Below are 553986 nucleotides of genomic sequence, written 5' to 3' on the forward strand. Positions count from 1 at the left end.
TATATTATTATACTTACAGAACTCAAAAAAAACCACAAACAAACAAACAAAAAAAAAAAGCAAAAAAGCAAAACAAAAAGAAACCCCTTAAAACACCTTCAGGCTATGTCAGTCAAGCAGTACAGTTCACAGCCTTCTGGAATAAAATTTCCTATTGCTGAAGAAACAGTATTTAAATCTAGATGGCTGACAGAGGTACATATGGAACTTCTCACATTTAGGTCACAAGTTCAAACATGGTCCTCATTACCTGAAAATTAAAACTCTCAATAACTGACATCTGTTACATAGCCAATATAAAATTAGCTCATTTCTAAACTGGATAGCACAGAAGACATTATTAGCAAACTTGTTTCTAAGTGTACTCTAAACATGCACATTCAAATATGTTTCTTCTCAAAAATGAAGTCTGGCTCTCAAAAAGAAGTCAACAGTACCAACTTCTACAATTTTGCAAAACACTGTTTTATTACTCTTGTCCTAACAATTAAAAAAATATAGACATTAAAATCACTGCTGTACCAGAAAACTGCTTTCTCTTTGAAGTTGAAGCTTTCAATTATAGTTCCTTGCATATTTGCTGATCTCTTAGGAAAGGTGAAACTGACCAGCAAGGCAGGGTGGAAAAGCCCTTGTTGACCACACTATGTGTTTTCAATAAACCTCGGTTGCACATCAGATAACTGTAAGATCCTGAAATGGCATTGAATTCATTAGGAAATAGCCTACCGTGCCTCTGCATATCATTTTCAAAAACATCCTGAGAACATTTGTCAAGACGTCTACGCAGGTGTAGAACCACACTAAAATATAGTTTACATTTGAATATGAGGAGGTTTTACCATCAGTTCATTAAATTTGGGTTGGTCAAATTCATCACAAAACTTAACTTGAATATTTAAAAAAATTTAAAAAGAGAAGATGATATTTCACATCTTCAAAAGCAAAAAAGGTGAAAAATCTTCAGCTTATGTTTGGCTTTGTAAAAGGCCTTTGGGGTGCTGGCCTTGAGGAAGTGCCTGTGCCCAGGAGGCCCGGGGGATGTCCCTGCTCATGGCGGCCACACCCTGGGCACCGCTGCTGAGTGTCCCTGCAAATTAATTAATCCCTGTGTTCGGACTGTATCAATAAAGGCATTTATACCACATCCAGTCTGTTCAATCTTCTTATCAATGATCTGGATACAGGAGTTGAATGCATCAGTGGAGAGTTTGCTGATGATGTTAAGCTGAGGGCTGCTGTTGACTCTCTTGACGGACAAGAGGTCTTGCAGAGGGATCTAGACAGACTGGAGTATTGGGCAATCGTCAATGGCATGACACCGAACAAGAGCAGATGCTGAATTCTGCATGTGGGATGGAGGAATGCCAGCCACAGGTGTAAATTGGGAGAGAGGTGGCTGGAGAGAGGTGGCCCTGCAGAAAGGGATGTGGACATGCTGCTTGGCAGCGGGCTCAGTGTGAGCCAGCTATGTGCCCTGGCAGCCAAGAGGGCAAACCCTATCCTGAGGTGCATCACACACAGCATGACCTGCCGCTTAGAAGAGGTGATTTTCCTACTGGACTCAGCACTGGTGCAGGCTCACCTTGAGTACTGGATGCAGTTCTTGGCCCCGTCACGTAACAGATATCCAAAAGAGGAAGCATTCAGAGAACAAAATCACAGTTAGAAATACAATACACTAAGGCTGTAACTGCTTTATAGACTGAAGGTGATTCACTGGAAGAGAAGGAGTCACCGCCGTTTCAGAAGAACAGGAAGGTCCTCGAATGCACCCAGAGGAGGGCAACAGAGCTGGTGACAGGGCTGGAAAGCCTGTGCTGTGAGGAGCGGCTGAGGATGCTGGGTTTGTCTCACTTGGAGAAAAGGATGTTGAGAGGTGACCTCATTGCTCTCTACAACTCTTCCCAAGGAGGGGAAATGGAGAGGGAGGTGCTGATTTCTTCTCGCTGGCATCCATGGATAGGACGTAAGGCAACGGTTAAGAGCTGCGCCCAGGCAGTTTTAGAGTGGACATTAGGAAGCATTTCCTTACCTAGAGGGTGGCCAAAACCTGGAAGAGGCTTCCTAGAGAGATGACCAATGCCCTATGCCTGTCAGTGTTTCAGAGGCAGGGACAACAGCCTTAATAACACGCTTTAACTTTTGGCCAGCCCCAAAGTGATCGAGCAGCCGGACTTGATGATCATTGTAGGTCTCTTCCAACTTCCAAGTTTTTTCTCCCTACGCCCTTCTTTCCAAAACAGTACATGCTGAGGAAATTCTGGATGCCATTTTTTCCCAGGCTTGCACTAGCGGAAGGGATTGAGTGGGTAGTTGTGTCCCATCACAGGCACTGGCTCTGTCACTCTGTGGGAAGGAGGCCTGTGCCTTCTGATGGGGGTGAGAGATGGCGATTGTCTCTGGATGATTTGAGCATCTGAACAGATTTGCAAAAACCATGGGTGAACTGGTTTTTGAAACGTTTCTGTGTTCATCCAGTTTTGTTGAGTTCCACAGGATAGCAAAAGACCACGTCTGTGACACCAGTGAGGCTCAAAGATCAAGCCCTCAGCCTGAAGCAGGATGTGCTCCTGAACTACATGGTTGCAAACCTTCTTTATGTGGGCAATACCTGCTCATGTCCTTGTGATTCCCCCCACTCCCAGCCCCACCCCTCCCCCAAATACTAGTGTTTAAACAAGCCTGCGTTCTTTCTTTTGGGGAAACAGAACAAAACACAAGAGCCTGGCAACACCACCACTCCGTCAGGAGTCCGTCTGGCCCAATGCTCTCTCTCCAGTGGCACCCCATCCGTTTCTAAGGGAGAGTAGATGAGGAGTGCAGGTCTACTTGTGTCAGGGTCCAGAGGGAGTTCATAGGCCTCGATGCCTGGGACCGGCCTCCCTTGGGACCCGCACTGCAGATAGCCCCTCAGGCCTAAGTCAGAGCTTGTCATGCAGAGCTAGATGCATGACATAGCATAGCTGTTCTGTTCTATTCTGTTCCGTTCCATTCCTTTCCATTCCATTCCATTCTATTCTATTCTATTCTATTCTATTCTATTCTATTCTATTCTATTCTATTCTATTCTATTCTATTTCACTCCACTCCACTCCACTCCACTCCACTCCACTCCACTCCATTCCCTGCACTCATGACGATTTGCATAAAGATGTGACCGTTATTTGCCTAAAATGCCAAGGGGTTTTAACATCAGAAACACTTTCAAAGATACAAAGCAGATACAAATCAGGTTAGAGATGGAAAGAGTATTTTATTTATTTATAAATCAAGTGTTTATATTTAGCTTAGTTTAGTTAATTTTAGTCTAGTTTAGTTTCGATTAGATTTTCTTTTCCTAAATCTGTCAGAGCTGATGCCCAGAAGCCTTAACCCAACGGACCTGCGTAGCCAGCAGCTGGCTGATGCACCCTTTCAGATTTGCTGGAAAAAACCCTTCCTTTGCAGCCTGAGAAAGGAAAGCTGGGGCAGGAGCGGTGCCGTGGTGGGGAGAGAGCAGTGGAAGAGCCCAGCCAGAAAGGGCCAGGGAAGACCTGACTCGGGGTGGTGCTCAATGCTACAGAGGACAGCAGCAAGTCCCGGGGCCACACTGGGGCCACCCTGGGAGTGCCGGGGCCACGCAGGGGCCACCCTGGGAGTGCTGAAGGCTGCCTCCCCCGGGATGCGGGGCACGAGGGCCAGCTGCGTGGAGCACAAGCCGCTGCCTTTGGGCCACAATAAGCCAAAGGAGCCCCATGAAGGGGCTGTGCTCGGCTGCGGAGGAGGCAAAAAACCCCGCGGACACTTGCTAGTCCAGCCTGGGGGCAAAAAAGCCTTCCTCCCCCAGCTGCAGGACACGAGGGCCACCTTCCTTGTGCATGAGCACCAGGCCATAACCCAGAGCACCAGGACCAGAGGAGCCCTGACAAGTGGTCATGCTCAGTGCTCAGAGGAAGGCAAAAAACCCCCGGGGCCAGTGCCAATCTGCCTCGGGGGAAAATTCCTTCCTGACCCCAGTGCTGGCGATCGGCTACTCCCTGAGCACGTCAGCCAGACCTGCTCCTGGTCCACAGGCTGGTTATGCCTCTAAGGGGACACTGGACCTGCCTTCTCTGCCTCCACCTGGAGCCATCTCAGGGGCTTCCCACAACAGCAAAATGCCGCTGGCCTGATCTACCCTGGGAGCAAGCACCCTTCCAGTGCCTGGCACTGGAGCTCCAAAGCACTGCCGGAGGGCACTGGCCTTATACTGCCCCAGGGCATTGTGATGCTGTGTTGGTGCGTGCTGGCACCTATGACACGGGGGTGACAGGGGCCCCGCAGCCCTGCCGGCCGCAGCCCTGCTGCTGTTGCTGCCCCTTTGCCCAGCGTGCCTTGGAGAAAGGCCTTTGGGGTGCTGGCCTTGAGGAAGTGCCTGTGCCCAGGAGGCCCAGGGGGATGTCCCTACCCATGGTGGCCACACGCTGGGCACCGCTGCTCCGTGTCTCTGTAAATTAATCCTTATGTCCAGACTGTATCAATAAAGGCTATTATACCACATACAGTTTTCAGTACGCAAAACAGCTAGGAAATATTCTGTCAGCTTCTCTGTTTGCTACTCAATGACCAAAGGGAAAGTTGTAGTAGTAAGTGAGTGATCTTTTTATGAGCCTTCTTTTTCCACAAAAGCTTTGCAGATCCCTTAAGCATTTCTGCTTTTTATTTACGAAGCAGTACATTTTGTCACTGTGATTATAGCATAGCAAAAGTCTTTAATCATTCTACTCTGCTTTGGATAGAAGTGACTGAAGGCATCTTTTGGAAGAAAAATAAAAGACTCAGTGACTACAACTTGAACATGCTGAAGACCATATCACAGTTCTCATTCATTTCATCCAGGAACTTTATCAAAGAAAAAAGCAGTGCTGAATATGTAACATGTTGTTCCAAAGCTGGAAATTATTAATGATGTAAAATAAAATTGCAGCATTTTCTTCCCAGTGCAAATGCAATGGACTTGAATGTGCTTCTCAATACACCACTAAAATCTACATTTTGTAAAGACAACACTGGGAATGCTATCATCTTAAACCCCAGGACTGAGGGCTTTCAGCTGAAACTGATAAATAAGGCTGTTCCTTTTAGAAAAAGGAGGTGGATATATCTGCAAAATGCGCTCACACAGTGAATACACAACCACAATCTCTTTTGTGGATAAAAATCAGTGTTTAGCTGGATAAAAAAATTTGCTTCACAAATGAAAATGCTTCTTTTGAGGGAAGCAGTGTCATTTTACTAAGTAGCATGCATTCAGGGCAGGTTTTCAAAGCCATGAAGAGCACTTGGATACATCAGTTAGGTGCCTTTGGACCTTCATGCCTTTGAAAAAATATCCTCCCTTGCTCTGTTAGGATTTTCTTAACACAGAATTTCGTTTCCTTTATGACTCATCTCTATCATGTCTTTGCTGTAAATAAAAAAATTCTCTTGGTTTTATAAATATGCTGATAGGCAGCATGGAAAACATTAATTACTGTAAAGCTGAAGGAGACTTTAGTAAAAGTTAGTAAAAGCATGAATTCAGGAATGTTGATTTAAATAGTATTCAACAGCTACAAAAAATGCCGTGCAACCTCACTATGATCCCACCAGAAAAGCTATTTTATCATACACAAAAAAGAATAAGATCTCTGTTTGTCTAATCTGAAAGAAAATAGAGTGAAACTTTGTTAAAAACATATTATGTAACACTAATATTACATAGTTATACAACACATCAACAAATGTAGAATACTTTTTTCATAATGATAGCCATGTTTGATAAAAAGAAAAAAATACTTTAATATAAAAAATAAAAAAATACTTTAAAAGCTTGTAATATGTAAGTATATAGCTAGTGGGAGCAACTTTTATCTGTGTATAACTGAAGGTAGATACTTAAGTATCAATCAGCATTTCATTTTTGAAGTTTGAAACGGTCTTTACTCCCTTTAATTCCCTCACAAAATTGCTGTTCACTCCAGTAGGACTGTGGTTTCCTCACTCTTGCTTAAATACTAACTCGAATGGTGGTATTATATATACTACTGAATAGTAAATTCTTCCTGTCTAGAGACAAAATTAATGAGACTTCATTTTTAAAATATTCCTGCTTCAGATTTAGAGAAAGTCAAACTACTTCTTATTAAAGCCATAAGATTTAACTAAATAGAACCATCAAATGCAAATTAATGTAAACCGAAGTGGCTATTTTTTGTTGTGTTTGAAGAGGCAATATAAGCTCCATTTAGCTAATGCTATTTTATTTTATTTTATTTTATTTTTTTTTTAGAAATTTCTTACTATTTTTGATCATTACATCAAGTTATTGTTGTCAGTTGTTCATTCTCAGTTGAACTGGTGTCAACTCGATTGTTGTACAGTTCAACTCCTTTGTCCAGAGCATTTGGGTTCAGCACTGTAAGTGAAAAACTGTCCTTAAATATATAATTTCAATGAGACTTAATCTACTCATTATCATAACATCTTCCTTTACATGTATTAAATCTTAATCACTGACTTATGTCACAGTGAGATAAGTGCCAGCCTATTACATTAATACTATTTCACCTGGCAAACAAACTTTACTCTCACAAAAAGTTTGGTTAGCTTGACAAGGCCCATCTCTCAGAAACTTATGATGTTTGGCAATTAATTTTCTCTTTTTAAAGTCTTCATTATCACAAACCAAACTAGACTTTTTTTCCAGTCTTACTGAACACCAAGAGAAACTTTGAAGTTGAATATACTAAACAGGGGTGGGGAGGGGAGGAGGCGCTTTTTGGACCTTAGTGATGAAGGCAGCATTTTAAGATTATCTTTCTAAGTAAAACCAAACATTTTTTTATATTTATCAAAGACACTACTGTAATTGTGCTTGTACGGCCTCTGTGACTGAGTCTGCAGCTTCTCTTAGCCAGGGCATGTCAGGCTGGGAGGAGGGCACCCTTCAGGAGGTGTGGTAAATTAAAATTCCTGCCCAATCTGCACTCTGTGTATTTCAAACCAACCCCCATAAGCAGGACTGTGATTTTGAAACCAATTACAATGCTGTGTTTGATTTGATGCATCATATTACATTTAAACTGGTCTAATCTGCAAAGATCTCTTCATTCCTTACTCCCAACAACGTACCCCTGATGCTTCCCTTGAACTGAACTTGGAGCTTGTGCTGCTGCAGGGGACAATTGATTCAAGCAGGATCTGCCAGGTTAATTTTCTGACAGATCAACAAGCTGATCCAACTCACAGTGATGTGTGATTGCTAGATCTAGTCAAGCTGATCCAACTCACAGTGATGTGTGATTGCTAGATCTAGTACAAGTTCTGGCAGGAAAGGGGAAAAGCAGGATCACGCTTTCATCAGCAGCCCACAGTCACACCAGATGAGCTGTGAGCTGAAACCTCATCCTTAGGCTGAGGTTTCTTGGTCAGCAACTGTGCTACTTGCCCTGCTGAGCAGTCTTCTCCTGGGGCTGCTTCCTTCCAGCCCTGCACAACCTTGTGGCTTTTCTAGGCATTAGTTTATGCAGCTGCACAGGGAGCAGGTTTAGAAAATAATGTAGGTGACAAAACAAAAATAAAATTAAGAAATATTTTATTTTTTGCAGAAGTCCTGTTCCCAGCAGATCACTTTGTCAGCCTAGTCCCCAGTGCAGCAGTACTGCTTGCATCGTAGGAGGCGACATGGGGTGAACATGACAGAAAAGGTAGCTGCTCCTTAAAACAGTCTTTTATCTATTATAGGTACTCACACCTCTATAACAGAAAGAACTGGGGTTTTAGGACTTCCCAGCTGGCTAGCCACTTTCTCTTCACACCTTCACTCTCACTTTGCAGCAGTCGACAGACCAATTTCTAATTACTTTGCCTTCCAGTAACTACAGGGGGCCTACAAGAAAGCTGGAAAGAGAGTATTTGCAAAGGTATGTAGGAATAGGACAAGGGGTGATGGCTTTAAACTGAAAGTGGGTAGATTTAGGTTAGTTATCAGGAAGAAGTTCTTTACTGTGAGGGTGGTGAGGCACAGGTTGCCCAGAGTAGCTGTGGCTGCCCCATCCCTGGCAGTGTTCAAGGACAGGTTGGATGCGGCTTGGAGCAACCTGGTCTAGTGGATTTTTTTTTTTTTTAATAATTCTTTATTTTTAAACATTTGTTACAAAGGAATAAATAAATGTTGGCACTTTTCAATCATTTTGTAAATCACTTAATACATCAATTAGGAATCACTTTATACAGTGGGAAAAAACCTGCACTTGTTCCACAAGTCTATGAAATGGGATTGACTCTGCAGGAAGCATGCTCACAAACATAAATGGGAAAATATATTTTTAATGAAGCACACTGGTACTTCTGTATTTTCCACAAAGCAGAGTGCTGTTCTTACTGCTCCGGAAATTCTTCTAGAAATTTTTTGAGAATAACATTGTTATGGTATGGGCAGAATAAATGTGATACATACATTTTGCACCTGTGTGTGGTGACTCAAACTAGTGACTACATCAGTTCTGAGCACTTCTATTCTCGTACTTATGCTCTTTCGTTCCTGACATGGAGTTCACTCCCAGACACTGACATTAAGATCTCACTCTCTTGGGCCTTGAGTGCATGAAATCCCTGATTTACAGATATGACAATGTGAAAAGGTAAGAAAACCAAAGGATAAGCGGAAAGTATTGTGCTTTGACCAAGGATAAACAGCACTTCAGCAGCAGCAGACAGATTTTCAGAGTATTTTTTCAGCTCAGTACTGCTGTTTCTGATTCCTGAACTTATCTTCCCTATCAGGGAAGAACTCTAAAGCATTTATAGGAAAAATCCTGTAACGGATTCTAGAAAGAACCTCATTCATAAACATCAAAATAACTTTAACTACTCACTTTATGCCATGGGAGGACTCTTCTGTGAAAGCTCAGTGATTTCAGATTTTCCAGTCTGCCTGTGGAAGTATGCTAAGTGGCTGATCTTTGATGAATAGCAATTAATTCCAGCAAAAGTACACTAATTGATACTAGCGGACAGTCTGTTTCTAGCCAGTCATTTACTAATTGGTCACTGGTGCAACAGAAAGTGAATGTGAGCCTTGCCACGAAAACTTTCAGGTTACTGACACATAAGATGATCACTATACTGACTTTATTTCTCTGTAATAATTTATGCTGTTTTAACTATCACTGCCCTGTAAGTTGCTAGATTCTTCCATACCATATTGTGACTATTTATATGCAGGTAGTTCTCAGCAGGTCTCTAAGGACCCTTTTCATATCAAAGTTTAATTTGTATATGATAATTTACTGTTAATGCTTCTTAGCAAGATCGCCCTAAGCAAATAGGCAATGCATCTGAAAAGGGTCATTTTTCTTTAAGAATGAAATTTAACAGAGCATTACTTACATTTTATCATTCATCTAATAATCAAAACATATTTTGTTATTGTTAATTTTAGATATCATTAATTCACAGGGGACACTTAGATGTTTTTCCAGTCTATGACTCTCTTACACAGATGCAAAAGACAAGAGTTTTATTGTCTGCTTCTAAGGAAAAACTGCTGGAGGCATTTATTTTGTTTTTCTAATGAACACCATATGAAAACAGGCACAGAGCAACTATTTAATTACATTCAGTGGTCTGCTGCGGTCTCATACATGGGCTGCTTCCTTCGCCATGACACTGAACATATTACACTGATCAGTTTATTTACAAGACTTTTGTTCTTTTTTTTTTTTCCCAACACAATAATTTCTATATTACTTTGACCTGATTTTTAGTAGAATCATAGAATAGTTAGGGTTGGAAAGGACCTTAAGAACATCTAGCTCCAACTCCTCTGCCATGGGCAGGGACACCTCACACTAAACCATGTTGCTCAAGGCTCTGTCCAACTCGGCTTTGAACACTGCCAGGGATGGAGCATTCACGACTTCCTTGGGTAACCCATTCCAGTGCCTCACCACCCTCACAGTAAAGAACTTCTTCCTTATATCTAATCCAAACTTCCTCTGTTTAAGTTTGAACCCTTTAGTCCTCGTCCTTTTGCTACAGCCCCTGATGAGGAGTCCCTCCCCAGCATCCTTATAGGTCCCCTTCAGATACTGGAAGGCTGCTATGAGGTCTCCACGCAGCCTTCTCTTCTCCAGGCTGAACAGCCCCAACTTTCTCAGCCTGTCTTCATACGGGAGGTGCTCCACTCCCCTGATCATCCTTGTGCCCCTCCTCTGGACTTGTTCCAACAGTTCCATGTCCTTTTCATGTTGAGGACATGCGAGCAGAGGGGCAGGATCATCTCTTTCGACCTGCTGGTCACTCTCCTCTTGATGCAGCCCAGGATACGGTTGGCTTTCTGGGCTGCAAGCGCATGCTGCTGGCTCATGTTCATTTTCTCATCAACCAACACCCCCTAAGTCCTTCTGCACAGGGCTGCTCTCAAGCTAGTCTCTGCCTAGCCTGTATTTGTGCTTGGGATTGCTCTAACCCTGGTTCAGGACCTTGCACTTGGAGTTGTTGAACTTCATGAGGCTGGCATCAGCACACCTCACAAGCGTGTCAAGGTCCCTCTGGATGGCATTCCTTCCCTCCAGCGTATCGACCGCACCACACAACTTGGTGTTGTCAGCAAACTTGCTGAGGGTCCACTCAATCCCACTGTCCATACTGCTGACAATTTTAAATGATTGTGCTCTGTGTAAGGGTGAATGATACTGCTACGTATAATTTACCAGACTTAAACACATCAAAGAGCAATAGTATTTTATAGTTTTACATGTTACAAAGTCAGTCTTGCTTATTTCCTTATTTCAAAGTTCAGATTTACTGTTCAATAATACCACAGTTTTTATTGTTCCTGTGCTAGAAGCTTCTCATTTGCCTGGTTAAAGATGATTTTGAGAGCATGTTGGAAGAGGAATTGATGTTTTTATAGACTTCCCTGTATTAAACATCTGTGGTTGGATGTGGGTTTGGTGATCAGATACAATGATTTACAGTCTTTCTTTCCAGTCTAGCATTTTTCGCTCCATCAGATCCATAGCAGGCAGTATATATATTTGCCGGAGTTCACTGGCATAACTTGTCATGAATGGGTCAGACCTTGGCCTCTACCATTCTGCTGCAAAATGGGGGGAAATAGTAGCTTTATAGTAGGATACTGCTAAATGGGGTTTTTATCCCTTTACGTATCTATGCAGGTGCAATCAGTTGAAGAATTATTATATTAATATATATTAATTATTCAACTTTTATGAAAACACACTAACAATTGACATATTTATATGCTTAATATATTAATTGCTCTGTACAAGTTATTTCCTTTTTCTTGCATCACTGATTTTCCTATAGAAGAAAATTTGATCTAGCTGTTTTAGTCAGTGTAGCTTTGTTTTATAATTAAGAGTAAGTTCTAGAAAATTTTCAGCAGGTAAAACAGTTCCCTGTGTTAAACCTTATTTTAGAAATAAGAATACACAGACCAGGAGAGACAGGCTGAACAAATGCAAAACTATTGAAAATTACTTGGACTTCTCCAGTTTCTCTCTGGAAGTTTCAGAACAACTAACCACCATCAGCTTGACATTACCAAGCTTGCTACTAAAGATATATAACTTTCATTCAGTGAAAAATGACCTGTAGAAAACTTGCATCAAAAGCCAATGAAGTGAAGCAATGATTTATTTATGTGCATCCCAGTGTAAGAAAGAGACTTTCAAAGGTAAGAGAGGTGTTCCAAAAAAATATTGCCCCTGCTTGAAAAAATCCTACGTTTTCTGTTGAATGCAATATATTAAAGTGAAATGGATAACAAATATATCTGAAAGTGATTGCGCATATGTTTAGTTCAAAGAAATCACAGGTCACTAGTAGTATCTGATGTGGTCAAGGGCTTCTTTCCTATGAAAAGCTTGATAATTAAAACCACAGTTTGTACAGGATTAATAGCTACAGGTTTTTTTGCACTTAACTGTAAATTAAATACTTAATTTCTATTAAATAAAAATACTGAGATCCACCTAACACTATGGAATAAGAAACAGTGCTTATGTTGTTAGAAAAGCATTGGCAGGAAAAGCATTACATGAAGAGTTATTTTAAGTCTTGCTTCTCCCTACTTACACCTATTCTGTCTAAGATTGTAACTAATGGCGTGACATCTGGCAACCATATACCTCAGGCTGTGACCTTGTCAGTTCTTGTAAAAGTGTGGGAAAAGTTTAACAGTGTAAGCATCAGGTTTAGATTTTTTTTAACTGTCTAAAAGCACAGAACCAAATATAGATATAAGCTACTCAGCTCTTTCATTTCTAAACAGCAAAATCTGCTTTCCTTACAACAGATTCTTTCTGAAGAGTTGCAGATAGGTTTTATGCAAAGAAAATAAGTGGTCGGGGGCTTTTTGTGGGGAGCCGTTATTAAAGTTTACAGGAAATCCACTTTGTGTTCCAAATTAATTGGTATCATCCATCTTGAAGAAGTCTATAGCAAGATTCTGCAAAATTGTGAAGTATATTATTGCAAAATTTTGTAGCCAGCAAACTTGCAAAATTGTGCATTTTTGCTATCCATCTGAAAAGGATGCTTATTTAATCACCAAACGGTCAATATTAAGAATTGTGTTGTTATCTGACCAGGTTCAAGATCATATTTGTAGTTCTAATGATAAATATCCTCTCTTTCACCTGCTGTCAAGGTAGTAATGGAAAGAAGAGAAACCAACATCCTCAGCCTGCTTTTCTGGCAGAGGTTACTTTCTATTACATGACACTGTGGTACTTTGTTCAGCCTTTAGGGAGTTTGTCACAGTGTTTTCTCATTGCATGGCAATGATCTGCAGAGCAGAGTTTTTCACTTCAGAAATGATCATTTTGCATTAAGCACCGTGAAGAGTGGTACCTGGAGAAAGCACATCAGTGTAAAGAGGAAAGTGAGGGTAACATTAGCAATAGCATTAGGTATGAGTATGAATATGAAATCATCAGTATCACAGAATGGGAAAGAAGTCTTGGCGGAGTTAGTAATCTCCAGTTGCCCAGAGATCATCTGTGTTCTCTTCTCATCAGCAGGCTACTTCATGGCTTTATTTTTCTTTATATTCAAACTCCATTTTTTATAACCAGTAGAATACCAGTAGGTACTCCTACCTTGCCATCAGAATAATAGCCTATATAATGTTTAGGAGTCTGTAATTGTATTAATTAATTTAAAAATATTTTTTAAAAATTCATTAAAGATACATTAAAGACAATGTAACAAACAAAGCAAGTTTTTACATACATCACAAAATCTATAACTTCAGCATACCTTGATAACAAGTTCATAAATATTTGGAACTCTAAATCTTTATTAGATTTGTCCTGAATTTTAAATTACTCTCAGTCAAACTTGGTGTTAACCAGCTTAAAGTTAGCATTGCAAAACTTCTTCAATTTGTTTTTTCCTTAGTATTGGTACAGTTTGGTAATCACAGTTATTTCACTGACCATGATGTCCTCTGATGTCCAAATCCACAATTCTATAAACTGTAAGTAGTTGGCTATGATTTGAGTTTCAGGGTTTCAGTTAATAACAGTTCAAAGTAAAAAATACTTTCACAAGCCTGTAGAAACTGGACAATCCTATGAAGCTGTACTGTAAATGCATTCGTTATTTCTTTCAAAGGACAATCTTAAATTTACTCCAATAATGAAATCATACCAATAAAGGTATACTCATCTAGTGAAACGGTACTTAATAATATTCCTTGAAGAAAACAAAACATTAACACCTTATTGATATCTTTTATCTCGGATAAATTACATCTTGCAGTCTTGACTACTTTTAGCTTCTGACAAAGTAATTGGAATTTCCTACAACAATTTGTTGTTTTTTTTTTTTTTTTTTTTTATCTCAGCTGAGACAGAGCTTTCAAGCCAGAGCAGATCTTGGTTGCAGTTTGCACCAATGTAAGCAAGTTTTGAGAAAATGGCTTATAGAATAAACAAAGAAATAAAGAATCAAGTGTTCTCTATGTAACAGTGGTTTAACAATAGTTTCACTTTATGTGTAGAGCTTCTGTTTCTGGATCTGGGAACAGCATATGGGCAATTCCTTTCACCCTCAAAGGTCAGATTCCATTATATCTGACCTCCACATTACAAATTGGCAAACAAAGCCATTTGTGAGCCTTCACTGCTTGTCATTGTTATTCATGCAAATCTGCTGCAATGTACCATTGAGGACAATCATTACTGTAAACCAACTACATGACAATGTATGCAAATAACCAAGACTGAGATAACAAAGAAAGAAACAAGAAATTAGCATTGATTTTCCCCAGTTGTCCGCATCTGCTGGCATTTGTAACAGGAATATCTAAAAATAAATGAACCAGTTCTCAGTGGAAGAATGAGGGTCTTGAACCTAAGAAAGAAGCCTGAGGAGAAAAAGGAAGAAAAATTGTGAATCCAGATCATCAGAGAGTTCAGATCTGTTAAAAACCTGTGGGGGTGGGGGGAAGGAAGTTTGCATTGAGAAGAGGGTTTATTTCAATCTGTAAGTGTTCTTAGATGTTTATTCATGTTTTGTTTTCTCAGAAAGAATATTTAAAGGGCATTAAATATGACTAAATTAACTATATTGACTGATTTCAGCGTAGCATATCCTATATAGACAAACAGTTGCTGTCAAATGTCAGGATCCTCAAACAGGGTATGCGTTATCCCCTGAAGATGCCCCTTTAAGCTACATTAAATTGGGGGAAGCAGGCAGAAGGACACTAATTACTTTGGAGTTGACCAAAAATAGCAAAATATTTAGGCATGACAGTTAGATCCACTTAAATGCAAAATCTGTAGTAGGAAGAATTCAAGCTACATTAATTGCTCTTTTTGATGATAACAAAGTGGACTGTACTGGAGAGTGAGAAGAGCAATTCTGGAACAGCCAAGAGATGGGTTCTTTGATCTTATAAATTTGTTCTGTACATAACTTTTTGTGAGTCAGCAGTTGTTTATAAAATAGGTTTGCATTATATAAAACTCAATGAACTCTGAGCCAAATGTTTTTGTAGCATTTGTCCCCTAGAGTTTAACTTTCAATTATGGATATTTCCATGTAAAAGAAAAATTAATCTATTTTATATTGTAAATCATAATGGAAAACTTCCAAAATGGATGTGGGACATGCAGTATTTTGGCAAAAAAAAAGTTACACAATCTGTAAGGTAACAAATGAAGATAACTTTCTCTGTATTCCTGTCTCTTTTTGTTCTCATGTTTTACTGTCTTTTCACTACATGTGTATGGGAATTATTACGTGTAATACATAGTTGAGGACAGGTGTAATAAGTCTCCACTGAAAGGCATATAACCAGTTTTCTTACTATCAGTGTTTCTATGTCCCGTTTTCTTTGGCTTGAAGAGTTTAATTTGAAAATCACCAGAAACATTTTCCTGCGTCAGTTACATAAATGTAGTTAAATACAGTCACTAGGATTTTCTATTTAGGACCTTCCCATATGTTTAGGATTTCCAACAGAGATTTTACAAGCCATGAAATCACATGCAAATATTAACATCTATCAAAAAATAATGTGAGAAAGTGTATAATTCTAATTAACCATATATTTATCTCATTTTCCTTTTTTTAGGTTTAATGACCTGTCCAGGTCAGCCTTTCCAGTGTTTCAAGTCAGAGTCCCATTGATTTCAGTGGTGCATAGGGATAAACCTCTCCAAATAATTATAAACCTACCTCAGTGCTTTGGTAAAATATAAACATATAAAATGAATTTTTTTTGCCTTAATTGAATATATCTACTCCAGCCAAGAGTCTAAAATTCGAGCTGCTCCTCTATATGCAAAAAAAAGCAATTTAAGTGTAGACATCTTCTATCTATTTTAATGATGATTAGATAGCTCATAATTCCTTAAGAGGGTATTTTATTTTTGCTTTCATTGTCATAATGTTCTAGCCAAACTAAAAAGTTATAGTCCATAAAGATCATACACCTGGCAATCCAGAGTACCTTATTGTATTTTTCCACATTTTGCAAGAATTGTTTCCATGATATTTGCTAGGAATGAGCACTAAAGTGCACTTCAGCATCCTGAAATGGTGCTCTGTTCATTGCAGCCATTCTGATACACTGCTGAGCTGATATCTTTAATATCAATACCTTTTATTTCCAAAACTAGTCATATCCGGGCACTTAAGAGTGTTTACTTCAATTGAGCCAGTGTCTCTTTTTGAAGTTATGAACAATTTTCTCAAATAAGGAAGTTCTATTAATATAAATTTACAGGCAAGGAGCCCATGTCTACATTCTTCTCTGACTCATTTGTTATCAAAAGAATGAGTGTCGTCTTTAGAAAACTCTATTTTACAACTGGAGCCTGAAACTTCAAAACTGTTTAGAATCTTTCAAAGTCAAAAATTTGCAATGTTAACATCTCAGGTTAAACAAAGAGTAACAGAGAGAAAAAAACACTAGCTTTATTTGTGTCATGCAAAGATGCAAAGATACAAAGACAGGATTTAATATACCTGATCAACATCTGAGCTAACATCCTATCTAAACCTGGTAATCTATTTAAAGTTTTGCCCAGTGTGGGATGCTTCATCTGAAGAGGAAGTCGCACTACTCCCTCAAATACCAGGATAATTGTGTAATGCTGTTGAGAGCTTAGGAGAAGCACTACTTCCTAAATTGTCCACATACTAAACTGAGCCCCTAGGCTTCCTTAATGCACAGGACTGAGACCATAGCCAGCATGTGGTGACTGGTTCTCTGGCATCCCCTCCTGTACTTTCTCTCCATCAAACACACGTCTCAGCCAATAACTGTATTTGACTCTTCTCAACTAACTTAAAGCAATGGGAACTATGAAAAAAATTCCTTAAAAGAGTGAAAACTGGAGACAGGAGTTTTAATGAAAAGTCAGACTGAAGACTGAAGGACTAGCATAGGGCTGCTACTAAAAAAGAGCCTGCGACTGGATGTGCGAGTGCACCCTCATGCCTGCATGTTCTACTGAAGTATCCTTCACACTTCAAGGCAGGGTTTCTTTTAGAAAAGGACATTTTCTGGATGAGGTAGCTCACTGTGCTAACTCTGAAAACTGTCACATCAATAACAAATAACTTGTGATGAAATATTTAAGTAACAGGATCTTCTTGGATTTCTTTTTGGCATTCTTTCACAAAGCACTCATGCCTTCACAGCTTATGAAGTCACTGGAATTTCTTCGGTGAATTACTGCTCATTTGCTCAGGATGTAAATGTAACTGTATATTTTATAGGAATGTATCATTTTATCTTAGAAGCACCAGAATAGCTGGGGTTATCTTTGTGTCGCCCTATTAAGCTCTTCTTTCTGAAGCTGGTAAGTGTCATACAATTTCAACATGAACATTTGTCATATAAGGCCTCAGATCTGGAATACATTCTAAAAATTAGTTGTAAAATATTGCTTAAATAATCTCTGACTTGATTGGAATGAAATATAAACCAGAAACATTTTGGCACTGAGTAGTGTTGAGGGTTGTTAAGGGACATTTTTCTCCCTCTGAGTCCTAGTGTTTTGATATTAGGATTTGATAGTATTTTTTTTTTTTTTTTCTGAATGGCCAGCAAAATGTTTTAACAGGAAACCTAAGTTCTTTAAAGTAAATAACTAGGTTCTTTTTGCAAAATAAACAATTGTCTGTATACCTTAGACTGGTAATTTGTGAATAATTTAAAATAAGACTTCGACTTGACTACATTTTAAGTCAGTAAAAATTACCTATGACTTTTTAACTGGACTAAAATTTCAATTTTTGTGCGCGATTTGTAATGGTGTCAGTGGGCTTGCATTTTTATGTACTACAGCTTGTAAATCACATTTATTTATCCTGAATTTCTTTAGAGAAGGAAAAGCCTGTAGAAACTGATAAAAACAAATAAAAATGAATATGTATAGAAATTGCATGGGGGAAGAAGGCTGGAGAAAAACAGCATGCTAACCATTGATAAATATATAAAGGGTGTTAGAATCAGAGGGGTATAATTAGTCCATTGTCTGTCAGGAATGAAAACATAAGCGTGCAAAATGGAATGCAGAAAAACAAGATCAGTCTTTAGTCAAAAATACATAAAGTTCAAAAAAGGAGTTCAGAATAATTATACAAGTCAAAAGTAGGAAATCTTTAGAAACAGTCAGAATAGGCTAAGTAAAGCCCTCATAAATAGTAGACAGGTCACTCTTCCCTTCAATACAAAAATGAACTGGAAGACCTAGACTTTCTTTCATTTGTAATTTCTAGATGTGGATGTTGCAAAACTGCCTAACAACACTGACTACCTACATTCCTTACTGATAACAAGAGTGGGATATCTAGTTTTCTTAGCTGCTTGTGAAAACTAAGCCCTAACCCATCATTTCATGGTTAAAAATGTACTTTGTCAAAAATCTACATTCTTTGAGTAACTAAAGGATGGTTCTATCCTCTCTTTTGATAGTGTTACAGGTCATCCATTACTTTCTTTAGTACTTTGTCTTAAGATAGTTACTGTACCAGTGAAATCATTTACTTCATTAAATTTTCCCATAGTATTCCTCAAGGGGGCATGCAGGAAATCAGTTGTCCTTATGACTGCCTGCAGAGAGTGAGTAAATTCTACTCTGCTCCTTACCAGGAATTGCAGGCTTTGCTACTTGCACCAGTGGTGGCTGGGTATAGAAAGAAAAGCAAGAATCCAGCAAGCTCCAGAGTATTCATCAGGCTTAATAGATGAGATCTGGAAAATGTCTTTAAGGGATAATGACAAACTTCTTTTTTTGGGGGGGTTTTTTGTTTTTTTTCCTTCCGTCTGAAGATACTCAGCTGTGATAATATACCTAATATACCTAGTGGCCAAATAGAAGCTGATGAAGATTCCTCTGCTTCTGAATATCTTCTGGTGTCAGCTGCTAAATCGTGCTTCTATCTATACCATATCTCATACAGTTTCTCATTTTCCCAGGTTGTGCTTCTGCTGCACTTCAGTCCTCAGGGCAAAGAAAAGCAGTCTTGTTTTTCTCACCAGTCCTGTGTATGGTGGCTCAGGTTGCCATCTCTCCATTTTTAGAACATTTCCTCTAAAAAGAGAGCCAACAACAACAACAAAAAATATTTAATTAAACCCTTTTTCGTTAGTTTTCATGCACTGTAAACAGCACGTCAAGTAGTGGCTGTCTATAAACACAGTGGTGAGGCTGCAGCTGGTGTTTAGACAGAAATATGCTGCAGCTGAAGCAGAGCAGGATGATATAATTTTAGAATACACAACCTATCGAGCAGTAATTTGGGGCTAGATTGCAGTTTTGACCTCATGCTAGCAGTGAGGAAGATGAGCTGTACACTAATAACAGTTCCCAGTGATGCTCCCTGTCATACTGGGAGTGCACAAACAGCAGCTGCTGGTGCCCTTCCTGAGAACTGCGCACACCCTCTCCTACACTAGTCCAGCTCTGCTGACATCTGCGTACAAACAGCATCATTGCTTGAACAGTGTCAAGGCTACCGCCTGCCACTTACCAGGTTTCTGTTATCACATTTGACAGGTCCTGATAAAATATATGAGGCTCTGAACAGAGTAAAATAAGGAAACAGAAGAATACGTTATTATCTTAATTCCTATGCATACACTTATGGAGAAATGCCAGCCAATGCCAGCCAACAGCTTGTCATTTCACTGAGAGATGTCTACATAGTGATACAGCTTTCAGACAGCTAAATGGGTGGCTTGGAGCTAAAAGAAAAACCTGGGGAGGCACAATCTGGGACCAAACCTCTCATTTTGAAGCATCATCAGCTAAATGCTGTTTAATCCATACATAGTGAGGTGATATGAACCCACAGTTATCTTTCTACTAAAGTGTGAGCCAATAATAGACCCTTGACTTGAGAGAATGGCAAGACAGATCTAACGAAGTGGCTCATACTGGAGAAACAATTATCTAACACTAGCAATAGAGAATCTACATGCTGCTTTCCAAAAGGGTCACACAGCTCAAATGGATCCTTAATGAAATTAGTTATTTTCTAATCGTAGAGCTAATTAAATTTCAAAGAGAGACCTGCTGGCACTGGAAACAGTATTCACATTCTTGAGCTACAGCCTTCTTATTGAAAGAGCTGTTGAACTACTTTAGGCTGGCTGGACCTCTGCTATAGCTGTCTAATCCACGTTTCTTTCAGTATCTGTTATTTGCTTAGTGCAAACAGAGATAATTTCAAGGAATACTTTTATAATAAATGTCTTTCTTAGAAATAAGTATACATCTTCTTCCTTCAGGCAGTGAACAAAGCAATAGGTAGATACTGGGTTACTGTTTCCTCTGCCCCTGACATTGGCAATTGGAAGGTATATATGGGTAGGGGGCCCTTTTGCTACGGCCTACATTCAATACATAGAATTTATATCACTAAAGGACAAACAAACAAACAAAGATAAAACTTCAAAAATAACATTATGTTAAGAAATGCAGATTTCTGTCCTGTAAACTGAAGAATAAAGACACTGTTCAACAAAACACTGGTAGCTCTCCTAATGGTCACCATTATATTATTCATTAAAAAGCTGTATATTTTTCTTCACTAAATATAGGGACTTGGAATGTTTACCTACTGCTTGTAAACAGACTGACTTTCCTATGAAGAAAATAAAATTATAATTTTATTACTGTTACATCCAAATATGCATATTTTGTATGAAATTTGCTACTAGTTAGATTAAGATGAATGTGCAAACCAAGATGGTAACGGATTCAGCACTGAATAAAAATATTTTTAGTGCAGCATATTTCATATATCTTGTATCTCTAGGATGCTATTAATAAAGTTTTCCTATATGAAACCAGAAAAAGGCATAGCCAGGGATTGCAAAAATATACATGAGTTTTGTCATTTACCCTTTGAAAACCAGTTAAAACTGACTCATTGATAACAGCAGAAAGCCTTCCATAGTTTCATGTTTATGAATACTTCAGATTATTAACATCCCTTAAAAGTGCCTGCATTTGAAAATAAATCCTCAGATATGCATGCCACCAGACAACTCACTCCTTTAGGCAGCCCTGGTGAAATGGGAGGTAAAAGAAGATGGAAACCAGAGATAGGTGAAGAGAGGCCCCCAACCTAAGGACATGGACCTGCTCAAGCGAGTCCAGAGGAGGGCCACGAAGATGATCACCTCATCACCGAAGATGGAACACTTCTCTTATGGAGACAGGCTGAGAATGTTGGGCTTGTTCAGTCTGGAGAGAAGACTCCAGGAAGACATTACAGCAGCTCCCAGTATCTACAGGAGGCCTACAGAATCTGGAGAGGAACTTTTTACAAGGGCATGTAATGATAGAACAAGGGGGAATGGCTTTAAACTGACAGAGGGTAGATTTAGATTAGCTATTAGGAAGATATTCTTTACTGTGAAGGTGGTGAGACACCGGAGCAGTTGTCCAGCGAAGTTGTGGCTGCCTCATCCCTGAAAGTGCTGGATGGGGCTTTGAGCAACCTGGTCTAGTGGGGAGTGTCCCTACTCACGGCAGTAGGGCTGGAACCATATGATCTTTAAGGTCCCTTCCAAGCCAAACTATTCTATGATTCTATGATATGTATATATATAAATGATATAAGTATATATATGATACTTATATATAAATATATATATAAACTTGCAGTGCTGATGAAACACAGGTGTTGGGTTTATTTTGCCTTTTTAAGTAGCGTTGACATCTAAGCGTCAGTGTTTTGACATATGACCTCTTCTTCCCTGCGTGCAACTGAAGCTTCTGTGGTTTATATTTAGCATATTAATCAACTGAAATTACAATCACAAAAAACTGAAAAAATGACGAGGTGGCAGCTCTGCTGGGTGTCTCTCTGTCAATGTCTCATTTATTCTCTCAGGCTACACATGCCAATATGTGAACAGAGTGCATTCAGCTACCTGCAAATGAACCATGTCCCCTCTCCTCTGTCTATCATTCACTGCCTACTGCCACTGAAAAGACTCAATCTTGCTGATAATCAGTGCTGTGGTTAATTCAGGTGGCAGAATATGGTCCATTCAGCTTACTGCTTGGCAGCTATTCTTACTTAGCAGGGTGGTATTAGCTAAAACTTACTCTTGTCAGCTCACTAAGAAAATATGACTAGGTGAAGGCATACATATGGTTCCATTTTCAAGCTGAGTTCTGAAAAATGTTCCCATGATATGTGGAAAAATGCCTGTTTTTAAAGATAGAACTGAAGATTTGTACAGAAAATAGGTTCCCTGCATACATTGTATCTCTTAGAAGCGCTACAGGTGAATTTGAGTATGATGCTTTCAAAAAGTGCTTATGAGATAAAAAAAAATATCTAACAGCTGCCATTCAAAACATGTCAGCTGACAGCCGTCAATTTTTAGGAAGTCATAAGGAGATATGAGTCTGAGTAGGAAAATACAATAAGGAATACAACTGAATGACAATTATATAAAATAGTTTAGAGCAACTTATAAATTATCAGAAGAAATACCTTATATTTAAGATCTGTAATCATAAAAATATACATGCTATACCAAGACTTTAAATGTCTTAACAAGCTCTGAAAACTTGCCAAAAGTTGAGAGTTTCACATTGTTCAGGTTACTGTTCAAGCACATTCAGGCAATTACAGCTCTTGCAGATGTCATAATGTCATATTTGTTGGCAGTGACAAGCTGCCTTCACAAAGAGCAACTGAGAAATATGCAGTATGAAAGCCTAAAAGTTACTGTTCCTATATAAAAGCATGCAGTAAAAATTGAAAAAAAAATCAATATTTAGAGGACAAGGAATGGTATTACAACATACCTGGAGTCCAAGATTCAGTTTCAAAGTCTAGGAAAATCACGTGAAAAATCACAAAATCAGATGTGGTTTAGGGACAGCCTATACAAGAAATGAAGTTTAAATATGAAATTCACACATATACCACTTCAAAATTGTGTTAAAGATAGAAATATAAATATTTTTGTGATTTTGAGGATCTTGACAACAGAAAATTTTCCCAATATATTTCTTCCACTTGAACATGAAATAAAGAACATCTAACTCCATTGTCAAATATTTCAGTGTATAACTATTGTATTCATAACATTTCTCCAAAAGCTAGGGAAGTTGAGAAACACAAAATATACAATTACAACTACATCTCAAGTCAAATAACAGCTGTACAAGTATCTTTTTCTTCTCAGACATTGTGCCCTACTCAAGCCAGGCCGTGATTTAAAGTACAACAGTTGCCTCAATAATTTTCTCCCTCTTGTCCTTTTTGCCCAGTGTGAATCTACAGTGTTTAGAGGATGCAAGCCCTGTGTGTGAACAGCAGGGCAACTCTTATTTGTGTGATGAGGACCATAATTTTGAGGAACTTCGTAGATTCTTGGTAAGACAGAATGGAAATAGAATCTCATTCCATATTTCTTTGGCACCTTTTTTTTTTTTTTCCTGCTATTTATCAATTATAAGGGAAGGGCAACACTGGAGAAAAGTAGTATTAAATGGGAGGCTTCACAATACTGGCTTCTCTTTTTTATGTAACGCAGAGACTCTGAAGTAAGTGCAATGGTTAATGGCCAGATTTGTGACTATGGCTATTTGGCTGAGATGACACATGATTGTCATGTGGTAATGACATGACTTTGGAAAACTCACTTTCTGAGAAAAATACAGAGTATCACATAGCTTGCAGATAATATTATTACTAATTAACAGTAATAGTATTCAAAATTATACTGAGCTCTATTAATGTCACCCAAAGGTTTTACATAGCCATAAATTAATATGATACAAAATAATTCCTCTGTCAGAATTTTAAGAATTATTTCCTGTTTTGACCTAGACTTGGTAATTTAATTACACTTACATCAGAATAAAAACAAAAATGTCATGATGTTGGCTAAAATGGGAGTATCTTCCAAATCCAAGAACCAATTACTTAAATGTTTTTGTCTGTTGCAATGATGTACAGCATTAGCAGAAAGGAGTGACCTCCACAATTTAACAGTTTGAAGAATATATAGTTTTCTAGAATTGTAGACTATCTTGAAATGCTTAATATTATCCAAGCAATAAGCTACAGAAAATCCCTTTAGAATAAGCTGTCCTTAGGAAGTAAGTGCACTAAACAATGTGTTAAATTATTTAAAAGCAGTAAAAAAGTGCCTTGATACAAACTAAAATGCTAGATGTTTTAATAACATCAACATTTTGTCAGAGTGGTTTATTAATTTTAAATTATATAGCTAGAATTTGTTTATAAAAGGGAAAATATATGTGGTAATTATGCACCATGAGCCAGAAATCATGTGTAATGCACTGTGCCCTCAAATAAAGCAAACTTGTTATGTCCACTAAGCATTGTCTTGTCAGCTTTCTGTGAAGTGGATGCAGAAGCAATTCATGGCAGTTACACGCCAACATCTGACACTGTCCCGCAAGTCATCCTTATCTCTAAACTGCAGAGGCATAGATCTGATAAAGGGACCACTCAGTGGTTAAGGAATTGGCTGGATGGTCACACTCAAAGGGTTGTGGTGAATGGCTGTGTCTGAGTGGAGACCAGTGGCAAATGGTGCTCCTCATGGGTCGGTGTTGATACCAATTCCATTCAACAACTTTGTTGGCGATACAGACAGTGGGATTGAGGGCACCCTCAGCAAGTTTGCTGACAACACCAAGCTGTGTGGTGCAGTCAACACGTTAGAGAGAAGGATGCCATCCTGAGGGACCTTGATAGGCTTGAGAGATGGGCCCATGCAAACCTCATGAAACTCAAGAAGGCCAAGGACTGTATTAGGGTTGGGGCAATCCCAAGCACTAATATAAGCTGGGCAGAGACTGGCTTGAGAGCAGACCTGAGGAGAAGGACTTGGGGGTGTTGGTTGATAAGAAGCTCAATATGAGCTGGCAATGTGTGAGAGGTGGGCTTCTTCATCCTGGAAAAGAGAAGGTTCTGGGGAGACCTTAAAGCAGCCTTCCAGTACTTAAAGGGGGCCTGCAAGAAAGCTGGAGAGGGACTTTTTACAAGGGCATGTAGTGATAGGACAGGCTTAATGGCTTTAAACTGACAGAGGGAAGATTTAGATTAGATATTAGGAAGAAGTTCTTTACTGTGAGGGTGGTGAGGCACTGGCACAGGTTGCCTTGAGAAGTTGTGGCTGCCCCATCCCTGGAAGTGTTCAAGGCCAGGTTGGACGGGGCTTTGAGCAACCTGGTCTACTGGAAGGTCTCCTTGCCTGTGGCAGGGGTTTGGAACTAGGGGTTGGATGATCTTTAAGTTCCCTTCCTACCCAAAACATTCTATGATTCTTTGATTCTAACATTCAGTTTAATTTGGCTTTATATGTCTGAGGAAGGAAGCAGCTTACTACCTGTGAAAACGTCATTAAAAACCTGCAGGCTATATCTCCTTTTGAGTGGTTTGGAATCTGATGAATGCTAAAAGCAGGAGGCTCTTTTCAGAGTTGTAAAGGCTAATAATCCTATCGATCTGCATTCCCAAAGCCGTATTCCCTTTTTGGTCCTGGTATGTTTCCTCTGATGGCATCCAAATTCAAGTATCAGATGAGAGTAAATGCCTTAGCAGAGGAGACTGATTTAACTGTCCCCAGGTGATGTCTGGAGACACTGCTGAAGGATAGCTGCTTTCCCTGGCACGTCTGCCCTTTCCTGCCTACAGACCACGACTGCTGCCTTGGAAGATCAGTGGGCACATCCCTGCCTATTCCTCTAGTGTCTATGGGCTGTTCTCTGTTAATCTGTCTCTTTTTCCTAGCTTACTGGTACTACCTGCATTTACAACTTCCTCTCCCAACAAATTCCCTAAGTTCATTACCCATGGTGTAAAAATGTGCTTTTATGTGTTTTAAATGAACATCATGGAAGAAAGATTTTCTCACTTAGTTTTTTTAAAGCCCTTTTGATTTGCAGTTCATGGTAAGCATTTATATTGATATTGACTGACTTACCAAATACAATAATCTGGGTGATATTAAATTGTCTAGCACTTATTTAGATGCAAGTATTTTTTCTGCACCACTCTGTAAGCCAACTGCATATCTGCATATGCAATTTTGCACAGAAGATATATCCAGTTAAATGGAAAATAAAAAAGGAAACCCGAGAAATTAGAAAACTCTCACTGCGGAAGAAAATATAAACAATAAATTAGCAATATCATAAATGAGCTTCCAAATTTGCATCTGCACTGCTGCAAACACAAACTTTTGTAGCATGTCGCCAGGCATTGTAACAGGCTTCCCAGAAAAGCGGTGGAATCACCATCCCTGGAAGTGTTCAAAAACTGTGCAGATGAGGCCCTTAGTGACATGGTTTAGTGGTGGTCTTTGCAATCCTGGGGTAATGGTTGGACTTAATGATCTTAAAGGTCTTTTCCAACCTAGCTGATTCTATTCTATGTACTTTGGTTGGGTATTAGGGTACCTGATCTGGAAGCAATAAAACACAGGAACTTACATTAAAGCACCCGTTGAGATCTTGTCACAAGCTTTACAATAATGCAGTAATAAAATGCTGTTCCTGGCTGCCGAAAGCACAACGGAAAGGGTTTTTATACACACAGCTCCACTGATGCTTTTTACAGAAAGCCTTTACAAGTCTGCTATCATCCTACTGATTTTGAATACTAATTTCAGGAACCTGGTAGTCAGTTAAAGCAATGAACACACAGCTGCTGCACATGCCCAGGTTGTCTTTACTGTGCATGTGCAGTAGGTCCAGTACGGACCGAATATACAGGTGACCAACAGAATTGTTTTTTTTCATTTTACATAGCGGTGTACTTTTCTACCAGTAGCAGCCAGTGAACAGAAAAGAATGAGTAACCTGGGTGTGACAGCAAGCAAGGAAGGCCTTCAGGGCAGGAAAGGTAACTTTCAAGTGGACTCTGAAATGAATCAAGAGGCAGATTGAGAAGATAGTTAGTATACAGAGAGAATTTTCTCAGCTGGGGACTTCCTCATCTAAACTCTCTTGTCCATTTCTGCCTCCTTCCATTTCCAATATTCTCATTTTCTTTGCTTTCTCTCCTTACATTTTGCAATTTTTTTCAGCTGGCAAGTTATAAAGTTCATTTTTACTATAGCAGCCAGTGAGGCTTCGCAAATAGGCATCACAGTCGCTATTTGGAGTTCCCTACAGAAAGGCACCTGAAATTGAAGTTTTTTGCATCTGACATGCCCTGATGTTTTTTCATAAGGTTGCTGCTCTTTGACTTATGTGAAGAGCTAGAAAGCAGGCTATTCACAGAGAAGCTGCAACAGTTAAGCTCAGAAGTACAGTAAGGATATTACCAAAAATGGTATGAAGGCCCTGTCAGATAGTCTTTGATCTGTGGATCTTCAGAGAACTTCTGGAATGTAAAAGCAGAGAACTCAAAAGCAGTAAGGAAAGAAATATTGTGAATAGACAACTTTGAAAAAAGAATGCAAAAATAGTAAGAGTTCATCCTGCAATTAATGAATCACAAAAATGATAAAAATAAAAGGAGACTGAAAACTCTTAAAAAAAATAGACTCAGAAAAAGTTTTTCAAGCACAGCTCTCTCTGTGACATTCAACTGAAGGGAAACGTAAAAGTTACAGAGCATCCCACATTAAAAGTGCTAAAAGACAGCTTTTGCCAAAAATTTTTCACTGTACCTGCAGTTACATGCAAAAACTTTATGATAATATACACACAACAATGCCCACTGCTTCTCCATCTATCATCAATTTATTGAGACAGAACTCAACTAACACAGAAGAGACTTAAAAAAGTTATTGGAATTACAGAAACCAAGCTTATGAGGAGACAAGAGTAGGCAGCTCTTTAAAGTTCATCTTACAGAGTTCAGTAAGGAAGCAACAAGGGACAATGTAAATGAGATTCAGTGACTAATTTCTCCACTGATGTAACTCCTACACATTTTGACTGCAGATCAGTAAGAATATACATGGTAGAGGAGATACCCATGTTAAATAATGCCAGTGGAAGTGAAAAAGTCAAACTGGCTTCAGAAGCAGTAACAGGAATCTGCAAGGTAATGGGGACAAGCAGGTAAGAGGGAAAGCCGAGGCACTTGCTAGCGGAAATCAAAACAGCAGATGCAAACACAGAGAGGATGAGCACTCCCAGCAATGAGACTGGTTGTCTCCTATTTAGGTTGTCTCACAATGGCAACAATAATTATTGAACCGATCCTCCATTTTTCTTTTTAATATATAGTAGAAGGTTTTGTTTGTTTTTCTTGAGAAACACACTTTGCCTTAACATATCACCCGCTATTTTTAACAACGAAAATCTGGGTTCTGGTGATCATCTTGAATACCAGTCTTGAGCCATGTTAGAAAAAAATACATTGCACCAGCTGGTACAGGGTGTTCCCTGTACCACCCTTTTCTGGTCTAACACAAGAGAAGCAAAACTGAAGCTGCTCCTCAAAGTTAGGAATATTTTTTTAAGTTGAACTTAATTAGGTCTCTGATTAAGAAAATCTGAATGAAATGCCCTTTTCTGAATGAAATGCCCTTTTCCCTTCCAGTGCAGGAGTATATTAGCAATGGAGAGTGCATGTGTCACCTCCACGTTAGTAACAACTTTATTTTAAGAATCCTTTGAGTAGGTACTAATTCAGACACTGAAGACAGCATAAGAAAACATTTGTTTTTCTTAGACAATGTAGGTTGACCATATTTAAACAGGTGAAAAGGACCTGGATTAAACATTCTTATAAATGAGAATAATCCATCTCTTCTTTCTGAAGCACTGTTTTAATACAGTCTTCTGTGGGAAATGACTGCTTCAGCAATTCCCTCTCCTTGCTGGCCAAATGAGATACAAATCCATTCTAGTACTACTGTGAGTCTCATATGGGGTCTCATAAAGTTCCCACCAGTCCTATTTAGGGAAATGTGAGCAGTCCTGTGTACATCTGATTAGAGATCTTCATATTTCATTGCATGATCATATCATGCATAGCTAAAATGAATTTTTAGACAGTAATACTTCTTCTGCAATTGCTCTTGAAGAGCACTGATAGATCTATATGAGTTCACCCTCTTGTGGAAAAAAAACCCCTCATTGTAGCAATCATTGTACACTTATAATTAGCTCAATGAAATCCTTTTTTTTTCATTGCTCCACTGATAGAAATACTGTCTTGCAAAATGACAGACAGTTCTGAGTTGCAAGTAAGAATTTAGTACAACCTTGATACAGCAGATGGAGGACATTCATGTAAGTTTACTGTGAAAGAGTACCCCAGTGATGGAAACCAAGTTAGAAAATGAGTTAGATATAAACTGAGAGGGCAGTGACATACATCCTATTTGAAATCATTGCATATACCATACTGCATATTATTAACAAGATATGGTTTTATGTGTTTATATAGCAGATACTCTGTTATTACTATGAACATAAATAATTCCTTGGCATCCCAATTAGGACCATGTGGGTACTAAAGGATGAGGAAACACTTCCTTTTTAGTTTCATATCTGGACTTAGCCAACAATAAAAAAAGCCCCCGATCTTTGCATTAGTTGCAAATACATGTTGAAGAACGGCGGCAGAATGTGAGATACGAGAAGCCATCATCCTCCAGGTTATGTGCAGCACACACATTCAAGCAGGAAGCAGAACACTGCAGTCACAGCTCCTGCCTGGGCAGAGGACAGCAGCCACTGCTCCGACTGCGGCTAGCCGGGCACCTACTTGCCTTCATAGAATAATAGGATCAACTAGGTTGGAAAAGACCTTTAAGATCATTAAATCCAACCATCACCCCAGGACTGCCAAGACCACCACTGAACCATGTCACTGAGGGCCTCATCTACAGGGTTTTTGAACACTTCCAGGGATGGTGATTCCACCACTTCCCGGGGCAGCCTATTCCAATGCCTGACAACCTTGTCTCTGAAGAAACTTTTCCTAATATCCAACCTAAATCTCTCCCTGCACAGCTTGAGGCTGCTACCTCTTGTCCTATCACTTGCCACGTGGGAGAAGAGACTGAACCCCACCTCACTACAACTTCCTTGCAGGTATTTGTAGAGTAACTAAGGTCCCCCCTGAGCCTTCTCTTCTCCAAACTAAACAACCTCAGTTCTCTCAGCCATTCCTCATAGGAATTGAGCTCCAGGCCCTTCACCAGCTTCACTGCCCTTCTATCGACCCGCTCCAGCACCTCAATGTCTTTCTTGTAGTGAGAGGCACGGAAGTGAACACACTGTTCGAGGCGCGGCTTCACCAGTGGTGAGTACAGTGGGATGATCACTGCCCTGGCCCTGCTGGCCACACTATTTCTGATACAGACTAGGATGCCTATGGGCTTCTTGGCTGCCTGGGCATAAACTGCTCATGCTCAGCTCCATCTATGAGCACTCCCAGGGCCCTTACCTGAAGCAGCTTTCCAGCCACTCTTCCCCAGGTGCAGCATTGCATGGGGTTGTTGTGACCCAAGTGCAGGACCCAGCACTGCACCTTGCTGAACCGCATACCACTGGCCACAGCCCCTCGATCCAGCCTTCAGCACACCAGTCCCCGGGATCATAACCACATTACCCGCGTACGGTGCTCCGAGCCATCATGCCGGGAATATGCCAGGTTTTAAGTTGCACAGTTGCCTTATCGCTGTCCCCCCGAGCCGGGACCCGCGTCAAGCGAACTCGATCTGCACCCCACTCAGCCCCGACGGCACCACGCCCCGCCAAACCCACACCACCCCTCGGGTTCCCGAAGGGAGCGGGTGGGCTCGGCCCGGGGCTGTTGTTGCTTATGGGAGTTGTAGTTGCTTATGCTGCCGCCGGCGTGCCCCGCGGTTCCGCAGAGGGGAGGGAAGCTCCCAGCGTGCTCCGCGCAAGGCAACATAGGGCCGCGGGGAGGCAAGGGATGGACTACATTTCCCAAAGTGCACCGTGGCCGCCGTTGGCCAGGAGGGGCGCGCTGGCGGCGGAACCGGCGCGGCGGTTGAATGTGGCGGGGAGACGAGCGCGATGGAGTTATCGTCGCTCGTCAGGAAGCTGGGTAACGGCTCCCCTCCCTCTCCCGGGGCCCCGGGACTAGCTGTCGAGGGGCGTCGCGGCTGTCCTGGCTCCTCCGCCGGGCTGTGTGCAGGGGTACGGCGGGGGCCCTGCCCCCCATCCTCGTACGGCGTGGCGGGGGCTTCACCTGCGAAACAGGGCCGTCGGTCCTGTGTGGAGCCCGGCTGCTGGCGGGGCGGTGAAGGGAGAGAGCTGAGGGCTCCTTTCTTGGCAGTCGAGGAGCGCGGCTGTCCTTGCCCGGCCTCCGCTTCCGCCCTACTTCCGAGCCTTATCTCTTTGAGCCCCTTGTCACTTTTCTGCCGCCTTCTTTTCCATTCTTCTCGCCGCTGCAGACGTGGAGGGGACTGTGGCACAGGGTGACGCTTCCCTAGGGAACGTTGCAGGCTTTCCTCTTCAGAGACAGTGCCTTTTCCTCCAATGGTCTTGGGTAGACTTTTGCCCGACTTGTTGGTGTGATGCACTTTTCGGGATCCGCAGTACAGTTTGTTAGAGGTGTTCAGATTTTAGTTGTGTGCTTTAAGAAAAAGGCTATTCTCTTATAATTTGGCACCAGATTATATCAGTATATTTCATAGTCTTTCACCTCTTTACACCACGCAAACATACTTGAATAGCTTACTGCTGCTGGGAGCAGTCGTATTTGTCTTCCTGGTAAGCATAATCTAGCAGTGTAAAAGCCAGCTTTTTTTCACTGATCTTTGACAGTGTTCTGTTTGTCCAAATAAGAAGTAACTTATGACATATAATTTTATAAGTTTTTTAATCCTGTTTTGTTTTTTTGACAGGTCACGAACTGGCAGAGATAAGAGAAAGATCTATGAAGACTATTCTGTTTAAATTAGATCATAACTTGATTTCATATGCAGATCTAGTCCACGAGAAAATGCTTTTCCTTAATCTTTTGGAGTGGTTCAATTTTCCAGTTGTACCAATAAAAGAGGAAGTACTAAATTTTGTGAACAGTTTGATCAAGGTATGACATACTAACATTTATTTATAATTAAACTAGATGCCTTTATCAGTGAGACCTTGATGGGCTGGAGAATTGGGCAGAGAGAAACCATATGAGGTTCAATAAAGGCAAGAGTAGGATACTGTACCTGGGGAAGAAGAACTCTAAGTACCAGTACAGGTTGAGTGCTGACCTATTAAATAGCAGTTCAGCTGAGAAGGACCTGGAAGTACTGGTAGACCATAAGTTCACTATGAGCCAGCACTGTGCACTTGCAGCCAGGAGGGTCAATAGTATCCTGTGATGCATCAGGAGGAGTGTGGCCAGCAGATCAATGGAGATGATCCTCCCCCCTCTACTTGACTGTGATGAGATCACATCTCGAGTACTGTGTCCAGCTCTGGGTTCCTCAGTATAAGAAAGACAAGGAAGTACTGGAGAGGGTCCAGCAGAGGGTCACAAGGATGATCAGAGGTCTGGAGCATCTCTCTCACAAAGAGAGATTGCAGGAGCTGGGCCTGTTAAGAGAAGACTAAGAAGAGGTCACATTAATGCATACAAATATCTCAAAGGCAGGTGCCAGGATGATGGTGCCAGACTGTTTTCAGTGGTGCCCAGGAACAGGATGAGGAGCAGTGGCCATAAACAGAAACACAAGAAGTTTCACCTCAATATGATGATAGGTGGGCCCTGCCTTGGCAAGGGGTTGGACTAGATGATCTCCAGAGGTGCCTTCCAACTGTAACAATTTTATGATTCTGTCTTTAGAATCCTGGAGTTAAATAAAATTGGTTTTTGGTTTTGTAGCTCCGTGTAATTAGATTTAGTGTTTTATAAAGACAGGAATAATAAAGCCACTGTATGTAGACAAAAAATTAAAACAATTTGAATGACTAGAAACGGGTCAGAGAGTTGTGGAAAAAAATAATTCATTCCTGGGGTTCTACTTTAATTTCTCTGCTCCTTCAGTTTCTCATTTAGTGTTTAATTTCTTCCTTGAGGCATGTCTTGCAGCTAAGCATTTGCACTGTTCCTGGAAACTGGAGATTTAAACAATGGTGCAACTTTTTTAAAAGAGTTGATAAAATGTTTCAGACATTTCAGAGATCTCAGATTCTTACGTTTTTGTGTTTTAATCACTGATGAGCAGCTATGCAGAGGGGAAAAAAATTCTCGCCTTGATGGATGGCCTAAATGAATAAAGGCAAAATATAACAAGTTTTGATTGCCTCTTTCCTCCCTATGCTGCCACCCACCCCCACACTTCCTAGAGACATTGAGACTTTTCAGGCTAACTTTGTTAGTTGTTTGTTCTAATGTAGCATCCACCTGCTGCTCAGAGAATGGTTGAAATTGGTGCAGTGGAATTCTTCTCTCAGCTTCGCCCCAATGTGGATCCAAACTTGCAGGCCATAGTTGATGGAATTGTGGATGGACTGTTCTTCCTTCCTTCTGGACTTCCTTCTAGTTCTTCATGTTATGAAACTCAGTCTCAGACTTCGGTAGATCAACCAGGTAAATTACATATTTTGAGGTATGATTTATTTAAAGTGAAAATAAAGCAGAGGAAAAGTTTCTAAGCTGATATTTTCAGGAAAAGCAGGCAGATTATTCCTGGGAGATCAGTGAAGTATATGGAAAGCAGATTCTGCTAGAGAAGGCGTGATCTTAGCTAAATCAGATAGTGCCATTCTTGTAATGATGTTCTCTGCATAAGAACAATCCTGTTATTTGTAATCAGATCTCTATTTTTTTTCAGTGTGTAATATCTGTTTGCTATAATGTAAAAAGGGCATGACATAGGAGTAACTTCTAAAGACAGCTTTATGGCAGCAATTTTAGCAACTCTGAACAAATCTACAATTAAGCGAGTATGCTTTGCTGCTTTTTTTTGTATAGTAGACTTTAACTTTGAAAGCAGTTCAAGTAAAAAAAAGGCAGTAAGTGGTTCTAAGAAAGCTACATTAATTGTATTCACTCTGCTTAGTTATGGATAAATATCTGCTATGTATAAATATGTCAGCTGTTTAAAATGACGTGTGAAGTGCTTCATGTATATGTGAGGTGCTTCTGTTATCTAGCTTGTTATTGATCTAACGATTTACAGTGCTTCTTAGATGTAGTCAAGAAATAAACCCATGTGGTTCTCTCATGCCTTACAAAATCTAGCAAGAAATATAGAAGAGAAAATTGCATACCTTGGCTGTCCTTACTTCATTCTCCTGGTTCTTGTGGGAAAGACACTGCTTGTGTACTGGATGGTGTAGTAATGGCCACACCTCTGTCACTCATACTGTGCAATCTCGGAGATAAAAGTAATTTCCCTGTGGTTTCTGCAGCCTGTCTAATGCTTGGAGTTTTAGTTTGCTAGAACTATGTAGTGGCTGGTGATTGATTTCCCCCACCCTCTTCCCTCTTTTCTTTCTTGCTCTTCCTTTTTTTTTTTTTTCATTGCCTTTTTATCTCTCCCCCCCTTCCCTTTTTTTCCACCCTGTGCTCACATAGGGGCATAATATAATAAACGTTAACATATGCATTCTTCAGCTATATCTTTTTGAAACTACTCATTTGAAGTATTGTGCATAATTTCTCTTTATGCTGTGAACTGTGTACATGTGTGTATGAAATATTCTTAATGGTTGCTAACAGGATTGTTGTATTCTTTCAATTTCAGTAACTGGGAAGAATTGTGAAATAACAATCTGGGCATTATCTGGTTTGATCCTTTGAACCAAATATTATAATCTTGAGAGATTGCTTTTAATATTACATACCTTGTGTATATTTTGTTATATATCACAGTATCACAGTATCACAGTATGTTAGAGATTGGAAGGGACCTCAAGAGATCATCTAGTCCAATCCCCCTGCCAGAGCAGGAACACCTAGATAAGGTTACACAGGAATGTGTCCAGGCGGGTTTTGAATGTCTCCAAAGAAGGAGACTCCACAACCTCCCTGGGCAGCCTGTTCCAGTGTTCTGTCACCCGCACTGAGAAGAAGTTTCTTCTCAAGTTTAAGTGGAACCTCTTGTGTTCCAGTTTATACCCATTACCCCTTGTCTTATCATAGTTTGCCATTGAGAAGAGCCTGGCTCCATCCTCATGACACTCCCCCTTTATATATTTATATACACTAATAAGGTCCCCCCGCAGTCTCCTCTTCTCCAAACTATAGAGACCCAGCTCCCTCAGCCTTTCCTCATAAGGGAGATGCTCCACTCCCTTAATCATCTTAGTCGCCCTGCGCTGGACTCTCTCCAGCAGGTCCCTGTCCTTCTTGAACTGAGGGGCCCAGAACTGGACACAATATTCCAGATGCGGTCTCACCAGGGCCGAGTAGAGGGGAAGGAGGACCTCTCTCGACCTACTGACCACCCCCCTTCTAATACACCCCAGGATGCCATTGGCCTTCCTGGCCACAAGGGCACAGTGTTGGCTCATGGTCATCCTGCTGTCCACTAGGACCCCCAGGTCCCTCTCCCCTACACTACTCTCTAACAGGTCGTTCCCCAACCTATACTGGAACCTGGGGTTGTTCCTGCCCAGATGCAGGACTCTACACTTTCCCTTGTTATATTTCATCAAGTTTCTCCCTGCCCAACTCTCCAGCCTGTCCAGGTCCCGCTGGATGGCAGCACAGCCTTCTGGTGTGTCAGCCACTCCTCCCAGCTTAGTGTCATCAGCAAACTTGCTGACAGTACACTCAATTCCCTCATCTAAATCATTGATGAATATATTAAATAATACTGGTCCCAATACTGACCCTTGAGGCACTCCACTAGATACAGGCCTCCAACTGGACTCCGCCCCATAGACTACAACTCTCTGGCTTCTGTCCTTCAGCCAGTTCGCAGTCCATCTCACTACCTGATCATCCAGGCCACACTTCCTCAATTTAGCTATGAGGATGCTGTGGGAGACTGTGTCAAATGCTTTGCTGAAGTCAAGGTAGACCACATCCACCGCTCTGCCATCATCCATCCACAATGTTATTTCCTCATAAAAGGCTAGGAGGTTGGTCAAGCATGACTTCCCCTTGGTAAAGCCATGTTGACTGCCCTTCATAACCCTCTTATCCTTGACATGCCTTAAGATGGCATCAAGGATAAGGTGTTCCATCACTTTCCCAGGGATGGAGGTGAGGCTGACCGGTCTATAGTTACCCGGGTCCTCCTTCTTGCCTTTTTTGAAGACTGGAGTGACATTTGCTTTCCTCCAGTCCTCAGGCACCTCTCCCGTTTCCCAAGACTTGGTAAAGATGATGGAGAGTGGTCTAGCAATGACTTCCGCCAGTTCCCTCAACACCCGCGGGTGCATCCCATCTGGACCCATGGATTTATGGATGTCCAGATTGCTCAACTGGTCCCTAACCCATTCCTCATGGACTAAGGCAAACCGCTCCAGTGACCTGACTTCATCTGAGGTCTCAGGAGTACAGGGTTCTTCAGGACTGCCTCCAACAGAGTAGACACGTATTTAATAATTTACATATTATATACCAGGCGGACAACTTTTTAGCTGACCTGAAAAGACAGCAGTTACAGTAGAAAAAGGTTTTAAGTAGTTGATTTAAAAAGTTAATTTTATTACTATGTAGGTAGATTAATTTTTTTTTTTTGGCTGCCAGTTCTCCATTGGGCAATACATTTTGTGTAATTATTTTTTACTATTGCTTGTATGGAATGGAAGCTAGTATAGGAAAATGGAAAAAAAAAGTTACGGTTGCAGAATATGATTAGGAAAAATAAACATTGACACATTCTTTTTACTCCACTTTTCTGATCATCTGAGACTATTTTAAGTCTGTTTCCTTAACAGGTTAAAACTCAAGGGCAAAAGGGAGGCAGCTCAGGAAAAGCATTGTGATAAATTGAGTTTTGCTTTTGGTTGGGTATTTTCTTTTAGTGTACTTTTTTAAACTTCCTCTTTATGTGTTTTAGTTCTGCCTCAAGAGGAATTATTCCCTGGATATTTTTGTCAAGGTAGAAGTCATCTGCCACAGTTAGTAGTACCTCCTAAAAGAACAGTTGGTATGTATAGCTATAGAATAAGAATATGTTAATTACAGAAAGCGGCTAGAATTGTAATTTAGATTGAATTCCATTATGAATATTATTATTGGCTATTTTCCTGTTGTTCTGTGAAATCTTTTATCATAGAAACTACACTTATAATGCTTATGAAAATGACATTCATCTTAATAGATTTCTCTTCTCTAGGAAATAGTGTAACTTTAAAATGTGGTAAAATATGCTGTAATTAAAAAAAATATTTAAATTGCTAATGCTTTTTAGAAGATTTGTGTTCTGTAATCAAAAGTAGCTGTTTGATTACTGTTTTATTTCAACAAAACTTAGTCTGAAGTACATTTCTGCTTTTCAGAAAATTAGATTAAGTGCTTTAGAAATCTTTACCTTGTATCTAAATGAAAACCAGTGTTATGCTTTTGGTTTTTTTGTCAGTAAAATGATATGAAATATTTCACAGACACAGACCAATATTTTGGCAAGTCTTTAGATGTACCAGTATACTAGTAGCAGTTCACAGGAGAGTGTCATATTTGACATAGAATACAGTGTTGAGAACTAGATTTTTAAAATATGACTTTGCAGTTATTGTATGTAAATCACCGGATTACTTTTTGAGTAGTGTGTCAGTTATCTTTAGAATTGCACAACAATTATTACAAACTTTAACTTAAAAATAGCTTTAAAGTTATGTTAGTTAAGAAGTTATTATGTGTCATAATTTAGTAACAACTATCATTTCTTCTGCTGTAAGAATAAAAGCATGAGGTCAAATTTTTTTTTTCTTTTGAGATTGTGTTACTAAATATTCTTTAGTAGCAGAACAAAATTATAATTTAAAAGCATGATGTGGGTGATTGTGTACTCTGCTACTAATGCTATCACTTCTTCTATTTGCTAAAGCTTTCTTCAATAAACATATTCCGTCTTGATTTGAGATGACCTTAGTATTTTTTTGGTATTGCTGAAAACTCATTAGAAGCACTTTAGTGTAAGTCTGTATTTACTAAAAAGGCTTTCTATTTCAGGTAGTATATAGTTCATAGGTTCTTGACATTGCCATGGAGATACACAGTATAATGTTTCTATAAAATATACTCCAAAATATCCACTCTCTTTCTTTGCAGTGAAATGCTTGAAATTTTCCACATTTCCTTGGCTAACTCTAACTTCAACAGATAGACATGTTCTTTCATCAAATGAAAGGTATGGCAATAAAAACATGATGGTTTGCTGGTAGTTTTTATTTTTCTTGGGTAAGAGTGGTTCTAAATTTGTGTCCTTTTGCATCATTACTCTGTTCCTGTAAATGACCTAATGGGTTAATTTCTTTTCCTTATTTTTATTCATGGCACTTCAGTCTGTCTTCTAAATATCTCAACTGGATCAAAGATTTCATTCAGTTAATTTTGGAATAGGCTGGAATAAAATCATTATTTAATGTACCCCCACTGCCTCTTGGTAGAGAAATCCATGCTTTCAGTAGTAGCTTAACTAGGTTTAGGCTGATAAGTTTAGGTACAATGCCTTATCCAGGCATTGCATTATTCATATAATCTTTCTGCAGTGCTTAATTTATTTTTTTTCTATTTTAACTTTAATTTAGAAAATCGGTGTTTGAGGTGGCCCAAGGAAAAGTACTGTAGTTGCAATTCCTTTTGAGTAGACACAGAGCTGTTATAGATTTCTAGCATAGCCTGCAATGCGGTTTCATGGGCAGGAGTATTTAAGAAGTCTACTCTAACCATAAGCTTTCTTGTATATTTCCTTTCAAAAGATCTCTGAAGTTGGAAAACATCTTCAATATTTAATTTCCTATATGCCTGGGTCTAGAAAAAGGACATAGATCTTTAAAACTGGACATGTTTGATTTTTTTTTTTTTTCCCCAGTGGTTTTGGAAACAATAAAAATATAAAAAACTGCAATAGAATACCCAAAAGGTTCTTGTTATTTACTAATATACATGCTAGAGAATAGCTAATAAATCTCTTCCTTTATGTAACTTCCCACATGTAATTCCAACACTTTTAAGTCATATATGAACCTTAATAATGAAAAAACTTCCTTATTGGTAAGAGTTAGATTACTTGCTGTATACCACTGAGATAATCACTAGCTTCACAGGGATTTTCCAGTTGTTTTTCTCTTAATTCCAAATTCAGAATCAATAAAGATTTTTCTGGAAACTTAATTTAACATGGTTTGATAACAGCTGGAATTGAGTTTGTTCTTTATTGTATACAAAATGAGCATAGATAAGGAATAATTCAAGTTTAAATATGTTATGACAATAGAACTATAGCATTTTTTTCTTCATATTCTTTAGTGTTATGATTATAACTTTATTGTAAAGACTTGTTCAAGCTAATTATTTCTTTTTATTTGTTTATTTTAATATTTAAATACAAACTTCATTTTTAGCTCTTTGAGAAGTAACAACCAAAGTTTAATTTGGAGTACGTGCGAGCTTCTTCAGGATGTAATTATGCAAGATTTTCCTGCTGAGATCTTCCTTCAAAGGCCAAAGATTGTACAGGCAAGAATTCACATAAAATTTAAGGGGTTTATTGTGCTATGAGTTGTGCCAAGTAAAAATTGATGTAAATAATACAGTTTGTTTCCAAAGAAAATAGCCAAGCAAAAGTTCCTTTATGTAAATTCTAGGTGCATGGAAGAGGATTCATTAGCTATGTATTGTGTTTAGAAAGTTACTTAGTTGTAATAATGTCTATTACTGTATATTACGTGGGAGGAATCCCAGGCACAGCTACAGACTGGACAGAGAAGAGACTCAGAGCAGCTCTGCGAAGAAGGGCTTAGGGGGTGTTGGTCAAAGAGAAAATGAACATGAGAGCTGGCAGTGCGCCCTCGCAGCCCGGAAAGCCAACCATATCCTGGCTTGCATCAAAAGGAGCGTGACCAGCAGGTCGAAGGAGGTGATCCTGCCCCTCTATTCTGCTCTCATGAGACCTCACTTGGAGTATTGTGTGCAGTTCTGGTGTCCTCAACATAAAAAGGCCATGGAACTGTTGGAACAAGTCCAGAGGAGGGCCACGAGGATGATCAGGGGAGTGGAGCACCTCCCATATGAAGATAGGCTGAGAAAGTTGGGGCTGTTGAGCCTGGAGAAGACTGTGTGGAGACCTCCTAGCAGCCTTCCAATATCTGAAGGGGGCCTACAAGGATGCTGAGGAGGGACTCTTCATTAGGGACTGTAGTGATGTGCCAAGGGGTAACGCTTTAAAACTTAAACAGGGGAAGTTTAGATTGGATATAAGGAAGAAGTTCTTTACTGAGAGGGTGGTGAGGCACTGGAATGGGTTTCCCAGGGAAGTTGTGAATGCTCCATCCCTGGTGGTGTTCAAGGCCAGGTTGGATGAGGCCTTGGGTGGCATGGTTTAGTGTGAGGTGTCCCTGCCCATGGCAGTGAGGTTGGAACTAGATGATCTTGAGGTCCTTTCCAATCCTAACTATTCTATGATTCTACTAATCAGTATTGAAGTATGTTCAATGTGCTGGAAGGACTACTCAGCAACCCAGCCACAGTCCAGGAGGTTCCTCCAGTGTATGGATGATAACTTCCTCATCCAAATGGTGGATCAGCCAACCAGGAGAGGAGCGCTGCTGGATATCATCCTCACTAACAAGGAGGGTCTGGTCGAAGCAGTAAAGGTTGAGGGCTGCCTTGGTTGCAGCGACCACGAGATGGTGGAATTCAGGATCTTGTGTGGTAGGACCAGTACAATAGCAAGTAGAATTGCAACCCTGGACTTTAGCAGGGCAAACTTTGGCCTTTTCAAACAATTGCTAGGGGAAATCCCATGGGCAAGGCTGCTTGAAGGTAAAGGGGCCCAAGATAGTTGGTTGGCATTCAAGGATTGCTTATTCCAAGCTCAAGAGCTGAGCATCCCGACACGTAGGAAGTCAAGGAAGAGGGCCAGGAGACCTGCGTGGCTGAATAAGGAACTGCTGGGTATGCTCAAGTGGAAGAGCAGAGTTTATAGGTCATGGAAGGAGGGGCTGGCCACTCGGGAGGAATATAAGGCTGCTGCTAGAGGATGTAGGAAGGCAGCTAGGATGGCTAAGGCCTCCTTAGAATTAAATCTGGCCAGAGGGGTCAAGGACAACAGAAAGAGCTTTTTCAAATACATAGCTGATAAAACTAACACCAGAGGCAAGGTTGGCCCACTGGTGAATGGGATGGGTGCCCTGGTGACAGAAGATACTGAGATGGCAGAGTTATTGAATGCCTTCTTTGTCTCAGTCTACTCTGCCGGAGGCAGTCCTGAAGAGCACTGTACTCCTGAGACCTCAGATGAAGTCAGGTCACTGGAGCAGTTTGCCTTAGTCCATGAGGAATGGGTTAGGGACCAGTTGAGCAATCTGGACATCCATAAATCCATGGGTCCAGATGGGATGCACCCGCGGGTGCTGAGGGAACTGGCGGAAGTCATTGCTAGACCACTCTCCATCATCTTTACCAAGTCTTGGGAAACGGGAGAGGTGCCTGAGGACTGGAGGAAAGCGAATGTCATTCCAGTCTTCAAAAAGGGCAAGAAGGAGGACCCGGGTAACTATAGACCGGTCAGCCTCACCTCCATCCCTGGAAAAGTGATGGAACACCTTATCCTCGATGCCATCTTAAGGCATGTCAAGGATAAGAGGGTTATGAGAGGCAGTCAACATGGCTTTACCAAGGGGAAGTCATGCTTGACCAACCTCCTAGCCTTTTATGAGGAAATAACATTGTGGATGGATGATGGCAGAGCGGTGGATGTGGTCTACCTTGACTTCAGCAAAGCATTTGACACAGTCTCCCACAGCATCCTCATAGCTAAATTGAGGAAGTGTGGCCTGGATGATCAGGTAGTGAGATGGACTGCGAACTGGCTGAAGGACAGAAGCCAGAGAGTTGTAGTCTATGGGGCGGAGTCCAGTTGGAGGCCTGTATCTAGTGGAGTGCCTCAAGGGTCAGTATTGGGACCAGTATTATTTAATATATTCATCAATGATTTAGATGAGGGAATTGAGTGTACTGTCAGCAAGTTTGCTGATGACACTAAGCTGAGAGGAGTGGCTGACACGCCAGAAGGCTGTGCTGCCATCCAGCGGGACCTGGACAGGCTGGAGAGTTGGGCAGGGAGAAACTTGATGAAATATAACAAGGGAAAGTGTAGAGTCCTGCATCTGGGCAGGAACAACCCCAGGTTCCAGTATAGGTTGGGGAATGACCTGTTAGAGAGCAGTGTAGGGGAGAGGGACCTGGGGGTCCTAGTGGATGGCAGGATGACCATGAGCCAACACTGTGCCCTTGTGGCCAAGAAGGCCAATGGCATCCTGGGGTGTATTAGAAGGGGGGTGGTCAGTAGGTCGAGAGAGGTCCTCCTTCCCCTCTAGTCTGCCCTGGTGAGACCGCATCTGGAATATTGTGTCCAGTTCTGGGCCCCTCAGTTCAAGAAGGACAGGGAACTGCTGGAGAGAGTCCAGCGCAGGGCGACAAAGATGATTAAGGGAGTGGAACATCTCCCTTATGAGGAGAGGCTGAGGGAGCTGGGTCTCTATAGTTTGGAGAAGAGGAGACTGCGGGGGGACCTTATTAGTGTATATAAATATATAAAGGGGGAGTGTCATGAGGATGGAGCCAGGCTCTTCTCAATGGCTAACAATGATAAGACAAGGGGTAATGGGTATAAACTGGAACACCAGAGGTTCCACTTAAACTTGAGAAGAAACTTCTTCTCAGTGAGGGTGACAGAACACTGGAACAGGCTGCCCAGGGAGGTTGTGGAGTCTCCTTCTCTGGAGACATTCAAAACCCGCCTGGACACATTCCTGTGTAACCTTATCTAGGTGTTCCTGCTCTGGCAGGGGGATTGGACTAGATGATCTTTTGAGGTCCCTTCCAATCTCTAACATACTGTGATACTGTGATACTGTGATGTTGAACTAATACTTAGTTTCATCTGAGTAAGATGAAATTGTGTCACTGTCAGATGCGCACCCTCTAATGGGCTCCCATATAATAAGTGTTTAGAGCTGTAGTGACTTCATTGGAAATACAGCATGGAACTCATACAATTTACAACTTACAAAGTCTTGCATTTAGTAAGAAAACACTAGGTAAGCCTATTCTTTGCTGTGAGTTTTAAACATTTAGAAATGTTTGTGACCTGTATTTAGTGAAAGACTTGCTGGCAAGAGTGTTCATGGAGGTTCGTTAATGTTCAGCTACCAATGTTGATGATTTTCATAGGATGATAGAGAAGGCTGGAAGCAACCTTAAAAATTATCTATTTCCGGTGCCCCTACCATGGGCAGGGACACCTTCCACTAGACCAGGTTGCTCAAAACCCCATCCAAACTGGCCTTGACCACTCCCAGGGATGGGGCATCCACAGCTTCTCAGGGCAACCTGTGCCAGTGTCTCACCACCCTCATAGTGAACAATTTTTCCCTAATATCTAATCTAACTCTCCCCTGTGTCAGCTTAAAGCAGTTCCTCCTTGTCTTGTTACTACCAGCCCTTGTAAAAGATCTGTCTCCAGCTTTCTTGTAGGCCCCCTTTCAGTATTGGAAAGCTGCCATAAGGTTTCCTGGAGCCTTCTCTTCTCCAGGCTGAACAGCTCCAACTCTCTCAGCCTGTTTTCGTAGGAGAGGTGCTCCAGCCCTCTAATCATCTTTGTGGTGCTTCTCTGGACTCACTCAAACAGGTCCACATCTTTCTTGGGTTGGGGGTCCCAGAGCTGAACGCTGCTCCAGATGGGGGTCTCGCAAAACAGGGGGAGAACCACCTCCCTCAACCTTCTGGTTACACTTCATTTGATGCAGCCCTGGATATAGTTGGCTTTCTGGGCTGCAAGTGCACACTGCCAGCTCATGTTGAACTTTTTGTTAACCAGCACCTGCAAGTCTTTCTCCTCAGGGCTACTCTCAAGCCAGTCTCTGCCCAGCCTGTATTTGTGCTTGGTATTGCACTGATTCAGGTGCAGGGCTTTGCACATGGCCTTGTTGAACTTCATAAGGTTTGCATGGACCCATTCCTCGAACCTGTCATGTTCCCTCTAGATGGCATCCCTTCCCTCCAGTGTGTTGAACGCAACCACACACCTTGGTGTCATCAACAAACTTGCTGAGGGTGCTCTCAATCCCACTGTTCCTGTCGCTGACTAGTCTGTTAAAGTGTGTTTTACATTTGCAGAGCCTTTTGTCTCTGCTAAACCTGGCTTTTGGAGGAGATGGAAGACGTCGGTTAGCTTTGCAGGCTGTGTCGTGCCTGCAACAGTTGTGTGTCTTCTTGAGAAGCAGACTTAACTTTCACAGAGATCCAAGTTTTTCTTCCACAGAGCAAGGTAGGTATTTTTAGATATTTGAAACGCTGTTGTGTTTTTTGTACAGGTAAGATTGAAATGATTTTTAAAAAATGACAGTCCACAACATTATAGCAAATGTATTCTTGTGAAACTGTTTTGCTAAATAATCATGTTCAGTACTCTTCATGTTAGTAATTATTTTTGGAGTACTTGTATTATTTTAAAATACTTACTAGTTTTTGCAATTTCCTGTGATTCTTCATTCATCAACTTTTACCAGTATCCAGCTGTTTCTATGTCACCAGAAGAGGGACTTTTTTAACTAAACCTAAATTAAACCTGTAAAATAAAAGTGGGCAGAGTTTCAGAGAAGTTTTCAAGCCTCTGTGGTTAACAATTAGTTACTAATTTCATGAGCTATATTAATGTTGTTTTTTTTCTTTATGCTGATTGCCTAAAAAAGTTTAATCATTATTTTGGATTTTACAGTCATTAGGGCTGTTTCACAATGTTCTTACTGTTTAAATTCTGTAGATTTAATAGTCTAGATTAATTATAATGGTCTTCCTATTTCCATTTTGTTAGCTGAATTTAACCAACCTTGTTTCTCTACATTGGTAGTCTGGTTGCCTTCATAAGATTGCCCTATATTTGGTGTCAATGACATTGACTGTTTCCTTGCTAGTTCAGTTACAACATCAACAAATCCATGGCCTTTGTCAGATGGTATGTTTGTAGTTTTAAAACTCAAGATTTATGATTCAGCTGTAATTTTCAGTGGTTTTGTCTTGGAATTGAGTTTCCAAACTCTGCTACTTGCCAGTGATAAGTTGTCCTAGTTAACCAATATTGGTGTTTTCCGCATCTTACCTTAGTTACTTTTACCATTACATTGCTATGTAGTATCTTTCATAATAATGGATTCCACTAATGGAAAACGTATGATTTGTGTTACATAAAGGCACAGCTTCCCAAAATTCATCTATATCTTACTGTCAAGAAGCAAGAGGTCCTCCTCGCTCTCAGAATCCATCACCTGGAAGTAGTAGCCCCCGGCCATCTGTGATTGGACGTACTGTTCAGCGTCCTAGAGGAGATGGACAAGATTGGGATGCAGCATCTTCCAGGTGAATAAAACAGGAAATATGCATTAATATAGGAATATATCATTAGCTCCTTGTCAGTGTGTGGGATTATGTGAAAGTTTTGTTAACCTGTGAAAATTCAAGCCATGTTTATGAATTGCACAGTTGTTTAAGTGGTGGTCAGAATACCCAAGATCAGTTTTACCTGCCACATTCTGTACCCAACCAACACTTTTAACAAAATCTCTTACTATCAATTGTTATTGCTTGTGCATGTGTTTGTAAGATGCAAAAAAGCATTTATTCATTCTATTACTGTAAAGTCAGGAATTTCTCTTTTTCTCCAGCAGATGACCCCATAACTTCTTTTAAGTTGCATGGCCATCTTATACGTAACAGTGTACAGTATGGTCAAACATGCTTTATATGTCTTCAAACTTTATTGTGAAATCCGACAACAAATTTAGGTTGTATAACATCTAAAAAATTGGCTTGAATATGAAATGATGAATTATCTGCATACCCTCAAAATGTTCATCTTTTTCTTTCTGGGTGGTTTTGTTACTCATCTTGACACAACAGATGTAAAGCTGCTGTTCAAGAACACTGTCATTTTGTATGTGGAAATTCAAAAGTTCTTGTGAATCCTTACTGTGTGCTTATTGGTAGTTCTGAGTCTCTGTAGTGTATTGACTTAGTGATTGAATAACTCCTAGGTATTCAAGTAGACTGTGATATTGCAGATGGGAATACCTTATGTAGTTAACTATAAACACATCTAGAGAGTCATTATATTAAAAGGTTATTTTTGCTCATCTTAAGTCTAATATATTAAATTTTTGTTATGCAGCTAATACAGCACTGTGAATGACCTCCATGCTTTATGCATTCTAGGACCTGACCGTTTTCCCAAGTTGAATAGTTAACAGTTTAATAATAGCTGGTGTATATTGTGCAAGAGAGAGGTTTGGCCTGGCTGTCAGTGTAGCAAGGAAATCTACGTAAGAGTAAACACTAGTTAAGGTGGTGATGAGACATCTACAGACCAGAATGTGGTAATTTCTTAAAAGTATAAGGTCATATTATGAACTGTTCATTTCTGTACACTGTCATCCTGCATTGTGTGTGCAGCAATAGAGCTGCTTGCTGCCCATGAATCCCCATTTCTTATGAAGGTATAATTTAACCCAGAGACGGCATAAAGAAAAACATGATGAATAGGAAATATATGACATTTAAATTCTTAATTGATATTCTTTAGGCCTCTTTTACATTTAGTTAGAGAATATAATGTAACACAGTCATGCCACTGTTCAGTTTCTTCAGCTTGTTTAACAATAATGCAACCAAACAAAAATAAAACAACCTATAAAAGTTCTGCAGTTTTTAAAGCAATTCCAGATTTCTAAATGTTCTTTAGGATAAGAAAAAAATTTAAAAACCATTTTATTCTGAGTTGTATTAATTATAATGCTGCAAATAGAATAAGATTCTTTTAAAAGCACTTAAAAAATAATAAAATTATGAACTATATATAAAGCTCATAATTTGAAATAATTACATACATATTAACTGTATGTATGTTTTGTAATATATGCGTGATTGCACTTAAAGCTTTCTTGGGCAAGGGAATATTTTCTGTTTCACAATTGACAAAGAAGTCCTACAAGTCTAAACATAGGGTGCATTTAATTTTTCTTCTAAGGATTCTTGTGGCTAGCTGCATAGACTGGTTTTAGCATAGTAAGCATAGTTCAGGCTGACATTTTATTTAGGAAGTGGCCTTGCTTCAATCAACTGATAGACATTATTCATCAAAAATAACATTTCAAATCAACTGATTTTTCTTTTGCAACATTGTATTCATTGTATGTGTATTTCTTCCATTACACATTGCTAAGCGCATTTGAAGATGACTGCCAAAACAATATGTGTTCACTTGTGATGCTAACAGTTCTGACATTTTAAAAAAAGAGCCAAACAAAATCCCCTTCTTACGCAACACTGTTGGATAGCAGAGAAAGACTGGGATGGAAGGAAGGACATGTGTTAAGGAAGGAGGACATTTAAACATTTGATGCTATTTTTAACATCTATACCTATATGGGTTTACTCTTTGTGAGTTAACTGTGTCTCTTTTTTCTTTGTTTTGCTTGTTTATTAAGTGGAAACAGTACTCAAGCAAATGCAAACTCCAGAATCTCTTTGCGTTCCCCACTTGATGTAGCACATGTTGACCTACCAGTTATTGAATATGAGGACACTTTGGAATTACAGATGAAGCAGCTTAGCCTTCCTCAGTTCTGTGTTTCCATCTTGGAAAATGCAATACCTCTTTTAAGAACAGGTAAGAAAGTTTTAAATATTTCACTTATGTATCCTTCCCCTCTTTAGAACAAACCTCTTAAGAAATTGCTATTATAAGGTGAGTACCTCAAATAAGGTACAGATAATTATTGGTATACTATAGCTAGTTACAACAGTCTTTTCTAGGAACTTTGTTCAGGGCATAAAGCTTGAATCTTCTGATTGATTTCCAGAATGGCTGCAGAAGTTTCAAGTGCTTTTTACTGATGGTGGGAAGTAGTGATAGGAAAAAGTGGGTGTCTGGTAGAAAAAATTGTGTGACTGGATAATATGTCATTCAAGAAGATTAAAAAATAACCACACTTAGCAAAACATGCTCTGATCTCTTTGAGCATAGATTTGCCCTCCTGTTCAAGAAATAATAAACAACAAATCTGGAAAGAGGTTTATTTTTATTCTTATGAATGCAGTAACAAACTATAGCTGTGTTTAAGAAACTTTGATGATAATTGCAACAAATGATTTTTTTAGGTTCTAAACTGCAAAGTCTTTTTGAAAGCCAGTCTTTTTGCTCTTAGTTTGTTGAAAATAGTATTAAATTGTAACCCAATGTAATTTAAAACAGGTATTGGTAAACATGGTAAGGTTTTCAAATGTAGGAGTGGGAAATGTATATCTATTTATGACTAGGTTACTAAAACTTGTTTTTTAATATACCTGTCAGCATTTACTGAGCTGGGTAGAGGCTTTAACTTATAACAGTGCTATGAAATATATATGGAACTTCCATTTACTCTTGTTTTCATGATTGTTTATAACTTTTTGTGACTTTCTTTCTATCACAAAGCACCAATTTACTTGTATATTTCATAGTAACATCAATGTTAATCTGTGTCCACAGGAGAATTATTCAATCTTTTTTTGTAATAAACAAAACTGAAGTGAATGAAAGTTAGATTTTTTTTTTTTTTTTTTTTTCTTTTCAGAATAGTGACCTGTAAATACTAATTCTTCACAAGCACATTCATGACTTCTGGCATGTTCTCTTTTACTTATGATGTGAAACTGTAGAAAATGTATTTTCAATTTTTTTCCATTTTTGGTGCATATCACTTCAATCTGCAGAGTTAAAATGTAGTGAGTTTTTCCATCATCTAAGATTATTTCTTTGCATCTTATTGTAGAACTAAAGTAGTTTAATTATCAGGTGACGTTGTTCTTTTTTTTCTCTTCCCTCATTTTTTTTACACTTTTCAAACTCTAGTATATGATACTTGTTTCTTCTACGGACCTGTATCATGACGCAGATTGCAAGCAAACTAATATTTTTATCCTTTTGCCATTCACCTGAACTATTGTAGTCTGAAGGCATGCTGTGATAGCGTGACACAATGATGCATGGTAACACACCATTTCTCATATGGTTATATTTACTGATTTTTTTTTTTTCCTTCAGTAAAATCAAAAAGTGCTTTTACTAACATTGTTATCACCTTATATGGTATAGTGTAGATTTTATCTTTCTGGGTGAAAGAAAAACAGTAAGGTTACTGTAAAATCTGCTTGCTTGTGTTTTGCAATATAATGTATATTTCAGTTAAGCTCAAATTCTGTTCCTTGTGGAGAAGTTGATTGAGATTTGATTTCCCTTGTGCTGACCTGTCTTGTGAATGAATTCATTTCAGAAATCAATAGTGGTGTGGGTTGTGGGTTTTTTGGGTTTGGGTGTGTGTGGGATTTTTAGTTGTGGGGGTTTTGTGATCAGTTTTAAGCTGCCATGCTTGTCTGAAGTTCAGTGTTAATACTGCAAGTCTTAAAGACAATTATTTAAATCTGAACAGTAAAAGATTTGTTTTACAATCACTGATTATGTCTTACTGTGCATTTAGTAATAATGAACTCTTAGCACATACTAATTGTATGTTGGGAAATACTATTATTTTGCTGATACATTCATGTAAGAGTACGGTGGAATGAACTTGCATGTCTGTAGATCATGACAGCTACAGCAAAGCGTTGCAGATGTTTAGTTATTACCTTAATGTTTCTGAAATTATAACTCAAAACCACTGTTACTTAAAATTTGCATTACAATGGAGAAATTTATGAAGTCATCTTTCAAATGTTTTAAGCGCATAAATTTGATCAAGAATTTGAAAACAACTGAAGAGAGAAAAAGTGCTTTTTGGAGGTTTTTGAACATATTCTCTTTAAATTGCCAACATTTTGTCTGAAGTAAATGGAAAATAGCACTTCTGTGAGATAGGAAAAAGCAAGCTTTCAAAAAGGCCTTGTGCCACACTTTGCCATATGCTCACTCCATTTAGGCTGCAGATTACATGAGCTGTGGTCTTCGTAACTACATATCTAGTCTCACGCCACATATGTATTTTTCCTCAGGTATATCAACAAGGCTTCTATGGTGAATAAACTCTACAAAATGTAGAAAATACAATAAATTAATGTTCAATAATAACAAGCAGTATTTTGGTTTTAATTTTTTTAAGAGTTTAAAGGATACAAAGTTTTTATGGTAGTTAAAAATATAAATTGGAAATTCAGTGGTCTTGTGTAATGATTTTAAATAGAAACATACCGTCAACAAGTATCTGAGCCAACAGTTGCACTAAATCGAGTATTTGAGGGAAACTGTCATGGTATGGTTCCCTAGGATGCTAGACAGTTTTGGCATCCTCTGTTGTACGATATTGAAAATATTTGGTCTGGCTCCAGGTGTTCTGCCTTGTCCTTCATGAAACCTTCTAGCCTTTGACTGCTTATCCTCTATTGTCTCATTATCTGTGGACATTAGGGTGAGGTTTATATTTGTAGTAAATGTAGGCTGTAAATTAAGCAGCGGTCCAGATTTCTCTGTTCAAGCATAAAACTGTAAAAAGTATAAAAGTCACAAATAGACCAGATTAGCCTTGTTACTAAGAGATAGTGAGTCAAAAGGAACAATGAAAATCAATGAATATTGGCCTAAAGAAAGGGGATGGGTGGGTGGGGGTGGGGAAAAAATTGTCATGAAGAAAAGTGCAAGTGTTTGAAGTGGGTATTCATTTTATTGCCTTTAAAAAGAAAATCTCAAACAAAATAATCTGGGATGAAAGCCACTACTGCTATATCAAAAATGCAGATTAAAAGTGATAGGTAATATCGTAGAATCACAGAATGGTTTGGGTTAAAAGGGACCTTATAGTTCCAACCCCCTGCCATGGGCAGAGACACCTTCCATTAGACTCGATTGCTCAAAGCCCCATCCAAACTAGCCTTGAACACTTCCAGAATGGGGCAGCTGCAACTTCTCCAGGCAACCTGTTCTGGTGTCTCACCATCCTCACAGTAAAAAATTTCTTCCTAATAGCTAACCTAAATCTCCCCTCTGTCAGTTTAAAGCCACTCCCTCCTTGTTCTATCACTACATGCCCTTGTAAAAAGTCCCTCTCCAGCTTTCTTGCAGGCCCCTTTTAGGTGCTGGAAGTCTGCTCTAAGGTCTCCCCAGAGCTTTTCCAGGCTGAAGAAGCCCAAATCTCTCCGGTTGTCTTTATAGATCAGTGCTCCAGCTCTCTGATCATCTTTGTGGCCCTCCTCTGGACTTTCTTGAGCAGCTCCATGTCCCTCTTGTGTTGGGAGCCCCAGAGCTGATTGCATTGCTACAGGTGGTGTCTCATGAGAGCAAAGTAGAGGAGGAGAATCACCTCCTTTGATCTGATGGTGATGCTCTTTTTGATGCTGCCCTGGGTACGATTGGCTTTCTGGGCTGCAAGCACACACTACCAGCTCATGTTGAGCTAGTGAGTATTGAAGATCCATAACCTAGCTCTCTGGGTGGGAGCTATAAGTGACTTTATTCTAAACTTTAAAGAAATCCGAGTAACTGGATTTACAGCTGTAATAAATTTTATTTACTGCTGTAGGATTTAGAGGAAATGCAGTCTTTTTTCAAATATGTGATTGCTTTAATCTCTTACATTGTGATTTTTGGCTGGTTGTTGTCATCTGATTCAGAACTATTGGTGGTTGAGAGCAGTTAGCAGTAGTTAAGAAGTGTGTAGGAAAAATTAAAATATTAGAATTCCAGATTTGGAATAATCCCTTGTTCAGAATGGTGTTTTCTGAATATTGTAATATGTTTTGCCTGTATTTGAATTTATCCTCTCGTGTATTCCTAGGCAGTAAGAGAGTGACAATGGAAGTTCTTGAATTGCTTGTTGAAGACATGTTCCTTATTGGTGATGCTATTTCTGAAAATGTTTGGGAAGATGATAGCCTTTTTGCATTGGAGTTGGTAAGATTCTTCAGTCTTTGATCAGCTGTATTTGCCAGTCTGCTTTTATAAGCCTCTGACATTTTCCACAGTGATTCATACACATATCTAATCTCCTGCTGAGCTACCCTTTTGAAAATTTTAAATAGTTTATTACTAGTTCTGTCACTGGCTCATTATTTTTTTAAAAATGTAAGTTCTTTTACCAGATGATACTTGATGTTTTCACCTCAAGAAAATAAGTTATTAATTTTGTCTTGTAGTGAAAGACTTAAGCAGCCATTGAGAGAGACAAGTGTAGGGAAGGGGATCTGAGGGAGAGCCACTGACTACAAATGAGGAGACCAATTTGATGTGAATGACAACTTTCACTTTTTTTACTCCTTATAAACTATCTAAAATTAGGGAGGAGACCAATTTGATGTGAATGACAACTTTCACTTTTTTTACTCCTTATAAACTATCTAAAATTAGGGAGGTAACTTTGTAGATCTAAGACTGGAATTGTAAGATACGTGGTATCCATTTTTGCAGAACATTTAATGTAAGAAAATATAATCTTTCATCTAGTTGTATGATTTGCATCAGTATATTCTATTGCAGATAAATCTAACAGCAGTAGAAACTGTGAGGATCATCACATATATATTATACTGGTTATTGTTAGTAGGATAATGTTTGTTTTCAGGCCATTGACAAGCAAAACTCTGCAAATAAGCTAATAGGCTGAATAATTGTATACAGTTGTATTAATTTTTAAAAAAAGCAGGGGTGGGGAGGGGGTATATGCTGATGCAATTTTGTTCCATTGGTGGAAGTTTGAGTTGGTTTTTTTTGTTGTTTTTTCTCTTTTTTTTTTTTTTTTTTTTTTTTTTTTTTTAGCAAAATACTTTTCAGACATAAAATTCACCTCCCATTGCAAGTTATGAATCTGCTTCAATTTGTGATGCAGAGCTAGACTGTGTGGTGTGATTCAATAAAGTTAATTTTGATAAAGCAATTGCAAGGCAGGAGATTAAAAAAGCCCTCTTCTTTCTTAGTGTTTGAGTAAGTAAAAATAACTGAATGAACAATTTTAAGAAACAACTGTTGAACATGCCTGTGCATTATTTAGTGCTATATCAAATGAAATGTCTTTTATCGGATGTAGACTGTCTTTTTAGAGTTGTTATGCTTCAGTGCTTAGAAAACATGCTTCCTCTTTGTGTTTTGTATTAGTTCCAAGGGAAGGAGGTCATGTGTCTCCTTTCTAGGAAACTTGAAAGCATTTCTTGCATAATGTTTTTGCTTTATGCTTCTTTGTTTATTGAATTTTAAATCTCTGCTCTGGAATATCTTTATGAAGAATAGGCATTTTGTGAATTACATTCAAAAATACTTAAGTTTGTAGCTGTTTGTATTTTAGCTATGCTTTTAATATTTCCTTCATTCCAAGTTAAGTTTTTATTGTTTTCCAGTTTTGTCATGTGTACTTAAGTGCAGTTCTATTCTGCAAAGTCTGAAAGTTGGACACTGCAAATTGTCATAGCCCCTCTGCGTTTTTTTGGTAGCTAGCTTTGTCATCCATGTCTCGGGGAAGAATAAACTTGTTGAATTTACTATTGAGTTGAAACTCCCATGATCTTGAAGCAGAGGCACTTCCTGCCTCTGCAAACTTAGGAAACTTACTTTTTTGAACTCTTGAAGATGAAAATTAATCCTTTTGATTTTACTGTATAATAATGTGTGTTGATAATTATGTTAAAAGACTGATTGGATTTAGTCAATTGTTTCTTGTCGTTTTATTCATTCAACTGTGTTGAGATAAATAATGCTTAATTACTTAACAGTGACTATTAGTTTCTGGAATTAATAAGATGAATGTTACGTGTATTATTACCTTCTTAATCAGTATTTGTCATTCCAAAACTGGCAACTGAAATTAATTCTACCTTTGTTCTAGTGTGCGTAACTACAAATCTGTTTTTTTCAGGCCACCAAAATTCTATAAACTAATTTCATTTTCTCCACTGTCAATGAACTGGATATTTTTGCAAATGGTAGTGATTCTAAGAAATGTCCTTTTTCCTTTGAGAATGAATAGTAATAAGAAATATTTGTTCTCAAAGTTTGGATTGTGGTTTGTGGTGGGTGGTTTTGTTTGGGGTTTTTTTTGGGTAATGCTTTATTAGCAGGTTCATATTAAAAATGAGCTTTGAAATAGTTCAAATTCTAGAAGTTCAAAAATGTAGGGAATTACCAGTGATACCAAGGTATTCAGCACTAGGAAGAGAGTAAACAGTGACACCAAAGTATTCAGCACTACACTGAAGATAGTGAGGTCTAGAACTAATGCACAGTTCCGTTCAGATGACAAACAAAATGCTGTGCATTTGTACCATTTCTTAATTTTAAAATTATTTGGTAAATTGTGTTAATGATGCTCTGAGTGCTGTATAAACACTGTAAAGATACAAGAATGTGTCAATTATTTCTAATAATTTTATTTCTGATTTTTGTTTTCAGAAAGACAAATTGCTTCTGGTCTTGGGTTTGCTTGGAGAAACTATATTATATCACAAAAGCAATATGAGTGCAGAGCAGCCCGAGGTGATGTTGGTGCATCACAGAATGGCATTTATTAGCATTTCACTCTTCACTGTTAGATTGCTGCAAATACTTCTCCCTGTGGAAAAGGTATGCCATCACTAATTTCAAGTGATTGTGATTCGCTTTTGGTTTCGCATTTAAGAGGTCAAAAAGTGATACCTTCCTCAGTGTTTAGTACTGGGAAAATAGCCATTGGATAGAGAAATTAATCCGATTTACATTGGCTGATATATGATCACAGAAGGCAACCTTGTCCTTCAGTTATCAGTGCGTTCTGCAGATTTAAAGTTTTAAAAACTCCACTTTTAATACAGTTTTTTGAATTTCTGAAATTCAGTGTTCTTTTTCCTTCTATAGTTTTTTTTCTAGTATGGTGCATGGTTTGCGAAACTGTGCTGCCCCCTGCTCGTTTATAGTATGCATGCAAGCAAAGCTAAGAAAGCCTAGAATTACATAATGTTTAAAAATCATCAGTCTTAATCCGATGTAACACAGTAAGCAATTATGTTTCATACATTATAGTGATTTTAATTGTTATTTGCTTCCAGTGCTCTTTAAAAAAATTCTGTTGTAACTCTTGAGTTTGTTTTGTGTTTGTTTCAGATGTTGGGGGTCTGATATTTGGAAGGTTTTGTGGGGTGGAAAGTGTTAGAAGGTGTTTAAAGCTGTATGGCTTTAGATTTTTTTTTTGGATCAGTCTTTATTGCAGTGTAGCTCTTTTTTAGACCTATCTGAGTAGCAGATTGATTTTCGGCTACAGCTTTTTTGTCACAAGTATAAAGTCTTTTAATATAATTAGTCTCTTGTACCTGCAAATAATGTAGACATATTAATATAATGATTTTTTATAATTTTTGTCTTTATGTTCTTATGTACATAATACAAAATTTCAATTATGTCTGCAACAGGAGTTGCAAAAAAATTACTGCTTTTGAGGTCAGAATTTTAGTCAAAGGAATATTGTAACACTTGCAGTGAAAAAAACCCAAACCAGCAACAGAAATGCCAGTTCTTAGTATGTGATATCACTATGGAATGACAACTTTTTGTTAAATACAGAAATAATTGTGGTCTGTGTATTCTCTGCCATCTAGTGCTTAGACAGTAAATTGACCTGGCAGCGGTGTGTGTGGTTAGTGCTGTGGCTGGATCATGTGCAACTTCTGTGACTGGTTGCAGGACTGACATAAACACTAACATTAATGAACTCTCACTTTTTAATTAAAAAAATAATAATTCTTTATATAGACCTTACTCTATGTTTTTTTTTTCTCTAATTTGTAAGTAGCAGCATAGTGATTGTGCTCATTGAATAACTGCAAATGTTGGGTTTACTGTATTTTCAGGCTGTTATTCTGACAGTTATTTTGCTTTTCAAAGGCGAGTAAAGTTTTACAGAAGAGTTTGCTGAATGCTTTATTTATTCTCTCTCTGGATGTGTCCTTTTCCTTGGAATACCCCAGCATTTACGAATCCATTGCAGCCTATCTGGAGCAGATGAGTACTGAGAACTACAGTATTTATAAACAAGTTTCAGAAGCTGCGTATTCAATTGAATGCACTTGTAGCTTTATGGTTGAAGTTCATAAGAAGGTGTGGAATTTTTATTATATGAAATGTTTCCTGTAGTCATATTTCTTTCCTCCGCTTCCGTTTCTCTGTAGTAAAAGCATAGCCAAAGAAAATCTATGAATATTCCATACTATGCAAGATGTAGTTAATTTCTATTTGTTTTCACTAGTACGACTCATAAAGATTGAAAAAATCTTATCCTAAGTAAAACCAAATAAATAAATACTTGGAGATTGGAAGTGATCAAAAGACTTGATATGGGCAAAGAAGTAAAAAAGAAACAAATACTCCTAAGTGTGCATGTGTGTGTATGTATGTTGTTTAGTATTTAAATAGTTCAGAAAATTTTAATTCCCAATTGGCAATTGTAGCCCTAATAAACAACTACTTCCAGACTCTCTGAGATTTGTGTGTTTTTACTTTATTATGAAGACAAATAATATATTTTGCTTTATTTGTTAAGAGATTCCTGCCTGGTACCAAAATATTCTTGTCCGTTATCCGAATGGAAAAGTGCTTGTGCAAAATACTGGTTCCACTGATACTAAAATAGATTAATAAAATGCAGCAATGTAAATGTAGTGCTATCTTAAAACTGGGTTAATCTATCCTTTATGTAGGTAGGTTCAGAAATTAATAGAAGCAATACTTTGCTTGTAAAATGCTATTTACAGTGACGTTGACTCCATCAAATTTAAATGGCTCAATTTAATGTATTTGGCACCCAAGAGTATGAAGGCATATGTACTTATGAAAAAAAAACCAAACCAAACAACAGACTTAAATGTAATAATTTATTATTTATGAGTAATAGTTAAATATGAGATATTTACATATTCATATTAACATATTCATTATACTCTTTCTTGCATAAAATGTATGTTGATTTTAAAAAATAATAATTTAATTAAAGGATAAAGTATGAAAGGATGAGTCTATTTGGTCATTTTAGAAAGCATTTTGAATAGAGTTATAGTATTCACGCTCTGAAATATTAGACATGTTATTCCTATTGAGTTTAATAAAAGTTTATTTTTATTCAGCAGCTGAAGGGTTTTCAGCTTCCATGAGTAGGTTCTAAAATTCGTTTGAAATCTATTAAATTGGTTAATCAGGTTAATTATAAACTCCTGTGAAAGGCTGAACCAAACCCTACTTAGTACATTATTAAATGATGATAAATTTGGAAAGATTATGATTAACATTGTGTACTTTAATATTACTAATTCTGATAGTTTCTTTCTCTTAATTTTACTTTTCAGGGGGACAAGAATCTTTCTGAATTAGTAGAGTTGGCAGATCAGGCCTTGAGTAGTCTACCGTACCATCAACACTTCCCCTTGCTTCAGGAATGCATTCATATATGCTCACATATGTGAGTACATTGCTATTTAAAACTCTTACGTGAGTAAATACAATCTTTCTTTTATGGATAAAGTTTCTCAAGTAGAAACTTAATTTGTTAATTCCTTATATTTGAGCAATTGTATTCTTTTAGCTATTGAAAGGTCTCCTCTGAATAATTTGTGTCATTCTGTAGTGGATTTCTTGAAAATTGAATTTCAGGTGCTAAAGAACTGTTTTATTTTTTTCTGTGTATAAGCTTTTATGTAGATAAAGTTAATATGTAATTTACGAAGAAACAATCTTAAAACTCTTCGATCTGTCTCTCAAACTTTTTAATTTCTTTTGTTCCAACTTTCATTTTACTTTCAAAACTCATAAGGAACTTATTTTGTTGTAGATACTTTATACTGCAGTATGGCATCTCATTTATTAAACAGCAGTTTTTTATTGCTTTTTAGATTTTCCATGTCTCTAGTTTGAGAATTTAAGTTACCCTGTGGTGCCTGGAAATGTTCTGTATTGAACACTTAATTAGAAATACAAAAATCTTAATTTTATACTGATTCAGAATTTGACTTTAGGGATTTTTTTCAATTTAAACCATATTTAAGAGCTCTCTAAGTATTTTTAAATTATGAAACATAAAAGCACTTTTCTGTATTCTAATCTTTTTAGAATTAATTATTGTTTGATTACTGCTTCAGGCAACAGGAAATTTACTTCAACTTTTTAAGTAACATAAATTCACTTTGTGATAGTGAGATGGACTTTTAGATCCAAAAGTAAAAAAATTCTGAAGGCATAGATTTTTTTTTTTTTTAATTGTAGACTGTATAATATCTAATGGGCATATTGAAGCTCAATAGAATTTTATGTTTTCAGATGTACATAAATGTTTGTCTGGCTCCTAATTCTGAAGAGAGAATTTTGAAAAACTATGGTCTCTGATTACCTGTATGTATATAAAAAAAATAAAATAAATATATTATTACTGATATTATGATTTTGGCAAATATATTGTGATCTCTGAACTTCTGTCAAGTCAATTTTCAGGCTGTAAACTTTTTCTGGATGTATTTTTCAGAGATTATGCTGAAATTTAACAGGAAAATTTTTGTAGGCATCTTTGGGTACTGTAAAATAAGTAATAGTTAAATTAATTATTTTTTCATTTTTAGTTGGAAGTCTGCTGAGGCTAACTCATTGCTCCAGGCTGAGGGTCAGAAGATGCTTCTCTGTCTGTTGTCTCATCCTGTGCTGAATATAAAAGCTGAAGCCTATCACTGCTGTTTGGAAGTGGTGAAGGTTAGAACTAATGCTTACTTAATACTGTTGGTGTTGTGCTGAAAAATGCCTATTTTTTGGTATTAAATCTACTTGGTTAGGTTATATACTTCAGGTACTGCACTTCAGAATGACAAGAACTCTATAGAGGGGAAAAACCAGTGACTGACAATTTTATTTTTGAAGAAGATCCTTAATAAACCTTTCTTTTTCTTTTTTTTTTTTTTTTTTTCTTTTCTGCTGTTACACATTTCTATTTAATTTTGCTTTTGAAAGAATTCAGGTGATTGGTTTTGCTTGTCTGCTGAAATGAGGTTCATAAAACCTCACAAACTTGTTTGCGTAGGACCTTTAAAGATCATCTAGTCCAACCCCCGCTTCCATTAGATCAGGTTGCTCAGAGCCCCGTCCAACCTGACCTTGATTGTTTCCAGGGACAGGGCATCTACCACTTCTCTGGGCAACCTGTTGCTGTGTTTCACCACCATTGCTATAAAAAAATTTCTTCCTTATACCTAGTCTGAATCTACCCTCTTTTAGTTTAAAACCTCTTGTCTTGCTGCAACAGAACCTGCTAAAAATTTTGTCTTTCTTGTAGGCCCACTGTAAGTATTGGAAGGCTGCAATAAGGTCTCCCTGGAGCCTTTTCTTTTCCAGGCTGAACTACCCCAGCTTTGTCAGCCTATCTTCATAGGAGAGGTGTTCCATCCCTCTGATCATTTCTGATCATTCAATAGGTCCATGTCTGAGGACACCCAACTGGGCTCTTAGAGCAGAGTAGAGGGGCAGAATCACCTCTCCCAACCTGCTGGTAGCATTCCTTTTGGTGCAGTCCTGGATACGGTTGGCTTTCTGGGCTGTGAGTGCACATTGCTGGTTCATGTCCAGTTTTTCATCCACTAGTATCTCCAAGTACTTCTTGTCAGGGCTGCTCTAAATCCATTCATCATCCAGTCTGTATTGATAACAGGGGATTGCCCCAGCCCAGGTGCCAGATCTTGCACCTGGCCTTGTTGAACCTCATGAGATTCACATGGGCCCACTTTTTAAGGACAAATTCTATTCCATTCATAGCAATTTTTCACTTGCTTTAGTGTGGGTGTTTTTTTGTTTGTTTTTTTGTTTTTCTTAATCTTTCTTTTTTGTACCTGGGCAAAAATAATTTTGTGTTGACTGCTTTTCTGCTTTTTACAAGGATGTTTATTGAAGGAAAAAAATCAATAATGTGGGGTTGTTTTGGTTTTGCTTTGGTTTTATATGGATATTTTGTCGCTGCCTTAATTTTTTGTAAAGAGTGTGAACTTCCAAAAAGTATGCCTATACTCTGTTTGAAAAATGGCAATGTCATATTCATCAAGTCAGTAATATTGGCTCAGAAAATAAAAGCTTTTATATAATGCTTTAATAATAATTTTCTGTAATGGACATCAGCTAAACTCACTGTGCTTATAGCACAATTCACGAATGTACAAAGATGCTGGGGCTAGTCTTTCACAAGAAAACTATCTCTACTGAGTGACATTTTATATTTTTGTGAGATTTTTACTTGCCTGTTTTAGGTTTTGTTTATTTTAATGTAATGCCAAAAAACATGTTAAGCTTGTCTAGTTTATTTTCACTATTCTCTAAAATCAAAATTATTCTGTATTTTTCTTAGTCCTGCGTAGCAAGGGAATTTGCAGGCAGTGATCTCTAAAGCTGTTTTTTCTTCTAGGGCTTTCAGAACTATAGTCTTGTAAACTGTAGGCAGAAAGTCTGGCTGACAACTTCAGGCAGTCTATAAAAACAAGATGTGGAGAGTGTTTGAATTTTTTGTTTTATGATTTTTGTTTTATGAATTTTAAAACTAACCAACTGTATTTTTACTGAAGGACTGTTTAGATATTCGTAATATTGCTAAGCCTGTGTCTTCAATCTGCCATGGAGTACATTTTCTTCTTCATCCTAAAGTTTTATATGAAATCTGTACATTTGGCCTTCAGGAAGATAAGAATGAGGTACTGTGTTTAATAGCTATATTTATAAGTTGATGTGCATAGAACTAGGTGTTAATATTCTCCATGGTGGTCTGAGGCTTACCTGATGTTTTGACTATGGTAGTTTCTTGTATATAGAAAAGCTGTGCAAACAGTGAAGTTACAGTAAATGGAAATATTTTTTTATGATGAATTCAGAGGCAAAAGAATGTTATAGTCATAGGATTCTATTAAATGAAATAAAGACCAATGAAAAATGAGGAAACTGTGTTTTTTAATGTTTCAACCCTAATAAAATGTGCATACGATGAAATAGTATGTATGATGCTTTCCATTTATGGAAAACATGAAGTCTCAAGTCTTTATTAAGGTGAGATGATGTCTGAAATGTGTGCATTGGTTAAGGAGCAAAAACACATTTTTAAATCTGCAATGTCTTTGATATAAGAATGTATTTTGTCACTATGGACACATCAGTGTTTAATTACCTAAGTATTATAGAAGTGTTTTATAATATTATAAAATAGGGTTAAATTTCCATTGGGTTCGTTTATATGCACGAACACTTAACATATATCTGCTATTTCCTAGTTTACATATGCAGCTAATTAGGGAGTTCTGAGAGAGCTAAAAATTATTTAAGTTAATTGTAGTTACTTTATAGCTGATCTACAGTTGACTAACTGTAAGGACCTAGAAAAAAAGAATTTTTTTTTTTTTTTTTTTCTAGCTTGCCTCCTAAAATGATTTTTCTTTTTTTTTTAACAGTATTGTGCACAGTTCAATTTAAAGTCATGTTTTAGATTTTAGCATTTTAAAAGGAGAAGTAATGTACCTTTGATAACATGCTGTGTGTTTGTACTTTGTATGTAATTTATCTTTTTCAAAGAAAGAAATTTATTTCTACTACTTACTTGGATGTCTTATTAAAAAGACTGGCAGTTTTCTTTTTTAGTGATTGGTTGAGTGTAACAAATAGACTTCCATTGATACTGAATTTAAAAAAGATTTTTGAGATGGAAAATGTGTGTTTACAAAATTATCTCATTTTGTTCTCTTTACCTTATAATGCAATTTTTTTATTAGTCTAACAAAATACATAATTAAAATCATATCCACACATATTTTTTCACTCAGATTTATACCTGCTACTTAAGTTTTCGTAAAGCATCAGTTTAATCTTTCAAGCATGTGACGATGAGAAGACACTGAGAAGAACCTTGTGTTCCAAGACTGGGCATAAGATTTGCTATGTGATTTTACAAATCCAGTCCCTTAAAGATAGGCTAGAGTGATATTATTAAAGGCTCTTCTTGTTGTCTGGAGTGAGGTTATTTTTAGCTCTGGCATAAAATACACTTTTTTAGCTGCTGAAGTTAGATGTTTTTATGTTATGCCAGGAAGAGTGAATTCAGAGAAGCTGTTTTTTTCCCCCTTTTGTTCCCATTGAAGTAATATTGGCTTTTAAATACTTTAATATTGCATATAGGATATATTACGTACTGTACACTAGATGCATCAATACAGTATAAGTGCTGTATCATATATGTTATATGCCTTTTTTATGATAGAGAGCTTCAGATGAATCCATGTGCAGTTTGAAATATTTGTTAACCTTTTTAGTTTGACTGTTTGCCTTAAACAAGTGAAATTGTCATGTAGCAGGCTTCAAGCCTCTTTTTCTTCCTGTATCTTCAGAAGCATATCAAAGCATACCATAAAGGCTGGGAATTAAATGTATGGTCAGGAAAGAAATGAAACATAATTTATTTTACCTGCAGGATAGAGGGTCCAGTAAATGTATATGTTGAAGTAGTGATTTGTTTTAATTCAGAACAGACAAACCAGAGTTCTAAGGGGGAATACCTGAGTGCTATTTAGGCAGAACTATTTATGTATGTTCTCTGAGAGGCTTTTCTAATAATGTTTAGCATGACTGACAATTTAAAAGTAGCATTCTGCAGTGATATTATTTTGCATTGAAACATCTCAAAGAGAAAAGATATTTTTATGTAAAGTTTCCAGTCACAGAATTGACAAACTGACCTTGACATGTCAGTGGTTTCGTTAGTTTGGTGTTGTTTTTTTTTTTTGTGTTATTGAGCAGGTGAACTCTACAGCCAAGGCCATTCTGATGCATTTATTGCAGGGACGATTAGTAATGGCAGGACTGACTTGGAACAAGTTCATTGAGGCCCTCTGTCCCATCATTCCTGTTTTACAGGTACTTCAAAACTCTTTATCTGAATTTGTTGTGTGAAATCATGTAAACAACGTTATTATGTTAAATAATAAACAGAATATTCACTAAGTAGCAGATGAAAAATAAGTTAACAGTAATATGCCAATGACTTGTTTTTTTGGATGTCAAATGGAGAAATGTTTTCTACTGGTCCTAATGCTAGTCAGGATTACTACTTTGAATTTGCAAACAAATTTGAGCCTTGTATTACTAGACTGTGAAACTCGGATACCTTGTAGTAGAAATCAGCAAGTACTGACAGGGACTGAAATGGCTTGAAGATATGGGTAGATATTCCAAGTGTAGAATAAAACGTTGCTTGCTTTTTAAAAATTAGCTAATAATTATTAGAATGTCCCTCATATTTTAAGTTATAACTCCTCTGCGATGATTACATAATTTTATGATCAAGTATGCACCCAACAAATAGCAATAGGTGCAAGCTATATTTTCTGTATATTTTGATATTTGTTTTTTGTTTCTTGCTTCCAATACTATAGAAGTATCAGCGGTCAGTATTAAATTTACACCTTAGTCTTCATATCTGTGACTATATGCAAATTTGCTTTTTGTTATCTTGAGTCTCTGCTTGATCTAATGGGAACTTGTGTTTTTCTCAGTCTGATTTTCAGCATAATTGCTCCATCCATGTTATTTACAATTTTTTCTCTAGTGCTAGAAATTTCCCTTCTATTGTAGGCCTATAATCTTCCAGATTAGATATTTTGATGCGCCTGTCAGATGTCTGTTATTCCTCATGTCTGTTTTTTTTGCTTTAATTCTGTCTTTTATTTGACTTGGCTAATGTATCCAAGTGTATTTTTTGTCTTCGTTTTCTCAAAAAATATCGCGCTTGATAGTTGTACCTGCTTATTCACATCACTGCTATATATTCATTTGTTGCCTCCACCACATTTACAATGAGTTGAAAAAACTGCTTGTATAACTTAAGCCCTTACATAAACTACACAAAAATTTAGGCAAAAATGGGGAAATACTGCAAACAAGATAGGTCATGAAACAGAAGGCTCAGACAGAAAATTAATGCAGAGGAAATATACTGAGAACCTTAAAGTGGTGGGACAAAAGTTACTTCAGAGCTTTCTTGCCCAGTAATGTCAGCTTTTTGTGTTACCCACCTACATATCTTCCATTAATATTCAACACTGAATGGGGGGTAATAAAAGTTGTGGACTTAACATGCGAATAAGAACTTATCCTTGCTCTCATTTTTGTGAGTAGAATTTTCTTCTATTTAATAAGCTGTAGTGGCTGTGTACAATAGATACTTGAGCACAACATACCAGAGGCCTGTATTTACCCAATGCATATAAAATGTGTTGTGTTTTACTCTACGTTTTAGATGTTTGTGGTATTGCTTGGTGTAACTGATTCTGGTTTGTCTTGTTTGTATGTGAAAACGCTTTGATGAAATATCTGGAAGTAGCTAATATTTGATGTTGTGAAGCAATATGCTTGTAGGGACTTCTTTATTTTATTTATTGAAATGGAAAAGGCTTTGTCATTGTGTTAATAGATTGAAGGGTAAGGCTTCAGGTTAAAGTACCTCTGAGCCATGTAAAAATCTTCATTTTGATTTGGATACAGGATCATTCATTAGTTTTTAAAATTGTTTTTATGAAGGAGTATTAATCTGCAGAAATTTTCTTAGGAGTTACTAATTTTCTTTTTCAGGTATTGCTGCTTCCCCAACCTCTCTTAGCTTCTAAAAGGGGAACTACCTTGTCTATTTTGCTAAGTTAGTAAGTGGATTTTAATTTTTGAAGTTTTTGTTTGTTTGTTTTAGGGTTATGCTGACTCAAAAGATACGCTAGGTAACTGTATCCTCAATTTGAGTGCAGAGAGTATCCTCCCTAGAACTACTAGACTACGGGCTGCTCTGCGTCTTCTGTTCTCAAAAAAGCAGTTGTAAGTAATGCCCTGTAGCATTTCGGCATGTCTTCTAATGTTGATGACAAATATGTCTTCTCTAAAAATCCAGTTGATTATTATGCAGTGGTTTGATTTGAAAGGTAAATTAATCAATATTGAATTAGTAAGTACTCCCTCTGCCACTGTACCAATTCTATAAACCAATCAATTTTTTACTATACAGCTAATGTTTTCCAATTTGAGGACTTTATGTATTTGTTTCAATTGTTTATTCCTTTAGGGTTCGTTCTGTAGCACTCAAACATTTGTCATTCCATCTTTTGAATGAAGAGGGGGCAAACCTGAAACGCCCGAATCTGCATGGTAGCGTGCTTTCCAGCATTTCAAACTTGTTTGTTATAGATAGAGCTATTGAACTAAAATTAGATGATAAAACAGAGTCGATATTTAAGGTAAGTAAACTCTGTCTAAATATTATCCTTGATCAGCTCCTCTACGTGCCCAGTCACTGAAGTTACCAGTTTCTGAAGGCTGCAATATTTCATACAAATTGGCTTGCTTCATAAAAGAAATCTGTTGATACATTCTTTATGTATGAACTTGAGCGGTAATTTTTAAGTTACCATGTGCAACAAGAAAAGAATTTCTTCTCTTCCTCCACCTCCACCACCTCCGATACGTTTAACAGCAAGACTTGAGTTCAGAGAGAACAGCCCTGCTCTATTTACAATAATTTTTTTCTTACAGAATTTTTTCCCATAAGATCAATTTTTACTTAAATAGTCACAAATTTAGAATATGAAATATTTTAAATTAGATTACAGATTATGTCTGTGTTTTCTTAATGTTGCTGCTTTTGCAAAGTGAAAAACAAATCACAGGTATTTGACCTGTTGGAAGACTTTTTTGTTTTTCTTTTTTTACCATCTCCCCTCCGTGCTCCCTTCTTCTTTACGCTCAACACTTTTTAGGTTAACAACAACATGTTAAACAAATGCTAAGATGCTGGCCATCTGAAAAGAACTTGACAGCTCATTGTACACTTCAATTACACTCTTCCCCTACATCCTTCGAGAATTTAGGACATAAATTTGTATGGATGTGTAGGATTATTTATATTTCTCTAACCCTATTGTCATTATAAAGGTCAGTCCCTTTCACAGACTCAGAAGCATATTCTAGTCTTTCCGTGTAGTATTGCACTTCCTGTAGTCCTACATAAATTAAGCATTATTTGTTAGAAATCTGCGTTTATTGTGTACTAGAAACTATTATCTTGTTATATTCCACAGATATTAGAGATTTGTTGCAAAAAGATTATAACCTAATCCTTTCTTATTACATGCATGTGGAATCTAATAAAATATATTCTAATGAGGAATTTAAGTCTTTTTATTTTTTACTTTCTATTGGGAAATTTGGCTGGTTACCTTGTTTTGTAATATAATACTAGATGTAAATCTAATATAGTTTTACTTGTAGGTAGAAACTGTTGAAAAGCTGTACGATGTCTTGACCTCTGACGCTGTTGACCTTGTTTTACGAAAGTCTGCAGCTGAGCAGCTAGCAATCATTTTAGAAGGTAAACAACTTCAGAAAATTTGTGTTCATGTGCTGATCATTGCATGAGCTTGCAGTTTTGCTATGTTTTCTGCATACTTGTGCTAAGGGTACTCTTTGTAATTTTTATGTATACTGTTGGACCGGAATTTTAACACTTTTGTGGATGATCTATTAATTAAAAAAAAAAAAGTTATTCATTATTGCATCCCTCAAGAATAAGAAATAGAAATAGTGTTAATTCTTAGATTATGCGGGTTAGCTAATAGGATTTTATACTTAGTGAAGAATTTTTTATGTCATTCTGAATTTCTTCCTGCGTTTTCAGTTTGCCTAAGTACAGTTAAAATGAATTGAAATGCTATTTGTGTGAATGAGTTCATTAAATGCAAGCTAAGCTTCCATGGTTATTCTGTATGTCAATATCAAAAGGCAGACTCACTGTGGCATTTCATCTAATATGTTCCCAAGGAAAGTGTACCTCCTTTTACTTTTTATGATTTAAGCAACTAAAATCATAAATTTGCATCACAGGTGGTTTTTTATAATTGTGTTGCTCACATGGGGAAAAATTATGAATTCTGGTAAAGAAGATCTGGTGGAATCAAGATGCAAGTAAGGAATCCTGCATAGAGCATTATTTGACTCTGTGCAGGATCATAACTATTGTTTCAAACCTGCATGTTTGTACTTTACCTACTCAAACTCTGATTCAAGTATGTTTTGTTCAAGGAACTCAAATCCTAGTGATGGAACGTAAGTTTTTCACCATAGGAAGGTGAAGTTTTAGATAATATCAAAATGAACACTTTTCTTGTCAGAAAAATAATCACAAAGATGAGGAAATGTCTACTGTCTACTACTATCCTCATTTGACTGATATCGAGCGGCCCAGGGGATCACTGTAATTGCGGAACATGAAGTTCTTCTGGAAAGTTCTACAACATGTTTAAGAGTCTAGTGTTCAAGACTTAGAGGAGGCTTGCATTGGTAGAGCTAGAGCTGTACTTGTTCTCTTGATTGGCAATTTTGGAAACTTTTTCTCAACTATCTTTTGTTTTTCTTACAGATACCAAAATGCATGGCATTGTGAAAAAGTTGGGTATGATAGAAAGGATTTTGGCTTACCTTAATGACTGTGTACATGTAGATGGAAAGGTAAAAATACCGTGACAAGTTCTGCAATCATTGTACAGCACAACAGTTATAGAATTTGCCTTTTTCTGCATTTATTACACCAATATTTATGCATTAATACAGCATAGAATACAGATGTTTAGTAACAAATTTACTGCAAAAATGCAAAGCTTGGTCGTCTACCTCAAATTTACGCTCAACTCCAACTGTGATCTTATGTCCTGATACACTCCCTGGTAAGGCAGTCTTATATGGGTCCCAAGATTACTTATACCTGAAACTCAGTCTGGCATGTAGATTTCCATTTACAATAACAACTGATTTTTACTTATAATTTGCTTCATGACTTAAGTTTAGAGACTGTGATATGCTATGTAACACTTTTTTTTTTTTTTTTTTTTTTTTTTTTTAAGGCCATGAAATTTTTGGTTTTAATCTCTACTGAGAAAGCTTCAGGGATACATTTCAGAACTACACCAAACATGTTTAGTTTTCTGGCTAACTATTCCCATAGGTTGGCAAATCAATCTTCTTTCATTAAGAGAATCTTATCATTATCAAAAGTATAATAAATACCCAGGAAGTGAACACGTAACAACTCTTAAGGGTCTGTGACACCTTTTGTTTGCATATATGGCTTGTGGAATGTAAGATCCTTACACTAAATAGGATGTTCAAACTTCACATGTTGGAAACTGCGGAGTATTTAGGAGAAGTCTAAAAGTGCACATGTTGAACAATGAATGGTTTAGATCAATTCAGCAGGAGAATAAAGCTGACAGCTGTATACAAAATTCCACTTCAAGTGCTAGCATTCAGAAATCTGTCAGTGCTGTGTTGATAGAAGTTTTGGATCCCAGATGCTTTGCTCTGTAAAATAACTGTAAAATATTTAATCTGCAGATTAAGCAGTCTTACTTCTGTCTCTTGAGCACAAGTAGTAGAACTCACATCCTTAGCTTCCTCAGGCTCTGAGGAGCACTACTTACCTCTTGTTTTGATGTAGCTTAGTTTAAACAAAAAGTAGTGAGAGTTCCATTAGGTCAAAGAAAGACCATGTATGTTTGATTAAGTCACTGGGACACTATCCTAAGGGAATCTAGCCCAGATTGTGGTTCTCCCCTTAAATGATACATTTTTTTATTTCATCCTAAAATCAATACAAAAGAAAAACAAACAAAAAATCAAATGAAAAAAAACCCTTGCCTGTTCTTAGAAAAATGGCTTCCAAGAAAAGGATAAAACAGAAAAAGCACAGTTAAAATAAGGCTTTATGTTTGGTTCTGTAAAAGACTCTTTCCATACTAAATAAGCAGGGGGTTTGTTTATTCAGTATGAAACTAAACTGCATTTGGTTTACAAAACAAATTTTAAAGGCAGAACCACGCACAGGCAAAATAATGGTACTGTGAAAGACATACTGTCTCCTCATTGTGAAGAACGGTGACTTTGGTCATGTTTTTGGTCACTGATAATTTAACTTTTATCGGGTTGCTTTTCCCTCTTAGATTTCCTTATCTAAAAGATTGGGACCCAGAAAATGAATGTGATACAATAAGCTATTTGCTTTTTAAAAAAAAAAAATAAAAAAAACCCCAAATATTTACAAAAATGTAAGTTTATTGATTTTTTTTTTTTTATCTTACAGCTCACATACCACTTAAAAATACATATTTTGAAAGCAAATGTTATAATAATGTTACAACGATAAAGCCCAATAAAATGACCATCAATTGCTAATAAAATAAAACTAGAAGTGAATAAATATTTTCTAATGAATATGTGTTTATCATCTGGATAAAATGTGCTTGTCTAAGAAAATTCTGTTTTACTATAAATGGTGAAATGTGTTGCTTCATAGTATGAGTTTGTATTAAGCATCTCAGGTTATCCTATTTGTTATCTGTATTTAATTATTTCCTCTGTTCCTGCAGCTTATGGAATCCGTAGTTTTACCATGTCTAACGCTCTTACGCAAACTTGTGTATGCTGATCCAGCTGTTCGTCTGTCCCTAGCACAGCAATCATCTTTACTGCTTTCACTATTCAGAGGTAAAGATTCTATTTTGACTGTAATGCATGCATGAAAAGGAGATCTGTGAAATACAGTAAGATATTTAACCAGTAGCCTTCTTACGAGCCTTGGATCACTTCAGAGTCTCTAAAATATAAATCAGTGTGTGCGAGTATTATAAAATATAAATTACTGTGTCGAGCGTGGCATCTGTTTAAGATCTTGGCAATTGTTTTTAACCAGTGTCATTGTATGTAGTTGTATGTATGTTTTCTAACTCATTTTTAAATATCTTTATTTCATACAGCTTCGCTGATATTCCAAAACGATCCTGCTGTTTTAACTGAAACTGCAGTATTGCTTTGTCTTCTGTTGTTTGATGAAGTAGCAAGAACAGAAATGTGGTATGAAAAAATAGTTATTGAATGGCATATTCTCTAGTAAAAATTTCATGTTTTAATGAAAATAAGTTTATATACGTATATACATATATAGATCTCAAATTATGACCCAAATTTGTATATATCAAAATTGCATATTTGTGGGCCAGACAAGTAGTTTCAGTACTTGGGTTGCATGCTGTATAGGTCTACATGGCATTTTTTTTCCGTATAAATACTTTGTACCTCATTATTAATTTGAAGTTTACTTTAATTTTCAGAAACCCCTGATTGGTCTATAATCCATGTTTTCCATAAATGGAAACTACAGAAATTAAATAGCTATCTGTAGGTGTGGGTTTTAAAACTTAATTAGAATTCACCTGTTTACATTGGCTTTTAAGTGTAGCAGTTGTCCTGAAACCAACAGACCTCAGCTTATGATACTATTTGAAATTTGCATATACATCAGAAAAAATATACTTTTGGAATTCACACATGTGAAGTTTACTGAAAAGAATTATAATGCATATTTTTTCTCTAATAGAAAAAAGGAAACAAGAATGTGCTTTGACATGTTACCTTTGGTTTAATTTTTACCTGCAGTACATCTGCACAAATATGCTGTATATGTGTGATCTAAGAACTATCTTAATGTTGCATAATCATGAAGAAATAATGTTTGTTCATACAAATACTAAGGAGCTAGCTGGAGGAAAATATACAGCCTTATCTGGATAATAAAGAAATAACAAGTGTAGCATCAGGAGAAAATTAAAGCTTAATGTAAAGAATAACTATAACTTAATCTCTTGTAGGCCTGATGGCAAAACCGATGATACTGGCCTCTCTGTCTTCAGTTTACCTGTTGCTGTTGTTAGAAGGTATGTAGGGGGTGGGGTTCTTTTGGTAGTTAGTTTTTTTTATTGTTGTTGTGATTTTATTTGGATTTTGGGGGTTTTCTTTTGGGAGGAGAATGGAGTTATTTTTATTTTTTGTTTTTCACAGTTCTTTTCAAAGTTAACTCTGCTGCTTTCCATCTGCAGTCCTTCCTGAAGTATGTTCATGGAAGAATGAAGGGAAATCTTTGATATTAAATCCAGAATTGTTTGCATTTGTAAACATTGAGGTTTTTTTCCAAGCTTGCTCTAATAGATCACTTAATTAAAAAACAAAAAAGCCAAAACCAAACCAACCAGTAACAACAACAAACAAAAAATCCAAACAAGAAATGTCAACCACTTAAAAAAAAATTATGATTTTTCTTTTACTTAGGTATCATCTCCCAGTCAGGATCACTGGTCATCATGTAGTTAGCCCTAATACTGTTGTGGTGCCATTGTCTTCTGAGTACCTGACTATGAAACCTGTGTCAGATATGCTTAAAATGTCTTGGAATCTGTCTTGGTACCATGGGATTGAAAACCTATTGCAACTGATAAATTATGAGAAAGAAGCAGAAAGGTGAACCATTTTATTTTGATTTTAAATACCAATATATTTAAATTAAATTGTTGTTCCACTGAGTTTAAATAGGTTTTCAACTTCAAACAGCAGTTCACGCTGTTACTTGTTTGAGAATGCTCTCCTTTTAAATGTAAAGGATCATATCCCAAGAGGCTGTAGGTATATTGTCACAGCTAATGTTTTACTTAAATTTCATTTCTACATGATGTCTAGAGCTTGATCCAACTTTTATTGATGGTCAGACTAATTTCAGATGATTTTAAATGGGTTCTGTGAATGGTTTTCTTTGTAGTCATTATGGTTTTTAGGGAGCTGCTTTTTTTTTCTTTTTTTTGTAGTTTCATAACTTTTTCCCTGTGATTTTAAATTTCAAACAATTATTATTTTAATGGAAATACTAAAAATTATGGTAGACTATGAAGAAAATTCCCTTTACATCCTTAGGTTGGCTCTTGATTATTCATCATTTCTGTCATTGAAAATACTTAGTGCACAGACCTCAATATCTTTGAATATTCTTGATTTAATAGAACTGAAATAGGTCAGTCTTGACCATTTTTTAGTTTTTCCTTGTTTCCTTTAAGGAGTCCTAAAAGTTTTATTAGTAAATAGTGTGGTTCTGAGACATGGGAAACAGAAGTTATTGATTTGATAAATCATTTTCATTTTAAGGTCCCTCAGGCAAAACCAAAGCCATCTCTTAAAAAAGAGAATAGGAAAATAATATAGTCCAGGTGACCAACATTTACAATAGCGTGGAGGAAAACTTCATTACAAACAATGTGTATAGCACCTTTCAAGTAACTTTTTGCGGTACCATTTTCCCAAAAAACTCAAACAGTTCAAGATTTTAAATGTGGTTGTGGTGTTTTTTGTTGTTAGTTTTTGTTGGGGTTGGGTTTTCTTTTTTTTGGCAGGGACAGAGGGATGAGAAAGAGTTGGTTAACAATTTATATTTTGTCTTCTCATTTGAACTGAGAAATGAAGGAGTCAACTCATTGAAATAGTTTGTAAAAATAGTGGCTGTTAATAATTTTTGTTTTGTACCTTTTCAGATTTTTAGACACGCTAAAACTATCCTCAGAAGACATTCTTATACTCAAAATAACTCATACAAACTATGGACTGCAGCATTGTCTTAATTCAATCATTCAGGCAATATCTCATAGGGATGTTAGAGCTGCTGTCACGAGACTTAGTTTTTATGTTGTGAATGACAGGCTTGCATTAAAATGCAATTCTGGGTCTTGTGGAGCCATTTTGAAGAGCTTTGTTTGGCAAAAAGCAATAAACAGGTAAGCATATTGACTGTGTGGAAATCCATTAAGGCTTATGATGCTTAAGTTTTAAATTTACTAGTTTTCATATTTTAAATTTATGGAATTGATTGTACATGCATGTCTGGTTCTGGTATATTGTTCCCTGTATCTGCTGGAGGGACAACAGGGCAGGGCATAAGCAATCCAGGAGGTTTCTCAGGCCCATCAGTAACAACTTCCTGATTCAGGTGACAGAGGAGCCAATAAGGAGAGGTGCTGTGCTGGACCTCATGCTCAGTAAAAAGCAAGAACTCATTAGGTATTTGAAGGTCTAAAGCAGCTTTGGCTCTAGTGATGAGGAGGTGGTAGAGTTCAGATTCCTGAGAGGAGGGAGCAGGGCAGAAAGTAAGATCACAGCACTGGCTTTTAGAAGAACAGACTTTGGCCTCTTTAAAGATCTCATTGTTGGTCTCTGATGGGATCAGGCTCTGGAGGGAAGATAGACCCAAGAAAGCTGGTTAATATTCAGTGATTGCCACCTGCAAACCCAGAGGTCCCTGGCAGTGAGCAGGAATTCAGGCAAAAATACCAGGGGGTTTATGTGGATGAACAAGATGCTCGTGACAAAAGTCCACAGAGGATGGAAGTAGGGGCAGGTAAGTTAGGAGAGATATTGCCTGACCCTGCAGAGGTGTGCAGTTAGCAAAACAGAAAACGCAGCTGGAATTGAATCTGGCAAGGGTTGTTGAAGACCACAAGAAGGGCTTCTGAAAGTACATAGGTGATGAAGGTTAGGGAAAAAGTGAGCTTGCTGCTGAAAGGGGCAGGAGTCCCAGTGACACAGGACATGGAAGAGGTCATGAGATAATGAATGTCTTCACCTCAGACTTTATCAGCAAGACTGGCTTTCAGGAATCTGAGGTCCCAGAGACCAGGGGGAAATTCTGCAGCAAGAAAGACATGTCGGTGGAAGAGTACATAATACAGTGTAGGGAATACATAAGCAAACTGGACATACATAAAGACATATGCCTGATGGGATGCATCCATGAGTGTATCCTGATTGAAGTAATTTGATGTCCACTTTGATCAATCTAAATGACTGTGAGAGGTGCCTGAGAAAGGCAAGAAAGCAGATATCACTGCTGTCTTCAAAAAGGGCAGGAGTGAGAACACAGGAGCTACAGGCTAGTCAGCCTGGCCTCGATCCCTGGAAAGGTGATGGCGCTGCCAATCCTGAAACCCATTTCATGCACAGGAATGGCAGAGTTAATGGGAATCAAGCCTGGGTCCAATCCCGTTCAGTATCTTCATTAACAATTAAGATTATGGGGCAGAATACACTCTCAGCAATTTTGCTTATGTTACAAAATGGGGAGGAGTGGCTGGTATGCCAGTGTTGTGCTGCTGTCCAGAGGGACCTTGATAGGCTGAAGAAGTGGGTTGGCACAAACTTTGTGAAGCTCAACAAGGATTGGTGCAGACTCCTGCACTTGGGTGGCAGCAACCCCATGCAGCAGCATAAGCTATGATCAACCAAGCTGGAAATCATGTTTTAAGGAAAGTACCTGGGGACCCTGGTGGACACCATGCTGAACAGGAGCAATGTGCCTTTGCAGAAAAGCAGGGTAGTGGTATCCTGGGCTGGAGGAGGACACTTGCCAGCAGGTTGAGGCAAGTGATCCTTACCTTCCACTCTGTACTGGTGAGGCCACACGTGGAGTGCTTGGTCCAGTTCCAGTACAAGAAGGGTGTGGACATATAGATGAGAGTCCATCGGAGCACCAGAAATACAATGAAAGACTGAGTCATCTTTTCTATGAGGAAAGACTGAGAGAGCTGGTACTGATAAGCCTGGAAAAGGTTCAGAACAGAGATCTTATCAATGTGTACAAGTACCTGAAGGCAGGGTATAAAGAAGACTGAGCCAGGCTCTTTGCAGTGGTGGCCAATGATAGGACCAAAGGTAATGCACGTACACTGAAACAGGAGGTTTCCTCTGAACATCAGGAAACATCCCTGCATGAGCAAGGTGGTTGGACCTCCAGAGGTCCTTTCCATCCTCAATGTTTATGTGGTTTTGTAATTTACATACACAAAACCAGCAAAAAATAAGAATGCTGTGTTTGAAATAAAGATTATTTAAAATGCATAGGTAGGCTTTGCTATTATTATTAATTGTAATTATTAATATGTAATTACCTTTTCTTTCCTGTGACTTTGTTCAGATTTTTCTACCTTTTACTATATACAATCCTATGTTTACTATATGTAAATAGACTTTTAAATATACATAACAATTTTATATCATAATACACAAGAAATGTATAAAAGTATATAATAATATAGCCGATATATATAATATTATTAGTATAACTCTGTATTTGCTGTATGTAAATATATGTAATACAGAATTGACCTTCTAATTCCACATTTGCTGGTGACTTCAGCCATATTAGGCTGAGATTTTAAAGTTTTTTAATGTATTATAAGTATGAAAGTAAGCATTCTTGTTTGTATTGCAGGTTTCTGCAAGTGCTTCCAGCTTCTGTGGAGGATGAGAAGCTTTTAGTAGATGTCTTAAGGTTTTTAAACAAGTTGCTTAGAGAACAGAGATCAAGTTTGGAGTCAAACCATCTAAAGTGGATCTTGAAATCATTGCTTAAAAATGTAAGAATATATCTAAGAAGTTAGTTGTAGACTGTGAGGAAATAATATAACTGTGAACTGGTTGGCTGGTTTGTTTCTGGTGAGTTCCTCAACAAAAATTACTTTAGTGACAAAAGAAATAGCCGATATTGTGGTAGTAAAGTCTGCTGCTTTGTGGTCGGTGCTACAGTTGTAGTGTTTGGGGAAGTTAACTTTGAACAAGATTTAACCTTCTTCTCTCCTTTACTTTATATATGAATTGTTTCTCTAAACTCAGATTTTGTATTTGCCAGAAGTAAGCAACATCTACCAGTGTCTCTTGCTCTGGTGTAACCATGCTAATACAGTTGTATAAAGCCATATCACTATAGTCAGCTATGCATAGCTGTATGCAGAACTCTGTATGTACGTGTAACTATATATATTTATATGGTATTGTTAACTATGTAACTAGGTACATATGTGTGCACATGGACGTACACATGTGCATACATACATGTGTGCTAAGCATAGGCAGCTGTATAAGGTATGCTTAGCTGCATAACTACATATGTGTTGTCTATGTAACTTAAAGGTTGATGTACAGGTGTGCTGGAACTTTCTGTTTGGCAAAAAGATAGAAAGAGTTATCTGTCTCACACTGAGAACAAGAAATGTAAGTTAGGATAGATTTGCTTTCAGTGTGTATGTCACTTAAGTTTGTTTTTTTAATGGTTATGTCTATTTTTCAGTTTCTCTAGACTCCTGTGCTTTCTATTTCAGATTTGTTCTTTCCAATACTGTGCAATTTAAGATGCGTAAAATTGGAAAATATAAAAACAAGTAGAAAATGAACATCATAAAGCAATATAAACCAACTTTTATTATATTTGTCAAATAAAATATTTCAATCTTGATTTATAAAAACAAAGGATAAAAGTGATGGCTTCAGTTTTAGAAGTTTGTAAAGTACTGTTCTTCACAAAGCAAGGGCAAACTGCCCACATGCAAGATCATTCATGGTCTTAAAAAGGATATCATAATAAGTAGTCTCCATGCAGTTGTATTTCCCCATTTTAAAATACAGCCTAAACATGTAGGAAAAAAAGTGCTAGTAGACAATTTTAATTACGTATAGAACTCAGGTGCTTTAATTCATGTGGATAACTGGAAATCCTATAAAATTTTGTAAGTATGGTCCATTCAATATATTAATGTAAAATCTTTATATCAAATTATTTTAAGCTTGTCAACTGAGACATAGAAGATACAACTTGATCTAATGTTTCTACTATGTGTTTTTTGTTTCTTGTGATAGACATTTCTATTGCAGGTTAACTGACTTTCACTCTTCAAAATACACTGTGTCATGGCTTAATGCCAGGAAATTTTAAAGGCTTTAACAGTAGATTCTTTTGTGCCATTTAGTAAAGTCAAGATTCAGGTAATTGGTAATTATAGGAATTTTTTAGCTGTGCTTTTTACAGAAATACTTCTTAGTAAAATGATCATCGAATTTGTAATTTATACTTTGTGTGATTTGCAAGCTCCTAACAGAAAAATGGCTTTTGTGTGGGTATTAAAATAGGATTTAAATAATGCATTTCCTGACTGTGTTTTTATTCTTTTCTTCTAGAAGCCAAAATCCCTTTTGGGCCTCCTGGTGAGACCAGAATCCCAAGTGAGGGATGAAATAGATGAAATACAAACTGCTGTCAGGCAGCAACTGGATAAAGAACTCATTCGTCTTTTTAACACATTGTTATTTTGTTCCATGTCAGTGACTGACAGGTACAGTATAAATGGACCTGACTGTGAAATTCTAACTGGGGATCATAATACTTAATGCTGCTGTATCTTAGGCAGAATTTAAATATAATTACGTGATGACCTAATCATCTTTAGTTGTAAAAATGGAGTATACTGCTTTTGAAGATCAACATTAGATAAGCCTTCTCACAGTAAAATTAGGAAATCAACTAGGAAACTTGGAAGATGATGTATTAGTCGTTTGTTCAGCAAATAGATGGTTAAACTGACTGCAGGGAGAAGATGGGTCATTTCTTTCTCACTGCTGGAAATTTTTGCAAGCAAATGATAACTTTATTGATTTTGTACCATTTATTTATGGCAAAGTAAAACATTGAAATATTCGAAATATCAACAAATTTTTATTGCAGTTGAACTCCTTTTTTAGCCTAATATAATATATCAGTGCGTGTTAGTAATTATTTAGTACAGCTACTTCCAGCATGAAGTTCAGACCTTTTTGTCAGTTAAGCACAGCATTTATTTAATTTTTCTCTGAGTATCTAACATATTCCCTCACTAAATCTCTCTGTCCATGTGTGTTCTAAGAGATACTAGAATTGCAGCTTAAGATAATATTTGTTTATTTAAGTGCCACAATGTAATTTTTTTTAAAGATACTGTCAACACGTTATCTTTGCTCTTCCCACTCAGTTATTAATTTTCGAAAAATCTTGGCAGCTGGAAAAGGGAGGATTATAGAAGTTCCTGCTAGTTATATCTCACATACTGGTATATCTACCTGAATTCTAGATTGATGATATTTTGCAGGAAATGTTTTTAAATTTGTCTCATCAGCAAGAACAAACATAAGTGTAACTACTAAGCTTTGCAACTCTTCTCATTGTTATTCATTATTCTCAGTCTCTTACTCTTTATTTAACATGCTCCTTAATAATTAGTTATATCTCACTTGTCAGATTTTAGTTAAGCAGCCCTGTTATAATCAGATGCAATATTATGTTTTCAGAACCTCGTTGAAGCTAGAAATGTCAAATTTAGTTCCATGCTACTCTGTGCATAAGGCAATAGTAACTAAGATGCTGAGACTTTCAGACTAACAGTAAAAAGAATGATGCATTGCCTTCTTGCAAAATTATTCCTTGTAATAGCTTCATGTTGACAGTTAATGATTTTTGTTTTTTACAATTAAACCAGAGAGGGCTTGGAACTTGCTGGCTCTTTCAGAACTGAGCTGGCTCTGAAGCTGCTACACTGTTTAAGGCTAACAGATGCACCACGTTTTTATGGTCTTCCTTCACTGGAGAGAACGTTAGGAGGAATGGTTCATGTTACTGCACTTCCAGGCTGGAGTACCTATTCTGCTGAAGTTGAACCTGTCACAATTTGTAAGAGATATTTAACGGGTCTTCTTGAGGTAAGTAGCTTACGTTATTAGCTTTTGGTTTGAATGCTTGTAAAGAAATGCTTTTAACTAATGACATTATAATTTTAATGGCATACTTTTAGTGAGTATTGTCACTAGGAACAGGTGCGGGAAAGGTGCTTTTTTCTACTAAGTAAATAGCAAAAATATAGAGACTAGATTGAGTGATCTGTATCTGTTCTTCCAAAGAGTGATTTGTTTGTTATTGTGTGTGCCTTCGTCCCCTGTTTAACAGGTAAAAGAAAGAGTGACTATAGTTTAATCAAGATGAAAAGTAGATGTGGGTGGGTTTTGGTTTTTGTTTGTTTGGTTGGTTGGTTTGGTTTTGATTTTTTTTTTTTTTTTAGGGGAGGGTGTTGGCTTTTTTTTTTATTTTTTATTTTGTTTTTTTTTGTTTTATTGAAACACTAAGATGAAAATCCAAGGTACTCTCCCACAGGCAAAATCCATGTGTGAAAGGTGGTCTGGGGGAACAGTTAACACATCAGGCAGGTTTTTAACACAGAGAAAGCAGAAATGAGGTAATTCAAGATGATGCAGCTGTTGGGAAGCCAAAATTTCGTTCTTGTTTTCAGTGTTCTTATTTGTTTGTTAAGTCCGTGGCCATGATAGACAACTAAAATTTTGCTGCTAAAATTCCATCATTTGAAAACTCCAGTTTTCTTAAAACTGTAGAAAAAGCATAGATCTGGCTTTTTTGATTGTTTTACAGGTATTCAGTAGGGTAGGTACCTTTTAGAAGTTTTCTTTTTAGTTTCAAATACTAAAATCTGAGGCTTGAAAAAGTTTTAAAGTAGGTTTAATTCATTTGCAATTCTGAATGATATGAATAGCAACCAGATAAGTGTCCGGAAAGTTTGTATACAGATGATAATCATGTTTGTGATGGAAGAAAAAATATTTTAGGGGGAAGTCTTCACTTGCCAAGGTTTTCTTGGGTAGAAATAAATGTTTTAGAACTGTTTGATTAGATGAGTTTTGAGATTTGAAGTCTAGACTGAAAACGACACCAAGGTTATAGATGTTAATGTAAAAGAAAGATTATTATTAGACAAAATACTAATGAATATTATGGAATGAAATCAACTAGTAATGCATAAGCTCTATGTGCGGAAGAATTATGCAGTTTTACTTGGCTTAAATATAAAAGTAATTGTAGGTCTTTTTAGGTAAGGGGAGAAAGTGGGACCGAAAGAATTTCTGTAGAGTAGGCCACTGAAAGAAAGAACAGCAGCAAAAATTGAGACGTTTAAATTGCCATGTTCTGGGGAAAAAGAATACATCTAGAAGTATAAGTCTTAAGATTATGATTTTAATAAAATATTTGGGGCATTTTTTGTTGAAAGCAGCATCACTTTATTTTAACATATATGGAGATACTTGGTCACAGAGTTTACTTTATGTTATGATCCTTTATGTCTGTTGATTAGGATTTTATATACAAAGCTGATACTTTTTTATTCCAGTTTAAATCAGTAAAACATATAAGTGGCCCTTCTTCCCGAGCATAGAATTTTGAAATGAAATTATATTTTTAATTCCAAACATAGCATAAAAACTTGCGTACAATAAATGGGCTGTTCACATTAAAAACAAACTCTCAGGTCTCTGTTAATATTGTGGTTATTATTATGCTTGGCTGCAGTCTTCATTTGAGAAGCAAATAAAAACCACTGATCTTCAGAAGTGTAACTAGATAGGAAACCATCACATTTCGAAATGACTAATAAAGAAATAAATTCAGATTCAGCCAAAAGTCTGACATCTTTTCATGAATTTAAATTATATTTTAGTAGACAGTTTATGTAAGACAGTTCGTACTCTACCTGTATACTGCTTAGAGTAAATCTACCAGGAACTTGTACCCCTACTCCTAGGTCATCTCATCATTTTATGTTGAATGGGGAGGAAATGCTATGTCCTTCATGGGAAAAGGTGTTACGAAAAGCACAGTTCTTTGCTTGCTTCACTTATCTCACGAAATGACGGCTCAAGCCAAGGATATGGTGAGTGCCTTACGCTTGCCCTTATCTTGTCATTTGTGAGGGCTGCACACAGATTTTCAAATGGGGGGGCAGAAATGCCTCATGGTATCTCATGGCAACAGATAGTAAAAGTAAAAAAAAAAAAAGCTCAATCTCATTAGGTGTGTAATGTTAGATAAATGAATAGGAAAGCTGAAGATTCAGTTCTAGCCCTACTGGAATTATTCTGCATGTAATTCTCTGGATTGAGAAAGGCCTATTTGAGAATAAAGTATAATTTTCTTTTTATAAAAAAATAAGTCATAATTTTATGTAAGATGAATAAATTTAAGGATTTATGACATCATTACTTCTTCAGCCTTGTACAGATAATGGGCTTTCTAACATGTTTATACATGTGTGTATTCTTTCATGTATGCATATATATGTGTATATATGCATACATGAAAGAATATATACATACATGAAACAATAATTGTCTCCTAAAAGGAGTTATCATTACTTATTAGCAAAATTCATATCTGGCCAGAATACAAATACATAAAATTTTAGGTGTCGTAATTCATTATGAACTTAATGCATCATTTTTTGCAGTGCCATGGTTAAAGAGAGCATTTGGCAGGTATGGAGGTTTTTTTAACCTGAGCTGAAAAGTTAATTTGTAAAGCCAAGTATGATTTCATGGAATCTGCAGCTAATTAGTATGTGGTAGTCTGAGAAACTTTATTTAATAATGGGGCAGATGCATTAAGAGAAAGAATAAATTGTGATCTAAGTAATAATTGCAGGTCCTTATTTAGTAGTTTTATGCACTTGAAGAAGAAAGTCAGATTTTAATAATAAGCAGAAATTAAAAATGTATGGAGTAAATTTTGAATGGAAATAATTATCCCAGTATATTTAATCTCCCTTTAGCACTGCTCTCCTAATTCTTTGAAGAAGGCACAAATGCAATTTTATTCAGCAGGTGAAGTCAACATGTTCATAGAGGCAGAATCAAAAACTTTCCTAGAATATCAGTGCTGTGTGCATTTAAAGTGTTTTAGTATGTAATTGGTAGCTCAGTCTGTGGGTAGACTGGCATGGCATTGAAAGATTTATAAAATAATTTCTTTATTTTTTTTTAATCAGGACTGGATATCTCTTTGGTCTTTGCCTTATGATAACAGTGAAGAACAAGTTCTTTCTCAGCTAGGTTTGGCATGGCTGGTTCCTTTATGGGTAGATAGAGACCCTGAGGTTAGTTAATGCAATATGAAGTTGATATCTTATTTTGACCCTTATGTATTTGCAAAAATTCAGTTTCATCAATTTATTTAATATTGAAACAACTGGTTTTCATTATTTAAAATGTTACTCACTATATACTAAATTACAGTATCAATAAAGTAGGGAGAATGTTTCCATATAAATATCTTCTGAGAAATCCTTCCCTACATTTTCTGTCTTGTATGCTTTCATTAGTCACTTGTGATCATGATTCATAGGCCGTTCTCATTGACATTGCTGTTACTTAGTCGCAAAGCAGAAACATTTATATCAACTACAGATTTAGAGCCAAGTATATTTGATGCAAATCTGTTAAATTGCAAGTTTGCTAAATGGAACTATTTTTTAAGTGGCAAATAGTTGTGATTATGAGTATAGGGACAGAGAAATATAGGGTATATAAGGTTGTTACTTTTTAAGTTATTCCCTTAAGCTCTGGGCTCAGTTGATACAACTTAATTTTTTTAAAAACTTGTTGCTAATTACTGTAAGAAATACCACTCTGTGTTTCGTTTGTATGTACTAGGTCAGATTTACAGCACTTGGAATAGGATCAGCTCTTACATCTCTTGAAGTAGGATGTATTGCATTAGCAGAAAGTTGCCAGAATATTTCAGGAGGTCTGTGGGGAACAGTGATAAACATCCTTCTGGACCAATCTGAATGTAGCATGGTACGCAGGGAGGTATGTTTCTTGTGTCTTTCTGTTATAGATTGTAAAGTTTTTTTTCATTAAGGAGAAAAGATTTTTTTAATATTTTTTCTATATATGTGCTCTACGATGCTGCACAATACCTACTGCTTTGTAAGTTAAATGCTACATAGTTAAGTGTTTAGCTTCTTATTTAGAATTGCTCAAGAAGCAACAAATACAGATGACTACTGTAAAAGCAGAAAAGATCTAAATAATATAAGGGAATGCATAAAAACTCCTAAGGCTTACTCAGGCAGGTAAATAGGTTGCTAAAGCATAACAAATTAGCCCAGATTCTAATGACCGTTTTGTTCGATTTATGTACACTTTGGTATGAACTCATCAATTGATCTGTGATAAATACCTCCCCATTGCAAGCATGAAGTAATCTGTCTAGGCACTGTACTCTAACAGAACATTATATTATATATATATATAAAATATTATATTATATATATATTATATATATTATATATATATTATATATATTATATATTATAATATATATTATATATTATAATATATATAATATATTATATATTACATATTATATAGTAGAACTATATAATACTATATGTAAGTTGCGTACACATTTTTTGCAACTTTATCAACTCTAATTGTAATGTTTTTCTTGTTTTCCAAGGACTAAGAAAGAGCAATGGTGAAACATAGTGGGTTATTTATTTTTTTCCCAGCTTTATTGCTCAACTAGTAACATTTTCCAAAGTAATATTTTGAATTTATTTGTGCAAAATGCTTTTGAGAATAAGCAATAAAACAACCTTGTTGTTTTATTTAACTTCCACATTTTTCAGTAGTATCTTAAGAGTCAAATTATTGACAAAAGATTGACAAAATATAAAATAAACAGTTTCAGTCCACCGACATATACGTGCAAAATGTGTGTGATATAAATTAGCAAAACACACATGCCATGTATTGAGAAAGGAAGATATTTGGAACCAATGTGTCTGTGTATCCCACTGTGTCCCAAAATTATCTCAATTAATACAAAACATAACAACAGTAAAGTGAAGGATCATAAGCAGTTAAGTTTTTCCCTTCAGGGATTTTTCCCCAGTACGTCTTGTCATGCTAATTGGATAGGTTTGACTGTACTGGAACAGTGATTAAACTGTTTGCCCTAATGACGTTTATTGTAGGTGAAGCTTGAGGGGGTTTGGGTTATATCCTTCTGATTTATTTTTATTTTCTTTTCCCCAACATGAACATGAAAATTCTTTGTGTTTCAGCATATGTCTAAAGCAGTGGCATAATATGTAGACTTGTAGACTGTGCTGTTCAATCTGATGTGGTTTTTTTGGTTTTGTTTTGTTGTTTCTTTTTTTTTTAGCTTTGATGGCTAGATATCAATAATGATGCTTTCATTTATTTCAGGCTGCTTTTATTCTACAAAATCTCCTTGTGATTCCACTTCCTACAGAAGACATGAAAGATTGCATTTGGCAAGTGAGTGACTATTACGTTGAATGAGAAAGGTCATAGTATCACAGAGAGACGTTATTAGATAAGAAAACTTATGTCAGTATGCCTATAAAATATAAAGAATTACGTGTCTAAGGTGACATTTGAGAAGACAAAATATATGAATAGACAAACTTCTTTCAAACTTCTAACAAGCTTAAGAACGGAAACAAAGTTTGTTTGTTTATGTATGTTTTATTTCATGAATGTAGTATCTTTCGGTTCCTAGGAAATTTGCTTGCTTACATAGTATCATTAACTTTTAGGATAGGTATTGGTTGTTTATTTAACCCACACTTAAAATGCAGCATGGTTTGATGGGTATGGGGAAGATAAAATTCTGATAATGTGGTGATTATAAAATGGTTTTTTTGGGGGGGGAAATGTAAGTGATGAGAAACAATGAATGAAGCAGCTGGTTGCTTAGGTAAATTTAAATGCTTCTTTAAAACATAACTCATTGCAAAGGAGGGTGACTTACAGCAAGTTGCTTGGGGCTGTGTCCAGCTCGGTTTTGAGTATCTCCAAGGGTATAGTCTCTCTGGGCAACTTGTTCTAATGTCTGACTACCCTCTTAGGGAAGAAGGTTTTTTTTGATTTTTTTTTGGGTTGTTTTACTAATTCTGTTTAATAAGTATTCATGCTGAAACATGTTATCAAATAGCACTTTATGGTAACTGGTAAATTAAAACTGTTGAAAATACAAACAACAGTTAAAATTGTAAGATACCAACAAGATAAAATTCTGTATTTCAGAATTGCCTTTTTTTTTTTTTTTTTTTAAAATTTGCAATGAGTAAGGTGTTTCATCTGTTGCCATCACTGCATGTGAGTTCAGAGAAGAGCTATTAAGTGGATCTAGGAGAATAATAGGAACCATGTACCATACCCAAAGTAGAATGTCATCATTTTTATCCCTTAGACAAATAGGAAAAGGAAAGACTGTAAATAGTTTGTAGTCCAGTATCTCCACAGGAATGTCTGTAGTGTTCCTGTTATCTAGTTGATAATTCATTTTGCTATGTTAGTTTCTCCACGGGTTGAGATAAAAACAGTCCAGTAACTAAGGTATAACACAAATCACTACTGCTGCCACCAATAATAATAATGATAAGAGAAATAACAAGGGAAGAGAATACGATACCGCTCGCCGGAAAAGAGAGTCCGACCGAAAAGAGGACGTGCCCTTCCGGGTAGCTCCCAGTTACATCCCCCGGCATGAAGTGCTGTGGTATGGAATACCTCTTTGGCTAGTTTGGGTCAGGTGTCCTGTCCCCGCTTCCTCCCGGCCCCTCCTCCTCCCTGGCAGAGCATGAGACTCACAAAGTCCTTGGTCAGTCTAAACATCGGTGTTATCAGCTCTGTTCCCAGGCCGAAAGTCAAAAACACAGTGCTGCAACAGCTACTAAGAAGGAGAAAAACTGACTGCTACTGCTGAACCCAGGACAAATGCAAATCGGGAAAGTAGTTTCTGTGTAACAGAAACCAAACAGAATAAGCAGCAGCTATCTAAAGCTTTGGTTATAATTTATGATGTACCATAAATTAGTTTTACTGCTTCTGCTTGATCTGTTTTTTTGTTTGCTTCCTAAGAAAGTAAGCTTGTGCTCATTGTAAATGGAGGGGATGGGAGAGATTGAGAGCCTCTTGGGGACAAATAGAGTTTTTCAAATTACTTATTTGCAGTTGATCTCTCTCTGTCTCCCAACTGCCAAAGAAAGTTTCTAATTACCAGTGGTGAATTTTCTTTCCACAGTTCTAACTAGGTTCTTCTTGAAGTACTGCAAGAAGCCACCTAAAACTACCTTGCAGAATGAAATTGGTTTGAATTTTTCTCAGTCTGGGTTCTTTCGGCAATTATTACTTCTAATTTTTATAGTCAATCAGAAAGAGGGTATCTTGTAGCTTAATTAAACTTCATATTGTCTTCTGTTACCATAGAAATACTGTAACAAAACCAAACTAAGCTGTTTATTTGAAATAAAACTATGAAGTTTTTCTTTTCATGTAAAAATCCACTTCTCTAGAAAGTTTTCCCTGAAGTCAGTATTTGAAAAGATGTGTCTGAAAACCATTCTTCAAAGAGAAGTTCTTTCTTTTCATGTCTTGTTTTCTAAATAAATCTTTTATCATAGTAGATTGACACAGCTAGTTGTAGTATAATGGTAGTATATTTTAGAACAGGATGACCTTTTCAGGATATTTACTCTTATCTTTTTCTAAGGAAAACTTTTGCATTAGTTGGTATCTGTAATTTGAATTAAATAAGAAATTAAAATTGTAAAGTCTCCTCATACATACAGTCTTAAAACCACCCATTTACTGCTTTCCATCACTTCCTATTTAGCTGTTAATAAATTTCCCAAATAGCTACTATTTCCTAAATAGCTACTTACATTTTGCTAAAATATTGCAGTTTTTGAAATATATTTAACTCAGCCTTAATAAGATCTACATTTGATTTTTGGAATCTATTACTTTACAGCTTGTAAAGCAGCTACATATATGCACTTATACACAGTATTAGGTTTGATTTGGGGTTTTTTGGACAGTTTTATGTAAAACATTCCTTTGAAGAAATGATGTCTGTGAATTTCATGTCTTCAGGGTCCATGTGTATGTGATGAAGAATCTGGCCTTTCTCAGACAGGAAAACGGGCACTTAAAGCCCTTTTGTATCACTGCCGGTTCTATGAGCATGTGAAGCAGATGGTGAAACACTGTTACCTAGGATGTTACATGTTTGATTTGAATTCTTCCAAGGAAGATAACCTCATCATAGAAAAAGGTGGTATAACTGGTAAGTGTTGTTAATGTGATCTTGTAGTATTTTAAACCTACATAAATAATTTCTAGTTTTGAGTAACTTACCTCAAAAAATTCATACTAAAAATGGAACTGAAAATTAATATTCAAGCCAGGCACTTAAATACGTTTAGAAAAATATTGCTCTAAGGATTTCAGTGGTGGATAAGCCAGTAGTTTTAACATAGTGCAGAAAAAGCTCTGAGCTGTTATCTGCATCTTCAGAAAGTTATAAATAGAAAAGATGCCTTTGGTTCTGCAGTATAATTTCTTGCAAAATATTGTTTGTAAAATACTTTTTACAGTTATGACTTTGACAGACCAATACAATGAAAGTTTAGGACAAAGAAATATATGGACTGTTTCTAAGACTCCTCTTTCTTGATGTGTTCAACTTTAAAGATGCATGAGTAGGAGTGGGCTCTTATATACTGAAGTTAGCTGCATTCTAAGACATCAGATATAATTTAATTTGTAGACTGAAAAAAAAAAATACTCAGAAATATTGTTCAGAAAACAATGAATCAATATGAAAATCAGATTTGAGATACTTCAGGCACACAGGTTAAAAAAAAATAAAAAATAAAATTGATCTAAGTCTTACTATGATGCATTGTGGGAACTGACATTCTTGTCCAAATATATGTTATAAACTTAATTTTAGAAAGCTAGGAAATTCATCAGAGAGCTCCATTAGTAAAAACTGTTCAAGGGAGGGAAAATTAGTAAGTTCGTTCTTCTTGGTTTCTTTCTTTTACGTGTGCCTACTTTTTTGTATTTCCATCTTCTAAGGTTACAGGTTTAAACAGTTCTTGTAGGCCTGCTTCTGTTAATCTTAGTTACAGAAACACGAACAGAAGAGGAATGTTATTTCCCCTAGCAAGTTGTGACTTTGACAGATCCAAGGAAAATAAGTATTATTGGTCAACTCTGATTTATCAGAGAATTACCTTAGCAGTAAAAAAATCCTCAATTTTCTCTGTGGCTATAAGTGTAATATGTTTTCTTATTTATCTATAAGTGTAATTTTTTTCAATGCAACACATTTCACTCCTTCCATGCTCGTCTTTTTTGTGCCTCTTGGTAGTTCTGTTAGTTGATGCAGTCATATATAAGAGCAACTCAAACTCCAGGATTGTAGAACTTTTCAGTGAGCAGTTGAGAGATGTTTTATGAGGTTATCGAAAAGCAAAACAAAACAAAAAAACCAAACAAACAAACAAAAAAAAAAAGTTGAAATGAGGGCGGAGAATAATCTATATTTTAGGAATGAGGTACAGAATTTCTGTTTATTTTTAAAAAAGGGAGGGCATGGCAATGTTTGCTCCATCCGTAAAACTGTAGTGCTTGAAAGGCCTCTATTCATATGTTCAGAATTGTGTTGTTTATCTATAATGACCTGGTTTTGCTTTTTAATAGGTCCCATATCTCTTAATAGAAGGTCTTGCTTTCTTTTATCTTCCTAAACCCATTTTTGTCATGTTATTCCCCAGTGTATTTTTCTCACACTTTTTCAGGAATATAAAAAAAAAAAAAAAAAAAAAATCCGCAAAGTTAGGTTAAACATAAAATTAGTTAGTTCAGTTTAGTAATCAGCTAAGATATGTATAGGACTTCTACTTTTGTGGATTTTGCATTCAGAATCTGTATAATCTAGTTCTTTATTCATTGCTTTTTTTCCTAAATGTATGAAAGCCTCAAAACCTGCTATCGACAGTTTTGTGCTATTTCTGGCACTTTTTATTCTGAAACAGATCTACAAAGTAATTCTGTCTTCATTGTATTTATGAATATGGGTTCTCTTGAAACTGCTTCTCTTAAAATGTGAATTTGAAGTCTTTTTGGACAAGGACATCTGTTAATTATGTTTGTACTCTGACACCTCAGTATCTTAGATACTTTTGTATTATTACATTTTAAATAAAACTAAATCTGAACTATTTCAGATTATTGAAGTCTATGCAACTGCTTAAGTGTAGATTTTTCCAGACTATTTTGTTGCACTGAAAATTGTATTATATTTAAGTCCTGTTTATTGAAGGGATTTCCTGAATAAGAATTCATAGGTACAATGTATGAAAATTTGTCATTCTGAAGATATCAGAATATAACTGTGGTTGGCTACTTTTCTGTTTCACTGAAACAGTTTTTGAAAATCTTGTAATGCTCTCTGCAGGTCTTTTAGGAACGAAAAAGAAAACTTTTTTGTTTGATTTTTTTAATTCTTTTTTTTTTGCTACAGATTTTGATGATTCTCTTAATCTTTGGAAGACTCCATCCAGTCAAAGCCATTCTTCACATTCCCAGTCAACATCTGAAACTATGGTAACTTGCAGAGCAGTCTATTAATTTTATATTTCAAGTTGTTCGTGAAATGCTTTGAATAAAATTAGCACTTTTACAAATGCTATAGAAACCTAACAAAACATAAAACACCAGCTGAAATGAAACTGGAAATTTAAAAGCTGAAACTAAATTTAAATTTACTCTGAAGTAGATTTAATGTGTTGAAAAAAACTTTTATGGTTATTTACCTGAGCACAAATAAATAAAATAGCTTACCTAGACTAGCGAAATGCATAAGGCAGTGCTGAATTTGTAGCTTCTCATGGCAATATGAGACATACTCTCTACAGATTACTTTGTAATTCACTTTATTGACAAAATGCAGTCATCTCCATCTATAGCTGATACTTCTGCTGCTTTTATCCTTACCGTCCTTTCAGAGTGAACCCATATTTACACTACACAGCTACAAAACTGGATCAATCAAAACCACATAAGTATTTGAGTTAAAATTATATTCTGTGTCACAATAAACTTTGGATTCTAAAACTGCTTTTACGGAATATAACAGTGGCACAAGTGTTTGCAAGACCCAAAATAGACGTGAAAAATACAAGAAAGCAGGTGGCTGCTTGAAAAATTTGTTTCTGGCTAGGATGATTATTGCAATGAAAAGCTATAAACATATGCTGTCTTTCAAGATGGCAGATGCAAAGGAAGAGAAATTGAAATACATTCTTCCACTTCCAGAGTAGATTTGCAATATCAGATCAGGCTGTGGAGGAAGCTTTTATAACATTCATTAGTTACATGATAAAAATCATATATTTTCACAGACTGCAGCATAACTCCGAGAAAACTCTGGCATGTTGCACTGAAATCCATTTTAATATTTTTTTCTTTAAAAAGTTTTGATTTATGAAAGACTCTCTAATGTAATATGAAAGCCATAATGTCATAGCTCGGAAGTTTTTCTGTTAAACAGATGTGCTATATGACAAAGAATGATAAAGCACAGGGTGCCATCTTATTTTATTCACTAAAATTGTTATGCCCAGTTTTCCTGATTGTGACAAAAATTAAAACATAGAAAAGCCAGTAGTAGAGTTTTGTCTCAAAATATTTTGCAATTTTAATTTTTCCTTACTGTTCTCTTTTACGAATTTGTTACTGTCTAGTACTGTGACTGTTTTCCGGCATGTTTTTAGTAATTGAGGAAAAGTTGTACCCTAGTGTTAAGCTAAAATTTCTCTTTTTCCAAAATTGTATTAATTATTTTGATTTTCATTTACGTACAGAACCCAAACCCCCAAAAGACCCTTGGGCTGATTTTAAACACAAATATTCAGATCTGAATATTTGAAACTAAAATAAAGTGCATGTAAATCAGAAAGTAGATGCTAACAGGAATAGTGCTCTAAAAACATGTACAAAAAATCTCAGGTTTTTTGAAAGCAGTTGTTTCCAAATTGCTTTTTAATGAATAAATTAAATGCCACTTTCTGATAAGAATAAAAATTGAACAAATCTAATCTTGTTTGGTTCATGTTACTTGAGTGAAAAGTAAATTTCAGCAATTCATCACAGTTCAGTGTCTAATCTCCTTAAACTTGTGCTTGAGTTCTCATGAAGAGTTCATTGCATGAAATCGCTTCAGCAGGAAAAGGGAAAAAATAATTTCAATATACTAGACCAAATTTGTATTTGTATGTGTAAAGTAGCATCATAGTTTAATGTAAAATTGTAGCACTACAATTCTATTTAACAAATGGGCAATTAATTATTCAAAGTGGAAAACTCAAATACTAAGATACACTTATTTGTGTCAGTTCTCCAGATGTTGAGACTTCATATTTGCTAAGATTATGCTCTTACAGGCAATGTAAGAGGATTTTATTCAGGTGTTGGTTTTGTTTTGATTTGCTTATTCCCCTGATACATATGAAAGTTTCACACAAAAACTTTGATTGTCATTTATAGAAGTTAATTTCCATTTGTCCTTCATGGACCTTTTTAGCAGCTCTAAATTCTTGTTTTTACTTACTAAGTTTCTTATCTGTAATAAAGGACCATTGCTGACATGACAGATGGTAGGATGCAGAGGTCTGATGTTCAAATGCCAATAGTAATTAGGAGAAAAAAGACAGAGGAAGGGAACTGAGGCTAAGTACAAACTGTATTTCAGAGAGCAGTTAGTGACTGTTAACTGTCTTTCTAGTAAAGTTTGGAAATACCTTTAAAATCTCAAAATTGTCCTGAAGTCAGGGATTCACAATTTATTCCTAGATAAATTTAAATTTTATATTCCTACAGTTTGGCCCATAGATTTCCATTTTGATGTATGAAAAAATAAGAAATACATGGTGAAGTCATGGCCAAAAGTTTGTAGAAGTTTTATATATTGATGGTAGCAAGATGTACTTATTCCAAGCCCGCTAGATGGCATGCTTTCACTATCGCAGATGAAAGGAAGTCTGCTGGTCTTACTGAAGGGAAAAATGTTAGGTTTTTCGTGGTCAACATACACAAATAATTGAGAGCTACCAGCTATCAAACCAAGTAGAATTGTTGCTATCAGAAAATCTTCTCTGATATTTGGGGTTTTTTTTAGTTTTCCTAAATTTGACCATATTTGTACATTTCATGAATGTCAGTCTAGGAAGCTGAAACTGCTTTTATCTTCAGTAAGCCATATCCTGAATATATTTGGAGAAGCAAAAGTTATATATTTTTACTGAATGATGTGAATTTTTTTCTGTGAAAAGGTCCAACCTTTTTTTTTTTTTTTTTTGTGTGTGTGTTTGAAAACAGTTTGGGCAAAAAGAAAAAGACACTGTTAGTTTTCCTCTGTTTTCAGTTTTCATGTAATCAATACTTTAATTGAGCTATCTGCTATCAAAGGCTGCTTTCATGCAGTGTTCATGTGACCTTAAGTGAAAATAAAAATCTAAATTACTTTTTGGTTCCATCATTTTTTCCACATCCCCAATTTTGCAGAAAATAAAATTGAGAACATTAAAAAGCAAGCACATTAATAACAGGAAACTTTATTTTTTGAATTTAGTGTATAAAATAGTCTGTCAGAGGTCTTGCAGGGTCTATAAGAACACTCTTACCCATATTATAAAGAATAGCAATGTGAGGATGAGATCAATGTTTCAAGGTCATGTGAAAGACAGCAGCAGCACTGTTCTGTTAGCTGGCATCTATGCACTGTTTTTAGTGTTTTTAAAATCTCAGTGGATTAAAGATTTTTATCAAATTTATGTTTATTTTTCTGTAAGCTGGAATGTGGATACTGCAGAATGCCCAATTCTGAGATTAAAAATCTATGGAATTCATAGTTTAAACGTTAACTCAGGTTATCATTACAGAGGACAAATCGTCATTCCTGTTGTAACCAACGTGTTTGGTTTGTGTTCAGTACGTATGACTGAGAACATCAATCAGCATAGATATTCTAACTTGCTTCACAATGCATAAATACACTAAGGTTGTTCTGTGCCCAGGACAGCTTAGCAAAATGAACAGTTATTTAAAAACTTAAGCTAAAAATGGTGCAGGTTAAAGATCTACAGACATTTCCCAGATAGTGTTAAGTCATGATCATTTTTCTGATGAAATCTTCTTGCTATTTTACAAAAATGTGTGCTTTATTTCATGGAACCATGGTTACCAGACTGCTATACAGTTAAGTGATTTAAACCTTTGAAAATAGAACTGAATAGAATTAATCACTGCAAGCCTATTAAAGCATTGCCAGTGGGATTTTTATACTAGAGGTTAAGAAAAGACCTTTTATTCATATCTGGTAGATAAATAGCAACCCCCTCACATTTCTCCTGTGTTTCCACTCAGACTATTTTTGTATTAGTTCTAATCTGCAGTCCTCATCTTCCCCACATGCACAACCCTTTCTATTACCCAATTAAACCCCCTTCCAAAGTCTGTTGTTTCACTGTTAAACCACAGAATGCTGCATTGCTCCCAGAAAGATTATAGTGGCAGCAGAAAATATCCTTTACTAGGTACAATGTCCCAGACTCCCAGTTCATCCTTATCAAAGGGATTTATAAAAGTTGTAATATCTTTTCTCTCCTGGAGGGCAGAACATTGTGAAAACAACTTCATTGTGCTACTGTGTTTCTTCTGTTAAGGTAGCAGAAAATTTCTGGTCTTAACCCATGTCCCACTGTGAAACAATTACCAATAAATGGTCCGTCAGTGCAGGAAGCTGGTATTATTCTAACTAGATAAAGCATTTATTAATTTTTTTTTAACTTGTCTAAGAACTTGTATTTTATTTCTTTGCCCAAAGTGTTCAGACAGTTGTAGAAGGTGAGAAAGAATTGTGCAATGTAGGTGATAGTGTTTACTAATATGTGAAAACTTATATAATACATAATATATTCAAAATTACTCTCAGCATAGTAATACTTCCTTTTGGAAGCTTATTGCAGAAGAACCATATGGACTGCTAGAAGTTGCATTTTGGGTTGTACTTTTTAAGAAAGTGTTTGGTTTTGTCACTTACTAGAATGCTTGGAATTGAAGTGTTTTGCTGGATAAATGCAGAATTTATGTGTCAAGGTTGATTGGTTTAATAAAAATAATAGATTTTAATAATTATTTTAATCAGTAAGCATGAAGCTTTAAATAATTTATTTCAATTGGTAAATATGATTTTTATTTGTATGATCTGACTAGAATTTGAATTTAAGTTCATTGGTACAATTTGGTACTGCATTTTACTAACAGGAAAACTGTTTAGCCAAGCATGTCCTAGTGTTTTTGTGATCCAAGCTATATGTAAATCCTGGGATTCAGACATGCACCCACATCTTACTGTAGCTTGTTTTCTATGTTACAGTAATCTTCTGCCTTTTTTAAGGAATGACAGAGCATGCATGAGGAAAAAGATTAAAGACTGTAGGATGGAAAATAATGGGAGACAAGAGGAAAAATAGGGGAGGGAAGGGAGTTACAGCATGGATATGGCAACCTTTAGCTCATGCAGGCAGTATGGTTTCAAGTAAAGATGTGCCAATAGAAGCCTAACAACATTTGAAAGTGATAGGGAGTGGGAAGTGGGGTTAAACCTTCTAGGAGATGAGAAAAGACTAAGGTGACTTTTCCTGTAGCTCAGAATGCTGCTGAGTAAACCTGGAAAGCAGTGACCTAACTGCAAGGATACAATAGCTAGGAAGGGAGTAATCTGTGATTTCCTTCCCTCCACAGTTTTTGTCAATTAAGTCACTTTTGACTTTCCTTTAGGTAAAAACAAATATTCCAACTGATTTTCTAATAGAACTTGGAAAAGAAAACCTTTGAAATATTTTGGTCTTCCTTAGGAAGTTTGCTGTGAGGGAAAGCCTAATGACATCCTCCTTCAAACTCACGGATTCCCCAGCATTCTGTATTCTTTATGCTGTATAGTGAAATTCTTGAAGACAACTTTTGTGATGTGAATGGTCCAGCTAGAAAACAAAAAGCGGAAATGAAAAAGTGTCCTGACATGGGAGATACTTATCCTATACTCTTGAAACAGGTCACAGGTCTTGTTGTGTCACAAAAACATCTTACTCAGCTGGAGACTCTAGGTCTCCTGACCTCAAGCTTGTGATTTTAAACACAGTAGCAAGAGTATTAAGAACTTTTGAAAGCATGTAAAATTAGTAGTATGATAGATAGTGTAAAACTCGTAGGACCATGGTAGTATGACAGTAGAATTTACTATTGTGTAAATATATCTTCACTGTGAAATGGATACACAGAGGCCTAAGATAAAGAGAAAAACCCAGAGTCAGAAAGTCTCTGGAATGTCAACTTTGGCTGATGACTAGTGCACTTGTGATATTTTTATCTGAGCCATGTCCTGTTACAAATGGACAAGTGCTGATGTTCTCAGTAGGGTAAATAGTCCATGAAAAAATTGAGTTTAAATGCTTCAGTAATGCCTTTCTATCTTTATCAGAATGTAGATTGAGTCAATTATATAGATGAAAGAGGGATGAAGAGGAGGAATTTTCAGTAACATGACCATTGATCAGTTTTTAACGGAAATGTGAAATGTGAACAGCCAGAAACATCTTTCAATAGTTTCAGTTATTGGATGTTTATAGAATGTGTATATACATACACACAGATATAGGGAACAAAATGTAGTCAAACTGGTTCTGAAGAGTAATCTTTACGTTGTGTTTTGGTTTTACTGGGTCCTGTCATGTCGTGGTTCCCCCTGCACCCCAAGCAAAATATAAATAGAAGTCTGCTCTATAAAAGCTGGGATTGACTAATTTCCTTTTTATGGCTTTCTAGATTCTGTCTATGTCACCAACACTGGGGACTGTTACTGAGCTTCAGGCAACAGTTCCAACAAATCCAATCAGTTTTATTCCTGAAACTGTAGTTGATCGGCTTACGGCACAAGGTAAGTCAAACTTTGCGTTTGGTACCTAATGATGAATACGATGTATTAGCCTGCCCATATTCCAGTATTTGTACATGCATATGGAGCTTGTGTATTGCTGGAACAATGACCATTGAATCATAGAATAGTTAGGGTTGGAAAGGACCTCAAGATCATCAAGTTCCAACCCCCCTGCCATGGGACACCTCACACTAAACCATGCCACCCAAGGCCTCATCCAGCCTGGCCTTGAACATCGCCAAGGATGGAACACTCACAGCCTCCCTGGGCAACCCATTCCAGAGCCTCACCACCCTCACAGTAAAGAATTTCTTCCTTAGATCCAATCTAAACTTCCCCTCTTTAAGTTTTAACCCTTTACCCCTTGTGCTATCACTACAGTCCCTGATGAATAGTCCATCCCCAGCATCCTTGTAGGTCCCCTTCAGATACTGGAAGGCTGCTATGAGGTCTCCACACAGCCTTCTCTTCTCCAGGCTGAACGGCCCCAACTTCTTAGCCTGTCTTCCTACGGGAGGTGCTCCAGTCCCCTGATCATCCTTGTGGCCCTCCTCTGGACTTGTTCCAACAGTTCCATGTCCTTTTTATGTTGAGGACACCAGAACTGCACACAATACTCCAAGTGAGGTCTCAATTGATGCTTCTAGTGGTTGTTTTAGAAGACAAACATGAAATTTTAAAATGAAGTAAGGGTGAAATATACTTGAGAAAAATAAGTAAAAATGGTTGATACTGTGTGAAATGTCACACAAGACTGAAATTCTATTCCTGGCATCCATTCACCCTTTCAAAACAATCAATTTTGGTAAAGCTGTCATGTACATATATATGCACACACAGAGAGATGTATATATAATTCTCTATGTATGTAGATAGATAAAAATGTATGTAATGTAAAAAAATGCATAATGTATGTAGAGACATCTGTGTACAAACATAGAATATTTTTCTGTGAAGGATAGAAGTAAAACTATATTTTTCCAAATTCACCATTTATTTTTAACAATTATTAGTGCCTTGTAGAACAAACATTTTATTTCAGGACTATTTTAAATAATGCTTTTCCAGTATCTGATTTCTTTCTTATTTTCTTTTGGTTTTATTTTGTTTATCTTCTTCCGAACATACCTTTTAAATGTAATGTTAAATTGGATGTTTTATGAAAAATAAAAAGCAATTTGTTTTCTGTAACTGCTCTAATTAATATTTTGTGCTTTTTCTTTCCCTTTTTTTTTTTTTTTTTTTTTTTTTGTTATTAAATGTACTGTAGGTCAAAGTGAAACAACCACAACAGAATCTCCAAGTCAACATGATTCTCCCATGTCTGCTGTCCTTTCTAAACAGTGGGCTGTAGTAACACCTGTTCTTTTGTCAGCTGTTTGCAGTCTTTTGCACAACCTGCTGGTTGTTACTCCAGAAGATACTGGAATTGCTCTTCAACAGGCACACTTGCTAACAGCTCTTAGCAGGTATGAGATCAATAAATAACTGCTGAATTGCAAACAAGGTGTAGCAGTAGAGGTTAAAAGTTTGAAATGAGATCTACCAGTGTTTCTTATCAAAATTATTATATTGATCACTTCTTGCTTCTGAAGTGTTCAAAAATGCCTTAAAAAATACAATCAACAAAAAAGAATCCGTATTACTTCTTTTTGGCACAGAAAAGATAGTCATATTGGAGATTCCATTTGTGGTGTCTGTCTTCTACAGCACTTCTGTGTTCCTCTGGTAATGTTCTAGGTTTTTGTCTAGATAGTTATTTAGTCATCCTTTTGGAATAATGATAACTTTTTTTCTTTAGTAGAACAGTACATTATATAGTCAGGTATTAAGAATTGCAATTCTTTTCAGTTCTTTTTATGATTTTCTTCTTTAAATTGTATGCAGTATTTTGAGGATGAGCCAGATCTGTCACTCTAAAAAAGAGTAAAGAATGATTGCCATATTTAGGAAAGTACTGGATAATAGACCTTAGTGTTTCATTTCTTTTTTTAAAGAAGGAACCACTTCAAAATAGCCTTCAGATTGTATTTTATGTTTCCACTTGCATAGTAACAAATTCTTTCGTCTGTACAAAGTGTTTGGAAGTCCTGAAGTGAAGCATGAAAATTGGTTCAGTTTTTCTTAAGGTTTTCAAGAACTTTTGTAGTTGCTGTTCATACTGCAGTTAATGATAAAAACTCTAACAATTAAACAAACATATACCTCCCCCCTCCAAGCAAATGGTACAGTAACAGCCACTGGATTTTGTTAGTCTATTGTGAAACAACTCACTGCTACTACATTGCATAGACTTACTGCTAAACCGCACTATTTTAAGTCAGTGTTTCATAATTTTTTTTACTGTTGATTTAAAATGTTCTCCTCTATGTAATGTTAAATTAGGTGACTGTTTAATTATATAAGTATATTTCTAACCAACTTTATTTTATTTTAGTCTTGTAAGTGCTAATCTTGTTAAGAGATGTATCTTGGAACTGAAAGCTCCATTGGGTCATCCTTGCCATATAGAACATGTAAAAGCTCAGGTTAGAGAAGTGTTTGTTACTTTCTTTTTTTTTTTTTTAATTATGAAGGTAATTATGTTTGCATAATCTATATTCATTATCGTAGTGCAGACACACTGACTGCCATAGGCTACATTCACGTGAATCTGTGCTTTTGACAAGGTTTAAGAGAAAATAAGAGAAACTATACATAGAACCATCAAACTGAAAACCAGTGTTTGAAAAATACAAATTGAATTTAGTGGTTACAGAAATAATGTAATAGAATTTCTTTTAACAGTATTGAAATATGAGACAGATAGTTACTGACACATTTCATATTTATTTTCCACAACGAAACAGTCAGCTTTGCTTTGTCTCCAATCCTCCAGGCATGCAGTTCTCAACTAGTTTTGATGTATGCAAAGCATATAGGGTACTGCCAATGGAACTACTTTTGTATCAAATTTAACTCTCTGTATATAACATGTCGAGCATAATATGTTCGTGGGTCAGCACTGTTTTAAAGCTTCTGCTGCTCTGGATTCAGATTTACTTTGAAGAAAGATACACAGGTTGTTAAAAAAATGTGTTTCTGGAGAAATCTGGGAGAATAAATATATCAGGAATATTCTTTTTCCTAAAGCTTCAAATTGAGTTTGTTTTCAGAAACTATATGTATTTGTCAATATTAATGACCATTTTTAAGTTTTTCTTTCTGAGCTTCCAGAGAATATGATGCTGTACATATAACAAGAGTTATGACTTTCTCGCAAGGAACTTTATTCTTTATGACTAGAAAATTGATTTCACACATGTGTTTCCAGACTAAGAATTTTGTTTCATCTTCTACAATAAAAATCAGGGGAACAATTTTAATTAATATCCTATTATTTCTTATAAGTCGTGTCTATTTATTCAAAACATTAAGAGTCAGTTGAGGTGATGTATTTAAATTAAAAAAAAGGTGGAAGGTGCAACTATATGGCTTTATTTCATATATTTTTAAAAATATTTAACAGGTGTTATTGCTACTTCAGTACTTGTCATCTGTGTCCAGGCTTCTGAAATCATGTTTATTGGTGGACTCTCAGCTTGTAATCCAGGATGAAGTGTTGAAGCCTCTCTTGGGAAATACGTTTATGATTCTCGCCATTCGCTCCAAAGATGGGCTAGGTAATGATGCACTTTGCTCCCAGCGTAGCCAGACAGAGTCAGGTCTTTATTTCCATACCACTATCATTTAAATTGGTAGTTGTTGTCAGGCTTAGCTGTCCTGGTTTGTGCACATGTGAATCGTTTGATTTCCTCACACACACCCCCCCCCCCCCCCCGTTGTCTTTGCAGATACTGAGTTAACATCTGTACTTCATGAAACATGGGTCGACTTTTTCAACCTTCTGGCTGCGTTACTGTGGAAGAGTGGCCAAATATCTTTTCCGTCTGTGACAGCAGCCCTTTCAAATCATTGCACAGCAATAATTGGTAATGACTATTCCTGGATGGATTTTAACCTAGCAACTAATAAAATAAATAAACAGAAAAGAGGGACATTCTTGTTTAGATGCTATTAAGTAATTAGCAATGGCATATGCAGAATGAAAACCAGATGTATCCAGACCTTGACTAACTTTTTCCCTTAACTGGATTTTTACAACTCTTTCTGATCTCATCAGACTAACCTTTGAACTGTCAGATAAATTCACAAGTTCTGTTTGCATATATGGGTTAGTGATTCTAGTTATAAATCTTAGCCAAATATGGCACCTGTGAGTGGCCTGAAATAATCCATTAGCACTTCATTTTTTTCCCTTATATGTGCGGTTTTTGTTGGTTTGTTTGGGTTTTTTTAAAGTTTATTATAAAGGGAGTTGTTGGGGGTTTTTGGATCGTTTTGGGGGTTTTTGTTTGGTTTTGGGTTTGTTTTGTTTTTTGTTTTTTTTAATTATTCCTTCGTTAGTTACTTGATTAGTTAGGGTTTAGGTCACCAAGATTCTCTGACATGTTTCGGTACTGAATTATGAGCATACGGTACTGAATTATGAGCATAATCCGTTCAAGCAGTTGCATGTTAAGTGATCTGGTGAATCCAAATCCAATTGCACACAAAGCAGCTGATGGGTACTGTTGGCATTATAATGTAAGCTGTTGAATAAAGAGAGAAGAGTTCAGAAAATTGTTGACCAAAAGAGTGATATAACAAATCAAAAATTTTTTTGTTGTTGTTCTTGTTTTATAGTCAAATCAATGCAGAGTAATTAGTTCATTCAGATGTTATAAACCCCAAATTTTTCTTTCTTAGATTTTTAAAGACTTGTCAAATGAATAGAATTTGTAAATTCCTTGTGCAGTGAACAGGTATAACTGCTTCTTGGCTTGCATGCTTTCTTTTGATAAGAATTTCTGAGTTATTTAGCTTTATTTAGAATTAAATATAAAATTCTTTATTTTTCTGTTTAACCTTTCAGATAACATTTGTGATTGTATTCATCTGTCAACTACGTATCCTGCATTATGTATGACTAGTTTACAGTTCCTCTCTGTCCTTTTGAATGAAGAAGGAAGAAGACGGATCCAAGATAAAGAGAATACATGTCAGAATCCATCTATTAGCTTTCTTCTGGATCATATTGAAGGATGCCAGGCATCAGTAACTCAACTTACTGCATTAATTATTCAGGTATTTAAAATTTCAAGATGTGATTGCAGGATATATTTTTGTATTTTGTTAAAAAAGAATGTAGTTACTTAATAAAAAATCATTTCCAGTTATGAACCAAGACGTCTTTAATTTGAGACATCTATTACACTCATTTTTGAAATTCAGGTAATAAGCTGGAACAAATGCAAAGCAGCAGCTTCTAGAAAGGGCCTTGCAAGGCAATTGTGCTGCAGCAGCATGGTAATATTATGTACAGGAGACATAATACATAGAATATATTTGGCCAAATACATACACTTTTATTTTCCTGCTTTTCCAAACATGTAATGAGATTTTTTCAGGTTTGACATGTAGTTATCCTCACTGTAAATTACAGCATTGTTTTTCATAACAGCTGCCTTCATAAAAATTGTGAACCAAAATGAATCATTAAGCCTTCTAGTTCATTCCCTGATAGTGTAAGATCAGTGTTGTTGCATTTAAGGAGCATATATTAATGTATTTTCCAGGCTAGTTTTAAATTAGCCAGATAGTGTATTTTCACTACGTTTTTTAGGAACTTTGTTGCCTGACAAAATATGTATTTTAGTGACAAAATGTTTTTTTCTAGATACTTATTCTGAATGTTATGTCTTGCTTAGTGTAATCTCATCATAAATTCTTATTTATACTTTTATATACTGTCCCAACTGATTCTTTTTACTTCCTTTATTTTTACGTCCTTCACTTACATACAGACTTTTAAAATATCTTCCATTACTTAGTAAGAAAAAAGTAATATATGAAATTTGTCTGATTTATTTTTCCCTCGCAAATTGGTTTCTTTATGTACTCACTGTCCTTCTTTAAATTATGTGCATTTTGTCACTGTAACAATCATAGTGATTCATGACTGTGTTTGTCTAAAAGATGCACATTTCATATAACATAGCTTATGATTTCTCATGATCTGGAGTCAGTGTCTCTTTTTTTTTTTAATACAAATCATATTTAATACTGTTTTGCTATGTAAAACATTAGTTTTTCAACATGTATTAGTGAGTATTGGGTCATGTGGCAAAAATAACGTTCATAGTATCACTTCATCTCCTCTCTTCCTATGGTTGCCAAATTCTTGTAGAGTAACCTTATTCCTACCAGAACTTCTCTTGATCTAGCTGATACCTGTCACACAATTTCTCTGCTGCAGTCTTACACCACTGTGCTTCTATAGCATTTATTGGGGCATAATTTCTGTCTACTGAGAACCTGGTGTCTTTTAGGGAGAAGAAACTTCATGAGAGGATATTTCTTACTGTCACTGTATAGGCCACTAAAACTAGAATTCCTTGGGCAACTAATTCCAGATAATTTGAGTGCATAGAGATTTCCTGTAAGGACATGATTTTTCAAAGATTCACAGCAAAGCAGTGACACTTTATTGAAATCTCATAATTTGCTAAATATCCTATTAGGTTTTTTGTATTTAATGTTCCGTATGTGCCTAAAACTGAATTCCTTGGCTCTGGCACAAGAAATGCGATTACATGGAAGTATGTCACATTCCCTTATTTTCACACAAGTATACATAGCTGATTACCAGTCTTTTCTATCAAAAAGTGATGATTCTTGTGGTGACAGCAGAAAAAGTCTACACAATGAAGAAGTAACTGCAGCCAGGCCAAATGTACATCAGACACTATGACATGGTATTGTAAAAGACAGCATCTTTTTAACCTGCTCGTTAACTGTTCAAAGCAGTAGATAGACATTGCATTTTGTTCATAAAATAGCTCAAAAGATAACTTAAGCTAGCTGGGGCTTTATAATGCATTAAAGGGATATAGCTGCTATGATTCCCTCAAAAGAATAGCAGAATTAGGAAAAAAGCAGCTTCAGTTTTTAGAGGAAAGTACATATATTTATTACTTCTTCCCTCCTTCCCCCACCAGTGGTCATTGAGAGGCAGTTGAAAGAGGAGCCCATAGGATGTAAATTTGGGAGTTAAAAAAAGCCAAACACGCACAAATCATCACACACACAAAAAAATCAAACCGCATAACGACTGAAAAATGTAAATATAACCTTCCTTCAAGAGAAGCACTTAAGCAAATAGCTAACTAACATAGAAAAGGCAGTGGGAGAGAGTTTTCAAAGTCATCTCCATTAATCATCCTAACTACGTAAAATCTGCAGAGTAGTTGATATGCAATGGCAAATGCTAACTTAGGACCTTGTCTGCAGGTATGAATATTAGCAAACCAGTTCCTAAATTACTATGCATTCTTGCATATAAACACTTTAGTAAATGCACGTGCTGACTTCAAAAGATTTTGGTGCTTTTGCGTATGTCAACTTTAACCCGTGTATACATAATTTTCAAGATCAGAAGTAAAAGTAATAGGGAAACCATAATCTGTACATGTCTCAAATTTAGGCCCTAGCTTTTATTTTCTAAATATAAAATATGTTTTAGAAAGTCTGTCATCTCACCTTCAACTAACTTACAGAAGGTGCAGACTAACATAGCTATGTCTGCTGTGGATTTATGGGACATCTTCAATTTATTATACATCATAGTTTCAAAAAAGTGTTAAAAGTGTCCATTCACATTTTAATACTTTAATGCTAGTAGTTTAAAACTATAAAATCTGCTTGCAGAAGAAATTATAGATTTACAGTAATTTTTTTCCATTCAACTAACTAGTAGTTAGTTGTCAATTATTAATTATTTAAATTTTCCCTATGATTGACTTTTTTCCTTAATTAAAAGCTACAATCCTTTATTGAAGAGTAAAGGAAAAGAAGCATAAAGAAGCATGCTTTAAGAAATAATGGAATTTTGATACTTTTAATCTACATTTTAGGTTATGTAGGATTGAAAGAACTCATAATTTTGTTTTTTTCATAGAATCATAGAATGGTTTCGGTTGGAAAGGACCTTAAGCATAATCTGATTCCATCTCGCTTGTCAGAGGTAGGGACACCTACCACTAGACCAGGTTGTTCAAAGCCCCATCCAGCCTGGCCTTGAACACTTTCAGGGATGGGGCAGCCACAGTTTCTCTGGGCAACCTGTTCCAGTGTCTCCCCACCCTCATAGTGAAGAATTTTTCCTTAACATCTAATCTAAATATACATTTTTTTTCTGCTTGAAGCTGTTCCCCTGTCCTTTCAATACATGCTGTTGTAAAAAGTCCCTTTCCAGATTTCTTGCAGGCCCCTTTAAGTACTAGAAGGCTGCTTTAAGGTCTTCTCAGAGTCTTCTCCAGACTGAACAACCACAGCTTTCTCAGCCTGTCTTTACAGGTGCTCCAGCCCTCTGATCATTCTTTTGGCCCTCCTCTGGACATGCTTGAGCAGGTCCATGTCCCTGTTGTGTTGGGGGCCTCAGAGCTGGATGGAGTACTCCAGGTGGGGACTCACAAGAGCAAAGCAGAGGAGAGAATCACCTCCCTTGACCTGCTGGTCAGCTCCTTTTGATGCAGCCCTGGATGTGATTGGCTTTCTGGGCTGCAGGCACACACTTCCAAGTCATGTTTTTCTGGCTTGTGTAAATTAACATCAAGCTTAAAATTTGATTTTTATATTTTTAACTACTCAAACATCTAAATTATTTAATTTGAAGAGAAAGCACCATTTATTAGTACAGAAAAATTGTTAATTTACTTAGAATATTCTTGTGTTGCTGGTAGCTCTGGGATCTAATTAGGATCTAATTTTGGTATCTAATTGGTAACCGGTTTTATTAGATCATATGTAATCTAAGAAAACCAATTGTAGTCTAAATGTGATTTTTTTATTTTTTTTTTTTATATCTATAAATGCAGAACCCAATCCATGCCTTCGTGCTTTATTTGGGTATCACTTGCCCTTATCTATGATTTTTGGCTGTTTTTTGTTTTCAAGTTGTTAACTTAGTCTTCATCCCTCGCCATTTTCAGTTCTGGTTTCACTGAACACATAGAATCTCAGAATCATAGAATAGTTTGGGTTGGAAGGGACCTTCAAGATCATCTAGTTCCAATCTTCCTGCCATGAGCAGGGACACCTCACAATAGATCAGGTTGCTCAAAGCCATATCCAACCTGGCTTTGGTAACCCTAGAGCTTAGGTTGAGATTTTATTGCATATTACAGTTTGAAAAATTTGTGGCAATTATTAGCTAAAGGGATAACGCCAATAAAAGATGATATATGTGATGTATGTAGAAGTGTAAAATCTATGATGTCCTATGGCTAAGGTACTCAATGAGATTTCTGTCTGAAGTATTAAGTTTTTCTTAAGATGCTGTATTTTTGGCTCTTTAAAATGTGTTTTGCTTTCTAGTATGAGCCAGCAGCAGTTCTTATTTTATTGTATTACACTGCTTACCACTTTCTGTTGTACTGGCTATCAGTATTGGAATGATAATTTAGGAAAAATTGCTAGATGGACAAAATTCTCAAGTGGATAATATATAAAGCACAGACAGATCCTCGTCTTTCAACTATCTTGTTATGTGACTCCAAATAAATATTCCTATGAAAGCACAGAGGCTATATTTATGTTATTAGAGATACTGTGATGTTCACAAAAATAAGACAAATGACAATTTTTCTCTGGTTGGAAGAGTATCTAAGAAAACCCCCAGCTATCAGTGTGTCAATGATATTTTTATTCTAAAGAATTTCACTGATATTTAATGTCTTTTCTTCATCACTGTGTTGAAGGAAAATGAGATTGCACTTAACAGCATGTCAGTGAGTTGTCTGCAACAGCAAGCCTGAATATTAGAAAAGGCCTGGAATGCTGGGGCTGGGAATCTAGGCTTTAGGAATGTGGAATATTAAGAAGAGTGAGCCCAAGAGGGGGGAAAAAAACATCTTAACATTGTAATTAGGAAAAATAATTAAAAACTTCAATGCGGACAAACTGTAAACATGAATATATATATATAGAGAGAACTCTGGACAGGAATATAGTGATGAATCATCCAAATGAAAATATAGATCATGATAACAGATTTATAGATATGAATACTACTTTGGTCACTTTCTCATTTTGGTAATAAAATTCCATTATCTGTAGATGTGTGAAAGAAAATCTTCAAAGGATGTGCTGAAAGAAGCTGCTACGAATGCACTGCTGTCTCTTTTAGCTGTCAGTAAAAATGCCCAGAAATCTGCTTTGGAAGGTAAGCATTTCAAAAATGTATGTTAAATGATTTATGAATCAAATGCTTACAGGTGTTTCACATATTTTTTTTTAAATCATAGTGGTTTCTGTCAAAACAAAGTCCTAGTTTTCAGTGTCATTTTTTTTGCAGATTTTCACAGAAAACATTATTAATAATTAAAATTTTCAGCTGCAGATAAAATATTACATTGTAGCCAGTGTAAAAACTTGTGGTGAAATCACAGCTCTGTGTTGGAGTGAGAAGAAACTTTTGAGCTTTTATTGCTAGTGGCATATTCATCCATTTAAAACCGGAGATTTTATGCTGGTAGTATCTTCCATTTCTTGTTTCATGCTATGCCAGTACAGGTTTGTAGGTGAAAATATGCCCTGTGTTCTCAGTTCTGACTAGAACCTGAATGACCTAGACATGAAGAGACTTTTTCTTAGCTTTGTGCTTCCCTGCTGCTTTGTTTCTTTCTTCCCGTTTTACAGTTTAAGTAGGACCTTCTTCCCCTTGCAATGCATCATCTTTCATGCTAAGGTTTTGATTTTACAGCCGTAAAACAAAAGTTAAAAACCTCTAATCAAAGGCTTTTTGTCTGTAGTAGAACACAGGGGAGACTGGTTAATTTGCATTTTTCTTGTATCATACATTAAATACCTGCTGATCAGCCCAAGTGCACTTTGTCTTGGGTGCTTTCTCATTACTTACATCTCTCTGTTGGTTTGTTCAGTATTCTACACTATGCTGAAATACATACCCTAGACATATCTGCTCAATGTCTCATCGCAATAGCGCAGAAAACTCTGTACTTCAAATCCTGTGCTATATACTTACTTTCTGCTCTTTCCCAGTGAGCTAGTAGTCTGCTCAGCCCTTGCTTTAATCAGGGCTCTTCTGCAGATGATGACCCTCTAGATCATCCAAGACCTAACTTCCTGTGAAGGCAGTACCAGTGCATGAAGTGCGTCACATTTTACAGTACAGAAGCCTTCACATCATCCTTGCTGTGATGCAACAGAAACCTTAGAGAAAAGGAAGAGAAGTTCTGAGGTTCAAATCAATGTCCTGAAGATATCTGTAGCTCTAACATCACCTGTTGAACTGTTAGGGATTACTTTTTAAGATATCCTGCACCTGGAAAGGAACAACCCCTTACAGCAGTACAAGCTGACTGGGGAGCTGAAAAGGACCTTGAGGTCTTAGTAGGCAAGAAGCTGAATGCGATAAAAATAACAGCATACTGGGCTGTATTAGCAGGGAACACAGCCAGTAGATTAAGGGGAAAGGATTATCTTTCTTCTACTTAGCACTTGTCAAACCAAACCCAGAGTAATACATCCAGTTTTGGCCCAGTACAAGAAAGACATCAACAAACGAGTAAGTTCAGCAGAGGGCCACCAAGGTGGTTGTTCCTACTTGTCCTTAAAGGAAACACTGAGGAAACTGGCAGTGTTCAATCTGGAAAAAATAACATTTTGGGAGGACCTAATAGCAGCCCTCTGGTACCTCTGGGATTTTGGAGAGGACAGAGCCAGGTTTTCCACAGCAGTGCATGATGTAAGAGGGCAAGAGAGAATGGGCATAAATTGAAATGTGTCAAACTGGCTATTAAGAAATATTTTCCATTCAAAGGCAGTAGAACAGTAGCTAGACATACTGTGCAGTCTCTGTCTTTGGTCAGTTTCAAGACACAACTGAATAAGGCCACAAGTAAACCTTTCCTGATCTTATAGCTGATCCTACTTTGAGCAGGAGGTTGGACTAGATGGCACCTGATGGCAATCTCATCCAACTTGAATTATCCCATAAGCCTATGATCACGGAATCATACGATAATTTGGGTTGGAAGGGACCTTTAAAAGTCATTTAGGCTAACCCCTCTGCAATTAACAAGGACATCTTCAACTAGATCTGGTTGCTCAGAGCCCTGTCCAACTTGACCTTGAATATTTCTACAGATGGGCCACCGACTACCTCTCTGGGCAAACTGTTCCAGTGTTTCACCATCCTCATTGTAAAAACTTTCTTCCTTATATCTAGTCTAAATCCCTGCTTTTTTACTCTAAATCCATTACCCCTTGTCCTATTGCAATAGATCCTGCTAAAGTTTGTCCCCATCTTTCTTACAACCCCCATTAACTATTGAAAGGCTGCAATAAGATCTTCCCAGAACCTTCTCTTCTCCAGGATCAACATTCCCAACTGTCAGCCTTTCTTCATGGTAGTGGTGTTCCATTCCTCTGCTCATTTTTGTGGCCCTCTGGGCAGAGGACCCCAGAGCTGAGCACAGTACTCTAGGTTGATTCTCACCAGAGTAGGATAGAGGGGGAGAATCGCCCCTGTCAACATGCTGGTCACACTTCTTTTCATGCAGCCCAGGGTACAGTTGGCCGCTTGGGCTGCAAGTGTACATTGTCAGCTGTTCATCCACCAGTAACCCCAAGTTCTTCTTGGCAGGGCTGGTCTCAATCCGTTCATCTCAGGCTGCATTAAAATACCAGTGGCTGCCCTGGCCCAGGCGCAGGATCTTGCACTTGGGCTTGTTGAACCTCATGGGGTTCACATAGCCCCAATTCTCAAGCTTGTCCAGGGCATTCTGGATGGCATCCCATCCCTCAGATATGTCAATACTGATCCCAGTATGGACCCCTGAGGGACACCACTTGTCACCGATCTCTATCTTGACAGTGAGCCGTTGACCCCTACTCTCTGGGTGTAACCATCCAACCAATTCCTTATCCACTGAACAGTCCATTCATCACATCCGTATCTCTCAAATTTTGAGAGAAGGATGTTGTGGGGGACTGTGTCAAAGGCCTTACAGAAGTCTCATATGAGATCCCTAGTTCTTCCCTTGGCCACTGATGTATTCACTCCATGATCTTGTGGTGAATTAAAGACTCTAGATCCCAAGGAAAAAGCCTAATTCAAAATTTTACACTTCATATCACCTCAACATTTGCTTGCCTTCTGCCTCAGATGCAGCAAATCTGCTGCTGTTATCAAAAAGTTGGGTAAGATAAGATAAATGCATGCCATAACCTCTTGCCTCTTCTAGGCAGCATTGTTGAAGATATCCTGAAGAGTTATGAGTTGCTATCCTCTTCTTCCCAAATCCATCTTAGTATTCCTTCCTTTTGACATTCTTCTCACAGGACTCTGTTGCAAAAGGATTCAAATGTATTCTTGCTTCTTAAGATCATTCAACTAGATGCATTCTATTTCAGAGACAGTTACTCCCTGGTAATCAAGATAACATATGGTATGAACTCACACAATTTGAACATCTGATCCTTAAATCTCGGTTCAGAAGGGTAACAGTGATCAAGATCATTGCAAGAAAGATATTTTATGTTTCATAAAATACTTCTGATTATGAATGAACTTCAAAATGCTAATATTTTTTGTCTTTCAGTTGACTTGATAAACACCTGTATAGAGAACATGAAACATATTCATGCGCAGCTGAATTTGGATTCCTTAAAGGCTGGGAAAGCACAGAAAAAAAAGGTAACTATAAAAATCAGAAGACTGGTATGTTAAGGCACTTCCAAGCTCTTGTTTGTTTGTTTGTTTTCTTGAGGCCGGTACTGTTATTACCTGTCACAGGTGAGACGGAGTAAATGACAGCTTGTATTGGATCTGGATACTAGGGTTTCATAAAGTTTCAGTGATTTTAGAGCTTTTTCCAACTTGATTATCTTACACACTCTACCACCCAGTCATTAGGTCTCAATTTCCCTTTCCAACATGTAAACGTCTGTTGGTTCAGGAAAGTCAGGCAGAAAATGACATCAGATGGTGCTTTGCAGCTGCTCAGTTACCAGTCTTAGGTGTTACTGGCCAGAGACCCTGGACATGCACTGATGTTTGTCTCTATGTGTCTCTCTAGTCTCCTGGATCTTCCCTCACTTGCAGAGTGACCCTTTCTTTCAGAGACTGTTTCTTTTCAGAAATCCTTGTTGCCACTAACTTTTCTTTCCAGAACTCTTAAGCTCCTGTTTACTTAATCTAAATATCCTGTATGCTAAATACAATACATGATAGGCCTCAGAATTAGTGGTTCTGTCTCATGTCTTTTCAGTAATTGGAGGATTCAGGACTTCCCATTTTTAGTCCAGGTTATCAGAATTAGCAACTAGCCCATTCTAGTTGAAGCCAGGAGCTAGCAGGCTTCTGGTTGAGAGTTCTAAAGTTCAGTTTCAGACATTCACACACCTACATGTTCATGCATTTGTCACCTGTCAGTGCTTGCAATTTATATGTATTTAGCTCACAGCAATATTTGAGAGTACTGTATTATTTTAAAACATACTTGGATTTTCAGCCTTGACTTCATGGTCCTATCCAATCCAGCCAATTTTTCCCATCTGGTTTCCACAATAGTATTTTTTCTTTTTCTCAGGTTTTCTCTCTGTGTCTTCCAACTAGTGCTAGCCATTTTGTTGTTGTCTGTCTCTGTACCAAGTCAGTCTTCTCCACACTCTGAAACCAATTCTGCTTGCACATGTAAGTCGCAGTTTTTTATTCTCTACATTGTCATATTATCTGGCTTCCAATTCTAATTCGTTTTCTGTCCTGCATATTTGGTCTGGATGTCACAGTCTCTTGTCATCAGACTCAATTGTCCCTCGCTATAACTTCTTGTCAGAGTTGGTTTTTTACCTCATACTTCTGGTCCTTCCACCACTTGTACTCGCAGTTTCTTCTCTGCATTCACAATCTCTTTAGCCTTTTTTTTTTTTTCGTAACTTGCCTTCCAATTGTTCCAGACTATCACATCAGCCAGCTCTTGCTTACCACACCTATACATAGATTATTTATCATCAGACAAGTGTTTCATAAGATTTTTGTGGCAACCTGTTGTTTTCTACCACTTTCATCTAAAAGAATTATTAAAATACAAACAATAACCTCTGCTGTCAACTTTGATATCTTGTCCACTTCCACATAAAGCAGAAACTGCAGAAAGCATCTTCCTACAGGATATTTCTGCATTGTTTGAGCTCAATAATATTTTTCTCCAAGGCAGATCCAGACATTAGCCTTGATTTGGGAGTGTGGAACTGTGCTTTATAACAGTGAGCTCTTAAAAGAATTTGAGTTTGACCCTGACATTTGAAAGCTACCATATTTTTTCTTGAGATCTCCTAAGCACATTTGTTATCCTTTGTTCAAGGGGTGGAGGCTGGAAGGTGTCCTGCCCTGGATATGTCCAGCAAGGTTGATATTTCTTGGGTTGAGAAGAGAAAATCTGGGGATGTTTGTTCCTTTCCTAAATGTAGGAGGAATTTAAAACCTGAAAGAAAAGAGCCTCTGAGAAAGGTCAGAAACACTGTTTAGTTTAGAATTATTTGAAAAAAATTTGCAAAAGCCTTTGTGGCAGATTTCTTTGCTGAGCTGGGACTATATATTGCTATATCATATGTAACTGTGCTGTTCATCATATGTGGTACATAGAATCATAGAATAGTTAGGGGTTGGAAAGGACCTCAAGATCATCTAGTTCCAACCCGCCTGCCATGGGCAGGGACACCTCACAATAAACCATGTCACCCAAGGCCTCATCCAACCTGGCCTTGAACACCGCCAAGGATGGAGCATTCACAACCTCCCTGGGCAACCCATTCCAGTGCCTCACCACCCTCACAGTAAAGAATTTCTTCCTTAGATCCAATCTAAACTTCCCCTCTTTAAGTTTTAACCCTTTACCCCTTGTGCTATCACTACAGTCCCTGATGAATAGTCCATCCCCAGCATCCTTGTAGGTCCCCTTCAGATACTGGAAGGCTGCTATGAGGTCTCCACACAGCCTTCTCTTCTCCAGGCTGAACAGCCCCAACTTTCTCAGCCTATCTTCATATGGGAGGTGCTCCAGTCCCCTGATCATCCTCGTGGCCCTCCTCTGGACTTGTTTCAACAGTTCCATGTCCTTTTTATGTTGAGGACACCAGAACTGCACACAGTGCTCCAAGTGAGGTCTCACGAGAGTAGAGTAGAGGGGCAGGATCACTTCCTTTGACCTGCTGGTCACGCTGCTCTTGATGCAGCCCAGGATACGGTTGGCTTTCTGGGCTGCGAGCGCACACTGAAGCCGGCTCATGTTCATTTTCTCTTTGACCAGCACCCCCAAGTCCTTCTCTGCAGGGCTGCTCTGAATCTCTTCTCTGCCCAACCTGTAGCCGTGCCTGGGATTGCTCTGACACAGGTGTAGGACCTTGCACTTGGCATGGTTAAACTTCATCAGGTTGGCATCAGCCTCACAAGCGTGTCGAGGTTCCTCTGGATGGCATTCCTTCCTTCCAGCATATCAGTCGAACCACACAGCTTGGTGTCATTGGCAAACTTGCTGAGGGTGCACTCAATCCCACTGTCCATGTCACAGACAAAGATGTTGAACAAGATCGGTCCCAACATCGATCCCTGAGGGACACCACTCATTACTGGTCTCCAGCCCGGACATTGAGCCATTGACCACAACTCTTTGCGTGCGGCCATCCTGCCAGTTCTTTATCCACCAAGTGGTCCACCCATCAAATTGATGTCTCTCCAATTTAGAGACAAGGATGTCGTGTGGGACAGTGTCAAAGGCTTTGCACAAGTCCAGGTAGATGATGTCAGGTGCTCTGCCCCTGTCCATCAGTTCCGTAGCCCCATCATAGAAGGCCACCAAATTGGTCAGGTCAGCAATGACAAGCAATCTAGTTTCACGTGAGGAAAAGTAAGATTCAGCTGATGATTCACAAAACTGCCCCCCAGCCCACTTTGAGGCACAGTTCTGAAAGTGAAGTTATCGGAGCTTCTTTTCTTTTTCTTTTAACTGTTTTACCTGATACTCCTTTTTGTTCACAATAACTACTGTGATCTTAACTAAGGGCATGAAAACTACTTACAAATAGCTAAGCTTTCAAAGAAAAAGGGAAAGAAAAGAGAAAGAGAACCAAAACACCTCAAAATAGCATTGTGGTAAAAATCAAGGTAACCTAAAACAAATATATACAGACAGTGCCATCGACAATCTATAGCTTTTTCAACCTTACAGAAGTTTAACATAAATATAAGTTGTAGCTTGTAGCATTTTATAGGATTTAGTGATATTAGTATTTGTTAAATAAATAGGGAGTTCCTTGAGAGAACATCTTAGAGTTACTACTCATGGGTTTTTTTCATCTTACACCTGACTTTCATTAAGTTTTTTGATGTAAGCTTTTATTTCTTCTCTAAATGTCATCAACTGTATGTTACAATTTATAAGCAAGTATTGTTGTGTCACCTTGTCTGTGTTTAAGCAAGAATCCTATTTTATATTTTTGTTCCTTTATGCTTGATAGAACAGAAATTGTCTGCTGTGGTGAACAAGCTATTGGAATTTGATTATCTTTCAGAAGTGGTTTAGTATGTCAACTTCATAGAAGTTAGATCAGCCATCATTAGCCTTTTAGTGTCACAGCACTGTCACAAAGATAGATTTCTTTTTTTTTTTTGTTTACTTGCATGTTTGAATCTCAGTATAGGACTTTACTATCCAAAGGTCTGTATTTATCTTTGTAATATTTTTATCAGGATGGAAACTATTCCTGTGATTTTGGATAGCAAACCAAGACACTGAGAATATAAGCATGGATTGGTCTGACCAAATGTAGAGATCTGTAAGACAGAGCTAGTTTATCCTTGTTGTTACCCAAGGAAGGAAAATAGGTGGGGAGTGATTCATTTGACTTGTTTTAGATGTCTGCTTTAAGGTGGAACAAATACTCAGAAAGTGTTCCCACCCATTCTTCATTAGTTGTAGGCTATATGGAGTTCTACATTACTGATCTCTGCATTTGTCCAGATCAGTGCCCCTAGAAATAGTATCTGTGGGTTATAAAGAGAGATGAGAATGACTCCAAGTAACTTAACATAAATATCTTTAGTAGTAACTTGTTATAAATGTTTTTAGTATACTAGTGTTTAAAGCTAGCTGAGATGAATCCTACCTGAGATGAGAAGGAAACTGCTGCAGAGATGTGACCCAAGTGTTGATGTCTTAAATTTGCATCTCTCCTTTGAAATTGCTTTTGTTCTTGTACAAAATTAATTCTGGTCTTTTGCTGATGATCTTCAAATATTTTTCTCTGGATAGGAGGATAACCTTAACAAACAGTTAAGGTGTTCTATGCTGCTCCTCAGAAACTGCCTCTTTCAAAATGAAGAATGTAAAGTAAGTATTCTTACTTTGAAATAATGTGAGCACATTCAGTTAGTGAATGAAGATCTTGATTTTTTTTTTTTTTTCTACTTTGAAATTATTTTCAAGCTGGCTAAATTAAAGCTTGATATTAATGGTAGAAATACTATGAATTCCTGCCTCCTAAGACTATTTCATACATGCACAGGAAGTCAATGTTTTTATTGAAACATCATCTACCAAAGTTTTAGATTTACTGAAATTAATAATTGCAATTTTAAAAGCATATAATATAAAAAATGGATGTGGGGAATGGTGTGGGGCCATAAGATAAGTTGCATAAGAGTGACAGTTCACATCTTGGAGAGTTATGTTTCGTTTTCTTCTTTACTCTCTCTTTTCCTTTCCCTTTCTGAAAGACAGAAAACCCAAACAAACAAGCAAAAAAAATAAACCATACCCCCCAAAAAAAACACAAAAAAATCCCCATAAAATCCCAAACCCTAAATAATAGTTTGCTATTTATTCTTCTTTGAGTTAAATTACACTCATCTGGCAAGGTACAATTTTATTTTCGTCTTGGGGTTTTTTTTTTCACAATTTTCCTTGCTCAAAAATCTTGTTTTGAATTTCTTCTTTTCATTTCACATTCTTTGTTGTTTTGTTGGGGTTTTTTTTCAGTTTGTGCTTTTCAATTTCTTTTTTACTGGTTCTTCTGCTTACCTGTTTTTAACATGGGGAAAATTCTACATTAGTTTCTTTCATTCTTTCCTGTATTCTTGCTTTCTGATCACTACTCTGTCTTATTGATGATACCTTTCACACATTCCCGTTTTCTCTTTCACAGTTAAATTTGTCTTGGCACTGTGGTACAACTTGTGCTACTTTTAGCAAATGCATTGGTGGAAACCCAAGATACCCAGACCTTCCAGAAGTATCCCTATTGTGGGCATGTGTTAGCACCACTTTTGTGCTAAACTTCTGTATATAGAACACCATGTAAACTATGGACCTGAATAAGCCATCTCATTGTCCTTAAGGTCCCCATAATTTTGTTGTGTCATATTATCAGATAAGAGATATTGTGGAATATTTTGTTTTGTTTTGTTTTGGTCAGGGGTCTGCAGAGACAGTTTCTTGGAGAAGAGGAGGAGGTTGCAGTTGATAACTGAAGTTTTCTATTGTTTGCTCTGTAGAACTGCAGTCTTCTATTTCCATGCATTTTGAGTTCTAATAATTAGTTTAGTTGGAGTAGAGCAAAACTTTAGAATAAGGAGCTCTTGAACAACCACAGTTGGAATGAATAAACTTTTGTTTGCCTGTCTCAGTAGTTAAAATGAGTGCTGGTTTTGACTGGGATAGAATCTGTTTCATTAGTGTTGAAGTTAGGGTGTCAGTTCTCTCCCTACAATCTTTTACAGCAAAATAATTGGATGCAATAAGATAAAAATATGTTTTTCTCATTCTGTTTATGCTTCGTTTTAAAAGTATTTAATAGTATAGCAGTTTAAGTTCTTCCTCATGTTCTTGTAGATGGCAGCACTCAAAGCTCATCTTGTTCCTGTTCTGCGTTCACTATGGCCATGGTTTTTAATGGATGACTCCTCAATGCAAATAGCTCTGCATTTGCTTTGTGTCTACACTGCAAACTATCCTGCAGGTAGGAGAGTCACTTTATGATGTAATACATCAAAATATTTAACCAGAATAATTAGGACAGAAAAACTTTTAGAATGTTTATTAATACCATAACAGGGAAGTGTGAAAGCCCTGGTCCATCGAAGTCTATCAAGAATTTTTATTTTATTGCATTCAAGACTTTTTTTTCAGATCCTGTTTCAGTCTATTGAATTTAGCAAAAGTACAATTGTATTAAAGGATTAAATAGCATTAAATTCAAACCATTATGTTTGAAGGTTACAGTGAAAATCTTGCCAAACTGAATAGTATTCTATAAAAATACTACTCTAGGAATTCTCTCTCGGAGAACAATGTATCAGTACTTCATATTCAACGTTTATAAATATATAAAGGGTGAGTGTCACGAGGATGGAGCCAGGCTCTTCTTGGTGACAACCAATGGTAAGACAAGGGGTAATGGGTACAAACTGGAACACAAGAGGTTCCACTTAAACTTGAGAAGAAACTTCTTCTCAGTGAGAGTAACGGAACACTGGAACAGGCTGCCCAGGGGGGTTGTGGAGTCTCCTTCTCTGGAGACATTCAAAACCCGCCTGGACGCTTTCCTGTGTAACCTCATCTAGGTGCTCCTGCTCCTTCAGGGGGATTGGACTAGATGATCTTTTGAGGTCCCTTCCAATTCCTAATATTCTGTGATTCATATAGTTTGTACTTCAGCCCTTACTGCGAACATTCTGGTTTTGATATACACAGTATTATAATTTAATTCTGTACTAAATTTCTTCCATTTATTTGTGCATTGGTCTCACTAGCTTATATTTGTGTATTTTTCATGAAGATTCTCTTTGTCATTTGAATCAACCTTTTATTTCTGTTTATAAGTAATAGGTTTTGGTGATTTTTTTTTTTCCGCTAATATGAATTTGTCTCATTCCATATCCTGGTTATTGACTCAGGTAATGATTTGCTAGTGGCTTGAAGAGACATATAAGAATCTGTTGATTTCTCCCTGTCAAAATACCATAAAAGAGTTAGTTAGTTAAAATATACTAACTGAACAGCCTCTGAGCTTTTTAACCATCTTTTTAGTTAATGTCCTCATACCTTAAATGAGCTCGTGATGCCTTTTTTTTCTTTTTACTAAAGACTTTTTTTTTAATGTGGACTGAAGAATGGTCAAATATGTATTAGTCAACCGCAGGATATAAAATTAAAATGTAATGTCCTGTGATGTACTGGAAGTCAAGCTGAAGTCCTGATGGTCTTTCTTGTTTCTTAAGTCCTTGCTAATAAGGACAAGTAGTTTCAGCTTCATCAGATTTTTTCTTTCTGTTCAAAATAGTTGATATATGAGGTGACCCAAACTTACCTACTCTGAACTGATTAACCCCTTCCCCTTAGTGTAGTCAAACAAAGAAATACATGTAGATATTTTCAGCAGGTAAAAACTGCACATTTCTATTCAAAGCATGTCCCACTAACTTCACGGTGATTCAAATCAAAAATTAAATACACTCCTTTCAAAAGTCCCATCTCAATCTTTGAGCTGTTAGACCGCCCTTTCTATAGATTTTTTTTTTTCAAAGTATATATGCATTTCTCATATGATAAACATTCAATTTTTTTAAGGTTGTACTTCACTTTGTTGGGCCAGTGGTGGACAATCATTATCACTTCCGTCTGCACGAAGTGCAGCTGGCAATTCATTAATGCATAACGTCTTGAAGCTGGCTTCCCATGTGTCAAATGATAACAGCCCGATTCAGCAAGTCATCTTTTGTCTTCTTTCTAACCTTGCTTTGTCTCATGACTGTAAAGGCATTATTCAGAAGGTAAGTACATAATATTCTTGATATAAGGAATGTGATGGATGCATTTTCCTTTTTAATAAACCCTCATATTTCTGTATGGAATATTCTGTGATCTTATGGAGATGCTTCTGCAGAAATCAAAGCCATTGTCTCCTCAGTTGTGTTACTGTTCCCAAAGAGAATCATGTAATACGATACTGTTCATAATCTGAGCAGAAACAGCATACGGAGCCAAATTTTGCTAGAGCTTTTTATAACCTCTCAGTTTCAGTGAAGTGTAAAAAATTTAATACCTATATATATTGATAACAATCACTAGTGGATCATGCAAATGAGCATACAGTAGAACAAAGTGCATGGAGGTAAACAAGAAATTACACATTGTATAAATTGTTAGGCATATTGTATGAAACAGTCTTTGTAAAAATTGTAGTTTAAGAGAAGATGTCCTGCATGTCTATAATTGGCTGTTAGTTAGGAATCTATTGTTATTTTATAAATAAGAATATATAGGTACTGTCTTTTCAGTTTTTAGTTTGCATATTGAATGATCCTCACTCTATGAAATTTTCTTTGAGAAATCTGTTCTGTTAAAATTTAACATTGATCATTTAAATAAATTCCACACCTTGAGTAGTCAAACCATGTAGAACATCAGCTACAGTGGTGATATGATAAAACTAGCTGACGCAGTAGAACTTATAAAATGTGTGTTTGTTTTTAGGATCTTTTATAGTAGTTTAATAATTTCAACAGTTTGTCTCAATTTACATTAACAATGTTCTGTGCTTGGACCTAATTGCCTGTTAGAGAAGGCAGGGAGAAGTATGATCTTTTAGTAGTGCTAATTCTGTAAAATCTAGTCATACAGTTATAAAATTGCTGAAACTCAAACTTGTGATAAAAACTAAGAGTTTGAGTTCTCTATGGTAGTTGGTCTGTGAATTGGTTTGGCTTTTGCTGTGTTCAGAGTTTCACTCTAGTGTGATAATACTTAGTCTTTGTTCTCTCTCCTGAGCTCTACTTTCATAAGTGTAAGCAATGCTGAATTATTAATTCCATCTGTGAAAATTAGATTGCCAATATTATATTCATGTGAAGAAAACCACAATGAGGTTTTGTGCTAGATTGTTAGCTTTTAACTAGATGCCTGTATGTGTTGTTGAAGGTCAGTGAGGTTGGGAATATTTAGTCAAGGATTTGTTTCATCATAGTCATAGGAGTGTTATCTTAGAACTTCTCTCCCATGTCACAGGGGAATAGGTTTTCATCTGCTCAGAGTCTCCTTAAAGTGGAGGCAAACAGTGAGATTAGGAAGGAGTAGTGTATGCCACATCAACACACTGATCTCTTTCTTCAAAGCTTACAAAACCAGGCAACATTCCTATGACTGTCAGTGAAGGGGGGTGTGGTACTATAGATCCTGATAAGTCTCTTCCAACTTGAGATATTCTGTGATCTCTTTAACATGTGCTAATAATGCAAGCAATAATAAGTAAGGAATCAAGTATGCATTAAGTAGTGCATTGATTCAATTACATTTTTTCTAGCTTATTTTTGAGCATAAATGCTAAATGCATAGCAAGAAGCTTAGGTAGCGATGGGAATTAGCCTTTAAAGAAATATGGTCAACTTTTCTGTAACTACATTGCATAAATTATTACAGAAGAAAATGTATTTTACCATATTAATATTTTAACCAAGATGTGGATACTTTTTCATATGCAATTCTTAAAAAAAATCCTGACTATAATAATGGGCTTCCTGAAATATGTAAATGAAACATTAATATTAGGTTTTGGTCAAGTGTGCAGACTGGAAGGTCAGACAGCAATGAACAAAACATGGACTATTATAATTTCTAACATCTTTTTTCTTCCTTCTGACAGAGTAACTTCCTGCAGAATTTTTTGTCTCTTTCATTACCAAAAGGAAGTAATAAAAATCCTAGTAATGTGTCTACTCTTTGGCTAAAGCTGCTACTGAACATATCTTTTGGAGAAGAGGGACAGCAGATGATTATGAAGATAAATGGGTTTTTAGACCAGATTGTGGAAATGTGTAAATACAAACACAAAAGCAGCCAACATCTAGCACTTCTTATTCTACATAACATATGTTTTAGTACAACTAATAAGCCCAAGATATTAGCTAATGGTAAGTATCTAAAAGGTATTCAAGCTATTTTACTCTGAGAATATTGGGCCTTCCATAATACCATGGTTTTGTTGCAATTTCAGTTACTGACCAAGAACGCAATATTGTTATTTAGAAAAGCATTTTCATAAAAATTATTTCTGTAGACATAATTACAGAACATATATTTTGGCAGAAAATCAAATCATATATAGCAAAAGGAAAAGCAAATAGCTAAAAAATAAGAAATGAGACTGATAATATATAGTAACACATGATGAATAAAAGGATTTTTTGCAGTTTTTCAAAGAGCTAATTTTCAGGGAGGTTTTGAGTGATCCTTTGCGTCAGTCAGTTTGAAATAAATGAAGTTCCTGTCTTTCAGTTGGACAGAATATATTAGCTCCTGCAAGTCACAAATGTTGAGCCAAACTATTTTGTGTTATGTCATGGCATGTATATTTAATGTAACAACATTCACAGAGCTTTTTTCTCATTTTTTTTAAAAGGCCTATTTCCCCTATTTAACTGCAGAGAATGTTCCTGTCTTTCTTAGCAGGTTTTCCATAGTGTCCATGTTTTTCTTTTTTTCCTAAGGGGCTGATTTGCTGCTTAATTAAGCATACATTACTCAGTTCCATAATCTGTGAACTTTTATCACAAAGTGAATAGAGCAAACTTTAGGAGTCTGGCGTCAGAGCAAAGCTAGGAAATTAAGGCACCTACCATGGGGTTGCAAGTATTTCTCATTGGTTAGAAATTATCTACATAATAAGTACTAAGGAAAATAAAAGCATCCTAATTTCCATCCTGATGTGGCTCTAATTGTGGATACTGGGAGTTGTAAAACATTTTCATGCCTTACTCAGTCTCTCTGCATAGCTGATGGCTGTGCATGTTTTATTACTGATGGCCTAATGTTTACCTTGCTTAGTTTTTTGCTGTATTCTTTTTAACACTTCTTTCAATGCAGTCTGCCAATTTCATAAGCACATTTAAATTTAATCTGATAATAAAGTTTGTGTAATTCCTCTGACATACAATACTTGTCATAAAAATAAGTGTGCTCCAAAATACTGAGACATGTATATGTATTTGAGTGGGTTTGATTATATTTTCTAGATGCAGTTTGGGGTTTTTGTGGTTTATTTTTTCTGGGGTGTTTTTTTTTTTTTTGCTATGTTTTATTTTCTTCATTAGATAAAGCGATTGCAGTCCTGTCTGGCTGTTTGGAAAGTGACAGTTGTGATGTTCAGAGAATAGGAGCAGCTTCGTTTTGGGCTTTGCTTCACAACTATCAGAAGGTTAGCATTTTGAAAAATACTTGAAAAATTTGTAATGTGACTTTTATGCAGTAAACAATACAGCAACCTTTAAGTAAATAAAAATGAAGTTTATAGTAACAGTTCCACTTTATTTTTGTATTCACATGAGTGCTCAGAGTAGGAGGTTAAACAACATGGTAAGGAAGCAGCTTGTCCTCTGTGATTTGTGACTGCTTATATAAATGCAATCTGTATGATGATGCAGTCATATGATAATTCTAAGATTCTGCTGAATTACATTAATTTTCAAAGCCTCGCTGTTGAAGTGTGAATGTGAGAAAGAAAGTCATGTCACTATTTTGTGTGGTTTTGTGTGCTACAGGCAAAAGTGACTTTGAAGAATCCATCAATAAGGAGAATAATAGATGAGGCTTATTCTTTAGCGAAGAAAAGTAAGTCTTATTTGCAAGTAGTACCAGTTCTGTGGTTTTTTTGTCAATCAGATTGTGAATTCATTTCAATTTATATAATTACAGTAAGTTTTTGTTGTGCTACAGTTTTTTGAAAGGATACTTTTGTCTCTAAAATCGTGAGTAATAATATGGTTTATGGTCAGGTGTCTTATAAATACAGGTATAAAAAAATGCCTCTTGGTTAACAAATTATAAATAATACCGCAGGTAATTGCTAAGGTTAGTTTGTAACAATAATTCTCATCGTGCTTGCAGCAAAGTTTGCAATAAGATAAGTTGCTCATCTAGCAATGACTTTGCTTAACAGTGCTCAACCTCACTGTGTTCAGCCACGGAGAGAAGGCATCAAAACAGATCGTTATGCCAGTCTTAAAATACTGTACCATGAGTTAGCTGGCTTTCTGAAGACTTGAGGTTTTTGCTTAACTAACTGAATATAACTATCATTTGAATAGCTTTTATATGATAGGTTGCCATCCTCAGTTCTAGAGCATTTATTCTGAAGGGTGTTCAAACACTGGTCTGTAGCTGGGGTTTATTGGAACACTCTGATCTTGCAGAAATATGCAAATGTCTCATTTTAATTGCTCGATAGATGTAGCCAAATAGGTTTATCAATCTGGGGGGATTACGATACCAGGTTCCCATGGTACTTTGCACAACCAAATTACCACAGAATTTCTGCGCACATTAAACATTGTTTGTTAGTATACTAATAAGGAGATGTATTCTTGCTAGACTATCTCATGCTAATCCTTCTGTACTGTCACCCAAATCGATTGATTTTGTCAGTGTAGTGTTTCAAACTCATCCTTTACAAAGTCAATTATTAAATATAACATATGCAACATTTCATATATTCATAGTGTGTTAATTTATAGGTAAGTTTTTGTTGTTCTTTATAGCATAACTACCACTAATCAGGGAGTTTTCAAAACAGTATGTTGAATCAGCAAGGTAGAAATATGTATCTTTTCAGACCAGCGCCTCATAACATTAATCCCCATTTATTTAGGTACTGCTTTAGAACACAAAGTTCTAGACTGAAATAGCAATTTTTAATTCAATAACCATTGAAATATCAGAATATTGAGTATGAAGGTATTGAGTATGAACTGTAATTGTTGCAGTTTACAGTCATGCGAAGTTGCAGTCTCTATTTTCCTGCATTAAGGTTCTCAACTAGCCTACCCTAATAAATATCCCTTGATCATGTTACAGTAATAATTGGGCTAAAAAGGTAGATTGTTCTCCTGAGTGTAAATGGGGGAATTTTTCAACATGGCTATTGTTATTTTACATTTCTCACTTTGCTGAGCCCAAGGAGAAGTTTGAGGAAGAACAAAGCATGACTTGATTGTAACATAGCATAACCAAAAGGCAGTTCTCACTTTTTTGTCACAACCAAGTGAGGGCTTGGAAAGCTGTGAAAATCTAGCATTTGAACAAAACAAAACAAAAAACCAGAATTTGCAACATAAAGTATGAGTACTTTATCATAAATGAAGATAAAAGATCATAAATGAATTCTAGCAAGGCATTTGATGCAATCTTTGGAAAAGTAATTTTTTTAGTAAGAATTAACTAGAAGTTCAAATCATGGGGTTTTTATTTCCTTTTAGCTATTCCACAGCCAGAAGAAAATGAGCTACATGCCTACTATTTAAAATGCTTAGAGAATATAGTGCAGCTTCTCGATTGTTAATCATCATCAGATGATGACTTGTGTTGAAAGTGGACGGCTTACTCAGTGAGAAATTTAAAGAAAACACTTCTAATTCATGGATCTATAGCAGCAGCATATGTGCAATGGAGGAAGTTTATGAAGCCTTTGAGGAAGAAGTTCATCACTTTGAACCAAAGAAATCGCACTAAATGCGGTTATGTAATCCCAATGGGAAATCATAATGATGCTATGTATAATACATACACAGAAGTAGGAATGTACAGATGAAAAGGATGTGAAAATCAGTAATTTTCCTAAATTATGCATTGAAATTGTTACTGTAAAGTATTAGAATTGCTGTTTTGGATTGGTCTTAATAAAGAGGTTTTTAACTGAAATCAGCATTTGTTGTGAGTGGATTGTAATTTGTAACGTTGTACGTGTGCACTGTGCATACTGTGATTCAAGAAATGAAAATGTTGGCAGTCATGGTATGTTATACCTATTAGGGATAGAACAGTAAGGTGTGTGGTTTAGTTTTGACAGTTTTCAGTTCAAACTGTTGCTTTTTTTTTTTTATTTAAGATGCTAACAATTGAAAAAGATCTCTCAATTGCTGGTATTACAGGTGACAGTTATGTTAATATAGCAGTTTATTCAGGATGGGAGGTACGTTTTATCAGTTTTAGTTATGTTACAACATTGTAGAAAATACTTGAGACATAATCTGTTGGTTTCCAATTTATAAACACTTCAAATATTTTCCCTAAGGAAAAAGCAGTCTGATATCCAGGCCTGTGTTATCTTTGAACTGCTACTATAAAACTATTGTCATAAGCTTTCTAGTAGTCTGTTCTGAATGAGTTTGAAAGAAAAACATGTTGATGCCTGAACACATGACAGTTTTGCTGAACGTGCTTCTGAAACATTCTAGCAGGGTGCTTCCATTTCCTTCAACACCTAAAGTTTTTTACTTATGTCAGGGACAACTTAAAGGGAGCAAATAGAAAGCACAACTTTGATAACATCTCTAATAGGGTTGTAGCAAGGTCATGTCTACCTGCAATTAGTCTTTCTAACCAGGTACTGAAAGTATTTTCCAGTGATAGAGCGGATTTTGTTTATTTGATTTGTGATGCTTATAAATAATGTGTGACTTGAAGTTATTCAGCTGACATAAGCATGACACTTAGAGTGGCTGGATTAAATCATTACTATAAATGTAATTATCAGCTAACCTCCCGCTCCTCCACCTAACAAAAAGCACCACCAGAGCCTGATTCTTTCCCACTTGATACATTGCATAATTATGGTAACTTGCAAAGAGTTTATTAAATGCTGTCATGCTCATCCCATAGTATTGCAGAGCTGTAAGCTGCAGGGAAGGGGAGCGCTCAGCAGATGGGTCTGCAAGTCATTGTTTGCTGTCTGGGGGGGGTGTGTGTGTGTCTCTTCCCCTGGGAATAGCAAGTGCCAAGTCTCTTCAGAGACTTATGTTTCAGTGTACTTGACTGACCCCAATGATTTCTCTAATATATCAGATTACAAGTCAAAACTCAGATTGTTTGCCAGTTTGCTTTCCTTTTTAGAGACACAAAGAATGAAACTACTTAGTGCCAAATTAAGTCTAATGGATCTAACCGCTCAACACTCTTTCAAAGTGTAGAACTACACATGGACCTAGTGAGGTGAAATAGGTCTGCATAGTTGAATGGCTTCATTAAATGTAAGTACAATAAAATAACATAAACAGATGCTCACTTTCTATAAAACATTTCAGTTTTACTGAGCTGTACAAGTTCTTGAAGGAATTATTCATATTGAAAAATACAGATAAATTGTGAATACTCTTGCTGTTACAGTAAGCATTAGCGCAAGTGCTCTTTTTATCCCAAAGTGAGCATAGATCTAACCACTATTTTCTCAGTATTTTACAACATTTTATAACTTTGGGAAGCACCTGCAGCAATGGCAAAGTAAATACTTCTGGTTTGATTTTCCTGAACAGCAACACCAAACAATTTTTAGCCTCTAAGGGCATGTACTGTATTCACATTGTACACATTCTTCACAGAATACTTAAAAATTTACTCCTTCAAGAGTAAGGAAAAAAATTCATTCATTTATTTATTTAAAAATCAGCATTCCTTGTGTTTTTTCCCTCAAAAATCATGTACAGTGGCTGCATCCTCTATTCGTGCATGTTAATAAAGTGGATTATAAAACATAAATGAGACTACAATTTCTGTTCACTGGCATTTATACTAGCTCAGTTAGCCTCACAATAACTTTTAGTCTTCATAGCTGTCATGAAAGAGAATTAAAATATTGAGACCTCATTCACACTTAAACTTAATTTCAGAATTTTGGAGATGCATCTATTTCCAAGGATGTGATATTTATCATGTTTGGGTTTTCAAAGAAAATTAAATCCTAAAATACCTTCAAATTTTAAGAGCTGTAAAATAATTTCTTACCCTACAGAGAAAATCGCAGTTGAAGTGGAGATGAATTCACTGAATAGACCACAGAATTTAAAAAGTAATATTCGGCATGTAGCTAATTTCTCTAAATAAAAGGCATGGCCATGTAAGCTAGAGTCTTGAGAATCCTTATCCAAGAGAACACAATTACCATTTGCACTAACTGCAGATACATCATGCTCTTACTGGTTTCTTTGTCTTTTATGAGAGGTTTATAATCAAGAAAGAAGTTATTTTAAATTCAGAAGAGGCTTGTACATAAAATCCCCTAGAAATGAGGCTTTCAGACTTTCAAGACTGATGTGTCGGCTATTGCATGTTCAAAACTTTCAAAGAAATGATTTTTACTTGAGTGGTAAAAAAATGTGGTTTAAACTTAAATCATTTAGTTTTGATTGTGTGTGTTTTCATCCAAATAGAGACATTAAGGCATGACTTGCTGATGGAGTTTTCAAAGCTTTGAATAATAGGTTTTCAAGCCTGCTTGAAAATTTTCAGGAGATTTTGAGTAAGGAACTATTTTTTGCTTTTCCAGCAATTTGGAACTATGGATTCTCCTCACTCAATCCTAGTAACTACACAGCCCCTGATGGAATTTCTCATTGGTTCCTCTCCACATCAAACTTGGAAATTACAGCAATTACAGGCTTCTAGCTTCAGTGGAATGATGCAGCAATATTGGCCAGACTGGGGAGGGGAATTTTCCATACTGAGCACTTCAGGTTTTTTCTGGTTGAAAAAAAAAAAAAAAAAAAAAAAGAGAAATACGGAAAGGAAGAAAAGTGATCCCTTCAAACCTCAGTCCTTTATAGCTCATCTTTTGGCTCCTGGGCCATGCTGTAGAAGATGCGAGTTCCTCATTCATCACCTTCTCTTCCTTTTTTAATGATTACCTAACCTCAGTCAGCAATTCTGTGTGGCCTCTGGGCATTCTCAAAAGCTGGTTAGTCTCCTCGTTGTGTAATCCAGACGGGTTTGGCCCCATGGATGAAGTGGTTCTGTGTCCTCTGGCCTCAGTGCCAGCTACTCTTGAGCACTTCTTATTTTTATAGTTGTGGACAGTGTTTAGGTTCTGTAGGGATTTTACAATTCAGTTTGCTATTCAGCTGCATATTCCTACTGCCAAGCCAATCTCAGGCACCACACATTTTAAAGAAAAAAAAAAAAAACAAACCCAAAGATGATGTGAAAGCTGTTCCCTTTTTCACTGGAAGAGATTCTCACAGCACTTGCTTTCCTACATCCAAAAGGGAGCATGTCAGTCTGTTTTTGATTTACAGCAAATGTACATGCTTAGATTCTCATGTACTCATGCTTCATAAACGCCTAGACCTGTGTTGACTGATCAATCCAGATGTTATGTCCTCATTCCAGCTTCCTGATCACTTGCCAATGGGATTATGAAGTTTTAAGCTTTTAGATCCTGATCCTTGGTATTTAGCATGTGTGGGCGAGTCTTTGCTGAACAGAAATGTAAGTTTAATAGAAATCAAAACCGTGTGTACTTTCTGTGTATGATTCTATAATTTTATTCAAAATGGAAATGTTGGGAGACAGAATTAAATGTGTTTGTAATAAATATGTGATAGAGCTCTTTGGAACAAAACATTAACTCGTTTCCACAAAATTTTTGCATTTCGTTTCCACTTCAGCTGAAAATACAAATAATCTATTTTATAAAGAAATCTCCGTAGGCTCATAACTAGATTTTAAATTCATATTAAATATTAATGGTTATTATTTTTATATATGTCTAAAATGTTTGTATTTTTTCAGAGAATTCTAATAAAGTTTTATTAACTTCAGTGCTATTGTTTTTCTGCTTTTATTGTCTCTCTTTTCCTTTTTTGTGGATTACTGACATGCCCTTATCTACCTTTTAGATGCAATACTGTAAAATCTTTTGGCCAGTGATTCTATCAAATACACAAATCTTGAATTTATTTGGCATTTCTAATTCTTAATATGAACAATTATGCCACCTATATGTTCAGCCATTGTTATCAAACTAGTCTGAAATAGAATGTTTATTTTATAAAATTAAACCAATACCCAAACACATTTCAATAATCCTTGCTGTTCTACTGAAAAGTACATGCATTATTTCAGGTTTTTATTGCTCTTTATATTTTCTAAGCAGCATCCGTTGTTTCTTCTCCTTTACCCAACTTAAGACCAACATTCATGTGATTTTACTGAAATCCCAGAGGGTAACAGTAATTCCTGCTACCAAATGCAACTGATGATTTTCAAAGCATGAGCGATGCGTACAAGCCTGTTGGTATTTCTAACCTGTCAGAAAGATGCCCTGCAACTTAAGAGAATGTGCTTTTCACTGTAAAAAGCTGAAAGCTTTGCTAACCTTGCTTCCTTTACTTGCAAATCCAGTAAGAAATTATCAAAATAAATAGTTGTGACAGTTAATCACAAGCAAAAAATAGTTTCTTAATGCTAAATTATTCGTATTAACAATGTGATGTTCTAAATACTTTACCCAAATGTATCACACATGCAGTGCTTTAAACTTGCAAGCAAGATCTATTTGTATTAGAATACTTGTTTAATAAGCATTTTGTAGCAAACAAAATATTTCCAAATGTGGAATCTGATGTAGCTGGTTAGAAATACTCTTCTATTATCTCATGTATGGTATTTTGTTTACTTGGATGTTGTGTGGCTTTACAGGATATGCTGGAAAAAAACCAAAAACAAACTGCATTCAGGACATTAAGCAATATTCTTAAAACTCCATAACTATTTCACAGCAAAGTTATGCTAGGAGAGAACCAGCCTAAGCCATGTATGGTTGAGATCACAAGCCATGAGGACATAGCATTGAACCTGACTTCTAAGATAGGCCAGACTGCATTCACCTGCATCTCTTGAAAAGACACACTGGTCAAAGGCTACTGATTCACTCTATTTAGAGCAGGAAGGTTCTGACTGAATGCAGGTTCTGACTTCAATGATGAGAAGGAAAAAACTGCAACCAAGTTCTGAATTGTTGCGTCTCTCTGAAAATCAGGGAAAAACTGGTTTAGGGGTGCCTTAAATATTCTTGGTGATTGCTGATAAGGCTAGGTAGAAGCTGATTGTTATTCTCTTTGATTTGTCAACCATTTTAGTGCAATACTAGTGCAGTTGGACAGAATTTTTGGAAAAGATGGAAAAGGGTCAAGAAATTCAGCTAACTTCTTTTCACAATTAATGCCGGCCAAGTCACATCTTGCTTTCAAAAGAACCACTCCATAAAGATTCTGACTGTTAATATCAAAGCTGATACTCTCTCTTGAGAAGCCTGAAGTTAACAACCCGGAATCATAGAGTCATAGAATCATAGAATACTTAGGGTTGCAAAGGACCTTAAGATCATCTAGTTCCAACCCGTCTGCCATGGGCATGCATATTACATGACTGCTTTCTGTTAAATAATGTCCTAGCTTACAGTTGCAGTTTAAAAATATAAATTAATCATTGTCCTTGACCTAAGTTTGCCAAGAAGAGCAAAAGAAATGACCAAAACCCCCAGAAAAACCCAAACCCAAAGAAACCCTGTAGGGATTGGTGCATGGATGGGAAGCTGCTAGGAGGGACAGGAACCCGCTGACCCTGGAGAGGTGCTTAGGCGGCAAATATAAGGAATTCTAGCTGCGCAATAAATCGTTGATGACCCGCATTCCGTGAATGCTCTATGTCTCAGCCCTAGTTCGGAGGGAACTAGTGCTTCCATCCCTCACCACACGAGTAGCGAGAAACTACAAGTGGTGACTCCGACGTGATAGCGGTGGATGTGAGCCACGTGGTACAGGTACTGGAGGCCCTCGCGCAGCAAGCTGGGTTGCCGAAGGCGATAAACTCAGGGCCAGCAGGCCACTGCATCCAATGGTTGCGAGGCCGGGGGGCGGTGGAGGCCCCCGTGGACGTATTAGATACCTCCCGATGGGGACGGATCTGCCAAGAGCTTTTGGAAGCGGTCTTGGCTGGGGAAAAGAAAGCAGGAGATCAAGGGGAGACGTGGGGTGCCATCGAGAAAGTTGTCTCCAGGAGAGGAGCTGCCGGAGCGGCTGCAGGACACGGAGACGCTGCGAGTGGAGGAGCCGCGGGTGCAGACCTTTGCGCGGGAGCTGTGGAGGAAGGTGCCCCGGGAGGCGCGGCCGGAGCCCCCGGGCCGATCGGGCAGCGCGGGAGCTGCAGCGCAACTGCCAGAAACCGCGGCCGCGGCAACAGCAGCAACGGCAACAGCAAAAAACCGGGAAGTGGAGTGTTGTGAGCCCTGGGAACACTCCCCCTTGTGCGACAGGGCGAGGGGACAGAGGGGTTCCCCACAACGAGCAACAGCAACCCTCAAATTCTACTCTGGGGGAATCCTCCCTACTAACGACATTGTCTTTATCCTTGGCTACCAGGCCGGAGTGTTCAGTTTGGTTTTGATTTTCTACAAAAAAAAAAAAAAACAAAACAAAACAAAACAAAACAAAAAAAAAAAAAAAAAAAAAAAAAAAAAAACACACCACAGCAATTTAATGTACCCTTATAGCCTTCTGAACACGTTGCGTGAGTGCCGTGGTGGGCTGTGGACTTGGGACCCCATATACAACTCTCTGTGATCCACATGTACTGAGACTTTATGGATATTGCTGACCACTTCTTCCCATGTAGGCTGGCCACCTGCATCGGAATGAGTGTGCATTTTGGTCAGTGTAAAAGCCCAAGGCTCATGCGATGTGGGGGAGGCAGAGCCTCTGTGGGGACGCCCGCTAAAGTTGAGCCTGCCACCTCACACTGCAATGATGATGCTGCTTGGAGCTGATTTTTGATTGTCTTCACAGGGTCCTTACGCCAGGTTCTGTATGAGGGACCGTATAGTGGGAATAATGATTGTCTGGTTTTTGTGTTTCAAATATTGTAATTGCATGGAGTGTGTTTGTGGGATCCCATGTGTGTGTGTGTGTGTGTGTGTTGAGGGCGGACAGTGTTCTGTATATTTCTTGTTGTTGGGTTTGTGTAAAAGTTTTAATGGGTAGCAGATTAACATTTTGGACAAGAAAGGGTTAATGCAAAGTGCTGTTGCTGGCAGGTATTTATGGCTGCTGATAAGCAGGCAGGCAGCTGTAGCTTCACATTTCTTTCCCATCAGAATGCCTTTGAATCACTTTAACCTGCCTCCTTCTCAAGAGCTGATAGAGTGGGAGAGGGGGTATGTTTGTGTCCTCCTACCTACAGGTCCATGGCAGCTGCCTGCAAGGTTTGCAAAGCCTTGCCATGAGCTGGACAGACAAGTGGAGGAACCCGATGTCAGCTATAGGAGCTGACAGTGAATACCCTGAGCAGAATGAGATAGAGGAAGGGAAAAATGAATGATTGCAGGACATCACTTGGGGGCAACTGAAAAGTAACAACTTGAATATGTGTGCTTGTAACATAGCTATTATTAGAGGCTGTGATTTTGTGTATAAAACCACTTGTATTTACTAGCCAGTTGCTAATGAGAAACTGTACCTTGTATTGTGTGGACTTGTTACTTGTAAAAGATGTTAGACCATACAAATTTGCAGCAGCTGCTAGAAAATGCCATGGCAAAAGCTAGAAAGATTCTAATATGATGGTAGTGTTATAAAGCAGGTAATGGAACAAATTAAGAGGGTGGGAGAACTCCACTGGTAAGAAAGTTCTTTGGCTGGTTTCTTGCTGCCATCAGCATTTTCAACATGCTGCTGTAACCTGTAATAGTTACTCTGGTAATGTAAATCTGTGTATGCTTTGCCACAATACCAACTTGTTACTGGATGAAGCAGGTGAAACTCTGCATTGACAATGAGGTACAAGAACTGGGGTTGACCAAATGCCTGCTACCACAGTCAAGGGCAAGACTGGGTTGGCCTCTGTGTTTGCCACCAAGAAGAACCTTTAGCTCTGCTGTTGGCTGCAACCCGGCAGGAGTGGAGCGATGGGGACACATGCCATGCCAGACCTTGATGTGAGGGGATGGCCTCCCCTGTTATCAGAGAGCCATCCAGGAGAAAAAGGGCAGACCCAGCAGCCTGTGATTGACCTATGTTGAAGAAATATGGAAACATGCTAAGATCTTACACATGGTGTATGAGGACGGGCAAGCCTTTTGGCTGGACAATTTGTTAGGTGAATGGGGACTGACAGATTGGCTGGTTGCTCTAGTAAAAGGTGGACTAATGATGTTTATTGTCATTTTAACGATTCTGATTTTGTTGCTGTGTATTTTTAATGTATCCAATGAATGATTATGAGTGCTACAAAGCGTGTTTGGCTTGTATAGAAAGAAAAAGGCGGAGATGTGGATGACTTTCTGGCAAAGAACGGCCATGTACCCAGATCAGCAAGTGCCTACGTGGAGTCGGACATGAACCAAGGGACAACAAAAGCTGAAGGAATCCCAGCAAGATAAGAAGGAACTGACAAATGCTACTATGCTTGCACTAAGTGGGCTCTTGACTGATGTTGATAGTGTTCGTCATGCCACCTTACAAATAGGGCAGCAATCGACTTTTTATTGTTGGCACAGGGGCATGGTTGTGCTGAATTTGAGGGGATGTGCTGCATGAATTTGTCAGATCATTTGGAATCAATTTATAAAAGTATACAACAATTGAAAGAGGGGGTTAAACGGCTAATGAAAGATGATAGCTATATTATGTGTGTTAGTTTTATTTGTATTAGTAGCAAGTTATATGTTGCGGTGTGTGATATCTATGGTTAAGAAAAATGTAACATCTGTCTGGTTTACTCAAAAACAAAAAGAGGGAATTGTGGAGTGGCTGAGGGACGGTGGACATTTCGTGACCAACCCAGATGTCTTAGCCTCAGGAGATGGTGGTTATGAAGAATACAGCTGAACAATGGACATGTGAGCAATCCCAGCTCTTTGGTCTTAGCCAAACTCTGAGTTAAGTTGCAAGGCCTGAACTCAAGTTACCCAGGCTGCAAGGCCTAACCTTAGGTTACTAAAGGACAGTTACGTGCAGTAGAATAAGGAACTTGGCGTTTGCTCAAGGCTAACAAGATGTGGGAGCGGGATGGTGAAACTGCAAGTTATGTGAGAAAGGTAGCGAATGGATAATTTTAGCTAGCTTGTTATCTGCTTCAAAATGTGTGGACTGCACTTCTGAGCCAATCACAATCTATATTGGTTATGTCTAGCCAATAGCAGTTCAATTTCTGGAAGCATATACTGTAGCTACTGTGCTACGACAGTGGTCTGCGGACCCCATTAGCCATTGAGGCTACGATGGAGTGTGCGCAAGTCCTTTTTCAGGCTTTGTCTGGGCGAGCTGCTGAAATTTGCCCAAATCACTGGTGATAGTCATTCGCACATCCCTGAACTCCTAACAGAAGGTAACAATAGTGCAGACCGTGTTGCACAAGGTCTGCCAGTCCCTGACTGTTGCACTCCAGTTTTCATGCGTTATTTACATGTCACGGTTGATGTAGCAGTGTCATCTTGGCTACGGCACAACGCAAGCAAGACACTAAGGCGGCCATTTTGCATTGGCGCGAGGTCATGGCGATTTTGGGAGTCCCTAGCCAGATCAAGACTGACAATGGTCCAGCATATTCAAGTCAACTGGTGGCTTCGTTTTTACGACAGTGGGGCATTGAACATAAGACCGGTTGTCCTTATAACAGCACTGACCAAGCTATCGTCGAACGCGCGCACCGGACTCTGAAAGCTCGCCTCATGTGTCTTGAGGCGGGGGAGTCCGTACCCAGAGAAACTCCCGCAGTCCGTGTGCACCGACTTTTACTTTGTGCTCTGACTAGTTTAAATCAATTCTCGCATGGATCAAGTGAACAATCCCCGATGATCTCGCACTTTGCTCCACCTCTAGACAAACCCCTGTATCCACAGGTATGGGTGAAAGATCCGGAAAAGAGTAAGATAGGTCCATTTGCCCTACGTGCTCATGGGCGAGGCTATGCCTGTGTAGAGGGTGAGACTGGGCTACGCTGGGTACCGGCAAAATGGTTATTACCGTATTTGTAGCTGTGTCTGTAAGTTTGTATTTGAGCTATGTTTTACAGGTGGTGATTGGTGCTCAGCTGTATCTGGGATGGATTGTGATGGAAAGAGGTGTGAAATGACATCCATGGCCCTTGTGTGTCCAGATGACTTCACTCACGGATCCAGTCACAACGTGCCTTACGAACTTTGTAGCTGGCCATTGAATACGACAACACTCAGGCCTTAAACACCCACGTCTAGGTCCCTTTAGGCTGATGCTCTGTGTTTATTAGTATTAGGGTGTTTGTTTCCTTCTTGTTTGATTATGTAATACGCACCATGTTTGAATACTTAGTGGCACAAACCTTTCTTACTTGGTTAATTAGAGTTATGTAATACGCACCGTGTGTGAATACTTAGTGGCACAAACCTTTCTTACTTGGTTAATTAGAGTTATAAGTTGCTTATCTGGAATAGCTGTTAAAACCTTGAGTTTTCTAGTCTTGAGGCGGGGGAGATGTAGGGATTGGTGCATGGACGGGAAGCTGCTAGGAGGGACAGGAACCAGCTGACTCTGGGGAGGTGCTTAGGCGGCAAATATAAGGAATTCTAACTGCGCAATAAATCTGTTGTTGACCCGCGTTGTGTGAATGCTCTATGTCTCAGCCCTAGTTCGGAGGGAACTAGTGCTTCCGTCCCTCACCACACGAGTAACGAGAAACTACAACCCAACCCTAAAAGTGAAAAGTCTCATAGGAAATGGGGGAAAAAATATTTATTATCTGTATGTGAACTTAATGAATCCTGCCTGGCTAATGAGAAATTTAAGTTGAAACAAGTTCTTACGGCCAATGGAGTAGATTTGAACCCACAGTCAATACCTATCCATGTGTGCTTTCTGTAAGAGCTTTAGCATCTTACTGGCAGGTAAAACTTGTGTTTTACTTCTTTTTCCATAGGGAAAGTGCTTCTAAAAACAATTTGAAGTGTAGGGTAGCATGACAAAAGAAACACTGCTAGTAGGTTGAATGTCTGAAGCATTTAAAGCCATCAGAAAGCAGGCTGTCAATTCTCAGTGCTTCATGTAGCTAATACAAGATTTTATTTACTAGAATAAGTAGCTTGCAGTTTTTCACTGGTATTGCCTGTCTTTCTTTAGAAAGCTTCCTATTTAAGAACATTTTCAGAAAACTGGTCTGGGGTTGAAACACATATGATCAATTGCCTTTTAATCCAAATATTTTCAATTCTTACTCCTTCAATAACCCTAAGTAGCAGCGCAGTGCCTCACAGGACAGAACAAAACAGGAGAAAGAGTTTGACCTCCCTACCTGTGACCCGGTACCTTACACATACCGGGAGTTAAAAGATCAGCTGTGTCCTTGGTTTAGATCTTCAAAAAACTGTTTTGAGAGAATATAGCTGTCAACATCTAGATGAGCTGAGAAAGATGCATTCTCAACTGAGGCAACAGCAACTGGTTGCTAATACTATTGCTAGTATACTGGTTTTAGAGCTAATAGAAGTACCACTGACACGGTATTTGTTCTCAGACAACTGCAAGAAAAGTGTAGAGAACAGAATAAGGGGCTCCATGTAACTTTCATTGACCTCACCAAAGCTTTTGACACTGTGAGCAGAAAAGGCCTGTGGCTGATCTTGGAACGATCAGGTTGTCCCCCCAAGTTCCTCCAAATGATTATTCTGTTAACATGAGGATCAGCAAGGCCAAGTCAGATATGGCGATGCACTCTCTGAGCCCTTCTCAATAACCAATGGCGTGAAACAAGGTTGCGTTCTCGCACCAACTTTATTCACAATCTTCTTCAGCATGATGCTCCAAAGGGCTACAGTAGACCTCGATGAACAAAATGGCATTTATATTCGATATTGTACCTATGGGAGCCTATTCAATCTAAGACGACTGAAGGCCCACACTAAGACCCTAAATCGTCTTGTCCGTGAACTGCTTTTTGCTGATGATGCCGCCCTTGTTGCCCACAGAGAAGCAGCTCTTCAGCGCCTAACATCTTGCTTTGCGGAGGTGGCTGAGCTTTTTGGGCTGGAAGTCAGCTTGAAGAAGACAGAAGTTCTCTACCAACCTGCACCACAAGAAGATTATCGTCATCCCCACATTACCATTGACGAGCCAGAGCTTAAGTCAGTTCAGCAGTTCAGCTATCTGGGAGGCATTATTTCCGCGGATGCCACGATCGACAAAGAGACAACAGAATAGCAAAGGCATATAGAACCTTCGGAAAACTCCATAGAAGAGTCTGGTGCAATAAACACCTGAAGAAAAATACAAAGATTAGTGTCTATAGAGCCATTGTACTGTCTACTCTTTTATATGGGTCTGAATCACGGGTTATCTACCGCCATCACCTGCGACTCCTCGAACGCTTCCATCAGCGCTGCCTCCATACAATTATTAACATCCATTGGGCTGACTATGTGTCAAATGTTACTGTCCTTGAACAGGCAGGGGTCACCAGTATCGAGGCCTTATTGCTGAAATTGCAGCTGTGCTGGGCAGGGCACACCTCTAGGATGAAGGATCACCGCCTCCCTCAGATTGTGTTTTACGGTGAACTCACCACCGGTTATCGCAAGAGAAGTGCCCCAAAGAAGAGATATAAGGACTCCCTGAAACAATACCTCAGCCTTGGCCATATTGACTACCGCCAGTGGTCCACCTTGGCCTCCAATCGGGAGACTTGGAGACACACTGTACGTAACGCCATTGTCTCCTTTGAGAACACACAAAGAATTAGTCTCGAGGAGAAAAGACAGTGTAGAAAGAATCGTGCCCCACCTATACCACCCAAGGAGACCTTTCACTGTGCCTTTTGCAACCAGATTTGCCTATCCCACATTGGCCTTTTTAGTCATCGGCATGCTTGTAGTAAGCGTGGGTAAAGCCCCTCCCCAGATCTTCGTTCGCGAAGTCAAGCCATGATGATGATGGCGATGACGATGATAAAATAGTATTAGCAACCAGTATACTAGCATCAGAACAGCAGTACTCATCACATAAATCCAAATTTAGTGGTGTAGAAAAGCTCAAAGTGCTTCTGCTTCAAAAGTGGATTTCACCAAATCAAGAAAGGGAAAATTGTCTTTCCTCTTCATTTTCATTCCAGGACTCCCTGTAATTGAGGATTTGCAGAGGATCATTTTCCCATCACTATGGCAGCTGAAGTATGACTCAGTCCTCAGCTAGAGTTCTTCATGCCCAGCTGGAGATTTTTCCAGAAAAGTGTCTTCCAGAGTTGAATAACAGCACCTGAATAAAAACTTTTAAGTTGTTTCTAATTAAAGCTACTTTATCTGAATTTCAGAGCCTTCCTGAACCTGGAATTTGGTGAATCCTGAGACTATGTGTCTTTGTGAATTGATACTCTGCACTTTGGAAGTTTTTTATAAATGGCAAATAACCCTGAAACGTCAAGGGTTTGCTGCAGGTAGAAGCAGTGTCATTGGAATTCACAGTTTTTCTGAAACTTTTGATATGATTTTTAATCTGTTTGTGTAAATTAAGACATCAGCTGCTCATTAATCCACAGTTCAGGAAACTGTTCCTTACACTGTTCCTTTGTTGTAGTTGCTTCATGCCTGCAAGAGGTACAGCTTCCAGCATTAAAAATAAGTTTAAAAAGAAATATTAAATTCACCTGCATGCTGGTTTCTGACCTAATAAAGATGATACACTTCAGTGAAAAATCTTGCATCGCCTGAAATTACTCTGCAATAATTTAAGGTTTGCCAAGCATCCCTTCATAAATGTGTATTAATGCACAAGGAGTGGAGCCATTCGACAGGAAGTTGCCAGAAGCCCTCAGTGTGCAGCACCCACGCAGCAGCCAAACCAAGAAGTACTTGAAAGTGAGTGGTGATGCTCAGTGTTAAACTAATGAGGGTCTCCAAAAGTCTTTCCTTAATATTTTCTGCACTTAACATATAGGAGAAAAACTATCTCTGCTCACATTGGGTGTTTGTTGACAGTAATATACCACTGCATTATTTATATTTATTGCACTTATCATGCACCAACAGGGCAACTTCCCTTCCAATTTGAATAAAGCAACTAATTTTTTTTACAGTTTTAAATGGTAATATAACTGAGGCTGGAGTCACAAAAATGAATATTGTTTATAAAGCTGACTTTCTTAGTGACGGGAAGTTTCTGTCCTGTAAGAATAAAATATTGTAGCACAGCTATAGATTGCAAAGATTTATATTCATCTATTCATATTATTCAGAGTCTGTAAAACATACAGTTTAATGTTGTGGGTTTTTTCCAGTATGCTTTTAAAAACATTTTATGACAGAAAAATTATCATGTGGAAAAGAAAAAATTGTTATAGAGCTAACAACAATTGATTTTAAGAAGCCAAAGACCATAAAAATCAATTGAAAAATCTAATTTTAGGTGATGTTGGATTAGTTTCCAGAAGGGGAAACATTATTGTACAGACAAATTCGCTAGAGAATATAGCAGGAATTGAGGTCAAAATGTAATCACCTAGAATGTAGCTCTTCAGAGTGGATTATTTTACTCTCCCTCTGAACTGGAACATCTCTTAATGTTAATAAATCTCCTTTATGCTCGGAGTGCATTTGCAATATTGTATCAGAATAAAGATCCTTAACAGCCTACACACTTTTTCACATGACTCTTTAAAATATTCCGTGCTTTCTCCCCAACATGCTGTCATAACTTTATTTTCAGTTAGAGATAAAATGGCCAACTGGAAACAGTGGTAGGCGGCAAATGCTAAACCCAAAGGTTCTTAAAAAAGGAAAGAGACAAAAAAAAAAAAAAATTGCTTAATACGTAAAATAGCCTGATCTTGTAGTAAACAAGTTTAAAAGACCACAGCTATAAATAAACACTTGTGAAAACAGCAGCTGTCTGTGCCATCATAGTTTGAATTTCATTTGTTTGATCTTTATTTTCCTCTTTTTTTTTTTTTTTTTTTTTTTCCTTTGTGCTTAGCAATGACCTATTTTAGATGCTGGAACTTGATGATCTTAAGGTTCTTTCCAACCCTAACTATCCTATGATTCTATGTTTTGAATTGCTGCAGTTCAAGAAACTTTCGTTGAACCTTTCAGTATGAATTGCAGTTAAAGCACTTAACAATAAGTCAACAGATTTTGTTCAACAGCTTTAATGTTGGATATTTTTATGCCAATATAGTTACAGTACTTTAATGTGTTTTTTTTTTTTTAATACCAGTGCAACAATATTATTAGTGACTCTGTTACAAATACGGTACATAAAGTTGACTTTCATGTGTACATTCACCTTCTTATGTGTGAATGAATCAGTAAGTGATGAATAAACAGAATTCTGTGTTGGTACAGATGCACTTATCCAAGGATGATGACATTACTCAAACCATTGGCAGTGTAAAGGTACAAGCTGCTTGAACAGCAAAGTCCTTGGTCTTTTCCATTGAAACTAGAGTACATCACAAACTACTTTGCCTGTTCTAGATTTCTTCCCCTTAAAATGTTCCCATTCTGCCATTTTCCTGTTCTGTGATTGTAATTGTTTTTGGTTTCATTTAGAACTTTTCTATCATTTCTTCTCATTTCACAGGCACTATCACAGCCTGTTTTAGAGTTACAGATAATCTGATGCTAACCAGCAGAGAGTGAAACAGTGCCCAAGCCCACCATCAGCTTCTGTCATGGGCAAGAAGTCCCCCCACAAAAGACATAAAATCTATGTTTTGATGAAGTCACTGGAAACGCTAACAATGCTAAACACAAGTTTTGTTTTGTTTCATTTTGTTTCATTTAATTTCCTGGGGTTTTCATTGTATATATGAGTACAGCAAACATGACAGCCTTTTTCAAATGCAGTAGAAGGTCATGTAAGTGTCAGAAATTTCTGTTAGCAGAAGTAATTAACACTGTCAAAATCTTTTCAGCAAAGAAAACTGAGAACTATTTAAGATGCTTTTGATGTTACTCATCCCACACGAAGAATGGCTAATGTCAGAATGACAGGAAATCTGTACCTTTGTTCTCAGAAGAATTTATTCACCATTTGATAAATTAAGTCAGCTGCTGCATTCTGTATATTATTATTTACAGAATATATATTATATAGTTCAATAAGCAATAGATTTTTAAATCATTCTTAAATGAAAGGAGGATGCATATGTGCTCATCTCAGGCTTGCTTAGTACAAAATACAATTGATTCAGTTGCTGAAAAACAAAGCCCATTGAGACTGGAACATAATATCCAGGAAATATTTACCGTCATCTACAACAGAAGCAACAGAAAACAGCACACAACTCTCTCAGTCCCAGGAATCCAGGGACAAAACACAGCTATAAAAATAAAGAGTATCTTATCTTTCATTTTATGCTTTTCAAAGGAATCAAACAAAAAGTACTAGTGCTATATAGTCATGTTTCCCATTGCAAAATACTTGTAGTTTGCAATGGATACAAATGCTACTGCAAGGAATCTGGTAGATGCAATTTTGACCTTGGAGCTCTTGGTCCGGGCTATTATCTTGAATAACCCAAACCCTGAAGTTGAATGTTTGACAGTCCAATCTGTGCATGATGATCACCCTCCCATTAGATCATTAAGAATGAACTGCCTGCAAAGCCAACATCTCTGATTATTTCTGATCAGCCTAAATAGATCAAACAGTTCTTTGAAATTATCCTAGCATGGTTTACCTGGGATTATCTATTTAAAGTCCTATCTAATGCACTAAATTATTCTGTAAACCTTTGAACACTTGCACATCATAAACTCGGATTGCTACAATTTTTTTAAAAAATCTCTTTCATATTAATAAAAAGAAACAAAGAAGTCCATTAAAAATAGAAAGACATAATTGTAAGACAAGAAATATCTGCAATTCTTAACTTTGTATATTTCAAAATGGGTTATACTTCAAACTGGCAGGGGCTTTACACATGATTTCAACTAAAAGAAATTGAACCCAACCATAAAAATAGAAGCATAATACTTTTAGTTGATAACAGCATCAATCTGTTAGGATAGTTGCAATAGGATAGTTGATAAGCCTTTTTTTGAGCAGATATGCTACTTTTAATTTCATGATTCCTATAGATCACAGACATAATTTAAAAAAAAAAAGAAATCTGTCAGAGATCAATGCCTCTTTTTATGAGCACGTTAACGAAACAAGAGATCTATGCCGGCACAATAACTCAATTTAGAAAAATAAATCCTTATGAAATAACTTGTGGTGATTCTGCAATGAAAGTTCAGAAGCCCTATAGATGTAATTAAACTTTCAGGTTCTTAGAAATCTGTGAACAAGGTTACAGGCTAAATTTTGGTAAAATAACAAAAAATCTCTGATATTCCTTCTTGAACTGAAGAGTCTAATTGAGAATATGACTCACCGCTGTTTTATGTCAGTATAAATATCATTGATTTCTTTGGAACTACATTACCATAAAACAGATGTAGAATGTTGCAGTGTATCTGGCAGGAGTTTATGGTACAATTATGCTATTTCTACTAAAAAAAATGGTTGTAGCAGATATTCCTTGGTTCCGTTACTTGACAGTTGACTATGATACCTTTCTTGAAAAAGCTCTACTGTTTTGTTGGTCTTTGCCTAAGCAAATGAACTGCAAAATAACGACATGCTCAAGAAACATCTGTTCTGGATTTTACTAGGAAAGGAATTTTTAATTGAGGAATTGCTATGTATCAGTATATGGGGGTGTAAATGTAAAAAATTGCCCAAACTAACTCCAAACCCAACAGATTATCTGAATTCATTAAAATATAAAAGAATTCTAAATTTTTCTTTAGATTTTGTTGATTCTTTAATTTCATTTGTAAGGATTTTGTACAAGATAGTTGTTCTTACATAGTTTCTCTGTACTCCTTAATCCCTTCTTGAAAGCCATTTCCCCTCTAGAGTGAAGAGAGTTTAGTTTATTATTCATTCAAAAGTATGCTAGAAAATGTTCGGGGGTTTATTTGTTCCTATTTTTAATATATTTAAGTACTTGTAGGGGAAGATGATGTTTGTTTCTTCTGAAGTATGCTTCTTTTGAGGGGCAGTTTGAGTTGGGTTGGTACCACCTGCAACATTTTAAACCAGTTAAAGGGGAAAAGGAGGAAAAGAAATAAATGTTGATGCATTTGTGCCATCTGCATGTGGAAGTCTGAATGCAACCCTTTCTATGTAAAGTCCCACTAAGTCAGCACGTAGGAATTACTGCTGCTTTCCTTGAAGCTACAATACCAACGTACAACCTTGGTGTACTTGGCTGAGTTTCTTCACAACACAATGACCTAGAGCAAGACAACTCTTTAAAAAGTCAGATCTCCAGACTAAATGAAAGAGTTTAAAAATGCATTTTCCTCGGAAGTCTGTGTCCTCATGGGAACAGGTGTGTCCCCCACTTTTGCTGTGAAGCTTCTGCACTGTGCCTGAGCGAGTAACCCACTCCAAGCCTATAAGGCAGCCTGACACTGAGCCCACAGATCTTGTCTGCTTTGGGATCCCATCTCACCTGCTCCTGACTCCTCTGATCAGTACCCACATGGCGAGCACATGGCATCCTCCCCTATCTTCATCTTGATGCCTGTTGGGATCTGTACCCAGCTCATCTCAGCACCAGGGCAGAGGAGAGGCTGGCCTTCACTGGGGCAGCCAGCCCAGCACCAGCAGCAGTTTCCATCTCTGTTGCACAATGGCACCCACCTCCTTTTTTAAAACAGAAAAAGCAATATTCAGAGCTCGTAAAGCTAGAAATAGCTATCAAAGCAAACAGTTACCTGGTTTTCTGCTTTATTTATCATCACTATTAACTCCAGGATATTTGGGTTTGATGTTTGAGGTGGTGTCCTTTGGTTTTGGCTTTCTCTCTTTTCTTTTGTGTTTAGGGAGAGATTTTAGATAGCATTGGCGCGTTGAGCTGATCTTATAGGAAAGAGAAGTGCATTATCAGAAGATAATTAACTGTCACTTTGCTGTTTACCAAGCTTTTTCCAAATAAACGGGTACAAAAAGGGCTTAAGAAAAATAAGATGCGCAAGATAACTTTCTTTGCTAGAAAGGTAGGTTGTGTCAGGTCCTGCATGTGTCAACAAAAAACGTTAAAAGATGCCATATGTGAAAAACGCATTGTTTTCTCTCCCTATCTTTCTCCCTGGATTTTGAAGGCCATTTTAAAAGTCATAAGCTTCTTTGCAATATGAAAGTTACAGATTTTTCTTGGAGACATATCTGAGCTGACAACATCCTATAATTAAGGATAGCCTCAAGCTTAAATGAACCATCTCTGCAGGAAGCTTTCACGTCCAGGCTGTATTTGAAGGTATTGTTTAAGAAACAGTTCTATATGTCTCTGCCACCAAAAGAAAAAATTCAGCAACATTCATTTCCTTAAACTGACTCTTGGTGGTTTTTTGGATTTTTTTTAGCAGCATGATGGACATAAAAGGTAGGGTTGAAGCAGGAAAAGGATAATTCAGGAAAAATAATAGGTGTATGAGAATGGCTGTGCTCTGAAACAGAAAGGTTAATTTCCTGTCCCAGTAATGCATTTGTGTGAGAACCTTGAAGCATTTCAGCTTTCATTTTTCTTCTATCAAAATGAAACTTTGAGGTTTCTGTAAATATAATCACTTTTTGGAAACTAATAAAATCAGAGACAGGAAGCCAGGAACTAAACTGAAACAAATCAACACATTATTAGTACATTAAATTCTTAGATACACAAATGTAATTTACTACTTTCATTTGCAAATTAATTTATTTCATGTTTTCTAATGCTGTCTTCCATGTTATTACTGGATGAAAAAGCATAGATTAATTATCAACAAAATGTGAATAGAAATCCAGCACTACCTTCTTACTATATAGGTAAAACAATTTATAAAATATTTTAAAGGACATTTTTGATACCTTTTTGACCTAATAAGTGGCAGACATTTACAGCCAAGATCACTGAACAAAAAAGGATTTAAATAGAAGAAAAACCTTTTTTGTTCCATTTTGTATAATATATATTTTTTTTGTTAACTTTTTTGTTCTATTTTCCACTTTTGTTTTATTCAAATGGACAGAGGAGTACTTTGAATGGCTACTTTAAGGATTTCCCCCTCACAGGCAGACATGCAAACTTCACTGAAGTTCAGCAAGTCTTCACAGGTGGACTTTCCTGCTGTGAACATGTCAAAAGAACATTACTACACAGTGAACTTAAAAAAACCCACAAACCTTATCTCCTGCCAAATGCATTTCACTTGACAGGTGGCAGCAGTATTGCTTGTGACATTCAAAATTTCTTCAGTAGTGTTTCTTCCACTGCCTAAATCAGACCTTTATACTGCTAGTACATCTCACCACTGGCTTACTCTGTCACTAAACATAGCTTTCTATGTTCCAATGGCATCCATTACTCACTAATAATCTCCCTGAAAAAAACTGTGAAAATACCCTTCCTGAATCTTGGCATTTAGTCTTATCTGGCCTTCATATTACAGCTGTGTTTTTTATCACTAGCAGTCTTTAACTTCCTGAGCCACTTAGGTGTTATGTTAGGATGAATATCCAGTTAGTGTTACAATGCCAAAAACGTAAATAATTTTCCAGTTCCAGAAATGTAGAAACATAGTCCTTTATCTAAAGATTTCTGAATACATATCTTCTTGCAATGATTGATTTTTTTGAGTTGAAGCATTTCATTATAGAACTATAATTTATATAACATAGACTCTTGGAGGCCAGTGTGTTTAACAATAAAAAATGATTGAGAAACTTGAGTATGTAGATTATATTTTCTTTACTTTTCTAGATTTGGGAAAGCCTCTTAGACTTACTTTTTTCCTCTCTGAATCATCTTTACCAATATATGCCCAAAATGCAATTGTATTGAATTCACAACTTTTTTCTTTCTCTTTGAAGTAGAGAAAGAATGTGTTAGAGAGAAAAGATGGTGTTAACATCTTGGAGGTTAATGAATGCATACTGAATAATGCTATCCATTATGTTACTGAATCAAGCATGAATCTAATTTTGGGGACTTTACTGCTTCTGTTAGATTAGGTGCAGAATACAAAAAAACAATATTACTTGTTACTGAACTGTTTTGGGTTGGTTAACCTGGCTTCTACATGGTTAGAGTTAATGTACAGGGATGCTCATACCAAGTGCAAAAGAGCTAAAACCTCCCTTTTCCCAGCCCATTTATCTTCACTGAAACTAAAAATGTTTTTTGCCTTAATCATTTTCCAGTTATTCATGTTTGTATATAAAGAAGTGATACCTGGAGTGGTTTACTTTTTAGCTGTTCCTGCTTCACTGCACTACCACAGTCAAGGCCTTTTTTTGTTCTTGTGGTAACAGCAATCTGGAAGTATATTTTCCACTCTTTCTGCAGTATTGCTACACGCCTATCTGTTACATCTTAAATACTAATGAATCATTAAAAAAGGTATTAACATATTGTGGTGGCCCTATATGTGTATCTTTTTCTTCATACCTTCATAGCAATTCCCATTAAAAAACCTCATTACAGAGATTGTTGTGACATGTTTTGAAACAGTGGCATCCATTACATATTATCTATGTATTGAAGTTTGGGAAATTAATGCACCAGGAAATGAAATGATTCACCCAGCATCACCGAAGATGTATGTTCAAGTCATGATTAAAATCCAAGCTGTAGACCTCCATTGTGTTTGCTGCACAATCTTTCTTTCTCTTTCTCTTTCTAGCTTTTTATTTATTTATTTATTTATTTATTTATTTATTTATTTATTTATTTTAGCACATCCTACAGTTGTACTTTCAGTTGGAAAAATCCCACCACGCTGCTTTTGGTGTCAAACTGTAATTGGCATTTAGCCAACAATTAATTAAATGAGGCTTGTTTTTGAGCCTTCCCTTCATTTGCCTTGGAATTCAAAGGATGGAGAGAAAGTGGAGTTACTGGGAAAAAAGAGCCAGGCTGTAGGGAAAGGTAGGCAGAGATCCAGACATGCAGAGCCCAAGGGGCTGCTCAGGTGATGGAGTGACTGTGAGATGTGCAGCTGCTGCTCCTGTTATGAGTTTCTTATCCACAGATGATCAGATATATGCAGATTTTCCAGCCTTTCAGTACCAGGGAGGAAGGAGAAACAGAGGTTAGAGCTAAGGGAGGTACGAGGAGTGTCTGGAAAGGAGGGGGCTGCATGATGGACCTTTCCTTACGCTACCTGCTCTGATAAGTCCACAGCCCAGCACTGTAGGGTGGAGATGGCTTGTATTTTTCTTTTTACAGGTTATGTCTTCTTTGAAAATGTAATGCCTTAAGTGTGCGCCTGTTTCCAAATGATACCAGCAGAGTCAACTTCTGCAGTGCCTACAGCTTTCTAATTTGTGACTTGCAGGTGTGTTGCTCGAGTGTCTAGAGGAAACCTGCATTGCAATCTTTAGAGGAAGACGCAGGAACACTCCAGTTACAGGTTGCTTTTTTTAGCAGGTATGACAAGGAACCTTGTTCTTGGGGTTAGGTGACCAAGAATCACTGACATTTGTAGTAACTGTTCCTGCTGTACAGCAAATAAAGCTCTTTAGACGTGAACATATTAACATTGATACTTAGTCATCATGGAGGGTTGGGCATTAATTTCTTAACTTCTGTTTTTCTTTTAATGCCATATGGAGAGGAACAAGCATGAAATTCAGAGTAGCGAAATTGTAATTTATATATATTAATGGGTGAAAAATAATTTTAAGAAAATTTGTCTTAATTTCTGAGACTTCTTGGGTAGTTCATCTTAGCTTTAATTAAAGAAAACAGATGTGTAAAAGGTTTCATTTTTAATATTAATAGTAAAAATACTCCATATATGTTTATCTTTTTCATTCCACTTCAGATTTTGTGGAACACCACTCATCTGGAAACTATTATACACATATGCAGTATGACAAAAAAGAATAATATTTCAAGCTAGAGAGATAGATTGTCTTTTTGATTCTTTTGCAAATGCAGTTTGAGAATAGCCAGACACTGAGGTTGAAGATTTAAACCATAAATCTGAAACCAATTTAAATAACTTCTGAAACCATACAGATCCTCTGTAGTGGGTTTAAAGTCTGTGATGCCACACAGCATCCAGGAACTGGACCCCTTTGGCTCACAAGATCCTTTATTTTCCAGTACAAAATCTGCACTTCAGTTTGTAAAGCTTCCCATTTCCTGCTTTTCTTATCAGTAATACTTCTGTTTCCTTAGACAAGCTAAATGTAGCGTAATCTTTTGATCTGCTTGAAAAGATAACTTTGTAATGCAAATAAAACAAGACTCATTCTCCAACTCAATTCTCTTCTGTTTGGATTTTTACACTCAGCATCAGATAGGTTACTGACTGTCTGGCTATATGTACTTTGTAAATCCAGATTTTAGTTTTGCCGGGATAATATCAATTGTTCAAGTGAAATCTAAGTAAGTCCCCATTTTAGAAAATGTGAAGTTGCTTGAAAGCGTCTTGTTATATTATAGGACTTCTTTATTAGTCCTCAAATCTTGTGCTGCTGTGAAGTTCTAGTACTTGCAGAAATTCTCATAATATTGAATTAATTGAAATAAAAATAATACACAAATGAAGAGACAGAGTCATTAAAAATTTTCATGAGGAGTCATTTTCATTAAATATTATCTAGAAGGCTAAGCTCAGCTTTCTAGGAAAACATTTTGCATATAATATTTTCTTTTTTTTTTTTTTTTTTTGAAGAAGTTCTGATCTATGATTAATGCAACTGGTGAATTCAAAGAATAAAACTTCTTCATAAAACAAAAAAAAAATCCAGTTGAGGGGGAATATATTACCTACAATGAATGCAATTACCTACAGTTGAGAACATGATTTCTCATAAAAGAAAAATTAGGGAGTCACTTGTAAAAATGGAAAATCATGAGGGATAAAAAAGCCTCCAAACTTTATTGCCTTTTCACATTGAACCTCAGATCTCCTCCCTTCCAAAGAGAGGCCATCCAGAAGAATAAGACTAATAAAATACTTGAATTGTTAGTGAAAATTGTTCTAGATAACAAGAATATAAAGATCATGTCAGCTTAAAAGATTGTAGAAAGTAACCTTTAATTTTTTTCCCTAATTTTAACAAAAGACACATTATTATTAATGTATTTATATATTTCTAAGAGTACATCAGGCTCTCATTCAGGTAGCACGTCCTCTTGAGTTAAAAACTAATATAGAGTCCAGTTTTTTTATTACTTCACTGTTTGGTGGATTCTGTGTATATTAATAAGGTAGACTAGAAATATGCAAAACAACAACAATGGAGAATTACAGATCTAACTAGGAAGCATCAATATGAAGTGATTGCAAACAGTAAAAGTATTATATTATCCTAAAACATGCATAGATTAATAGTGATAAATATACTCAGATATTGTTTTCCAGACAGGTTGTTGCATTGTGGAAGATGTTTTAAACAGATCTAATGCTAAGTCCTGCTCAAGTCTGTGCAGGCTATTACTCACCTCAAATATTCATTTCTGTTGTCAGCTTTAGTTCAAATTACATTTGTTTTTTTATTTGAAAATTTAGCTGGTTGATTCAAGCTTAGTTTTGCCTTCAAATCAATCATATTCCAATTTCAAGCAGCTCCATAAGACTGAGGTTAGGTTTCTTTCCTAAGAAAAATACACAAAAATTGTAACAGTGTGGCTTGTTTTGACAAATTTCAACATGAGTCATGAACACTCAGGATTCTTACACCTTTGAACAAGAATTTTCGAGCTGCATAATTTTGATCCCAAAATACTATCTCATGACAAGTTATCAAAAATAAATTCTCAGTCCTGAAGACACTACTTTTTAGAGCTAGTCACCGAATTATGACCTCTTATGTATAGGAACTGTCTTATCTTCTCTTTAGATTTTATACTCCCTGAATAATAGATAAATGTTTAACTGCAGTGTCAGAAAAATTGAGAAATTCTGTTGATTTTGGATACATGACACGAAAGAATTCTGTTTGCTTCTGTTGATGAAACCTAAAGATCCGGGCTTCATCAGTTGTCATAGTACTCATGCATAAAGCTAAAGAATCTTCAGTAACAAAAACTTTACGCTGAGGCAGATTTTGGTAGGAATCTAGACTCTTTCTGATGCAACTGCACCAAGACCTCAAACCTGGTGTTTCTCAGAATGTGAAAATAAAAGGCGTATGATGTTTTGTTTATTTCAAAAGAAAACCATCCTTTTTACAGGAAGGGCACATGGTGCACAGAGATTGCATAAAACAGTGTCTCACTGTAATCACTGATTCCAGTGTTGTTCGAGATGGACCATGCAGCTCTCATTACTGCTGGTCTCCAGCTTTGTGGAAGTAAGGTTGCTTTCTTATTTCTAGTTAACATCTTTCCTTTTTTTGTCACATCATGACAAATATAATTGCAACTCACAAGTGTGTTACTGTGTGGTTCAAGCAAATTTTAACTGTTCAATGTTATTCACAAGTTAGAAGTAATAATGATTTCTAGGGTTTGCTTTTTTTTGGTTTTTAGAGAAAATTTTCTGCAGAATTTGCCTTGTAGTGCTGCCAAAGTTCTTTCCGAGTTATTCTATAATTTCCATTTTCAATTATGTTAATTTTGAAACAGAATTTCTATGTGTGCTTTAACCAGTGTGGAAGGAAAGTTTGTGGATTCAACTGTAAAACTTACTGCAAAGGTGAAACTGGAATGCATATATCCAAAAAAACCCAAGAAAATCCAGGCATCCTGGATGAAAATTAATGTAACTCATAAAGAAAATATAGCTGTCTTTCATCCAATCTATGGTATTCATATTGAAGACAAATACAATGGAAGAATTTCCTTTGAAAATGCTTCCAATGAAGACAAGTCCTTATCATTCATCAAGAGCACTTTGCAGAATGTAGGTATTTACTTTTGCTCCATTGTAACTCACCCAGATGGTATTTGGGAAAAGGTAATATAAATTGTTCTGCCAAGTAAGTATATCTCATTGTTTTTTAATTTTCTGATATATGCAAACCAGAAAGCCATGCCAATTTAGGAAGTGTCTGGTATTTCAATTTTCTTTTCAATTATATAGCATGCAGAAATGGAATAATCTGTGGAAAAGAACAAGAACAACAGAAAAGAATTATATTACTTTAATAAAATATAGTTTTAAGAGAAGCAGGAAGTTAAGAAGGGGAATTGAGTTGACATAAGTCACAGCAGCAATGTATTACATGACAGATTTTAGATACTAAAGGTTAATGTAACGGTGATATTTCTGTTTGGCCAAGTTTCTCATAGCAGTTCAACAAGCTATAGGATCTCTTCAGAGGATGAAATTGCAATTACCCGTGAAATTACAGGGATGAACCTTGAAACCCATGAACCATATTTTTATATTTATGTTGCATGATGAGGGAATTCCTGATCTGAAACTAGAACTGTTTTTTTTCTGGAAGCTCTTCTGTACGTGCTTGTTCAGGAACAAAATTACCATTTAGGAATGGTGTGGCATCAAAAGGGAGAGAAGTAGGGAAGTTTAAATTAAGAAAAAAAAAGAGATTTTTTTTGGAAAAGGAAAAGGGAAACAAAAAGATTCAACTATGTGCATGTACATTCTGTGTAGCTGTCCATGTCCAAAGGCTCTGTAATTACCTATCACTCATTCAATTTGATCTCTTTTCCAGCTCTATGAGTAAGAGGAGAAAGAACCCTTTTTTAGTATTTTTCCATGTGTGTCTATCAGCATTGGTCAACTGGCAACTCTAATGCAAATAATGAAGTTTCTCTGACAGCAGACAAGTCCTTAGAAGATCATTATGTACATGTGATAGAATAGTTTTCAAAAGATAACTAGTTTTGTGTATTGGTTTATTGATTTGGTGTTGTGAACGTAGAAAGAATTTGTTCCTCTTTCCCATTCTCCAAAGTGAAAATAGACCTCATTCAATATTTTATTGTATTTACCAAAGAGGGAAGAATGGGTTGAAAGAGAGATTAACTTCCTAACATTTCAAAGTCCAGAAGATAAAAGTAACTGTCCTTTCCTAGCCTGATACGTCTGAGACTTCATCTCAAACTTGTTTTAACTGCAATTCTGTCATTTCAATGTTACAATGAAACAACAAACCTGACTCTTGTAGGACATACCTGAACTTCAAAAATTCAACATATATTGTTTCTGCCTGCACCACTAAGTTTTTGAAACTTGATTTTAGCCAGTACATTTGTTGACGGCACAGATGAAATAGGAATCCCACTCTATCTTCCTCTCCCTGCTAACATTTTATTAGTGAACTGCTGCTCATCAAATGAGAAATTGAGCCCTGATTTTGAAAAAAATTATTGTGTCTCCCTGGATTGTTTAGTTAGGTAAGACAGTTTGGAATTTAAAAGATTTCCCCCTGTGTGGCACATCAGCATAGCCATACAATTCACAGTCATTTACACGTAAAAGGGAATGTCCTCCTAGTGAAAGAGCTGATCAAGGTCCTTCAGAGTAGGACGCTGCAATCCAGGTCAGAGTACCTCAACTGTGACCCTTTCATGGCATCTCTGCATGATTGCTTCACTCTGGCGTCTTTTTTATTATATAAGGAATAACATTACTGAAGTAGTGTCTCCTTAATTTCTTTTCCTCTGTCAGTCCATTTATGCACAGTATTGTTGTGAGTGTAGGTGTCAGAAACATACATTTTAGTTGCATTCAGGTAAACTAATATCTGAAAATTTGGGTTGCTGATTACAAAAAGGAACAAGCAAAGCCAAAACAAATCTCTTATTTGATTCAGTCCATCCTGAGTTCTGGCAGTGCTGAGCCGTTAGTTACAGAGGGTTCACTTTCTGTAAAATCCTAAAAGTTAAGTGCAGTAGAGATCTGCAAGATTATTAAGTCCTTTTTCTGGCCAAGGCAGTACTGATCTCAGCTATTTGTTCTTGAATCTATGGGCTAGGGTTAATCTGAAATGATGCAAGAAACAAGGCAGTCACTTTCCTGTGGGATGTTGACCTTCAGTCCAATACCTTTATTAGACAATCCACTTACAGATTTCAGCACACTGTATACCATGCAAAGATAGATCGGTTACCAGAAGCAGTTTTTTAAAATGATACTGTGGTATTCAGTATTCTCAGTAGATGGGATTTCTGTCTTGGTTTGAGCACACTAAAACAGAAACTTAAACCAACATCAGGCACAACCTCCCCACCCCGCATTTTTTCAAATATATCAATTTAATCCTGCTACAGAGTGAGATAATAATGTTGAAGGAAATTTCATTCTTTTCCATTAAATGAATCACAGTTTTTGAGAAGAATCCTATTAAGATCTCGATAGATGCCAACAAACATGTTTTTTATAAACACTGGTCCAAAAAGAATGAAGTGTACCATCGGTGAAGATAAACCATCAGTGAAGATAAACTATTACAACTTCAATCTACATTGCAAATTAAATATGTGACAGTAGTACAGTAGTGTCACTAGAGCAAGCAACTCAAGTGTTAACAAGCCTGAAACTATATGATCAATCAGTTAAAAAATTTTGGGGTCACAGGAAGAGAAGAAAGAAGAAAGTTGAGTATTTGAAAGAAAGAAATCAAGTATTTGAAAAGCATTAAGCACTTTTTATTAATATTTTAACAACATTCCTATTTATTTCCCTTTACTATAAAGATGTCTTTATAAACAAAAAGTCCACTCTGGTTACACTCCTTCATATATGATTAAAGATGTTATCGAGTGATTTGCGGTGTATGAGGTGGCAAAAAAGAAAACTGGAGAAACTCTATTTAGGACTCTGCTCCTGGCTTATTTGTCTGGTTGGTGATCAGCAGCTCAGCCCCACTATGGTCTGGGTGGGGTGAAGACAATTCTTTCTCTAGCAGGGACAAAAGTAAAAAAAAAAAAAAATAAAAAATTAATCTTGGAAAGGCAATAGTTGAGCTGTCAAAAGGATCTGAGATCCCAAGAGAAAGAGAAGGTTATAGAGGTCTTTTCTTGGTGTACTATCATTGTACCATTGGAAGATGGAAGACCTTGGAATTGGTGATAAATCACCACTTATATAAAATTTTTGATGGAATTATTGTGGTGATTTTTTTGTTGTTGTTGTTTTAACTAGGTGTGGGCTCTGTATCAGAATACATAATAAAAATGGTTTTTGTTATTTTTGCTTTAAATTTTGGATAAAGGTTTCCTATGACGTCTATGAAATAGGTGAGAAAGAATTCTTTCAGACAGCACACCATTATCCATGCTTCCTTTATTGGCAGTTACTGAAACATACTGACAGAAAAGCAATAATACTTAGGTACTCAGGGTATCATATTGGAAACTTCACATATAACTTCAGGATAGTACTACAAGTGGATGCAGTGCTGAAATTGTGTGCCATAATTGCAAAGAACTCGAGAGTATGTTCTGGCACTGTTACACATGAGCATATTGGCAAGGAATAGTCTAGCTATCCCACAGGAAGGTACTTGCCAGCTGGGTGAATCTGTTGCTTCTTTTTTTCCTGTAATGGGAGCATACACCCAACAGTTTTCAGAACAGAATTCAGGCGGGATTTTTCCCTTAAGGTTCTCACATTTTGAGTCACAAATACTCCTGCACTAAGCAAACAAAACTCATACTTTCAGAGAGAACTCCTTGTACATTTTTTATAAGGTGTGAAGATGTAGAAATAGTTTTATTTCACCTTTTTTTCTCATTCATGAACAGCTTAAGTATGATCTGCAGTTTCTTATACAGAGTGCTTAGAGATTATGTCTGAAGACTGATTTTGCATGCAGTATGAAAGTGAGGAGCAGAGACAGAAGTCACTACTAATAGAGGAAGCATTAGCTTTGGAGACATCATGCAGAAATTGATCATCAAAAAGATGTTATTTTATACACTTGCTGCCTTGAAGAGAAGGCGTTTGAAGCTGCAGGTGTTGTAATTTTACTTTCAAATGAAAGAACATTGAGAAAGCAGTGTACTCCATCAGCCCATTGGGCAGGAGTGCATCGAGGTGCATGTTTAACTGTCACCACAGGTGGCCACTCAAAACGGAGTACTCAGCTGTGTCATTTTGCCATTTGCTATCCATGTACCTACCAAGAGCAAAGCAACAGCAGGAACTCTGCCTACTTTCTTTTGTTTCAAATTATAAACTTTTACAAAGAAATGTATACAGAGAAAGGACATGTTTCCAGTCTCTAGCACTTTGGAATGGCTTTGGAATTACTTTCATTTATAAAGGAATTGGAAGAGGTATTGGCAAAATTCCTTTTTCTTCACACTCTATCCTTTGTCTCTTTCTGGTTCGCCCAGATCTTTACTTACCTATAGCCAACTGAGTCATAAATCCATTTGTTTATTTTGATCATTTTCCAGACCTGTCTTCAGTTTTGTATTGTCGCTGCCTGTAATGATAAGCTTGCCCTTTTCTGTCTTGCCCTTATGAAAGTATGAGGCATTTCTTTGTTGGCTGCAGTCCAGTGAAATACTTTGCACATTACGAGACCACTGTCTTAATGCCTCCCACATAACTGCAAGTTATCCTGTGAGTCATTCTGATTTAAAAAGTCCTGATACGTACATCACACATCCTCCCAGACTACTTGGCCTTATTAATAGTTAGCTCTCTAGCTTGTATTGCATTAAAATGTAGCAATAAAATGTAGCAATCCCTGGATTAGGAGGTGTTGTTTCCATTGAAATGTATAATTAAAACATTATTTAAAATTTAACAGAATAAGTGACGATTGACTGTAGGCAAAAACCATCTTAGAAGCAAAGTAAATTAGCTTTGTGATGCAGAACTCAATCAGCTGAAGTTAGATCAGCAATCCTAAAATACATGATAGACAAATTTACAATGTCAATTTAACTTAAAATATAGAATGTAATAAACATCATTAGAGAGATCACAAAATTATATTGTTCTACTCCCATAGACTATGTCTTTGTTAAACATCTAGATGGAAAGTCAAAAGTCTTCAACAGTGAAAAATTATGTGATATATATAACCTGTTTATTTGAAAGCTAGCCTTTATGGCAGAGGAGTGTTTTATGTTTATTTACATAAAGAATGGATGTAGTTAAAATTACCTGAAATATTTTTGTCCTGCTTTTATTTATTCGTCTTTCAAAACTATTGAATTCTAACATGAATTTCTGTATATTTTGAAACTTATGTTTATTTTTTTAGGCATTTTATTTCAGTTAAGTGTTAAAATTAATACTAGTTTGATATAAAAATTCCCTTGCTATGCTTGGAATAGAATGAGAAATATTCCTTTGATCCTCAGAGTGACTTTTACACCCATTATGTGAATTATGGAGAGTTGCATAATTGTGTCGCTGTTATACTACTGGAAATTTTTTTCTTTCTTTTTCTTTTTTTAGTTCACGAGTAAATTCGTGTTTCTGTCAATCAGTGACAATGGGCCATTTGCTCAGGGGATATATTTTGTTAGCAACTCTGAACAAGAATGGAAGTTCATTAATAGAGTATTTAAATGCCAGATGTACTATGAAGTACTCCCGTATTTTAAATAGAGTGATCAACCTCTTCTGTGATAGCAGAGACAGAGCTTTTCTATACTTAGCTAGTGTGATGATATCCATGCCACTCAGCACTTACTTCTATATTAATATTCTTCTGCCTGCCAAAAGCAGCATGTTGCCTAGATTTTTTTCAAGTCCCTATTCACCTGAAATAGCTTGCTTTCTATTTATCTCTGTCTCAATTTAGAATGTGATTCATAGGTCTAACAGTGAAAAATTATCAACCGTTTAAAGCACATGGAAACAAGAACTAATCCTAATGGATCTTCATTCTTTGGCTTTTAGACACTGAGCTCCTCAGAGCAAGTATTCTTTCTGTATCTTATACAGTGTCAACCACATTGTCAGCACCTAATAAGAAAGCAAGAAGGTATAGGCAACTGAAACTGCCTTCTTCACACCTCTGCTGTGATTATTGACCTGTTAAATGCTGCTTTTCTTACTTTTTATCTTCTGTGATGAACTAAGAATTGCATGCCCCTTTGGTGTAATAGACCAGGGAAAAAAACCCCAAACTGAAACCAGCTGTGTTGGGAGCAGAGTAGGTATCTCCTTTTCCTTTCTGAAGGAAAAGCTTAGATCAAAAGGAATTATGGAATTGTGGAAAACTCAGGCTGGAAGAGACATTCCAAATTAATATCATCTATCGCTGTGCTCCAAGGCAGGATAAGCATATCTGTATCATCCCTGACTGATTCCCATGTTGGAAGTGCATGCATAAAACTCTTGTATAATCATTCTAGTGTTTAACCAGCCTTACAAGGAGATTTCTTTTCCTCATTGTGTCTAACCCAGATATCTCTTGTTTAAAAATGATTGTTTAATAATTCACTGTAGTCCTTCCTTTGAAAAAAAAGCGGAAGGCTCTCATGTTGCCAGTCTTCAGTCATCCCCTTTGAGACAAGGGGGACACAAAATTACAAAATGAAATACATAAACCTTTAGAATCAGTTTTAAGTAATGTTAAGTTTGATGGCTTTGTAACAGTAGCAATGGAAAATTAATGAGGTGCATGATTCACAGAAAAAAAAAAATAGAATACAGCTAGAGAACGTACTGAGAATTCTTGTATAAGATAAACTGTTTAGTTGATGTAGTTTTAGGTCCATATGACCTTAGTACAAAATGAGTGTAAGAAAAACAGGATAGAAAAAGAGGACATAGGGATAAGGAGTATCTGGGAATAGCAGGTGTCCAGGATGGGCTGCAGTTAAACTAACTGATAAGTAGAAGGACAGGATGATTGCTGTGTCTGTAAGGTTAATAAACCAATTAAGCTGGTATAAACATCTACTGCGCGTGCTTCAAAGGCAGCCAGAAGTGATGAAGATTGTTGGAAGAAGTAAACGACCCTCAGAGACCACCACCACATTTTTGTACGCATGCAGAAAACTTTCTGGAAGATGATGTAATCTATATGTAGCCTCATGAATATGTATGTATACCCAGTGGCTGTATAAGGACGGCTTGCGTAGCAATACTGGGACACACGTTAGGAGGAGCTATCCCCCATCTCTCCCAGTGCCGCAATAAAGAATACCTGTTTGTCAACTTGAAAACTTTGTTGGCGAGTTTGTTCCCGGAGTTTTCTCTGAATCCCTTTGTACTAAACAAACACAATTTTTTAAACTTTACTTCTTACTTCATGTTTCTGAATTTCATCGTTCTTATTCTCATAGGAGTTTTCTCCTGTTTGTATATAACCTTATTAAGATAAGATACATAGAACGAAACACCATGTTCCATCTAAGGTCTTACCATTGCTGAATGATGCAGATTAGTGCATCCTTTGTCTTGTATATGACTGTTGTCACCTGAGAAAATTTGTCTTTTAGAAACAGATAATGTGATAACATTTTTGATTCTATTTGGCTGACAATCAGAGCATCCAGATCCTTTTATTCAGCACTGGGTGTTTGGGGTTTTTTTTCCCCTCCTCTTTTCTTCTTTTTACTCTTTACCATTTTGAATGTTCAGTTAGTTACTAAGACTAATGATGCCTTTATGTACTCTTGGTTACTTTGCATCAGAATATGCCACGTTAAGGAAAAAATTGTAGCAATCAGTACCCCCGAGGACTGCTTTGTTTTTACCAAAATAAGATAAAAATTAGAAGGGTTGTTTTATATGCTCCCTAAGAGCATGGTTTTCATGAACATGCATTGTGTGTCAGCTGGCTACTGTAGCTATTAACTGACTTGCTGTTGAGTGATAATTTGGGGATGACTCTCATTGTTCAGCTGCTGACCCAACCTGCTGTCTAGGGAGATATGCTGGTTGCCAGGGTAGACTCTAGGATGCTGCAGTGAGACTGCCAAGCCTTGCCCAGTCCTCAGACTCCTAACCTCTGTTGCTTCTTCATGTGTACACGAAATACAAGTCCAGGAGGGACCTGGAGCACATCAGGCATGACTACATGGTGCTGGAGGTGGTGGTCAAGGAATGGGAGGCTCAGGTGGTTTCTCCTTGATCCTGCTGAAGAAGGGAAAATCTGTAGGAAGAGGGGGTGGATTCCATAGGTCAAGATCCAGCTGCATGGCTGGTGTCAACAACAAGGTGTTACCTTTTTATAGAACTTTCTGATGATCAAGAACTGCTAGGAAGAGACAGGATCCACCTAATCACATGAGGAAAAAATGTCCTTGCCAATAGGCTGGTGACAGGAGCTTTAACAGTAAAGTGAGATAACAACCCATTAGTGAGCAAGGAAGTAGACTGGGCTGCCGAGCAAACGGCATGGGATTACATAGACAGTAAGCATCCTGAAAGCAACAAATCAGGGCACAATGTGACCATTCCAAGTATGTCCACAAAAATGAGGAAATGCTAAGTGGACACACTGAGGTGGGAAATATTTCTGGGAAATAAACATGACTGGATGATTATATGAAGTATCTGTACACCAGTGAACACAGCATGTGAAACAAACAAGGAATTAGAGCTCTGTGTGTAATTGCAGGGCTATGAACTCATTTGAATCACAGGCGCACAGTAGGATGGCTCACATGACTGGAGTGCTGCAATAGCTGGATATGGGCACTTTAAGGAGGACAGTTTAGGACAATAGGGAAGGAGAGCTGCCCTTCATGTGAAAGAGCAGTGGAAATTTGTGAAATCCTGCATGGGGATGGATGATGAGCCAGCCAAGAACTCATAGGTAAGGATTAGCAGATAGATTACACAGGTGATGTTGTGGTGGGTGTCTGCTACTGACTGCCTGATCAGGGTAACCAGGCCTGATATAGATAAAACCTGAAAACTGGAAGAAGCTTCACATTCTGTGGTCCTCCTTGGAGAGTTCAACTACTTGCTAATTGTAAAGGAGCAACACAGCAGGTTACAATCTATCTGGTAGGTTTCTGGAGTGCATTGGTGATAACTTCCTCACTATGTGATTAAGTAGCTGAAGAGAGGAGGCACTCTGCTCAACCTGTGACTTATCGAAGGAGGAACTTGTAGGGGTTGTGAAGAGCAGGGGCAAGTTTCGCTGTGTAGTACAGTTCATGATCCCAAAAAGGATCATGAAAAAAAAGTGGGATCACAACCCTGGACCTCAGAAGAGCAGACTCTGACCCATTCAGCGATTTTTTGGAAGAATCCCAAGGGTAATGGAGAGAAGATTTTCAATGGAAATGTCCTCCAATTGTCCATCCAGACAAGCAGAAAATCAAGCAAAAATACTGGAACACAAACATAGATGGACAAGCAGCTCCTAACTAAACTCAAGCATAAAAAGGAAACATAGATGGGATGGAAGCAGGGGCAGTTGATCTGGGAGGAACCTTGAAATACTATCTAAGCACAAATGGGTGCAGTTAGGGAAGTCAAAACTTACCTGTACTTGAATCTAGTGGGTTAATTTTTTTTTTTTTTGGGGGTGGAGCAAGTGTCCCCCAACCTCTATAAGCCAAAAATACTTCATCTTCTCAGCTACTCTTTTATGCCACTGCGGCTATCAATGTGACATAGAGATTTACTGGAGTATGGTATTTCCTCTAGTATCAACCATAGCTACTGTAATACCCAGTAGTTAAACCAATACAAGAGTTTTATAACTTTGAGTTTTGCTTCTCAGTGTAAAAGTGATGCATGAAATTTTGAGATAATGGAATTTGGAAATCATTACAGGATGCAATTGCAGGGGGAAATGGAAAGCGTGCAGTGACAGCTTTAAAATATTTCAAATTTAGGAGATAGTATTAACTTTATAAGACAGACTGAATCCAGTATTTGGGGAAATACATGATAGGTTATGGAATGAACAGAGATAGGTGAAAAGCAGAAGGTAAAAGGAATTACAGATTCAGATAATTCAACTTCCAAATACTCTAAAGGAAATAACTAAGAGGTGATTAATATTTTAATTTCTGAAATGTTATTATCTGCAGAACTTATTTCTGCTGCTTGTATTTCTAATGATGAATACTTCTTTCAGCTGGCTTGTCAGACCAGGAATATAATTTATAACTTAATAAGGACAAAAAGAAATGGAAAAGAAACATTTCATTTCTTCCATTTTCTTACCTGTTACAAAGCTGCCATTAAATTTATGAAACAAAATGTATAATTTCTTCTTCTCCAATATATTTTAAATCCATAAAACAATACATTAAAGGTAATAACTAGGATCTGAGACGCAGGGCAGAAATTTCCCACAGTGCATCCTTCACTCCTGAGCTTTAGTCACAATGCCTCTGTGGCTGGGCAACTTGCTTGTGTGCCCTGTCCATTGCTTTGGCACCTATGGCTTTCCCTCCTGAGAAATGTTGGTTCAAATAGTTGTCCTTAGGATCCAGTTTAATTCTTCACACCTTTTCCCTCCCTACCTTTTTTCTTCTATATGGCTTAAAACATGATATCCTCTGCCCTGGCTGAAGTCCAGCCCTCAGGAGTGTCATGGAAGATATGAGCAGGTAGGCATACATGCATGCACATACACATGCTGTGACATGGAGTTTCTCAGTATAACATTTCTCTTCATCCACTATAAGACAACATGGGTTATTTACAAAAAGTGAAGGCTGAGACAGGCTGTGTCACTCCTGTCTGCACATTGAACTTCTATTGCTGGTAATCCTGAATTGATGAAATTCCTAGAGAGAATGAAAATCTGATATTCTGACCTCTCATATCTTCAAGACTGTCCTGCAGGTTAATCCTGGCATAATGCATTATATGCTTTCATCACATGACTTCTTCCCCAACAACCAAATTCTCTTTGCTGGAAGTTCATGAATGTTTATACTGAAGAAAGCATGTGTTTTCTCACTCTTATTAGCACTGTACTCTCTCTTTCCCTATCTTTGGTTTTTCCCTTTCCTTGCACTCTGGGTAACTAAAGTTCAGCTTAAAAGAGTAAAATAAAAATGAAGAGCAATGGAATATACCTAAACAAATTCAGTTGGCAGGTGAATTACAATTACATGTTAAGTGTTTACAACACCATGCAGAATTCATAATTAGTACGGAAAGATTCTCCAAATTGTTGCACTACAATTTAATATATATTTAAAGGGATGTTTGAAGGATATAGGAGCATAAATACTTTTATTTTCGCTTTTATGATCCAAACAGTTGCTATTAGAAAAATGCATTCTTTTCAAAAACACCACTGCTGCTGGTTTCTGAGCCCAACTATAGAACAAGTGTCAGTGGCTCATCAGAAATTGAGATCTTTACTGTTCTAACTTATTCAATAGCTATGCATCCTTGTTTCTGGGTCTCATCCAAAAAAGGGAAAACCAGTTTTTTTAGAAACTCAGCAAAACCATGTGGTATGTCCTAATACAGTTGGAAGACATTAGTTTAGGAGCTAGATATAATTCTGTCTGAAAGGGGCCTACAAGGATGCTGGGGATGGACTATTCATCAGGGACTGTAGTGGTAGCACAAGGGGTAACGGGTTAAAACTTAAAGAGGGGAAGTTTAGATTGGATCTAAGGAGCAAGTTCTTTACTGTGAGGGTGGTGAGGCACTGGAATGAGTTGCCCAGGGAGGTTGTGAATGCTCCATCCTTGGCGGTGTTCAAGGCCAGGTTGGATGAGGCCTTGGATGGCATAGTTTAGTGTGAGGTGTTCCTGCCCATGGCAGGGGGTTGGAACTAGATGATCTTAAGGTCCTTTCCAACCCTAACTATTCTGCAATTCTATATTCAGGAAGAGTAAAGGGGTCACTCTTGATGTATTTCCTTACAGGAGAGTTTATTTTCTTGGTGCAAAGAAGAGCTCCAGAGAAAGTTCATCTTCATAAAATTTTAAGTCTCTTTTTCATCTGCAATTTGATTTCTCACTTCTTATTATAGGCCGAAGAAAAATATTGTGTTGATGTAACACTCTTTTTATAAATCCAGCTCTGACAGTACTTAACCTCTGCTAAGCTTTAAGCCTCAACAGAGATGCAGAAACCTGTTAAGCCAGAGAGTGTTTCTGTACATTTTATTTTACTGTGTTGAATTTTGCCTTTCTGAAATTGCAGAACTAGATTTTGAAGTATGAATATTGGTTTCTTCATAAATATTTTTAAACCAGAAGGAATGTATGAGATATATATGTTGTCCAAAGTGAGATTCTTGAACCTTGCGTGAAATTATAAATCTGGAACTGGTTAAACTTGCAGTGTACAGCACTTTAAGTGTCATAGGTACCTGACTTTAAAAAACAATAAACAAGCTGAAGGCAAGCAAAAAAAAAAAAAAAAAAAAAAAATTGAAGTGGGTAGCACAAGAACCAAGAAATAGAAAGTCTGAAAATCTCTACCCAAAAAAATGGGGACCAATTTTTTACATAACGTTCATTTTCACTTTTAATTGTTTGTAGCAAGGGCAGGAAAAGGAAAAGAAACAAAAAAATAAAATGACTACACCATTATTTTATTTTTTCCTCAAAATGTATTTCTTAATTCCAGCAATTTTTATGCTGCAAAATTTGAGTTTAGTTGCTTGATCCTTTAAATCCTAGGAAGCTGGTTTACACTCTTTTATAGCTCTATATTTCTGAGATCTGTTTTCCAAGAAAAATATTGAAAGATTGTGTATTTAAAGAAAATGAAAACTCACTATTTTTCTCCTTTAAATGTCTAATGGTAGATGGAAATATGAATAGTTGTGGGAGGATATCAAACACAGCACTTCTTCACTAAGCAGAGGCAAATGCACCTAAAGTGAATTCTGTCACCTCCCCTATTTTCTGTCCAGGAGGGCAAGATGACGTGGCCATGGCAGGGGCAGAGCAGGCAGCAGTGGCAGCAGCTGGAACAAGCAGTGGGCAGGGGAACTCTATTTTTAACAGATGCAATGATACATAATTTTTTGCATTTCTGAGATATTCACACATCGTGTGCCACCTTGAACCGTGCGTGTGCAGGGGTGAAGGTGTGTGGGTCTGCTTTAATCCCATAGAATTATTTCTCAGAGTGGGAGGTTCTCATCCCACGTGTACCAGGCTGAAAGCAAAGAAACTGTGTTCAGGAGGGTGCTAAATAAAGAAAGTGGTTGAACAGAGAGGGAGGATGAAAGAACTATGCTGATGCTGGTGTCAAAATAAAATGGGACAATCACTTAAAACAAAAGCCTGGAGCACTTTAGTGTACTTGGAAGATTTAATTAGAACTACGTAGGTCTCCTGCCTGTGCCCTACATAATCATTAAAGCTGTGCAAGGTATCATGCTGTAAAAAGTGCAGGGATTTATATCTTTTATTGAGAGTGAAAATAGTTGAATGTTGCTGCATACTGACAAGTACAAATACAAGGCAAAAAAATTAAAAAAAAAACCAGGATACCCATGATTAAAAATGGTTGTAATAGAATGTATGGGAGCCAAGAATCTCAAACCTATATCTATTTTAATGTGGCTGTTTGCACATAGCTCTCATTATTAACATATTATTTAGTTTTTGTATAGTAGAAGATTGTACAAATATATCAAGATTTGCACCTGCAAATTCTTCACTGAAGTTGCAAGGCAACCTTAGCTGTGTAATGTGCCTAGGACAGTATACTACTCTATGTTGTATTTTATACTATTGGGAAGCCAGGATATATTGTTTAGCAAATATAGAATCATAGAATCATGGAATAGTTAGGGTTTGAAAGGACCTTAAGATCATCTAGTTCCAACACCCCTGCCATGGGCAGGAACACCTCACACTAAACCATGCCATCCAAGACTCTGTCCAACCTGGCCTTGAACACCGCCAAGGATGGAGCATTCACAACCTCCCTGGGCAACCCATCCCAGTGCCTCACCACCCTCACAGTAAAGAATTTCTTCCTTAGATCCAATCTAAACTTCCCCTCTTTAAGTTTTAACCCGTTACCCCTTGTGCTACCACTACAGTCCCTGATGAATAGTCCATCCCCAGCATCCGTGTAGGCTCCCTTCAGATACTGGAAGGCTGCTATGAGGTCTCCACGCAGCCTTCTCTTCTCCAGGCTGAACAGCCCCAACTCTCTCAGCCTATCTTCATACGAGAGGTGCTCCACTTCCCTGATCATCCTCGTGGCCCTCCTCTGCACTTGTTCCAACAGTTCCATGTCCTTTTTATGTTGAGGACACCAGAACTGCACACAATACTCCAAGGGAGGTCTCATGAGAGCAGAGGGGCAGGATCACTTCCTTTGACCTGCTGGTCACGCTCCTCTTGATGCAGCCCAGGATACGGTTGGCCTTCTGGGCTGCGAGCGCACACTGAAGCTGGCTCATGTTCATTTTCTCTTTGACCAGCACCCCCAAGTCCTTCTCTGCAGGGCTGCTCTGAATCTCTTCTCTGCCCAACCTGTAGCCGTGCCTGGGATTGCTCTGACCCAGGTGTAGGACCTTGCACTTGGCATGGTTAAACTTCATCAGGTTGGCATCAGCCCACCTCACAAGTGTGTCGAGGTCCCTCTGGATGGCATCCCTTCCCTCCGGCGTACCAATCGAACCACACAGCTTGGTGTCATCGGCAAACTTGCTGAGGGTGCACTCAATCCCACTGTCCATGTCCATATAACACACAAAGTTAATTAATAAATTGTAAGGCAGAAGGGATTTTCATTATTTTGGTAGGAAATATTTTATCTGTTTGTTTGCTGCTGACCATATGTGTAATGTACATTTTTCTAGCAAATGTATAGCAGAACGTCAGGGAAGTAGGCTGGTTGTTATACAGTCCTGGATAGCTGCACTTTGAGTCAGATGGGAATCATCTGGAAGGTGGGAGTTAGCATCATATACATAATTTCTACGAAAAACATGTTTACGTAAGAGAAATACCTGGAGTTCAAGGTGGCATTGGCATGAAATAATTAAGACAGCAAGGACAGACCCAGGAGAGGATGGAGAGACTTCAAGGTTCCTACAGCGAATGTGGGTAGCAGCAGGGCTTGCTCACAGGAGAGAACAGGAAAGACTGCACACTTAAGAGGGAGACACTTCTCAGAAAAGAAATGGATTTTACCATAATGCAGATAGTTGCTAGAATTTAGTGGTCTGAAAAGTGGAACAGGAAGAAAGGATCTGACGTCTAAGAATGTGATATGAAAGAGAGAGAATTGATTTCAATCACCTTTTCATTTACTTCTCTTCACTGGCAGATCTGAATCTTAATCTGCAGATCTGAATCTTCCAGATATAAAAAATATAACCTATTCTAATGTACTGACTTTTGAGTGACTGCACTTCAAGGAGCATATTTTGCAAGCGTACAGTCCCATCATAGTAGTCATTTAATATAATTTGAATAATCCTTAGGCTTCCATAAGTAAATTCTTGCTCGAACTAGCATGATATCTTGAATGATTATCCAGCCTTGGCAGTCATCTTCTGTAATAGAAATTTAGCTGTCTTTGGCAAGCTGTCCAAGGATTTAATTAGCTTCACTGTATTGTACCTTCTGCTTAGCTTAGTGAATTTATCTCTCTTCTGTTCTTGTATGTCATTAACTTTCTGTCTCCCCTATTGCAGTCTAAATGGATCTTCAAGCTCATTATTTTATTATTATTTTTTTTTTTAGGTAAACTCATTAGACACAGTTCCTTTTGTCTTTCAGCCTTTCAATGTTTTAACTATAATTTTGGTCTCCAAAGTAAGAGGAAATGTAAGTTTTCTCTGCTGTGTTCCATTAACCAAAAACTGCAGGCTAGACTTTTTCATTCATCATTTCACAAAGACTGCAGAAGTCTCAGAAGTCAGAGATTTCCACAATGAATTTTCTGTCCTGTCGACATGGAGGATTATTACTACATTTCCAGTGAGTATACTTCCCATATGAAATCCTAGTTCTCTTTACACCTAGATTAGGAGGTGAGTTACGCCACCCTGTAATGATGATTTCTTTAGTACCTATGATATAGACAACCCTGGCACTACCAGCATCCAAAGCAATGCAGTTTATCAGCATTTACTCCCTTGGTTTTCGATAAAAAAAGTATATCCAGGAGAATCTAAATGTAGCTCAGTCCTAAAGTGGATCCAGTTCCACCCAGAGTCCTACTGCAGCCATCCCCATGAATCTAGCTACATCTTCATTTTAAAACTTCTTTTATAAACACATTTTGATGCTTTTAATGACTGTCATTTTTCCTAAGCAATTTTAATTTTCTGTCTCAGTTCCAGTTGTTGCCATAGGTAGAGGCAAACACATTAAAAATGCACAGTAGTGACCTTTTTTTACTTAAAGGCATCTAATAAAAAAGAAACTAATTGAGGAGCTTGAGAGATCAGTCTTTTTACAGTGTAGGAAAAGCACTCTGATCATTAACCTTTCTCAACATTAGTCTTCAAAATGATGAAACTCCTCACTTAGGAGATATAGGCATTACATAGCTGACTTTAGAAACCAAGTGACTATTGAATGTTTTGAACATCAGAAACATTGACAGTGTTTCCACCAAAGAGCTTTTAAATGTATTTTTAATTTTATTTATTTATTAAATTTGTAAGCAATGAATTCTATTACTAAAAACAATAACTCAGGGATTTAAGTCAAAAATATGTTAAGATACACCTATGGTTTATATGTTGTAGAAGTCTTGAATTTGTTCGGAAGTCTCCTTTCATACCACAGCCTGACTATCATGCAAGTTTTTCCCAAATAGAGTATAGGAAAGGATAAAAAAATTTTTATTTAAGTGGTGAGGTTTGTGAATGGGAGAATTGTAGTTCATAGGCTGGAGTATCTTTTAACATAATTTACTAATGGATGTCCTGAGGGTCACATTAAACCATTTTCTTATTCTAATTAGTGTGGAAGCAGAACAAGACTATTGCAAATTTAATTAGATTGGTCCCATAATTTATGCAGTTGAATATTTGGCGAAACTGTTAATAAAACATTCATACTGAAAATTTATAGCAGTAGTCTTCTTGCAATGTCATCGCAGACTCATGGTTCCATAAAGATTGTTTTGCCTAAATGTGCACGAAAATATAGTCACAGATATTTTACAATATCAATATAGTTTTCAATATTTCAAATGATCTGAATATCTTTCTGCTGTAAGTCAATTTCATCAATATATGCCATACAGGAATTATTGATACTAAACTTCCCTTGAATGAATTACAAGAATCTTTTGTTGTTTTTTGTGTTTTTTCCAACAATTGTTTTTGGAGAATCTCAGAAAAAAACCAATCTTGTGTTTAACAAGCCAGGAGAAAATGTTGCTTTTACTTGCCCTTATAAAATTGGAGAGTCAGTGCTGCAAGTGATGTGGGAAAGGATTAAAGCAGATTGAGTAGATGTTGTTGTTCTGTGCAGCTCAACAGGAAAGCAAAGCTTTGGTTCAGATTTCAAAGAGCATACACTGGTGGATTGCTCTGATCAGGCAAACTCCAAAATTCATCCCAAACATTACAGCCTCTGACTTTGCAACTTACCGCTGTGTAGCTGCTGGGAGAAACAAAACCCATGTGATGATTTTTACTGTGGCTGGTAAGTAAAGGAGGAAGTGGTAAATGTTTTCACAATAGGACCTTCTGAGGCATTAACACTTTCACCCATATAAAATAACTCCTCGATAACAAGTGAGGGTTAATTTAAATAATACCATACTCCAATTAGCAGCGTGTAAAAGATAGCAAAGTTAACAATTAATCATGTTTCCACAGAAAGAAGCTTGTTTTAAGCTTGTCTGATCTCATTATTGAACTTGACCTGTTTGTGAAAAACTGTTTTGATGTTGGGAAGAAGATAGGCTGCATGAGTTTGCAGGGAGAGGAGGGCATTCTCTCAAAGAAGATGTGAGGGGAATTCCCTAGTAGCACAGAGCACCACAGTGGCCCAGGGGCAAGACTTACCCTCCAATGAAGAGAAAGAGCACACTCAGCTGAAAATGTAAATATGTAATGGCCTCAATCGTACTCTTGTAAGGAGTTTCTCTGGGGGGAACTGAGAAACTCAGTAGGTTTTACTATGATTACTGTCACAGTTTGATTGTAATGGGAGCTTAGGTCCACGCATGTAGTTTTAGTTCTTTGTAGAATGCATTTTGAAGATACTGTTTTTGTTCTGCCCCAGTCCTTCTTCTGTTGCAGTATTCAGTTCAGCTTTTGGTGTACTGCCTTACTCCTGGTAATACATGAGTGTTGGTAGACAGATCTAAGAGCTGTAGCATGGGGTATAGAACTTCAGAATATGCTTAATCTGCAATATGGTTAATTGAGAAGTGGAGAATCTGCTTGGAAAAAAATGCTGATCTGCTTTACTCTTGATGCATGACCACAAAAGTCCGTGAAATTGAGCAGAATGTCATAAAGAAAGAGGCATCAGGACAAAAATTCCTCTTACCTTTGGCAATTTTAAACATTAAAATTTCAAAATATTTACTATATTGGTATAATCAAGCATATCCAAATTGTAGAGTAATAGAAATATTTTCTGCTTGCTCCAAGTGCCTCTCATACCAAAATGAAAGCATATGAGTTGAAAGCAGCACAGTAATTTTAAGAATTACCAGAATTACCTACGCAATTTTTTTCAAGAAGAGTTTAGTTTCCATGCTTCTTTTGCTCTTGAAACAAATCCTATTTATAATTTTTTGTTCTAACAATGCCAGCATAGTTATGCCTGTTTATTGGAGGAAAAAAAAAGTATAAAGCCATTGCAGAAGCTGAAGTACAGTCTGATTCAGAAATCACTCCATTGTCTCCCTTTTAAGCTGTCACTTGATATTAGGTGGGTTTTGTTGAATTTTCACTAACTTCAAAAGAAGTGAAGTCTCAAGGGTTTCCAATTATTTCTCTTTAACGTTTGAAATGTTTCATAACACAATATTTGCAGTGAGATATGGAGAAACACTAAGGGAAGAGAAGCAACAGACCAGGTGCCAGCTCCCCCGCCATGTGTGGCATAGCCAGTGAAGTCTCTCACAAATTCATGAGTGCCTTTGCTTGATGCAACAGCCGTGGCTTGAATAAAGCAAGTGCTGATAGAAACCTGCTACGCTAGTTCTTTGTGTATGTTCTGTCAATTCAGTCACATCGTTTTCTTTGGCTTAGCATTACAGTTAAGCCACACAAGAGCTTGGATTTGCTACCAAACTCCTCCAATTTTTGTAGTCTGTCAGTGTGATTCTGCATGCATACTGCAAATCTTCTTGCCTTGCTCAGTTCCAGAGGTGTTTTGAAATACTGAGTCTAGGAGCTGGGACAATAGCTGCACTGTAAGCAGTAATACAGAAAACTCTGATTAGGTAGAGAGAAAGTAAAAGAAAAGAAAATTTTTTTTTTTTTTTTTTTTTTAAAGCCCCCAAGAATGTCTGAAGAGGAGGAATCTTGACTGAAACTCAGTAGAAATAAGAGCACAGGATTGTTTGCAGAGCTGATAATAGTTCTAAACATGCAGATTCTGAGTGGTGGTACTGTAGAAAGAAGTAGATTGCTTCTTGTCTATAGGTCAATGTATTTTTCCAAGGAAAACCAGGATGGAATTCCTATGAAGAAAAAAGGAAGAGAGGAGGGAAAAGGTATTCAAATGTCAGGAAAGCCTGAACTATTCTTGCAGTTGTATCAGTAGAAGTCAGCATGCTGCATTTAACGTTTTTCAACATCAGTAAAGGTAAAACAGCAAGATGCTTTCAATATCATTAAGTTTGTCCATTCTATCCCACTAAATATTGTGATTGCTGTTTTTAGTAACAGGAATTTCCATCTGAAAAGGGCCTTCTGCAAATCTTTTTGACCTCAAAACCTGGCACACATAAAGCAGCATGTGTATGCAAAGGAGTGTAGCTTTTGTTGGACAGCACCTACAGAAACAGAAGGCTGAATATTACGTAATAATATAATGTACTCAAAAAACGTTGGATAAATTTCTGGTGTGTTCTTCACCTTATTTCTCCTAAAAATTTTAATAATATGGAGATTGGTCACGTCACCAGATTCTACATCTGAACCTATTTCTGATTTTCACTTGCCTTGCCTTTTCCTTTGATTAATTTTTTTTTTTTTTTTTGAGCATGTTTTTGAATGAAGGAAACAGACTTACAATCCATGTATTGTTTTGATAGATGACTGGGAAAGAAGAGGAGATACCATATGAAAGAACTGAAAAGTTAGCAGGATTGAAAAAGAAATGCTTATTCCATTCTGAAGACCCAGCCATGTTTAGAAAGTCGTAATAAGGTTTTTCTTGCTTCAGTAGCAAGTGGGACAGCAAGCTGTCTTAGACAAAGTAAAACAGAAACATCTCTTGTGCTGCTGTGTGTTTCCAATAGGTCTGAAAAACTGGGTGGTGCTTGTATTTAAATGTATATTTAGGGTCAGAATTACATTATGGCTTGTACTATCCTTCTCAGCAGCTTTGTTGCCCTCCTCTGGACACCTTAGTCAAATACCTTAATATCCTTAAATAGTGGGGTCCAGAACTGTACATAGTGCTCAAGGTGAGGCTGCAACAATGCTGAATACAGAGAGATGATCACCTCTTCTGACCGGCTGCCTGTGCTGTTGTTTGCCTTTTTGGCTGCTGACTCCTGTTGAGCCTGCTGCTGACAAGTACTCCCAGATCGCTTTCTGCAGTGCTGCTCTCCAGCCACTCCTCTTCCAGTTTATGCTTATGCCTGATGTTACTGTCTTGGATGTAGAATCCTGCATTCGTTCCCTTTGTCTATTTGGCTGGTTACCTTACCATAATAGAAGGTTATCACATTAGTTGGACAGGGCTTTCTCTTTGTGAACCCATGTTGACTGTGCCTTTAAATGATTTTCAACAGCACCCAGTATGATCTTCACAGCAGCAGATGAAAAGCAGCCTACTACTTGTCCAGTCATTGAGGGTTATCTATGTCCTTCTTAGCTGGGAGGAGACAGCAGCACTTCTGTGCCACAGAAAACAGAAGATAAGGCCACAGCTGGTGGTGAGGACAATCAGGATAGGAGTGAAATTAACTTCCTTCTTTCCTCATGAATTTGGACAGTGTGAACACAAGATATCAGACCATGCTGTGGGTCTCTACTCAACAAATCACCTTTCTTTGGGCATGAATGCATTCATGCTGGATTTCTGCCTTTGAGATTTGGGCAAAACTATTTCAGATGTCTAGTTAGCATATCATATGTGCCACTCCAGCAAGGCATGTGACAAACTACATGCAGATCTTTACAGTAAGTTCAAATCTCCTGTTAAAACAAATTGCTGTCTGGCCTATCAGTGCTACCTCCTGAAAACCGGTCAGTGCACTGAAGGTCAAAGACCTTCCTGAAAAAAAAAAATTTCACTATATATATATATATATATATATATATATATATATATATATATAAAGTGCCAAGGCTAGAAAGATGGCAGAGAGAGAAACACATTGACTAATACTTAACAGAAATTGAACTGATGCTGAAAATACACTTAATAGCCTGCCATCAGCATGCCAACTTTGATGAGAACACAAGAACTAAAGAGACACATGACAAGCCTCTGACATGTTTCTGCAAACTTTTGAATGTTACGTTAAAGTCAGTAATTACAAAAGGTTTTATTTAGTTAAAAAACCCAAATGCTTCAGGAAGGCTTTGCTCACTTCAAATGAGAAGAGGCAAAAGGGCATTGAGTTGTTGTCAGTTCTAAAAAAAAATTAAAATCTAATGATTTTTCCTGTCCAAATTTAATTGACAGCTGATAATCTCAGCTCTCAAACTCATTAACTCCTAGGGGATTATCTTAACCTGATAAACCTGAAGGTGAAAATTCAGGAAAAGAAAAATTAGGTCTGGAGTGAAGGATGGTGATGCTACTGAAGTATGGAACTCTGTCCAGATTCACCCATCCTTGATGATAAAATATAAGATTTTAAATTTTTCTCTCCAGGAATGCAGGATGTTTTCTCCTTAAGTACTCATGGCAGAGATAATGATGTTCTGTGGCAGGTAGCTGAATACCTGGAAAAAGACATAATTTTTCCTGAATTTGATCATAACTATATGCACTATCCTGTCATTTTAAGTACACAGCAGATGAAAACATGCTGGTAGTAGAGTGATTTCATATGTGGTTATAATACAGAAGGCATCGCTTTTTGTTATCAGGCAGCCTTCTCTGTCGTGTCACATACCTTCATCAGTGTAAACTTCTAGGAGAATTTTCTTTCTTTTTTCTTTCTGGTAAAATAACATCGGAATGCAAGGATAAGATTCTTTTTATTTCCAATGAGCACATTAATACTAAAGATGTGTACCTGAGCATGTCTCAGCTGGTACTCAGGATAGCCAGATAAGAAGCTGTGAACCTTTTTGACCCCGAAAGGAAAAGACGTGTTGACTGCTCAGCAGCTGGTTAGCTGGGACTACAGTCCTTAGTGAAACTGACTGTTTTCTTTTGCCTAAGAACGGAGCATGTAACTTTCTTGTCTACCCAGAATGAAAGCTCTTCAGGGAAGCTGTGGTTTCATCTTTGAATGTTATCTTCCCCCACAGTGGGCAGAACATCAAAGAGCGACTAATCTAATGACAGTTTTTTAGGCTCTGTTCACCAATGAATTGCTAGTGTTTATCTGAAATACAAGAAACAACTTTGTGGCCATGAAATACAACCACCATCTCTTGTGCTAAGTAATACAAGAGGCATTACTCCTTTTCCATCCCAGGGCATCCTCACTTTTTTTTACCTTTTTTTGTTTTACTCCTCCATGTTGAGAAACTGAAGGGAGTGCAGAGGTGCAACACAGAAGCAGGAAGCAGGGACCTGTGGTGGGCTGCAAAAAGCTGGCTTGAAGTTCTGTGGTTTAACACTTTTTTTTTTTTAAATTCTACTACTACTGAAGTTTAGAATTGTGACAAGAGAAAAATTCTAAGTTTTAAATTCATGATAACTGTACTGAGGACTTGTGTCATGGCTTCCTGTGTGACTTTATTACCTCTGTTCTTTCCCCCAGCTTTTTTCACCTCAAAAATTAGAATAATATCACATTACCACTCCACAAACTTAGGCACTGCAAGAGTATATTGACTTATAGCTAGAGGCCATTGTCTTGTATGTTTCTACCCTTTAGTTATCACATCTTTTCCAGCCTAGTTGCTCCTTAGCTTCATTGGAAGATGTGACTCCATACTGAAGAAGTCAATGCATTTTGAGCAAAGTTAGTGTAAATGTAACTTTTCCTGCCTTGGTTGTAATTCTCAAAGAAATAATTTTTGCTTAGGCTAGAACAAATAGGGTGGGTTTCCTGACTTCTATCATCAAAGCACGTACAATAATATGTTATTAAAAAAAAGTGACCAAACAGAAGAAATTTCTGTGGAAATATTTTTGTTAAAAAGTGAAGAGATTTCTTTTTGAACTAGAACAGAAAATAATTGGCACTGCTGTGTGTAGTACCCAATAGAAATCCTCTTGAAGACTGAGGTGATCTTCCTGGTACTCTGAAAAGTATCTTGTTGCTTATGGACATATTGCAAGATTGTTGGTTATCTCTTACAGGACAACTTTTACTATGCCAATAGCATTCACTTAAGCAATCAGAGTGCTTCTATTATCCATGTATCAGGTCACTTACGGATGCAATGCTTTCTTACCAGAGGAGGGAAGGGAATAGGAAAGGATTATACAAGGCAGCAGGATTTTTTCATACGACTGTGCTCACTCACCTTTCACAACTTTCATAAGTAGCTTAGCAAAACAAAGGTGTTTCAGAAATGAGAAAATGGTTGTGAGGTCTGAATATTGAGCATGAGCTGTCATCAAATAATGTCTCTACATGATCATTGATTTTCAACTTATTTTTTCATAAAAAGTTCATGCTGGTTTATGCAAAATACTAATCATATTTATTACATGATCTTAAGGTCCTTTCCAATCCTAACTATTCTATGATTACTATTGTATTTTAGCAACTTGGGATCACAAATGGTTTATCGTCAGCATAGCTGGAGGAATTTCTGCTGCTGTCTTACTGTTAGTTTTTCTACTAATCTGCATCACCACTCACAAAAAAGTGAGTAACAAAACAATTTGTTTAATATACTGAAGCAGGTAAATGTGAAGGTGTTAACAGCTCATCCCACTATCCTCTTCAGTACCAGTTAAAAAAAAAAAGGTAGATGTGAAAATTGAATTTTCTTGCCAACATTTTAAACTTGAAAAAACCTAATCCATTCTACAGCCTATGAAAGACAGTTTATGTCCATGTTGTTGTTGTGTCTCCCGCCCTCCCCCCACTTATTTTTCACTTTAGAAAAACAAACGGCTTACTCAAGTTCCTTAGTCAGCTAAATGCTCACAGTGGTATTAGCTGAAATTTCACACCAAAGGCGATCTGTCAGGAATAACATAAACCTAGGCGTAGACTTCTCCTATTTTGTGCATAGACGGCAGGTGACATCTTGGGGTTTTCTACATCTTCTAGCATTTTTTTGTCATATGATTTAATGTTCTAGATTTTTTCACAGCTGGATCCAAACTAATCGTTTAAACCGTTATCTAAATTGGCTGTATTTCTTGCCAAGTATACACTACTGGTGTGATCCAGAATCTCTGCTTCAAATGAAAAGAAATAGTGAGCAGAAAAAAAAATTCTTTGCCTGCCACAATATCTGGAACTTGTTGGCAACAACTTCCTGCATTTCCTTCTGAATCAAAGGATCCCTTTTTCTCTGTCCAGGCTTTTATGAAACACTGCTAATCTATCTCATGCATGTTACAGTTTGCAAGTCAGAGGAAAGATTACTTGGATTTTTTATTGTAATTACTGTTTTCAGTGGCCAATACCAGCATTATATCTCGTATGCTGGAATTAGATATTTTGGAGTATACTGTCATGCACGATGCAGTTCCCTCCACTGTTTTTCTGACTGAATGTGTGTCATCAGAAAGAAGAGGAAGAGGATCACAGAGGCCTTCTCAAATGATTTGTATCCTACTCAGGTGCAGGTGGAATTAACTCATATCTTGTATATTTCTTGACATCTTTCTCTTCTGTATCTGATCTTTATATCCCTTAAATCTTATAGTCTAATCTTAAACTATATAGACAGGAAAAACGTAATATTTTAAAGTGTGATTATTGCTATTTACTCTTTTTTTGATGAATGTTTTTTAATGTTTTACAGATACATTTAGAGTTGTAACTGCGTTCCACGTTATTAAAAAATTAGCTCTTTTGGTTCACTAGCGTTTGTATTATTTACTTATTTTTTTCAAGTCATTACTTGTAAAACTGAAGCAAACAATTGCATCCTGTGATAACCTTTGTCTTGTTTTATTTTTTCTAGTTGAGCTTCACTGTAATTTGTTGGGACAGATGCTTCAGTGCTTCTTTCTTTTTGTACTGTCATAATCAATGTTTTGCAGCTTTAAGTCTCTCTCTCTCTCCCCCCCCCCCAGTAATCCTATTCAAGGCCTTCAGAAATGGAAAACTGAGACAATTTCACTGCTTCTGCCTTGTCTCTTCACATTTTAAGTTGGGGTATGAAGTTATGCTGCGCTTAAGGAAATGATCCCATTTTCACAGTGGATGTGAGACTGGCTTTGCACTTATATCCCCTCAGATGATCCTCTTTATAACCCAATGGTGAGCTCCACTGTCAATATACCCTTATAAAGCCATTTGACCTCATGCCATTTCCATTCGTCTTATTTTGACTGTTGGGTCACTGTACCAGAATGAAGCTTTTACTAGTGGCCACAGGCTATGGGCTAGTCATTTACTTCAGAAAACACCTTTCCTCTCATGCCAGTTAATCAGGGCATGGTCACATTAAGTTGTCTTAATTACATGACTAATTCTTAGCATGGTCAATAACTTCAGACTAATTCATGTTTTCAGATTGACGTAGGAGAGACTACTTCATTTTCTGTAGTGTGTATGTGAGGATAAGGGGGCATTCCACTGGTGCTTCACCAGCCACCTGATGCAGGACAGCTGGGAAACATTCAAAGTGAGACTTTTTTCATTTGTTTCAACCTGAAATGTATCTGTAGCATACACGAAGACAAAAAAAAAAAATTTCAATTGATGGTTGAATATTTCCCAATAATAAATCAGCATATGAGGAAAATGTGGCATTTTTCTCCTTTTTCAAAGTTGCAGCTGTTTTGAAGAAAATTCCTTAAACGCTTCTTTTTATTTTCTTAATTTTTTTAATGTTCTTCTAGCCTGGTAACAGTTATGGAAGTTCTAATTTTCATGTCACATGGAACACAGGAAGAAAAGAAGAATCATCCCTTGAGCAGTCAGAGGAGATTTATGTCAACTGCAACGATGTCTTGTTTAAACCTAAGAAAAGACCATTAGATTACTTTTTAGGAATGAAGTAACCAGAGTGCAGGCCTTGTATTTCCAGCTTAGACTTAATTTTCTTTGCACCATCGTGAAAGGACAAAGTGGCTGTGCTGAGCACTGCCTGGGCTGCTTTGGCTGAACACCTAGGCTGGGCTAGCTTACACCAGATATAACTGTGCTGTATGGCAGTCTGCAGCATTAACATATATTTTTTTATTCATATGTAAAGATTATTTGTACTTCTGCAATTTAAACAGTTTTACTCAGTAGGTGTACTCTTAAAAATTTTAGATCAGCTCTGACATACAGAATGGAGCGTTTACACAAAGTTAATTTGGTCTGAGGTATCTATGCTTCTGAAAAGCCTAAGTGATAGGGTTGAGAAAGAAAATGTGCTCGATGTTGTCTATATCCATGATTATTGCATCTCAAATTGAGTGCTCTATAGAATAATAAATATCCATTATTTTCCACAAAGGAGGTGCTAGTTTGCGGCTGGGCAAACAGTACTATTCAGCTCACAAAAGCAAATATATCAGGGATCCTTGAACGTAGATTTAAAAGTATGAACAGCAGCTTGCTGTCTGACAGCTGTGTGGTTTTACATGTTTCTTGCTGCTCATCACAGTTATTTCAGTGCTTTCTATTTGTGGATGGAATAGAAGTGTAGCCCCTGCTCTTCTCCCTCCCTCCTTCCACACCACCTCTCCCCTCATGTCCAGGAAAAAAAAACAAACCAGGAAGACTGTAGCTGTCAGGTTATATTTAATAATTTATTATAAGGTTTAGTTGCGCAAAAAATAAAAGAGAACATGGAAGATATATGAATAAATGATGCAAGGCAGAAAAAAGCTTGATTGAGAACATTTACAAAACAATACACATACGTAAGTAGTTGTATGTGTGCACATGTATATATTCAGCTGAAACCTACAAAAGAAACCACACAGAAATTGGACAAAAAACCCAACCAACCAACCAAACAAAAAAAGAAAATCCTTAAAGAAACAGAACTAGAAGGCAGACCTGAGAATTAGGTTCTACACATCTTTTGGCCTTTTACAAATCTGCTGTATTACTGAGGGCAAAATCCCAGTAGATGAAGGTGTTACCATGATGGCTGATAATGTGATAAATAAGCTGTGTGCCTGGCCCACCTGTGCTTGACTCCCCTTTTCATTTGAAGCATTATTAAAAGTTGCTTTTGTTTGTTTTTTTGGAGGGGGAGGCTTCGTGAGTCTGCCTATGGCTCAGTTACCTGTTCCACTGGGCTCTCTAGGAAGGGGCATCAACAGCCTGACAGTGAAATGCACATTTTCCATAGCCTCCTGTGATGGAAAGCTTTCTTCACATACACAGAAAAATAGGAGTCTAGGTTCTTCTGAGAATAAAGTGGTAAAGAGGTTTCTCTAAACTCTTTGAGCTATAATAGCGCAGTGTGGTTAACCTACACCTCAGCTAAAAATGTAAAATCCTAAACCAAAATGTCCTTCAACTTACCGCTGAATACTTAACTTGTGTACAATGTCATGTAAGATTAGAAAACATCTCATTTTTGTTTTGTGTACCCCTGAACAAGGTCACATACACATTGCAAGGGCTATTTCTATCTCTTTCACTTTGAGGGCTTTCAAGATACATAAGTGCTTGCATGTGAAGTTGATGAGGATACACAGAACTGTACTATTAATAAGTTGGTTTATTTCCTGAGTTATCAAATGTTATAGCAGATAATTCTAAGTTGTGCACAGCATTACAAATAAACCCCTGTAGTACTGGGTTTCTTTGATGATCCCATTTATTTTAAAATGCTAAAATGATAATGTAATGAATTTGATTATACTGAAGTTCTCAGATGGAACCCTGATACAGAAATATCCATAAGCTGAGAAGCTGGTAACGTTTCGCTGCTTGTGGAGACCGTCAAAATACATCCCTACTTTACTAAGGGTAAAAGCAGGAGAGGTTGAGGTTGAGTAGCTGGAATATCAGATAGCTTTGTTTATTTCTGGTGGTACCCTTATTTCTTGCCTCCACTGGTACTTTCAGCTTGTCTTTTCAAAATAATCACTTATTTTTGAGATCTGAGGAAGAAAAAAAAAATCTGTAGTGCACATCTTTGCAGGTATTTAATCTATTTTAATTCAAATTTCATAGACATATTACTTCTACCAGGATAGTCCACAGGGAAAATCACATCACACATAGCATAATAAGAACAATATATTATTTCTTTTTCTAAAAACAAATGCAAAACAACAGCTTCATTTTTCTACCATGGTAATATCAGTGAACAGCAGCTGAACATGAGACTGATATAAATGAAAACCCAAGAGAAAACAACCCCAAGTTTATCAATATTATAATTTTCTTAAAAACTACACACAATCTACACACAAGAGAAACTTCCAAAAGTGTAATTTGAAATGTAATATAAAAACTTTGGATATATTATGAGTCTGGCACGACAGGAGTCAGTAAAAGTCTGTTTGCTGTGACAGAGTTTGGATTACATACATAGACTTTCTGGTGTAAAATAGTACAAAATATTGCTGCTTATTGCTATTTATTTTTAATACTTTCCATAGATTTCCCTTTTTCTTTTGGAAAATTTTAGTCCCTTTTGAGTAAACTTCATGAATTGTAATTTGGAAATTTTATGTTGAACAATCAGTGTGCTATTACATGCTGTATTGCTTGCCCAACTAATTAAGAGCAAAGAAAAAAAAAATCAAGGAAATAACATGACACAACTATGGACAGAACCAGCTCAGCACACAATGGCTAAACTCCAAAATAATTCTCTCTCTCTTTTTTTTTTTTTTTTTTTGTTAAGGCCTTAGAAACTTTGCTGAAAGGAAATAAACATAATAAAACACGTTACCATTTAAAAACTGAGTCTTGAATTACTGGGTAACTACCTTCTGTGTAACTGGAAAATGAATCTATGAGCTTTCAAGAAAACCAAAACCAGTTTTCTTTTCCATAATAATAAAATTAATCTTTTATGCAGGATGAAAAAAGGTAGATGGTTAAGTCCCATGTTCAAAAGAAAATTCCATGATTAACAGTTCTACTAACTTTTTAAAGGGTGTAAACTCACTTTTTTTTTTTTTTTAATGAAATCAGAGAAAAAAAATTTGTAGTCAGTCTTTGCTGGGATTTTTGAATTCAGGAGAGGCAGTCACCAGACTATGGCTCAACAGGACAAATATGAAACTGTCTGTGAAAGAAGGTGAAAGAAAGGTAACATACATTATCTCTTATTATTTTCTTTATCTCAATTATGTTCCTTTACTTTGAAAAGCTTCTCTGGCTCTTTAATAGATATTATTCTGCCTGTCTTCTGCTCTCGCTTGGCTACACATCTGGGGGTAAAACAATGTTTCTGTGAGGGAACAGCCTGCTTTAAGGGCTGGATGCACCAAGGAACACGAGAAGCTGGATTCCTCCAAATCCCCTTCTTTCTGACCTCCATCTGCCCTAAATTCCCAGGTACCTTTTCTGTTTGGCAAATAATTGTTTTCATTTATCAACAGCTTGATCTGTGTTGTGCAACTTAACTAACTACTTCTTATTCAAATCTTATCCCAGGATTAGGGCACAGGACCAAGGCAACAAAGCAGGCAGAATAGTTAACGTATGGGTGGTACCTGTTTGATGACAGGTAGATGCTAGCCTGCTCCTGAGAGATCCAAATAAAAAAATATTACTTTGGAAAAAGAAAAGATTTCAGAGGACTAACGTCACTATCAAGTAAGGGTAGTGAGAATTTCTTTGTAATCATAAAGATATATGGGAACCAGGGCTCTGATTTTTTTTAAATTTATTCTTAAATGTTACCTGCATCACACCCCTCTAAATCTTCTATGTTACTGAGCTATGCAAAAGTTCAAATAAATGGTAATTATTTACAGAAGTTGAAACTGTGCCCGTGTGTGTTCTCCCAAGTGCAAGTGAAAGACTTATTTCCTCTAAAGCCTAGATGCCCAATAGGACTTGATGCCCTAAGTGGCTTTGCAAGTCTGACACTAAGGGCTAGTTCCAAAAACAGCCTTGTCTGTCTACAGGATATGTGCCAAAATGCTCTTTTAGGCTCTGGACCCCAGGAGCAGAAACTATTTGTCAGGTTCTTACCCTATTATTTAAGGTCTTAGTAAGGCATAATTAGATAAAATAACTAATATGAGTTATTAGCAGTGGTTGGCATATTTCTTCTAAACTTATGCTTATTTAAAAAGAGAATTTTGTGGTCTTAGGCAAAACAGTGCCTCGATTATTCTAAAGAATATTTAACAACTTCCTTAAAAGCAGGAATTAATTAGGTTGTTACACTAAATATTTCATTTCTAGTGTTAACCCATAAATTTTATAACATGATTTAAGTGATCAATAACTTATCATACTAAGATACAGCCAAACAAATACACAGTATCTTTCCTTTATTTTTTTTTCCTCTAATACTTCTGTTTGTGCTGATGTCTATATGTGTTCTTGAAGAGAGAAATGTATGTTAAGAATATTTATAACTCTCTGTTAATGCCATTTTTTCCTCTGAAATAAAACTGTCTGAAGCAGACACAAAATGTCATTCCCAGCTCCTGATAAAGCCAGAAGTTGAATGTTCTGGGAAACTGTGTTGCACTCAACTTGACCCACTGCTGTGTGCTTAAATATCTGCTAAATTCTCCTAATCTTTTTTTTCTGCATTTTCTGTTTTTCCTTGTAACTATCTTAAATCAGTGCAACTTACAAATAGCAGTTCTGGATATTTCCTGTCACAGCCTGTCATCTATAGAAATTCAGGAAATGCAATAATTAACATCACCTAGGATAGCTTTATTTTACATCATCTATTCTGTTTTAGCTATAGGAGCAGTGATGAGAATAAATGTTTAACTGAAACCTCTATTTTTGTTACTGGTATGGTATTGCCAAGACAGCTGATGAATTTTGTTCTATTTTTTTATGTCCATTTCAGTCTTGCTATCATACAATAAAAAATTTGAAACCAATATGTAGTCTATATTAAAAATGAAGGCTAACTTCATGTCAAATATTGTCATAGGAAAAAAATCTACTGTGCAATCTATCCATTCACTTCACAATTCCAGGATTGTAAGAGAACACAGTAAATCTACTCATCTTCATGAGGATTTCTGTACTGAAGGAAAAAGAAACCTATGAAATCCATACTTTGGGATTTTCAGTGTAAGATTTAAAAAGATCGACAACTTTATCTTAGAGAAAGTATTAGATTCTGAGCTTGCATTTAGTTAAAAAGAAAATATTTTCTCCATTACAACTTGCAATATTCATAACAATATGGGTGTTTTAAAATACTTTAATTATATGTAGCCATACTTAAACCTCAGTTACTTCCATATTTGTTTCCATCATATCCCCAAAAATCTGTCAAGCTGCATATGCATGCAAAGATGCAAAAAGCATCTTTGCTAACTGAAACTTCCGTTTCCTTCAACAGAACCAGTTCACTTATGGATTCTAATATTTAGGTTTCTAAGCATAATACTATTGACATAATTGCTGAATACACAACACATTCACCTATCACCTTTTACTGTCTTGTAAGGGCCTGGACAGAAGGACTAACTTCTTGTTACAACAGGTTAGTCAATATTCTTTGACGTATCTTTTATTCCACCATATGCCTGTACTTGCTTCCAATGTAGCACACCTTTCTATCTAAAATTAAAAGTGAAGAGCATTTATTTACAATATAAAGAACAAACACAGCACCCTTTATGGAGTGCAAGAGTTTATATCTGCAGAATTAATATATCCAAACTTATACCCTTTGATTTTAAAATTATGCCACTACAATGATGTTGTACAGTCATCATTTTCTAGTTACAAAACATGGGCAGGCACCCTGACCAGTTGTTTGTGGTGAAAAATATAAGATGCTGATATGTGCAATAATAAGTTGGTTTTGAAGAAGAGTTGCAAGTATTTGCACAGTGTATGGAAAAATGAAACACTGGTGCTGCTGGATCTGCTCTTGAAATGAAACAGCAGCTTTTCACAGTTTCTCCACAATCCGCTCTATTCTGTGTGTGGATAGAAGCCACATTTATTCCTTTGCAGCAGCTACAAAAAGAAGTTAAAATATGCTGATATTAAATACCAAGAAAGATATTAATTGGTACATTGTTCTCCTTTCTTTTTAGGAAGAAACAGTTGCAAATAATTCTGTTTTTTATGCTAGAAAGTACAGCCATTCAAGAGATGTATTTTCTCATGGAAAACTACGCTGCAGTTTCTAGGTTACTACATGAAAACTAGAAACGTGGCTGTGAGCTAAGTCTGAGTTGAGGTTCATACCCTTCAGGCTGATGGTCCTTGTTAATTCCTAGAGATCAAATATCTCAAAAGTCACTACTCCTCACAGTATTGCCTGTTAGGCTGGAGAGCTGAACAAGAATGAAGTTCACTCATTTTCTGATAAATGCAATACATACATTTGATTAATGCTCTTTTTTTCTCTTTGCCATGAACAGGTAAGTTTCTTCCCAGACTGCCTGCACTTAGCAACTCCTAAATTACTGGGTGCCTGAAGACTGTATGTTGTACTTATATTATTGCTATAGAGGGCATCCTAAAAGACTTTTGAACTCAGATATTCAATTTTAACCCTTCCTCCAGCAAACTCTTATTAGCTTAGAAGAAGACATGATTAGAAACTTGATTAGTAGACTTCGTCAAAACGAAAGAGCGGCTATTGTCGCTAACAAACTTCTTTGGTTTGTCAATATATTTCCAAGCTTTAATTACTAGATTTTGGGTGGTGGGAGGAACCAACAAAAAAAAACCAACCCAAGAACAGAACTTTGAACAGACCAGGTACATGTGAGGGGCTGAAATCAGAGCCTACCACAGAAAGTGAAGCCCAAACATTTCCTCAGTAAATCAGCAAAGTCCATGTTACAAGATACTCATCTCTCTTTTTCCTTTACATATGCAGACAAAAGAGTTTCAAAGGAGTATAATCAAAGATGATTTATAATATCAATAACAACATGTAGCTGTTTAAAAAATGGGGCTACTCAAATACCTTAGCACCATCTGATGATTTATTATGAGTCTCCTTCAATTTCTCCTTTTCTGCACCAAGGGACTTATTTAAAGATCAAAAGTACCAGCATGAACCAATCTATAATATTCACAGTTAAGATCTATCATCAGTAGCTATATTTAGTAATGGTGTGTGTTATTTGTTCATGGGGTGAATACACCAAAGGTCATAAAAAAAAAAGAAAAAAAATCATGGTTACAGGTATATATTTCTACTGTATCCTCAAAACCAAAAGAAAGCAACAGCCTTGTATTATTTCTTCTGTTTATAATGTACTAATGCTAAGTTCCATTTGTATCAGTTGCACTTAGTTACCACTGAAGACACTTTGCTGCCCTTCATCTCTTCACAGCTCATTAACTGAAAATGGAGAGCTCTTCTTGGGTCAGGAGTCAATGTGTGTGCCGAGACTTGAACAGGATCTCATGGGGTCCCTGAGCCTATTCAAAGGCTCTTTTAGTCTCTAGGCAGGCAGCTCTACCACATGCACGAAAAGAGAGTTTTCCTTCTGACAGAAGCACTAGGAGCTGTACAAAGTAGTCTCAGTGGGGAATCACTTAGATTATCGACAGGCATATGCCAGGAATATTAAAGCAATTCTGTGAAAACAGGATTTTCTGGCAAACTGTTGGTGCAGTGCACAGTTGGTGCAGTGCCTGTCTGGCTCTCCTGGAGCTTTTCTGAGGAACATTTCTGGAAACTATGTAGATACACAAATGTTACAGTGAAATCATCTGATGTTCTGGAGTGGCACTAATGGCAACATCTACTGGCTGCTGAGTACTTTTGTGTCAGGTGCGCAGTTTTCTTAGATCGTGTTATAGTACACTGTGAAGCTGCATCCTTATTTTCAACTTCCAGTGTGGTTGTGTTTACAAGAAATAGGCTCCCAATAGGTCAGGTCTGTCTGTTGTTGGTTGCATTCTCCACCTTTGTTCTGGAGTTTTTGCATATTGCTACAAGATGGGACTTTAAAGATACTTATAAATGCATGAGTTGAGAAGGTAGTTGTATTATGCACTGAAAGCAAATATTTAGTAAAGCTTCTATACATGACAAATATTTCCTCCTTCCTCCTTTTTTTTTTTTTTTTTTTTTGGTGTGTTTTCTTTGGAAATAGCATCTCCATTATCATTAACCACACAATATCCGTGCCCTGCAGGGGAAGACAAAGCCATCTGTGACAGACAGCAAACATCCCCCAGGAAATGGAAAGAGCACACTATATAGATCTTACGCTTTTTACCTAAACACAGCTACATCACTAGCTACAGATTTTAGACAGTTTGTTAAAGTATGCAGGCACTGGAACTACAAAGCAGTTCTTGATACTCTCGTTTTGCTTTTTTCTCACCCTTGAACTATGTAGAGTATGTAAGTATTAAATGACTTGTACTCAAGTCACAGAGGAAAATAGTTGCATGGACAGAGCATAGAAATCTACAGAACATATGGGGAACTTAATCTAAAGAATTTTAAAGAAAATATATAATTTTAGGGCACATGAAAGAACTGCAGTTGCATAGCAACACAAATAACCAACCAGTTTCTCAAAAGGTGTATATTTAGCAAAGCTGCACTGAATAATGGAATTACACCAACAAAGCGTCTATCCTTTTGTATCACATTTTGCATGTAACATTTGCAAACTGGAAATTTTCCCAAGGCAAAATGTCAATCACATTTTTTTCTTAAATAAAAGTGTGAATGAAGCTTCCTTCATGGGTAAAGCTCAGAAAGCACGAAAGGTACAGATCCCTGACAGTGTGGAAGAGCAGTTTTTCTTTTAGCTCATCAAAATACACTCTCTAGGGTGCCGTTCTATTCCTGAGTATGGCAGCACTGTAAAAAGGAGAAAAGGTAGTGAATGAGACAGGGAAAAAGAGGAAAAATAAATAAAGCTGATTGTGGTGGGGTAGAAGTGTTTCATTCAAGTGGATCACAAAGCTATTTTATTCAGCAGCTGTTCACTGAGGTGTAGAAAGCTGTAAGTCTGCAAGGTCTCTTAGCCTGCAAAATGGTTGGAGAAAAGCTGGACATACTGTTTAATCAAAAGCAGAAGTTTCTTCTGTACTTTTTAATACATATATATGTGCATATATAAAACAGCCCAACTGAACTTTTTCAGTTAACTTATGGTACAGAAAACTGATTATTTCATTGGAAAAGAGTCTATGTGTCTCCTCCTTGATATGCTGCCTGAACCTGTCCTGAGAAATAACTAACGAGACGAAGCCTTCTGGTAATCATGGCAATCATTTCACACTGGGAACAGAACACAAGGCTGCTCAGATCATAGCAAGAGGGCAGATTTTTCTCCTCACAATTTGAAACATTTCAGGGCATTGTGAGGAGCACATAAATATTCGATACCACTTACAAAAGTCTAAATGTTTAGAATAGATAAAACTTGTTCCCCAGCTACAGGTATGCCTTCCAACTTATTCCCTCATTTTACTGATTACAAACACACCTACCACAGTTCATATTTTAAAGATGTCTTCCAAAGACAGAAAATTTCCATTGAGAGGTACTCAACCTCCTTGTCAAAGTAAATCAAGGCTTGACACATGATCATACAAGACACAATGTGCATCTATAACAGAAATCTGAGAAGGAAACAGAGGAAATCAAAGTAACGCTGACAAGAAAGACAAGACCAGAGCTCAGCTCTACCATATCTGGCCCAGCCATGGCACAAGAAGTCATGAGCTGGGGATGTGTCCCACTTATAGTTGTCTGAAGAAGTTTTCCCACTTTTTAAAGTTAGGCTTGCAGGCATGGTTACCTAAATAATTTGAAAATAAGACGACTTTGCAGCAATTCTGAGGATGAGACTCTGCTGCTGATAGGGACATTCACAGCTGTCGGGGGGGGCTGTGAGAATTATGTGTGTATTAGTAAGGGATGAATTTGTGCCCTGGGAATTTAAGATTAGAGCTGTATCAGGCAATAACCTTACCTTAACAGATCAAACTCTATTCCCAACAAACCATATTAGCCTGCTACTCCAGTACCTGTTGGTGTTTGGCTCAAAAACCACCCAACCACCCTCTAGGGTATTGAGCGAACTCGCTTGGATCTGAAGGTGACCCCTGCAGCACAGATGTCGTCTCTCGAGTAGGTGACATTTCAATGACTGCAGCGGGAATCAGTGGGACCTAAAGATGTTACAGCTGAAGACGGGACAGTCTGATGGTGGAGGCAGGAAGGAAGGCCCTGGTGTCAAATGCGCCATCGCGATGGAGCCCCAGAACAACCCTTCTCCGGGCATGCAGAAACCTTCACATCAACACAGTTTCATTTGTTTCCACCACTTTCTCACAACACAAAAGCATTCCCTCCCGCCCCTCCCCCAAAACACCCCTCCTTTCTGAACGTATTGACAAAAGGAACGGCAAAATAAATAAATAAAGACTTAGCCTCTGCTTCGGGGAAGCCGCCTCTCCAGGTTTCCGCACTGGCGGTGACCCGGCTGGAGCTGGTAGGCATCAGTTTTCATGGCAAATAGTGGGTGCGGAGGGGGCCAGCGGCTCCCTGGCTCTGTCTGCAGGCTCCAGGCTCGACTGTTTCTCTTGGCCGGCTGCCCTCAGCTGTCATTGTACCAGGCCTGAGCCATAGCTGAAGGTGTAGCTGCTGGCCAGTGAGAGGGACTGCTGGTGCTCCTCACCCTGCTCCTCCTGGTAGCTGGGAAACGTTTGTGCCCGGGACACTTTTGCTGAGCTGAGGTTGTGACCTGTGGTGAAGGGGACATGGACACAAAAGATGTAACTCGTCTGTCATTTAATTTACTTTCACCATGGACACAGACTTCGACAGGCTGGCTTCATACTGCCCCATGGTGCCAGGGTGCCTGGAGAGCAGATGTGCCACATTGGGCATTTTTGTTTTTTTTTTTTTAATTGCATAACATCAATGATATCTCTTATATTTGCTACTCTAAATCCCAGTTGTGTTTGTCAGTTAGAGCTGATAAAGGACTAATGCACCCCTTTTTTATCTGAAGCACTGCTTAAGTAGTGGAAGTAATGCCAGCAGATTCAAAGGGATTTGTCACACAAACGCCATTAAATATACTTACTGCCTTTGAATAGGATGCCACCTTGTCGGGCAAACACAGCATCATTGTAATTTCAAAATGAACTGGAGGTGGGATATAGCCTATGTGGCAGAATAGTAGCTGGTAAGAGTATGTGTGAGGTGTTTTCTTAAATGGGCTTATGAATCTCATATAACCATGGCTTGCTCAGTCGCAGCCAGCAAGATGGGAAACCAGGCATGAAAAGCCAATGACCAAACTCAGAAGATGACTCCTATGACCCAGTTCTGTAACCTGATCATTTTCCTACCTCTAAATTCCCTTTTGAAATTGACATTTAATTAGTAGCAAAAAGTTCATTTCCAAAGTTCATATCTTCATGCAACATATATTCTCCAGTTTTTGGCAATGCATATTGAAGCCTTACTTAAAATGGCATTGGATTTATGCTTTTAAATATGTCTTTAATAGATGTATCATATGTAGGAATGCAAAATCATATTTCTCCTTCAACCACAGATATACTAAGGAATAGAATATAGACTCAAACACTGAAGAACTAGGCTCATGTTGAAATGTTTCAAAACAGCTGGCAGCTTTCTAGACTACCTGAGTAGTGCTGGAACTAAGAATGATGTTCACCAGATTTGGCAAAATTGTCCTATCATGTATTTGGAAAAGTCTGGCTACAAAATGTTACTGACGGCTTCATGAAAATAAAAAATTGTTATTCCCCTGAAGACGAGAGAGCAATACTGGCATCAAGACATAAAAAATCCCAACAAAATGAAAAATAGAATAAAAGGTCCCTGTGACACTGAGCAGGAATAAAGACATTCACTAGCCAAAGAAGTCCCCTAAACTCAGGCCTATTTGTATCATGTGTTGTATCTCATACAACTAATTTTGAATTCACTTCTGTGGTATAGTGTAGCTTCGGTACAGTGATGAAGAGTGCCCCTACTAAACTAATTTTTAGCTAAGGTATTAAGGCAGTCTCTTAGAATATAAAAGATGAATTTAATCCTATGGATGAGGGAACTGAATGTACCCTCAGCAAGTTCGCTGATGACACTAAACTGGGAGGAGTGGCTGACACACCAGAAGGCTGTGCTGCCATTCAGCGAGATCTGGACAGGCTGGAGAGTTGGGCGGGGAGAAACTTGATGAAATTCAACAAGGGCAAGTGTAGAGTCTTGCATCTGGGGAGGAACAACCCCATGTACCAGTACAGGTTGGGGGTTGATCTGCTGGAAAGTAGTGAAGGGGAAAGGGACCTGGGGGTCCTGGTGGATGGGAGGATGACCATGAGCCAGCAATGTGCCCTTGTGGCCAAGAAGGCCAATGGCATCCTAGGGTGCATTAGAAAGGGTCTGGTTAGTAGGTCAAGAGAGGTTCTCCTCCTCCTCTACTCTGCCTTGGTGAGGCCGCATCTGGAATATTGTGTCCAGTTCTGGGCCCCTCAGTTCAAGAAGGACAAGGAATTGCTTGAAAGAGTCCAGCGCAGAGCCACAAAGATGATTAAGGGAGTGGAACATCTCCCTTATGAGGAGAGGCAGAGGGAGCTGGGTCTCTTTAGCTTGGAGAAGAGGAGACTGAGGGGTGACCTCATCAATGTTTACAAATATGTAAAGGGTGAGTGTCAGGATGATGGAGCTAGGCTTTTCTCAGTGATGTCCGGTGACAGGACAAGGGGTAATGGGTGTAAACTGGAGCATAAGAGGTTCCATGTGAACATCAGGAAAAACTTCTTTACTGTGAGAGTGACAGAGCACTGGAACAGGTTGCCCAGGGGGGTTGTGGAGTCTCCTATGTTGGAGATATTCAAGGCCCGGTTGGACAAGTTCCTGTGTGATGTACTGTAGGTTACCCTGCTCCTGCAGAGGGGTTGGACTAGATGATCTTTTGAGGTCCCTTCCAACCCTTGGGATTCTGTGATAAAAAGGAAATTATATTCAAGTATTCTATTTCCTGTATGTATGCCTCAGCTGCTACCACATCCTTACTGTTCTTTAAATGAATATTTCTAGCTGCTAAATCTTACAACAGGGCTGATATTAGCTATTCTGTAACCAAAACGATTAATGAAAATAAGTGGCTTTTCCCCTGACTGCTACGTTATATAATAATTAGATCCAATAAGACATGATCAACAGACCCTAAAGTTCAAAGACACCTTGGCTCAAGCCAAACTGTGACATCTGTCTATGGAAATAATCAGAAAATGAATAGAGGACATCAGTTCAAATGATATGAGAAAGCTATGGGTAACAGAGAATTTGCAAGTTTAGGAAAGAATGGCTCTTTCAATATGTTTACTTTCAACTTACATTGTTTTCAAAAGAATGAACTATATTACTGTATTTAAATAAAATTAATAAAAAACAATGGTGGTAAAATAATTAAATAGTTCAATGGTTCTGAGTTGGCCTAAGACTTCTAAGTAGTAAATGTCCAAAATTTAGAGGTTCCTTCAGCTTTTTTTTTTTTTTTATTTGGTATATATATCTCATACTGGAAACTCTAAATTATAATAAATTCTTTTATTTGCGTTCCTACTAAATATTATTTTAATACTCATACTGATCCGCCTTATGGAGTCTTGGGTACTGCAGTGTTTCCATAGTTACACTTTATGCCAGCAGTAAGGATTTTGAAATTCAAGTTTCAACAGAAGATTTTACAGTAAAGAATTTGAGTTCCACTGTTTTCTAAGCTTCCTCTTTCAGTAGTATTTTCTGTGTCCCATTTGGGTCTTAAAAGGTTAAGAGAGAAGAAGAATGCTGTTTATGGATCTTCCAGCACTTTGGTACCACAGCTGTTTTCAAGAATACAAGACCAGCTCTTCTCTACAGTTCTTCTGACGCTGGCATAAGATGAATTTGATTAACACACACTCCATGACCTGAAGACACCAACAGAACCAGGGGAGGCTTTTTTCCTGTGGCTTGCATAGGAAATGCCTTTCCTTTATTTAAATTTACTCTCTGGATCATAGAATGTGATGAAGCTGTAGTCCAAAGCAATTAGGTATGAATGATCCAGCAAGATAATTTAATGCAAACTGGCAAATTACACCAAAATTAGATTTCTCCTGATCTTAATTATGTTGGAAGCAGAGGCATTATACACTAGGATCTTATTTCATGGCATGGTGCTTATTTATAACAATTCTTTAGAGGAGAAAACCCAATGGTTTCCTAGTAACAGCAGTGATTGATGAACATACAAGTAAATTGATCACAATTTCTATGAGAAAACTTGCAGTACTCAGATAAATGAAAGAAAAAAAAAAGAAAAAAAGAAGAGATCCAGGAATAAGCTTTAAAAGCTCCCTGTCTGCTGCTCACTGGGAAGTGTTTCTCTCTGGTTTTGATTCAGAATTCAAATTCTTAACCAGAAGACAGGTGTCAAACCTTTTTCTTTTGCAAATGAAAAAAAAGGTCATGCTTTTCATTTCCAACGCAAGAATTCAAGACACTCATCTGCTGTTCTTTGGTTAGAACACTCATCTCTGATGTACAGGGCCTGTGTTAAAATTCCTCTCTGCCTGTGGGTACAGTTCAACGTTACATTTTCTGTAACAGAAAAAAATCAGCTGAAAATGTTCCCTTTCTTCTCTCTACCAGCACTACTGTTCACTGTCTCTCAGTTGTGCCATTGCAACTGGAAGGCTGAAGCACTTTGGTCATTTGGTTTGCAAAAGCCCTACAAGCCACTGTAGTGGCACAGGCAAGGAGCAGCCAAGAGTAAGAGACGGCAGGGTTTTTGTCAGACTGGCTTTGGTACCAGATGGTGTGTTTGGGGAATGATGACCTGTGAGCAATATGCAACCAAATGCAGATGAATGCTATTGCTAGCAAACTACTCACTTCTCTGATACAGGATCCCTTTTGAAAACCTGTGACTAAGCTTCTTCTAATGCAAGATCTAATAGCAGTGCATAGGTTTTGCAGTAGAGTGATTAAAAATTAATAGAACCAGAGACTTCAGCTTCAGCTGCAGATCTTGAAAGTACCTCATATTAGATAGTCACTAGGTAAAATAAACAGACTTTTGTAGCTGCACAGCAAGCTTTCATCTGGGATTTCTTAACCTCTGAAGAGATGATTTCACAAAAAAACCAACAACATTATGTGCTTCCAATGCAGTTTTACCTTTTTAGGTAATAATAATAAATTTAGTTTTGAAAATATAATTTTGCATTTACATTCCTAAGATTATGAGTGAAATCAAAGCCATTAAATTAAAGCCAATTTGATATCTTTATTAGTATTATGTTTTGTACTTGGGAGTGCTCTCAGATTTCATGAGGACAAGAGCACTGTGATTGTTATAGATGTTTCTATAAATGTTATAGAGAACCACAGTTGTTCAAAAGAAATTCCTATGAATCAATCAGTACAAGTGAAAACCAAATAAAGTGAATCACTGGTTCCATTGTAAAGCAATCTCTTCTTTTTGGAAATATTCATTGGAAAGTTCCGTTATTCAAAATAAACAGAACAGTCTGAAAATCAGTGAAACAGAGACGATGGAATTTTATCTACAAAGGATGGTGCAAGGAGGTGGAAAAAACCCAATTAGCTAACAGATGTTTCAGGAATGAAAAGCTAGTAAGAAGGGGCTAGTTGTATGTTGTTTCCTCATGCAATTCTCACCTGACAATAAATGCAGCCCTTCAGCCAGAAAAGTTCACAAAAATAGTACTAGCCTTTAATCTAGATTTATGTTCTCTAAGGACTTTCCTAGCATCAGTGAAAGTGCCTGTTTACACGAAATGAGGCTCACAGATTACACTGAGGATATGGTTTTGATGGCAAAGAATGTCTCAAAGTGCTTCAACCTCTAACAGTCTTTGCAGCATTTTTGTTAAGACACAGAACAAAATGGGAAATACACTGCAGCTATGCACCTAAAGCCCACTACGGAAAATGAAAAACTTACTGCAATAAACTAAATTACTATGACTGCTTATTCCAGATGGAAGCTTTTATCTTCTAAGAGCTTTTGTTGCAAAGAGAGTCCACATTTTACTCTGGGTAAAGAAAATTTTCCTCAAAAAAACCCCCTTACTATAATCTCAAATCAGTTAAGTGGCTATTATTTCATCAAAAAAGATACTTTCATTTAAGGCAGAAAATAAATGATTGCTGTTATCTTATTTTTAAATTGATACTGGTTAAAATTCTGCCAACTCTCCGTATTGAATATACAGTGTCTTCTATTAAGCTGTTGATGACAAAGCAGCTTTTGCTTTTCTGCTGTTAGATGATTGGAATAACTAAAGCAAAGTTTCATAGCAGGACAAACTGCTATAAAGCAAAACATTTATTTTGCAGTAACGATGCAGTTGGATTGGAAGGGCATTAATTGCTACAGCAATTATTATGCTGTCACTCAAAAAAGATGCAATGGAAGGAAGCAGATGGAAACCGAAAAATAGCATAAACTACATTACAGCATATTGATTTCCATATACTTATTGCACATGGAACTGTGAGCCTCTTTCAGTTTTAAATAAAGAAATACAAGTTTTCCTTTGAATTTAACTACAGTTGGAATTAAAACTCCAGGGAGCATAGGTGGGCTCCAAATTTTATACTTTCTAAAATAATTTTGGATTCATTTCATCAAATATTTATCTTTCTGAAGGGAAAATTAATATAAGGAAACACTTTTTGATACAGATTTTTAAAAAATTGTTTAGTTTATTAATCAGAAATAATGTTGAATAAAAAATAAATTGATGATAAAATATATAGGAAATATATTGAGAGTGACTGTAAAAACAAAACAAAACAAAACACAAAACCCCAAGCTGCTAGCATTTTAAAATATTTAATTTTATTCTCAGTTAAAAAATATCTTAATTTTCTTCAAAATTTGAAATTAAATTAATAATTTTGAGGGGTTTTTTTGGCCAGCATCAAGATTAGTAAGTATCTAAGGGGAATATACTTGTTACTGAACTCTATCACTTTTCAGAATTGGAATGCTATTATTTAACTTGAAAGTTTTGGGCATTGTCATAAAGCTCTCCTCTAGAAAATAAGAAATTTTATATGTGCATGGAGAAAAGATTGCAGGATTGTCAATTTGAAACCAGTACATTTACAACATGTCAAATTTTGGAGTCTTACGGATAAAGTTCTCAACGTTACAATTTTGGCACAGGAATGCTGGAGTTTTATGAAGAGTCCATTTACATGTTAATATTCTGAAATAAAGAAAAAGCATGTTCTTACACCACTCCAATAGTGATAGTTGTTTGTGTACTTATGAACAATGTGAATTTCTTGTAAATATTATGTACAAAAAAAAAAAAAAAAAAAAAAAAAGGGCATTATTTCATCTGTACCTCTGCCTAAAATAAGAAGTGTTTAAGAGCAGTATCTTGAATCACATAACTAAAACTAATGTACTGACTAAAGGTCAGGTTGGTTTCATTGCAGTTTTGTGCTTCCAGATAGTGTTTTTAAATACTTTCTCTCCTATTGCATTTAAAGTCTATATTACCTACTTAGGCTATCAGAAGCCGATGTAGCTCCTGTGGTAGAAATATCAGAACATCAACCACATCTTTCTCAATGATGAGTATGCTTAACTTGCCCTCTACTTTTAATTGATTATCTTTATTTATTAGAGAGTTTTTCTAGTGATGCATCTTTTTATTCATAATACCATCTTTCTATGCCTCTGTGTGCTTATGAAGAAAGCAGACATACATAAACATTTGCTACCTAACATCTCCACCAAGGAAATGGAAAAGGAAGCTACTTACACAATCTGATACTACCCAATAGTCTTTCTCCTTTCTGCGTGCATTCCTGCATCCAAAATATGACACTTGTGGAAAAATAATCTATTTTACATATTAGATCTCTTTGACTTGTGCTCTTCCATTTGTAACATATAATTGTATGCCTGCATGGCTGAACCACAGAGAGATTAAATAAAAGAAAGCATCTGACTGGAGTAGTGATTTTTTTTTTTAGTTCTGTACTCTGAACCAACATGCAGATAAAGACAATAAGATTTTAGCTAGCTTTCCCATGTTGTCTTCCATATACAGGCTGCAGTGGTCCTTAGAGAGATTAACTGATTTCAACTTTACAGCTTTTTACACTTGCGCTAATGTTGCAATATGAAACCAGCATCCTCTCTGCCTCTGTTCTGAGTTCAGGTCCTCAACTATGCCAACACAATTGAAGGAGGTGTAATCATGTTCTCACTTAACATAAAATTAGGCAAAGGTCCAACTTTGCTTCAAAACAAAGAGATTTTTTCAGATGAAAACTCCAGAAAGAAGAGTTTCTGAATGTGGTTTTACAGATAGTATAGAAGTGATTTTCTTCTCTTTTTTCTTTTTTTTTTTTTTTTTAACGATACTTTCAATTTTTAGTTTATTGTTTTTTAAAGTATTTATCAGGGAACCTTGATGTATGCTAGCCCTGCATTGAGCAAGCAGGAGGGATGAATCAATTCCAAACCGATATTCTAAACCAAACTTTTCTGTGATACGGTGCAATGCCGTATTTTCAGCCAGCTTGCTTTGTGAGAGAAAAAAAATTACTTTGTTTTAAATCAGTTAAAGAAAACATTCAGCTGTTCTTCCTGGCTGGAACACAGTATTAGGAGAGTCACAGTTTTCTGTGAATCGTTAAACAAGTGATACAATTTGTCTATGTTAGAGAAATGATTGTGGTCAAGGATTTTGTTTTATAGTGAAAGATACAGGTATCATAGAATAGTTAGGTTTGGAAAGGACCTTAAGATCATCTAGTTCCACCCCCCCTGCTATGACCCTGAAGAAAAGCTTTTGAGAGAAAATGTGTGCAGTTTAATACAGAAATGTGTCAAAATATAACCAAGTGAATCAAGACTTTAAATAAAATCTTGAATGAGTGCCGTAACAAAGCTATCCGAAAAGGCTTAGTACCTTGTACAAAGTGGACAGCAGTTCTGGCCTAATTTATCCTTTCAACCACAGGCTCAGCCAACCAGAAACTAATATAAAACATGTCCACATAATTTGCAAAATTAAGACTTATTATGAAAATAATAACTCTGTTCTTGAACTTCATTTATCCAAAGTAAAGTAAAATTATTTCATTTACCAAAGATGCAAACAGAGACTAAGCATTTTTATACAAAATGTAATTAATTTCATTCTCCTATTGAAGCTTGAGGTAATGAACTTTTTAAACAGAAACTTCAGGAAATTGAGACGTTCTGTGCTGGTAATATTAAGAAAAGAAAAAGAAAATTGTGGAGGAGAAATTCCTGCAAGTGACAATTTCTTTCACATCAAGGAATATTTGAATTGGATGAGAATGCTGACAAATGATAAGATGATAGGAAAATGCAAGAAATAAGCAGAAATGAATGCTCTGATTCTAAGTGCATATGGGAAAGGCTAAAGTAAGGGGAAAAGATAATAGCTAAGGAAAACTCTAGTAACAAAACTATTTTAGTCTTTATAGTGCTTTGCATCATGGGGATATAATAAAACAACAAAAGGAAACAATAAAATTACCCTGCTCCTGGAACAACTGAAAAGTAGAAAAAATACAAAGCTAGTGAAAAAAAGAAACAAATGCGAAAGATAGACGAAATTGCTTGGATTCAGTTACTTTGTCTCAAATAATGATTTCTGCTGTTATTTAAGTAGGTAGAGCTACACACTTTGCTGTCCTTTGCTTTTGATTCCTGTGTAGAGTAGCAAGTCATTACGAGAGTCAACTGATTGTTGATCTCTGTGCACAGATTGAGAGCATAACTTACTTTTTGTTTTACATCCTTGAAGAATTATGTCTACCAGAGTACAAGTAGGCAGCTATGTAAGCAGTGTTATCATCTTGATTTACCAATTTGTTAGCTCATGGTTCACTTTTCCCTTCCTCAGAATGTTTTCGTTGCATTTTTATTACAGCCAAACTAAATGCCTGGTCAAAACACAGATTTTATCAGACAACTTGTTAAAAAAAATCAACCCCTAAATCTGTTACTGATTTAGCATAAAGCATCTTACTAAAAAAATGCAATGCAAAAATGTAAATTTATACATTGCATATCACTTTGATGATATGGAATATCTCACTGTTAAATATTTATACATTTCAAATCATGTTGACATTTCCCCTTGGATATGTATTCCACAAAACACTATACAGGCTTCAAGCAATTCTACTGATGATACAGAGATGAAATGAAACAGTGAATTTCTATTATCATATTAGAGTACCTAAAGTGAAATGAAGGAAAAAAGTACATTGACAAAGTGTATATAATGTGAAGATAGTACACTCCACTTTGAAATGGATTCTACTGGAGGCTGAGTGATTAGTACTTTTCAATCTTTTTGTTGTCTTAATTCTGCTGATCTTTAGTGTGGCCAATATTTCCTGGCCCACTAGTATTTTCATTGTAAATCACAAAGATTTATAACTAGCTCATAAAAAATTGCCATAAAATGTAACTCAGCACACGAGGTCTGAAGCTAGAGAGCAAATTTGGTCTGACAGGATGGAGGGAATATGTTTTTCAGCACATTTGTATATAAGTAAAATACAGCTTTGATTGGAAAACAAAATAAAAATAAAAATTTAGCAGGCCGTATAAACTTGACACAGGAAAAGATGGGGACAAAGGATCTATGCGACCCCAAAAGGATGCCTGTTCTACAAACACCAATTTTAAAAGACAATTATATCATGTGAATCTAACGTGAGAACTAAACACGTATAAAATATAAAGTCTAAGATAGGTAGGAGAAACAGCTGAGCCCTTCCTTTGGGTCTCCCAGGCAGTTTCTTTGCTTACCTGAAGAGCCAGAGAAATAGGGAGATACATGGCAACAAAACTAACCTTTATAAAAAACAACCAAAAAAGCAAAACCAAAGCCAAAACGTGTTTTATGCCTGTTTGGCTTTTGCTGTGGAGTCAGATGTGCGCCACTTCTGGCCTGTTCAAAGAAAAGAAATGCCTGGCTATGGAAAATTGTTATGAGGTGTAATTGCATCACTCGTTTTAGCATCAGCTGTGTCTTAGATTACCTCAGCAAACTGTTGCACTTCAATCTCAGTCCTGTTTGAATTCTGTTAGCACTCCTTACTGCATGGAAGCAGGAAAAAATAATCGTTTTTGACCATATTCTTGTACCTGTGCTACAGAACTCATATTCATTTAATCACTGCACTTCCCGGGTATTTAAGAACAAAATGCTGTCCAAACTGAAGGCAATGTCTTTCAAAGACAGGAAAAAGTCTTGGTAAAATGTCTTTCATTCAAGTAACTTTGAACGTGAACAATTGGTCTTGCTTATATGTATTTTGCTGGGAAGGCGAGGAGAAGAGTAGTTTATCAGAGGTAAAAACATAGTTCCCAGTTTAATAAAATAAGTTATATAAACTGACTAAAGATTTTCCATTATTTTCTTTTCTGCCACCAGTGAATGAATTTCAGAAAAGATAACAGATCTCACATTAATATATGCAGGGATGAAACACAACTTTTAGAACTTACATCTATCAAAATGTGTTCTATTTTTTAGCCATACAATGAAAGCGTTTATTAAACCATTTGTTACTTAAGCTTTCTATGAAATAGCTTTCTGTGAAATTGTCCTTAGAAATATTCTTTAGAAGGCCTTAATGTTATTTCAAGCCACAAATAGATGGTAATAATAGATGCTATATAAAAGTGGAAATATTGTCTTAGCTAGTAATTACTTCTCTGGCAATGATTAAGAAGCTTCCTCAAATGCTTGAAGACATGAAGGCACACCTCTGCAGCAGTTTTAAAGAAGAAAGGACAATAGATTTTTATTTTTTTTGTTACAATTTGAAATTGTAGGCTTGCCTTAAACACTTAATAAGACTTGAGACTGCAGGTATTTTATCTAAAATGTGAGTTTGCTTTACTTACTTTAAAATTGGACTTCACCTTTCACTGCACCTGCTTAGAACAACTTAAACGGATAGACTGAATTAGTGAATTACTGAAAAACTGTAACTACAGATTTAGGAATGCTTTGATACTTTCACACTAAAATAACAAAGATGATCTGCCAAATGGCATGCAGTCATGATATATATTTGTAACTTAAAGATGTTTCTTAGACTACATACATCAGTGGTACTAACCCAATGGAAGCATGGTGATAGTTAATTTTAATGTTAGAAAAGTATAATCTTTCCAGGGAAAGCTCATTTTACACACTTCTGGAAGTAGGAAACCAGCAGAGAGTTTTGAAAAGTAGCAGTAAACCAAATAAGCTTATACACACAAGAGGGAATCTTCTCATTGAAATGATAGTATCATTATGAGTTTAATATCTGTTTGCAAGATGAAGTTGTAAAGCTCTACCAGAAAAAGTAATTGTTTTTTAGTAAGGAATTTTGCAGGCTACCATTATGCCATTGCAATTTAGGATTTTGAGCATATTTTATATTTTAGAGAGAAAACTTAAGCTGAGATTGAAAAGACTGACTAGAAGAAACTAGGGTTTTTTTCGTTTGTTTTAGATATTTTTCAATTATTATTCCATCTGCCCCAAGCAGACCTCTTAAGTATTTTCTGAAGGATGACAACTTAATGCTTCCTTTATTTTTACAGGATTTAGTTCAGATTTCTCACATTTAGTGGTTTATTCAGGATAACCCAAGCATGATTCTTTAAAATAAATAAAACCCCTTGCTTATGTAAAATATTTCAGGCTCAAACACAAGGACAAGTTCACAGTATAACAATTTGTCATTAATAGGAGAATTTGAGATCCATGTGGTAAAACTTGAACAAGCTTGAAATAAGTATTAGTGGATCCCATTCTGAGCTAGCCCAACAGAATTGATGCTGATTGCTGACATGGTAACAGAGACCATTTCCAGTCAGTGGTATTTGATTAAGGATCTTTCCATCTTCATATTCTGTTCAGTATCCAAACTGATTTTTTTTCCCTATGAATAAAGATTGTATTGTACTTTCTAAAGTTAGTTTAGCTATGACCATTAAACACTCCACTTATCTTAGCTAAATATTGTCTTGAAATAAATTGACATGCATTGATCTGAATTGGAAATCAAATTCTACAATTTTCAGATGAGAAACTTTTATACTGTATACAAAAAACACAGAAATGGATTTTATGACATACTTGAGGTATAGTTTGAAAAATTCTCTAACTAATAGGAAACTGTATAAACCTACTTCTGGGGACAGACACATCAAATCTCCTGCATGCTTCCATGCTGTCTTCTGAGGCATTTGTTATTAGGCAATGCAAATGGTTGAACAGTTAATTAGCTTTAATCCAGCAGAGAAGCTTCTAAATTCCTTCCCAAAGCTTCTGTGCAGCCACTGAAGGCACTGGGAATACAGGAAATGTTACTGTCTGTATTGAATGTAATAGCACTTTGTGCTCTTTTGTTCCTTGCAGAGATTCTCTGTATAAAACGTATGGAAATAAGGCAGTTTACAGAGGCTAAACAAATTATTTTCCCTATAATTTATTCCATAAAATAAAGAAGTTCATTGATTTTAGGTTATATAAGCTTAATTGGAATAAAGTAGATGCCTAAAACATCAATGAAGCACTCAGGAAAGTTAATCCATTTTTCATGATACTATAAATAATTTTTTCTAGCTGTGAAAGCCTTCAATTACCCACCAGGAAATAAAAAACAATGGCTATAATTCACTGAGGGCTGCAAGTGATGTTCTTTCCCATTTTTAACCTGGAAGAGAAATTCACTGTGATTAAGTGTGAACAAGCTGTGTCATTTTCCTCATACTTGTGAAAAGCTAGAGGAAATGAGGGAAGGTAAATCTTATGAAGGTGTGTCAAACTGCTTGATCTGCTTGTGTCTGGAGACGGGAGCCTCCCCTTTTCTTTACTCTCTTGGACGACTGAAAAAACAGCTTAAGCCAAAGCACTTATTCCTCCCCCTGCTCCCAGCAAATAAATAAATAGAAGAGAAAACCCAATGGTAATAGTAAGACACACTGAAATTACCAACTACATATCTTCTCTCTGTAAAATTTGTTATTAAATCTGTAAATAATTCTGTCCTGTTTTGCCTTTTCTGTTCCACAGCTCTCTGAGGCTGTTTTTTTGTTGGTATTCCTTTTGTGGCCTCTCAAATCACAGAAGCTGTGAGAACAGCTCAGAAGCAGTCCCTTAAACAACTTTCCTTAATCCCAGCTGCTGAGAAGGGATCTTGACAACCCCAGTGCATTTTGGCAAATCAATTGACGGATCCACTGAAGCAGGAAGAGGTAGAGAACTATCATATCTTAAGAGACGTTCATTCTGCCCTCTCTCATTGCTTATTAGTTAAGTGCTACTAAAGCAAGCTAGGAAATAAAAAAAAATAAAAAAAAAGTGCCTTTAGCACAAGGCAATAACCAGCAATCCTATGGAGAACATGACACATACAAAGTAATTATACTTCACACAGAGATTTGGAGAAAAGAGTATTTTACATTAAAGCAAGGCATTTTCCTTATGGCGATTACTGGCTTAGACTGGAAAGAGCTCTAATGCAGACGTTAAATTCATTATGAGTGTCTGCAGTTGTACTATACAGATAACAGATGATGAGGTGAACAAAGGTGAATCTCACAGGGTGACTGAATGTTAAAGATACTGGTGCTGGGTAGCAGTTTAGCTAAGAGCATGAAGCACCATCAGCAGTAGAAGGGAAAGAGAGTTACAAAAAGGACCCACTTCATAATTTCTGAATGAAATCTGAGGAATTTCTTGTCTATGTCTAGACCATCCAGTGCTCCAGTCATTTTCAGCTATCGGCAGCCACACAGCAGCAGGTGAAATTCAGAGCAGCCTTTCATGGAATGCTGCTCAGAGTATATTAGGACACAAAAGAGACTAAAACCAGCTTTGCTTTCCTCCACCATGGCTTTCTGCTTTTTTGTGCTGTTTCTGCTCTCACTGCCCGTTCTGCCAGAGCAGCATCTAATGTAGAAGCATACCCTATGAAATGGTATTGAGTTATGGCGCTACTTCTTCATGACACTGCAAAAATTATTAACTCACATGTAAATCTTTAGGTTTATCAATAAAGCTCTAAAAGGAGAGAAATGAATAATGGAATATAAGTAGCTTTCCAGAAAGACAAAAATGGGAATTTTGAGAGCAGGAAATCAGCTGTGATTTAAAATGAAGTTAAAGTATAACTTCAGCAGAAACTGATGAAACATGATGACATACTTTTACATTAAGGCAAAATGGCAGCTTGCAAAACCGTGCTGTATAAGGTACTGTCTCCAGGTTGCAAAAGTAAAGCTAAACTAAAATTAAACATATATATTCTCTCCTTTAAGTCCATATTGAGGACAATTTTAAGAGTAAAAAAAATAACAAAAATGCCTAATGAAGCAATTTCATACAATAAAGAAGAAAGCAGATTACTTTTTCCAATTATTTAAGATATATCTCTTTATAGCCTCCTCCTCCCTGGAGAAATAATAATTAAAAATAAGTAATTGTGAGAACTTTTACTCATCACTTGTTCAAGAAAATAAAGCAGTATGAGGAGTCCTTAGCTGAGTCCTCAGACTGAGATATGAAATAACTCTCGTAGGACAGGTATACTATTATCAATAAAATATAAGCGATTTATGTCAGAAGAAGAGTTACAATCCTTTATGTTATAGCTCACACCAGTGATGACTGTACCATGCTGATTACTCAGGACACTCAATCTGCATCATAAAATCACCATATTTACAGTCCATAGCTAGAACTGGTAGTTAAAATAATTTTCTTTATATAGTTTTGCAGCTGCAGACATGAGCATTACTAAGGCACAGAGGAAAGAGTATTATGTCTTTCTTGGAGAGCTTTGTCTCTCACAGGATGAGAACTTTGCATTCTTTTATGATGTTACATTTTTCTTCATCAGTGGGAGAATGGGATCCACATAACAGTTAGTTACTTCCACCTTTCTTTACAATGGATATTTAATGAAATACAGGAATAGGTATAAAAGCCTCTAAAGTAGCTCAGAAACTGATGTACTAACGCAAAATGTCTGCCAGTCACTGCTCAGTACAACAATCCTTGGCTTCATAAATTCACTTTGAAAGGCAAAACAAAAGCAGGTATTTCTGCCTTTTTAAAGAGGTTCATGAGACCAACCATATGCTAGAAAAGGCATTTTTCTGGGGTATAGGTTCTGCCTGTCCATTTACTTTAGAGGATAATCAGGAATTGAATTTAAAACACAACTGGAGAGCTATGTGAATTTTACAAGACATTCAGGCCTGCTGCTGAAGGCTGTGAGACCATATGCTTTGCTCCTATAAAAGTGTTTTTCAGAAGATACCTGGGGATTTCAGTGGAGGCAACGAGGAAGGGGAGATCCAATTTTTACATCTTTGGTAGAACAGCTAAGTAGCAATGATTCAGGCAACTATACTGCTAGGATGCATTACAAAACAGTCTTATCACTAGTAAACTGTTACTTTAAGAGCAAAATTAAGGAAGCAGTAGCAGCAAGAAGCACACTGAAAAATGCAGTGTTACTGTTTCTACCAGCTAGCTATTATTCTTCATTTAAAAAACTAATTGCCTTGAAAAAGCATCAAAGATGTGTCACAATATCATGAATTTCGTTTCCCCCAAAAGCAAAGAACTCTAGTTTGAAAAGAAAGAGAAGAAAAACCTCCACAGCACATATTTCTTTCTTTTTTTTTTTTTTTTTTCTTTTTTTAACTTGGGCCATGCAAAAGAAAAAGAATGTGAAGTAGTGTGAAGTAGTATCTATTGTGCTTTGGTGACAGCACCTTTTCAAGGACTGGGGTAGAGGAAAAGGAAGTATAATCTTAGTATTTTAACTCTGAACCAAATAAAGGAGGCAAATAACATTCTTCACTGTTTAAGAACAGAGGCATCATCTGACAGAAAGCATTTCCTCCTCAAAGTAGGATGCGATTTTTGCTTCTCCCTTTGATCAGACTTTACATCTGCTGTAGTCACTTCCGTGATTTCACACAAAATCCATACTTTTCAGTTCTTTTAATGCCCCATTTTTGCCTAACAAGAACCTAGTATATATATGTGTATATTTAACTTACCAACTAGAAGCTATGAAACCAGTGAGAATAATTTCAAATTATGAGCCTACCAAACAACTAGGAGGATCTGTGTGTTGCTCAACCCACTCGTGCTATAGTAGGAATAAGGCTGGAAGGTCTAAAACACTCTTTTATTCTGTTGTACAGCAATCACTCTGCTACCTGCATTACTCCTTGATGAGCAAAGTTAGGCACAGGGATAGAGTACAGTCCTTTTTAGAGAGACAGAGAGCGCCTCTTCAAAACAGAGCCTTTTCTTATTTTTTTCCCATTAGTATCATTTGCACTGCATCTAGCTCCTGCCTCACTAGAAATTATTATAAAGCAGAGCTATTCTATTAGGACATGTCTCTAAATTAAATGATAGTAAACGTGTATATGCAAAAGACAGGGGGATTTGGCGGATGTAAAGTATGCATTTGAACATTGCTCCCTGCATCCCCCTCAAGTCTGCTATATAACTTATTTCTCCCACTATATATACCATTTAATATTAATTATTATGTTACAATTTTTTTTTTTAAGAAAAAAATATTTCCAGATGCTAGTCTTTTTACAAATAATTTGAATGGAGCATTCACAACTTCCCTGGGCAACCCATTCCAGTGCCTCACCTGTTAATTTTAGATGACAAAATATTTATTCAGCAGTTCCATCAAATGGATTAACTTTATCCGTTTTGACATGCGTACATATTTCTTTGCTTATTTTTGAGAAATCTCATAAATTCTTAGACTTCAACAGAATTCAAACTATACTTTTGCTCTGATGAGAGCCAACTGGCATTAAGCCACTCGCTTTTGTTCACCTTAATTGAATAAGAATTGAAAAAGTGGTCAACGATAAATGACAAAAAAGAGACATATTTGGCTTTTTAAAATTTGGAGAAATAATAATTTTAATACTAGACTATTTTTTCCCCTCCAAATATTCCTAAATAATTCAAATATTGTCAAGGAATAGATGATGCAAAATTTTCTGATGAGATGATCACATATAACTGAATTTTCCTAAGGATTCATACAACCCCTATTTCCATATTTCCATATCTTGTTTTTTAACTTCATCAGCAATATCATGCATAAACATTTTCCATCAAGCATTACAGAGTGATCTGCAGAAAATGTATAATTTATTACCAAGAATCTCAAAAATATTCTAGTAGCTTTTGAATAGTTTTGATTTTTATTATTTTACTACTTTTTGTCATAGGATTTATTTCTATTTTGGATATATACAGTGCCAAGAGCTTATTAGCATGAAGAAGAACCAGGCTCAGAATGTGCTCAGCTGTAGGCATAGACCTGCCCCCAATACTCAGGTCTGCTAGGTTTACTTTTTGTCTGTTAAACAGCACAAAGGGGATGTAGAGCAGGCAGAGGTTGCTGCTACAGAATTCCCCTCAACTAGGCTGCAGTTCTCTTGCCCTAAATCTTGGGGGTGTAAATTCAGTGTTGACTCTCTGCAGCTTTTTTGTACATTAAAAATAGGCATGAAGAATCAAAAAGCTACAGCCAGCCAGGCTGGATGGGGCTTTGAACAACCTGGTCTAATGGAAGGTGTCCCCACGTCAGGGGGTTGGAGCTAGATGATCTTTAGGGTTCCTTCCAACCTAAACTATTCTATGATTCTATGATTCTTTTTCATATACCCAGATTATGTCTCGGGTAAAAACTCCTCTTTCTCTATTAGGTTTTCTCAAGTGCCCACATATTTAGAGTAGGACTTGATAAAAAAGGATGCTTTGTAGAGCATATACTAAATATTATTGAGGGAAATGAAGAGAAATATATGGAAGTACAGTAAGCTGAGACACACTGTTAACCATTTTATCACTTGTCATATGTCTTGCTGGACTCCTTTAGCTGTTTACCTGTCCTAGAAACTCTAAATTCATTTTTTTAAACTGATGCTTTATCATCTGGAACACCACTGCTGCTTAAAAGATTTTAATATCATTCATCAGAGCTGCTGTCATTTCACAGCACTTAGCAGAACGTCCCACTGTCATATGAGAAGTCAGCACGCCTGCTGAAAACTGTGAATATTAATTAAATCTATAACAATGAAATAAAGAAAACTGTATCATTTGGATATAAAGCATCCAGAAAAGAACGACCTGGTCTCACCTTAAAAGTAAAAAAACTTTTCCCCAAATGATTTAATTTCCTGATAAAAAAAATAGTGTATTATATTTCATATTCTGTTTTACTTTACAGCTGACTAAGTTAGTTGAGAAATAACTACCCTAATCCCTGTGCTGGTTTAAACATTCCTGATAATCTGGATTATTTTTTCCTCTACCAACAAAACAAAACTGAAGCACAGCACAGTTTTTAGTGCACCCAGGCATCACTCCAGTCTCCATCACTGTTTCAGACATCAGCTGCAGCTGTGCAATTCCATCTCCTTCAGGAGAATTGCTCCCAAATGCCATCAGAATCACTTCTGGGTTTTTAAGTCAAAGGCTGATTTAGGCCCTACTCCCCTCCACACTTCCCTTAAAGGCTCACAACCTCATCTTGCTGCAGTCACACATGATTATCCCACATGTGCAGGTGTCTGTGGCATGCAGTGTGACAACCAGGTGTGGCGCCAAGAGCATAAGAAACCCTCTCAGCCTAATTCAGTAACTTGGGCTCAGTCTGCAGCTTCACAAAGCAGCCAGTTTTCCCTACACTGTCCACTGCTCGGATAATTGATGTGACATTTAATTTCTCTTTTCACTAGGACAAGACACTTGGGCAGAAAGATCTCTCTTCCAGCATGTGCCTCTGGCCCCAAGTGAAAGGGAGATTACATTTCATGGTTCAGGGGCTGACACCTTTTCCAGGGTGGTCAAGAGCAACCTTCCCCTGTTCCATCACTCTGCTGAAAATGAGACATGATGGAATAAGAGCAAACATGCGTCCTGTAAATTTATGTTGTCAGGTAGTTATATACAGATAAAACCTGATAGTCACACTATTAGGTATGATGCCTACGCTATTTCTCCTCCCCAAATTTGACGCCTAAGCAGAATTGCTTGCCAAATATGTGGCACATAGGTTTAACTGTTTCAGATAAACCAGAGGTGTCTATGGATTAACATTGACCTTCTAGGTCAAAAGCTGTAGCTCTATTTGCCGCTTCTCCCTATGTCACCTCTGCTCTTTGTTAGTCCTTCAGGAATAAGACAGCTTATGCCACTGCAGTTCAGTTTCATATATTGGTTTGTATCTTGATTTTCTGAGAGTTGTCCTCTATTTCACTGCAGAAGAAATCTGTCTTGAAATACCACTGCAGGCGACTACAGAAATTCTGTAAACAGAGTTAAAGTATTGACCACAGCATTAGCAAAGGTATTGTAATCTTATAAATTAGATGTCAGTTATAAGAAGATTTGTTGGATATGAAACTGCAATAGTACTCTTTTTGCTGCACTTACTAGCTGCTACAGACAAAAGACTACAACTCTGACAGAACAACAGATTCGACTCCTGCAACAAAGTTATCTTTTTATTTTTTCTTTATTCAGTGTTAATATTATGCAGTCTGCACCAGTTAAAGAGTACGATTTAAATACATGAGTTTAGGAATATTGTTCCAACTGAGCATTTTTACAGTCAAGATGTAATAGGAGCAATGGGATGCAATTAAATGAATAAGCAACAGTTAAAGATTATCAGCTTTGTGGTTGAGCTGCTGCAGTACTGTCTTTGAATAAATCACACACAACTTCCCTCAAATGAGCAAACAAGCTACTAAGGGAACGGTTTCACCCTGTAAGCTATTATAAAATGTACAATTAGAGACAAGCTACATTCACCAGAGAGAAACCCAACCCTTCCCAGCATGACAAAAGGCTCATAAACAGAACAGCAACAAACATGGCAGCTAAGTTACTTCCAAGTGAACCAAATACAGCTTCTCAGAATAATGCCTTCAAGGTTTAAAACAGCATAACAGCATTTAAATCCTTTATTTTCTTTATTGTTGCAGATACCTGTAAGAACAGATGGTTTCAAAAAGATGTGTTTCTATTTAGGGTTTTTAGGTTTAAGAAACTAGGGTTTTTTTCGTTTGTTTTAGATATTTTTCAATTATTATTCCATCTGCCCCAAGCAGACCTCTTAAGTATTTTCTGAAGGATGACAACTTAATGCTTCCTTTATTTTTACAGGATTTAGTTCAGATTTCTCACATTTAGTGGTTTATTCAGGATAACCCAAGCATGATTCTTTAAAATAAATAAAACCCCTTGCTTATGTAAAATATTTCAGGCTCAAACACAAGGACAAGTTCACAGTATAACAATTTGTCATTAATAGGAGAATTTGAGATCCATGTGGTAAAACTTGAACAAGCTTGAAATAAGTATTAGTGGATCCCATTCTGAGCTAGCCCAACAGAATTGATGCTGATTGCTGACATGGTAACAGAGACCATTTCCAGTCAGTGGTATTTGATTAAGGATCTTTCCATCTTCATATTCTGTTCAGTATCCAAACTGATTTTTTTTCCCTATGAATAAAGATTGTATTGTACTTTCTAAAGTTAGTTTAGCTATGACCATTAAACACTCCACTTATCTTAGCTAAATATTGTCTTGAAATAAATTGACATGCATTGATCTGAATTGGAAATCAAATTCTACAATTTTCAGATGAGAAACTTTTATACTGTATACAAAAAACACAGAAATGGATTTTATGACATACTTGAGGTATAGTTTGAAAAATTCTCTAACTAATAGGAAACTGTATAAACCTACTTCTGGGGACAGACACATCAAATCTCCTGCATGCTTCCATGCTGTCTTCTGAGGCATTTGTTATTAGGCAATGCAAATGGTTGAACAGTTAATTAGCTTTAATCCAGCAGAGAAGCTTCTAAATTCCTTCCCAAAGCTTCTGTGCAGCCACTGAAGGCACTGGGAATACAGGAAATGTTACTGTCTGTATTGAATGTAATAGCACTTTGTGCTCTTTTGTTCCTTGCAGAGATTCTCTGTATAAAACGTATGGAAATAAGGCAGTTTACAGAGGCTAAACAAATTATTTTCCCTATAATTTATTCCATAAAATAAAGAAGTTCATTGATTTTAGGTTATATAAGCTTAATTGGAATAAAGTAGATGCCTAAAACATCAATGAAGCACTCAGGAAAGTTAATCCATTTTTCATGATACTATAAATAATTTTTTCTAGCTGTGAAAGCCTTCAATTACCCACCAGGAAATAAAAAACAATGGCTATAATTCACTGAGGGCTGCAAGTGATGTTCTTTCCCATTTTTAACCTGGAAGAGAAATTCACTGTGATTAAGTGTGAACAAGCTGTGTCATTTTCCTCATACTTGTGAAAAGCTAGAGGAAATGAGGGAAGGTAAATCTTATGAAGGTGTGTCAAACTGCTTGATCTGCTTGTGTCTGGAGACGGGAGCCTCCCCTTTTCTTTACTCTCTTGGACGACTGAAAAAACAGCTTAAGCCAAAGCACTTATTCCTCCCCCTGCTCCCAGCAAATAAATAAATAGAAGAGAAAACCCAATGGTAATAGTAAGACACACTGAAATTACCAACTACATATCTTCTCTCTGTAAAATTTGTTATTAAATCTGTAAATAATTCTGTCCTGTTTTGCCTTTTCTGTTCCACAGCTCTCTGAGGCTGTTTTTTTGTTGGTATTCCTTTTGTGGCCTCTCAAATCACAGAAGCTGTGAGAACAGCTCAGAAGCAGTCCCTTAAACAACTTTCCTTAATCCCAGCTGCTGAGAAGGGATCTTGACAACCCCAGTGCATTTTGGCAAATCAATTGACGGATCCACTGAAGCAGGAAGAGGTAGAGAACTATCATATCTTAAGAGACGTTCATTCTGCCCTCTCTCATTGCTTATTAGTTAAGTGCTACTAAAGCAAGCTAGGAAATAAAAAAAAATAAAAAAAAAGTGCCTTTAGCACAAGGCAATAACCAGCAATCCTATGGAGAACATGACACATACAAAGTAATTATACTTCACACAGAGATTTGGAGAAAAGAGTATTTTACATTAAAGCAAGGCATTTTCCTTATGGCGATTACTGGCTTAGACTGGAAAGAGCTCTAATGCAGACGTTAAATTCATTATGAGTGTCTGCAGTTGTACTATACAGATAACAGATGATGAGGTGAACAAAGGTGAATCTCACAGGGTGACTGAATGTTAAAGATACTGGTGCTGGGTAGCAGTTTAGCTAAGAGCATGAAGCACCATCAGCAGTAGAAGGGAAAGAGAGTTACAAAAAGGACCCACTTCATAATTTCTGAATGAAATCTGAGGAATTTCTTGTCTATGTCTAGACCATCCAGTGCTCCAGTCATTTTCAGCTATCGGCAGCCACACAGCAGCAGGTGAAATTCAGAGCAGCCTTTCATGGAATGCTGCTCAGAGTATATTAGGACACAAAAGAGACTAAAACCAGCTTTGCTTTCCTCCACCATGGCTTTCTGCTTTTTTGTGCTGTTTCTGCTCTCACTGCCCGTTCTGCCAGAGCAGCATCTAATGTAGAAGCATACCCTATGAAATGGTATTGAGTTATGGCGCTACTTCTTCATGACACTGCAAAAATTATTAACTCACATGTAAATCTTTAGGTTTATCAATAAAGCTCTAAAAGGAGAGAAATGAATAATGGAATATAAGTAGCTTTCCAGAAAGACAAAAATGGGAATTTTGAGAGCAGGAAATCAGCTGTGATTTAAAATGAAGTTAAAGTATAACTTCAGCAGAAACTGATGAAACATGATGACATACTTTTACATTAAGGCAAAATGGCAGCTTGCAAAACCGTGCTGTATAAGGTACTGTCTCCAGGTTGCAAAAGTAAAGCTAAACTAAAATTAAACATATATATTCTCTCCTTTAAGTCCATATTGAGGACAATTTTAAGAGTAAAAAAAATAACAAAAATGCCTAATGAAGCAATTTCATACAATAAAGAAGAAAGCAGATTACTTTTTCCAATTATTTAAGATATATCTCTTTATAGCCTCCTCCTCCCTGGAGAAATAATAATTAAAAATAAGTAATTGTGAGAACTTTTACTCATCACTTGTTCAAGAAAATAAAGCAGTATGAGGAGTCCTTAGCTGAGTCCTCAGACTGAGATATGAAATAACTCTCGTAGGACAGGTATACTATTATCAATAAAATATAAGCGATTTATGTCAGAAGAAGAGTTACAATCCTTTATGTTATAGCTCACACCAGTGATGACTGTACCATGCTGATTACTCAGGACACTCAATCTGCATCATAAAATCACCATATTTACAGTCCATAGCTAGAACTGGTAGTTAAAATAATTTTCTTTATATAGTTTTGCAGCTGCAGACATGAGCATTACTAAGGCACAGAGGAAAGAGTATTATGTCTTTCTTGGAGAGCTTTGTCTCTCACAGGATGAGAACTTTGCATTCTTTTATGATGTTACATTTTTCTTCATCAGTGGGAGAATGGGATCCACATAACAGTTAGTTACTTCCACCTTTCTTTACAATGGATATTTAATGAAATACAGGAATAGGTATAAAAGCCTCTAAAGTAGCTCAGAAACTGATGTACTAACGCAAAATGTCTGCCAGTCACTGCTCAGTACAACAATCCTTGGCTTCATAAATTCACTTTGAAAGGCAAAACAAAAGCAGGTATTTCTGCCTTTTTAAAGAGGTTCATGAGACCAACCATATGCTAGAAAAGGCATTTTTCTGGGGTATAGGTTCTGCCTGTCCATTTACTTTAGAGGATAATCAGGAATTGAATTTAAAACACAACTGGAGAGCTATGTGAATTTTACAAGACATTCAGGCCTGCTGCTGAAGGCTGTGAGACCATATGCTTTGCTCCTATAAAAGTGTTTTTCAGAAGATACCTGGGGATTTCAGTGGAGGCAACGAGGAAGGGGAGATCCAATTTTTACATCTTTGGTAGAACAGCTAAGTAGCAATGATTCAGGCAACTATACTGCTAGGATGCATTACAAAACAGTCTTATCACTAGTAAACTGTTACTTTAAGAGCAAAATTAAGGAAGCAGTAGCAGCAAGAAGCACACTGAAAAATGCAGTGTTACTGTTTCTACCAGCTAGCTATTATTCTTCATTTAAAAAACTAATTGCCTTGAAAAAGCATCAAAGATGTGTCACAATATCATGAATTTCGTTTCCCCCAAAAGCAAAGAACTCTAGTTTGAAAAGAAAGAGAAGAAAAACCTCCACAGCACATATTTCTTTCTTTTTTTTTTTTTTTTTTCTTTTTTTAACTTGGGCCATGCAAAAGAAAAAGAATGTGAAGTAGTGTGAAGTAGTATCTATTGTGCTTTGGTGACAGCACCTTTTCAAGGACTGGGGTAGAGGAAAAGGAAGTATAATCTTAGTATTTTAACTCTGAACCAAATAAAGGAGGCAAATAACATTCTTCACTGTTTAAGAACAGAGGCATCATCTGACAGAAAGCATTTCCTCCTCAAAGTAGGATGCGATTTTTGCTTCTCCCTTTGATCAGACTTTACATCTGCTGTAGTCACTTCCGTGATTTCACACAAAATCCATACTTTTCAGTTCTTTTAATGCCCCATTTTTGCCTAACAAGAACCTAGTATATATATGTGTATATTTAACTTACCAACTAGAAGCTATGAAACCAGTGAGAATAATTTCAAATTATGAGCCTACCAAACAACTAGGAGGATCTGTGTGTTGCTCAACCCACTCGTGCTATAGTAGGAATAAGGCTGGAAGGTCTAAAACACTCTTTTATTCTGTTGTACAGCAATCACTCTGCTACCTGCATTACTCCTTGATGAGCAAAGTTAGGCACAGGGATAGAGTACAGTCCTTTTTAGAGAGACAGAGAGCGCCTCTTCAAAACAGAGCCTTTTCTTATTTTTTTCCCATTAGTATCATTTGCACTGCATCTAGCTCCTGCCTCACTAGAAATTATTATAAAGCAGAGCTATTCTATTAGGACATGTCTCTAAATTAAATGATAGTAAACGTGTATATGCAAAAGACAGGGGGATTTGGCGGATGTAAAGTATGCATTTGAACATTGCTCCCTGCATCCCCCTCAAGTCTGCTATATAACTTATTTCTCCCACTATATATACCATTTAATATTAATTATTATGTTACAATTTTTTTTTTTAAGAAAAAAATATTTCCAGATGCTAGTCTTTTTACAAATAATTTGAATGGAGCATTCACAACTTCCCTGGGCAACCCATTCCAGTGCCTCACCTGTTAATTTTAGATGACAAAATATTTATTCAGCAGTTCCATCAAATGGATTAACTTTATCCGTTTTGACATGCGTACATATTTCTTTGCTTATTTTTGAGAAATCTCATAAATTCTTAGACTTCAACAGAATTCAAACTATACTTTTGCTCTGATGAGAGCCAACTGGCATTAAGCCACTCGCTTTTGTTCACCTTAATTGAATAAGAATTGAAAAAGTGGTCAACGATAAATGACAAAAAAGAGACATATTTGGCTTTTTAAAATTTGGAGAAATAATAATTTTAATACTAGACTATTTTTTCCCCTCCAAATATTCCTAAATAATTCAAATATTGTCAAGGAATAGATGATGCAAAATTTTCTGATGAGATGATCACATATAACTGAATTTTCCTAAGGATTCATACAACCCCTATTTCCATATTTCCATATCTTGTTTTTTAACTTCATCAGCAATATCATGCATAAACATTTTCCATCAAGCATTACAGAGTGATCTGCAGAAAATGTATAATTTATTACCAAGAATCTCAAAAATATTCTAGTAGCTTTTGAATAGTTTTGATTTTTATTATTTTACTACTTTTTGTCATAGGATTTATTTCTATTTTGGATATATACAGTGCCAAGAGCTTATTAGCATGAAGAAGAACCAGGCTCAGAATGTGCTCAGCTGTAGGCATAGACCTGCCCCCAATACTCAGGTCTGCTAGGTTTACTTTTTGTCTGTTAAACAGCACAAAGGGGATGTAGAGCAGGCAGAGGTTGCTGCTACAGAATTCCCCTCAACTAGGCTGCAGTTCTCTTGCCCTAAATCTTGGGGGTGTAAATTCAGTGTTGACTCTCTGCAGCTTTTTTGTACATTAAAAATAGGCATGAAGAATCAAAAAGCTACAGCCAGCCAGGCTGGATGGGGCTTTGAACAACCTGGTCTAATGGAAGGTGTCCCCACGTCAGGGGGTTGGAGCTAGATGATCTTTAGGGTTCCTTCCAACCTAAACTATTCTATGATTCTATGATTCTTTTTCATATACCCAGATTATGTCTCGGGTAAAAACTCCTCTTTCTCTATTAGGTTTTCTCAAGTGCCCACATATTTAGAGTAGGACTTGATAAAAAAGGATGCTTTGTAGAGCATATACTAAATATTATTGAGGGAAATGAAGAGAAATATATGGAAGTACAGTAAGCTGAGACACACTGTTAACCATTTTATCACTTGTCATATGTCTTGCTGGACTCCTTTAGCTGTTTACCTGTCCTAGAAACTCTAAATTCATTTTTTTAAACTGATGCTTTATCATCTGGAACACCACTGCTGCTTAAAAGATTTTAATATCATTCATCAGAGCTGCTGTCATTTCACAGCACTTAGCAGAACGTCCCACTGTCATATGAGAAGTCAGCACGCCTGCTGAAAACTGTGAATATTAATTAAATCTATAACAATGAAATAAAGAAAACTGTATCATTTGGATATAAAGCATCCAGAAAAGAACGACCTGGTCTCACCTTAAAAGTAAAAAAACTTTTCCCCAAATGATTTAATTTCCTGATAAAAAAAATAGTGTATTATATTTCATATTCTGTTTTACTTTACAGCTGACTAAGTTAGTTGAGAAATAACTACCCTAATCCCTGTGCTGGTTTAAACATTCCTGATAATCTGGATTATTTTTTCCTCTACCAACAAAACAAAACTGAAGCACAGCACAGTTTTTAGTGCACCCAGGCATCACTCCAGTCTCCATCACTGTTTCAGACATCAGCTGCAGCTGTGCAATTCCATCTCCTTCAGGAGAATTGCTCCCAAATGCCATCAGAATCACTTCTGGGTTTTTAAGTCAAAGGCTGATTTAGGCCCTACTCCCCTCCACACTTCCCTTAAAGGCTCACAACCTCATCTTGCTGCAGTCACACATGATTATCCCACATGTGCAGGTGTCTGTGGCATGCAGTGTGACAACCAGGTGTGGCGCCAAGAGCATAAGAAACCCTCTCAGCCTAATTCAGTAACTTGGGCTCAGTCTGCAGCTTCACAAAGCAGCCAGTTTTCCCTACACTGTCCACTGCTCGGATAATTGATGTGACATTTAATTTCTCTTTTCACTAGGACAAGACACTTGGGCAGAAAGATCTCTCTTCCAGCATGTGCCTCTGGCCCCAAGTGAAAGGGAGATTACATTTCATGGTTCAGGGGCTGACACCTTTTCCAGGGTGGTCAAGAGCAACCTTCCCCTGTTCCATCACTCTGCTGAAAATGAGACATGATGGAATAAGAGCAAACATGCGTCCTGTAAATTTATGTTGTCAGGTAGTTATATACAGATAAAACCTGATAGTCACACTATTAGGTATGATGCCTACGCTATTTCTCCTCCCCAAATTTGACGCCTAAGCAGAATTGCTTGCCAAATATGTGGCACATAGGTTTAACTGTTTCAGATAAACCAGAGGTGTCTATGGATTAACATTGACCTTCTAGGTCAAAAGCTGTAGCTCTATTTGCCGCTTCTCCCTATGTCACCTCTGCTCTTTGTTAGTCCTTCAGGAATAAGACAGCTTATGCCACTGCAGTTCAGTTTCATATATTGGTTTGTATCTTGATTTTCTGAGAGTTGTCCTCTATTTCACTGCAGAAGAAATCTGTCTTGAAATACCACTGCAGGCGACTACAGAAATTCTGTAAACAGAGTTAAAGTATTGACCACAGCATTAGCAAAGGTATTGTAATCTTATAAATTAGATGTCAGTTATAAGAAGATTTGTTGGATATGAAACTGCAATAGTACTCTTTTTGCTGCACTTACTAGCTGCTACAGACAAAAGACTACAACTCTGACAGAACAACAGATTCGACTCCTGCAACAAAGTTATCTTTTTATTTTTTCTTTATTCAGTGTTAATATTATGCAGTCTGCACCAGTTAAAGAGTACGATTTAAATACATGAGTTTAGGAATATTGTTCCAACTGAGCATTTTTACAGTCAAGATGTAATAGGAGCAATGGGATGCAATTAAATGAATAAGCAACAGTTAAAGATTATCAGCTTTGTGGTTGAGCTGCTGCAGTACTGTCTTTGAATAAATCACACACAACTTCCCTCAAATGAGCAAACAAGCTACTAAGGGAACGGTTTCACCCTGTAAGCTATTATAAAATGTACAATTAGAGACAAGCTACATTCACCAGAGAGAAACCCAACCCTTCCCAGCATGACAAAAGGCTCATAAACAGAACAGCAACAAACATGGCAGCTAAGTTACTTCCAAGTGAACCAAATACAGCTTCTCAGAATAATGCCTTCAAGGTTTAAAACAGCATAACAGCATTTAAATCCTTTATTTTCTTTATTGTTGCAGATACCTGTAAGAACAGATGGTTTCAAAAAGATGTGTTTCTATTTAGGCTTCTGCTGCACTGTATTTATGAGAGGGTATAGTCACAAGACACACGCCACCTGGCTTTCAGCTGTGATTCATTCAGCTGCAGAACCGGATTAGGTGAAAATTTTTTGCAACATTACAGAAGTTGCTGGAATTTTGTAGGAATAAAAATCCTGCACTTTGAAAAACTCTACCCTGTTTCTGTAAGAATAACTATACCTGATACTCTGTTTAGAAAAAAGACTAAGGAAGAAGAAAGAGTAAATGATTCTTTTAGATCCAGGAGGCAGCCTGTTATTCAGCTGTCATTGACAAAGACCGAGGAACAAACCTCTCAATTTATATGACCAGTGAGAAGAAATGAGTTCATGAAATCTAGTCCTAAAGTCTCATTTTCAACTGCAGAGCTAATGAATGATCCATAAAAGTTACTTATTCCCTTCTGCAAAAATATACGTGGCTGGGTACATGCACAGTTGTTTACGTATACAGGAGAGCTGTAAGTGCATTTTAAAGACATGCTGTCTTTCACTCTTTCAGCCACAGTTTTTGAATGATGTTTTGTGAAACCTATACATTCTGTTGGAGCCCTTCTGGAAAACAGTAGAAGGTGACAGAGAATTAATCAAAGACTTCTGGTATCAATCCATTCAGGGGCTGAATACACATTTTCTAAGGGCTGAAGCATAGACACCTACATGTGGTAGCTGCCAAATTTGTTCTGAATGGATATAACTGTACTACTGACAGAAAGAAGCAAGGAGAAATGAAAGCAACTTATCCTTTGGGTCTGATGCAACTTAAGCTGCCAACAAGCCTCTTCTCTCTCCTGCTCAGTGTTCCTCACTGTGAATCCTGTGGTCACAGCTAAACTATGGTTTTGGAAATATGTAATGTAGGAAAGAAAAAATCCGATGACCCATTTAGGTTAACACAGAAGTTCACCTCTGTCTATGACATGCACCTAGTGCAGCGGTCTCCAGATTCAAAGAAAGTAAACTACTGGTGAAAACAAAGCAAGCCAGAAAGCTTAAATTGAATGAAAAATATCCTTTACCTATCAAAGCGTGAGGAGACATTGTCATCCTTCCATGTGAAACAGCTAGAAATTTAAAGATATTTTTTTTTTTTTTTTTTTATCCCTGGTTGATAGAATGTAGTTTATTTCCTCAGTCTTGCAAAAGATTTCTGCCTAATACGACTCTGAAGCTCAACAAATCACGGTCTGAAAAGGGGAAGATGTTCATGTTTCTGATCATTGATCATTGTTAAATGTACTTAGACAAATTCTGAAGTGAAGAATGTTTTCACTTTGGAAATATTTGAATATGTGCTTCTTTAAAAGCTTAGTTTGCCAGAAAAGTGTCAACACTCTTTTTTGGACTCAGCAAAGGTATTTATAGCCATTCTAAAAAAGGGAAAAGAAGTTTGTTTCTATTTTAATACCAGATAAGCACAGACAACCCACACAGAGTTTAGCAGATAAGCTACTGACAAGGTGATTTGCTTTGACTGATCAGCCATATAGGCAGGTCTTGCCAGTCTTGGCAGGCTTGGTCATCCTTTACTTCTTTGCTCTCCCCATCCCAAATCACCACTTTTGGTGACGTTAAATTTACCAAACTTAACTCACATAAACTGAAATTGCATTGGAGTATGGTTTCTTGTTGTAGGATTATTTTTAAAGGCAGCAGATCCTTTGCCCCAACTCCTACTTATGTTAAGGGCACTTTCAGGTCCTCCAGTTGTGTACTGTACCGAACACTGGATCTTAATTCACTGGCTCTGAAGCCACACGATGTTTGGTTAGGCCCATAAAAAGACAAATAGCTCTAGAAAATGTTTTTTTTCCTTTTTTTTTCTTTTTTTTTTTTTTGTCACATGGCACAGTATTCCGATTTGAAGTGTGTTTGTTTCTTGGTTGCATTCTCTCACCCAGGTATATGCAGATTCATCCATCATGTATACATCCAGAAAGAAGTTAGAAAGTCTGAGAATGTATTTAATAAAGAGGACATTTAAAATGACCATTTATTAATATTAATATTAATGATGGGTGATAATTTGGCTGTATGATATCAGATATTGCATAAAAGTACAGCCTGACAGCATTATAATATCTATTTTTTACTGTGTCATTAAACAGGCAAGAACAATTACAATGAGTAGTGTAATGCAAAGTAATGAATAATAGCATAGATGTTTTCCCACCTACGTACTTTGCCTAACACTGAACCAGAAGCATTGTGTGGCCACAAATAGATAAAAAATGCTAAAAATTAGCAGTGTGGGAATGAAACAAAGCACCTGCTCAACAACTTCTGTGACAACTTCACAACAATTAAAAGAGGAATATCATGCTAAGAAATTAAAATCATCATGCTTATGCTCTATTTTTCTGAATTTAAACCGAAACATGCACTGGCATTTGGATTCAGATTCACAGCCAGTAGTAGAAGGAATATTTTAAACTTCTAAGAGTTACACCAGAAAATTGATGTCTTCATCCTGCTGTTATGCTACAATTATGGAAAAGGAACCCAGGACTTTAGGTTTCATATCGCTAAGGAAACAGCAGTTCTTCCACTGTCAGGACTACATGCAGAACTATGATAAGCTTGCTCTAAGAAATGCCTACTTTCATGTAAAAATGCATAGAAAATGATTTCTCCAGGAAAAAGTAGTAGATCATCATAGTGTCAGAAGAAGGAAAACATAAAGATACACATATGAAAGTTCTTCTAAATAGTAAAAATATATACAGACATGAAATACAGCCCATCTTAATAGATACTCGTTTCAGTTAGCTGAACAGTCTGGATGGACTTTTGTTAGAGCAGTAAAGCTAACAACTCTGCTCCTGTGCCACAACACTTTAGTGAGTACAATTCAACTTCTTTTATCAAATACACGACCCTTGTGCTAAAGCATTCCTTTGAAGTTGTCACTTTTGATCAGGAAGGGGTTCAGCACTTGGGCAGACAGATAAAATGATTTGTATGCAGTCATCAGCACTTTATTTTTTTCTCAATATCCTAGATAGATCAATTCAGTCGAGTTTGTGAATGAATGATTAATAGTGGCTAATAATGAATCAAAGTAGAAGTTCCTTCAAGTATTTCTATTGCTCTTAATTTGTGGCAAGCAAAATGTTCTGTTTGTGTACGCTACACAGAAAAACATCTGAAAAAACCCACCTGGTTTAGCCTATTCCATTTTCCTTCATAGACCTAATGTCTAGTGGTATGAAGCTCTTTCTGGAGAAGTATTTATGTCACCTTTTTCTTTAACTGTGATATGGTTGCACTTAAGCAGTCGCTTCTGATCACAAAATTGCATTTGTTCTATGAGTCAATGAGTTTTGCCAAGTTTGCAAATTACCAGAGGGACCACATCTGTAGTCTTTAGAAACTGAGTGTTTCATACATTGTTTTGATGACTTAGATGTTAAACATTATTTAGATTTTAGAACCCTCCCTTGCTCATTGACATTTAAAGGACTGGGAGCAAAGGAAACAGCTAACATTTATTTAATAAAGTCATCTTTAATGAGAAGCTCTAGCAGTTGACTAAGATCAGCTAAATAAGTGAGGAGGAAAGTAAACTCTCTGAGAAAAAAAATAACTTTTTCAAATATGATAATAAATAATCCATCCCGTAGCTAGCAAAAGCAACAAGATAAATTACAGACTAAAAAGTTATCCTGATCCTGCATATTCAAATGCTCCTCTGGTTTCATTTTGTCCTCCACTGATTTCTTCTAACATCTGAAATTTGTAGAAAAGTCCATTCTCCTTTGGGTATAATCTATGTGCCTCTGTTCCAGGAACTTGTTTCACCCGGTTCAGTAATATACTGAACTGTGTCACTACCCCGCTGTTCTCATATTCACCCTTTATTTTTGTCCAAAACCACAGAGATGCTGATGACAGATTATGATTTTAGGACATATATGGGTATATTATATCATATCATCTCACTGTAAACTTATTACATTTAGAATGACAGAAAGGCAAAGTAAAAACCCTGTTTCTTGTATAGATACTCAATGTGAACAACAAAAAAGTATACTTAGTATTAATAGGCTAAATGTTAAGATAAATTTGCACAAAAATGAGTATCACTATCACTTAAGTATAATCAATAAGTATCATCAATAATATCACTTAAGTATCACTTATGCACCCTTTCATTGGAGTCTTTCATTACAGTATTTCTGTTTCTTGTATAAAAAGCTGAATGTGCTGTGAGAGGGTTTGTTTTGGTTTGTTTTTTTTTTTTTTTTTTTTTTTTTGTTGTTGTTGTTGTTGTTGTTTTTTTTTTTAATTTTCTTTGCCTTAGTTTTATAGCAAAAAGCGCGGCCTTTGCTAACACAGAGAACAGAATTATAATTCTATCATCTATTACATTTATACTTCCAGGAAATTACAGATCAAATCAGTGGATCACATGTGTCAAATGATAGCGAGAACACATGGTGGAAATCAGTATGACTTTTTCTCCTCTTTGTTGTGAAATTTCAATTGGAAAATAAAATCATGAAATTGTTTAAGACAAAGCTGATTAATGATCCGGATATTCACTGATACCTATGTGTGTGAGCTAGTCCTTTAAGAATGGTTACTGATAAGGTAATTTGTTCACATAGCTCCTCCGGTCTGATTATAGAGCTTAAACTCTTTGGCATGTTAAATACAACCCTGAAAATAACAAAGCAGTTATCACCAGAAAATATACTAACAATAGATTAAATATATTCATCTGTACAGAGGTCCAAAACTGGTTTTGATTGTTGTTGCTAGAAGAAATACAAGAGAAAGAACATGAATGTAACTGCAGTGTGAAAAAATCAAGTAAAAGGCTACCTCTAAGTATCTCTTATTTCAACAAATAAGAAAATGAAGTGATACAAATATAAATCTAGCCAAATACAGATGTAGGATTGAGTTAGTTTATGCATGCACTCTGAGAAAATACGGTTGTAAGCAGATCTATATCATCAAAACACAAGCAGTTTTCAAAGTTAAAATCCAGTTTTGAGTAAGCTTTCCTCTAATTTATTACATTAATTTTATTTTAAAAATGAATAAATGTAAATTTGAGTAAACCAAATGATTATTGATAGAATACACTCTTTGCCTAGTTTTTTTCTCTAAAATAAAATATTTTAGAAATGGATTTCAACTTCTGATCGTTAATAGCGTGTTGTTATTTGATAATGATTGCACTTCTCAAAATATTTGAAAATGTGGTATTATTTATGGACACTCTCTCATAACACAAAGTCAAAAAAGTAAGGTCTCCCAAGAAATTTGGAAAATTTTTATTAAAACTTCTAGCCTACTGTAAGAAATCTAGTAATTATTTTTAATATGCAAAACTTTCTGTCAAAATTGAGCTATTTGATAGACTCTTAAAAAACCTAATTTCTTCTTTGGACACCATCTGTGTTATTTACACAGTTAAAAACCCTACTTAATATTTAGGTAATGTTTATAAAATGAACATCTGTAATGTGCTTCTTTTTCCTAGATATACAATTCAGAACATATTTTTTGCTTTCATTGTGACTTTGGTTTGTTGAATTGTTCCTTTAAGTTTCACGTATTTCAGTACACATATACTATGTTTCTAGAAGCATTACATACACACATAGAGTTTACAGATAAATGGCTTACCATTGTTCTTGCCAGAAGGCAAAACATACGTTTCTGTTCCTTCCATCCTGGAAAAGGCTATATATTATCGTTACTACAGTGCTTTTTATCATTCCAGGGCAGAGAACAAAATGTTTCATTTTTTTGAGTCACTATAAAATATAGCTTTACCTTCTTCTTCCCTCTCTATTTTCAATAGGATTACAAAAGTCTTAAACACACTATATTAAACACACTCCTTCCTCTAGGTCAAATAAATGATAGACTACATAGTCCTGTTCCTGTTTGACCAGAACATAAAGGTGCTCATTGTTTGTAGCTATGAGTGTAGATACAATGCACTGTTTCTAAGCAATTAGTAATCAAAAGAAGGGTTTAATGCATTTCTGCTTTTTCCAAAGATGCTGAAGCTCAAATCCAAACCGAAACTGTCCAGACATGAAAATACAGCAGTTATTAAAAATAACCTTAAATCCTAGCACACACCTTCGTTTGTTGGAGGAATCCAACATAACATAAATTATTCACTTTTTAAAAAGTTCTCTTTCCAGAAAAAAAATTCTCAGAAAACATGCTCCCATTCCCACCTCCCCTTCCCTCCCATTCTGAGGTATCTCAGCTATTTTCTGTGTATGTCTGGCTTCTTGAATTGAGTAAGATTTTTCAAGTAAAATGATGAAACTGAAATTTCACATTAGTGAAACAAGTATTCGAAATAAAAATGAAACTGTAAAGCAAATAAACCCAAACATTTCTTGAGGAATCATGTTAAGACATTAAAGCATAATTATTTGTTTGATTTCAGAATCATACATTAGTAATGTTTAATGATTAACAGCCTTTATCTCTATCATGTACATAAAACTACAGTTATGTATACTATTTCTCCAAATCATTCTATTGCTCAGAGGGAAAGAACCCCTCATTTCAGAGATTAGACAAGCTATTCCCAGTAATTTCTATGGGATGCATCTACCACTCTCTTCTAGAAGGCAGAAACTGTTGTACGGTCTGTGCCAGATCCTGCTTCATAGCATAAGCTATGAGAACTGAGAAAATGATTTATTAATTGATTTATTAATTGACAAAAGAAAAAGATTATCACAGAAATGTGTTATTGAATAAATAAAAAACAACCCCAAAACCAAAACCCAAACTAAAAAACCCCAGAAAATTACAAAATATGCAAAATGTTCAGATTTTCATGAACATGGTCTGTAAAAAAACCATGGACATAAGTATCTGGAAATACTCATACTGTTTTATGAAGCCTTCGGCAGGACATATGGGCTTGAGAAGGACTGAGAGCTCTTTTGCAGTATTTCAAGTACTTCCTGTACTAACACTACTCATAGCTAGTGAGAATTCAGAGCACTTGTTGGCTTGTCCACGAGTCACACCTTCAGCTTGCATGAACTGCTACAGTCATATCAATATTAGTGCTGACTTCAATTTAAGAATTTATACCTTCCAAAGGGCTAAGGAAACATATACCCTTGCAGTAGTGAGGAAGCAGTAATTTCTACCTGAAAGGCAGACTGACTGATTTAGGACAATTTACATGTTAGAGCAGTTCAGAGCAGGACAATTACACTTTGTTGCAAATGTCTGTGTCATCTCTCACATCCCTGCTGAATGCTGACCTGAGCCCCACAATTGCAGCAGGGAGGAGAAAAATTCAAAATGGAGATTTGAATCAAGTTGCCTAATATCATTGAGGCACAGACACATCATTTGATCAGACAGACTGAATACAGATCAGGCCTTGTAACATGAGCTCGTTTATGCTGAATAATGAGAACAAACAGCAGAGTGTTTATGCTACATGGACTGCTAGGTAGACTTCGTTCTTACTCCATCACTTCATTTTTCACTGTACTAATGGTCATAGTGAATATGAAAGACCCAAATTGCTATCACCTTATAGGAAATTCTTGCTAAAGGCATCTGCATTGAAGTCTAATGGTGCAATATTGTGATACCATAATTCTTTCATAGTGACCATCCAGATCAGAAAGCTTCATCTTTGTGCTTGAAGTGCAGTTTCCTCAGGAAAGAGGCTTCCAGCTGTCATATCCCTATTACATTCTCCACAGACACTAGATTTAGTGCACAGCAAATATGTACCAGTGATAGCATTTTGCAGATAGCTATAATGCTAACATAAAGACTTTTAAGTCACAGTTTGGCATACAAAACAAAGCATAAATCCATATGCTGAGCAAAGGAAATTTTAGGATGACAAGAAAAAGTTTCAAATGAAAAATATTCATAGCACATTAAAATGGTAACTATTAATCACTGCATTTATGATAGCAGATAGTACAAGTACAGAATAATAACATATACTGGACACACCTAACTGTGGTGAGATTAAAATTTCTGATATATTATCTAGGGTAAGAATACAAATATGAATCTTTTTAGCAAGCACACTTGGAGGTCTTTAGCAGAGCTATCCTGATCTGTAACAAATTGGGATCTGGTATTCATTTTGTCCTGTCACCGAATCTGGAATACTGGACACAATTGTCACCAACTATTTGGATAGCATAGACATTTGAATAATAAGTAATAAATTCACTTATGATCTAAGAAATGAAAACAATGTTATATGAGAAAGAAGGTAGAAAAGATTTTAACAAGAAAATAATGTACATTGGGCAGCTCATAAAAGACAAATGCCTGACACAGAAGGTGTAAGGAGATTTATAATATGCTTTACCTGGCCATGTATTTTATGTCCGTGAAGTCTGATAAACATGTAAAAAATATGATAGATAACATGGCTTTTTGTTTAACTCCAATTTTCACTAAATGATATTTTTTATCTAACACACAATTCTGTGAGGAAAAAACTCTTGGATGTGGGTTGGATTCAAGTTTTCAGCTATTTAAAATTGATTATATAATTTACAAGACTTACAAGGTACATATTCAGGATCAGGCATATCTTGATGTATTTTAGCTAAGCAGTTTAGAAGAGATTTCACATTGAAATAACATCTGTGCTACAACAATGCATCCAAAAGCAAATTATGATAATATACAGAATCACAGAATCATAGAATCTCAGGTTAGAAGGGACTTCTAGGATCACCTGGCTCAGCCTTTCTTGGCAAAAGCATGGTCTAGACAAGACAGCCCAGCACCCTGTCCAGCTGATTCTCAAATGTATCCAACACTGGGGAATCCACCACTTCCCTGGGAGATTATTCCAATGGCTGATTGTTCTCATGGTGAAAAATTCTCCTTTAGTGTCCAACTGGAACCTCCCCAGGACTAACTTGAGACCACTAGCCCCTGCCTTTTTCATGTGACTCCTTGTAAAAAGACAGTCTCGGTCTTCTTTGTAGACACCCTTTATGTGAAACTCTTCTTGCTGAAATATCATTTTATAACATGGTTTGTCTTAACACATCTCCTATATACAATCATATATCTTATTTTGATCTGCATAATACTTTTTTGTTTGCTTATTCACTATGTAGATTTAGAAATCCTGTTAATATTTATGTATGAGATATTTGGGGAATGATTGATATATTTATATTTGTGGGTTTTATATTCAGTGTCTGTTAGCAAAACTCCAGGCAAAACCACCCACCTGTAACTACCTGGAAAAATGTTATGCTTATAAGCACATTTGCACAATCAAAATACATATAACTATTTCTGTTCCAAATAAAATGCCATGAACTAATTCTGAATAATTTTCTCCTAGGAAAAATTCTCTTGATGGGTTAATGGCTGCAATGGCCATTTCAAGAAACAACAAATTTGTACTAAAATTGTCCGCATACTCCAGCATCATGGTTGAAGAACAGTGCTTGTCTGTCAGATGAGAGATGCTACAATAGCTGTCAGATTTCAGTGTTTCTTCCCCAGCCAGGTGAAAACTGCAAATGCTGTGCAAACAGCAAGACAGTGAATCATACTGCCTCTAAGATTAAGGTAATTTACTCCTCCAAGGTCAGCAAAACCAGGGTTCAAAGCTAATTCTGTCTATCACTTCTGGATAAAAAATACTTTGAAGCAGCAACTCACAGAGTTTGGCTTTAGAGCTCCTACTGACTAAGGGCTGTTTTCAGGGAGATAAGGGCATCATCATTCCCCTACTGTTGAGGCTGAATATTGCTTTACTGACAGTTTAACGGTATAGACCTATTCTCTATACTTCAACAGTATATGCGTTGGGACAATTTCATGCTTTGTGATGGTAGTAAGAAGGTTTTATAAAACCATTTCCACAGTTACAATGATATTCTCAGTTCATTTTTGTTTTGTCTAACATACCTGTGTGATAAATAAGAAAAAGAAATTACTTTCATGTAGATGACTTTTAAGTCCAATGAAAATGTGTAGATATTTTATCATATAAAATGCATCTACATTATAATGTAAAAATCTAACAGAAATCCATGACTATCAGAATAAAGATTAACTTCTGTCAAAATGGCTCTACATAATTACATGGGCCATTGAAGAAATGCTCAGAAGTGGGAGACCCGTTTACACTATAGTGATCTGTAGACATGAGTTATAGGGAAAGATTTTCATCCTGCCTAGGTCAGCAGAATTTTTTCTTTTTTTTTTCATGAGCAAGGATGACTTGCAACAGCTGAAGACCAGTGCCTTAACAACAAATTAACTTCTTTTTCTTGTCTATTTATGAAGGTTTTATTTTACATTGTGAAGGTTTTGAATACTTAAATAATCAAAATGAATAAGCATCTTATATTCATAGCAATGACACCATTCAAATTTTCTGTACATTCTCCCTTTTTATAGTAGTTATACACAAGCATTAATATCATTCATGTCATAGAATCATAGAGTCATAGAATAGTTAGGGTTGGAAAGGACCTTAAGATCATCAAGTTTCAACCCCCCTGCCATGGGCAGGGACACCTCACACTAAACCATGCCACCCAAGACCCCATCCAACCTGGCCTTGAACACCGCCAAGGATGGAGCATTCACAACCTCCCTGGGCAACCCATTCCAGTGCCTCACCACCCTCTCAGTAAAGAATTTCTTCCTTATATCCAATCTAAACTTCCCCTGTTGAAGTTTGAACCCGTTACCCCTTGTCCTGTCCTTGGCAACATTCCTCAGCATAAGCAAAAAACCAGTCACACCTTTAAGATAACAGCTTAAATTGTACCCCTCTCTGGTATTTTATTACACAATAAACATCAGTGCAAAATTTATGGCTCATTTCTACAGCTAAATACAAAGTTTTAAGTACAACTAAGGTAATAAGAGCATGTGAAGAGGCGTCTTGAGTCCTTTATATTTATTCAGTCTCAAGATACCTTGGTGCTAGTCCAAAGCATGAGCATAAGATGGAGTAATTAAATTCTGATCAGAAAATCAGGAAATAGTACAAAATGATAAAGACCTTCAAGAAAAATATTCCCTTTTCCTCATTCTTAGATGAACAGATCTATGGTCTAGAAGTTACAGGAATTTTGCAGCCACAGGCATTGAGAAGAGACCTACTCACTAGACAGTTAAAAGACATTACTTTTGCATACAAACCAGTATATATTAGGATTGAAAAATCACTCACCAGTACAGGTAATGTTCAGTATTTGCTGGCTCTGGCCCTGTTCCCCCCACCCCCACACCCCATTCATTTCTTAAGAATGGGTTGTCTTAGTTAATATATAGTGACAGTTAGGAGAAAAACAAGACTCTTCACAAACAGATTGACACTTAAAACAAAATGCACATATTTGATCAGAGGAAAGTGTTTTTATGAGGCATGAAAGGGATGAAAAACTGCCAAGCTATTTCTCAGAATTAAATACCCTCTCTGGTGAATGGCAAATAATGAGACAGTTGACAAGACTGAATGAAATACATTTCCATTTCCTCTCCCAGAACAGGTTATCTATCATAAAATGCTTGTGACATCAAATGCTTGGTGATGATAGGAATGTCATCTCACAAACAGAAGCCCTGCAAACATGCTGAGACATCCTGGAACAGTATAACAACAACAGCGGATAAAGAAAAAATAGCCAAAACCAATTCCCTTTTGTATGTAGTAGAATGAACCTTGCTATTGAATTCTGTTGAATCACACTTTTATAAATGTCTATTAAAATAATTTTTTGCTAATATCTCTGATGGTGATTCTGTGAGTGGTGCCAACCACTCATTTTGGGGACAATGGAAATGTGGCAAAATGAGTTAAAAATGAAAACTTGCTTCATGCAGTTTTCACTAATTTCCCTGAAGAAGAACCATACCCAGCAATGACAATTTTATGAAGGTATAGTGTGAAAAGAATAAAGGCAACAGCATTTAAATGCCGAATTAATGAAATGTGAAAACAATAAGCAATGTTCAAAGCCAGGGGAAGAGTAGTATTTTTCTTGGAAGATGAAACCAAACAACTGATCAAAATTATCTTTTAATTTTATTTCATTCAGAAAAGATAAAAACAGTGGTATAGCTATAACTAACTAGCCATGTGTCTTCTGTAGGTTGAAAACACTTATGCACAATTAGCTAATTCTCAGCTAAGTATTCATTAATAAAGTAGATGCTTTGCTTTAAGTGCATGATGATAGTGACTGTAAGTTGCACCTAGTTCAGCTGATATCAAGCAGCTCTGGGGACAGCCTGAGGTGACCATACAGAGCTCAACAGAGTTTGCAGAATAAAAAGGAGATTCATTACTGGCAGTAGAAGCCCCCAACAATGATGATCCCCAGTGACAGTGGTAGGTTGGACAAGACCCTGCCTTCTACCCTAAGTGAGGATGAAAGTACAAGGGGGAAAAGAGGCAGAGACAAAATGCATCCTTAGTTTCTCAGTCAACACACCCTGGGCAGAACTGCCACACTGGCACAGGGTAATAAGCTGTGCTTTCTTATGCAGGCTGCTGGTTTTCCATCACTTTGTTGGGCTAGGATAAGGGATGGCATTGTTGCACATGGGAGGAGGCAGGATGCTTCTGGGAATGCAACCACCCATGCCACATTATGTCACATGCAGTACCAGGTCAGAGAAAATAACTATACTATAGTCCATCTGCATGTAAACTTGGCCTAGTGACAATAACATAAATATTAGAGTCATTAAAGAAAGTAATAAGGATCCTTTCATTTTATCCTCACTGCCCAATTAAGGCTGAACAGTGAAAAGCCTCATCCCACTTAAGGCCTCAGTTCTCTCTGTAGTTAGGATAGGTACGGCTTTCCAGTACTTCGCTTTGCTACTCTGCACTGAATCCTCGTGTGGATATCTTTTGTTAGAGGTAGGGAAGTACAGAAACTTTGATATTTATAATGTAAATTCCACAATGTACAACTCCAGTTTCTACCAAGTCCTTTCTCTCTTATCTCTCTCCCAGTCTGGTACTGCATTTTTCTTTCTTCTATGCAGCATAAAGCTGCATAAACAGAGTATTTAACTTGCTCTTAAACTCAGGACAATGAACCTTTGATTAAAATCCTTTCCAAAAAGGCATCTTCAAAGAATTCTGAAGGATAAACAAGTATCCAGCAGCTAAAAAGCAAACTCACTTCTAATATTCAAACATGGAACTGCAAGGAGTTGGCAGAGTTCAGTTTTGGAAAAGATGAAAAACCTTCACTTTGTTGAAATCTTGCTAACTCTGCATTGGGAGGAAATTCCCATTGTTACTCACGGTTCTTACTTCTGTGAAATTTATCTTAGTTTCTTACAATGTATCATTTTGATCAAGTAAAAAGTTGGCAGGATATAAGAATTCACCACAATGAAAAGGCTTTTTTGAACATATAGAGAATGGAAGCTATTCTAAGGTTTTTTTCATATTTTTTTTAATCTCTGCTGAATAATGCTATAATTTTTTAATCAGTTCTGCACAGCTGAAATTCAGTATGAAGTTATAAAATATATTCTTATGGCTTGATTAAACTGAGAATACTGAGTAGGGTGTCCATTGTGATTAAATCGGCCTTACCATAAAAATACATAGGTCTGTACTAACAACTGACTGTACGGCCTGTGCCACAAATATTGTCACCATAATATCTATGCATATTAGTAAAGTGAGATACACATAAAAGACAACCTTACAGAAACTTAAGATTAATGTATTCGAGATCTTACCATATTCTTTCCATAACAAATGTATTTTAAATTCATAACAATCAAATAACAGGCAGGTAGGCCAATATTAAGTCATTTCAGACAAGCACATAAATATATATGATTCCATTTTATGTCATAAACATTAGAATGTGTTTGGGGTTGGATCTTTTTTCCACTTAAAGTAGAACACCATCAATTACTTGAAATCCTTGTGCTTGGCTTCTTTCCTCATTACTGCTGGCAAAGCTGGTACATTAAAATCCCCTCACTCTTCCCATTACATAGATTATTTTAAACACTTACATTGTTTGTAGTTTATAAAAAAAATGGTGAACATATTCTATAGAAGTGTCAATTTCAATAAGTTTTACTTTCTTTAAAAATAATTAATCATTGGAAGAAAAAAGAAGTACAAACATTTCCTGCAAAATAGATACTAAAGAAAATACATCAGTCTTACCTAGGTATTGATGGGGTTCTAAGCAACCTGATCTAGCTGAAAATGTCTCTGCTTATCATAGGGGGGTTGGTCTAGACGACCTTAGAAGGGCCCTTCCAGCCCAGACTATTCCATGATTGTACGATTTATTTGTTTCACAAATATGCAGGCTTCCCCTGCCCCAAAATGTTTTAAAGAGGGTTTAATCATCCATGACATTGAGTAATAAGTTGATTAGAAAATCTGGTTAGTCACATAGAAATATTTCATTTAAATTACAAAACTGAATTGACAATCTTCTTGATTCTACCACAAAATAAGATAGTCATAGTGGTGAAGTGATTTAATAGAAAAAACCCCAACATTTTTCACAAAAATTGACCTTTGACAAGTATTTCAATTTTCTTTTTGATATAACATAGCAAACCTTTCTTGTTCAGACAATCCCATACCAGCTGACGGTTAGCATCCATGGAGCTGGTTACGCCTGTTCTCCCACTGCACTACAATTAACTACTGCTGTCATGATACGATGCAGAATTTTACGATACGGCAGGGAAATCAAATGACTGTAGCAGAATTATAATTAGTCTTAAGTTAACTGACAGTAAAGGGTACTGGTTTCGGTTCAGTTAAGCTAGGGGCAAAGGCTGATTTGCTTCTCACACTAACAGTGAGAAGTTAGTGTCATCACATATTCATGAAGTCATTAAGTTAAGACATAAAAAGATATTTGTATAGTTTGCATTGAAGAACTTATATTTGTTGTGTTTTTGGAGGGGAGAGGAAGCAATCAGCCAATATTTAACTGCTGTTCTTACACTGTTTGGTCTTCCAGTTGTAAATTGAGACTACAGACACTTCTATGCTTTCTGGTCTAGCAAAGAATAACCTCATTGACAAGTGATCTCACCAGAGGATCATCTTCTGAGAAAAAGGGCATCACACTATAGGGCTTAAATGAAATCAGAACTTCCGAATTTGACAGCAGAATATGCTTTATCAATCTTTTTTTCTCCCTTCCCCCCATTTTTCATGGCTCATAACTGTAAGAACCTCTTACCTCAGCAACCATTTATCAGAATGAAAGGGAATCTGTCAAGATACTTTTCAGAGCTTGTCAGTAATGCACTTAATTAGCTATAGCAATCACTGTTGAACAAAATGAGGTTCTTCTTTACTAGTTTCTGAGTAAGACACTTCGCATTTCCAATATGCCATTTAAAAATCAGTCTAGTAATGCACTATTTTGCACAGAATTTCAAAGCTTAAAAGAATTGAATCTACTCTAAAGACTTGGGAAGCCACATAATGCAGCCATTCTATATAATGTAGTTTCTACTCAGTAAGTATCTAGTTTCAGGTGTCCTTTATTCATACTTCAAATTTTATAGGCTCCATTTACTAATGTGAAAGTCCTGATGAGATTCAGCAAAGGAAATGGGAAGGTGGCAGGCTATAAAGCATTTCAGCTTCATCTGCTGGTAGACGCTTAGTGAAACATTACTGAGTGATCAGGTTTATGTAACAGATATATTCTAACATTTTATGTCATTCACATTATTCTGGCATCAAGATTAGATTGGGAAATGGATTCTGTACTCTATTGCTGGGCATATGAACAAACAATGGAAATGCCAAAATGACAAATGTCCTCCAATTCATTTTACATATTTAATTTGCAGAGAAATGCAGAAGCCCACACTGGAAATTCCTGCAGGATTAGTTTAGGGAGGTTGAACAGGATGATTCAGACCCTTCTAAATATTTAGCAACTCAAATATTCTCTCATTATTTTTAATGATATATCAGAACTTCTACTTTAAAAAGGCTGGAAACTTATGTAGCTGGGAGAAATCATATGTGTACAACTGTCTCTCTTGTACATGCAAAACCTCTCAGCTGGACAGGTTAACGCTACATGTTATTCTACTTAAAATATATTAAAAAAGTAAGGAATGATGAGCTCCCACCTAACAAGGCTGAAAGACAAAGAGCGATGCAGGCTTGCTCACTGGGGACAAAGATGAGCCAGAGTTTCCCTCTGTTTTGGTTTGCAAAAGCAGATTTATGTTTCTTGCATTTTTAGTGTGAAATACAAATTATAATTGCATATCAACAGCAAAATTCCTACAGACTTCATCAAGGCCAGTTTTTATTTCAGTCTAGTTTTGGTTTTGATCATGTACTTACAACCAACATGTAAGATGTTAGTGATGCAGTTCTGATACAAACACGTTCCTTCACATGAGTACTCAAACAAAAATGAATGGGCTTGCTTATATGGGTAGGTGTTCATCACTTTAAGTATGGATCGCAAAAACAAAGTCTAAATAAGGAATACAAACCAGACTCAAATACAACTGGGGTGATTGAAAGCAATTCTTAATTTTGAATTTCTTGGAGAAAGGCCAGACTGTAATTAGATTTTCTGAACATAATTTCCTCAGGGATTTCAATAACTGCAATACAAAAAGCTAATGCAGGTTTCCATACCAAAATTTTATTTGGCCTTATTCGCTTAATAATACACAAACTGACTGTGTATAAAATTTGTACTATCCAAATTCCCTAGAGCAAAGACTACAACACTAAATTTCAGCTAGCTGAAAATTCAGTCTGTAAATCCTTTTCTTGTCTTAAGCAAATATAAACTCTCAAAAGCAAAATATAAGTAAATGTCATGTATTAATGCTATCTGTTCCCGTGGGCTGTATAAAAAGACACGTTCTTTGTTTGTCAATATTTAGTATCTTGTGAAACAGTGCTAAATCTTATGCCAGTAAGTAACCACAGACAATGAGTTGAGGATACATACAGTTTCTTTTTTTTTTTTTCCCTGCTTACATGGCTCCTGTATTTTTCTCCTTCTGAACAATGATTTCAGTTCACAAGGTTACTCTTGACTTGCAATTTTCGTGTTTTTGTAAATCCTGATGTATAGAAGAGCATAACATAGCAATGAATGTTTATTTTATGTTGGGCTTGAACACTTCACAGAGCTGTCTATTATTAATGAAAATGGACAACGCATTTAAGTCTTATTCATGCATGCACAAAATGGTGTGTATATACCTATTTTATGAATAATAAATAAAAAAAAATTTATAAGAATAAATTATATATAGTTTTCTCTGTTCCTTTAATGATAGATGATTAAAAATCGGTAAGGAGTTGGTTTTTTTTAATTTCTTAACTGCAATTAAAGGCAAGATATGGATTATCGATTTGCACACTTTAGAAAGTGGCACGGATTTATAAAGCCATGGGTGTCAGCTGGGATTTTAAGTGAAGTCACTTCAACACAGAAGTTTAGACTGCAATTTAACCTGATGCCATAAAAACTTTGTGCCATTTTCTGGCATGGCAGCGATTCCCCTTTTCTTTTTATTATGCAGTACTGGGGCTTGCCACATGCCTGATGTCCCATTGGACAGAGAGGAAAGGCAGTGCACAGCTCTGAAAGGTCACTGTGTCAGCTAATGAGGCCCCACGCCACAACCTCTACAGTGGCTGCAGATCATAGATGGAAACTGTCAGATCCGCAGCACTATCTGCAAAATCTGAAGTGAATACTTGCAGTGATGTGCTGCCATCCACCAAGTTATTCCTATTGACAATATTAATTAGACAATTAAACTACTATTTTTATCTTGGCAGAGTGACCAAGAACTGAAAGAGTGCAAGGAAGACACAAATCAAAGAAAAGTTGTACAAAAAGAGAAGCCAGCCCATCTCATTTTAGGATATCTTGTGCAACCTGTGTTTCTTTACCGCTATTGTTCTGTGTTTTAAACTTTTCAGGTCTTTACACATAAGTGTTTTCATGGGCAAATGGAGGATGATAAACCCAACAGTCATTTATTGAATTGCCATTTCCCATGTGAAATGTAGTCTTTAAAAAAAGAAAAAAGCAAACCACAAAAGCCCCTACTTTCTTACTCTACAGCATATTCATTATCAGATCAACTCACACTACTAATTAAGTTAAATTTGACTGCTAAATAACTCCCGAAGAGCCAATTTATCTAAGGTAGTATGAGCACATATTCATTTCTCCTTCCACATCACCAGCTGTTATTAATTCAATTCTAGTCACATCAGACTGTAAGTTTGAAATAATTGCCACTATGGAAACACTTTTACAGTATACTTGAAAGGGAGTTAGGGTGTTACTTTACTGATATTGATAGCAATCTTAATATAGGTAGGTAGAGACCGCTGTAGTTATTTCATTTTAGAGTTTGTGAGATATTCAAAAGAATGTGTAGAATTTTCAAGTTCGTTTCTTGAATATGAAAAGCTTTGTCATAAATACACATGAAGCGCAGACCTGAGTTTGACAAATAAACTGAAAGAGAGTATATTTAGATTAGATAGTATGAAGAAGTTCTTTACTGTGAAGGTGGTGAGGCACTGGGACAGACTGCCCAGAGAAAGTTGTAGCTGTCTCTACCCCAAGGCCAGGTTAGATGGGGCTTTGAGCAACCTGGTCTAGTGGAAGGTGTCCGTGCCCACGGCAGGGGGGTTGGAATTAGATGATCCTTAAGGTCTCTTCCCAACCCAAACTATTTTATGATTCTGTGATTATTCCCTAAAGAAAACATATCCTTTCTGAAGGTGTAATTTACCTTTTCAAGCTCACAGTGGTAGTAAATGATTTTTCCATCTGCAACAGCTGCTCTCATCTGGCTGCTGTACTAATATGAGGGTTGAAGGTTGCTTGCAACCTGCTCCCTCACTACCTGCCTTCCACCCACATCTTTGAAGCATCCTGTGGGCTGACGCTTTGACACCTCGTAGATATCTGCTGTGCAGACTATCTGTATGAACAGGTATTAGGAGGAAGAGGTGTACTTTGCTCTCCCTTCAGATTCTGTACAAATACACTGCATTTAATTAGTCATTGCAGGAGCAAGGTTCAAAGAGATCTTCATTACAGGTAACGAGTACACTTGCTTATAAAAGGTTTGCAACCACAGAGAGAGAAAATTGTCCTCTGGATGCATTTCTTAGACCACTGATAAAACTAAAATAGTCTCTCCTGAAGTCAACAACTTTTCTCAAGTTTCAGTCATCATAGTACATGTAAGAGAAATGAAAATCTTATGTTCTGAAATATTTATTTGTCTCATGACTAAAATCTGCATACTTCCAAAAAGTAAAATTCTTGCGTTTTTAATAATACACTTCCAATATGTTGCATCCCTCAAAGCTAGTTGGTGTAGATAATAAACTGTTACTTGATATAGCAAGTTTTGCTTTCCTTTATGGCAAAGGCCATTTATATGAAACAAAAGATAGTGAAAATGAACAACATTACATATATTTATCTTCATGTATATCATAAAACATTTACTACCTTTTTGCCAAAGGTAAGACCTATCAAGATCATAAGGAGAGGAACTCTAACATCTCTACAAATAAACTTTTTTTTCTTTTTTATTGTGATCATGAAGAAATACGAGTCATATGATGAATATTTTTGAAGTGATCTGAAGCACAACTTTTTTCAGCAACAACTTCTGGAAGGTTATTTTCTTTTTTCCATTACTGGTATTTAACTGTAAGACTATAACCATGATTAGAAATTAACTTTATTGATGGGAAATACATGTTGCACCCTTTAATGAGTCACCCACTGAATTCACAGCTCCCCTGCTGATTTTAATTTACGTGATAATTTACAAAACAAAACAAAACACTTCATGTCTTTCATTTTGATACTGCATTTCGCTTATTTTAATGAAAATATGTACTGAGTTTTCTTGCATTGGGTATTCTTATTTGTAAGCAGTTTCTAACTTCCTATCTAAATGTAAATTGCTTATGCAAACATTATTAAAAGTGAAGTGAAATGAAAACCTTAAGCCCCTTTCAAGTAATACAAAACAACATGTTTATGATAGGTTGTTATTTTTAAAAGTGAACATAATACTATTAACTGAGGTCTACATTTTAAATGCAGCAATGATTTTAGTTTCCTAAAAGGTACAAATCACTTTCACTTTAAGCCCAGTGAATCATCACCATCATCATCAAATTATATTAACTATAGCATTTAAAGTCTTAAGCAAATATCTTAGAATCTAAACAGATGAAAAAGAACTGGAAGCACGAAAAGATGGTATGTATACAGAAGAACCACAAGTTAGTCAAATCAACAATTCTTACATATTAATCCCAAGCAAATTCACCAAGAATAGCTCTTATTCCTAGAATTATTTCATTTAATCTTGCAAGTCATAGCCACTTTATATAGTTTTAATTGGGCACCCTGAGGTTGCCCAAATACATACACAAACTTATTGGAGGAAAATACTAAAACAACCTGACATTCATTAGCTACTGAGAAGCTACATTGAGCCAAATTGTCTGCCCAGCTTTATGTGGTGATTCCGGGAATCATTTTCACCATTACTTTACAAAATGACTAAAAGAAACCAGTTTTATGTAAATTTGGGAATCCTGCTGAGGTTCCTGACAATTGATAAAATGAAATGGAGACTAAACAACCAATGCAAACAAAATGCAATTTGCATGAATTCTGGTCAAATGGAAAGAAGCTAATGGACATGGCATTTATGAATAAAGAACTTGCCTTGTAAACTGTAGATTTCTCCAACGCTGTTCTGCCGGGTGATGTGATGCCAATATGCACTACGAGGAAGTGAGATCGACTTGGATAATGTCATTGGTTCAGACAGACTGGTCTGGAGCTAAAAACCAAAGCAAACATTAATGGAAGATCACACATAACCATACTTGACAGAACTTCTCAAAACTGTAAATTGAACAGATGTTGTTATGAAGATAGTATTTCCTGAATTTCCATTGGTGTTATACTGTTATTTAAGCTGTGTTATAAGCATCAGCACTGTGAATGCTCAGGAAAAGGCTGCAAAAATGTATTTGGGTATATAGGCTCATTAGCACAGGTTAATATTAAGGGATAGAAATATATTACTATTTATCTGCAGCTATTCTTGTTGTTTTTAGGATTTTCTTATTTTCTTTATGATAGCGACAGATTAACATACGCCTGAAATCTTAAATCCCTCTACAATCACATTTCTTTCTGGCTATTTAACCCGCATATTGGATTGAATACCCAGAAAGATTCTAAGAGAGAATCTGAGATAACCAGCAGAGAATTAACAATGAAGAGTCATTAATCCTCTAATCCTCCACTAAAGTGGAGGCATCTCATCACCAGTAGCAGGATATAGCCTCAAGAGCAAATTTTCCCAGTCCAGGGGACTTTGTGTAACTGAAACTGTGAATTGCATGCTAAGTGTCCCTTTGTGCAAGAGCTATGGCACAGAAATCTGACAGAAGGAATGTAAATTTATTAGAGACCTCTGTCTCCAATGGACTATGGATGAGAGTGAAAGACTAGGCTAAGCTATAAAGAAAAAAAAAAGCAGGATGGAGGACTGTGCATCCTGGCAGCCTCTTTGGATATACCTGTGTAACTTATTTCTGTCTAGAAGAAAAGAGAATGCAAATTTTTTGTATCACTGGCATTACAGAAGATAAAATACATAAAAATAGTGGTATCTAACAAATTGCGATGATTCTCTGGGGCATAATTTCTTCAGGGGATGTCTGGAAGAATCAACACTGAAGGATTAGTTATGTCTGCAGATTTAGAGTGGAAAACCTCTTAAGATCAGGAAAGGCACCAGGATGGTGAGAGTGATACTCTGAAAGGGTGTGCTTAAAAATCCACATTTTCAGAGCTCAGCTATAGAGTAGAAGGTATTTAAGATCTGGATCCTTTACCTCAGAGTAATGATTGAGTCCTAGGGATTCCTCATTAAGGATCACGATGCCATATTAAAAAAAGCCATTTTTATGTGTACAAACTCGTTATTTTGTAATAAAAATCTCCCAACTTTTAGAAACTGTATCCACCCAAAGAGCTATATTTCATTTTTGAGTACTAACACCCACTGACGTATGGCAGATATTTTGCTTCAGATCAATCTGCTGTAACACTTGCATTGTTTTCTTAAGAATTGTAATAAAAATTACTTCCTGTCTACAGTTAATGTCTCTTTTTCTCATTTAATTTGTCAGTGATGCAGATCATTACTGGAAGCTATTCCATATGAACTGAAGAGCTTGCAGAAACATTTCCTTCATTAAAAAAGTTCCAAATTCTAATCACAGGAATTCTATTTTTAGGGAGACTTGAGAATTTAAAGTTTATTGATGCAGAGAATTTCCTTTATTGTGAAGATCAGGGTAATAAAAAATCTTCTAGGTTATCTTATCATGTTAGTATATTAAAGGTAACAAGGGTAACTTTGTCGAATAATAAAAATAAAATCATGTAACTTCAATACACAGATGACTTATTAATAATTTGCTCACCGAAAAGGTAAATTACAGTTTTGAGTCAATAAGCATTATTTTCTACTGGAATGCATTCTGAAAAAAAAAAAAAAAAAATCTAGCAAATGGAACCACTGTGACTGTGGTTAATTATATGGAAGCTACATCCGTGGACTGATCTGGTGGTTAAAGTAACACCATTATTCCTGGTCTGAGATGATTAGTTACTGCCTGGTTTGATCTGGGAATGAATTTGAGGCAATTCTCCCCCTCTACTCTGCTCTGCTGAGACCCCCACCTAGAATAGTTCATCCAGCTCTGGAGTCCTCTGTACAGGAAGAACATGGATCTGTTGGAATGTTTCCAGAGAAAGGTTACAAAGATGATCAGAGGGCCAGAACATCTCTCTATGAAGACAGGCTGAGGGAGTTGGGGTTGTTTAGCCTGGAGAAGAGAAGGCTCTGGGAAGACATTCTTGCAGCTTTTCAGTCCCTAAAGGGGGCTTATAAGAAACTTGGGGGCAAGCTTTTAGCAGGGCCTGTAGCAATAGGATGAGAGGCAATGATTTTAAACTAAAGCTATGTTCAGACTAGGTATAACAAAGAAATTTATTACAATGACTGGTGAAACATAGAAGAGGTTGTTCAGAGAAGCTGTAGATGCCCCATCCCTGAAAACATTCAAGGTCAGGATGGATGGGGCAACCTGTCCCTGCCTGTGGTGGGGGGTTGGACTAGATGACCCTTAAAGGTCCCTTCTAACCCAAACCATTCTATGATTTCATTGAGGGGTTTTTTGCAGTCTTGCACCTATGAACTGACTTTATCACTAGGTATAGAAATATAGAGAAAAGTAAAAGCATTATACCAAACTAAACGTGTATAATACATTAACATATATAATATATTAACATTAAATAAAACATGCATCTAGAATGATTTTGCTACCAATAGTTCTCAAATCTGATTAGACGTTAGGAAATGCAAAAACATAATCCAGACTTTTTTCCCCAGTTTAAGAGGGAGAAAATTGATAATGTAATTAGAACTTGGGTAAAAAGAAAAGTAGAAATGCATATATCAAAACCACATCAACTCAAGGATTATTTTTTTTTGTGTGAATAAAAAGTCTATAACTGAAACATTTTTGTTATCTGACATGATATACCTAGTAGCTAGGCTTCCTCCAGTTTCCTCCAGAGTGTTTCTTTGATAAGATAACTTTCACACAGTGAACGTTACATTAGCTTCCAGTATCCAAATCCAAAATAACAAAAATATTAACTCATACGAAGCCTTTGCATTGTTAGTAACAACTTTATAATTCTTAAGGACTAGTTGATTAAAATAGAAATAAAAATATAAATCTATTAATGTGCTACTACTGTAAGTAGTTCCCCATATTTTTCATTATTGTTCTTTTGTGAGACAAGGCTTAGGGCTAAATTTCCTTTTAATTCCCATGGGCTATCTCCATTGACTTAAATAGATTTGTCACTTTGATATCAATAATGAATACAATTCCAAGAATGGAGCCTGTTAAATGTTCTGAGGGTTCTGAGCTTTGATCTGTTTAGCATATTATTCTCTCATTTTCCTTTTGCATTAAAAAAGTCAAAATGCTGAAGGTGACAGAAAATACATTTGCCCTGGGAGAAGAACTGAACAATATACAGTTCATTCAATTTTTTAGCCTGCAACAAAGACAGATTTTTTACAGATATGTTCTGAAAATAATTTTGTTTATTATGGATAAAACCCCCAAAACAACAAAACGCAGCCCATTTCACATTCTTCTGAAACACAACAAAAGAACTAGGTCACATAAGATTAATAAGAATTGTAGTATGGAAATGCTAATTAAATATCACTATTCAAATTTTTAATTTCTTTATAATTCAAAATAAGGTTGCTTTGTGTGTTATGCCTTGAAAAGGAAGAGGGGTCAAAAAATGTATTTAATTTCTCATGTGTCCATTAGCTGACAGTGGAATAGCACAGACTCTTTTCACTGGTGTATCTGCAGTGAAAAATTACTGGAGTTAAAGAATCACACAATCTAAGAGGGTAGCATCAGCTGAGGCACCAGCTCAGCTATCAATCAGCGCAGTTAGAGAACAAGCAGGATGAAAAAAGTTTGTGTGCTTGTTTTAATAGGTTTTCAGTAATGACCAGGAAAAAAGTGTCATGTTTGTCTTTTTTGTAAAAGCAGATGCTGTTGTCCCATGTTCGACTTTCGTGCTATGACACATAGACCTATTATCCAAAAAGCTGTTCCCATCCAGTACTGTAAAGCTGATTATTTCTTTTTTAGCACAGTGTTTTGCCCAGGTTTTAATCGAATTTGATTCTGCCATTCCAAACATTTTTTTCCAACTTGTCATTTTGAATTCTGTCTCTTCATTGACCCACTTTCATATTTTCTTGTAACTGTAAGTTCTTGATGTCTAATAATTAGATTGTTCCTTGATTCAGAACTTCTATGAAGATATTGAAAACTGGATCCAGGATGTATTCCTATGCAAATCCAATGAGAATGTTCTTCATTTTGGTTATATGTTACTAATAATTACTTTCTGGTTATAACTTCCCTATAACCTTTGTTTATAATAATTTAGCTGGCTTAGAAAATAGTCGTGTTATTTGGACTGTGTTCACTACTTTAAAGTCCTTACTGTTAATAGAAACAGATATAGGCATCAGCATACTATTTATTTGCTAAGCATTGTGTATGTTTATTTTTACATTTTTATCCAGCTTGCTGCTCCTGATAGAACAGTCTTGGCAAAAAACCCACCAATACATGATCTCACAAGTCTTCTGAAAAGACTTATAAGAAAGCTAGCTGTGAAAGTAATTTCTTTGATTTCAACCTTTGTATTTCTAGCATTCGGGTTTTCAGTATCTATTCTAAGCTTATTATGACCTTTTAGAGAGGTTTTTACTCAATTATGTAGGAAAAGATCTCAAAATAATAACACCACTCTTCAGTGTCAAGGTGGATGATGATTACTTTTTGGTGGTGGAATATCACTATTTATGAATACTAAAGCAATGGTGAAAGAAAAGCTGAAGGGAGATTCAATGGGACTAATTTTTGGTTGGTGTTTTTTCTCTTCCTTTCCTAATCTCCTCGGCCACACTAAAGAGAGACGATTGTGACATTTTACATTTTTCTCTTTTCCTTTTCTGGCAGAAAAGTATTTGGTTTCTTTTCTTTTCCTCTTTTTTTTTTTTTTCTTTCCTCTAAAAGAAGATCATAATAGATCACTTTGTTGGTCGACAGAATGGATTAATGTTGGAGAAAATTAGCTGAATTTTACGGTGCATTGGGATTATATTTGTTGAATGTTAGTAAAATATGTGTTTTCACTCATATTTTGTCACAGAATTGTGGTTCTGTTTAATTCATGAAAGAAGTTTCTTGTCTATGGAATCTATACCAATTACTGTGAGGGGAGAAAGTCAGGTTCTTAGATCATTACAAGGTTTGAGACATTGTAATATATAGGCAATATATGAAACACTTTATCTAGTTTTCATTGCATAGAAGTGTTCATTAATGTCATAGGAGATGATGCCAACATAAACAGAAGTGAGACTGTTTCAAACCTGACTATACATTAGGTCTTAGTGGATACAAACACAACTAAATAGAAGGAGTCTCTAAGATGCAGGAGAAATTGCAAGCAGGTTGAGCTAATTTCTTCAATAAACACATATACATATGTGTTTATATATATGATAAAGAATCCAGTATTGCACAGATTATTTGCAGATATTGATTGTCCTTTCTGGCACTATGAAATGGGAGCTTTTAAGAAAGAGAGGTGCTAGATGACATGAAGGAAAAGGTTTTGCATATATTGCTGATCTGAAAATAAACAGCATTTGAAGATAGGACTGTGTGGAACTATAAAATTTCTCTCAGCGGTATCACCCAGCAAAAAGTCTTCAGGATTTAAAAGTAAGAATACAGGATTTTTGAAGGTGCGTAATACTGATACAATTGCGAAAAGGTATAGCAATTTCCAGGTGGGAAATGGGGAGGATCAGAGCAAAAACCACCTAAAATTGAAAAACAAAATCCAAAGTAACACTACATCCCTACACATTTTAATAAAGTAAAAAATGGAAATGAATCATTTGTAGAACAATTCACCGTGTTGACTCATGAATGCTTAAACTGAAGGCAGATGGTATAGAATGCACTGACAGAGATCAGCTTTAACTCTAGGGTATTAGCTTAACTTTCAAAGGTACGTTCTAGGGCTCATTTGGCTCTAGCAGTTCATTACTGAAATGTTCATTTACAGCTTTGCCTCATTTCAAAACCAAGCAGCGATTTATGTGCATCACTATGAGGGTCTGCTAGTAGGCAATATAAAATACAAGTCGATGTGAGGGCTAAGAGGAGTTCAGTGAATTAAGGAGTTAATAGTAGCCAGTAGAGTACAGGAGATGTTATTTGGTTTGCCAAAACAGCACTCTGACTGGGAGAGGCCCTAAAGATAGGAGGAAAGCCAGTGATACCATTATCTTCAAGAAAGGCAAGAAGGAAGACCTAGGGAGCTACAGGCTGGTCAGCCTCACCTCAATCCTTAGGAAGATGATGGAGCAGCTAATCCTGAAAATAATTTCCGGGCACGTGAAAGATAAGAAGGTCCTCAGGAATAGTCAGCATGAATTCACCAAAAAGAAGATATGCTTGATCAATCTGCTACTCTTCAATGATGACTGGCTTGGTATATAAAGGGAGAGCAGTGAATATTGGCTACTATGACTTCAGGAAGGCTTTTGACAATATTTCCCCTATGATCTTCAGGAGTGTTTCCTGGGGAGTTCAACATGAGATTTATGGTATTCTGGAAGGTTCTCTTTAATGAGGTTTGTCAAGATACAGTTAAAAATAGTGAGGCTTGCCATCAGTGCTGACTTACAGTCTTGTCCTCCTTCCTGTCTGTTTTATTCTCTCCTTGCTCTGCTAGGTATTCCTCTCTTTGAAAAAGCTGCTTGTGTCTGACCTCAACCTGATACGTTTTCAAGAAGATTTCAAAGTATGCCAGTTTTTTCACAGTATTGCTTGCCAAGAGAAAAAGGTATTTGGGGCACTTGAAGTCCTCAGCATTTTACTTGACAGTACTGGAAGGACAGCCTTTCTGACTTCATAGAAGCTGCTTTGGCCAGTTTTAGAGTTGGTATGGTAAAATTCATGTAATGCAAAATTGTCTCTCAGAAGAGAACAGACTTGAAAGCCTCTTTCTATCCATGTGGCAAGAAAGGTTTATTTCACCTCTTGATGAACTCAGAATGATCCCAGATAGGAAACCTTATCTGAGTAACTTTGGAGCTGCAAAACTGGAATTCTAAGGATTACCTAAGCATTTTGGCAAAGAGTTATAGAATCTGTATTAAGAGCGTTGACTGCATAGTTATTTGAGTTTCATTATTTCTGATAAACCAAACATCTTGGACCTCACAGGCTTTCTTATGAAGTTTTTCTTCTATTGTCTAAAACGGATCAGTGGTTTCCAATTACACACATTTGTGGAAATCACATTTCTTTTAGCTATTTCATTTCAGTGCATAGAAATTGTTGGTACCAATGAACTTTAATAAAATGACAAGAAGACAATTTTCTGAATACTTGCTGAAACAATAATCATCAATAACTTTTCATGAATATTCCTTATTAAGCTTATCAGTGCGTGACTTATATTCAGTAAAACACATAGTCTTGCTGACCTCTACTTTCTGACATTTTCAGAAGTTAGTTTTATATATCATACAAAGACATTTCAATTAAAAAGAAAAAAAATAGCAAACCCAGAATACATAAAAATGACTACCATATAATAAAGTCCTCTTAGGTGACCCTTCAATACCTTCTAAAAATAACACATTTTGTTCCTTTTAACTATTTAGTTTTAAACATTACAAATGCATCTTGAATCATACATTGTTATACATGTGCAAAGCACATGAATGTACATGAATATAAAATATTAAGTTTTAGCTTCGAAATATACTACACTTTTGTAGGTAGGGCTAAAAAAAATATGCCTGTGCATACGAACACACAAGTACACATATTAGTTTAAAGTAATTTATTCATATTTCATTTAATATTTACTTTAGTAGCTCCATTACATTTGTGGGCTTTTCACAGACTTAAAATTGACTGAGAAGCTGGTATAGAAAAATAAGGGGCTATTTTTTTCCACTGTGTATGCTCACACACATGGTGATCACATCATGATCATGTATATAGATAGATACAGCCAGAGAATTCTTGACATTGCTCAGTTTTAAAATTGCAATAAGCAATCATTCAAGAGCCGTGCATACAATTCTAAATAAATGCACATAATGTATATTTGGATTTACTTCTTTTTTTTGTGATCCAGAAACAACTTAGAATGAGAGACAAGACTCACAAATCACAGTCCAAATTTGTGCATATAAATGAAGCTAGTGAATTTTTGCTTCCTTACTGATGCTATTTCACTAATGTAGCAAAAAATAGAAGCAAATCAGGAACCCAGATTGGGAAGGGAGAAACATAGAAGTGTTTGTAAATTGCTGTATCTTGCATCAGCCTAATATATCCTACAACTGGCAACCTTTCTCCTTTAATTTCATTTTCAGACAGTAACTCAGGTGGATATTGGAGTGGGTTTTTTTCACTGGCAAAAGTTGTTTGGTGTAGTAGAGGTTGTAGATGCGTGATCAAATGCTGTATAATTCAAGGCTTTTGAAATCCATGGTTGACATTTAACAGAACAATCCTTTGCCCCCGTGCTGGCAAGTTCCAGCTTCACGAAACAAAAGAAACAGAATTATACCTGTTGCCATGGAAATCTGCAACTCTATCACGTTTTTTCTTCATGTATTACAAAATGCATATAAAGGTGATCACTGAAAAATATGTGGGAAACATTACAGAAATGACATCATTTTACAAATGATTTTACAAAATCTCTCATCTGGTAGCAATTTCAACTTTTCCCACTGTGTCATACAAGGAAATGATTAAGAATAATGAGAAGATCACAATTTATTTCATTTTTATAAACAAGAACCTATGCTGATTCGTCAATGGATTTTGAATCAGACACATATATACATATGTAGAGATATACATTCAACAGCCAGCCACATAATCCCATATGAATCTTGTCTGGCTGCTACTTTTATGGAAATGGATTCTGACAGACTGAATATGTGATGAGACTAGCAGCTTTTACCCTGAGACAGTCATAAGTAACAGTGATGTATGCTTCCACGATAGCATGGAAAATCTTCATCCAGAGCTTGCTGCTGAATACTGTAGAAATGAAACATTTTTTAGAAATCTATTCCTGCAGTTTAGACAGCTCAGTACTCCAGTAATTTTTAACATCTTCATCATCAACATGGGCAACAGGACCAAACCCACTCTTAGCAAACTTGGGATGACATCAAACTAGGGGAGCAGTCAAACACCCAGATGAGCGGGCTTCCATTCAGAAGGACCTCAGGAGAGCAGAAGAAAGGGCTGACAGGAATCTAATGTTTACTCAGCTTTAGAAAGAGAAGGCTAAGAGAAATCTAACTCTGTTTTTTTTCTCTCTCTTCTTAAAGATATGTTGGAGAGAAGACTGTTACCAGAGATGCACAGTGAAAGGACAAGACACAGCAGTCACAGGCTATGGCAAGGGAAATTCAAGACAGACTTCAAGAAAAATTCTTCACAATGAGAGTTGCCAAGCACTGGAAGCAGTAGCCATAATCTACATTCTTGGGGGTATTCAGAACTTGATTGGATAAGACCCTGGGTAACTTGATCTAGTTTTGATGCTACCCCTGCTTTCAACAGATTAGGTGACCAGCAGTCATTTCAAATGTCTTTTTTTCTCATCCTATATTCAATGGATTTGAAAATCTGAGAGCTAGTGACTTGTGCTATGCCAGTGTATTGGCCTGACATTATTTTGCTTCCTGTAGTAGAGGCACATCTTTACACAGTATAGCTACTGTAGCAAGTGAAATAATGTCAAATCAACAGTACAGGGTCTGTACTTTCTGTATCACTGTCTTACATTTCTTCTGAACCAGATTCCTGCACAGCTGATAAACAAAAACTGTTAGCATGGGTGGCATCATATGGGATATCAGTAACATAAGAACAATGACACACAGCTGGGAGGAAAAAGGAATATAAACAACCCCTATCTGGACAAGCTTTGATTAATACATATTCAAAGACAGCTTATACTTGGAAAAGTGCCTTTATTTCAGATATGGCCTTTTTAGATACTCAATATCTGCTGTCTTCAGTATAAACATAATCAGAGAGATTATTATAAATAATTTTCATGTTAAAAAATCTGTCATCTTTAGAAAAAGGAATGAAAGCAGAGAAAAAAAAGGCAAAATTAAGACAAAGGGTGAACTTCACCTAATTTTTGTCCTACCACCAGTTACCTGATGAGCCAAAGCACAAAATGCACAGGAGGGATTTACAGAGTAACTTTAGGACTATTCTGAGAATTTCTGATCCCCTCACAGATTATTACTTTTTATAATTTTCCTAGTCTCTGAAAAGCACTGTGCCCCTCTGTAAATCAGTGATAAAGTAGATTCTTATTAATCAGAGACAATGCCTTAACTATTCCCTTGGTGACACAAAGAACTCATGAACAGACCTGCTGAAACGGAGGAAGGCCTTACTTAACAGCAGACACAGAATAGTACTATAGTTCAAAAAGACTGATGAAAACCATGTGAAAAGTAACTTTTTCAGAAGTTATTTTTCTGTGAATAAGTAATTGACTATGATTCAGGATTTGTTGTGTTGTTGTTCTGTTGCTGTGCTATTCCTAGCACACAGCTGATCACTCTATGACCTTAGGAAATTCACACCCAGTTGAATTTGGCCTTATCTTTCTTGCCTCATTTTACTCATTAGTATAATTATTATAATAATACCTGTCTCCTGAGAGCATCAGGTGCTTCATCAGCTATTATTTTTGCTAATAGTAATAGAAGCTCTATAGGCTAGTTTAGTTCATTTTACAAGAAACAATTTTCTTAAAATAGCAGATACGAGATTAACAATAATTAAGCCCATGGAAGAACTGGCTTGATAATTATTTTTCTACTAATACTTAAGTCAACACAGCCTGCTTGTCTGTTAAGAGAGTTTGATGACATAAAACCACCAGCACAAGCAAGTTGTTTTAAATATACACAATACAAAAGAAAACTTCTCTTCCATATTAAATGCTTCTCAAAGTTTAGTTAAGGGGAGGGCTGGGAATAGCCAAATAGGGTTAAGTCAGGCATGCAGCAACTACCATATAATTACATCTGCCTTTCCTCATTTATCACTCATATCACCCACAGCTTTTAGCAAATAAGACTGCTAACCAAATCATCAATTTTGTTCAAGTTTGTTCTTTGTTCTTTGGCTCTTCACTTTCTGCATTTTCTAGAAACAAATTTCAACATGACAGTGCCTCTCCAACTACTTTCATAGCTTGTAAACATGCAACATTTTGCAAAATATAAGAAAGGCAAAAAAAAAGAAAAGTTAAAATAAATGATACCTAACTTCCAAGAAATATGCTCTTTGAAAATTTCCTAGAAATGTAGATAGGTGGCTCCTTAGATTTTTAAAGCTTCTATGTGCTATTTTCAGGAGGAGGTGCATGTTCAGATACCTTACTATGCAAAATCTTTGTCCTGTTGCATTTAAACAAACTAACCAGACCCTGGCTGCTTAAATCCGAATGCTCACAGTACAGCACAATTGCATACAAGCATATAAAGGAGGTGAACAGAATGGGGAAAACAGCGTTCATAGGATTCATGTATGCACAGCTTCAGGATGGATTCATAGGATGGAGCAGGCTCCTTGTAGATAAGAAACTGTATTGTCTCAGTTACGAGACACCTCTGTGAAGCTTTTATTACACATTTTGGTTCAGCTCCTACTTTATATTAGGGGGAAATAGATTAAAATCTAGGGAATGTAGATTAAAATCTCAGTCTAAGGTAGCACAATACAGAGAAATCTAAAAGAACACTAACATTATATGAAATAGACCAGAAATTTTTTAGGAGAAAAAAATGAGAGTAATTTCTAGGTTAGGATGCATGTCCATATGGTGAGATACTTGGGTTTTAGTCTCTAAAAGAGATTTAGAGCATCATTTTGCATTCAAGATCATCCAGCCCAATGGCTACAGATAAACTGCGTTAGGGAAGGGAAGAATTGAATTTTCCTCACCATACTCTGACTGAAAGCCCTCACGTCTTTTACCACTTCAAGAACATTCAAAACTCCAGTGCAAGATTTAGTTTTCAAATGGCAAAACAGCTTTTAAATTACATCACCAACTACTGAAATATCTGATACACTCATATGCAAGGACTTGCCAGCTCTGCTTTTGCACCTACCCACACCACCTACCTACACACTTCATAAACCTTTATGCTGCCTGTAGCGCTTCTGTCACGACAAATACCTCTGTTACCCACCCTGGCTTTATCACTTCATATGAGCAGCTGCACTGACACTCTATTACCATAGTAAAGACTTGCCCTACACTGCGGGTTCATTCAAACACACAGCTCAAACATCCAGCAACAACAACCACCTGCAGCATCCACTGCAGAAGCTGGGCTTTACATCTTATCCTCTCACTTCCTACAAGATGCTGTATAGGGGCACAATAGACCCCTGCAGCTGACAGAGGAAAAGGTGGTAAAAGAGGTGTTGACCCATCAGGAAAGGAACAGGAGAGGGCCTTTAATGGCTGTGGAAGTCTGAATCTCATGGTGGGATGAAGCGTTTTCTTTAGGAAGTGAATGGCACCTGCTGCACACCTTTTGAATGTGTATTGTTGAATATTAGTAGTAGTCCCTGCAAAAATGCTAATGAAATAAATACATTCAATAAAATATTTTCTTTCAAATATGATTAAAAAATAAACCAGCTGCAGTTGAAGGAATCATTAATTGCTGCCCTGTCTAAATATCCACAAATCCCTTACTTTCTTCTGAAGTGGAAAATGTCAGAAATAAAATTGTGATGAAACATTAGGATTCACTTCATCCAAGTACACACAGTTTTCTGAGCCCAAGGACTAACAAAGAGCCCGGCAAAATTCTTAAAAATTCTCACAGAAAAATCTGAGTCAGGAAAATGTCATTACGTGCTTAATGAAACAAGAACCCTATGGCAAATTACTTATACTTATGGGAACTAAGTTTACGTAACTCAAACCTGAAAGCATACAGATTCTGACTTGGAAGAAAAAACAAAAAAAAAAAAAATCAACCCCAAACTCAAGAATTCAGCATTCTTGGGATTGTTGTTAATCTTGGCAACAGTTGCAGATGGTTGTGATTTGACACATACTTCAGTGGAACAGTCCTAATTTTCTATTATTGGTTTCCACCACAAAGGGTGAGCTTTAATGCTCTAGAAGTCCTCTCCTGCCCAAAATGCAGCACGCCTTTTTCAGTTCTAATTTGTAACTTTTAAAGATACTGTCCCTTTCAGCATCCTTATGGAGAAGTTGTCCAGTTGTGGGATGCGTGAAGAACTGGCTGAAAGGCAGAACTCAGAAGACTGAAGCGAATGGGGCTATATCTGGCTGGCAACTGCTCACCAGCAGTGTTCTCCAGGGTTCAATTCTAGGGTCATTTCTGTTCAATATATTTATCAATGATCTGGATGCAGGAGCTGTAAGCACCATTAACAAATTTGCTGATGATACCAAACTGGGAGGTGCTGTTGACTCTCTTGAGGGACAGGAGGCCTTGCAAAAAGATCTAGACAGATTGGAACATGAGGCAACGATTAATGGGACGAAATTTAACAAGTCCAAATGCTGGATCCTGCACTCAGGATGGAGTAACACCAGGCATAAGTATAAACTGGGAGAAGAGTGGCTGGAGAGCAGCCCTACAGAAAGAGATGTGGGGGTGCTAGTCAGCAGCAGGCTCAACAGGAGTCAGCAGTGTGCCCTTGCAGCCAAATGGGCAAACCACAACCTGGGGTGCATCAAACATAGCACAACCAGGTGGTCAGAATAAGTGATTATCCCTCTGTATCCAATATTGGTGCAAGCTCACCTTGAGCATTGTGTGCACTTCTGGGCCCCACAATTTCAGAAGGAGGTGAAGATTTTTGACTGTGTCCAGACAAGAGTAACAGCTGGTGAGAGGGCTGGAATGCATGTCCTGTGAGGAGTGGCTGAGGACTTTGGGCTTGTCAAGTTTGGAGAAAAGGAGGCTGAGGGGCAACCTCATTGCTCTCTACAGCTTTCTGAGAGGGTGAAGTGGAGAGACGCTGAGCTCTTCTGCTTGGAATCCAGTGACAGGACATGTAGGAATGGTACAAAGCTGAGCTAGGGGAGGTTTAGATTGGATATTAGGAAGCATCTGTTGCCAAGAGGGTGATCAAACACTGGAACAGCCTTCCTAGCAAGGTGTTCAACACCCAAGTGTGCCAGTTTTAAGAGGCATTTGGACAATGCCCTTAACACCATGTTTAACTTCTGGTCAGTCTGGAATGGACAGGCAGTTGGACTAGAAGATTGCTGTAGGTCCTTTCCAACAGAAATGTTCTATTCTATCATATTATATTCCATTCCATTCCATTCCAGCCCAGTCTATTCTATTCTGTTCTGTTCTGGTTCTAGTTCTAGTTCTATTCTACTGCTGTTCTGTTCTGTTTTGTTCTGCTCTGGAAATAAGCTTCACAACACCCATGGAACCAAGTAAACAATTCACTACGCATTGCAGTAAAGCATCCAGCTTTTTACAGGGTTATAAAGTTTCTAAACAAACATTATACTGAAACATCATAGATGGGAAATAAAGAACAAAAGTGAGCTAAGTGTGACTGAAAAAAAAAGTGATATAAAAGTGACTGAATAATTGGCCTATACTTTAGGCTGTACTTTAACTTGCAGAAAATGCATGAGTTCACGAATGATCTTAAAAATTCAGAACCTCAGTGGTTGAGTTTATACAACATTTGGAAAGAGAAGAAAACATACTAAAAGACCAATGCGTCATGACATGGGTCGATTCTATGGGTGGATTCCACTAATTTTCTTCTCCAGTTTCTCATTCAGGTATTGACACGATGCAAATGCACTCAGGCAGAATTAGAATAAAAAAGAGCTTTGTCATAGTAAGTAAATTGCACTGAAATGGAGCCCAAAAGACGCATATTTTAACTAAATATATTTTATATTCATTGAGTTGGTGGCATCCACTAGTGTCTCTCTGTTTTTCCCGTACTTTACAACTTGAAAATAATAGGTGATAGGTATACCATTGCACAAAGACATAAATAGCCATAAACCAGACAAAGTTCTGGAGATGCACTGGCAGTGGTGGGATACTTCAATTTGAAACCATCATTTTAAATTGAAAAATTTAAAATGCTTGACATATTTCTTGATGATGTTTGATCCTGTAATGTTTCGATGAGTATATGTTTGTGTTGTGATCAGGTTAAAAATATATGAAGAAATACATATTACAGACTTACATGACAAAGCTAAATTAAAAGTTCATTATGACACTAATGCTGTTACTGTCTCCAGCATCAGATTATTTTTGTTTCTTTTCTGATTCTAAGACAACTTATACTAATATTCTTCATTCTATTTACATGCCTATTAATACTGTGTCTGACACCCTGTAATCTATATTTATCCTCAGACCCATCCTATGAAATATTGTTATCCTCCTCATTCTGTTCCGGACAAAAAGAAAGATTAAATGACTCCCAGGCTTATTTCTCAGCCACCTTCCTCTTCAACCTCACCTTAAGCCCAGTTGCATTGCCTGATATTTGTCTTCTTTGGCACACTCATTACTTCCCTCCCAATAACATTTTTTTTTAAAATAATATATAAACTGATTGATAATATCTGTTTTAAATGTCAGAAATCTATCATGATGACTCCTTCACTTACATTAAGTTGAATATTAGAGACAAGACTTGTAAATAATGTTGATGGGAAAAAAATATAAGATGCAATGTCCATGAAGGTGTTTATCTTCTCGCAAATGTTTAAAGGATCACAATCTAAATGGCATTATTTTTACAGCTCTGCTGTCTAAAGCAAAACAAGTGCCATGGAAAATTTCCTACAACAATAAGTTATGAAACTTGCGCCATTATATTTTCTTCATGCATTTATACTTCAGTTTTACTGACATTTGATTAACTTCAGCTGCTTAACATCAACTTTAGTGCTATCTTATTTAGAATTATTGTTTTACACATTGTAAGTTTTTATGTTTTTGAGATTACATTATAGGTTTTTACTGGCAGCTCTTGAAAGAAGTAATTTATAAGGCTAGAAAGGTATGCCTATTTCCTTAGCCTCCCTCATATGCGTAGTCATAACATGAGAAATCTACAGCCCTTAACCTCCCATGTTATGCACTTGAACACCAGTGGGTGAAGAAGTTACATCAGGAGTGTTTCTAGTGGAGGCTGAGTGGCAGAAGATCAAAACTGGCATTAGGGATGAAAATGTTTTGGTAAGCAATTGCATCCTGGTGTAGAGGCTAGGTAGACAAATGCTCCTGAAACCAACTGCTCATATGCTGGCTTGTGAAAAGTACCTTTTAAACTATTTATCTGAAGGAGTTTAAAAAAAGATCACCAAACCCAACATAATCTACTGATTGCAAGGAGAGTACTCAGCAGTTACTGAAGATGAATGAGTCTTTTTCATTCTCTCCTCAGGACAGGACAACTGAGAAGATATAACAGTTTACTGCCGCCTCTGTAACCCAATTTATCTCAGTAACCCTGCAGTATCCTATTCCTTTTAGCTAGGGTTTTGTTTTGTTTTTCCAAATTAGGAAGCTGAATTGACTCACTGAGTCAGATAAGCACCTAAGCTAACAGAAAGGTAGTGGAAAAATCTTGCAGCCCAGACTGGGGACTGGAGAGTGGTGACAGAACTGGCTGTTAGACACTCAGACGTGCATCTTCTATGCTTAACACCTGACTACAGTTAGTGGGGATACATGCTGTTCCTGACGCTACCACTTTTTTTTCAGTAATTCCAAGACTAACAATCTGATCAGATTTCTAAATTATATTAACACCTCCCCCCCAAAAAAAAACCCCAACAATGCCCCCCCCCCAAAAAAAACCAAAACAAATCCAGGGGCACATGGAAGGGGCAAGAGAAGAGGTTTGTAAGAAAGCATATTATTCAGATGATAACACCAGAATTGCTGACATTCACATATAGATAACAAAACTGTACAAAATATGATATTGTAAATAGAAAGCTGGTAATTGTTTTTTTAATTAATTTGTTATGCTGAAACTGTACAATCACTACCAAAACACTCCAATTGCCCCCTCCTCTGCAAAACAGCTGCAAACCAAAATTGCCATCTGTATTACACTGATCCATCAATAAAGCAAATAACAAAAGAAGTGAATATACAGATAACAATTTCCCTGAAAACAATCTCAATTGAAGTACTAGCATTGGCACAAATTAATTCTTTTCCCAAACGCATAAGATCATTGTCCACTTTGCTGTAATATTTGAATAAAATCCAGTCTGCTTTAATGTCAATAAAACCAATAACTACCGACGCCAGTGACTAATGATCCCATATTTCAGGTCTTTTTCCCAGTGTTATAATTTGAAGGGGAAATGGGCAGAAGACAAAAGTGCGTACATAACTGTCTACTTAAACTGACTGAGCTTCTGCTCATGATGACAATGGAGCAGACCTCTACTATATTATCTGCCACAGAACATTTTTGCTTCCAGTCCACGCCCTTTCAAAGGCAAATGTTAAGGCTTAGCTTCTTCTCATGCCTCTCTCTAACATTTTACTTGGCTTCAGCAACAGATTTCTTAGCATAAAAACTAATGTATCACTTAATATTCTGAAACAGAAATTTTGTGTCCAGAGACCTTGTCCTGGGTTCAGCAGTGGCAGTCAACTTTTTTCTCCTTCTTAGTAGCTGTTGCAGCACTGTGTTTTTGACTTTTGGCCTGGGAACAAAAAACTGATAACACTGATGTTTAGACTGACCAAGGACTTTGTGAGTCTCATGCTCTGCCAGGGAGGAGGAGGGGCCGGGAGGAAGCGGGGACAGGACACCTGACCCAGACTGGCCAAGGAGGTGTTCCATACCACAGCACGTCATGCCAGGGGATGTAACTGGGAGCTACCCGGAAGGGCACGTCCCCTTTTCGGTCGGGCTGTCTTTTCCGGCGGGCGGTATCGTATTCTCTTCCCTTGTTATTTCTCTTGTCGTTGTTATTGTTGGTGGCGGCAGTGGTGATTCGTGTTATACCTTAGTTGCTGGACTGTCTTTATCTCAACCCGTGGGAGCTGCATTCTTTTGATTCTCCTCCCCGTCCCTCCAGAAGCGGAGGGAAGAAAGGTGGGGGGGGGGGGGCAGGAGACTGTGTGGTTCTGATTTACAGCTTGGGCTTAAACCACGACAGTTCTATTTTGGCGCCCAACGTGGGGCACGAAGGGTTGAGATAACGACAGATCTGACCGGAGTGTGTCTAATCGTATTTGTGATAAGCATTCAGTGTTTTGGATTGATAGTCACTTGTCACAATGCTGATTTATTGGCTCTCAAAGTTGTTGTTTTTGATCTCACAGTCTCAATATGCCGTAGGTTACTTAGAGCCGGTATTTGCTGTGTTAGTGTTTTTCAAGTGTGGGGCTTGGGCTAAGGTTATTGTCTCATTGTATTTTATGGTAATGACTTGTAATACAATAGAAAAATTGATCATGAAACTGATCTGGCTTATGTTCCCAGTGTGGTCACCACCTTTATACTTTGGGAGGTATATAATACAAATGCTTAGCAACTATACATCTTTTTAATCCTTCCTGGGTGGTCAACCTATGAAGGAGACATTCTTTTACCCTCCCAGTGCCCCTTCCAGACCGTTTACAGCATCGTTTGAGAGTTTTGAAGTTTTTGAGTGGCCTTTTAATATTGTTGAGACCTGTTTGCTGATTGTGATGGGGGTCACCATGTTGGCACGCATACAGAGTGTGTTTTGTCCACAACCATTACGTCTGATCTCAAGAGTTAAGCAGAGTCCGGTTTGGGCCTTGTCTGGGGTTAGACGACAAAATAGGGGGACCGAGAGATTTTCCCCGAGGCTGGACAGCCATGAGTGGCAGGGTGTGTGGGATAGTATGGGCAAGTATCTAGGTCAGTGGGCCCCTCCAGTGTTTTGGAACTTCACCACCGAACAAGTGCAAAATCCAGAAGAATTAGTAAAACATTTAAATGAGGTGTGCTGTCATCCTGGTCATACCAGAGAGGGACAAATCATGTCAACGTGCTGGGGCTTGGCCTATGCTTACCGGGCCTTGTTCAGCACTATCCAGCACCTTCAAAAGGAAAGAAATGTCCCTGGATCTGAGGGCGAAGCAACAGACAGCGCAGCTACTCCAGCTCCGAGCACAGCAGCTACACCACCCCTAGCGACAAGTACAGCCACTACTCAAACTTCGACTGCAACAGACAGTGCAGCTACCCCAGCGACAAGTACAGCCACTACTCAAACTTCAACTGCAACAGATAGCGAAGCTACCCCAGCCCCAACCACAGCAGCTACACCACCCCCAGTGACAAGTACAGTTGCTACTCAAAGCACAGTGATAATGACTGCAGCTAAACCAGGGGACCAATTCGTACCAATATCGATTGCCCCCATACGCAAGAGAAAAAGCAAAAAAGAGGCAAGAAGGGTGAAGCAAGATGAAGAAACAATGTATTCACCACCCGGGCCACCATCTGATCAGGAGTCATCATCCCATGACGAAGAAGAAGAAGAAGAGGTGACTTCTCGACCTCGGACCTCAACTGAGCTACGGAATATGCGAAAAGATTTTACCCGTCAACCAGGGGAGCACATCATCACCTGGTTGCTACGATGATGGGACAATGGGGCCGATGGTCACGAACTAGGAGGTATGGAAGCCAAGCAGCTGGGATCACTTGCTAGAGAACGGGGAATTGACAAAGCAATTGCAAGAGAGAAAAAGTCCCTCAGTCTTTGGAGGCGGCTCTTGGCAGCTGTGAAAGAAAGGTTTCCATACAAGGATGATGGTACGAGTCGTTCGGCCAAGTGGACTACTTTAAACAAAGGCATCCAGTCTCTGAGGGAATCAGCCATCGTAGAGATGATCTATCACACCAAACCGAATAACGGAGATATACCCATAGACCCAGATGAAGTCGAATGTACACGACCCATGTGGCGAAAACTTATACGGAATGCACCGTCATCATATGCCCATTCATTGGCAACAGTAACCTGGGGTGACATAGTAACACCAACAGTGGATGAAATGATTCACAAACTCCGAGAGTTCGAAGACAATCTCACCCCTTCCATCATCTCAGCTGTGGAAAAACTGTCCCAGGATGTCAAACAATTGAGGGACGATCTATCTGATTTATCCAGCTCCTCACGTGTACCAACACACGTCTCAGCTGTTAACAAAAGACGTCCTATTGTTCAAGACAGAAGATATAGAAGGCAAACACCACGGGCCACCCTATGGTTTTACCTGCGGGATCATGGAGAAGACATGACGAAGTGGGATGGAAAACCTACTTCAGCTTTGGAGGAACGGGTGCATGAATTGAAAATAGGAACAAGGGTCAAGACTAATCATCCCATGAGAGCTGCGGCTTCAGTCTCTGGTGAGCAGGTTCCCAGATGGATCGGGAGAGCTGATTTTACTCCAGCTCCTGTGATAACGAAGAATAATCCCTTTCAATACGACTTAGGTGTCCAACGTTGTGATGACTGTTAGAGGGACCCTGCCTCCAGCCAGGTGGAGGTAGGGGACAATCGGATTTACTGGACTGTGTGGGTCAGATGGCCTGGCACATCAGTCCCGCAGAAGTATAAAGCTCTCGTAGATACCGGTGCACAGTGTACCCTGATGCCGTCAAGCTGTCAAGGGGTGGAACCCATCTATATCTCTGGAGTGACAGGAGGATCCCAAGAGTTGACTGTACTGGAGGCTGAGATCAGCCTGACTGGAAGGAAATGGCAAAAGCACCCCATTGTGACTGGTCCAGAGGCTCCATGCATCCTCGGCATAGATTACCTCAGGAGAGGGTACTTCAAAGACCCAAAAGGGTACCGATGGGCTTTTGGTATTGCTGCTTTGGAGACTGAGGAAAATGAGCAGCTGTCCACCTTGCCTGGTCTCTCAGAGGATCCCTCTGTTGTGGGGTTGCTGAAGGTCAAAGAACAACAAGTGCCAATCGCAACCACAACAGTGCACCGGTGGCAGTATCGCACCAACCGAGACTCCCTGATTCCCATCCATAAACTGATCCGTAGTCTGGAGAGTCAGGGAGCGATCAGCAGGACCCGCTCACCCTTTAATAGCCCCATATGGCCAGTGTGAAAGTCTAACAGAGAGTGGAGACTAACAGTAGACTATCGTGGCCTGAATGAAGTCACACCACCATTGAGTGCTGCCGTACCGGACATGCTAGAACTTCAGTATGAACTGGAGTCAAAGGCAGCCAAGTGGTATGCCACGATTGATATTGCCAATGCATTCTTCTCAATTCCTCTGGCAGCAGAGTGCAGGCCACAGTTTGCTTTTACTTGGAGGGGCGTCCAGTACACTTGGAACCGACTGCCCCAGGGGTGGAAACACAGCCCTACCATCTGCCATGGACTGATCCAGAATGCACTGGAACAGGGGCAAGCTCCAGAACACCTGCAGTACATTGATGACATTATTGTGTGGGGTGATACAGCGGAAGAAGTCTTTGAGAAAGGGAGGAAAATAATCCAAATCCTGCTGAAAGCTGGTTTTGCCATAAAACGGAGTAAGGTCAAGGGACCTGCACAGGAGATTCAATTTTTGGGAATAAAATGGCAAGATGGACGTCACCAGATCCCTACAGATGTGATCAACAAAATAATAGCAATGTCTCCACCAACTAATAAGAAAGAAACACAAGCTTTCTTGGGTGCTGTGGGGTTCTGGAGAATGCACATCCCAAATTACAGTTCGATTGTAAGCCCTCTCTATCATGTAACCCGGAAGAAGAATCATTTTAAATGGGGCCCTGAGCAACAACAAGCCTTTGAGCAAATTAAACGTTCATGTAAAGTTTATTTAAACGTTCATTTAAAGTTCATGCAGTAGCCCTTGGACCAGTCCGGAATGGGCCAGATGTAAAAAAGGTACTGTACACCGCAGCCGGGGAGAATGGTCCTACCTGGAGCCTCTGGCAGAAAGCTCCAGGGGAGACTCGAGGTCGACCCCTCGGCTTTTGGAGTCGGGGATACAAAGGATCTGAAGCCAGCTATACCCCAACTGAGAAAGAGATACTGGCAGCCTATGAAGGGGTTCGAGCTGCTTCGGAGGTGATTGGCACTGAAGCACAGCTCCTCCTGGCACCCGGGTTGCCCGTTCTGGGCTGGATGTTCAAAGGCAGGGTCTCCTCTACACATCATGCAACCGATGCGACATGGAGTAAATGGGCTGCACTAATTACACAACGAGCTCGAATAGGAAATCCCAGTCGTCCAGGCATTCTAGAAGTCATCATGGACTGGCCAGAGGGCAAAGATTTTGGAATGTCACCAGAGGAGGAGGTGATGCGTGTTGAAGAGGCCCCACCATATAATAAACTATCAGAAAGTGAAAAGCAGTATGCCTTGTTTACTGATGGGTCCTGCCGTATTGTGGGAAAACATCGGAGATGGAAGGCAGCTGTATGGAGTCCTCAACGACAAGTTGCAGAAACTGCTGAAGGAGAGGGTGAATCGAGTCAGTTTGCCGAGGTGAAAGCCATCCAGCTGGCCCTGGACATTGCTGAACGAGAAAAGTGGCCAGGACTTTATCTCTATACTGACTCATGGATGGTGGCAAATGCCCTGTGGGGGTGGTTGCAGCAATGGAAGCAGAGCAACTGGCAACGCAGAGGTAAACCCATCTGGGCTGCTGCACTGTGGCAAGATATCGCTGCCCGGGTGCAGAACCTGGTGGTGAAGGTACGCCATGTAGACGCCCATGTACCCAAGAGTCAGGCCACTGAGGAACACCAGAACAACCAACAAGTGGACAAAGCTGCTAAGATTGAAGTGGCTCAGATGGACTTAGATTGGCAACATAAAGGTGAATTATTTTTGGCCCAGTGGGCCCAGGACACTTCAGGCCATCAGGGCAGAGATGCAACATACAGATGGGCCCGTGATCGAGGGGTGGACTTAACAATGGACACTATTGCCCGGGTTATTCATGAGTGTGAAACGTGCTGCAATTAAACAAGCCAAACGGTTAAAGCCTCTTTGGTATGGAGGACGATGGCTGAAGTACAAATATGGAGAGGCCTGGCAAATTGACTATATCACACTCCCACCAACCTGCCAAGGCAAGCGCCATGTGCTTACCATGGTGGAAGCAACCACCGGATGGCTGGAAACATACGCTGTGCCCCATGCCACTGCCAGGAACACTATCCTGGGCCTTGAGAACCAGATTTTGTGGCGACATGGCACCCCAGAAACAATTGAATCAGACAATGGGACTCATTTCCGGAATAACCTTATAGACACTTGGGCCAAAGAGCATGGCATTGAGTGGGTATATCACATCCCCTACCATGCACCAGCCTCTGGGAAAATCGAATGGTATAATGGGCTGTTAAAAACTACACTGAGAGCAATGGGTGGGGGAACTTTCAAGCATTGGTATACACACTCACCAAAGGCCACCTGGTTGGTCAACACCAGAGGATCTGCCAACAGGGCTGGCCCAGCCCAGTCGGAACTTTTACATATTGTAGAGGGGGACAAAGTTCCTGTGGTGCACATGAAGAATTTGCTGGGGAAGACAGTCTGGGTTATTCCTGCTTCAGGTAAAGGCAAACCCACTCGTGGGATTGCTTTTGCTCAGGGACCTGGATATACTTGGTGGGTAATGCGGGAAGATGGGGAAGTCCGATGCGTACCTCAAGGGGATTTGATTTTAGGGGAAAACAGACAATGAACTCAATTGTACGCTGTTGCCTGCTATAGCCCATCAACTAGAAGTCTGCAGGGCACCAGCGACTGGCTCTGACTTCCCTCCGAACATCATCCCAACAGAGAATGAACTTTGATAGAACCGGACGAGTTCTACAGTAAAGGAATGATCAGCATCAGCAGGCAACGATCCAATACTGCACACAGCTTCTCCTGCCCTGAAAGACTGTTCCAAGAGATGGAGCCCAACATCATGAACCGAATGGACTCAGTAGCTTTATAGGAATTGGTCTGTGCACTAAGCTAACAGTGCACCGAGATGAGAGTGAGGGTATATGGAAAATGTGGGATCTGAGCATGACGTGAATGGTATGGAACAAGGGGTGGATACTGTCCTGGGTTCAGCAGTGGCAGTCAGTTTTTTTCTCCTTCTTAGTAGCTGTTGCAGCACTGTGTTTTTGACTTTTGGCCTGGGAACAAAAAACTGATAACACTGATGTTTAGACTGACCAAGGACTTTGTGAGTCTCATGCTCTGCCAGGGAGGAGGAGGGGCCGGGAGGAAGCGGGGACAGGACACCTGACCCAGACTGGCCAAGGAGGTGTTCCATACCACAGCACGTCATGCCAGGGGATGTAACTGGGAGCTACCCGGAAGGGCACGTCCCCTTTTCGGTCGGGCTGTCTTTTCCGGCGGGCGGTATCGTATTCTCTTCCCTTGTTATTTCTCTTGTCGTTGTTATTGTTGGTGGCAGCAGTAGTGATTTGTGTTATACCTTAGTTGCTGGACTGTCTTTATCTCAACCCGTGGGAGCTGCATTCTTTTGATTCTCCTCCCCGTCCCTCCAGAAGCGGAGGGAAGAAAGGTGGGGGGGGGGCAGTAGACTGCGTGGTTCTGATTTACAGCTTGGGCTTAAACCACGACAGACCTCCGTAAATGAAGTAAATTTCAAAACCAAACACCATTAGCTTACTAGTTGAAGTATAAAATCAACTGATTTCTCAGCGTCTCTTACACCACCTACAGCTTCTGCACAGCTTATGGTACTCACCGGACCAAAACCACACCACCAACAATCATTATATAGCACATACTGAAAATCCTCGACCATGAAAATGCATGAATTCAAAAATCTCTTTTGTCTTTGTACACAGCTAATACCATCATTACAGATGAATCCATGGAATGCCATTACTACACACTTCTTCTGTTCATTACCATTTTTTAATAAAGTTAAAAAAAAGTTTAAACTTTTTTAATAAGTTTGAAGATTTCGGTGAAAGGCTCTTACCCTTGCCTTCTGCTCCATCTCCATCATTAATCTTTCATGTTGCTCTGCTATTGCCAGCGTTGCAGAATGCACTTTCTGATATATCATTTCTCCTTCTCGTGTCTGAAAGGTGAACAGCCCTTCTCCTGTGTCACACATCCTGCAGTGAGATTTAAGCAGAATGGAAAGTAAAAATTGAGCATTATGTAATTATCTAACTATTACAAAAAGTGCACACCTTGCAGTAGGAAATTCCAGCTTTTGCAGTTAAACTCTGGAATTCTGAGCATCTGCAGTTATTTTTACCATTGAACAGAGAAACTACAACAGATGTGCTGAACTTCATGAACATAACCTTTAAATTCAGTTTTAATCATCATCTGGGTAGTGAAAAAAAAGTTTTAGCATAGAATAAAAACTTGAATATGTTCACCTATTTCCAGCATTGTTTAAAATATCTGCACGTGTAAGAGAGAGCTAAATTTTATTCTGTAAACCAATTCAAGCCAGAAGTGCAAAAAACAGCAGGACTTTGAAAAGCTGATGTTTGAAGAGAACACTGACCAATTAAAAATGTTATTGTTAATCACTACAAAGAAGCGATTATGAAAGACATTATTAAGTAATGAAAGACAGCATTAAGAGGGTTAAATTATAACTCTCTCTGTTGGTGCAGTTAAGTGAGGCAGTGTCTAAAGCTACCTTGACACTTACAAAAGCCATTCAGTCTATTTGACAATAGGAAGAGTATTTCTATAGTATAAGAAGATTAAATAGTGAAAAAAACCACAAGAAAAAAAATAATTTAATTTCTTCTTTTGAGAAAACGACTGCTGTTACCCTTATCTGTGATATCATTGTGGCATTATTCTGAAGAAGAAAAGTGGTACATGGTAATGCAATGACAAAGAGGGCTGGGAAATACAGCAAATGGGAAGAGACAACAATGTTAGGTTATTGAATGACCTTCACACAGAAATCAGGAGGCAAATTGCTGAGCATTTTAGAAAAATGTGTCCTGAGTAGCCTAACATTCTAACAGGTTTTTAAATACCAATATCTTTAGAGTTTACACCCCAGATTCTGTATGATTATTCATACATTGAATTTTAAAAATGTTTTCCCATCAAATGAACATATAGATCTATGCTATTTTAATTAAATAATCATTTGAATATGTCTCCAGCTATGCTACATGCACACACTATTATATTACAGCTTCTTGAAAATGGAGTAATGTTTTTCATGAGACATCTTTTTGTCAAATTAGAATACAGCTTCCCACAAAATTTTATTTCAAAACTCAGTTGAACAGGACTATTGTGCTACAGAACAGAGTACTGAGAGTTCAGCAGTTGCTTTTGATTTCAAGGCTAACCGCTGAAAATAAAACCTTATTAACACTTACAAAATCTTTGCCTGTCATTGGAGGAGACATGGTTTTGTGAGAATCCTATAAAGAACTTATGCATAGCTATGTCTGAGAAGAACAGAAAGTACTGGAGGCAGAAACAGATAAAACAGAGGTGCTTCTTGAAACTACCTGGTGAAAATACTTAGTAATGAGGTGTGGAAAAGAAACTTATAGTCTTAAGAACAGATGATTCATAATATTATCCATATGGAGATTATCCATTATTCTGGAATGAAAATATCCATCCCAAGATGTAAAGAAAATACAATCTATTTTGGATACAGGAATTATTTGATCAGTATTAGTGTGATGTGCTGATTAATAGATTAAAAAAATCCCAACTTTTTTATTAAATTCCAACAGAGATCAATATCCCTGCTGTGAATGTTAAGATACTTTATATCCTTTGCCACAGTCCTCCAAAGAGCTTCTGGTAGAAATAAAATGTCTCCAGAGTTTTGCAATATTATGGCAACAGCTTTTCAGATCCCTCAGGGCATCATATAGCTGGTACTCTGCTTTTGTGTAAAGAGATCTTAATAAAATTCAAACAGCGTGAAATGGAAAGTCTGGAAAAAATTAGGAGGCTTCAGAAACTGAAGCAAAATATAATCTCTTTTTTTGTTCCAGAGGACAAAAAATCCTACAGGGATAAAACCAAGGAAACAGGAAATGGGGCATGATTAAGATTCAAGAGATAAGCTGCTTGTTTTGACACAGCAAAAGCTAATTGCCACCACTGCTGATCAGACTAGGGTCTGTACCACCTTCACGAGCCATGGGTAGAGGCAGCAGTGCAGGCTGTGGAGGTGTCCCAGCACCTCACTCACTGCACAGGACAGCACTGCAGGGACCTGCTTTCTCAAAACAATGAGTGTCTGTGACGGACATGTCACAGCAATACTGAAAAGCCATAGATGACAGCCTCCCTATGTCTGCATTGTGGCCTTCCCTGGCTAATGATGGATGATATACATGCAGCCAATCCCTCTCCTTCTTCTCCTTCTCTTTCTCCTTCTTTTTCTCCTTCTTTTTCCTTCACACCTTACCTGCTCTCCTTCTCTTTTTCCTTTCCCCTTTTCCTTTCCCCTTTTCCCCTTCCCCTTTCTCCTTTTCCCCTTCCCCTTTCTCCTTCCCCCTTACCTTGCCTTGCCTTCCCTTCCACTCCCTTCTCTTTCCTTCCCTTCTTTTCCCTTTCCTCTTCTATTCCCTCTCGCTCTCTCTCCTTCTCCTCCCTTTCCCTTCTTTCCCTTTTCCTTTTCCATTCCTTTTTTTCCCTTTCCTTCTCCTTTCTGTTGTAGCCTGTTCTTTTTTTCTGTTCTGTTCTTTTCTTTCTGTTCTATTTTTTCTGTTCTATTCTTTTATATTTTCTGTTCAGTTCTATTCTAGTTATGACACCAAGATCAGCTGCATGTTTTAGAGTTAGTCTTTCTTTCTAGAACAAGGAACAAACTAAAATAGAAGCACTCTAAAGCATGATAGAGATGGGGACAGGCAAAGGGGTAAGTGTGCTCTTGTAAGCTTAAGAGTTTTGCCAAAAAAAAGAAAGGCCTTTTCCTTACCTGGGTACAGGAATGGACAAGCCCATAAGTTGAAGCACACTTCTTGGCTTGTTCTATTTACAGTCAAAACATAGCCAGAAAAACAATGAAACTCTTTTCTTTACAGCCTTCTCTGCTGCCAGATAACTGTCCATTTAAAGTTAGAGTTTCAGGTTTAGCCTTGCTAATGCATTGCTTTATTATGAGTGAAAATGAAATAATTGAGGATAAATAAAATTTTTTCTATGTTCAGTGCAGATATGATTGTTCAGCTGCTGATTTATTAACATCTTCATAACTTCTGTATGTCCTATAATCACTTTAGAGAAAAGACAGGACAAAGATGTGGGCCTCTTCTTTCCCTGATGCTGCTGCAGTTATGCACTGCAGATCTACCAACTCAGTATGACCTTCACCGTCAAAAAACTTCACTGATTTTGTATATTTAAATATTTGTATGAGAGACTTAACTGTCTGTGGATGCTTGAAAAGTGCTGATATTAGCTTGTCTATTTCTGTGTTTTCCAACTTTAAAACAGCAATGTTATCAACCTATGCTTTAGGATATTTAAGGATTCAATACATTAAAATGTATTAAGTGCTTTGACAGAAATACAAAAGCACATTTTTTTCTATGTTATTAAAGATTGATACAACTGGGCAGATAAAACCAGCAGATAAACCAATAATAAGTTTTATTTCTTAAAATACTTGCACAGCTTTTCACAATCATCATTGTTAGCAGATCTGGCTCAAGAGCCAGAGGAAGGAATAGGAAGAAGGTGAGAGCTAAGCTTGTGGCCCGGAAACTGGAGAAAGACATCAACAGTGAAAGTTCTTGCTTTTACTCAAAAGTAGAGCTGTTCAGACCAAAGAGATTTTCCCACCAGTACTGCAAGATTTTTTTCAGCATTTCTCAACTTCCCGTAAGGTTTCCCACTGCTCACTACAGTAATTTCATCTTTTAGAGCAGAATCAAGACTATATATTAATTATATATTAACCTCAGAATTCCCTTCAAAAAGGAAACTGTTGACTTGACCACCATTTATGAACGGCACCTTTTGCCAATTAGAGGTTCATGCTCTCCTGTCATAGTTGAAATATTTTGAAAGTTTAATGGTGCAATATTCGGCAACTGCATAAGAGGACAAGAATTTGACATCTCAGCTTCATTTCACTATTTCAGTTAAGGGTAAAATTCATTTTCACAATAATGAAGGTTGTCTGAAAACTGAGATGCTTAGAAACATTATATTCTATAAGTCCTTGTTTTAAAATAAAGGATAAATAATCACTGTAACCAGAAAAAATTATTTCTTCATATACCTAAATCTAAATTTTAATGGATTTGAATGGCTTCTTTTTACCCACAAATAGTTTAGCATTAAAGAAATAATGACTGTCATATACTCAAAAGTATGTAAACTTACATACAAATAACTAATTGAAAAGGTAAAGATCCTCAAGTAGGCCCTGAAAAAAACCAACATAAAATGTTTATTATTAGTAATTATGGCTATTAATAGCTAATACATGATAACTAGCTGGTACCCTAGTTTAACATTTACAGTTCTTTGAATAAAAAGGAACTTTATTTTTTTAAAAATGAGAACATATCATGAATAGGTATTGTCCAGTAATCAGAGTGCTAAAATTTAAGAGTACCAAACTGGATGTAATTGATGCTGCATAGTCTGCACCTGATGAATGAAAAATTACTTCTTTTAAACAGTGAAGCTGATTACTCAGATACTTCAAGGCCCAGAAATGAAGACAGGTAGTGCTTATTTGCTGATGAAGGTGGTCATGTGGCATGTATGGGACCAGATTTGATACTGTCACAAGCCAAGTAGTAAATAAAAGACCCTTTCTTTAAAGTTCTGAAGCTGTGGAAAAAGCCTAATTGGTATGCAATTTTTATCTCTGAACTGAGACAATTATTTCTTGTGTTGCTACAGTTTAGATTTTCTAAAATATGGTGGAAACTAGCAATTTTGATTCCAATTTAATTAGATTATCAGTGGGGAGACACAAACAATATCTCTCTTGTGGATATCTAACTTTTATTCTTTCCTTGTTTGTTGTTATCTCAACTTGAGCTAAGTTATTTTGACAGAAGTACTGTTTGTTCTTTGTGTGCAAGGATATTACACACAGCATACACTAAAGACAGGATAGGTAACCAGTAGACCTCACTATAAAACGAATGCAAAGCTCCCCTGAGGGTCCAGATTCTTTGCTCATTCCAGCCTTAAACACATGCTAGCTTGCTTCCTCCCAAACTTGTTCTTTTCTGAGAAAATGAAAAAAGCAAGGAAAGCAAACAAACTCTTTGTGGCAGGGGCATGTTTACATGAAAAGCTCCTTTTATATCTAGGAATACTTATCAAAACAACTGAAAAATAAACTATGTATATTTTTATAAAATTGTAAGTCAGATTCTAGGTTGAAAGGGCAGAAAAACACAGGAAGAAATAAGGAAATATTGATAAGAATCCTAACTTACAACAAAGCAGACAAAAAAGTGATAAAATTGGTGGGGTAATCAATAAGAAAAATGGTAACTACATAAATAGGATATGTATGGGACCTAGGAAAGGTCTATGGGTGAAGCATAGAGAAGACAAAGAAAGGAAAATGTGCACTAAAGTGTAATATTCAGGTAGCGAACTTTGACAGCAGAAGTTAGAAAGACCTAAAGTTGGGGCAAGATCTGTGAAAGTGGAGAAAATGTCCTCTGAAAAATCTGTGAAAGGGAAATGAAGATCATCAACATGAAGCACAGCAACGATATAAAGGGCAAAATCCAGAACAAGCAGACAGACTGAGTGTGGCCTGTTACTCGACCCCTACGTGAATAACGAGTTAGATTGCCATGTTTTGCCATCAGCATTTCAGAGTTTTATCTGAAATGTCAAATAGCTGTCCTGGCAATTTTATGATCTGAGAAGCAAATAATGAAAATTATCTCATATATATGGCATCTGCCTGCCCCCTTTAATGATGCCATTTACTGTCAAGAATACACAACACGAAAAAGTAATTACGCATGATATCTACTAATTGCCGGTGATAGACATTTCTCCATAACATTTATTGCCATGTTATTGCTCTTCAGCTGAGGTAGGTTAACTTTTCACTGTTCTTGCACATGGTCATGAGATACAGATAGCAGTGTTGAATTTTAAATTAGCTTTCTTACATATGGAATCTCCTTGAATGTAGGCTGAGCTGATATAGGAAACATGGAATATTACCATACCTCTGATACAGCTCAGTAACTTGGTCATGGAGCTTAGCCCTGAAGATTTGTTCAAGGTTGGATCTTGTATTTCTTGAGTCATCCTCACCATTTTCAACTAACAGAACTAAAGGATCCCTCATGCCACCAAAGCAGCTTTCCTGCAGCACTTATGATAGCATTTTGCAATTCTCAGAAGGAAATGCGTGATGATGATTTGCTGTCAGGTAGCTAGGATTCTATCACTCAGGGGAACGCAGGAGTCCTCCTCCAATATTTTCTAGAGGAGTTTATTACTTTCCAAGTTGCACATCTTTTTACAATATTATTTGCAGTTGCAGTAACAAAACTCTTGGTGCTAGTCTGATGACTACTATTTTCTAGTCTTTACAGAGAAGCATCTCCTCTAAAAGAGAGGTGTTTTGTGTAAACAGTGTTTTTTCATGATAAAATTATTTCTTTTTCTGCCTAAACCAAATGACCATTTAAGTGATATAATATAAACAAAAACTTTCTCATAAAAACATGCTTTTATTTGTGTTGTCAGATAGTAGACATTTCTGTACAGTACTAGTGATAATTATGCCTCTTGGGATATTTTTTCTACTCACTGCCTGTGCTGCCTCTACAATCACTGTCTCTGTGCTGCACTCTGTGACAGCAAATTTAGAATAGTGAGGCATATCAGGGCCACTGACTGATTCCTGCATGTCAGAGGCTTTCCACTTTTTTGCTTAATGGAAGTGAAGAAAGCAAGCTATGTCTTTCTCTGGACTATATAAATGATTGTCCACTATAACTGTAAGTCTCTAATTCATTTCCATGGAGTTAATCCCTGTTCATCATAAGATAGTGGAAAAATTGCATTTCTTTTTTTTTTTTTTTTTTTTTCCCTGAGGTTCAGTTTTGATTAAAAGGATTATTCTGTCAGGGACTTATTTCAGACAGCTTTTATTTGGTTGCTACAAAACTTTCCATCTCTTCTCATTAAAATGTCTTTATTTATATGAATTACTTTGATATATCAGAATAAATGTAACTACTGCTGCAGACTTAAAGGCAGTAAATTATTCTCAATGCTCGTTACAGTATAAAAAAGCAGAAGTCATGCATACAAGGTAGAATGTAGAGATTAACATTATGAAATATAGCTATATGTAACAGCAAACATGCTGTGGAGAGCTTCAGTTTTCTACATCCTAGACCTCAAAAACTAAACAAGAGTCAACAAGCGAAGCATTATTCTGGAGTCTAAGAAGTTGAATTCCAAATACTTTAATATGACTATAATTACATTTTTCACCCCTGCCTGCTTATAGACCAGCTTCATAAAACATGACTTAGATATTTTGATAACGAATATTGAACTGTGTTGTTTGTGCTTTATCACCTATAAGAAGGATTATAGGTTGCACATGTAAATTACCCTCTTGTGTCAGAATTCAGTTCGTATTATTTAAGAAATCAGTGTAGGCAATTAATGCATATGTATACATAAACCCAAATTTATGGAGATTTTTGCCCCCTTAACATTTTCTTAAAAAAAGAATAAATCAGTTATTAAAGAGAGGGTAATAAACCCAATTGTTGACATGGTCTTAAATACACAAGACATTTGCGTTTCTGAGTTGAAGTAATAGAACAAACATGAAAATGTTTGATAATTAGTTCTGTTAGTTTGTAAAATTCAGGTCTTGCTGATAATGATGAAATACTATTTAACAGTGTCTTGGACAAGTATCTATTCTTACCAGCTCTGTGAAAGATACATCAAGAACTCCTATATTATCATTTTAGCACAGAAGCAGCAGTTACAATTACCTGTGCAACAAACAGACCAACGAAAAACCTTAGTCTCAGAAAAGTAAAGAAACTTCAAAGTCTACAAGCAGCTAATATTTTCTTTAATTAAACCTTTACACTCATCATGGATTGGCTATTAATTTTCAGCTTATTTTGAATGGGAGAGATATACATTTCAAATTCTGTAAGCTGGGAACATATTCAAATACAGACATTTGCTACAGGAGATCTGGCACCCTATTAAAAGCTATTATTCCCCAGTGAGGACAAAAACATCCTATAAAAATATTACTCAGTTCACATTTAGCAGAACACACATGAAGCACCATTAATCTACATGAATACCATTGACTTTGACAAACACAAAAATGTTAGCTATAAAACCCAAATAATACCACTCTTAATTAAAATAAAAGGTTGTGTAATAATACAAAAACCTTGTGGTAGCATATCACTCCTTGCTAAAACAAGCTCCCTTTTGGAGCCCTAAAGTCACTGTTATATTCAGGACTACTCTTTGCTCAAGGTGGTATGGATGGAAATCCTCTCAGATGATACTTGCTACTCTGAATTAATTCTGAACATCATGTGACATAACTCTGAATTTGAGGTTTGGAAGAAGGCATCTGCCAATTAACAGACATTAGCACAGTAACAGCCAATGAACAAATCTGCATAAATTTATCTGTTCATTTTACTTCACCTTTGAGGAATTTGGGGTGCTTAGAAGCTATGGCATTAGACAGTATTATAGAGTATTCACAGCTACAGGTTGGGCAAAGAAGAGATTCAGAGCAGCCCTGCAGAGAAGGACTTGGGGGTGTTGGTTGATGAGAAAATGAACATGAGCCGGCAGTGTGTGCTCGCAGCCCAGAAAGCCAACTGTATCCTGGGCTGCATCAAGAGGAGCATGACCAGCAGGTTGAAGGAGGTGATCCTGCCCCTCTGCTCTCGTGAGACCTCACTTGGAGGATTGTGTGCAGTTCTAATGTCCTCAACATAAAAAGGACATGGAACTGTTGGAACAAGTGCAGAGGACGGCCACGAGGATGATCAGGTGATTGGAGCACCTCCCATATGAAGACAGGCTGAGAAAGTTGGGGCTGTTGAGCCTGGAGAAGAGAAGGCTGTGTGGAGACCTCATAACAGCCTTCCAGTATCTGAAGGGGGCCTACAAGGATGCTGGGGATGGACTATTCATCAGGGACTGTAGTGACAGGACAAGGGGTAACGAGTTAAAACTTAAACAGGGGAAGTTTAGATTGGATCTAAGGAAGAAATTCTTTAGTGAGGGTGGCGAGGCACTGGAATGGGTTGCCCAGGGAAGTTGTGAGTGCTCCACCCTTGGCGGTGTTCAAGGCCAGGTTGGATGAGGCCTTGGGTGACATGGTTTAGTGTGAGGTGTCCCTGCCCATGGCACTGGGGGTTGGATCTAGATGATTTTAAGGTCCTTTCCAGCCCTAACTATTCTATGATTCTATGATTCTAGGTGCCAATATTTGGAGTAATTGATCATGCTCAACCTAAAAGTAAAAAGAGGTTTTGCATCTGCACATACCAACAAATATGATACTAAGAATTTAACATGGGACCACATTTGAAATGACCTACAAGTGTATTTGTCCTATAATGACTCATTAATCTGTCATCTATGTATTGAATGTTATTGGAAACACGTTGCATGTAACGTGATGCAGACAGATGCTGTGTTTGTGAATTGCTGTCTTTTTTATTTTGACAGCAAGCATAAGAAAAAGATATTTCCTGCATTTTGATCATTTCAATCAAAATATATCCAATTAAAGAGGGAAAATTTCTGGAGGGCTGAACAGGAATGAACTAGTATAATTAACATTTTTGATGGATGAATACTGTCAAGACAATAGAAGTAAAAAGTATTAAGGAACTAATATAGAGCCAGGTTTAAAACCATATAACCAGGAAAAAAAATAAAAGTGAATTAGTCAATTATAACATGTATTCAAAACATCAGTTTTCCTATTTTATGTAAAACAAATGTTACATTCTCTCATTTAAAAAGTGGGACACACAAAGTGCAAAGAAATAAAAAAGGGAACACCCTGAGCACTTGATGTTTATTTTATTGACTACTTCAAAATAAGGTAGTTCAAATGTTCACTCCCTTTTCTGCCCCTGTCTCATGCCCCCAATTCCCCTTTCCTTTCAAATGCACCATCAATAATGGTTTTGGCCATTTAAAACATTTATGGTCAGTGCCTCTCAGCTCTGAAACTTCCAGTAAGGTATGATTTTATTGTGATGGGGATTTAAACACTGCTGTTTCCTTTCAATGTCACTCTCTCCATCTTCAAGGTATGAGAGCTACTACGTCGACCACTTTGTGGCCACAAAGGAAGTTTTAGAAAGTCATATGCAAATATTATGGGCACATAGGGTTATCCAGAGACACACCAGACACGATATGCACATACACTAATGAGTAATTAACATATGCTAATGATATCCAAGGACTCATCAACACAAATCTCTAAACGGGCAGGTTGTCAACTCCAGCTTGGGAGCAGCCTGCCACAGCAGCAACACCTGGCAGAGGCAAAAGCACCAAGTATGAGAAAAAACAGGGACTTGTATTAAAATAAATAATAAAAAAAATTGTATTATATACTGTATTAAAATAAATAAATAAATAAATAAATAAGAAGAGCTGTATTTCTCAGCTGCTGACAGTAAGAACTGAAGATCTTAACTGAAGTCCACATTTCTGGTCTAAACTTTAACTAGCATGTATACAGACATACGTGATCAAATAATGTCTTCAGTGGTAATCTGGATGTGCAATAGTAACATAACATCAGAAATAATTGCAGAAAATATACAGACAACAGTGCAAGTATAAAACATTCATCTAACTTCCACCAGTTTTCCACATATGCTGTGCAATTTACAGAGGAAACATGACTTCCACTTACTTTAGCTTTTCCTCTTTGACATAAGCCAGGCAGAAGTGAAGTAGACAGATTTTCCCTGTTCTCCCAATTGCAAACAGCACCAGTGCTGTTATGGATCAAACAACTTGCACTGCATTCACCTGACATCTCTGACTCCAGCTTTGATCGTGTATATGATATCCTTGTGTTAAGTACTTCCAACAGTAGAAAAACTCTCTGTAAGGATTCCTCATTAGCCTGATAGCTAAAATCAATTGTAGTTAGTGTTCAGGTAAGCAGAAGCTTGATAATGTCTTGAGGACTCTCAAAATATTTTTTGCAAAATTTTGTTACATAAAAAAAGGCACTCCTTTCAATTACAAAAGTGGGCTGGAAAAGGTACAAGTGGATAAAAGAAGTGGATAAAAACAAAGAAATAAAAAAAAAGGGAGTCCTGCAAAACAAAATAATCACAAAGAATCACATATATCAAAGAAAAAGGACAAGAAATGCATACAAAAGAATGGAAAATCAGCAGAAAGTATTTAGAGTCCATAATTACACACTTGTGCTTCCCACATATTTCTTATAATATCTCATCTCTCATATAATATCTTTTCTCTAAAACTTCACAGGATGCAATGGCTAGCCATTTTCTGATGTTTTGAAAAATGTGCATTTTTCACCTCTGATAAACAGCAATCAAGTACGCTGATTAGGTTCTTTTACTTGAATACCTATTACCAATCTTGTGTGAAACTAATGATGCTGTACTAGATAAAGACATGGGTTATGCTATCTTTATTGAGGATTTTGCTTAAAAAAAAAAAAAAAGAAAAAGATGTAAGTAAGAATGGCAACAATCGTGGCTATTGTGTGTATGTGCCACTACCTATTTTGGGCAAATATTCCCTTAGACCAGTCCTCTGTATAGCACAAGATGCTCCTAATTGACAAGAAATGCACAAGTCAAGCAGAAGGAAAAGCAAAGACTGCAAAACAAATTTGAGAGAGTAGAATCTAAAAGTATTAAATGCGTCTTCTCTAATGCATAAAGTCTTAAAGCACAAGCCTGCTCTTTTCCCAGGGAACTTGGGGCATTGTTAGCAAGCAAAATCAAAAAAGCTATCGCCCTTTGCTGTGAAAAAAAACACTAACAAGCTACTCTTACATTGGAGCTTGCTCATCTAGCTCAGTATTTTAGAGTTGAGGCCTCCACAATTCTACACTGACTTAGTAATATTTTTGTAAGAAATTTATAACAGCCATGGAACTGCTCTGAACACTGGAATGTGTCAATCCTTTCTGGCCATGATTATGTATGCCAGGTTTAAAAAAATCCATGAACTATAGATGTAGTACCTTTTGCCTTTATCAAACATTTACATATGGCTATCCAACAAAGAAGCACTAGAGGTGGCAGCAGAGAAAGGGTACAAAGCCCTTATGTGCAAAATGACATGTAATAGATGTTCATGGTTCTTGTGCAGCAAAAGGTGACCATGCGTTCCCTGGACATTTATACTTAATAGCTTGGGCATGTGTGTGGCTATTTCGCATATGCCATTAAAACCATTTTGAGTAACTTAGGTAACGTTTAAGAAGCCTTTTGAGGTATTTCTCCACTCCGTCATTCTGGACCATTCATATTATACGTATCCTTCATATCACAGACTGAATATTAGTCTCAAATGCTAATATACATTTCTATTTCTGTGAATTGCTATTTCTGCTCTAATTTCTCATGGTCTTTTTTACCAGCTATTTGACACTACTTCTGAATGCACTGAACACTTTTTTCTTTGTTGCCCTCTATTTCATCTGTGCTTCTAAGACCAAGAGCTAATCATACTGCCTTTTTTTTTCCTCTGAGAAATTGGTTCAAAAAAGCTTAAAGAAGCCTCCCATAAAAGGCAAAGTACCTGTGAAATTAATACTTGAGATGGTGTCGTCAACATCCACCAATAACAAGCACTTATCCTAGCCAACCTCTTCCTGCTAGTTTTTGTTCAAATCTCCCATACTTTCTGATAAGATGCTGTTCCTAAAATGTTATATGTATTCTAAAAGCTGCTAGAGTCTTCCATTAGAAAATTAGATATCTTCTGCTTCTGTCTTACCAGCCCATGTATTTTATCACCACATTCCTATCTCTTCCTACTGAATGTGCTTAGCCCATTCTTCCTTCCTGACTCTGCTGACTTCTATGTTCATCCATCCATTGAGATTCCTTCAGTCTCAGCAAGCTAGCCCACATGCTGTCCAATACGTGTGTGCAAAACAGCTTCAGCACACACATGATCTGGTCCTCTCCAGACCAGTGTTGGTTTGCATCGCTGCTGTCACTCTCTATTCCTTGGTGGCAGTGACAGTACTCTTACAGAAGTAAGTCACCAGGAATATAGATGATCCAACCTGTTCTTTCATTAAATAAAACTCTGGCACCCTCAGTCATCATCTCAGAGAACTTCAGGGTTTTCCACTGAATCATCACCTAAAGTTTTCTGGCCTTCATAGAATCACAGAATCATAGGACAGTTAGGGTTGGAAAGGACCTTAAGATCATCTAGTTCCAACCCCCAGTGCCATGGGAAGGGACACCTCACACTAAACCATGTCACCCAAGGCTCTGTCCAACCTGGCCTTGAACACCGCCAGGGATGGAGCATTCACAGTTTCCTTGGGCAACCCATTCCAGTACCTCACCACCCTCACAGTAAAGAATTTCTTCCTTATATCCAGTCTAAACTTCCCCTGTTTAAGTTTGAACCCATTACCCCTTGTCCTGTCACTATAGTGCCTAATGAAGAGTCCCTCCAGGGCATCCTTATATGCCCCATTCAGATACTGAAAGGCTGCTACGAGGTCTCCACGCAGCCCCAACTTTCTCAGCCTATCTTCATATGGGAGGTGCTCCAATCACCTGATCATCCTCGTGGCCCTCCTCTGCACTTGTTCCAACAGTTCCATGTCCTTTTTATGCTGAGGACACCAGAACTGCACACAATACTCCAAGTGAGGTCTCCTGAGAGCAGAGTAGAGGGGCAGGATCACCTCCTTCAACCTGCTGGTCACACTGCTCTTGATGCAGCCCAGGATACGGTTGGCTTTCTGGGCTGCGAGCGCACACTGCAGCCGGCTCATGTTCATTTTCTCATTGACCAACACTCCGAAGTCCTTCTCTGCAGGTCTGCTCTGAATCTCTTCTCTGCCCAACCTGTAGCTGTGCCTGGGATTGCTCTGACCCAGGTGTAGGACCCTGCACTTGGCATGGTTAAACTTCATAAGGTTGGCATCAGCCCACCTCACAAGCATGTCAAGGTCTCTCTGGATGGCATCCCTTCCCTCCAGCGTATCAATCGAACCACACAGCTTGGTGTCATCGTGTCCTGGGTTCAGCAGTAGCAGTCAGTTTTTCTCCTTCTTAGTAGCTGTTGCAGCACTGTGTTTTTGACTTTTGGCCTGGGAACAAAGCTGATAACACCGATGTTTAGACTGACCAAGGACTTTGTGAGTCTCATGCTCTGCCAGGGAGGAGGAGAAGCTGGGAGGAAGCAGGAACAGGACACCTGACCCAAACTAGCCAAAGAGGTATTCCATACCACAGCACGTTATGCCCAGGATGTAGAACTGGGAGTTCCCGGAAGGGCTAGATCACTGCAGGGTGGGGGTGAGGTACCGGTCAGTGAGCGGTTGTATTCTCTTGCTTGTTATTTCCTTTATCATTATTATTATTGGTGGTAGCAGTAGTGGTTTGTGTTATACCTTAGTTATTAAACTGTTCTTATCTCAACCCGTGGGAGTTGCATTCTTTTGATTCTCCTCCCCGTCCCTCCAGGTGGGGAGGGAAGAAAGGTGTGGGGGGGAAGTGGACTGCGTGGTTCTGATTTATGGCCTGGGCTTAAACCACGACAGTTCTTTTTGGTGCCCAACGTGGGGCTTGAAGGGTTGAGATAACAATAGATCTGACCGAGGCACAATGCTGATTTATTGGCTCTCAAAGTTGTTTCTCTTGATGTCACAGTTTCAGTATGCTGATGCTTCCTTAGAGCTGGTATTTGCTGTGCTAGTGTTTTTTGAGTGTGGGACTTGGGCTAAGGTTCCTGTTTCACTGTATTTTATGGTAATGGCTTGTAATACGGGGGGGCTCCGGCAGCAGGGCGGGATGGACGTGGCCGTGGACTTGTACCTGGCCGTCCCACTGCTCTTCACTGTCCTGGCTCTCGTCCTCTCCTCCGTCTTCGTGAGGCTGCAGGGAGCGGAGGGGGAGCGGCCCCGGGAGCCGGCGGAGGCCGAAGCGGCCCGGGAGAGCGGCCCCAGGGACCAAGAGGTGGTGGGAGCGGGGCTGGAGGCTGGCAGGGAGTGGCTGTCGGTGGAGGAAGTCGGGGCAGATGAGGAGGGGAAGGAGGCAGCTGCCGAGCAGCGGGAGGAGGCGGCAGCGGAGCCGAGCCCCACGGCCGAGCCCAGTCCCGCGGCGGCCGAGAGCATTCCCCAGCAGCCGTCCGCCGAGCCTTGCGAGCCTGAGCCGCAGGAGGATGCAGGAGACCCCGCAGCACTTTCCAGCAAGGCAGAGGAGGAAGATCTGGACTCAGAAAAACAGGAGCTGGTGGTGAGAGAGCCGGCAAGCACAGCAGCATCATTTGAGAGTTCTGAAGGTTTTGAATGGCCTTTGGGTACCCTTGGGACCTGCCTGCTGATTGTGATGGGGATCACCATGTTGGCACACACACAGAGTGTGTTTTACCCACGGCCATTTTGTCTGATCCCGAGAGTTAAGCAGAGTCAGGTTTGGGTCTTGTCTGGGTTTAGACAATACAGGGGGACCAAGAGGTTTTCCCCAAGGCTGGACAGTCATGAGTGTCACGGTGTGTGGGACAGTATGGGCGAGTATCTAATCCCCTGGGCCCCTCCAGTGCTTTGGAAGCGTCGGAGATGGAAGGCAGCTGTGTGGAGTCCCCAATGACAAGTTGCAGAGACTGCTGCAGGGGAGGGTGAATTATTTTGAGCCTGATGGGCCCATGGCACTTCAGGCCATCAGGGCAGAGATGCAACATAGAGATGGACTCATGATTGAGGGGTGGACTTTGCAATGGGCCTCTCCTGCTCTGAAAGACTGTTACAAGAGATGGAGCCCACCATCATGGACCGAATGGACTCAGCAGCTTTATAGGGATTGGTCCGTGCACTAAGATAACAGTGCACTGAAATGAGAGTGAGGGTATATGGAAAATGTGGGATCTGAGCATGACATGAATGGTATGGAATAAGGGGTGGATACTGTCCTGGGTTCAGCGTAGCAGTCAGTTTTTCTCCTTCTTAGTAGCTGTTGCAGCACTGTGTTTTTGACTTTTGGCCTGGGAACAAAGCTGATAACACAGATGTTTAGACTGAGCAAGGACTTTGTGAGTCTCATGCTCTGCCAGGAAGGAGGAGAAGCTGGGAGGAAGCAGGAACAGGACACCTGACCCAAACTAGCCAAAGAGGTATTCCATACCACAGCACGTTATGCCCAGGATGTAGAACTGGGAGTTCCTGGAAGGGCTGGATCACTGCAGGGTGGGGGTGAGGTACCGGTCAGTGAGCGGTTGTATTCTCTTGCTTGTTATTTCCTTTATCATTATTATTATTGGTGGTAGCAGTAGTGATTTGTGTTATACCTTAGTTATTAAACTGTTCTTATCTCAACCCGTGGGAGTTGCATTCTTTTGATTCTCCTCCCCGTCCCTCCAGGTGGGGAGGGAAGAAAGGTGGGGGGGGAAGTGGACTGCGTGGTTCTGATTTACGGCCTGGGCTTAAACCACGACACATCAGCAAACTTGCTGAGGGCGCACTCAGTCCCACATAAAAAAATAAAAATAAAGAATGGCAGACTGTCACGTGCAGCGCCTCACTTGGATGTGTCTGCAGTCTTGGAAGCTTGACTACCCTAGGTTCTCCTACAACTGGACCTTGAGCTTGTGTGGAGGTTCTAGCAGGGGAGCGCAGCTACCATATACCGGTGACAGATGAATGGTACCACCTGTATTGGGGAAGGTCGTCTTCTTCAACTGAGTGCGCAGCTTTGGGAGGGACGCACGTGGAGCAGTGAGGGAGGAAGCAGACACCCACCTAGCCAGCCAGATCAGCTGAATCAATCCTGGCAATCAATGGGGTGACAGATGTTGCAGCCAAATTGCCCTCACATCCAATTCCCAAGACTCCCATCCAATTCCTTTACTCCTGTTCCTAACAGTAAATGATATGGTCAGACAGTTCATATTTTTTTAGGGTTTAAATGCTGCATACTAATAAATGCAGTTCTACAGTAAGTGATGACAATTTTTATTTAGTTTGATAATCAATCTGACAATATTTCAGCTATAATAGCACAGATTTCAGGAAAATAAAATCTCTTCTGTCATTCACCCCAAAATATTGTTTTCAGAAAGCATACTGGGGATCATCCAAAATATTTTAAAGGATGAATATTTTCCAAGTTGGACAGAGAATTAAAAAAAAAGAAAGAAAAAAAAAAGTGAAACAATGTGTGCAAAATCTGGTTCAAGCAAGCCATGGAAGTACATATATTTGACTTTTTGGCCACTGACAGGATAATCAAGTAGATGAAGCATCTCAGTGAATTATCATAGAATCATAGAATAGTAAAGGGTTGGAAAGGACCTTAAGACCATCTAGTTCCAACCCCCCTGCCATGGGCATGGACACCTCACTCTAAACCATGACACCGAAGGCCTCATCCAACCTGGCCTTGAACACTGCCAAGGATGGAGCACTCACAACCTCCCTGGGCAACCCATTCCCGTGCCTCACCACCCTCACAGTAAAGAATTTCTTCCTTATATCCAATTTAAACTTCTCCTGTTTAAGTTTGAACCTGTTACCCCTTGTCCTGTCACTACAGTCCCTGATGAAGAGTCCACCTCCAGCGTCCATCCCCAGCATCCTTGTAGGCCCCCTTCAGATACTGGAAGGCTGTTATGAGGTCTCCACGCAGCCTTCTCTTCTCCAGGCTGAACAGCTCCATCTTTCTCAGCCTGTCTTCATATGGGAGGTGCTCCAATCACCTGATCATCCTCGTGGCCCTCCTCTGCACTTGTTCCAACAGTTCCATGTCCTTTTTATGCTGAGGACACCAGAACTGCACACAATACTCCAAGTGAGGTCTCCTGAGAGCAGAGTAGAGGGGCAGGATCACCTCCTTCAACCTGCTGGTCACACTCCTTTGGATGCAGCCCAGGATACGGTTGGCTTTCTGGGCTGCGGGCACACACTGCAGCCGGCTCATGTTTATTTTCTCTTTGACCAACACCCCCAAGTCCTTCTCTGCAGGTCTGCTCTGAATCTCTTCTCTGCCCAACCTGTAGCCGTGCCTGGGATTGCTCTAACCCACGTAGGACCTTGCACTTGGCATGGTTAAACTTCATCAGGTTGGCATCAGCCCACCTCACAAGCGTGTCGAGGTCCCTCTGGATGGCATCCCTTCCCTCTGGTATATCAACTGAACCACACAGTTTGGTGTCATCAGCAAACTCGCTGAGGGCGCACTCAATCCCACTGTCCATGTCACCGACAAAGATGTTGAACAAGACTGGTCCCAACACCGATCCCTGGTGGACACCACTCCTTACCGGTCTCCAGCCGGATATCGAGCCATTGACCACAACTCTTTGCATGTGGCCATCCAGCCAGTTCTTTATCCACCGAGTGGTCCACCCATCAAATTGGTGTCTCTCCAATTTAGAGACAAGGACGTTGTGTGGGACAGTGTCAAAGGCTTTTCACAAGTCCAGGTAGATGACATCAACTGCTCTGCCCTTGTCCGTCAGTTTCGTAGCCCCATCATAGAAAGCCACCAAATTGGTCAGGCAGGATTTCCCCTTAGTCAAGCCATGCTGGCTGTCACCAACCACCTCCTTGTTTTCCATGTGCCTTAGCATGCCTTCCAGGGGCATCTGCTCCAAGATTTTGCCAGGCACAGAGGTGAGACTGACTGGTCTGTAATTCCCCGGGTCATCCATTTTCCCCTTCTTGAAAACGGGGTTATATTTCCCTTTTTCCAGTCATCGGGAACTTCACCTGACTGCCATGATTTTTCAAATATGAAGAACAGTACTGAGTTTTATTCCAAAAAGTCAGAAAGATCAAATGATGTTTGGAGTCACTGAGATTGAGGGATTCCATTAGATGCTGCCTCTCCCTTCCGTCTTTCTAATAAGATGGAAGCTTTTTAGAAAATGTGTGACAAATGACTACTCGCAGCAGAAATAAATCACACACCAGAGTACAGCATTATTAATAGTGCGATAACGGTAATAACTTACTGTGATGGCAAAAAAGTTCTATTAGGAGGGACACAGTAGTTAATAGCATTTCCTCTAACAGGGGCTAAGGGACAAACTTTCCTTCAGTTCCTTATTAATAAGGGGAAGATTAAAGGAGTGTGTGTGACAAGTCAAACACACCTCTAAAATAGCCTGACTCTTCCAGAATGGTGCTGAGTAGGCACTGCCTGTAAAGTGCTCTCCATCTCCCCTATGTGACAAGAGCTTTTTAGCATGTTTTAAAAATATCCTAGGTATTCCCTAGTTTGTCATTTTAACACAAAAAGCAAGTGAATGCAAACTCCTCATTAATTTACTTTCAATAGCATTGTCTTGATTTTGTTTATCTACAGCTTTTTACAGAAGAATAGATTTTTTCTAATGTTAAAATTAATGAAATTAATTAAGTTAATGGATGAAAATAATCATTACCTTCACGATTATTGAGTTTTGCAAACAAAATTTGTAAAACGGTAATGCAAAAGAAAAAGATATTAAAAAGGAAGTAACAGTTACTCACATCTTCCAAAACAGTCACGTGTGCACTGAAACCAATATGTAAATTTGGAATATATATATATGTTTTGAAATATGTATCTAAAACATACACATATATATATCTATAAAGCTTTGCTGGTAATGGTATTCACCTTGCTACTGAAAAGCCAGAATACAGCTACCGAAGAAAAAGAATCACCATGGAAATTTCCACACTAGGTTTTGTTCTTACACTATGACCGTATCCAGAATACAGAAGTATTTGTGGAACTTTTATACATCAGTGAACGACAGTAAAGGCCAAACTGACTTCACTGACCTCTTTTTGAAGCAAAGAAATTACTGGGTACCCTTATCCTCCATAAAAGCTACATTTTAGTAAAGATAAACAAAAAGATATCAATGGGCATTTTATAAGTCAATTTATTATTTGTTAGAACAATGAATTAATGCTATCTGAAAGAACAGAAGGAATTAGGCAGATATTAGGTACCTATTAGGCTGCATCCAAACGAGTGTGATCAGCAAGTCAAGGGAGGTGATTCTTCCCCTCTACTCTGCTCTCATGAGACCCCACCTGCATTCAGCTCTGGGGCCCCCAACACAAGAGCGGCATGGAACTGCTTAGTGAGTCCAGAGGAGGGCCAAGAAGATGATCGGAGGGCTGAAGCACCTCTCCTATGAAGACAGGCTGAGACAATTGGGCTTGTTCAGTCTGGAGAAGAGAACACTTGGAGATACTTTAGAGTAGCCTTCCAATACCTAAAGAGGGCCTGCAAGAAATCTGAGTGACTTTATAAGGGCAGCTAGTGCCAGGACAAGGGGGAATGGCTTTAAACTGACAGAGGGAAGATTTAAATTAGATAGTAGGAAAAAATTCTTCACTACAAGGATGGTGAGACACATGAAAAGATTGACCAGAGAAGTTGCAGCTGCCCCATCCCTGTCAGTGTTCAAGGCCAGGTTGGACGGGGCTTTGAGCAACCTGGTTTAGTGGAAGGTGTCCCTGCCCATAGCAAAGGGGCTGGAACTAGATGATCTTTAAGGTCCTTTCTAACCCTGCTGTTCTATGACTTTATGATTCTATTAATCCTTCCAAGACAATCCTGATAAAGCAGCATTCTCAGCTCACAAGCTGTGACTGGCAGTCACGATATACTCAACTTGATTCCAGTATAACCGTCCCAAGACTGAGGGAAAAATCAAAACTCCACTGCAATTTCTCACATGTGACACACAAGAGAGAACAATTCAGACACTAAAATAACATTTAGAATAAACCTATTTGCCAGCTGAAGTGGAGGAACAAGTGTTTCTGACAACAAATAAAGCCTACAAAGATTTAAAACCATACTCCTTTATGCTTCTGCCTAATACTCCACGTGTGTGTGTGTAAACAGGGGTTTGCACAGATTCCTACATATTAATGAGTAAGGCTCTTTTGTTGTGCATATCCCAGCCTTTGCATTTTGATTACTTCCTTCTATGTCTGTACAGTACATAGCCTGAGCACAGAGGATATTCCAAACCTCCTCCTCAATCGATAATAGTATGTTTATAAGCTTTGAAGAAAAGAAGGATTTATTCGTGCTTAGCATGCTTGCTGGCTAGGTGGTCCTCTGTGCAAAATGTGGCCTTCTGGACAGCCCTTGTGAAGTGTTTAACACTCTTCTACTGTCTGTATAGATAATTAGCTGCCCAGTTTCAGCATTTTTAATTAGCTCATGCAAATATGCTTGGTGAGGGAGATATGAAACAGTATCTACATGCTAAAATAGACACTCTGGCTCTTATTGTAAATTGTTTTAAATAAAAAATGAAGTATATGAAAAAAATTACATATTTTGCATATATGTGGTTTTGAGTTTTGCTGTTGATTTATTTGTTTAAATTGGGCCTTTTTATGCATTTTTTTTACCTTTCAAATCTGCAATATTTCAATCTTCCTGTATTTTGAGGGAGAAGGTTAAATGTTATTATGTTATTATGACTCTTGGAGAGAAATGCACCTGCTGTTGGGGCAGGTTATTCAGAACTTTCATATGAGATTAATTATTGCTATTACTCAGAGCAGAATTCAAAAGTTAAAATGTAGAGTTGAAACAATAAGCGAGTCCTAAAGTGATTTAGAATGTATGAATTATTTCATCTGCTTCTTCTCTGCTCATACATTACACAGCAATAACCTCATTAATCACATTTGGCATCAGGAATATTAATCCAACAATGCATGCTTACAGCAGAGCATATGTATGGAAAAGAACAATTAGAATATGGTTAGTTAATAACAAATCTTCTGGGCTCAAGCGTGGATGTAAAGCCATCTGAAAGCAAAATGGCAGCTGGTCTCAAAATATAATAAAACAAGTCTTATTTTGATTATGACTACAACTGTCCTATGAAGGGAGAAGGCAAATTGTGCACTTCAACTGAAAGGTGCAGTTCATGTTATCTCAGAGATATGAGACGGAACATAACATGCTGTCTGCTGATATATTAGGCAAAACCAATAAAATTTTTAGCAATTTCATTAAAAAATTAAAAATTTCATTTTTTAGCAATTTCATTAAAAAACTTTGTAACATTTGAATCAGGCCATTGATACTTGATATCTAGAGATCAGCTGGAAACTCATGCTGCACCCTCTGTGTTGTAAAAAGTACATATACAAACCATTTCTATAGATACCACAGAGATTATGGCTTCACTTCTGAGTTGCATGTCTTCTGTGTTAACTGGACAAACTTTAGGTAACTGTTTTTCTAACTGCATATATTTAATTCAGTACAAATTCACCAGGCAATTTATTGGTTATGCAATGGTGAATTAATGAATTAGTGATGGGCTCATTAATATCAATTTAGTATTTATAAATTTGTTCATGACGATGTCATAAAAATTCAGCTGTGGAGTTTGCTGTTCTGTCAGGAGTCACTGACTTGATCTATTTCTGACTAATTCTAGCTTAATAAATGTAACTTTATTATTTCAATATATTGTCTTTTTTTGAGATGCCTTTATTTTTCTCATTAAAATTATAGCTTTCACAGCAAAGTGTAATGGTTCAGGCATTCTTTGACAGTTTAAGAAAATCTTTTGTAGGTGCATATATCATGGCTGAATTTTCAAAACAGGGATGAAAAATGCAGAAGTTAAAATAGAAATTTAGGATAAAGAAGGTTATATATAAACCCTTCTATCTGTTTGCCATGTTCAGATATACTGTGGAGAATTTCATTGTTATGTGAGTTTTGGTGGAACTCACTCTGATTTACCAATGCTAGAGCAGTCTGATAGGAGCCTTGGCAGAGAGAAAAATGCAATGAGCACTTCGTAAATCACTTAGAATGAGCTCTAATAGCTTTCAGTTGTAAAACAGCTTTTAGATTAGGTACCATGATCTAAACCAGATTAAGAGTCCTGTAGATGAGTTAAACATGCAACTCATTTTTAAGTAGGGTTTAAGTGAATCAGATGACTAACACAGAACTTTTTCCAGGTCAGGAATCTGGCAGAAGGCAAACTGAGAGTTGGAATGAAGCTGGAATGGAAAAAAGTAGGAATGGAACTACAATTACAACATATTACAGTATAACCTTGGCACTGCTAAATACCAGGAACTAATTAAGCCTTTTCAGCAGCAAAAATGACACTTTTCTTAAAATTGGAGCTACATGATTACTGAAAAAAAAACCCAAGGGGAGGATACATAAAAGAGATTCCTGTTTCTTTTTTTAAAGTTATTTTCAGAGTTTAGCAATACATATTGCTTGGGGAAAGTATGAGAAAGAAGTAAAGAAGCAGTGAGAAAACAGATCAGAAAATTCACATCATGGGTAATTAGGCTTTTTCTTTTTTTTTATTAAAAAAGTCTGAAATAAGAAAAAGATCCTAACAAACTTAACTATTAAGTGTGAGATACTAAGAGCTCTCAGCAAATGCTTATGAGAAATAACTAGTTATTTCATATATATATATACATCTGCACATAGGTGTTCATACTGCTGCTCAACCCAAAGTGACTTACAAATTCTACTACAAGCTTATGATTTATAATGTTACTTAGAATAATTTATAATATATGATTTATAATTCCATAATAAACCCGTGATAATCTTTATCCGCAATTTAGATAATCCACCACCAATCAGGAGTTGAAGGCTTCTCTTCAGGCAGGTATAGACCTGAGTTCATACCTACACAGTGTATGAAGTCCCAGAACAACTGTCTCATGAGGCACATACAATAAGGCACCTCTCCCCACATAAAGGAAAAAAGAGGCTGTTTTCTGTAGCTTAACTTTAACGCTTAATTGACTAATAAATTTCATCTTAATACCAAAAATTGCCACAGAAGACTGTCAGACAAATGAAAGATTTCAGTCAGATGTAGTGCCTGAAGCAAAGACTGAACTTTCTGCACCTAGCGTAGCATCTGTATATCTACCACTGAGAAAATAGGTATGTCAGTCTTGGGTCTCATAAAGGGGAAAAAAACCCCTAAGAAATTCTCATGTCACCACTCTGCAATGATTGAGATTAATATTTTTCTACACCAAATAAAGATTCCAGATCTTAGAAATGACAGAGAATACCACATTTCATTAGATTTTCTCTGATAAATCAAAAAACCAAAATCAAAGGCAAATAAAGCAGGAATAGTCTAGTATGGTTAAATGGGTGTCTCTAAATGCACATCATGACTAAACCTGGAAATATTTGAAACCATTTAAATTTCAACGTCTTGTCTACAACACATAAGAAAATATATTTTGGCAAAGAGATTGCATCATGCATTTGAGGCTTCTGTTCTTGAAACTCCAAGAACAAACCTACTGCCTCCACGTTCTACTCAGCCGGAAACTTACAGTACTTGACAAGGTTTGGCTGAGGTTTCCACAGCCCATCCCCTAATTGTATTTTCTCACTGTGTTTAACTAGATTTCAACTTGACTTTGGCTTTTGTTTTTCATATAATTCTGACCAGCTTAGAGACTTGACTAGACAGCTTCCATACATAGAAAATACTGTTTAACGTAAATGGCAGAATTGCAGTAGAGCAAAAGAATGAACATTTCAAAAGGAACAAAAAGTCCATCTGTGTTTATTTTTCTCAATGCCTCAATTCTGAATTCTTAGGCATCAATTCTTATGCCTCAGTCAGATTGTTTTGATAAAAGGAAAGCTTGGACAACTGCCTTTGGAGTTCCAGGCAGTGAATTTTAAACATTGCTTATGGCCTTTGTTATGGATTGTTTGCTTTACAACATAATCAAAATGAATCCTGTGACTTTGGCACGAGTCTGAAAACACTGTCTTCACACCTGATCTTGGCTATGAGATACTTCATCTGTACCTGTTTTACTACTTTTGTGGTATGTTTCTTGTACTGCATGCAATTAATGCAATGCAGTGCAAGTTTACAGTACCTTCATCTGGACAGTTAGGTGTGTGGTTCCATGAAGAGCACACTTCCCATTTCAGGGGTTTATAATCAGAGACAGTCAGGGACTAAAATACCCATGTATGTGGAGCAGCAGTTCCAAAAGTCTGAAGAGAAATAAGTGCACTCCTGCAGATCAATTGCATTCTTAGGCACAGTACGTCCAACATATTCTATACCCTAAATAATGAGAATGAGGTGTCTGAACACATTATCCATGTCCATAAATTAAGGAAATCCTGTTGAGTCATTGATGATTCAACACTAAAACTTTTGTCATGGTTTAACCCCAGCTGGCAACTAAGCCTCACACAGCCGCTCATTCAATCCCACTCAGTGGGATGGGAGAGAATTGGAAGGGTGAAAGTGAGAAAAGTTGTGGGTTGGGATAAAGACAGCTTTATAGGCAAAGCAAAAGCTGCAACTGCAAGCAAAGCACAACAAGGAATTAATTCACCACTTCCCATGGGCAGGCAGGTATTCAGCCATCCCCTGGAAAGCAGTGATCTATCACTTGGTTACTTGGGAAGACAAACGCCATCACTCTGAACGTCCCCCCTCTTCCTTCTTTCCTGAAATTCATTGCTGAACATGATGCTATATGGCATGGGATACCCCTTTGGTCAGTCAGAGACAACTGTCCCAGCTCTGTCCCCTTCCAACTTGTGCACCCCCAGCCTACTCGCTGGTGGGATGGGGCGAATCTGAAAAGGCTTTAACTCTGTTAGCACTGCTCAGCAGTAACAAAAACATTCCTGTGTTATCAATGCTGTTTCCAGCACTAGTCCAAAACATAGCCCCATTCTAGCTACTATGAAGTTAATTATCTCAGCCGAAGCCAGCACAATTCCCCAGGCCAGTCCAAAGCTGGTTAGGTAGAAAGCCTAGCTCTTGGAAAAGTAAATGTTAGGCTCCTACCTCAGATGCTCTGAAATACTGTGGAATTCACTGTGTTAGGTGCATATTATTAATCAGTACAAAGTTATTGTAGTGCCTAATGGAATTGTGAATTACTATTTTCTGATTGATGGATAGGATTAGCCCTAGTCAGGTACTTCAAATAATGAGAATCTCTCTATCCAGCATTAAACTACGCCACACAAAACTGTGCTTCCACAAATCTTGGCAGAGTTTGGATAGGGAAGAATACAAATTAAGTAAATCAAAGTGAAAGAAATATTTGCTTTCATTGGTCCACTAAATAATGAAAAATAAGGACAGATCTAACTTCATAGGTAGAGCAAATTTACATATTTACAAACTCCAATTTAGTGCAAAACTAAAGAGAAAAATCTGGGAGTTTGAAAGAATATGTGTTCCTTCCTCCCACAGAGGAGAAATTACATCCTCCAAACCATGTAGCTATTATATTTCATTAGATAAGTGAACAGTTTAGTTTTATACATTTGAGTCCATATTCCCTTTAAATGCAAAGTCATATATTTATTAAAAGCTAAATTTAATTGTCAGGAAGCTCAATTTTAACCATTATATTTATCGTATTATCTCTTTGCAAATATGTCCATGGATAGAATATATCAATTTATTTTAATGGGAGGGATTTATTTTCTCAAACAATGTAATTCCAAAACTGAGGATGGACAATAAATACATAAAACTGAACTCTTAATGTTCATGCAAACCTCATACAAATATAGTGCATAGCAGCTAAAACTCCATAAAAAATAAGAACCTACTAAAAACATTTCCTTTAAAGCAATTGTCTACATTTAATATTTAAGCCTTAGGGAAAAATTAAAGCAACTACACTTTTACTGCATAACATTCTCATAAAACACTGATAAGTGCTTCACTTCTGATAAGAGAGCATGCATCAGGAATTTACTGCATTAAGGTACTAGCAGATGAAGGGACAAAGAAAATCATGCTCAGAAAGATGAGAAAGATGCTGAATAAAAAATAAAGATATAACCTCCAAAAAATCAACAAGATTTCAAAATAAGTGTTAGTGTTGCCCTATATAGTCTTCAGATGTTATTGAAGATATTGACTTTTCTCTAGTTGTATTCTTTACCTCTACGTTTTTCTGTCAGTCTAAATCTAGTCTTTATGCATTTCCAAATCAGACGGATAAAACACTCCCAAGCAAGCAACAGGGAGGAATCATATCAAAGACAATAAAGCATGACAGATAAAGGCAGTGCTAGCTCATAATAATAAAATACAGGAAAACAATCCAATTTTCACCAGGTTGCATGGTCCGTGGATTGTAGTGGAAGAGGATATTCAGATACTAGTATGGAATTAAAATATTGTAAGGGGCTTGAAAAGGCGGAAATAAAAGTCACATTTTTACTTGAATGTATACAATCATTACATACAGTTTGTTAGTACTGATGTGACATAAATAAAAATAGAGCAGTACAGAAAGCAATTATCTCGTAAAAAAAGAATTTCACTATGATACCGTATGATGTTTTTTCATAATTAAAACACTGTAGAGAATGACACACACTTTGAGACATGTATACGAAGTCACCTTTAAGTGACTAATATGAATTAGTTTTACCAGCTTAATTTTAGTTAATGATGATTAGCATTTCTGAAGATAGTTTCCTTCAGAATCAATTAAAAGAAATGGGTCTACTAACAGACAGATATACTACTCTGAATAAGAAACATTAGTAAGTCTTCAAGCATTACCTTTTTATTAAAAAATAAACTCTTTCCCTTAAATAAAATGCATACTCGTAAATATAAATTTAGCCAAAGAATCAAATGAATGGTTTATTCATAAAGAATAGGATTAAGTTAATCTTAGGGTTTTTGCCTCTGCTTGCTTGCTTGCTTTGTTTTCCCCAGAAAAAATATGGTGGGTTTCAGGCAGTGGTTTTGGCATTTTACTTGCTTTATGGCACTGTGTAGGTGTGCCACTTGAACTAGCTTCACATGAGGTAGTTTGAAGATTAGGGGAAGGAATGAATTAGTAAATTATTCTTGCTAAAAGTGTACATTTGAATGAGTCCCACAGTATAATTTAATTGAAATTAAATTGAAACAGGGGTCTGCCATTGCTATTTTTTAGGAAAAAATATGAAATAATAAAAAGTAGTGATGTTTATATGTGTTGCGGTTTAAGTCCAGCTGGTAACTCAGAGCCACGCAGCAACTCGCTCACTCCCCGCCCTTCCTCCTCACCCCACTCCTGAAGGGATGGGTGTCGTCGCGCACGGAGGGAACACATGCACAATCAATATGATTGATAAAAGTGATCCGTTTATTGTGCTCAAATAATGGGTATATATAGTGTCAAACTGCCACGTACACACAGCTTCCCATAGTGATTGGTTGGCATATACAGCATTGGGTACATTCCAGGTGCATTTCCGTGATTTTCCCCTGCTCATATACACATCCTCCCCTCAAGGTCTCTGCTCCTTGTTCACAGACAATTTTTAGCTACAAGGTAGGCCGGCTGGTCTTCTATCTCTATTGGTTAACTTCCAGGGTTTTTCCACTGCTGGCAACTGTACACAACTGGTGTTTTTTCTCACTTTCACAGAATCTGTGCTTAATTAAGCTCAGACATGGGAACATGACCTTTGCTTGTTAACCGTGTCTCCACAATTCCCCCTTTTTCTTTTTGAGCAAGCCAGACGGACGCTACGCTTTTCTTAAGCATTGATATCACACATCGCAGCATACAACTTGCTATTAATACGAATAAGACTACTGCACATAATATAGTTGCACCTTGCATAAGCAAATCTTTAAGCCATCCAGAAATTCCCCATCCTTTAAAGGGTTTTGTCAGCCAGTCCATCCCATCATCTTTCATTAGTCGTTTGACCCCTTCTCTTAATTGCTGTATACTTTTATAGATTGATTTCAAATGATCTGACAAGTTCATACAGCACATCCCTTCAAACTCTGCGCAACCATGTCCTTGTGCCAACAACAAAAAATCGATTGCTGCTCTATTCTGTAAGGTGTCATGACGAATACTATCGACATCAGTTAAAAGTCCGCTCATAGCAAGTGAAGTAGCATTTGTCTGTCTTGCAAGCCAACAGCCTAGTTTATTTAATGTTGCTAAAGCTTGAGCTCTAGCTACTTTGGGAGCTAAAAATGAGGCAGCTATTATTTCACCCAGGTTCCAAAAATTTACTTTGTCATCACAGCTCAAATGAAAAGCATGCTTTGACCTTCAAGAACACAATCCTCTTTTGTATATTATCACAGTGCTATTAGGGATAAACATGCCTAAGATACCTACTGTACATGGGCAATTATATGGGACTTTTTTTGGGACGGCATCCCCTGCTAGGCCCGATCCTGTGGCAACTAAGGCACAGACTCCGTTTCTGGCTACAAACAAAATCCCTTATTGAGTGAGCTTACAGGCTTTTATAGTATTCTGCCTAGCAGTTAGTAGTGGTTAGTTCCTTTGGTACTTTTCCATCACGAAACAATCTTATTGATCACGCACTTTCTCAGCGAATCACATTACTGTCCACGCACTTTTGCTTGACCAATTATTTCTAAACATAGTTCTTTGCCATCACTACTCATTATATCGAAACTTTCACTTCCCCTTGACTACACATTCTTTATCATGTCTTAAGCATCCTCCTGTTTCCAAATTTACAGTCCTCAGAAATTATCTTGCTGTTCTCTCTTTGGTTCCACCCGATGTTCTTTCTCCGGTTCTTCCCAACTTGTCCCTTTCACTTCTTTCAAGGTTTGTGGTTGATAAGAGTCCAAATGTTCGGGTTCTTGTCCAGGTCTACTGGTGCAGCTTCTTGCGTCGCATGTTGAAGACAGTTGTTTTTTTTTTTTGTTTTTTTTTTTCCACCCTCTTAATTTGTTCCATTACCTGCTTTATAACACTACCATTGTATTACAATCTTTCTAGTTTTTGTCTTAGCATTTTCTAGTAGCTGCTGCAAATTTGCATGCTCTAACATCTTTTACAAGTAACAAATCCACACAATACAAGGTATAGTTTCTCATTAGTAACTGGCTAGTAAATACAGGTGGCTTTATACACAAAATCACAGCCTCTAATAATAGCTACGTTACAAGCACACATATTCAAGTTATTACTTTTCAGTTGCCCCCAAGTGATGTCCTGCAATCATTTATTTTTCTCTTCCTCTATCTCATTTTGCTTGGGGTATTTACTGTCAGCTCCTACAGCTGAGGTATCAGGTTTCTCCACTTGTCTGTCCAGCTTATGGTAAGGGTTAACAAACTTTGCAGGTAGCCACCATGGATCTTTAGGTAGGAGGATACAAACATACCCCCTCTCAGCTCCTGAGAAGGAGCTGGGTTAGAGTGATTCAAAGGCACTCTGATGGGAAAAGAATGTGAAGCTACAGCTGCCTGCCTGCTTAGCAGCAGCCATAAATACCTGCCAGCAACAGCACTTTGCATTAACCCTTCCTTGTCCAAAATGTTAATCTGTTACCCATTAAAACTTTTACACAAATCCAACAACAAAAAGTACACAGAACACTGTCTGTCCTTAACACACACACACACACATACACACACACACATGGGATCCCACAAGCACACTCCATACAACTACAATATTCAAAACACAAAGCCCAGACAACCATTACTTCCACTACACAGTCCCTCATACGGAACGTGGCGTAAGGACCCTGTCAAGACAATCAAAAATCAGCTCCAAGCAGCATCATCACAGTGTGAGGCTGCAGGCTCAACTTTAGCGGGAATCCCCGCAGAGGCTCTGCCTCCCCACATCGCATGAGCCTTGGGCTTTTACACTGACCAAAATGCACACTCATTCCGATGCAGGTGGCCAGCCTACATTGGAAGAAGTGGTCAGCAATATCCTTAAAAAGTCTCCAAGGGCTAATAGAAACATAAATATACATGGATATATATTTGCCAACTTCTAGTACATGTGGATAACAAAGAGACTATCAAATGAGTTGTATATGGGGTTTCAAGTCCACAGCCTGCCACAATACTCATATAACATGTTCAAAAGGCTACAAGGGTACTTTTTTTTTTTTTTTTTTTCTTTAGGGGCCAATTTGTCGTCAGCAGGGAGGATTCCCCCAGGGTAGGCTTTGAGGGTTGTTGTCGCTCGTTGTGGGGAACCCCCCTGTCCCTCGCCCTGTCGCACAAAGGGGAGTGTTCCCAGGGCTCACAACGCTCCACTTCCCGTTTTCCTGCTGCTGCCGTTGTTGCTGTTGCCGCTGCCGCGGTTTCTGGCAGTCATGCTGCAGCTCCAGCGCTGCCCGCTCGGCTGCGTGGCCCGAGAGCTCCGGCCGCGCCTCCCGGGGCACCTTCCTCCACAGCTCCCGCGCAAAGGTCTGCACCCACGGCTCCTCCACTCGCAGCGCTCCAGCAGCTCCTCTCCTGGAGATAACTTTCTCGATAGCACCCCATGTCTCCTTCCATAATCAAAGAGGGCAGTAAGCCCTTTTCCTAGATCCCGCTTCTCTAAGAAGCACTTAAATAAATCAAAGGCCGCTTGTCTTTTCATTATTCACTACTCTCTCTTTTTTTTTAAGTTTTGGTACCAATGCAGCTCACCAGCAAGCAGGCCAACTCAGCGGGTGGCGGAGGCTCCCTCTTCGTCCTCCAGGCTCAGAGGCTCCTATTCTCTTTCAGGATTGACCTCTGTCTCTTCTCCGGGCTTTACCTTAGGACTACTTAGTAGTCCGATTCTTTTTTTTTTTTTTTTATCATAGGCTCCTCTTCTCTTTCAGGATTGGCCTCTTTTTTCTTCTTTCACTGCCCGTTCTCTGCCTGGCATCTTCGACCAGCAAAACCGAGCATTTTTTCTTCTTTCAGCCCTCTGGATGCTGCTTCTCTGGTGCTTTCCCGCTCCGTGCGCAATTCTCCCAGCCACTACGGATACCTGGGTTCCTCTGTTGGTCGCTGTTCGGGCGCCAATGTCGTCGCGCACGGAGGGAACACATGCACAATCAATATGATTGATAAAAGTGATCCGTTTATTGTGCTCAAATAATGGGTATATATAGTGTCAAACTGCCACGTACACACAGCTTCCCATAGTGATTGGTTGGCATATACAGCATTGGGTACATTCCAGGTGCATTTCCGTGATTTTCCCCTGCTCATATACACATCCTCCCCTCAAGGTCTCTGCTCCTAGTTCACAGACAATTTTTAGCTACAAGGTAGGCCAGCTGGTCTTCTATCTCTATTGGTTAACTTCCAGGGTTTTTCCACTGCTGGCAACTGTACACAACTGGTGTTTTTTCTCACTTTCACAGAATCTGTGCTTAATTAAGCTCAGACATGGGAACATGACCTTTGCTTGCTAACCATGTCTCCACAGATGGGGAGGAAAATCAAAAGAATTTAACTCCCATGGATTGAGATAAGAACAGTCCAGTAACTAAGGTATAACACAAATCACTACTGCTACCACCAATAACAATAATGATAAGGAAAATAAAAAGGGGAGAGAATACAATTGCTCACCACCTGTCAACAGATACCTAGCCCGACCCAACCAGTGATCTGGGCCTTCCCTTCTGACTTCTGGTCAGAGTAAACATTACTCAGCAACAACTAAAAACGTTGGTGTTATCAGCATTGTTCCTAGGCTGAAAATCAAAAACACAGCACTGCACCAGCTACTAAGAAGGAGAAAAATGACTGCTACAGCCGAACCCAGGACATTATGGATTTTAGTGGTGAAGTCATCACAACAAAGTAACAGAGCACTAAAGTGTTCAGGTGATATCAGTCTGAATATACAGTCAGAAGCTAAGTGGCAACTCCCTCTATAAGAGACTGCAGAGGAATTTTGGTCATTACCTCCTCAGGCTGTAGGATTGAATATATCCATGCTTTTGTCTGAGACCAAGAACTGTACTTTCGGGAATATTTGTTAATTGAATGAGCACACAGCAAAATGCGTATAAAGATTGTGTGGCTAACCCAAGAGTGAAGAGACACTTGTGGTTTCAGATTGCTTCAGAAAATTCAGGCTCCACATAAGGGAGTATGACAAACTTTATCAGGTAGAGTCTAGAACCATGAAATACAAGATGGAACATCACCAAACACAGAGATAAACACAGAGTAATTTCTGCGCAGACTCATGAGACATGCAGTGTCTCATATGGAAGGCAGTGGATCTAATGGCAAGATATGAAATGCATTAAAAAGATATGAAAAGGAGGCAAAACAGAGCTCCACGGACACTTAAAACTGATCTGAGGATGGAAATGGCAATGAGGATTAAAACTGCAGGCAGAAAAAAGAGCTAGCCTTTTTATGAGTTCACAGTGTTCTCTGTGCTTCTGCTTGCAATTATACTCCAGGGTGGCAATCAGTCATCAAGAACATCCAAAAAGAGTAATAACTATTGTAATGGAAGTTATTCCATTCATACTGTGTGATGAGCCTTTTTCATGATCCGGAATTAATTTATTCTACATCAAAAGTACTCAAATTATACCACACCAGTGTTTAAGCACAGTGAGACTCATAAACCTTTAGAATGACAATTCAACTGCAGTTAAATGAAAGTCAAAGGAAGCTTAAGCTCATTTTAAACATAAGATACACTAACATTTATTTCAAACACTGGGTTGAATATATTGAAAGGTAATCTTCAACAAACTAAAGTCTATGGAAAGGCCATATATATCATCTTTCTTTATAATGAAAGGCTAATCTAATTTATCAGACTGCTTCCCCAAAACCACTGCTTATTTCTTCTTGCTGTTTCTCATTAACTCTTACCTTCCAGACTCAAATGTGAACCATGTTGAGTCACGTCCATATCTCCTCAAAGAGCTCAGAGGCCACATGACCAGCTTGACCTTGGCATTGTGGATGTCCCAGAGATAGATGTTTTCATGTGTGATCTGCATTGTACATTCCCCATAGATATCTAAATTTGGTGTAGGCATAAGATATACATTGAATCGTTCTGAAAAAAAAAAACAAACACAGAATAAGATATGGCCAGTTAAAGCAAGATCTTATACTGAGGCAAAAAAAAAAATCAATATGTCTTTAGGTACTGCTGGTTCAGAAATCAAGGTCCAGTTTCTAGCTTTGAACAGAGGAGAGGATCCATTAATGTTGAAGAAGCCTTGCTAGTGTACATTGGTGGAGTAAGACTGAAACATCTTTCGCAGATGATCTGCATATGTCCCTCTGACATATGGCCCCAGCAACTTAACTGAAGTCCTTTTTCCTCACATTAAGGTCCACAGCTCTTTGCAAATCAAAATTCACAATGACTTGAACTCTGACAGACACTCCTCTCTCAAAGAATAGAACTATAGGTATCGTGACAAACCACTGCCCCTTAAATAGCCTGTACTTAAAATAGCAAACCCAGGTTTACTTATCAAAGCTTGTTAATAATTACATTCTTTGTGTTCAATTTCTATTTATTTGCCAAGTCATTATCATCTGTCAAATTAATAACATTTTAAATAATCTCTTGCTTTCTTGAAAAATCTGATTCAACATGATATATTATTATGGTCATGACATCAACTGCTATGAGCTGCTCTTTCACTGCAAAGTCCACTCATTGCAGTAAGAGGCAAAGGGTATTAACAATTTTCTGAAGTGCCTGAATTGCATGTATCTAACAAGCAATGCAAAAAGTATCCTTAAAAAAAAAAAAAAAAAGGAAAAAAAGAAAACAACACAAAATGATATAAGACACCATTAACTCACATGGAAGGAATTACACCATAGTAATAGCAGCAGAATTTTAAATCAAAATGCAATTTTCTTTGAAGAATAACTAATGTTTGTATAGGTTGCTTCTATGAAGAATGAAAATGTCAGTTAAATTCAAGTTGTAGAGTTGAAAGTGCTAGCCCATATTTTAACTCTAAAGGCACTGAAATCTTAGGGGTTTAATATCATAATAAGGGAGATTGCAGCTGATTCACAACTTCCTCTCACAGTAGGATAGAAATACAAAAAGTTAATGCTACTGCACTGAAGGGTATTGACAAAAAAGTTAAAAACAATTTAAAGTACGAGCAAGTGCAATGCTCATTCAATAGTCAGTACTGGGAAAATGTACTTTAAAGGGATACCTGATCAGAAACTTGACTCTAACCATTTGATAAATGAATTACAGCTTGGTGTGATACATTTTTATGCCACCATTTGCACCGAATTTTCTCATAAAAAATTAGGAAGGAATTTAAAGTAATCAGAAGAGGAATAAAGTGAGAGAAATTTATCATAACAGTCAAAATCAGGTGTAGCTTCCCATTGTTTGCCATTCAAAATCACAAATACTATGGCTCTATTTTTAAAACATTTTATATATATATATACACACACTTTTCTGAAAAGTCAGTGAAAATATTACAAATAAGTGAGTTAATATAAAATATGTTAGAAATGTGAATATGAGGGAGAGAGAGATAATATAGTAGCAAAAGTTTGGCTGAGGAATTAATGGAAGCAGGGAACTGCTCATGAGCAGTAAAAATCGTTGTCCTGCATAGCTAGAAGTAAACTTGTCATCCCCAATGCTATTCTGTTTCAGGCAATTTAATTTTGTCCTATCAATGACTCCCCTATTTATTCATTCAGTCTCATAGCCATTCAACCTCTTCTCCAAGGCTCTAATTCATTAATCACTCTAACGATTGTTTGCCCTAAAAGTTTCATTTTATGACTAAAGTCCAAAGTGTCAAACTCCTAATGTTTTGTAAAAGCTATCTGACACAAAGCACAAATAGATTAGCATGTGCTTCTGAGATCACTGCAAAGAATTTCCCCTAATCCTCAGTGGAGTGCATTGGGCACAACTCTAACCAAATGCCTACTAAAGTAAACGCAAGGACTCACACGCGGGAGTGAGTCAATGAGTACCTTGGGAAGGGAATGGTAGAGAACATGGTAGGTTATACTTTGCTATGATATTATAGATTAGATAGATAGATAGATAGATAGATGCCTTTTTTCAGTATCTGTGTGTCATGATGCTCATGCAAAAATGCCCAGGAGATATGCAGGTATGCTTTTTATCATAAAAAAGAAGTTTATGCTCTAGTTTTGCATTGTCATGCTGTTACTCATTGTTACTCACCTCCTCTATTTGAAACGAAGATGCAGAGGATTGACTTATCAGTTGGTTCTCTTTTACATTACATGATATCACACAATATGTGTGTGCTCGCAGCCCAGAAAGCCAACCATATCCTGGGCTGCATCAAGAGGAGCGTGACCAGCAGGTCGAAGGAGGTGATCCTGCCCCTCTACTCTGCTCTCGTGAGACCTCACTTGGAGTATTGTGTGCAGTTCTGGTGTCCTCAACATAAAAAGGACATGGAACTGTTGGAACAAGTCCAGAGGAGGGCCACAAGGATGATCAGGAGAGTGGAGCACCTCTCATATGAAGATAGGCTGAGAAAATTGAGGCTGTTCAGCCTGGAGAAGAGAAGGCTGCGTGGAGACCTCATAACAGCCTTCCAGTATCTGAAGGGGGGCTGGGGATGGACTCTTCATTAGGGACTGCAGTGACAGGACAAGGGGTAACGGGTTAAAACTTAAACAGGGGAAGTTTAGATTGGATATAAGGAAGAAATTCTTTAGTGTGAGGGTGGTGAGGCACTGGAATGGGTTGCCCAGGGAGGCTGTGAATGCTCCATCCTTGGCGGTGTTCAAGGCCAGGTTGGATGAGGCCTTGGTTTAGTGTGAGGTGTCCCTGCCCATGGCAGGGGGGTTGGAAATAGACTATCTTAAGGTCCTTTCCAACTCTAACTACCCTATGATTCTGTGATTCTATGTCTAGGGAAGAACAGTGCTACCATATGAGAACAGAAATCTTTCTCTTTCCCTGTCTTCAGTTACAGAGTGCCTCAGACAGCAGAGAAAATGGAAAGTAGAACTGTTTTCTGAAGTAAACATTAAACTGTTGTTTTGAAGGTACAGCATATTTCAACTTGGTTTAGAAATTATCAGGATACTCATGAAATGCTTAACTTCTCTGAAGTGTTTGAGGATGTTATTGTATGAAGGGTATTCAGGACATATGGTATCCTCAAACTGTCAGGAGACATTTGTAGAGTTTGGAAGGTCAGTGTCTAAGGTGAAGTGTCACGGATTAAAGAAAGTATATCTAATTAAACTGAACATCAGCTGCAGGGCAAAATGTAGTACAGTTGGAACTTAAATGAGGAAGAAAAGCAAGTGTACAAATGTATATGTGGAGAAGACTGAGGATGGATATATTTGTTTTTGAAATACAAACTAATACTTTTGTGTAGTGGGAGATTTAGGACATGGAAAGGTGCAGATATTATTAAATGATTTTAGGAATGCAAGGTCCAATTTTTTCATTTCAGAAAATATTTAAAAGAGGTATCTAGATAACTGTAATACAATCACTAATTTTTTAGTGGCAAGTTTTGCCCTTAAACTTATCCAGGCAAGAACAGACATTCATAGGCTAGATTTGGAAATCCCTGCTGAATACTTGCATCAGATCTTCTGAATCACATTGAACAGGATATTTTGCTTTTCTGTGGACCAGACACTATGTGCATATGAGTGTGATGAGATAATAACAGTTCACCTTACCAACCCTAACTATCACTCAGTAGTAAGATTAAGTAAATAAATAGAATTTAATGAGGGACCCAGAAAATAGGGAGATTGAAGATACCAAACAAGTAGATGCTATCCTGTTGGACAAGACAAGGCTGAGACTGAGCAAGTGCAGCTCCTCAGCATCCAGCATCACTATCCTTCTCCTTCCTCTAAAATCTTTGAGAGCAAAGTTCAGGGAGTGGGGGAGCCAGGATGAGAAAAAAAATGCCGATATATAGCTACACTTATTATTCCACTCTTTTCAATGTAACTGCTCTTTCCCATCTCCTTGAATAAGCAGAGCAATACTTTCTGCATGTGAAGGTGTTTAGCATTTAGGCTTTGGCAAGAATATGACCTTTAATAACGTTTTCCAGAGCACAGGAGTACAAGAGTCTTTGTTAAAACAAGCATATTGACTGAAACAGAGACTTGGCAGCAACTCTTGAAAAAAACCCTCAGCCTTTCAGCTCCAAATCCAGCTGTACTGGGGAAGAAAAAAATGACTATGAGGCTCAGTGATAATGGTTCTACCATTTTATCACGGGATTCCTTTGCCTAAGTCATCCCACTTAGAAAACTGACCAGATGACATTGAAATCTTGCAGTCAAGATGCTTTGTTTCATTTGAGCTTTAATGGGAGGAAAAAAAAAATTATAGAAGGAGGCAGGCAGGTTGGTGGGGTCTGTAAGAGAAGAGGGTTTAAAAGTAAACATTCAGTTTCTATCTGGGAAAAAAAAAAACTTCCATCTTTGAGACTTCTGCTGCTGACCATCTGTGGCTAATTTTCACATGGAAATAGAGCTTTAAGTCTTAAAGTCAGGGCATTTTGTGTTCATTCATATGCCGAGTCTATGAGGATGATTCTGCCCTGATTTACACAGTGAAGAACCAGGACTCTAGAATTAATTTTTCTTGCTTTTTTCTTGCAATTTTTCTGCTTTCCTTCCATTAAAAATGGAAATATTTATTAACATCTCAATGAAAATATAAAACATACCATAAATAAATTATTTTAAATTGTTCCACTGATAAACAGTAAGGTAGAGAAGAATATGAACTCTCACTGGATTAACCAGCCATTAAAACTGTAAACACCTTTCTTCTCTGAATAAAGCTGGCTATGTTTGGTTTATGAAAAAGACACCAAACCGAAAACCACAAAAAAACCCCAACACAAAACCACAACAAAAAACCCAGCCAAACCCTAAAACATAATAATGCATTAAGGATAACCGAAGATGAATAAACAACAAGCAAAATGCATTTATGTAATAAATCACTAACAGAGATACTACAGAGTCTAGAAAATACCCAAAACCAAGTCATCATTGTGAAAATAATTACAAAGTCTCTATGCTTTGGCTGTAGCTTGTAATCTCAATACATAGCATAAGGAAATAACTCATAATCCTCTTCTGAGAATTCAAGGACGTTATTCACTATGAAAAGCTACATTTTTGCTAACAGAAATTAATGACGGTCTTTCCATTAAAACCCAGAAAGCAAGACTGCTGCACTGTGGAATATTAAAAGAAAAAAAAAAAAAAAAGAGAGTAAAACAAATGTTACAAGAAAGAGGCCAAACTTTACAAAGGAAGTAGTTTTATGAGATAATAAATATTAGGCAGGGAGTTAAAGTAAGAAATCAATTATCTTACAAACTTTACCAGAATTCTAAAATAAAATTTATTTCATAATTTATTAATAAAACAAATAGGCCAAAGCACCAGCAACACATAATAAAAAAGCATCATACTGACATCACAAGCATGACACCTACAATAACACAGCTACAGCACCAAGGATGGATCATGCCTTTTCTTCAGTTTAAAAAATTGCCTTATATTTGCCTATTTTCTTCAGTGTTTATATTAGGTTTACAAGAAAAGTTTAATGGAATATGATTTAGTGCAAGTATTAAGCTATTATAGTGTTATCATTTAGCATTCAAATGAGCTAGGAATGGAGTTCACTAAAGGGAAGCACTTGTTCTCAAAAAGTGAACTTATTTGCACTGTGCACACATAATGCTTTTTTAACCAATATTGTCTTAAATATTCTGGTTTCTTTTCTCAGTAAACATAGTCTGTCATTGTCTACTGTCTATTTGGATGACTTCTTTCTAATTACCTCCTTTTATAAAGAAAGAAAATAGTGACATGCTGGAAATAGTGGTATTTAAAAACCAATCAACCAACCAACCAAACATAAGCATGAACAAATTCTAGATATGATAAAAAGCACACAGGTAAATATATTAAAAAAAAATAGATTTTTTTTTGTTGTTATATTTTGAAGTGTATTTCAAATGCTTCTAAATGCATTAAGAGCTGGAAAGGAAGTTTCCAATTCTCCCAGATGAAGACAGCACTCTACATTTAAGATTTCTTTCCCTAGCAGCAGCTTAAGAAACCTAAGGGATATGAAATGTGTGTGTTAGTATCACAGGATATTGCTTAGAAAACTATTTGTCAACAGTGTTATCAGATCCAGTGTTACTGAGTTCAGATTTTCTTTTCTGAAGTTATAACTGTGCATTATTATTTGTCTTACCATTGTATATACAGCTCCACTGCCATTATACTAAATTAGTTATCTGAATATGATCATTTAGCCTTTACTGATTTTGATTTAATACTATATTTTTATTCTTTATCAAATAATCTAAATGGGCATTCATAAAGAGTAAGAGATTCTGGTGTGAAAATAGATTTAAACAGAAACAAACAGGATTGCTGCTATAGGGCTGAGGAACCCAAACAAATCACTTGGATTTGCAGGAGAGAAGGTAAAATGGTTGGAGAGTAACAGAAGCTCTATTCCAAATCTCATTTTTATTGGAATCTGCATATCATTGCAAACTAAGCAGCCATTAGTTGTGAGCCTTAAATGTAAAAAGAAAACCACCTAAGAGTCATTTTCTACAGAAGAGTTTACACAGCAAGACTTGCAGTAATACTTCTTGAAAGTAATAACAGATGAAATCCATTGAGGAGCTTTCTGTTACTGATGTGCTTTGCACGAGAATTGCTTAGATGTCTTCTCTGTTCTTCCTGCAAGACACAATAGCTAGAGGTCTCTGCTATAACCAGTGCAGATCTATAGTTTGGTTCTTTTAGCTGTCACCACTGCAGAATTGCTTGGTGCTGGAGGGTCATGCAACAGTACAACTACAATAAAATAGATCTCACTAGCACTTACTGAACAGCTTAAAATTCTAAAAAAAACCCCATCTCTTTCAGATCGCTGCACTGCCATAAGTTTTTAATCTCATATGACAGAAATGCCTTATGAATGTATGGTCTTCTAGTCACAACATTTGCACACCAAACAACAATTTTGCCAGCCTTTGGAACAGTTTTGAAAACCATATTATTGCATTTGTGTCACAAAGTGTGTCTTCCCTTCTCAAATCAAAAGTTCATCTCAGAACCACGAGTGAAAGCAGGAAGATGAACAGGCTCAGATATAACAAAAAGAGGTATTAGACAAATCCAATAAAGCAAATATATTTTCCTTGCCAAGTATTTTCTGAAATGTGAATCCTTGCGTATAAAAAATATAAGTAGCAATTTTTATGGTCCAATGAATATATAATAATAATCATGAAAATCATTACAAATGTTGCAAACTGAAGGCACTGGCTACAGTGGTCACATACAGCTGCTAAAACACAAATCAATACAACAGAAACCATACTGCTTTTTCCTGAGACAGCAAGTTTACCTGATCCCTTCAATGAATACCCTTATAAATACATAACATACATAATGAAAATGTCCTTAAGGACAGGAATAGGTGAGTAGTTAGACAGATGAAGAACACAGCATAGTAAAAATATTATTGCCCATAGGCTAGTTCTTTTATGATCAAGGAAGTATATAAAATTTTAAACATTTGAGAAAATCTTTCGGGCAAAATAATGATTCAAAAAAAAAGACAGTGGAATTAATGGTGGGAAAGACAGTGGAAGTAAAAGAAGTGGGATTAATGGTTAAAACGCCTGCTCTTTTGGGATTGATGTTATTAACACCCTGTCATATCACAGAGATATCAACAGCAAAACACCATTATTCAACTGCTTTTAGATCTTAAAATGTAAAAAAAGTAACATTTTTAAAACTGAAAAACGACTAGCACTGTAGTCTTTATGACAATGTAATCTGTGGTCTTGCTCAGATACTGAGAGACATTTTTTGCTCAGTGACCTGAGAGAAAGCCTTTGTATGGTTCAGGCAACAGAACGCGCATGAAACTAGATGCTGAGGCTTTATTATTCTATCACAGGTTATACAAACAGTATTCCCACATCTCTGTTTCAAGTAAATATTAATACGCTGACTAACTCAAGAGGAATTCTATGAAGTTGACATACTTGAAAAATGTTTTGAAATAATGAGTACTATAGGTACTATACCAGTGTAGTTTTTATTTAACACACACACACACACACACGCACACAAAAAGACCCTGAGAGTGACACATCTGCCATTTTCACAAAGAGCAAGGTTTAGACATTTCATACATATAGTCACTTTTCATGAATTTCAAATTGGAAAATTAACTTCGACTTTTCAGCTTCAGGTCAGCAAAAAGTCAGCAAAAGCTCAGTATACTTTTGAAAGGTTTTTGGGTATCCTTGGAACTACAATTTTCCGGTTTTGCCTTTAAAAGCTACAATATGGGAAAAATGTACAAGAACTTTTTTTTTTTAATCATAATTCACAAATTGATTCCACCCTCCAACTAGTCACCTTCTTCATAATATTGTCATGTGGGGAATGACACTGCCAAACTTGCAGAATAAGATAACTAATACAAACTGAAGTCACAGCTCCACTCAACTATTTTACTGAAGGAATCTGCTAAAGAAATTTGAGTTCAACTGCAGGTTCTTACAGCACAGCAAAATGAACAAAATGCTAGATTTCATATGAATAGTCTCTGTACACTTCCCCCCTTCCAAGTTGATTAAAAATCTCCCTACACAGAATTTGCTTCACTTCAAACAACTTTGACTTTTACAAATGCTTATTAAAATGCAGAATTGTGCATAAAAATTATGTGGGAAGAAAGTGCATAGGTACCAGAATTACTTGTCTGAGATACTGCAACTAATGATTTAACAGAGGATGCTCATCAAGTATTTGAATTATACGTATTCAGCCACTTGGTTTAAAAGAATATGTCTCATGATACCCTTCATGCATTCTTATTCACTGATTTGTACAACAAATACATGCTTTGCTTCTTTGTTTCTTTTCATTTATTTACTTAGAACAATAAAGATGCTAATTATGTTCATATACACTGGTTGACAGCACTGCAATTAATTTCTAGGCTAAGGCAACTGCATCAAGACTAGTTCACACAACAGAACTAATCTATGTCTTCTGGAGGTCATGTGTGTGTAACTGGATCTCTTTCCAGAACAAGATGAAATGTAATATTTGCCATCTATGTCTGAAAGCTGCTGGACAGGATATGAATTCACTGCAGAAAGCTTGAGGAATTTCAAGCTATTTTTCTGCTCACATCACATGCTTTTGATGATTTGTTCCCTTTTGCATTTGTGAAGGAGTTCCACCTGCTCACATACTTCTCTCTTCAACAGCATGCATATGAGTTTTATACCTATAGCCTATGAGCATATAGCTGATAGGATGCTTTGAGTAGTGTCTGCTCATTAGCACTTTCCTACATTAGTAGCTCTCCCTTTGTTAAGTATTTTAAGACTACAAATTAAGTCCTGTGTCTTATAGCTGGCAAACAACTTCACAAACATTTTGAACTTCTTTTGAATTGCACTTGAACCTGTCTGATGTTTGAAAAAGAATTCTTAAAGATTTCTGTATATTTTATGTCATTAGGTTCAGAGATGTCTGGACTCTTCTACAAAATTAATACAATATAATTAATACAGTGCTATTCATTCAATAATTTAACTACTTATTTTTGTTTATAATGATAGTTGGCTTGATATTTTATGACCATTGAGGCAGTTTGTTTTATTACTTCGTTAAAAGCTATTGGATCTTGTAAAAGCTTCAAGACAGTAATAATCATTAAGAGCTGTAATAGAGAGAGGAATAAATGAGCACATTTTGTGTTGCCATCATGTTCATTAATAGGAATTAATGAAAGGACAATCACAGATTTTCTTTTGTTATTTCAAGTACCATGCACTAGCATCCTTCCTGTACACGTCTAATCCAAAGTTCTGTTCCATATAGTCTTCATATGAAGACTTGCAAGCTCCTGCTTAATGCTGACTAGCATCTGTCACTGCCTTTTTTACCTGTATTTGACAACATTTAGATGACAACATTTAGAATTCATTATTTAAGACAGGTATGAGTTTAAAGCAAGTATGTGTTTTGCAGACCAAAGTAGTGTTGATATGTTCATGCTGTCTTTTAAAGGCTGTGGAACAACAGCTGCTGTTTTATTCTTCTGCACAGAGGCCATTGTTTCCAGAGCCAGAAGGGTTATAGTTATAATTTCCTATGACAGCAAAATGTGAATGCAAAGAAGACATGAAGTCACTCTCTGTGAGCTATCTGGCATGGAATTTAATCTTTATTTGTAGGGATAATAGGATTAAGCCTCAAAACCACATTAAAACATTTAGCTATTAATGATATTATGTTTTAGCCAATAGTAAAAATCCTTACAAATATAAGCAAGATAACATAGGACATCGCCTAAGACCTGATCTAGGAGTGGTTAGAGAGTTACTTACCATTTTGTTCTCTCTGGACTCCAGCAGCAAGCAAATCTGGTTCCCCAAGACTTATATCATTGAGCCTGGTTCCTAGACACTCCATGCAGAGATGTTTGCACCATTCCTCTGCCTCTAGCTCTGGGAAAAAGAAAAAAAAAACCAAAAAAAAAAACGTTCATGTTAACATTTTACTCAAAAAAGTGTGAAGCTAAATCAATACCTTCTTAAAGACCAGCTTTATGACAATATGCTTGTTTTGAAACATAAGTTGTTACCATAAAGCTGCACATGAATTACTTTGCCTTGATTTATGAACTTCTAAAAGGGTTTACTCCATTAGGACTTCATCTTCCATTTTCAAGTATGAGATAGGAGATGGAGTTAACAAAAAAGACAAATGAGTACTGAGTTTTCAAGGCCATATATTTCTAGTAGCCTTTCTTGAAAGAAAAATGCAATTTAGAAAAAATATTAGATATAATATCTGAAATATTCTTTTCTGCTTTTTAGGTGAACTGAACTGTTAAAGCACTTTCTAAATGTTCTAGACTATTTTTCCAAGAGGAAAGGAAAAAACTCTAATAAAAGAGATCTTCAAACACAAAACATTTTTCTCTACTGTACTGAATGGCTATGCCTGTCAGATTAGTCTGAATAATTAATTTCTTCAGTTCTGTTCACCTTCTTCTAGTCTAAGAGAAATTTGGGCACTAGCTGGAACATTATTATGAAAGTTCAAAACCTCCTAGTACTTTCTGAGTCCTCCATCGCATCTCATTGACATACACCTGAGAGCTCCCTATCTGGCAGTTTACCAAGACATAAAGCCCCCAAGGCATAACCCTCTGAGACACTTAACAGTCCTCACTAAGACACCCAGCCTCATCCTATCCACTTCTCAAACTTAACATCACAATATCTCTGGCACTGATCAAACAAAAAATCACACAGTGTGAAACCACAGCTAATAAAAGTCATGCAACTGGGCTGGCTGTCTTTTATTTCAGGATAGGCTTCACCTAAGGGAAACTTTATGGAGCAGCTTGGCACCAGGCACACACTGAGCATCCATTGTCACAGTCAGTTTATATCTGATCATCTTTAGGAGTGCGTGACTCCAGTCATTTAGAAATGTCTCTATTAAATTGCCACAGTTCTTTCATTCCTATTTTTGGGGACATCTGGAAAATACTTTTGTGACAATCTCTCCAACATAATGTTGAAATTTGGAGAGAGAGAAAAATACTGCATTAAAGCCCTGAAGCATCTAGTGATGATGACTCACTGCAATTAGTGAAAATTTATATCCAAGAGAAATCTTTCCATGCCTAATTGGTACAGTCCTAAAATCCTCGTCTGGTTAGGCATAGGTCTCAAGTGACAGAAACATTTGCTAGACAAGAAGGGGAGACAGGCATGCAATTCAAAGTTTCTAAAAACCTGTGGATACCCTGCTTTGCTCAGGACCCTGAACACTCCAGGAACAGATTGTTTCTGAGTTATTCTGCCTATCACCTGACCAAGTTCCCAGACAGACAGTTCAAATGATAGAGCCTGTTTTGGGACTTTTGAGAGCCAAATGTGGTTGTTGTCCCACGGATACAAACAATCTGGGGGACTTCTTCAGAGTGCTGTAAGAATAGCAGTTTCCCTTAACCCTTCCTAATTTTTTGTGGTCATTGTCCCAGGACACAGATCCCCAAAGTTAGTCATCTCATAACATGCTCAGCTTCTGGTGGTAAAAGACAGAACATTCTGTCAGTAACAGGGAGATGACATTTAAGTTTGTGAGAAGAAAATACTGAGTTAACAGCGTATTGGTCCTTAACACTTCCACATTCTACAGTTACAGCCTCCTTGGGATGGAAGTAAGCAGAGAATAGGCATATTTCTAGACATCAACAAAAACTTAGGGCTTTTAAAAGTAGTAAGATGAATTTGTTTAAAAGCCTACCTCCAAAATCCATCTTCTGCTCATGCATGAATAAATTTCCCTCCTTTTTCCCTTCCTCTCCTTCAGCCTTTGTAATTTCCTTGGATATTTGTGAGGTCTGTTGAACCAGAGCCATACCTTATAAATCAGACCTACCCATGGAGAGGGCATCATGCCAGGGAGATCGTAAAAGTGGTCCACAAGATGTACTGCCACATTCTGGACACTGGGGGTCAGTGCACCAGCACATGGGTAAGTTAAGTCCCCTCGCAGGAGGTTTTCCACTGAGTCACCCAATATCTGCTTCCAGCAACAGACAAACTTGGGAGAATTAGTGCAGAAAGGCCGGTAGCTCAAAGGTGACAGTGCAAAAATAGTCCAGTCCTCTCACGCTTCCTTCCCTTATCTCTAGCAATATTTTTTCTGACTAAACCAAAACAATATATATGCTGATAGAATGCATAGCTCTGTATAAAGCCTGCAATTTTTCATGGAGTGTGGTCAGCATTTAACATTTTACATATTTTACAAAATCTGCATTTTATTACTTTCTTTCATTATGCCTGCACACAGATTAAAAGGGTACATTTTTGAAATGCAGAATGAGATTGATAGTAAACAAACACTAAACTAACCTTTCTAATTTTACCAACATCTAAGGATAAAGGAAAACATATTGGCATTTCCATAAATCCAGCTTAACATCAATATACATTCAAAACAAGGCTCATGTAAAAGCAGCATGTTCTATTTACATGTACTCTCACACCACATTTCCAGTAGGGATTTTTTCTGGAAACAAGCAAAAAAAACATTGTTCTAGAAAGCTGTTTCTTGTAAGAGTCTTTGTTTTCATCTTCTCAGTCCACTTGCCTCTCTCTATTACAGGAACATCTAGCTCCTGAAAGCTGGGATCCAGAAACTGCCTTTCAGAGTGCTTGGCAGTTTAATTTAAGTGGCTGCTCCTTAACTGCCAGACTTTGATGATCAGACCCAGATTAGACTGTTCTCCAATTGCCACAGAGAAGAAATTTATCTTACTTATCTTACTCTGAGCATTATAAGATAATAGCTATATTTTGCACAGTGTAGGCTATAACATACATTGTATTGCCACAAAACTCAAAATCTGTATCTTACAAAAACAACTTTTAATACTACAGAAAATACAGTTCCAGTGCAGAACTGAAATATCTTTCCACAGAACTGTGAGGATTTGTATCTGCTGTCAGAAGCATCAACATTACTTACAAATGTATTTGGAAGGTCGAGGGTATGAGTATACTGTGTGAGATAGTTCTGCCTAATGCATCCTGATAGTTATTGCCTACTTGCAAGGGATTGCCTTCAACCTTTTCCTTGACAGACATGTGGAATATTCTTTAGAAGCAGGTGAGTTACCTTTCAAAGCCAAAGCGATATTTCTCCTTTCATCATGTACATCTAAGAAAGCAGTTTAACATTCTTTTGCAAAAGGTCTATAGAATGCTTTGTGTTTCTGGATAACAAACTAAATATTAATTATTATTTAAAAAAATTGCTATAATGTATAGTATACAAAGGCATCACTCATAGTAGCAATCTTTAAGAATGACAGCTACCATGTCACAAAACAGACATACTACTGTTACTTCTTTATTATGTTTATATGCTTATATTGAAACAGATGAAATATTATAGTGGCACCGAGTCATAAAACACCGTCAGCAAAATTTTTCTTTTTAATGCATGTAGATTAGATTTATTGGTGGCAAACGCTGAGTTTTTAGTCCTAAGTGCTACTTGTCATTGAAAAATTTAGTTTCCTTTTAAGGTAACTGAATTCTTGGACTGAATGATTAATGGTAAAGCATGCTTTCACAGCTATAAATAAAATCCAAATACTTGCATTTTCATCTTTACTGTTATTCAATTATAAAATGCTGCTGTACAGATGTCATGAGGTGGGCTAAAGTACAGAGATGGGAGACCTTAATTAGGCATTGTTTATTGCATAGGAATTATTACTGGGAACAAATCTGTAAACTTGCTATCTGAAAACAGACACCTTGTTATTGGCAGTATTTTCTTGCAGTTTAACTGATCTTTGAGTCATGCTGAGATCCTTTCTACTTCATTTCCCAGGTGATTAAAATGGTGCTGTACCTACTCCAACCACTGAAGTAGTGTAATGCAAGTATGTAATACCACAGGATGATCAATGGGTTTGTTAATATAATAATGATGATGAAATAATACTAGCAAATGGTGCTAGAAATCTAAATTTGTAATAGCAAAAGAGCTCTTCTGCTACTTACAGTTTAAAATAATTCATGTTACACAACATATTCTACAGGGAGGGGGTGTTGTGGCAGAGATACAGGTACACAGATACATTTCACTTCACTGTCCTTAGAGATCCTCCAGATCTCTAAGGCTAGGAGCAGAATTGTTTTCAGACTCTTAACTCAGGGAGCACTTTGTGTGTGGACTAAACCAAATACCTTCTGAATTCTGAAAACTTCACATTCTTTCACATTTACTCCTGTGTTCATATTGCACAGTCCTGTCATCTCCCACCACAAGAAGTTGAGAGCATAGCCTGAGATAAAACCTCAAAGAGGTGACCACTCCTGCTCAGTTCAGCTTTTGTCTCCGTCAGTAACATGATTTCCTGCTCTGGAAGCCAGTGCCCTCCATTGCAGGAGAACCCTTCCATCACTTGCAGCAGCAAATTATTGCATTTGTAAAAAAAATGACTCAATTCATGCACAACTCCTAAAGTTTAAAAATGAAGATGAGGAAGTTTGTCTCTTCCTCTTCTCATGCAGCCCATATAAAGTGATGTGAGCAAGGATTTAAGTTGGAAATAACACGTATTCTATGTTACCGAGGGACAACAAACATTGTCCTTGTGCAAATCAAAAACCTCATTTACTTTATGAGCTTTCCCTAATGTCAAACTGTATAAACCTAAAATGCTTGACTCTCCTTCCTTTAAACTTCTCTAAGAGGTCCAAATCCAACTGAATATTCTTACTCTGAATGAAAGTGGAGAATTTTTCCTGTTTGGATTAGTCCTGACAGGACTTAGACCTCATAATCTCTGCTAAGAAAGATGGTGCAGAAAAGTGCCAATTTATCTCTTCTAAAAATCACTCAGCCTTAATTAGAAGTTAATAGAGAAAAATATAATAAAATTCTCACAGGACTGATGTGCTATTACACTGTGCCACATACAATATATGCAGCAACTTAATATCTTTTTTTTTTTTTTTACTAGCAAATAACACTATTGCCTCTAGGCACTTAATTTCTCATAAAAATCAGTAATACGTTAAAACCCACTATCCTTCATCAGGATATATATAATCCTTTTTATGATTCAAATATTATGCTATCGATCTTAGAAATATTTAAAATGTTATCTAATGGTTTCTTCATTACTTAGGGCACATCACACACTCAAACACAGATACAAATGCAAAGCAATCTTTGCTCAGCAGAATAGATGGAACATTACTTTGTGTAATAATATGTATCATAGAATCATAGAATAGTTAGGGTTGGAAAGGACCTTGAGATCATCAAGTTCCAACCCCCCTGCCATGGGCAGGGACACCCCACACTAAACCATACCACCCAAGGCCTCATTCAACCTGGATTACTGATTAACACTGGATATGCATGAATTCGGCAAATTTTTGTTAAATGACAGCTAGGAAGCAATGAAGGGGATATGAATTCTATTTAATGTATAAGAACAGAAAATTAGTCTCTATGTAGACAAAAACTTGCTTTCAAATTAGACAGTGGGCTGCAATTCTGAAAGCAATTTTGTTTTTTAAACTATTTTTCATTGACCAATTATATTTTAAGATATTGCATAAGATATGGTACTCATATGGAATTTTTGCTTTCTTTGCGTTTTAACTGATGTTGCCTCCAAGAAAATTTTTTGTGTTTTGTACAACTGTGCGAAGTGTCCCGTTATTACAAAAGTCTGAATCATGGAAACAAAAAGACAAAGGAAATGCCATGAAGTAAAACCACAAAACCCTTAATTTAAGTATCTCCAGCTATCAAAAGGTATGTTTACTTTTGAATATACCATCAGTTTAACTACTTACTTTTCTCTGTACTATTTGAGTACTACAGATTTTTTTTTAATAAGGAAATATTGAACAATGCAGCTGTCAAGCTGAATGAATAGTTACAGAATAGGAACACATGCTATTCTGTCACTTTAACTGTTGGTTTATTTTGCTAATGCACTTTTTTAACTGAGGGAAGATATAGACTAAGTATTGCACAGAAAGAAACTTAATTTTTCATCATTTATTATTTTCAACTTGTGTTGGCATAAAGAAAGCACAGTTAATTACAATAATTACCAAAAGACATTTATTAGCTATAATAAAATTAAAATTGGTATTTCTGCCAAAAATCATCCACACTTATCTGGAGATGCTGCAAGATATATTACAAAGAGGGTTCTGATAATTTGAATTTGTGCATGTACCTGAATTCGCAAATAGCCAGCTGTATCCCTGTTGGTATTGAGGTATATGAAAACTGACATTTTTCTGACAATACCCTCTTCATTTCTGCAAGTCTGATCAAAAATGTCAGCTTGAATAACAAGCACTCAGCTACTAGGCCATCTACTATCTTGCCTATAACATAAACATGTAGAATGTTAAGTCAATGCTTTAAAAGGCAGTAACAGTATTCAAAAGGATTTATCATATTGATGTTACTCTCCATTAAACTATTTCCCTAAATTAGACTTTAGTTTCACAGAATATGTACTCTAACATACATTGTCCCTCCTTTCCAGTGTAAAATTGTAGTGAGAGAGCACCCTTCAGCCAATGCTTCAAAGAAATGCCCCCCAACTCTCACTAGCAGCCTCTAACCAAAGCTAAAGCAGTAGTAAGCAAAGAATGCTGCTTAAGAATGTAGTTTTAGTGCAGAAACGGAATACAGACCTGTTTAAAAAATGGAGAATGTATGGGAAAATGAAGAAAAATAGTTACATCTACAAGAAAATTATTTCCTTTGCTCAACACTAATGTCAGTGTAACTATAGGACATTTTTTTCATTCTTTAATCACTTTACTTAGTGGTTAGTCTTACATATGCTATTTATTGGATAAATTAGTCCTTGAAGGTAGATTTATAGGTATCCTCACAGCTCGTTTATTCCACTTCATGGTGCAGACCAGTCAGTCATTATACCATAAATGCTTATGAAGGATTAGTATATCCAGCAGTTCAACAGCGAGCTGGTACAGCATCATTACTCAAAAATAGCCCTAGCAAACTTTTGCTCTCAAATAAAACTTTCTTTCAAGTGCAAAAGAATAATTGTGAAAATCTGCCTGAACATAAAAGAAACATTTTTTCTGAAGCTAATGGACCAGTTACAAGAATCTGGCATGGGAATTAGGCAGCTCCCCAGGATTGTCAATCCATACCTGTTTCAACAGTTATTAACATTAAATGACAATGGCATCAAAGTAAAATAACCTCAGTCAGCCCGCCTTTAGTGGGAACAGATGTCAGTCAAGTGTCCAAAAAGTGTCTGTCACCAGTAACGTAACACACAGAGGATGCTATAACATCAACTTATGCAGCTATCCCATGATTGGCAGTCAGCAATAGCATTTTTCTGGCTTAAAACTTCGTAGATTTTCAGAAACAATGCTTTCATTCTTGGAAAAGCTCTAGGGCTTTTTTTTTATGCATGGGAAATCTAATACCTTCTGTGTAAATATTAGTGTGCCTCTTTCCCATTTTCAAGTGCTTAATTTACAGCCTAGTAAAAGGACCTATACCCAAACAAACCAGTACAAATCCTAAGGTTCATTTTCATTTAAATTCTTTTCCCTTTTTTCATTCAAAAAATATTCAGTCTCATCTTTGAACCATTGACAGACAACTACTGTTAGATAAGGTAAATAATTCAGAAAGCATTCTTTTCCTATACGAAAATCAAGGTGATAAGCACAGTTTCAATACATGGAAATAAAAAATATGTACCATTGCCACTATATGCTTCATTGCTTTTATGCCTTTGACCACATGATTTTCATTCCAGCCATCTGAATAGCTTCTGCATTAAATGAGTAGGAGCAGACAATGAGTAACAGACTAGGAAGTCTTTGCAACCTCCCTTTCTTTCTTTCTTTGGCTAAACATGTCTGACTAGAGCAAGACTTCTAGCTGTGAATATTTAGATTTATTAAACAGTGTCCCATTTGGGCTGTGTATGAAAGGCAGTGTTAGTGTTGCCCCTCTCTAATGCTGCAAAAGCGCTAGAAAACCTTTCCTGCATGTGGCTATACGCTACTTTCAAAATAAGAAACCTCTTGAAAGAATAATTTTTCTTTAGTTTTTATTGCTCAAGAAATACAGCATTTTCCCCAAACCCTAAATAATCCTAGTGTTGCAAAGATATGAATCCTTGCTATTATTAGAGCTAGCAAACATGATTTTATATCATTGGAAGTGCAAAGAAACTCATTCAAAGCAATTACAGACAATTTCTGACAGAAATGATCTGTAAGATCATAACAGCGTGGTATGTGCTTCACTTGCTTTTCAGTTGCGTAAAAACTTACTCTCAGGCAGAAGACAGTATTAGCCAGAGATGATTTAGCTATATTCTTAGTGGATTTTAATGTGATACTACTGAAAGGAAGAAAAAAAATCTTAAAGGTTCATAGTCTAGTGTTAATATCTAAGGAAATACAATGAGAAATATCTTTCTCAAATTTCAATCTACAGAATTTAAACCCAAAGGGGATTTTTTTAAAATTATGAATTCTTTGCATTCTTACTCTCGTTTTACACTTGTATCTTTTATTCTCAGCATTGAATGGATCCCTACATTTGATGCACGTAACTATTATTTTAATAAGAAAATGCTTTATGAAAATAGACATTCTTTGAATGTCTATGAAAATAGATGCTTTCCATTCAGGCAAAACCTCCCGCAAATATTAGTCTCCTAAAATAAAACTGTATCTAAGTTATGTCATTTTAGATTCCTGGGTTTTGACATACACCACAGATATCTCTACCAACGTGATCTTAAAGAGGAGACACATATGGCTGCCTGAGATGAGGCAGTCTTGTTAAAGCTGAAACTCAGAATTCTAACTTCCATTAAGCCAATAGGATTTTTTTTTTTTTCTCTATTTTTCTTTTTCAAGTCAGTAGGACACTTCTAAGATTCAGCACAGCAAAACTATGTCCTTTGCTGAACCAGGAAAACAGCAGATAGATCCAACTCCAATTATGTGTCATTTTCCTCCAAAGAAAATCAGAATAAGTCTTGATGAATGCAATCTTACGGAACATACTGAGATTAAATCATTTGAAACTTCAAGAACTCTGCTGAATGATGGCTTAAGGCCATGTTAACTGGAGACTCACTGATGAAAGATTGTTTTATTTCAAATCTTTCATCCTTATTTAAGGGTAAACAACTCATCATGAAAGTACAGAGAATGTTTATATTTAATATTTTGAACCATACAAAGCAAGAACTGCACAGAAAGGTTGGTATTTACTTTTGTAAATCAGTGGCGCTGATTACAGTGAAAAACAGTATCTGAAGATGCATCTCTAATTTATTCATACTGGTGATCAATTGCCCACTTACAGCTTACTTGTGAACTGATTTATAAACACACAAAATACTAGAGGGCAGAGATAGATGTCCTTTGCTTTATGGATTCATACACTAGCAAAGGCCAGGTTCCTTCTGTGTTCCTTCCTTGGACTCCAGGAAAAAGTCCTGTCTGGGATCTCTCATGACCTAAGCTAAATTTAAATCCAGGTTTCTCTGTGGCTAATATTATAAATGGAGAAAAAAGGCTAGAAAACCAACTATAAACAGAAATGGATTATTAACAGTAGGGATGAGAAAATTGATAGCTGTCACTTAAAAGTAGTTATTTTGCACCATAACTGCACCCAACAAATCAACAAAAGTGCAATATATATGCTGCCATATATTTTTACCTATTTTCTGCATTGATGGTTTTAAATGAGGAAATGGATGACTTGAATGTTGCTCTTCCTTTTGCTTGGAAACTGTGGCCTACTCCTAAGCTCCACTGTCTTAGAAAATGAACAAGAAAATCCCCAAACCTTGATTTTGTGATATGTGAGAGTAACCAGAGGTTTATTGACCTACTACTCATAAACAAATTAATTTGACAGCAGTGTTTTTCCTGTTACAGTGTTACAATAAGATCATAACAGCAGCCAAATCACAAAATGCAACCAAATGTATAATTATGTCTTTTTTTTCTGAGTCAGATAAGGACAGGTAGACACTTATTATCCTTTACATTTTCATAATAAGTCCTAAGATAAGACTTCACATAGAATAGCTATAGCTTTTCAAATTCATGAATCTGTTTCCATGCCCCAAACTAGAATATAGTAGATTGAAGCACAAATGAAAGAAACTTGTTATAAAAATGATAGTGAAATTTTGGAGTAGCTCTTCACTCAGCTATAAAGAGAGAAACCTTTTTTGTTTATATTAGAAAAATTGGGATCTTCTTTTACTCACTTGATTAGATCACTTATTAAGCCCATGTATAATGCTTGTAAGTACAAAAAATAAAATCTGAATGAAGGTTTTTACATATGCACTACTACTAGAGTTATAAATTTGTAGTTTTTCTTCAATACCTCCTTTAAAGACATTATTTATTTCTTCTGAATGCATAATAATCTTCATCAGCATACATACAATTTTTTTTACATGCTGTCATCTACTTGATTCACAAGGGAGACAAAAATTATAGATGTGAAACCTTATAAAATTAAAATGATTTAAAACCTCACAATTCATGGGCTACCACTATTTTCTCAATTTAGCATGCATGCAGATCCAAGCTGTCCATAAAGTAGTTTGACATAGTCACATGCAGAAACATACAATTCTTTTTCCAGCTTCTTCCTACTTATATTTTCTAGTATTATATGATCATAGATTTTAAAAATAAACCCTTAGAAATTAAGATATTAAGTCCTTTTGCTTAGATTGTTGTCTTACACTATTTTTATTATACTCATAACTACATTTTAACTAAAATGGCAATTTTTTTATAGGATATGAATCCAAGGAAATCTCCAGGTATCAAGAAATGCATAGCAGGGCACTGCATTTGAAGGACTAGCCCATGATGCATGGAATTTTTAGGACTTCTCTTCAGTTGGTACTTAACCATAGTAAACTACATTTTCATCTAAGTCATATTATTTCTAAGTCATATTTCTACAGATAATTAATAAACACTTCTCAGCAAAACATATAACTGTCAATATTAAATGTCATATGGAAAGAAAACTAGTTATACTTAGCACACATTCAGGACAGACAGGAATTACTGTTCGATTAACACAATACATAGAAGTTACGTATCTGAAAAATGCTGATTTGTATTTTGCTGCAGATAAGTAACAGCAGCAAGGACAGCATTTATTAATCGGGAAGTGCTGCTATATCTAGTGACATATGCTGGGAGAACTGCTTCCTGAACCACATCTGTCATTGACATTGTACTACACTTGGAAAAGATTCACACTGTCACTGGGCAAAAACATTTCAAAATTATATTGGCTTTCTGAGTTTCCTGCAGTAATTAATTTCACATCACTAGAGAGAATAGAGGAGATAAATGTCAGACACCCAATGTAATTCACTTCTTGATTTTTAAATGAAGTGATTGTAAGCTATACCAAAGTTTAGACTAACCTCCTTGCACATTCCATGGTAAGATAGTAGATGTCTAGAATATAAAGCATAAGTTACACAGCAAGACATTCTGTCATTCTTACTGGAACATACTTAACACAGACCTAACTTTCCCAGATATGCTAGCTTCATTATCTAGAGACTTGTCCATTAGCACATTCAAATGATCCTTCATTTTACATTTATTAGCTATATTCATTTTATATGCTCACAGCAAATTCTCTAATTTGATTATTTCAATTTCTAGGTCCAGTCAAAATTATCTGCAACACAACCTAGGCAGAAAAAACAGCTGTAATACTGACTTCATGTTTTATTTATGGAATATAAACCTCAGTTACAGGATTGATCTATTTTTTTTTTCCCTTGAAATTGAAATGAAATACTAAGCTACTGAGAGAGCTTTGGCCAATGAAGAACTTCTAAAGAAACAGGCAAATTCATACTGTCACTGAGTAAATGTAATTTTAAAATGGAATTGATTGCTTTCAAACAGCAGTCCAAAGAACAATTTGGGGGACATGTTACAAAGTACTTCCCATTTGCTAAAACAGAGATAATACATATTAGTGAACCATTGTTCTTATTTGGAAGATGATTAAATGATCATCTTGCTGACAGACTTGGTTCCCTTTTCCACTTCACTAACTCCAAGTTTGCTTAATTTTTATGTTAGTCAACAGGCCTACTTTTTTTTCTTAAATTTGGAATTATTTTAAACTATGTCAACTTTAGAAACAAATGATGCTTCATAATAGACCAGCTTATATGATATCAGTAATAGAAAAATAAAACTATCATGTCTGTATTTCAACTTTAGAACAAAGGAAAAGCTTGGTTTCAAAAACAAACACAGAACTTGAGATTAGTTTTCAACTTTAGCTTACATGCTTATAAACATGCAGGCTAATCACTCCTTAATGCTACCCAATGAAGTGATAGCCTCATAAGAGTTGCTAATAACTTTATGCTGCTGCAATTTTAAAAAAATTCATTGCAAAATTAAGTCTGGATACAGATACAAACATGGAAAAACTAAGAAATGTCCTACATTTTCAAAATGTACAGCTTTCCAGAAAGTAAATGGATCTAGATTTGTATCATTTAGAAACAGACCAAGGTTCCTCATAATTCTAACTAATATGCAGCTTTCACCTCAAAGTAAAGCTCAAATCGTCAGAAGATACCAGTAGACTAGTACATCATATATATTTTACTAAATATGAGGCCTAAGCCCCTAACACATTCCAGAACACTGTATGAATGCATTTTTTACAAGAAAAGCATTAATACAGTTTGGAAGTATTTACATTACTTTTGTGAACAGAATTGTTGATTCTGTCTTCACCACAGCATGTAGAAGAACTGAAATGAGTGATTGGTCAAATTCAGATTGGTCAATCTGAATTAAGGAAAAAAAAATGCATCTAATATGAAGCAATCTAAACCTTGTTTGAAAGAATATCATGAACTGTCACCCTATGTTGTCATGAAGACCTCTCAAAACAGCACTGCGAGTTTTATCCACCAAACACCTGCAAAATTTAAACCTAATATGGTGTTCATTCTGCTTTCTGGAACATTTACAAATTTTTAAAAACTGGATTTAAAGCAAAAATGAAAAAAAGTTCCCAAATAAAAATATAAATTTTCTATATTTGACTGGCTTGAGAGCAGTCCTGAGGACTTGGGAGTGTTGGTTGACGAAAAGCAAAACATGAGCTGGCAGTGTGCGCTTGATGCCCAGAAAGCCAACTGTATCCTGGGCTGCATCAGAAGAAGCATGACCAGCAGGTCGAGGGAGGTGATTCTCCTCCTCTACTTCGCTCTTGTGAGACCCCACCTGGAGTACTGTGTTCAGCTCTGGGGTCCCCAACACAAGAGGGACATGGAACTGTTGGAGTCAGTCCAGAAAAAGGCCCTGAAGATGGCCTGAGGGCTGGAGCACCTCTGCTATGGAGAGAGGCTGAGAGTGGCCTTGTTCAGCCTGGAGAAGAGAAGGCTCCAGGAAGACCTTATAGCAAGTCTTTCAATACCAAAATGGGACCTACAAGAAATTTAGAGACAGACTTTTTTACAAGGGGCTGTAAGGACAGGACAAGAGGGAATGGCTTTAAACTGACAGAGGGAAGATTTAGATTAGATATTAGGAAGAAGTTCTTTACTATGGTGAGGGTGGTGAGACACTGGCACAGGTTGCCTTGAGAAGTTGTGGCTGCCCCATCCCTGGAAGTGTTCAAGGCCAGGTTGGATGGGGCTTTGAGCAACCTGGTCTAGTGGAAGGTATCTGCCCATGGCAAGGGTTGGAACTAGATGATCTTTAAGAATCTTTCCAAACCAAACTATTTTATGATTCTATGATATTTTATATAAAATTTTTATACCAACGGTAGATGTTTCAGCAGAAGGGAGAAAAGTAGCTTATTTGCCATCATTAAAGTCTTACTTGCCTTTAATATTTAAAATAGTAATAATTTGCACATTAATACACTATTTTATAAGTTTCAAAATCAATTAAAATTAAAAAATAGATTTAAGTATATGACATCTAAAAACAAAAATGCAACTTTCAGTGAAAAGCTGCTCTTTATTGTTTTTTCAATTTATTAACTTCAGTTTTTAATCTCAGATTACCTTGTAAGGCAGATTTAGTAGCCTAGTTTAGAAGCAGTTGGAATTTCTTAAAACAAAACTTTAAAAGCAGCAATGCTTTAGGGGAGAAACTGCAAAAAGGAAAGCTTTTTTTTGAACTAAAAGATTCATTTCCCTGTACAGTTTATGAAAACATTGTATGAATGTACCTGAGCTGCAGTGACAGAAAACATGTTCACATTTTCCTGTTTCAGTGCAATCTTCGTATAGAAAAGATTGAATTGCAATCAATGTCATATTCATTTTAAAAAGAGCAGCGTACTTTGGGCCACTTTTTAAAACCACACTACTTTAAAACTACATCAAGAAGAGCACTGACTGTGAATGATACAGCTTTTTTTTTCTTTTTTAATTAAGCTTCTTTGGATGTCTGAAGTGCAATTCACTTCTTGGTCTTAGACTGAATTTCCTTATTTGAAATAAATAGTAAAAAGAAAGATTTAGTGCAAGATCTCCAGAGAATTTATGGCTGAACATCCCAAACTGACGAGGAACTACTCATACAGTAAAATTAATTCAGGAAAACATTATTCTTTATTTACCAGAGAAAAGGGCAAGTCCTATGTTTGAGAGATTTAATGCTGCCTTGCTTAGAACTTCATTCCAGCATCATCAATTACTGTAAAAAGGGGACTCTCAGTTGTCTGGGAATACACTATAGAAATCTCTGAGGTAATTGGTGTACTTGTGATTCATTTGCATGTCTACCTGAAATCTGAGACTTGTCTAAAAGAAGCTGTTGCATGTTTGTAACTGGAACCCTGGTTTTGGAGATTAATGAACTATTTTAATTAAATCTCAAAAAACAGAGAGCAGTCTTAATAATGCTAGACTACTCTCAGAAAATATGGTCTTGATAAGACTACTGGTAAGGCCTACTGCATTACTACTGTTAGAAAGTTGCTATTTCAAAACACATGTGGTACTGTATAAAATTCAGAAAGGATTGGATACTTTTTCAGAGAAGACACTGTTTTGAGTGCTGCTCTCAGAGGTTATGAGGACATAATTACTTACTGGAAAGCTTCTTGTACTTTTCTGAAGAGAGCACATTTTCTACTTTTATTTGGAGGACATAAATTATACATGTGGTAGTCTTCAGATACACAGGAAAAGTGAACAATCTGAATGACTGGCATTTAAAGTTATTTCTACCTAAAATTTATTTACTTATGTTCTAAAAGTTAAACCATAGTTCAATAAGTTTTCCCATGAAATATTGCCAAAGAGATTAAAAAAACGGGCTGTGACCATGCATTGAGTAACTTTATGGATACGGAAACTGCGATGACTAAAAAATCTCACAAAAGCATGTGGTCAGAACTCATAGAAGATAGTCTTTGCCTATCCTATATGCCTGCAGTAGTCCCACACTAGTCAGTCTTAAAAATTGCTTTAGTTCTGACTGTTAGCCAGCAATGAGGTGCTAATGTATAAGCTTTACCAACCACCCTGACTGCTGCTGCCATTCTGATTGTTCAACAGCCCACTGGGCTGGGTTAATGCTGATAGGAACATTCATATTGGCATTTGATTTCTAGCAACCTCCCAAAACATTAGGAAGACGGACAACGAATACCAAATGCTTATCTTTGGGGTTTTTGTTTGTTAGTTTGTGTTTTCTAATGTGCACAAGTTTTTATGCCTAGACTGTCCATGAAGTAGAATATCACATGCTGAATACATGCTTAAGCACACATTTGTAGCACAAAAGAAACTTTCTGTGCTCATTTACACATGCTATTTATTCTTCTCAGCTTGTCTTCATTCAGTGACAAAGGTGTTTCAAATGGCTTGAAACAGTTAACCTGCTAAGAGATCCATATGCCTTATATACTTTAAGTAGCCAAAGTAATGCAAGCTGAATAGTGACAGAGAATGAAAAATAAACTAGGTGTTTCAGGTTTGGAGCACTAAATTATCATGTTATTCACTGAACTCTCTCTAGGCTCAACCAGCCATACATCATCTGTCAATATTCCAAATTCAATATATAAATTAATGTTACAATTTTTGTGCTGTCATTAAATATATGCCATACTCAGGAGAGGTCAGGAACCGACAAAATAATGTAATTTTGAAGGGTGATACATAATCACAAATCCCAGGAGATCTGACCTACATTTCAGATGAATTTCAGCAGAAGCCTTTTTATCTCAGCTGATACCTGGATTCCACTCTAATGTTAGCAAACTTGTGGAAAGTAGATGGGGTATTACATCGGTTGCAAAGGTAAAGGAAGTAGAAATATGCCCAAACACAATAGGTATGAGTTAAGTAATTGTATCTTCTATTAGTTTTACAGAAAGTTTTTAAGTGGGAAAAAACAATGAAGAAAAGGAAACAACCTAGAAGTCCATCAGCTATGTACTTCTCTATTGGCATATTAGTATTGAGTCAGTAACACCCTAGTACTTTCCAGAGCAGACTGAAAGGATTAGGGTTTTGAATGAGTGATAATCAAAATAAATAGATGTGCTTAAAACCCAAGAGCCTTGATACTAGTAGTCCCAATAATAAAAAAGAAAAAAATTAAAGAGACAAAAATAAGTGATAAACAGTTACATTTGATTATCTTAAACTTATTTGCTAACAGTTCTTTGATGCATCAATATTTCTTTATTTATGTATTTGGTTTACATGGAAAGGTTTTAGTAGTGATGGAATGCTGCAGAGGTGGTTTCTGTGAGAAAACACCAGAAGCTGGCCCATTATTGAACAGAGCCAGTTCAAGCCAGCTCTAAGACAGACCTGCTGCTGGCCAAAGCTGAGCCCATCGGCAATGTTGAAAGCACTTTTGTGAATAAAAATCTAAGGTGTAGTGCTACACACCACTGTAGGAAAGAGAAGAGAGGAAAAAATGTGAAAGAAACAGCCCTGCAGACATCAAGGTGAGTGAAGAAGAGGGGCGGAGGGGTGGTGCTCCGGTCACCAGAGCAGAGATTCCCCTGCAGCCTGTGGTGCAGACCATGGTGAGGCATGCTATGTCCCTGCAGCCCATGGAGGTCCACAGTGGAGCAGATACCCACCTGCAGCCCAGGGAGGACACCGCTACCCAGCAAGTGGACATGCCCTGAAGGAGCCTGCAGCATATGAAGAGCCCATGTAGGAGCAGGCTCCTGGCAGCAGCTGCAGCACTTGGAGTGGAGCACATGCTGGAGCAGTTTGTTGGAAGGACTTGTGACCCTGCAGGTATCTCACACTGGAGCAGTCTATTCCTGAAGGACCCATGGAAAGGACCCACAGTGAAGCAGTTCTTGAGCAGCTCAGGAGAAGGATCCACATTGGAGAAGTTCATGAAGGACTGTATACAGTGGAGAGACCATATACTGAAGCATGAGGAGGAAGGAGCAGCAGAGAGAAAACGTTACGAACTGTCCACAACCCTAATTTCCCATTTCCCATCCCTCCGCACTGCTCAGGAAAAGAGCTGGGAATGAAGTTGAGCCTGGAAAGAATAAAGTGGTAGGCGGCAAGTGTTTTCAGTTTTGGTTTTATTTCTCACTATCCTAGTTATCCAAAGGAAAGTCTGTTTAGCCTGTTTCAGTAATTCATGAGCAGTCGCCCTGTCCTTATCTTGACCCATGAGCTTTTCATCCTATCTTTTCCCCCTGTTCTGCTGAGGAGGGGGAGTAAGAGAGGAGCTTGGTGGGCACCTGGCAGTCAAGGTCAACCCACTACAACATAACTACATTGTCTATGCCCGAGCTATGAATGTTGGAAATAGAGAAAGTGCAGACTTCTTTTACCTAACAATACAGTCTGAATATTGTCATTGAACATGACATGCCTCCCCACACGACCTGCCTCCCCCATCATGTTTACCGGTAAAAACAGGTGATCACGTTTCTATTTTGACTCTACTGCAAACCAGATGAGAAACATGGGAAATTTGCAGAGACATGATGCCTTCCTAACATGAAGCTGAACCATTTACAGACTACAGCTGGCTCACAGCCAAGACTGGATGCATCTAGGTATGAAAACATAACCAAAAAAAAAAAAAAAAAAAAAAAAATTAAATTGAATTTCCCCTTCATGAAGCAATAAAAACCACAACCCTTTGCAGGTCAAACAGCTTAATATGGTGCTAACATTTTGGCACAGTTTTAAGGGATTATTTGCTTCCAAGCGTGTTATTCCTAGAACTGCTTGGGGCTTTTCTGACTAAATGAAGATCCACCAAAACTTAAATGCACAGTCAGAAATCTACCATCCCTCTGCCTGTCTGCCTAGCAGGCTGCTGAAGAATCCAAGACTTCAGCATCAAGGGCGGTTGATGTTGATGATATTGATGGTGATGTTGATCAGGGTCAGAAGCCTAAAAGCCTGGGGAATAGCTACACTGCAATAATCAGGCTCTGGAGTGCTGCCTGAATTTCCAAGGAAAACATCTTGTTTACATTTCCTTCTTACAAGAAGATTTTTTAAAATCTATTTTTAAATTGCAATCTTCAGAGCACAGGAAGTAGTAAATTTGAAACCATACAAATGTACAGTATTATGTTTTGCAATACTTGAAAGTATAAACCTAGGACAGAAATTGAATCAATTTCTCCTTGGTTTACAAGAAAACTAATAATAAACACTATGTCTCATTCACTTCCAAACTACATACCAAAGCAGAGGCGACTATAAAAAAATTACACAACTGAAGACCACCACATGCATAATTAGCATGTGACAGATTAACCAAGATGGAAGACAGGTTTTTGTTCTAGTTTCAGCTATGAATTGCTATACCATTCTCTTTTCAACCATCGTCCTCCTGATATACTTTTGTTTCTTTTAATTATGTTAAAAAACTCCTAAACAGACCAGACATAACCTACCAGGAATCATATACATATATACAATAATATACATATACACCTACAGACAGGTATAGCTTATACTTCCTTAGGACAGAGAGGCTTCCCAAGATTACTTCCAGACTTATTTTCTACCATAAATATATATTGACCGTGATTATCTTCTTCACTCTTTTTCTCTTCCTTCATGCTAAGCCTACTCAACATTTTTTCTGTACTTTTTGATAATGAAATTTGATTGGTTACATTTGGCTAAAATGCTAATCAGACCATCATTTCAAATGCAGCGGTTATTAAGAATTCATTACAATCACCATAATAAAATCAAGGTGATATACTGTCCTGGGTTCAGCAGTAGCAGTCATTTTTAATCCTTCTTAGTAGCTGGTGCAGTGCTGTGGTTTTGACTTTCAGCCTGGGAACAGCGCTGATAACACCGATGATTTTAATTGTTGCTCAGTAATGTTTACTCTGACTAAGGATTTTGTGAGTCTCATGCTCTGCCAGGGAGCAGCAGAAGCCAGGAGGAAGCAGACAGGACATCTGACCCAAACTAACCAAAGAGGTATTCCGTACCACAGCACGTCATGCCCAGGATATAAACTGGGGGCAGCTACCAGGAAGGGCTAGATCACTGCTCGGGTCGGGCTGGGTATCAGTCGGCGGGTGGTGAGAGGTTATATTCTCTTCCCTTGTTATTTCCTTTATCATTATTATTATTGGTGGTAGCAGCAGTGGTTTGTGTTATATCTTAGTTACTGGACTGTTCTTATCTCAACCCGTGGGAGTTACATTCTTCATTCTTTCAATTCTCCCACCCATCCCTCCAGGAGCTGGGGGGGGGGGGGGGGACGGGACGAGGTGGCAGGGAGAAGGAGCTAGCGGCTGCGTGGCTGAGTTGCTGGCTGGGCTTAAACCATGACAGTTCTTTTTGGCGCCCAACGTGGGGTGTGAAGGGTTGAGATAACAAGAGATCTGACCAGAGCATGTTTTGCCCATGACCACTTTGTCTGATCTCAAGAGCCTAAGAACCTGAGCAGCATGTGGAAAAAACAGCCTTAATTCTACTGACAATGTTACAAAGTTTTTAAAAAAATCCCAAAGCCTTTTATGTTGTTGAAAGCAAGTAAGAAGTTACTTTGCTTAGTACACAATGAACAATACTTAGCATGACCTCTTCTGCAAACACCAGAGTGCTTATTAACATAGGTTTTTAAAAGGTACTTTTAAAATGAAAACATTAAATTTGCTTGCAAACTTCACCATTTTTTAACCCCACATATTGCTTCATAACATGATTCTTGCATATAAGAATGCATTAAGGAAAAAATCCTGGAGAGGTTTTAGATTCTGCATTACATAAAATATGCAGCAACTTGAATGAGCAGGTTTTTTCAGAAAGAAGAAGGTGTGGATTTACTCCTGATTCAGAATATAGTTCATCAATTCTTGCGATGCATGGAAAACCAACTGTACAATTTCTCCGATGAATGCCAAGGTATCGCCACAGAATACAAGCATCTAGCTAGATCAGAAATCAGAAAAATTTTCAGCTCCCAAATGTTTTAACCGTCAAAGACTTAAATTTAGAGTTTCCCATATTGCAGTTCCTGCACAATTTTACCTTATCCAATTTCCTCATTGAGAAATCTTACAGCTTTCCTACTCATTTTGATGTATCACCTGTACATGATCCTGCTGGGCTGGAAGCTAACCTTGTTTCCTTGCTGTCTCCCATTTGCCAAAACCATTCAGGTCCTTACAAACAGGAATGCTCCTACATTCTTGATTTGAAGGAACCTGCATGGAAAAAGTTTTGAAGGAATGATGACTATTTTGTGTGTCTGCCACTTTCAAATTTAGTGGCTAACAATTCTACTAAAAACCCACATGAGCTTATCTTCCCCAAATATTTCCTTTTAAATGCTAATTAATATAATTTAATTTCAACTAACAACCTAAAAGTGGCTAAAAAGAATAGTAAGCAATAGTGTAGTACCTGTTTCATCAATGGCTATGTCCTGAAATGGGGCAATTTTTTCTGCATTCCTTTCATTTGCTAGTTATACATATTACAAATGTGTGTCAGAAAATTGGAACAATGTAGTTCAGACATCACCACAGAAAAATGAGGACCAATAGAAAGGCAACCAACTACAAGAAATGAGAGTAAAAATACAAATATTTCTAGTTTCTAAATGTTAAATTCAAGATAAAGATGCATATTTTAGGGTAATATGACAAAACTAAGAAATAAAAGTCATTATTAATAAAAAGGGAGCTATCTGTCCAGAGCAAAAGAATATATATTCTAAATATTAATCTCAGAATATGACATTTATAGCCATGACTCAGGCTGAACTTTGCCCTGAAAGTGGATATTGTTTTCAAATATTATGATCAAAAAGGGAGAATGTAAGAATCCATTTAGAGAGAAGTAAGTCCCCTTCAGTGTATAATCACAAACAGAAAGTAGAAAAGGCAGAATCAAAATTTTCATGTAACAATCCCTGCCACTTTAACAGAGAAATAGATCACCTTTCAGAATAATTTTCAACTATATAGGATTATTTTTCTGCATGCAAAAGGTGAACTTTGTACTCCTTTCTCCAGTACCAAAAGCATATGTGGGAAGCTGTTATTCACTTCCACCACCATGATCCTGGAAGCTTTAAACTCACAAAACTAATAGTGAAAATGGGAACTTTAATCTGGTTGTTTTTAAAGCTTATGTAGCCATTTGTATTGCTAGTAACAACAGCCGGTATGATCACTGATGCTTCATCTCAAAGCCTTACTGTTTCACTGTAATTTTAATCCAAAACCTCCAGGCTTCTTAGCTGTCATAGCGATAGGAATTGCATTATTCCACTGACATCTGTCAAACTCTTCAAGCACAGAATATTTTAGCCTGTGAAAACTATCAAGGAGAAAAAGCTCAGCTCATAATCAGTAGTAATTTGGCAATAGCCCAAAAGCTTTTTCAGTACAAAAATAAAATGAATTTGTGCCTTTTAAAATGATAGCGGTAAAGGTGTTTTTTTTTTTTTAAGAAAATAAAACAACATAAGAAATGGTGAAAATAGTTTTAAAAGGAAAAATATGCCCAACACTTAAAAACTCCATATTGCTGAACACATTGCCACCTGAAAACTTGTTCTTGTAAAGTTATTACAAGATTTACTCATTACAGATTGACTGTACTCAGAAAAAGTTGAAAGCATATGATATAGAAAAAAAAGACTTGTTATGTTATAGATGTGTAAAAGACTTTTATCAAGATAACCATTGCAGTAACAAGACATTCAAGAAAACAAAATGGTGGATTGAGCCAAAACAAACACAATAATATTAATATCAGTTAAACTATATCAATATAGTGCAATTCTAAAAAGAAGTTTCAAATAAGGTAAGTGATTGACTTTTTGCAATAACCCAATTCTATTTTTGCCAGGACTTGAATACTGGAAGTTTTAAGGGAATGCCAAAGTACAACCTCTTAAAAACAATTTCTTTCTTGATTGCAGTGGCTCTAGAACTTTAGTTCATTCATGACTGGAAAGAAACACATTCATTCAATCCATCTACTTCTATACACAATGGGACATTCTACCAAAGAGAAGGCAAATATCAGTATCTTGGGGGATGTCTGCATTTGTTTCACAGCTACAGTTTTAAGATTTCTTTGTGATTTTGCCCCTTTTGTTTTTCACATGTTACATCTCATTCTATACTCAAATCACTGAAATCGCATTTCAACCCTAATTTCTCTTGTCTCTGAATCCAAGGTATTTGCAACCGTGTCTTTAATTTATCACTAGTTTTACAAGATCATCAATTTTCCCCACCTTTTGTCATTTAAAAATCAAAATAAATTTTAGACAAGTGTGAGCAGGTGGGTCCACTGAGACTGAAAGAGCCAGGGATTTGTATCACTTAGTATTTTGCTGCTATCACTAAAGGAAAAATAATGCTCCCATATGGTCTGTCATTGACCTAGTGCAATTGAGAAACTTCATTCTTTCAAAGCTAGCTATTTTTCAGGCACAATCCTTATCATGCCAGTAACTTCTGTAATAGCACCATAAACTTCTAGCTTTAACCAGTATTCATATCCACCAGTTTCATTTTCTTGCTGGTCCTGCACAGCCACCGTTTCTCACAGCATCACATCTACAACTTTAGAGAGAGTTTACAGGACATTTCAGAATCTTTGTCTCAGTTCAGACACTTGGGTTACTGTCACATTATAGACATGAAGTTTGCAGAAAGAAGAGCTTCTCTGTAGATACAAGTGTCTGAGCATATGTATACAAAAACTAACAGCATACTTACCTGATAAAAAACCCACCACCACCACCAAAACCAACAAACAAACAAAACCTATCCCAACAACTTTTTTTTGTAAAAGCTGTTAGGGAAAGACACCTCAAGCCAGTAGTTAGCGTCGAGAGTTAAAAGAATTTCTCCTTTTGCTTGACGATACGCTGTGGAGTGCAGAAAAACCTCACATGGGAAGGATTTCTGTGAGGCTGTGTGGGGCCTCACTGCTTTAACCCCTAGAAATTTTCCTCTAATTTTTCAGTCTATGTTGCTCCTGCCATTTGAGTGGCCATAGTATCACAGACTGATACTGAGCATATATTCTGCATTTGTTCTTGAAGTAAGATCACTTTGTATCTTAACAACTTTTTTTTTATTTTTCTTTTTTCTCCTTGATGCATTCAAAAGACAACAGAATCATCTTTTTAACTTTTATTATGCTCGAGTAAATATGCTCAATTTCCCCAAACTGCGTCATTTTTCTCCACAGTATTCTGGGCTTCCACTTGACCTGTTTATACATTTGGCAGCATTTAAGTTTGTCTCAAGTCTCCGTGTGTTAACAACCCAAGAGTTCTGCATTTCCCTGTTTCTAAAGCAACTGAGATTTTGATGATTATTGACTAAACAAAAAAAATAATTGTTAAATTCCCTTAATGGCAGTAACTTTCACATGGTTTTCAGGAGGCGGAAACTGAGACCTTAGCACCTTTGTTGCTAAGGTGGCAGCAATTTCCCACCATCTGGAGGAGAATTTCCACTCTTTAGAGCCTGTCTTAAGTTCATTGGTTTACAGACTACTTTTCACAGTATTTAGTCAGTCATGACTTCTCATTAGCTTACTTCCGTTGAAACAGTTCTGATGGTAACTGAGACAATTTAAAACTGTTGCTTGCTAATCACAAAAGTCACAAGTCTCTGCCCACTAGAAAAGATGTCGGAAAGAGATACAGAGACAGCAAACAGCTTCATTCTCTCCCTGAAGAGGGATGATTCTTCTTTATAGACTTGTAATCCCATGCTTTCGATCATGGAACCGTAATATCTGAGACTGGTTTGCTCTTCAAAATATTTCTGCAGAGCTTCAGAACTGAACATGCTTCAACTGCTAGGAGCACTCGTAGTAGTGCTGGGAACACCTAGATGATAACAAAAGCTATATGGAGGATTTTTATTGTTGGTCTTTCTTTTTTTTCCCTGTTTTCTACAGAATGTTTTAATTAGCAAATGATGACAACAGAAAATGAGATGACTAACTTTCTGAAACCCTAATGGTAATATAGGGGCTACAGCCCATCCAGAGCCTAGACTTGCCAGTATTTGCCTTGAAGACAGTAAGTAAACTGAGAGTCTAGAAGCTGCAGGAGCTTAGGAAAAAAGTATAGGCTCCCAGCCAGCACACCCAGTGGGCTCATATCACAGCTCTGTCTTTCTGGGGAGGACCAAAGCATTCTATATCTTTAGAGACCTATTTTAAAACAGAATAGCATTTTTCTGTGCTTAATTCCATAATTAAGAAAGCTAAGTACCAGAAAAATGTGCTACTTTTCATCATAGGGACTTTTAGACTGCACAGCAAAAAACATATCAGCTCATACTACCAAACCCAACATGATATGGTTGTTTTTAAATATTTCCTGTTCTTTTTTTGCAACAAACCCCCTACCTCGCATTGTTCAGTCCTCATATAAAACCAATTCAGCTTTAAACATTACTTCCTCCTCCTTTTCAAGAAATTATTGATTCTACTCTGAAGATCTTTTGCAATGGGTTCAGTGTTACTGTCCTTCCATCTGCCTCTGGTAGGTCAAGATGACAGAAAACAAAGTATCTGCTCCTGTATAGTTAGAGACTCCATGGTGGAAAAATATTCATCTCATAAAACTTAGGGCTCCTAAATATTTCAAGAAGGTCAAGCAGCTATGATTCTGGAAGAAGATTTTTGACTGAGTCAAAACCACTTGAGTGTTGGGTTGTTTTTTTTCCCACTGAAGCCATAGGAAAGAAAGGGTATTAAGAGAGTAAAGGTATTACTGTGTTAACCAAAGAAGTGGCCTGATTTGCCAAAATAAACCTCATTGCGCGTACACCATAAGGCTGTTAAAATCTAGCCATTGTTCCATAGAAACCAATGCCACTAAGATTATTTTTTTTTTAGATCTGAGAAGAAACTATTTTTAAATAACAAGCAGCTCTCTAAATATTCCTTAAACTTATTAAAGTTTCAAATAGGAAAGCAAAGTACTTGGCACATTTCAGCGGCAGTAAAAATGGTAATAGTTCCATGTGGGAAGATAGAACTCAGTTGTGGAAATGAGCTGCAAAAGAAGTTTTTTTTTTAGACCATATCTTCATAGTTCAGAACACAAAAAAGATTTGGAGTTCAAGAGAGTCAGATCTTAATGAAACAAAGCAGTGTATCCATCTCATCTGATGGAGATGACGCAGTTTATACTGTTTAGATAGACTGAAGGCCTGGAGAAAGGCAAACTGATAGAAACTCCACTATACCCACAGCTAAGATTTGTTGCCTTTCAGAAAGACCAAGATATCTCACACTTTTATAGCTCCATCTTCTCTGTATTCTCAGATCAGGTAGTTGTAAGGAGCAATAAGATCTTCTGAAGTTGTTTCTTCTCCAGCCCGAACAAGCACATGAGCTCTCCACTGCCTCATCACTTTACCCAAGGCTCCATTGACTCAAAACACACCTTTGCACAGAACATAGCCTTAAGGCAGGGCATCTCATATTGTCATCCTGTTAGCACCTTAAGGTCTTGTGTACACAACTGGGCTCAGGGTTAAGGAGTTGCATCACATTTGTTACAGTAAAAAGGATGAGTGGGCCAGACATGCTGAGCTTTCTTAGGCTTGCCCATTTGGTGACAGAATCCTGAAGTCATGATTTGCTGTCACTCTTTTCAAATATGCCTGCACCATAGTAATTCCAGGGAAGGAATAATATCTTTTCATTAGAGATCAAGGTGAATGCATACGTGGGCAAATGGAAAGGTTTCCACAGAACCAATTTCAGTGCTGTTGAAATATTATTTAAATGGTTTTATTTGATTATTAATCATATTACAGAGTCATTATTAATTCTATTAGTTAGAAACTAAAATCTTTAATGTGAACTATTTATCTAATAAGCTGTTAAACTGATCCTAGAAACCTAGACATTTCTATGAGTGCTTTTAAATTTAAATTAATAAACAAACAAATCTCTGCAAATCTGTATTTTCATGTACATATGAATGTTTGCAATTCCTGATACAAAACTCACATAATTTATCATCTTACTCACTTTTAACTTACCTCCTCCACATTTCTTGAATTTTGTTTCACTGTATTTGACTTAGATTGCAAACCATGCAATGTTTATATGGTAATATTAATGTATCATTTAAAAATGCACAGTTTCAAATATGTCACTAAACAAACAGAAACTTTATCATTAAAAAAAAAAAAATTCTCATTCTTTAAAAAAAAAAAAATCGGATAAAATATACCCTAGGACACTTACATGTACTACTGCAATTTCAATAAGAAAACAGTGCAATTTAGTAGTGCAGTGTCCAGTGACTCACACGTAACTACCTGTCATTACATATCATGATGACCAAGCCTTGTTCTCAACTTCACCATTCATTATACCCTACTGTAGCTGTTCAAACCACAGACTGCTTGACATTCAGCTTTATGATATCCTGAGGTTTTAGCTGGTATTTACCTCTTATTTGCAAGGGCATGATAATTATTAGCTTAGTAAGTGCCTATAGCAAAACTTCATAAAAAATGAAAAAAAAAAGGTTTCACATATTGACTTAATAACATCTCATAGGTATTTTTTACTCAGTTTTACAAGTTCAGCTGAAAATCTCCAGTCTTTAGACCATCTGCATGCAGTCAAAGGTAACTAATGGAAGAAAGAGCTCTGTAACACCCCCAACACCTCCCAAAGTATACTAAAAAAACCCAACAAACCAACCCTACCAACCCCCCCAAAAACTAAACCTCAAACTCTGAAGTTCTTGTTTACAACAGATTCTCTTAAGCTAAATATTTCTATCTGGTGTTTTAAGTTAATTCATCTGAGGAAAACCTTGATCTGCTACTTCAAGCTTCAACTTTCTTCAAGCTAGAAATGTGGTACCAATTGCTTACCTGACTCACACGCAAATGTCTTTGACGTCTCATCATGAAAGATAATTGCCACTGCATGCTTCTTTGTCTCTCGAGGCAATCTAGTTATGTTTTTGATATTGTGCAGCTCAGTTACCTTAAAAATGAAGAAAAGCATTTAAGGCCAACATATAAATAGCACAAATAAAAATATCAACCACAACTACTCAATTTTTACTACAATCTCCCTCCCCCCAGGTAATTTACAAGCCTTTTAATTGATAAAAAACCATAAACAGGTAGAGTCTGAAGTTGCAGAACCTTCTATAAAATGTAACGCATTAAAAATTGAAAAGTCTACTTCTCTAATAAAGTTCTACTTGGAGACATAGTTATTACAATGACATTTAGACAGCCTTGTGATTATTCTGTAATATATTTTTCAATTTCTTATTTGTACAACTTTGATCAATTTCAGAATCTGCATCAAATAGTTACCTAATATAGGAACATCAGTGTTTTATTGGTTAAGGGAAGTAACTTAATTATGACAATTAGTATCACTACATTTGTAAGGTTGCCTCTGATTCTGTCAGTGTGCACTGCTGAAAGAGCCTGGCTCTGTCTTTTCTAAACTGTTCAGACATAGAGAATATACTCAATAATGAGTATGCAATGAATAAACCTTCTCATCTGCAGGCTTAACAGTTTCAGCACTCTCAACTTTTCCTCACAGGAGAGATCCTCCAGTCCCCTCATCATCTTTGTGACCCTTCACTGCACTCTTTCCAGTATGTCCATCTGTCTCTTGTACTGGGGAGCCCAGTGCTGAGCCCAGTGCTGAACCCAGCACTGCAAGGAGTGGCCTCACCAGTGCTGACTAGAGGAGAAGGATCATCTCCCTTGACCTGCTGGCAACACTTCTCCTAATGCAGCCCAGGATACCACTAGCTTTCTTTACGGGAAGAGCATATTGCTGGTCCATGTACATCAAACGCTTTCCAAGTTGAAGTAGTTTTGGTTTTATCTGTTGGGCAAGTCAATAGGTTGACAGAAAAAAAAAAACACACCAGTTAACATCTCAGAAACGTTAGCTGATGCTAAAAATGAGAGAGACCAAACTAACAAATAAGTCCCTCAGTATTTCTGTTATCTAATTTTTAGTATCAAATAGAGATATGAATTTTTTCTTCCATGTTTCTCTTTTGAAATTGTACAGTATGTTTCCCTCCAGAATCAGAGCAGAAAGACAGAGGCAACAGTAATGATACTGTGAAAGTCTATCCTCCCACTGACAGAGCAAACTGAAGTTAATCAAATTCCAAATTCTGGGTTTGAAGCTGATGATGCATGAGTCATTTCTCTACTTGCTGAACATTTGCAATTAATGAATAAACACCTGAGAGTTTATATTATTTTGTATGAAGGAAAACTGAACTTCGCCTTGGCAACCAGACTGTCTTTTCTCAGTGATTTTTAAAAGTGTGGTTTAATTTGTTGTTGTTGTTTTTAATACATAAATAATCCTTTTTAAAGGGGAAAAAAGTGTCAAAGCTACTGAAAAGGCAAAAAAAATCCTATAAAAGTTGTAACTCCTTCGGCATAATTTAGACCATCTCTTTGCAAACCTCAAGAAGGTTTTAAACACCAACCAAGTTGAAAATTTATCAAAAAAAAGCCCCTTTTTTATGAGTAGTGCATTAGACGAATCTACTTCTTTAAGCAATGAATGTTATACGAAAATTTGATCCCTGTGCTATCATAACAGACTTGTTGACAAAATACAGTCTAGTTCAGTGAAAATATTGCTGTTCTTCACAACAACAACATTATAGTCTGGAACTATCTACAGCATTTGTAACTGGGAAAATTTAATGTGCTATTATACATGCAAGAGTCTTACCTAGACTTCCCACAAAAAAAGAAGGAAATATTCCCATCGTGGGATTATACTTCGTCTAAAACTTTGGTACTGTTAAAACCAACCCAAACCAACAAAAAATTTGAAAATCAGTTTTGTTATTTCCCTGTATTTGTATCCTTCTAGAACAAAATGAATTTTACAACAAGTAAAATACCTGTTCAGTGAGTAATCTTGCAAACAGATTTCTTGCCTACCCTCATCCTTTATGATTTCTTCCACTAGGGTAAATCGATCAAAGAATCACAGAATTGTCAGGGTTGGAAGGGACCTTGGAGATCATCTAGTCTAACCCAAATGCAATCCAACCCCAAGGTGGCCAAGGCAGGACCACTAGAGCAGGTTATACAGGAATGCATTCCGGTGGGTTTTGAATGTCTCCAGAGAGGGAAACTCCACAATTCCCCTGCGTAGCCTATTCCAGTGCCCTGCCACCCTCAATGTAAAGTTCTTCCTCATGTTGAAACTTTGTGTGGTTTAATTTATGGCCACTACTCCTTGTCCTGTCTCTTGACACTACTAAATAGAGTCTGGCACCATCTTCCTTTCTCACCACCTGCCTTTCAGATCCTTTTGTGCTAAACTTATATTATGTAGTTTAAAAATTTTCATTAAAACACTAGCATCTTAACATAGATTTTTTTTTTTTTCTCTACTAGATACTGGTGCTACCATTTAGTGCAGTACTCCATATGGTGCTTCGTATGATACATGTTAGGGACTTTTAGCGCCTGCTCCATTTCTCAGTTCTCCTACTCCTCATCAATAATTCGTGCCTTATATGTCCATCCCTCAGCAGCCCATATACACATTTCCTTGCTTTTTTTCTTTCCTTCTACTTGGTTTCTTGATTTTTCTTTTTCTGTATCAGTCCCCAACATAACTTTACTTGTTTCTAGAATAACAAATAGTTGAGCACTAATTGAAGAAAATATATAGAATAATTACTTAACTTGTATGTAATAAACTTTCCTTTGCCAAGCTTTGTTGATTCCACTTTTTTCCGCATCTAACAGTTTCTTGGAGAGGTTGGGGGTGACATAGCTATATCAGAAACATCCAGCGCCTTTACTTCTGGTTAATATTTGGTGAAAGGACATGACCCTGAAGGGCTACAAGGTAGGACTGGTAAAGGCAGCATCTCATTCCTGCAAAATTAAACTAGAGTAGGCATCTGAGTCTCAAGGCTACCCATCAGTGTTGGTTTCTGGAACTTGCTTCCTCTCGCAGGCAGGAATTTGGATCCCTACAAAGGTTCCACATCAGCACAGCTGAAAAGAAATGCACTTGATCTGCACACAATTTTTGGGGGTGAGTCTCAGATTGTTCACCAAAATCCAAAACTTCTCTACAGAGGCACATCAAGCACTGAACAAAATACAAAAGACCCTATAGTTAGTTTTCTGATGCTGCTGCTTGAGAGCACTTAAGAACCAACCAAATAGTGCTTCAAGTAATGCAATGCACTTCTTCTCATCCTCATTGGTTTTCCTTATCTTGGTCTGCAGATAAGCATAAAACTCTAATTTGTTTTGTGTTGGTATAATATCTCATCTAAAAGGAGCATCACTTTAGGAGTGTCTACTTGTTTCCTTTAAGTAAATTTTATATAGAAATAATAAAACAAATAATCATCAACACCTTCTAAGGTCTGTCTAGACATATCCAAGTGGATCAACCATTTATAAGAAAAAAAAAAGAAAAAAAAAGAAAAGAAAAGCTGTCTGCTTCTCTATATTATTACTGTTTTAAAAAAGTTTCAATATTTCTTTCAAAAGAAAACAAATAAATACAATATAGAGCAATGCATCAACCTTAAGAGCAAGAGAAAAAGCTGGAAAGGACTCCTCTGAAGGAACGAACAGTTAACAGATCTCATTATATGGTCAAAAGATAAGAAGATCAGAGGAAAAACACAGTTTATGACATCACTTAGGGAAAAAAAAAATAAATCTTTGTTTTCTTGAAGATTTTCTTTATCCTACATCTTATGATAATCATTTGTACCCTAAGAGGTTCACAGGAACTTGGAGTCATTTTTCGGCATGAAGATCCTAATTTTGATGCTAATACCAAATAGCTTCAATTCCCTGCTTCCTGCAGAATGCCCAGTCATTTGCCAGATGCCAGAGGGCTGAGTTATAAGAAACACTAAAGGACTGGTCTATATTTGTTTTAGTGCATTTCTGTGTCAACACGCTTGGAAATGATCTGAAAAACATCTTGATAGATTCCAGAAGTCTAACTCCACTTCTCCCTAGCTAAAACAACCATCTTTTAATTTCCGTAAAGCCATGCAGCAGATTGCTAGTAAATAAAATTCCTAGTGCAGGAAAATTACTAACATAAGATAGTCCGTGGTGGCTGGTAGCAAATACACTAAATCCAAGCAAGATGCACAGGGATAGGCTGATGATCAAAGAAATTACTCAGGATTGTTATATGGAAAATAAAACCTCCAAACTGTATACCCAGTCTTTGAACTGGATAATCACCTCTGGCTAGTCAGAAGAGATCAGATAATAGATTGCTAGTAACAAACTTCCAGTCTCTCTAAAAATGCTTTAGCCCTTGACATTTCAGAACTCTCCCACACTGGCTAGAACAACCCCTCCATGTTAAGAGCTTATCTTCACATGGGAAAAACACACCACATTTTTTCTGTCTGGGAGTCTCTGACACATATAACAGCAATCTATAGCTTTATTTTTCAAAGCGCACTTGTTACCTTGGTAAATTACAGGAAATAATTGCAAGATCACATTTCCATTATGGTACCAAAATATTTTATATGACAAAACAGTCACTGTCAACACAACTTAAGATACCTACTCCTTAAAATGTTTGGGGATTTTTGTTGTTTTTTGCATTTCTTTTTGGCATCTTAATTATTACAACAAGGTGGTAGGTGGTTGGTGACAGCCAGCATGGCTTCACTAAGGGGAAATCCTGCCTGACCAATTTGGTGGCCTTCAATGATAGGGCTACAGAACTGATGGAAAGGGGAAGAGCAGTTGACGTCATCTACCTGGACTTGTGCAAAGCGTTCGACACTGTCCCACATGACATCCTTGTCTCTAAATTGGAGAGACATCAATTTGATGGGTGAACCACTTGGTGGATAAAGAACTGGCTGGATGGCCGCACGCAAGGAGTTGTGGTCAATGGCTCGATGTCCGCCTGGAGACCGGTAAGGAGTGGTGTCCACCAGGGATCGGTGTTGAGATCGGTCTTGTTCAACATCTTTGTCGGTGACATGGACAGTGGGATTGAGTGCATCCTCAGCAAGTTTGCCGATGACTCCAAACTGTGTGGTTCGGTTCATATGCTGGAGGGAAGGGATGCCATCCAGAGGGACCTTGACACGCTTGTGAGGTGCGCTGATGCCAATCTGATGAAGTTTAACCATGCCAAGTGCAAGGTCCTACACCTGGGTCAGAGCAATCCCAGGCAAAGCTATAGGCTGGGCAAAGAAGAGATTCAGAGCAGCCCTGCAGAGAAGGACTTGGGGGTGTGGGTCGATGAGAAAATGAACATGAGCCGGCTTCAGTGTGTGCCCGCAGCCCAGAAAGCCAACTGTATCCTGGGCTGCATCCAGAGGAGCGTGACCAGCAGGTCAAAGGAGGTGATCCTGCCCCTCCACTCTGCTCTCGGGAGACCTCACTTGGAGTATTGTGTACAGTTCTGGTGTCCTCAACATAAGAAGGACATGGAACTGTTGGAACAAGTCCAGAGGAGGGCCATGAGACTGCAGCACCTCCCGTATGAAGACAGGCTGAGAAAGTTGGGGCTGTTCAGCCTGGAGAAGAGAAGGCTGCGTGAAGATCACATCCCTTCCAGTATCTGAAGGGGGGCTATAGAAATGCTGGGGATGGACTCTTCATCAGGGACTGTAGTGACAGGACAAGGGGTAACAGGTTAAAACTTAAATAGAGGAAGTTTAAATTGGATATAAGGAAGAAGTTCTTTACTGTAAGGGTTGTGAGGCACTGGACTGGGTTGCCCAGGGAAGCTGTGAATGCTCCATCCCTGGGGGTGTTCAAGGCCAGGTTGGGCAGAGCCTTGGGTGACATGGTTTAATGTGAGGTGTCCCTGCCCATGGTAGGGGGGTTGGAAATAGACTATCTTAAGGTCCTTTCCAACCCTAACTATTCTGTGATTCTGTGATTATATTCTTAGATGTGAAAGGCTATTAAATTATAAAGCACACTTAATTTACATAAAGGCTCAGCTTGACTGGCATCTTGCTTCTTAACAGTCAATGTAATTTGTCATTTTTCTAATTACTTTGGAACTACATTTAGTATTTTTAGTACTTTAAGTATTTTAGGAACAATTCAGTGCACACTTTCTCTTGAATACATCATGCTTCATCACTGATGTACACCAGACATCTATTTGCTTACTGTACAACAAATCTGTTCTGGTCAGGGAGCTGAACATCTAGGATCTGCACTGTCCACTTCCTGGTAACATGGGCATGTAAATACTATATGTATATAACACATCTAGGGCTTTGGTGCTCAAACTGTAGTTTAAAAAGATTGGATAACTCTTCTACAATTACAGAAAAAAAATCTTCTAAATCACATATTACATCTGCATCACTACAAAAATATAATTCCACAGTACACAGGAAAGGAGGTCCAAAAAATATAAAATCCCACAAAAATCATGCATAAAATCTGAAGTGCTCCATTCTGGGTTATATCTTGCCTGAATTGTACCAAACACATGCCTTCCATATGAAATGGTGAGGCAAATGATTCTGTGATTCCACCTCCTGAAGTTATTTCCACTGTGCAGAGTCCTGGAAATTGCTTGGGCAGATGAAAAGGTCTGAATTTGCATAAATGGATTTCTGTTTTGCATTGCACACTATCTTTCTGTCATTTAATTTCTATCTAGCAAAAATAAAAGGAGGAAAGAGCTAGAAAATGTAATTGTTCATCCTCTTATTTCTTAATAATGGCCCACATACTACCATCTATTGTGTAATACCACACAAGCAGTAATATAACAGAGCAAAGGCCAACACAGTGGCAACGAGCAGGAACTCTAGTGAGTGATTCCCAGACAGCGGAGAACCACCTCAAACAAGAAACAGCATGGATGTTTCTGATAAGAAAAGTAAGAGAGGGATATAAGAAGCAAGAGCTATGCTAACTATCACAGCAGGAAAAGGGCAAAGGAGGCACCAATATGCTGGCTGAATGCTGCTGGAAAAGGTGAAAATGAGATGCTGGTACACTGCAGATGAAAGGAGTACAGAGAGGAGTAACTCGAAGAAACAAAATCTATCCCTTCAGCTCAGTTTTCAGCCATGATATCTGCAGCTAACAGCAGCTCCTTTTACATGGCTAAACCCAGTTGCCACAGAGTACAAGATCTGGTACAGCTTCAATCAGAGCTGAATGTGATTTTGGCTCCTAAAAAAAAGGCAGCATGCTGCCTGAAAAACATAGACCTTTGGGACTGGGGAAATGGCTACATCAACAGAAGCACTGCCAGTGAATCATGGGAAGTGACTTTTCTTCTTTATTCAGCACTCACTAGATCATACCTACAATACTATGTCCAGTTTTGGGACCCCAATGCAATTGATAAACCAGAGCAAATTCAGCAGAGGCCCCCAAGACTGCCAAAGCTGGACCACCCACTCTGTGGGGAGAGGTTGAGTGGCTGCTCCAGCCTGCAGCAGGGAGTGCTTTGAAGGCACCTAACAGCAGCCCTCACCCTCCCCTTGCCTGCAAGGAGGTTATCAAGGAGAGGCTTGTTATCAAGAGGAGGTTATCAAGAGACAGGCTCTTCACAGCTGTGGCTGGTGAAAGGAAAAGTGACAACAGGCATAAACTGAGACAAGAGATGTTCAGGTTGCAATAGGAGAAGCAAGCCCAGCAGTGGGACAGGTCACCTAGAAAGGTGCTGCGGTCTCTGTTCCTGGAGGTTTCAGAGACCCAACTCTTGGGATAAAGTTGAGAAACCATGTCTGACCTCAGAGCTGGCTCTACTGTGAGCAGGAGTTGGACAAGATACTTCTTGAGGTCAATTAACATATGAATTAACCTGTGAGTCTAGGAAAGGGATGCTAACAGATCAGTAAAGCTGAACCTTTATGGGTTTGGGAAAACCCATATGAGATGAGGCATTCAGACTATCTAAATTGAAATACATTTTCCTGACTTCAGCATATTCTGCATAACAACACACATGGCAATCAACAAGAGGGAGGAGCTGGAGAGGGACTCTTCATCAGGGGCTGTAGCGATAGGACAAGGGGTAATGGATTTAAACTTAAAAAGAGGAAGTTCAGGTTAGATATAAGGAAGAAGTTCTTTACTGTGAGGGTGGTGAGGCACTGGAATGGGTTGCCCAAGGAAGTTGTGAATGCTCCATCCCTGGCAGTGTTGAAGGCCAGGTTGAACAGAGCCTTGGGAGACACTCTAGGGTGGAGTGTCCCTGTCCCTGGCAGGGGTTTGGAACTACATGATCTTAAGATCCTTTCCAACCCTAACCGTTCTCTTATTCATTCTATGACTAGGGATGCAAAAGACAGAAAAGCAAGACAAGGTGAAAATGTTCTGAGAGGCATAAGAAAAAAAAAACCACAACATTTCATGAAAGAACAGCAAAACTTAAAACACAGTATTACAAGAAGAACATAATAAGGAAGAAATCTCAAGATCAGAAAAGTGAAAGATGACATAAAAGCAAAACCAATTCACAAAGAAAACAGAAGAGTTTTTTGCATCTCTGCATGCAGATTTATCCTTGGAAGATGAGTTGTTATGGTAACAACACTCTCCAGGAATTTTGCCAAGAAGTGGCGTATCAACCTCCACATTATGCCTCTGGGGCAGGTCTCCAGCTGCTATTTCAGAAGAATAAGTGTTTAAGAAACTGCTACCAAGTAAATGTTCATTCCTGTAAGCACTAAATGAAAACTACACCTATAACAGCACGAAGTATTTTACCTGTCCCAAAACAGGGGACAGAATGAATGTATATATTCAAAATAATTTGGACTAAGTATAAAACAGTAATGTCAGGGCAAGAAAGTGAAGTCTGATGTAAAAAAATACACATAGGTCTGATAGTAGAGGGATACTGAATAGTTTCTTCTTGCCCTCCAGATAAAACTGAGATTAAAAAAAAAAAAAAAGGCAAACACAAAAATGTTTAATTTTTTCAGCATTTTTGGAAAATGTCGATGACCTTATGCAGATTTAAACGGAACATAAAATAACATCTTTTAATTTCCACTTTTTTAATGAGCACTTACCACATAAGGAGTTACAAAGTCTTTACTTTGTCTCAATGAAACCTAAAATAATTAAGGATGGAAACCAAATTTATTTGACTAGCTTTTGTTATGCTTCTTTAAATGCTGTATTGTTTCACAGTGTTTGTAAATGAAAGTTACCAGGTCAGAACAAGCATATTAAGTAATACCAGCTACCTTTAATAGGCAAAGAAGTAGTTTTGCCAAGCCAAGTTACTTTACTTCCTCTCAAACTGTGATGCTGTGATATTCCCAGGATTGAACTGCTGCCTAATCCATAATATCAAATAGCTTACTGGTATTATTCTGGTTTTGGCTGTTAGCCTGGTGTTTTAAAGGAATAGTTCAAATCTGATATTTTCATGTGTATGGGCCTCTTCCCTTTTCAAACATTTTAATTAGGATTTTTAAATACATACCGAGAAAGAAATGCCTTTATACTTCAAAAGGTATTTTTATAGAGTAATTACTGTCCTAAATAATATTTGAAATATATTTTCCAATCTGACCTTTCATTTTGATGTGCAAGCTGAATACCAGACTACTGTGTTAGTATAACATTAAAATAAAGGGGGGAAAAAAACACCTTCTGTAAAATTTAGCGTTGACAAAAAATTTAAATAACTAATGCCTTAATGTTAAAAGAACACTCTAATTTGAAACTCAGGTTCACACTTGAAAAATAACACCACGCTAGAGAGAAGGCAGAGAGGGAAGATGATTCACAACTGAAATAAAGTAGGTTTCCCAATTATGTTTCCAAGTTTCAGCTGGAATTAAAAAAAGATACTTTCAATATCAAACTTCCTGCTAGAGTTACTAGGTATGCAAACAGTAGCACTGTGAAACAAAATGGGGCATTTCATTACTGTAGTTTAATTATCCAAGTACAGCAATGAGACAATGCTTCATAATGAACCTGTAAATGAATTAGATCATTAGATGAGTTTTAATAGCCTTATGAGGCTACTAAAATATATTGGACAGTTAGAAACTGTTTTCATTTTTAAAAGTTTTCACTTGTAACATTCTCAAAGTACATGACTATGTCCAGATCTTTCCTAGTTTCTGCCCAAAGGTATTGTTTAATTAAAAGAAATATGTTATTGGTCTTCGAATAAATAGAAAAGGAGAAATGTACTTTTCCAAAAATGCCTTTAAATTTTCCTCTTGGTTTACTTAAATTGGCTAAATTGCAATAATTCCCAAAGTTATCTTGTTAGATAAGGTCAGTCAAAAAAGTGTTCATTAACACAGACCACACTTCAAAACAATTACAAGCAAAGTCATGCTTACAAAATATAACTTTGCTGAATGCAGTAGAAGATGGCCATATAATTCTTCCTATTAAACTGCTAGGTATAACCCTAACTAAGCAATCTCTCACTGCATTGACAAACTGGGTGAGGAGTGCTAAAGGATACAAGTAACCATAGGCTTTCAATGCACATAAATTATTTTGGTTGTATCTATACTGTACATTATGCCAGTGGCTGAATCCTAGGTTTAACTCCCCTTTTTATCTCTTTCAAACTGTGAAGGCCTTCAGCTCAGGCTGTAGCACCCTTCAGCCCAATCTTGATACCATGGGGGAAGCCTTGGGTCAAAATTAGTTGGGAAAGGCTACCTTAACTTCCCTTGTACCACTCACGGGAAAAAAAAAATCATGGTTGAGAGGCATCTCATGATCCAGGTTTTAAGGACCTCTCTGATGCTGGGCATTTCTGAACTATATTCAGGAAAAGAGAAATTACTTTAGCCAGGAAAGGAGAAGGGACATCATCATCATTTTTGCCCTCACTGTTTCTGGCTCTTGCTTGATGCCAAAGGTGAGGAAACTACACACAAGCAGAGAACTCAGCTGGGTGCTCTGCCCCATAGCTGGCTGTGGACAACAGCAAGTGGTACAAGCCCATGCCTGTACATATAAAAGCACAACCACTGCCATATCCATTAGCTTAATTTTGTTTTGTTTTGTTTTTAGAAAGGATTAAAACTATAAATATAAACCCACCACAAAAAAACTTCACCCCCTTTGATTTTTACAGGGTGTAAATATGCCTCAGTGCCTTTAAAAAATAATCCCCATCCCAATTCAACAATGCCAAAACTGGTATTTTGATGCTCTTCTGAAATACAAACATATATATTAGAGGCATTTTAGAAATTCTGAAGGAAGTATTAAGAGCACCAGATTGCCTATGAAATTCTTGATGCTCATCAAAAAAAATGCACCAACTGGATGCAAAAATACCAGATGTAGAAAGAAAATTCATTTAAATTAAACTAAACTCAGCACATGCCTGTACATGTATGGATATTTACATGTACTCAAAGTGGTCCAGAGGTCTTCAGGAGAAAAAAGTGAAAAAGAGAAAACGGCAATAGGGAGAAATGAAGAAGAATTTAAAAAAAAAAAAGAAGAAAAGAAAAAATAAAATGTCAGTAAATTGAAAAAGATGAAAATGAAAGATTCTGAACAGAAATGCAACAGTTTTTTTAGGATTTTTTTAAAGAAGTAGTTCTAAATTTTTTACAAACTTTATGAAATGTTTTAATTTTATTTGCTTCTAAAATTAACTGAAATTTGTTAGATGATAATTTGAAAACTCTTTCAGCTTAATTGCCACTGGGGAAAAATTAATTTTGAATATCTATTATGACAATTACATGCAGCTACATTTTCAACTCTAATGCATTTTTAATAACCTCCATCAGCCAGCGATTTGAATTTCAAATTTTTTCTATGAAAAAGTAAAGAAGCAAAGTAAAGAAGAAGTAAAAATCAGATAGCTTTCTGCCAATTTTCATAATAAATTGCTCTTTATTTATGTTGCAAAGCCTCCTTTACTATAAGCAAATCAAAACCTTACAAGAAATTTAGCCCTCCTAAGACTTATTATCTTCCTGTATTAAAAGAAATTAAATTACAGTGCCAAAACTGTCTGCCCTCCCTCATATACCATAACCTGCTGTTTGTACCTGCTTCCTTTTACAGCTATTGCATAAGGGACCATGCCTCTTGCCATTTCCACATCAAAATGTAAACATTTCCCAACAACACAGACACGTAATTCATAGAGCTTCAAGGGAAAATGTTGTCATTAAGAAAAAAAAAAATCTTCACATAACATGCCTTTATTAGTGTTATACACAGCAGGCAAATAATTAGGTCTTTAACTTTCATCAAGAACTTTTATTATTTATGTAGTATATCTACTTTCTACACTTGAGTAGTGAAAGTGCACACACACAGTATTGCAAAAATAATAATAAATCTAGTGCTGAAAGTTAGGAAAGGAAGTCTTAAATATTACTTTGACTGCTAGGTCTGCAAGTTTACTCCACCATTTTCCTGTTGTTTGTATGGCAGTGGGCCCGTCTTTTATCTATGGCATTCCTACTCCATATTAAGACAAGTAAATACCTTTATGTTTATTGGCACCTCTTCTAAACATATTATGATACACATTGTCTTGATTATATGATCGTATTTGATTTTTCATAATGGTTTTTAACCTCGGTCAGAATAAATGTTAAATACCATTCTGTTGAATAGAGGCTTTATAAATTATGTTTTATTCTCATAACTTCATTGTTTTTCTGACTTAATGGTACACTGATTATGCTTTGGTTTCTCTCATGGTTTTTCCATAATGGTCATCACACAAGTATGTTTCATACAGATGGTTTCACAAATGCCAATTTCCTTTCACACCTTCCTCACTTCTGAAAGGTGTGGATTATATTGACAGGAAAGGACAAAAGAAACAGTATGATGAAAACAAATGAAAAAAAATGTCCTTTAAACTTTTGGTCTTAATTTGAGATATCCAGGATTCAGCTTTTCAACAACACTCGCATTAAGAAGGGCAGCTTAGTGCAAATCTCCACTGCAGAATCCAGCTGTTTTATAACCTAGCTTAACTGTTATTCTTGATCTTTCGCCAAGGACCAGTGGATATGTCCTTCAGAGACTTTATTTCCAGTCTCTCTTCTTGTACCAATCCAGCAGCTTCATCTGGGTACCTGGTACTGAAACCCTTGCTTCCAAACACAGGGTCTTCTTATCTCAGAACTTGCCACTCCTGGGAAACATCCGAGAAGTGCATATCTCCCAGCTGCCCACAACAATAATGTAGTGTTATTAGACAGCAATGTGCTTTGGTGTAAAAATCTGAACAACCCCTCTTGCTTTTTCTTAATGTGAATCTGTGCTGCTGCACTGATTCTCTTTGCAACAAATATAACTGAGCTGAAGAGACTAACCATATCCACACTTTTTGCTTCCTGGTCCACCTCCTTTTCATTGTCAGATTCTTCTTTCTGCACCAGTCTCCTAGATTTTGTGCAAAGTCAATTAAAATAGATTTATTTACCCTTAGTAATATACACTTTCGTTACCACTTTCCCATGCCTTTCTTCCCTTTAGCAGTTCTCATATCAATTCTTTGAACAGCCAGCTTTGAACTGCCTAAAGCTCTTGGTGTTTCTCCCAGATATCTAATTGATAAGGTGCTCTTGTAGGATGCCAGAGCATTTATTCCTTTACTTTTCTTCTACATTCTAACATTTGGTCTGCTTCTTCTCTAAGCTTTAATTCAGCAATTTTCCTTTCCATCTTACCTACATATCAGAGTATATATATACAGAGAATGGCCCCATGATCTCATCCCAAACACCTGACCCCAAACTAGTCTTCAGAAATAACAAGCAGCTATAAGAGTGAATGTCAGGCTTTAGCCTTGGAAGAACTTGAGAGAACATATTTCATTACTCAGGAGAGAAAATTATCTGAATGTTCATCATATATGAAGCTTTACAGATAACATGAGCCATTTTAGATGTCAAAGTCAGAAGTGCTTCTAACAAATATGCACAAAACATGGGTGCGCAAAGGTTTTAAACTTTGCTAAAAGGTGGACAGATTTTCATGGCAAAACACAATATACATAAATTAACATACAGACCATTGTGTTCTCTACTATAAAGCAGTAACACCAAAACATTTCAAAGAAATAGCTCTCTTCAGACTGTTTTAAAAGACACTAGGAAGGTTAAGTATATATTTTTTTATCACTAGAAAAAACTGAAATACGCTCAAGAGAGGGCAAGAGCAGTTTGACAAAATACACGCAACACGGGTATATCAAAAGCTTATAGAAACCTCGGTGATACATCCTTCATAGTTCATAGAAAGGTCTAGGCTGGAAGGGACCCCTGGAGATCATCTGCTCCAACCTTGAAAGCAGAGCCTTTGATTAGGTTACACAGGGCCCTGCCAAGCCAGATCTTCAGGTCTTCAAGATTTCCTCAAGCTAGGAAATACTGACCTCTCTGGTCAGCCTGCTCTAATGTTTAGTTCTTTCCATTGCTTTTCTTATGGGTTTGTTTTTCCTTCTTATATCCAGCTAATTTCCTCTGAAGCAACCTCTGCCCATTGCCTCTTGTCCTTCCCCTAAGCACCCTTTAGAAGAGAGCACAATTGCTCTCTTCACAATTGATAAATTGCTGAGGTGAGTAGCTCGAGAGAGGACGCCTTCAACACCGAAGTGGGGAGGAGATCAATGTCCCGGAGCCTCTACTCAGAGCGGCCAGAGCCACTGAGGGAGCCTCAGGTCCTTGACAGGACTTGACCAGGAGCCGGCAGCTCAGCTGACGCGAGCAGGGACTCACAGGGGGCGGAGCCAGGAGGAGCGGCGCCAGCTCTGACTGGGTAAAAACCTGCCCCAGGGAGCGCGAGTGACCAGGAGCGTGATGATCGGGGTGGGTGAGGCAGTTTGCGCGGCAGTTCGCGCGGGCAGGCGAGCGGGATGGTGAGTACTTGCCATATGACCAGGGCCCGGTCTGGGAGCTCTGCTCTGGCTGCCCCAGCGGTGGGCAGCGTAGGCACCCAGACAGAGCCGATGAGAGGGGAGGCTGCAGTGCAATGCTCAGAGTGTAGTGAGTGTCTGCACTGGTCTTGTGAGGGCACAGTGCCCAATGGGCAGGGCTGCACTCGGTGCTCCCTGGTGGAGGTCCTCCTGCAGCAGGTGGCTGAGCTGCGGGATGCTGTTAATAGGCTGCAAGATATCAGGGAAGCTGAGAGGAAGCAGGACTGCCTCCTCCAGGCCCAAACTGTGCAGGGGCCTCAGGCGTCCCCTGAAGCTCATGGAGGAGTGGAGGAGGCCGTTAACCCAGGAAGCTGGGAAATAGTAACAACAAAAAACAACAAAAAGAGGAAGAGGACAATTAAAAACCAGGGGCTTCCTCTTAAAGCTGTTGTCCCCACCCAGAACTGCTTTGCTGTCCTGCAGGGGGCTAAGAAGGAAGGTCATTTGCACCAGAAACAACCGGCTGGTGCGCCAGTAAAGAAGATCACTACTGGTGCTGCCAGGAAAAAGAGACGGGTCATAGTGGTAGGGGACTGTACTTTGAAAGGGACAGAGGCACTCATCTGTCGGCCTGACCCGGTCTCGAGGGAGGTGTGTTGCCTACCTGGGGCATGGATCAGGGATGTTGCAGAGAGGCTGCCTGCTCTAGTGAGTCCCACGGACAATTACCCACTTCTGGTGATCCATATGGGTGCTAGTGATGTTGATAGAAGTAGCCTGGAGAACATAAAGAAGGACTACAGAGCCCTGGGAGAGGAGGTTAGGGGCTCTGGAGCTCAGATTGTCTTTTTGTCAATTCTCCAGGGTACAGGGGGAGACCTTAAAAAAGCTAGGAGTACTGGCCAAGTTAATAAACGGTTAAAAGGATGGTGCCATAGTCAGGGGTTTGGGTCTTTTGAATACGGGACCCAAGTTTGTAGGCCAGGTCTACTGAGGGCTGGTGGAGCTGGTCTGACAAAGAAGGGGAAGAGTGGTTTTGGTAGGACGCTTGCCAGGCTGGTCAAGGTTTCTTTCAACTAGTGTGTTGGGGGAGGGGGGCATCGTTTCATCGCAACACACCCAGTCAGTTGCCAGCACCTACAATAAATGCTTGGAGCGATGCAGAGATATTCCAGCTGCTCCAGCCAATGAGCCGGCTTCATTTGGAGCTCGGCTCAGATGCCTCTATACAAACGCCTGTAGCATGGGGAACAAACAAGAGGAATTAGAGATGTGTGCACGACTGTGGGAGTATGATACTGTAGGCATCACAGAAACATGGTGGGATGGCTCCTAGGACTGGAGTGTTGGAATGGAAGGTTACAGGCTCTATAGAAAAGACAGGCCTGGCAGGCAGGGAGGGGGAGTTGCTAATTATGTTAGGGATAGGCTGGAGAGTATGGAACTCTGTCTGGGGACACGTGAGCAGTCGACAGAGAGTTTGTGGGTCAGGGTTAAAGGGAGAACAGCGATGGGGGACATTACTGTGGGGATCTGTTACAGACCACCTGATCCAGAGGAATCTATGGATGAAGTGCTCTATAGGCAGATAGGAACAGCCTCACGCTCACAGGCCCTTGTTCTCATGGGAGACTTCAACCACCCTGACATCTGTTGGAGCGAAGGTACGGCCCGGCACAAGCAATCCAGGAGGATCCTCAATTGTGTGGAAGACAACTTCCTTCTGCAAGTAATAGAGGAGCCGACAAGGAGAGGTGCCATGCTTGACCTCGTGCTCACCAACAGGGAAGGGCTGGTTGGAAATGTGATGCTCCAGGGCAGCCTTGGATGCAGTGATCACGAGATGGTCGATTTCGAGATCCTCAGGACAGTGAGAAGAGTGTGCAGCGAGCTCACTGCCCTGGACTTCAAGAGAGCAGACTTTGGCCTCTTCAGGAACCTGCTTAGTAAGGTTCCATGGGATACAGCCCTAGAGGGCAGGGGGGCCCAAGACTCTTGGTTATTCAAGGATCACCTGCTCCAAGCTCAGGAGTGTTGCATCCCAACTAGAAGGAAGTGCAGCAGGAGGGCCAGGAGACCTCCTTGGACGGATAAGGAGCTGCTCAGGAAACTTCAGAGGAAAAAAGAGGCTTATAGAAGGTGGAAGCAGGGACAGGCGGCCTGGGAAGAATACAGGGATGTTGTCTGGGAAGCTAGGGACCAGGTGAGGAAGGCTAAGGCCCAGTTAGAATTGAACTTGGCTACGGATGTTAAGGATAGCAGGAAGGGATTCTATAGGTACGTAGCGGGTAAAAGACAGACTAGGGACAACGTAGGCCCCCTTCGGAAGATATCGGGAGAACTGGCTACCCAGGATTTGGAGAAGGCTGAGGTTCTTAATGACTTCTTTGCCTCGGTCTTCACTGGCAAAGGCTCTGACCGCACCACCCAAGTCTTGGAAGGTGAACGCAGGGACTGTGAGAATGAAGACCCTAGGCCCACTGCAGGAGAGGATCTGGTTCGAGACCATCTTAAAAACCTAAATGTACACAAGTCCATGGGACCTGACGAAATCCATCCACAGGTCCTGAAGGAGCTGGTGAACGAAGTTGCTAAGCCACTGGCCATCATATTTGAAAAATCATGGCAGTCAGGTGAAATTCCCAACGACTAGAAGAAGGGAAATATAACCCCCATTTTCAAGAAAGGGAAAATGGATGACCCAGGGAATTACAGACCAGTCAGTCTCACCTCTGTGCCTGGCAAAATCTTGGAGCAGATGCCCCTGGAAGGCATGCTAAGGCACATGAAAAACAAGGAGGTGGTTGGTGACAGCCAGCATGGCTTGACTAAGGGGAAATCCTGCCTGACCAATTTGGTGGCCTTCTATGATGGGGCTACGAAACTGATGGGAAGGGTCAGAGAAGTTGATGTCATCTACCTGGACTTGTGCAAAGCGTTCGACACTGTCCCACATGACATCCTTGTCTCTAAATTGGAGAGACATCAATTTGATGGGTGAACCACTTGGTGGATAAAGAACTGGCTGGATGGCCGCACGCAAAGAGTTGTGATCAATGGCTCAATGTCCGCCTGGAGACCGGTAAGGAGTGGTGTCCACCAGGGATCGGTGTTGGGACCGGTCTTGTTCAACATCTTTGTTGGTGACATGGCCAGTGAGATTGAGAGCACCCTCAGCAAGTTTGCCGATGACTCCAAACTGTGTGGTTCGGTTCATATGCTGGAGGGAAGGGATGCCATCCAGAGGGACCTTGACACGCTTGTGAGGTGCGCTGATGCCAGCCTTATGAAGTTTAACCATGCCAAGTGCAAGGTCCTACACCTGGGTCAGAGCAATCCCAGGCAAAGCTATAGGCTGGGCAGAGAAGAGATTCAGAGCAGCCCTGCAGAGAAGGACTTGGGGGTGTGGGTCGATGAGAAAATGAACATGAGCCGGCTTCAGTGTGCGCCCGCAGCCCAGAAAGCCAACCGTATCCTGGGCTGCATCCAGAGGAGCGTGACCAGCAGGTCGAAGGAGGTGATCCTGCCCCTCTACTCTGCTCTCGTGGGACCTCACTTGGAGTATTGTGTACAGTTCTGGTGTCCTCAACATAAGAAGGACATGGAACTGTTGGAACAAGTCCAGAGGAGGGCCATGAGACTGCAGCACCTCCCGTATGAAGACAGGCTGAGAAAGTTGGGGCTGTTCAGCCTGGAGAAGAGAAGGCTGCGTGAAGATCACATCCCTTCCAGTATCTGAAGGGGGGCTATAGAAATGCTGGGGATGGACTCTTCATCAGGGACTGTAGTGACAGGACAAGGGGTAACAGGTTCAAACTTAAACAGGGGAAGTTTAGATTGGATATAAGGAAAAAATCCTTTACTGTAAGGGTTGTGAGGCACTGGACTGGGTTGCCCAGGGAAGCTGTGAATGCTCTGTCCTTGGCAGTGTTTAAGGCCAGGTTGGATGAGGCCTTGGGTGGCATGGTTTAGTGTGGGGTATCCTGCCCATGGTAGAGGGGTTGGAAATAGACTATCTTAAGGTCCTTTCCAACCCTAACTGTTCTATGATTCTATGATTCTACATCCATTTCTCACTTCACAAACCGTCATCAAAACTGGAAAGCTGTAATTAGATATGCACAGGCCTTCTCTCCTCACTAGTGCAAACCCAGATCCTTTAGCCTTTCCTCATGTCAGCTTCTACAACCTCCAGTTTCCTCACTTGCCCTCTGCTGGACCATCTCCATTTTTTTTATGTCTGTCTTGAATAGAGCAGCTAGGGGATGAGAACTGGACACGATATTCCAGGTATGGCTTAAAATGCATTCAGTGGAGAATATGCTGCCCATACTCTTGTTGAGGCAGCCCAGGACATGGTTTGCCTTCATTGCTGCCAAGGCACAGGCTCAGATCACTGCCCAGTGGGATTTTCGAGGCTTTTTCAGCAGAGCTGCCCTCTAGCCACTGAGTCCCCAGACTCTTTTGCTGCTTTGGTTATTAGGTTTCAGGTGCAGAACTTCATGTTTATCTTGGTAGAGGTCATGGAACCTCCATCCCTGCAGATATTCAAAACTGGATGTGGCTGTGATCAACGTGATCTGACTGGTGCTGCTTTGAGCAGGAGATTGAACTAGATGGAAACCAGAAGTCCCCTTTCAACCTGAATTGTTATATGGGTCAATGACATTTTGAAGTTTTAGATCATAATTTTTATTTTTTTCCCCCTCCTGCTAAAATGTTTAAACAACCCTTCACTGTCCAAATATTTTTTTGTAAAACAGTAAAAAGTTCCATCTACCTCCTTGTTTTAATATTTCACATAATGGGAATACAGGCTCCTATTTAAACAGATAATTTTGAAGAGTAGTGTCACTTTTGCTGCAAAACTATGCCCACACTCAAGTACTACTATGAGTTTAATACGGGTACATCAATCTTCATACAAGAAGCACTACTAACATGTCTTAGAGTTGCTTTGTGCTACTAGTAGAGACTTAGAGATGATCTTTACTTCTCCCACTGTTTATTCCCTCCTTGATACTTAGATTCAGCCACTGATGGCACTGATGAATTCAAAGCCACCTATTGACATAAATTCTTTATATACCCTGTGAGTTGACACTTCTAATTAATATTAGAAATGTCTTTGAGGTTTCGAAGGATTAATAGAGTCCTACACAGGAAGAGATTCATAGGGTCATTTAAGCATTTTAGGTTTGAGCTTGTGGGAACTCAAAGTTCTATCAGCATTCTCAACTTGTAGATTTCTTCACTACATTGTTAAGGAAAGAAGATGTTATTGCCTTAATACAATCTTTGTTGAAAGACATTTTGTTTTATTAGTTTGCATGCTGCCCTTTGATGTGCTCAGACTCTATTAACAACTTTATTACCAGCAGAGCCACAATTATTCCTGCAGTTTGCTTTTGATGCATAGAATGCTTGCTTTGAATGATTACATTGCTCAAATACTTTTATATTTTAAGAGGGATCTGATAATTACTGCAAATCTTACTGTTTGGTGTGCAGAACTGAGTAGTTTTACTAACAGTTATTCATTTAAATAGAGTTCATTTTAATTTTATCAGCCGAGAAATAGCTGCCGATGAAAGCAACGTACTTTGTAGCCTTCCCATACCAATCAGATGATTTTGCTAGAAGACAAGATATGACACAAAAGTGCTGTAAACAAATATTTGAAGAGAATTACATTACAAAATGGGGAAAAAAGGGGATATAGTTTCAGGAAAATTTAGTTATCTCTGCTTTGGAAGGCTCAGCAAAATAAGGGTGTGAAAACCACACAAAGTACACCTCTTTCAAAAGCTAAGACTTAGAGAAAATGATTGTTAAATTCTCGATTCTTTGCAGGCAAAAATTGACAAAATATTATTCAAAACTAACAGGCACACATGCCTACACACATTCACTGGACTCCTAAGAAAATACTACATTGACATCACTATTCTGAAATTTTCTGGAAAAAGTCCTAGGCAACAAAACTTTTAAAGAACAAGGATAAGGAGAGAAGAGGAAAAGGACAAAATAGTCTAAATCTGGGATTGTTCTCAAGGTAAAAAATCTGGTAGTGGTGAATGCGACCAGATCTTCACAAGGTACTCATATTTAGCTTTTGTCTAATTTGAATATTTGAGTGAGTTTAACCAGATGAGAAAATAAAGACTTCATGAGGAAATTTAGATCAACTAACAATTCAAGCAGAATGGTCAACATAGCAAAACCAGACAGATTTGAAAACCAGAAAGCATAAACATTATACGAAGAAATGAGGAAGTGAGGAAGCAGAATCCAAATAATATTCAAATTTGGATGCAAATCAAGTGTTATATCTTATCACAAAATCACAAGAACTCAAGCCTAACAATTATAGATGTTTATCCAACTTCCTTTTGAGAATGTCTTTCCATCTGAGAAGCAACGCAGCAATCATGAATAATAGTAGTAGCATTCTAGATTAGAGGTCCATAAGGATATTTGCATAACTTTGTCTTTGTGATGACCAGGAACAACATAAGAGGCTGAAATGCTCCACAATAAAGCAAAAGTCTTGGACTAAACTAGAATAAACAGTAGGCTAGTTCACATTTCTTTAACAATAAGAATCTTTATTTAGGCAACCTGGTGGTGGACAGAGAACCCTTAAAAAGTAAAAAAACAAACAAACAACCCAAAAGTAACTGGGTAAGCTGAAACAATCAGAAAGAAGTTCTTATAAGGATTATGATAATGCTACCATATGTAAATATATTTGGTTTTCATCATAGACTTGTAATTACATTTAAGAATAGCATGGGCTATCACATAGATGACTGTGGCAAAATTCGGTGTTTCTCAAAGTTATCAGGAATTCACTTACCCTGAATTTTTTTTAAGTGAATAACCACCTCATGGTTTAAGGCCATTTCAATTAGAGACTAGCAACTGTGCTGTAGAAGAATCTTGTTCCTGCATACTGAGTTTTTAAACACAAGAAGAACCTGTCTCCTCCCGTCTCTTACAAAACAGGACTGCTAATGCACCACAGAAACTCTGGGTGTGTGTTTCTGTGTGCATGTGCACAGGAGACCTTATTACTGAGATCCAATCAAGAAACTGCTGCAGCTGGTACAAGAACTTGTCATAAATCACTGGGATTGAATTACATAAATCACCATTTTCTGAAGCCAGTATTTAGCATTCCACAAGTTTCTTCAGCACAATCAAGCAGTGAAAGAAAAAGTGTAATGTGGTTCCCCTTGTGTGGGCCTGGCCACAAATTTGATTTAGCAGATCACAGCTAGTAGGTTACTGCTAATCTCTTTCTTGATTATTACTTATTTTTGTGGACACATATTATATAACATGTGCTTTAGACCATCTGTTCCATAGATATTTTTGGCTATCAGAAGTCATTGCTAAAATGTTCTGCAATTTATTTTATTTTGCTTTTGCAGGTTTATATAAAGCACATGAGAATCAAACATAATAACAGGGAAAAAACCCAAACAAAACCCAACAAAAATATCTAAAATCTAAAAATCTTATTCTACTTTGATCTTGCTAACTTGAAATTCAAAACCTTAGAAATAGCTGTTGTTGACATAATCTTGAAGTAACAATCTTTCATACTGGGGGAATTAAATCAGTAAGTCTTGAACTCAGTGCCAGACCACCAATTTATTTATTTGAAGGGTAAGCACACCAGCATTGACAGATTCAAGCTGCTCTTGCTCCAAGACAGCTATATCTTGTCAGGGACAGACCTAACTCACACCACCTTCACATTGTGTGAAGGTTATTTACCTTATTAGTGAAAGAGAAGCATGCATTAATAAGACTGGAGATTTTACAAGTAATGGAAGAATTTACTTCTGTTGGTTCCCATTTTGGAGTTTATGGACTACTATTATTAATTCAGCTATGTAATCCTCTAAATTCCCTTTAGGCTCTTGAGTGAATATGTTCTCCATACTTAGCAAGTGATCATTCTGTGTAGCTGGAGTTAAAATATCTATGATCAAGTTCATGATACAGAGAAATCTCTGCAGAATCCTCCCATGCATACCTACACCAGAGCACATCAGTTTCCTCTTCAGTAAACTCCAATGCAAACGTGCTAATTTCTATTCTCTTGCTTACACATTTCCTTTATACTCTGGGGTCTTTGGCAAGCTTTTTGCTCCTGATGGGTCAGAATCTATATTTATGAGGTCCTAACTCTTCTGGCTAGTTGCTCTTCAAGCTCTACTTTGTTCTTTCTAATTCTGCTTTAACAATTAATTGGCCAAGTTTGTAATGCTTCCTAGTTTATTTGGATACAATTCAGGTTCTGAAGTTTGATCTCTTGTTTCTAGTAAACTTCATGTTGCTACTTGGCCATGTTCAAGGGAAAACAGTACAGCGAAGCTATAACTTAGCTGAATAAGGGTGTACTGATCTAAATCTACAGTAGTGAGAAGTTTTAATTTGATACCAGAAACTGGAATGAACAGATGAGGTCATGTTTCGACTAATGAATGTAATATTCACTGTTACTGTCAGGAAACACTTGTCTATAAGGACTCATGCTGTTACTGTTATTTATAATAAGAAAATTACTAGGAAAAATACCAAAGCAATGCACAACAGCATTAGAGAATTTACAGAATAACAAATAAATCCACATGTGTACTGGGGAATGCTGGGTGGTGGTGGAAAAGAAGTCCATTTTCCAAAGAGACCAGCTTATTTGCTCATTAGAAAATGTTTATTTAGGATAATGTAAAGTAGAATCATAGAATGGTTAGGGCTGGAAAGGACCTTAAGATAATGTAGTTCCAACCCCCCTACCATGGGCAGGGACACCTCACATTAAACCATGTCACCCAAGGCTTTGTCCAACCTGGTCTTGAACACCCCCAGGGATGGAGCATTCACAACCTCCCTGGGCAACCCATTCCACTGCCTCACAACCCTCACAGTAAAGAATTTTTATCTTAGATCCAATCTAAACTTCCCTGTTTAAGTTTGAACCCGTTACCCCTTGTCCTGCCACTACAGTCCCTAATGAATAGTCCATTCCCAGTATCCTTGTAGGCCCCCTTCAGATACTGGAAGGCTGTTATGAGGTCTCCATGCAGCCTTCTCTTCTCCAGGCTCAACAGCCCCAACTTTCTCAGCCTATCTTCATACAGGAGGTGCTGCAGTCTCCTCATCATCCTCGTGGCCCTCCTCTGCACTTGTTCCAACAGTTCCATGTCCTTTTTATGTTGAGGACACCAGAACTGCACACAATACTCCAAGTGAGGTCTCACGAGAGCAGAGTAGAGGGGCAGGATCACCTCCTTCGACCTGCTGGTCATGCTCCTTTGGATGCAGCCCAGGATACGGTTGGCTTTCTGGGCTGCAAGCGCACACTGAAGCCAGCTCATGTTCATTTTTTCATGGACCAACACCCCCAAGTCCTTCTCTGCAGGTCTGCTTTGAATCTCTTCTTTGCCCAACCTGTAGCTGTGCCTTAATTCTCTTAGCTTCATGCTACCAGTCCTGTTTTGGGGTTTTTTGGGTTTCATTTGATTGGTTGTTTTTTTTCAGCCACTTCTATAATTCGCATTGCCCAGTACACGGGTTTATTACATAAGCATAGAAAATATATAGCCTTCTATGTAAAATGCTTTAAACAAGAATTTGATTTGAGCTACATTTCAAGCTCAAACATGGAAAAGTTGAGTCCTTCATAAGTTACTTCTATTGGGGTACTGCTTGTGATCCTGGATACTGATTTGAATGCAGATAAACCAAAGGTATTAATTTTTGTTATGTTTCCACTTGAGAGGTAAATTTTTCTGCTCTGTGTAAGAAAGCTATGAAACCTGTACAGTTTTACACTACTTAAGACTATGTGTTACTCTTAGGTGCTTTCCTAAGGTAACCTAGACTGATCTGAATCATAGAATCATGATATTCTGGGAAGAAGGCTTTTTTAAGATTTTAGTTTATTTCTCATTACCTTACTCTGATTTGATTGGTAATAAATTAATTTTCCCCAAGTCAAGTCTGTTTTGCCCATGACAACAATTGGTGAGTGATCTCTCCCTGCCTTTATCTCAGCACACAAGGCTTTATTATATTTTCTCTCCCCTGTCAAGCTGAGGTGGGGCATGAGAGAGCAGCTTTGGTGGGCACCTGTCATCCAGCCAGGGTCAACCCACCACTGCTATAAGCCCAAACCATCCAAATAATCCTTTTAAAGGCCCATAATTAAATAAATTAAATAAATTAAATACAGTTTGGAAGTAAATGTTTTCTGAAATTTATGCGGAAGAGAAGAATCACATTTGCTTGACTGGACCTCCTACACACAGGAGCAAACATTGTCATTGTGTTACATCTGTGAAAGTGCTAATAGTCTTGTACATGTCAGCCCTAAACCTGTATAACAATATAAGATCAGAAGTTGGTTTTTTCACAATATGAAATTACTGAGGCTGTTTTTCTTAGAAAACATTCACAGGATAATTGCATGCTAATTATTATATACCCTTTTTTTATTTAAATATACCAAGAGGTTACTAGAACTTAAAGGCTCCTTTGTAGTTGTTTGATAAACAGCATTAGACCTGCCTTCAAGAGATCTAGACTTACATCCACACTCTTCCCGTGCTTGCAGCATGACCTTGGTTAAGTCAACTTTGTATTTAAACTTGCCAGTTTTAATGTAACATCTAATGCTGGTAAGACATAAAGCTAAAGGTGACTGGATAAAAGAAAATAATACAAGCACAGAGCCCTGCCCTGTTTTAAGATTAGCTAACTTGCAATCTACTGACTGACTTGGAGAGCTGACAACAGAAACTTAGAAAGAAAAACCGGCGCTCACATATCTTGTTTTCCATCACAGAAGTGATAGTGACAGAAAAAGAAGGGAGAATCTCATTCAGAATCCTGAATTTTTAGCCTTAAAAATCTTAGCTTTCAAGCTAACAGAGCTTGAAAATCTTCAAGAGTTCTGGGGAAAATGTTACATATTCAACCAGTGTTGCCATTACAACAGAGGCATCTGGCATTTTCAGAATTTGTTCAATACTTAAGGTAATAACTAATAGTTAAAAATTTGATTAAGCAGCCATTTTTTCACATTTCCAAAATACTAATATTTAATTAAAAAGCCCATCAGTCTGTCACTTCAGACACTCTGGGAGGTTTGTGCTCATCTGGAAAAAAACCAGCATGATATCTCACCTGTATCACTGAGATTTACAGACGTTTAAGTGTGCCTTTAGTGTCACAATTAGGTTTTCAACCTGATCCTTAGTATATTCTTTGCAAACTAGCCATATCAAGAACACACTCTTCCCAGGAATAGCGATAAAGAGGTGATAATTCAGTTCATGAGAAAGGCATGACTTACTTTGTGAAAGTTCCTGAAATATGCTGCTTTCTCATCTGGAAATTTTTCTAGTCTCCTGGGTCCTTTACTGGAAGCCTTCTTGAAAACCAACCAACAACGCCTGAAAATCTGCAAATGAAATCAGTGGATTACATTAGCTTTTCTTTACAGGTGGACAGTACCCCACATGCATTCAGTTACATAGTTGACATGGAAAGAAATTTTTAAATTACAGTATTTTATTTTAGAAGTCTGTAAAATTTTGAGAACATCAATTATTTCTACACGAGTAATCAAAATTCATCAATTTATACATATTGTCAGTCCTTTGTAGACTTTCTTCCTTTGATTTCTTTCATGCATGCCCAATTTAACAATTCCTGAATTCAAGTAAATCTATGAACTTTGGATACATAAAGAGTTATAAGGCTGTCATTAGAGAAATTTCAGAAATCATTCCATGCATTTCTAGCTTTCGTGTTTATACTCTATTTCTGCGAGAGTACTGATATCACTGGGAAACTTTGCTTTTAACAGAATACAGTAATCAGCAGGCAGTTAGTATAAACTTGTATGCACAGAAAAGGAAACACAAGGTTGAAATGAACACCAATGTGACCATTACTGGACAACAACATCTAGTTCTCTCACTTTACTAAATTATAAACTTTCTAAGGAAAAACTACAAAGATTATTAAAGTTTGGGACCAAGTTGTGAAAAATAAAACCCTTCAGAAAGCACAAACCAAAACAATATTATCCTCTCATTTTTATGAGAAACACACTAGATTTTGTTTAAAATGTTTTTTTCAGCAACAAGGGTACTTTATTAGACTATTTACCAAGCATTCTGATAGTATTGCCATAACAAGAAGTTATAAATCAGGATTGAATTATCAAATAAGAATACATTTGCAGTTTAAAGTGAAGCTGATTAAGGATAATCCTTTGGACTACATTATGCAAGTAAGGGATTCAATATTAATCTAGTTTTATAATCTATGAAAACAGTTTTCTGCATTCTCCTTTTCAGTACTTGCACAGTTTATAAACAATAACATATGGGTTTTTATGTAGTTATTTCAAGGATACATATACTGTCATTATAAAAAATAAGCTTAATTAACTACACTCTGATAGAATAATACTGACTACTACTGTTGCCATTATCTCAATTGAGTGTTACCACACAAAGTGTTTTCTTTTAAAAAACCTACCATTGAACTACAGTATCAATATGTTTAATTATGAAGACATTTGGAAGAAAAGATAGCATTTAATGAAATTCCCTGCAAGTATACTTCTTAGAAATCATACAGGTTTTAGGCTTTTTCTACTAAGACTGTAAAGTGGCAACTGTACAACTATACTTCCTATCTCAGAAATTACTTCACCTGACCTGGGGGAAAGCAAAGACAAGATCATATTTTCAGAAAAAAAAAAAAAAAAAAAGAAAGACATTACACTGTGGGACATCATAAACCATCTTTACTACATAGTAATTTCTTCAAACAACATCTTGGCAGTGTTGCAACTTACTTTATCAAAGCAACAGCACTGCTCCCACAGTTACCTTCTGATTAACCTATATTAATGCTTCATAACATTATGGTGTGAAAAGCTTTATACATAGGTAGAGGATATCCACACTACTTTGACCTTACTAAAAGCAATAGCCCCAAATGTTCAAATGGAACATATTTATTCATTTAATAAAAGTATCACTTTTAATAATATTCATGGCTCTTCTGGGATCTGAGTTGTTTTGGGTTTTGTTGCTTTTTTTTTTTTTTTAATCCATCTCTATTTTCAGTTCATCTCTCTTCCTCTGTGGAAAGTCTTTTCCTAAGAATTTTTTTTATGAGGGTAAACCCATTGTCTTAATCTCAAATCTTTTATTGATTATCCTCCCTCAATGGTCCTCAAAGACTTCCCTTTAGAAAAAACAGATCAACCTACAGGCTCCATCATCAGTGGCAGTGGGTTTCAGTAGTCACAGAATCCACATTTTACAGGTGACCTGAATTTTTGACAACTGGTGATTAGGTTACAGAAGTTTTGTCTTAGCTGACTAAGAAGCTTTTTGAAGGGTAAAAGGTCATCTAATGCGTACACCAAAGCAATCCCTTCAGTGACAAATAAGCAGGGTCTCCTGAACGCCAACTTCAGTCTTTTTTCACTGGATATCAATCTAGGACAGCGTGGAAGCAAGCATGAGGCTTTGCAGCTAAAGTAACAAAATCCAAGAGGGAGGCCTTGACCCTTTTACTAGCGGGCAACGTGCTAGTGATCTTTAAGGATGATACTTATTAGGCCTTTTTCCAGATTTCAGCACTGGTATGAATTCAAAGGCTTCAGCACATAGACTGTGGGAATGAAGAGGCCTACCTTTTAAAGGAGAACATTGAACAGCAAGAAGAACCGTTAAGTTTTACCTTTAGACTGTTACTCCTTCAATTTAATGACATCTGGTTTTTTTTCCAGACCTTTAGGGAGCGGAGAGATCTGAAGAATGGAATGGATTGAAGAGGATTCCTGATGTAGTGTGTACATACACAAAGGTACATCCTTGCATTTCAATTTTGCTTCTTTTAAACTACTTCAAAAGCTGGTATAAACGTATACAGTTCCACTTCATTTCAGCAGCATTTTCCCTTATTACACCAACAGACAGTTTGTATCTCAGTGTTTGAAAAAGCATTAGCATATGAATTTACCTATAAATATGGATAAATAGGTGCAGATGCGAGCACACAGCAAACAAACATTTGCGTTTCATAAAGCACTTCATTGTTGTACAGAAGTCTACTCAATTATTCACAAACTGTGAGATACTCTTTTATCCCTGGCCTACTTTAGGATGCCATTGGCTGTAATCAAAACTTCTGAAAGACTTCTAAAGTCCTCAGATAATTGGGGTAGTCACTGTAAAAGAAAGCAACATCAGGCCTTTAACAACAGAGAGAATAAGAACCACTCAAAGTGTTGTCTTCATAATATTTAGTATTTCCTGTGAGATTTAAGTGATCATTTAATCAGTTTAACAGCAATCTTGAATGAGCACTCACTGCTCAATGAATGTGATTTAAGAATTTTGTATTGAGGGCAATGCCATTGCTTTTTTCTTGAGTAATTCAGAAAGATAGTACTAAGTACATGGTATGTTTAGGTTACCTTTTATTAAAGTATCCATTAGAATGACAAAATTTGTTCAGTATAAACCTGAGAAGGATTCTATTGAAATTACCTGCTGAGTCCATGGTATAGAAGAACCTCTTTAAAGAACACCCTTCCTCTCTGTTTTATAAAATCCCACTGCCTGTGCAACTATATATCTGTAAGTGATGGCAGTAACTCTGCACACTTATGCTCTGGTGACAACCAATCCAGCTGCCCCTTGCAATATTGTACAGGAATGATTTTCACTACGATGTACAAGCTTGCAGGGGACCATAGTCTCTGTTTCTAAGGCTGGACTTTCAGCAGCCTCATCTCATTAGTGACAGAAAATGATTCCAGATCTGGAATAATATAACCTTATCACCCCCAAATGATTTCTGGAATCTTTCAACTCAGAAATTGAACTTCCAGTGCTGCACCATTTCTAGTATCTTTAGAGATCCCTTTTTTATATTTTAATTGAAACACTACAATAGATCAATTAATAATGAAAATCTCTGCATAATCTTATTTTCTTACTTTTCCTTCTACTTAATTCATCTCTCAGCTCTCCTTTCCAGCATGTTCAGGTTTTTTAACATTCTTGACTAATACAGGCAAAAGTATGGCCCCTGAATAGGCCATTATGCCCATGGCGGGGGGGTGGAACTAGATGATCTTAAGGTCCTTTCCAACCCTAACTATTCTATGATTCTATGATTATTCTGCATGCTCATATCATACAGTTCTGTTATATTGTTGCCATGGTCGTTAATAATAAATCCATTAAAAAACATATGACAGGAAATCCATTGGTTAAATTAAGTTTTTAGAAAGAAGAAAAACTTTTTTCTTTTTCTAAAATAATTTAAAATAATTGGTTTACAGTGGGAATCTTATGTATGACTTTTAATTTTCCAGAGATTTGTAAAGACTTTCCTAGTCATTTACAATCCAAAAACCAGTACAAATGGCAATCTCTTTCTTGGGTATATTGGAAAATCATTTGATTTTCTGCCAGAAGCTGTAGAAACATTTGTCTCTTGAGAGAAGTAGCAGTGAGTCAGCTTTTAGTCACTAGCAGAAACCCAGCACTGACTAGGATGGGCACCAAAGCATCACTCATGCGTTGTTTTTTTTTGCTAGCATAATCCATCAAATGGTTTTCCCAGAAGATATCTACATAATAACATTCAGTCCCATATTTACATCTTATTAACTGTAGGGAAAGCTAGTTGTTGTCTCCTCCCTGACTTTCCATGCAGAGTGCTCTCCTGTTAAATAAGACAATATCTTCAGTGTATGCATTAAAACCACTAAAAAAATGAATTTGCTCAAATTTACTTCACTAGTTACCTCCATTAAAAATGGATATTGTTTTTTATGGGGTATGTGAGAGAAATGCAGTATACTGTGAGCTAAAAAAAAAATTTTATTCACTAATTAAAAAACGTAGCATTCATAGTAAGAAAAATAAAAATAGTAGTCAGAGTAGCCATGTTTAACCATTGTTTTGACACCCACCACTTTCTGATTTTTCTGTGCATATTTTGGCAAAGGGAGAAAAGATGAGGGGTGACACCTCACTACTTCAGTGGAACTACACTTGTCAAGCATTCAAGTAAAATTTCAGAGATTTTAGAAGTGGCTATTATCTGTAAAAAGGCCCAAGAAGAAAACGGAAAGACAAAATAATTCATGCCTCAGGTAAAGAGGATGTTACAGGATATGAGCTATTGCTGGGTAAAGTCAATACAAACAAAAAAAAACCTCAAAACACCTCATCCATGCAATCTACCTGCCTGAGTTACCAGCACTTTGCATTAAAAAGATGGAAACAAGTACTGCTGTAAGAAGGCATACCTCTCCTCCTGCATTGAGATTTCTGAGCGTCTTTGAAATTAAGGTGCCCTACAAACGGTGTTTTCCCTGTGTGGAACAGCACTGATTTCTCTGTCTCATTTTTTTGAAAAACAGTTTCCACTGCACTAAGTGGGTGCTTTTGGGTGGCAAGTTTGGATCCATATGAAGCAAAAGAGATGGAACACTACCATACAGCACTGAGCTCCTGAATTAGTGCATAGGGTGCAGAGTAGCAGGGAATGTTCCTTTACCACACCATATATCTCCCAGCAACAGAACAGAGATCCTCCATAGTCATCTGACACCCACCCCCAAACAGGAGGAGAAGCAAAAATAACCTATAGCCCTGCTCAGAAAAGCATGAGATTACTTGTTTCAGTCAGAAGCTCTGGGATGTGGGGACAAGACTTTACCACAAGATACAATAAACCTTGGGAGGTTTTCCTTTTTCTTTATTGATTCTAACTCTCCACCCGCTCTTGGCTATTTCAACATATTTTCTCACCAAATGTTACTAAAGTATCTACCACAAAGCAATTGCAATAAAGGCAAAGCAATATATCCCCAAAAGATCACTAGTAATGCCTTTAATAAAAAATGCTGTCAGAAGGCATGTTACGAAGGCTATCCAACCCAGAAACATTCCTCATATATGATAACCTTGCATATACCCTTGAGCTTCATTTTTATCATCCTAATAACGAAGCAAGGTCAAACTTCTAGTTTATGAACCTTGTAGTGTGATCTTCTGCAACATTATAAAAGACAAATAGGCCTAAATTTTTTGATAGCATTTTTTATTCTTATTATTTTCCAGATTGCCAATCTGCTGGCATTTAAAGTTAGGAATAAAAGAAATATAGAAACATCTGCTACAAACTGTTTAATCTCAGATTAGATCATTCCTTGTGGGCTTGATTGCAGTCAGTAAGAATTAGGTTGGTTACAGAGAGATGATTAGGGACAATTCACCCAGTTATAGTATACACACGTCATCTTTCTGCTGCCATAACATACCATTATAGATTCATATAGATGTATATAATATACTGTAATTTATGGTGTTATAGTTACAAGCTATACATGTAATCCATAAAAAGATGTATTTTATTATTAGAGATTACCGTATAATCAAAGCACACCATAGTAATTTTCCAACTATTCCTATACTAACTAAACTATTGTTTGTATAAACACTTCAGCTACAGAGTCTGAAGTCTTCTCTTTTTTCTGTGTTTAAAAGGAGCAGGGAATACATGTCTGAAAAGATTTGCACGTTCTATTCCTGTGAAAAATGTTATACAATTTCATCAACCCTTAAGCAGCCTCTGCTTAAAAACTCACCACCGTTACTTTGCTTTGAACTGCCAGGAGGGCAATTCAAGGACAGGACAGCCTACACAAATAATGCATTCAGTCTTCATACCATTCTGCAGATCAGCAGAATTTATCACTTATATTTGAATTGATCTTGCTGTTATTTAAAAAAATCAGGTCCAGCAGCCATTTTTTAGCTTTCTGCATTTCAGACTCAGTTTTGGTGAGACTAACTTCAGTGACTCTTATGGAGGAAAACTAATACTGCTTGCTTCATGTCTGGCCTCAGAGTAGGTGAAAAAAAAACCCTCAAACCAAACCACAATAAAAATTTGGTTGCAACTGTTTTAGCTGGCATCCATAGAATCATAGAATAGTTAGGATTGGAAAGGACCTTAAGATCATCTAGTTTCAACCCCCCTGCCATTGGCAGGGACACCTCCCACTAAACCATGTCACCCAAGGCCTCATCCAACCTGGCCTTGAACACCACCAGGGATGTAATTTAATTAACTGCTTTTTAACTTCATACATTTCAATAAATGCTTCTGTAGTGCTTTTTAATTGCACATACTGTGTATGTAGATTTCCTCAAGAAACAACACATTCGGTCATCTCTAGACTCCGCAAGGTGACTCAACTGATTGTTCCTACAACCTGCACAAAGTCCCACAGACCTTCCTCTACGGGACTATGAAGATAAATGCTCCCTGTGCTGAGCTCTGAGATACTAATGGGTAAAATGTGCAACTTACTTATGGCTAGGTATTCCTGCAGGAAAATCTCAGAACTTGCAATATTTTTAAAGAAATTATTATGCCCAAGAAATCTCAAGCATTTTACTGAGTTAAACTGGATGTGTAGCACCTACTTATGAACAATTATGTAGCCAGAATTTGTACCCAAGTTCGTATCTCCTCCCACAGGTACTTTTCTAAATGTAATCAGAAAAGAATACCAACAGAGAAAGTAACTTACTTAACTCATCTGACTGTTCTTGGTGGAAATACCAGTTTCCCCCCCCCCTTTTTTTACAATGTTTTACTCTAATTAGTTACAAATAGACACACCAGAGATGAATATGACAAACCACAAACAATGGTTTGATATTATGGAATGGAAAGCAACATTTGCAGAGGAAAAGATATAACTACTTTCATTAGCTTTTAATCATATAGCTATGTATTGAAATAATGGAAATATCACTGCAGTAAAGTTTCTTAATTTTTTGACTTTTCCATAGATGAGCTTTTTAAGATGAAATGCAGTATCTTTTACATGTATTTAGTAGACTGTCATCACTTTGTTCTTGAGAAAGTTAAAGGCATTTAGCACACCTACAAGGGAACTTAATGCTGACAAACATAACAGTTTGAGTTATTAAGATAGTCTTCTTATTTACATCTTTATAAAAGTAAATTTAGACCTTTGCATGCAATCTGCAATAACACACATTGAAAGATTGTATCTATCTGCTCAGATCCTATTTTATGTTAGGAAGGTGGGGATTTGTGAAATTAAGTGTTATACAATCAAAACCGTGCAACAGAATACCTTAAAATGAAGCAGAGCCTCTGAACAGGATAGAAATCACAAACATTTGTTCTACACTACTGAGGGGCAAAATATTCAATAATTTTTACAGCTCAAATTTAGAGGGTTACAAGCTCAAATTCAGCTTCAGAATCCAAAATTATCTCTTAGCTTTATATCAGTTAGTATGCTATTAAATCTATCTCTACTTTTCTCTATGTTATCACACAGAGCCCAACTTAGCAGAGGTATCACAGGTATTAGTCCTCAAGACGCTCTTGTTTTACCTGATAAGTGGAAACAGTGTGTTTTTTATAGGATTTAATATAGCTGAGCATAGCACCAAGTCTAAAGCTCTTTCCACAAAGAACAAAAAATGTGAGCTGAATATAAGTGCCACTGTATATTTATGTAGGTGTATAATTCCTAACAGCAGTTGATCCTCAAAGTAGAATAAGAAAGTTAGAGTCTTTTATTCTTGCACACATTTTGTCAAAAAATGTGAGCTGAATATAAGTGCCACTGTATATTTATGTAGGTGTATAATTCCTAACAGCAGTTGATCCTCAAAGTAGAATAAGAAAGTCAGAGTCTTTTATTCTTGCACACATTTTGTCATTTCAGCATATATACAGAAAACTCTTGCAAATCTTGCAAATCCAGCCACATATGATACATATGCTAACTGCAGTCTATAGGTGCCATTATTAAATGCCCACTCACAGTCCCAGGCATGCACGCAATGTGTTTAAATACAGTGAGACTAAACAGTATATAGATGCCACCGTGGAAAAACAGCCCTTCAAACATACTCTGATACATTGTACTACAGAACAGAGTACAGATTCTAAAAATGGCGTTTATCCATGACATATCATTCAATAAACCTCTGAAGTATAAGGTTGTATGAATCAATCACTTTGGTTTCCTACAAATCAAATGTATCCTTCTTTATAAAGTTACATATCCTGCTTTGACTCTCTCTCTTAAGTATTATGACATCTCTGCTAGATTTTAAGGAAAAATTAATCTTATATAGAAAAAATGTTCTGCAGTAGGATTCAGTCAGGACCCTACACAGAGTAATGATAAAGAGGATTTCTAATATCAGTGATGTTTTTTTAACATTTGATCAACTGCATTACTATAACCTCTAGGTTAAATCTCCTCCTGCCAAAAGATCATAGTTTAACAGATGCTAGTGAGCCCCAAAGGCCTTTATTACATCTTACTTTTAATCTAATTGAATGGGAGGAATATGAATTAACAGTTCAGGTAACTGGAAATAGTTAAAAGCCTAGAGTTAGCGAGAATCCTCTGCAGCAAGAATAAAACAGATAATAAAATTGAGCACTGCAGTGAAAATTTCTGCAATATTCATAGTCAGAACTACCTGGAATTTTTAAAGTAATAAATAAATTAATTAAAAAGTCATTAGCTGTGGGTCTTAAGAGTTCAAGAGGAACATAAAGATACATGTTTCAAATACTTCATTTATCTGTATTAGTGATTCACTTTCTGCCACTCTTGTGCTACTTATTTTACAATATTTCCTGAAAATTTTAGCTTAAAGATGTTACCAGTCTTTCTACTACAATGCACCAACATTGCACTGAATCAACACGCAATCCAAAGCAAGAAAAGGATAAGAAAACAAACATTTTTACACACAACTAAGAGGATTTGGAAGAAAAACCTGTAGCCCTTAGCTCTTGTAACTACCAACACCAGTTCTGCACAGCTTTTGTTGTGAAAGCAAATTTTTAACAGATAAAGACAGCTTCTACTCAAAGAAAACTAGCATGAAAGAGCTTCCCTAAGAACTCAAATGCAGCTGGTGCGTTACACTTCTAGCCAGGATGTTCTGTGGGGAAATGTGCTACTACAGGAGATTAGAAATTATGTTGTTAAAGCCCCAGGGAAATAACGCAGAGGGAAAGCAGATGATTTCCAAACCCAGCCTTCATAAGTCCAAAAACCCACTCTGAATTCCCCGCTTTGTACCTGTGATAGGTCCCAAAAAAGTCTGCTCTGGAAGGGGTTTAGAGATTCCCCAAAAGTTTATCCAAGTATATCCACAGAAGACATGCCAGTGCTTTAAGTATGCTTTAGCTCAGAACAAACCAGCAACACTCAAGGCATCATTAAACAAACACAAATTTCCTTGTTAAGCGAAAAATGGTCATTCAACCAAGTTGTCAATATTAGAGGGGAAAAAAAATCCAAAAACCAAAATCCAACAAAACAACAGCGCCCCCATCACTTCCACTGATTATCGCCAGCTTTCCAGAGCTTGTAGGAGATAAGACTTTCCTTTAACAACCATTTCCCATGGGCAGAAGAAAATTATTAGTCTGCCCAACTGATGCTATTTATTTTGATATTCTCATCAGCTGCATATAAATAGAAAACATCTTGATTTTCTACACTCTGGGGACTACCTAAAGGCAGGAGTGTGTAGCAGAAGAGAAAAAACGAAATAATATTGTAGCATTTCTGTTCAAATCAAACAGACAGTCTGTCATCCTCTATACAGTGTACAAACACCTAGCATATTGGTTCAATATTAGCTAACACAAGTCCCTTTTCTCACTTGCAGTATTAAAAGTGCAGATAGGTCAACAGCACAAAATTGTGTTGTTCACTTCCCATGACTGCTGAGGTGGTCTCAGCTACAAGACCTTAAGTTGTAATATGTAGTCTAATATAAAAGGGAAAGAGGAAAAGAGGGTGAAAAATTGTTGTGCTTTTTAGTATTAACTCTACCAGAATCAAAATTTGGCTTTACAGTATTAACTAATTAATCCTCACATTTTACTTATGAAGTTTGAGTGAAAGTTTAAGACTTAAAATGAAGGAGAGTTGTTACAGATACAGCTTTATTATATAGTGAGAGCAATGAGTAAATTCACAAAACCACAGCAAGTCTGCTTTGTTAAGCAGGTCAGATTAAGCAATCTTTCCATGAAAAAAGTCAGTAGAAAATTATATTTAGAAAATAAAATATGTCAATTTTATGGAAAAAAAAATCAACAAAACCAACAAACAACCCAGTAGATTTAATAGAATGATTACTTATTTATAGTTATTCTGAATAAGAACATACTATGAATCATGAACTAAAAAAATATTGCTGAATACAGTATGATAAAAGGGACTGTCAGAGAATGGACTAATAATTTTATTATATTTTTTTGTATTAGGATAGCAAATAAATAAGCAAAGCATTATGGCCAGTTCTTTGCCTCTTCAGGATAAGAATTTATGTATATGGTGCCAGCTGGCTGGCTCACCCTAGATATTGTCTTACACATCAAGTTCACAGAATGTGCAGACACTTGACGTTTTGTAACAAAGTCGTGGAAAACTTCCAATTTTCAATACCTTAGAATTCAAGTTTCTGATTTGGTGGTTTGGTGGGGAAGAGAGACAAGGAAGGAAAAGAGTTTTCAGTGTAGAATTACATAAACGAACGCTCATAATCCCAGGCATCCTCACTGAATAATTCAGAGTTTGAGAGGTGTATTTTTGTATTTATATAAGCTCTATATATCAGACAATACATACTGACAGCAGTAGCTAACTTTCCGTTTCTGGATGTTAATCAACATATTTTCTGGTCATTCACCAGCAGATGTATTGATATATTTATATTATGGATAGGATTCTAAATGCACAGTTACCTTGCCAGGATCTCAGAACTTAAACCAAGCAACTCTTTTTATGTGGCTGTTAAGCTCTTGCCAGTAAACAGGCAGGTCTAAGTTCGGGATTGCAGAGCAGCAATAGCTACATGTGCTTCCTTTTGTTTTGAAGTCTGCACTTAAAATGACCCTGCTTGCATATCAGCTGAAATAGAGTTAGGTAAGAGTTGGGCATAGATGAATGAGAGGAAATGTGCAAGTCACTGAGCCCTGCCTCCTTCAGTTGCAGAATGCCATGCAATAGGTGCTTGCTATATTTTTTACTTCCTTTCTCTAGTTCACACTATTTATAACCAAGGAGACATTTGAAGTCTGACAGTTTTCTCATTGTCCTCATGGTACTGGTTTACTAGGATAGAAATAATTTCTTTCCTTAGGAGTAGCAGGGAGTAAAAATATTGGACATTTCACATTCATAATTCTTTTTCCATAGGTGCTCATTGGCTAATACACAACCACGGTGCCTTGGAGAGCTAGATTTTATTGTGATTTAATTTATGGGACTTATCCGAGTGGCAATTTTAATTCTTGCAGCTAACATCTGCATGAACAGATTTTTGCCTTTGATTCCAAATTACTTGTTTTAGTACATTCCTCTATTGGCTTTTGTATTTTTAACATATATTATAATGAATCTATCAGCAGGAAGAGCTGTTCCAGTGCAGACATGGCAGATCAATGCAGCATTCACCTGTGAACTCACAGCATTTGGTCACAGCAAGACAGCCACTGTGACACACTCAGCAGCTGAGGATGCTGTGCCATCTTACCTTATGATGGCAGAGCCTTTTGTTCTGCTTCTCTTTAGAAGGATCCAACTCTATTCTTTTCAGATAGCACATAATGTGTAATTTCTCCTTTGGCTCCACTACCTTTCAAATTAACAAACCCCTGCTCCTTATTGTTTTCCCTCAAGTTTTCTTAAGTCTGCTCTGCTGGACTTTAAGTATCTTTCAGTAACCACCTTAAATGAGTTCAGTCTCAGTTTATGATGGATTTAAGCTCTAAAACTTATAATGGAAAATCAGCCATATTTACAGCGAAAGTTTTTTACTTTTTCCCAGAAGTCTACATTTCTCTACTGTTACTTCCATTACTACTGCTATTTCTATTGTTGCGTATGACAGGAATTCCTTTCTACTATGAACAGTCTCCATTCTTTTATTATTAGCAGCACAGCAGTTGAAGAATATTATTAGCATTCGTAATTGTCTCACAGGATATGTTCCTGTGCAAAGCCAGGAGTCTGTTTATTTCTATCCTACATACACAGCTTAAGTCTCCTATTATTAAACATTAGCAAACTTCATTCTACAAAAATACTTACTTTAATGTGAAGTATACATGCAAAATATGTATATGCAAAAGATATTTTGCTTATCTTTGTTTCCAAAGTCTGGAGAAAAATCATTCAAATGTAGTTTTTAATGGCACACACATTGAAGATAGGGGTTTATGGGGGTTTTATTTTTTCTAAACTTGGTCTTTGTAGAAAGTAATAGTGTATTTGTTCAATGCTTGTTTCCCATGCCTTATTTATATTAAACTCTTCCAGTTATCTTTTGCAGAGGAAAGTCTTGATCAAAAGGGACTGAAAGTAATATTCCTACTGATCACCAGCAGAAATCAGAAGAAAGCAGCTTTGTTTCAGAAAATAGCCAAGTTTGATTTCAAAATATTGCCATTTAGATGTCTGGTCAAAATTACTGTGAACAGGCCTACATGTACATTTTCCCAGTTTCCCTTCATAATTTTCTTTCTTGCTCATTGCTAACAAAAATTCACAACCAAACATAACAAAAAATCAGGAAACTAATACTTTTACAAGATATACCAATGCGGATCAGTACTAGAGCCGATCTTCTGGACAAACTCTTTCTAGAAGCACAGTAGCATTTATCTTTTTCTTAAATCCTCTATCTTCCTGGCAAAAATCATTAGAATTGTCTTGACAGAATTTGCACAAAGTAGTCCACATACATTCAGCTTGTCTTTCGGTCCTCCTCAGCATTCAGAAATTGTGAGAAGGCTACAGTTTTCTTTATCTGAGTCTTTGGCTCCAGAAGTCTTCAAACAACCTCCAACTGAAACTGAAGCACTATAAAACCCTTGCACCCACACAATTTTACCTAGGACTACTAACAAAAATATTTTCAGTTCCTTTGGATCATCAGTTTTTGTTCAGGGACTAGACCATATTTTGGTCTTAGTTAGAGTCTTAGTGCTTACTTAAAATGGGGTTATTTTAAAAGAGAAGTTAATTGTCTATAAATAGAAAATAACAGTTTAATTTATGAAAGACAATAAGGAGCCTTTGATGTTTTTTCAGGAATAAAAAGGCAAACCATTAAAAAAAGGAAGAAGAAAAAAACCTCAGTGACTGTAAGCTAATTCAGTAACACAATACAACACATACTTAATTGCTTTAAGGTCGTGTATGTTATGTCATTCTACATGTCACTGTTCCTTTTAACAACACTGCACCATTTCTCCAGAGATGCAAGTCACTTTTCTAAATGGGTGTTTGTTCTAAAAATATATCCACAACTAAATGTCTTAATGTGATTGTGTGGTGTGTGTATACCTTTACTCAGAAGCTTTAGTGGGGAAAATGTATACCCTCAAAATGAAGGCACAGAAGGTGTCAAAATTTAACCAATTTATAGGCATCTCAAATGGAAAATTAATTAGCACTAAGGATTAAAGTATATGTTATTAAAACCATAAGCACTTGCACATGGTGCTGACTGAAGTTCTTCATTTTTAGGGCAGCACTTTTTCCAGTGTTACCACTGCTGATTAATATTTCTTAGAACTATCATAGAGATAGTGTGTGTCTTGTCAGAGAGTGCTTACATTAAGAAATCTATTTTAGTATCCCTCTCATTACTGCTGTAGAGGATTCCTGCAAACTGTGATCAGCAAGAGTTTGATATGATGGCTGAAATTATTTTAAAATCACATGCTAGCAGTCAGCAGTCCCACTCAAGGGTGTTGGATTAGCTAACCTCCATCCAGCTAACACATCCTAAGAATATGTGTATTAATGATGAAATGCAACCTTAAATGCTTATATCTTCTGTTAGAGCCATGTTTAGCTATATTTTTCTCTGCAAGGAATTCCTGAGGAAAAACAACTTGGAGAGCTCTTTCTCTAAAGATACAGCCTTTTTATTTATCTCAGTTTTGCCATTATTCCCTTTAGAAATGGACTTAAATAAGGCGGAGCAAAAACATTTTGCCCCTTGTAGACCCTAGAAGCAGGGCAGGGCTCCCAAGCAAACCAGAAGGGTTGAAAGGTGTCAAAGCTGTCTTCTATCAAGGTCTACTTCTGAAACTCGAAAACACTAACACAGTACTTGCTTTTCCCAAGCCAAACTTAGTCTTCTATTTCCATTCCCCCTCCCCCATTCTTTTATTGTTACCTTCTTAACAACAAAACTTCTGGGGAGAAGTAACAGGATGGTGGCTCTTTCCCCTTTTAAGATAGTGAAAAGATCTGAAATTCAACTTTCTCCCTTCTAAATAAAGGAAGGTGTTCATCAAGATACTTGTATCAACACATCTCTGGGAAAGTGCAAAACTTGTATCTTTTACTCTCAGTTGAGGATAACCTGTATATGAGGATAACCTGTATATGTATATTTTGTTAAATTTCAGATAAAAAGTGTATATGGCCAATATATAGGTTTTTAAATTAAGATTTTTTTTTTTTTTTTTTCTGTAATGGCACTTTTCTCCCCTTTTCAATGTCATGCTTTAAGAACCCAGAACAAATCACAGTGTTTACAGCCCTGCCACTATTGTTAACAGTGGTTTTGATGACAACATCAAGGTTACACCACAACCTAGGCTAGAGAGGCCATAGGCTCAAATCAACTCCTTCCTGTTGATTTCAGAAAGGTACTTAACACCTTGCAATCTAGAAGTTGAAGTTTCATTGCTCTTAGAATGTTCTTCTAACATTTTCTTACCAATCCAAGAGTCTTAAGTGTCTGCGACCTCTGTGGCTCCACAGATGTAAATTATTGCTTGAACAGAAAAGGATTTGCTTCTAAGCATTCCAGAAAACTTATTTCCTGCCTATCACCTGCAACTGATGGTAGCTGAATGAATAAGGCAAAAAACTTACATGTGAAGACACCCAGGGTAAATAGCTAGATTTTGATTCTTTCATTTTTCATCTAAATAACTATAAGTACTGCTGAAGGCAAGCACAGCAAGTTGCTTCGAGCTATTCACCTGAAGCGACAAAAGGTTCAAAAAAATGTCCCATTTTCAATTCCTCATAGTAGATTCTTTTAAGAAAATATGACAGTAGTAAATATATAAATAGAGGTTGGCTATCCTTCTTTTCTTACTCACATATAAGTATTTCCCACAGCCAAGGGAAGCAACTTTTCACAGCTAAATGCAAACTAAAAAAACTAATTCAATTCCTGAAAATTAGAAGAAAATGAGAACTAGATTTTTATCTTGTCCCACTGAAGAATCATTTTTCAGATAGAATGAAATAATTAACATTTACTGTCCAGAACAGACTCCCAGATGGTCCAAGTCTGAGAACAGGGGAATTTTGCCAGTGTAAATGGCACTTGTACCTTTGTGATCTGAAAGCTGGCACTTCACTTGTTTATGAGCAAGAATTTAATCTCTGTGCCTGAAACTTTGCATCCATTCAAGCAGCAATGACTAAAACATGGAAGAGAAAGAGGTCCAAGCAACTACACTTACTATCTTGTGAGATGGTCAGCTACCAACTCTACTTGGAAGCAGTTGCATCTGGCCTCATGGCTGAAGGGCAGGATGGTTGTCCACAAAAAAATTAGGTACCCCAGGAACAATTAATAGATCATCATTATCATCATTCAGGAAAACTCAGAGGAGAGTTATGCTCAGACAAACATTTTGTATTAGAAGTAGCTCTTGTGACTATAGTGGACAACCCCTAAAAACCATCTCATTCATGACTGCTCCTGTTCAGACCCACAGGACAGATATTGCCTGCATTGCAGCAAAACAAGCAGAGTGTAACAGTTTCAGAAATTACCATTTCTCTTCTATTGTTTTACAATACAGCCCTCCCCCCAACATTTCTTTACTTAATCCTTCTAAACCAAGCAAAATAAATGTGAAACAGAACACCTTCCCCTGCATGCACACATTCAGATATCTCATCAGAAACTTCAAAGTACATGATCATGGGTAGTTCCATCCTCCATGGCTTTGATAGTTCCATGAATTTAATGAGAATTTGTGTGTACAGCTTACTGAAGAGCAAACATCTTGTGTCAAGGGAACTGAAAAGGTAGGTGTTGTGGGAGAATATTACTACTAATAATAAAAGAATTAGAATATACAAAACAAGTGATGCACAACACAATTGCTCACCACCTGCCTACCGATGCCCAGTCAGTTCCCAAACTGTGGCCCCTGTTTTCCCCTTGTTTATATGCTGAGCACAACATCATATGGTATGGGATATCCTTTTGGCCAGTTGGGGTTAGCTGTTCCAGCTGTGTCCCCTTCCAGCTTTTTGTGCACCCCCAGCCTCCTCACTGGTGGGGTGGTGCAAGAAGCAGAAAAGTCCTTGACTTAGTGTAAACACTGCTTGGCAACAACTAAAACATCAGTGTGTTATCAAGATTATTCTCATTCTAAATCCAAAACACAGCAGTAAGAAAAAAACAGCTATTAAGAAGAAAATTAACTCTATCCCATCCAAAACCAGTGCAGTAGGACAACATGGTATTTATGTAAACTCTGCTGTAATCTGACATTCCCATTGAACACCCTAATTCCTGAGTTGAATTTTTTTTTTGTCGCACCACTTTGAAACAGGCACAGAAACTGAACCTTCCAAAATTCAGACTATTAACTAATCAGCTATAGAAAAAGAAAATAATCTGAATGTCCTGAGATATAAAAAAAAAAAGTCTATTAACTCATTAATATCAAGGTTTGGTGTATTTTTTTTTCCTTTTACTGCTAGATGTCACAGCACAGAGGTTTCTCCATCATTTATCATTTTGCATTGGAGCTGTCAATGAAGCATAAATGCTGAACTGGTGGCATCACAGCCATTTCCATAGCAACACACCAATTTCCCAAGCACTGTCATGTCTCTACAATCACTGAAAGCTGAAAGAAAAGCAAAGCTGAGAGAATGTTTGTCAACCATTCAAACACAGGACTAGTTTCAAGTACCCTCTTAAATCTTAAAATAGACCAAACTCTATATTTTCAGTTAGAATACTGGCATAAATACCTAAAGAAAAACAACAAAAAAACCCCAAAACAACAAACCCAACCAAACAAAAAAACCCAATAAGTGTTTGGGTTTGGTGGTTGTTGTTAACATTGAAGATTTTTAGCTAGTTCCAGTAAACCTGCAAATGGACGACTACTTCAAAATAGATTCTTGATTTTATAGTTCATTTCCATTTCTTATATCATTTGTATCACAACATAGGCTATCTAAATAAGGGATGAGCTCTTTCATGCTTTACTGCAGTAGCACCTAATATAGCCCTTAGAGGATGCAATGTATACTAGGTTTTAAACATGAAGTTGATTTAAAATTTCTTTGCCTATTGCTGACATTCATTATTTACTAAACAACACTAATAGCAAATTGATATTCACAACAGCACAAGTTTCATCATTGGGTAACAAATAAAAAAGCCTTGAAAGAAAGCAATCACATTAATAACAAGATCATAATTTCTGAACACACCAGTAAAATTTAAATAAACAACCCTCTCACTTAATACCACCTTTTTTAGCAAGAAGTTTGAATGCCAATTAAATTTAAAAATTGCATGCTTTTTTTAAGAATGTCCCATAGCATATATTTCTCAGAAGAAACCTTAAGGCTAATAAAAAAAAATCATCTGACTACAAATTGGTTTGCCTTCAATATAGCCACGCCAATTAATCACTGTGCTCCTATCAGAGTATTCAAATATATTATACATTGACAAGTTGCCTACACAAAATAGCAACCTTGTAATAGAAAGTAAAAAGCAAAATGAGGAAAAATTAATAACATATTGAACACATGCTCTCTCTTCCAGAGTCTCCTCTGTTTTATAGAACTGCTCTGAATCAAACCTCCATACATTCCTTGTTCCCAGCTCACATCTTTACATTTTCAGCCCACCCACATACCTACCCAAGAGTCAGCATGGGTTGGTTGGCTTGGTTTTATTTCCCTCAAATCCTGTAACCCTTTAAGGATTCACAACAAAAAAAAAAGTTGGCTTAGTAGACTTTTACAAGAACAAAATACTTCTGGTCAACTCATCTTAAAACAGCCATCCGTCCCACACCTAAAGGATTTTATACCCCTTTTGTGACTAAAGGAAAGCCCTGCATTAAAAGATGGGTCTATAACCAAATCAAGATATTTCTGTCAATCAGGAGAGGGGTAAGGAACAACACAGATCATCTGCCAGTATTATGCATCACATGAGACAGGAGATTCACAGTGCCTGGTACCTTAAAAGAGAAATGGCTAGCTGCATGGAGAAAAGGAGAACTGGTGTGATGTCTGAAAAAGTTTCGTGATGCAGCAAGGTTATGATTCACAATGCATGTTTTATCTGATAGTGATGTAACTGAAACAAAAAATGTAAGTGAAGTTAAACTTTATTCTTAATGTATGAGGAACATGTTTGGAAGAGATTTGAGCTGTGGTATGAATCTTCTCTGTTTACTGCACTCTTCCCATATCCTTATCTGCTGAGCCCTACCTTCTCCTACCCCATCCTCTCACCCTCTTATTTTCTCCAATTTCAGCTGAGCATTATGAACTCATTCAACCCCATTACTTTTGTTTTCATTGCATTCAGTCCCATATTTCAGGCATGCATTCAAGGTTCAAACTTTACCAGCTCACCTCCATTCATTCCAGTACATTTCTAACCCACCCCAGGAAATACCTCTTGATCTAGGAAAGCCATGAACACGTCTCTCCACTTTCTTGCTCGAAATTCCTAGAGTTCAGAACCTCCCTCCTACCAGCCTGACAAACTCACCAAAGCACCTTTTATTCATGTACATAGTGCAGTGAAACATCTAAAAAGTGCAAGTATTTACCCAAGAGATAACAGCAATAATGTATTACTATCAAAGGACTAATGTTTCCAACTATTTGGCTGCAAACCCATAATCTGTAAACTTTTCCTATTCTGTCTCACTTTTATAACACAGTACCAGTTATGCTACTGGTTTTCTAGTTAGAAAAGTACCTTTCACAGGAGGAGACCTAGCAAGGATTGTTCATGCAGGGTAACAGGAGAATTAGTGAAGAGAATAATAGTTCATCTCCCTCTCAGTTAGGTCTCAGTACAGAGGATTGATTCAGATAACTTCACTAATGTGAGATTTCTCTTTTGTTGCCTATCAACAATTTTAGTAATTTCTACACCAGCTGAAAGACTCAGGGTTTTGAAAGGGTACCTAGCTTCCTTAATCATGTTCGAGAAAAACATTGCAAAAACTGCTGAATCAGATAACCTTCTTAGAAAAGAGTCTACATAGCAGCTGAGAAAAATAGGCGTGAAAATTACCTGTGGTACTAAGTCCACAGCTGCTGCCATTTCCCCCATTACTGCAATGCATGCATGCAAACAAGTGGGTAAAAAAGGTTGAATATGTACCTGCCACAATTTGTATCTGCTGTTTTGTGATTGTCCATTTTTCTCATGAGACTGTAAACCAGCTCTTTGCAAAACAGGCATGTCACATAACTTCTGGTCTTTTTTTGCCTTTACTCTAAGAAGTGGAATTGCATTTGCCCTACATTCTATTTTGTCTTCCCTGTTTAATACACATGAAAAGACATGTTTGCCATTACTGTTTCATAGATAAGTTGTTGCTATAGCACTTGATTTAATTTTTTATTTTAGACTGTGAACTACAAATATATGCAACCCTGGGAACTATAAATATAAAAAGCAGCAGTGAATTCTTCACACAGTTTTAGTTTTGCCTCAAAACTATAAAAAAATTCACATATTGTAAATAAGAAGAGATATTTCAGGTACTACAGATGTAATTGTAAATATTTATTCATCATCATCTTTTTTTTTTTAGCCTAAGACATAGGGTCCTGATTCCACAACTGTGATGACCTGACAGCCTGAGGTGGAAGTCAGTATTATGCCATGAGAGTAAGATAATAACTTTATGCAAAATGATTCTCACTGTTCATTTTTTTAAAGAGCAAAATCATTAAAAGTACAGAATAATGCTCTGTAATTATAATCTAAGTCATTTCCCCTGTTAAAAATACATTCTAATTGCTTTAAGTGAAAACACATCATTATAAGATCCCTTGAAAGGGGAACTAATAAATAGATTAGTAAAATCCTACAGTCAGTACATTAAATCATGTTTATTCATTCAGCTGAGACTGGAACACGTAAAGTACATCTTCTTATGGAAAGACACAATTAAGGAGAATGGCTGGTTCATGGGATTAGCCAAGGGATTTTGAGTCTTCCACATTCAGTTCTGTGGTGTGAATCCTGCCCGGCCTGGTGTTGACTGAAGCTTATTACCATCTGCTGCCTGTTCAGTGCCCTACATAAAATGAATCAGTTGTCTTTCCCCAATTCCAAGCTTACAGATGTCCAATATTAGAGCAGCTGACAGTAATTATCACACCTTTAAGCAATGTCAGCAACGATGCAGAAGATTTCAAAAGTGTAACAAAGATGCTTAGGTAATTTGGTAAGAGCAGTCTACTAAAGCCATGCTTTGGGAAGAGACAGGGTGGTGGAATGGGTATTATCTCCAGTCTACTGTGCTGCTGCCAAATCCTGAATATAGATGATTACATTCTTACATAAAATTTAAATGTCTGATTTCACTAGATTTAAAAATCACAAGAAAGAAAAATGGCAGTACCGCTTTTTAACTTTGAAAGTTTACTTTTTTTTCTCATCTTAAAGAAGGATTTTAAGTTAAAATAGTTACTATAATTAGTGTGGCTGTACTCAAGAGTCTCAGAAAAGCATTTTGGTGCATACAATGAATTATTACAGTTTCTATGACACCTAGAACAGCTGTGCATTTAATAACTGTAAAGGGAAAGAGAGCAACAAAGAGAGCTATGGATTAAATTATCCACGTCTCTTATTACTAACCTTTAGGTGAACATGCCTGCTTCCTTTGGTAATATCAGCAATCTCAGATACAGCTTTGTTTCGTGAAATAAGCAATAGCTCATACAAGTGCCACGCTAACAAAATGACAGAATAATTACCTTGTAAAAGTAATGTGTTGACACTGTATCTGAATTATAGTAACATAAAATATGAAATTAAAAGTATAACGAGTATTTGCCATGTAGTTCACACTCTAGCAATGAGTCCCTGGTTAAGCTATTTATTGCTAGTAATCACAGTCAACAAGCTAGGTGCTACAAAAGCTTCTCGGGAAATCTGGACTGCTGAACCCTCCCGGTATTTCAATGTCAGTTTTAAAACTGATGAAAACAGGAATTTTTTAAAGTTACATAACAAAAGTTCTGAAGTAAACTACTGGAAAACTCTCACTTTCCAAACATACTGATCTAGAATTAATTCCCAGCGGTGACAGACTGCCTCTGTCTCATTTAAGTTACATTTCAGGCTGCTACCATTTTCTCCATAAGCCAGAATCTTACATTGACCATTAGTGACTCCCATAATAACATGTACCTACAGGTCAAACTAATCTTTGTATCATGGGGAAGAATTTTGGTAAGGAAGACCAGGAAGTAAAACTTATCAATTATCTATGATATATTTCATGTCTAACATGCAAAATAAAATATTTGTTTAAATTTTTAAATTCAAATTGAAAATTAGAAACATGAATTTAAATTTTAATTTTACAACTATTCTCTAATTTCTTATTAAAAAAAAAATTTACAGGAATTGTATTTATTTAAAAAGAGTATTAGAAGAAACTTCCCAACTGGTTTCTAATTGTTGTATTTGTCAGCTCTGTAAACATTTCTCATTGTAGTCACTTAATTCCACTGGTCTTCCATAAAGGAAACAAGCCAATAAAACCAGCCAGATTTGAAACTTCAGGTTTTTTCAATTATTAAATTTGAAACTTTTCTTGAGTTTTCATACAGTTTTTTAAAAAAATCAGACTGTTCAGTAATTTTCCTTTGGTCACTTGCATAAGGATGTCCTTTTCGGTATGATCTATACTCAAATAAATGCAAAACTTTCCATTTATTCCAGAAGAACATGAACAAGACCTTATTGTTTGCAGGCAGAGATATACTGAAACCCTCCAAGAAAGGCTGACCCTCTAAAAGTTTTAGTCTACAGAGCTTTTGAGTTTCCTTTCTTCAAGAGAAAATACAGTCATTTAGTGAAAGCATTAATGGGAATCATCCTGTTCTTCAGATCCATGTCCCTGTTTGGATAATGAATGACAGCTATTAGGAGACTGCTTTCTCATGACACAAAACACAAATTTCTTCATTGAAACCTGAAATGAGTCACTGTGCCTGTGTCAAGTGTGAGAGTCTAGTCCACAAACTGCCACCAAGTTTCATATGTGTTTTGTACATAACATTCAAAAACAACAACAAAACAAGCCACATAATAAAACCAATTATGTATATACAGACAGTAAAATATAGCAAAACAGATGATGATTCCCTGAATCTGAAATGAGTTATTCTGTCCTGTGAAGCTTAGTTTCAGATGAAACAAAATTATTGAGTACCTATTCAAAATAGGCAAACTTTATGGAAGAGTACATACAATTTATAATTCACTAAGCATCTTTTTTAAAGCAACAACAAACTCAAGATAACAAAGAAAAGCAAAAGAAAAACAGCTCTGTAAATTTTAGCGGCTTTCAGTTAGTTATCTAATTAGTCAAAATGAAAAGTAGAGATGGCAAGCTGCTTACTTCAGCAATTTGATTTACTCTGATCTGGAGTAGCTTCTGCATATTTTACATGTCACCTTTACAGCAGAAAGGTTATCTCACCAACAGCACTTCATATTCACATCTTTCTCCTGCTATAACTGAATATGGGGCTTTCTGTGTATTTTTCTGCTTCTCTTCGACACGTGATCAAGGTTAGCAATATATTAAAGATTAAGTTAATAATATTGAACAGTTTCAATAGCTGAAAATGCATCTGTATTTCCTACACTGCTTCAGAAAATTGAACTTTAGAAGCTATAAAGAAGGTTCCCATCAATATCACTCAGTTCATCTAGGTACCTCATCTTTCTCATATACATATATTTGTATATAGAATCTCTCAATAGATATAGGCAGGCTCCATTTAACTTCGGTGAGATTGACTGCAAGAAACAGCTATAGCTTTATAAATATCTGCTGATTCAAACTTTTACCTTAAATGCAAAAAAAAATTCATGACTGAAATAATTCACACTTTAACTTGCTGTAATTGTAGGGCAGAATACAGCTCTGTGCAGAAAGCTGACACTTGGTTCATTCTGTTAAACAAGACTTTTCTGTCTCACTTTGACAAGCTATTTGGGGTATAAGTCTTTGCACAGATTTTCATTGCAGTTCTTCTCTTGACCTGAAGAACCATATATGTTTGTACAAAATTATTTACACTTAACAGGCTTCGTAGTCTTTGTAGTTCACTATTTACATATTTCTTAAAAAAAAGGCAATAAAGAACAAAATGTACAAAAGATACTTATACTGGTAAGAAAATTGTGCATAAATGAGAAATGTTCTATTTGCTGAGTATTACAAGTTGAACTCCATCAGGAAAGGTTTAATTACATATTTTCTTCAAGCTTAATCATACTGTTAAGATGGAACCGCGGTGTTGTAATTAAAATAAAGCACTTTCATGATTAAAAAAAAAAATAAAGTAGTTGGCATATTTACATATTGCTATTAACATGGTATTTTTACATGAAGTTTGAAAAGAAAAGAACTGCTCTATGATATAATAGCATTACACTTTGACTAACATAGACAATTCTTAAAGTGCAGATGATAACAGTTTGTGAGAAATAAAATACTAAATATTTTTGATAAACAGTTTTGATTTGCATCCAGTTCTGACATGGTTTTACCTGAATTTTGGCCTGTATTTTATAAAAATACAGAAATCTAGAAAAATTGCAAATAATTCACAACAGCTGCACCAGGGATGCAGGTATTTGTTAATTTTACTTACGATAAAAAGAAACGGAGGAAGTAAGAGAGAAAAATGAGGAACTTTCATAGACTCATAGAATCAACTACTTTGGAAAAGACCTTTAAAATCATCAAGTCCAACCATTACCCCAGCACTGCCAACTCCACAAATAAACCATGTCACTAAGGGCCTCATCTACATGTTTTTTGAACACTTCCAGGGACAGTGATTCCATCACTTCCCTGGGAAGCCTGAGCTAATTTCTAATAAAGTCTAATAGTCAAAGCTATTTAGCTTTTCATAAATAAACTTAGTGATGTTATGCTAATATTTTGACAGCTTCGAATATCAGCCAGCCATATCCATCCTAGAGCTGTAAGGAAAATGTATGCGAGTCAGCGAAAGTAGGCTGGAATAAGTGCCTCAGCTTTCTCTTAAAGCAATTGAGTTTGGCTTCTGCAAAACAGGTTTCAAATAGAAAAATTACATTCTACATTCTAACAGGCCACTGGCTTGCCACTTGCTTTGTGATTAAACAGCACAGGCACCACTATAATGAGGGAGTCTATCAAAGTCTTCTACCTGGTTGTTTACACTCCATGAGACTGTATGAATGAAGGTTTTTAAAGTTTTCATTAAGTCCTTGGATGCTGTGCATGCACAAACACAAAGCCAATTATTTTAAAGCTACAAAGGTTTTTACTCTTTTTATCTTTATTGAAAGCATGACTACTGCTGCTTATGCTTCATTGAACAACACAAATAGGGACTAAATTCCTGTCTTTCCAGCAGTTACAATTATTCTATTTATACATAAAATGTGTTCTAATAAGTAGTTATCAAAAACTTAATTTGAATTTTCAGTTGCAATAGTAAAACGGGGGGGGGGGAGGGCGGGAGGGCAAGGAGGATTTAATGAAATTACATAGATATTTTACATAAAAATATTTAGCTGGCTGAATATGTACACTCCTGATACTATTTCCCTTCTATAAATCATCTCAGTTCAGGGGGAAAAATCTTTTTTATTTGAAGAAAAGACTACACAGTAGACCAATATATAAACATCTATTCAGCTACACTGCAATCCTCTTGGTGTCATATTCTACTATAGTTTTCTCTGTCAGTAGAATGGTTTTCTCTGTTTTTTCTATTTCAGACCCTGATCACGTAAACACTTCCACAAAGACAAACTCATTTTTTGAGGACTTGATTAAGAAAACTATTGCAACATTTGCTGAACTAATTTCTGAGCTGACAAGGAAGTAATTTCCTGAATTCCAAGAGTAGCAAACCAAGTGACTCATATCACCTGTTTTCTCCAGGTGAGGTTATCCATCCTGAATCTCAAGTCCTCTACAATGTGCCCTTTTATTCAGTAGTGACATTGATGATTTTTTGGTTTTTTACACTGTTTCAGCACTGAAGTGTTTAGTATAGTCACACTTCCTTTTCTCAAAAAAGAGAACTTACAACCTTAGAGCATCATTTTTGTTAACATAATCAGAAACACTTTTACAGATATAAAGCATAATAAAATAGGTTTTCCGTCATGTATTTCAGGGGATTTATCTTAAAGAACTCCTCACCAAACAGGCACTTCATTAGTAAATTTGAATTCTTCAAAAGCTGGGAGGCTAAGTTCAAACAGTCTCAGTTTTGGATGAACAGCTTAATGAAAGTAACTTAATAAATCATCAGAAACTACATACATATATAATCACTGCAATTTATAAAATCATTTTTAGCAATATTGCTATTGTTCAACAGAAATAATCTCTCACCCAATCACTAACATGTTGCTTTGAAAATTAATTCATCATATCCTCATATACATAATATCTATCTGAGCCATAGATTTATTGTTTCTATCTTTACCTGAGACTTCGAATTTGCATTAATTTCCCAAGCAACAGAGTAAGTTCTTTCAGTTAGGAAGGCACAAAATTTATCCTTAACCCATATTTAATTCATTGATCTCAGAGGATGAAAGTAGCAACCAATTTTCCCGAAAAAGAATAGAAAGATTTATCTGAAATGTAAAGTCTTCTGTAATTTTTTTTTTCAGTTTAAATTAAGAATTTTGAACTTTCATGTAAGTATATAGCTTATATCATTAATGTCCCTCTGTTAGAAAACATGTCACGAACCAATGAAGTTGGTGCATGACTAAAGAGCATATACTAGTACCACAGTGTAACATAGGGAGAAAATAACATATAAGCTAAAATATAAAGGCAATTCATGTAAGTATAATTTTCTATATTAAAATAAATTTTGAATACATATTTGGATTTCCAAAAGACTTTTGATGCCGGCTATTAAGGAAACAAAGCAACCCTAATGTAAGAAGGAGTACAATGGAATGGATCAATGGTTGAGTAAAAGGTGGGAGCACATTCAGTCCTGAAAATGGAGGAGGGTCAGCAGTGAAGCTCTGCAAGAGCCTTCATTGTGCCCAGTGCTCTCACCATATCCTTGGGGGCCTCAGAAGAGGGCAAGCAGTGAGGCAATTAGTGATGACATACTGGCGCTGGGGATAACTGGGTTGAGGGCAGGCTGTGAAGATGCGCACCAGGCACTTCTGAGCAACCAGGCAATAATACTGGCAATGCTGCAATGCCAATAGCATGCCAAAATTCAGCATATCTAATAAGTATAATAAGTTCCCTAAAAACATCAGCTCAGTGTGCTCAGTAGCTGTCAGAAAAGCAAATCAAGTGCTAGGAATGATCAGGAAATCAGCAGAGGAAAATGGAGAGCATTTTTGTGCCACTAAGACCATGGTTCACCCACATCTGAGCTCCTACCATCTTTCATTTTTCTCCCAAGAGGCGAATAGGAAGGGTCAGAGGGGGAAAGGGGAGCTATCACAAAGGTATGAAACATCTTCTGTCATCAAGGCCCTTTAAGCCTGGAGAAGGGATGTCATGGCCAGGACAGTAGGTGGCAAAACTACAGATTACTGACTTCAAAACAGACATGGCATGAAAGAACTGGGAGTAAACTATTCACCAGCTCTTCCAATAGAGGAACTGAGGGTAGGAAATGAAGACAGCAAGATCCAGATTCAAATTAGTCACAGGAGGCCATTTGTCTGGTAGTGGATAGGAAGCCATAGGAGTATTTTTGGCGAAGAGTACTGTGGATGAAAAAAGTCAGCAACGGATTCAAGGCAAGGCTGGAAAGGTGTTAGAGTAGGAGTTTGTTAAGAATTACCAAGCAGAAAAAACATGAAAGACTTAGCTCATGAGTGAGAAACTACTAGAGGTTGGGACACCATTTTTGAAAAATATTATATATACTTCTTTTGCTTTTACCATTCACTGGATGTCAGCTTATGGGCATTGATGGAGAAAAATGACTGAGGTAGATGCTTTTCATTCTTATGACACATAACCTGTCTTATATTTATGAATTGGGTCAATACAAAAGCAGTCACATCTCTGCCCTTGCTGAAAGTTTTGAAGGGACATTAAAACAAAATGAGAACTTCAGGCTTTGTGTTTACTCAAGATTTGCAGCAATAACTCCTGACAAAACTGGAGGCAGAGTTTTCTGTCAATGATCATACAAAAGTAACAACATCCCATTTTCTGCAGTCATTTATCTTTTCTTCAAATGCCATCTTGTGCTAAATATTACCTTTTGCAAAGTTTGACAAGAATACAGGCAACAACATTGAAAAGATAGAATGCAAACATGCAGAATTATATCTCTGCCCTGACAAGCCTGACTTGTTAAAGCTGCAGAAGAGCACCATCATGCATTCTGTGCATTCTCAACTGACAGTAAGTGACAAAGCTACAGCACTTTAGTGTTGTTAAATAACTTCATTTATAAACTCTTCAGACATCAAAAATTAAAATATCATTTCTGACACTAACTCATCTTTACAAGTTTTCTCATATACCTTTCAAAACCAAGCTGCAAGTAATAGCACATAAAAAGTAACATCACACCACAACAAACAAAAAACAACTCCAAAAAAAGCCAACAACAAAAAAAGAGAAGAAGCACATACAGTCTTTAAAGAAACCCAACTTGTATTATTAAAAGCAGACTGAAGGACTTAGTTGCCAAAAGAAAATCTTAGATGCAACGAATGCATAAATCCAGAATTGTGACCTAAAACAATCCTGTAAGCCTCCCAGTCCTAAAAAAAACCAAACTTAACTTAAAATACTAAAATACAGTGACTAAAAGACTGGTTATAAACAAGTCAGAGAAACATCAGAGAATTATTTGGAATACTTGATTCTACTGAGTTATTGGACACAGGTAAGATGCAGGGCAACTAAGATGATTAAGGGAGTGGAGCATCTCCCTTATGAGGAAAGGCTGAGGGAGCTGGGTCTCTATAGTTTGGAGAAGAGGAGACTGCGGGGGGACCTTATTAGTGTATATAAATATATAAAGGGGGAGTGTCATGAGGATGGAGCTAGGCTCTTCTCAGTGGCAAACAATGATAGGACAAGGGGTAACGGGTATAAACTGGAACACAAGAGGTTCCACTTAAACTTGAGAAGAAACTTCTTCTCAGTGAGGGTGACAGAACACTGGAACAGGCTGCCCAGGGAGGTTGTGGAGTCTCCTTCTCTGGAGACATTCAAAACCCGCCTGGACACATTCCTATGTAACCTTATCTAGGTGTTCCTGCTCTGGCAGGGGGATTGGACTAGATGATCTTTTGAGGTCCCTTCCAATCTCTAACATACTGTGATACTGTGCAACCATCAAGGCCTATTCCAGTTTCCATGATGAAACAAGTCTACGCACAGAACTAAACTTTTTTATTGCTTATAATTAAGCAAGGGTAAAATAGGAACTATTTTTTCCTGTTCTTATGCTTGATTGTTTAGATGATGGCACACCTACGATATGGGAGATCTACTCCAGTTCTTCAAACAAATGTTTTCTTTAGAATATAAGAGAAAATAAAGAGAAAATGCTGATTTTTATTTTCTTTTATGATTTTAAATGCTTTCTCCAACAAGAGGTTATTAAATACACCCTGCCCTCCCCACCCCCCCAAAAAAAAAAAAAAAGCTGGTATCTATGTTTTTGTGAGATGAAATTATCAGATCTCTGCACCTCAATTTTTACTTCAGCTGGAAATGCTGGTTGTAAAAAAAAACTTTGTAACACACATGGTAACCATTGTGAATGTGTAGAAAGCCTTTCTTAAACCAAAAACACAGGTATGTTTGATTTGCTGAGGAGACAAAACATAGGTGTGCAGCAAAAAGTGAATATTAGCATATTTTTTCTGTAACCATTACTACAGATTTTTCTTTCTTTGTTACAGAACAGTGTCATTAAAAGTGTGATCCAGAATGTAAGCTTCTATGGTGTTCCTGCATGCCAACTTCTGTGTGGAGAATGCTGAAGATTTCTTTTACTTCACTTCTGTGGTTTGTTAGCTCTGGTTTTATTAACAGATGCCAAGTAACTTATATGGGACAATTTTGTGCAAGAATTTCTATAAAATAAGGTGCCAAGAAAGTTGGCACAATATTACTTCAATTGTGAAATTGAGAAAGTCAATTAGCTTAGGGCTTCACAAGCTTTAACACTGGCAGAAATTCACAGCAGTAAATCAGCATCAGCAAAACTGTGATTTGTGAATTGATTGAGAAAGTTTTCATTACTAATAACTAAAGTTAAGGACAAGCATGAGTGACCTGTAATGAATTTCCATTAACAGTAAGAACCTGAAAAATATCAGTAATTACACACAGAATAAAATAGATGTGAGCTGACAGCTCATTGTGAAAACAATACTTCATTACTTTTATTGTATTTAATGGAGAAAATTAGTATTTGTCCATTAGTTATATATACAAAATATTTTAACCTGAAAGAATCCTATGATGGTTTAAACCTCTTCCTGGTGACAAGACTGAAAAAAAAAAATCCATAACTGTTCCAAAATATAAGAGATGCTGTACATAGTTAAAGTAATGAAGGAAAAATGTTACCTTTGGATGATGCACTGAAAGTAACCAGAAAAATCAATGAATATGTGTTTATATAACTCAATTCCCTGTAATCAATTCCCTGTAATCAAGATTGGCGTTATAAAACAAGCCTAGGTACTCTATAGGTAACCTGTTACTGTCTACATAACAGGTTTTATCCATTAACCAAATTTTGTAAATTGTGGCTGTTTATAAGATAAAGAAATAAAGTTTAACAACAATGGCGAACACTACTTGACTTGTCCTGGATAATGAATTTGCTAATTTTCACAGGATATAAAAGAGGAAGATTAAAAGCCACAAATATGTCAGAGCTTCCCCTTCTTTAAAGCAATTCAGAAACTAAGCATGTATTTGCATGCTTATTTAGTAGTAGCTTACTTTATTGGAGCTTATGGAGGAGGACTTGGGGATGTCCATTGATGAGAAAATTAACATGAGCCGGCTTCAGTGTGTGCTCTCAGCCCAGAAAGCCAACCTGCATCAGAAGAAGCTGCATCAGAAGCAGCATGACCAGCAGGTCAAAAGAGGTGATTCTGCCCCTCAGCTCTCGTGAGACCTCACTTGAAGTATTGTGTACAGTTCTGGTGTCCTCAACATAAAAAAGGCATGGAACTGTTGGAACAAGTGCAGAGGAGGGCCACGAGGATGATCAGGGGACTGGAGCACCTCCCATATGAAGATGGGCTGAGAAAGTGGGGACTGTTCAGCCTGGAGAAGAGAAGGCTGTGTGGAGACCTCATAGCAGCCTTCCAGTATCTGAAGGGGGGCTGTAGGGATGCTGGGGAGCGGCTCTTCATCAGGGGCTGTAGTGATAGGAAAAGGGGTAAACAGGGGAAGTTTAGGTTAGATATAAGGAAGAAGTTCTTTACTGTGAGGGTGGTGAGGCACTGGAATGGGTTGCCCAAGGAAGCTGTGAATGCTCCATCCCTGGCAGTGTTGAAGGCCAGGTTGGACAGAGCCTTGGGTGACATGGTCCAGGGTGAAGCATCCCTGCCCATGGCAGGGGTTTGGAACTAGATGATCTTAAGGTCCTTTCCAACCCTAAGTATTCTATGATTCTATGATTTTTCAAACATCCCTTGCTCTATCTGTGTCCACATATGACCAAAAAAAAAAAAAAAATCATGCCTAGGGAGTCATACCTTACTCCATATTAGTCTCATATCTTCCTTAAAACTCCTGTTCACTGTACTTTCCGTTTAATGCTACTGAAATAACTGATTGGATGATATACAGAAACCAGAAAAAAATCAGAAACTAGGCTTATTCCTCACCTTTTGATGCGTACAGGTCAGGATATTTACACATATTCAATCTGCATTTCCTTTGAGCACGAATTTGCTTTTCTTTTAAGTGCACATTAATGGTAATAAAAGTAAAATTAGAAACACAGCTGTGGGATCTAAGTCTCCAGTACAAAGCAGAAACAGATGGAAAAGCATAGTGAATCTGTTTGGATTTTAAGGAACTTTTAACTTGTTTTGTGAGCAAAGACTATTACAAATTATCTGAAAAAGAGATGTTAGAGCAGTGATTTTTTATGAGTTTTCAAGTATCTCAGTGGAAAGGGAAAAAGATGCACATCATAGGGAACAATCTTTGTAAACATAATATCAACTTTTCTTTTTTGTTTCTTTAATGAAACATACATTTTCAAACATGACACTTCTGAATTGGTAGGTATTAAGAAAAGACATCTAGTACAGACAGCAGCCAGGTGTTCAAATGTAATGGAAATCAAATAGTTAATGAAAATAAGGTCACTGACATGTTAGGCGACCTGGAAATTGTGTTAAAAAAGATCATTAGCTGAATGTATTCTGGTATAGAAATATAAGAATCCATAGGAGGTGATACTATGGAGCTTTAAAGAAGAAACAACAAAAATTAAGCTTAATAAATCAAAACATCCACTCAGTAACTTTCACTTCAAAGAGATTAACTACATTTAAGTATTTAAATTAGTAAAGTGAAATTAAATGAAATAGTTAAAAGTCTTTTTAAGCAGGATTAGGATACCAAAACCACTAACGTAGAACATAAAATTGAATATATATGACACATCTGAAAAAGACCAAAAGAAAGATGGCTTTTTAACAGTTAGATATTAGCAGAAATAATTTTAAATAATGCATTCTTTAAAATGTCAAAGGTGTGTCCAGCTGAAAAAAACAGAGATGAGCATAATTTTAACAAGTTAAATGCAAAATTGTAAGTCAGGTCAAAGGATATTTTGAATCATAAAACCCTTAAAAAAAAAAAAAAAAAAAGAACATCCAATCCCAGGAAGCCTGAAGGGCCAAAAGATTGTCAGTGTGTAAAAGAAATGTTCGAACAACATAAGGCTGCAAGAGGAAAAAAATAAAAGGGGGGCAGATTAAATTAATTTTTTGCATCAATCTACCAAGGAGCGACATCCAAACCAATGTTTTGGTTGAGTTCTTCCTGACATTAAATAAGTAGCTGTCTCACTGAAAGCATTAGTAAAAGAGGTTCTGGAAAATAATCAATAAAATGAATAATAAAAGACTACTACAACACACCAGCACTTATACAAAAGCAGAAGAACTCAAGTGTAAAAATTCCAAAAGATTAAGTGAATGAATTAGCCTTTAAACTGGCCCCATTACTAGTGTAGTAAGTAGGAAATGTGACCAAAAATTTTCTTCCAAGAGACTGGATACAAACTGTGGAAATTCAAAGCAGTAAGCCTGGCTTCCACACCACTCAAACCAGTCAGAAACATAACTATGAACAGAGTGCCTAGGAAAGGGATAAGTATTGTTAAATTGCTAAATGTCAGTGTGGCTTTTGGAGCCACGGTTATTGCTTTCTCAGAACCGATATGGTACAGCTAGAAATGTATGGAGAAGAGAAATAATAGTTACTAAAATTATATACCAGCTTATGTAATGGGACAGACTATGGAATGGAAATGCCTCAGTGTGGAAAAGACTTGTCTGAGGAGAGCGATTGTGTGAGCACATAAAGTCATGATTGGTAAGGTGAAGACAGGGAATATGTGTTCACTGTTCCATAACGAAAAAGAACCAGAAGCATCAGATTAAACTATTTTTCAGTAAATAAAATAATAAATAAAGCACTCTTCACATACCTAAAAATAATCTTGTGGAACTTACTGCTCTAGCTGTACTGGATGCCAACATAGACAAATTCAGAGGGAAACGCTCGCTGGGGAGTAGCACTCATGGCATTGTTGATGAAATCTTTAGGTCAGAAGACACTGAATATCAGAACCCGAAGAAAGAAGTATCACTCTGAATTTCCCCCAGTGTTTTACTGCTACTAACATATCTTGTCTTCAACTAATTTAATTGGATACTGAGTTGGACGGACAGTATGGCCATTACATAAAGCACATTTCGGAAGAAACAGTATCCATTTACTTTGCTATTCTGATCTTTATTTCACAATTTGTAATACATTAATACATTATTTTAATTATATATAAAATTATATTAATTTTAAATGTCTTCATTCACTCTCTATGCATTGTGAGTCCGAAATCTAACCGCTTTCACACAAAATTTTGAGCAGAAAACCTGAGTGAAAAGTAACCGTAGAAATTCCTTCTATTAATCTCACATGCTCTAATGTCTATACCTAAATGACACAAACATTTTAGTATAAGCCACTGTTGGCTCATATGAATGAAAGAGGTCATGGCTGGCCTTCATTAGAGCCATGCTGAAAACCAGAGATAATAATAAGGCCTCATGAATCCAGGATTACGTTTAGGAAGGATGAATTCTGAATGAGAACTCAGTCTCTCAAAAGTGAATGAGAAAATTCAGTTTCATTTCAAATACTGAACATAATTCACCCGCTGTACCTTTCAGAAGCCTTCACAAGGTGAAAGACAGCATAACAGCAGCATTTGTACAAAGCATGACCTAGCATTTCATTTGAAGCTCATTCCTTTCCTCATGAAATAAATAAGTCATTATTTGATTGCTTTAACTAGTCAATAATGCTCTTTTTATGCAGCCTGAGTATAAATGTCTATGGATTAAAATGGTATCTCTGAGGAAAATTTATCAAATCCTTAAAGCATTTACAGTGGCAAGCAGTTAGTCTTCCATATGCAAACTAAGCAACATCCCTGCCAGCATTCAAGGCCAGGTTGGATGGGGCTTTGAACAAGCTGGTCTAGTGGAAGCTGTTACTGCCCATTGCAAGAGGGTTGGAACTAGATGATCTTTGAGGGCGCTTGCAAGCCAAACCAGTCTGTGATTCTGTGATTCCGTGATTCCACAAAACTATCTGAAAAAATCCAAAGTATGTTTTGTTATCTTTAAAGAGAATTCAGTCAGATGTGATAATATTGTGACTACTGCTCGACTATAACACCTAATAAAAGGTCTTACTCTACTCTCACAGCAGGTATCAAAACTATGCAATGCTTAGGCCACCCTGGAATGGCTGCAGAGCACAAAAGTCTTAGGAAAAACAAAAAAATTATTTGAGTCTTTGATATTTTAAATATTCAAAAGAAAAGCCCTAATGAATATCAAGACTGAGAAAAAATAACTTTGGGAATCAAGCCTCCAATATGTAAGAATCGTGATGAAATTGTGTTTTCTTTCCCATTAGTGATGAATGGGGAGAAACATTGAGGATTTCATGCATTATTCTATTTTTAAATTTACATTAACCAAACACAGGAAAAACCAGATCCAGCTGGAGCATAAATATTTCTGTTCCTATTATTATTCTAAGGCTGTATTTTCATGTTAAGATGCTCCTGGCAACAAAACTAATTTTAGGTGTTCCTGCCCCCAAATATGTATTTGTGCCCCCTTCCTCAGTGCGCTGCTGATGCTACAATACAAGAATATTTGCTAGTGAAACCAGCTTTAAAGCATTATAATATATTATTTTAGCTGATGGGGGGGATGAGGAGGGATTTTATTATTTATGTATTTCTAAAACACGATCAGTTCCCTCATCCATACCTCAGGTGGCACAACTAAGTGACCGCAAAGAAGCAAAGTGCTTCTTCCTTGAAAAGAAAATACAGGAAAGGGAGAAAATCAGGGAGACTTTCCGACCAAAGTTGGGAAGCCACTGACCAACTCCTTTTATCAATCCACAGCCACAGAATTCTGCACAGCCATTTAGTTATGAACCTTATCAGTTCTCTGCCACTCATCTCCCCTCCTTTCACATAGTAGTGTAGACTATTTATAGTGGCAGAGAATACAGAGGTTTCTCATTAAAAATATGTCTGTTTTGCTGTATCAGAATTCAAAAAGATGTATGGTGATGACAAACAATACTTATTATTTCTATATGGAACCGTAATTTTTTTTTTTTTTTTCTCAAGAAACGTGAGAAAATTGTTCACACTGTATTTGCATAACACTAAGCCAGAAAATCTCAAAAGCAAGACACTACAAAGAAAAGGTTCTCATAGAAATCTGTAGAAAATGCAGAAAGTACATGATTCAGATATACAAACAGGAACTTTGTAAACTTCATAGATACCTGCTCAAATCTCTGCTCTTCCACTGTGATCAGTTTGGCCTCTGATTTTGTGAACACAGTTTATGATTGAGGAAAACAGGGATAGAGCCATGACATGTTGATTTTAATGACCACAGCAGTTGAAATACACCAGCCAGAAACTGAATTTCTGTGGGATATCCCAGATTATATACGATATTTATGTATTCTTTTTTTCCTTCTACTTTGTCCCTTACATGGACACCATGTAGGATGAGGAAAAGAAAAATAATTGTATTTTTCATTTCTCCTCCCTCAAGGTCTTTAAAGTGAACTGTTAAGGACTATTAAGGTGATAATATCCCAGGCAGAACTCCTCAAGAACCATACTGCTGCTGACATATATTAGTCATAATGCCACAGGGTTAGTGAGAAAGGGTATTGGACATTTTCCATTCTCCTTGCAGAAAACAGGGAGAAAAACCAGCCCACTTTCTCTAAAACTATGAATCACAGTTTTCCTATTGAGAGTTGTGCAGTGAGAACACGGAATTCTCCTCTCACGTCCAGGTTAGTAAACTTATGGCTAATTCTGCATTTTTAGAATGGCCAGATAAAGGGAAATCATTCTTGATAAGTCAATTAATGCAGCCCAAAGACAGATCTCTAATTCTTTTTAACATCCAGAGAGTTTTGTATGAATTAAGATTCCAAATAATTACCTAGCTAGTCACTGATCTAAGCATCAGACAAAAAAAACAAAAGTCAGATCCTTTGGCTTTTTCCTCAGGTTGCTTTCAACTACAATCTCAAATAACATAAGTCTTCTTTTGTCATGTGTTGGCCATAAAAAAAATACTTGTTAAAAATTGTGATTGGGAGACTTCAAAAATAGTGCAAAATGGAAAGCAGAACATTTAAAGTCAGTCCGGACATGCTCACTAAATGGCAGTTTGACAAATCTCCCCATGTGGTTCCATGAAATAATTCTACAAAAAAGTATCCCAAAGTATAACAGCAAAGCACAGAGAAATGCAATTGGACTGTTCTGCCTTGCTGCTTTTGAGTGGGGATGAGTAGTATCAACCAAAGTTAGGTTTATGATCAGCTGAAAGCCAGTCAGCTATTTTGAAAGATTCTTCTAAAGCTGTTTCCAGCCACTTAGGCTACAACCAAAAAACACCTATTCACAAACCAGTTTTCCCACAAGACAGTAACAAGGTGGGATGACAAGGTACACAGTAAAAAACATTCCCCAACAGTTTTCTGTTCTGATGAAGTTTCCTGCTATGACTCAGAGTAGCATGACTAAGGCTATTATTACTCACATCTCACTCCTGTGAAGAGCTAACAGCTGAGATAAACCCCAAATGTACTTGCATATCTGTAAAGGTCGCAGCTATGCTGCTTTGTTCCACTATGCTCTGTCAGTAAAACCTTTCCATGCACACGCTAGAAGAGAGCAAACAAGGCTATTCAGAAGAAAGCATTAATTTCTCCATCTCAGCAGAGCTGAGCTGTTACAGAGGACTATTTTGCTGTAAGATGTGAATTCTTAGTTCAGACCAGGTACAGCTGTCATTTTAAATCAGGTGATTTAAGCAGAATCACTCCTACATGCCAGCTAAACAGGCAAATGATTGAGAGTGCTTCAGCACAGGACAGCACTCACCTATAAACTCTGGTAACCTGATATTCAGAGCAGTAGACGCTATACACAGTGAAAGGTGGAAACATTTTAGTATTGCTTTGCAACTTGTGTTGTATGTGTTTAGAGCTCAGTGTTCAAAATCCTAAACTCCAAGGAAGATGAGTTTGCAGCTTACCGCATAGCACTGAAGTTTACCAAGGGATAATCAGTTGCTTCTTTTTAAATCCTGGACACGTGACTAAGCCTACTTATATCACACGAAAACCAAACCAAACCAAACGACAATCACCAGGGAGATATCCAGAACGATACTGTCACGCACCCCTACTTTAGATATAGAGACACCGGAAGAAAACTATTCAGCACGCACTGAAAAAAAGAACTAGTGCCTTTTTTATGAAGTGAGGGATATTTTAAAGGGCATTAGACCTGGTGAGCCATAATCCAGTTTTATTAACTTCAGAGGGGAATTCCCCTGCTCATCTGCAAGTCAACATAACAATATTTTTCACTCCATCCCTCAGTAAGTGAGGAATGTGCAGTAAGTACTGTATATTTTTTATTTCCTAAGCAATGTATGACTGAGAATATGATTTAGGTGGAATTTTCTTGAGAAATACGAAGTCCTCTCTTTAGCCTGCTACTATATTTTGGCAATATTTTGTCAATGTTAACATTTCCCTGATGATATTTAGGACCCTTTTCCAAATTGGGCTGTTACTTATGTCATTCAGCAAATTTATTTTTAAGCTTATCTGCTCAGGTGAGGCAGTACTGTACACTAATAGAATTTGATTCCTTTTCCATTTAGGTCTACCAAGAGGTAAATAATTTGTGGCTCTTGTCTTCAAAGAAAAGGGAGATAAATACTCTGGGTTTTCACATGTGATGTTTTCTTTTCTTTTACAGTCAAATTCATAATAAAGAAAAAAAAAAAAAAAAGCTTGTTACAGGCAAGACTGCTCTGCAGCTGGTGGCAAAGTTGACAGAGCCATTCTAAGCGTAGGGCAGGCATACATCTTAAAAGACGAGATGAAAGAAAGTAAGTTGGTAACCACAACAGCCATTCCATCTACAGAACCAATTTTTCGTCCAAACAACTAAACCACTGCACATTTTAAAGGCAAATTAAACACTGTAAAACAGGTCTGCTGGAAGACAAAATCATACATTTTAATGTACCAGACCAATGAGTTTCCATTGCTTTTCATTTTTATGGCCTTTATTTTGTCTCTGAACATTACAAGATAACAAAGACTGATTAGTTGGGCATCCATTAACTCCTTTAGAATTGATGCGATTTATAATAGCAGAAAAGCTGCCAGTTTTCTCTTCTGTCTCTTGGGTAATTAGAGAATAACTGTCTTCCAGATGTGCTGGCAGTATGCACTATATCCAGTGTGTCTGTCTTAAAGTCTTTTCCTCAATTCAGTAATTTTTATGCTAAAAAGGAAGCATTATATTGTTTAGAGATGATAAAAATACAATCTGAATTTGGATTATTTACTGAAAAGCAATTTATGTACACAGTTTTCTATGCTACAGAAAAGTTGGAATGTTGTTGTCTTTGTATCATGCATCAAATCTATGCAAATAAAACACTCTTGAAGCCAAAACAGTAGGCCAGATCAAAAGTGTTCTGGGACATTTTCAAGTTGGCTGGAGCAACTCAATATTCATCTAATATCATAGAGCCACCCTATTTCAGCCTTCTGGTTGCAATGTCTTCTGAGTTACCAATTACATCATCGAAACATAGAGAGAGGGTGATAGGATCCACTTACTGAAAAATCCCCTGCTCTCTTTATTTTTAAATGCTTATCCAAGCTTTATATATTGCCATACAAATATAAACATTTTTGCTGAGAGTATGCAGTCCTAGACTTGGTGACAAACAACTAAAGGCTCAATTAAACAAAGTCTCACCACCCCTTCAGAAAGAAAAGCTATCTGAGGAACTTCGCTGTCTCCCTGCACATGGGCCATTTCATAGTATCACAAAATATTCTAATTCTAGGTAGCTATTTAGCCATCATACCTCTGCTTAAATAGGGTTCAATTAAATCTCATAAAGATGCACAGTTCCTCAATACATAATTTCCAAATGACATGAAGGTCTTCCGCAGTGCCCTACTGCAAACTGCTGGTCTCAGCTGTGTTACAGTAATGTCAAAGTTTTATAATTTTTTAAATGTTTATACTACAAAATTTGAGGAAAAAACTCCAACATATTTCGTATTTAAAATTTCTAGTTTACTCTCAAAATCCCTAAAATACTATTTGAGTTGACAGCAAAATTTAGTATTGCCAAGTTTTTCAGTCTTCACTGTGGTTTAGCAAGTCAAGTCAGTGAATAGGTCCCCATTCAAGTTTATGCTAGAATGCACATTTAAGCTCTTTTTATTGGATCTTTCACACTAGTTTAATAAGACTACCTTACAAAGCCTCGTTACAAGCCAAAATTGTATTTGTTGTTTTCAACTCTTTCAAAGTAAGTTTGCACACTTGATTTCTTTGCATTTGTCCCTATTATAGCTTTCTGTATTTGCTTAAGCTACGTCTTTAGTTTACGAAAATGATATCACATTCTAATAATACACTTACAGGCATTTGCAGTAGCTCACACCACATTTTTTTTAATAGTGATCTAGTGTTCCCTGAACACTGTTTTAATAGTGGATGAATAGTTCCCTAAACTATTCACTATATTCAGCTGATTTTTCATCCATTCACACCTCGAACACTGTGTTCACTTTTGGGTTCATCACTATGAAAAAAAAAAGACATTGAGGTGCTGGAGTGTGTCCAAACAAGGCCAAAAAGCTGGTGAAGGGCCCAGAGTTCAAGTCTTATGAGGAACGACTGAAGGAACTGGGATTGTTTAACCTGGAAAAAAGGAAGCTCAGAATTGTACTAGAATTGTACTTACATGATAGTTTTACCTTTCTTGTTGAAGTCAGAAAAGACGAATAGCACATACCAGCTTATTTTAATATACCTATAATGGAGGAAACTGTTTATTCCCAAAGGCCACTATGTTATTTTATGCTATTTTATTTAAATTATATTTAAAATAGCAGAAAACCATGTCAAAGATCAAAAATTTTTAATCAAGCTGATGGACAAAGTGGGCATCTGTATAACACCACACAGCAGAACACAATATTTGGTTTCCAGTTTGCATCTTCTGTTTTTTCTTTCACTAAAATTCTTTTTGCCTATCTAAATCTTCCATAAAGCCTTTGAAGCACAGACCAAGGCTCACTATCCAACAGTGCTAATCTCTCCTTTGGGAAAGCATCCCAGTCTCTTCCTTTATTCCCCAGTTTCTTACTCTTTGTCATCTTTCTCCTTTTCAAGACCCCTCTGCTCAAAATCTTCGTCCTCCTGTTCGATTAGTCAGTTCATTGAATCATAGAATAGTTAGGATTGGAAAGGACCTTAAGATCATCTAGTTCCAACCCCCCTGCCATTGGCATCTCCTTGTTCCAAGGTCTTCCTCCCAGGTTATCTACCTATGACCTCACTGCACTTCTGTTAGAAATGGTATCTCCTTCCAGTAGCAAACCCATACTTCAAAAAAATGAAGACAAAAGAGCTTCTCAAATAATTATCCTCAGACACATATCCTTAAACTCTATAATCTATGACAGTTTGCTTGTTCTAATGGAGCTAAACAAGCTTTCCAAATGGCTGAACTGAAACTGCTGGGAAAAGAATTAATTGTAAGGGCTAAATTCTAGACTGAACAATTTAGCACAAATATAAATATGATGAGCTATAAAAATTTAAAAATCAATTCTTATAAAGAAACATGTAAACAGAATTCTACAATTCTATGTCAGGAAATTTAATAAGTGCGAATAAGCTAAGGTAAAATTTACACAAAAGTGTCTACACAAGAGTGCACTGATATTTCTTTAGAGGTGCTAATTGCCCTCATTGATTCCCATACTTTCATGTATTTACTTTCTACTGTTCTCTTTCTAGCTAATTGAACCTAATAGAAGTGGTATATATTTTCTTTTCAACATATTCTACTCATCATTGACTGAAAGGAAACCTTTGCTTGAGAAAAAAGACTAAGCAAGCACTTCAGGATCTGTCCCCAGTTTTTATTTTTGCTAAAGAAGCTGGGTAAATTACATTGCTTCAATCAATCAATCAAAGGTAACGTAACAGCAGCTTTCCAGTTCATAATTCTATAAGCATTGCTTGTTTGCATACCCATATTTGTACGGATTTAGATTTCTCTTTAAAGAAAATTCTTATACCAGGACCAGTTTTTTTAAAAACAAAATGGAATTAATATTTATAGCTGCCCGTTAACAACACACCTTTAATTCTGATCATAAGCAATCTCTTCTGAATTTCTTGATAAGGCTTTGCTTAAACCAAATAATTTATGCTTATATCCCAACATAAAAGCAATCATTCAAGAAATTATAATAAACTAAATATAAATACATAAACTATATATTGGGCTAAATTACTTTGCTTCAGCAGTGAAGAAAACAGCTTTATGATATATTTTCAACAGATGGACCCTAAAATGCCAAATTGTTTTGCTTTGGCTAATGTTTCTTATGGCCCCATGGTCAAGACAGGCTCAACTGTTTGCTGAAAACATATATTCGCACAGCAGATGGCAGGTGGTCAGGTGTCAGTCTACATACACTCTCTTGACAAACTGAAGCAAATCTAGTTTAAACCTGAAACAAAAGCTTGGAAAAAATAATGAACCATGAAAGTTTAAAAATGCAAATGCTACCTATTACAGTCACTATTCCTTACTTTTCTAAATTAATTGATATCTTGACATCCTGCCTCCATGCATGGAAGACATATAACAAATCTTTCCTTTTCTACCAACACAAACCCCAAATTTTCTTCTGTTTAACCATAATGCTGATGAAATAGAAGAGTAACCAAATCAAAGCTCCCGATCTTAAGCTATAAAAGGGATTATATTTTTTAAGATATATTATAAAGATATCATTTAAAGCATTATTTAGATATTATTAGATTAGAGATTAGACTATTAGATTAGACAGAGATTATTTATTAGAGATCGAGATATTATTTAAAGCATTATTTAGAGATTAATTACTTGCCACAGTTTGAAATCTCTTTGAATATAAAGTCAAAATATTTTAACATGGATTTTAATTAATTTTTATCAATTCTTCCAATGGAGTTCATTTCCTTGGTACTTTTTTTCCCCCATAATTTATTTTCAAGGGAGTTAACAGGAAAAATCCGCCTACATAAAGCTTTCTTTTTGCAAGACCTTTTAACACCACACATTTGAATTGTCTAACTCATTTTCAAAAATATATCAAAGAAACAATGACCAGCATGTGAAATTAATAAGAACATCTCTCTACTCAACAATGTACTTGTTAGATTTCCTCCTTTTAATACTAGTACAAATTAAAATTTGATTTTGATCCAAAATTCCATTATTTTGGTTTTCTTGTGACAAGGAATAAATCTGTTAGCTTGAAGAAATATCCATAGAAACGAATTTCAGAAGCTGGTAAGCATTCAAGCCAATGTTAAAAAAATAATGTTTTTAAAAAAAAAAAGAAAATGAAAAGTTTTCTAGTTTGTTGTTGTTGTTCAAAAACAAAACAAAATAAAACAAAACCAAAGCAAAAACAAAAAACTGTTAAAAGCAAATACAGAGACATCATGTAGATGCCCTCATTTTATGGATAGCTGGTTTACAATATTCTGCTGCCTTTAAGCTGCTGGATTACTTTCTTAGGCAAAACACAATTCAGTTTGTTGCTAAAGAAAGAACACAGTTTCTAAAAACTGAGTTGTTCCTAAAGAACAGGATTTCTATGGCAGAAGAGGTCTTCACCATTTTGTAGCTACTCAAAAGCCTTAAAAAAAAGGCTAGGGACAATAAATAACTTCAGAAGGAATAGTGAGCACTATCCAGCAGACATATTCACAACAGCTCCTTTTTTACTGCAGTGAAATGTTTCATTTAGAACCACATGCATTCCTTTCAAAACAATGCTTTTGGAGATGTTAGCTGTATCTTCCTACTTCTTGCCAAATACACAATAGGAAAAACAACAACAAAATATTAAAAAGCATGTTATGTTTTATTTTAAAGTTGGGTAATTTTTCCATACTGGAGAAGGGTTGTATTCAAGTAATCTTGCCTTTTGAACAACTTGGAGACTCAAACATAACAGACATGCCAATTTATGTGGTTTAAGTATGTGTGTAAATTATATTGACTCACATATTCTCTTTACTGTTTGTAATGTCTGTGGCACATCCAGTATCCATTCAATGAAGAGCATTTTAATACCTCTGTTATCAGATGTGCTATATTATCAGAAATTCTGTATGGAGTTAAAACTATACTCTACAGTCCTTGTATATTTAGAAACATGATATTTGTGCACTAAGCCATCATAAGAACAGCTTACTCATGTTAGGGGAATCAAATTCTTGTATTTTCAACTTTGATATACCAAATAGCCTGGGCATAATACATATTGCCTTAATACCTTCTGAGATCTAGCATATGCAGAAGTACTGAGTGATAGAGAAGTTAATCCCTATTATATCTACAGAATTAATGTCTTTATTGGAATTTCATGTATTTTTCCCAGTCTAATCTCATCCTTCATTTCAAAAGTCAAAATTTTCATCCTCTTGAGCTTTCAGATGTCCAAGGATCATGCTTTGCAACAATCCAACAATATCATAGATGATTTTACAAAGACTATGAAAAAGGTGGAAAAAGAGAAGAAAAAAAAATCCAACGTTATACTTTGCAAACTTAAATATTTCCGTGCCCTTTTTTTCCCTTCAGTGTTATATTCCTCTTAAGATAATTTTAGGGAACACCAATGCCCAGAAAGACTTCATAGTTTAGCTTCTCTTAAAATCAGTCTAGAGCAGAGGTCACTGGCAGATGGACAGATGTTCATTGAACTTTACCACAAAACACAAAAGTGCATGGACAAATTTGTTCTCTCCAAAGTAATAATATGGGAAAACTTCAGAGGGAAATCATTGCAAATATCACCTTGCGAGTCTAGAGAAGGCAATTATTACATTTTTGCCATGTGAACTACTCTTAGTTGGATACGACATGTCACCATGATTCCAAAGGTTCATTGCAGAAATAATCAGTATTTTGCATAACTTTTGGAACTGAATTTTAAAACAAGATCTTCAAAACTCATTGTACTTGACTTCATATATTCATATAGTGTCAATTTGTGATGACCTAGAAAATGACAGAATTTAATCCTGAGATATTATTTAAAGCATTTTATAATAACAGAAGTTTAACAACCTTTATATCAGCATAGAGGTTAATATTGCCACCACCTTTTCATAAATGAAAAGCCATCTATCCAAGTCTAATTCAATATATACAACTGAAATCAATGAGAGTTCTATATAAAGGCCAAGGGTAGAGAAAGATGCAAGATGTCAAGAGCTTCTATTCATAGGTACTGAAATGATAACCAAAAAAGGAAAAAAAAAAAAAAAAGTCAAGTTTGAAAGGAACTGATTCTTTTGATGTAAAAAATATTTCCTTACTGTACAAACATTATCATGCAAAAGCATAAACCCTGTTCAACATTTTAGGCACTGTCCTTGAGACTCACTTTTTTGAATGTTTAGAATTCAAAAAGGATCTCATTTCATTCAACCTTCCATAAAGCATAAACTTTAGGAATTCCATAATTAGCATACTTTCCTTTTAGAAAGTAGCAGATATTTGTTTGAATCTGAAGCTGAATAACACATATTGTTATTTGTGCTTCTGAAGCACTATCAAATGTAAAGCATTCTTCTAATACGTTTCTTAAAGATTATTCTAGTAGATATGTTTCTACTCAGTAGCAGAATATGCTGTCCATTCATGATAGACTACTTTTATCTTTTCACTTGACTTTGGGATACTGACCTAGCTAAAATTATACCTTTCTAATTAAATTCTAGCCTACTTTGCTCCAGCACCACTTTGTCACTACTGGTTACATGAATTAATTGGTGCTACAGTATAATGACTTGAAAAGTAGAAAAGACCAGGCTGTTACTGAAAGTTGATTTTTGTATGACTAATGAACAACAAAACTTACATCATAACTAATCATTGATATATTAAAGTTTAAAACTATCAGAAGGTACTAGAATTGTAGAAACATGATAGTTTACCTTTCTTAGAAAAGGCAAATGGCACATACCAGCTTATTTTAATATGCCTGTAACAGAGGAAACTGTTTATCCCCAAAGGTCACTATGCTGTTTTATGCTATCTTTTCATGGTGTCTAAAAATCTGCTACATTTTCCTTGGATAGATAATTTTTTTTTTTCCAGAATTACTACTAAGGTACTACCATTTTCATACTGCTGGGGACACATTGCAAATTCTTCATAGCCTTTCAAATTCGTTACAAGTATTGAGGGTGAGATTCTATACAAAATAGATTAACTTAAAAATAGATTAACTTAAAAATATTAAACTATTTCATCAACATTAATTATTTGTCTTTGATACACTTTGGCCAGCTGAGTCCTAGGAACCACACATTAACTCTTTCTTTGCTAGGCCCTGTGAAGAATTAATACAGACACATGACCTAAACCAAACATATTATGCTTCTCCCTTTTTCTCTTATCAGAAGATACCCTACACTTGCTCCATGACTTTGGCCCTACTATCTCCTTCTAGAAGAAAGCACAGGTTACTGTGGCGGCAATTTGACTTACAGGAAAAATACCATCTGAGTCTTCCTTCCTGACTTGTAAGAGAAGATTACTGTTCTGAAGAAAACACCTATGATCTACTCAGGATTTTTTTTTTTTTTTTGATTCTTTAAGGTCTTCAAAACATCCAGTTTCAAAACCTAGCTAAAAGCCAATTTTAGGCCTGTTTACAAAAGCCAAAGAACTTAGATAGAGCATGATATGGATTCAGGGCAGTCTACAGAGGTAGATTACTTTTAGTGGTCCTCTGCTGTCACTGGTTGGTGAGAATCCATTAATTTTAATTGTCCTATACTGCTCTCTGACATTCATATTCTACCTGGTGACAGAGGCAGAATAATTAACTAAATGTATATAAATGCTTTCTGAACAATAAGAAGAAAACATGCTGCTGGTGATCATCACCAAGGCTAAGTAATCTTCATCTTCACAGCCCTAAAATAGCCATTCTTATCCTCATTCTATTCCATATTCAGAGGCAGGTGCGAAATGAGCTGTAATGTAACGTCTGGAAAATCACACCTGCATGACGTGTCAGTTAATACAGGCCAACAGAAAATATAACTAATCACTACCTATGACTTATTATCCTTTCTAACCCCACACACTGTCCTCCCTCATGCTAACCAATCCTTTTACTGTAAGCCCCTGGTTGCGTACCAAGGATGCAAGGGCCAGCTGTGATATGACACAGCTGCCTAATTCGGCTTAAATAACAGACAGAAATCAGATTATTGACCATTACCAGCTCAGGGACCCAAGAAAGTAAATACCAAAATAGCAAGGTATAAAACCCTAAATAAAAAAAGGAAGTGAGAGGCTTGTTGGTCTGGGTGGGAACTGCTGGGTCATCAGTGTCATTCCTATCGGTGCTGGTGGTGGATGACAGACACAAAGCAGCTGTGAAAGGAGTTGCAGGTACCGACTGTTCCTCTCCTAACTGCTGCCTGCCTGGCCAGCAAAGACTTTGCTGCCACATAGGAGTGGTGAACATGTTAATGCTTAGTCTAAGAGTCATTAGGTCCTATTTAACGGTTGTGTATCAGGCAAGAAATTATTGCTTCGCACTTTCAAGTTATACGCATAGCCTGTCTGCAGAACCTCTTTGTACCTTGCTAAAGGAACCCAAACAAACTGACCCATAATAACCTCCACTGCTGTTAAAAGTTTTGGCTGGATGAATAATACTTGGCTGATACCAACCTGGGATAAAGTTCAGATGCTCAAATTTGGCAAAGGAAAATATGTTGAAGAGCTTTATCTACAACATCACCTCCTTTGTTTAAAAATTTGTGTTGGTAAAGTGGTTGACAGATTACAATGTAGGATTGCTCTTCAATGTAGGATGTTGAAATACAATAGTTTATATTTTATGTAAAGAATGTGTTCTCCTATCTATAGTGGCTCAGACAGCGGCAGGTTACAGTCTGACCACATATAATATATGCTTTCCTGCCTCCTGGCTGCAGCAACACAACACACCTGGCATGAAGCCACCAGCGCTCAGGAATATACCGCACAAGACAGGAAGGGGCATACTCAGAAATACAAGAAACCGAAAACATGCCAAACCCAACACTGACTGCTTACAGAACACAGAGTCTTTACTCTCACCTACAAGATGATAAATGCCTAGGACACCAAGGGAATATATAAAGCAGTGGGACTAAGGGCCAATGTCTAGGTTTGCATCTGTCTGGTATAATACATGCTCTACGTAGGTATATAAATTGCTTAAAGAAAATGCTAATCAGAAAAAGTCTGATTAACAAAGTCTAGAATGAACTTTGGGATACAAGAAAGAATGGACTTGTCACCAATTTCTATTCCAAACGCTGTCTGCATTTTTTCATTCATGCTTCTACTGGAATCTAAAAACAGCAGAAAAAAAAATATTAAAAAGTCTTAACCATTTTTCTTGGGCTTTTGTCAGATCATTTTATGAATTACAGAAGGATGCACAAGACCCAAAGAAATGGTCATAAGAATATACAAAGTATGCTATGGTGCTCATGGTGAGTTCTAGCTCTTTCAGATTTTCAAGCGCACTTTATAAGCTGTTTATGAGCTAGACAGTGGAGCCTCTACCTGCACTATTCTTGTACTTCATTATGAACTTAAGGAATATTCCAGTACAACTGAAAACTCTCACTTTTTAAAGACTGGCCCAAAGAAAGAAAAGTTTTAAAAAAGAGTTGTTTTGTTGGGTTTTTTTATATGAAGACATCTGCACCTCCTATAAAACACTAGAACACCCTTTCTTATCTACACACAAGTTTGAGCTTGTCTATTTCAGTTACACTTTTTGTTAATACAATGAAGAGTAAACCATTGATCTCAACAAGGTAAACTGTCAGTAAGCCACAAAATTACTCTTTTTAATCCAATGTTATTGATAAAAATGAACTTAACCTCTTCTCAAGTCTGTTTTGTGTCAATGAGCCTCTGACACACTCCACCTAACCTGTCAGCTTTAGTTCTTCCACATGCAATCCCATACCACATGCTAAAACTATAACAAAGGAACCTGTTCTGGTCAATCAGAAGGAAAGCAAAATCATAAATATGCAGCAAAATTCAGCATGACACAAACATGTCAAATCATATTTTTCTATTTGTTGTGCTTCCTGGGAGCTTACACAGGTCTGTTTTTTATTTAATTATCATATGAGATAATAAAGTTAGAAGCATGTTAATGGGGAACAGGTCATTACTGAGAGTTGTTAACTTCTTAATACAATCCACTGCTCTTTTAATCACTTAGCAATTAGTGAGCTGTTAAAGATTAGAAAATTTTTCCCCAACCTAAGCACAGTACATAATTTCTTAGATTTCCAATATATAAAATATTGTATATTATATATATATTGTGTATATATATATAATATATATATTGTGTATATATACACAATACTATATTGTATATTTTATACACGGTATAAATATATTAATTTCAATTCATTTCAATATATTAAAAATACTCATTTCATTTACTGTGTGAACACTTGATTGGAATATAACTTGAAAGGATGAAGTACCAGGTGTATGCTAAACATCATTTTTTCCTTAAATCAGTCACCTTGTCAGTAGCTATGAATTCTCTCAAGTAAAGTTTCACTTTAGAACATGAAATTTTCATTACAAATATCCAAGTGCTTCCAAGCCTTACTTGAAAAGTTTTATTTGTCTTTTCGTATCAAAAGCCACTTATTCCAATGGCTACAAGCATCCTGGAGTTAACATGTAATAGAGTACTCAAGATGATCTGCGTTGAAATAATGATTATGCATATAAATCACCTTAAAATAAACATGAATAAGCTGCCTCACATCTACAGCAGGCAAGAGCATACAGATACTGATTCAGACATAGCTTGTAGACATAGCTGTACCATAAGTGTCCTGGGTTCAGCAGCAGCAGTCATTTTTTCTCCTTCTTAGTAGCTGCTGCAGCACTGTGTTTTTGACTTTCGGCCTGGGAATGGAGCTGATAACACAGATGTTTAGACTGACCAAGGACTTTGTGAGTCTCATGCTCTGCCAGGGAGGAGGAGAAGCCAGGAGGAAGCGGGGATGGGACACCTGACCCAAACTAACCAAAGAGGTATTCCATACCACAGCACGTCATGCCCAGGAGGTAGAACTGAGAGTTCCCGGAAGGGCTGGATCATGGCAGGGTGGGGGTGAGGTACCGGTTGGTGAGCGGTTGTATTCTCTTGCTTGTTATTTCCTTTATCATTATTACTATTAGTGGTAGCAGTAGTGATTTGTGTTATACCTTAGTTATTAAACTGTTCTTATCTCAACCCGTGGGAGCTGCATTCTTTTGATTCTCCTCCCCGTCCCTCCAGGTGGGGAGGGAAGAAAGGTGGGGGGGGGAAGTGGACTTCGTGGTTCTGATTTACGGCCTGGGCTTAAACCACGACAGTTCTTTTTGGCGCTCAACGTGGGGCTTGAAGGGTTGAGATAACAATAGATCTGACCAAGGCACAATGCTGATTTATTGGCTCTCAAAGTTGTTTCTCTTGATGTCACAGTTTCAGTGTGCTGTAGCTTACTTAGAGCCGGTATTTGCTGTGTTAGTGTTTATCAAGTGTGGGCCTTGGGCTAAGGTTCTTGTTTCATTGTACTTTATGGTAATGGCTTGTAATGCGGGCGGGCTCCGGCAGCAGGGTGGGATGGACGTGGTCGTGGACTTGTACCTGGCCGTCCCGCTGCTCTTCACTGTCCTGGCCCTCGTCCTCACCTCCGTCTTTGTGAGGCTGCGGGGAGCTGAGGGGGAGCGGCCCCGGGAGCCGGCGGCGGCCGAAGCGGCCCGGGAGAGCGGCCCCGGGGACCAAGCGGCAGCGGGAGCGGGGCCGGAGGCCGGGGAGGAGCCGGCTGCCGAGGAGGGGAAGGAGGCAGCTGCCGAGCAGCGGGAGGAGGCGGCGGCGGAGCCGAGCCCCACAGCCGAGCCCAGCCCCGCGGCGGCTGAGATCATCCCCCAGCAGCCGTCCGCCGAGCCCCGTGAGCCTGAGCCGCAGGAGGATGCAGGAGACCCCGCAGCACTTTCCAGCAAGGCAGAGGAGGAAGATCTGGACTCAGAAAAAGTGAAGCTGGTGGTGAGAGAGTCGGCAAGCACAGCAGCATCATTTGAGAGTTCTGAAGGTTTTGAATGGCCTTTGGGTACCCTTGGGACCTGCCTGCTGATTGTGATGGGGATCACCATGTTGGCACACACACAGAGTGTGTTCTACCCATGACCATTCTGTCTGATCTCAAAAGTTAAGCAGAGTCAGGTTTGGGTCTTGTCTGGGTTTAGACAATACAGGGGGACCGAGAGGTTTTCCCCAAGGCTGGACAGTCATGAGTGTCACGGTGTGTGGGACAGTATGGGCGAGTATCTAATCCACTGGGCCCCTCCAGTGCTTTGGAAGCGTCGGAGATGGAAGGCAGCTGTGTGAAGTCCCCGACGACAAGTTGCAGAGACTGCTGCAGGGGAGGGTGAATTATTTTGAGCCTGATGGGCCCATGACACTTCAGGCCATCAGGGCAGAGATGCAACATAGAGATGGACTCATGATTGAGGGGTGGACTTTGCAATGGGCCTCTCCTGCTCTGAAAGACTGTTACAAGAGATGGAGCCCACCATCATGGACCGAATGGACTCAGCAGCTTTATAGGGATTGGTCCGTGCACTAAGATAAGAGTGCACTGAGATGAAAGTGATGGTATATTGAAAATGTGGGATCTGAGCATGACGTGAATGGTATGGACTAAGGGGTGGATACTGTCCTGGGTTCAGCAGCACCAGTCATTTTTTCTTCTTCTTAGTAGCTGCTGCAGCACTGTGTTTTTGACTTTCGGCCTGGGAATGGAGCTGATAACACAGATGTTTAGACTGACCAAGGACTTTGTGAGTCTCATGCTCTGCCAGGGAGGAGGAGAAGCTGGGAGGAAGCGGGGATGGGACACCTGACCCAAACTAGCCAAAGAGGTATTCCATACCACAGCACGTCATGCCCAGGATGTAGAACTGAGAGTTCCCGGAAGGGCTGGATCACTGCAGGGTGGGGGTGAGGTACCGGTTGGTGAGCGGTTGTATTCTCTTGCTTGTTATTTCCTTTATCATTATTACTATTAGTGGTAGCAGCAGTGGTTTGTGTTATACCTTAGTTATTAAACTGTTCTTATCTCAACCGGTGGGAGCTGCATTCTTTTGATTCTCCTCCCCGTCCCTCCAGGTGGGGAGGGAAGAAAGGTGGGGGGGGGAAGTGGACTTCGTGATTCTGATTTACGGCCTGGGCTTAAACCACGACAATAAGTTACGTGACAAGGATTAGCTGCACGGGATAAATTTCTGCATTAGATTCCTCATTCTCCCATTGGCACTTTTTCCCACCTCACTGTCATGCTTAACACCTACTTTTTCTTTCCTCTTTTAAACTCCTACACAAAAATGCCTTCATTGCTATCAAACATTTAGTCCATATGTTCAAGATATTTTCAAGAACAGATAGTAGTTTTGAACAAAATTGGTTACTTATAAAACTGCACTTTTGTTCATGTGTTACTCAATTACACTTTTCTGTTTTTCTAATACTGAACTTTATATTACCTATTATTATATGGTAAGAATGTATAAAGTGTAATATAGTGTACATTAATTCAGCAGCATTATAATATAGAATATATGCATATGTAACTGCAAAAAAATCTAATAACTTGAATGAAACTAAGCTTTGTTGTAAAGTTAGACTTTAGGTTCTGATTCAAAGCCTATATACTTATGTAATTATACATATTTAACTATATGTACAACTTAGCAGTTGAGTTTAAGTCCACTAGATGTTCAAGTCTCACAAGGAAGTCAACATTTTTACTTACATTAGTAAGTCCCTGGTCTTTTGTCCACTGGTGAAATCATTGATACAAGTAAAGTAAGTTTTCCCTGAGCCACATCTTGTCTAGAGGACGACCGTATTAGGAAATACTAAGTTTCTCTTATTAACACACAGATAAATGAAGACTATTATTTGAAAAAAAAAAAAACCAAAAAAAAACAAACCCAACTTTTCACATAAAAGTACAATTTTATGAAGTCTCAAGTGAACTTTTGTAACCTTCCCATTAAATCAGTTTTAAGTATTAATTCTGAGCTCAATCTGAGATTTGTTTAAAAACATGTCTACCGTTAGCTTTTTATAGAATGAGTTTTAGAGAACAGATGGGCATTTGAATATCTTCTTAAAAATTAGTATTTATGTAAAACTTTAGCTAGCGGGATGGAACAGGCTGCATTTAGAGAAAATATCCAACAGGAAGGTTAAAAGAACTCCAAAAGGATTACTGGAATTTTTCAGGATACCTTTTAAGGAGTAACAAAGTATCTATAACTCAAGATACCACCAAATAAATACTTTAGTGAAGCTCATCTTTGCAAACATGCTGGAAGACATACACAGATCTGCAGTATGCTTTGCCAGTTCCTCGGGATTTAGTTTACCTTACTCCCCATCCAATTTTCTAGTCATGTTGAAAAGGCACAATGAATTTTCTCAGTTTTGAAATGTTCTCAGGCATTAATATTTATTGGAGTTCTCTTTTTTTATTGTGGTCAATTTTGGAATTCAGCTGCTATATCTCAGTTTTTCATTTTTTATATTCTTGAACATTTGGGGAGGTGATTTATTAAAAACAAAGTCAATTTGTAATGACAGGCTTTTTCAGAACTGAATTATGCTTACGTACAAAATTATTATGGATTAAATACTGTCCCAACAATGTGTTGGGGAAAAAGCAAAATTACTAGGACAAATCACATTAGAATAAAATACAGAGCTCAAATCTTTAGAATAAAATGAATTTCTTCCCTCTTTTTTGCACAACACAATTATCACATATTCGCTATGTGCTTTTTTCCATTCCTTTATCTTTGTATTTTTATCTGCCTTTGTAAGTTAAAGAATGAATAGTTCTAATACAATGAAAATTGAAGCATTTTCAAAGAGATTAAGCATGAACTAGAAAAGAAAGGACATATAAAGACAGTTACTTTCAGCCTTAACTCAATGCAAACTTAAAGCAAGATTTCACTGACTAACACATTGCATTGCTGAAGGTCAGCAAGATCTAGTGTCTAACTGTGCTAAGAAACAAATGAAACTATTCATTGTAAGCTGCCAGGAACAAAGCATAGGACATACATCAAAAGGAAATAATAGAAAACAGTGCAGCATGAGCAAAGATATCTTCAGAAATAAAGTAAGGTTGCAACTTTTTCATATACCTTTAACCACCATCACTTCCATGTAATGTACATCTCTGTTCATACCTAAACCACCATCCAAACGTATTACTCCCTACTCCTCCTACAACTTTCTCTTGATGTCATATATGCTTCTAAAATTTGTGCATGATATTCTATATATTATTTATGCTCACAAGGTGTACTTCATCTGGCTGCAATAAAGTTAATTTTCATCACTGCAGCCTGCATGGTGCTGTGTTTTGGATTTGTGGCTGAACATGTTGATAGCCATGTTTTGTCTATTTGCTGAGCAGCGCTTGTACAGCATCAAGGCTTTCTCTTTGTCCCACTTTGATCCTGCCTCCATCAAGAAATGAAAAGAAGCTGGGAGGGAAAACAGCCAGGACAGCTGATCCAAGTTAGCCAAGGAGATATTTCCTACTATTTAACATAATGTTCAGCAACAAGGACTGGTGTAGAGGAAGAAGAAGGGGTTGAGGGGTTACCTGCCAATGTGGCTGATGCCTGGCGAATGGCTGGGCATCAGTCTGCTTGTGGGAGGTGATAAGTGATTTCTTTTCTATTGCATGTTTGGGAGTTTTCCCTCTTCATCTATTAAATTGCCTTTATCCCAACCAATGAATTTTCTCACTTTTGTTTTTCTTACTCTTTCCCACATCCTGCTGGGTGAGGGGAGTGAGTGAGCTGCTGCGTGGGTTCTTGGTGGCTGGTTGGGGGTCAATCCAACACACCCACTATGTAAATGTAGCTTTAAATCTAAATAGTATTTATATCTTTTGTATAAAATCTCAGAACTCTTTAAACACTATCTTATGCTACTCTAGAGAGTCCACAGTGACATGCTCTACTATATTACATTGCTCTTATCATATCCTATTTGTGGAGCAGAGCTGAAAATCCAACAGAGTTGTGCAATACAAATTTCCATGTAAACAAAAGGATTTTGCTTTTCATATCTGAGAAAGAATATTGGTAACTTGACTGCAGAATCATTTCTTAAGAACTCTGTTACTCAAGAACCTATCAGCCCTCCTTCCCTCAATGATATAATGCATTCTATGGACAAGATAATGCCCACATCTTTAAAACATCAGTGAAACACAGTTGTTCAATAAGTGTTAAGAATAGGCAGTTTACAGTAACCAGATGAGTATCAGATGGGTGTATTTTTGTGGGTTTTTTTTTTTTATTGTGTGGCTTTTTTTTTTTCTGCTCTAACATTTCATCTGATATTGTTGTACGTGAATTCAGAAAACACAAGCAAAATTTGAAAATCGTAAGCCACACAGGTTTCATTCCCATATAGTTGGAATATCTGTGTTATTTGGAAACAGGCAAGACATGGGAGGTCTGCAAGGGTGAACCTACTACACCAGGTTACATTTTACTCCAAGCAACAAAATGCTCCTGAAGAAAAATACAATAAAATTTAATTACATAGAATGAAACACATTAATAACAATAGAAATTGGCTAAGGAATATTCAAAAGAAAGTAGAAAATACATTCATAATTTCCAATAAAACCAAAACAGTCAAGGGAGATAAAATTCCAACTCTAGAAAAACAGTAAATAACAATACTTAAACTAAAACAAAGCTCTTCATGACATATATCCAACACACATGTCCTTTTACATTCGTGCGTCAATAATAATTGTTCATCTATCAGTAAGAATCTCTCTACACTTACCTTCCTATGCATTTTAAAATTTAAAGAAAAAAACCAAAACAAACAAAACCAAACAAAAATCCACAACAAACAAAACATAAAAACCCTAACCAACAAAGGTCCCTTTGAAGGGAATTGGGAGTGAGCACTGTAGATTAGAATTTAATTTTCCAAAAAGAGCTTGAATTTCTTCTCTTGAAACTTAGTTCATCTTAAACAATAGATTATTATAGACTACTGCCTTTATTCTATGAAAGTTTCACCATGCAAGTCAGACAAACTGTGCCATTTCTTTTATGAACAAAATAATTTTTAAGGAAAAGTAACAGTTCCATTACTGTCTACCACTCTCCAATTGAAACTCGAGCTATAAAAGGATACACTGGGAAAATACTTTTAAAACTGTAGTTGAAAAAAACCAGTTTCCGTGTAATTACTATATTTTTTCCCAGAGAACAGTAATAGTTGTCATACAGCAAATTTATTTAAAGCTGTAACTTAGATTATGCATTTTTACCCTTGTTTCTATAAAGAAATACAATGATATTAACTCCTTAACTGCTTTGACTATTAGTTTCATTATCCATTTTTTAGACATTTGATCCCACAACAAAATAACAGCCCTTACTAAATTACCTATTTCTCTACAAAATTATGGAGAAGGTTACAGTCTGTATAAATACGCATTCTGTATGAGAGAAACCTAAACCAAGTCATTATACAGTAAGCTACCTAATCATATTTATATGAAAAAGACACAGAAGAGCTCAGTTTTTCTTCAAAACCACTCCTATGAACTGGGTAACTTCCTGGGAAGGTTGATTTGCACTTAGGTCTGAACTGCACTAATTCATTTTCTGAAGTATTGCTTTTGGACAGGATATATATATATATAGTGCACTGGCTATGAAACAAAAAGAAAGGGGCAACTCCTGCTTCAACCTAATAAAAGTGACCTGAGCAGGTATAATAAATCAAGTTTTTCCAGGATAAAAATGGAAGTGATTTTAATTTGTGAAACCTTATGACTAAAGTTGCATGCACAATCAAGAGCAAGAGAATTCACACAAACAGCAGCTGTGAAAATTGGCAATGAGAATCACAGGTTTTGGATGAGGAAGCTAAGGCCTACAGGAACTCTGCTTCGGGTACCTGAGACAATTTGTTTATGCGGCCTTCAGACTAACATAATGAACAGTGATCTGACAACAAATGCTTGGTTACCTGACAAATGGCTGATGATCATAAACCCAGGGGAGCAGTGACAGGTGTAGGAACCTAGTAACCTAAGAAATTAAAATTGAGCACACTGAACTGGCTACACCAAAGGCCATCAAAGTAAAACAACGAGATTTTTGTCCCTGGTGAAGACACCCACCAAGCTACGTAAACAAAGAAACTCCCCAGAAAGCCATGCATGTTAAATGGGGTTATTGGGGTATAAGCCTTACTATGGGGGAAGACGATTTGGGGATAAAGCAGAGAGAATGTTTGGTACCATATGAGACCTATTATGAGATGTTTAGGGAAAGAGCCAAAGACATGTAAAAAGAAGGGTCAAGATGGACCTGGGAGGGATAAAAGTGGGAAAACAGAAAAGGACAAAAGAAGCTAGTTGCATATAAAGAGGTTGTTGGTCAGCACACTTGCCTGACTGAGCCTTGCACTGCACCATGGTCCATCCTATCACATTATTAAAGTCATTCTTCTGTGTGAGTATGTCCTCAGCTCTGAGTGTGCATGTGTGAGAGCCAGTGAACTTTGAGCTGGACTAGCCTGCAAGCACAATATGAGATCTGAGTGCCAGAAGCTGCAGTGGTATGATGAATGTTAGGGGCTCATAGGTCTCAGTGCTGCAGGTGGGGTAGATGAGGAAGTAGGGTCTAGGATTCAGCTACTCACAGCCTGAGTGTCTAAAACCAGGTATGGACAAGACTTGTAATGTGTGTGTGTGCGTGCTGCTGGAACAAGAGAAATTAAGCCCTCCACGACTGGCTTTCCTAACAAAATAAATGAAAATAGAGCAGAAGATCACCTATGCAGAAAGATAAGAAGGAAATGTTAAGTGCAACCAAAACAGGGTGTCTGAATCATTTGTTGAGAAACACATCAGTATGTATGTTCATGATGGTGAAATTATTCAGATGTTATACTGAGGTGCTATTCACCTAGGCTACAGAGAAAAACTACAAGCAAAGGTAGTTATCTTAGTGTCTTGCTAAAAATTAAATTTGGATAAATACATATCTAATTGCATTTCTAGTTAATCAGATTCCTTCTTATTTGAAAAATAGCCTGCTATATTCAATTACAGAAGTTAGTCGTTGCTTATATCTCTAGTGTCTTCAGAATAATCACCCTACTGCAAACTGGCTCTCATCTAGAACTCACTCTTTCATCAATGACTTTTGTAGAAAAGTGTATTTTACAAGTGATATGACTTTCAAGGGAAAATTTCAGTCTTCATAAACATTTGTAATTTTCTTTTAGAAAACCATTCCTGGTTACACTGAAACAACCCCCTGCAAGTCGAGCTATACTGAAGCCAAAGCTAACAAGCTTTCTAGCCCTTTTAGTCTAGGACTAGGCTGATGAGGAGATATAGATCCCACAAGTTTCAAATTCAACTGAGTGAGAACTACTTTCGGACATCTCAAAACCTATTCAGGAATGACCTAGAAATCCTGGGAAACCTAGGTGCCATGCCTACAATCTGACCAAGATGCTCTGTACACAAAAGTTCTAGGATCTGGGATTTACGAATGTTTAGGATTTTCCAGGAGAAAGATAGAGGGTCTCAAAAGCCTACCTAAAAGCTTGAAATGAAACATTTATTCTCTAAATAAAATTTTAGAATTTCTATTCTACACAAAATACCATAAAAATAAAGAATGCCATACAAATACAGAAAAGCTGCTCCTTCCACTACAGATTTTTTTCCCCTTAGTTTTTGGTTTGGATTACTGAACAGCATTTTCCGTTTCAAGTCTGGGGAAATACATCTTTTTCTGGAAAACATGATCCTTTCTGATATATCCCTAAACATAAAATCAGACTGAAGATCTCCTAAAAGATTTTCCACAACTCTTAAAAAATTACAATTTAAAAATATAAGTATATATTATGTATATTCACACACATACTCTATGTAGATATTTTTGTCCAACGTCGAGTGACTGGTCCTCTTAAATTATACCATTTCTCTACTTTGGCTACTACTAAAGTTTTTTTTTCCTCCTCCTCTCTTTCATCTGATGGAAATATGTAGTCTTGTAACAAAAAACTTAATTTCTGGGCATTTATGTCCAGTTATAGTAACAGTTGCAAATGCACAGATAGAAGCAAGATTTGTTTTTTCTCAGTGGCTGGTAGAAGAGTACTGTGTACATCTGCCACTGTGACCTTTTTAGATACAGTTTCTTCATCTATAAAATGAAAATTATATTAACCTTCTGTACAGTAGAACATTAATTAATGTTTTGGGGAAAGAAAGCTTACAAATAGATGAAAAGCACTTATAAGATAAAGTAATATTACCGCTACAAATCAGAAGACATTTAGGCTTAATATAAAAACAGCTGTTTCTAATATCAGGGTTCATGTAGAAAAGAGATACAAAATTTCTCTTGACCATTCCAGCCCCTTGTTAAAACATCTGAAGAAGGTTACTTGCACTTTTGGCACTCATACTTTCAAAATTATAATTATTGAATAATTCTGAAGATTTATAGTAGCTGTATGGTAAAATTTAGATAAACTTATAAATTCCAAAATAAGGAGCAGAGAAGACACCAAAGCCTCATTCAGAAATGGGCTTTACATTTTTGACTTTCTAATAATTTCCATAGCAACATGTTGCAGTATCATAAACACAGACATCATGAAATTATGACATCTTATGTCTGAATAAAAGCAGCAGTTAGGAAGTGGAAAAGTTAAGAAAAAGTAACAGAAACATGAATCAAACCTGTTAAAATAATGAAATCCCATTTAAACCATTTGTAACCATTTTTGGACAAACTTTTAAAGATTACTTCCACTTGGAGAAAGGCCACTCCAGTCTTATCAATGCATGGTTTCCACATTCATTTAACCTCCATTACATAGATGCTAAAGGATGATCCCCAAGTCTCTGACAGATATTATTTCCACTATTAGAGATTATTGTTGTTGACATGTATTTCCAATGTGAAACAAAATCATTCATATTTATTTTAAAATTTAAGTTATATTAAAAGCTAAAACTTGTGATTAAAATGAGGAAAACTGCCTTGGATTTTGGCATACCTTTTTCACTGAAGTGTACTCAACAGAGCATGACACACTTTGAATCAGCCTTCCTAAGACACTTCCTATCTCAGGTATACAAAATCAAGCTGAGATGTCACTGGAAAGCTCTTTATAAGAAAATGAAGTTGAATTAATTTTGTACAATGCATAAAAATAATAGAAATAGTGACAGATTAATGTAATTTTAATATAATTATTATTTGCTCCTTGCATCCAAAGAAAAGCATCTTGAACCTATATATTTTGATTCTTAAACTCTTGCTTCTCTCACTATAACCATCATTTTCCCTTTGTTATTGCCTCCTTTTATTTCCACTTCTTAAATTTCACCATAGCTTGCATGCTGAATTTCAAAGGGTAAGCTTTTCTCCCACTGGGTGTTTGCAGATATGAAGAGCAACAGTGTCATGAAGAACAACAAAGTCCTGATCTTACGCTTCATAAAATGCAACAAATAATTATTAAGTACCTTGTTCTATCACTGCCTTGGAAAGTAGTTCAGATTTTTAACATACAAATATCTGCTAAGTTTTTCAGAAGAATGTTCACTGAATTCAGTCATTTGGACCATGTCATGATGAAAGAGGAGTTGACACTGACTTGTACAGAATGAATTTAAGAGCTGGGTTCAGGAGATATTTAGACTAATGAATAACTTGAAAGCATTTGGATATCTGTGCACAGTGCACACACTACCCTAAGAGTTCTGTCCACTTTGTACAGCATCATCTGCAAGTTTGAAATCTTCCCATAGAAAATGCTTTTATATGATTTCAACAACACTGGAATACACAACTTTCAATATATTAACATCACCACTGTACCAGTGGAGTTTTAACTCTACTGACTTATAAGTCTAACTTTTCTTCTTAAACAGAGAGATCACTAAAGACAAGCATACCCCAAAATTTAAAATTGGTATTTTCACAAAAAAAATATAGGCAAGATTTGTCTTCTATTTTACAACTGAACTTCCATTTTTTTCACCATATTATGATAACACCGTTTATAACTGAGTCATGTACACTCCCCAATGTAGTACTTCCAAATTGTTTTCCTCTGCATTTAATTTTAATAACATCTACCATGTTAATTACTATCTGAACCCAAAGGGAGAACAGTAGAGGAGAAGGGGGAGGGAAATGTAACAATATGAGTCAACAGATTTTTTGAGAGTTTTAATAATCTGTTTAAAATTGACAATTCAAGAGGTAGCAAAGTTAATAAATAAGAAATGTTCTTGCACTACCACACAATATATTAATTAATTTGGGTATGCAGTAACTAAATCAAATTTCAAGAGATACCCTAAGGCAGGCAAAAAGTAATATCCAATATCCTTTGATCCATTTCAGGAAAGTTTAACTGTACTTTTTTAGCAGGATTTAAACTAGTGCTGTGATCCACAAGTAAAATCAGAAGACAAAACACAGGACTCCCTGCACTTCTCCTTCCCATCATCCCCCAACTAAGCTTTAGTTAAAAATTCTGAAGTAGAAAACATCCCATCAACACTGAGATAACTTCAGTTTCTCAGACAATGCCACCCTGTTGAATTCAATAGCTACACACAACCCTGAATGAGCAAGAATAAGAACAAGGTCTCAATTCATCGTACAGTTTCATTGATAATGCCACATTTCTTTTCTGTAAGTCATCATGCCTCTGGTTTTAGATTCCTTACACCATTGCTTCTTCAGGAACTGGAACCAATTGCTTTTTTCTGCCCAACCAGTGAACTCCCTTCAATTCAACACCACGGTAAACCAAAACCTCACAACTTTCTTTGGCTTTGACTGGATCTGGAAATGCTCAGTATAGCACAAAAAGTGTTCCTTCTCTCACAGAGCCAACTCCCCTCAAAAAGGGATGTGTTTGTTAGGTACATTCTTACAACAGTTGTACATTCAAATAAGCATAAGTAACCACATATTTTCATATATATTTATATGGATAATGTATATTTCATACATTATCCGTGTAAGGATAATGAGTGTAAATGACAATGAACTTCATACAGATTTATTGTAAAACTATGAACCACTGTTTGGCACAGGCATTTCTTCAGCATATTACTTTGACCAGTGCTGAGAATTTACATTTTGTTGGAGTTATGCATCTGTTGACTGGTCTCAGTGTAAGGCTTATCACTACTCCTTTGCTAAAATACACACTGTTTAGAAAAAAAAACCTCAAAACCCTATTGGTCTTATATTAAGAAACATCAAATTGCTACCATTATTTACTTGTAATTGTGTACAAAACAACCAAGAGAGTACAGCATGAATCACTATAATCATATAAAGAGGGTAATACTTGCAGCAGTAATGAGACATATGATAAGGAACAATAGCAATTGTGATTTTACTTGGGAAAAAAATCTAATAAAATAGTCTCTCAGAATTAAATTATAGTGTATTACATAGCGCAGAGCTTTTCAAAATTGGCAAACTGCTGTCTTTATTTTATTATTCACCCCAAACTAGCAGCTCTCATAAACTTTCCCAATTCAGTTGCTCCTACCCCAGCCCAATTTTCCCATCCAATCTGTATGAATCCAATCACAGCACTGAATGGTTCCCTTGTGAGATTACAGGCTCTTAAGAGAAAAGGCTAGATGCAGTTAAAGTACTTAAGAAAGACATCATACTTTTCTTAAATAAATTAAATTAATAAACTAGAAAACTTTACCTTGTATGGTCAAATTTTAGTGAATATTTCTATATTAGAGTGCTTAAAGTTGATAGACTTACTCTTAATAGACTAGCAACAGTAAAAATAAAAAATTAGAATTCTTTTTCAAAACTCCTATAGATTTCTTGTGACCATACAAAGATGTTAGACAAATCGTAATTAGCAACACAAAAACAGCTAAGCCACTGAGGGAGGAATATACATGAGTGTACAAGATGATATGAACTGCCTCAGCCAAAGAAAATTCATAAGGAGACCATTCAATCACACAGCAAGGGAGCCTGTGGTCTTCTGAGGCCTGCTGTACCTCAACACCCCACAGCAAAGCACTTCATCCTCAGGACTCTAAGTCTGACATATGTGGCCAAGAAATGATTCAACTACCACTGCTGCTGGGTTTTCTTCTTTCCCTTTATTCATTAATCCAGTGCACTTGTAAAGCATGCTGAAGATGGCACTAGAATTTGCATGAAGCACTGCTGTCCCTTTGTGGAATAGGCAGCAGTCAAACTGAGAAAAAAGTGTGATGTGGGAGCTAATCAAAGGTTCCCTTTCAAACCTGAGAGTTTAGAGTACCTGCGAATGCAAAGCAGCTGCATCCTGCTGGACTCAGAGACATAGTTCTGCCCATGGGTCAGATCAGACTGTAGTTAAGGCAAAGAATGATGAATGAATCTCCAGAAATGGCTAACATTTCCAGCTTATTTATTTTTTTCTTTTCATACCAAGCTGCTGTCTTGAAAAGCACAGCAAACATGGAGAGTAGTAACTAAAATAAGAAAAAACAAAAGACACTAGAGACATCAGAGACTTGACACTATCTTGACTATACCAGTAGTTTGCCTGGTATCTGATACAGGCTAAGAAGCTTTCACAGCTCAATTCTAAAATTAAAACTAGCGGAAAAACAGATACTGAATCTTCATATATTTAAGTTTCTTCTCCTGACTTTGCCTTCTGAATTGGAATGGCCTTTCACTCAACCATCGACAATAGCCTTCACTAAGAATTCATTTTCACTGAATTCATAGAACCATAGAATCATAGAATAGTTAGGGTTGGAAAGGACCTTAAGATCACCTAGTTCCAACCTCTCTGCCATGGGCACATCCCACTAAACCATGTCACCCAAGGCTCTGTCCAACCTGGCCTTGAACACCGCCAGGGATGGAGCATTCACAACTTCCCTGGGCAGCCCATTCCAGTGCCTCAGCACCCTTACAATTCACCCTTAATTCACCCTTAATTCAATGTAACTGTTTAAGAGAAATGAATCTTATTATATGCTGCCTTGTTTGTATGATATAAAAAACTACACTCCTTCCTGGAAACAGTTAATACTTGTAATGACAGTATTAGATCTACTGATTTAAACCTCTCACACATATAGTCATCCTCAGGAGTGTTCTGGTAGAGAATAAGTTGTATAAACAAAGCAGCACCACTGGACTTAATCCCTAAATTCTTTATACAATTAGCACACAAATAAATGGAGCTAGGAAGAATCTAAAATCTCAAGAGGACTATAGCTTTTTTGAAAGCATATTTCAACTCCATTTAATAAATCTTCTGGAGTCTTGGAAAAATATGTAAGAACAGATCAAATTGGACAAGAAAAAAGAACTCATGAAGTGATAATATGGAAAATATAGTCAGTACATGTGTGCCAAAAAATGTGAACAATGGCTTGAAAATAAGTTCCCATGTGTTTTGTCTAAGTGACTAATTAATATTTCAGTATGTCATTTCTGCCGCTTTCTGCTACTGAAGTAAATGTATTTTGGTGATCAATAAGCAGTCATTGATATACTTAGGCTCAGGTATCACAACCCAAGTGGTGAAACAACAAAATTCTTTTATTATTATTATTATTGTTCTAATATATTTTATTTTTAGTTTGAAATCTTGCAGACAGGACAGTTTCAATATTAATTTAAGTATAAAATTTAGTAAGAAATACATATATTAACTCACTACTGAATTTACCCTAGAAAGTCCTTTAGTCCTTTAATGCCAAAAATCGGTTTAGTACCCTAAAAGCATCTCACAGCTGTGACCCACATGTCTTTGTGATTTGGCATAAGTTGTACTTTAGAGGCACCTGTCTCTTTTTTTTGATTGCATATTTCCAAATCAGCTTGAGTTACTGACTTAGGTGATTTATCTACTGCAAGTAAATGCAAGGATCTCAGTGAGAAGAACAAAAGATAGGATATTCAGATCTGTTCTGCCTGCTTCTGGACAACTGTAAATTATTCTGTGCCTCTAGGGACAATAAATAGAATAACAATCTCACATTTTACAAGAAAGACTGTCATGGCAACAAACAGCCAATGCTGTTAAACTGCCCTAAAAAAAAAATAAAAAATTGTTAGTATGTTAGAGTGATCCCAAATATTCTTGGTGATCATACATACCAATGACATATCATCTAGGCTCTTCAAAATCAGCTTTTAAGGAGCTCGCTGGAAAGAAATAAATTATCAAGCAAACAAGAAACAGGCAATATTGTCAGGCAATACCAGTAATACTCTGGGTTCAGAGAACTTAAAGCACATGATGATTCTTAATGGCTTGGTTTCCTTGGAAAAAGAATAATTAATTGTTCAAGTCCCCAAGAGATCCATGGTTACACCTGAACTATGAAGCAAAGAATATTTTATTGAATAACATATTTATCATTTAGAACAAGTGCAGATTGAAAATTAGGAACAATTACTAAACTTCACGATTTTAAATATAGAATTCTCCTTTAGTCTTATATCTAAAACAATCAATAATATTAAATTTTGCATTAATAAGACTCATAATACTATAAATCAATGCTTCTATCACTATATAAACAGATGGATTTGTACATACTTTAGAAAAGTCTAATTCAAGACCTATGTTTTGTGAAGAACCTAGACTAAATTTTCTAAAGTGAAGGACACATTTATAATGTGGAAATATATCATTTCAATTTAGTACTCAGCGCATTTGAAATTGTATTGTCTGAATTGTGACTAGTATAAAGCATTAAACAGAGTTTAGATATATTTCTCCTCTCACTGCTTTGCTACCCACATTCTCAGATACATATACACTGAACTCAGCCCAGCTGTCCTTTCATTTTGCTGTGTCTTAGACCGATGTGTTGGTATGAAAACGATAGTGAAATAGTATACGAAACTAGAATTCGACATAAAATTTTCCTGCATAATTCATAAGTTTCAAAGAAAATAACCACAAAAACTTGCATATAGTAGAAACAGATTTCAGGAGGACCTTAAGTCTTCTAAGAATTAAAAGCATTGATAATGTAAAAGTGTGAAACGCATTACTGCAAAGAGATTGGTCAAAGGCCTTCCATAAATAAAATGGTGAAGCTGCCAGGAAATGCTTGAGGACTCAATAATCCTTAAGTAAAAGCAAGGAAATTTGAATCTGAAGAGTGCAAGTGCATCACACAAGTTAACATACTTCAGTCAGTCTTAAACTCACATAATCTGATTTCTCGCAGTGTTGTTTAGTAAGTTCTTTGGTTCAGTTTTCTGTGAGAAGATAACCACACATTTCCCATTTCTGATAGGAAAATTGAAGACCGAATGATACAAGGAAGGAAGATCCTACACAGCTATAGCACTTCACATACCAACCTGAACTAAATGAAAATGACCAATGTACTGCAATGACCAGTCATTCTGGAATACTGCATCAATCTAGATGATACTTACTTAAGATAACAATGGCTTAAATCCCTCAGACTTCACAATCTTCTTTTTTATCAGGACCTGACTGTAAGCCACCAATATGTTCTGTCATTCCTGAGGTGATTTCTCTACAGAAGTCCTGAGAAAAACTGCAGAAATATGCACGGATGAAGCTTCTGTCATAGTACATATTATAATGATTTCAAATCAGTATGACACCTTGTTATTGCAGTGTCTGAAAATTCAGAAATACTTTAAATAGGTGAAGACCTCACTATGAGGCTTATGCGCTGCCTCCTCAGCAAACTTGCAGAGACACATCTTGGAGAATTTTTCACACCAATTACATCTCATTTGACAATTTGACTAAAGTAATTTTGGTGAAATTAAATATATCACTTTATTCCTGCTCCTTTCTCACCTCTCTAATCATCTAGACACACAGCTACTATAGAAGTAACTTGACAGTTTAGGCAAAAATATTTTAGTTGAAACATCAGGCATGACTCTTCTAGTTAGACTCCATTATTCACACAGATACTTTTCCTTTTGTTTACCTTCGCAACAAGAAATTGTTATTTTTGTTTACCTCAATTACAACACTGAATTATCCTCAATGTCAAACACTGTCTTTTAATTACTACAATTATTTAAACTTTAGTTAGAAAATAAATTATATCAAACAATTGAAAGAAGTATACATTTAATAAATCAGCAATTTCTTCAAGTATTAAAAAACACAGGACGAGGCCATGGGCACACACAAATATCAACAACAGGTTGTACAACTCAGATTCCATCCAACGAGGCAATGGCTGGTACATACAAAGACTATGGTATCGTTTGCAGACTTCATGAGAGAAAGGGCCCCTGAAGTTCTTCCCCAACACCTACCTAGAAGCCCCTGGCATGCCAGCACAGCCCTATATTTCTGGGTAGACAGTACATTGGCTTCCCACCACTTCTCCTGCAAAGTGACTGTAAGCAAGCATGTGAGTAAACTGTGTGAGAAAATAAGTAAATTTGTGTGAATTGTTACCTGCTATTATTAACAATGGTTTTATTTACTTAATACAAGCTTAATGAACAAAAGGTGTCTTAAGCAATGCTGGTTGTGATCTGTGTATCCCCCCAACTTATTCTTCTACTATGGAAAAGGGAATTTAGTACACTGACAGAGATAGTATGATGGCTGTTTGTGGAGATGAAACCAAAAGAAACATGATCTTAATTGGCCACAGTTTCCTAGGTCTCCAGTAGAGAAGATATTAGCCAAGAGCAAAGCTTGAGCAGTGTGCTGGCACTCACTGAGCTCCAAGGAAAACGGTCATGCTGCCAAATGTAATTTTCCCAGCTGCCAGTAAGGCTTGGTAAGTCTACAGTCCTGTGACCTTGGACAGAAATTAAACCCTTGCAGACACAGGAGTAGATTTCAACCACAGAAAAGAGTGAAGAACAGAGGTAAAATAAAAGGAGATTATGTTGACAGAAGCTGCTCTTGTAGGGCAAACAAAAGCAGAAAAGTAATTTTTCAGAGTTTTGATTAGTTGAATTGAAATAAGCTGCTGACTCAACAGCACTGGTGGCAGATGTATAAGGCAGAAAAAGGTTCAGAGAGTTTAAGCGAGTAAAACGCAAAATGTAGCTTCTTATTTTCTACTATTCATCACAGATGGCTGTTGAATTGCCTTAGAGTAGGTAGTAAAGGGCCAACCAAAACCTGTAACTAAAACATGAACCTATCTTCCCTACTCTTTCCCTTTTATATCTATCCTGGCCATATATGATTAGCATCACTGAACTGGATGATCCAGGCTTGCTTTATTTTCTTCAAAACCGAGAATTGACATCATACATTTAGCTATGTCTTCAAACGTAACCAGTCAAGTGCCTGAAATTTCACAGTTCAGTTTTTCCAGTCACAGTGATAACACATTATTAACTACTGCAGCTGCAAGAAAGTAAACTTCAAAGGCAGATCTAGCAAAAAATGAAAATTTAAACCACGGTATTGCAACATTATGTGTGCAACTCATCTATTATCACATTTGTATGTGACATATTAATGTGGAATTAAACAGCTTCACAATAAGAAATCAAGTAAGTCCTTTTGTCCTGCAGTGATATCCTTGCAACATAAGGCTAACAAGTATTGTGGGTTAAAACATTATAACAAGCATAGCAATGCTAGAAACTATAAGTTGTAATTTTGGCTACAGAAGTTATATTCCTTTATTTCTCATTTGGAAAATGTTTGTCATATAATGACTGTTTCTAAAGTCTCCTTCATTTACTTATCCTAACTGTTTACTTCTGTTTCCTCATGTTTCTCTTCTGTTCGTCCAGCACTGTCTCAAATCGCTCTCCAGAGCAGCGACAACGTATTGTGAAAGAAAGTGAATCAAGTTAATAGCCACGCTTGCTGCATTTACAATGCATCAAAGAGTTGTAAGAGGAAAATGCAATTATGGAGAGACACAGTGCTGCCTCATTTTAGCTTGCTTTCTTTTCCTTTTTGGTTGTTTTTTTGTTGTGGGGTTTTTTTTCGGTGGGGTTGGTTTGGGTTTTTTTGTGGGTTTTTTTCTTTTGGCTTTTTTTGGGGGGGGTGTTTTGTTTTGGGTTTTTTGGTTTTGTTGGGGTTTTTTTGTTGGGGTTTTTTGTTTGGTTTTGGGGGTGTTTGGTTTTGGGTTTTGTTTTTTTTGGTTAAATGTTTGCTTCATGGATTGCATGCACGGATTCACCCACAGAAAATTTGAGGAAATTCTCTTGAGGTAGTAGGAATTCTATTTGTTTAACTCACATCAGATGTCTGCACTGTACTGTATGTGATAGAAATTATTATAAGTTATCACTGATTCTGTTTGTCTTTAATGAATGGCAGTAACAAATAATAGAGAATACACTGGATGAGTACACAAAGGAAAACTTCATAAAGGAATTGAGGAATCAACTGGAATAGAGGCATGAAAATATAAATTGTTTCTTTCTTCCTAAATCTTTTTGTTTAGTTTGTTATATTCAGATTATACTGTGTAGCTTATTGCTTTTCACAGCAGGGAATTTTTTGGTCCAAGATATTTTGCTGTGAACATATTCAAAATGAGCACGAGCTGACCCAGAACCTGACTGAGTCAGTCACACACGAGTGCATCACTTAAGTGCAATTAGTACCTGAATATCTACATCAGATGCATTACCCATGTCCTTTCTCCCTAATTTATATGGAAAAAGAATAAAAACAAAAATAAAATAATAAGATCTGATCTGCATACATCTTAACTACCTACTCAAATCACCTGAACGCTCTCAATCAAATGCAGCCACCATGACCAGAACGTGACAGTGGCTTGGTAGAGCCATCTACTGATTAAAGAGAAGCAAACAATAGCAAATAATTTCTTTCACTTTTCTTTTTTTTTTTTTTTTTCCCAGATTACGCAAAAAGCAGATCTATAAGAAGCTTATCATTACTGAAAAAGGTAAATTTCAGTTTAAAATTGGATAAAAGTTCTGGACAGTTGACACATAACGGATCAAATTGTGGACTAATACCTTGGTTCTTCTAAATTGCTGTTTATACAGGCAAAGTGGGTCTTGCAGCCAAAAGACTTTTTTTTTCATGCTTTTAAGATTCACAAAGGTTATAATAAAACAAGGCTTTAGGTAAAACAAGAGACAGCCTAGCCTAGTGCATTTCAATCTGACTGGTGCTTTGAGCTTTAATAAGAATTTGCTGTCTTTTACAAGATTAATATTTTGATTTTGACACAGCAGTACAAATACCACGATGCCTATGTTAATATGTACTATGGGAAGATAAAAACAAATAATATTTTGTGCTTCTAAAAACCTTATTGTCCACATTTTAATTCTGCAACACCACTTAAAATATAAGCAGAAGAAAGTCTCACAGAAAAGAAGAATTAAAATAGGAAACTAAATCTAAACTCATATGTCCGTTAAAAGTAAAACACTCTACAGTACAGTCACCATATATGTGATTTATTTCATAAAGTTCATGCAGTAAGATGTGATTGTAAATTTACTGGTAGAAAATTAAACATAGAACTATGGCATAATATTGTGAACATGCACCTACAGATTAAATGGTTCGGAAATGCAAGACTTAATATTTCTACAACAATACCTAGATCAAGAACAAAGCAGTCTGTTTTCCAGTGTGTCTTATTAAAAAACTTGTTTCTTGTTTGTTTGGGGGGTTGTTTGGTTTTGTTTGTTTCTTTCTTTCAGTGAAGTGAAAGGAGAGAAGGCAGAGGCATGAGTTCATGATTTTGTCATCACTACTGATTGACAGAAGATCCTTTCCTAGATCCTTTCCTATGTTAATAGAGACGACAGATACATTTTGGTAACTGTTGGCAAGAGGAAGGAAAGTATGTAACTATGTTTTTTTAACCCCACAATGAAGCATACAGCTCCAGAGTTAGAGGGCATGAACCTGTGATACTACACGTTATTTTGCCTTTTCCATAACTCTTATTGGAAATATCATGCTGTTCAAATTTTAGTAAAATCAACAGTATTTATGTACATTCTGCTGCATCTGTGGGTAGCAGAATGATTGTAGATAATAGATTCTGAGTGAGACTGATTAAAGAAAAAAGCGCTACCCATTCTGTGGATAACCACACAAGTTTACCAAATAGTCTGGAAAGGTCATTCTTGCGAGCTAGACTTGCAAACCTCCAAGATTTTTAGAAGCAGAGATAGATACAGCCATTCTTGACCTGGAATGCATCTCAAATGTATATAATTAGTTCTGTTTAACCATGAATTCACTGGCAGAAGTCTTGTGTTTTTCCATCAGCCTTTCAAGGCTAGAACTACCTAACATTATGTGTTACTACAGATGTTGCAGAGCCCTGAAGAAACTCAAAACGAATCACTTGTCTGTACTCAAAAAAGCTGTCCTGTTACATATCTAAAATACCATGTAAATCAACTTTTAATATTTTACAGTGTCATAGACCCACATGGAGTTATAACTTACTTAATTGACTACCATTTGAATCAAAATTGGTCTGAAGGTAGATAAATTCACAATCAAAGACAATTGAAATTGAAATTGATTTTTTAATTAATACATGTTTGACATAATTTCCATTTAAACTGCAGAGAAACAATACAGTACTGATAACTACTATTTTTCTTAGTACACTTGAACATGCCCTATTTCTCATTCTCTGAGCATTAATAAATACTGGATTAAAGCACTGTTCTAAGGTACAATTATCTGCTTTTTTACACACATTCAATTATGCCAGTTAATATGCACTTTATGAACCGTGTGAGATGACATATTGCTTACAGAATATACTCAAGGTACAGTATGTCCAGTAACAAAATTAAATAAATCTTAATCCTTCTCCCCATCCCACCAGGAGTGTGGAGAGCAAGCAGCTGCGTGATACTTAGTTGTTGGCTGAGGTTCAAACAACAACAATATGCAAGGACTAAAATCTCTGAATAGAGTCATGTATTTTCAAACATGAAGGCAAAAACTCATTTGGAGTTCACAGTAGTATCTGCTTTTCACTCAGACAGTACCTTACATTTTCCTCTGGTCTAAGCTATCTATTCAGGAGATGAAAAACATGCTAAGACACAGAAAACTGGCGTGTCAAGAGTGACATGTAGGAAACGCATTTCCATTTATTTCTCCTTTTAGCTTTTGGCACATAAACATCCATATAACAACATTACTTGGTAGTTTTATTACTACTATATAAACTCTAACACAAATAATGAATTTAACTTATACTTCAGAAATGAAACAGCAGGTTAGTAGCTTAAAAGGGTACTGTATTACACTAATAATACTGCATTAAAAATCAATGTTAGGATATCTCAGTTCAAGGACTAAACCTTTTAACATTTAAATGCAATGGTTGTCCATTCATCTGGCAACAGCAAAGCTTTTGTTATATTCAGCTGAATGAAATGGCACCTTAGGAAATTGATACTAAGACTAAATTTTAATATTAGGAAGATAAAATTATTTATGTAGACAATCTTAGGCTTGTGAGCACAACTGGAGTTTCTTCTTTCATATGCTCCATTGCATCCCAGATCTCCTGATGCAATGCAAATCTAATAGTTGCATCTGTCCTTCCCCCCACCCCAAAAAAAAGAGAAACTGACGTTTGCTGTATCAATCAACAAGGTGAACATCCAGTTATCACTTCAACTATAGGCTTATTTCAGTACTACCTATGTAACATATAGCTCAAACATTTTTCCTGCTCTTCTGTTAAAAGAAAAACATTCCATTAGCCTCAAAGAGGAAATCTAATGATGCCACGTCATGAAATACCTCATTGTCATTTGGTGCTTCAGAAAAGCCTGCTGTTTGTCCTCACACTGTTCATGCAAGTGTGACTGTTTCTCTCTAGTTAACAAATTTGAGCTTGCATTAAACCTTATCAGTAAACACAGCAGTACTGCAAAATCAGCAATTAAGGCCTCAATAGCTTCCACCAATTAGAGCTGTTGTGTGCCAAGAGCTACAGCAGAGACAGATTGTATGCTGGGGTTTATTAACTCATTCTTTTTGCTGTGGAACAGCTAAGTGCCTCTTTTCTGGCTACATTAAAGTAGATATAGTTGCTTTACGGTGACATATGCCACTGTCATAAAAATAAAAAAATACATAAATAAATAAAAAAAAACCCCAACAACAAACAAAAACCCCGCTCCCAAGAAGGCGGTGATTTCTTCATTTGCTATATCTGTTGCTATACAAACAGCAATTCTTTTATTCATTTCTCTTTTGAAACATGTAAACCACCTTGGTTTCCTACTATTATTTGTACCCCCATGCCCTATCAGTGCTTTCCCTGATCCAAACAAAACTGTTATACACATGCTGTCACGGGAACTTTAGTCACATCAGAGATCATTTCTTCATCAGTTTTGGGGAAGAAGGGAACTGTTACAATCAAGCTTTAGAAATCCATTTGCATAGACATGATATGCAGAAATGGATAATAAATTCAGATGGAGAAAAATCTTTCAGTGAAAAAAAAAACAAAACAAGACTTTGAAGGATAGCTTTAACATTTCAGATGTTAGAGTGTAAGCTCTTCCAGGCAGAGATCACAAAGCTGTTAGGCATTTCGATTCCCCCCCAGCACAGTTCGACAATGATTAATTTGCACTGCAGCACCAGAAATCATGAACAATTATAAGCTGTGGTTTTCCAAAGTGCTGCATGTCTTCAGCACCTTTTATTTAAATGCAGATAAGGAGTCAGGCCTACAAGAAACTGTATTATAAAAGTCAGATTTCCTTCAGCAAGAGAATACAGTTAAGTCTAAATGTTAGAAAATGTCATTCACTGGATCTGTTGGGATAACTAGAATGCAATATTAACAGCTCTTCATACAACAGAGTGCATTTAATGTGATCATTAATATTTTAGACTGATTTTGAAACAGAGGAAAAAAGGAGGAACCAAGATGCATATGTAACAAAATTTATATTTCATGAACCTTAATTGCTGTAACTAGGGCACAGGGATTAAAGGGCTATGCCTAAGGCATCTGGTCCTGAGGACAAAATATTACACAAGCATTTCAATTTTTGGTTTCAGGAATTAAGCTTTTTAACCCTCCTGATTCCAAAGAAAAGCTGAAACACAAAATGTGAACAAATTCCATTTACATGGCATGCATTCCTAAAATTACTTATCTACCTAGAAAATTAATTTTGAAAATGAGTAACTGCTCTATTCAGCTTAGTTTTTAACTTTACTTTATGAAAATTGCTGTAACAAAGCAATGAATGAAACTTGACACTGCCATGGTGAGCCCAGTGGCTGGTGTGTAACACCTGCAAACACATACACTTTCAGAGACATTTGCAAATCAAGGGCAGATTTGGCCCTCTTTAGCAGAGGTGTTTTCTCTGTTATTTTTATATAAATTCACTGAAAACCTAACTTACTTAAAAATCCCTACTGACAAATAGAAATTAAAAGTCTATGCATTGCTAGTTGAGCTTCTTCCATTTTCACTATTTCAGTCATAATCATCCTAACGGCTATGCTTTGCTTTGTACCTGTCTAAAGTTGACTTCAAAGGGTGGCAAGTAGTACTGTCTGTTTCAAATTGCCTCGTTGAACTCCATTATCGAGCATCAGCAAGAGCACAGCTGTGGCACTACTGTGGGTTACCTCAGGTCAACAAAAATCAGTATCATTTACAACTTCTTACATTTTCCTAGATCAAAAAGCCTGACATACTCTGAAGGAGGCTGTATTTCTTCGTATGCTTTTCTACTGACAAGTAGGTATTTGGCACATTAGCTCAACCCTTTTAAATTAGCACAAGTAAATCAATTAAGTATATCAGGAAGTGTATGAATTTGTTTAAATGAGAACAGGTATTTACTCTTTCTGGTAATTTGAAGACTGCAGAATGGAAATATGTTAATTTTGCTATCAGAAGATCAATTATTTCTCTACAGGTTGGTCTAGGATATGTTTCATGTATTACAGGGGAGTGGATTCTGACCTGAACAAGGTTATTACCTCACTACAATTTCAAACTCAATTTTCTTCATATTGCAGCAGTAAAGATTCTGTAAAGATTCAGTAAAGATTGAATATTTCTTTTTAGGAGAAATTACTCTAAGCCACAGAATAACATTATACAGAAACACAGCAGAAACTACTGGTTTGTTTTTTCAGAGGAAAAAAAACACAAATCTAGGCAAAAATTATTTTCTGACATCAAGAGTTTTGGAAAATACATCTCCAAAAACATTTGGAAATGTATTTAACTCCTGAGTTCTCTTAGGACACAAACTGCATTATGGCATAATTGTGTCAAAGTCATGCCAAAAGCATTTACAAATAACATTTACTTGTTAAAAAAAAAAAAATCCAAAAGCAATACATCGAAACGCGATAGGTATATTATTGCATAAAAGCTGCTACAATAACATTTATCCTCAAGTATGTACAATATGAGGCCCACCAGTAGAAATTTTCCTCTCATTGCCCATAAATCTCACCTAACTCTGCTCCATGGCTTCTCTACAGATGCCTCCTTATGTCTCATTGTGCAGTTTCAGTTTCGGAAGCACCTCAGATGCGTAATTCCAATGGTTTAGCTAATGTTCTCCACTGGCTGCTAAGCTGTTATCATTAGCTACAGCTCCCTTTCATGACTTGGAAGCATTAACTTCATTCCAAATGATTAAGAAATGTTTGAAAAGAGTCATCTCTAATGATCCTCTGCAGGCATTCAGACCTAATTCTTCAAGATAACCTGAATGCCTGAAATGGTAGTACATAACCAATATCCTGTTTGGCCTCTGGGTCTTGGGCAAGTCCTGTACTGTTGCAATGGCTTACGTTCTAGAAACAGAGCCTTTGCAGTAACATTTCTACTCTACCTTAAAAAAAAAAAATGCAGTCTTCTGCTTTACTAAGAACTCTGGGACCATAAAAATAATTCCATTCCTGCTTTTCTGCAATAACATCAGCATAGAGAAGACTGCTTCCTTTCTTTCGCTCCTTATTCCTTCTGCTATATTTTAATATTTATATATTTAAATACATCTTACGCCATTATCATAACAGCTGTTAGAGATTCTGTTCCAAAAGGGGAAGTTAGATTTTCGAATTTTTTACTCTGCTTTTCGTAAATCTCACTTTCACTAATTCACACCAGTTACAATTCGCATGCAAATGTAGATTTACCGCTGAGAAACTTTTTGCCTGTTGCACAGCTTTTCCTGCTGTTTGATCCTATTACATGCCAAAAGCAATTAAAAATGTACCTATCCAGAATAGTGAGATCTAATGAGAGGAACAATCACATCCACCAAACCCAGCTGATCTAGTTCATATATGCTTTTGTATTTACAGGAAAAAACAGGATATTTGCCTATTTTTGATATTTCCCTTCCTCTTATTCTTCTTTAGGATGGGTCTAAATTAGAATTTTCATTATTAAAAAAATCCTAAACCTCATGATTATTAAATTATTGGAAAAAATGTAACATGATCAAGGAACTGGGTTTCATTAAACATATTACTACCTTAAATGTGTTGACACTGTATAAGCTTTAGAATGTATTCCACCAATACACATCATATTAACCTTTTGCTTTGATCTGTAATGTACTGTAGAGAATACAAATCTTTCAGTGATTTCAAAAGGCTGCAGAAAAAGATTTTTTTTTTTTTATTATTATTATTAAAGGCAAACCACTACCCTGACAATACTGGCTGTTACAAATCTTCTTTTGGAAGTGCTCATGCTAGCATTACTATTCTGGACAAACCGTATCATAGAATCATGGAATAGTTAGGATTGGAAAGGACCTTAAGATCATCTAGTTCCTCCCCCCCTGCCATTGGCAGGGACACCTCCCACTAAACCATGTCACCCAAGGCCTCATCCAACCTGGCCTTGAACACCACCAGGGATGTAATTTAATTAACTGCTTTTTAACTTCATACATTTCTTTTCAATAAATGCTTCTGTAGTGCTTTTTAATTGCACATACTGTGTATGTAGATTTCCTCAAGAAACAACACATTCGGTCATCTCTAGACTCTGCAAGGTGACTCAACTGATTGTTCCTACAACCTGCACAAAGTCCCACAGACCTTCCTCTACGGGACTATGAAGATACATGCTCCCTGTGCTGAGCTCTGAGATATTAATGGGTAAAATGTGCAACTTACTTATGGCTAGGTATTCCTATTACTTAGCTGAAACTTCACATAAGCCTAGAGAGTATGGGGTTTTCAATTTATTTTTTTTCTGTGGCAGAATATGCCTTTTATAAAATTTGGAGATGAGAAAACTCTGATGTCTTCTCAAAATCTGAACAGTGATACACTGCAATAGAAAAAAAAAAGATGTTGCAGTAATCTCTCTAAAACTTCTCCCTGCTTAAAATAAGGTTGTTGCATTTTGTGACATGCATTTGAGAAATACGGCTAATTTCTGCATGTCTGGGTCAGAAATTTATATCCGCACCTTCGGACCAGTAACCCTATTGTCCCATGGACTGTAATCAGCTTTCAGAATTCTTCTGACAAGTAAGACGTGAATAATTGTACCTTTAACATTTTTAGCATCTACTTTTATAAGTGAAACCATTCAAGACTTTAGATTTACTTTCTTTATACACAACAAAAATAACTCTGATACCTGAACAAATCCTGACTGCAAAAAAAAGACATTTCACAGAAGAATTCAATCAAATGTACCTTCCAAACAAAAGTAACAGTCTTCATAAAATATTAAAATAGACAGTGATCTTGCCTGAGCAAGAGCATTGGATGAAATGACCTCCAGAGGTCACTGCCAAGCTCAGCCATTCCATGGTCCTGTGAATCAAAACTGTTAAAAATTCTGATTTTTTCTCATGTATTTTATACAGTGGTAGCAACTAATAACAGCTTTGATCATGATCACCTGCATATCTAAATGGAAAATTTAATGAGAGTTTATAGTTGAAGCAGACAAAACAAAGAAGTAGTGGATGAAAGGAGATTATACTCATTTTACAGACAGAAAAGTTCAGCTCAGGAAGTCTGTTTCCTATTTCCACTAACAGCATTCACTACGCTGGCAGCATAACGGGATTTAACGCAGCTTTAAATTTAATTTATGTAGTGTACAGTGGGATTAGTATAATTGAGAATAAGAACAGAATGAATCAAAGTGCTCAAGATTACATCTCTGAAAAAAGACTAAAATTTAACTCTTTTCATATATAGTCCAACATATAAGCACAAAGATTTCTGTCTTCTAGAAAAGTCGTCATTCCATTAACACTGCAAAAAGCTCAAAAGCCTTACTGTAGTTTAAGATACAAGAAGGACAGAAAATAAATTGAAGTAAAATATCTCCTACTTTACTACCCTTCTTGTTACAACTGTGGAAAATTTACCTTCAGGCTTTGTTGTTAAGATGCTGCTTTTCCTTTATATACACACATAAATGCTTTTCAAATGAAAGGCCAACAGCAGCATTATATTTCTCCTCACTCTCAAAAATTCTTTGTGTATTTGTATCTCTCTGAGTCTCAATCTTGTTAGGATTATCAGTAACAGTATACATGGATGGAGTTAAAAAAACTAACTTTGAGAATAATAATACCAAGCATCAAATTCAGTACTACGTACAGAGTTATAGCTTGATATATCTTCACTACCTCTCTGATACTCAGAAGTCAGTAAATATATTCTCAGATGAGACACTTAAGCCATCCCAGGTGATAAGTCTCAATCTGTCTTGGACAGTAGGTAAACACCTTGCAGTTTAAGAACAAGAATGGCTAATGTAAGAGTAGACAATCTCACTAACATAGTATTTGGCTTTGCATAATTGATGGATGAATAAGAATTATGTTAATTAAGAGTAATATGAGAAGCTGAGGAGACCTTCAGTGCCTGCTACACGTCAGATCTCAAGGTATTTAGCAACTGAAAGGAGGATGCACTTATCAAGTACAGTTTGGGTTTTTTTTTGCCAAGAAACCCCTGCTCTTTTTCTGTTCTTGTAGGAAACTCCACATCCTGCTGAGGTATTCATAGACACAGTTTAAAAGTACAGTTTAAAGAAGAAAAATAATTACCATTCAGATAAAATATTATTATTCTAACTGCATCAACAAAAAATACTTTCATCAGCAGAACAATTTCATTTGAAAGTACCTTATTATCATCACACTAATCCAGTGATTAATAATTTAGTATATCGTCAGTTAAAATGGAAGTTTTCTCCATTCTTAGTTAAGCCTCATTTTATTTTTTCACATTCCCTCATCATACTTGAACTAGAAAATGCAGTTACTGTATCAAGGTAATTACTTTATCAAAGACTATATTCTCTAAAAGGAGTTTGATAAAGAAGAACAAAAAATAAAAACAATAATAATACAGATTATATTTATCACAATAATGCCTAAAGGCCAATCACAAGCGGTCTCCTCTTTCTAGGCACTGTACACAAGCAATAATTATAATTACTCCTTCAGAAAACACTTTTGTATTATTATTTGGCAAGATTACATATATTCTTTCCTCTTCAAAAGAAAAAGAAGCTTGTGTGAGAGAAGAGAATATACCAGTTCACTCTGAGGGCAGGGGACCTCAGAGTAAGTGTCTAACAAAAATATTTCAGGGACCAAGAACAGAAAGTATTAGAAGTACGATAAACTTTCTGCTAAAAAGCAGTCCTAATTTGGTTCTACAAAGTGAAAAATTTTTGATATCAAACTTTGCTATTAATTCTTTTTGCAATGAACCGGTACTGTCTACCTCCTCTGACACATTAATGTATATAACATTTCCAAAGTTCAGTGCAGATAAGCTGGAGATGATGAGGACCAGTTTGGCTAATGAACAACAGAGAGAAAGAAGATCTTTTAAAAGAAGATGTACCACTTTCATTAATTATCTTCCTAATTTATGTGCATCTAAAGTGAACAGTAATTCCTGTGAGGCTTCATTTGCATGGTCTTGTAACCTCTCAGCATGATGGTAATGACACATTTCACACATTACAATTGTTAAAAAGCTGCAAAATCTGGAAGACTTCCTTTCTAGTGGAGCTCACGGAAAAGAAGTACATTTCATTAATACCTTACCGACTGCATTACTTTTTACCTTAATTTCTAAGTAGACTTCAGTATGAACATTAATCTTCAAAACTTCTCAGTTTTAGTCTCAGCTTTCCAAGAAAAACTCTGCCTATGCTGGTCAATAAGAGTACTCCTGGAGTCAGTAGATACAATTCTCACACCAGCTGAAAATCTCAACTGTTTGAAAATCTCTTGACTTCTACCAGTTATAGTGATTTACTAGCTGCACTAAACAATCACAAAAATTTTCTCTCTGAGATGATGTGTGGGGATGCCTCCTGAACAGTAAAAAAATACTAATAGAAAGCACTTTTGTGACACAAGTGTCAGGGTACTGCAAACTCTGCTTTTCCTCAACTTTTCTAAGTATGCAATTTTGACCTACCATATACAAACTTGCTCCACAAGATTAAAAGGTTTCCTTCTTTAGCTTTGTTGACTTTACTAAAGACATTTCATGGTATCTAGACTGGAACTATGTATTTTACCTTGGGGAGAAAAAAAAAATAAAAATCAGCTAAATGATGATTAAATACAATACACTGATATCTTTTTGAATCTTAGAAATGCATTACAAATTGAAGAGATTAAAACACAATATGCAGAACGTATACAATTATTATTTTCAATATAACAGATCTGAAAGTCTACAACATAAACTACCCACATTTTGCTTCAATAACACATTATTAAAGACCAGTGAGGCATATAATTTAGCATCTACACATATTAAAGTATTTTTACTTTCAACAACAAGAATATGTAATATAACTCAGTATGACCGCATGAGTATATTAACTACATCATGACATTTGTGAAAAGCTGTTCAAATAGCACATCTTTTACAGAGCCAAAAATAAAAGACAAACTGTCCAACATCATGTGGACCCAAAACCCTTTATTTGTACTTTTTTTGAGAGGGGTTTATTAAAAAAATTCCTCTTTAGTTCCTACCTAAAATGTGTTCTCTGTACATAGTCATGTATATATAAATGTACAACTAACAACTGATTCACATATGCTGTTGCCTGAATATGTTGTTGCCAGGCAACCGCTATAAAGCATTTTGCACTGCTTGCAAAAATCTGAATGAATGATTCGAAGAGAGATTATTTCTAAAAAACTAGAAAGAAAACTCACTACTGGAATTACATGCATAATTCCTTGTGTATTTCAAGGATTCATAGAGAATGTTCCTTCTGTAATTAAAAATTTGAGAAAGGACAACTCCTTTGAGTAGGATTTGAAGGGCATTCTACAACAAGGAGGTTCATGTTCTATGCATGCAGCTAATGTTCTTGCCTGGACTCTGAACTGAAGCCACATAAGTTAATAGGTACCTTTAAACTGACTTCGGTGTCTTTTCATAGAGTCTTTAATGTCCATCCTAGGAAAAAAATGACAGACTCCTAAATGAAAAAAAAAAAAAAAGAACCAAACCAGAAGGCCATCACCTTACAATAGATACAAATAAACTCTCAAAATTTTACCATCTCACAATACACAAGGGAAACAGATCAAGTTTACAAACACTTCTCTTTGTGTAATCTTCATACAGCTAAGGTGTAATCTCAGTAAGGCTAATGATATTACACACAAGAGTAAAAATAGAAGCATCTATAATCCACTGATAACATTGATGCGATATGCCATCTGCAAAAGATAAACTATTTGTCCCTTTAAATATGCACCATCCATTACAAAATTAATAGGACTTTGGCTATCAGACCTCTTGAGAATCAAGAGATGGAAAAGCACATCAAGAAAAGCAACTGGGGAACACAGCAACTCCGAAGTGTTTACCATAAGCCTGACTCACAAGTTCCCTTAAACACAAATATTAGCATAAAAAAAAAGTTGGACTTTTGTCCTTGTTTACAATGGCTGCCAGATATTTCTTTCCATTTCCTGCACAATATTCTTGATCAAAATGAACTGGTCAAAAGCTCAAAATTATTGTTCTTTCCATAATGACCAAATTGGAAATCCATGTATTTTCCATTTAATTCCTCAAATCTGTTCATGTAACTGTAGCAACAAAGAAGTATTGAAAGCAGTAGTTTCTGGTATTTTAAATGATACTTTCTATTACTATTAAGTAGTAAATATGACTAGCTCCTTTAATGGATTACAGTAAAATCCTTTTAATTCCATCTCTCAGGTGGTCTCGAACTAGCATAAAAAAGGAACTGCTTTACATAGAAAGAATTCTGTCAGTCTGGAGCTTTACAAAAAATAAAACAAATTCATTATAAATAGGAATTAAGTTTTTACAGTTCCATTTGAATCATTTTCATGCACTGAGATGTAACTCATAGCTTAGGTCATCAGTCAGGATGCAGTCATAAACTGCAATCTCAGTGCTTTCAAACAAGCTGAGCAGATTTCCCATAGATAATAGTATAAAATAATCTATGGAAAAGATATCCATTCCAACCTGCACTATTTTCTTGGGCTTTTTCATTTGTTTGTTTCTTAGAATATGCTATGACAACTCAAAGAAACAGAAGAACCTTTACTTGGTCCTCTGATTTCATCATGACCCACTTGCAAAGTTGTTGCCATCAATCACTTAACCTTAAACTCAGGACATTTTGCAGATCCCTTCGCTTTCTTCACCCTAAATATATACACAACATCAATTAAATGTTAGGATTTCATAATACACATACTGCACTACTCCAAGAGAAGCCAAGCTGCAATCAGAGGTTCATATTCATAGCTGATAGATGAAGACACAGTTGACAGCAGAAGAAGAAACACTATGTTCATTTCCAGAAAAGGTACCTGCAATGATCTAAAAGTATAGTTAAGATAGGGGGGTAGTTATATGATAAAACTTTTCATTTGGTGACTAAGAGCCACCTGTTACTTATTACTCAATCAGGACTGACTGACAGGTACAATTTTCTCTTCAGATAGCAGTATTAGAGTATAAGTTGAACCACTCAGGAAATAACTGTACTTAGTATGTGGAAACACAGAAAAATCAGTATTTACTCACCAACCTAATGAAAACTTTTGATAGATAGGATTCTGTTCTGTGACCAAAGCATATTAAAAAAAAAAAAAAAAAAAAAAAGGACAAAACAACCCACACAGACAAAAAGATTATTACTTCAAAGGTTGGTATAGGTCAAACCAAGACTATAGAAGTGGCACAATGCTCATTTTTAATTAGACTTCCTAATGTGACATCAAATTGTTTTTCATCTAAGGAACAGCACTTCAACAAGGCATGAAATCCTCACAGCTTAGTTTATTAGGAGGCAACAAAGGGATTCCACTCTGTTACAAGAAAGTTTCAGCCTACGAGCACAGCCAGCACAGTATAAAATTGTGTCATATGAATTTTAATGTGACACAAGCATGAAAGATTCCAAAAGAACAAAGGGAGCACAGTCCTGTTCCACGCTACACAAATGACCTCTTCTGATCTGAACAGCACACCACATTACAATCAAATTTATTTCAAAGGAGGGTCACACAGATCAAATGTAATGGCTGCAAGAATGAGGTATTTCCTTTATACAGTATTAGAGAAAAAGCAAAATATCAAACAGCACAGGAATGCCAGAGTACTGAAAATAAAGGCATATCTAGGCTGCAAGGAAACAGATTTTAAAAATATTTTTAATTACAATTATCCTCACTGAGTACAGTTTCTAGATTTCAACAATACTTGTGATACCTCGATGAACATGTCATGTATACATGGGAAACTGATTACTACATGGACTTGAATATGTATTAAAAATTACAAGGCACCATAGACATGTTTTAAGTATAGCTCATGCTGAATAAAAGTAAGGAAATAAGCTAAATGGTCCAACTGGCTGGATGCCTCTTCCTGGCCTGATAGCTCCATGGCAGAAACCATAATAATCCCAGTGGAGACAGATGTCAGATAACAACAGAGAGGCTGGTAAAGCTCCTCATTTTAGCAAGCTGACTATCTGACCCTGCATCAAAAGAAGCTACTTTAACAACCTAAAGATATCAGAAAAATGAAGTCTACTTTAACATACTGGACTGTCTGAAAACATACGGGAGTCCATTAAGATGCAAATCCAATGGTAGACTTGATGATTATGGTGAAAAGCCTGCAAAACTCTCAATGATCAGGTATCACCTAAAAAAAGTAAGAGCAAACTATCACAGTACCTCTTGCCGTGTATTCCCGTCAAGACTTAAGTCTCATATTTGACTTCAAATAACCTTTCTTAATAGAATCACTTACTGATAGCAAAATAGCTCTAAGTCCTAACTGTGGTTCAGGCTAACCATTTGTCCTTCCTCCATGACTGATGACAGCACTCATGCATACTATGAAAACAATTGGCAGCTATGCGGGGAGCAGGTAGCCAGAGTAACAAGTATTTAAAGAAAGGTACAGCTGTAATAAAACATCTTATTAATAATGTAAATATTACATTATAAACATTAATTATATTAATTATATTAATTATATTAACTATATTATAAATATTAATGTAAATAAAACATTTTATTAATAATGTAAATATCTTATACCTTTGGGAGGAAAATCATAAAGAGTTTGTATTTTACAAAGTACAAAATCAATAAAGGGAGGTAATCAGAAGAAGACTTACAACTTGGGATTCTGAAAACAGAATTCTTGGAAAACTAAATTCTACCAGACTAAATCAAAGACTGTTATGTTGAATTTATTTTTTTTTTAATAAAATTACATATGCTATCTGATCTTGCTGTATGGTTTTATGGCACTCAGATTTACCTGAAACTTAATAGGTTGCATTATATTGAAGTATCTTCCATTTGATTCCCAGCCAGTGCTCCCTCAGTCACAAAACAAGACAGAGTAAAAGCTGCACTGGAAGAATTTTAGTAATGAGTTGGCTACCAGCCTAAAGGTTAGAATTACTTTTATTGCCCAAGTCTAGCACTAAAATTGGTATTAGTCACCTCGGCTCTCCAAGTTCTCATCAATCTACTTTTCAGAAGACATCGAAATATACAAAGAATGTAGACTATTATGACAGAAAAAAAAAACCCAACAAACAAAACAAACAAAAAAAATCCAGTAATTTCCACTGTATTAGAACGAAACATAACCAGCAAGCGATACAATTCTATTTACATATTTCAAGATTATCTTAGCCTTCATTTCCGGAACCCATACCTCTCCTCTCTCCTTTCAATGTTTTTGGAGGTTAAAAATATTCATTTGTTAACAGACATGTATATCCCTGAAAACTGCTGTATTCACCCACATTATGACAGCTCTAGTGCAATTCATTAAGGTTTGGACTTGGAGACAGACACAAGGGGAAAAAAAACACAAACCTTTAATGTTTCACTTAGTGAATAAAAATTGCATTAATTTAAAAATTTAGTCACAAAATCCAATTATCTGTGGATATATATACACATATTCATACCTTTCAACCATCTCACTCATCTGAATTTTTATGCTATTTTCTATAAAACATAATCCATTTTACATTGCACTTAATAGATTTATTTAGATGTGCATCCCCATATGTCATATTTAAGCTTATACAACCACCTGCCTGGGGCTGTATAGTCTGAATTGTTGCCCCCACACACCTCTTCAGTAGGAGAAAATCCTCCATTGATACTGTCTGATTTGTTTCACTTCTGCTTAGTGTAGAAGTATGACAATCACACTGTCTGATTTGTTTCACTTCTGCTTAGTGTAGAAGTATGACAATCACTCTGACCATGAATAATATCCACTCAAAAAAAATTGAGATATATTTCCACCCCCTCAAAAAAAATCGGATTGTCTCAAAATAAAATATCCAAGCTATTTAGAGATATGCTGCAATGCCATATCAACTGTTTCCATAATTTCATTTTCACAAGTCAGCAAGTATCATCCAACATTACTGTAATATGAACTCCCCATTTGTTGCACACACACTACACACATAGGTATATAAAAGTATTCGCATACAGAGAGATATGCATACACATAATTTCACACTTAAATGACTCTGAGATACTTTCAAATACAGATTTGCAAATCAAATAGATTAACCCTGCTTTCAGCTACCAACATCAAGGTGATGTGATACCATCTCACTGCTTTGTGTTGGGCCCATCTAATAACACTGCTGAGTGGAGGAAAAACTGATGAGCAAAGATTAAGCAGAGGACTGCCAGAAACAAACTAAGGCTTCTTCAGATAGACTAATGATTGACTGATGCATAGAGTGACTAGGGATGCAAAATCATTAATAAGAGCATCCATTCTCTTTGAATTCGCACCACCTCTCAAACATTTGGAGTCAGCGTTATTAAGGGTTGGGACCAAACTCTTCTGTGCTCTTTTGGAATTAACAGCCCTGCTGAGGCACTAAAGTGCTCCAAAGGTCAATTTATGATTAGTCTCCCACCGTCCTGCACACTGTGTCTGCAAGCAAAGCACAGCATCTTGAGGGAAGGGAGAAGAGGGAAGGAGGAGGAGATAAATACTAGCACTGTGATAAGCTCGCAGAACACAACTTGGGAGGATGGGAGATTTCACATGGCCCCTGCTCTGCTAGGTTTTGAGAGAAGCAGGGAGAGGCAGTCCACCTTCCTGGAGGGGAGAGCACACAGGGACCCAGTACTTTACCTGGAGAAAAAAAAACATGGGTGAACCCAAAGAACTGCTTCAAGCCCCAGCCAAGTTCAATCTCTAGCTCACAGTGACCCTGGTCTTTTGGGATTATTGGCAACATCAGCAGCCTCAAGGCTTCCAGCTTCCCTGAGCCTTCTCGTTCTCACACACACAAAGGGTAGGAGAAAGTCCGAACTGATGAGTCCTGGGACCCTCTGAAGTTCCCACTGGCTCCCGATCGCTCTCTGCTCCGACTTCACTGCCTCTTCAAGGCTCGCTGTGCCCCAGCAGGGAAAGCGCCCGTGGCCAATCTGATAACACGGTGTTACCTTCGGTCTCACTGAATATCCCAGTGGGTGCAGAAGCCAGTCACCCTCAGCTAAGAGGCGGCCCTTAGTTTTGATCACCGTCAGCCTCTGCATCTGCCTTGCGGTCCAAGCAGCTCTCACCCCCTTCCCTTCCTCCCTGCCGCCCGTCCCGCTACAGGCTCCCCTTCTCCAGCACCCATGCCCTCGGGCACCAGCCCCCTACTCCGCTTTTCTTAGTTACTAGTGGGCTGCTCTGGTACCAGCCTCCAATACTTTCAGACCTTGCCCTGATTGAAGACACCCCCTTCCCAAAACGAAAGGTGGATGCAGGGAGAATCTGTGCACAAAGTTTTTTACAGATCCTGCCTGCGCCTTCCTCACCCATCCAAGCCCCAGCAGTGCGAGGGGCACGCGGGGGTAAAGTCTCCCAAGGATAGGGTGTCTGCCCTAGCCTGAGCTGTGGGACTCAGGAAGACGCAGGGATGGGACGAAGCGTTCCGCGGACAGCGACCCTGGAAGGCGCTCGCTAAGAAAGAAGGGAGGAGCGGAGCCTTCCCGGAGACGGAGAAGGGGCGAAGCCGGCTCTCTCCGATGTGCAACGGTGTGTAACGACAGCGAATCCCCACCGACCCTCACAGAGACGGGAGCGAAGTCCGAACAGCAGGGGCGGCGGCAGCAGCAGGTCGCCACGCCCAGCGCTGGCGGCCTCGGCCCGGGGCACCGCCGCCCCCAGGGCCGCCCCCCGAGGAGCCAGCGCCTCGCCCCCACCCCGGGCAGCCCGGCGAAGGAAGAGCTCACTTACCCCCAGCTTCCTGCTACGGATTTTCACGTAGCCCTGCTTGACTATATCATTAAAGTTGGAGGCCATGGCCAGCGCTGCCTGCTTCCTCCGCTCCGCTCTCGGAGTCCTCCTTCGCCACCGCCTCCTCCTCGTCCTCCCCTTTCCCCGGGCCCTCCTGGGTGCCGCCGGCCGCCGGCTCCCGAGGCGCCTCTGGCATCCAGGCAGCGGCAGGCGCCCGGCTCCGCTCCGCGCCGCACCAGGGACTGGTTGCGACCGGTCCGCTCTTCCGCCGCCCGCCCGCTCTCTCGTTCTCTTTCCCCGCGCCGCCGCCCTGCCCGCCTGCCCCGCTCCGCTCCACCCGGCGGCGGCTTCGCGGCTGCCCGCGCCTACGGCCGGGGAGGCGGGCGGGGCGGCGGGCGGAGCGGAGAGGGGACACCGCCCCCGGCGCCGCGGCCGCGGAACCCGCCTGCAGCGCCAGCTCTGGCCGCTGCCGGGGCTCGGGGGCTCCCCGGTGAAAAGGCGCCCTTGTCCCGATGCCGGTGGGGTGAGCCCCCGCAGCCCCCGGGCAGGACGCGGAGCTGGGGCCAGATGTTCTCCTCGGGCTCGGCGGTTTTACCCACTTGTCTGCACTCCGACACGGGTACAGATCCCTTGGGAAACACGGCCCAGGAGGGCATCTTTCTGTGTGTGTATCCAGGAAGCCGAGTAGTAGACGCCCATCACCCAGTGTTCAAACATTGTGTCAACACAACTAGCTCAATGAAACAAATACCTAAACTACAAAAGAAAAAAAAAAATAAAAAAAGAAGGGCACAACATGGCAGGGGAGTTGGAACTTGATGATCTTGAGGTCCTTTCCAACCCTAACTATTCTATGATTTTATGATTCTATCTGAACTTGAAAAATGAGGTGTTGCACATGGGCATTCTGCCCTCCGCAGTGATGACTGTGTCTTTAACTACTTAGGCTGCTTATTGAGGTGGATCTAGCAAAAAAGAATGACTTCTGGAGAAAAGCACCAGAACAAAACAGGAAATGTTTAGAAGAGATTAGGAAGGAAAAAAAATTGGAATTGCTTAGTGTTTTCTTTAGTCTTATGCAAAACAGGGATGGACAAGAATGATCCTAAATTGTTTGAGAAAGAAAAACTACAAATGCTTAGTATTGACAAGTGAGTGAATTTTTGTTGTTCTGTAAAATTGTACTTCATAAATGCTTTCAGTGATAAAAGTCTGATTTTTATTAAAAGCTTAATAAAAGCTTCATAAGCTCTTTTCCTAGATATGTACTTTCTACTGCACCATTGCCCTGAAGTTTTTTGAATCAGAATTTGCAGCATACAATGTGCTACAGACTGGGGCAATGAAACATATTTCTATAGTTGTAAGTTTGTCAGATTTATTTCAGATTTTCAAAATCAATAGACAATATTCTTAGCAAATGGATTATGATGTTTCTTACAACTTAGTTGGTTTTGTGTATCCAAACTTCTGCAAATTAGAGTTTCTCCACAAAACTCTTCTGAACTTACATCTAGAGATTAATCTTGCAGCAAATAGAAAAGATACAATCTAGGAAACTGATTACAGTGTTTGGGTGATTGAATTGTAAGCAAAAGCTTTGTATCTTCACTCCATATAACTACCTGGAGTAGTGCTTCCAGGAACCCTCAGCATTGGAAAGACACAGACCTCTTAAAGTGAGTCCAGTGGCTGGACACAAAAATGATCAGAGGGATGGAACACTTCTTCCATGGAGAAAGGCTACGAAAATCGGGGTTATTCAGCTGGATAAAAGAAGGCTCTGGGGAAACCTTATTGTGGTGTTTCAATACTTGACAAGAACCTACAAGAAAGATGGGACAAACTTTTTAGCAGGGCCTGTTGCAATAGGACAATGGGTAATGGTTTTAAATGAAAAGAGGGTAGATCTAGACTAGATATAAGGAAGAAATTTTTTACGATCATGGTGCTGAGACAGTGGAACAGGTTGCCCAGAGAGGTGGTAGGTGTCCCACCCCTGGAAACATTCAAGGTCAGACCAGATGGGACTCTGAGCAACCTCATCTAGTTGAAGATGACCCTTACTGCAGGGCGCTGAACAAGATGACCTTTGAAGGTCCCCTCTAACCTAAACCATTCTATGGTTCTATATGGGGGAAAGGGGAGATAAAAGAGGAAGCTTTCTGTTTCTGATTTCCAAAACATTTTTAACTGTGCTGAAAGTATTTTTACTAGTCCACCATAAGCCAGCTATAGCATCCTATTTAAAAACAAAACAAACAAAATCCCCAGAATCTTAATATTATCATCTGAAGTCTCTTGCATATTCATTGACTACTGTTGGCTTTGCATCCAAGTCTGATGAGTATGAAATTATGATAGCAGGTCAAGAAAAATCTCATTCCCCAGAATAATATTTTTTATTTTGTTTGTTCTAAATTGTTTGCCATGGTCAGTTACTAAATGAAGGAAATGAAAGTTTACCTGTCCTTTTATTTTCTCTTAATTCCTGCCTATATGATTTTTGGAACATCTGCTAGGAGTAAGATTCCGTATTAATTTTATTCAGGCAAAACCTGCTATATAATTATACAACTATTTTAAAAGATAAGATGATGAAAAGAAATAGAGAAAAATACTTATATCCAGTTGTGGCTTCCTATTTATACTATACATTTATAAATACCTATGTATTTATACATTACTATACAAATGTCAAAAGGATATTTTAAGTTCTAACTTCTACTTTGGGCAGAATATTACTTCTTCCATAATTTCTGCTTTAGCAACATGTGAATTCATAATATTCTGTAATATTAGAGAGAAAACTGGGATATGCCTACAAGAGAATTCTTTCAAGACATCTTACAACACATAAAACATAAGCTTTATTCAAAATGAAACTAGCGATTGTTTAAAGTACAGAAAGCTCTTGAAGGATCAAAAAGGAGAGGAACATTTCCTTTCAGCTGTCAACCAGAAAAGTACATAATCCTATTCAATTAATTGACAAAAAGACATTTCCTTTACAGATCAACCCCGAAAGATTTGTAAGTTTGTAGACCTGGTTTCACACACAGTCCCTGCTCCTTTTCACCATCTCTCAACTACACAGAAATTGACTTGTGGGATCTGAAAAAAATTGTATGTGTCCTCAAATAGCAATAGAACTAATGGTATGATTTTTATTCATTTATTTATCTATTTATTTATGTTTCTATTTAATATTTTTAAGATTATGCTGTACATTATATGAAAGGGGCAGCAGTTTCAGAACATCTGACATTCCCAGGCATTTTTCAGTTTTTCAGTCTCTGCAGTAAGAGGTAGCGAACAATATAACAGACCTTGTTCCACTTCCCTAACATGCATGTCTTCTTGTCAGAACTCTACTGTTTGGAGAAATTTCTGCCAGTGAAATTAAAGAAGGTGACATATTTCCAAAGCTAATCAGCCATTTATTCTTGATATATTATTTTACAATATAACATGCATGGAAAATGGTTTTGATAGTACAGTTAAATGTATCTCTATTAGTAAGTTTCAATGCCTTTTTCTCTATTATTTATTATTGCTTTTGTACATGTCTTTTAAATACGTGTATGAATTGAATTATTATTATTTATTACCATAAAAATGCAATCAGAGGTAGCAAAATATGTGTAAAGTACAAAGCATTTTCATTCTGCATTCTACAGAGTGTAAACTAGCCAACCTGAGCTTATAAGATGATCAGTCTGGCATTTATTTTCAGCTTCTTTAGATGGCAGGAGTCAGAATGATCAAATATTCATTTGCTTATGGGTCCCATGGGCAACTTGTCGTACAAATGCATAGCAAGGCCACTCTGAATCACAGGAAGACAGCTGAACTGTCTTGTTACTTCCCCACAAAACCAGGTTTGTGTTCATAACACATTAATATAATGTGTTTGCTGTGAAAAGTCACAATTTATGAAAAAAGATTCCCCAAAGCAGTGGCCCCAAATGCTTTACCCTGTTTTTCTACCAATATCTGAGAAAGGTAAATGTTTTCAGAAATTCAACAGGTACGAACTCAATGGAGGCAGGAAGAAGACGAAGGAAAGACATAGTGTCAGTCCTTCTGAAGGATACATTGCCATGAACTAATGTCTTATATATTTTGTAAGAGATTATTTCTGATATGTCTGTTGATGTGAAATCACCATTTGGAAAGGGAAATGATTCAGCAGGTAATCAAGTCACAAATTATTTCAAGCAGAGAAGTTAATTTCTAATCTACCTAACATAAGTGCAATCAAATCTAATACTATTTTGGACAGACAATATGTATTGCTATGTGCCTCTGTCAGAAAGTAATTTATTTAAATGAAATGATCTTCATCTGTGCTTGCTTGGCAAAATGAACAATTTTTGGCAGTATATATTTTAAATCTGACTTTATATATTTCCTGTTCACATTCATGAATGATTCTCCAGTGACGGTTATCGGTGTTTAAAGTTTCCAGCCAATGTGGACTTTCACCACACTTGGAAAGAGGAGCACAGAGAGCTCCCTCTCAGTTTTTAGCAAAGCAAGCTGTTTCTGCCTTTTCTTTCCTGACCAAATACCTACTGAGTCTAAAGGAAAAACTCTGGTTAAAAGTTCATCAGGGAACTGGCAGTCAGTGTTTAATCAAGACATCTGATAAAAACATGTCCTCACATAAAGCTGTTTCCAATCTAAAAAAACCCAGTAATTTTTATTATGATAATAGAAATTTGCATAGGCAATACCAAGAAAGAAACATTACCTAATCCATTATTAATACGTTGAAAGCCTACCTTCAGCTAGGCTTCAGACAATTATTTTGCTCCAATCCATACATCACATACTAAGTAGAGTCCTTTGTGAACTAGCATGAAACATAAATCACTCAGATAGACAATATTAAAAAACTATTGTTTTCCATGGGCATTGTAAAAAGCACAGCCATTAGTTCCTGCATGAAACTGCATGCATATTTATTACTGGCTTACTATCCAGAAGCATAGTGTGTATTCTTTCGTGCCGCAAATACAGAGTAGCGAGATAGGCTAATATCTTACCCTGTTGCTTCTGACCTGTGTCAGAAAGGTAAAAAAGGAAAAAAAAAAAAGACCTCTTCTGGTTTTCTGGTTTATAGGGTGATATCTGATTGATCTGGTTGTGGAGATCAGAAAATACTGTCACCTCTGCTTTTCTATCAGACAGCTAGTGAGAGTCAAACCTCTTGTCCTCTAGGACTCTGCTCATTGACACAAATCATAATTTATACCTTCTGTTCTTTGCCCCAGAACAAGAAATACTGTGGGCATGGTTGGGGCCTTGGTAACTGTGCTGACAAACTAGCTTTGTCTTGACAGATGTGCTGTCTCACAGGTTGCCCAAGGCACTACTTTCCCCAGATGTCTGCCCCAGTCTGGTTTTAGAGAGCAATGCATTGTAGCAAGGATAGTAGTAGTATATGTATACTGGCTTTATCACAAAGTGCTTAGACTGATATTTTGGACTACGAAGTACAATATCCAAGAATAAGATACTTAGCTTCAGCTTATGGGGAACCAATGTCTGGAATTAAGGCAGCTACATATCAGAAAACCTGTTCAGTTTTGTCCCTTTGCAAAAAAAAAAAAAAAAAAAAAAAAAAAAAAAAAAAAAAAAAAGCTATAAACACAATAATTTTCTGATTGGCTTCTGCCAATTTCTAAACATGAAACATGGTGAATACCATGTAAGTATTCTATTTAAAATACTATGTTTAGCATATTACCTATGATACCCCAATAATCTTCAGGAATAGCTGCAGGAAAATTTAGACGGAATGAAATCACACTCTGTGTAGAAAGTATTATATTCCATTACAATTATCTTTAAGGACTCAAAGGCTGAAACTTGGCAAAGTACACTGAAGCTTTAGGACAAACTTGAATTCCGATTCTTCAACATTTTCTGTCATGGGAAGCCCTGTATTGAAAAAAAAAAAAAAAAAAGAAGAAAAAAAAGAAAAAAAAAACCCACCTATTTTTTACCTTTCTTCATATTTTCCATGGCTATGAATTGTCAAAGTTACAGTTTAACATGTATTGTATTGTACTGTCCAGAGTACCTGGGAGTTGCCGGTGTCTGAGGCAAAGAAATAACAAGAGTTAGGTAGGAAAGATTTAGATGTGCAAGAAGACACTGGGAAATATGTTTAAGTAGGAAACATCCTTGAGAACATGCTTAGGATCCTTATGAAGCTTGGCACAGTCTAGTGGACAACTCAGTCTGGTGAGAATAAAACAAATGAAAGGTGGGTAGTAGCTTAGAAATTCTGTGAAAACTGATGCCAGGTGAAGAACAAAGGCTGCAGCTAGTCCTATCGGTAAGGGGAGGCAAGTAATGTTCATCTGTCACACATCCAGCATTTCTGTTATCTTCTGGCCAATCCCCATGATCACACTCTGGACTATACACATCATAAGCTTCTTATAGAACCATAGAGTAGTTTGGGTTGGAAGGGACCTTCAAAGGTCGTCTGATCCAACCCCTCTGCAATAAGCAGGAACCTCTTCAACTAGATCAGGTTTCTCAGAAACACGTCCAGCCTGGTCTTGAAGGTGTCCAGGTGTTGCAGGAGATGCGGGTGAGTTGTGGTGACTGAGGCTAGGACATCTAATAGAGGAGAAAAATCACAAAACTGTTAGCAGTCTAGAGTTCATTGGTTTTACTCACAAAATGGCTTGTTTAAAGTCCAGCTGCAATGGCAGTGCACAAGCCCTTCACACTGCAACAACCCTGGATACTGAGTACTTAAGTTTTCTGTGCACTCACAAACAATATTTATGCCTTCACTAGTTCAAATAGTGGCCCTTATGGATACCAGATAATTCATAATATAGAATAACTAATGGTAACGGAGAACATAACTGTCACAAACCCACTGCCTCATCATCATACCTTGCATTATTTACCTTACCGCAAAACATACAGAAGCTTTAGAGAACTGGATAAAGCAACTCTTGCAGGAGCATGTACAATACCACCATTTTATAAACCTTTGTTTGCCGGAGAACATCCTTGGAACACTCTACCCTAAACTGGTGCATATTCTGCTGTTGTGCTGGTGTATCTGCATTGATGCTAGGAAACAGATATCAAATCTACAGAGATATTCTGTGGTTGCTGTTAGTACCTGTAATTTTCACAGGAGTAGACTGCATTCATATAGTCCCAAACAAAAGTTCGAGCTTGTGGGGAGGTCTAACTTCCATAAACTTTTGGGTAGAGTCCAAGAGCCTGGGGATTATAGTGAGTCTTTATAAGCCTTTGTGTGACTGTGCATTTAAATCCAGGGAGAAACCCAGCACCAATCTATTCAAGCCTGCAGGAATCATGTTTGCAGTCTGCATTTTGCCTGGGCTGACACTGACTTTTTCTACTTTGCATGACCCCAGAGATTCCAGCCTGGGTTGTTTGTGTAGGCAGGTGGGGAGAGGCAGGAGGAAAAAGCTATTTCAGTCCTCAAAGCCATGTGTTTTCCACTGGAAGGGGAGCATGCTGTCGTGTCACTGTTTTTAGTGTGTTACCAAGTCATCATTCCTCATCCTCCATTGCTGACAATATCAGGGGTAGGCAGTAGGTCCACCTTCAGGGAATGTAGGGTGTAAAACATAAATATTCCCCTACTTATCTCCAAAAACTTATGCGTATGATTTCACAACTTAATCTTACCTGAATGCCCTTGGAGAATGATTCAATATTAACACCACTGACTTTCTGTAGATATTTAGAAGTAATAAAGGTATTAGGTACATAGGTAATTGCCAATCCTTAATCTTTTAAGGTTAATACTTTGTACTAATTTTGTAGTTAATGCTTTTTTTTATTCTTGTATAGAACAGTTGAAACTACAGCTTGAGAAAATAGAAAATGAATAGATACTTGTTTCAAAAAAAAATGAATATATGAACATTTTTCTAGGTGCAATAATTCAAAATAGGCTTTTCAGATGAGACAACTTTTTTCCCTGAAAAATTGCTCTTATTTGAAAACATTTGTGACATTTTAGGCTGAATGAGAAAATCTAATATTCATTCGTCTCTAAATGTACATGTAAGCACATGTTCATGCATAAATAAATGTAGGGTCCAAACCGTACCTTAAAGTAGAACTTTTATCTGTTTTCATGACCTGACAGTGCAATAAAGCTCTTGTATATGTCTATAAAATAGAGTTAAACATTTTTTGAATGTTTAAAAATCATCCAGGAATCCATCAGCATCTGACTTACTTGATTGCTTTTTTTTATTATTTTTGTATAACTTCAATTTAGTTATATAAATCTGGGCACCTAATTCATTCTTTTGATCCCAAGACAGTAATATTAAAGGAGTACTTTCGATGAACCCAACCGTTTGGAGCTCTAAATGTTTTTTTCTGTCAACTGTAATGATTTCATAGAAATTTCTGAGTTAATCATTTGTTACTATCAGATATGTTATTACTTGACTATCATCTTTTATTAGAAAGTGATGTTAGTATTTGCTCTTGCTGCCTGTGGTTTTTTTTGGTTTTGTTTTGTTTTTTTTTTTTTTCCAAAGATGATCAAAGTTTTACATTTTAAATACGCCTGACTATTTTAATCAGGAGCAAGCATTACTATTCATTTCAAAGATGAGATAATTACCACTGTTATTCAATTTCCAGTAGGTATTATATTTATTGAAAATTGAGATTTTTTTCTTTTTCCTGTGAATCTACAATTTGTACTCGCAATTTTTTTTTAATTTCTCCTTTTCTGGGAGGCATATTTATGTGGGAAACATTTATTAATTAAAAATTTGATACTCTTGTATACCAGCTTCTTAAGTTTAAAAATAATGCATAAATTAGTTACAAATAAAATGTTTCTTTCATGCTCAATGAAGGCCATGCCTGTTTGAAATGACAACCAGCATGGTAATGAAGGTGTCGTGGTTTAAGCCAGTCGGCAAGTCTGCCACGCAGTTTCTACTCCACCACCACCACCCTCCCCCCAGGGATGGGGAGGAGAATCAAAAGAATGTAACTCCCATGGGTTGAGATAAAAACAGTCCAGTAACTAAGGTATAACACAAATCACTACTGCTACCACCAATAATAATAATGATAAGAGAAATAACAAGGGAAGAGAATATGATACCGCCCGCTGAAAATGAGCCCGACAGAGAAGAGGACGTGCCCTTCGGGGTAACTCCCAGTTACATCCCTGAGCATGAAGTGCTGTGGTATGGAATACCTCTTTGGCTAGTTTGGGTCAGGTGTCCTGTCCCTGCTTCCTCCTGGCTTCTCCTCCTCCCTGGCAGAGCATGAGACTCACAAAGTCCTTGGTCAGGGTAAACATTCTGACCAGCAGCTGAAAACATCGGCTTTACCAGTATTATTCCCAGGCTGAAAGTCAAAACCACAGCATTGCACTAACTACTAAGAAGGGGAAAAAATGACTGCTGCTGCTGAACCCAGGACAGAAGATTAGGCATCTGCTAAGATTAAACAGAAGAGGAACTGAAAACAAGGCTTTTGAATTACATCCCTCCTGTTCTTTCCCCAGAACACAATCAATAGAAGCAATAGCTAACAATAATAATATACTAATAATGGCAATAGCAACGAGATTGTAGGTGATGTTTTCAGAGTCTGGTGAGCAGTAGAGCAACCCTACATGTAGGTGACATAATAACCTTAACAGTTAGATTACATTACATTGAAGAGATCCCAATTAATGCTTCATAGTTTGCTGTTTCAATTTATGACTGGTCATATTAAGATTATTAAGGAAAGACACAGCAGAATGACATCTAAGCAGAAATCAAGAGGCAAATTTAACATCCTTTTTTGTTAAAATCAAACCTGTTGCTTGTTTTCCTTCTCTACTTTAACGGAGCCCAGGAGAAGTAGACCAGTCAGTCTCACCTCTGTGCCTGGCAAAATCTTGGAGCAGATTCTCCTGGAAGGCATGCTAAGGCACATGGAAAACAAGGAGGTGGTTGGTGACAGCCAGCATGGCTTGACTAAGGGGAAATCCTGCCTGACCAATTTGGTGGCCTTCTATGATGGGGCTACGAAACTGATGGACAGGGGCAGAGCAGTTGACGTCATCTACCTGGACTTGTGCAAAGCGTTCGACACTGTCCCACACGACATCCTTGTCTCTAAATTGGACAGACATCAATTTGATGGGTGGACCACTCGGTGGATAAAGAACTGGCTGGATGGCCGCATGCAAAGAGTTGTGGTCAATGGCTCGATGTCCGCCTGGAGACCGGTAACAAGTGGTGTCCCTCAGGGATCGGTGTTGGGACCAGTCTTGTTCAACATCTTTGTCGGTGACATGGACAGCGGGATTGAGAGCATCCTCAGCAAGTTTGCCGATGACACCAAGATGTGTGGTTCGGTTGATACGCTGGAGGGAAGGGATGCCATCCAGAGGGACCTTGACACGCTTGTGAGGTGGGCTGATGCCAACCTGTTGAAGTTTAACCATGTCAAGTGCAAGGTCCTACACCTGGGTCGGAGCAATCCCAGGCACGGCTACAGATTGGGCAAAGAAGAGATTCAGAGCAGCCCTGCAGAGAAGGACTTGGGGGTGTGGGTAAATGAGAAAATGAACATGAGCTGGCAGTGTGCGTTTGCAGCCCAGAAAGCCAACTGTATCCTGGGCTGCATCCAAAGGAGTGTGACCAGCAGGTTGAAGGAGGTGATCCTGCCCCTCTACTGTGCTCTCGTGAGACCTCCCTTGGAGTATTGTGTACAGTTCTGGTGCCCTCAACATAAGAACGACATGGAACTGTTGGAACAAGTGCAGAGGAGGGCCATGAGGATGATCAGGGGACAGGAGCACCTCCCGTATGAACATAGGCTGAGAAAGTTGAGGCTGTTCAGCCTGGAGAAGAGAAGGCTGCGTGGAGACCTCATAGCAGCCTTCCAGTATCTGAAGGGGGCCTACAAGGATGCTGGGGAGGGACTATTCATCCGGGACTGTAGTGATAGGACAAGGGGTAATGGGTTAAAACTTAAAGAGGAGAAGTTTAGATTGTATCTAAGGAAGAAATGCTTTACTGTGAGGGTTGTGAGGCACTGGAATGGGTTGCCCAGGGAGGTTGTGAATGCTCCATCCCTGGCGGTGTTCAAGGCCAGATTGGATGAGGCCTTGGGTGGCATAGTTTAGTGTGGGGTGTCCCTGCCCCTGGCAGGGGGGTTGGAACTAGATAATCTTAAAGTCGTTTCCAACCCTAACTATTCTATGATTCTATGATTCTAAGTAGGGGTTGTTTGATCCCTAGAAATATCATTCGGGTGAAAGCTTTGAAGAAAAACCTTCAGACTCCTTCAGTGTATCCTTTATAACTTATTTTTTTAGAAAATAAATTTTCTAAGAATGTAATAACATACCAAATATGGTATGTTAGGCTATCAGTTTTACTTGCTACACACAAAAAATATTGTATATTAAGTGTAGATCAGCTTGGATTTTAATACCTAATTTTACTAGTAATGCGTCTAAGTCCTTCATTTTTTTTCCAATGAAAATTCAACAAGACTTAAAAATACCTAACAAAGAATCAAAACATTCCAACTTTGCTAAAATACTGTGGTTTGTTGAGTTTTGGTTTGGTTTTGTTGTTGGGTTTTTTTGTATTTTAAATGTAGCCAACCAATTCCTACTACTCTCTACAGGGGAGTCAAGTACAATAGAATAGTTTAAATCGAAAAATATACTTACAGCAAAATCTCTTCTAATAACATCATAGACATCTAAAACTAAATTTTCCCTCCTCTGCAAAATGAAAACTTCTAACTTAGGTCCACAGTAGACAATTACTAAATGCACATTTGGCACACACTCTTCATCCTAACATCATCCTCATACTGCCACATAGTCCCAGCCAATGAAAAGAAATGAAAAAATTCTCCTTTTCATTTACTCTCTGTTTAAAGGAAACTCAAGGAAGCAGTTTCGTTTACTGCCTGCTGATAAAAGTGAAGTTTTTTTTAAACTAAGAAGCATGCAAAAAAGTGTCTTGGACGAGACCAATAGAAGCAGCCAAAGATGAAGAAGACACAACACCATAGGGAGCCTGGTCACTGCAGACGTGTGAGCTATACAGTCTGTTCTTGAGCATTCCTCTACTACTATGAAAACAAAACCAACAAAGTTAGATTTTGGTAATGAAAACATGCATAATCACATGACACGGAGATGACAGCTGAAAACCACAAAAATGTAAAACCTACTTATCTATCATCAAAAAGACGTACGGTTCCAAGTGAAGTCAAAAAAAAAAAAAAAAAAAAAGAAAAAGAAAAGTCATAATTTTAAAATCTTGATGGAGAGATGTGTTTCTCTTTGAGGAGTGAATGACTCTATGTTTGAACTGCTGGCATTTTTCATTCTAGACCTTTCTAAATCAGGCAATGTCTAAAATGTCATATTGTGGCATTGGATCAGATCTCTAAATAAAGACAACAGAGGATCTTTGAGTACTACTAAAGATCATTTAAGATCATGGACATGTGTCACTACCCAGGTATTCAGAAAACCTAAGCGACAAGCCTCAGAGCAACAAGAAAATCAAAGTTTTGTTTGTATGTATTCATAAACTGGTGTCGGGGGAAGTTTATTCATCCTTTCCCTTTTTGTGTACAAGGCATAAACAATTTAGGATTTGCAAAGAACTGAATAAGCAGATCCAACATATGAGCCAACATTTTATTACTTTTTCTCTGGACATGTATGAAGTTCATATAACTTATGTTTTGTGTAGGCTGTTTTTCTTTTGTTACAATTGCTTTTATGGTTCTTTCAGCTTTTTCCTTCTATTTACCAGTTATATAATGCTTTTACTATAACTCTGCTGATGCATTTTTAATGATCAATGCATTTAAGTATGGATTTATACATATCTATATATTTGTGTGTATATATATTAATACCTTTGTAACAATCATGTCTTACTAGAGCTCAGCCATACAGCAGCAGGTAAAATATCTCTCTATTCCACAGTGCTTACAAACCCTGTAGTGCACTACCATATCCCCTTCTAGTAAAGCTGCGCAGCTGGAGGCCTGTTCTGCTCTCACCAGTGTGTGTGCATGCGCTTAGTTTTTGAGTGGGTCTAATGTATAACTCAGAAAATTATAATTCCCTTTACACGCCAAAAAATGTGGAGTGCCTCATCTATGTCCAATGAGTAGGAAGCAACTGAAGATTTTTTACCTCATAAAATTTCCCTTTAGGTTATGGGAGTATTTTCTCTCACACATTTGCATAAGAAATAAATGTATTTTACAAAGATGCTTTCAGGAAATGGGACCAAACAGGACTTATTTTAATCTATGGATAATGGAGGCACTTTTTCCTCAGCTTTTCATTGCTTTCTTATTTGTTAGTTTATTTTTAATGGTGAATGTCACATTCTGTCTGGTGCCAAGACCTGAGTTCAGAAAATCCTATAGCTTATTACACCTTATATATGTCCGAAATGTCTAATGCTTTCCAATTTGAAGAAGTTTTTCAAAACTTCCAAATTTCTGCTATTTCTGCAGAATGCAGAGCCTGAAGGGAAAATCTGTGAAGATGACAAGACTGAGTTTTCTCTTTTCATGGAATCACATTCACATTTGACTGAAGGTACAAAAAAATGAAATTTCTCTTAACTTCTGTTCCTCAGGAAATAAATCTTGGCTGTGTGCAAATTTCACCCTGGCACATTCCCAGACCAGGTTAATACTACCACTATGCAATGTATTAAGCAGCCACACGAAACTGCCTGGAAGTACTGCATTACTGCAAGAGCAGAAGGAAGAGAATTGGAAGGCGGATTTGGAAATGTCAGAATTTAGATTGATTGCACAGTACTCAAGCTACCTCTTTTCCAAAGTGCTTGCTAGTACAGCCTTTAGTTACTTGGCCTAATACAATTTTTGACAGGGAATTGCTGATTGTCCTTGGACTATGTGCAATGACAGCTAGGACTACACAAGGAGTCATATCTTGCATTAACTTTCAAACACTACACTGTGTAACCTCTGTGTGAAGGGTTGATACAGAGTAAATGAATATAAGCATTAGTTTATGTCCATGTTTTGAGTCAACTTTTGAAAAGAAACTCAGAACCAGTGCATTGCATATTGAGAGAAAATATTTTTTAATCATTGTTTGAAAAAAATTGTATTTTTACGCAGTTCTGTTTTTAGTTTTAATGCTCTTTAAGACTTTCTTAGTCATTTTTTCAAGGAAAAAACATTACAAAAACTTCTGTACCTATTTTTTTCCCCTCTGCAAGGAAAGAATAAAAGCCCACTTTTTCTTTATTCTTCCAAAAATCCATAAGTGAAGAAATTCAGCAGGATATTAAGGCATGCACAAGGAACAGAGAAATTTCTTTTGGGTCCTAGGGTTTTGAGGAAAAGATTGAGTCTGTTAAGAGCTCCTGTTCAGTCTTTTCTACATCCATCCTATATTGTGTTTGCCTTAAGATCTGCCTAGTTTCAAGGAGAACAAACATTAGTTACCCTACTACTTAATTCATTTGAGCAGTACTTTGGTATCTTTTTAGCAGGTACTGAACTTACTAGTGTGAAAGAAGTGACCTGAAATCCTAATTTAGATGTCATTAGCCAGTTTAAGTACAGAAGGCTGCCTGAAGTAACATGAATGACAAAATAGAAAATTTCTTTCTGACTTTTTCTGTATCCCTTACATGTTACATGTTTTGATTTTAATACTATACAAGCCTTGTGCAGAGTGAAGGCCACAATATAAGTCAATGTAAGCTACACAATAGCACCATGAATCAGAAAAATAACCATGGAGTTTTATGTTCAAAGCTTGAAACTTCATTTCTCAATGTGAACGGTCAGTATTGCATAAAAAAAATGCATAGCAAACAATAGGAATTTTTTTAAACAGAAATTTGGCAAACATCTGTTCTTTCTGTTCATGATGTGTATCTGATTTTAAGGTTTATATAGATGCAATAACCATGTATTATGTTAAATTTAGTCTTACTTTTTAATAGAAATAGGAAAGCAAAAAAAATATTCTTAGAAGTTTTGATAAAATTGAGCACATTTTCTGATGATTTATTTTAATGATAGAAATCACACTTTAGTGGAAAAGACTCTCTTCAAGATAACTACTACTCTTTTTACAATACAATAAGTTATAACACAAGGGTTATGACCATCCCTGGCCAAGGCCACAAAATTTTAAAAGAAGTAATCTTTAAAAGTTTTGATATGTTTGACTCACAACCAGCTCCATCAATAAAAAGCTGAAACAACAAAATGCTTGTTTCACTTCCATTTTTCAGGTTTTCACACAGATGGACTATGATGTGTTCTCCATACTAAGCAAGATTGCAGTGACAACCTGATATTTAAACTCAGTGGACTCTGGTCAATGAAAACAATTAAATCCAGGCTTTCCAGACCCAAGAGTATAACGCTTGCAGTATGTTGGATAAAACCAGAACTGTTTTTAGGGTTAGTTTTTTTTGGTGACGGGGATGAGAAAAAAGAGAACAATATTCAAAATAGCAGTATATATTAATTCATCAGTTAATTCAGCAACTTGGAGAAAGATTCATTACAATTTTTGCCCGGCACAGTTTAAATTCATAACAGACTGTCAAGTACAGAAATAATAATTCTATATAATACAAAAATGACAGCAGTTGTTTTCTTAATCAAAAGAGCTGTACTGTCACTTTTTTATTTAATTGATTGTACATAAGTGATACAACTATACTGGTCTCTTTAAGATTTCAGCACCCTTTTAACATACCAAAGTAAGAGGCATAAACAATGAAGGTTATTAATTCATTCAGTTGAAAGTGCTAGGGATCTTGCAGTGTCTTAATTCAAAAGCAGTGGAAGCAGACCTGCAAAGTTCTGCTTTAGTGACACTTAAGCCTAAGTTGTGGTGGAACACACTGATTAACTACAAGCACAGAAAAGCAAAGAGCAGGTAGATGGAGGAAGAAGACATATGCAAGCTGTGATAGAGGCAAATCTTGCAGTATTAAAAAGCATTTTAAGGAGGTGATCCTGCCCCTCTACTGTGCTCTCGGGAGACCTCACTTGGAGTATTGTGTGCAGTTCTGGTGTCCTCAACATAAGAAGGACATGGAACTGTTGGAACAAGTGCAGAGGAGGGCCGCAAGGATGATCAGGGGACTGGAGCACCTCCCGTATGAAGATAGGCTGAGAGAGTTGGGGCTGTTGAGCCTGGAGAAGAGAAGGCTGCGTGGAGACCTCATAGCAGCCTTCCAGTATCTGAAGGGGGCTTATAAGGATGCTGGGGAGGGGCTATTCATCAGGGACTGTAGTGACAGGACAAGGGGTAGTGGGTTCAAACTTAAAGAGGAGAAGTTTAGATTGTATCTAAGGAAGAAATCCTTTACTGTGAGGGTAGTGAGGCAGTGGAATGGGTTGCCCAGGGAAGTTGTGAATGTTTCATCCTTCTCAGTGTTCAAGGCCAGGTTGGATGAGGCCTTGGGTGTCATGGTTTAGTCTGAGGTGTCCCTGCCCCTGGCAGGGGGGTTGGAACTAGATCATCTTAAGGTCCTTTCCATTCCGAACTATTCTATGATTCTATGATTCTATGATTTGGTGTATAATGTTAGAAGAACTCAAATGTTACCATCTTAAAGTGCCCCCCGAGAGCCCCACATTTGTCAGAGAAGTGGCAGTTAAGTGTCAGTGAGTGGGAAGCCTATGTAGAACAGACTAGACGCAGTGAACTGCTGCAGTGCAGATGTGCTCTGGCAGATGTGGCCACTTGCAGGCTCACTCGTTGGCATTCACCCAAGTGCTAAGTGTCAAGGTAGTCAGAGACTCAATAGACCAACATGGAACAAGGGCTAAGCAGGTTTTTGGTTTTGAACAGACTTCAACAAAAGCATGCAGTAACAATACCATTATCTGTTCAGTTAGGTGGACATTTTGGGTAATGTTATTCCTTTGTATGCTGATTTGGTTTTGTTTTAAGACAGACTGTTAGAGGTGCCTGTCTGTGACAAGAGGAATGGGCCTTTGGCCATAAGTCAATGACAAAAATAAAAGAAAAAGAGGAGGAGGAGGTTTACTGGGAGTACTGACGAAAGCTGCTTTCTGAAAGCCAAGTTAATTTCTGAGAGAAGTTGATAAGACTTCAAAAGTAATTGTCTCTTTCTTATTGGACCATCTCCTACAATATTGTTTGTGTAACTCATCTACAGACAAACTGTCTGGAAGAAAGGGATTTAATGTGTACATATGGGAAAAGGGAAAAGAGCAGTTGCAGGTTTTGAGAGAGCAAATGTGTCTGGCAGGCTAACCAGCACAGTCAGAGAAGATGATTATTTACAAAACATACAAGCTACTTATTTTTTTCCTGTGGGGAGAGAAAAAAAAAAGAAAAAGAAAAAGAAAAAGAAAAAAGACTGAGAACACCTCTTCCTTATTAATTTTTTTTTGTTGTTGTTCTTTTTTCAACAACAGGACTTCCATATAGGCTGATCTATCACAGCTATGATTCTCTCTTTATGTATTGTCTATTCCAAGTGCATTCTACAAGAATGCTAAATCTTATGGACAGCAAGAGTCTCTGCAAGACACTTGCTAGGATAATCTTGAAGAAAGTTATAAATGGAGAAACCAAAGAGTTAGGAAAACAAATGATTTTTCAGGTTAGAGGACAAATACAACCAAAAAAGGAAGGGGGGAAGGGAGAAATCAGCTTTGAGGTAAAATGAATAAGGAAATTGCTATCAAAGGAATGGAATTGCCTAGTTGAATGGCTAGCCTGACAAAACTTTGCTGATTTGACTAGCCTATGCCTCATACACTGCAGGACAAAGAACAATACTGTTCTAGACAACATCTGTTTTAATTAGAGGTAGGATAGGCTTTTAATTTTCCATATAGGTAACCTGTTTGTTGACTGCATGATATTGTAAAGAAGTCTGTTCCTTCCAAAGAATTTAGACCATTTCACCCGAATAACATTTTGTAAGGTAAATATGATAAAAAGGAATGTGCAAGACCTGTTTCTTCCCCATAACTCTTTAAAATATGTGATAAACTAACATTTTTACAGAATTCCCAATGATATTAGTACAAAATATAACTGCTTCATCTGAAAAAAATATAAGAAATCTTGTTCTACATTTTCTTATAAATTCAGTAATTAGAGCATTCTCCTAGGTAAAAGACACAATTAAACATTTTTTCTCTTCAGGTAAGAAGACCTATACGACTACATGTGTTTATTCTACAAAGCAAGTAGGCTAGTATGATAAAAAGGCAGGTTAGGCATTGTGCTATTTGTTAAAAGAAAGAGCAGTTTTGGATATGGATTCTAACTCTAACAAAAAGTTGGGGTTTTGTCTTGGAAAAGATTAACTCTTTAACTCAGCTGGAATCCCTAAACCTGTCCTATATATGCAACTGTTTTTGAAAGGCCAGAGTTACTTGCCAGTTTCTATCCTAATCAAAAAATAAACTGAGGGCAGCCAGAATTACATATTTGTTAATGCCTCCTAGTTAAGAATGTCTGAAATGTCCAAACTTCTGTGCTCAGTCAAGGAAAAACAACTGCTGTTTTTGATTGTTGAGGGTCCTTTCAGGCTGTGGCAAGTGAACCAAACTGGAGAACCTAAAATATTAACCTTCACATGAAGAGTGACAGTAGCTTGGCCAAGGCTTTTATTCCTTTATGTTTCCCTAAAAATGTAACCCCTGAGAAGAAAGCAACAGTTAAGTTCAGTTCCAGACTGTGAAATATCTCTGCAGGCAGATGGATTGCTTATTTCTATGTTGACAAAACATGACTGATGAAATAGCTAACAGATTACATGTATAACCTCATGTATATAGATCGTGCATATAAAAGTAAAAGGTAGACACACTGACCCTTTATAGTAGCCCCAAATAAAATATATAATGAATTCTGCCTTAAAATTAAGAAGCAGTGCAACTCCCCCCCCCAAAAAATAACAACAAACCCTATCCCAAAAAATTCCACAAAATCAATCCAGAATCCCCAAACCCCAGGTTATAAGGTAAACATTTTTTATTTCACTGTATTTTGCAGATACTAAGCCTGGTTTGTCTTGTTGTGGTTTTTGTTTTTGGCTTGGGTTTTTTTTTTTTTCTTAATTGCAAATATGAAACTTCATTTTCCTTTCTTAGAAAAAAGTTTCATGCAGTATTTTCTTACAGAATTCAGAAATACCTTATCCTGATGCTAAAAGGTCACGATGGCACAGTCTCTGAAATCCTTCCATTTACATCCCTGTCCGCTCTATTTATTAAAACTCAATGCATGTTCAACTTTTATCAGCTCAAAGAGATGATGTAAAATGAGAACAGTACACTGAGCTACCACTGTAGCACTGGAGGTTTTCAAAAGAGAAAAGCAATAGTACATTGCCTTTTGTACAGGCAAATGCCAAACTGCATCTGCTTCCTCCAGAACAGAGAGCATAAACCACATATTTCAAGGGTGCTTCCTACAGCACCATTCATTCCACTAGACTCCTTTAAATAAATTTGCAACTCATCCAGGAAAGGCAAGTCTTTAAGGTTATTTGCAATTGCCTTGTTGAAAAATTAATTTGCTACTGTTTACATTTTGACATCATATTCCAAGATCCATTCCATACCAAGATTGTTATGTAGCCTCTTCACTCAGATCCTCAACCTTCTCTTAGAAGCTGGTCAATGACTCCCAGTTAAGAAAGGTATAAAGCATGTTGTGAACAAATAAGATCTGATCCCATTACACAAATGCAATTCTTGATCATGAGATCTTATAAATGAAAGGATTTTCAACACTGTGTAGCAGCAGTTTACGCTGACTTTAATTTGAACAGCAATCATAACTTACTATTGTACCGTCATTCTGAATAGTTGACTACTCTTATAGTCCCTTAGGAATGTTGTATTTTTAGCTTCCTGCAGCATTCAGACTGCAGTCTCTTTGGTCTGCTTCTACCTCTACACTCTTCATGCCTAGGCAGCCGTATCACCTGCCTTGCTCCGTGTTGCTAAAACATCTTAAAGATCTCAGAAAGGGTCCTTTTTTTTTCCATGTAGGAAGCTCTGTCGAACCTACAGCAGACTCAGAAAACCAATATAACTATTCCTTTCTGCTAGTCTCTGAAGAAGCAGAACTCAGATTGAGTTCTTTACTAGCTTCATAAACTCATTAAAAGCATAAGATATGTTTCTCTAAATAACACACAGCCCTCAAACTTGTTAGCCTTCTTGTCATGGTTTAACCCTAGGTCTGGCAACTAAGTACAGTGCAGCTGCTTGTTCACTCCCCCTGACCCCACTGTTCCAATGGAACTGGGAGGAGAATTAGAAAAGGTAAAACCCATATCCTGAGATAAGAACAGTTTAATAATTGAAATAAAGTAAAATATAATAATAACATTAATAATAAAATAATCACAATAATAATAGAAAATAAAAAGTAAGTGAGGAACAAAACCCAAGAAAGACAAGTGATACACAATACAGTTGCTCAGCACCCACTGCAGATGCTCAGCCGATCCCTAGGCAACAATTGCCCCTGCTGGCCAATTCTCCCTAGTTTATATACTGAGCATGACATCATATGGTATGGACTATCCTTTTGGCTAGTTCAGGTAAGCTCTTCTGGCTATTCTCTCTCACAACTTCTTCTGCACCCCCAGCCTACTTGCTGATGGGATGGTGTGAGGAGCAGAATAGGCCTTGACTCTGCATAAGCACTGCTCAGCAGAAAGGAAAACATCTGTGTGTTATCAACACTGTTTTCAGTACAAAACCTAAACATAGCCCCATACTAGCTACTATAAAGAAAATTAACTCTAACTTAGCTAAAACCAGGACACTCCACTATTGTGCCCTCAGTACAACCTTGGAACATATAAAAAATAATTCAGAAAACAACAGAGAGAAGTTGCTATACACCGATTAAAGGATAGGCTGGCTCTTGAGATTTCTTATATGTCCTTCAGTAAAGTGATCTCTCAAAAGACAGATGAATTCAATGGAGATGCTGAGAATAGTTATTTATGGTCATACAAAATTAAGTCAAGCCCTTAAAATTCCATTGTACTCTGATGGAGGAATCTACTAAAAGCAGAGTTAGGAAGTCATTACATTGGCCCCTAAGTATTCTGAGGTGTATTCTGCTTTTAAAAGTGACCTTTCCTTTTCACTGAAAAGCACTTAAATGTATAGGTGTCTTTCAAACATGCCAGTATTGTCTGAGTACTTTCTCATACATATAAGTCTCTGAAGAGTAGCAGGCCACTGAAATTCTTATATTTTGCATGTAAATACAAAAGCACCGATTAGTACTGTTTCCAAGGTCATGAAATTGTTATTAATCCATTTCTGAGGAGCACATGTACTCCATTATCTATCTAACTGACACACTAACACATAACAAGGTATGCTTTACAACACTGTTAACATCTGCCTCCAGAGCAGTGGTAGGTTCAAGTTTTGGTCCCAAGGAGTGTACTAAGCTCTAAGCAAATCTTCATTTTAAGTATCATACTGCTATAAGCAGATTTTTTTATTTGGTGCAATTCCAATTTTGTAAATATTTCCTTTTTAAAAAAATATAAATTTTAAATGGAATAGATACAATCATGGAGAGAACGAATGACAAGTGAAGACATTACTACCAAATAATTTTTCTAGAAATCTTTAGTTTTTCTTAATAAATTTTATTCTTTTTTATCCAAGTTGTCAGTACTTTTACACCTGCTGAGAGGCTCTGTGGGGCTTTTAAGTTTAGCAGCTAGACTGTTTTTTCTCTGAAATTTTGTTACAATGAAAACAGCTTCTGGAATTCACAGTAAATGCTTTGTCATTGACCTTGAGAATACTTTGGCAAACAAGGGATTTCTGTGCTTCGCCAAGAAGTAATAAGGATAGCAGAAATTTTGACACAGTTGAAATTACAATAGTTAGTCTACCGTGTTGTTGGTAGCTTCACCTATCAGTATGCCCAGTAGCAATATTGTATTTCCGTTGTCAATTGTCAAGCATATAATATTAAAAGAACAGTGATTTTAGAGAAACAACATCATAAGCAGCAGTATGGATTTGGCAAAACCTAATATTTAGAAATCCTTATTTTTCTTGTGTTTCTTACAGCTTTGTGGACAAGTAGCGTAAGATGCTGGAATTTTTTTTTTTTCTAGATTAAGATATTATAATATAATCAAACTTTTTCAGTGCGATGAAATCTTCTAGTCATTTATCTTAGGTATATTTTAAAATAAATACTGAATTATCAATAAAATGTTTTATTTTCCACCAATAGCAGGTTTTTTTTCTCCATATGGGTATATATTAATCTTATAGAAGAAAAATACAGACTATTAACATGCTAAACTGGAAGAAAGCTGCTTTTCAAAGTTTTCTAAAGTATTTTAAGCAGGGTTAGTTGTCTTTTTCAGCCTGAAATAATTTGATATCAACAAAATAAAAAGTCTTGAGGCCAAATATTGTGAGTGACCGGCATTATTTATACTTAAGTAAATTGAACTTTTCTATCCCTTCTGTTCCCTTACTTCTCCATATAGGATTTAAAGCAGTATGCTTGAAGCCCTTAATCACATATTATGCTTGCAAACAGTGTAGGGAAAAATTATGATGCTGAGGATCCAGTCTGCTGAGGGCTGATAATCCACCTGCAAGTAGTGCATCAGCACACCTTACTGTCACCAGAGCTGAGGTGACCTGGTGCCTTCAAAGGCCTGGTGCTATAATGAGCGCTGAAGAGCACATCACAGATATGTACTGTGGCCGTGGCTGCAGGGCTGGTGAATTCACCCAGCATGGAAGACCTGGCCTCCTCCCTGCTAGCAGGCTCCGCTTTTTTTTTCCCTTTAGGAAAGAGACGAAGAGGGGACAGCAGATAGTGAACATCCAGGCTTTTTCCCTGACACAGGGAGTGTTCCTACAGCACATATATGGCCATTACAGTTTACATGCTGACAGTGTATCTTCTGTTTAAAGAAAGTTTTCAACCAGTCATCAGAAGTTCGAAGAAATGGCCAGTCATGTTCACATACAGTGCCTGCCATTTAGTGAAAATATAAAAAAGGCTACATATTCACGATGAAGTAAAATACAGGATAACTTTATAAGACAACATTAGGTGTCAAATTTTTCTAGAGAGCACTGTAGGGGAGAGGGACCTGGGGGTCCTAGTGGACGGCAGGATGACCATGAGCCAACACTGTGCCCTTGTGGCCAAGAAGGCCAATGGCATCCTGGGGTGAATTAGAAGGGGGGTGGTCAGTAGGTCGAGAGAGGTCCTTCTTCCCCTCTACTCTGCCCTGGTGAGGCTGCATCTGGAATATTGTGTCCAGTTCTGGGCCCCTCAGTTCAAGAAGGACAGGGACCTGCTGGAGAGAGTCCAGCGCAGGGCAACTAAGATGATTAAGGGAGTGGAGCATCTGCCTTATGAGGAAAGGGTGAGGGAGCTGGGTCTCTATGGTTTGAAGAAGAGGAGACTGAGGGGTGACCTTATTAGTGTATATAAATATATGAAGGGGGAGTGTCATGAGGATGGAGCCAGGCTCTTCTCAGTGGCAAACAATGATAGGACAAGGGGTAATGGGTACAAACTGGAACACAAGAGGTTCCACTTAAACTTGAGAAGAAACTTCTTCTCAGTGAGGGTGACGGAACACTGGAACAGGCTGCCCAGGGGGGTTGTGGAGTCTCCTTCTCTGGAGACATTCAAAACCTGCCTGGACACATTCCTGTGCAACCTCATCTAGGTGTTCCTGCTCAGGCAGGGGGATTGGACTAGATGATCTTTTGAGGTCTCTTCCAATCTCTAGCATGCTGTGATACTGTGATATGTGATAAGGAAATAATCTTAATTGCCACGTAAGCAAAGTTTAATTATGTTTGAAATGCATCTGGTATTATACTAATCAAGGCATTGGATAGTATCAAATATGTATAAACCATTGCTCTAGTGTAAGTGCTAGATCATATACCTATTATATTTAGTCATGGTTACTCAATGAGAAAATGACAGGAAGGACTGAGATTAATCATCATGCACACAGTAGGTCCTAAGAGACCAGACGTAATTCCATCATACAACAGACATAATGGATCACCCTGTCCCAAACCCAGAACTACTCAGAGATGTTGTTATCTTCCTGATGATGAGAAAATGCCTGACTTACAGAAACAAGTTGAGGTGTTATTTTTGTCTGATTTTATATGTAGCCAAACCAATTGAGGCAATGGTTTTCTCATATTTTCTAAACTGACAAAGGAATAACCAGAATGTAGAGCAAAGACCATCACAGAACAAGCACATACAGAAAGTTAATTTAGAAAATAAAAGACTTTAAAAATAGAATTTATGCTTAGATTTTAGATGCAGGTTGGTCTCAATGTCAGCTAGGAGAGCTGCTAACAATCACAATTGAAGCACACAGAACTGTAGCTCCACATGCCTCAAAAACCTTTTGTCTATCCATGATACAGTAGAAACAGTGAAACGGAACTAGGTTTTATATACATTCGTGTCACATCTGATCTCCTATAGAGCATCTTTGTTATCTAGCAAAGGCTGAATTCAAAACACATGTACGGAATTCTAATGAAGTTTCTCACCTTTGCCCATAATGTATTTTTTTCTGCAAATAAATTAAATATCTTTGAGACCTATACTGTTCTGCTAAATCTGGTTTAAATTAGTGGGTTGTTTGATGGATCAGAGATACAGAGAAATATGTAGACAGACTTGTTACATAGGACTAAATTCCTTAGGAAATCAGGGTAGCCAGTTCTAACAAGTTTTCTCTGAGGAAAGTCCATAACTTCTTTTAAGAAACCCACTCTCATGCTTCATTATTCCTGTTCCTCACATCCAGCTGGAACCTTCTTTGCTGGAATTTAAAATTCTTACTTGTCTTGTCACTGTTGAGAGCAGATTGCCTCCTTCTTTTCAGCAATGTTTTTATGCATGTGAAGATTATTATATCTTCACAAGATCATTTTTCAAACTAAACATCTCTAGTTCATTCAAATGACTGCTTTATAGAGCATGCGCAGAGGTCTATAACACAGAACGACTACTTCCTCTGGTCTCTCTGAGGCATCATTTTCCTTGAACTGGAGGCCCCATGTTAGGATATGGGTAAATATCCATTGTCTTCTTTAGAGATAAAAGAATATTTTCCTTTCTCCATGGCCATGCTATCCTTTATGCTTTCAAGGAAGCATAAGGTACTTGCCCTTTTTTACATCAATATTACATTACTGATTCATAGCTGTTTGTGATCCCTTAGCCAGATTTGTAACCAGTTATCCCCATGCTAACTTCCTGCAGCTGCTTAGTTCTTATCATAAAGCACTATGCTTTATGCCCTGCTTAGAACTGTCTTTTACTTTCAGACGATGTAGATACGATTTCTATCTGTCAAGAACACTCGGAATTTCTATTATGCCTCTATTTTTCTTGGTCCGTTTCATCTTGGTGACAACTTTGAATTTAATAAATATAATTTAGCTCATTAATGAAAATAATAAATTCTAATGGCTAAGACCCTAAAACATTCTTATTGTCTGTATACTCAGCCTATATGCATCAATATTTCTTTCATTGCTGTTTTTGGAAGAGATATATTTCAAGATTTTTTTCTATTTTGAGAAAGAACATGTTTCATTTTAACAGATGGGAAAAAAAATTTCCCTAAAGATTTTTCAGTTTCAAGTAGAAATTTTATTTAGAAATATTAGGGTGGCTTTTTATTTTTCTCACTTTTTTTCCTCTCCTATGATTCTTCTTTGTTCTACATTAATAAAAAGGTTCTGGACATTTTTAGCAATACTTTTGCCGTTGTGCGTTCATGCAGTTGTGTTACAAAAGGGCAGTGATTTAGCATAATCTGTATTTCATAGTGTATTCTTGGACTGTGCAATGTCATATCTACTTTGCATCCAACTGCCTTTTCCCTCACATTGAAGCAGGTGAAAATGCCAAATGGAAGTCATGAGAGATCTTTCCTGGTACTGGGGAAAAAAAAAAAAACCCTGAATTTTTCTGCAGTTGTAAATTTTTATAAGTTCTGTCTCAATAACTGCTAAAGCTTCATAAAGAGAAAGAATTGGGAAAAGTATTCTTACACCATAGAGATATTATGTCTCTTACTGGAACATAACATAGTTGTGACAGGACATTAACTTGTCACTGACCTTGGAACTTACAGGCTAGATGACAATATGAACAAGCACAAAAGGAGCAGATTTCCCAAAAGATCCATTCCACATCCACTATTTTCAATACCCCTAGAGTATTAAAATATGAATGAATATAGCTTCTCCATGACTGCTTATCTACTGCAATGTGCTAAACCTGATATTAGCACTAACCTTTTAGCTCAACCGATGCTGTTATAGAACTAATTTTTTTTAATTGCCTGAGAAATTGTGGCAGATGACATATTTGTAATTTTATTAAGAAACAAATATTTGGATAGCTATTATCTTAAAAGGTTTATTTTACTTTATAATATGGATAAACATATAATTACTGCATGTATTCAGAAGTAGGCAATCAAATGCTATCTTCAGATTAATAGATAATTATACACTTAAGGTGGTTAAACACTTTAAAACTCTAATGCCCAGGTAATTGCACCCTTTAATATTATGACAGCACTGTAATTATCTTTGGTGATAGATGTGGAGCCACAGATTAACTATTGACAAAAGTGTCTGACATGGCTAGAGGAATATTAGCACCTTCTGGTGCAGTAGATGTGACTCAAGCCCTAAGACAGCAGCAGCTGCTTATCTTTACAAAGCAGCTGCTCTATTTGATGGTACTATCCATCCTGTCTGTCAACCATATATGTGTTAAGTGGGTACACACACACACATATACACATATTCACACACATATAAGCATACACATATACATACACAAGAGTTTGTATATTTCTTGCCAAATTATCTGAAAAATCATCCCCTGAAGACACTTTGCAGTATGTTGCTTTTACTGCCAAATGAGCAGGTACCAAATATTGCTATTTAAAAGTAAGAAATAATACTTGTTTGGTTTTGTCTCTGCTGAGCAGGCAGGGTTTTGGTTTTTTGTTTGAGGTTTTGGTTGTTGTGGTTTTTTGTTTTTTTGTTTTTTTTTTTTTTTTTTTTGTCAGTTTTCAATATTTTGAAGTTATTGCATTCCTCAAAACTTTTGCTACAAATATTTGTTCCTATTTATTTCTCCAATTAGTCAGTAGAAATACGATTCTAAAATGAGTTTAAAGACAATCTGATGAGTTTTGATATCAAAGGAAAGCAATTTTTTTTCCATTGATTTAGTCTTTTTTTTTTCTCCATCTGAGCTGAGAAATTGAGGTTTTAGAAATTTCTTCTCTTAAATTCTCTGGCTGCCTTAATTTTTTATTCAGGCAGATAGTTTTTGCAATGACTTCTTCCCTTCACAATTGTTTCTTTTATTTTTCACTCAACTCACTTTAAGCAAGAAATTCTTCAATGGCCAAAGCTTTCCACTAGTTTTAAAATCTCCCTTCTTGTCTCTCCCTCATCTATGACAGTGAACTTGCTGATAGTTCTTTGATCTGATGTGTACATAAAACTGAATCTGGGGATCTGCCGAATGCTTTGCCGCTTTTCTAGGTGAGCAAAAATATTTTATATCCAGCTATGTGGCTTTGCAGTCTGTCTATGAGCCACTCCTTGGGCATCTGACAAGACTTCAAATCTCATTTTAATTTCTTTCTCAGTTCTCTGCATAATTTATCTGAGATGGTTGCAGATACTATTTTAGATTTCTCTCTTCTGGGGGGATTTTATCAATCTTTAGACAGTTTTAGTTTTGTGAAATCTTATCTCTTTTATAAATAAAGTAGAAGCTTCACAGTACCTTTAACATGAACATTCACCTTCCAACTAGCTGAAAACAAGCACAAACTTTCTTCTATAAACAAGGAAGGAATAGCTGTTAGAGGCTTTGTATTACTTTTTAATTTTAAATTATCTGCACACATCATGCAGGAAAGCAGGTCAGGAAAGCTGTCTGCCCTGGGGCCTCGAGGACCAACTCCCCAGAGACAGAAACACACTGTCCAGAGACAGCGACACAGGTACTGTGGCACCCATCAGGGCGCAAGTTAACTGAGGCTAGGACTCCCCAGATCCCCCTGAGAATGAGCCTTCACCTGTGGGAGGGTTCCAAGAGAGCCTGACTCTATAAAAAGGAGCTGTCCTGCAGCTGGATGGTATATCCCTCCACTCTGGACCCTGGTGGTGTCACTGACTGAAAGAACTAGAAGGACTATAACTGGAAGGATTACAACTGGAATAATTTCCACTCGCTCACGGAGAAGACATTGCTGGATCCACAGGGTGGTGATCCCATTTCTCTTTTTTTCTTTCCTTCTCTCTTTCCTTTCTCCTCTTATCCCTCTACTTCAGATCTTTTATAAGTATGAAACTTGCCCAGAATTTTGTTCCTCCTGGCACAGTTTTAGGAAATTTTACAATAAAATTAATGGTTGTTTCATTTTCAGTCTCTGGAGGGCCTATGTTTTCTCCTGTGAACTGCTCAGAATGTGATAAAAGATCAGCTCCCCACACACCCGCTGTGTGGGGCAGGACAGGTATATAAATAGCTGAAGGGAGGGTACAAAGAAGTCAGAGTTAGGCTGCTTTCGGTGGTGTCTGCTGACAGGACCAGAGGCGATGGGCACACACTGAAACACAGGAGGTTCCCTCTGAACATCAGGAAACGCTTTTTTACTGTGAAGTTGAGAAAGTACTGGCAGGGGTTGCCCACAGAAGTTGTGGAGTCTCCTTCCTTGGAGATACTCAGAAGCTGCCTGGACATGGCTTTGGGCACCCAGCTGTAGGTGACCCTGCTTGAAAGGGGGGTTTGGACTTGATGACCTCCAGAGGTTCCTTCCAATATCAACCACTCTGTGATTCTATGGTTCTGCTATACCTACCCCTTTCTGGTACTATGCTCTAGCTCTAGTCTTGCTCTCATTTTAAAATCTGAGTCAAAAGTAGCTTTCATGTAAGTAGATCAGTATCACAGCTATAGGTAAAGAATATAAAAATATGATCTTTTCATCTTCATAATATTTCCATTTTTTTACTGAGATGAAAATGAGAAAAACTATGAAAAGGATGCTTAACAGTTCATAGTCTGGTGATCCATGCAGCTGAACTTCCCCTCAGACTGTGAAACTTAAATTTCACTATGAGAAATTGAAATTCTTTGTTAGACCAAACCACTGTTTCTAATGATGTTCCAGTCTGAGAAGAAGGAAGATGGAGAAACAGAACTAGTTTCCAGACTGCAAGTTCCTCGAAACAAATAACATTCATTAAATTAATCTTGAAATATGTTTGAGTTCACTGAATAGTGAAAGCCAATGAGACAGGAAAATATTTAGTCCCATAGAAATGAGTTAGAATCAGGACTCGTCTTTTCAGCCCATGGTTAGAAGGCAGGTATTATTCAATTATTAAAAGGGAAAGACAGACCATGTCTTATGAATTAACGCAATTAAAAATTTGGATTTCTGTTCTGAAATAAATTCAGACTCTTCAGTGCTCATTTTTGTTCTGAATCAGTATTGAAGTCTGTCATTGCCTACACAATTCCAAAAATATAATCGTCAAATATTAAAATGTCCATTTTCATGTAAGCATACAAAACCAAATACATATTTTTTAATTTCTAGAAAGAAAATCTTGTTCCCCTTTACTTAACCTATTGAACTTTTTCTACCAATAGTAAGATAAATTCAGAAATGTCAATTTGCATGTTTCTTGTCCTCCAGAGATAAGACTACCTGGTGGAAATGCCGCGATTTAGCATTTAGATAAACCAAAAGGGAGACTGATGCATCACAGAAAATACATTTCAAATGCAAATATTAGCTCACAGAAGAGACTGGAAGCATGAGACAGAAGCTAAGGTGCTGTGGCATTCAGGGATTCACTGATAGATTTCCATTTGATCTGTTCTAACTGGTTCAAATTAACAATTAAAATGTCTTAAGCACAGTTGACCTGATCAAAAATTATACAAAGAGAGAGGTTGAAAAGGGACAGGAAAAAATATTAAAAGAGGGTAATAAACCATTCAGGACTTACTTTCTAAGAGAATTGGAATTTGTTGGAGCAAGCAAAAACATAGGATAAAAGGATCATTTTTATCTTTTGATTTTCAATTGAATTTACATTTTCACTCAGTTCAAATGACTTTTCAATATAAACTTTCATACTGCTTCAAGTTAATTAACTTCATCTTATTGCAACTGAAGTCAACATTTCAATGCAACATTGTAGACTGATTACCCTGTTAAAGAAAATTGACATTCTCTGTGTAATTGGAAGCAGCTCAGCAATCACATATAAAGCAAATTCCAGTTTTCTTAATATTGCTTAAAGTAATTAGCAGCACAATTAGGAATAAGGAAGAAAACACCACTAGCCATTAGAAAAATGAACACTGATACATCGTTTGCAATAGTGTATATGAAGTACAGGCTGACATAGTATGCATCCAGATTCTATTTTTATAGTGCATGTTGCATACCACAGAGTTTGCTTGTTATCTGTAACAATCATTTTGGGATATAGGTGTAGTCCATGCCTAAAACATGCTTCTGTTAATGTTTTCTTCTCAGCTCCCGAGTTTCCCATGCCTTGTTCCTGTCCAGATAAAGAAAGTGCTGTGGTTCGCCCATTTGTCCAGCCTGAGAACTCAAATGCACATTGACGGGGTGGGAAACAAAGTCCAGATGAAACCCCAAACAGCAAAATTTGTAGATATGGTCATTTGAAGTCCAGAGTGTTTTTGTTCTTCTGCTCATTGGTACACTTTTTTGACATGTATATTCTAACTTTCAAATACATAGCCAGAACCTTAACCTTATATACAATGAATAATTTCATTGGTATCTAACTTCGTATAATTACTTGTATTGTGTACAATTAAGCCAGTGAATAAATCTTAGCAGAGGCAAGGCTGAGGAAGGAGTACTGAAGTAAATGTGCCTTGAATTTGCTAGCTAAAATACCAAGAGAGTAATAAATACAGGAACAAATCCTGCTTTTTTATTAAAATAATCTCAGAACAATATTTCTTTGGATTTGTTTTTCACATGGACTCTTTACAGAGGGTGATCTTTCTTTAGAGACTGGAACTTGTGTCTTTTTTGAAAATATTAGCTTTGTCTTTCTCACATAGGCAACTTGACGAGAATATAATAAGGAACAGAAAGAATACTAATGGATTATAGAAAAAACAACTGACTGTATTCAGAGAGAAAAGGACAATATGGAATTTTTATAATAAGAGTTTTGTTGTTAGGTGATTGGAATAAATGTTTTCTATGCTTTTACTAAAATAGCTGCAGCATGAAACTAGTACTTTAATTGCTACACATAATGCTTGATTGAGGTTAATTATCACTGGTGTTATAAACCTAACATAACACATCTTGAATTGTAATTTTGTTTTAGTTACAGAAGATCAGTTTAAATGAATTACAAATTATGTTTAACTCAGTCATATTTTCACAATACGTTTTTCAGTTCATACAATAACATACAGGGAAAAAAATGAAAAAATGCAATGACTGAAAACAGTTTGCAATAACGCTAATCTATTCACAATAAAATTTTCTTCTTGTGTTTGCTCATGAATTTGTTACTGTATTATGAACCATGCAACAGTCTCTATAGATTTCCTATCAAATTCTCTCTTGAAAACATTAACCTTAATGTAAGTCAGTGATCTAGATTCCTTGACATCACTGCTTAAAACTTGCTATATTAGACAGTGTAGAACTTCAAATACTGTAGGGAAAATAGCTTGTAAAATCTGTAACGGCTTACAATTAAAAGTATTCCCACCTTGTTCAATGAGAACTGCAGGCCATTGTTCCTTGTAACATAAAGAAACTCAGTACTGGGGACAGTTCTGTTTAGTATCTTTGCCAGTAATCTGGATGAGGGGATTGAGTGCACACTCAGTACCTTTTGCAAACGACACCAAATTGAGTGGGAGTGTTGATTTTCTGGAGAGTAGGAAGGCTCTGCTGAGGGATCTGGAGAGGCTGGATCGATGGGCTGTGGCTGGTGGCATGAGGTTCAACAAGGCAAAGTGCTGTGTCCTGCACTTGGGTCACAATAACCCAGTGCAATGCTACAGTCCTGGGGAAGAGTGGCTGGAAAACTGCTTGGTGGAAAAGGACCTGGAGGTACTATCGACAGCCGCTGAACATGAGCACTTTGTGCTCAGGCAGCCAAGAAAGCCAATGGCATCCTGGCCTGTATCAGCAATAGTGTGGCCAGAAGGGCCAGGGCAGTGCTCATCTGCCTGTACTCGGCACTGGTGATGCCCCACCTTGAATCCTGCGTTCAGCTCTGGGCCCCTCACTACAGGAGAGTTATTGAGCTGCTGGATCTGGTACAGAGAAGGGCAACGAAGCTGGTGAAGGGCCTGGAGGCCTTCCTTTTACGACGAGTGGCTGAGGCAACTGGGGTTGTTTAGTCTGGAGAAGAGAGGGCTCAGGGGAGACCTTATCACTCTCTCCAACTACCTGAAAGAAGGATGGAGCGAGGAGGTGGCTGGTCTCTTTCTCCCAAGTAACAAGTGATAGGACAAGAGGTCATGGTCTCAAGCTGCAGCAGGGGACATTTAGATTGGATATTAGGAAAAACTTCTTCACCGAGAGGGTGATCAGGCATTGAAATAGGCTGCACAGGGAAGTGATGGAGTCACCATCCTGGAAATGTTCAAAAAACATGTAGCTATGACATGGTTTATTGGTGAACTTGGCAGTATTGGGGTAAAGGCTGGACCTGATGATCTTGAAGGTCTTTTCCAACCTAGTTGATTCTATGATTCTATGAATTTAATATTTTAATGTATCCCTGTTGTAATGCAGTTTATACTTTTTATATAAAAATAATTATATGAGGCACAAGCAATGATTTTGTTGCAGTCTAAAGCAACATAAACTCTATCAACATCTATATGACTGTTATTTTTTGAAGAAAAATTCAAAAGGTTTATTATAAAAAAGATAAAATTTTAATTAATCTCATGTTTAAGGAAAACAGTTTTGGGTCTTTTTCTATATAGAAGATGAAGATATTCTGGTCTAATTATAGTAAATATATATAGTAATCGTATATATGTATTTACAAATAAATATATATTTAAAAAAAATATGTATTTAAAAATATGTACATAGCCTGGGAACTAACATCTCAGAATTATACTCTTTACTTCAACAGATGATATTAGATTCAAAGATAAATAACCTGGGTAGAATAAATTTAAAGTTCTTGTGTGTAAGTTTTGTTTTGTATTGGGTTTACTTTTAAATATTCAATGAGTCCACAGATTTTTGTTTAAGAATAAGCTCTTAAGGAATTTCAAAGCTACAAATACATTTTCTGCTATAGCCACTGAAAACTGAGAGGACACTGTGCTCCCACTTTATAAATTCAGTGGCTATGATTCACAGGACAGAAAATAGGGAGGGAACTGGGAATTTTAGGAAGCTAAATGCTTTAATTTGTTAGACTAACTTTTTTCTGCTAATGAAGTGCTCTGCTTGGATTGGTCGTTCCTCTCAAGCTCCCTATCTGCTGCCTTACAGATCAGTCAGTCTTGTACAGAGAACTTTGAAGTTGTTGAGAGTCATGGAAGACATAAATCGAAAGTCAGGTCTTCTTACAGGAAAAAGTATATTTCCTAATGGCAAAATAGGGATCAAACCTTCTGTTGACCAGAAGATGGCTGGCTTTTGTAAAACCCTAGTAACCGAACCTTGTAATGAGATCAGTTGGCCTCTGGATGGCATGATGCCGTCATACTAAAAAGGACAAAAAAATCTTTTCCCAATCGGTTAAAAAATAGTTTAAAGAAAAAGTGCTAAGAATGAATTCAAAGTCGGGTGGTCATGTTATATTTTACATAATACACGAGAACTCTACAGTCATAATCTCTATTTGAATTATTTCATGATTAGAAATGTTAAATATTTGTTACTTTCATAGATCAGAGAGAGCAACCAGTCACTAGTGCTCACAGGCTCAGATTCAATCCATTTTAAATATTACTATTCTTTATTCTGTGGGCCAGCTTTATACTATATTGACTTTCAAGCTAGTCATACATAACATTGCAGTGTATCCAAAACCAAGCAAACCAATGTAAGAGTGCTAATACTGAGCTCTGTAGAGATAGCTTACTGAAAAAATGGCTGGGAAATATTTTTTTTTAAGAAAGGAAACTTCTTGATAAGAACTTATCAGAAATATTTTACCCTTAAATATTTATATGTTGGGAATTTTTTTATACTTTAAGATATAGATTTCATCCTAGCTCTGAGTTTAAATGAATCAATGTTGCGCCAAATAAATCCAGTTTGTGCCTTTCCATGGAAATACGCATTTGCAAATGCAGTTGATCTTGTTAATTTTTTTTGTATCTTATTAAGATTACAGTATGTTGCTATTAATAATGAAATGCAGTTGTTTTGAATGGTAGAAGACATCTGGAAATAAATAAATGCTTTCCTGCTTTTGCTTTTGAGGTATGCAATTATTTTGTCTTATGAGGGTATATAAGCTTGTGGTAGAGAAAAGCTGTGGGCCATTATGAAAATGAGTCAGATGGTTTAATTTTATGCAAAAGCATATAACTTGGATGTCAGGAACTGACAGGATTTTAGTAGCTCTATGATTTGTAGGCTGTAATATAAATCTGGATAACTATTGCTCTGTACTTAGCTGTGCCTTGTGAATCTTACTGTAAATCTATCAAAACTGGCTCTTATTTGTGAACTAGGAATTTAAGGGAGGTGGTGTAACTACAGAACAGACACTGTCTCTTGATTTCCTATGGGCTATACTAGCAAGCAATACCAGAAATGTGTGACTTTTATTCTAAGTCTCATGTAGGTAGTTAATTATTTGGTAATATTTCTGTAGCAGGCAGAGCATTAGTGAAAGATACAACGTCACTGGGTAAATAAATATAATTTCTTTATGTAAGACTTCTGAAGCTTCGTATAGGGGAAACTTGGTGTAGGGCTGTAGGGGAATATTAAAAAAGTGGACAAAATTGACACAGTGAGGTTTCTCTCTTAAGTTTAGAAAACTGTGGAAACTTCAGCTATTATTCTTCTTGTCAGCAAGTAGTTAGTGGATTCAGGTACTTAAATCACTCTTCCTATTTGCCCAGTTCAACTCTTTCCTTGTCTCTATATAACGTGCTTCCCTTCCTGTATCTGCTGTGAATGCAAGGGAGCTACATTATTGCAGACTGCAAGAAGCATTAGATATTAGGAAAAAAGTCTTTACTATGAAGGTGGTGAGACACTGGAACAGGTTGCCCAGAAAAGGTGTGTTGTTTTTCAGTGGGATGCCTATTTTAGCCACTTAAATGTGCCATTGTCAGCCAGCAATCACAACATCATGTTGCTAATTCTTCTACCTGGGCTGCAATTTCTAGTGGATCAATTTATGTGACAAAAGATAATTTTATAGTTTTGGTTGATGGTATGTCAGCTTCAGAAATTGTACTTAAAAATATGTGTTACTCTTGTACACCTTATTGAGTACACATGCTTTCTTACAAATTAAGACAAAGGCTTGTAAACCTAAATGACGGGTTCCTTCTTCCACTGAGTTTTATGAAAATATTATATTAATTTATATTAATAATACAATATAATCAATCTCTTCATGCAAAGCACATATTAATGCACTGAATGGATAATGCATAAATATCGGTATTGAACAGTTAGATACTGAAAAATTAATTAAAAAAATTGTTCAAGGTGTATCTTTTTCAAAAATTAAATGTTAATCAGAACAACTACAGTGATGCTGCATTTTTGCTTATGATCTTTATAATTTGTGCATGCATTATAATAATTTACTGACAATCTTCCATTCATATTTTTTGTGTTCTCTTTAGAAAAGCCTGCCAGACTTTTATTTATTACAATACATCTTTTGACAAAATTTACAAACAAGTTAAAATCATAACATGCTGTGATCTGGAAACAAACTGGACAGTTGTACTTGTGCTCAGCAACATTACTTAATGCACTTTTTGCCATAGTCCTTCTATAGTCAATCCTGTAGCATTGACTGTAATCAATTAATCAGTTCCACAATGTGACTTGGGCAGGGTATAATGCAAAGCATGGCTTTGCATTCACACTTTTCAGTGCCTGTGACCTCTTTAACTGATTTATTATTTGCCACAGGTGTCTTTTGAGCACAATGCAGTTACCCTGTGTTCTAATTATGTTCTTATCTTGCACATGTGTTACATGTTGACATTTTAAAATAAATATGCAAGATGGCACATCATTTCTGTTTGTGTTCAAAAACCTGCCAGCAGAACTTTGCCCCTATTCCACTAAAAAAGAGTTTATTTTCTTCACTGTCTGTGCAAAGCCACACACTGGCCCTACCACTGTGCGGTATCTAAGTTGTTGTCATCTTTTCATAGAATCATAGATAGTTAGGGTTGGAAAGCACCCTAAGATCACCTAGTTCCAACCCACCTGTCATTGGCAGGGGCACCTCACACTAAACCATGCTATCCAAGGCTCTGTCCAACCTGGTCTTGAACACCGCCAGGGATGGAGCATTCACAACTTCCCTGGACAACCCATTCCACTGCATCACCACCCTCACAGTAAAAAACTTCTTCCTTATATCTAATCTAAACTTTCCCTCCTTAAGTTTGAACCCGCTACCCCTTGTTTTGCCACTACAGTCCCTAATGAATAGTCCATCCCCAGCATCCTTACAGGCCCTCTTCAGATACTGGACGGCTGCTATGAGGTCTCCACGCAGCCTTCTCTTCTCCAGGCTCAACAGCCCCAACTCTCTCAGCCTATCTTCATACAGGAGCTGCTCCAGTCCCCTGATCATCCTCATGGCCCTCCTCTGCACTTGTTCCAACAGTTCCATGTCCTTCTTATGTTGAGGACACCAGAACTGTACACAATACTCCAAGTGAGGTCTCACGAGAGCAGAGTCGAGGGGCAGGATCACCTCCTTCGACCTGCTGGTCACGCTCCTTTGGATGCAGCCCAGGATACAGTTGGCTTTCTGGGCTGCGAGCGCACACTGCAGCCGGCTCATGTTCATTTTCTCATCGACCCACACCCCCAAGTCCTTCTCTGCAGGGCTGCTCTGAATCTCTTCTCTGCCCAACCTGTAGCTGTGCCTGGGATTGCTCTGATCCAGGTGTAGGACCTTGCACTTGGCATGGTTAAACTTCATAAAGTTGGCATCAGCCCACCTCACAAGTGTGTCGAGGTCCCTCTGGATGGCACCCCTTCCCTCCGGCGTATCAACCGAACCACACAGCTTGGTGTCATCAGCGAACTTGCTGAGGGTGCACTCAATCCCGCTGTCCATATCACCGACAAAGATGTTGAACAAGACCGATCCCTGAGGGACATCTGCTTTTCAGAGCATTCTTGTATCTCATAAACTAACCTTTGTACCAGTTCCTTCTAGTAGCAATGACAACATATATTGAAAATTCTAGTGGGTATTAACATTCATTTAAATGGGCTCTGAGTAATCTTATAGTAAAAAATAGAATAGGTAGAAGGTCTCAATATGGTGAAAGTGATTTGGATCATATTTGTATTACAATAGTCACATTTCTACAAAAATAATCCCAGAAGGTGAAAAAAGACTGTTGTTTATCAAAACATCAATAACAATTTCTACCACATTCAGGCTGTAAGGCTGTGAGGTTAATTACAAAGCGTGGGAAACTATAATGAATTAAAAGATATAAAGATTTCTCACCTGCTTGAACAGGTCATAGTTTCTCATAAAAACAAAGAGGAACAACAAAGAAATGGCTTTGATGTTGTGTAAAAGCATTTGCTGATGAAGACAATTTTTCACTCAAATTAATTGCAGTGAGAACAATGTTTGATGTGTGGCACATAATTGATGTGTGACACGTGCCGATAACCTTTGTCTGTGTTATCACTGATAAGGCATTCAGCATTCAGTTATTCTAAATACACATCAGATGTGCTATTGAGGCCATTATCCTGAAACATATTTACCCGCATTTGAGATCTTTTTTTCTTTCTCAAATACAGTCTGTCTCACCACTTTTTTGCAGCTGCAGAAGAATTGCCCGAATGAGTTGCTCATCACAATGAGGATCAAAACCAACCAGATGGTTCTTTCAGGCTCCTTAGGCAAATAAGATAAGCCATACTAGGGATATCCAGTCTATAAAGCCAGTTTTGCAGATAGACAGGAGACAGCTCTGCTCTCATTCAGAGCTGGCTAAGAGCCACTTACTTTGGTTAACACAGCACTGTCAAGGTTTGGAAACTACGTTGCAGTCCAGCCGTAACTGCATAGCTTTCAGCCAGCCTGTAGCCTAGGCCCCACATGTGAACATGGCAATAAAGAATTTGCATATGTCCATTCTTGAAACAAATGCTTCCAAAACACCATCCAAATCCTTCGAACCTAAGGAGCTTCAGCTTCCTCTCTAGTTCTAGGCTTGCTTGAACTAGAGAGGAAGCTGTCTGACAACCTTAGGAAAATATAATGACAGCTTGTATTATCTCTTTGGTGAGGCTCAAACTTCTGATGGGTAAGGTCCTGAACAACTTGATCCAATCTTCCAATTAGATCCAACAACCAAGTTGGTCCAGCTGTAGCCCAGAAGACCTCCAGACGTCTTGTTCAATCTAGATTATTCTACAATTTCATGATTAAATAATTTCAATTTAGCAAGAAGTGTTTCTGTCTGATTCTGTGAAGCTTTCCCTAAGCATCTTTGGAACAATCATATGTAGAAAAAGTTCTGATAATGGTATTTCATCTCTGAAATATGCTATTGTCATGGTTTAAGCCCAGCTGGCAACTCAGAACCATGCAGCTGCTGGCTCACTCTTCCCCCTTCCTCCACCTGCTCCTGGAGGAATGGGAAGGAGAATCGAAAAAATGTAACTCCCATGGGCTGAGATAAGAACAGCCCAGTAACTCAGGTATAACACAAAACCACTACTGCTACCACCAATAATAATAATGATAAGGGAAATAACAAGGGAAGAGAATACAACACCTCACTACCCGCTGACCGATACCCAGCCCAATCTGAGCAGTGATCTAGCCCTTCCAAGTAACTGCCCCCAGTTTATATAGCGGGCATGATGTGCTGTGGTATGGAATACCTCTTCAGTTAGTTTGGGTCAGGTGTCCTGTCTCTGCTTCCTCCTGGCTTCCCCTCCTCCCTGGCAGAGCATGAGACTCACAAAGTCCTTGGTCAGAGTAAACATTACTGAGCAGCAACTAAAACCATAAGCATTATCAGTGCTGTTCCCAGGCTGAAAGTCGAAAACACAGCACTGCATCAGCTACTAAGAAGAAGAAAAATGACTGCTACTGCTGAACCCAGGACAGCTATATAAATTAGACTTTATTAGCTATACAAATTTTCCAAGAATCTCTTTCATTCTTGTCTTTTCTGCTCATTTTACCAGATCAGGGGAAGGAGGTGAAATTACAGGAAAGCTTCTTACTGAAAGGAAGATGTAAATATGTCATGTAATCTTAAGCAACTCTGAATGCAATTTGAACTTTTTATAAAAATGTGAAAGCTTCATTAAATAGATTTTGTAAGGTCATTCTTCCAGTTTTTCTTGCTGCAGTCTGACCTTTTTCCCCTCACTAATGTTCTGTAATAGATCTTACAAATCCCACTTCCTTCAAATATAGTCTAAGTCACTGTTTCTAAGTTCAGAAATGCAAAGCAAAATCTAGGCTTAGACTTCTCTGTCCATTTCCTACCAGTAATAGGCAATTAAGACCATAGGCAGAAGGAGTTTAGCAAATACTACTCTTAAAATTACCATTAAGAAAATTCTTTGAAGAGTCAAATGCAAGCTGCACATAGTATATCTCATCTCTAGTAAGAAAATAAGATTTGTTAACATTCAAGACTGGACTGTTTTTTTATTATGGTATATTTACCTTCTGTCGTTTGTACATTTGGCATTTCCCACACCTGATTAGAGTAAAATCTTTTTCCAAGGTAAAGTCCTCATCACTGTAGTATGAAAATACTGACAACCTGTGATATCACTTCCTTCATACTGTGGGAAACAGAATAGAAAATCCAGGGATCCACTGAGATGGAGATAGCAGCAGTCAATGGCTTACAGTAGGCCCAGGCTGATATTCAGTTGGTGTTTATTGACAACCCTTCAACCTATGGTTATCTGAAATGCAGTGCAAAATATTTCTCTTGAGCTGATCTACATCCATGCAGTCACTGTGTCTCCTACTGTGCCCATATATTTTCCGCATGTGGACAGAGTTCATATCTGGACTCAAACCTGTAACCCTTCTGCTATAAGCAGCTTCTAAAACTTCAGACGACCTGGATAAAATGTACTGAAAATCACGAGGTAAGCAGGAGGAAGTGGTGTTTTGTAGCAAACTCCTGCATTACCAAAACAGGAGAAAATAACTTGCAGCAAAACAGGCAGCCTGTCAAAATATAGAATCATAGAATCATAGAACAGTTAGGGTTGGAAAGGAACTTAAGATCACCTAGTTCCAACTCACCTGTCATTGGCAGGGGCACCTCACACTAAACCATGCTATCCAAGGCTCTGTCCAACCTGGTCTTGAACACCGCCAGGGATGGAGCATTCACAACTTCCCTGGACAACCCATTCCACTGCATCACCACCCTCACAGTAAAGAACTTCTTCCTTATATCTAATCTAAACTTTCCCTGTTTAAGTTTGAACCTGCTACCCCTTGTCCTGTCACTACAGTCCCTAATGAATAGTCCATCCCCAGCGTCCTTACAGGCCCCCTTCAGATACTGGAAGGCTGCTATGAGGTCTCCATGCAGCCTTCTCTTCTCCAGGCTCAACAGCCCCAACTTTCTCAGCCTATGTTCATACAGGAGGTGCTCCACTCCCCTGATCATCCTCGTGGCCCTCCTCTGGACTTGTTCCAACACTTCCATATGTTGGCACATTGATATTTTTAAAGTAAGGAGTCAAAGTTTATGACTCAGAGTAGCAGTTATCTGATAAGTTCTGCCAGCAAAGCCTTGCTTTTGTCCTTAGAAAAGAAAAATATTTCTATATTAGATTATAGTATGACAAGGCTTTCCAAGGGGGAGATGGAGCAGTAGTACTGCTTCAGAGCCTTGGGCCCAGTCCCTCTCTTTTAAAACTCAGGGAGTGCATTTTTTTCCAGAGCTTTGAAATTATATTCCTACTGTAAACACAAACTGAAGCCTGTGTAACAGAGATAAGATTATAAGACATTCAAACTAGGAGCTTAGAACATCTTAGATTATGTAAGTAGCTTTCTTATTTCAAACCAATGCAAACTAGTTTTGCAGCAGAATAGCCTGTCCTAAAGGACTTGTGCATCTTCAGAACCTTGAAGCTGTTAAAAGTACTGAATTGTTTTAAAATGCTTGAAGTCTTTTAAGCCTATATAGAAAGCTAAGGTTCTTAAATCACATAAATTTCTTAACCTGTGTCCTGGACTCCCTGGTGAATGCAAAAAGGCCTGTGTCCACTGTACCTACTGCTTTGATGCTTTGAACCAGGACATAAAGAAAAGCTGAATGATTAATGTGATAGTTTATTTCCAAATGAAAGAAAAAGTCATATCCTGAGAACTCTTACTATCTCACCAAGTTTATGAAGAAAATTTCCTTTATGGCCCAAATTACCATCTGGTAACACAGAGGTAGTAACTGACAGCAACTTCCATTTCAAAATATCAGTGAGCACTAAAAGAATGTATCTTTTAGGTTAGAATAGCTGGGACCTGACTTTTATCTATAAAATGAGTTTATAATGCGAATGAACCCAAATTCATGCTAAAATTCCACAGAATCCAACCTGATGTGGCAGGTGCCAGCAGCCCTGGAAACATACGTCATGGTGCTCTGACCAGCTGAACAACAGCAAAATGTAAGCAAACCACTGAAATGTGCATTTAGACAGAGTGTGTAAATAGAAGAACACAGTTAAAATGCAGTAACAAAAAAAGAATAGTGATTGTTTCATGACAGTAGTGAGTCAACACTCATTTTTATAATCCAGAGTAGTTCACTTGTAAATTATACCTACCATGAATATAGAATCATAGAATGGTTTGGGTTGGAAAGGACCTTAAGATCACCTAGTTCCAACCCCCTTGCCACATATATGCTTTTGTCCTAAACTTGACAATCTGGAATCTGCAGAACGCTAACATAAACTGAGATAAAGACATTGGTCTGGAATGATTTGACAGGCAAACTTTTAGTTAATGCTAAATAATATTCTTAAAGAAGAACAATTTGTCAAATACTTTTCTCAGAAAATGTCTACTTATCAAAATCAAATTCTGTGATGGGAGAGCACTGCTGTCAATAAATTCATCCAGCTAAAGGTTTAAAAAAATAAAAGTTGACAAATTTAAATTTGTTGTCTTCAGATTAATCAAATCCTACTTTTTGAGTTGAAAAAACTGAGTTATCACCGGAAACATCGTTAGTACCTCTAATTCATTGATTTAAAATAGTATTTTAAGGTTTTGTATATAAAAAATTAGATCTTTCTATATATTATTTCCATTGTTTCAACAAATGCCTCACATAATTCATTGATGGTACAGGCTACCCAGAGAAACTGTGGCAGCCTCATCCCTGGAAGTGTTCAAGGCCAGTCTTGCAGTGGCTAGGCCAGGTCTAGTAGGTGTCCCTGCCCATGGCAGGTGGGATGGAACTAGCTGATCTTTAACCATTCTATAATTCTGTGTGGGAATAATTTGCAAATTTTAAGAGAATAAAATATATCTGCCTTTTTTTTTTTTTTTAATTGTTAGCTTTAATGCCTTAGATTGAAGTAAATGTCTTAAATATTTGCCTATATTAACAACTTGCTAGCTTTATTCTATATAAAGAACAGTTTTATACTACAAATGCATTAATCCACTGCTTAAAAATATCACTGGGATTAATTTTTCCCATTAAAACACTTCAGGCATGCCTGAAAAGAAATAATTGGCAACACTAACTGCTTTCATCAAGGACAAAAATTATCTTTAATTCAAGGAAGTGAAGGCATGATCAATTTCTTCAAAAATTTGAATGGATCACAGACATTAAAAATAAGGAAATTGGCTTTGCTATTCTTGTTTAATTTGCTGGTTAAACTAAAAAGCTGTGAAATAAAATACTTCTGCTATTTTTATCTGGCTTCTTTTTTATAATTGTAATGCAATCAACGACCAAATGTGATTCAAATTTCTGCTTCAGGTTCTACTCAAAGAGAATAAAAATGATTATTTAGAACTATGTTCTTGCAGAGTGCACTGTTTCCTCTTAAATCCCAATAGTCACTGATAACATTTGTGCTCTGTATGTAACGTGTACAAACATTAAATCTATAGCTCAGCTGGAATGATGGTGAGTAACATGCAAGTTCTCACTGGCTATACCAGTGATGGATGATTTACAGGAAGAGGATAGATATGCCAACATTGACTTCTGGTTTTAAGTCCAAGACTGAGATACCTCTGAAATTTTGCTTTCTGTTCAGTTGGTTTACATATAATCAATAATTTCCCTAGTCCTCACTGAGCATAAAATTCTATCAGCTTTTTAATGCAGTAACATGAATCCTACTTTTTTTTTTCAAACCACTTTCTTTCAAAATATATAATGTCAGTGAAGTGTTTCTCCTTATTTCTTGATATTATTTCCTGGGACAGTGTCCTCTTGCTTCTATGCCAGTGTCCCCCTTTGTTGTTAGGTGTTGTGATTAATGCCAGTGTACCCCAGTACAACACAGTATTTCGACATGAGCTGCATAGCAGCTGCTAGAATACAGACCGATTGGGTTTTGATGCTTTGACTTGTTTTGAGGTTTTTGTTTTTTGTTTTTTTTTTTTAAATAATGATGTCGCATTTGTTTCTTCAGTGATATCCACTGTCATCATTACTGCAACTGATGAGCAGACTTCAGAACTAACGAAATAACTCATATAACCAGTGAGCAATTAACTCCATGATGGCCTAATCTGAATGGAGAGCAAGACTGTTCTAATACTTTACAGCACAAGCTGCTTTCTAATGAGCTACTAATCTTTTCCAGAAAATGGGCTGTTCTACATGCTTACTGGACCTTATTTCTTGTTTGCAAAAATATAAATAGCAAGAGTACTAGCTTCAGTGGATCCGTAATTGCTTAAAAGCAATTCACTTTGTAGTGTTACTGTGAATTCAAGAGAATACTAATAAAAAATATATAAACATGGCATGGTTTTGGCCCCAAACCGTGGAGGCCAAATGTTTCTTTGTAGTCTTCTAATTAAATTTAAATAATCCCTTTCAAAAATGGCAAGTGAACAGATGAAAATGAGCTGGCACAGTCTGGAAAAAGAGACTTCTGAACTCTAGGGACCTGGCAATCCCTGTTCATTACATTGTACTGATGCCAGTCCCGTAGCAGCCTAACAAGTGAAGGCATGAGTGAGAGAGGAGAACTCACATGATAGCACATGGATAGAACAGCAGGGAGGTAACTGTTTCCATGCAGAACATTTTCTCTGTTCTGTTGTAAGCTGACATACGAAGTTGACATTTCTTTGGTTAGTTGTTTTTATTTTTTTGCCCTTAAGAAGTAGTTTATAAATGCTTTTCTTCTTTAACCTCATTTTGGTAAGTAATCTGTAACAGCAATATCAAAACAAACGGAATAAGAAAAACATTTGGGTGTGAAATTTCGGCTGCTAAGTTTAGGAGTATGGCAAACTAAATTTTCCTATGAGGATCAAATAAAAGTCATCTAGAGTTGCTAACAATCCAAATAACATTGCAATTTTCATCCCACCATCCAGTCAGCTTGAACATAAAACTCCAGAACTGAGAACAAGCATTGACGAGCACCTTCTAAAGTAAAATGGGCTTTCTGCTTAATCTCAACAAGACTGAGCAGTAACAAATGTAGGAGAGATTAATACAAGTGATTTCTTTTGGCAGAAGGATTATGAGTTTTGGAAGGCAGATGCAGGGACTGTGAGAATGAAGACCCTAGGCCCATTGTACGAGAGGATCTGGTTTGAGACCCTCTTAAGAACCTGAATATGCACAAGTCCTTGGGACCTGATGAAATCCATCCGCTGGTCCTGAAGGAGCTGGCGAATGAAGTTGCTAAGCCACTGGCCATCATATTTGAAAAATCATGGCAGTCAGGTGAAATTCCCAACGACTAGAAGAAGGGAAATATAACCCCCATTTTCAAGAAGGGGAAAATGGATGACCCAGGGAATTACAGACCAGTCAGTCTCATCTCTGTGCCTGGCAAACTCTCGGAGCAGATTCTCCTGGAAGGCATGCTAAGGCACATGAAAAACAGGGAGGTGTTTGGTGACAGCCAGCATGGCTTGACTAAGGGGAAATCCTGCCTGACCAATTTGGTGGCCTTCTATGATGGGGCGACGAGACTGATGGACAGGGGCAGAGCAGTTGACGTCATCTACCTGGACTTGTGCAAAGCGTTCGACAATGTCCCACATGACATCCTTGTCTCTAAATTGGAGACAGATCAATTTGATGGGTGGACCACTCGGTGGATAAAGAACTGGCTGGATGGCCGCATGCAAAGAGTTGTGGTCAATGGCTCAATGTCCAGCTGGATACCGGTAACGAGTGATGTCCACCAGGGATCAGTGTTGGGACCAGTCTTGTTCAACATCTTTGTCGGTGACATGGACAGTGGGATTGAGTGCGCCCTCAGCAAGTTTGCCGATGACACCAAGCTGTGTGGTTCGGTTGATACGCTGGAGGGAAGGGATGCCATCCAGAGGGACCTTGACACACTTGTGAGGTGGGCTGATGCCAACTTTATGAAGTTTAACCATGTCAAGTGCAAGGTCCTACACCTGGGTTGGAGCAATCCCAGGCACAGCTACAGGTTGGGCAGAGAAGAGATTCAGAGCAGCCTTGTGGAGAAGGATTTGAGGGTGTTGGTCGATGAAAAAATGAACATGAGCCGGCTTCAGTGTGCGCTCGCAGCCCAGAAAGCCAACTGTATCCTGGGCTGCATCCAAAGGAGCGTGACCAGCAGGTCGAAGGAGGTGATCCTGCCCCTCGACTCTGCTCTCGTGAGACCTCAGTTGGAGCATTGTGTGCAGTTCTGGTGTTCTCAACATAAAAAGGACATGGAACTGTTGGAACAAGTGCAGAGGAGGGCCGCGAGGATGATCAGGGGAGTGGAGCACCTCCCGTATGAAGATAGGCTGAGAGAGTTGAGGCTGTTCAGCCTGGAGAAGAGAAGGCTGCGTGGAGACCCCTTGGCAGCCTTCCAGTATCTGAAGTGGGGCTATAGAGATGCTGGGGATGTAGTGATCGGACTGTAGTGACAGGACAAGGGGTAGTGGGTTCAAACTTAAAGAGGGGAAGTTTAGATTGGATCTAAGGAAGAAATTCTTTATTGTGAGGGTGGTGAAGCACTGGAATGGATTGCCCAGGGAGGTTGTGAATGCTCCATCCTTGGCAGTGTTCCAGGTCAGTCTGGACAGAGCCTTGGGTGACATGGTTTAGTGTGAGGTGTCCCTGCCCATGGCAGGGAGATTGGAACTAGGTGATCTTAAGTTCCTTTCCAACCCTAACTATTCTATGATTCTATGAGTTAAAATGGGCATTAAGTTAGGCAGTATAGGTCCAGGAGGGCACAAATGAACATTTAAGGGTGCAGGTAGGGTGAAGCACAACTGAGGTGGCTAGATAAAGACAAGTGAGAGATCTCAGACTCATTATAGGGTTTGTTGTGGTGAGCAGGGAAAGACAACATTGAAGAAAGTTAGGGAAAGGACAAATGGAAGAGGGGAATAGATTTGTTGTAGAAAATTCACCCAAAGCATACAGCTTTGCAGCAGTTGTAAGTATAACCTTGTAGCGGGTGGAAACATACTCTTGCTAGAGAAATTCAGAGGTGGAGAAAAGGTTATAGCCTGTCTCAGCCTCCCTCCAGGGAGAAGGAGGCCACTGCAGCCCTCAAATATCAGGTAATAATGAGCTTGAGCAGACTATATGGATGGTCCTTAACAACACACTGTTAGAAAGACTGCTCTCTGTAGAAGTCTTAAAATGCAGGCCAGGTGAGTACAAGTGCATTAGCAGGTCATAAAATGAGTAAATGTAAGGGTCATATAAAATTAAAATAGATAAAATAAAATAAAATAAAATAAAATAAAATAAAATAAAATAATAAAATAAAAGGTACTTCTGTTTGCTTGAACATTGTTGTATTCTGGCCAGTAGGTTTGAGCAAGATTGATACTATGTATATTTGTGTGTGTGTATGCACACACACATGATAAATATGTTGATAGAAAAAAAAAATCTATATTTAAATATTAAGCATCATAAGGGACCAAAACAGTCACAAGACATGAGGATAAGTCGAAAGTTTGGGGTATCTCAGTATCTGTACTGAAAAAATTCTTTAGCTGGTCTCATTTGTTAAGCTGAAATAGCATCCAGTTCTATGTCCAGAATCCTGAAAATGTTCCATTTAGGGATATACTTATCAAGATGATATAACTTCCAGACTTTTTTTCCTGATGCATGAGTTTTGTGTTTGATGCTGTCAGATAAATAGAATAAGCAAAGCGCCTCATTAGAGGTCAATACCTAACACTGAAAGAGTGATTTTCATTCTGTGCAAATGCAGTTGGTTTTATTGCAACTTTCAGCATCCAAGAAGTGGAGAGAGATATAAAAGATTCTTATTAAGAGCAAACAGACAACCTGCAGTTCTATTAAGAGATTAATCTCCTTGAAAGTCAGCAAAATTTCTTTTGAAATTCTGCAACAAAGCTTTATATATCTGCCATCTGGCTCAGTACCATAAGCACAGGAAACACTGGAGTGTTGTTTTGCCATACAGTGGTAAGGATTTGTGCTTCACATAACATTTAATTTTCTGTCTTTGAATCAGTGAATCAATAGAAGAAGTTTAGTTTTGAAATGTTGCAGCTTTAATAGATTATCAAAATCTCACACTTAGGACCTGATTCAAAGACTATTAAAATCAGTACAAAGACTGACTCTTATTGACATTGGTAGGATTCACATCATACCCTCCAGCTTATCTTTGCACTAACAGACAGCTTCAAAACGTTCCTCAAGGAAGAGTATATCTTTCTTCTTATTTTTTCAGACACTTTGAAACTGAAGCTATGTGCTTTTCCAGAAGCTTCTTTGCAAAGCATCTCTTAGCCATCAAGCCTTGTGGACGTATACTCTTTGATGATAACATTGCATTCAGAAATTATAGTATTTTGAGGTTCACACAAGTGAATTATTAGAGGTGCTTATTAAAGGCTGAGATAGACTTGAATATGTCTTATTTACTTACTAGTAAACCATATTAAAATAGTATTGTAACACTATCGTACATTGGTGGACAAACATCTGTTAATATGATTACTATTAGAAATACAGTGATATTTTGAAGGTATCCATGTTTCCAGTGTAAGAAAACTCTGTAGATAGTCAATCATTTTCATAAGCACAGGGCAGGCAGTATGAAGGTCAAGTAACAAACTTCCTGCAAAAAAAAAAAAAAAAAAAAATAAATTTAATGAGAGAATAGGTGGCTTAAAGCTCCATGCTGTTTCAGTCTCTGCCTATTCCTCTTAGTCCAGAAAAGGTAGTTTTATGGGATTGTTTTTTTACATTTAACATGCATTATCCTTGTGGGAAAGTGTGGCATGAAGAGATTTTGGCAGTGTTTGATGATAAAAAAACAAATCAAAATGTTGTTTCATCACTGCTCATTGTGCCACATTTTAAATGAACAATGCCAAATGTAATAAACTATTATTTGATTGCTGGATGAAGGTTGCAGAAAGCCACTGTGTCATCATTATTAATTTTATCAACTAGGGTTCTGCAGGTGGACATTAAGTCTGTTGCAATGTCAGCATGAAACATCCATGATCTAATTGGCTTCCCTGCAGATACTTCATGTAGCTTCAACTTGGAAAGAAAGGTCAGAATTCAAAGAACAGATGGCAACCGGCTAAAGTAATTAAGTGCTGAAAATCCAGTCCTTCCTTATACACATTGCACAGAAGGTTTAGTCAGAAGTTTGACCAGCAAAATCAAGAATTCAGCATATTTTTCCCCTTTTCTGATTCTAACAATTCATTTTCCACTAGAAATAAGATATTTATAGCATTAAATAAAACATTGAATACATTAAAAGTCCTCCTAAACAGAAGAAAAGGAACAATTCTAATTTAGAATGTTTTCATTATGCAAAACCTTTCCCTTTCCCAGGGAATAGCAAAGATGTAAAACAAATTATACGAGTTGTCCTCAGTACCTTGTTCTTCAGTTCAAATACAATAGCTTATAGTTCTAGTTATAGCCATATGATCAGCAATATAAACTATCAAGTTTTTGAGAGATTAGCAAAATCAGGTTACTTTATATCAAAAATTTGGTTAAAAAATATTTCTTAAAACACAGGGAAAAATAATCATCTTAACCATTGCTGTGGGTAAAATAGTTTCAATCTGGGTAAATTTACTTAACTTAATTTACTGACAACACAACTTTTTTACTATGGATTGGTTTTGGCATGTTTTATACTTGATCCCTCCCAAGAACTTCAATGAAAACCTCAGCCCTTGGGGGTGCTTCTGCCCCAGCATGGGTCATCCACAGTTATGGTCCCTCAGTAATCCCTGCTCTAACATGGAGAACATCCTTCACAGAATGCATCTCTAGCTATGTCCCCAGAAGTGGCCTTCTGATATGCCTTCCATTTCTCCTCACCTGTATCCTCATATGTGCCTTCCTCATGGTGGCTGTGTCTGTTTCATAAATAAGTCAAGGTTGGCGTATGAGGGATCTTTGACAGACTGCAGTGTTATTCCCATTGATGTCAGAGCTATCCATGACCAGCAAAGGGCAGCTCATGACCTCATTCTGCACAGGACATTCACTAGCCATGTGTGCCCCGTACACCCAATGCAGCTGCTTGACTATGTTTACTAGCACTTAGGAAAAAAATAACCAGACAACAAAACCCAGTTGGAAATAAATTACTCATTAATTTCCCTGTGTCCCATAGTTAGTCTGAAGTTTTCATAGTTTTAAATTTATGTGACAAAGTGTTGTAACCATAATATGTCATCACCAGATAATAGGTAAAGAAATTGGTGTAGGTACCATAATATTGTGCTTTTCATTATGACTCTGAGATAGCTCAGTTCCTACTAACAAAGGTTTTCAAAAAGCATTTCTTATCAAAAAGAATGTTGAAAGGGCAGCAATTTGAGCAGAAGCAGATAATTTACTCCTTATAGTTTAGGTGCTCTTACCACGCACCCCTTGGCCAACCACTGTCCTGTGATTAATGAAGTGGAAGGCACAGAGAACAGTGCATGACAACAATTAATGTCTGCTAAAAAATGCAGACATGCAGGTTTGACTCTATAACACTGAATGAACAAAGCTGTTCAGGCTGCACTAATTTGCAATAAAAGTTTTGAGGCAGCTATTGAACAGAGATCCACATATGGCATTTCTACTGCAACAAATACGTATTTGCCATACACATTTCAGGACTATGTATAGTCACAGTGAAACAAACCAGACTGACTCATGGAGAACTCAGCCACAGGAATACCTCTAAGTTAGATTGGTTTGAGGAAGATGTAACAAAGGTTATCAGATATACTTGCAACTAATAGCTTTGTGTGAACCTGTGTTAGAATTGAGCAAAGATATTGAACATCTTTTTCATTCTTGAGGTTTATGCCGGAGAGATACAATCCTGTGTTCTGCATTTGCTATATTTATTTCAGATTTGATACAAAACTAACTTGATTTTTCTTTTTTAACTCTGACTTCAATACAGAAGATGATAAAATAATCACAATTAAAAAAACCTTTGTGGATTTCCTTTACAGCTATTGCTCCCCACTGAGAAAGGGAGCAGGCATGAATCAAATTCTCACCCCCCTTCCTTTCTTGCTTCTATTCCTTCTGAGAAAGAAAAGCAGAAGATGACAGGGAAGAAGGGTTTGTGCATGCAGGAATTTGAAAGTTTATGTTTATACGACATGCATGGGTTCATAGTTCTTGATTGTTCACACTCAGCTGAGAGTGATTCATAATTACCTTATACCTAATGGGTCCACACCTTGCTTTCTTTACATATGATCCAATGAATTTCTACATGAGTGCATCAAATGAATGTATCAAATACAGATTCATTATAGGTCTCTCTGTAGATAGCTTCCTGTTTCTTTGTAGCTCAGACAGCTTAGCTGATTATTTTAGTTTATTGTGGCTTCAACTTACTTTAGTCTCACTTACTTATAAAGGCATAAACCACCACAGTCTTGCCAAAACATTGCTGACACCTTGGAGAACTCCACAGAACTGACAGGTCTCAAAAATACAGAGAATAAAAATGGCATCTCATTTCCTACTAAGAAACCCATCATTAACCTGTGGTAATGCCTAAACTGTAAATTACAGGCTTTGACAGACAATTTGTATGGTTCAGTCACAGTTTTTGCTCTTCTTGACATAATCTTACTCACTTATTTTTGGTGAGAAATGAGAAGTGTTTGCTCTTAGCACCTGACTGAAGCTTATTAGTTTAAAAATAGCAAAATATTCTTAATATTTTTATTAAATTAAATAAAACCACTCCAAACCTTAATGGTAATATTTTGTCTTTTTAATTAGTTTGTCTCTGGCACACTTTGTATGAACATAATTCGCACATTTTTATTCTTTGATTGTTTTTGTGATTTCCAAAGCTGTGTTTCCTTGACAGTGAAAATAATCTACCAATTAAAACCACAAAAACCTACCTTGGCAGCCAGAATATGCAAATAATTCTTTGAATAAACTAAACATGAAAATCAGTTCTCAAATAACGTGTATTCCTCTAATGCTTAAAAGAAGACAATGATACTAGGTAAAACCAGAGTGCAATTAGAAGTAAGAAACTTCAAGATTCTCTTCAGTTCATCACAGCAGTTTAATATTTAGAATCATAGAATCATAGGGTTGGAAAGGACCTTAAGATCATCTAGTTCCAACCCCCCTGCCAAGGGCGGGCACACCCCACACTAAACCATGTCATCCAAGGCTCTGTCCAACCTGGCCTTGAACACCACCAGGGATGGAGCATTCACAACTTAAGTGGGCAACCCATTCCAGTGCCTCACCACCCTCACAGTAAAGAGCTTCCACATTCTATCCAATCTAAACTTCCCTTGTTTAAGTTTGAACCCTTTACAGCTTGTCCTGTCTCTACAGTCCCTCATGAAGAGTCCTTCCCCAGCATCGTTGTAGGCCCCCTTCAGATACTGGAAGGCTGCTATGAGGTCTCCACGCAGCCTTCTCTTCTCCAGGCTCAACAGCCCCAACTTGCTCAGTCTGTCTTCATGCGGAAGGTGCTCCAGTCCCCTGATCATCCTTGTTAACTAACTTTTTTGGTTACATTTATTATTATCTTAGTCCTTTCAGTAGAATTTTCTCATGAAGCACTTGTAGGACCCATGCACAGTTCTGCAAAACAGATTAACCAATAGGAGGGAAAATGTAAAAATATGTGAATGTGGAACTGAAGAAAAACTTACCAGCTGCTATAATCTAGTTCATGTGGTCCAGAATATACTGTCAACTATCCAAGTAGCATGATAAATATGAAATCATAAGATGAGTTGGAAAGAAGTAATTATTTGGTTCATCAGTAAAATTTGAAATATTGGCTCTTATTTTTACTTGTTTCACTGATTCCCATCCCTTTGTCAAAGCCATCTATCTCATTAGGTGCCAGGAACAGTTGGCAAATTTCTTCTGTGAGATACTGATCTTTAATGTAACTTAAATTCATTTCTAAGACATGTCATTTTCAAATTGTATAGGCAGTGGAAATGGAAACCAATAAAATAATGCTGATTTGCATCATTTTCCTCCCCTCAGCCTTCTTTATTTTTTTCTCTGTTTCTTTATGTTGCATGTATAAGATATATTTTTTTTTTCATATTAGTCATGTATGTTGGAACCCAGGAATATGAACGTAATCAAAAAGACTGTCAATTACATCTATAGGCTTTGAAATAAATATAATTTTAAAAGAAACAAACATTTCATAAATATACTTCTCCATAGGAACACGTGTATTGGTGTTTTGGTTTTGCTTGGTCTTCTATTAATAAAGTACTTCTGAAGAAGCATTCTAAGCCAAATTGCTTGAATCCTGATAAAAAATTATTACCAAATTGTCTTGTGCTGTCTAAGCCCACAGAAAGCATGGAGAAGTGACGCAGAAGATGACATTAGAGAGCAGAGGAAGAGATGAGTCTGGGCAAAGAGAAATATTAGTCATGAATAACAGAAGTACAACTTGACAAAATAGACAAAGAGGAAAATGTGACAGGAAAAGTAATTGTAAAAAATCATAATTTTAGAAGGTAGGATGGGAACACTCTTTAGGTAGATGAGACCACCACGGAAGGAATGAATCAGAATTGTGATGGAGTGTTCAGACTGCAAAAGAATTTTGAAGAGAGCAGTGCCTCCATGCAAAACTTGTTTTCTAACATATGCTTTCATCATGAAATATCTGAGGATGATGTTGCAGCTGATGAGATACTGATCTGGGGTCCTGATGACAATAGCAGGATGGAGCATCAGACAATGCAGACATTAGCTTTAGTGCAATCTTAGGCAGTATAATTCAGTTAGATTTCTCTGCAGTCTTTCCAGGTTTTGGTGGGGTTTTTTTTGTTTTTGTTTTTGGTGTTGTTTTTTTGTTGTTGTTGTTGTTGTTGTTGTTTTTTTTTTGGGTGGGGGGCTGTGTTTGTATTTTTGGTCTTTATGGCAAAATTTCTATGAAATACTCTTTTTGGGGATGGAAAACATTCAATTTGAATTTTGATTAGCCTTCTATAGGAACAGTTTCATATTTTATATTCGTACTAAATGATACAGGATTGGACTTGACAATACAATGCAATGACATATCTTGTAGGGGTTTTACAGCATACCTTTTTGAAGGAAGGTATTTATATTTTTCTGACTATAAATACTTCAGGTTTCTGTACAGATATCACACACTATTTCTACAAAATATTTTTATTATTGAACTTTGTCAGGAACTGGAAGTACTCTCACCTTTAATGATTTATGAGCTGCTGGGATTGTTGCCTTAAATGTTTTGTTTTCTGCACCTATAAGCACATAAAATACTGCTTTGTCTTGGACTTTTTAGTGACTTGTGAATGCTGCTGTAAAAAAGCCCTTATAGCACAATATATCACAAGCAGTTTACACCATAATTTGGCTCCTGTGATTTGCTCTCCACTTCTGAAGAGCTCCAAACTGTCTGCAGATCACAGGCAAAGAAATAATGCAACAGAGAGAAACTCATCTGGGGCTCAGATGCAGTGCAACCAGAGCTTCCTGTATGCAGTTGATGTTATGCTTCCTTAGAGGCATTGGGACTGATTTCCCAAACTGCTGGCTGCCTGATGCTTCTTACATAAACCACAGTTTGCTGCAGAAAAGTTTGAGGCCAAACCTCTGTGTTCAAGGCTGTCTAAGGAAGTAAATTCAGCACACAGTGACTAACACTGCCCTTCACCACTGCAGGTAGACTGACCAGCCTATGGTTTGAGAGCAGGCAAGTAACAGCAGATGCAATTCAGAGTGCATTATGTACTACAAAGAAGTTGAGATATTTGATAGTGTAAAGTGTATTGAATACCTTTCAAAAGTTATTTTGCAATATTAAGGCTTGGCTAAAATTGTTAAGAAAGAGGGTGGTTTTCTTTTTTTCTTTTTAACCTTGTGCAAGTTCCTTATTCTACACAAATGCTACATTACATAAAAGTTAAAAAGATGGATGGCAGAGATCCAGAAAAACAGATCTTTGCATAGAGCAATTGTTTTTCTACTGCTAAGGTAGAAAATCAATAGTGCATCAAATCTGCTTTGTTCATGAATCACTAAAGACTTTTGTTCCAGATGGGTACATAAAAAAATTACTTACCTCAGTAAAGAAAAAACCTACCAGATAAACAAGCCAGTGCTTTAAAGTATGTTCATTTCTAAATATTTTATTCATTTTATACATCATAAGAGATCAAATCTAATCTAACTCGGGAAACATTGTGTCATTTTCAATCAAGAATCTCAGCCTATTTAGTAGTGACATATAATTTGGTATTTATGTTTTGAAGCACTACTTTTCCTACCATTATTATACACTCTAAAATTTAATATGATTGTAGTAGAGACACAGATAAAACTGTCCTTAACTTTTGCCAGTGTTCCTACCATTTTTAATAAATATGTGAGTAGACAGAGGGACAATAAAAAGGCTAGACTGTTGGAAAACTGAAACCTGATTTTAAATTCAAGAGTCTGTATCAAAATTCTTAAAAATGTCTAATGATTTTTATTACCTCAGTTACTTCATGACTGATTTGAAACACCTTCCTGGATTTGAATTGTTAGACGGTATGTAGCTGTTCTTTCTAGAACATGTAGGTCTTCAGCTGGGAACTCTACTAAGGGAATTAACATTTCCATTCACTATCAGAATCTTTCAGGTGATGCAAAGATTTCAGAATTGGAAAAACGGCCCAAATGTTCAACTGCTTATGAATATTTTATACTTAGATATGTTCTTAATTCCCAAAGATTTATTCATACAATTTATTTCTATGAAAGTCATCAACCTAATAAACAAGAGTCAAATAAGAAGCGTTAGTAACTAACAAGAGTTAGTAAGGGAAATTATAGTTACAGTCCTTACAGTAAGTAGAGTTCCCTGGGATTTTTATTCTTAATTTTATCTATGATCTGATATTCATTTATGTCACAAGAAATATTTTTTCTTTAATTCAAAATGGATTGTGCTTTGGGCAAGTGTTGTGGTTCAAACCCAGTCAGCTATAAATCAGCCACACAATCTCTCTCTCACTCCCCTCCTTCTTTCCCTCCCCCTACTCCCGGAGGGATGGGGAGGAGAATTGAAAAGAATGTAATGGGTTGAGGTAAGAACAGTCCAATAACTAAGGTATAACACAAAACCACTACTGCTACCACGAATAATAATAATGATAAGGGAAATAACAAGGAAAGAGAATACAACACCTTACCACCCTCTGACTGATAACTCACCCCACTCAGCAGTGAGCCAGCCCTTCCAGGTAACTCTCAGTTATATCCTGGGCATGACGTGCTGTGGTATGGAATACCTCTTCGGTTAGTTTGGGTCAGGTGTCCTGTCTCTGCTTCCTCCTGGCTTCCCCTCCTCCCTGGCAGAGCATGAGGCTCAGAAAGTCCTTGGTCAGACTAAACATTTGAGCAGTAACTAAAAACATTGATGTTATCAGTGCTGTTCCCAGGCTGAAAGTCAAAAACACAGCTCTGCACCAGCTACTAAGGAGAAAAATGACTGCTACTGCTGAACCCAGGACAGCAGGCAGTATTTGGTCTTCTACCTAATGAATTGCCAAGTAGGTGTTTATTTACAGAAAAAGAAATAATCTAGATCAATTTACAACTCAAGTGTATTTCAATTAATTCTCCGAGGTGAAGCCAGTGTCCTAGCAACAGTTTTACAAAAAGAATTTGTTTTGTTATGATAATGCTTTACTTCTAATGCAAGTGATGAATTCACAGCACACAGAGTCCAAACACTCTATAGTATGTATGTCATATTGCAACAGAGGAAACATAATTCGCTGTCTGAAAAAGGCAAAAGCTATAAAATATACTGCTTCCTATTACAAAAGTAATAAATATAGAAATGCTTGCCATGGCTTAACAAATCTACTCTGCATTGACAGATAGATAAATAGAGGAGCTCCCTCAGACTTCACAAAACCTTGTTCTACATTCCTTGAGCCAAACCACTCCCTTTATGCCTTTATAGGCATATAGATTTATAGTAAAATATATTTATAGACGTATGGATTTATATATTTATAATATGTTGATATATATTTAATCTATAGTATTAGATGGATTTATTATATTTATAGATTTATAGATTTATAACAAAAAAACAAAAAACACAACTGCAACAGACATCAAGGAGATACCGAGGGAATCATCAGTGTCCTAGGTCCCTTCCCACACATGATCCAATAAACAACCACATGTAAAAGAGATGGAAACATCACACACAAGGCTCTATTTTCTCCTCTTGTATCTGAATTCTAAGTCAAGCAAGGGAAAACAGAATGCTATATGGTGTTGCCTTTATTTTACAACCAACCACAGTATTTCTTATTGCTATTTGGCAAAAAAAAAAACAACCCAAACCTAAATATAAAGAGAGCATACAGGGAAGTACTGACTACTTCTGGAACAAAAGATTTAAGTCTCTGCAGTCCTCCCATTTGAAAGCATGCAGACTGTAATTGTTATTAATATTGGCTGTCAGTGATTAATTTTGCTTTCTTCATATCCTGCAATGCTTTTAAACAGACAGGGAATGGCACATAGTTGTGAATGAATGTTACTTTGCAGAAACAGCCAGGTGAAGAATGTCAGATGTTTTGATGCAGAAGAATGACACACATGACTATAACAATTTCAAGCTACAGTCAGAAACTAAACTTGGCACAGCATAAGATAGCTTTTGAGGTGGGCAGGAAAGTGATGGAGGTCAGACTTCCTCACAGTTTCTCTGTTTATTTGGAGTTTGAGAGCTAGGCTGGCTGCCTGTGACCCGGAGGGGGTGGAATTCCATGTGTTGGTGTTGAGACTTAAAAAGCATGTTTTCTAGGATTCTTTAGGACACTGTCATCTCTCTTTGCAAATACTGCATTAATAATGGCATAAGCCATATGCATAATCATAATTTGCTATCTATCTGGTTTTATTTGCTGATTTTCATCTTGTCAGGTTATGTATACTTTTGAAGCATTAAATTATTTTCAGGAAAATTCATATGTTCTAGCAATCTATATGTGATGATTTGGTCGACTGTATGTGGTTTGGTTATTTTTGTGTTTTGTTTTTTCTACTTTGTTCTTAGTTTTTAGAAGTATTTTTCCCATTAACAATTACTGCTGTTGTAACTTAGCTGCCATTCTCACCAGTGGTTCTGGAAGTGCTTCTCAGCACTCTCATATGCAGGCTCTAAGAATAATTCTTCAAGCAAATTTGGTGAAGCAATATGCCTCCTGACTGAGGAGAGAGCAGGTCTTTTTGCATCGCATTAGCAGTAGCAAAGGCAACAAGATGAGAACTACTTCTTTCCTTTTCCCACTGATATGTAAATTCCATTCTCTTACAGAGATTCTATTTGTACTGTTATTCTGAGCTGAGGAAATCAGATGTACACTGATAGGTCACACAGCTCTATTCATATACTAGTTACAATAATAGAAAATACCATTAGAGTTTAATTATCACTAACATAATATTTCCAACAAATGATTTTCCTACTTGTACTATATATTATACTTTTCACATTTAATGTGATTTAGCAAAGTGTGTTTGCAGCAATTGCAGTTAAGTTTTACATTCAGACTTCACACTACAGCTTCCAACGGGAAAAAAAGTTATTGTACAATCAACAAGTGAGAAGAAACTAGAAACCTGACATTTTATTGTCTGTCTTTTGGTCATCACCTGCTTCTTGCAAAACACTCTTACACCATTTTCAAAATATATCTATATGGAAATCAATATGCTTATAAATAATAGTTTACTGTATCCTGAAACCTAGCATTTGCAAATGCAACAGCAAAGGATAATTGAAAAAAAACCAGTCTTAGTGAGAAGAAATAATCAGGCATGTAGAAAGGTGGACAAATGCTATAGGGAGGAGAAGATGGTTGAACACAGGGACTTATGTGAAAGAAGGAAATGATCAAGGAAAGGTCTGTGAGAGCTTCCTAGGAGATCAACATAGGAGGAATTCCTAGAAATAAACATTCCTAGGGAGGAATGTTTATTAAGGGAGAGAAGGACCCTCCCCTTAAACATACATATCTTCCCACAGTTTCTGAGTACCTCTCAATTCTCCCTGAAATTCTAAATATTCAGTGAGGTACCCTAGACTCCTCAGACACACGTCAGGGACTCCTGTTCCCTTTTGCCCCATCTCTCCGACCTCTCCATTGCTGGCAAATACAGCCTACTTTAATTTTAATAACATGAAAATAACTGGATGAAGAATTAGGAATTACAAAAGAAGGTAATGCTCCAGAGAATAAAGCTATTGGGAATGCAGTGCTAGATTTGCTTTTAGTACTTGGATAAATGACTTTCTTTAGAAAGATACAGGTTTGCATGACCATCTCACCTTTTCTTATTTTGCAGCTAGTAATGCATGAAATAAAAGGGATGTGACCAGGCACACTCAGGGCAACCTGATTAACTCAATTAATAAGCAAACAATGCAGTAATGAAAAGCACTTGGAAAAGGGTGTCAGAGAAGGACAGAGACAAAACAAAATTCTGAACTTCCAGGCAGAAAAAAAAAAAAAATTAAATTGAGTATGTATTAGTGCTTATTGAGGTCATGCAGGATTTAAGATAAGAAAAGGAAGGTAATTTCTTTTTTTTTTTTTAACTGATAAAAGTTAAGAAGTAGCTGTAGGTCATCTGGTGCATAGATATAGAACACTCCAGCATGTACATTTTACAAATGTGTAAGAAGGGGGCTGTGAGTGCCTTGGAATGGAATCTCATTAATCAATAATATGTTTGACACAGAAGAATTGACATGTCTGTGAAAACACTGTCTAAACATAGGTGCAGCCAATAAAATTGCAAGATAAATATTTTTCCTTTAAAAAAAAGAAATAATAGGAAGATATTTTTGTCCAATACTAAGAAAAGAGCGTCACATCTACCTAATACTGGTGCTGAAAGGAGAGCAGTTTGGCCAACCCTGGAATTCACAGGAGGGACTGATATGAACACTACCAGCCATACTTTTTCCAGGCAAAGAAAAAACTAAGGGGAAAACATTAAAATTTTCCATCTTTTTATACCACCATAGAGGAATATGAGCCAAGGCTTTGTTACTTGTGGCATTTAAGCAGAAAGTGAAAATTCATGGTTGAAAAGTCTCCTTGTTTCAAACAGTGTAGGTAATTATCCTAGGAAAGAACTAAATTGTTGATATTTCAAACATTTTTTCTGGCATCTTTCTTCATTCTTTACAAAGAATCAGTTGATGGAGCTATGTGACTGAGATTGATTGCAAATATTCAATGTTGATATCTTTTGCAGATACATTTTTTTCTAAGAAAGCAGCTCAATTTTTTTTTTTAGTATATATGTGTGTTTGTTCCTGTAACTGGAGAAATGATGCAAACTGTTAGGGAAATAAAGTGTCAGAAATCAGATAGCAGGAATGGGTATTTTCAGAGCAATAGATAACACTATGTAAGACCTCAGAAATGATTTTTCAGTGGGCCAGGATGAAAGTACAATTTGCTGTATTTTCTAGCTGCTGTTTTAACTAGGAAAAGGTCTCAATTCTATTAGTGAAGGAGAAACGGCAGTCAAGGTACAGGTGTTTTTGGACTGGGTTCTCTTTCCAATGAGACTAAAACTTTCATGACTCCTTGACTAATAAGTGCCCCCAGTTGTATATTAATGACCTTTATTTGTCAGAAGAAATCAAATTCTTCATGGAAGACTGGCCATTTTGAAAATTCACATGACAGACTTTTCTAACTATACTCAAGTTGACTTTCATTGCAACGGTAACATAAATGACATTGAAATGCATAACTCGCTGCTTAGCAAGGAAAAACCAACCAGATCACGTCTTCACAATGCGCATAAAATAGCCCCATTTCAAATTCATTCAGTTAATTTGGAAAACTTATGGATTTGAACGTTTGTGTGATTAGTGGCAAGATTTTTTCAAAAAATGATCATCATTCAAAATAATTGAGCAGTTACTATTTCACCTATTTTGCAGCACAGAAGCTAATTTCAGAAGAATGTTTTCACAATAGTTGTGGCTTGTGATAAAAGCAATAATTGCCATAGAATGGTGTTAGGTTAGAATTAAACCTTGAAAATAAGCAGTTTGATCTGCTAAGTAGCTTTATATGGTCAGTGAATTGACTGTAATATTTGCAATGAATAAAATGCTCCAATCTTGCTGATACTACTATTGCACATTGGAGTTTCCAGATCATAACCTCAGACTCCAGAGTGATGGATGCTCCGTTGCTCCACTGCTCCATAACAACACATGTCATGCTGCTTATGCACTCATAAAGAGGTGGTGTTAGTACACACTTCAAAAAAGTACTTCTCTGCTGAGAGCTGGAATTAAAGTGATAAAATAGCCTCTTGGGAGCAAGAAGTAATTGGAGATATACAGACATACTGAGTAGTTTTAGGACTAAATGCTCATGTGCTAGCTAAAAGTAGCAGAATGACATGGATTATATCTATGTGGAAAGAATTTTAAAAAATATTATACTTATTAACTGTTGTTCAATCCAAGGAACCTTTTTTTTTTTTTTTTTTTTTTTTTTTTTTTTGTATGCACAAATCATCCATTTACTTGCATTGATGGCACGCTTTGTGTTTGATGTTTTCCTAACCTTATTAATTATTTCATTTACCTAAATGGGATTTAGATGCAATAGAAATTGAATGAAGATGAAATTTTTCAGGAATGTTCATTCACATCCATTCCTTTCAAGAGGATTAAGCCATAATTTGACATCCTGAGCAAGGTATTCTCACAGTCTGTGAAAATGATGATTTTTGTGAAGCATCTGCTTTAATACTGGATGGGTTTATCTTCCTGTAGTCTGGGTGGGATTACCGGATTTTGGTTCTTTCCTAAATCTATCACACACGCTTCAGTAATATCATAGATTTGAAAGGGAGGACCATTTAATTCTGCAAAGATCTGTATCATCTGCTCTTGCAACATCTTTCAGAAGTGATTGCCCATTCCTATCATAACTGTCCAGACAGCTACCCTTTTTTTCAAGTGTCCAGTGCATCTTCCAGGATTATTTCTTTATCCTTATTTTACTTACAAATTTGTACATTTACACTTTTAGTTTCACTTCTTTGGTCTTCAGGTCAGACCATGCTTTTGACTAAATAATTTCTTGATCATTTCTTCCCTATCTCTCAGCCCTTTGCTGAACTGAAATAGCAGGCATAAATTGAAAAAAAGTCTCAAAACAATGTTTTCCATGCGTTTTTTTGAAATCCTGACAGTTTTTCTGTTCTACTAATTTGTTTCATGATTATTGGATACATATTTTATTAGTAACTTCTCTCTTTTTCTCCTGTTTCTAGCATGTTCTTCATTGTTCTTTCTTTCACCTATGTGAAGGTTTCATCTAGGACCTTTATACCTTATTCTTTAACTAGTTTTCTGACATGATATCTATCTCCCACATTCTTCTATCTCCAGTCTCTCTCAGAAGCTCCAAACCAGTCTCTAAGTCTCTAACTTCCCCCCTGCCCTTGATCCTTTTCAATACTTTCCAAGTAAAAAAATACTTTTCCTTCCTATATAATATTTACATTGTCAGTCCTTAATTTTTTATAACCTTTGCTATACACTCACATCCAATCTTACATTTTCTCTAGAAGACCTGTTCTTGTGTGTTTTATCTTGTTTTATTTTCAAATGAGATACCATTCACAGAGAAATCAGTGATAACAGCATATTATTCTAATAGAAAATTCAACAGAAGTTCACCCAGAGAATATTAAAGTTTGTATACAGATATTGGCTATTGATACAATAATTTTTTTTTTCTTTTTTAGTGCTTCAAAGACACTTTAAGAAAATCTGGTGAATATTATAGTCTTATAGACTTATAGTCAAAGTCTTATAATGAATGAGTGCTACTCCAGTGGAGCTGTATGTAAGCACAGATCTCTGTCCAAGTGGAACTGCTCTTAAAAGAAGAAACTAAACAGCCAAAACAGGAATGAAGAAACAGAGGTGAGGGAGATCTGGAAGAATGTAATAAAACTCAGAGCAATATTAGAAAGGGTAGGATTCAGTATAGATCTCATTATTTCTTCTTAATTTCATTTTTATGATTTCCGCTACCCAGGCATCTACAGTTTTAAAGTCCTATAAGCCCTGGACTTCTAGAAGATGACACCATTGATTTTATAATTAAGAGAAGTATGATAATTGGGCATCTGTCTGTGTTTTCACTATAGTTCTCCATATCAACATTTAGAACCAAAATAAAAATCTAGTTTATATACTATTAATCTTTCTAATGAGACATTAATATTCCAAAGTCATTATCCAATGCTTTTTGACATCAATTAGATTTATAACCACATAAAACCTATAGCATTCTGTACCTTTTATTCTTAATCTTCATCTCAGATTGTATAGGAAATGGGAAACAAGACTACACGGTGCAGTCTGTAATACCATTTATGTAAGAAGTAGCATACTGAATTCTAAAGCACCAAAATTATGTTTTAATTAAGATAAAACATTAATAACTTCCTCTTCTTGGATTTGATAGCGTTAATACATAAATTTCATTGCTGTCCTTGACAAATGAAATATGATAATGGATTTCCTCATAGACGAGTTAGCATTTAACAACAATTACATTAAAAAGATATGTAATGATCTTGATAGAATGAAAATATTTGTCACAGGCAATTTATGGGAGAAAATTACACATGCCAGTATGAACATGTTGAGGAAAATTCCCAGCTCCTCTCCTTCTCACCCAAACATATTTCAACATCAGTTAAATGTTTATTTTGCTAATGACTGCCATAATTTTACAAATTCCATGTCATCTACAAGGACTGCATATACAGACTACACAGAAAAGAGGCACTCATTTTTTGTCAAGGTCCAGCTGTTTTCCACAGAATAGACAGGGTAAGAAGTGCCATAATCCTAACCTTTTTTTTTTTTTTCTTTCTTTCTTCTTCACCTGAGAGAGAAAAAAAAAATCATGTAACATTTGTATTTATCACCTGTCCCCCACTTAGTGATACCAGAAACACAAGTACAAAACACACCCACCTAAAACTGAAACAGTTCTTGTGTAGCATTATTGTATCTATTCTATGTGGATTCTTTTTCTTGTTAATGTACATGTAAAGTATAAACATATAATAAAAAATTAAGGGCGTTTGTAAGTCAAGTGAGATGCTGTGCCTGCTAATTACTCTAGGCAGGTCATGTGTGTGTCTATTTGACAACAGTAAAAGCCAGGTCACTGTGAAGAGCTCTTGAAATTCCATGTCTCTTTTGTTTGCATTGGGTGTATGCTAAACGTTTATAGGATTGAATCAATGAACTTTCACTTCCTTCTTGTTCACATCACAGCTCATAATGACATTTACAGTACCTAAAAGGTCACTTTATTTCTCTTTATGTTTTGAAGAAGAAAAAGGTAGAATTATTAGGTAATGTATTTCCAGAGATGAGAAATTAAGAACTGTCCAGAGTATAAATAACAAATAAGTTCCACCGGTGACCTTTTGATGATATCTTCCATGCATTATTCTAAAAATGTTTTAATTATGTTTTTAACTATCCTGTAGTCTTAGATCCAAGATGGAATACTGGTGAAAATCATGACTGTTTTATGTGTGCATAAACTGAGATGCTATTACACTAACTAATTGGCCACTGGGCACCAAAATTATTTTTTTTTTTTTTTTTTTTTTTTTGGCACTTACTCTTTTACACCAAAAGTTTTCATTGCCTTCAATGTTCTTCCAATTTATGCTGCCCTTTCTTTATTCTTAATTGTATGAGTAGTTCCCAAGAATGTTATTAGGAATTATAAGAATTCTTCCCATGCAACAAGATGAATACATAACCTTAAAAGTCATTATCCTCCAAAACAAACTAGCTGAAACAATTAAATTGTTAAAACAAATGTAATGACTACAGGTTGTGGCTCTGAAAGGTATGAGTAAAATTACATGAATACTAAGAAGCATGTTTTAAAATACCACTCTGCCATATATTTAACCATCCTAAACTTATTAAAAATAAAATAGTTAATTTTTGCTAAGCTAAATATTTCAGTCAGGATAGCTTTCAAGTATTATTCAGGTCAAACTGCTACTGGCCTAGTGAGAGTATAACACACTGAACTGATGACAGGTTTGTCTTGTTGTACCTTATAGGATCTTTCTGTAATGCACAATGAGTGATACCAATGCACTGAGATATGGCTGTAAGTCATCATTAGACAATCAGGCCTTTCTATGGTCACATGTTACATTTAGACTTTATAACTATACAAATTGAGGATTTTTTTTAAGCCCCGAACACCCGCATTATCTCTTTTAACAATAGCTGTTACATTGCAATGATTAAATTATGTTAATGTTCAATGAGGTATTAATATGTGTGTGTTGATAGAGGCATATTTCATTAAGTACAGTCATTAAAAAACATGCCTTAACATACCAAGGAATATTGTTCATTTATATGAAGACAGAAGCATCAGAAGTCTCAAAGTAAATCTGAATTCCAATATTTTCTTGCTGCTAGAGAAGTTCTAATTTTTTTTTTGCAGCTAAACGTAGATGACATTCAAAGGGAAGAGTGTTTTCAGGTGACAACAAATTAAGTACAAGGGATACTACTTTGCTGAAGGATATTGGTTTTAGTGAGAAAAAAATAAAAGTTCAAATCTTTTATGAGCAGATAACAGCACAGGCAGCCATTCAGCTATGCCAAAGATCATTCTGTTGTCACTGTGGTGACATAAAAATATGGAGGCATAAAATGTGCATTAGACTACTAAGTCCATCAGGCTTAACTGTTTTCCTTGTTTTATTTCTCCAAAATTTATGGCACATTGATAGTCCCCTGAAATCCCCCAGAGATATCAGACACTGATCAAAACATTTATTATATCATTTGTTTTTCTACATATATATGTATGTATGTATGCATGTACGTATGTCTATTCTTTTTATTTGAAACAACGATGTGTAAAAGTGTAAAGGTCAAACTTACTTGCTCTGGGAATTCATGGTTTCTTAAAAGCTGGGCTCTAAAATGGGCACGATTGCAACTCTTCCATTAACCGCTGCATTGATACTGTTCAGCCTGGAATGGAAAAAAACAGAAACAAAGTCTTTGACTTTAGAAGGGAGTGAGACGACTTCTTCTCAGAAGGGCTGGGTAAGATGTGCAGCTAGTATTGGAGCATCATTCTCTGTCTTCCAAAGCTCATTTCTGTACTCTGGAAGACATTCTTTGTGAACAAATGAGAGTGAACAGAGACTGCTAGTCTGTTGTCTGTAGAGTCTGGAGTGAAGAGCAAATAATCTGGTGAATGAACAATTTAAACATACACTGCATTTATTTTTCAATTTAGTATACAGAATGTTTCCAATTTTTTAACTGCACTTACTTAACTGCTTGTTAAATAGTCCTATAGTGTCCATAACAACAGCAGTTGAAGTACTTGCCTTCTCTTTGGTTGCTTCTTAAATAATAACTGAATTACAGTTGCATCTGGGAAGAAAAAAACGTATCAGGAAATGTTCAAAGAAACATTATGGCATCCAGAATTGAAAAGGAGTTGTATGAATTTTTACAATAGGATTAGATTTATAGCAAGATGCCTTTAATTTTAAAGCTGTGGCTTTATCTATTGTGCTAATTTTCATACCTATTCTTGAGTTATAGCTTATCTATCCCAGTGTTACCAACAAAGCAAAAAACAGCTGTAAGCGTTTTAATGTGTTGCATAGCTGGAGTGAGCAGCATTTATATCAGCAAGACTGTTAACAATGGGAAAAATATATTGTTGAGAAAGTACTAATTTTCTTATCAATCACTGATGCGTTGTCAGTGACTAATACTTTGAGACAAAATAAATTATCAGTTCTAAACTGAACTCCACTGAAGGTACATATTGAAAATTAGAGATGAAAACTGGAAAAAAACCCTATGTCCTTCTTTATAAATAAAAAGGGAAATGACTGTTTAAGAGGAACATTCATTTTATTTTTTCTGGTAATTTATTACTACAGGAGCAGCAGCTGAAGTTAGGTATATTTATAGTGTGTACTAGAAGAATAGGATTTTTTTTTTCCTTCTGAAGAAGCCAGTTAATATTGTTTAATCTTAATAGAGTTAGACTGAAATTCGTGTTGCCATTTGTTGTCATTATAGGTCAGATTTAAAATGAGTTTAATAGAATTTTAATTCCAGTAGGGAAAAGATTAATTTCAATGTTGATCAATCTTACTTGCTTACTTCTTAATTCTTACCTGCACAGAAACCTTTATAAGGAAAGAAGGAAGATGACATCTTTCTAAATTTCAGTGTTTAAAACCATGTAAAATAGTTTTTTAATAATTTTTGAGAGTTTACTGAATGTTACCATTTTTGATACTGTTATGGTTAAACCCAATAGTATTTATATATCTGGACTAGCTGGTCTGAGACAGATATTTATAATGTTTGTGAGTGCTTAGAAGATGTAGTTGGATTCTGGGAAAATTTTGATGGAAAATGAAATTACTTCTTGCACTTCATAACTGGCTACAGTTGTTTTCACTAACTTTCTTGAGTTCATTAAAACTTGAATGCTATTGTAAAACATTCCTAGCTCCACTGAGACACTTGGTGTATGAGCAATACTTCCATAGTACTAATCAAACAAGAAAAATAATGAAAATTACGTAAGTACCTTGGATACATAAGCATAAGTTAAATGTAAGAATAATGGAAATCTAAGGACAGTTTCTGTGAAATGTTTTTTGCCATTTTAATTTCTACTATTGCTCTACTGATTCCTGCTCATTTATTGACTTCCCTTCTAGCCTAATCTAATATATGTGCGTTTAAGCATAGTGTTTAGCATCAGGAACTATACACTGTAGTCACTGATCGGCCTCTAGTGATCACTGTGACGGAAAATGAATCTTTGTGAGCCTGCAGAGTTTATTATGAAGCTGTGGTAAATTTTAATTCCTATTTTTATCCTTGCAAAACAGAGATGATTTTCTAGAGATTCCTCACCTGTGTTTTTCCAGTACAAGATTTTTTTTTTTTTTTTTGCTGGGACCATTTGGGACTGTGACAGAAATTAACTTCTGCCTCACTGGCTCCCCTTCTTAGGCTCAGTGTGGGTTCTGCATATCTACAAATCTATTTTGACATTCATTATGAAAATTTCTGTGATCAAGAAAGATAAATATATTACAGCAGGACTCATTCAGTTCCAAAGAAGAAAGTAGCACTATCATCAGCACGGCTTGCATATGAGTCACACTTATGGTTGTGTCTTAATTTGATGTTAGCTTGTTGCCTTGATCCTGAGTATTGTGTTTCAAGCACAGTCTTCTATCAACAACTTGAATTGTAAGTAAATATAGACTTCTCTATTACATTCAGCTCTGCAATATTTTTTTTATCCTTATCACAGTCTGGTGCATGGGGCAAACATTTCTATTATATTGATAGGAAAGTATGACACTGCTAATTTCCTGTGAGGTGCTGGCTGGAAAACAGCAACTGTGTCTTGCTTTCAGTGCTCAATCTTTTTGAAGTTTGCATCAAAGCAGAGGAACCCATAAGTCTTTAACCTGTAGAAGATGATTGTCCCTGGGACATCGAATTTAAGGCTTTCTTCATCTAATATGGGGCAAAGCTCTGAACTTTGAACCCAGACTTTAGCCAATTGTTCTCAGTTACAAAAGCAAAAAAAAGGAACTAAAAGCTTGGAAAGAGAACATGAGTTCATTTTGTCAGTCTCATTCAGGTCTGAGAAAAAGATCCAAAGAAACTACCATTAAATCCAGTATCCTCTGACAACAAAACAGCATACTTCAATAGAAACAAATTTTGTTAAAAACATTTTGAAAGCTCTAATTAAATTTTTCCAGTGTTATAACTGTGTGATTTTATGTGGTATTTCATGATAAATTTTATGCAGCAGAAGTACTTTTTTTAGCAAAAACGAAAATCAAAAATTATTTTAGAAATAAATTGTTCTTATTATCCCAAAATAAAAATTAGACAGCTTAAAAAAAATTCTTAAATTGTGCATGTGTACAGACATACATATAGACATAAATATACACATATATATGCCAAGAACGAAAATTAACTTCAGTCCCACACAAATTTATTTGTCATTTACCATAAGATTGCCATATTGTGATAGAACATATACGTGCTTCTTAGTTTATCCTGCTGAATGTCCAAAGTTAAGACTGACAGAAGCAGTATCAAGGAGGTCAGCAGGAAACATAGCTTCAAGAATGAATACGCTGAAATCAGTAATGCTGGGGCTCTAGGGGAACAGTGGGATATCCAATCTCAGACTGGTATTCCCTGGGCTAGTAAAGTTTACATTGTCCAGACTAAGCCTGGGATACAAATATAAACTGAACTTGAAATATATAGTTCGAGGCAGCAAGGGGAAAGATATACACCAAGTTTATCTGATGAGAGAGAACATAGACATATATTGCAATAAGCAATCTGCTCACTTCAGTATAAAGATGAAAATAAGTGGTCTAAAGGGAATGTATGAAAGTTTTCTAGGGAAAAGTAAAGCAGAGAGCATATTGTTTTATAGGTTTATGCTATGTGCTTCTTACTGTGAAAACAATATATCAGTAGTCTATTCAGAACCTGTCTTTTAGTCATTTTAATCACTGTCTTGTTCATAAGGTCCTGGAGGAAAAAAGAAAAAAAAAAAAGAAATTAAATGTGCACCAGAAAAATTAACATGTGAAAAGTGAGTCCAATGCATGTCCCTATGTAAACGGTGGTAAAGCTGTGCAATTCTACAGTTAAGGGAAATGAAAGCAGTCAGATTTATAATATATAAGCTTAAGATATATTTGAAAGACCCTGCAACTGTAAAAGATAAAAATGTATAACTAGCAATCTGCAATGTATCTCTTGTTCATTGCTATCAACTTTTGAACAGAGTCAGAACAACTTTTTATCTGGTGAGTAAAGACTGTATTTGAAAGGAAGTTTTGAATATTGGTATATGGATCACTGCTATTGCTGTAATGAGTATTGTCATGACACATATAGTTCATGCTATCCTTAGTAGAACAGGAACCTAAATTACACTCTTCAGCATTTTCATAGTTCAGACAAGACAATCTTAAGTATATCAGGAGACAATTTCATAAAGTAAAAGGCAGCAACACCAAACTTTTTTTGTGGAAAATTCTCTTCAAATACCCTTAATTTGGAAGACCTTGTAACCTTGTAGTAAACTACATTTCCTGCCTATTTATCCAAAAGATTATTAAAATTCAGGCTGATGTCAAATTAGTAGATACCTACAAAAGAGGTGTGAAGTCTTGATCACTTTTTAAGATCTGATTTTACACCATAGTGTGATTCTTCTGGCTAATAATTTGTAAACATTTTTTCATCAGTGCTTTATAAACAGAAATGCAAACTTATTTATATAAATTCATCTATCAGGCCTTTCTGGACCAACAATTTATCACATCAAAACAGCGAAAATGTTACCTGGGAAAGAGCTGTGTAAAAAAATAAAATTCAGAGAGGAATTAAAAAAACCAAACAACCCTAATTTCTTCAAGGGACTGTACAAACCACAAAAAAAAAAAAAAAAAAATATATATAAGAAGGGTAAAATTCAACTTTGTCTTAGGAGTGAAAGCTCAGCAGTTCTTTCAAGAAAGTACATAAGACAGAGGTAGATCAAGGGAATTTGTCTATTTGCATTTACATCAGCTCTTCAGAATCTGGTTTTTTTTTGTTTAACTTAGCTGCAGTAGCCGAATGACAAAATAAGGGATCCTTTCAAGTTCTGCCAAACAGTTTGAACCCTTGGGTACTTATGTCAGTGCAATAAATGTAAATGGCTATGTATCTCTCACTTGATTTCTGTTTCAATGTTTTCCTTCTTTCAGCTCAAAGTTAAAATTAAAATTTCCAAACTGGGAGTAGCAATTAGTTTTTGAGTGCAAGCAAATATAACAGTGAAAGAATAAAAGAAAAGAGAAGGGAGAGAGGGCTAGGCAATGTATTAATTACAAGTATATATATACATATTGAGTAGACTATGGGTTCAAATTTAAACAGGGGAAGTTTAGGTTGGATATAGGGAAGAAGTTCTTTACTGTGAGGGTGGTGAGGCACTGGAACAGGTAGACAAAGCAAGTTGTGAATGCTCCATCTGTGGCAGTGTTTAAGGCCAGGTTGGATGGAGTCTTGGGTGAAGTGGTTTAGTGTGAGGTGACCCTGCCCATGGCAGGGGGTTGGAAGTAGATGATTTTAAGGTCTTTTCCAAACCTAAATATTCTATAATTCTGTGATTCTATATAGACAATATAAGGAGAGAAGAGGAGAGAAAAAGAGAGGAGAGGAGAAAAAAAGAGAAGAGAGGAGTTGAGAGGAGAAGAAAAGAGAAGAGAGGAGTTGAGAGGAGAAGAAAAGAGAGGAGGAGTTGAGAGGAAAGGAGAAGAAAAGAGAGGAAAGGAAAAGAAGAGAGGAGAAGAAAAGAGAGGAGGGGAAAAGAGGAGAGGAGAGTACTACTGCAGCCAAACTTATATACCTAACACTAATTCATAAGAGGCATTAGATGCTGTTCTTTCAAATAAGAAATATTAAGGAAGTTCCAAAGAAATGGAAAAAAAATACTAAATCATAACATGAGCACAGTGCCTAGACTTGCACTGAATGAACTCAAAACCTGCCATACCATTGGCCATAGGCAATACTGGTGCCCACTGTGAATCAACAGTCTGTTCCTGCATAGAGATCAGTACACCTGGAAATGTTGCTTTTGTCCTTGCCATTCAGAAATTTTTAATTTTTTTCAGGTGATAAGAAAGAAAATACTCTCTGTATTTCAACAAAATGAAGAAAGCCTCAAGGAATTTCTTTTTTTTTATTTGTACCTAAGTCATCTGACATGACGCAGTAGCACTGAGACTGGAACTGCAGGATGTTCAATCAGTGTCAGGCACACGGATGCTAAGGCAGATGAATTGAATATATTTATGTGTGTGTATATATATGTATATATCCATACATACATGTGTATACGTATATAGTAATTTAAAAATAAACAGCCCAGCAACACCTATTGAGATTCCTTAGTTATTGGCAGAGAAAAAAAGAATATATTTCTAAAGTATGAATGAATATGAAAAATACATGCTTTTTTTCTTTTTCTACATGAAGTGGGCTGAGTCGGAGGTCAAGTGCAAGCAACTGCCTCTTGGTAGTCACCGGGAGTTGAACTATATTCCTCCAGTCCACAGGTCACAGTACACCAGATTTTGAGACAGCCTCTCTAGAGCTTGGAAGTACAGAACTTTGTAATCTGTGATAGACAATAGCTCTGTATTTATTCTATGCATCCATGTTCCTTTAAAAAGAGAGAAACTCTTTGGAGCTCCCTAAAAAGGAGAAGATTTGTTCTCTCCCAGAAAAAAATTAATAAACTCAGAGACAGAGTCTTTGAGACTACAGATTTTGAGAAAAAAAAAAGAGCTAATGAAGTTTTCAACATGAAGAGAAACTGCTAAGAACAGGTAGCAGCCAAGAAGATCTCAGAAGTGACACCTGAGACTTCCTGCAGGCTAGTGGAAACTGAAGTATTTGTTGCAATTTGGTATTTATAAAGTCTTTTAAAATCTTGTATTACATCTTTTCTTCTTTTTAATCTTTTTTTGTTATGTAAATTCAAATAGATATTGTATTTAGTGCTTAATTATGTCATTTGTCTTAGGGATCTCACTATGAGGAAGAAGTCAAGACAAATGCATCTCCAAATTCCAGCTGACCTGAGTTTAGTCAGACCATTCCCTAAGGAGTTTTACAGATTTGTGATTGGGAAAAAAAAAAAAAAAAACAAACAACTTTTAAACTTGTCTTTCTTCCCTACCCCATCTTTCTTGTGTCAAGAACCAGCAGCATTCTTGCACCCATCCCTGTTCTTGACCTACTTATTATAATAGTATACAAATAATATAATACAAAGAAAACCTCAGAAATATTCAGGAACGGCAGTTTCTTTGGGTACTTGAAAGAAGGGAAGCAAAAATTTTTGCAGTAAGGCCATGGTATGCTGATTCATGTTTATATCAAAAAAACCCTCTCTGTAGTGGAATGATTCTCTCTGGATGAAAGACTCCAATATTCTAGAGTGACAAGTGGCTTGCCGCTCTAGAATATTGGAGCCTTTCATCCAGAAAGAATATTATTATTTGTTTAATAAAATATTAAACCACTGTATTCACCTACACCTGGGTCAGAGCAATCCCAGGCACAGCTACAGGTTGGGCAGAGAAGAGATTTGGAGCAGCCCTGTGGAGAAGGACTTGGGGGTGTTGGTCAATGAGAAAATGAACATGAGCCAGCTTCAGTGTGCACTCGCAGCCCAGAAAGCCAACCTCATCCTGGGCTGCACCGAGAGGAATGTGACCAGCAGGTCAAAGGAGATGATCCTGCCCCTCTACTCTGCTCTCGTGAGACCTCACTTGGAGTATTGTGTACAGTTCTGGTGTCTTCAACATAAAAAGGACATGGAACTGTTGGAACAAGTGCAGAGGAGGGCCATGAGGATGATCAGAAGACTGGAGCACCTCCCGTATGAAGACAAGCTGAGAAAGTTGGGGCTGTTGAGCCTGGAGAAGAGAAAGCTCCATGGAGACCACATAACAGCCTTTCAGTATCTGAAGGGGGCCTACAATGATGCTGGAGAGGGACACTTCATTAGGGACTATAGTGATAGGACAAGGGGTAATGGGTTAAAACTTAAAGAGGTGAAGTTTAGGTTAGATATAAGGAAGAAATTCTTTACTGTAAGGGTGGCGAGGCACTAGAATGGGTTGCCCAGAGAAGTTGTGAATGCTCCATCCCTGGAGGTGTTCAAGGCCTGGTTGGACAGAGCCTTGAGTGGCATGGTTTAGTGTGAGGTGTCCCTGCCCATGGCAGAGAGGTTGGAACTAGATGATCTTAAGGTCATTTCCAACTCTAACTCTTCTATGATTCGATACTTGAAGCAATATTTTACTTACACTGATAATCTCAAGAATCTAATACATAATTTTGTGTAGGAATATGGTATTTTTTAATCCCAAAATTTAAAAATCTGAAAAATTAAATATGGGCCATTAGGTGGGAAAAATGGACGTGAACAGTGTGGTAATGTAATACTAAATTTTTTCCAGTCATGGGTATTTAATTTTTATTTTAACACTTAGTACCTATTGACTGAAGAAAAAAAATCTCTATTGTTTCCTAGGTTAGAAAATTATTACAGGTTATCGTGATTAGAATGATAAAAAGGAACATAGGTCTTTCAGAACAGTCTGTTCTCTGACCCATGGGACAAAATGTCAACATAACAAAATGAAATTATTTTCCTTTGCAAAATTACTGGTAGTAGCTAATAAAAAAATCAACATTTTTAAAGTTATTACATTGTTTTTCTTAAGAAGTAATGGCATAATAGTTTTGCTCTAAGGATGAGGGTAGACCGAAAGTGAGAAAAAGTTAGAGTTTGTAGTTTTCTAATACTTTTTACTATCTATTTCTTTTATGTTTAAGTCTGTGGCTTCCTGGCGCACAGCAAAAGAATACTTATCAGTAGCTCGAGGGCTATCAGAGTACACACCATCTATTGCAGGGCAGTGAAAGTGACAAGAAAGTGGTAGCCTGCCAGAGGGTGAAAGGAAAAGAAGGAGACAGTAAGAAGATAGTGAATTAAAGAACATATGAGGGGAGAAAAACTGTTAAAGGGGTTAATGTAAGCTCAGCACGGTGACAGAAATGAAGTCAAGAGGCTAAAATGTGAATTCAGTACCAAAAAATGAAAGTACAGTAGAATGCAATGGCAACAAAATGAAACTTCTCTAATTTTGTGATCAGAAAAAAAGAGAGCTTGTGCTACGCATAACATTTGGGAAGGGATCCTCCCTTGCATCTGGATAGCCAGATGAGCCAATGTTATTTTAGAAGATCAGTCAGCTATATTGTACAGGGCCAAACATAAAAAGTGAGTTAAGAAGAAACATGTGAGGGATCAACTATTCCTAGAACCAGTTCTACCACACAGGCAGAACCGGTAGTTGCCTAAAACAGGAAAATATTAAGGGCAGCAAATTGTTTAGTAACCATTTATTGTGCCAGAGGAGGTTCACCTGAACGAATGTTTTCCAGCTTGCATGTGGCAGCAAAAACTGTAAAGCAGGTGCCACTAGTTTCAGCCAGATATCCTCAGTAAAATGCAGAGATGAATTTTTATTCAATGAGGAGGAAAGGCCAGAATTACTCATCAAAACTAGAAATAGGAATCATGAGACTTTTTCCCATGTTGTATTTTATAATGGTGTGTCCACATGTGCGTGCATGTGTGCCTGCACACCTCTGTTCTTGGTTTATGCAATTGGTTATCTTTACAAATATGTAAAGCTTTGAAATCAGACATAAAATACATGGGCCTTGAAATGACATCAGAAAAAAGAGAAAGTTAAAACCAAAATGAAAATCCAAACTCATTAAAAAACACAAATGTAGAACTTAGAAATTAAAACGAACAGTTAGATTTACATACAAATTTAAACCCTAAACTTTCAGTAATTTTTTGTTTATTTGGATAACAGGCAACTAGAGAGAGGACAGAATTCTGAGCAGCTGCATGTTGGGAAAATAGCTGAGGCATACTTCTAATAAAATGTCAGTTCTAGTAAAAAAGGTCTAGCCAGAGAGACTAATGGCTTTAAGCCACCACTGCTGTTCTTTTCTTACCAAGAGATGTCATACAAAATCTGAAGCAATTTTGAGTAGGCCATCAGTTCTGCAGGTCAAAAGCCATATCTTCAATTACCTAATGAACCAGAACTGTATTTCTCATAAAGACTGAAAAAAGAACTTTCTTGCTGCTCTGTGCATCTTATTGTTGTAATTTTAATTAATTTAATACCACTTTATCAGCAACTGATCTGATAGGCAATATTTAAAATCTTATGTGATAATACATTAATATTTTTGCTGCCACAAATCTGCCATTTCCCTTTCTGCAATCTTACCTCACTGCCCTCTAGGTTTTATGCTCTGTGTCCCTCGGAAACAGTGGGTGAACCTTCACCTCTAAGTTACATAAAATCAAACTGTAAAATCCATAGACAGTCTTAATTGGTAATAATTAAATGTAAATTTTATAGATAGGCACATTTTGCTTTTCAAATAGCATTAATCTCATACACATTTGTGTGTCTAAAAAGGCCAAAAGGACAAATTATCAAAACCATAAAATCTTCATAACTACTAGACATTTCAGAATGCTTCTGTTTTACTCTGGAATAATCCTTTGGCATCTGAAAACACAAAGGAACACAAACCCTTGGGTAGTCTCATGAAATTGTAAATATTTGCCATTAGGCAAGATACTGGAAGAAGAAACCTTATTTTCGACAAAGAACTATTCCATGATATTTTTATATTGTTAATGTGTCCGTAAAACCTACAGGAAGAAAAAGAACTCCAGAAATATAGTGACATTTTGGATTATTTCCCTGATGAAAACATTAATGTCCCCAAATTCATTTTTTGCTGCCATCTTAACAATCTGTCTCTTTACAGCCTAATTTTATTTAGCAAACAAAACTGTTCACGATCATTTTAATATGAACAGTGTTTTTTGGTTTTTTTTCATTAAATCTCAAAGCAAATTGCCATTAAATGTTAGCCTTTCACAGATACTTGTAAGAACCATCTAATGTTGTCTAAAATAATTGCATCATATTTTCCTTTTCCTACATGTGGGAAAGGATTTTGTTTGGTTCAGTTTTTCCATTTTATTAAGGTTTGATCCAGTTCAGTTTGTACCCCCTGAGGTCTGTACTTGGTTTGGAAGACCGATACACTTGCATGCAAACCTGAGCATTACCTGACTGCCATCCACACGTCTACTACAGATCCAGCCTCAATCAGTAATTCTGTGACTGAACACTGTGCAACTCCTTTGAGTTTGAGAATCAGCCCAAGTTTTGTACTTCAGATTTTGTACCCCTCTGTTCAAAGACAACAACAGAAAATGCATGTAATATTCCAGGAGGCCAGGAAGAAAAAGCTAACAGAAGCTGTAGGCAAAAACCTGGCTGTGAGGAGCTGACAAGCATGAGAAGCAATAGTGCTTTTCCGGTTCTTGCTTTTATTCTAAGCTTGTTCAGCATCAGAAGACAACAAATCTTTTTGGATTCCTTACAGTTGTCACAAGAGAAACTACTGTGCATCTCCCAGCTCTTCCAGTGAATTATTTATTAGATCTCCCTGTCAGATTTAATTGTCTTTCATTCTTTACCAAAGTGTTATGAATACAAATTCAATCAACCATTTTCCCATTTGTAAGGGTAAACAAAGATGCTACTTTTCTTCTTAGTAACAAGAGTCTAATTTAGTCAAAGCTTTTAAAGAAAAGCTTAATCAAGTTCCTGGTGAGGATAAGAAAGAATCAGATCCACAAAAAGAATCAGATCCACAAAAGCACCTAAAATGGATTTTCATTACATTAAAACTGTGGTTCTAAAAAACCCATCTCAGTAGCTACCAAGCTTTGGAGACTTGCAGGTATCTTTGTGGCCATTTCCTATCTTACAGTTCTCAGGTACTTTATATTTTATCTTTTTGCCTAGTGTGAAGAATTTCTGCTGCAGACTGAACTATCTCTCATGTCAGCCTGACCCATATTTAGAGACCTTCACAGATTAGGAGAGCACATGCTTCTCAGAGCATGACTGCATACACCCAGATGACCAAACTCCTTGCAGAGTATAGGCTATTCTGCTTTGGAAGTAAGAGACATGTATTAGGTCCTCATCAAGGCCTCTTGATGGAATATTAATCTATTTAAATTTTTGGAGGCAAAAGTAAGAGACTGCAACACCACTAACTCTGAATAGAATGACTAATTTTGGAAAGATGTTGTCAGTTGGAAAGAAATGTCTCCCTGTGTACCAGACATAGGAAGATCAATATTTCTTTCAGGCCATCAGTAGGTGCCACTATGAAGATACTGATTCTTTAATATTCCTTTTTAAAAGCATCTATTGTAAATACCTGGACTTGTGCAAAGCATACGACACTGTCCCACCTGACATTCTTGTCTCTAAATTGGAGAGACATCAATTTGATGGGTGGACCACTCATTGGGTAAAGAACTGGCTGGATGGCCACATGCAAAGAGATGTGGTCAATGGCTCAATGTCCAGCTGGAGTAGTGTCCCTCAGGGATTGGTGTTGAGACCGATCTTGTTCAATATCTTTGTCGCTGACATGGACAGTGGGATTGAGTACACCCTCAGCAGGTTTGCCGATGACACCAAGCTGTGTGGTTCAGTTGGTTTGCTGGAGGCGATCCTGCCCCTCTACTCTGCTCTTGTGACCCCTCACTTGGAGTATTGCGCACAGTTCTGGTGCCCTCAACATAAAAAGTACATGGAACTGTTGGAACAAGTCCAGAGGAGGGCCACGACGATGATGAGGGGACTGGAGCACCTCCCGTATGAAGACAGGCTGAGAAAGTTGGGGCTGTTCGGCCTGGAGAAGAGAAGGCTGTGTGGAGACCTCCTAGCAGCCTTTCAGTATCTGAAGGGGGCTATAGGGATGATGGGTGGGACTCTTCATTAGGGACTGTAATGATAGGATAAGGGGTAACAGGTTAAAACTTAAAGAGGGGAAGTTTAGATTGGATATAAAGAGGAAATTCTTTACTGTAAGGGTGGTGAGGCAGTGGAATGGGTTGCCCAGGGAGGTTGTGAATGCTCCATTCCTGGCGGTGTTCAAGGCCAGGTTGGACAGAGCCTTGGGTGTCATGGTTTAGTGTGGGGTGTCCCTGCCCATGGCAGGGGGGTTGGAACTAGATGATCTTAAGGTCCTTTCTATTTATTCTATATATAGAATTTATTCTATTCATAGAATCTTTCTATGATTCTATAAATATGCGTGTGCATATATACATATATATATTATATAAATAGATGAGGTGCCAAATTAGGGTTCTGAATTTAAAAAGAAGGAAATTATTTAAGTCCAACATCTTTAGACAAAATATGTGCTAATCCCTTAGGTCCTTCTTAATTGATCTCCAGAGATCGTTAAGTAGCTTTACTGCTACATTTGTAAATTTAAGGTTAAGGATATCTTTCTTTATGAGGTGAATTCTTTTTATATTTACATTAATGAGTAAAGTACTAATGAGTACTTTATTTTATCTGCCGCAAACGTGCTAGCAATTACAAGTATTTGCAACTCCTAATTTTAGTAAACTAAAACTGAGAACAGTTCTTGGTCGCAGGTCTAGCTGCTTTGCACAGCTTCAAAAAAGCTGCTAGAAAGTTGCCCTAAAGGCTCATTTTAGGTGTTCTCAGAAACGTATATAATTATCCTGTACAGACATTTAATTTATGAGACCGTGATAGCTCTAATGCTTTTCAGCTGATAGGAAATTCAACAGAACATGTTGCAGTAGACATGTGCATGTGTTTTTGCATGTACATAGCACAGAGAAAGCTTAAAGGAAAAAAAATGCACAAAACAACGTAGATAGTTGATTATAAAGACAGTACAAAGAAGATTACAATAAATATTCTAATAGTTGCCATATCTTGCAAAACAGAATATTAGGGTTAGATCACTGTTACTTTTCTGCTTTCTCCTCTGCACCTTTTTTTGGATTAGCCTGGATTGTCATATATCCATCCCTGACACCTTGGGCGTAGCCAGAAAATTCCTGTTGTGAGTGCCTCTGTGCAGGTAAACAAATGCAAAACTGTTTAATGTGTTTAATAAACCTGTTTTTCAAGACTGAAAAACCTAGTTCACATTTGTCATAAGAAGGAGGGCTGAAGCATTGTCCTGGGTTCAGCAGTAGCAGTCAGTTTTTCTCCTTCTTAGTAGCTGTTGCAGCACTGTGTTTTTGACTTTCAGCCTGGGAACAGAGCTGATAACAGCGATGTTTAGACTGATCAAGGACTTTGTGAGTCTCATGCTCTGCCAGGGAGGAGGAGAAGCTGGGAGGAAGCAGGGACAGGACACCTGACCCAAACTAGCCAAAGAGGTATTCCATACCACAGCACGTCATGCCCAGGAGGTAGAACTGAGAGTTCCCGGAAGGGCGAGATCACTGCGGGGTGGGGGTGAGGTACCGGTTGGTGAGCGGTTGTATTCTCTTGCTTGTTATTTCCTTTATCATTATTATTGGTGGTAGCAGTAGTGATTTGTGTTATACCTTAGTTATTAAACTGTTCTTATCTCAACCTATGGGAGCTGCATTCTTCTGATTCTCCTCCCCGTCCCTCCAGAAGCGGAGGGAAGAAAGGTGTGTGTGGGGGGGAGTGGACTTCGTGGTTCTGATTTACGGCCTGGGCTTAAACCACGACAGTTATTTTTTGGCGCCCAACGTGGGGCTTGAAGGGTTGAGATAACAACAGATCTGACCAAGGCACAATGCTGATTTATTGGCTCTCAAAGTTGTTTCTCTTGATGTCACAGTTTCAACATGCTGTAGCTTACTTAGAGCCGGTATTTGCTGTGTTAGTGTTTATCAAGTGTGGGACTTGGGCTAAGGTTCTTGTTTCATTGTATTTTATGGTAATGGCTTGTAATGCGGGGGGGCTCCGGCAGCAGGGCGGGATGGACGTGGCCGTGAGCTTGCACCTGGCCGTCCCGCTGCTCTTCACCATCCTGGCCCTTGTCCTCGCCTCCGCCTTTGTAAGGCTGCGGGGAGCTGAGGGGGAGCGGCCCCGGGAGCCGGCGGAGGCCGAAGCGGCCCGGGAGAGCAGCCCCGGGGACCAAGCGGTGGCGGGAGCGGGGCCGAAGGCCGGGAAGGAGGCAGCTGCCGAGGAGGGGAAGGAGGCAGCTGCCGAGCAGCGGGAGGAGGCGGCGGAGGAGCCGAGCCCCACAGCCGAGCCCGGCCCCGCGGCGGCCGAGAGCATCCCACAGCAGCCGTCCGCTGAGCCCCGTGAGCCTGAGCCGCAGGAGGATGCAGGAGACCCCGCAGCACTTTCCAGCAAGGCAGAGGAGGAAGATCTGGACTCAGAAGAAGGGAAGCTGGTGGTGAGAGAGCCAGCAAGCACAGCAGCTACAGCCCCAGTGACAAGTACAGCAGCAGCATTTGAGAGTTCTGAAGGTTTTGAATGGCCTTTGGGTACCCTTGGAACCTGCCTGCTGATTGTGATGGGGATCACCATGTTGGCACACACACAGAGTGTGTTTTACCCACAACCATTTTGTCTGATTCCAAGAGTTAAGCAGAGTCAGGTTTGGGTCTTGTCTGGGTTTAGACAATACAGGGGGACCGAGAGGTTTTCCCCGAGGCTGGACAGTCATGAGTGTCATGGTGTGTGGGACAGTATGGGCGAGTATCTAATCCACTGGGCCCCTCCAGTGCTTTGGAAGCGTCGGAGATGGAAGGCAGCTGTGTGGAGTCCCCGACGACAAGTTGCAGAGACTGCTGCAGGGGAGGGTGAATTATTTTGAGCCTGATGGGCCCAAGACACTTCAGGCCATCAGGGCAGAGATGCAACACAGAGATGGACTCATGATCGAGGGGTGGACTTTGCAATGGGCCTCTCCTGCTCTGAAAGACTGTTACAAGAGATGGAGCCCACCATCATGGACCGAATGGACTCAGCAGCTTTATAGGGATTGGTCCGTGCACTAAGATAAGAGTGCACTGAGATGAAAGTGATGGTATATTGAAAATGTGGGATCTGAGCATGACGTGAATGGTATGGAATAAGGGGTGGACACTGTCCTGGGTTCAGCAGTAGCAGTCAGTTTTTCTCCTTCTTAGTAGCTGTTGCAGCACTGTGTTTTTGACTTTTGGCCTGGGAACAGAGCTGATAACAGCGATGTTTAGACTGATCAAGGACTTTGTGAGTCTCATGCTCTGCCAGGAAGGAGGAGAAGCTGGGAGGAAGCAGGGACAGGACACCTGACCCAAACTAGCCAAAGAGGTATTCCATACCACAGCACGTCATGCCCAGGAGGTAGAACTGAGAGTTCCCGGAAGGGCGAGATCACTGCGGGGTGGGGGTGAGGTACCGGTTGGTGAGTGGTTGTATTCTCTTGCTTGTTATTTCCTTTATCATTATTATTGGTGGTAGCAGTAGTGATTTGTGTTATACCTTAGTTATTAAACTGTTCTTATCTCAACCTATGGGAGCTGCATTCTTCTGATTCTCCTCCCCGTCCCTCCAGAAGCGGAGGGAAGAAAGGTGTGTGGGGGGGGGAGTGGACTTCGTGGTTCTGATGTCACCTCCCCACATAGTGTCTTAGCCACTAGACTGCAGCTGATCTAAAAACAAAGAAAAGAGAGTATTTGTCTCCTTATGAAGAAAATATTGTGCTTGTTATTTTTTGTGACATATTTTCTCTCAGCTATAACACCCTAAGCGCTTCTGAAGTGGAGGATGAATGATCTAAGAATAAATGTACATTCTTATTCTTAAATTTCTCCTAGAACAAATAAGCAAAATGGTTGAAGATGTGCCTACACAATTAGGAGCTGGAGTTCTCTACACCTGAGCTTCTAAGTGACTTACATATCTTGGACAGCTTTCTTTAGACCCTCTGTAAATCATTCTTTTTCATTCAGAGTCAACAGAGTGGTGATAGTCTATAATACTGGGAATTCTGGCCCTTTATTGCTAATGCCATAGTTATTATCATATCTTTAGGTAGCTATGCTTCACTGAGAACATTTTATCTTTCTATATTTTAAATGTAAAATATTTCTGAAAGATATAGTTATCAACGAACTGTAGATTTAAGAGAAAATTACTGTTTGTTTTACAGAACAGACTAAGATGAATTACACACTTACACAACATGTTTTATCTTACAAACCTACAATGGTGCCTTCACCCAGATTATTGTACAGTTTTAGCCATTACAGTTGTTCTCACCTATGTAACCTGCATGATAAAAGCTGTGAGACCATGTGGTTCACAGAACTGTGGTCAATAAAAAATGTGGCAATTACAAAACTTCAGTTCATTCCAGCTCAGTTTTCTCAAAAGTCTTTCTTTCTTCTCTTAGATAATCAGAGCTATGAGATTTAGATAACTGCAATAAAATGGCTGAGAAAGAGCAATACATTGATTAATGTAAATCCCTGTACTTTGCTTGGCTAATAATAGCTGCGTGCAATTCAGTGTAAGGGAATTTGCATACTATGCTAAACTACTCAGATAAAACTCCTCTATCATTATGCAAATATAAGTGCAAGAAAATGAGTGACTAAGAAATAAGTATACATACTGAGCTGTAGGGGCAAATCAGTTAAAAATGTAGCAGCTTTCTTGAATTCTGACTTGCTGAAACAGTTTCAATTTTGAAGCAATAGTGATAGGTTAGTTGAAATATGCAGAAATATAAAGCAGGGAGAGAAGGAACAGAACCTGGAACACTTTTCAGTGACTCTCACAGAAGATAATTTTCTGCCAATATTCTTGTTGCAAAATGAATATAACATTTATTCACCTTATAAAGATGTCTGGACTCTTAAACCAGTAATGAGTTCTAAGATCCTTAAACGAAAGAGATAAGATGGAAGTCTTAGGTACAATGAAAATTATGATTAGTATTAGTAATATGCTAAAAAAATGCAATTACTTCATTCATTATTTTATTTAAGTTCTTATCCAAGAGAAATTGTGTTTTCATTACATTTGGAAATTATGTTCAATTTTGGCTGTTGTTTGAACTTAGATGTATATTCTGGACATAAATAGGAATGGGTCAAAATGTATCATAAAAATGAAGATTTTTTTTATTCTTTACTCGTATCCCATTTAGAGATTATTAAATGGTCCATTAAAGTAGACATTCACTATGCATTCTATATATATTATAACTGTAAAGGAGACCCTACTCATATCAAATTATGTGGTAACTATTGCTAAGATGTTGTCAAACCTGTTATATATGATATAATAATGGGATCTAGGAAATGGATAATTGCATTGACTTCTCTATGAGATTTTCCTGACATGTACTGAAAATTGTTGAAGGATAATTCTGCTGCCTGAGAATACATCAACAATATTAATCATTAATTAGTCTGAATACAGCATGAAGTTGCCTGGCATTTAGACTGCAGGACTTCAAGGAAGCTCTGTTTCTGGGATATTTTCCCCTGACCTATTTGCTTGTTTCAGTAGGAGAATGAATAACCAAGCTCATAACATCTCCTTGGACACATTAGCAAATTATAAAGAAGTTGTTCTAGAAAACTGTGGAGAAACACTGTGGTTTCTGCTATTCACATCACTGTTTAATTCTTGTATTTTAAGTCAGACTTGCTTTGCTTTGCTTTTTTCACTTTCCACTACGGAGCTATAAATTAGCAAGAATTTTTTTCTTTGTTAGGATTGCTGTCCTGTGCCGCACTCTGTAGGGATGTTCTCACACTATATGCCTTCACAGTCCCAGTTTACAAGCTCTTTGTTGTAAAAAGGATTTCCACTTCCGAAGATAAATCGTTGTCTGAGCTCAAGCAGAAAGGGAAGGAAAGGGATGGAAATCAGTAGAACCAAAGGTATGTCTGCATGACGTAGCAATCATTAAATGCCATCCATCAGATCACATTGTTGCTGTTTGTCAGTGTCATTTCTAAAGCAGATCAAAACTGTCAAGTAAGCATTTTGCTGTCTCTTTACTTTCTTTGATCACAAAATGGCAGATCCAGAAAAGGCGTTACCATAAGTAGTGCTCACAACTATGAATTGTTAGTTTGGTGTTGTACCAAGAATACTTTGAAAAGCAGCAACAGAACCTAGAGAGACACCAGTGACTCTTCCTCCAGAAGCCCTAGTATAAAATTCACCTGGTGATGTCAGGGCTTTAAATAGTCTTCTTTTTCTTCTGAAAAATTAACAATTAGAAAATATAAGAGAATATAGACTATAAGGTTGATTTTTTTCACTGTCTGGGAAATGAAACGACATAACTGTATGCATAACGAGAGAAATAATCATTATTTTCAGAAAGGAAATATGTAAGCTCATGTGAAAGTGAGATCAGGAGCAGATCGTAAAAAAGAATTTAGAGGAGACACTTGTTGAATATGAGAGGTTTAATTCCTCACCACATGTCTGTCTGGTCTATGTTGTTGACCAAAGTAAACTATATGAAATAAGGATCATATGAAATAGGGTACTTTATATGTTAAATTTCTATTCTGGAGCTTTACAATAGCCAACAATGCAATTATAACAGTAAGAGAATTAAAAAAAATAAAAAACTTAGGCTGAAACATCTCTCCACAAAATTTATTTTTCTTAGTTATTCTCAGAGGAAGATTATATAAAAAAATATACCAGAAAACACTGAAAGATATCGATATTTCCATGCAGAAGTGTCAACTGCAGAAATCTTTAAAGATGCAATTGTGACATGATGAAGTAACGCAGTTTGGGTTTTGTTTTGTTTTATTTTCTTTTGTTTTAAGTGATATCTGTCACCATATCACTAAGTATTTTTATAAATATGTATGTAAATCTGTAAGAAAGAATATGGTAAGTAAATAAATAAATAAATAAATTATTCAAAATTATACGGATTGGAGCCTAAATGTGTCTTTATCAAACTTTTGCTGGTTTTTTTTCCCTTTCTTTTTTTTTGTTGTTGCTGTTATTAAGCTCGAATTTGATCCATTTCCCTCCTATCCAATTTCTGATTTGGAAAACACGGAGGAAGGCTGTAAGAAGATGCTATTTAAGGTAAAAACACAATACATTTTTCACATATATTTGGCACTTCATCCTTTCAAAACAGCTTTCAATACATGTTGAATAATGTTAGGGCACTAAATCATGAATGGCTTTCCTGCAATGGAAACAATTTTTTGCAACAGTACATTAGATTCCTTCTGATAGACAAGAAGAAAAAGCAATTTTGTCTTTTATTCTCAGATGTTTTGTCGTTGTATAGGAATATTTGGGATAAGTAGCCACAGGCATAATTTCTTTTTTGATGACAAGATGAAATGATAACAACCCTAATTTAATAAATAATGCTATGTAATACTCTGACTTATATCTCAGTTAACAGCAACCCATTGCATTATCTAGACAAAGACGCTGAATATTAGGAAACTGTACACAGTCCCTAGGTTGAACTAGAGAAAAGAGACCTCATAGCAGCCTTCCAGTATCTGAAGGGGACCTACAAGGATGCTGGGGAGGGACTCTTCATCAGGGACTGTAGTGACAGGACAAGGGGTAACAGTTTCAAACTTAAAGAGGGGAAGTTTAGATTGGATCTAAGGAAGAAATTCTTTACTGTTAGGGTGGTGAGGCACTGGAATGGGTTGCCCAGGGAGGTTGTGAATGCTCCATCATTGGCGGTGTTCAAGGCTAGGTTGGATGAGGCCTTGGGTAATATGGTTTAGTGTGACGTGTACCTGCCCATGGCAGGGGGTTGGAACTAGATGATCTCAAGGTCCTTTCCAACCCTAACTATTCTATGATTCTATGATTCTATGAAAAGTAAATAGCAGAAGAAAAAGCAGTGGAATTTATTTCAGGACTCTGAGTTGGGATAATGGCTCAGGAAATGTGAGAGTAGCCTTCTTGGACACAGCATTTCTGTAAACAGTTTTAAAGCCAGAAACATTGGGTTTCTGACAATGAAAAAATTGGAAAGTTTCACAGTATCACACAGTATCACAGTGTGTTAGAGATTGGAAGGGACCTCAAAAGATCATCTAGTCCAATCCCTCTGCTGGAGCAGGAACACCTAGATAAGGTTACACAGGAATGTGTCCAGGCGGGTTTTGAATGTCTCCAGAGAAGGAGACTCCACAACCCCCCTGGGCAGCCTGTTCCAGTGTTCCGTCACTCTCACTGAGAAGAAGTTTCTTCTCAAGTTTAAGTGGAACCTCTTGTGTTCCAGTTTGTACCCATTACCCCTTGTCCTATCATTGTTTGCCACTGAGAAGAGCCTGGCTCCATCCTTGTGACACTCCCCCTTTATATATTTATATACACTAATAAGGTCACCCCTCAGTCTCCTCCTCTCCAAACTATAGAGACCCAGCTCCCTCAGCCTTTCCTCATAAGGGAGGAAAATTCTGTGCCACAATTTTTAGAGCTGCAAGTCAGGGTACAGAAGGCTTCAAGTAAGTGCTGATTGAGTGAAAGGGTATTTGTATTAGTGCTTTTGCAAAATGAAAGTTTGTCCCGCAGGGCGAAAGGTAATGAGCATCTTTCACAACCTGAACCACTCTTTCTCTGCCTAGCACTATCTATCATGTTTGCTATTGATCATTGTTTCCGGGGAGGAATAGCAATAGCAAGCTATTTTATATATGTCCTACGTTACAACATCTGGTGGATTAACTGGTGGCTTGATGGAATTAAAACATAATTTAGGCCTAGATTCTAGTAGAGACTCAATGGTTTGACAGTTCATTCCCTTGGTTCTTGCAAAAAAAATGGATGTAAACTTCTAGTTTTCTGAGTAGGTAATATATTTACCATAGTACAGAACTCAGACTATCTAATATGAAACACCCAACAGGCTAGCATAATCTTGTAGAGGATGATTCAGAAGACTTCTATTAAAAAATTTTCTTAGGTTTCACAATCCCTTAACTCATGATATTAATTCCAAGAAAAGGTAGATGCAATAAGTAACCAATTATTATGTGGTCAAGGTATCTGGCACCAAAAAAGATTAATTTTCATTTAACTATGAAAAAAACAAAAAGATTGGGTTAAGTGATATTTAACAAATGTTGCTTTAGTAATCCATAGACTCAGAAAATTCTGAAAGGCTTAAATCATACTTAAAGTTTGTAGAATGGCTAAAAATGTACATGAATTACTCATGGCTTGGCTATGGGCCATGTGGATTCTAATCAGTGAAAATAGTGAGAAAAAAATCTATTTTGTCATACTTTACAATACCTATACAAAAAATAAACATCCATAATATCAAGAAGAAGTAAAAGTATATAAATTCAAATGTGTCTTTTCCTCACTAATATTTATGCATCACTTTTGTTGCATGGAAGTCCATGTTGTTAGACAAAAACTTTATCAAGGACCTCAGTCTTTGACCAACTTCTCATTTTGCCAGTAGGTAGAGAAAGTGCTTTTTTCTGGTTTTCCACCAGGTCACCTGACCTGGAATATCTTTTTATGGTTTAAGATACACAGAAATGGAGAAAAAAAACAATTTGATTACTGAGTTATTGTACATATTGGGTTTTTTTCCCCATTATGCTGTACAATGGAGAAATATTGTCATAGTAGACAAGAACACTTGTGGTCTAGAGTTTTCTGCTGGGTACAACAGAAAGATTTCTAAAAGACTAATTCCTGTAGTGTTTAATCAGGGGTGTTGGAACTAGATGATCTTAAGGTCCTTCCCAACCCTAACCATTCTATGATTCTATGATTCTTCAGTTACTAGCCATCACATCACATCCTTGGGAAAACTCAAGAGAATGTTTAGGAACCCAAGTAATAACTAAGCTCTTTCATAAAGATAGATAATGCAAGTTTGCTTGGTATCTCTGTGTTGGCATCTTAAGATCTCAAGGGAAAAAACATTTGAATGTATTACTTTAAGGAGGCAATGGCAATACACGATGATACAATCTTTGCTTCTGCATTCTTTGATGAAAAGGAACAAAAAGATAAGATTTTCTAAAAATGGTATTTCTCAATCAAGGGGGTATTTATTACATGCTAGTAAAAGAACAGACTACACTTTGTTGCATTTTTAAAGTCTTTGAAATAGCAGTAGAAGAATACAAACTGCTCCCATTTGTTTATGCCAATAAAACCAATGAAAATCCTAGGAGAATTATCTGCAGAATCTTATTCATGTTTAAGAGACTGTATAAAAGCAATATGTCATCATTTTTGCATTGAGACATCTATTTTATGCTGTACAAAGTCAAACATCATAAATGGGAATCCCTATATGAATTCATACCCTCCTGACATTGAACAAGGTCTAATTTTTATATCTCCTAACCTCCTGCTGTTCAGTGTGTTTTAGAACTGTGGAATTTAGATTGTTCAGCTTACTTGGCCTAATCAAAATTAATTTTATATTTGTATATAATAATAATAGAAACAAGCAAGACCAAGACTTAACTAAACAAATGACCAAGAATAAACCTTCCATAACACATTTGAGAAAGGTTAGGATTACAAATGAAATTGATGTGATCATTTTAATAGTTTCAAGGGACTGAAGTAGTCTTCAAAACTAGTCCAATTTTCAAAATCTTTTTTCTTAAGAAACAATAAACTGATGCTTACCAAGGGAAATTAAATCAAATAGTGAGCTGACAAGTACTACAGCTATTTGCCTTATGCAGTCTACAAGATGTTTCTGAATATGCATACTTCACCAGAATACCTTCTAAAAGAAACTCTCATTATTCTGTTTCTCTCAGGAATTATAATTTTAACAGTTAAAACTTGACATCATTTTAATCATATTTAATTCATGTAGCAGAGACAGTGGAATAGACCAATGCCTCCTCCTTCCTGCCTTGAAAACAGTCTCCTCCTTTATAGGGATATTCAGCAGAGAGGTCATTCACAGAGCAGAAGAGGAAGCACTAAGTTCTGACTTAAGAAACAGGTTTCAAGCAGCTCATGTTCTCATGCAAAAAGTAAGCGAAGAATATCAATAGTCACCTCTGGTCTGGGGAGTTAAAAGGTCATATTACAAAAGCCTAATGTAAATCAGGTTTCATACACATTACTGTAATGGAGAAATACTAGTATTGAAGCTGAAGACAAGTTCCATAACGAATATAGCACATGAAACACAAATCAATTTTCCATCTCCTCTTAAATCCCAGAAGCTTGAGAGTATTTCAGGAATCAATCTAGGCTCAGCTTTTTCTCTCTGGAGAGACTGATTTCCTATCAGGGGAACGCTGAATTCTAATAGAAGGTGAAAAGGATATAATACTGTCATTCTCCTTGATTTACAGTTTTACCATTAAATAAAACAGATAACTGTAGAATTACTGACACTTCTCTACTGCTGTTTACAGCATGCTCCCAGTGTAGGCTTGGCTAGGGAGATGTCCAGGGTGCCCCAGTTGTTGCCCTGGCCCTGGCAGGCACCTCTTCCCCTCAGAGCAGCTGATGCCATCCCATTTGGCCTCAAAACCCTGTGCAAGTGGCTCTTGGCTTGTTATATTTAGAGGGATGCTACTTCTTGACTATTTATCAGCCACCAAGAGAGTGTATAACTGAAAAATGCTGTGCGGTATACTACATCCACATCCTCAGGCATGTTATAGACTCATAGAATAGTTAGGGTTGGAAAGGACCTTAAGATCATTATGGTTTGTGTCAGGCTAGAAGGCTTTTTAGGCCTTGTGCTTGGGAAAGTATGTTTGCAGAGTCTCTCTCCCTGTAGATGATGATAACCTTGATCTCAAAATACTGCTGACTTGTCCCCTAGATATATCTTTGCTCTTAACTAGTTTTTCAGATTTTTCTAGATGATACGCTATTGATGATTTCTGAAAGAGAAGGTTGTGATGTAATTATTGGATGTAATTTGCCTCAAATGCAGTTGGAATCACTAGGCCATATGAATATTCAGATCCTGGTCAGTCTGTAAATCAAGTCACTCATGTTCTTTCTGCATGTGTCTTCAATCCTTTCGAAAAAATAGTACACTTCAGGCTTTCTGCTGCTAAACAAATGTAAAGGAATATATATGTTTCTTATTCTGCTTCTAGTGGTATTCAGATTCTTTTCCCCCCATCTTTTTTGTTAAAGGAAAAATCTTGCCTAATTTAGACAGGACAAGTCTACCCATTATATAAAATGAGAGGAAACAGATGAAGTGATCTCATTTCCCTTCACATGTACTTGATGTTAAAACAGAAAAAAACTGAATTGCAAAGCAGACATAAAAATGTAAATGGGTGACTCTAAAACCTGATGAAAATTTTAAGTTTGGAATTTAATTATCAAAAAAAGGATGACTGAAAAGAAAAACTTCTTAAAAATTACAATACAAGGCACAAACATGTCTAATTATCACAATTTTTTTCCCATAGTGACTGCCAATAAGGGGGTGATTTGTGACAGCCAACATGGCTTCACTAAGAGCAAATCATGCCTGACAAATTTGGAGGCCTTCCATGGTGGCGCCATGGCACTGGTGGATAAGCAAAGAGCAACTAACATAATCTACCTGGACTTGTGCAAGACATTTAACACTGTCCCTCACTACATGCTTGTCTCTAAATTGGAGAGGTATGGATCTGACGGATGGACCATTTGGTGTGTAAGAATTGGCTGGATGTTTGCACTCAAACAATCGTGGTAAAAGGCTCAATGTACAAGTGGAGATCAGTGAAGCGTGGTGCTCCTCAGAGTTCAGTATTGTGACAGTGGGATTGAGTGTTCCCTCAGCAAATTTGCTGATGACACCAAGATATGTGGTATGGTTGGCACACTGGATGGAAGGGATGCCATCCAGGGACCTTGACAGCCTTGAGAACTGGACCCGTGTGAACCTCATGGAGTTCAATAAGATCAAGTGCAAGGTCCTACATCTGGGTCAAGGCAACCCCAAGCACAAATACAGGCTGAGTGGATACTGGACTGAGAGCAATCCTGAGGAGAAATGGGACTTGGGGAGGGGTGCAGGTTGACAAAAAGCTCAACATGAGCCAGCAGTGTGTGCTTGCAGCCTGGAAAGTCAACTGTATACTCGGCTGCATCAATTGGAGCATGACTAGTAGGCTGAGGGAAATGATTCTGCCCCTCTGCTCTTGTGAGACCCAACCCGCAGTACTGCATTCAACTCTGGGGCCCCCAACACAAGACGGACGTGATCTCTCAAGTGAGTCCAGAGGAGGGCCATAAAGATGATCAGAGGGCTGGAGCATCTCTCCTTGTGAAGACAGGCAGAGAATTGAGCTTGTTCATTCTGAAGAGATGGCTCAGAGGAGACCTTATAACAGTCTTCCAGTATATAAAGGGGTCTACAAGACATCTCTAGAGGGACTTTTTACAAGGCATGTAGTGACAGGAAAGGGGGTATGGGCTTTACGGTGGCAGAGGGTAGATTTAGATTGGACATTAGGAAGAAGTTCTTCACTATGAGGGCAGTGAGACACTGGAACAGGTTCCCCAGACAAGTTATGACTGTCCCACCCCTCTAAGTGTTCAAGAGCAGTGGATGGGGCTCTGAGCAACCTGGTCTAGTGGAAGGTATACCTGGCTGTGGCAAGGGAGTTGGAATTAGATGATCTCTAAGGTCCCTTCCAACCTTCAATGAATTCAAATAAAATAACAAAGAATATGATAGCTGCAGAGAAATCTGAGGAGTCAGTGTGTGACAAATCAGAATATTTCATAATTTATATTGAAAGAACTACAACTCCATCTAATAGGGCTTTTTTCCCCAGGCTATATATTGAGGAATAACAGGAGAAAATAAAGATTTCCCCTTTGTTTTTGCTACTGCCAATTTGATACATTTAAGTGCGTTAGCTGCCAAAATTAAAAACCTGACTGAATCTCTAACTGGACCTTGATGATATCAGACTTGCATTAGAGGTCATAATTCTGCAATGTTTCATGTATAAGTCAACAGAAATAACTAATTATCACTCCTCAGTCTCAGACTCAGACTGAAAAGGTTTTCCAGGTTTGCCTATCATACATAATCAGCTCTGAAATACCATTAAAGTATTTGCTAGCATATTATTTTAGTGACAAAAATGTTGCTATAACAAAAAAAAGCAACTCTGGATAGAAATACAAAAAGATTTCAGAACATGTTCTATGCACTGATGCAAGATATTAATGTATCGAAAAGAATTTTACAGCTATTTACACACAGAGATTTTTCAAGTATTGTAATGCCACAATAAGGACTCAATTGAGTCCAAAGATAGTCAGAAGAAAAAAAATTCTCACAGTGATTTTGCATTTTCCATGAACTTAGAAATAGAAAATAGAAAAATGCTTTTCTCTTTTCTTGAATTTTGAAGATATCAAACATGCTGGGTGTGGCTGTCTCTTGAAGTACCTCTCTGGATTGGTGTTTAAAAAAAAAAAAGAGAGTTTTGCTAAATCACCATTTTTTTAAAAAAACATAAGCAACCTTTTCCTTACACTGCAGTTCTTTGTGTTTTCTTGGTCATGTTCCAAATCCTGATAGGCCATAGCATTTTCAACATGCCAGATGGATCCAAGTTATTAAGTTTTATGAGATATAGACTTGGCAATACTTTATTTATTATGAATGTAAAAATAAAAAAAAAGTTTATTCTATCATCATTAGCATGTTTCATACATATATTAATAAAGGTAAAATCTGACTAATAAATTATTATTTCCACAAGGAAATAATTTTACAAACTTAAAGTTAATTCAAAACTTTACACAGTACAGAGTAAAAAATCTATTATGTGGTTAGTTTTCTAGTATTGATTTGTGCTTGAGATATAGTCTCACTCACTCAATTACACTTTTACTATATGTGATTTGTGGTAATGTCTGCTTTCTGCATCCATGAGTCCTGTTATATTCCCTGAGTTCCCACTGGTTTCAGAGGTTAAAATAGGCTTTTAATACTGAGTTGAGACTATGCTTTACATCTTTCTGGAGGAGAATTTACTCCTTTTGTCAATCCATAAGCAAGATGTAAAGTATGCCTGTTTTAAAAAAAGTTGCTAAATATACAGAAAGGGAGCTTACAGCTGGAAATCAAAGCAGGACTCATAATGTATGGGAATTCTGTTGCTGGTATCTATGTGACCCAGATACATGTGGACTGTACTCCAACTATAGTTCTGTGATACTTACGCATGAATTTATGCATCTGGAGTGATGAGGCTTCCTTAAAAGTGACCTTGAATTGCTAACAAAAGCACACCACTCAGAATCCATCAAAAGACACCTAGAATTTTGAAATTCATCATTCTCAAAGAAGGAAGAACCAAAAAGTAAATTAATTTCATAGCACATTATAATCTTCCATCAGTCTATGTCCTATTAATATTCTGCAGATGTTATCCACCTCTGTTTTACTGTCTCACAGGTTTCATAGGTCCTGTCTGTACAAACAAATAAAACAGGGTCAGGCTTGAGATGGTACCACAATTATGGTCAACTGTATAATGGTTATAGCCTGTTATGACTGCATGCTCAGTCACTGGTGTGGTCCTTCATACAGCTCTCTGGCCAGTGTGAGGTGGCTATCTGCCACCCACTGCGCATTGACACAAGTAGTACATGAGAAGCTCCATGCCACACATGCAGTTCTTATGTTGCCCACTTCTTTTTGGAGATAAGACAGTACAGGCACATGAACGTGAGCTAAGCTATATCATATTCATCTCAGGCTGGTGAACAGTTCTTGACATCTCGTTTGCTGTAGGGCTTGGTGCACGGAAGATCACGTGATGTGATGGAAAGCTGCTAGGAGGGACAGGAACCAGCTGACTCTGGGGAGGTGCTTGGGCGGCAAATATAAGGAATTCTAACTGCGCAATAAATCTGTTGTTGACCTGCATTCCGTGAATGCTCTATGTCTTGACCCTAGTTCAGAGGGAACTAGTGCTTCTGTCCCTCACCACACGAGTAGCGAGAAACTACAAGTGGTGACCCCGACGTGATAGCGATGGATGTGAGCCACGTGGTACAGGTATTGAAGGCCTTCGCACAGCAAGCAGGGTTGCCGAAGGTGATACACTCCGGGCCAGCGGGCCACTGCATCTAATGGCGGTGGAGGCCTCCGTGGACGTATTAGATACCTCCCGATGGGGACGAATCCACCAAGAGCTTTTGGAAGCGGTCTTGGCTGGGGAAAAGAAAGCAGGAGATCTAGGGGAGACATGGGGTGCCATCTAAAATATTGTCTCCAAGACTCAGAAAGAACATGAAGCCGTTTTTGCAGCTCGTATAGCATTGTACAGTACACCACACACTGACGCCGCTGGACCAGAGGCGGCGGAAGGTTGCCAAACCAGCGCCTCGCTTCTCGGCGAATCGAATTGGCCACCCGTGGGGGAGATCCCCTACGAGGGGGCTCAGGCAGCCCCTGCAATTCCGGTAAGGGAGGAAAGTTTGGTATGCCCGTTAAGAAAACCGGTGGAGGAGGGGGGAGGGGGGGGCTCCATCACCCCCCGCCTACCCATGGAGGGAGATGTAAGAGGCTCTGCAACATATTGCAGAAGGGAAAGATCAACTGCCTCAGGACTCTATTGAACACAACCTGCATAAACCCCTGGATCCAGATGATATCTGGTACCCGAAGAAGAAAGAACGGGTGCGGGGACGTCCTAGGTATCACTGGTCTGACGAAGAGGGGGAAAAACCACCGCAGCGGGTTGGTCCGGGGGGAAATAACTGGAATGAGTGGCATGAACAAAAGCAGGAATCAGATTCGGAGGGAGAGAGGGAAGCAGTGAACCGACCGCAGAACAGAGTAAAAAAGGTAGAAGATGACCGATTACCTCAGTTGATAAAGGGAGTACAGGAGGCCTTGCGACAAGTAGATCAAGCATGCTCACGGCTTACTCAGGTCTATCCGCCTGGTAAAGGTGTAACAGATTGGAGGCTGGTTGCGAAAGAGTGTGTGCTGAATGGAGTCGAATGGCAAGCCCCCTCACTGGAGGCTTTTCCGGTTTTAGCTGCAGGAGGCCTTGCGGGGGGGGTATGAGTGGCAGCCGTACAACCTTAAAACCCTGAAAGATCTTGCTAGCGCGGTCCAACAGCATGGGATCAGCTCCCCACAAGTGTCCACCCTGGTGGAGTGCATTTTGTCCACTCCAACGTCTCCATATGATGCCAGGCAGCTTTTCCGAGGTATACTCCCGACATCGAAATGGTTGCTATTTTTAGAGCTTTGGCAGGAGGAAGCTGCTGCGCTGATAGCCACAGACAGGGGGCAGGGTGGCCCTTTGGCGGGGACCACGACAGACACGTTAACGGGTGAAGGGCAATTTGCTACTCCGCAGGACCAGATAAGGCGGCTGAGAGGGCGACACTGGGTGGCAGTGGGGCGAACGGCACTTAAAGCGCTTCGAAGGGTGCATCAAGCTGAAGGTCAGCATCAGCCGTGGCTGCATGTGAGGCAGAAAGTCGGAGTAATTTCACGGATTTTGTAGATCGGGTACACAGTGCAGTTACGGTCGCAAAACTGCCTGAGGCTGCAAAGGAAGCAGTGGTGGTGCAATGTCTGAGAGACAATTGTACCGCTACTGTAAGGGCGATATTACAGCAAGCACCGCAAGACCTGTCGCTGCCCAGGTTACTGTGGTAGTGGGCCGCCCGGCAGGGAGAGGGGCACGCGGCCCCCATGATCGCGGCGTTAAGGACAGCTTGCAATCCGGAGAACAAAGGAGTGGGAGGTGCTAAAACAAACCGCTGCTATGGGTGCGGAGGTTCAGGCCATCAAATCCGCCAATGCCTCTTCCCTTTACCAAATAAGGGAAAGGGCGGAGAAGACAACTCAGGCTTGACCTGCTGGCGGTGTGGGGGGAGTGGTCATCGTGACCACCGCCGGAAATCGCGGCCGCGGCAGCAGCAGCAACGGCGGCCGCAGGGAAACGGGAAGTGGAGCGACAGGGCAGGGGAAAGAGGGGTTCCCCACAATGAGCGTCAACAACCCTCAAAGCCTACCCTGGGGGAATCTTCCCTACTAATGGCATTGTCTTTATCTTTAGCTACTAGGCCGGAGTGTTTAGTCTGTTTTCAACATACTTTACTGGATATGGAACCTTGCTCTTTTGCATGTATTGCTATGCTTGACTCTGGAGCTGATTGTACCATGGTGCCACAAGAACAATGGCCCAAAGGCTGGCGGACGTCACCATGCGGTGAGGTTCAGGGGGTGAGAGGTTTGCAAAAAGTCCAAAGAAGCCGCGCTCCTATTCAGGTCATTTTACAGGGGGGATCCAAAGCAGATCAGGAACGGGAAGTATATGTGAATCCTTATGTTTCCGAAGGACTACCTGTAACCTTACTAGGCCATGATGCCTTAAGACAGTGGGGGTGTCCTCTGGTCACTCCTTTTTAGCATGGGCCACTGCTGTGATACAGCAGCTGCAGCTACAGTGGAAGAGGACGAAACCGGTTTGGATAGAGCAGTGGCCCATGTCTGAGGAGAAAGGAGCAGTGGTGCTAGAATTAGTGACTCGAGAGTTGAAACTGGGCCATCTAGAACCTTCAGTTAGCCCTTGGAACACCCCTGTTTTTGTAATTAAGAAAAAATCAGGTGCCTGGAGGTTGCTACATGATCTGCGAGCAGTTAATGCATGTCTGGAAGACATGGATTCCCTTCAACCCGGCCTTCCCTCCCCTGTTACCATTCCTGACAGGTGGCACATTTGTGTTTATGATATTACGGATTGTTTTTTCAACATTCCCTTGCATCCAAAGGACAGGAAGCATTTCGCCTTTTTGCTTCCCACGACGAATCATCAGCAGCCTCGACAATGCTTTCAGTGGACTGTGTTGTCATAGGGCATGAAGAACTCTCCAACCATCTGCCAGCTGGCGGTAGATCGAGCGTTACAGCCAGTGAGGAAGTTACCAGTACAGGTAATACATTATATGGATGACATTCTGTTAGCGGCCGAAATGGAAGAACAGCTCCAAGGTGTGTGGACAACGCTGTACAAAAATCTGGAAGAACATGGGCTGCACATTAGTGTCGCGAAAGTGCAGAGAGTTAGCCCCTTTAAATATCTTGGCACCTTGATTGGACCTCGTGAGGTCCGTCCACAGTTATGTACAGTCACTAACACTGTCTCCACAGTGCATGAGGTGCAGAAGTTGGTGGGCCAGCTGCAGTGGATGAGGGCCTTTTGCCCCATTCCTGAGGAGGAGTTAATCCCCTTTTATCAGTTATTGAAAGAGGCTACTTCCATATCGGACAAGCGAGAGCTTTCTGAACAGCATTGTCGACGGTTGTCGCAGATACTCACACGTGTACAGCAGTGTAGTTTCTGTAGGTTCCAACTGCAGCATGAGATCCGAGCTTTCCTTTGGGTTACGAAAGGGGCAGGGATTGGTTTAGTAGCACAGGACTGGTCGCCATTACAGTGGGTGTATGTCTCGAAAGGGAAAAAAGCGCTTATATTATGGCCAGACTTATTAGCACAATTAATGGTAAAGGTGCTCACTGTCGGTCGACATCTGTTTGCAAAAGAAATCGCCTGCTGTTTCCTCCTGTGTTGCTTGACTACGTGGGAGTTATACTATCCTTTGTTGGAAAAGCTACAAGCTGTTGTGGCAGGTTTTTGAGGTCAGTTTGCTGCACAAACTCTGACTCCTTGGGATGCTGTGGTGCAAGCCACAGCATTGCAACCTCGTTCCTGGGTAGTCAAGAATACAGTTACGGGAATTACCATTTTCACAGACGCCTCCTCCCGTACTCAACAAGGCGCATATGTGTGGCAAGAGGAAGGCGTGTGGGAAGACGGGCGAGTCCAGGCCCCAGGAAAGTCTGTTCAATTTCTAGAAGCATATACTGTAGCTACTGTGCTACGACAGTGGTCAGCGGACCCCATTAATGTTGTAACAGATTCTCTTTTTGTCTGGAAACTTTTGAAGCAATCAATGTGGGCCATTGAGGCTATGACGGAGTGTGCACAAGTCCTTTTTCAGGCTTTGTCTGAGCGAACTGCCGAAATTTGCCCAATACACTGTAACAGTCATTCACGCATTCCTGGACTCCTGAGGGTAACAATAGGGCAGACCGGGTTGCGCAAGGTCTGCCAGTCCCTGACTGTTGCGCTCCAGTTTTTACAGAGCTCCCTTTTCAGCATGCCAAATGTTTACACTCCTTGCTACACATTGGTGCACGAGCGTTGGTGCGGGCTACGCGTCTTTCACAAGCACAGGCTGCGGACGTTATTTGTCTATGTCCGACCTGTGTTCACACCCCCTTATGGGAAGCAGGTGTTAATCCCCGTGGCTTGCGACCTAATGATATCTGGCAGACAGATGTTACTGAATATCCTGCCTTTTCTCCTATGCATTATTTACATGTCACAGTTGATACCTGTAGCAGTGTCATCTTAGCTACGGCACAACGCAAGCAAGACGCTAAGGCGGCCATTTTGCACTGGCGCGAGATCATGGCGATCTTGGGAGTCCCTAGCCAGATCAAGACCGACAATGGCGCAGCATATTCAAGTCAACTGGTGGCTTCATTTTTACGACAGTGGGGCATTGAGCATAAGACCGGTTGTCCTTATAACAGCACTGGTCAAGCTATCGTCGAACGCGCGCACCGGACTCTGAAAGCTCGCCTCATGTGTCTTGAGGCGGGGGAGTCCATACTCGGAGAAACTCCCACAGTCCGTGTGCGCCGACTTTTACTTTCTGCTCTGACTAGTTTAAATCAATTCTCGCGTGGATCAAGTGAACAATCCCCGATGAGCTCGCACTTTGCTCCACCTCTAGACAAGCCCCCGTATCCACAGGTATGGGTGAAAGATCCGGAAAAGGGTAAGATAGGTCCATTTGCCCTACGTGCTCATGGGCGGGGCTATGCCTGTGTAGAGGGTGAGACTGGGCTATGCTGGGTACCAGCAAAATGGTTATTACCATATTTGTAGCTGTGTCTGTAAGTTTGTATTTGAGCTCTGTTTTACAGGTGGTGATTGACGATTGGCTATATCTGGGAGAGAGAGATACAACGAACCTGTGGAAAGAGGTGCGGAATGACATCCATGACCCTTGTACGTCTAGATGGCTTCACTCACGGATCCAGTCACAATGTGCCTTATGAACTTTGTAGCCGGCCATTGAATACAACACCACTCAGGCCAGAAACACCTGCGTCTAGGTCCCTTCAGGCTGACGCTCTGTGTTTATGTTTGTCTCTTTCTTGTTTGATTATATAATGTGCGCCATATGTGAATACTTAGTGGCACAAACCTTTCTTACTTGGTTAATTAGAGTTATGAGTTACGCATTGTGTGTGGATACTTAGTTGCACAAACCTTTCTTACTTGGAGTTACGCACCATGTGTGAATACCTAGTTACACAAACCTTTCTTATTTAGTTAATTAGAGCTATAAGTTGTTTATCTGGAAACCCGAAGTTTTCTAGTCTTGAGGCAGGCGAGATGTAGGGATTGGCGCATGGAAGATCACGTGATGTGACGGAAAGCTGCTAGGAGGGACAGGAACCAGCTGACTCTGGGGAGGTGCTTAGGCGGCAAATATAAGGAATTGCAACTGCGCAATAAATCTGTTGTTGACCCGCATTCCATGAATGCTCTATGTCTTGACCCTAGTTCAGAGGGAACTAGTGCTTCCGTCCCTCACCACACAAGTAGTGAGAAACTACAGTTTGCCATTATACTTTTAATGCCAGGGACTAACAAATGATCTCCACTTTTGCAGAGAAGAGATCTGTTGGCTCTTCAAATGCTAATATAGCCTTTCTTTCAAGGTTCTAATTGATTAGTGAAAATACAACCATATATGGTTTCACAGATATTTTGCAGCTGACATAAGAAGTCCCATCTTCAATGCATCTCCTACTGCTTATAGTACAACTATTGGCAGCTACATGTTACTGATCTATAAAGTGAAACTAAAATGTAATCACAGTTGCAACAATACTATCACTTGCAGATAATTTGGAAAAAAAAAGGTTTTCTGAGGATTTTTGTAAAGCTCTGGTGCTTGGAAAAGATGCATGGATCAAGTTGCACTTGTCTAACATGTAAAGTGAATGCATTATTGTAGAAGGAGGAAGAGTTCTGGATGAATAGAATAATGTTTAAAGAAGTACAAATGTGAAAATTTATTTAGATTTTGAATTGAGCAGATGTCAAAAAAGAAGGATATATATTTGTGTTAATGATGATTTAAAATGTTACACATCAGTCTGATTTATTCCGTTGTGATAAACTCCTGTTTGCCAATTAAGAAAACCGTGCCGAAAAAGCAGACTAATTCCTGATTTAAAGTGAAGATTATATGAACACTCCCTTATGAAAGGGGAATTCTGTTAAAAATTGTAAGTTCAGAAAACAAGATCTTTTCTGGGAAGTGGGGGGAACACAAGGTGTTCTGAGAAAAGCCCATACTTAAAGTATAGCTCATGGCCTGGTGCTTGTGGCTGTCATCTGGTTTGAGGATAGCTGAGGTCCAGTCCCTATTATGTGAGTAACGTGCAGAACATTTCAACAAATAAGCATATGTTGAACAATTCCCAAAGAGCACCGGCTGTTTTAGCCGTTGTTTCCTCATAGACATCAATTCTCCATTTGTTGTTTAAGAAGTAAAAATGTCAAATTGTGGTTGAGCAAGGTAGCATTGAATGGTACTTTACACCTGTGGGATAAAGACACAGAAGACGAAAGCATTAATGTAAATCTTTCCTATTGTCAGCTCTATTCTGTTGTTGGAGGGACATAATTCAGGCCTGTGGTCTTCCTTGTTAAATAAAAACATATTTAAATAATAGGTATTTGAATGTCATGACAAACTTTGTCAATGGAGAGATCGTGTTGTGGAGTAGTTTTGAATTTGTGGGTTATTTCAAAGCATAGAAATACCATAGTATTTAAGTCATCAACCTTCTCCTCTGTAACAATGAAAAAGCCCTCTTTGATCTCTCAAAGTCCATTCTCCCATTGTGAAAAGTAGCAAGTCTTCTGTCTCTATGAAACAGAAGGATTTTTCCAGAGCTCACTCTGGCCCAGGGGTAGTAAAACACACTGGTGCCAGCACTCTTCTCTCTGGTGTCAAGAACTGCACATGGAGCTGTTGCTGGTAGACCCAACTGTTATCTGGTCTTATGATTAACTCTCATCTGAGATTCAAAGTCATTTCAAACACCTCAGAAAACTTCTTAATGCAGTCTACAAACTCAGGCAAACAATCAACTTCTTATATTTCAAAGGCTGCATGACTTCAGAGAGAGTAGTCAGAGGCCCATTTTAGGTAACAGGCCCATTTTACTGCACTTTCCCCTCACTTGGATATAATTTACTATTATAATTATTTCTACATGTTTCGGTATAATATTTCTTAAATACCTTGGAGAACAGGTATCTTGGAACAGCGTGATCAGTGCTACATTATGCTATTGCAGTGGAAACACATTGTTAAGGAATTCAGCCTGGTTGATGGATAACTGCAGTCATTCAATCACTTTCTATCATTCCTAACACATCAGGCTAAACTCACACACTAAACTCCAGAAGGTCTTGCAGTCCACATTTCCATCTCAGTTCTAACACCATGTAATATATAATACTAACATTTCAATTTATATAATTTTTAAGTTTAATGAAATCATTGCATCATTCACCTTGTAACATATTATGACCCCACAAGAAAAATAGGGGCTTTGTTCTAGTTGCGAAGATAAATCCTTCATAATCAATTTATGGTCAAATATGACACTGCTATTACTGTGGCCAATTGCTTTCACTCACATGCAGTGAATTTCTGTGTCCTGGTAGGCTTTGCTTGGTAAAGTTAAAAAAGACAAGCTATTCTAGTCAAATGAAAGGTTCATCCTGTAATCATCTTAGTAGCTCTTGACTGTAAATGTTCCAATTTGAATTCTGTTTTCCTGCACACTGGCAACCAGAATGATATGAAATGTTTTGGAAATGGTAACCTCCAGCGTCTCTCTGCTAACAGAAAGGTACTTCTGAAACTTGCTAGTGGCTTCCTTGCCCTTCTCACACTAAATTAAACATGTCACAAGACTCAGGAGAAACATAATTAGTTTCTACTTACACAAATTTGGATTATGCACACTGCATTTGTATTACTTAAAGTCACTAGATTATTCAGATCTATTTCATGTGTATGGGATATGCCAGTTTTGTTTTGTTTGGACAATACTGTCTTTGTTTTGTCTGCACTTTTATAAGCATACCCTAGGATTTGTGCCAAAACCATTAAAGAACATATAAAACAGGTTAGATCACAAGATTGGTACTACAGGAAATCAAGCCGTGTTTTTCAACCTCATTTGACATTATAATAAATCAGTAAAAATTAGTAAACAAAAAAACTTTTCAAAACCATACATTTCAATGAAAACATCTATGAATTTAGTAGTTATGCACCTGATAAACTTTAAAACCATCTAATTATTTGAATAAGTTTAAATTTACCTTTCAGTCACTTCTACTGATTCAAATATCTGTAAGATTTTTTTTTCATTATCCTAATCAGATCTGAGAAAAGGTATCCAGCCTATTCCTATATTGTAATTTCTGAAACCAGAAAATGTGCTCAAAAAAGCCACGGTTAAAAACAAGTAACCAAAAAATGAGAAGAGGAAGAGTGATATTTTTTAAAACAGATCCTGAAGAAAACAGATCATCTACCCATGGTAGTTATTATTTTCAAATATTGAACAACAAAAACTTGAGAAATTATATTTTTAATAGAACTTGAATTATATTCCTTGGACAGTGTTAGGGTTAGGGTTGTCTTTCTTAGACTTGTGGTAAACAGCCTAACTAAATACAGTATGGAATGGTGGAAATGTGCCCATATGACCTACTTTCTTTTTAAAGAAAGTCTCAATATACTGTGTAATGTAAGGATGAAAAGGCTGTTATGCATCTGCTTTGATCATTTTATGGGTAACTTTCTTAGAATATTTACTTATTTTACTGTATATGTATTAATAATTCTCTTATACCTCATATTTAAATTTTCTATTTTACTTACTGAAAGTTCTGATCATAAAGAATAATAATAGACTTTGGGTGAAATTTGCGTTATTCCTTTTGTACACTTCAGCTTTTACATGCACTAATAATTTTTAGCTCCTTACCTCTTTTGCTTATCTGTTCATAATTTTTTTTTTTTTTTTTATTATTTATTATTTATTTCTACTTTGGTAACTTTTCTTCAAATCTGTGTGACTTGAGGAAGAAAAGTAGGACACTTGAATGCTTTCCTTGACTGATAAGCAGCAAGGAAGATACATTAGCATGCACTCCGAGTAATTCTCTGAATTTCCATAAAATTTTTTATGCTTAAAAAATGTTGCAACAGAACTTTGTAACCAAAGATATAGTAGTTCAATTTATTTTTTTTTTTTTTTTATGACTGATGTCAAACCTAAGGATAAGTATGTAGTAAGCAAAATATTTCTACTTTAGGTTATTTGTTTCTACCTACACACACACACACACGGTTGTTCTAAAGGTTTTGTTCCACGTTTCTCATCCATGGAAGCTTTCCATGAGTAAGAACAGAGGTTAACAGAAGTTTTATGAAGATAAAAGGTGTACATCTTCCTTTACATTTAGATTCATATGCATTCCCCTAACGTTATGCAGTTCATCAAACCTTCAGATATCAGTGCCTAAGATTATGTTAAATGTGTTCAGTCTCTAGGATTGTGCGGTATGTGCTGGTTGCTGCATATGCAGGTGAATTGATCTGTTGTACCTTTCAAATATATTTGTGTCTCTGGCAAGCCTTTAATTCTTTCCTGCTTACTAAAATAAATGTTATTGTGTCCTCGAGCATTTGAAAACTATGACCAATGAGTTAACAGATTATTCTCTTTTTAGTACTTGTCTTCTTTCTTAGTGTCCTTGTCTTCTTTCTTAGTGTCATGCCTTTGCCCAGGTGGTTTTGATGTGCATCGAAAGACAATTGCCTTCCTGTACCACTTTCTTGATCTTTGCATTTACATGCAACAAAACTTACTTGCTTTTTAAATCCAGTAAAACATATTATAAAAATACTTTTCAGTGAAAAGGTTCAGTCAAAATAGTCCTAAATTTAAATACTTAGGACAAAGAATATTGAAAATATGAGTGTATGAATGTATGATCATCCTGCCCATACCTTAAACATCATCCAAATCAATACACTTCAATAGTTTGATACGTTTAAGCTAATATTTTAAATGGTTACTGCATCAAGACTTAATTAAAGACTAATCATAAGAAGAATCTTTCATTTAAAATATGATAGGACCATTTCACTTTTGGCCATGTCAATGAAATATACCAACTCAACAGTGCTTGAGCAAAATGTGCTGTAAAAATAAAAATATTTAGCAAGAAAATGCTATCTTTTGAACCACATCATCTACTTTTTACTGCCTGAAATTTAGTTAGGAGTAAAAAAATTGGGCTTTCCTTTCTTTGTGTCTCCCACAGGGTACTGTACTGTCTAGAGAAAATGGTAAATGGTCAACAGACAAGTACATCTTTTCCTGTGGGTGAGATGTTTTACCATGGGAAGTCAGGCCTGAAGAAATGGCAATTAAAGAGGACTTTGATTTATACTGTACATTAGTTCTAAAGCAAAATGAAGTAATTTATTTTTCCCTTAAGGATCAGCTTCAATAGAGTGATACTTGTGACAGCAAAAGTAGCTTTTTTCACATCATAGTGACAGCAGTCTTTAGTCAACTCTTTTTATGTGATCCTCACACTTTCTCCCACGTTCATGTTTAGAAAACAGCATGCATAGAGATACGGGAAAATGTAAGTGGTTTAAGCAGGGGTTGATTTTTTTTCTCTACTGGTCTGAATTTCTCTCTCTCAGAATCAGAATACTCTATTAAGAATTTGAAACATATTCCTTGCCATTTAATCACAACATGCAATGGTCTTACTAGCTACAATTATAAAGTTATTTTTTACTTTTAAATAATGTAGCAGATTTTGAGATACTTATTTTGTAATTTTGGATTTCTCTAACTATCCAGAAACCTATGCTATTTTATGCAACATCAAAAAAAGAATCACAGTAATTTATTTTTCAGTTTGGCATCAAAATTAGGGGGAAAGTACTTCAGGGAAAAAAAAAAAAAAAAAAAAAGTTACTTTTCCTTACCAGAAAGAAAAATTTTTAAAAAATTATAGTTATTCAACATATTTTTGTTCAACAATTGGGATTACGAGCAATAAACTAGGTAAGCTTTTTCTATGGTTGTTGATCAAGTTGTGCTATTCTTGAGCTCTTAACTTTTCATTATTAATTAGTGTTATGAATGAATGTATTGGAAATAGCTTTTATC

The 553986-nt window shown here is 37.4% G+C and overlaps 3 protein-coding genes across 3 annotated transcripts; 2 read left to right on the forward strand and 1 right to left on the reverse strand.

The window, feature by feature from the left end:
• The first annotated feature begins 30971 nt into the window (after positions 1-30971).
• RTTN (rotatin) lies at positions 30972-124291 on the forward strand. Its single transcript, XM_080609782.1, has 49 exons — positions 30972-31047; positions 31850-32037; positions 33339-33531; positions 36971-37048; positions 38173-38251; positions 39468-39582; positions 44245-44395; positions 45318-45483; positions 47607-47788; positions 51924-52039; positions 54524-54694; positions 55988-56200; positions 57442-57554; positions 58705-58831; positions 60682-60807; positions 62894-63010; positions 64836-64957; positions 65202-65373; positions 66404-66503; positions 67551-67639; positions 69553-69670; positions 69940-70036; positions 70831-70896; positions 71288-71476; positions 72535-72774; positions 75264-75408; positions 77003-77157; positions 78334-78553; positions 80440-80568; positions 81679-81786; positions 82343-82501; positions 83909-83980; positions 86603-86795; positions 89043-89125; positions 95405-95516; positions 96787-96985; positions 97954-98044; positions 99025-99178; positions 99350-99487; positions 100471-100682; positions 105714-105819; positions 109223-109317; positions 113933-114010; positions 115511-115637; positions 117248-117450; positions 119319-119586; positions 120766-120869; positions 121213-121282; positions 122926-124291. Exons 1-49 carry the CDS (start codon positions 31017-31019, stop codon positions 123006-123008), a joined length of 6663 nt encoding a protein of 2220 aa, XP_080465908.1. The 5' UTR covers positions 30972-31016; the 3' UTR covers positions 123009-124291.
• A 24790-nt stretch (positions 124292-149081) lies between these two features.
• CD226 (CD226 molecule) lies at positions 149082-175723 on the forward strand (the record flags this gene model as incomplete). The annotated part of the gene is given in 7 exon segments (XM_080609693.1): positions 149082-149411; positions 149415-149427; positions 166591-166709; positions 166713-166816; positions 166818-166909; positions 173299-173402; positions 175562-175723. Coding segments are annotated over 7 exon segments (924 nt in total).
• Positions 175724-186268: 10545 nt separating this feature from the next.
• Positions 186269-447931, reverse strand: DOK6 (docking protein 6; the record flags this gene model as incomplete). The annotated part of the gene is made up of 8 exons (XM_080611655.1): positions 186269-186520; positions 236359-236476; positions 261428-261566; positions 295303-295492; positions 305883-306002; positions 333511-333625; positions 359856-359963; positions 447866-447931. The coding sequence occupies 8 exons, from the start codon at positions 447929-447931 to the stop codon at positions 186381-186383; spliced, it is 996 nt and encodes a 331-aa protein (XP_080467781.1). The 3' UTR covers positions 186269-186380.
• Between the last annotated feature and the right edge of the window lie 106055 nt (positions 447932-553986).

This window comes from Psittacula echo, assembly GCF_963264785.1.
Source record: "Psittacula echo genome assembly, chromosome: 2".
In the NCBI taxonomy this organism is placed as follows: Eukaryota; Metazoa; Chordata; class Aves; order Psittaciformes; family Psittacidae; genus Psittacula; species Psittacula echo.

Coding starts and splice junctions, on each gene's coding strand:
- RTTN (XM_080609782.1), top strand. CDS start 31,017: ATGGAGTTATCGTCGCTCGTCAGGAAGCTGG. Junction 95,517..96,786: donor TGATCGGCTTACGGCACAAG/GTAAGTCAAACT, acceptor AATGTACTGTAG/GTCAAAGTGAAACAACCACA. Junction 114,011..115,510: donor TTCAAAATGAAGAATGTAAA/GTAAGTATTCTT, acceptor ATGTTCTTGTAG/ATGGCAGCACTCAAAGCTCA.